The following is a 491,521-nucleotide window of genomic DNA, read 5'->3' on the forward strand; positions in this document are numbered from 1 at the left end:
GTGAAATCAACTCACCTGTAAAAAATCGGAACTGCGACGGCAAATTAAATGTAATATGTTGTTAACCAATGTTAATGAAATCTTAAATTTGTTTTACCAATTTAGGATGATAGTGTTGTCTAACACAGAACACCTAGATATAAGAAATGAATGTAATGTTTGGAATGATACTAATAAAGAAATAAAAAAAGGATTGACTTATGAAATTTAGTAACTAATCTCTTGATCAAAATCATAAGTAGAATTTCAACAATAATCATTGTGGCGCCAAATCATAATTATTCCCTAAGAAATTATTAGGGTATTTTTTGGCCTCAGTGTTTGATTTTTGCCCTGAGATCTCATACATTCGAAGCGCTGTGCGGCGGCGAGCATTTTCCCGGAAGATTGTTCCGTTCGCTGTTCTGCCAGACTGATGGTGTGTCCTCATGGATGGGTGGAGGAAAAACCACTCAACTGTAACTGGTAGGCATCCGTAGGTATAACAGAGTAACGAGAGTAACCGAATGCATTATAGGCTACAACCATTCAATTGTAGCGAGGCAAAAAAAGGAGATCCAGAACCGTGAGGTTTGTCAAATTATATGCTACAGTTAATGAAACTGTAATTTAATTGAATCACATCGCGGCGGGGAGTTCGGTTTGGGCTGTGTTGCTGCTTGTGTGACCGAGTGGCAGATGGTTTGCGGAATTGTCAATCAAGCTGGATGCTGAGCGTTGTTTCTGCTATATATTAAATTATAAGATGGTTTCTTGGGTGGATTTGGAACATCAGATGTATGTAAGATGCTCGGACTTAACGATTTTTTTTGGTGTTTGTAACACCTGTTAACAGAACTGGCTCCAAAATTACTCGTTTCGAAATTCGTATCACAAACTATGTTTAAGTAATGACTTGATGCAGAGGCTGTGTGTACCATCATTTTTGCGAGAAATTTATGAAACAAGTTCTAAAATCAAAGTTGGTCCTGTGAGCTGACTGCATCTTACGAATCTTACTACTTCGATTCGAGTTTCATCCATCCATCGCAGTATGCCGTGCTTGGTGGGCACGAGAAGCGCAAATGTTGTGATAACTAATTTTTGCAATTTCTCATCGTAATAGGCTGATTTTCATCACGCCAATCTGTCATGAAACGGCCTACTTTCCTGCACTGAAGTACGCAGTGCGGGAATAGCCATTACCTAACTGAAACCGGTGCTGTAATGATTCATTACGCAACGCTTTCTCATTACGCAACTGTTTTGAGTTGCGTTATGAATCATTACACAACAATTTTTCAGAAATTGTGAAATGATGGTGAATGCACCCCGATATAATTTCTGATACCCTCAAGTGCTCTTCTACGAAATTGCAAAAAATGTTGTACGTAACTCGTTGCAGAACTCGATTTTTACAGCACTCGTCGTAATTATCCTACTCGGCAAGCCTCGTAGGATAAATTTACGACTCGTGCTGTAAAAATCATCATTCTGCAACTTGTTCCGTAAACTACTATTGTAACCTCATAGAGCATTCATTTGCTTGCATTCTCTTCGTTCCAAACAAAGTGTACCTATACTTTTGTTGTCGGCATCATAATGGGCAAGAATAGAATAGACCCGACGGCGGTGGCTTGACGAAAGCGGTTGGTGGTGCGGTCCCATTATTGAATGTGCCCCTTTCGGAGTCCCAGGTAAGAAGCCATTCATGGGACCTATCAAGAGGAAAAACCGACAAACTCCAAACACTGTGTAATAATGATAAGCCCCTTAAGACCGATCTGTTTCCCATAGAAGCTAGCAATGCCCGAGATGGTGCTACCGTATTGTAACATATTTGTTTCAGCCAGCACACACAAAAGAGAATGCCGTTGTTGTAGACCGCGCGGCAACTCGATCCTCTATTCTTCGGGGTGTAGGTTCCCTTCTAGGCGTATTCCTCTGCGATCGGTCATAGATATATGAAGAGATCATTTCCAAAGCAAACATAGAACTGCCGCCACATCCATGGGTGTAGCCGGAGGGGGTGGCAGAGGTGGGCTGTTGCTCTGACGGCAAATATGATACGAGCTTTATATGATTTGTCAAATATCAATTCCACTCTTACTTTTTGCATGGATTTTAGCATATTTTGATAAATATAGATTTTTAACTCTGTTCGTTTAATGACTGTTTAACGAGAAAATTACGAAGATCGACGCGCCAGCATAATTCATATCACGGAGGGTATCCAGCTTTTTACGCTAGCATGCAATAAAAAACCCCTTTCTGACATTTCTTGCCTACACTATAAGTTGTTTATGGCATGATCAAAGTAAGTTTCATAATATTAAAAATATGTATTGAACGAACTTCAGAACCGTTGGTTTTTTTTAATGAAAAACAACGTTTCGTAATTTACAATTATAAAATTTCTATTGTTTCAGGTTAATGAAAATCAAACGCTTTCCCAGGGTGTCTACTACCTGGAAAAACCTGGAAAACCTGGAATTATCAGGGAATTTTATTCAACCTGGAAAAAACCTGGAATTCTCAGGGAATTTTGATCACAATCAGGGAAATTACTCTGAGGCAGTAATTCATGATAGAATATGTTCACGACAATGGATTTTTGCGTCATAATCCAGAGCTACCATTATTTGCCAGAAAACTCCGCTCTCATGAGCACTATATGAGCTATTCAATGAAGATCCTTTTAAGTATGAGTTTTTATCAGCTTACCAAAACATGATTGATGTTTTTAATGTCTCTTTATTTATTTAGTGAAGGATTAACATATCAAGGGCTGGTAGTAGGTTTATTTTAGATAAGGTACAGTGGGGAAGTGTATCAGTGGGGTAAGTGGATCATTCGTCAATATTAAGCATAAATACTTGAATATGTTGAATGTTTTCGCACCATTGCTTCGTTTTAGGTTAAATTCTTACGTCCATACTGATACTATTGCAAAACTGGTACTACACGTACATTAACACAAGCAAACTTGTAAGCTGCAAAAATTAATTAATTTCAAAATTGTTTTCCATCAATCAAAATCCATTGTATCTCTGTCTACAATCTATTAGTTTTTTCGACACATGGTGAGCATTTCAGTTCTAATTGAATGAATCACAATGAATAATATGTGATTTTTATAAATAAATAGAGATATATTATACATGGTACACTTACCCCTACTTTTTAATGGGGTGGGGTAAGTGGATCAAGTATTTTAATCATTTACTGGCAGACTGCTTACGAGAACTAATTAAAGTTTTAATATGCGAAAATGTTGTTTTCCTTTATATTTTTTCATTCCCAGCTTAAATTTGTCAAATTGACCATAGAGAATTTAAAATAATCCACCTAAACATTTTTTTCACCTGTCTGGTATAAAAAAAAAATAATAAGAATTTCAAAATTCACACGAAACTTTTCGTGGTTTATCTAAGCTGAATTGCTAAAGAGCAAAATATACTAATTCTACAATTGAAAGCATATTATCGTACCTTATTTGACCATATAAATTATTCTAGACAGATGAAACAAACATATTCATAAATAGAATAAAAAGATTTCAGTTTGTTATTAAAAAATAAGTGTAACTAATATTTTCAAACTACGAGAGTTTTTCGAAAACATCGTTAGGAATAATCCTACAATACTTATGTATAACTTATGTGTATAAATAGATAAATTTTCTCCAAATTATTCTGGTTACAATGTTTTTTGTAGTGCGAAATAATGTAAACTAATGTATACAGATTTTTAAATATATTTTGATTAAATAAAGATACTTTTTATTTTTAAAGTATTAAAATGTACCATTACTAGCACTTATAATAAGAACGAGAGTAATATCATTCTTACTATACATAATATTATGTATTGCGTAATTAATTACATCAAATTTGTTTTGAGAACAGATTTTTTCCTATTGGTGATCCACTTACCCCACCATGGTGGGGCAAGTGGATCATTTGGCGCAAATTTTTAAGTCCCTCATATTCAATGCATAACAATCAGAAAAATCGAAATAATCGATATATTAGTCCCTCATTTGTTATCCACAGAAAAAAAGTTTGAATTACATTATTCACGTTAGCTGTACATAACAATGAAGTTGACTATTGTTTTTTTCTGTATCCACTTCCCCCACGGTACCTTACCATTTTTATGCAAGTCTTTAAAAAAGCCTTTATTTTTGATAAAAGGGGTCTGAAGTCTCTATTTTAACCAAAATAGTCTCTAAAGTCTCTTTTTTTCCATTATCTTGCTTGCAGATAATTAAGATACAAAATTTCTTCTCATGACACATTCCACGCACATCTACGCCAAGATATCAAAAATTCAAACTCTGAAATATTTCCAAAACTATGCAGAACATGAAAGACGATATATTGAATTGTATAAAAAACATAAATTTGATTGAAAATACAGTAAAAAACATAGGGAGACTTACGGCTTCGGCACCATTCGACTATTATCGGCAACCAAATTTCAAACGTCAAATTCACAGTATTATTCTATCAAAACACGTAAATGAAAACATTCAGATGATTCTTTGTTCTGTCCGCTTCCCACTGACGAGACTTCCGAGACTGAACAAACAATACCGCCAGAGATGTCATCAATTCAAATGAACACGACTCAAAATGCGACTGGTTTGGAGCTGCCGAAGAGATTCACCAGCAGTTCTTATGGGAAAGTAGCCGAACAGAATGAGGCTGCCGACAATAGTCACACTGACAAGAGATGTTCGCAACGTTGTAAAAACATTCCCAAAAACATTTTGACAAGTCTGTCGGTATGAATCGATAGAGGATTGAGCAACGCATAAATATAAACAGACAAACACGGATTTTATCTACTGATGTCCGAGAATATTACAAAAGAAACGCGACATCGGCTTAGACTGCCGAGAATACGTAAGTTCCCCTACCTGTAAAGTTATTCAAAATTTATATAATTTATTGGTGAGAATTTGACACATTTAACAACATTTTTATAAAAGCCCTGTATCATAGTTTATCAAGTGTAATATGACTGTCTTGTCCGTTCACTAGGAGGGTATTAGATGACATTTTTATGCGTGGGTTTGATTTTTTCAAACGAATTATAGGTTCTTTGAAAACGTATTTTTTTTTTCAAATAGTCACATTATTATGGTGTCGCGTTACGAAAATTGCCTAATTTTTGACATTGTAAAATAAATACTTCTCATAGAACTCTTACATTTTGGATTCTCTTCCTACTCGTCAAGATACGTGTTTCCATAAAAAAAAGATTTAAAATCCGACCATACTTCGAAAAGTTACACTAGGTGCAAAATTATGGTGTTGCGTTACGTTAATTTTAACCGTAATTTTTCAGGATGAAACTACAAATTTCAAAATGCTCGTTCTCAGCAATGCTACAACCGATTTTCGAAATTTTTGATTTTTAGTAGATGGAAATAGTTATACTAGCTTTCAGCGTTGGTGGAACCCCGCTAAAACCCTCCCCGTTTTGTGAGATGTGAGTTTGTCTGTTTTCTCTCACTTGTTTTTAAATTATGGATCGTGGTTTTACGGCTAACCAGCCGGGTGGAAGTTTAACAACTACCGAAAGCTAAACATTAAATATATGTAATGTTTAGCTTTCGGTAGTTGTTTTCTCTTATTTTTCACTAAAATCTGATCAAGTAGCTCTGGTTTTTTAATGAACTCGTTGGCTAGTGACCCAAATCTTATCAGACAGGTGCCCTTTAGTGCAGGAATAGTCGCTTACATGTTGTGGAATACTTGGCTTTGATGGTAAACAACGTGGTTCTCCAGCGGATAATCCGGAATATCCGTAAAAATGGTCAATTCATGAAAATAATCCTAGACAATTATTTGTTTGCAAACTCATCGGAATTCCTTATTATGAAACGCAAAAGATTATTTGAATTATTCATGGACATAGGTGGTTACAATAATGGCCCCTGGAAGATCCGGAACATCCGTGAAAATGGTCATTTCGTGAAAATCATCCTAGATCACTTTCAAAACATATCAGAAATCAATTATTAAACATAACGGATGATTGTGATTGTTCTTGGATATAGGTGGCCACTATTAGGATCTTAAGGTGAAGATTAATCGAAGCCAAACCTGAAATTTTCAAGAGCACGAATCTGGAGATCTAGACATCCGTTTGAGCTGAAAACCTAATCGATTGGTCATAAGCTGGTGGTGACCAATCGATTTAGTTTTCAGTTCAAACGGATGTTCAGTTCTCAAGATTTGTGCTGTTGAAAATTTGAGTTTTGTCTTCGATTCATCTTTACCTCAAGAGGATCTGAAGCAAACGTAAAAAATGGTCATCTCGTAAAAATCAACTTAGACACGTAGTTTTTTTATTTCAAATCTTTTGGATGTCTTGTCATGACATTTGTATTTGTAGACATTCATTCTTTACGTTGTATAATAATGGATTTGATTATTTTGCAATAAACTTAATTTCAATACAAATTATACTTCTTCTTCCTGGCGTTACGTCATCACTGGGACAGAGCCTGCTTCTCAGTTTAGTGTTCTTATGAGCACTTCCACAGTTATTAACTGAGAGCTTTCTTTGTTAAAGTTTCCATTTTCACATTCGTATATCGTGTGGTAGGTACGATTATACTCTATGCCCAGGCAAGTCAAGGAAGTTTCTTTTACGAAAAGATCCTGGAATGACCGGGAATCGAACCTAGACATCTTCAACATGGCTTTGCTTTGTATCCGCGGACTCTAACCACTCGGCTAAGGAAGGCCCCTAATTATACGTGTGTTACAAATTATATATGTTCTATAATTATGATTTTTTACGTGTTAAAAAAACGCACAGTGGTCTAGGATAATTTTTACGACCAATTTTGCGGATCTCCCAAAGGGAGTTGTAGTGGTTCATGGGCAGTCCCGATAGGATGATTTTATAAATTGATAATTTTTATGAATATTGTGGATTTTACAGTGATCCAGGTTGTTTCCCATTGAAGCCAAGCAGTCCCCAACACGTGTGAGGCTATCTTTTCACTGACTGGCACCTTTCTGGTAATATTTGGGTCGCTTCTTGGAACCAGACCTAAAACCAGAGCTATTTGATAAGCTTTGTGCAAAAAAAAAGAAACATATTTAACTATCACAAAAACGTGGAAGGTTTCAAAAGAATTGCGCCAACGCTTAAATGTGTTACAACTATTTCCTTTCAATAATTGGTTGAATAATTGAGGAGTTGAATTTTATGAGGTAAAATGTATTCAGAGTTTCGCCTAATAATCTGATCTAAAAACTCTTCTGTGCGGCAGAATTCCACGATATTAAGATCACTATTTTGAGACCATAAACGTCCTTAACAATTTTGCTAAAACATGATTCTCAAAATACTACATGGCTACGTTGAAATATTATTGGCCCAAAATCTGGTTCAATTACACCCCTGTACCGCAAAATTCTGTATCCTTCAGACTACCATTAGTTAATCATAAACACCTGCACACGCTACGTCTGATTCAGCAGATTATAAAAAATAGAATGTACATCGGATATTTTCATCATCTTCAAAAAAGATCAAAGGGACGGTTAAAAAATTTAACCCAAAAAAAGTGCAATAACCCCACTGTACAGCAGCTCTTTATGGTCTTCTACAAATTTCTGAAACAATATTCTTAAAATAATTTATTGAATCTTTTCAATAATTTTACCAATTTATCAGATTCATTAACTCCACTGTGTTATTGAATTTCGGCTAGTTCCGACAACCATAAACGTCTGCTTGTCAACTTTACCGAAAGCATACTTTTGAAAGTACATTGTTGGTAGGTTCACATAATTTTATTTTACAATCAAATTCAATCATTCTAACACGTGCCAAAACTCAAGATTATTTGCGCCGCCATCCGAAAGCACTGTACCGGAAACATTCTTAAAAAATCACAGAAACATCTAAATATTATTGCAAAGATTTTAGTCAAATTTATATGGTGACCACAAGCGCCATCTTTTTTTTTTTTTTTTTTTGTTTTTTACAAGGGGGAAATCTGCAAACAGATCCCCTGAGAAGATAACTCAGGGAATGCGGGGATGACGCACCAACGACGACCCGCTAAAACCAGCCTATGCACTGTGCATGAGCAATTCATTTAGAATTGCTCAAGTGGTGAACAGTGCATCGACATGACCCTTGGACTCAGACCCTCATCTCCCCGGAACCACCTTACGGTATTTCTTCGGGAAGGGACCAGTGCATATAGCACAACACGTGTAGCAGAAGTAGCCTAGGCAAACTGCTTCTCCTAGCCGACTTAAACAATGTTACAAGGGACCAGCCTCGGCAGGGCTAATCCTCTGCAGCCAACTCTTGGTCGGCGCGCCATAGACGCTGCAATTCTAACATAATGTGAGTGACAGCCGTATTTACTGCATTCCAGCACTCGGCATCCGCACACATTCTCTCTATAATATTGTCGGGGGACGTGTCCCCTCCGCATGTAGTGAGCATGCGACCTCTCACAACAATGAAACGGGGGCAATCGAACACGACATGCTCCGCTGTTTCCTCTACACCAGCACAATTGGGGCACGCAGGAGATTCTGAGTGCCCGAACCTATGCAGGTACTGTCTATAGCAACCATGTCCTGACAGAAACTGCGTCAGGTGGAAGTTCACTTCCCCATGGCTTCTACCATATCAATCTGACACATTTGGTATTAGTCGATGGGTCCATCTACCCTTAGTGGAGTTATCCCATTCCTGCTGCCAGCTTCTGAGCGTTTCCTCTTTACACGTGTCGCGGACTCCTCTGGTACCCCTTTGGTTGAAGCATTGAACATCTTCCTTGATGATGAGCCCGATGGGCGTCATCCCGGCTATGATGCACACGGCCTCTTTAGGGCCAGTCCTAGTTTCCTAGACTTCATCCATTCCTCAACCAGGGAAATAGAGTGCGCTGCTGTCAACTCTACTTCCTCCATCGATTCACCATAGACCACTAGGGTGATATCGTCGGCGAAGCCAACAATCTTAACACCCGTCGGAAGGGGCAGCCTCAGTACGTCATCGTACATCGCATTCCATAACAGCGGGCCCAGGATTGAACCTTGAGGTACTCCCGCGGTAATTCGAACGCTTTTCTGCCCCTCCTCTGTGTCATACAGTAGAATCCTACCATCAAAATAGCTTTCTAGAAGCTTACACAACTGCACCGGTACCTTGAGGCGGTGAAGCGCGTGTGCTATTGCTTCCCAGCTTGCGCTGTTGAACGCATTCTTCACATCCAGAGTGACAACCGCGCAGTAACGGATGCCGCTCCTTTTATGCTCGATTGCCACCTCAGCTATTTGAACGACCGACTGGATGGCGTCCAGAGTAGATTTACCTTTTCTGAATCCAAACTGGTTGTTGGACAGGCCGTCCGCACTCTCCGTATACGGTACTAGTCTGTTGAGAATCAACCTCTCCAATAACTTGCCCGTCGTATCTAGTAGACAGATAGGTCTATACGCCGACGGGTCACCTGGTGGTTTCCCCGCCTTTGGTAGTAGCACCAATTTCTGTCGTTTCCATACATCCGGGAAGATTCCTTGATCAATGCAGCGTTGCATCGTGGTTCTGAACATGTCCGGATCCGTGTTCACTGCCGCTTTTAAGGCAACATTCGGGATACCATCGGGTCCCGGTGCCTTGTTTGACGCGAATGATTTCACGACTTCTGCCAGCTCTTCGTTCGTCACTCTCGCCACTTCTTCTCCTTCATCTGCCGCATACGGCGCTGGGGGTAATGGGCTTATGGGATGGTGCGGGAAGAGTACATCGATTATCGATCGCAGCAACTCGGGCGATTTCTCTTGGGGCGCTATGGCTCCTTTGGTCTTAGCCATTACCACTCTGTAGGCGTCACCCCATGGACTAGAATTGGCACTCTCGCATAGGCTTTCAAAGCATGCCCGTTTCCGACTCTTGATTTCCTTTTTGAGAGCCAACTTTGCCTCTCTGAATGCTGCACCGCGTTCCTCTCTTTGTGCTTCTGTGCGTGCGCGTTGCATTCTTCGTCTAGCCCGAAGGCAGATTGCTCGAAGATTTGCAATTGATTCGCACCACCAATACACTGGCGGCCTGTTCTCTCTAGGAGGGGCTTTTCTCGGCATGGAAGCATCACACGCTCGTGATATCATAGCAACTAGCTCTTCACCGTTTAGGTCCAGAGTGTTTCGTTCGCGCCTCAGGGCTTCAGTGAATACTTCGCCGTCGAAGCGCGCTGTTTTCCATCCTCGGGCTTGGGTCGAGTTACATCGCGCTGCCTTCTGCCCGCCTGGTATTATACTATAGCGAATCGATTGATGATCGCTATGAGTATAACCGTCATCAACGCGCCAGTTCATGGTACCTAAAAGGTTAGGACTACAAAACGTCACGTCGATGATCGATTCTGCACCATTTCTGCGGAAGGTACTCACTGTACCCACATTTGCCAGCTCTACATTTAATGCGGCCAGGGATTCCAACAATAGCTGGCCTCTTTGATTGGTGCAGCGGCTACCCCACTCCACTGCCCATGCATTAAAGTCGCCAGCTATCACTACTGGCTGCCGATTAGCTAGTTCGGCCATCATCCTGTCAACCATGTGGGAAAATTCCTCAATCGACCACCTTGGGGGCGCGTAACAACTGCAATAGAACACGCCGTTGATTTTTGCTATCGCAAAACCGTCATTTAAGCTAGAGACTACTTCTTGGATTGGGTATCGTCCTGTCGTCCCTATAGCTGCTAGCTGTTGAGACCTATCCGCCACCCAGTTCCCGTTGTTGGCTGGTATGCGGTATGGGTCCGATAGTAACACCACGTCAGTCTTGGTTTCCGAGACTGACTGCCAAAGCAGCTGCTGGGCTGCATCACAGTGGTTTAAATTTAACTGTGTTACTTCCGTTTTGGCTGCTTTGATACTCCGCTTGTGCCCGGACATTTGGGTCCGCCCGTTAAGTGTCCGTTGTCTGCTCTGTCGACACATATTAGGCACTTAGCGATTTGCTTACAATCGCTTGCCCTATGGCCTTCAGCGCCGCATTTTCTGCACATCTTACTTCTGTCGGGACCATTGCAATTCCACGACTTATGGCCCTTCCCGAAACATTTGAAGCAAACTTCAGGAGGCTGTTGTATGCTCAGCCGGCAAACCGACCAGCCTACCTTGAGTATGCCCAAGTTCTTCGCTTTGTTGGCCTCTGCGACCGGCAGCCTGATCGCCGCCACCTGGGTGCCCTGCGGGCCCTTTCTAAGGTGGATGGCCTTACTGGCTACGTCGATGTCACACTGCTCTTTGAGGGCAGCCGAGACCTCCGCTGCATCGGTGACCTCATCCAGATTTTTACACTGGAGAGTCGCTTCAGCAGTAAGGGATCTTACATCAACCTCGTCACCAAGTACTTCTTGTGCCAGTTGCTTATAGACTGCACCCTTTTCCTTGGCGTCCTTCTTTAAGACTAGGATCATTTCACCAATCCTAGTTCGCCTTATGCTTCGCACGTCTGCGCCCAATGGCGATAGCTTCTCTGTGCTTCGCATCGCCTTCAGAACCTCGGCGTATTTTGCTTCCTCCGTTTTGATAACGAGGGCTTCGCCTAAATTCCTACGTTTCGCTGTTTTCGGTTTAGCGCTCTCCTTGGGCTCCGTTTTCGGTTTCCTCTGTTTTTTCTTATTTCCAACTCGTATCCACGGGTTGCTGTTGCCTTGCGCCCGTGGTTCCTGTGGATGCACTGCCTGGTTCCGGTTAACCCGTGGCTCCTTTTTCTTGGCTTTCTTGGCCTTAGGATTGGTGTTGGCCTCTCCTTTGTTGCCATGTCCTCTTGATCGCGGGGCTTGGCTCGTGCCAGCTTTTCCGCTTTGGAGGACGGCCGCGTAGGTCACTTTTCCCTTAGCAACCATACGTCTTTTCGCCACGTATTCATCCCCGGAAGCTTCCCTCTTCCGCATCGCGTATCGAATAATATCATCAGATATATTCGCGTTGCCTGTGAAGGAAAACACTTCGGTCTGACACGACCTAGTGTCTTTTTGGCCTTCTACCTTGCCCAGCTGTTCCTTGGCTTTCTCGTAGTCCTGCTTTGCAGCTAGGACTGATTGTCGCAATTTCAGTAGACTTGTTTTCAAGTCTTTGCTGATATTTGTTTTGCTTTTAACATATTCGATGATGACATCAAGTTGCTCAGCAGCTACCTGTATTTTAGGGAGGTACTCCCTATTGCAATCCATGGCCTCGATTAGTCCCGGGCCATCGGTCACCACACATGTTGCACTGGAGCGGCCAGTGCCTGCCGTCGTCACAGTATCTAGGCTTTTGCCCACACTGTTTTCAATAAAGTTGGTCGCCTCCTTCCTTGGCGGGAACCTTAGCCGGTTGCAGATAGGTCCAGAAGCCTCTCCTTCACATTCCGCTAGTTGTTTGTTTTGGTTGATCATCTCTTATGGGTCCCCCTAAGAGCCGCTATCCATCTCCGCTGGAATAGTCGCCTTTATAATCCCATGGTTATCTATGCAAGCAGGGAGGCCATGCTAGGGTTGACATAGTCCTTTATGGGGTACTATGTTCAGAGCCGGATCGGCGCAGGTCAGGTAATGGCATCTGAGCCTACTCCCGCCCAGTTGGAACAACCAGGCGACGGATTTGGAACGTACTCTAAGGCCTGCCACGGTTTTACGGGACGGGGGCAGCCTGCGCCATTAACCCACTCGCCGTTTCGGGCCAGTGTCACCCGACCCTACTAAGGGAGTAGAATGTCGCCGCTGTCAGCCTCAAAGCATATTATCCAGTACATATACCGTTACTTGTCCTTTGTCGTGCGCTGCCAGTATACATAATTGGGGCCGTACTGGCGTTGGTCCCAATGTGCTCGAAGCACTCCTACTCGTAATTCCATGCCTTGTCCGTTTGTATCGCGACCAGTATGCCATAATCAGGATCTCACTGGTATCAATCCTGATGTGCCGGTTGGCACTCCTGTTAGTTTGGGCTAGGGTACTTTAAGCGGCACCGGTCGCTGTGACAGAGTTGCATTCGGATTTTTGTGGTTTTTATGAAGGTTCATCAGAGCCCACTGCGAACTTCACCACATCCTGGGCAACTCCCCAACTCGCAGAGGTCCTGGGGGGGGGGGGTCCGTTAAGCCCCTGGACTGTCGTCCCTGCTGCCCCAAGCGCCATCTACGCTTTTACAAAGCACGACATTCTCAAAATGTTTCACAGAAACATTAAATTAATTTTAACCAGTGTCGGATCAAATTACTCCACTGTGAGGCAGAATGTAGAATGTATTAAACAAATAACAATACTAGATATACATTTTTTCCGAAACCTGAAAGCAACATTACCGATTTTATCAATAAAAATAAAAAATGCTTTTTGCGTAACGCGACACCATTTGCAGAACCCTGTTGGAAGATAAACGTAACGCGGCGCTCATAAAATGAAATCAATGATTTCTGCAATTATTCGATATTTCCTTCAAGTTTGAAGTTACAATCTGATTCTTATCAATACATAGAAGGATTGCCTAGAATAAACCCGGTTCCTCGTGGTGTCGCGTTACGCTGGAATGTGTCTCATATTTCTCGAGAACAGTTTCAGGAATTATCCTTGTGGTTACTCCAGAGATTTCATCAGGAATTCTTATAGACATTCCTCTACCAATTTCTTCAGCAATTTTTCGTAGGGTGCTTACAGGAATTTCTCCAGAAATTGCTTCAGGATTGAGCATTTCAACGTTACTACCTCTAGTAATTTTCCTGGTATTTTTTTTCGGGTATTCCCTGAGAACAAAGTCTATCCTAGGACTTCTTCCAGATACGTTTTCACTAACTTTTCAACCGAATTCTACAGTCGTTAATCTAAGAGATATCCAAAGTTTCCCACAGAATTTCTTCCAAGAAAACCCGACAAGAATTCCAACGCCATTTCATCTACAGTTATTCCAAAGAATAGCTCCAAAGTTCCTCGAGGGGTTATTCGAATGAATCTATTAAGAACATTACAAATAATTCCTTATATTCGACCTGTGTTTCATTATTAAGTTTCTTTAGATTTTTTTCTAGAAATTTCTCCAGTGTTTTTTCCAAGGAGTTTTGGAGTTCATTTAAGGTTCCACACCAGTTAACACTCCAACATTTTTTTATGAGATCCTACGATTGTAGTAACAATAATTCCTTCACATTTTTTTAGGAATTTCGTCCTGTTTTTCAGGAGTTCCTTCACAATATTCTGCGAGATTTGATTTTTTCTTTTATATTTTTCAATTATCTTAGCAATAATTTAGCAATAATCTTGGAAATCTTCTAATAGTTCTTCAAGAGTGACTCTTTCTAAAAACCTATTTCATCAAAGGTGACCTAAGAAATTACATAAGTAACTGTAACAGAAGGTACCCTAAAATTTACTTTAGGAATACGTCACGAATTTTTCTCAACAATTTATCAGCATACTGAAAAATTTCATTCAAATTTCCTTGAAGAAAACTCCTGGAAGAATGTTCGAGAAAAAAGTTGTGAAAACTTCCTTGAAAAATCTTTTAGAATTAATGGAGGAATTTCCGAAGAAATCTTAGGATCAATCTCTGGAGTAATTCCTGAAGGTATCCTCAGAGAAATTTGCTGTTAAAATCTTTAAACAAAAATCTAAAGAACAATGTTGTAGAAATTCTTGAGAATTTGGAATCATCTGGAGAAGTTTCTAGTTGAATATTATAACATGTTTTAAACAAAAGTCTTGAAGGATGTTTGTAGAAAAACTGATTGGAGAATCACCGGATAAAATCCTAGAGGACTAAAGGCTTTTTCGAAAAATATTTGAAATAATGGAAATAAATATAGGGATTTCTGATGGAAGCCCTGAGGTATTGTATATGTGATATATTTTTGGAAAAATCTTGATTATATTTTGAGATACCCAAAACAAAATATTTGGAGGAATTCCTTAGGAAATTCTTGGAGAGTGAAAATCTCAAACAAAGATATCAATCAATCCCCATCGTAATGTCGTCATAAAACATGTTTGTCATTTACTGGCATATACCAGATTTATTGGTATGTCGTCGTAATGTCACGAGAAATTTGAAAAAAAAGTTAAAAATATTCTCAGAGAAATGTGTGGTCTGATCAAACTATTCTATCCTGGTTCCTGTTAGGTCTCGTTTTGCTTTTTGATTACTGTTGCTTCTCTTTTTGATTACTTTTTAGTGTCTTTTTCTGGAAAGAGGTTTCTAAATTTCCTATTTTCAAGAAACTCAGTCACCACCAGCCCTGCTTCAAGCACAATTTTTAAAATTATTGGAATATATTCGATTTTAGAACAAACGATTTTCGAAAAGTATTCTGGAATTTGTACAACTTTAACCTTCCAGTCGTCGCGCGAACGAAAAGCGAGGTTTTTTCAGCGGTGTTGTACAAAATACAACAGCGCGACGACTGAAGCGTTAAATTGAAAACTTCGTAACAATCATGATTAATTTAAAACTTTTCCGAAGGAAATGCGAACATTCAACATTTATTTTAATTACCACAGTGATATGTTATACGGTCGAACGCGATAAACCCAGGGGCTTGATAATTCGTGTTTCTATTTCCGAAAAAAAAATGGATCGGGATCCAAAAGTTTTACGGATTATTTGTATTAATTTAGATGGGTATATGTATATCTATTTAAATATGTAGCAGATGATCGTGTTAATGTTAAGATATTTTAAAGAATTTGGCTTTTATGCAGATCACAACTGCATGATTGCTTGCTAAATCGATAAACTTAGTATTTATTGTAAAATATTACCACAAATCTAAACAAAGTTTTACTTTTGCGCACATGAAGTTGTCTTAATTATCTAAACGACCGATGGAAATGATATGTACCATTCATCTGTACTAAAAATACTTTCAAGAAGAAGCATACTGATGTAGTAGAAAGTTTCGTTCAGTTCACGGAGCTCTAACAAACGAAATATAATACATCATCATTGGAAAATACAATTCATTTGAATTAATTTTGAGCTTTGGTATTGTTAGCCTGTTCATATTTTAATATTGGATATTGGAATCGCTTCAGCATGCTTTAAATAATGTTCAGAAGTGTATAAATAGCTATTACATTGAAAACATTTTAAAATGTGTCATCTGTTTATTTTAGGGCCCTTTTCTTCACCTTCGCTTAAGCCATAAACCACGTTAAACCCATATAATAAAACTAGATTTAAGACCTAAGTGGGGGTGAAAAAAATCATAGACATATAAAATTAGAGTATTTCTGGAACCTGGATTTTTTTTTTTTGTAAAACCTGGAAAAACCTGGAAATATCAGGGAATTTCATTTCGGTAAACGAGTAGACACCCTGTTTCTCCAACAGCAACTTGGAGAATAAGATTTTATTTATTATGAAGAGTTTACAAGGTTATACGAACCGGGCTAAAACAAGATGCTGAAATTGTTTCTTCAGCTGGGAAACCGTTTTTTAATTACTACAGAACGTTCTGTAGTTTTGTGAAGAGTTTAGAAGAAATTGTTAGTGTTATAGGTGTGTGGTGATTTTCTACCTAAATATTTTCACACATTAATCTAACAATTAACCCTTATTATTTCTTTGACCATGTTCTATCGATAGTGATATTTGCTAATTTCTGTTCATATAACAGTGGTTTACGATGGTTTCCCATTCGACTCACTATTTTAGGAACGTACCACTATCATTGAGCAAAATAGGTAATATTTTTAGTTATTTTCTACTATTTCCTTACTAAACCAAGATTTTATTCACACATTCATTTTATTTTGACAAGGGCTGTGGTAGATAAATACTCACAAAAATTAAAATTACCTATAACAAGCTAAAACACCTCACTACCACTGGCTCAGTCACCCTACTATTCTGGATTTTTTTCACTATAGATCGAAAGACAATGTCCTTAGATAGAATTTCATACAAAAAATGCAACAGAAAAGGTTGGAGTGGCTCAGTTATTGATTAGAGAGAAAGTAAGCAGGGAGAGCCTCTCAATCTCTGCAAGGTCCTTTTGAAAAGTTACGCGAGAATTATGCCAATCCGTTAACCCGTTCAATAGTTAAATCGTGACATACAAACACCATTCCATTCTTATTCATATGGATTGTGTTATAACCAAATTCTTGGAGTCCAACTAAAGATAAGGTTTCTGCGATAAACTTTCTCCGAAAGTTTTTCAAACATAACGTCACCAAACCGCAAAGGTCTTGCAAGCAATCTGTCGACTATTATTATAGAAAAAACTTTGATATCTTCTGCTTTTACATACGTCTCAACGTATAACGAGGCAATGTGGCTGCTGTTCATCGCGATTAGGCGCCTCTTGGAAGTTGTCAACATAGAAACATCACATTGGCGACGAGTGAACCCAGTTTCGATTGAAGTTCATCAAAATTCGAATTGCACATCAAGGGAAGAATATTTCAAGAGAACAGTAGTAGCCTGAACCTGCCTGAACGGCCTGAACCTCTGATCCGTCGACGACAAAATAGTTCGATATGCAATGTATTTAATTCAACAATTGGAAAATGGATTGTTATAAGTATATGAGAGTAAGTTTCCTAAAAAAAACTTCGCCTTAGAAGGGAAGTTGCCTTAGCGGCGGATTCGATCCGTCGGGTCAGGCTGTTAAAAAAAGTTCGCCTCAAGAGGGAACTTAAGGAAATTAAATTGCTCGCCTTAGAAGGCAGCAGCCGTAGCGACAGTTTCGAACTGTCGGGTCCGGTGGAAGAGGAAGTTAAGTGCTCACCTTAGAAGGGAGCAACCGTAGGTCCGTAGCGACGGATACGATCCGTTGGGTCCGGCCAAAATTGAAATGCTCGCCTTAGAAGGGAGCTGCCGAAGCGACAGTTTCGAACTGTCGGGTCCGGCGGAAGTTGAAAATATGCTCGACAATTTTGATTTTTTCAGGAAAGTGCTCACTTTAGTAGGGAGCAGCCTACTATTGTCGAGTGGTCGTGAAAATGTATGGCTTATTGGGATATTGGCAAAACTATTCAGAGACTGTGGTTTGCAGCAATAAAACAAAATAAAAAAATGTGAAGCAATGAATAAAGGGATATTTGAGCAAGCTTTACGGTGAACATTGACAATTGATAAGTAACGAATACAATATGGAGCTTTCAGTTAATAAAACGTAGGAAGAATGAAGAATCCCTACTGAATCCACAGCGAAACTGTTTCATAGATGTTTATTTAGCTAATAATCCGGATCCAAAGTAGCCGCAATTTAGAAATTAATTGGAACAACTCTTGGAGATCATCGTGAAGTATTTCGCAGCGACTGGAACTCTAGGTACCCCTTCACGTACTTTGAGAGGAACTGATAAGTGCAAATTGTCGAGTCCTATGAGAAGTATCAGTTGAATTTTTATAATTCTTCCACGGGCAGCTCTCGTAAGTACTAGGAGATATTGCTATCCCACGGTTTGCGTTGGAAGATTCAGACTGTTGAATGTATGTATTTCTTTAGAATGCGTTGAAGACCACGAACCAGAGCTAGCCATTTCGTTTTCATTTTGTTAAGAGGTGGCTCATAGTTCACCTGCTTAATCTGAAACCTTTCCAAGATTTGTCAGCTGAGCGATTGGTTTGCTGTCACATGAATGTACATTTCCTATTGAAGGAAAGGAGATGTGGTAGATTTGCAAATATCTTACAGTAGGCCGTGTAATTTAAAGTGATCATTATCATTCAAGTTGTCAACATAGAAACATCACAGTACATATGTAGTCTTTCACGTTTTTTCGCATCTTTCCCGAATGTTTTGGATAGATTCAGTTTCAGATTGCCACATCTCGAACTGAACTGTTGGGATTCCTCTCGAAAGCTTGAACTACTCATTTGTGATCCTTAACACTATACGGAGATCATTTTTTGCCACTGTTTTCTCTCCTATCGATGGTCAAACGTTCGTGGTACTGATTTAAAACACGAAGTACCGTACAATGTATTATTCCCGACTTTCTTCTGATGGCACGATGAGGTAGATCCGGAGTTTCGAGGCACGAGCGAAAATTTTCTTGCGCCGCAGCAATTCTTCCGACTCCATCTTCACAACGATTTCACATCTACTAGTGAAACTTACACCGCGTAAACAATTACACATTGAACACATTGCACCCACAATTTCAATAGAAAATACTCAACGGGTAAACAGTTACAGCCATTTGAAAGTGGTGCTTTTGATTCCGTACACTCTTTAAATTTGTCAAAATCGATATAAAAAAGTTGTGCTTCAATAGTAAATTCATTGCTTACCATTTATAACTATTGACTTTTGTATTAATTCGGTTTTCACTAATTCTACACAACTTCTTCTAAAACACGTCTTGAGCACACGGACGCCCGATTGAAATTGCTGCCTAATTATTGCAATGGCTATTCCTTTCCAATTTTCCCACATTCCGCCATTCTCTCCATTTCTCGTGTTATTTCATTTCTTATCATTGGTAGCGAAGAGAAACATTCACAGCGGCACAGGACCCTATCACTACTGTTATATTTCTACTGTTCTTAAGAGTCCGACATTCAACATGAATAAACACAAAAATCAACTATTTGTAACCAAACGGTTACAGATTTTAGACCACACTTGCCACCGACTGTTTCGAATCCGAAAATTGCCATTTAGTGAAAAAAAAAATAATAATACGAGAACCTCACGCTCTCCCGTGATGAAAATCCTGACTACGTCTATGACCGCAGGCCACGCTGCGCTCTCTCCAAAGAAAAAAGGATCCGATCCCAAGATGTGTGCGTAATCCTCTTAGGCGAAAATTATCATCCCGCCGGGGATCGGATTGGTCGGTCGGATCGGAGCCTGATGGCGCACTAAGCGCAAATCCAAGCAGCCCATACCTTCTTTGTTGGTGAATTGACAATCCCTCTGTGTTGGTGACGAGAAGCAAGAGCTTCGGGAGCAGATAAGGGTGCGCAATCCCATTGTCTTAGTAGTATCACTATCATAGGCGGCTTTGCCGGGCTTCCACTTCAAAGGAAGATCCACATGAAGATCACTACTTAGAGACTGATGCCTTCGTGGACCTCCCTCATATGACCAACGGTTCTTTTCTATGCTGCCGGCACATGTGCCAGCCACGCGAGAGATTTGGGTTTCATATTGCACAGAAAACGAACGGTGAAATATGTGACACTTTTTTTTTTTTGTCTTTAAGTGGAGCGAATTTTTCTGTATGGGCGGACAACGTATAACTAAGGTCGTAGAATGTTTTCGGATGGTGTCAAATGAAGTGTATTGATGCGCGGTGGCCTTTATAGAAATGCGGTGTTGTCCTACGGAAAGGCGGTATCTATGGATAATGTGAAATTTTGAGCTAGAATAAACGCGGAAATGCTTTTTATGTGCTATTTTACTTGGCGGATCACTTGGGAATGATGTATTCTTTTCTAAGAATCCGACACTGTTCCTTCATAAGGGCTTAACTGACATGATCGATATCTCTTGATCGATCCTCTCTTTTGCTAAATATTAGTGTTTTAAGGTGAAACTAAACTTCTAATATTGCACTAAAACTTCAAAGGCACATATCTTGCGAAGTAAGCATTCAATAACAGTGTACTTTATTTATATTTATTTTGGCTTTGCGCAGTAGCAGAAAGTTTGAAATAAGAAGATCAGAAACGTTTGCCGACTATTTCTCCTGTTTAGTGCCTTTGAAAACGTGAGTAGGGACACAATACGGCCATTGTGGCGGCCTTCTTTGGATTCCGAGATGTTTAATGATTGCGAAGGAAAATTTTCAATTCTCAGCCAACGATATTTTAGACTTCCACTTGATGATAGAACTAGGTATTACAATAAGCATTAGGATTGTTCAATATTTAAAAAAAAAATGAAAACCCCATCTCACATATCTTCCTTACTATAAAAATAGAATTCTGTGAAATTTTCAGCTTACTAGGTGGTGATTTAAAGATGGTCCAGAGACAATGTAGGTTTATATGAAAATTACCATGGAAATTTTTTGAAAAAATGTTTCAAACACGTTAGTACTGGGATGTAAGTACCTACAAATGTATCATCCCATAGTGAAAACTCATTCTTCAAACCATAATAAAGAAATTTGCTGAAGAGAAGAATTCAATCTAACGGATAGGAGAAAAGATATTCATGAGCTTGTGTGCTACTATTTAGCTTTATATGGGATTATAGCCCTGCAAACATCTTCAAGAATCCCAAACAAAATTAGGTCAATTAGGGATTTATTTTTTCAGTAACATCTTTCATTAAGATTTGAAGGATGAGTTTTCACTATGGGATGTTAAATTTGTACTTACATTACAGTACCAAAGTGTTTGGAACATTTTAGAAAATTTCTCTATTGTGTTTTCCATCTAAACTCACATTTTCTTTGGGCCACCTCTAGAAAGTTGAAAATTTCACAGAACGCAGGCGCGAATCGAGCATTGTGGCGTGAAATTGTTGATACATTTTTATCCCTTTATATGCCAACCAGATGGAGGGCGGGGATTGACATTAGCCTTGTGGTTAGTGTCCACGGGCCCAAAGCAAAGCCATGCTGAAGGTGTCTGGGTTCGATTCCCGGTCGGTCCAGGATCTTTTCGTAATGGAAATTTCCTTGACTTCCCTGGGCATAGAGTATAATCACAGAACAGATGGGAATGATGACAACAAAAACAGCTGCATTAAATTAACGCGAACACTAGCGCACCTAGTGGCGGCGGGCAAGCTTTTTACACTGTAAATTTTTCGAAAAATGTACAGAATTAGACAAGACAACTCGTCTAAATCTTTTTTCCTAGATATCTACTCCAAGGTTGTTGCAAAAAAGGTAGAACGGAATGTTTTCATTGAATTTAAGGGTAACGAAAAATTGTTTTGTATTTTCTCCTTGTTTTAGTGATCAGATGGTACAATTTTTTATTTAAATGAATTTCAATATGAATGAGATAAATCTTTTTTGAATGGTCAAGTTTGGAGGTCAAGGTTTCGGCTTCTAGTGCTCAGATGACCTTGAAATCTTAATCGCAATTCAGACATAACTTTAAGTTTACTTAGCTAATAATTCACAATTTTTACACATTGTTTTAGTTATCGCAAACATCAAATTTTGCAAAAAAAAAACAATCCATTTTTCAATTTTAAAATTTTTGAGACAGTTATACTTAACAAGCTTAACTTAACAAGCAGTTTTAATAAAAAAAATTATTCTAAAAACCAAATTTATGATATTTGGAATATTGCTCTTAATCCGTTCATTTAAGAATTATCGCTTATTCAAAAAATCGCCATTTTTGACTAAATCTGAGTTTTGTGATATCTCAAAAGTTTGTTTATGAAATACTGATGGTTTCCAACTGAGCAAATTTTTAGTTATTTACAAGCTGCGTGGAAAATTTCGGGTCAAACGAAAATTGAAAGCCTGGATTCAATTAATCATTTTGTAAGAAAAAACGGCCAAAGCGTAAATGTTGTAGTGCACATATGTAATAAAATAATATCATACAATTTTCTTACAATATTCCAGACTTTATTTATTTATTTTCCTTAAACAACAATGAGTGTAGTAAGTGATCAAACTAATCGAACATAGTTCTCGATAACATTCCCTCAAGTTTTCTGCATCTTTCTTTTCTGTGATAAGCAAATGAAGAGGGGGGTAAACCATCCAGAGTAAAGAACGATTTCTTAAAAACTTACATTTTTAGAATTAATAATATATGGTAGATGGTATGAACGCTTTATGTTGAGGTGTCTATAATTCAAGAGTTTTCTAGATGCTTTTTTCTTAGATTTAGAGGATTTTGAACGAAAGAACTTCTCTATATCAGATCTTTTCATTTCTTTTTCACCTTTTTGAACTTAAAGAGCTATGATATGGCTGTTACAGTGAAAATATTCTGAAAATATTTATCTGTTTAATTTCTAAGGAAATACTTTTTTTTATTTTACAAATTGAGATAATAAGTTTAATATCATATTGTCGATGCAAATTTTAGAGCAAGACAAACAAGCCAGAAAAACGTCCATCTTGAAACTAAACGATTAGAACATTTTTAATGGAATCTAGACTCAAAATAAGTAAATAATTTTCATAAACCAAAATCAGAAGTTTATTGAGATAATCATATAAGTTCTCCTAATTTGACAAATTACGTGTAATTTCGCGGGATTTTATAAGTTTTACTTTGTAGGCCGAATATAACGTATTTAGCGGTTTCAACGAATTTACATTGTCCTTACTTTTCTCATGTAATATCTTGATCTGATTCATGTTATTATTATTTATCTTTATTAGGGAGATTTTCAGCCCTTGGCTGGTTCATCTCCGTCTGATTCATGTTCTTCCATGCTTATTTCAGTTAATCCACGCGAAGTTTTTTTTCTGGAATATTAATAACATACAAATATTGACAAAAAAAATCAAGAGGAGATGGTTTTATAGTTTGCGACCTTTATGATATTATCACAGATCATATTTCAGTGAACACCTTGATTGCCATTTATGTCATCTTCAAAACCGAAAATTTCGAAATGTGCAAACAACCAGAAATAGCATAACAGTATAAGTGAAAAATCGTATCGGATTGATTCAAACTTTGTCCTATCTCCAGGGTAACATGTTATTAGGAGTTTTAATCGACATAAACATTAATATTTTTTAACTCATAAGCATATTTTTCAACCAAGTTTTGAACTTATTAAATATTGTGACATGGATATTTTTAATTCATTAAATGTTGTTGAAAAATAATAGCACTTATGAAGTCAAGCATTTTATAAATATATTAATTTTAGAAGTATGGGTTTATTCACAAATTTCGTAACGCTAAAAATTACCATTTTCGACACCCATCCAAACCCTTTGTTGACGTAACGCACTTTGTATGAATATTTATTAAATTTCATATGACTTGTAACATCTTAAGGACACCCACCCACCACCTTCAGCTTTATAAAATTTGTGAATAAGCCCTATGTGATTACGTCGGATTAGTTGGGTATCTACACTGCGTTTATTCGTCATTTCACGCTCAACAAGTGCAGTTAAGACATCTAATTGATCCGACGTAATTCCACACTTCGGCCCGCACTATTTAAGAAATTCGTGGGAATAAATGACCAAAGATGAGTATAAATTCCATCAAATAAAGAAAAAAATAACTGAGCAATTTACTTAGTTTTATTTCTGATTTTGTAGATCACGACTCTGGCTGAACACCGGAATTCGGTAATCGTTACTGCTCCTCAAACGTCAGCCATTGTATTCAGGCTGGATAGCGGATCTGATGCGCTATACAACGTGCCATGTCGGGTGCTAAGTCTGAGGACTCGGAGACAAATCTTTTTTAAACATTCCAAACTGTGGTGCCAAAGCAGAGTAAAATTGTATTAATGTAATTCAAAGAAACTAAATAACATAACACCGCAACAAATTGACAGAGTTGCCTAATATCAATCATATCAGCTGATGACTGATGGTCTAAAACTATCAATATCACTTGCGAGCTATCAATATCACTTTGATTTGACAACCAACAGCAGTGATGCGACATCGCACTCTAGATCAAAATCACTGCAGAATGAGTGATCACGTGGTCATTATCCATGCTATTAATGTTTTTCAGTGACCAACACATAGTTTCAATCTATCTGCAACACTGTCGAATATATCGTACTGATAAATTGTCATTTTATCTGCTTAATTTAAAGCTAAACTTTACCCATCAGTGATATCCATAGTCTATCGCCATCAATGCACTGGTGATGGAGTAGACAGCATGATGTTGATGTGATGTGGAATGATCCGATTTGTATCGCAGTCGGCCTGTACAAATCAGCTAATTTTAAGCATTGATAGTGACATCGAGCAGCTCTGCAAATTGATCAACCTTGCACTCGTCTAAAAATTTGCACATCAGACGGAGGTATCTGCTTCATTTACATCATAGTAATCCTTTGATGGAAAGCAATAAACAAAACTCGATACATTGGAATTGAACATTGAATAATTTCAACCGCATCTTGAGGCTTGAAAAAATCAAGCTCGTCAAGCAAAAACTGTGTGCCGCAATATGTAGAAAAACTATGTTTGATATCTATTTATTTCTTTAAAACGGTGGACGTTTTTTTTTTATAAGTTTGATAACAAATTCATTCACAGTACACCAAGGGGCGGGGGAGGTTTGTAGTTGATGTTTCATGTAGGAAACTACAGTTACACATAAATGATATTATCAGTTACCACACCATTTTGCTAACACATCCCCAAAGAAATCCATAAGAACATCAAAAGACAATAATCAATGGAAAAATGCTCGTCTTTGCAATTCGAAGCGTGTCGGGCTTTTGTTGCCAAATGTTTTGATTTAGGTGCACTGCGAGGCTGCAAGGCTTACTGTGCTGGCGAATCAACGGTGTTGACATAACGTCAAACAAATTATACAAGCGAGGCAGATCATTTTAGACGAAATTAACGTCAATATGATACACAGTAAATGCCAGTGGGGCAAGTAATGTTTTATTCGCCTACTCTTCTTCACTTTTTCTGTACTCTAGATGAAAATTACTTTTTGTTCTAGGATGGCTATCTGTTCTGTGGTATAATCGTACCTGCCACACGATATACGAATGCAAAAATAGCAACTTAGGCAATGAAAGCTCTCAATTAATAACTGTGGAAGTGCTCATAAGAACACTACGTTAAGTAGCCGGCTCTTCGGGGACGTTAATGCCAAGAAAAACGAGAAGAAGAAGAATCTACAAGCGTGATCAATGGCCTATCGATAGTTTTTCGAATCTGGCACAGTCTCTTAATTATTCATTTATGTCATCGGAATGGATGTTTTTAGTCCTCCAAGGAATCCACTGAATATAGGCCTTGGGATCTTCGACCGTAATAAGTGATTAGAGGTTAGTTTTCAAATACTCCACAGGCCCTGTAGCAATAAAACACGTCTTGTTGGTTCAGGGGTTTATTATACAATGATCATCCCTAACGTTAAACAATTACTACTTTACCCTATGTCTCACTACAGGCCCCTATCCATTCATGTGAGTAAACGGTGTATTGTATTAAGTTATGCGGATGTTCTTGGTCCTAATGGGATGACCGTACAATTCGGATAAAGACTTACGTAACTCGCTAGTTAAAACAAACGTGTCTTTATTACTCGAGGAACTTTTACAGAGTGAAAAACAAGATGGCTGTGTATCAGATCTCAGAGGGAGACTGTGTAGAGATTTACTATACACGGTTAAACGGTAATACCTGAATTATACCTCAATACCCCTCCTTAATTCATGGAATCTCGTAACCCTATGGCACATCGAAGACGCTTGAATTGACCGGCTGGCAAACCTTTCGTTAAAATGTCAGATTCTTGCGTTTCGGTTGGAACGTATTTCAGCACAACGCATGTTTGTTGCACCAAATTCCGCACAAAACAATCCTTCACATCAATGTGTTTAAGTCTGCTTCGATCACGAGGTTCTTGGACGATCCTCATGGTAGACTGATTGTCTTCATGATACGGTATTGGCACGTCGCTTCTGTAGCCAACATCTTCGAGTAAACGTGTGAAACAGACTCCATCGCAGGTTGCTTCGCAAAGAGCACACAGCTCGGCCTCGGTGGAAGATAAATACTTTTAAAAGATATCCGGTAATCGACCGCCTGTCACTGATATCATTCGCCCAGTCAGCGTCGCAGAAGGCCGATAGCATATCAGCGTCGTCTCGTCCCGTGTATTCGAGTCCCAGATCAAGTGTACCCTTTGTGTACCTCAAAATTCGTTTTAGATGTGTCCAATGCATGTCTGTTGGGCAGGACTGAAATTGGCTGTAATAATTTACTGCTGCCAACAAATCCGGACGGCTCGTCAGAGCTACATACAGTGAGAGGCAAAATAAAGTGCCCACCTTACCAGTTTTCGAATTTCTCTCATTGCACAGTGAGAAAATCGGGCTCCAAAACGCGACTAAATGCAATATCTCAGCTGGGTAATGATTTCAGGAAATGATTTTGACCATTCTAGATCGGAAAAAGGCTGCTGAATCGATTGGTGGCGGTCCCATTGACCGGAGACTTCGCCCTGGCCACCTAGAGCCCTGGAACCGTCCTGAGTTCCTTACGGCAAGTAGAATTATTGGAACTGATATAAACTGTCATGATTTCGTTTTGCTGCGGAACAGCACACGACAATATTCTTGCATGGCGGATTTAATGATATGAATTATTGACCATTATGGCCATTTCATGGTTCCGGAACTAACCCGGAACATCCGTAAAATTGGCAATATTGAAAAAATAAGAAGTTCTGATAGTTCCTTCGTCTCTTGTTGATTAGAAAGAAGTACTCTTACAATTCGTATTTAGTAATCTGAATGTTTGACCATTACGGCCATTTTATGGTTCCGGAACTAACCCGGAACATCCGTAAAATTGGAAATATTGAAAAGAAAACAAATGTTCTGATAGTTCCTTTATGTCTTGTTGATCAGAGAGAAATATTCTTACAAGTCGGATTTAGTAATCTGAATGTTTGACCATTATGGCCATTTTAAGGTTCCGGAACAAACCCGGAACATCCGTAAAATTTTAAATATTAAAAAAATATGTTCTGATAATTTCTTTGTCTCTTGTTGATTAGAAAGAAGTATTCTTACAATTCATATTTAGTAATCTGAATGTTTGACCATTACGGTTATTTTATGGTTCCGGAACTAACCCGGAACATCCGTAAAATTGGACATACTGAAAAAAAAAATGTTCTGATAGTTCCTTTGTCTCTTGTTTGTTAGAAAGAAGTATTCTTACAATTCGTATTTAGTAATCTGAATGTTTTACCATTACGACCATTTTATGGTTCCGGAACTAACCCGGAACATCCGTAAAATTGGAAATATTGAAAAGAAAACAAATGTTCTGATAGTTCCTTTATGTCTTGTTGATAAGAGAGAAATATTCTTACAAGTCGGATTTAGTAATCTGAATGTTTGACCATTATGGCCATTTTAAGGTTCCGGAACAAACCCGGAACATCCGTAAAATTTTAAATATTAAAAAAATATGTTCTGATAATTTCTTTGTCTCTTGTTGATTAGAAAGAAGTATTCTTACAATTCATATTTAGTAATCTGAATGTTTGACCATTACGGTTATTTTATGGTTCCGGAACTAACCCGGAACATCCGTAAAATTGGAAATATTGAAAAGAAAACAAATGTTCTGATAGTTCCTTTATGTCTTGTTGATCAGAGAGAAATATTCTTACAAGTCGGATTTAGTAATCTGAATGTTTGACCATTATGGCCATTTTAAGGTTCCGGAACAAACCCGGAACATCCGTAAAATTTTAAATATTAAAAAAATATGTTCTGATAATTTCTTTGTCTCTTGTTGATTAGAAAGAAGTATTCTTACAATTCATAATTAGTAATCTGAATGTTTGACCATTACGGTTATTTTATGGTTCCGGAACTAACCCGGAACATCCGTAAAATTGGACATACTGAAAAAAAAAATGTTCTGATAGTTCCTTTGTCTCTTGTTTGTTAGAAAGAAGTATTCTTACAATTCGTATTTAGTAATCTGAATGTTTTACCATTACGACCATTTTATGGTTCCGGAACTAACCCGGAACATCCGTAAAATTGGAAATATTGAAAAGAAAACAAATGTTCTGATAGTTCCTTTATGTCTTGTTGATAAGAGAGAAGTATTCTTACAAGTCGGATTTAGGTATCTGAATGTTTAACCATTATGACCATTTTATGGTTCCTGAACTAACCCGGAACATCCGTAAAATTGGTAATATTGAAAAAACAAAATGTTCTGCTAGTTCCTTTGTCTCTTGTTTGTTAGAAAGAAGTATTCTTACATTTCGTATTTAGTAATCTGAATGTTTGACCGTTATGGTCATTTTATGGTTTCGGAACTAACCTGGAACATCTGTAAAATTTTCCATATTGAAAAAAAATCCTGATAATTCATATGTTCTTTGTTTAAAATTAAGTATTGTTACATATTGGAACCTGGAACATCTGTAAAATTTTCCATATTGAAAAAAAACCTGAATCTTTGATCACTTTGATCATCTTCTTCTTCTTCTTTTCTGGCTTTACGTCCCCACTGGAACAGAGCCTGCTTCTCAGCTTAGTGTTCTTATGAGCACTTCCACAGTTATTAACTGAGAGCTTACTATGCCAATGACCATTTTTGCATGCGTATATAGTGTGGCAGGTACGATGATACTTTATGCCCTGGGAAGTCGAGAAAATTTCCAACCCGAAAAGATCCTCGACCGGTGGGATTCGAACCCACGACCCTCAGCTTGGTCTTGCTGAATAGCTGCGCGTTTACCGCTACGGCTATCTGGGCCCCTCTTATAATTCCGTAATTAACCCGGAACATCCGTAAAATTAGCAATATTGAAAAAAAAAAGATCAACTTTGGTAAGCTAGATCTCAGTTATTTATGGACCTTTTTGAATGAAATTTTCACAGAACATCAAACATATCGTTATTCCAACATGAAATTTTGAATAAGTTTTACAATCACGAGTTTGAAGGTAATAGCAATTTTCCTAAAGACGAAAACGCAAAACTGTTACACAATAACTGCATAAAGCAAACTTGTCCATCTTGTCAAAATCTACAACTTGTACTTAAATCTACAACTAGTGCTTAAATTTATTTAGTTATGTCAACTATAAACATTATGTCAAAAGTTCTCTTCAGTTAAACGGTTATTGATATTGAACTCGTAATAGGAAAAACTACTGAAAAATATATGTAACTGTACTGTACTGTACTGTACTGTACTGTAAAAATTTCATTCAAATCGGTCCACAAATGACTCAGATCTAACCCTCTAAAGTCGACCTACTGTATGGAAAATCGGAAATGTATGTATCATTTTTCTTTGATGGCAGTACGCAGTTGAAAAGAAATGTTAATTCAAATGGAGCTCACTGTAGAAAAATTATTGACCATTTCTTCCGCAGAAATTTTTACTTTTCTTGAGCGGAACAGTATACCTAGCTTAAAGCTAAGTGTGCTGTTCCGCTCAATAAAAGTAAAAATTTCTGCCCAAGAAATGGTCAAGAAATTTCCTACAGTTTGCTCCATTTGAATTGACATTTCTTTTCAACTGCTTACTGCGATCAAAGAAAAATGCTTTTCTTGAACATTTCTTGCAAGAAATTTCCCACGCATCGAGATAGGCGATTACTTTTCTGTTGAAGTGCATACTTCGCTTAACATGTGAAAAATTTGTGGTGTGCTTTTCCCATTTTCTGGTATAGTTTGGTCTAAGCTAGCGATTTCCATAGCTTTGCGTGAATACTCGACTGATAATCAGAAGTTCTTCTCGCATATAGGCCTATTCACATGACGTTCCAAAACAGCTGATCGGGAAGCTCTTTGACAGTTCTTCTATGAAAATGACAGCCTCGTGTATGCACCGGTCCTCCACCGATGTAAACAAATGCATAGACGGACCTGTCACATGAAAAGGCCTATTCAAGAAGTGAACGCATGTCATCATGATCCAGAATGGTGATATTTCAAAAATTTATATTCGTCGGCGATGTCAAGAAGATGTTCTAAATTTTATACACAAAAAAATAAATGTCTCCCTCGAATTGTTGAGACCTGCTGTTAAAAATTGGACACGCAGTTTCAAGTATCATTTTTCGAAGCATGGATGCTCGGAGCGGTTTTTCAGAAAGGAAACTAAATGGCTTTAAACACCATTCTCAGTATGATATAATTCTTCAAATTATAAAAACATTTAACAACTTCTTTATCCAAAGAATGTAGCATTAAAGATTTTTTTTTCTTTGAAGTTGAGTAATGCAGGATTTTAGGTATTCCACAACGCTCATCACGAATCCAACCCTACTATGCACAACGATGATATTAGAATGAACAGCTCTCCTTTGACGCCTCTAAGCAACAAAACTACTGAGGATTGCTGGGGGTCTGGATTCAGCAACTGGATTTTCTCAGTACAACCAGGGCAGTATTCTTGGTAGCGACGATTCCCTCCTGAAGAAATTTACAACAATCCTAACCCGCAATCAGATTTCTTCTGCCGTCCAAGATCACTAAGCTGGAGACCGATGCGATCACATTGGAAATGTTCACCAAATTTTATGAAGAGGTGAATGGAATAAAAACTAACCCCGTGATTATTACTGTGGATAATATTCGTCTTCAAATAACTGCAGAAGCGGTATATTCTTTGATAGACGGCAAAGCTGCTAATGCTATTGTCGGCAATAAAAATACCCACGCCTGTCCAGTGTGTATTTCAGGACCAGATGGAGTTATAGGTCCATCATATTTTCACTCCCGGCTGAACTCCACGGAATGGTTGATTCGTAACGCTTCCAAAAAGAGGATTCCCAATAATCCAGCATTGAAATATCCGGAAGTGCCGTCAGAGCATAGAAGAATTTCAAACAAACTTGAAGATCGTTTCAAAGCGCATGTTAACCGACCAAAGCCAGGTGGATGTGGAAGCTCGAATAACGGAAATCTTGCTCGCCTTCTACTCTCCGATCCTACAGCGTTTTTTGATATTATGGGAATAAATAGAAAATTGGTGGAAAATTTAAGAATAATAAGCAGTTTGGCACTCTCATCGCAAAGGCTCGAACCCGAGAAAGTTAAAATTTTATACGAGGAGTTAGAAAAAAACATACTGACAGAATTCCCTTTTATAAAAAAAGTTGCCACCTTGCTTGCATAAGTACGAACACTTATTGGAGTACATCACCAAATTGGTAAGTGTACTGTTAGCTTAAAGTGTATAAAATATTATCTGTTTTTTTATTCTAGCTTTACACTATGAATTTTGTTGATGAGCAGGCAGGTGAACGCATGCACAAACGGCATAAATTTTCGAGGCCTAACCTAGCCCGAAAAACAACTCTGGAAGATAACATGTACGATATAATGGTTGCAGCTTTGGCGTGGTCTGACATCAAAATATCGTAGTGTACGTAAAAACGACGAAATTACAACGCTAGTGAAGACCATGATATTGATTTGGCGCAATATTATGAAGGTCACCAAATGGAGATCGAAAACAAGGAATCAGCACAAACGGATGAGGAAAGCTCTGAAGAATTGTCTAGCGAAGAGAGTTCAATGTCTGATAACGAATGACGAGCGTTATATTTGTTTTTTTTGTCAATGTTTGTTAAAAATTGTTGATTTTTCTTCGTTAGTAATTGATTGTTATATTTTTCTTTGTATTTTTGTTTATTAACGTTTTTTGTTTAATTGTTCATACTACATTAATGTTATAGGCATAAGAAATGTGACTAGAATTCTTAAAAATAACAATAAAAGATAAAACATAAATATTTTGTTTCCATTCTCACATTTCATATATTTTTGTCTATGTAGCATTTACATAATATGTTATTCTTTGAGTACCAATCGGAATTTTTGGAACAACCAGTTTACGAATTGGTAATTCAGATTTTTTATCATATATATGTCTCAAGAGGGGCATCATATAAGAGATTGAATGAATACCATTGAAAGTTTTAAATAACTACATTTTACAGGACGGAGAAGAAGAACAACATATGATTTAGTATAGAATTGAAGATGCTTGTTTTGCGAAAAAATCTTTAACTTTGTTTAACTTTGACGTTTAAGAGAAAACTAATTAGATCTTATACCAAAGACCTCGACTATCCACAACATCGTCGAATACTAGTTGGACAATGTACAAAAAACCATTTACGATTTCATTACTAAATACGAATTGTAAGAGTACTTCTTTCTAACAAACTAGAGACAAAGGAACTATCAGAACATATATTTTGAATATTTACAATTTTACGGATGTTCCGGGTTTGTTCCGGAACCATTAAATGGTCATAGTGGTCAAACATTCAGATTACTAAATACGAATTGTAAGAGTACTTCTTTCTAACCAACAAGAGACAAAGGAACTATCAGAACATTTTTTTTGTTTTTTCAATATTGCCAATTTTACGGATGTTCCGGGTTAGTTCCGGAACCATAAAATGGTTATAATGGTCAAAAATACATATTACTAAATACAAATTGCAATACTTCTTTCTAACCAACAAGAGACAAAGGAACTATCATAACATATTTTTTCTAATATTTAAAATTTTACGGATGTTCCGGGTTTGTTCCGGAACCGTAAAATGGCCATAATGGTCAAACATTCAGATTACTTAATCCGACTTGTAAGAATACTTCTCTCTTATCAACAAGACATAAAAGAACTATCAGAACATTTGTTTTCTTTTCAATATTTCCAATTTTACGGATGTTCCGGGTTAGTTCCGGAACCATAAAATGGCCGTAATGGTCAAACATTCAGTTTACTAAATACGAATTGTAAGAGTTATTCTTTCAAATCATCAAGAGACAAAGGAACCATAAGAACATTTTGTTTTTCAATATTGCCAATTTTACGGATGTTCCGGGTTAGTTCCGGAACCATGAAATGGCCATAATGGTCAATAACTTATATCACTAAATCCGCCATGCAAGAATATTGTCGTGTGCTGTTCCGCAGCAAAACGAAATCATGACAGTTTATATCAGTTCCAATAATTCTACTTGCCGTAAGGAACTCAGGATGGTTCCAGGGCTCTAGGTGGCCAGGGCGAAGTCTCCGGTCAATGGGACCGCCACCAATCGATTTAGCAGCCTTTTTCCGATCTAGAATGGTCAAAATCATTTCCTGAAACCATTACCCAGCAGAGATATTGCATTTAGTCGCGTTTTGGAGCCCGATTTTCTCACTGTGCATTGATTTGGTTCAAATTAAAGTTAACACACCTAAATCTTTTGTGATATTTTATTTTTGATGTTCTTTTAAAGTTGCACTTACGAAATTTTGATAAAAAAAAGAATTTTACTTAAAGAAAAAGAAAATCAATTTGTATTGAAAAAAAAGTAGTGACAAAAATAAGTGCCCACTTCCTTCTTGGCCCCAGAAAAGATGATTTAAGAAAAATAAAAAGCAATTTAATAGTTAATGTGTCCTCCTTTGGCCTTAAGGACTTGCTGGAGGCTCTTCGGCATGCTTTTCACCAGGTTTTGTAGGTGTTGTGGATCTAGTTCTTCCCAGGCGCGCTCCAAGGCTTCAAAATAATTATTTTTGTTGGTAACACCAGTTTTTTCAACCCTGGCATCGAGAATCGCCCACAAATTCTCGATGGGGTTGAGGTCTGGGCTTTGTGGAGGCCATTCCAGCGGTTTAATCCGACAAGACCGGAAAAAAGACTTGGTCTTCTTTCCAGTATGCTTCGGGTCGTTGTTCTAGAGAAATATGAATTTCTCTTCAAGGCCCGTCTGGATCAGCGAAACCTCCAGATTTTCCAGCAAGATGTTAATGTAGGAATCTGCCATCATTATTCCGTCGATTTTCACGAGGTTTTCTACTCCACTCCATGAAAAACACCCCCAGACCATCACATTTCCTCCTCCATGCTTCACCGTTCCTTGGATGTGGTGCTCTGCATCACACACGAGCCCGCCGCTCTCGGTTAGACAGCTCGAGCTTCAGGAGCGCCACATCCAAGGAACGGTGACGCATGGAAGTGTGATGTGATGAAATGTGATGGTCTGGGGGTGTTTTTCATGGAGTGGAGTAGGAAGCGTCGTGAAAATCGACGGAATAATGACGGCAGATTCCTACATTAACATCTTGCTGGAAAATCTGGAGGTTTCGCTGATCCAGACGGGCCTTGAAGAGAAATTCATATTTCTCTAGAACAACGACCCGAAGCATACTGGAAAGAAGACCAAGTCTTTCTTCCGGTCTTGTCGGATTAAACCGCTGGAATGGCCTCCACAAAGCCCAGACCTCAACCCCATCGAGAATTTGTGGGCGATTCTCGATGCTAGGGTTGAAAAAACTGGTGTTACCAACAAAAATAATTATTTTGAAGCCTTGGAGCGCGCCTGGGAAGAACTAGATCCACAACACCTACAAAACCTGGTGAAAAGCATGCCGAAGAGCCTCCAGCAAGTCCTTAAGGCCAAAGGAGGACACATTAACTATTAAATTGCTTTTTATTTTTCTTAAATCATCTTTTCTGGGGCCAAGAAGGAAGTGGGCACTTATTTTTGTCACTACTTTTTTTTCAATACAAATTGATTTTCTTTTTCTTTAAGTAAAATTCTTTTTTTAATCAAAATTTCGTAAGTGCAACTTTAAAAGAACATCAAAAATAAAATATCACAAAAGATTTAGGTGTGTTAACTTTAATTTGAACCAAATCAATGAGAGAAATTCGAAAACTGGTAAGGTGGGCACTTTATTTTGCCTCTCACTGTACATGAGACAGCCTATTAGTTCTCTGTATGGCTTACTCGTTCGGTTTTCTTCGGTGCCCTTATCCAAACGAAGACGGCACTCCATCGGTATAGAGCTTGCTTTACAATCAGCCATATTGAAACGATCGAGTAGAGCTTCCAGATATCTGCGCTGACTAATTCTCATCGTACAACGTTGCAGATTTCGCTCTATCTTCATCCCAAGAAAGCTAGATATTTCACCTCCATCTGTCATGTCGAAACCTTTTGCGAGACTCCTTTTTACAAGTTCGATCTCATTTGAATCATGTCCGATGACAAGAATGTCGTCGACATACAGAATCAGAAAAATCTTCTTCTTACCAGTGCCGCGCACATAAAGGCATTGATCGCTCTTTGATCGTCGAAATCCTAATTCAGTCACAAAGCCATGAAACTTGTCATTCCATGCTTTGGAAGCCTGTTTAAGGCCGTATATGGACTTATGCACCCCACAGACGCTCAGACGGTTTGACCAACATTGACTCCGCCTCCCAGGTTGATGCTCATGTTGGTGCTATGTTTGACCGTGTGTGATGCTGCTTGACGAACCAATTTGACGGCTGACGAATCGGTCGGCCAAAATCAAACGAGTTTGATTTTGCTCAAACCACAGGTGGGTGGAGCCAAATGTTCGACGAACCGATCGTATCGTCTGTAGGGATGTTGCACGAACACCGACGTCATCATGTCAAATTGAAGCTTCGACGTCCCATGAACTGCCGATGCAGATGGGTGGAAAGTCAAAATGCGTGAATTTACGCAGCGTCGGTGCCATAGTGATCTATCAAATGCACGCTTGAGTTGTTTCTATATATTTCACTATCTCTAACCGTTTTCATTATCAAATTCACCAAGGACTCTTTAATTATTCCTCAATCAATTTCTTCAGAAACATCTTCAGAGAATCCATCAGCAGTTACACCTGTGATTAAAAAAATCCCTGCATGAATTGTACCTGGATTTGCACTACAGGGATTCCATCAGGAATTTCTCCAGGTAATCCTCTTGTCATATCTTTAGGAATTCTTCTACAACTCCTTCATGATTCCACCAGATGTTCTTCCAGAAATTCAATCAACATTTTGTCAAGTGATTTAACAAGAAATTCCTGTAAGAATTCCATTATAAATTCCTTCCGAAAGTTCACCTGGAATTTCTCATGGGATTATATCAGGAGTTCCTACAGAGATTCCATCAGTGATTCCTCTGAGAAGCAGGAGTTCTTCTTCTTCTTGGCGTTACGTCCTCACTGGGACAGAGCCTGCTTCTCAGCTTAGAGTTCAATGGGCATTTCCACAGTTTTTAACTGAAAGCTTTCTTTGCCAAAGTTGCCATTTTCGCATTCATATATCGTGTGGCAGGTACGATGATACTCTATGCCCAGGGAAGTCAAGGAAATTTTCATTACGAAAAGATCCTGGACCGACTAGAAATTTAAACCAGAAACCTTCAGCAAGGTTTTGCTTTGTAGCCACGGACTCTGATCACTCGGCTAAGGAAGGCCTCTAGAATCAGGAGTTATTCTAGGGAATTAAACATGATTTCATCCAGTCATTCCATCAGGAGAACTTCTAAAGATTCAATCATAAATTTCACGAAGTTTTCATTCAGCAGTTCCTTCAGGGTTTTTATCAGTACTAGCTCTAGGGATTCTATCGGAAGTTCCTCTCCGGATTCCATCGGAAGTTCCTCTAGGAATTCCATCGGGAATTCTTCTGGGGGTTTCATCAGATGTCCGTCTAGGAATTCCATCAGGAATTCTTCAGGGATTCCATCTTCAATTCCTCCAGAGATTCGATCAGGTGTTCTTTAAGGGATTGCACCTGGAACTGAACTAGGGATTTCATCAGAAGTTTCTCCTGGGATTCTATCCGGGGATATTTCAGAGATTCCACCTGGAATTCTTCCATGGACTCTGTCCGTCGTTGCTCTAGGGATTCCATCAGGAGTTCTTCTCGGGATTTTAACAGAAACTCCTCCAATGATTCCATCCAGAGTTCTTTCAAAAATATCTTTACAAATTCTTCCAAGGATTCCTTCAGGAGTTCCCCCAGACATTTCATCAGGAGCTCCTGTAGGGATTCTATCGAGAGTACCTTCAGGGCTTCTGGAGATTTCATCAGGAGTTCCTCCAGGGATTCTATCAGGAATTCCAATAAGGATTCTATTAGAAGTACCTTTAGGGCTACCATTAGAGTTCTTCTGAGGATTTCATCAGGAGTTTCTCCAGAAATTCCATTAAGAGTTCCTTCAGAGATTCCAGCTAGCATTTCTTCCGAGATTCTATTAGGACTTCCTCCAGAGTTAATATCAGGAGGTCAACTAAGAATTCCATCAGGATCTTCTAGGGATATCATAAGGAATTACTCTAGGCATTCTATCAGGAGTTCCATTAGGAATTTTATCAGGAATTCCTCCATGAATTTAATCAGAAGTTCCTATAGTGATTCCATAGGGAATTCTTCAAAGGATTTCATCAGGAGTTCCTCCAATGATTTCATCTGGAGTTCCTGCAAGAATATCTTTAGGAATTCGTACAAGGGTTCCATCAGGAATTCCACCGGATTCCGTCAGGAATTCCTTCAGGAATCATCATTAAATTCTTCAGAAATTTTAACAGGAGTTTCCTTAGAGATTCCATCAGGAGTTCCTCTAGAGATTGTATCAGAAGTTTCTTCAGAGATTTCACCTGGATCCTCGATGGATTACATCAAAAGTTTCTTCTTGGGATAACATCAGGATCTCTTCTGGGAATTACATCAGGAGTTCTTCTAGGGATTTCAAAAAGAGTTCCTTCAGAGGATTCATAAGCATTTTCTTTAGACATTCCACCTGGGATTCCTTCTGGGATTCTATCAAGAGCTTCTATAGGGATTCCATTAGGAGTTCCCCTGAGTCTTTCAATAGGAGTTCCCAAGGATTTCCATCAGGAGTTCTTCTAAGGATTTTATCAGGAGTTCCAATAGGAATTCAATTAGGAATCCCTACTGGGCAAAACAACAGAAGTCGTTTTTGGCATTTCATCACGAGTTCCAAAGGGATTCCATAAGGAGTTCTAAGGATTTTATCAGGAGTTCCTCTAGGGTTTCCATTAGGAGTTCCTTCAGAGATTTGTTACAGCAAGGTTGGGCAACACGTGGGTTACCAGGACAAAGACCTCGGCAAGCTTGGCTAAGCAACGGCCTGCCTTTTGAGGTTGGGTGCGTCAAGGACCTCTTTTCTTGGCTAGCGCGATCTGGAGCACCTCTCTGGTCTCAAGGTCGGCTGGAGTACTCTATTAGGCTAATCAGACCTCGGATATTGGGATGGGTGTAATTGAAAGATTTACTGTTTCACAATTTATCCTGTATATTGCCCTATTTGTACATAGCTGTGTGGTGGGTGTGCAGTGTAGTGTAATTGATTAAACTTAATTCTACTTAACCGGCCGGTATGTTCGGGAATTCCTGGAGGGGTGGCGGCACTGTAGACTGCGGAGCTTGTTCGGCGGAGCTGACAGCGTGGAAAAGCTGAACGGGGTACTGGGAATGGACGCTCGTTGGCTTCGATTCCTGAGAGCGACCTGTCCTGGAGGTTAACGTCCTTCGAAACCGAGTCGTCTGCCACGGAATTCTGGGTACTCGGTCACTTGGTCTTGGAGCAGGCTTCGTTCTGCTACCAACCTGGATTCAACTGCCCTAGTGGGCTCTAAGGGACTCAATTCGGAAGGAGTTTCCTGAATTAAACTCCACGGGTCCTAACACTTTCTTTACAGGCACAGGCATACCTGATTCCCTTCTTCGCTCCTCACTTCTCAACTACCTCCACTTTCTTAATCTTTAAACTTCTTTTAACTTTCTTTTAACTTCTAACGTCCACTTGGAATTAGATCCTCGTAGGAAATAGACCGAATCTATCCTTCTCCGATGCCTAATTCCTCTATTGTTGGGTAGTCTTTTTCTTTTCTTTTCCTCCACTGAACTCTAACTGTTATAATTTTATTTATGGCTAATTTTATTGTAGTGTAGTGTACTTAACTATTATATCAGGTGTAGGGGTGTTTTTATGGCATGCATTTGAATTTAAATTTAAAATTTCACGGAGACATATAAATAATAATAATAGAAAAAACAAAAACTTACAAACTAACAGGCTTATTGTTACAAACGGTAACAGATTCCACCTGGTATTTCTACAGGAATTCTATCAAGAGTTTCTCTAATGATTCTATCAAGAATTACACAAGTATTTAAAATTCTATCAGGAATTCATCTAAAAGTTCCTTTAGGAATCCCCCTAGGGTTATTTTGGTTTAATTTATTATGAGTTTTTTTTTTCGAAATTTATCAGGAGATACTACCCGAAATTCTAGAGAATACTTCAAGAGATTCATCCAAGAGCTCTTCAGGGTAGTCCTCCTGGAATTCATTAAGGGATTCCTCCCGGAATTAGTAAAGGGATACCTCCCGAAATTCCTCAAGGAATCAATCCTCAAGGAATTCCTTCAGCAAAATCTCCAACGATTCTCGAAAATTATCAGGATTTCCTCCAGGGATTTTATCAAAAATTTCTTATAAGTATTCCATTACCGGCATTACTCAAGAGATTCCTTCCGGAATTTCTCAAAGAATTCCTCGCGGAATTCATCATAGGGCTCCTCCCGGATTTCCATAAGGAATCAATCCCAGAAATCCTCAAGGGATTTCTCCAGATTTATCAAGGAATTTCTCGTGGAATAACTCCAGGGATTCTCGGGGGTTTTCAGGAACCCTCCAGCGTTATTACGAGAAATTTGTTACAATAGTTTTACCTGTTTGGGAATCTACCAGTAAATCAACCAGTGACTCCATCAGGAATTCCTCCTGGGATTCAAAACAGGAATTCCTTCAGGGATTCCTCTGGAAGGTTCCCTCGTGGATGCCACCAAGATGAACTCCAATTATCCAATAACGAATTTCCTATGCGATTTGACCACAATTTCCTATGAAGATTCCACTAGTAATTCCTTCAGATACTTCAACAGTATTTTCCCTAATTATATCACCTGTAATTTTTCGCGACAGAAGTTTTTTAAGGAATTTCACAAGGAGTTCTTCTAGCGTTAACACTGGGAATATTACCAGAGTTTCACTAGAATTACCACCAGAAAAATATACCAGAGTTTCGCCAGAAGTTCAACCATAAAATACTTCAAAGGTGTTACTAGGATTGTGCTTCAGCATTATCATAAATTCCTCTAGGGAATTAACTGATATTTACTCAGAGTTTCAAACAACACATTTCTCTAAATGCATCAGGATGAATCCCTAACGTAGACCTAAAAGATTTTTTTTTTCATTTCTGGAGATATATCTTTAGAAATTCTTGGAGGTATCACCAAAAAAATCTATAGATTAATTCCTAGAGAGTTTGATGGAGAGATTCCTTAGTATATTTCTGGAAGAACTTTTAAAGCGATCCCTGAAGTAGTTTCTGAAAGATTCTCCAAGGTAATTTCTGGTAGATTACTTTAAAAAAAATCTTCAAGAAATAGTGGATGGAATTGATGGATAAATTCCTTTAGGAATCCTCGGAGAAATTTATATTATATTATTGAAGTAATTCCTGCAAAAATTCCAGAATGAATGCCTCGTAGAGTCCCTTCAAATATATAAAGAAGAATCTTTGGAGGAAACACTGGTGGAGTTTAAAAAAGAATTTATTGAAGATTCTCTCTAGAGGAATACCGAAGGATAACCTGGGGGATCCTCTCAAAAAATTACAAGTGGAATCTCTAAAGGAATTTCTGCTGATCAAGTTTTGTTGATTATTTTTGCAGTATTTCTCTAGAAATCTTTGATGCCTTTCTGATGGAATTCTTGGAGGAATTGTTGGTGGAATCCCTGGAGGAACTTGATGAATTCTTGGATAAATTGTGGGTAGTATCTGTATAGAAATGCTTGAAGTTTCGCTGGAGGAATTCTTAAACGAATCTTTGGAGGATTTTTTGGTGGAATTCTTGAAGGAAGTATTGAATGAACCACTGAAGAAATCCCTTGGAAAGTATTTGTATAGATCCCTGGAGAAATCTGTTGAAAAATTGCTAGAAAGAATCGCTGAAGAAATTCCTGGTGGATTTTCTGTTGTAACTCCTTGAGGAATTTGAGGAGGAGTCCTAGGAGCAAGCCCTTAAAAAAGTCCTGGTGAAATCCTTGGGGGAGTTTCTGGTGATGATTTTTTTGAGAAATCCCTTGAGAAGTATCTGAAAGAATTCGTGATGCGATTTCTGGGTAACGCGTGATGGAATCCTTGGAAGTAACTTCTAGAGAAATTCCTGAAGAAATCTTTGAAAAAATTGTTATAACAATCTGGAGGAATTCAAGGAGGCAGCCTTAGAGTTAGCCCTGAAGAAATTCCTTAAGTTTTTTTGGACAGATCTTTGATGGAATCAGTGGTTGAAACCCATAATAATTTGTAGAGGATCCTCTAAAGAAATCCTTGGAAAAATTCCACCTGAAGGTATGCCTGAAGAATGTTCCCCGGAGAAATTTCTCGTTGAATCTGTGGATACATTTCTTAAGGTATTATTGATAAAATTCGTGGTAGAATCCCAGGAAGAGCTTTTGGTGGAATCCTTAGTATAGCTTATGGATTTCTGGAAAAACTTCAAAGCAGAATAACTAGAGGAAACGACTAAAAGATTCTGGATAGAATGTTTGAAAAAAAAATCCCTTGGTCATTCCCATATCAATGACTGCTCAGAATATTTCCCGAAAGAGACCCGTCATGATTTCTGAGTTTTGCCGGAATATTTCGTACGAATTGTAACTGGAATTCCTCCTTAATATTTATTTCTTCCGGTACTTAAATGTTGAAAGAAGAACCTCTTCTATTGCCAGAAAATCGCAAAAAGATTCTCCCAGCATTCGAAAAAATAACAATCACATATTCACTAGACTCTCGGCAAGTCTAAAAACATGCGACGAAATATCGTGTTGCTGCAACCAACCTTGACAGTCAGTCAAACGGTTGTATCAACATAAGTCGGTTTGACTAACCTGGGGGCGGAGTCAATGTTGGTCAAACCGTCTGAGCGTATGTGGGCTGCGTTACGCAATTTGCAGACTAGTCCATCTTCTTGGTGCATACCCTCAGGCTGAGTCATATATATTTCCTCAGAGAGGACACCATTCAAGAATGCCGTGCGCACGTCCATTTGATGGACCGACATGCGCTCTTTATTAGCTATCGCCAGCATAACGCGCAAGGTATCCAACTTGGCCACTGGCGAATACGTTTCATTGAAGGGGATTTTTTTTTTATTTCCGTGAGGGTTTGGGCCGGAAGGTCTCAGATTTTCATGAAACTTTTTCCACAGGCAGGGCTCATTAATATATGAATAAAACAAATTGAGAAAAATTCAGAGTCGCCTATTTTCCCAGAAAACTCAGTTGGGAATTTTTTGTTTTCCCCTAACACTACTTACTTTGAAAAATCATAACTCAAGAACGAAGCATCATAGAAACAAAGTTTTTTTATGAAAATGAAAGCAAATTTTCTCAGAAATAAAAAAAAAACAACTGGAAAAAGTTTTCCACCGTTGAGAAAATTCGTAAAGAAAAGCCGGAAAAACTATGCTCCAACTCGTGGAAAATTTTCAAAAAAATATTGTTGAGAAGGTATTTATTTATTTTCACTGATAATTTTGAAAGAGGGAAAAGCCCCTTTGAGTGATTTCCTTTCGAAATCTTTCTCAAAGAGGCACAAAACCTCTTTATCTTTTCTTATGACGTTACAAAACAACAAAAATAACTTAAACTATAGGCTCATACGGCAAAAAAGAACCATAACAGAGCCGAAAACTGCAATATAATCTAGACTTGAGTGACCATTGATATCTTGAAAAAATGGGATGAGGGGGAGGGGGGGTTCTAAGCATCATCTAGGCATCCAAACGCTATCTTGATATCTGAAAATAAAAAAAAATACAAAAAAAGCGAGTATCAAACAATATATGAAATATCGACTAAAAATTGAAATAAAAGCTTAAGTAGAGGGTAGTGCTTTGTACCCAATACATCCCGAATTGAAACAGGAATTGGATGACCAAAATTGATTATATTGTTAAATAATTTTTCTCTTGGTAAAATGTATCTTGAAAATTGAAGTACAATATGATCAATATCTTCATAATAGATTCCACACTCACACAAATTGGAATCCTTAATATTGATGCGATATAAATGACTGTTACATGAATAATAATTCGATATCAGTCGTGAAAAAGAGCAAATAAAATTTCTACTGCCTGGTATATTCTGAAACCACGGAAAAAGACTGATCTTTGGACAAATTGAATAACACCATCTTCCTTTATCACTTGAATTCCAACACATTTGCCATTTACTAATGGAATATTGTTTTAATTTGGGATAATATTCAGAAGGAAAAATGTTACGGTTATAAATTAGCCCTCGAGCAACACCAAGTTTAGCCAATGAGTCAGCCTGCTCATTACCGTAAATTTTACAATGGGAAGGGATCCATATTATTTTTATGATAAATCCCTGAGAGTGTAAGTCAAATAAAAGTTTTTTCAACATAAATAATATATAATGAGATTTGAAATTGAAAGAAATGGTGATCAAAGCATGAAGACAACTCAAGCTATCAGAACAAACAATGTAAATATTTGGTGGACACTCCTTTATTAAGGTGCAAGCGAAGTATAAAGCGATTAATTCTGCTAAGAAAATAGAACAAGGAGCTTTCAATTTGAAAAAGTGAGCCGAAAATTCATTATATACTCCGAAACCCGCGGTATCTTGAATTAACGAACCATCTGTAAAATAAAATTGTGCAGGGGTGATTCCATCAAATTTACGCTCAAATAAGATATTGGCAAAATAATGATGTAAATGTTTTAATTCATGAAGTCAATCAAAGGTTGATAAGTATGAACATCAATTTTACAATTGTAAAAACCATTCAATGGAACTGGTACAATATTTTCAGTGGAGCAATGAATATAAGGTTCCAATATTTTGCTCGTCGGGTTTATTTCAAATAGTGACTTCAAAATATTGCTAATTGGATGATTAGTTGAGAAACAATTCATCAAAAATTTACAATTTAGTTCTTGAAAACGAATTTTGAGTGGAGCAACACCAGTAAGAACTTCTGTTGATTGAGTATGAGTTGAATTCATAAGTCTCAAACAAATTCTTCAACAACGAAATTGTATTTTTTCAAGTTTAACAAAATATGTTTGAGCAGCACTTCCAAAAGTAAAGCAACCATATTCCATAACTAAACGGATAGTAGTTTTATAAAGCGTTATTAAATCAGATGGATTTGCACCCCACCAAGTACCCGTGATTGTGCGAAGAAAATTAATTCTTTTCGAACATGTTTTTTGAATTTGTTTGATATGAATGTTCCAAGTCAATTTAGAATCAAACCATATACCAAGATATTTATATTCATCAACTTGTTCAATTTCAATTCCATTGAGGTACAAATCAATGGTTATATTAGAATGTTTTTTTTGAAAATATGATATATTCAGTTTTTAGAACGGAAAATAAAAGTCCATTCTCATGAACCCATGAATCAATATTATTCAGGGCACATTGCATAAAATGTCTAATGACTTCTCTATTTTTGCCGCTAATAGAAATAACATTATCATCGGCAAACTGAAGCAAATAACAACCATTTGGAATAATTGATGCAATATAACAAGACTCAAACAAGATCCTTGTGGAAGTCCAAAATAACTATATCTTGATAATTTTGGGGATCCATTATGAAAAAAAAATCATAATTTTAAAAGAAAACAAATTATAAATGAAATTGGAGATTAAATTTGGAAGATTTAGATAATTTATCTTTTCGAACAGTAATTCAATAAGTACAGAATCATAGGCTCCAGAAACATCAAGAAAAGTGGAAACTACATCCTGTTTTTTATTAAACGAAAGTTGAATTTGTGAAGCCAAAAGTGAAACACAGTCACGAGTACCACGACCTCTTCTAAATCCAAATTGAGAAGATGAAAAAATGTTATTGTTCTCTGACCACAATTCTAGACGATTCAGTATCATTCTTTCTAAAATTTTGCGCAAACATGATAACAAACTAATGGGTCTCCTACTATCAGCTAATGATGGATCTCTACCAGGTTTAAGAATACTGATGACTTTGACGAAACGCCATTCATAGGGAATTATATTTTGAGATATGAAATCATTATATATTGAAAGTAAATGAAGCTTTCCATCATCAGGTAAATTTTTCAAAACAATATAAAAATATTATCAATTCCTGGAGAAGTATTTTTAGTAATTGACAATGCTAAATTAAATTCAGCTAATGTAAGTGGACTACAAAGTTCAGGAAAATGATCTTGACTTCTGTGGTAACCGCGTGTTCATAGATCGAGCGTGTATATCAGACTGAATGCTGCTGTACAGAGCATGTGCTAGGTATGGCACTATTCGGTGTGTACTGTATGAAGGGTATAATGTATATGACTGTGAATGAGTAGAGCGCTCATCACCACATCCCCTTTTCTTTAATCTTAATTGGTCCATTGGCTTAAATTGTTTGAATTACAAGATAATGTTAACTCTAAGACATTACACAAATTAGTTATAGTCAACCAACGATTTAGTACAAATTATTATATTGAAGTTACAGTACATATTTGTTCATCATTAGACGTTAGGCTCCGTGAAGTTCTTCGAATCAGCAAATATTCACCTCTAAAATATTCAAATGATTGTGACCATTTATTTAATTATTATTATTTTTATACTCTCGACTATTATAAGATGCACATGTACCAGCTACCTCTCCCTTTTTTCCACCAAATATCATTTTGCTATAATATTGTGCTTCTTTCATATGTACTGCATCCAATTAACTAGTAGCAAAAATAGCATCCATTATGTCTAGAAAGTCAAAAATATCAATGAAATAAATCTCAAGCACATCGGAGGCGCATTAATTTCCATTGCATTGTGATCCTTCTGTACCGTCCATTGGAATTATTCCTGCAATTTATAATTTAGTTATTCCACTATCCTTGTTCTTACCAATATCTTTTCTATATCGTATATATATTTTTTTTTTTGAATAATTTTTAAACTGCAAAGCAAAAACTTATTTCATTTGTTGGTGATATTTTCTTCCCTTATACTGCAATAACGTTCTAGTTTACCACAATAAAACCACTAAATAAATAAACTAGTATTTTTTTTCTTTTTCTGGCTCATTGCATTCTTATATAAGTTAAAACAATTCATTTTGGGAGTGTAAACTTATGGCCTGTTACTTCTGTATTTGTTTAATTACTCTGACCGCTTTTTTATGTATTCAGTTTCATGATTATGGTTAAGTATTCTGCGTTAATTTTTAATAGCAGATGAGCAGAAACACACATTTACAATACTCGACGCGAGACTGGACACAACACTTATTGTTCTTACAAACATAAAAAGGATTTAAAATTTACCTTTTCCGTCGACCGGTTTCGGGCTCGATGTTGCCCATCTACAGGACGATGTCCAACCTGTCATACAATTGTCAAAATAAGCACCCTGGAACCTGGTTTGTTCAGAGTTACTAACTCTGGATAGATGTTTATTTGCTATGATTTAAGGTATATTAACAACATTTTTTTTTTCCTAACTTCAATTAAAGATCTGATCATAAGCAGGTGATTATAATGAGCAACCAGTCGTTGTTTATATGATTAATTGGTGGATTATTTCGGCTGCCCATGAGATTTATCAAGTCGTACTGCCGTCGGGAATCGAGAGCGATCCTAATTTACACATACCTACACACTCCCAAAAAATCATGTGATTTTACGTATTTTTGAATGCACATAAAAGAAGCGAACCAAATGACGTAAATTTGTATTATATTTCTAATACGTAAGTGTCTGATTTGGTGAATGTCGATCACTGTGCTATCGTTTTCGTGTCCTTTGTTATGTAAAATTACATTTTTTTGTTCAATACATCTTCAAAAACACGTTTTTATGTCGTTCCATCACTTACATCATGCGCCATTCAGTCATAACGTGAATTACGTCCACAGATATTTTCCTTATTGTTAAGAGTATAGAGAAATGTTACGTTTGTCAGTCTTCGTGAAGTACATACAATTCCTTCCAACATTCATTTCAAACCTTCTTTCTATTTCTGGGCTTATGTTCTTACTGGGACAGAGCCTGGTACTTAGTTTAGTGTTCTCATGCGTACTTTCTATGTTATTTACTCAGGACTACGCGTTGATCGCTACCGCACATATTGTATTGTTTTAAACACCAAGATGGTCATAACTTACTGACCAGCAGTGCAAACGCCACGTGCAGCAATTTTTTTTTTTATAATTGTTTTTTTTTTTTTAGTTGTACGCTAAATATTTGAATGAATATTTGTTTTACAATTTCTCCGAAAACTTCAGGTTCAGGCTGTTCCGTAAAGCTTTCATTGCGCCTGTAATATTTATAACTCGTTGATTTTATTGAATCTAAGAAGTATTGTTTAACCGATTGCTTTAACAGAAGAAAATTCAGTAACCAATTAAATCAAAGTGTCTTGTTAGACACCAGAATATGCTTTATACAACACGATAACTATCTATGCATTTTTTTCCCATTTAATTGCCAATTTTTTTTCACTATTCAATTATGCGTTGAATAACCTCGTCGAATGGATTGTGTTATTATTATTTGTACAGAAATTGGGCCTTCTTGCTTCCGCATTGCTTTCTGTAAATCTACAATAATTAAAAAGTGTTTCTCGAACTTTCAATAAAATTTATTATAACAAATGAAACATGCTTCATAGACCTTAACTGTTTAATGCGCGTGTAAGGAATTGATTAACATTTTATTACAATCCTCATAAATATTATAACAGAGTTTCTCGTGCTCTTTTGATGAATGTTATCACAGGTTCCTTTTTTTTTAACTTATGAATTAAATTTTACCATGGCTATATTAGTGATATTACCTGCAACGATTCTTGTGTGTTCTCAATAAATAACATCTACTTATGCCTTGCCAAACAGTGCTGCAATGTCTCCATAGATTAAAGGATTGCCGGTTCAACCTAAAATCATTTTTTTTTTTTCTAGAAATTTAATCATTCTCAGGTAACCAACAAGCACACAGAGTCTTATATATCGCCAAACTGGGCACATAGTACCATCACCGAACCATATCACCTACCGCAATGCATTTGGAGCGTTAAACGTTTGGTTGTTACTTAGGCTGTTTTCTTATTAAATTCAGTTACAACTGATTCTGGTGTCCAGTCAATTCAATTCCTGTTTTTTTAAGTGAATTTAATCACCGTGCATTTTTTCACTCTCAGTGAATCAGTTCTTTTCACTCTCAGTGAATCAGTTCACAACTGCTTTTGATGTCTAGTGAATTCAATCACTGTTTCCGAACTCAGTGAATTTAATCACAGTGCATTTTGGCACTCTCAGTGAATTGAATCACAGCGCTTCCTTTACGCTCTCAGTGAATTTAATCACAGCGCTTACTGTGCGCTCTCAGTGAATCACCACTGCTACTGGTGTCTTTCGATTTCAATCGATTATGTATGGCTCAGTGAATTTAATCACAGTGCATTTACACACTCTCAGTGAATTTAATCACAGCGCTTCCTTTGCGCTCTCAGTGAATATAATCACAGCGCTTTCTTAGCGCTCTCAGTCAATTTAATCACAACTATTCCTGATGTCCATCGATTTCAATCGCTTTTTTTTTAAGTCTCAGTGAGTTATCACATTACTTTTATGCACTACCAGTGACTCTAATCACAGCACTTACTCTGCTCGCTCAGGGAATTTAATCACAGTCCAACAGAACAATCAGTTTTGTGTTCTCTCGGTGACTCCAGCACAAGATTTCATTGATTATGCTTACAACATCAGTTTACATAATTCGATTGAGCTCATGGACTTTATTGCCATCATTATTTTAATTATTCTATTTAGTTCAAAATCCAATCCATCATTTTATGTGTCTGTGTGTGTGTGTTTTTTTTAAGATCTTTCATCTCTTGTCTTCGAATCATTCTATTTCTTATATTAGTTATGCACAGAACTATAGATTTTCGATCAATACATTTTCCCTATCGTAAAACATATTTACAAATGAATCAAATTTGTTTGAACCTCAGGATTCAATCATTGGTCATTTGGCTTTTTATTTTCAGTCGTATCCCCACTGTCATCTAATTTGAATTCACGCCATATTTTGTTTCTGTGTCACATCTCTGCCTTTACAGAAGATCGTTTTTCCTATCTTAAGCTCATACTGCATAGTTTTGTAAGTTTTCAGAACTGTGACTTTTAATTATTACACTTGTTTCTCAACGGACATCTATCAGCACCTCAAATACGTACAGTCTCAAAAACAAGCATACCAACTGCCCCCTTTGAAGCAGCACACATCACTTCGTCATAATCCTCCATAAGCAACATTCGTTGTAATACCTTCCCATTGACCTTCTTCGCAGTGTTCAAAATAAATTTATTGTGCTCTGCAAGAGAAATCCACGGAATGCGTTTATCTGGAAATCTCGATATACCGTCGCAGTGGTGATAAAAATCATTAAATGTTTCAGATTTTGCAACTTTGGAACATTTGCGTCCTTGAAGAACGGAACAATCCAAGCCTACTTGGAATTTGACGTTGCGTTTGAATTGCGCGCATATTATCTGCGAGTTACCGCCGCCGCTGGATGTGGATTTAAAATAAGCCGCAATACATTATTTATATATCGAACGCTTTGAGCCGCCTCGATTGCCTATTTGTGGACAGATGCGTTCATTTCGACTACCACTTGCAGTCTTCTTCAGTTTCAGTTACTCGCATCCACCTTCAAAAATTAAACTCTTTAGCCTGAAACCTGAAGTTATAGATGAAACAAGACCAGGAGCTTGAATTATAATTGCAAACGCTATCTAGCCTTAGGAATATTAAAGCTATATCAGTCGCTGTAGATCAGTGGACAAAACGACTGAAAAAAATAGAGGTTCATTGGCGAAGACGGTTTCTCATAACATGCATGTGCCTCTCCACCGTGATCAATCAGGGCAGTAGCGTCCAACAGAGAACCGTCCTTGTCCTCCTTTTAACAACTTAGTGGTCTCACCCTGTACAATACTTGTGTAAAACCTCGCAGTGTACTAGCAAAAATATGCCGTAGTTTTGGTCATATTCATGCGTCTTCTTCTTTTCTGGCGTTACGTCCCCACTAGGACAGAGCCTGCTTCTCAGCTTAGTGTTCTTATGAGCCCTTCCACAGTTATTAACTGAGAGCTTACTATGCCAATGACCATTTTTGCATGCGTATATCGTGTGGCAGGTACGAAGATACTCTATGCCCTGGGAAGTCGAGAAAATTTCCAACCCGAGAAGATCCTCGACCGGTGGGATTCGAACCCACGACCCTCAGCTTGGTCTTGCTGAATAGCTGCGCGTTTACCGCTACGGCTATCTGGGCCCATGCGTCATTAGAAAAATTAAACACTCGAGCTGTATTCCCTATCATTTCCTGCGAGTCCTTTTCAAAGTTTATTATTCACTGCATTCGACTAACACGGTTAGAAAACTTTTCAAAGTTGGCTCGCAGATAGTGCTTTTTAGTGTGATCACTGTAGTTGTCCCGATTGAACCATTCACATTAAAACCCACATCAAGTTGTTCAAAACTTGAAATTGAACACAACATAAATAAACACTTATTAATGGTTCAACTTTAGGTACACTTTTCATCCTGCCCATTGTGGCCAGAACGCACCGTACATACCTTATACCACCAGATATCGTCTCACCATGCGTTGAATGTGCTCCGAACGCTGACCTTCGCACCATCGACACAAAATCACAATAGCGCTTTCACTTTTTTCGCACTCCTTTCTCATTTGCTTTGTCAAGGTCACCGATTGCCAGCCAAATGCCTCTGTTTTCATCACACTGCTTATCGAACAATTTTAATTGCCACATAATCAAAATATTATTTCTTTCGCACTCTTGATTCACATTTGCGTGTTTGTTCACAAAAACTAAATTTGAACCGCACCATTTTCCACAGAACACTACAAACAATATTTTGTACTTCCTAACCATTTTTCACCTCGTCGCCACTTGTGGTAACCGCGTGTTCATAGATCGAGCGTGTATACCAGACTGAATGCTGCTGTACAGAGCATGTGCTAGGTATGGCACTATTCGGTGTGTACTGTATGAAGGGTATAATGTATATGACTGTGAATGAGTAGAGCGCTCATCACCACAACTTCTATTTTTAAACTTAATGGATTTGGGAACAAAATCAGGACAAATTTTTCAGAATATTCCAAAACAGTAGAAACAGTCGAATCATAGTTTCTTAAATTTCTTGCAACTGACCACAAAGTAGATAATGATGTTTCTTGATTTAGAATTTGAACAAAATATTTCCAATAATTTCTCTTCTTGGATTTAGTTAGTCTAATGAACAATGCTTCAGCTTTGTAATATAAAAAATAATGATTTCTGGAGCCTGATCTGCGAAATTTTTTAAAAGCATCAGATTTTGTTTTTAGAGCTATGGAACATTCATTATCCCACCAGAAGCAAGGACGCTTTTTTTTGTTATGACTCGCTATTTTTTTATTTTGAGACTTGTGCAGACAATCAATTAGTAATTTAGAAAAATTATTGTAATTTTCAATAGGAGAAGCCAGATTAATTATATTAATTAAGGAAGAAGAAACAAGATCAGAAAATTTTGTCCAATTAACATTTTGGCAAAGGTTATTATGTAATAAATTATCGCGACCTGAATTTTGAATTTCAATTAAAATTGGTAAATGATCGCTACCATTAGGATCATCAATAGTTTTCCAAGAAGATTTCATTGACAAACTATTAGAACAAAGAGATAAATCAATACAAGAATGATGATTTGGTGGCACAACAATCCTAGTAAAAGATCCATCATTAAGAATATGTAAGTTTAAATCATCAATTAAATCCATGATTAATGAACCTCTACCATCTGTTTTTTCGCTACCCCAAGCAAAATTATGAGCATTGAAATCACCTAATATGTAAAATGGAGGAGGAATTTCATTTAAAATACTTTTAATTTGCGACAACGAAAAACTGACATTAGGTGGGATATAAAAACAAATAATAGAAAACTCGCAATTTTTTTTCTTGTTATAGAAATAGCAACGTATTCAATATGTGAATGCAATGCTAAGTCTAAATATTTGAATTCAATATCATCGTGAATTCCAATGAGTACTCCTCCATATGAAGAATCCCTATTTTTTCGAATTATATTAAATTTTGGAATGCGAAAGAATTTTGATGGAGTTAGCCATGTTTCATTTAAACAAAACAAATCTATATTATGACGGTTAATAAGCGCTTGTAATCTATCAATTTTGGGAATGATACTACGGCAATTCCATTGTAAAATATTCATGCTATTTATGGTTATAGAAGCCATTACGACGAAAACAATGACGAAATGAGGGGTCCAAATGAATTCAACTTATTTAAAAAGGAAGCCAAAATGGGTAAAAACAATTTGATTAACTTTTTCCAAAAATCATTAAATCCTAAAAAATCTACTATTTCTTCTAAAATGCCTAGAGTTGAATTATCAGAATTTTCCTTAGGTCTTTCATTCGGTGAATTGTTTGATTTTTGGCTATTATTATTGAATGCGTCAACTTCTATTTTACGAAATCCAGGAATGTTTTTAGTTGAAGCTGAGTTATTCAAAGGGGGGAAATTTAAATCAAACGAGGTAGATGGTTGAGGTTCAAAAATTTGGTTCTGCTTATTGAACTTCTTATTGGTGGTTCTTTTTCTTTTGCTAGGAGGTTTGTAAATATAATTATCAACATTTTCCTGACATTCATCACTATCATCATCTGATAAAATTTCAAAAGTGTTAAGAGAAGCAATGATATCTGAAAATTTCATAGCTTCAGCATAAGACATAAGGTTTTTGTTTTTAATTTTTTGATTAAATTTCGACTGATTCTCAATATAAACGACACATTCATTTAAAGAATTATGTTTATGTTTACAATAAATACAAACTTCAGATTGATTTTTACATGTGGAATAATCGTGAAGTTCTCCACATTTCAAACATTTTTGCTTGTTTGAACAAAAATTAGAAGTGTGACCGAACAGAAGGCATCGATCACAGTGCATAAGCTTTGCATAATAAAGCCGCACGTGAAAAATAACATTATCAACCATTACATAATCTGGAAGTACAGATCCAGAAAACGTAATCTTGATACAATTAGAATGTACATATTTTGAATTGTTTCCATCAATGAATAATTTAGATAGGGTAGATGTACCAATAGTAGAGGTACTAAGCACAATTGAACTACATTTAAACGTCCAAATTTAAGATGCGCAATTGATGTACATGTTAATGTTGTAACGGGAAGTAACGACCGTTGACTTAATTAGAAAAAATGATTTCATCGCAGTAATCCACGGCATGTCAGTGAAAAATAATACCTCCACTATTGGTACACTGTTCCTTTAGTTGCGGTATATTTTTAATTTGTGTTCCTATAGTTGCGGTATCCGTCGTTTTCTTATGGGATCCTCCACTATAGGAACACTTTACCGCAACTATTGGGACAAGCAAAAAGTATAAGGTTTTAGAAATTTTAGTGATTTTTCATCAGTTTTCAAGCAATTTGAACGATCTTTTCAACTATTCCGCGTATCAACAAGCCAATACGTCGATTGGCAGTGTCGGTTCTGTGATAAATGTAATGAAATCAGTGAAAACGGCACAACCGCAACTATAGGAACACCCACAACTTAGGGAGCAATTACCCTAAACGAACACAATCCAAAATCTTAACCGGAGAAATGGACTTGTTCTTAAATAAGCCTGAACCACGATTTCTTATGTCATCACAGTTCAAAGACTCGTCATAAATAATTCCGTTTATTTCGCATGCATCACAAGGTGCGTACACACGATAGGAATTGAAAAATAATCTGGATTCTAAAAGAGCATTCGCATCATCGCGTGATCCAAAAACTACTCTTAATTTATCCAGAGAATTTTTTTTAATTTCCTTCACAGATTTATACTTTTTATAAATCTCTGAGGAAATAAGCAACACATTTATAGGTTTCTCTTTTTTCCTGAAATAGACAACAAAGGGTCCAGAGAAACTAGAAGGGTAAACCTTCACTCGAAAAGATTTGGTCATTGAAATGGTGGCAGAATACACAGAATTCTCTTTTGATCCCCCCTCATCCCCATCAGTTTCCAAAACGGAAACAAAAAGATCAATATTACAACAAGATCAAATGTGAGATGAACAAAAGAAAACAAAAAAAAGAAACAAATTAATAAAATAAAATTATACTCAAGGTTTTCCAGTGAGCCAAACTCCAGGGACGGAAAAAAGGTGGAAACTTGAATTCAAATAACTTGAACAGCAGCTTTTCAAGCAACCACACTGGGAAAATCCACAAACCAACTCGTCAAAATCGTAAATCGAAGCCTCGAAAAAATCGAATCTGAAACGGGAAAAATATTGACAAGCGAAGAAAAAAAACCTTTTAGCGAGATCAAGGCCTACTTACCGAGTAAGTTGAGATGGTAATTTCATAAGCTTCAATCGCTGAAATTTTTGAAATGGTATTTTTTTCGTTTTCGAGTTATGGCCAATTTTGTAAAAAATGTGCAAATGTGCCATTTTGAGCCTTTTCTTTGAAAAATCATAGCTCAAGAAAGAAGCATCATAGAAACAAAGGTTTTTATATGAAAATGAAAGCAAATTTTCCAAGGAATAGAAAAAAATGTTAACTGGAAAAAGTTTTCCACAAAATTTTCCACTGTTGAGAAAATTCGTAAAGAAAAGCCTGGAAAACTATGTTCCAACTCGTGTAAGATTTTCGAAGAAATATTTTTGAGAACAGAATTTTATAAATTTCAATCACTGAAATTTTTAAGATGTACTACTTTTTAATTCCTGCGTTTGGTCATAGTTTTGTAAAAAATGCCCAGATTTCACGTACAAGTCTTTTCGTTCGAAAATCATAACTGAAGATAAATGCGTCACAGAAACATTTTTTTTTTGTCAAATCGGAATCAAATTTTCTCAAAACTTTGAGAATTTTTGAAATGGAATAAGTTTCCCAGGACATTTTTCACCGTTAAGGAAAATAAATAATGATAACCCGATAGCTATTCCAGCTTACAAACAAAGTATATTTAAAAAGAGCGATCAATAAGATCCAATCCTAAATATTTTTTAAATACGCTCATTTTTCGTTCCTAAAACATGATAAAATATTGCCAAGATGAGCTGTTTACAAATTTATACATTTATAAGTTTATAAAGCTTATTTTCAAATTAACAAAACTACTTAAGAACGAAACAGCATAGAAACAAAGATTTCTTCAATCATAATGTAGGCATTTTTTCTAGCTACCTGTTAGGTAACTACAAAACTGACAGTTAAATCAATGAGTAGACAATATGGCAATTAGGTATTTACCAATTCTGGTTTAAAGCGTTGAAATGGCTTGAGAATCATAAGTTTACCAAAAAACTATAAGGGTACATCCCTATGGGGTTGTACGAACTGGTGACGTAGAACCACGTAACAATAGAAAATATATTGCATCGGCACAGCAGCAGCGTCCTCGGAAACATCCTCAAATTGCAGTATTGTCAATAATTCGTAATAAATCAATTATTGTATGCTGCTATGAGATGAATTAAGAAATTATAGCAAGTATGTGGTAAACACATTAGGGAATATTACACAATTAACTCTTTGACACATTTGTTGGCTTTGGAAAAGGCCGATTGAATTGTTGAATTTGCGTAACATGGACACATTTTGACGGCGCACTGGTTGCGTCCTCCTCGCCCGATGAGATTTGCGGTGCTGACAAGCGGTGCGCTTCAACAAGCGGCTTTGGTCGATTTTCTTCAGCCATCTCGAACAAATTTGGGAATATTACACAATCAACTCTTTAAAACACATTTGTTGGCTCTGAAAAGGGCCGATTGAATTGTTGAATTTGCGTAACACGGACACACTTTGACGGCGCACTGGTTGCAATCCTCCTCGCCCGTTGAGATTTGCGGTGCAGATGACGATGTGCGCTTCAACAAGCGGATTTGGTCGATTTTCTTCAGCCATCTCGTACAAACAGCTTGCCTCTGGTAGCGAGGAGCTGAGCAGGTTTGGAGGAGCTCTTACTAGCTCGAAAGCGAAAACAGAATGAAACAGAATTCAACGAAGGAGGGATGCTTTATACCCTTAGAATAGCAGGTGATGCTCCTCCTTTCAAATTCTTCGTTTTCTTATCTAGGAAATAGGCTATATGAAACTGATGTCTGGGTAAGGGATGCACAAGATTAGCATTATGCTGTTATTGCATCCCGACGGCACTGCAGCAGCGTCCTCGGAAACATCCTCAAATTGCCGTATTATCAATTATTCGTAATAAATCAATCAACATCTGGAAAGCATGAACGTACGAAACATACGCATGTTACTTTAGCTTGGGTACTGGGACCGATTTTTGATTTTACCAAAAATCGTTAAAAGTGGTAATTGTGATATATTTAATAAGAAATATTACTCACAACAACTCTTTAGCTTGATGAAGATCGCTGATGATATGCGCTTCAACAAGCGGCTTTGGTCGATTTCCTTCAGCCATCTCGTACAAACTTGCCTTTGCGGACCGATTCCTGCAGCGCCAATTCGGGAAGCACGATTCCATTAGGAAATCTTGAGCGATTTTACAATCCGGACGCTGGATTTGCCGCCGCTTGATGATCAACAGCTTGCCTCTGGTAGCGAGAAGCTGAGCAGGTTTGGAGGAGCTCTTACCAGCTCGAAAACAGAATGAAACCGAATTCGTTGTTATTGTTGTTTGTAAGGGACGTTGTACGCAAGGACATTGGAACGAATGTATTTATCTATCTGATCGGGTTTTGCTATTAATTCTATCAGTGAGATAAATATTATTAAAATAGAGGTTATATCTACCCCATTGCTTCCTATGTTGGTTTTGTATATACGGGGTATATGGGTATATGGGATGAACTTTTCATTATTTCTGTGCATAATAATTAGAAATTTGAGATTGCGATATTGTATTGCGATATATTGATGAATTGGAAATTTTCTTTCTTCACAATGTGGCCAGATTGACAACAATCAAAAATCCAAAAATGTGCGCTTCATGTTTCCACATGCATGTTGTTCTTATCATGACTACCAAATTATAAATAAATATATTATCAGCAGTCACTACAGAGCCACTTCGAAGCTCTCTTATAGGGAAAGTGTACCAGTTATGGCCATAGTGGTTCCATATGGCCATTTGTGAAATTTCAAAATATTTCTCATTTTCAATTTCTTTGAATGTTTTCACATCAAGATATATCTTGAATCTATCTGCTATAACACACTACACTTTTCAAAATTAGAAGACATTCAAGTAATCACTTATGGCAAAATAGGGAACCACTATGTCCATAACTGGTACACTTACCCTATAAGTGGTTTACCAAATTGCTTATTATTAGAATTAAGGAAAACTGTTCGAAACAACTCTTTAATAGTAATGTTGGCCATGAAAAGGGCCGTTTTCCTTGTCACGTTGTTAGACTTTTCCGTACGTGATAGTAACGAGGATGTTACTACCCCGTCGGAAAACCCTCCTGTCGATACTTACAAACTTCGTTTGCAAGAATTTCCTCCTCCTGCGTTGGCGTGCCTTCTTCTTGATCGTAGAAAGATTTCTACGATCGAAGGTCACGCGTTTCTTCGTGGCGACACCTCCTGGTTTCGTCATCTCGAGCGCTTCAAATGAAAATGATGGCAGACAGATGATGTCTGCATCTTTAATACCCCCAGAATATAGGCTTAGGCTCCTCCCCTTCTAGAATTCAATTATGAAACAAGATTATTTTTGCTGCTGTGAAGAAGAAGAATTTGCATCTTGTGATATTAGGCAAATTTTATCTTGGCTTTGGCAATAATGGTACATCACAACGGAAATTGGAAAACATGCGTTCAAATATTACGTAACGCAACAGGGGGAGGGAGAGAGTCTTTCGTAGTGTTAACATAAAAATTTAAAATCTTTCATTACGTGGGGAAAGAAGGGGAACCAAAGCTGGCAAATTTTGCGTTACGTAATTTTTGAATCATTCCTTAACAATAGAAAATATATTTCATCTTAACGTCCTCCTCGCCCGATGAGATTTGCGTTGCGGATGACGATGTGCGCTTCAACAAGCGGCTTTGGTCGATGTTCTTCAGCCATCTCGTAGCTTGCCTCTGGTAGCGAGGAGCTGAGCCGGTTTGGAGGAGCTCTTGCCAGCTCGGAAGTCGAAACGGAATGAAACCGAATCCAACGAAGGGAGCATGCTATATACCCTTAGATTAGCAGATTATGCTCCTCCCCTTCGTGCTCTTCTCTTTCTAATCGACCAATCTGGGAAATGCATATGTGCCAATGATGAGTTGGACTTAGAATTACTTGATAATTGCGAAAAATGATAATGCGTGAGAAATTGGTCGAACATGAATGAAAGGGTTGACAATTACTAAATATTCAATAGATCGCTATTGATAATCAATAGTTTTCTTTAATATGAAGGTAAATTTCTGATCCATGGTGCCAAAATTATGAAAATTGTTCAATGGGAATTTCTTTTCAAAAGCATTCTAAACATGTCGCAATTTTGTTACATGTGATCATTTTCGTAATCGAAGTGTTCTCATAAAATATGGCAAATCAAAGACACTGTCGGAAATTCCACTCTAGTTTACAATCGTTATGAAATTTTGAGCACTCACCCCGACGGCACTGCAGCAGCGTCCACGAATAGTCTCAAATTGACGTGCCATCAATTATTCATAACAAATTAAATTTTGTACGAAGCTGCGAGATTGATTGAGGAATATAAGATGTAATAAGGTTGGAAATATTATTCCTTCAACTCTTTTCCACAAATATTATGGCCCTGACAAGGGCCGATGGCTTTCTTAGCCTCGATTCGGTTACAGATAAATAGCACTACGGGATGTTATCAGTTGATTGCCATGGTCAAACGGGGAATTTGCTTATACGACGAACCAGCTGAATGGTTCGTGACGTGGATGGCGCACAATAGCAACGGGTATTGGATCCCCGGGCACAAGTCGAAATCAGGAAACGATGCTCACTCTTGAAAGCTTGAGCGATTTCACCAGTCCGACGCTCGATTAGCAGCATCTCCTCGGATCAGCAACTCTGGGGGCTTCTGGTTTCTGGTTCCTAACGGGCTTGCTTCTGGACCACCGATCACGAGTCGAAATCTGGGAGCGCGGATAAATTTGCAGCGGCGATGACGATGGCTTGGACGCTTCTCTGAGCAGCAGTAGTTTGCCGCTCGGGGAAGCGCCCAAGCCATCGTCATCGCCGCCGCAAATCAATCTTGCGTCTTCCTCTTCCGACGACACAAATTGGACTGTGACGCGGGTGCAAAAGCAAAGCGAGAATGACTCGCCCGACCGTGTTCACAGTCCGACCGCAAGAAGAAGACTGAGGGAAGAAGCAGGGACCCATTTGCTTTTATAGTGGGAAGCGACACCGTCGAAAAGTGCTCGAACGTGATTGGTTGGATAAGAAAGAGGTCAACATTTATCAAATTTTCAATAGTTAAACAACAAAATTCACTTATCGGATATATTACTTACGATGCGTACATATATTTCTGATCGAATGATACTAAAATCGTAATAATTGGTTCATAAACAACGTTCAAAATCTCCCCTAATTTCGTTACATGTCTCATTCTCCGTACTTTTAAAGTGAAATTTTGAGCACTCACCCCGACGGCACTGCAGCAGCGTCCACGAATAGTCTCAAATTGACGTGCCATCAATTATTCATAACAAATTAAATTTTGTACGAAACTGCGAGATTGATTGAGGAATATAAGATGTAATAAGGTTGGAAATATTATTCCTTCAACTCTTTACCACAAATTTGATGGTCCTGACAAGGTCCGATGGCAGATGAATAGCACTGCGGGAAGTTATCACTTGATCGCCATGGTCAAACGGGAAATCCTCAACGCAAACAGCAACGGGTAGTGGATCCACGGGCACGTGTCGAAATCTGGAAACTCGAGCGCTTCCGACGCTCGATTAGCAGCAGCTTGTCGGATCAGCTATTCTGGGGGCTTCTGGTATCTGGTTCCTATCGGGCTTGCTTCTTGACCGCCGATGCTGAATTTATCACGGGTCGAAATCTGGGAGCGCGGATAAATTTGCGGCGGCGACGACGATGGCTTGGACGCTTCTCCGAGCAGCAGTAGTTTGCCGCTCGGAGAAGCGCCCAAGCCATCGTCATCGCCGCCGCAAATCAATCTTGCGTCTTCCTCTTCCGACGACACAAATTGGACTGTGACGCGGGTGCAAAAGCAAAGCGAGAATGACTCGCCCGACCGTGTTCACAGTCCGACCGCAAAAAGAAGACTGAGGGAAGAAGCAGGGACCCATTTGCTTTTATAGTGGGAAGCGACACCGTCGAAAAGTGCTCGAACGTGATTGGTTGGATAAGAAAGGGGTCAACATTTATCAAATTTTCAATAGTTAAACAACAAAATTCACTTATCGGATATATTACTAACGATGCGTAGATACATTTCTGATCGAATGATACTAAAATCGTAATAATTGGTTCATAAACAACTGAGTTATTAACGTTCAAAATCTCCCCTAATTTCGTTACATGTCTCATTTTCCGTACTTTTAAAGTGCACCCCAATATAGAAAACAAAGACGTAGTCCTACGTCAAAAACTAACAAAGAGCAGTGAGGAAGTGCAAGTGTTGTCAGCTGTATATTACTCGTTATTACCGAAGCTGTTGAAATGGACAAAGTTCAATACTACGAATACTATTCGCTATGCTGTAACCCCTTCGGACTGGAAGGCCACAAATCAGTAAGGACAAATTTACGCTCGATTAGCCATGGTCTCATGACCAAGTTTCATTCAAATGGAGTTCGGTGGATTACGGAAAAGATGAAAATCTGCATGAAGTGCATGATTATGATTAACCAGTAACGAAAATCTTCTGATGTTAGCAACCAAAGACAATCTTCCCGGTTGAAAAAATAGATAGTATTAAGATGAAAATGTAGGTTATATACTGAATAATTGAATAAATAAAATTTTAAAAAATAATAATAATCTTATTTGTTCCACAGAAAAGAAAGAATCCCTTTTCAGTGTAATAAAAAATTGAGGCAGAAACAGTTTTTTCAGTTTTTCTTAGCGGTGTAATTTTTCATGAAAAATATCATCCATTCCGACTTATACTTCATTGAAACCAATCCCATATCTTTTTTTCAGATGTTTTAGAAAATTTGCAATTGCTTTGATAAAAAAACCTTTGTATTTCCGATGCATCGATTGAAATATGGGTTTTCAAAGGAAAGGCTTACATGGTCATTTTCCACAAAATTGGCCATAACTCAAAAACTTTTTCCAGTTTTTTTTTTATTCCTGAGAAAATTTGCTTTCATTGTCATAAAAAACTTTGTTTCTACGATCCTTCGTTCCACTTCCCTGGGAGATGCGTTCCAAATATCGGCCGGCTCTAAAAAGGGCTTGCCAAATATTTTGGATTTTCGTTGTATATGTGCACTGCAGGAGCAGAGAAGGTGTTGAGAGGTTTCGCACGTTTCACTACAGAAATGGTAATTTGGGTTTTGGATGGCTCCGATCTATTGAGTTTTAAATGGTATCTATCTCTCTATCTATGAGTTTTAAATGGTATCTGCTGGGGCAGTGTCCAGTTATTAGACCGGTGTAGGTGCTGAGGTCCCTTTTGTTGAGACCAATGAGTTTTTGTGTTTGTTTCGAATTAATTGTGACGAATCTTTTGGACTGATTCGCATTGGAAACTGTTTTCCAATTGGATATACTTTGACTGGACAACCAGCTGTTCAGTTCAATATTTAGTGAGCAGTTTGATATGCCAAAGAATGGCTCAGGACCAATGAATGTATTGGCCGATCCATTCCTGGCTAGCTCATGCGCCGGGATCCAATATAGTTTAACTCGAATGCGGATGGCTAGGACACATTCTCACACTAATTTTGAGTTAAAAGTGTAAGCTTTCAGAGCATGAAGAGCTGCTTGGCTGTCGGAGAAAATACAGATTGTGCCATTTCTGTAATTCCTCTTTACGCTGAGCTGCACACATTCAATGATAGCATACACATCAGCCTGAAAAACTGTAGACCACTGTCCGAGAGGGACAGAGATTTTAGTTCTTGATCCGTGCACTCCAGATCCAGAACGATTGTTCATTCTCGATCCATCAGTGTAGAATTTGATTGAGCCTGGAGGAATACTCGGTCCACCTTCTTGCCTTTCTTGGCGAGAAGGAATGAACACCGTATATGATATGTCATAATTCCGGTTAAATCTCCTGGCAGAAGGTTTATTGATCGTTTTAGCTTCAGAGCGCTTTTTTCAGCATCCAGCTTTATGAATTGATCTAGCTGGGTTCTAGATATCGTGATTTCAGAGCCATGGCAGCAAGCATGCCAACAGGCATGAACTGTGTTCTAGGATTTGTGGTTGCGTTCATGAAAAAGGAACGCAAGGTATCACGCTTTTGGGAACAGAATCATGAAACAGAATAAGCAATGCGTTCCGTTTACCATGACTGTTTGTTCACGAATATGGGAACGGATTTTTTTGCGTGAATATTACGCTAGCTGTGATTCCGAGAGCCGGATTCGTATTAGCCGGAGTTTTAATTTCGAGAGTCGGAGTTCGATTTTCAAAAGATCCAGTCAGTTTGTTTGATTCGCGGATTATATGGTCGGTGTTCAGACAGACCGGACTAGACGATATTTTGGCCTTGCAAAGATTAGTCAAGAACTCCATCAATTCTGATTTTTCCGATGCTATTTTGATACATTTGGTTCATCAAACAGATAAGTTACATTATTACAGCAAATAATGCCAATATTTTGTTATTCCGAACGCTTGGGGTACGTTTTCCTGAAATCATTCAAAAAACACTTGGTTCAGTCTGTCTGAACACCGACCATATGTAAATTGACGGCCGAACATTACAGAAGGTTGTAGATCTATACAGCCGCTTCAAGCGTGATGCAGCGTGCTTACGGCTGACAATAACGATAGTTGTGAAATACGGATGCGCATCGTTTGTGGATGTCGTGCCTGATATGGCTTCCAGAAGAAGCTGCTACCTGTAAAAATTCGCTCCAGCACGAAGTTTTCCACATACACCTAAAATACCGGTAGTCCACTACAGGCACGAAACGTGGACTATGCTTGAGGGAAACCTGCAAGGTCTTGGGGTTTGCAAATGCTGGACTCTTAGGACCATCTTTGATGGCGAGCCTAAGAATGGTGAGTGGTGACGAAGGATGAATTACGAGCTTGCCCAACTCTACGACGAATCAAGTATTCAGAAGGTGGTGAAAGCTAGAATGATACGAAGGGCAGGGCATGTTCCAAGATTGTCGGACAACAACCCTGCGATGATGATGTTCGTTTCGGATCCGGTTGGTATAAGTTGAGGTGGAACACAGCGAGCTAAGAAGGCAGATCAAGTGCACAATGATTAGGTGAGGATGTGGCAGAATCGAAAATGGAAGGAACCGTCTTCGAACCGGGCATTGTGACGTGACATTGTTAAATCACTCTTATATTTTTAAATGCCAACCAGATAAACGATAAGTTAGTTATCTTCACGGGTAAATATCTAAACCTAGGAATGCAGCTAAACTCGAAAGGATAACGAAAACTATAATTATTGCGATGCTATTTACATATGTACAATTTATTTCTTTAATTCCTAGCTACCAAACATTCTCTAAACACTATGTCATACGTACTATACAACAAAGTTTTCAATTTCTTACTTTTCTACAAGTGGAGGTTACATCTCAATCGATTGCTGTCACTAGCAATCGGCGCTGTACTTAACTCTAGCGGGCAAACATCAGTCAGTAGTCGAACTGTTCCAATCCATCATCGCCATCCAACAGTCAATTGCAGCACTCGTTCGGATCCATCTTGCTCCGGCGAATCCACCCGAAGAAGTAGTATCCAACTGCCGCCCCGGAAACTATGGCCAAACAGAGCCACAAGTTGAACAGCATCACAATCAACATCAGTATGTAGGAAACGGAAACCTGGATCAGGTGCAGAAGCGATTGCAGAATGTGCAGCTTATCGGTCATAAAGTGTCTGAAAAGGAGGGAAAAAGAAGAAAGCCAATTATTACAATCAGAAATAATGCTCATAAAAAAATTCCTCCTTAAATGAAGAAAAATTGGATTTTCGCCATCAGCTCCCAATCTCGACACTCTCGACTTCCAAGGAGATCTTATCGCAGCCTATTCATATAAATAACGCACCGAAAATCAAAGGGCATCAAAGCAATCCAGCTCTCTTAGCTGGAGCTACACCGGAATCGATTTCCAGCAAGCCAAGCAGGCGTTGCGCGCCTGGTATGCAATCGACATCAAGTGGGCTGCTGCGTTGCACCGGAGAGGATGACGACGATCAGAAGTCACGGCCACGTGTCGTAAAATTAAAAAACGCTTTTCCTTCGCTGACTGTGTCATGTGACCCGAGTTCCGGTTCTCTGGAGTCAAAAGTCGTCGTCGAGGCGTTGCAGTCAGACCGAACGGCGCACTATGGGTCAGAAATCGAAATTCCGTTAAAAAAAGTTAAAACAACCTTTTTCTAATTAATTTTGTGATATGAGTTTCTTATTATTAGGAACATGTCTACCGACAACTTTAATCGATCTCGTACGGGAATATACTGTAATTTATTGAGTTAAATTTTGATTAAACGGAAAAACTTCAATCTCAGCATATTTCATGACGATATAGTATGATATGGTAAAAAAATATTGCATGCATATTTTTAGAAAGCAATTCTAGTATATTTTACATTTATGATAATTTCTACATATTTTTTCATGTTTTTTCGGGGTTCCCATAAATTGGTCAGATGAAGTTAAGTATCTAAGGCTCATGCTAGATAAAAATTTAACTTTCAAAAATACCTGGAGGGCATTTAAGCCGAATGTAACAAATATATAAAATGTATTTATCCACAAGACTTTGACTTAAGAACAAGCTTTTGATCTTGTAACATATTTTCAGGCCAGCCATGTTGTATGCTGTACCAATATGGACAAGCTGTTGTAATATCAGGAAGAAAGCTGTGCAGTGGATTCAAAATAAAATATTGAAAACGATTCTAAAGCTTCCTCCCTGATATAGTACTAATGAGTTACATAGAATATCCAATGTTGAAGTATTGGAATAAATGTCGAATAAAATTATTAACAATTTAAGACAAACATCGTTGTAATCTTCTATTGCCATGATTAATGCGTTATATATTTTGGTAAACTTAGGTTGATTTTTGGTCAATATGTAAGTGCTAGGAATTTCGTCGCTATATTTCGATTTCTGGCCCATAGTGGAACGGCGCACACACTCTTCCAGTGTTGAAGGATATTTATCAAATAAAACGATTATTAATTTCCGTCTCCTTTGGGTGCTCTGCTGATGTGGCGATAAAAAAAGGGTGCCACCGCCCGGAGACCGAGACTGCGTCCTAATGAGCAATCGACGACGACAATCGCCGTAATAATCCCAAGTGCAAGTGGCTTCAACTCCTGTTCCGACCGACACTCGAATTCGAATGTGGCGCGCGCTGGGAAAAGTGGGAGGAATTATAATTGCTTTGGTGCGACAATGGCGCGGACGACGACGACGTCACATTTGCCAGTTCAGGAAATTTGAATTCTTTCATCTTCCGGTGTGGATTGCAGAAAAAAGGATTTCTGTGATTTTTTTCTCTCGGTCGCAGAAGGCTGCTGTTTTCAACGAAAAGGATAAAGCAGGCCATGGATGGGGACGAGTGTGACGTGTGCGTATCTCATTCTGCAGCACACAAAGAAGTATCAAGCAGCACGCTTGCTTTGCGTTTGAATTTTTCCATCTTTTCAGGTCTTTTCACTACACTAATGTGTTTAAATGGGATGAAAATTGTGTTTTTCCTTTGAACTGTGTGTGGCTGCCGTCTGCACGGTTCGGATTGTTTGTAACCCTTTGAAGGTAGTGCTGTTTTTTTGTGGGGAGCAGCGAAAAATGAGCAAATACGTTCAAGATTAAAGAAAGATGGCTTAACAATCTACGAAATTTGCAAGTCCGAACGATAGATTTGAAACTTGATTTAATAAACTTTAACTAAGAACATTGCACTTTAACCCACCATAATCTGAAATACGCATAGAGTAATGTGCGACAAACGATTGACCTTATTGGAATAATCAACATATACTTAATGGTTGCAGTCGAAAAGAAATAAATACCACATAGTGAAGTTTCAACATATTGGCTACAATTTAGCTGAACAAACTTGTGCCAAAATATTTACGCATTTTTAACAGTTTAAAAATTGATTGTCTTAAACGAAGTTTTGCTCTACCGGTTAGTGTGGGGCAAAAGTTTGCAGACCGAAACAAAATGAAATGTTTGTTTAAAACGTGCTTAGATCTATTTAGATAACGATAGTTATGTTTAAATTTGTATTTAGGTATTAGACGGTTAAAAATATGACTGAGAACCCTATTTCAAAGTGAATCATGGTAGGGCCAAAGTAGTTCTTTACCCTATTCATAAAAGTTATTTTAACCTTTATAGTATTGGGTGCCGACATCAAAGTTTCAAAATTCTCTAGTTTCGCTATCGTTCGATCGATTATGCATGATGAAATTTTCAGGAAAACTCACAAATGTGTTATATTTTTGATTGATGTATTGGTGACCCATAGACTCATTAATAATTCAATTTTAATTGTGAAGTATGCGTTGATTTTGGCACTACTTTCCCTCCAAATATTATAAAAATAGATTGAGATTTTTAAAAGTTATGGCTATTTGTTGTTTTTAGAAGTGAAAATTGAAATTTTCGGTCAAACTCTCATTGCATGTAACAAAATGGAATTAAAATCTCATTCGATTTTTTATGCCAGGGTGTTTCAAGAGGATCCTTTGAGGTGTATTAGTTTTGAATTATTGCTTAGAAACCATTGCCGGCCCATAATGGGGCAAAAGCTCAAATCAGCGGGCCAAAGGTTAGTTTTATTTTTTCAAATTTTTATTTCGAGCTTCGTGCTACTATTTTTTGTAGTCTTCATGAAGTCTTTTCTGATTACCGATTTTGGACAATAATAAAAAGTTGAGTTTTACAATAAAGTCTTTTTTTATGAAATATTGTTTTTATTAAATACCACGACAGAGCGTGTCCTTGCTACTGCTTTGGTAAATTTTCCCACCCAAATAATTAAAATTTAATTTTAAAAAATAGTCTAGTCCACTTTTGATCATGTTCGACGTTCACTTCACCGACTAATTTTCACTGTGGTTTTACTTTTACAACAGGGACACGGAAATCAAAATACACCCAAAATATGAGTTTTAACCAGGGGTGTGACAAAATCTCAAAAACAAATATAAAAGTTGTTTGGCTCAAACCAACGAAAATCACTTAAAAACTGATCAAACTTGTTTGACGTCCCTCGGACGACGCGCACCTACCATTACACAACCCTGCTTCGTAGATCGTCGGTATAATGAGAGCACAATAGGCCTTTTCATGTGACAGATCCGCCTATGCATTTGTTTACATCGGTGGAGGACCGGTGCTAACACGGGCCTGTCATTTTTATAGAAGAAATGTCAAAGTGCTTCCCGATCAGCTGATTTGAGACGTCATTTGAATAGGCCTATAGAGCACAATAGAGCGACTGACGTACGAACTGAACTGTCAGGACGAATGAAAATGTGTAATATCATCGAAGCGAAAGTGAAATAATCATCCCTCGAAGTTTAATGTTGAATTAGTTCGAAGTTTAATAGAATTAAGAGAATAGTTGGTAGAGCAAATGGAGTGATTCAAGATTCATGCAATTCTAATCGTTTAAATTAATTATTCTAACTGTTGCAGTAGGGCCTTCCTTAGCCGAGTGGTTAGAGTCCGCGGCTACAAAGCAAAGCCATGCTGAAGGTGTCTGGGTTCGAATCCCGGTCGGTCCGGGATCTTTTCGTAATGGAAATTTCCTTGACTTCCCTGGGCATAGAGTATAATCGTACCTGCCACACGATATACGAATGCGAAAATGGCACTTTGGCAAAGAAAGCTCTCAGTTAATAACTGTAGAAGTGCTCATAAGAACACTAAGCTGAGAAGCAAGCTCTGTCCCAGTGAGGACGTAATGCCGAGAAGAAGAAGAATATTTAAAGATATATTCACCATAAACCGAAATCTATATGGTAAAGAAAGCAAAAAAAAAAAAGAGATATTTGATGGAACAACCGAGAAAACTGTATGTAGAGTCATTTAAAATTAAACATACATGTATTGATATAAGATCGATCACAGTAATGCGGGTCACCCTAATTTCACATCACTGAAAAAAATGTTTGAAAAATATGGAAAAACTATACCGAAGACACCATAGGGTAGATGTACCAATAGTGGAGGTACTAAGCACGATTGAACTTCATTTAACCGCCCAAACTCAAGAAGTGAAATTAATGTACATGTTAATGTTGTAACGGGAAGTAACGACCATTGACTTAATGAGAAAAATGATTTCATCGCAGTAATCCACGGCATGTCAGTGAAAAATAATACCTCCACTATTGGTACTCTGTTCCTTTAGTTGCGGTATATTTATAATTTGTGGTCCTATAGTTGCGGTATCCGTTGTTTTCTTATGGGAACCTCCACTATAGGAACACTTTACCGCAACTATTGGTACAAGTAAGAAAAGTTCTAGGATTTTAGTGGTATTTCATCAGTTTTAAGGCAATTCGAACGCTCTTTTCAAGAGTTCCGTGTATCAACAAGCCATTACGTCGATTGGCAGTGTCGGTTCTGTAACTAATGTGATAAAATCAGTGAAAACGGCACTACCGCAACTATAGGAACACCCACAACTAAGGGAACACTTACCCTATATCTTAAATTGACGGTTTAGTCGCAATCATTTTTGACAGATACAACTGAAGCAACAGCTGTACACAAACACTATGATATTTTTTTAGAAACAGAGTATTGACTACGCCTTCAATAGGATTTCATTAAGAAATATGGATGAAAAATTCCTTTAGAAATAATTCCAAAATGGTATAAAACAGTGATGCTCAATTAATTCAACAGAAATTCGCAGGATCCCGCTATGGAACCCCAAGAGCCTGATAAGTGTGGAATTCACAGAAAACTGGAACTCTGATGTAACTCGCTAGAAATGCACAGGACCTTGCTTAAAATCTTGAGGGTCTTGCTTAGGAGCCTGATAAGGATTGACATCTACCCAAGAGCTTGCTAGGAATTTAGAGGATATTGCTTAGAATTTTAAGATTCCTTTGCAATCTTGCTGAAAATCCTCAAGCTCCCGATGGTAATTCTCAAAAGTTCATTAGGACATCGGGGACTATCACAAGCAATCTTCAAAATCTGCAGAAAACTTTTTCAGAATCCTCAAGATTTTGCCCTAATTATTCAAAATACAACTGGTAATGCAAAATATTCCGCTAGAAATTCACAGGACGCCTTATAAATCTCAAGAGTTTACAAGGAATCTGTTTTATTTATTTATTCATTACCTCTGAAAAATCGTCTGAAAATGGTCAGAAACCCACTAGTGTGCTTTTACATACATAATTCACGTAGTTCTACAATGAACAGAACAGTGAGCTGAAGAAGCGAAACGAAATTTATAAGTTTTATTTTATTTTGTTTTATGGCTGTAGCGATCATGCGACTCAAAGATAAAGGTAGTCTAGGTATATAAGCAAATGATGGAAATGCGCTTCGATGCTTACTGACTTTAAAATGGCTTGCTCAATTTTCACCATCTTATCAAATTTTAATCTTGTCGCTCCCTTGCGATGCCTATCCACCTATTCATTTCCATCATTTGCTTCTATAGACTCCCTTTAGTCGCATGACCGCTACAGCCATAAAACAAAATAAAATAAAACAATCACGGTCAATACCTTCTCCTATGTATGAAATTTATAAGATAAACTTCTTGTGAGTCATAGATTTGTTGTCGCTCTTGTGATAATGTGCTTAGTGTACTGCAGAATATACACCGAAGTGTTTTTTGTCAGATATTCCTGACTGATTCCTGACTTAAGTAGTCGCATTGATTTGTTTAGAAATTAACCCTGCGATTTCCCTAGGAACAATCTATTTTTTTTCGAAATCCTCAAATTTTCTTTCATAATAGCCTTGTTTTTGTCTGCTCAATCTCATTCCGATTGCTTATGGAGGGCTATATTGGAGTGAATAGCCATCCAATCAGAGTTCAGAGTTGAGAAGACATGAGCGCTCCTATTGCCGGCCACGCCCATGTTCTCCGTTACTGGGATAAGAAAGGATAATGATGATACGATATATACTTACACAGATTACACGTCATGTAAACTTCATTTATGCGATGTAAACATGACGTCATGTAAATTTAAGTCTGAAATCATGTAAAAATGTGTTATATATCATGTAATCACTCAGAATCCTGCTGGATTACATGACATATAATTGAAGTTTACATGACATATCATGTAAATATTCATGATATTCCACGCTCCAACTATGTGCATTATATGTCTCAGAAATTTACACGTTTCGTTCGAACTGTGTAGTAAAAGGTCAGCAACTCACCGACGACACCCTCACTGCCGTTCTACGCATGTTTGTCTCGCAGCTCATAAGGTTCACATAGAACATGGGACAAGTAGGCGTAGAAGGGCAGCTCATAGATATCAAGGATTTGGATGGGTGGGAAGGTGATGGTCTAGGATTCACCATAAGCGAGTGATACGACCGAGTTATGACGTTTGAGAGTGGTATTGCTGAAAATGGTTATTTTCACTCCATAGTTATCCGATGGTCCCGGGGTTGGAACACCAGAATAAGCCATTTTATGAGACATTTCGAATCATATGTTTTTTGTTTGTTTACCAGCTTTGAAACTTGCTGGCGGGCCCATTTATTTACGTTTCTTCTAGCACCACATTTGGGAGGAGCTCATTCATTAATGGCGTGCAACAAGCTTTTCAATCTTCCCCAGTAAAATTGAAATTAGTAGGCAGGGAAGAATTTATTTTATTTACTGGTAACATCAGACATGTAACCGCGTAGAAAAATAGCCAGAAAGAGACGAAAATGTCATCATCAACAAAAACGTTACCAGCGCCATTCACATATCATGCTAGTTTTTAAAACAATAATAATGAGCGGCCCGCCAGAAAACGTCAACCGACTGTCTCGTAAAATGGCTTATTTCCTCCGAGTGTCCTGGCTCCTATTATAGCAAGAAGAACAAGAAATAAATTTCTCCTATGGCTTCAAAGGCAAAATACCTTCGGAAATTTAGCCAACTTTGGGTTATTGTGCTCCACTACGGATTGAGTGGATCCGCGCTGCCTTGTAGGCTTAAACTCCACTGCTCACTCTCGCTATACTATTACGGATGCCATCGGCCTACTTTGATCATTGGCCAATCACCACGCACCCTACCGCATGACCATCCCATTCACTGCTACCCCAGAATGTTAAGGTTCCACAAGTGGCCGTGTAGAACGAGAACAACCTTTAGATATTCTTCGAGACAGCGCGTTGCGAAAATCTCAAATTCTCATTTCTCACGCTTCACATTTTTTTACCGCGTGAGTTTTAGCTCACGAAACGCAACAGCTGAATCATCATTATTAATTTGGTCATTTTGACTCATTGGTTCGTATTTCCACACTTTTTCAGGCAAAGAACCGATTCTTTGTTTTTCTGCTAGACATGTAACAAACCTTTCTAATGCAAACAATAACATTGAGGTTTGACAGATGTCCGATGAGTTTTGTGATTGAATCTTTTTGGCAACATGAGCGTGAGCAAGTGATTTCTGGACAAACATTAGAGGAGGGCCCAAGAGGTCTTGAGCTTTTCTATTTGAAACGTAGCTGTTGAGCCCTTTTTAGCCAGTCCAGCTAACAACACTATCAGGAAGATTAGTGTTAGCTCTTCCTGATAGTGGTATTGGTGAGCTTTATCTAGTTGAATTGCGCTCAACAGCATCTTGCAAAGCCATTGGTTACCAATTTGGATGTGTCCAGATTTTGCATCAAAATTTCTTGTATGAGTTTTTCGAAGCAGATCTCAAATGAGTTCGCTCTCACGGGAGAACTCAATAATTGAGATTTGAGTTTGAGTCTACCAAAACTGTTCCCGGACTCAATACTTCCTTTGGGTTTTACTGTCATTTATGTATGAATACATCTAAGAAACACCCGGAATTTTTTTCGAAAAAATCTTGGAAAAATGTATGTAGAAATCTGTGGATCAAATTATTTATGTTATGCTCAGATTTGAAGGAATTCAAAAAGATTCTCGGATTCTTGGAATAGTTGTTAGTGTTAATTCTAAAAGAATCTTAGACGGTATGTTAGAAGGAACTTCTGTACACTGAAAACATTCTACAAGCTCGATCAACGTGTTTCACACGTGAATTTTCACTAATTGTAAAACACATCTGTAATAAGTTGTAATAAGTTTCAGAAAATCTGGCAACACTTGTATTAAGGTTTTTCGTGTTGTATTTAGAATGTTCTGTTGTATTTGCATAGTCAGTTCTAATCTAGCCATCAGGTTGATCGGGTCGAATAAAATTGTTCTCGTTAAATCACGTTGTTTTCCTAATAAGTCCGATACTTATTACATGGTGTCAGAAGTGAAAGGATATTCGTGAAAACGGACTGAAAACCAGTTCGAGTGTCGTGAAAATTCTACATGAGTAGCGAAAATTAAACCATTTAGTTGTCGCCATTGGCGTCTGAAAGAAACCGCAAGGAAAACCGGTTCAATTTGTGCAGTCGTGAATCGTATTCAATCATTGATGTGTATGTGTAAGCTCGGTTCGCAGAAAATTCTGTGAGCAGTGAGAGACCGAATAGTGGGCAGTGAGAGACCGAAAGTAACAGCACCCTTGCACTCACACTGTGAAGATTGAACTGTCAAACCAGAATTGAAATTTGTAAACATGGCAAGTGGTGTGGATCGACTACCGCAATCCTTGGACTGCACAAATTTATCGAAAGAGTGGCCAAGATGGAAGCAAAAGTTCAACATTTACATGATTGCGAACAACAAAACTGGCGAAACAGAGAGAAGTAAAATTGCAACGTTTTTATGGCTAGTTGGTGAGCATGGTGTGGAAATTTATAACACTTTGTTTCCGAATAATGGTGACGTCGAAAGTATGTTCGGTGGAGGAGCGGCCGGCGGCGATCAGCCAGCTGGAGGAGGCGAGGAAAACAATCAACCAGCCGCCGTGGATCCTGCTGCGGGAGCAGCACAAGTACGCACACTTGCGCAGGTGATCAATGCGTTTGATGCGTACTGTCTTCCCCGGAAAAATCTGGCAGTTGAGGCGTTCAAGTTTAATTTGATCATGCAGAAAGAAAAGCAACCGTTTGCTGAATTCGAAACAGCTCTTCGCACCCAGCTGGCATATTGTGAGTTTGAATGTGAAGCTTGCCATACTTCGTATGCAGACCGGATGTTGCGTGACCGGATTATCATCGGAATTCAGGACAAGAAGCTACAACTCAAACTGTTGGATGGAAAGAATGAGCCGCTCGCAAACATTCTTGAAATGTGCAAAGTTTACGAAGCCGCTGCCGAAAATAAACAACTGTTGGAACGCAAGGAGGTGCATAACGTAATCGATAAATCTGCAAAGGCGAATGGTGAGATAGCAGCTTTGAAGACATTGACGTGCTACAATTGTGGTCAGCCGTTTAATGGACGTCATCGGCGTTATTGTCCAGCTATCGATGTAGTTTGTGACGGATGCGGACGGCGTGGCCACTTCAAAAAGTACTGCAGAACAACCAAACACGACAACAAGAGCGGTAGCCAGTACAGCAGTAACGGAGGAGCGCGTTCGTCAGCGGGATCTAAGCACGACGTGAAGCAGGCAGCAGTCAACACTAATGTACATATGGTAAACTGGGCTGATGCAGGTAATTTTTTTGTAGCGGATTCGAATAACAATCATAGTAAATGTAGGTTTCCTGGTAGATCCATCTCTAACTATAGAATAGATTCGAATGCAACGTCAAATGGGGAGGCAGGTGGAAAATGGACCAAGCGATATCTAATCCAGGACTGGCCGGTTAATTTCATGCTCGATACCGGCGCTGACGTTAATTGCATACCACTGAGTGTTATTACCCGTATGAAACTTCCCTGTTTTAAATAAACGATCTTTCAATGTTGTTGACTACAGTTCTAATGAAATTAAAATACATGGTTTGGTTACGCTAAAGTGTGTGGATGAAGGTAAGGGTTTAACTCATACGGCCGATTTCCTCGTTGTCGATGATTCGTTTGAGCCTTTAATTGGACGTGAATCGTGTGTTGCCTTTGGTCTTATTGAGCGTTTGGACAGTTTAGAATGCTTGGTTTCCTTCCCATCCGAAAGAGAAAAGTTCATTGAATCAAATGTAGATGTATTTGAGGGCTTGGGTAAGCTGCCAGGTTATTGTACTATTGTTCTTAAAGACAACGCTGTTCCATCCCTTCATTACAAGAAACGTATTCCGATGAGTCTGCATGATCGTCTTAAAACGGAACTTGAAAATATGGTAGCGCACGGTATTATCAGTCCTGTGGATTACCCTACAGATTGGGTGAACAATATGCAGATAGTCGAAAAACCAAACGGTTCTTTGCGTATTTGTTTAGATCCTAAACCTTTGAACGCGTGTATAAAGAGAGAGCATTTTCTTATTCCAAAATCTGAAGATCTCCTCAGTCGTTTGTCGGGAAAGCGCGTTTTCACTGTGCTGGATCTACGTAATGGCTTCTGGCAAATGGAGTTGGATCGCCAAAGCTCGGACTTAACTACATTCATGACCCCATTCGGCCGGTTTCGCTGGAACCGTCTTCCATTTGGAATAAGTAGCGCGCCAGAGCTATTTCAAAAAAGAATGGTACAATTATTTGGAGATATCCCAGGAGTTGAGGTGTATTTTGATAATGTTGCGATTTCAGGAGAAAATTTTGAAGAACATGACAAAACTTTAGCTATTGTTCTTGAGCGAGCACGTAAGAATAACGTAAAGTTCAATTCTGTCAAAACGCAATACAGATCTGATGAGGTCAAGTTCATGGGTCATATTATCTCCGAGGGGCAAATACGACCTGATCAATCGTATATATCTGCGATCCTTGATATGCCCAAACCCAAAACTAAATCGGATGTTCTTCGGCTGCTTGGATTACTAAAATATATTGGAAAGTTTATTCCTAATTTGTCCCAGCGCACTGCTGCTCTCAGAGAGCTGTCTCGAAATGATGTCGAATGGTCGTGGACAGACGTTCAGGAACGAGAACTCAAAGATCTATTAGGCTCTATAACTACAACACCTGTGTTAGCCATATTTGATCCAAGTAAGTCTGTTACTGTTCAAACTGATAGTTCAAAGGATGGTCTAGGAAGTGTACTAATGCAAGATGGAAAGGCGGTGGCTTATGCTTCTCGAACACTGTCGAATAGTGAGAAGAAGTGGGCTCAGATTGGAAAGGAGCTTCTTGCTATTGTGTTCGCTTGTGAACGATTCCATTATTTCCTCTATGGTCGAGAGTTCGTAGTACAATCCGATCATAAGCCCTTGGAGTCATTGGTAAAACGTGATATCGATGACGTTACGCCTCGTCTTCAAAGGATGTTTTTACATTTGTTGAAATACCCGGGAATGAACATAAAATACACACCTGGCAAGGATATGTTGATTGCTGATTGCCTGTCTCGTGCAGCACTTCCAGGTAGCAAGGATTTGTCTGAGGAACTTTCCGGTATGATTCATGCCATAACTCGTAGTGTATGCTTATCCCCTGATAATTACAAACTCTATGTAGAAACCTTGAACAACGATGAACGTTATCGTCGCATTATTGGTTACGTGGATCATGGCTGGCCATCTTATCATCAGCTGGATGATCTTGGTCAGCTTTTCTTTAAACATCGGCATTTACTGCATTTCGAAAACGGATTGCTGTTTAAAGAACATCGTCTGGTTATTCCAACATCACTGCAGTCGACAATATCTACGTGGCTACATGCGCCACATTTGGGTGTGGAAAAGACTCTTGCACGCGCAAGAGCTCAGTTCTTTTGGCCTGGAATGTCTAACGATATCACTGAACTAGTCAAAGAATGTAATGTTTGTGAAAAGTTTACTCGTAATATTCAAAAGGAACCTCTCCACCAGGACTCTCCTCCCTGCTACCCTTTTCAACGTGTTGGTATTGATCTGTATGAGTATGCCGGGCATGATCATGTGGTAATCCTAGATGCTTATTCGGGATATGTTATATCCAGACAGTTGAATGAGAAGTCCGCCCGCCATGTGATTGACGTTCTTGATCGAGTGTTTTGTGACTATGGCTATCCTACACAGATTAGGTGTGATAACGTACCTTTTAACTCGTCTGCATTTGATTCATATGCTAATGAATGCAACATAGAATTTGTGTTTTCTAGTCCTCGATACCCACAGAGCAATGGTTTGGCAGAAAAGGGTGTGGCTATTGCTAAGAACATTCTTAAAAGGTGTTATGAAGCTGGCAACGTGAAATCTTTTCGTTATCGATTGTTTGAGTACAATACTACTCCTGTAGCGAGTATGGGCCTCACTCCAGCTCAACTATTCTTTGGGCGCCAACTCAAGACGCGGCTACCAATATCCAGTAACTTGCTTTTGCGAAATAATTTGAAAGAAAACCATGTTGCGGAAAAGATAAAACGTAAACGCCGGTATCAGAAGCAGTACTATGATCGTTCTTCTAAACCGTTGCCAGTCCTGAATGTTGGTGATAAAGTTATTTTTAAAAAGAACGGTAAAGAGTGGCACTACGGTCAAATCGTGCGTATTGTTAACAGTCGATCATACATCGTTAGGGACGGCTCTGGGAATCATTTCCGACGAAATAGGCGGTTTATTGCAACAACACAAAATCAAAGTCCAAATGACAATGAGCTGTTTTTTGAAGAACACATTGATCGACACAATCGTCCTGATCGATCAGTTGTTAGGCCACCACATTTTAACCATTCCAATTCAGATCAGCAGCTTCCTGTTAGACTTGAACTACAGGATGGTGGTAGATCAGAACTACAGTCACCTGATACATCGCTGGAAGTTGATCCCGATAGCTTCTATACAGCAAGTGATTCAGAGTCCCCCATTGACGTTGACTTAACGAATAGTATGTCTCAATCTGATTCGGATGATTCTTCTATAAATGTACCTTATAAGACGCGTAGTGGACGTGTTGTGCGCCCTCCGATCAGATTTGATATTTAGAGATAGATTAGGATAAGTTTTTTTTTATCATCAAAAGAAAAAAGAGAAAGCGTGTAATAAGTTGTAATAAGTTTCAGAAAATCTGGCAACACTTGTATTAAGGCTTTTCGTGTTGTATTTAGAATGTTCTGTTGTATTTGCATAGTCAGTTCTAATCTAGCCATCAGGTTGATCGGGTCGAATAAAATTGTTCTCGTTAAATCACGTTGTTTTCCTAATAAGTCCGATACTTATTACAACATCAAACGATGGTGTAAAACCAGTCGCTATCAGCAATCCAAATTCAAATGTAAAACACGTTAATTTACAAATTATCGAAAACTTTGCTGTAGGATTTACCAGCGATTGCATAATTTTCTGATTCCAGGCACCCATTACGGGCACCCGGTTTCTCCAAAAATAATATGTCATTTAACATGTCACGCGTAAACGGCAAATGTGAGTCCTCGTCATGATAGGCAAACTAGTTCTACTAGTGATGGATATCGCCATTGTAAAACACGTTCAAATCATGTGTAAAAGACTTTCCTATCAAACCAAAGTCAATCTTCAACAGAATCACAAATTTTACACGTCATTTCACCTTGCAATCCGACACGACTGCCGATTATTTTCAGTGTAGGAATTCGATCAGGATTTTTAGATGCGTCCTCTGAGATGTCTACTTAGGAACTATTGAAGAAATCTTTGGATGCATGTCATTGAAAATCATCAGAGAAATACCTTAAGAAAAAAAAATCAACTGAGGAATCTTTGATGGAGTTTATAGAAAAAATATGGAAGAATAGAATATCTCTAGAAAATGGACAAAGAAATTTGGAAAAAAATCTTTGAAACAATCATTGCAATTCCTCATGATGAAGTATTTAAAGGTATATATTAAGAAATTCTTAAATCATTAAGGAAACTATTAGAAAAATATTTAGCGGAATTACTGACAAATCCTTGGAGTAGTTTATGGAACAACCTTTCCAAAAATGTTAGTAGAACTCATCTAGTAATAAGCCTTGTGTTTATCAGTAAAGCAATGCATTTGATAAAAAAAAAACCTTGAAGAATTTCAGAAGAGTGTAATGCACTCGGAAGAATATACGCAAAAATAAAAACCCAGCAAAGTTTCCACAGAAACCTCAAGACAAATTCCTGTCTGATTTCATGAAAAATAACTTAGAAAAACTCTTTGGGTTGTTTAGGTTAAACGTTTTATGCGAGAACGCATTCCCTTTTGAATTTTTGACAAAGAATAGCTAAGCTTTGAGCGGCGAAAGTGCTTTTAAAACAGTAAAGTTAAGATGCTAAACACTATCCCAGTAGGGATTCATCGAAAAAAAAAATCAGAATACTGCGTTCTGACATCAAAGTCAGTACATTATTAAAACCGAAATGGACCATTAGTATCACATTTTTAATAGATAAGTGTTCATCACCTTGATTCAATAATGCTATCAATATCAAAACCTCATGCATATCACCAAAGACGTTAACCCGAGAGAGATAACTCAGTAGCTTTAATAACAATCAAAAGCACTTGAACACCATCAAACTGATTCGTTCCTCAATGAATATCTATCCTAGCACTATGTGCTAGGTTTTACACATGTAGCAGCACTATCGAAATAAATGTTAACAGCGCAAAAGTATCGAATGGCTCTCCATAAACTAACCGTCAATATTGACCAATTCCTGATAACTGGGTCAAACAAACGAATCGAAACCCAACTCATTCAACCGATAGCTGAGAAACACACCTCAACACGATTTACAATTCCCTTTTTTCACTTGTTATCTTCCCTATATCGACACTCCACTCACCTCATGGATCGCTTGGTTCCCGGTGAACAGTGCTTTTCCGCCTCCTTCTGGGCCAGAATCTCCCGGTAGAATTTCAGCCCCTCGTACAGCAGGGCCATCAGGAAGAATCCGATCCACGCCCCCACAAACTGTCCCGTTTTGGTGGTGGCCCATGACGGAAACAGAATCACCTCGCAGGTTCCTCCGTGAAACTGCGGAAATCGATGCGTGATGAGTACCAAGTTACGCAACAATACCCGGAACAGTAGGCGTTGCACTTACCGACATCTTCATCGGACAGAGCATCTCCATGTCATCAGGTCCTCCATGGTTGTGATCCATCTTAGAACTTCGGGGTAGTCAAGGAAACGAAGTCGCGCGCGCACAGAACAAACCCTATCCGAACGAGTGGCCTACTGGGATACCGCCCTCGGCCGTTGCATGGTTTTATATGACTGATATGTGCGATTCGAGGCGCGGACACCTGTATCGGAATTACGAAGCCAATCGTCGACGACGAAGATAATTGATGATAAGCCCATTCAAAACGACCCGTCTCAAGACTTTCTTCTTCTACTTATCAGCAGGGTCCCCGAAGGGCTCTTCTGTTCGTTCGTTATCAGTGAACTTCGGGCCAAGCACCTATCTACAATGTGCTACAATGTAAGCTCGAGAAAGAGCCAAATCCGATATTCGCCTCGATTGGGACAATTTGGATACCTTATCGGGCCAGTCCGGAACGGTAGATAACGCACTCAAACTCGATAACTGGATAAGGAAGTTCGACCGAAGTTGGGATCTCACCAAAATCTGTACAGGTTCAATAGCGTCAGACCGGTTCCAATCGGGTGTCAATTTTAGCTACCCCGCTTTCGCCAATCGTTGATAAGGATAAGAAGCTCTTCTGGCGTTCTTCGTAGGTATTGTCACGCAACTGTGGTGCCGTGGGCAATGCGACATACCGTTCCTATTCCACTGTGGAGACGTGTGCAAAAGTGCACACCGGCTTGTACTCGGAGCTTGATGGAAGATTTAGAGCTCATTACGCCTCCGATTGTCGTCAAGAGTACATCAAGCATCGGCAATCACCTTTCGGGATGACATTATTGTCTGGTCTAAATTTAGATTGCCCCAGAAAAAAGGGGCTTATCTTGACAACTTGGAATAACTTGAGGAACGACGAAGTGATGCATTGGGCATCGCAGATATGTGACATAAGTTGGTTCAACTGAGGGCAGCACATATAACATGCATATGCAAGGAACAAAGCAAAATTCTAGGAATCCAACAGGAACTTTCCTATGAGTTAAAAACCCTACGTATTTAATTATTTCCAGCTCTCTACGTAAATTGCGTACATCCTACAATGATAGTCCAATGGCATCTACATGATAAATCTTCAGAACAAGTTGTTGAGAACTATGTTACCTAATACCTACTCCGTTTATCGTATAAATTCTAAGGAATTTATCCAATTAGGGATGCCACGAGGTGCATTAGATATAAACACTTTGTATTTGTTGAAATTAAACAAATGTTAACCGGCTCCGTAACGCTTTTTATGCGACTGAGCTTCATATTGACGAAATTAATGAAAAAGCTGTTTGAGATCGAAAACTAGAACTAGACACTGAGCAAACAAATAATCGTAAGACTACCGTTTTAATTCATATTACGATTACGGACACTTATGCCCTCAGTGAAGCATACAAAATAAACCATTATGTATTATTCCTCCGACACGGTAAATGGCTGGGCATGGCGTACCATTGGTACCTGCAAGAATAAAATAGACCCCTTTTGTGCGGTCCATAGCCTCTTGCCCAGCAGCTCCTATCCCTAATTTCTCGTGGTACTGGCCGAGGTACGAGTAACCTTGGGGAAGATCGGGTAACCAACCCTGGTGGGAACTTTGGTCGTATGCTGACATTTGGTTTTTCTTCTTAGCAATGGGAGGATAATCTGCTCAACAGACTCCGGACCAAGGTCCGGGAGTGTGGGGTTGGGGACCATTTACTACATGCAAGCAGTAAACAGGACTACATCCCCGACCCACTAAACCATTCCCATTGCCGCCAAACCCTTCGTCTCTCCGGGACCACCAAGAAGGCATTGCTTCGGAGAGGGGCTATTGCACGTCGCAACCTCTAGGTTAGCTGCGTAGCCATGCAGCAACGAACATCGATGACACGCTTAGGGGGGTCCACCAAGGTAGCATGCTGGCGCTTTGCCAGCTTCCCAGGTGATCCTCACCTCCCATTGTCCGCTGAAGGTGGGCAGGGTCGACCACAACGCCCGCGCCCAGCTGTTCCGCAGGTATCAAGAACTGATACTGCGGGCTTCGCAATTTAACCTACTAAAGGCTCAGGCCCTATCAGCTAGCACAAGCTGAGATTGCTGACGAAGGGGCCTCCACCTGCCCCGAACAACCAGAGGCTCGTATCCAACCCAGTAGGCCGGCGCCATGACAGCAACGCTACCAGGATGTTCTCCCCGCGGCCACTTAATCGCTGTAAGGGTCGATTTCGACCGTAGGGCACCGGTATGACCTACGTAGCCGACTGCAAACCCTTGGACCACCTGTTGTTTAGCGTCTGCACTAGCCACTTCTCGAGTCCACTCGCCACCTCCTTTGTAGTTCCAAGACGATGTGGGTAATAGCCGATGAAGCTTACGCTTACTGGCGTACACCGCAGAGCTATTGGACATCATCCGGGACAGTGCCACAATAGCTGTGGAGGCTCTCTTACAGGCATAACGGCGTGGCTACCGAAGGTAAGCTTATCGTCGATCATCACCCCCAAGTGTTTGACGGAGCGCTTCGAAGTGATCGTGCAGTCGCCTACACTGATCACCGCTTGCTGTACCGACTTTCGGTTGTTGAAAACAACCGCCTCAGTTTTGTGGTGAGTCAATTCCAGTTTCCTGGAGCTCATCCACTCCTCCACAATAAGGTAACGACTGTTTATTTTGTTCTCAAACGCTAACAGTTGGCGCCAGCGGCAAAAATTACAGACAACAACCTTTCGAACATTCAGTTTCTCTTACCGGCCACCGAGTGGCGACACTGATGTTTCTATTCCACTCACTGATCGCGCTACGCTGGATTCTCAAATTTCTCAAACTTTCAACACAGGTGCATGGAAGAATGGTAGTCAGAGAACTGTCAAAACGTATGGAAAATAATAAAAATCGTAAATTGCTTGCAATTAGGAAACTGAATCAAAAAAGTAGTGATTCGAAATCACGTGTAAAGTGAATACATAACTTTTTGTGTTTAGTTCATCTTCCGTGGTGTTTTCTTTGCTTCAGGATTTCGTTTTTACTACCATTGAAAAAGAGCTATCTATTGCCTTTACAGTTTTGAATATCGCCCTATTGCGATCGAGTAGGCTGTAGTCAATTCCACTTCTTCGATCGATTCACCGTAGACCTCCAGCGTAATATCGTCGGCAAAGCCAACGATGACCACACCCGCCGGGAATTTTAATCTCAACACCTCGTCGTACATGACATTCCATAACACCGGACCCAGGATGGAACCTTGCCGGACTCCTGAGGTTATGTGAAAGCACTTCCGACCCACCTTTGTGTCATAAATTAATACCCGATTCTGGAAGTAACTCCCGAGAATCTTGTACAGGTACTCGGGTATCCCCAGACGCAGGAGCGCATCAGCAATAGTCGCCCAACTAGCACTATTGAATGCGTACCTTACATCCAGAGTCACTACTGCGCAGTAGCGAATCCCCCTCCTCTTACGTTGGAGTGCTATCTCAGCGGTTTTCTTAACCGTCAGAATAGCGTCTACGGTGGACCTCCCCGCCGTGTCGATCAAGCATATTGGTCTATACGCCGACGGGTCACCGGGTGATTTTCCCGCCTTTGGCAATAGTACCAGACTCTGCCACTTCCACACATCTGGAAATACTCCCTCGTCCAGGCATTTCTGCATAGCAGATCTGAACATCCCGGGAGCCTCCAAGATTGCGACTTTGAGGGCCAGGTTTGGAACTCCCTCCGGACCTGGTGCCTTACCTATACTGAGGGATTTTGCAATCCCTACAAGTTCCTCATCGGTTACCCTCTCCTCATCGCCAGCCCCAATCCCCGGCTGTCCTACGAAAGGAGGCCAAGGGCTAGGGTTTTGGCGCGGAAAGAGCCCCTCGATGATCCCCTCCAGCATCTGTGGAGATTGCTCTGTAGGAGCCATTGCACCTCTTGTCTTTGCCATAACGATCCTGTAGGCATCGTCCCACGGATTCGCGTTGGCACTCTGACAGAGTCCCTCAAAGCAGGCCTTTTTGCTAGCCCTTATCTCGGACTTCAGCGCGACTTTGGCAGCGGTGAACACCACCCGTCGTTCTTCACGCTCCTCCTCGGTACGTGCTCGCTGCATCTGCCTCCTGGCCCGTAGGTAGGTACGGCGCAGGTTCGCAATCGCTTGAGTCCACCAGTACGTCGGTGGTCTCCCATTTCTAGGGTGGACTTTCCTAGGCATGGTCGCATCGCACGCATGCAAAAGCACCTTACCTTGGCGATCACGAAGCCCTCGTAGGTAGTAGACACCAACTCCTGGACGAGGTATTTACCCGTCGTCCATATCGCCGCCATTTTTCCGGATCCATCCACGACCCAGTTGCCGTTGCCGGTGGGTACTCGGTATGGGTCCGATATGATGGCGATGTCCGTCCCCCACTCAGCGACTGCCTGGTACAGCTAAAGCAGATCACCGGTTGCTCATGTATATTCAGTGAGCATACTGACCAACCAACCTTGATCTTTACCACATGATGAACCATCCCCAACGGATGACTTCAAACGAGTTGTCGTACACTGCGTAACAAAAGGCCTTCCGCTGATTGTGGGCAGTGATGCCAATGCTCATCACATCATCTGGGGCAGCTCAGATATCAATTTGAGAGGCTCCAGTCTGATGGAATACTTAAGTAGTACAGACCTTGGAATACTTAACATAGGCAATCGCCCAACCTTCATGGTTTCTAATAGAGAAGAAGTGTTAGACATAACGCTCTGCTCGAATAGAATCAGTCACGAGTTGACGAATTGGCATGTATCAGATGAGGAATCATTATCTGATCATCGCTACATCTTCTTTGAACATTCAAATGTAACTGTGCAGACTTTGCGTTTTAGGAATCCCCGATCAACAAACTGGGAACTCTATATTGAATTGGTTGCGACCAAATTTCATGGATATTCTCCGTCCATTGAAAATCCGAGTGATCTGGATGATGCCGTTGATACTACAACATCCTACATTATGGAAGCTTTTGAAGAAGCATGTCCTCTGCGGTCTGTAAAGACTACAAGAGGGACCCCATGGTGGAATTCCGATCTGACTAGACTCAGGAAACAATTTAGAAGGAGTTGGAACAGACACCGTTCAGCTGGATCAGAGTCGTTCAAGTCGGCTCGCAAGGCTTACAAGAAGGCTCTTCGTTCTGCTGAACGATCCGGCTGGAAAAACCTTTGTACAAATGTTTCCAGTTTGAGTGAAGTCAGTCGGCTGAACAAAATCCTTGCAAAATCTAAGGATTTCCAAGTGAACGAAATTCGCTTACCTAATGGTGATTTTACTTCTTCCGATGAAGAAGTTTTAGAATGTTTATTCAATACACACTTCCCCGGATTTGTGGACATAGCATCTACGGATGAACCAAATGTCTTTTCATGTAGTTACGAGACTCTGGCCTCGGCTCGCAGTATCGTAACTACTGAATCGATTCAATGGGCACTTAATAGTTTTGCTCCTTTAAAATCTCCAGGAGCGGATGGGATTTATCCTGTTCTGCTCCAAAAGGGGTTTGAGTTTATCAAACATGTTTTGAAAAAGCTACTTGTATGCAGAGCCGTAACGTGGCCTCCTGGCGCCCTTGGCGAACCGTCATTTGAGCGCCCCTTATTCAAAGCATTTGTTTTGCAGAAAATGTTCAAGGATTTCTGGTCGTATTCTATAAGAATTGTCCATCAAACATTTCAATGATAAAGCTCAAGTGATACTTAAAAATCAGCCTATTTAACATTAGTATGACTTGTGCATTACGGCATACAAAATGTTTCAAATCTCATCACAAATCTTTGACCTCATCACAAACATTATAGACTGCCCTGATCTCTTAGAATTGATTCCGTGGAATGTTCCTTCCAGACGTCTTCGTAATTCAGTGTTATTAGTAATACCTTTTCATAGATCTAATTTGGATACAACAACTGTTTTCATATGTGTTTGCGTTCGCTTAATGATGTTTGTGACTAGTTTGATTTTAATATGTCCAAAAATGTGTTCAGTGTTAGAATAAGAAGTTTAGATTAAGTAGTTATCAATAAATCAGTCTGTACGGCGTAGCCGAAGATGGTGCATACATAAATAAATCTCTTTTAACGGTGAACTGTCTGGAATGAAGATTTCTTTTCAGTTTTCAGAATAAAATCGATTATTAGCGTGTAGTACAAAATATCCTTTGCATTGCGTTGCTTTGATCTAAAATTTAAGGAGTAGGAAAATGCACACTCCTTTTTTGCCAATCCAACATTGCTGTGATTTGCTCCTATCATTTCGGGAAAATACTGCATCAATGATCTAAAAAAATATCAGCTCCTTACATTGGACGAACATGGGAAGTAGGCATAGCAACCGTGCGATTATTGCTTGATTGTGTTATTGAAAAGCTTGCAAAGTGTCAGATAGCAGTTGTACGCGTTTGAGAATTACGATGATACAAGGCGAAAGTTTTTTCAATTAGCTTGAGGTTTTATTGAATTTTATGAATAATACTTTGTTTGCTTGTAGGGAATGGATTTCATATTGTTGTGTGAATCGACCAATCATGTTTCCAGCAAGAATTATACCGGATCTGTGCCTTTGCAATGCTGCCCAAGAACACTTCTAGTGCTTTGTAGATTGAATTTTGATCAAATAAAATTAAACGATAGAATTTATAAACACACCCTGCTCTTGTCATTCCCAAGCGAGTCCCAAAACGACTCGACTTTCATCATTTCATTCGGCTCATCTCGACTCACTTATGACTGAATGCAACTAGGCTCTTCAGTAAAGAGTTCCCGTGTCGTGGGTAGATCACCTCTACATGGTGCGTTACGGGGTAAAATGTCTCATTCGAACTGAAGAAGAATAGAAATTGAGCTCTTTCTGACGACTTACAACATCTATCCCACCATCAGTTTTTTTTTGTATGCATCGATCCAGGAAACAGTTCACTTATTTCGTGAGACATTTTCACCGAAAATCACCCTCACAAGGTACACGTATTACAATTCAGTTTTAGCTGATATTCAAACAAATCTGGTAATAACTAATTTGAGCAGCATAATATAATACCCCTTATTGCAAACGCAGAGAAAAGTGATCAAAATTGTTTTGACCCTTCGAGTCCCTACCAACCTAGTCCTTTAAATAGACATTCTTGAAATTCTTCCTTCTAGGCACCCTCCTAAAGATAACTACGCTATGGTTTTCCAAAGGTCAAATTCTTTCGGGAAAATAATTTATCCTTTGTATGGGATCGTTATACATAGGTAGATCAGACAATTTCCTTAGTGTTCATTTTCTGAATCGATCCCTTGAAATCACTTGATGCAATAATCCATCGTCAAAAACATTTGATACCAGGGCAGCTACTTCAAATGATCTGCATCAATGATGCAATACTTTACATCGAATGATCATAGGAGCAATGAAATGCGAGGATTTGAATTTATCATTAGAAAATGAAAATTTCCAAGGCATGCTTTTTAAATCTCTCTTGTGCAATGATGATTTCGGAAGACTGGCGTGTACCAACAGTAAAACGTCACCCAACGAGAAAAAAAATTGATTAATTTGAATACTAAGAAATAGGAATTTATTTTATAGGGTTATTCGTCATATACTGTTGACTTAACGAGGGGCATTAGACAAAAATTTGACGAATATTTTTCTTTTGAATCATACAAGAAGCGTTTTTGAGAATTAGAGGTGTAGTAACGCAATGAAGTTCTGTAAAATAGTTTAAAATTAAGGCAATTAATTTGTATGAAAACGTTGAAATATTGTTTTAATGGAATAGTCAGAGGATTTCTAAGGAAATCTAGAATTTTCTAGATACCCTCTAGAAGTTTTTTTAAAAAACAAAACCACAAAATAGGATGAAATAGCATATAATGTCTATCAATCAAATGGATGTTACAAAAAGTTCTGTACGGATTCAAACGTTTGTCAGGCAGTTCAGAGTATTGTTTTGAAAAAAAAAACAAAATTTCTGTTGTTACAAAAATATTCTAATCCATTGTTTTGCACTCTTCCTAATTTCCATGTTATATAATTCTATGATAATCCTTTTCGATGTTCTGTGATAATTGTGCTCAGGATTGAATCAAATTCCTGCTTAAAATACTGTCCGGAACCCGCCCAGTATTCTTGTATGATATGGGTTATATTAGGGGTTATTTATTATAAATGTATCCAAATGTTTTTGTGTAAATTATGTTCCGAGTTGTGTGAGAGTCCTTCCAACAATTCTGTGGAATCCTAATATTTTAACTAGGTATCAGTTGATAGAATCTACATATTCCTTTTGTGGATGCTTTAACGTAGACACCGTGCATAAGCTGATTTAACATTGCAATTTTTTATTGGACTTTATTTGTGTGAGCTTTAACTCATCCGGCTAGCTCTTCACTCGATGGAAAACTATTTTTGATTTTATTGAATGAAATTTTATTGATAAATCCGTACCTCAGGATTTTTTTCATTGACAAATTGATCGCCTCTTTAGATGCTTCAGAACATTTTGTTGAAGTCGTTAGTCATCCATGTTTATGAATAGAACTAATAAATTGTATAGGGAAAAAGACGTTACATTTGTTATTTATAGTTTTATATCACTATTTGTTTATGTCTTTGATGGTTTTTCTAGATACGTTTACTTCAAAAACGTTCTTTCTAAAAATGCATCTCCTAAAAAATCCCATTTTGGTGCCAACCTGGCCAACCGCACGCTACGGCACTGCTTGTAAGCAGTTTTGCTACCGGGTATATTCCCAAATCCTGGCGTGATATTACTGTAAAGTTTATCCCGAAAGGAGGACGTGCGTCGTATGAGGAAGCGAAGAGTTTTAGACCAATCAGTCTGACCTCTTTTCTTCTGAAATGTCTGGAACGCATTATCGATCATCACATCCGTGATGTTTATTTGGCAAACATGCCTCTTCATGTGAATCAACATGCTTGCCAATCTGGAAAGTCCACGGTGACTCTTTTACACAAAGTTGTATACGATATCGAGAAAGCATTCGCTCAGAAGCAATCCTGCTTGGGTGTTTTCTTGGATATTGAGGGTGACTTTGATAACGTGTCTTTCGATGCCATATTGGAAGCAGCACGAAACCATGGGCTACCTACAATGATTACCAAATGGATTCATCAAATGCTCAAAAACCGACATCTCTTCTCGACATTGCGTCAAGCAGCGATTCGAAAATTGAGTATTTGCGGATGCCCCTAAGGGGGAGTCTTGTCACCACTTTTGTGGAATCTCGTAGCAGATACGCTATTGAGGCAACTCAATAATAGCGGTTTTCCAACATATGGATTTGCCGACGACTATCTAGCTCTGATAGTTGGTATGTGCATAAGCACCCTATTCGACCTGATGCAAAGTGCTCTTAAGGTAGTCGAGAGTTGGTGTCGCCAATATGGCCTTTCGGTTAACCCGAATAAAACATCTATTGTTCTGTTTACGGAAAGACGAAACCGCGATGGAATTCGACCTTTACGTCTTTTTGGCACTGAGATTAATGTGACTGATCAAGTAAAGTATGTCGGAGTCATTCTAGATTCCAAACTTTCATGGACACCTCACATTGATTTCAGAGTCAAAAAAGCTTGCATGGCCTTCGGTCAATGCCGGCGAACCTTTGGTAAAACTTTTGGCCTCAAACCCAAATATATCAAATGGATTTACACAACAGTTGTTCGACCAATATTGGCATATGGATGTCTTGTGTGGTGGCAAAAGGGCGAAGTGAGAACAATCCAATCAAAATTGGGCCATCTCCAAAGGATGTGCTTGATGGCGATGTTTGGTGCGTTCTCTACAACTCCCACAGCAGCGCTCGAGGCCCTTTTCGACGTTGCGCCACTACACATATATCTTAAACAAGAAGCACTTTCTTGCTCTTACCGTTTATGGGTACTGGATCTACTGGAGAAAAATCCAGTGAATCGTAGATCTACACATACTTCGTTGTTTCCACTTTTGGTGAATTGGGACAAAATTGTCCTTGCTCCAAGTGATCTCACAATTGCTTGTCACTTTCCTTACAGGACATTTATCACACAATTCCCTTCACGGGAAGAGTGGACGTCTGGCTATTTGGAAAGAAGTATATCAAACAATATAGTATGTTACACTGATGGCTCCCTTCTTGAAGGTAGAGCTGGTGCAGGAGTATATTCTCGTGAGCTAAGGCTGAATCAGTTTTACTCACATGGTAGAAACTGCACCGTTTTTCAGGCGGAAATATTTGCCCTTATGTGTGGAGTGCAATCAGCACTTCAACAGCGCGTAATGGGTAAAGTCATATACTTCTGTTCAGATAGTCAAGCTGCTATAAAAGCTCTCGCTTCGGCCAACTCAAGGTCGAAGCTTGTTATCGCATGTCGAACTCAAATTGAGGAACTGAATTCAGTCAACTCTGTAAACCTTGTATGGGTACCTGGCCATTCTTCCATCGTTGGAAATGAATTGGCTGATGAGCTAGCTCGCGATGGAGCATCGCATGACTTCATTGGCCCTGAGCCGGCTATTCCAATTTCGAAGTGCTGGGTGAAGCTTCAGATAAACTCTTGGGCGGCAACTCAGCACAAGCAATATTGGAATAGTTTGGAGTCATGTCGTCAAACAAAATTGTACATTACTGAGTCATCTCCAAGGGTGGCGAAGTATTTAACAAATCTGTCAAAGCAGAATTGCAGTCTCTTGGTCATAGCGTTGACAGGCCACTGCCGACTCAACTATCACATGGCAAATATTCAGCGTGCTGACTCATTTGTGTGTGATAGATGTGACTCCGATTATGGAACTTCGTATCGCCTGATATGTAACTGTCCAGTTTTTGCGCAAATGCGATTCCAATTACTTGGTAAACACTTATTAAGTGAAACTGAATTCAGAAGCCTGAATCTTCGGGACATTCTGTTATTCTTAACCCGCTGTGGTAATGAGCTATAGGCTCTCTTTACGCTCATGCGTTTTGCAGTGCCCTTTTTAGGGCGCTGTTCGAACCCATTGTGGTATGGAGCTACATGCTCTCATTTCGCTTATGCGATCTTCCCTCTTCAAGGGACCCCACTCCTATTTCCTCCCATCTTTCCCTTCCCTTTCCTCTCCCATCGGGTAGATGATGAAATAGGCTCAAATATGGCGATGGCACAAATCTCCCAACTGGTGGGGAACGTGCCTTTGGAGCCGGCCTTCTGATACCTGATACCCCCACTCAGCGACTGCCTGGTACAACAGTTGCTGAGCTGCGTCACAGTGGTTCAGGTTCAGCTGCGTTACCTGCACTGTGACTTTTCGTTAATGGCTCGTTTAAAGGTCGGGCACCTTGAGCCTCCCGTTGGATGATTGTTGTTCAAGGACTTGCCGGAACAAGTCAAGCACTTGAGAGGGTTCTTGCAGCCTAGTGCCTTATGACCTTCCTCACCACAACGCCTACACAACTTGGTCCTATCAGGGCCTTTACAGCCCCAGGACTTGTGTCCTGGTTCCCTACACCTAAAGCAGATCACCGGTTGCTCATGTATGTTCAGTGAGCATACTGACCAACCAACCTTGATCTTGCCTACCTTAGCGGACTTATAAGCGTCCGCCACAGGTAGGTGTACTAAGGCCACCTGAGTACCTGCCGAACCTTTCCGTAGCTGAACGGCAGCGGTGGGCACCTGAATCTCGCACTGTTGCCGCAGTGCCGTGACGAGCTCTTCTGCGTTGGTGATCTCGTCAAGGTTCATCACCTTCAGAGTCACTGACTGCGTCAGAGCCCTCACTTCAACACCCTCGCCAAGGACCTCTTCCGCCAAACTTTTGTAGGCGGCGCCCTTGCGCTCCTTGTCGCGCTTAAGCTCGAGGATCTTTTCACCTGTACGAGTGCGTCTGACACTGCGTACGTCGGCTCCAAGATCTGCGAGCTTCGCGTCACTGCGCATCGCCTTCAGGACTTCCGAGTACTTGGACTCTTCCGTCTTGATGATGATCGCATCACCCTTTTCGCGCTTGGCACCTACCCTCCTACTTTTCTTAGGCCTGGTATCCCTGGCGCTCCTAAACTTCCTGCTTCTCCTTCTTCTTCTTCTTCTTTCTCACTACGGTTGTCCAGGGGGCGTCCCCCCCCCCCCCTGATCCGCCCTAACCTGTGGTGATTGAGGACCTCTCAAAGGTCGCAACCCCCTGTTCCCATCACTCCGTGAGGGGCCAGCCTTTTCGGGCCCACCCTTCTCGGCTTTCCGGGACGCCTGGCTGGGGTGCACTTCCGGCACTTCTGCCGACTTTCGGGGTTAATATTCGCCTGACCTTGCGAGCACCGCCGGGTAGCTCCTCCCCTGACGGCTGCCTCGCACGCTTCTGCGATTTCTTGTTATAAGCATTCGCTTCCGCACTTTTAGGGCTACCCGCAAAAACGAAGGGCTCCGTCTGGGTAGACTTCGGCACCTTCAATTCCACGGGTTCTGCCGCTGCCACAGTCACCATGGGTTCAGCATGGTTCTGCTTGGCCGCCAGACTTAGTTAGACTTCGCGAATGCAAAGTCAATGATGGAGTCAAGCTGCTGTACAGCCACTTCCATCGCAGAGAGCCCATATCTACTTTAATTGATGGCCCTCATCAACTACGCTCCATCCATAACTTCACCCGATACGTTAGCCGGGGATGAAATATGGTGTCCAGCACTGGCACTACGTGCACTGCTACCTCCTCCTGCTTCCGCTCTCCTCAACGGAGACCTAGCTAACCCACTTCTTGCGAAGGGGTTCGCTTCCCTACTACTGCTTCCTACGCTATTACTATTGACTTGATTTAAATTTGTGCTCATTTTGGATCCCACGAGTTGCACGGGAAAAGAGGTCCACCACGCCAGAGCCCTGCATTAACCGGAACAGGTCATCCGTAGTTCTATTCTAAGCCGGAAACTACACGGCTTGAGGGGGAGTGTGGGAAGGTACAATGTTCACCTCTTACATCAATATACTTTGCATCTCTTTTGCCGAACCTTGATGTATGCATCTTCCGTGCGCACGCACCTTGTTTATGGTGTGTGCTTCGTATGAGAGAAAAGCTCACAAGTAAAAGTTCGCTACTACGTGCGCGACGTGTTAATAAAGTATCTGTTAAATCGTAGTTCTCACGTGTAATTCCTACTCAACTATTCCGAATATCCTTCGCTGGTATTCCGTTGTGTGATCCTGTAATCCGCTGACATTGAAAACTGAACTCAACTAAATTTTGACGAAAATGCAGACGGGACTGACTTGCGATTCACGGCAGTGCAGCTTAGCTATAGTAAACGACTGATATGCACAGATTTGATGGAGATTTTTTTTGACAATAACGGTCAGGATTGTCAGATTTTTACCGTTGATAGGCATTCTGCAAAACGTTGTCCAGGAAATTTAGCAAATGGAAAATGTTATATCGGTCAGCTACTAAATTGGCTAGGTACTAATGTATGCGAATAGTTTCATTTGCATTGAAAAAGGGTCAGTCTAAAAATGCCTATTTTATTAACGTTTTTAGTTAGGGCTGCAGCATTATTACATGTCCATTAACCACGCTGTCATGTTTTTGGACTGACACACCCATCCCCCTCCCCTCTCACGGTCTTTGGTCTAAAAATTGTCAAATCTGTATGGACCGTGGCTGGAAACTATTCCTCCCCCACCCCTATAAAAGGCCACGTGGTTTCTGGACGATCCCAAACGATCCATATCGATTCATTATGAAGAAACCGAAAGCTACGCTTTCATCGATATAAATAAAGCACAATGTAACACATCATGATTTGCCGTTCTGTTATATTACTGTTGTAGTGCTCTACGCATTAATGCACGCAAATAATTTCCTACTCAGTCATTAATTTTCTCTTTAAATTTTAGATAGTCACAACCTAAAAGTTTCTACTCAGAGACTGTGCTGAATTTACACAGAAAATAATCTAGCGTCTATTCTATTTAAATGTCCAATGCTGTGTCCCATCTTGTGAGTAAAAGCAGGATATCTGTTTCTGAATAACTTTAATTCAGGTTTTAGGTAGGAATCTTTTAGCGTTCATTAGTTAAAGGAAATCGCTCTCGAAGAAGCCTTAATGTAGACAACTTTGTGTGAAACTTTCACGTTTCAGTATTTCTACACGGATAAACAAAAATAGGTAAATCGATTATTCTTTCAACCCAAAATCTCTCGGTATCTAGGGGTCGTTCATTAATAAGGTAAGAGTTAATGGGGGGAGGAGGGGTTTGATATTACTTACGCGCCATACAAATTATTTTTAATTTTCATACAAAAATCTTACTATGGGGGGGGGGGGTTCTAGAAACCGCACCGAATCAGTTGACTTCAACATCGAAAATAACTGCCACAGGCATCAGCAGGTTGCGTGACTCTTCATTTATGGACTCTGGGTTAAAGTTTATTCAGTTTTAGTGGACATTTCCAGCTTGGAGCAAATGAGTAGGACATTTGTATCGTGAATGACTATTTTCGTAGGTTTATGGACAAAAGGTCGAAAGACAAAACGTCGAACGGACAAATCCAACTCCAGCTTTGAGAAAAAGTATTTAACGGTGTATGAACAAATGAACTCATGTGTTAAAGTAGGCTAAATCTGGGCGCGTTGTCTAAGCTAATGACTGCACTGTAAAAAGTTTGCACTATGTGCCTGGATTGGATTTTCTTTTGTGCGGTTCCCTTTCATTTAAGGTGAAACGTGTTGGAATCCAAACACCGTCGAATCGCAACAGTAGGCTTGGGCCCCCCTCACGATTTCAAAGGCACTAATTCGCAGAAACATTAATCGTAAGAAGTTGATCTTTTAAGTAGGGGAAGACGGGGTAACAAGTAAAAAAAATACTTTTAGGTAAAGAAATAGTTGATCAAAGCCGTGGTAAAAAAAAATGGGTGCAATTTTCTACTTGTGCATAAATCTAACAAATAAATTTGTTTGATGCTTTTGTTGCATGATTTGTACCTTCAAAGGTTTGGTAATTATTGAATTTGAATTCAAAGCTGTTTCATTTAAAAAACTATCTTCTTTTGCACATTAAGCATGGATGATGATATATTAATTTTTTTGTGCATAGATTATAAGGAATGTTATCAAAAGCAGTTCAAAACATATTAGTCATTTTCTTAAATTACTTTATTCTACAGCTATCGCCTTTTCCTTTTCCGGATTACTTTTCTCGTCCTCGGAAGTAACCATTTGCTTAGTCGATGACGATGATGATGACGCCGAAGACGACGCTACTGCTCCCTCTTCACTGGACTTTCCTCCACCTGATGAACACGCCGAATCGGCTTCCGAATCCGAATCGCTACTGCTGTCATCCGAGGAAGACCCCAAATCGTCGCTTCCCAGCCACAACGCTCCCTTGGCTTTCTTCTTGGCCAGCTTGCCCTTCTTGCCATCGTCCACTGCTTTCCGCTTCAGAGCCGCTTCCCCAGCCTTTTCCACCTCAACAGCCTTCCGGAAGCCCTCCTGCACCGCTTCCCCGACATTTTGCGTCAAATCGGTCCGGCTGCGGTTGTACGCTTCGTCGTGGAACTCGTGCTTTGGCTTGGCCAACAGTTTGTCGATTTTCTTCTGTAATTTCGCGCGCTCGTCTTCCGGTGCTTCCTTCTGCTTGTCCAGGTACGCCTTGAGGCGCTTTTCCTCGTTGATGTCCCGAAGGCGGCGGCCACTCAGATCCCGACACGCTTCCCGATTGGTGGTCTTCTCAATCTGTGCCCCGATCGCTCGCAGCATGGAACCGAATCCTCCCTTGCCTCCCGGGAGGCGTTCCACCAGCCGAATCGGAACCGGTCCCCAGGAATGGATTTGCTCCGGATCGAATCGTTTGCCATTGTGTGTGAGATAGTATTCCGAGGGATTTAGACCCTGAAATAATTAATTTTATTACTACTACTCTATTGTTCAAACTCATATTCATACATGGAACTGTCACATAAAGTTGGTAAAAATTATCAAATGACATACAGTCGAATTTCGTTCCTTGCACTACGTTTTGATGCCTTGCTCTTGTCCACAGTTGATCAGCAGAAGTTTTCTCATTTTGTTTTGTATGGGAAAAGGCATATAACTTCTTGTGAGTGGAAGCTTTTATCGAAAAATATTTGGTTGGCGTGATAGCCATTATCATTGCGATCCGTTTATCCTCATTCTTAATAAGGTATTTTATATTCAAAATTCAATGACGATAAAATTACGAGTTTTTCACCAATTCGATGTGAATAGCTCCTTGTACGAATATGAAATTGGGTCACTGTAGGTACTTACGGTTTTCCTCCCCAAGATTTGGTGCAATTTTTCCTCGCTTATGTCGGCTTCAGACAGCCATATCGAACGATTGTTATGGATGATTTCCAACATGTTGAGCTTCAGCACGGTGTGATAGTCAATATTACAATCGAATCTGTTCGAATTTTGGCACAAAATCTTATAATCGCACGGAAGCGACTCAAACGATTCGAAACATCAACACAAACTTTCACGCACAAAGTGGAAGCAAAACAAAACGCAAAATAACTGAACTGTCGTTTCCACTTTCCATGATGTTCCTTTGCGTCTCTCCAAAACGAGATGTGAGTGGCTATTGAATGTTTTATGATTCGGGACTACGAAGCTGCTGCTGTTTTCCTCGGTTTTCTGTGAGAAAAACAAGGAGAGATATATTTTTTGCTTTTTTTTCACGCACACGATGACAGTTCCTTACGAGGTTTTCCATAAGTGCGAGTGCTTCGTAAATCTCTTTTTGTTTCGTAGTCGCGAATTTGAGAAGTAGGTGGCACTGTGAAGCAGAACCATACACCGAAGCAAAACGTATTACTTATTCCGTTTGAAACGAGTGTGCGGCGGGGGTACCTAAACGATCGAAGCTTTGCACCCTTATTGACAATTCGAGTGACAATTAGAAGTTCGGCAGTCAAAACTTCGGCGAAGTTCGGCGTCGGCATTCTAATTTGGTGCTTCGCCGACGCATAAGGATTGCCTTTGTCGGCGTGGCACTTCGGTAGAACTTTCGGTGATATTTAATATCTCTTTTGAAGTTCGGTCTAAAGTTAATCTGAATGCACAATATCTTGTTAACAGCGGATACAACTTTCGATCGAATCCTATTCGTTCAATTCCATGACTCATTTGATTATTTTTAAACTTATTTGTTGACGTATTTAGACCTGTACAATGTTGTACAATGTTTTAGAACGACCAATTTGGTGCAACTTTGCCTTATGGTTTGCCATGACTGGTATAGGAGTGGAACTTTTAAGTTTTTTCCTGAAAAAAGGACACCAAACATGAACCAAATAAAAAGATAATAATAAAAAAAAATAAACAAAATATTTTATTTATTTAAAAAAAAAGAGAAACTTAACAGGAAAAAGGGGATAAGAGATTGATATATCATAAAATCAACCAAAGACAAATTAATAGTAGTAATAGTAGTTTACGGAACAAGTTGCAGAATGATGATTTTTACAGCACGAGTCGTAAATTTATCCTACGAGGCTTGCCGAGTAGGATAATTACGACGAGTGCTGTAAAAATCTAGTTCTGCAACGAGTTACGTACAACATTTTTTTGCAATTTCGTAGTAGACCACTTGAAGGTATCAGAAATAATATCGGAATGCATTCACCACAGACAAACAGACGTAACACTTAGAACAAATTTCTTCAAAATCCATCGCCCAGTTTACACCATCATCATCTGGTAAGCATGTTGCGCGAAAAAGTGTTTCGTGCAACAAGACCGGCAGATGGCGGTAGCGTGAAACGTCAAACGCGAAGAAAAACCATGCGCGCCTCTAATTGTGAGATTTGTAACATAGCGAATATGAAATTATCGTTCAATGAGAGGTCGATGGAAATTTCGTCAGTGTTACGTCTGTTTGTCTGTGCATTCACCATCATTTTACAATTTCTGAAAAATGGTTGTGTAATAAAAGCGTTGCGTAATGAATCATTACAGCACTGGTTTCAGTTGTATAATGACTATTCCCGCACTGCATACTTCAGTGCAGGAAAGTAGGCCGTTTCATGACAGATTGGCGTGATGAAAATCAGCCTATTATGATAAGAAATTGCAAAAACTACTATTTCAGTGCTACAAAAACAGTACTTTTCAGTGCTAAAATTAAAAACGGTACTTTTCAGTGCTACTAAAACAGTACTTTTCAGTACTATTTTTTTTCTACTATTGATCCCTTTACGATCCTTGTTTGGACCCGTGGAATGCGAACTTTCTTCCAAGGGAGAAACGAGTAACTGTATCGAAATGAGCAATCAGTTCGATGCGCTTGACAAATTTTCCGAACACCAAATCGAATCTAGGCCAGGCTCTTCGATTCAAGTGAGGAAGCAAAGAGTGCCGCCTATCGTGATCAGTTGTTCCGAATTTGGGGGATTTAGGCAGGAGATCTTGAACTCCATTAAGGGAATCAAGGTTTCCTTCCAAATGCATGATTTGCGGAGGTTCTTTTTACGGTAAGGACGTCTGTCCAGTGAAGAAAGATACCACCAAGTTTATATGCTCTAATTTCGGAGCCAATCATAAGTCAGTTTTTTGTGAGATTGCCCTTCACGCAAGAGAGTCGTTGAGGCTCATGCCTGGCAGATGAAAGATAATATCCGTTACGATAACGGTCGTTTCCGGAATTTCCCTGGTAGAGTATCGAACAATACTCATTTTTCAGTTAACGATCGCTTGATTAGGAATCATACCCATCAGAATTATGCTCATTCACAAGCTAATTTTAATCCGTCGGGTAGCCGTTCGAATCTTTCAATTTCGAATGTATCTACCCACGGAAAATCCTTTGTTGATATCGTAGCAGGTATTTTGAACTCCTCCCCTATTCGTACTATGAGTACCCATTCTACTTGTTTCAAATCAAATGGAAAAACCCCTAACGCCACAGGTAACTCCTACTCCGCTTCTTCGTCTACCGAAAATTCTAATGGGAAATCATCAGATAATGTACCCACTTCAAGTGATATGTCTGCCCCTGATTTTAATTTTCTAACAGAACAATTGAATCTAATGATTGATGCAATGTTCAAAGCCACCACTATGACTAAAGCAGTCCAAGAAGGTGTAAAATTTACTAATGAAATTGTTATTGGAATACGTTTTTCTAATGGATCCAAATAATTTAAATATTTTAAATTGGAATGCTCGTTCTTTGTTACCATTCACGAGGACGAGCTGTTTAATTTTCTTACAGCTAATAACGTGCATATAGCAGTTATTACCGAAACTTATTTAAAACCTGGATCCAAACTAAAAAAAGATCCTAACTTTTATGTTTATCGTAATGATCGACTTGATGGGGCATGTGAGGGAGTTGCAATCATCATTCATAGGCATATAAAACATCAACTGTTTTCGTCATTTGAAATTATTTTTTTTTTAACTTTAGGTACTTCAATTGAAACACAACTTGGTAAATATACTTTCATAGCTGCCTATTTGCCTTTTCAATGCTCTGGACAGCAAGTTAATTTGCTCCAAACTGACTTGCGAAAATTTACTCGCAATAAGTCAAAAATGTTTTGTCATTGGTGACTTTAATGCCAAACATCGGTCATGGAATACTTCTCGAAGTAATTCCAACGGTCCAGCGATTCTCAATCCTATCAGCTCCACTTTCAATTATTTTCGAGCCGACTGGAATATATATCAAACATTTATTGATTCTAATCTTGATGTTAACATTTCTTTAGAAACTAAAATTGATATTGACAATGCTCTTGAAACTTTAACAAATTCCATTGTTGAAGCCAGGAGCATTGCAATTCCAAAATGTGAAATTTGAATCCGTGATTATAGACGATGATCTTAAACTCTTGATCCGTCTTAAAAACGTGAGGAGAAGGCAATTTCAACGCACTCGCGATCCTGCTATGAAAATTATATGGCAGGATTTGCAGAAAGAAATCAAGAAACGTTTTGCACAATTAAGAAACAAAAATTTTGAAAATAAGATTTCTCAATTGGATCCTGGCTCAAAGCTCTTTTGGAAATTATCTAAAATCTTGAAAAAACCTCAGAAGCCAATACCGGCATTGAAACAGGAAAACAAATTATTACTAACTAATTGCGAAAAGGCTCAAAAACTTGCTATACAGTTTGAAAGTGCGCACAATTTTAATTTAGAACTTACTAGTCCAATTGAAAATCAAGTTACTCAGGACTTCGAAAATATTCTCAATCAAGAGAACGTTTTCGAAAATGTCTGGGAGACTGATTTGGAAGAAGTGAGAACTATTATTAAAAAATTCAAAAATATGAAAGCTCCTGGCGATGATGGAATTTTCTACATCCTCATCAAGAAACTTCCAGAAAGCAGCTTATCATTTTTAGTTGATACATTGATTAAATGTTTTCAATTAGCATATTTTCCTGACAAATGGAAAAATACTAAGGTTGTTCCAATTTTAAAACCAGACAAAAATCCTGCAGAAGCTTCTAGCTTTCGTCCAATCAGTTTGCTTTCCTCCATCAGTAAACTTTTTGAAAAGGTCGTTTTGAACAGAATGATGGCCCACATCAACGAAAATTCAATTTTTGCCAATGAACAGTTCGGATTCCGCCATGGACATTCGACCACTCATCATCTTTTACGCGTAACAAGTTTGATCCGTTCCAACAAATCTGAAGGCTATTCTACTCGTCTTGCTCTTCTAGACATAGAAAAAGCATTCGACAGTGTTTGGCATGAAGGTTTGATCGTAAAAATAAAAAAAACATTAATTTTCCAACATACATTGTTAGAATAATTAAAAATTATCTGTCAAATCGTACACTTCAGGTTAATTATCAGAACTCCAGAACTCCTGTAAGAGCTGGTGTTCCTCAAGGCAGCATTTTGGGACCAATATTATACAATATTTTCACATCTGACTTACCTGAGTTACCTCAGGGATGTCAAAAATCTTTGTTTACGGATGACACAGGCCTCTCCGCCAAAGTGTTGAAATGAAAACGACTACAAAAAAAACAAGGCTATTCCTCCATACCGCAGGCTACTGGCTGATATCGCTACCAGCCAGCTCCACTCATTTATTTCATGTCTGGGTAAAGATATCTACAAATCATTCGCTTAAAATACTACCTCTACAATTCTTACCCAAGACATCTCCGCTGCAGGGTGTGTGATGTACCTACACTTCAACACAAAGGACGAAGCCTACGTGTCATCTGTAGTCGATTGCAAAAGAGTTTGGATATTTTTTCTTCATACTTGTAAAAATGGAAGATTTCTCCTAATGCTTGCAAAACTCAACTAATAATATTCCCACATAAACCAAAAGCTCTTTATTTGAAACCTTCAAGTAGACATGTTGTCTCGATGAGAGGGGTTTCAATAAATTGGTCAGATGAAGTTAAGTATCGAGGGCTCATGCTAGATAAGAATTTATTAACCAGAGTGAAATAAAACGCGTGTTTCGCAGTAGGCACAAGAATAACGAATGACATTTTATTTGACGTTCGATACACAGCTAATCAGGGTTATGGTAATTCAATTGATATTTACCCAGTTACACTGTTATCATCCCCCCTCAATTAATTACCCCAAGCACGTCTCTGACTTTATGAAATCTTGGCGAAGCCAGCCTCTTCGTCATTACATCTGCCACTTGATCCTCGGTCGCCAGATATTTCAACTCTACTGTCCCTTTCTGAACTAGTTCTCGCACAAAAAAGTTTTGAATTTCGACGTGCTTCATTCGCTTATGTTTACGTGGCTCCACCGTGACCGCAAAACAAGGTTGGTTATCCTCGTAAACGGTAATCGGTTCTACTACCTTTACTCCAACAGAATTCAGCACATTCACGATCCACACTGTTACCTATGTGATAGGTCACAATTCAGATTTGCTTTTTTGTATTTTTTCTTTTTGTTTTGTATATATATTTTTCTTCTTTTTTTGTAAATATTCATATTTTGTTTATATTTTCATAATTTTGTAAATACTCGTAAATTTGTAAATAATTATGCTTTAACCCTAGTTTAAATGTAAATATCTGAATATGTAAATACAATCCCTTTCCCCCTATCCTTCGATACCAGTTACCCTTAATATAACCAATGAATTAAAAAAATAAATGAAATAAAACCAATTTGTAAATATAAATAATTTAAATTTGAATTTGAAATCCTCCTATAAATCCTCTGGTATCGCCATTCCCTCCTTATGCACAAAAACATGGCGCGAGATACCAACCATACGGAAGCAAAACTCTCCCGGGAAATGTTCCGTATCCATGGCTACTGCTTCGTCATGATTTCGAATGGGGAATTTTGCATATAAGGCGATGCAAGAGGAGCCAAAGCATCTTTTTCGGTAACAAAATTCCGACAGTTAAAATCGTCCGTTACTTTCAACTTTTCTCGCATTCCATAGGAACAAAATTCCTACAAGTATTTGTCGTGAGTGATCAAGCGACGCAACCGTTAATTATCATTGGTGCCAAGTGTTTAACGGAGTGGTTGAAGATACCGAGAAGTGCCCGAGTGGTTTGAACGAAGCATCGGTGGTATTGAAGAGCGGCTGGAGAAATCCCTAGCTAGGACGCTAATAGGACGAATTCTACCTAATCCGTCCGTAGCTAGAATCATCGCCTCCCCGGACCCGACCCGGCAGTCGACTTCGAGCTGAAAGGTAGACGAATCGGTCTTCGACAGGTCCTAAAGTCGAATAACCCAGCAACCGCTGTGGTCAGGTGATATTTAACTTGTGCATCCTTTACTTCCCTCAAAACTCCCTCACAATATTGTATATATTAAATAAATTAATGATTTGAAATTTGAATTTGAAAATACAGTGTTAAAGCTAAATTATTTATTTTACGTGCAATTCCCTTCCCCCCTTTAGTGGTGACAGAATTGAAGTCGCGAAACAAGTGTGGGTTGTGAGTCCGCCCCAGTAGTGATTCTCCCGGATAGACCCTGAGAGGGCTTAAATGTTAATAGTTCAGCAAATTATTAGTTTTTTGAATTGAAGTTTTTTAAAGTTTTTTCTTAGTGTTAATTTCCTTAGTTTTCTAGTGTAGTTCCTTTTTTCTTATTATTTTTCTTGAATTAAATGAATTAGTAGAATTAGTAACCTAAAAGTAACAATTGGCGCCCAACGTAAATTAGTGTGTGAACAAAAAAGTTTCTACTTTAACTCTAAATTAGAACCTTTTTTGAATTGTGCTCCGGGAGAATCCAAAATCGAAAAATTTCAATTTCGTTCCAATTTCTTTCATAATTAGAATTACTAAATTGTGCTTTCAAATTGCAAAATCGATTGTGTTAGAACAAAACCATTTCGGATGATGATAATAGCTTTTTTTCCTTTGTTCATTGAACAATTAAGTGTCATTCTATAGCTCATTGTTTCAGTCCTGAATAGAATTATTTTTATTTAAATAACGTGTGAATTGATTTTGTGTTGAATAGAATTTCTTTTGTGAATTGATTGTGTAGTGAATTGAATGTCTTTTGTGAATTGAATCTATTGTTTGAATTTCTTCTTTTGTGAATTTCTTTTTCTGCATTTGATGAATTGTTTCCTTTTTATTATTTTGTGAATTGATCTTATGGCAATGGCTACGTTTTCTACCTTCATGTTTGACTATTCGCAGTTATGTGCAAGACAACCGAATATGAGTGCGGATGAGAAAACTGTTTTGGAGTCTTTGTTATTTCGAGTCAAAGAGCTTGAAAGTAAACTGGCTGAAAATAGCGAAGTAGAATCAAAAGTGCAAATCTCAGTTGCCGACGGCAGTGTGTCAAGCATTTCCACATCTAGTTCTGTTGAACCTGAACTGGCAATCGACATGCAACAAGCCTATATGAATCCACCGACGGTGATTGATTCTAATTCTTCGAACGAAACAATTCACTCAAATGCATTCCAGAATTTATCAAACATGTCATCACAGCCTGAGTACAACAAGTTACGATCACCGTTATTGTCTTACAGGCTAAATACGCAGTGTAGCCCAAAATTAAGGAACAGTGGTTATATGTTCAATCTTAGGCAAAAGTCATTCCATCCTTTGTTTATTCAGAAATCAACACCCCAATTGCCTATACCATACTCATTCGACTCTAAATTTCATTCTGTAAAACCCACTCTTACCGCTAATCATGCGAAAAGATCATCATCATACGAATACCTTTTCGATTCGTATCATCCCCCACCTGAAGACAGATGCTTCAATTGTGGCAAACATAGCCACCCTGTAGGAAATTGCGAGCACTCATCGTACATTTTGTGCGCAGATTGTGTCTCTGCCAATCGCAATACGGCATCAATTCATTAATAGTGCGTTAAATCGCAGCTTCAACATAAACTCAACCAACATAACGAACATATACTCACACGAACATGACACCAATCAATTAGCCATAAATCAATGTCGGCAAACCCAACTTAACAATCAGCGAAATAAATTAATAAAATTCTGATTTATCAATGACTAATGTCTGAGATATTTCTCTTCGCAATAAAAAAAAACTAAACTCACTAGAATTTCTTTTCTGTTCATTTTTATTTTTTCTAATATTACATTCATTCACTGCTGCCGTATAATGTTCTGAACGCAACGAAATTATTTATCGTCGCACCTGAAAAGAAATGAAAAAGATTAAATAAAATTTATATCCACGCATACCTCTATATAAAATCGATGCGTCTGACCTTAACTTTTTCCTGCAAACTGTTGGGAAACCGTGAGAATAGTGAGAAATCTTCACGGTTCGCGGTGTTTCAACTCGTATTTCGGGCGAAATGTAAACATACTTTGACATTTCACACCCACACAAGAGCCTTCTTTATTTAGTCGACATACACAGGGCTGAGTAAAAGGCTTTTTCAACCTGGTATGGTCGACATTCGCTGTAGTCATTAAAAGCCCCTCATGTTGCTTGCAATTTTTTCTCGCATGCGAGAGAGTATAGAAGCAGCATTGAGATCGGTTCATTAAATTCAAGTTTCGCAGAAAGATCACCAGTTCTCTTAGAATAAGAGACGCTAGAGTGATCTAAAAAACTACTATATATTAAGGGCGCCCTAAAATAATGTGTTTTAATAGTAGTAAATTAGAATGAATGTGATTATTGAATGGGAAAGTGGAATGAATGGAATGGCTGAAAATTACGAATGGGAATGAGTGGAAATGAAATGATTGAGTGGCTTTATGAATGTTTGTTGAATGAGATGTGTGAATGTGAGTATTTGAAAATAAAATCTGGTCCAAGAGAAATCTTGTGACGTCATTAAAAAAAAAGGGAAGTAATCATTGTTTTTTTTTCTCATTTAGTGTTAGTAAATTAGTTCTAAGTTATTTTGTCAACGAATGTTGACAGGAAAATAATTAATTTAGGTCTTGTTCAGTGGGTTCTGTGAGTGGCCAAATGCGAGCTTTTCTGACGAAATATGGTTTTGTAAATTCGAGCATCTCAATTGCAGTTTGTAGATCACAATTTAATAATTCTAATTAATCCTCGGGACAAATCACCTGTCCAGATCATGGCGACATAGAAGTACGTATTCAACTAGATAGTGAGCCTCACTATTTCAAATTCACGTAATTAAGAGCAACAGCACTTGACGCTCAGGAACAATCATTGCTTTCAATTAAATTGAATTTGAAATAGCAGAGAACTACTAGTTGAATAGGTCTTCATAGTTGACCAAATCTCGACACGCAGATCCCTCTACCTAAAAGAAAGACCTTAGAAGCTCCGGCTCTTTTCCTTCAAGCGACCAGAGAGGATTGCTATATTTCTGTTCATAGCAGGCTCACTCTTCCAAATTCAAGTGATTTTGAGGAACAGCACTTGCCGCAAAGGAACAATCATTGCTCCAAATCAATATGAATTTCGAAGAGAAGAGAACTATGTACAGAATAAACGGCAGTTTTATCCACATAGTAGCTCGAAGAAGAAAAATCGGATATTGAAAGTTTTTGACAAAGATGAATTCCGCGACAACCAGGCTCACTCTTCCAATTTTATATGATTCCTCGGAACAGCACTTGCCGTCCAGGATCAATCATTGCGAAGAATCAACTAAAATTGGCAGAGCAGAGAGTTGTGTAGCGAAACTTATAGTTGGACGCCTGGGAATCCTATAGTAGGAGGCAGAGAACAAAAACCGGATTCATGCAAAAGCAGGCTCATTCTTCCAAATTTAGGTGATTTCGAGCAACAGCACTTGCCGCATAGGATCAATCATTGCACCAAATCAATTAAATCTGGAAGAAGAGAGAACTTTTGCTTGAACTTTTTTTTCGTAATCTGATAACTCGATTATAGAGAGCTCCATAATAATAAAAAAAAAACTTCGTTTTTTTTTCTACCCGATCCGGGATAATTGTTACCTATGTGATAGGTCACAATTCAGATTTGCTTTTTTGTATTTTTTCTTTTTGTTTTGTATATATATTTTTCTTCTTTTTTTGTAAATATTCATATTTTGTTTATATTTTCATAATTTTGTAAATACTCGTAAATTTGTAAATAATTATGCTTTAACCCTAGTTTAAATGTAAATATCTGAATATGTAAATACAATCCCTTTCCCCCTATCCTTCGATACCAGTTACCCTTAATATAACCAATGAATTAAAAAAATAAATGAAATAAAACCAATTTGTAAATATAAATAATTTAAATTTGAATTTGAAATCCTCCTATAAATCCTCTGGTATCGCCATTCCCTCCTTATGCACAAAAACATGGCGCGAGATACCAACCATACGGAAGCAAAACTCTCCCGGGAAATGTTCCGTATCCATGGCTACTGCTTCGTCATGATTTCGAATGGGGAATTTTGCATATAAGGCGATGCAAGAGGAGCCAAAGCATCTTTTTCGGTAACAAAATTCCGACAGTTAAAATCGTCCGTTACTTTCAACTTTTCTCGCATTCCATAGGAACAAAATTCCTACAAGTATTTGTCGTGAGTGATCAAGCGACGCAACCGTTAATTATCATTGGTGCCAAGTGTTTAACGGAGTGGTTGAAGATACCGAGAAGTGCCCGAGTGGTTTGAACGAAGCATCGGTGGTATTGAAGAGCGGCTGGAGAAATCCCTAGCTAGGACGCTAATAGGACGAATTCTACCTAATCCGTCCGTAGCTAGAATCATCGCCTCCCCGGACCCGACCCGGCAGTCGACTTCGAGCTGAAAGGTAGACGAATCGGTCTTCGACAGGTCCTAAAGTCGAATAACCCAGCAACCGCTGTGGTCAGGTGATATTTAACTTGTGCATCCTTTACTTCCCTCAAAACTCCCTCACAATATTGTATATATTAAATAAATTAATGATTTGAAATTTGAATTTGAAAATACAGTGTTAAAGCTAAATTATTTATTTTACGTGCAATTCCCTTCCCCCCTTTAGTGGTGACAGAATTGAAGTCGCGAAACAAGTGTGGGTTGTGAGTCCGCCCCAGTAGTGATTCTCCCGGATAGACCCTGAGAGGGCTTAAATGTTAATAGTTCAGCAAATTATTAGTTTTTTGAATTGAAGTTTTTTAAAGTTTTTTCTTAGTGTTAATTTCCTTAGTTTTCTAGTGTAGTTCCTTTTTTCTTATTATTTTTCTTGAATTAAATGAATTAGTAGAATTAGTAACCTAAAAGTAACAACACGACTTCGCAGCTGGCCTGACACAAGGCCATCAGCTCTGCTTCCGTGGTCGATAAGGCCACAGACGATTGTTTCTTGGTCGCCCACGTCACCGTTGATCCATACAGCTTGACCGATACCGAATACCGATACCGGATACCGAACGTCGATCATTGGGATCATTCCCCCAATCCGCGTCCGCGTACGCTTCCAACATCTCCGCTGATTCGGCTCGACGATATAACAGCTTGTAATTCATAGTACCTTTCAAGTACCTCAATATCCGTTTGAGGTGCACCCAGTGTTCTTCGGTTGCACCGCACTGAAATCCAGCGAAGTAGCTCACTGCCGCACAGATGTCCGGTCTCGAAGTCAGCATTAGGTACATGAGGCACCCTATGAGCTCCCTGTACGGCTTGTCTGTAGTCTGCTCCTTATTGCCTTTCATTAAGTTCAGGTGCGGCTCCATTGGAATGGGCGACGGTTTGCAACAGTCCATTCCGAACCGCTCTAGCACGCTCTGGATGTACGCCTTCTGGTCTATGGTCATCGTTCCCGCTAGCCGATCTCGCTGAATGTTCAACCCGAGAAAACTCTTCACTTCCTGTAGATCCGTCATCTCGAACTCGGTTGAAAACCGCTTCTTGATTCCGACAATCGCCTTCTCCGAGTTACTCACGATCAGAATATCGTCCACGTAAATAACCACAAAGACGATCACTCCATCACACGACCACTGGTACAGACAGATATCATACTCGCTGCGTTTGAATCCTAGTTTGCACATAAAGTCGTGAAACCGTTGGTTCCAATTCCGGGAAGCTTGCTTTAAACCGTATATAGCCTTCCGGAGTCTGCAAACCAGGGTTTTCCCCCTTTCAAACCCAGCGGGTTGACGCATAAAAATTTCCTCATCAAGCGAGCCATTCAGGAAGGCACATTTGACGTCCATCTGATGAACGTGCCAGCCTCTTTGGTTCGCCATCGCTAGAAGAATCCGGAGCGTCGCCATTTTCACCACAGGGGAGTAGGTGGCAGTATAGTCGAATCCCGGCCGCTGCGTAAAGCCACGTGCAACCAATCTGGCTTTATACCGCTCCACCTCGCCTTCACTGTTCCGCTTTACCTTAAATACCCACTTGCTGTCAATCACCTTCTTGCCAGCGGGTAATTCAACAAGTTGCTAGGTATCATTCTTCTCAAGTGATTCCAGTTCGTCCTTGATGGCACTCTTCCACGACAGCCAGTCACCTCTCTGTTTGAGTTCTTCCACATCAGTCGGAATGTTATCAAGAAACTCTTCGGCACTCAAAGCAAACGCACTGTGCCAACTCGGTGGGACTATGTTCCTACCACTACTTCGAACACTGTTATCTACTACCGGACCACCCGAGGCACCGCCGGAATTTTCTCTTCCACTATCGTCATTGTCATCGTCCGAGAAAAAGTTTTCCGAATCACTTCCTAGCTCTGTATCACTTTCTCCTAGTCTTAGTGCTGGTTCACAATTTTCGTCAGCAACCTGATCCTTGATAACCACCTTATCGTTTTCGCTTGTCTTCTTACCAGACTTCACCGTACACAGACGCAACTCATCCTCGTTGAATATTACGTCACGGCCCACGAAAACCTTGGTTCCGTTCCACAATCGGAAACCATTCGGAGCGTACCCTACAAAGCTTACCTTTTCGCTCTTGGCATCGAGCTTTTTGCGCAAATGCTTCGGAACGTGAATGTAGCAGTCACTACCAAAGACACGCAAATTCGCAACATCCGGCTTATGACCATTCCAGGCCTCGTACGGTGTCACATCTCCGGCAACCGCAGCACAAGGGCTCCGATTCATCAAATACACAGCGGTGTACACAGCTTCATCCCACAGGCACTTCGGAAGGCCACTCGCTTGCAGCATCGCTCTGGCCTTTTCTTCGATGGTACGATTGAGCCGCTCGCTCACGCCGTTTTGCTCTGGCGTATAGGGCACCGTTTTCTCCATCCGAATACCCTTGCTGCGACAGAACTCCTTTACTGCTCGGCCAGAATACTCACCCCCATTATCCGTTCTGAGGCGAGAAATCTTCGAGCCGAAATGAGCACTGGCCATGGCCTCATATTCCTTAAGACAGTCAAGCACTTGGTCCTTTGTTTTCATCAAATACACTACCGAAACATGAGTATAATCATCCGTGAACGACACGAAATACTCATTTCCGTCCCACGACACTGGCGTTATCTTCCCGCATACGTCACTGTGTACGATCTCGAGCGGACGCGACGCGCGCTTCGAATCACTACGCGGTTTGAACGGTTCGCGGGTTTGTTTCGCGGTGATACACGGTTCACACAGTAGCTTCTCGTTTTTCTCACCGGCATCCACGATTTTCATGCCCTCCACAATTCTCTTGTTCACTAGCTTCAGCAGGTTTTCATTACCGAGATGGCCGAAACGTTGGTGCCACAGTTCCAGATGCTTGTTCACTCTACCGGTCACCAACGCACTGGATGACACACTCCCATTCCGCACCTTCACACACTCGAAGTCCATACCGTAAAGCCTGCCGTGTTGTCGGCCGGTAGCCACCACTTAATTGTCAGCTTCTACCGTCACGCGCCCCCCGAAAAAAATCACTTTCTTACCAGAGTTTTCGAGGCGCCTCAGCGACAACAAGTTCAGCGACAATTCCGGAATGTAGAGAACGTCTTCGATCCGGATTTCAATTTCGCTTCCTCCCACAACCGCACAAGCAGTGATACGTCCTTTATATTGAGCAATCATGTTCACTCCACTTTTGGCAGTTTGAATCACTACCGGCTTAATTTTCTCCAAATAATCGAAAAGTGCCTTGTTGTTCGACATATGTTCGGATGCACCACTGTCCAAATACCACTTTGAACCCGCCACCGCACTAGCCGCAACAACATTCGATCGACTGTCCGCCGCAATAAACGAAACCGCTTTCGTACCGACGTTCGCGTTTTGCATCGCACTTTTCTTCGCTTGCTTCGGAAATACTGGTTTGTTTTCACCACTTTTGGGGCACTGCGCCTTTTTATGTCCCGGCTGCCCACAACCAAAACACTTGAATTTTGCGTTCTTCTTTCCCGCAAAAGCCGCTTCTTCCACTTCTTCCTGCTGCGGCCCTCTTCGCTTCGCCTCTACATCCAGGTACTTACGCCGAACGAGATCCATGGTGAGCTTTTCCGACACCGCCTCCATGGCAGTGGTGACTGCGTCGTATGACGACGGCATTGTCAACATCAGATGACAAATGACGTCTTCCTCGTCCATCTGAGCACCGGCACCTTTGATCTCGCGGACCAACTTATCAAAGCGGAGAAAGTGGTCCTGAAGCCGATCGTTTTCCTGGTACCGCATCGAGAGGAGCTGCCGCTTCAGCAGGAAACGATTTTTGATGCTCTTCCTTTCGAACACATCATGAAGTCCGTCCCAAATTTGTTTCGGACTCTGTTTATCTTTGATGTATTCGAGATGACTGTCAGCTATGGACCAATGCATGAGTTCACTAATTTGACGTTTGAGCGGTGCCGAATTCACTGATTTCTATGGTAACATAAATAACACGGCATCGCTAAAACGTCAGAAAGTGAACTCGTGCATTGATCCATCGCTTGGATGAACACCGAGCGGCACTTGTTGTCCTGCTTTATTCGCGTTCTCTGTTTCGCCTCCTTCACCGCCTTCACGTCTGCCGCATCCGTGCCCGGAATGATCCAGAAATCTTCATCCTCCGCCGCTACCTCAACGCACCGTAACACTTCCAGCTGCTGGAGATATGCTTTCATACGGAAGCACCAGTTGTTAAATCCGGTCCCATCGAACGGCTTAATCCGGAGACTTCTGGCTTCTTCATCCATTTCAACACTTTTCGCGGAACTTTATCGAAAAAAACGCGGTTATGCTGGGACCATCGGGAATAACACCTTTTACTGCGGGCCGTGTTTACAAAAAATGAACTATTTCGTTGTGCATTCATCCACTTCATGTTCATCCGGTGAACATTCGTCGTCCGGATGTTGGTCCGGGTGTCATTTTATGTAAACATTGCCCGCATTTAGAGCAGAAAAGAAAAAGAAAGTCGAGGATAAAAGAAGACCGTGGATAAGTCCATTAACCAGAGTGAAATAAAACGCGTGTTTCGCAGTAGGCACAAGAACAACGAATGACATTTTATTTGACGTTCGATACACAGCTAATCAGGGTTATGGTAATTCAATTGATATTTACCCAGTTACACTGTTATCAGAATTTAACTTTCAAAAAATACCTTTAAGGGTATTCAAGCCAAATGTAATAAATATTTAAAATGTCTCTATCCCCTTATTAATAGAAAATCAAAACTTTGTCTTAAGAACAAGCTTTTGATATTCAAACAAATTTTCAGGCCAGCCATGTTGTATGCTGTACCAATATGGACTAGCTGTTGTAATACCAGGAAAAAAGCTCTGCAGAGAATTCAAAATAAAATTTTGAAAATGATTCTGAAGCTTCCTTCCTGGTATAGTACCAATGGATTGAATAGAATATCCAATGTTGAAAAATTGGAACAAATGTCAAATAAAATCATTAATAATTTTACGCAAAAATCGTTGCAATCTTCTATTGCCTCGATTAATGCGTTATATGTTTAGGTTAAGTTAGGTTAAGTATATTGAAAGCGTTTTTTTTTTCTCTTATAAGCAGGTGAAATCAACTCACCCGTAAAAAATCCGAACTGCTACGGCAAATGAAATGTAACATGTTGTTAACAAAATGTTAAAAAAATCTTAAATTTGTTTTACCAAATTAGGATGATAGTGTTGTCTAATTACACAGAACACCTAGATATAAGAAATGCATGTAATGTTTGAAATGATACTATTAAACTAAAAAAAAATAATAAAAAATGCGATAACACAAAATAATTAAAGGACGCTTAGCAACCATTATCAATATCACCGCTAACCTAGCAAAGAAAAGTGATCTTTGTCTTCGCCTTACTTGTAGAAAATCTTACCGCATTTGATATTTGCATTTCAAATGCACACAGCAATATATGTCTGGCCAAAGTCAGTGATACTGCGTGCGTTTAGAGTCGATTAATGTTTACAGCCTCACCATCTATACCATCAACGACGTATCGTATGAACTTTTAAGACATCGTATCCGTTCCGATTTCACAAACTCACGTCGCATTGAAAACGCCAAGAGCTTCATCGTTATGCTGTTGAACGCTTCATGCTGATTCACGTCACTATTGCCACCAAACTGTGTTCTTCTGTCTCATTAACATCAATGCAATGATCTCAATTTCCCAGATCCTAGCTTCTAAGTCATTGATTTAACTTGTTTTTTTTTTGTAAATGTAGTTGTAGTTTGCACTAAATTGTTAATGGATTAGTTTGACTACACTTCCTTAGAAGAGAATTATTTCTCACTGGAAGTGTGCTCTCATTGTATTTACATGGATGAAAAGTAGAGCAGGTTTTATGCCTCTGGGAAAAGAGGTTCGACACACTGAAATGAATTTTGGTGTAGAAACTACTGAATCCATGGTAAAATTAAGAACTGCACCAAAGATTTTCAACCGACTACAGTAATCTGTTAACTCTACCAAAACATTGTCAACATTACTACTCAAGAAAATATATTCTGTTTATTTAACCACAGTTGTAGTATTAATGACTAGAAACATTCTAGATTTGACAAGTATGGCATTATACTTTTGACCACATTGTGTTGTACGGTGGGTGTCACGGATCGAAATACAATGCTGTGTAGTCGAAGTTACTATTGACATAGTCACATTTAATGCACTGCTCAGTGATTTTTACCAGATTATAGTAAACTTAACAGATTTTTGTAGTCGGTTGAAAATCATTGGTGCTGTTCTTAATCCTACCATGGATTCGGTAGATTATAAACAAAATTTGTTTGCGTGCAGGGACCTCACTGCCATAGACTTTTCCCTGTTCCAAATAAATAAATAAACAAAAAAATAACACCTAAAGATGACATCAGAAGAGCTGGTGTGCAGAGGAACGGTTGCAGACAAGCTGTCCTAACTCTTAGTACTGTCACAGATAAACAGACGTATCACTGACGAAATTTCCATCGATCACTCATTCAACGATCATTTCAAATTCGCTGTTACAAATTTTACAACCAATAAGGCAATCCATGAGACAGCTGTGATCAGTTGCTTTTTTTTTTTGTTTACCATGTGCTTTTGACGTTTCGCGATCGGAGTGACTTTCGATTACAAAGAAAAATGTAAAGCTCTGATAACACTCGCATGATTTGTTTACTCTTTCATTTCGGTTACATTCACACTTTTAGCTGTCAGTCCTATCATGAAAAGTCCTCATGGATAGCCTTATTCTTTGCGTTTGACGTTTCACACTACCGCCATCTGCCGGTCTTGTTGCACGAAACACCTTTTCGTGCAACATGCTCACCAGAGGATGATGGTGTAAACTGGGCGATGGATTTTGAAGAAATTTGTTCTAAGTGTTTCGTCTGTTAGTCTGTGGTACAGTCCTAGCGACGGTCATCAATGAATCACATAAAAATGCTTTTATAATCATTACACTGCAACCCTTTATTTTCTTACCATCGATTTGGCTATCTTACCTCATGTTTTTTCAGTTTCAGAGATATAAATGTTAGTATTCCTTGGCCAGATTCTGAATTCCAAAAACCCTGGCAATATTAGTATATAATTGATATCTCCTGCGAGCAAGCTCGCTGCCCGGTTTCTCCAAGGCTCCATTAATCGCATCAGTTGTTAGTCCAAAATTGTTGTTCCGGGGTCCTCCCTTGGGCCGGACAATCGTCTCCCAGAACCAGATCGAAACGCGCATCGATAACTCCAAATCATCGAAAACCATATTGGGTTCATCGACAAGCCGCTCATCTCCGAAGATCGCCAATGAAGCAGCCCTGTAGTTGTAATCGTGGGTCAGCTGAATGAAGCCTCGGCCATAGTAAGGAACGTAGCTTTGACCTGCTCCCTTGTTCCATTCTTCACGATGAACAAATCCGCCACTTTCGTGAATCACTTGCGCCAGGAACATAGCTATCTCGTTGCTATTGTTGGTCATATCATTGATCTGGTTGACGATAATGGTGCCAAGACTGCTGCTGACTTCAGAGTATCCGCAAGCGGCCAAGGCATCGTTCAATTGTTTCCTCGTCAGCATGGTTGAATATCACTCTTCCGACACTTAGTTTGTAATTAGAACTGGATTGCTGCTGGCTACCAGGGGCTGAATTTATATTTTAGAACCAGGGGGGTGACATAAGCCAATAATTACCAACCCAAAATTAATTCAACAGGGCGTCCTGTGTTCTTGTTTTGATTGTTTTGGGAGGGATAAAGCATATGTTTTTATGGGTAAGAGACATTAATGATACCTCGCTGATGCGTAAAACAAGAAACGAAATGATGACATAATGAAATACGGCACTAGCAGCGTATGAGCCGTATAAGCCATTTTACGAGACGTTCGAATGACGTTTTCTGGCGGGCCGCTCATTGTTGTTGTTCAAAAAACTAGCATGATATCTGAATGGCGCTGGTCACATTTTTGTTGCCGATGACTTCCCCGTCTCTTTCAGCGCATGTTTCTGCCCGGTTTACATGTATTACAGGTAACGTAGATGAAAAATATATTCCCTGCCTAGTGATTTAAATTTTACATTCGAACATTAAAAACTGTGTTGCATTGCCACCAGCGCCATGATTGAATATGCTCCTTCCAAATGTAGCGCTAGAAGAAACGTAAATAAATCGGCCCGCCAGAAACTTTCAAAGCTGGTAAACAAACGGAAACCATATGATTCGAAACGTCTCATAAAAGGCGGCGTACATTTATTACGTAACGCTAAAATTGAAAATTTTTGACACCCTCCCCCCCCCTCCGTAACGCTTTTTGTATGAAAAATTTTAAATTTTTGTATGAGCCGTAACGCTTGAGCCTACTTCCCCCCTCCCCCTTGAGCGTTACGTAATTTGCGGATGCCGCCAAATGGCTTATACTCGAAAATCAGGAGCTAGTTTAGGGCAAACCGACCAGAAAGTGGGTATCAAAACGTGCCAACACGAAGTTGAGAAGCGCCAGAATGTATGAAGAATGGCAGTTGCGTTAAAATGCCTTTAAACAAGAGTGACGTCATGTTCCTATTTTGACAGGTCTCCCGCTAATTGGAACGCGGATTTTATGGATATGACAGTTCGCCGCTGTTCCAATTTCGACATTGACGCCATTCTTATCTAAATCCACTCTGAGCCGTGTCAGTCCCCTGCTTAGAACACTGCCGTCGTCGAAGCATATCGCTGCTCACGGTGTCTCTGTGGAGTGGCTTTATAGGATTAATAGGTAAGTCTGAAATTTCAACTTAAAAAATAGGCTTTTTTTAATATTGTGTGAAGTATTTATGGATAACTAATTTCAAACCGACATGTGTCTGTATATATGTGTATGTATGTATGAATGTATGCATGCATGTATGTACGTATGCATATATATGGATGTAATTTGTGTATGTAAGAATATTTGTAATTACATGCAATACTAAAATTTCACAGAAAAAATAAAGAACTTTGGGGCATACGGACAAGTGCGGCAACACTGCTTTTTATAATAACGACAAAATATATTTTTTCTTTGAGTTCAACAATATGCTCCCTTATGATTCTAAATACAATGATCAAAATATGATAAAAGGTTGTTGTGGCATTGCAACGCAAAAGGTAATTAATTCTACATACAAATTTCAGTTTGGTTGGAATCTATACTTATTGGGCAAATATATGTAGATGCAACATCAGCAACAAAACCATAATGACAATCCTAAAAGGTAGTGGTTTCTGAAGAAAAAAGAATTGACCAACATACACATAAAACCATTTTTTCAAACCCACCTTTTCTTAAATACGTTCTAAACTGCAAAACCATTCATATTGCATATTGCAATATCAAATTATTTCAGATTTATGCATAAAAAAATGAAAAACAAGAACATCAAAAAACAAATTCCGGATAATCGAATCACGGATAATCGAGTCCGACCTGTACCATGATAACACATATTTCGTACAGAATGTAGACAAAACTAACAAATTGACTAGTAGAGAGCTCAGCATGTGATAAACCTTATTATAAGGTGTCGTATTCTTTCAAAATAAAAACATTTTTTTTTTCATGGCGTCACCAGCGGTTATGCATTTTTTCATTTTATTTTTTTTTTTTTCACTCCGAGCAAACTGAACGCAAACCGTCCGCGTCAAAATTCGTTATTAGACTGAGGAGCATGCGCAACGACATCGACCAGTCCTACTGCGACGCACACCCCTCACTTTTCCTCCTTCACTTTGCTTCATTCCATCCTATGCAGTACCCGCGTCGTAGCAGTACTACCGCATGGAGTATCTCAACATAATCGTTTCAACAAACCATGTATAGTGGTTATCACGCCCAATGGTATGGGTGCCCTAGTGTAGATGTAGTTGTGAACCTTAGAGGAAAACAATATGCACTCAGTCTCGAAAAACACCCAGAAACCGGGTGTAAATTTTTCAAATTGGGTAATATTTCCATATGCATTTTGATGAGTCTGGAAAGCGTGTGCAAGTTTCTTTGAGGAAAACAAAAACAAACTGTGTATGACGAGCGTATGCTAGTCTACGTGTGTTCAAATGTCACTAAGCTCTATAATCATATACACGGAGAACCGAAACAACTCAAATTTAAGTCTTTTTCACTCATCTTGACAGCTAATTGGAATGATTCAAAATTGAGTTGTTTGCAAAGTACCTAATTATGAGTCATTCCACTAATACATTGAATTGAGTGATTTTAACTGTTTTACAAAGACTGTATTTTGGATTAAAAGTACCCAATAGCGAGAGTTGTGCAGAAGCTGATTTTTTAAAATAATTAAATAGGTGATTTCTGTATGTTGTTAATTATTCCCTACACATATATACAACACTGACAAACTACACTTTATTTGCTCTCAAATAAAACTGTACAAAAAATATGTCCAACAGTCTTGATTAAATGCACAGTTGTGCAAATCTGCTCCAGGTAATCCGTGTGCTTCCGTTGTTTAGGGACTACCGGCAGGACATTCCTTCTTTACGTCCATCGTTCGGAGGCTGTAATGCTGGGAAAATTGAGGTTAAATATATCGTGGCGTAGATAAAATGAAATAACAAACTTACCAATGATCACTCCATACTGATCCCTAAATGATCCTTGCATGCCAGGGTGGCAGTCTCGGTTTTGACCCATCTGTTGAATATCGATGATTAAGTGGTTATAATGGGAATTTAATTGATAAAATAGTTAAAAAAAATACGTACCCGGATCGCACCTGCATTCAACCGACGACCAAACCTACTATAACGCAAAAATAAAATTTTCATCCAAAACTAAGTACTGTATCAATACTTGCGTTTGGATACTTTCTCAGAATGCGAAACAAAACAAAATAAAAATTGAACGGTTTCAGAAACAACATCTATCAAACAACTCAAAAATAAGTAGTTTCAAATGTACCTCAAGTTTAAGTTAAAAGTACTTAAAAGTCAGAAGAAAATAATATCCAAAACAGTAGTGTTGGAAAGATACTTCATTTTGAGTACTTTTTATCTTATGTTTGAGTTGTTTCGGTTCTCCGTGTATGAATCTAACTATTTCCAATAATTTGCACTATTACAAGTCTTACTCTCTTCGTTTTATCTTGTCAATCGTTTCTTCTTGGACTTTATTTATATTAAAGATCTTTTAATATTATATACATTATTGATATTGAAACTGTCCTTGCGAGGACTTAATTAATTTAATGGTAATACCTTATTATTGTGTTTCGTAAATTATTTAACTGCAAATTGTACAATTTATAATAAATCACTAGAATATTTTATAAAAATACTATAATAAACATGATCATGATCATATGCGTCAGTAAAACTGTCGTATTTATATCAGACTTTTATTTGTGATCATATAATTTCAATTAAACAAAACATACTCATCGACAAATATCATCATCAGTTCAGCCTTTGAAACCGTTGTCGCATAAATAATATCGGGTTCCGCATTAAATTGGAATTTCCGTGCTATATTTTTTTTTACATTTTGCTACAATCAAATTTAATCAACAACTCATCGACTGAATATTAATGAAACCTTGATTATTTTTTGATCCTTCCGGCAATCCAAATTCTTGAAAACATTTTGTCATCTCCTTTCATGTTAGTTTTATGTCGAAGAAGATTTTAGTATTATGAATAATTTCTGATTTTACGTACTCAATGAATACTTGACACAACTTTCAATTTTACAGTTTTGTTTCAAATGATTTATTTTTTTATTAATATAGAATTTGAAGCGTAATTTGTTGAATAAAATAAACCATTAATGTACAATTAAAACGTATTGGGTACAATACAGCGTATTGTAACTTAATGTCGAAGCAACTTCATTATTGTTTGTAGATACAATTTAATATTATATAACAGAACACTGTTGTGCTTTTAATAGTTGTATACCTTTCAATTTGTGTCAAATTCCTATTTTCGTGTTAAACAACTGTTGCTTTTTTCTGTGTAGCTTAACTGAGTAATTATAACAATTCAATTTAAAATGCAAATATAATATTATTCAGTTTGATGTTCTAACTGCAGTAGACATTGACCATTAGTTTTGATAACAATATAAAAACACTTCACTTGACTTCAATGTTGAATTTCTTATTTGATGACCAGTCATCTGGTATTGAAATCGTTGATTTACACCTTAAAATTACTTAGACAAGTTTTCCAGTTAGTAATTAATCTCATGTTCACAATAGCCAAAGGAAAGATTAAATTTTCAAAATCAATGTTCTATCTATTTTTTGTTTATATGCAGAGAGTTGTTTTTAATGTTGCATATATTTGTATTTAAATTACCTTTGATAAGTAATACATCCACAAGCAAAAAAACTAGAATTATGAGTACTATACGGAAACAGCTTTTTTAACATTTCTATACATTGCAGAATATGTTCTAAGGTCAGATTAAAATTTGAGGAATAGGGTAACGACTGTTTATTTTGTTCTCAAACGCTAACAGTTGGCGCCAGCGGCAAAAATTACAGACAACAACCTTTCGAACATTCAGTTTCTCTAACCGACCGCCGAGCGGCGACACTGATGTTTGTATGCCTCTCACTGATCGCGCTACGCTGGATTCTCAAATTTCTCAAACTTCCAACACAAGCGCATGGAAGAATGGTAGTCGGAGAACTGTCAAAACGTATGGAAAATAATGAAAATCATAAATTGCTTGCAATTAGGAAACTGGATCAAAAAAGTAGTGATTAGAAATCAAGTGTAAATTGAATACAGAACTTTTTGTGTTTAGTTCATATTCCGTGGTGCTTTCTTTGCTTCAGGATTTCGTTTTTACTACCATTGAAAAGAGCCATCTATTGCCTTTTCAGTTTTGAATATCGCCCTATTAACATTTATGAGTTTGCTACCATTCATTTCCATAATTCATTTATTACTGGTAACACAACATATCTTCTTATCATATTTATAGACCACGACCATATTCAAGACTTTAAACTTGTAAAAACACAAAAAAAAAACAATAAAATTATATATATATATATATATATATATATATATATATATATATATATATATATATATATATATATATATATATATATATATATATATATATATATATATATATATATATATATATATATATATATATATATATATATCAATGCAAGATCTTGAGTTACAAATTTACAAATAAAACAAAACCAGATAATTTGCAATTAACCGCTCATTGAATACATTTTCATGTTCTATATTTTAAGCAGTAACATTAGCAACGTTTTCATCTTGAATGGAACTGATCAGGTTCCTGAAGAATCTATCTAGTCTCAAAATCAGACAGTTTCCAATCAACTTTCTGCACGAACAAGTTTTACATTTCCTATATCACGATAATAGCTGATTTTAATCACTTCGCTTAGATGGAGCTGCCCAGGCTCCTGAAGAATCCGTCTAGTAACAAAACTAGAGAACTTGTAATCAGTATACTCAACAAACAAGTATTACATTTTTAATATCCTAATAAGTATAACTAACTGATTTTCATCACTTTTGTAGGATGGTCAACGCTTCGAATAATCCACAAGACCAGAAAATTTTCAAGCAACTTTCTCAACAAACGCTTTTGACATGTCAATAAGTAATACTAGCTGGTTTTCATTATTTCTTTTGGATGGAGCTGACCAGGCTCTTGAAAATCCATCAAATAGCAAAACCAGAAAACTTCCAACCAAGTTTCACAACAAACGAATTTTCCATGTTCTACATCTCGAAGTAATACTAGCTGATTTCCATCGTTTTTTTGTATATAAATAACTGACCAGATTCCCGAAAAATCCTTCAAGTAACAAAACCAGAAAATTACTAATCAATTTTCTTGATAAACGATTTTGACATGTTCTATTTCTCAATAAGTTATACTGTCTGATTTTGAACACTTCTCTTAGATATAGCTCCTAGAAACAAAATCCATCCAGTAACACAACCAGAAAACCTGCAATTAACTTTCTCAACAAACAAATGTTACGTTTTCTATACCTCAATTAGTAATACTATAGTATGCTATAGCTGATTTTGATCACTTCTCGTGGATGGAGCTGACCAGGCTCCTGAAAATTCCGTCAAGTGACAAAACCAGAAAATTTCAAATCATTTTTCTCAACAACGAATTTTACATGTCCTATATTAGGTAATATAGAATAGGTAATACTAGCTGATTTTCATTATTTCTTTTGGATGGAGCTGACCAGGCTCTTGAAAATCCATCAAATAGCAGAAAACTTCCAACCAAGTTTCACAACAAACGAATTTTCCATGTTCTACATCTCGAAGTAGCTGATTTCCATCGTTTTTTGTATATAAATAACTGACCAGATTCCCGAACAATCCTTCAAGTAACAAAACCAGAAAATTACTAATCAATTTTCTTGATAAACGATTTTGACATGTTCTATTTCTCAATAAGTTATACTGTCTGATTTTGAACACTTCTCTTAGATATAGCTCCTAGAAACAAAATCCATCCAGTAACACAACCAGAAAACCTGCAATTAACTTTCTCAACAAACAAATGTTACGTTTTCTATACCTCAATTAGTAATACTATAGTATGCTATAGCTGATTTTGATCACTTCTCGTGGATGGAGCTGACCAGGCTCCTGAAAATTCCGTCAAGTGACAAAACCAGAAAATTTCAAATCATTTTTCTCAACAACGAATTTTACATGTCCTATATTAGGTAATATAGAATAGGTAATACTAGCTGATTTTCATTATTTCTTTTGGATGGAGCTGACCAGGCTCTTGAAAATCCATCAAATAGCAGAAAACTTCCAACCAAGTTTCACAACAAACGAATTTTCCATGTTCTACATCTCGAAGTAGCTGATTTCCATCGTTTTTTGTATATAAATAACTGACCAGATTCCCGAACAATCCTTCAAGTAACAAAACCAGAAAATTACTAATCAATTTTCTTGATAAACGATTTTGACATGTTCTATTTCTCAATAAGTTATACTGTCTGATTTTGAACACTTCTCTTAGATATAGCTCCTAGAAACAAAATCCATCCAGTAACACAACCAGAAAACCTGCAATTAACTTTCTCAACAAACAAATGTTACGTTTTCTATACCTCAATTAGTAATACTATAGTATGCTATAGCTGATTTTGATCACTTCTCGTGGATGGAGCTGACCAGGCTCCTGAAAATTCCGTCAAGTGACAAAACCAGAAAATTTCAAATCATTTTTCTCAACAACGAATTTTACATGTCCTATATTAGGTAATATAGAATAGGTAATACTAGCTGATTTTCATTATTTCTTTTGGATGGAGCTGACCAGGCTCTTGAAAATCCATCAAATAGCAGAAAACTTCCAACCAAGTTTCACAACAAACGAATTTTCCATGTTCTACATCTCGAAGTAGCTGATTTCCATCGTTTTTTGTATATAAATAACTGACCAGATTCCCGAAAAATCCTTCAAGTAACAAAACCAGAAAATTACTAATCAATTTTCTTGATAAACGATTTTGACATGTTCTATTTCTCAATAAGTTATACTGTCTGATTTTGAACACTTCTCTTAGATATAGCTCCTAGAAACAAAATCCATCCAGTAACACAACCAGAAAACCTGCAATTAACTTTCTCAACAAACAAATGTTACGTTTTCTATACCTCAATTAGTAATACTATAGTATGCTATAGCTGATTTTGATCACTTCTCGTGGATGGAGCTGACCAGGCTCCTGAAAATTCCGTCAAGTGACAAAACCAGAAAATTTCAAATCATTTTTCTCAACAACGAATTTTACATGTCCTATATTAGGTAATATAGAATAGGTAATACTAGCTGATTTTCATTATTTCTTTTGGATGGAGCTGACCAGGCTCTTGAAAATCCATCAAATAGCAGAAAACTTCCAACCAAGTTTCACAACAAACGAATTTTCCATGTTCTACATCTCGAAGTAGCTGATTTCCATCGTTTTTTGTATATAAATAACTGACCAGATTCCCGAACAATCCTTCAAGTAACAAAACCAGAAAATTACTAATCAATTTTCTTGATAAACGATTTTGACATGTTCTATTTCTCAATAAGTTATACTGTCTGATTTTGAACACTTCTCTTAGATATAGCTCCTAGAAACAAAATCCATCCAGTAACACAACCAGAAAACCTGCAATTAACTTTCTCAACAAACAAATGTTACGTTTTCTATACCTCAATTAGTAATACTATAGTATGCTATAGCTGATTTTGATCACTTCTCGTGGATGGAGCTGACCAGGCTCCTGAAAATTCCGTCAAGTGACAAAACCAGAAAATTTCAAATCATTTTTCTCAACAACGAATTTTACATGTCCTATATTAGGTAATATAGAATAGGTAATACTAGCTGATTTTCATTATTTCTTTTGGATGGAGCTGACCAGGCTCTTGAAAATCCATCAAATAGCAGAAAACTTCCAACCAAGTTTCACAACAAACGAATTTTCCATGTTCTACATCTCGAAGTAGCTGATTTCCATCGTTTTTTGTATATAAATAACTGACCAGATTCCCGAACAATCCTTCAAGTAACAAAACCAGAAAATTACTAATCAATTTTCTTGATAAACGATTTTGACATGTTCTATTTCTCAATAAGTTATACTGTCTGATTTTGAACACTTCTCTTAGATATAGCTCCTAGAAACAAAATCCATCCAGTAACACAACCAGAAAACCTGCAATTAACTTTCTCAACAAACAAATGTTACGTTTTCTATACCTCAATTAGTAATACTATAGTATGCTATAGCTGATTTTGATCACTTCTCGTGGATGGAGCTGACCAGGCTCCTGAAAATTCCGTCAAGTGACAAAACCAGAAAATTTCAAATCATTTTTCTCAACAACGAATTTTACATGTCCTATATTAGGTAATATAGAATAGGTAATACTAGCTGATTTTCATTATTTCTTTTGGATGGAGCTGACCAGGCTCTTGAAAATCCATCAAATAGCAGAAAACTTCCAACCAAGTTTCACAACAAACGAATTTTCCATGTTCTACATCTCGAAGTAGCTGATTTCCATCGTTTTTTGTATATAAATAACTGACCAGATTCCCGAACAATCCTTCAAGTAACAAAACCAGAAAATTACTAATCAATTTTCTTGATAAACGATTTTGACATGTTCTATTTCTCAATAAGTTATACTGTCTGATTTTGAACACTTCTCTTAGATATAGCTCCTAGAAACAAAATCCATCCAGTAACACAACCAGAAAACCTGCAATTAACTTTCTCAACAAACAAATGTTACGTTTTCTATACCTCAATTAGTAATACTATAGTATGCTATAGCTGATTTTGATCACTTCTCGTGGATGGAGCTGACCAGGCTCCTGAAAATTCCGTCAAGTGACAAAACCAGAAAATTTCAAATCATTTTTCTCAACAACGAATTTTACATGTCCTATATTAGGTAATATAGAATAGGTAATACTAGCTGATTTTCATTATTTCTTTTGGATGGAGCTGACCAGGCTCTTGAAAATCCATCAAATAGCAGAAAACTTCCAACCAAGTTTCACAACAAACGAATTTTCCATGTTCTACATCTCGAAGTAGCTGATTTCCATCGTTTTTTGTATATAAATAACTGACCAGATTCCCGAAAAATCCTTCAAGTAACAAAACCAGAAAATTACTAATCAATTTTCTTGATAAACGATTTTGACATGTTCTATTTCTCAATAAGTTATACTGTCTGATTTTGAACACTTCTCTTAGATATAGCTCCTAGAAACAAAATCCATCCAGTAACACAACCAGAAAACCTGCAATTAACTTTCTCAACAAACAAATGTTACGTTTTCTATACCTCAATTAGTAATACTATAGTATGCTATAGCTGATTTTGATCACTTCTCGTGGATGGAGCTGACCAGGCTCCTGAAAATTCCGTCAAGTGACAAAACCAGAAAATTTCAAATCATTTTTCTCAACAACGAATTTTACATGTCCTATATTAGGTAATATAGAATAGGTAATACTAGCTGATTTTCATTATTTCTTTTGGATGGAGCTGACCAGGCTCTTGAAAATCCATCAAATAGCAGAAAACTTCCAACCAAGTTTCACAACAAACGAATTTTCCATGTTCTACATCTCGAAGTAGCTGATTTCCATCGTTTTTTGTATATAAATAACTGACCAGATTCCCGAACAATCCTTCAAGTAACAAAACCAGAAAATTACTAATCAATTTTCTTGATAAACGATTTTGACATGTTCTATTTCTCAATAAGTTATACTGTCTGATTTTGAACACTTCTCTTAGATATAGCTCCTAGAAACAAAATCCATCCAGTAACACAACCAGAAAACCTGCAATTAACTTTCTCAACAAACAAATGTTACGTTTTCTATACCTCAATTAGTAATACTATAGTATGCTATAGCTGATTTTGATCACTTCTCGTGGATGGAGCTGACCAGGCTCCTGAAAATTCCGTCAAGTGACAAAACCAGAAAATTTCAAATCATTTTTCTCAACAACGAATTTTACATGTCCTATATTAGGTAATATAGAATAGGTAATACTAGCTGATTTTCATTATTTCTTTTGGATGGAGCTGACCAGGCTCTTGAAAATCCATCAAATAGCAGAAAACTTCCAACCAAGTTTCACAACAAACGAATTTTCCATGTTCTACATCTCGAAGTAGCTGATTTCCATCGTTTTTTGTATATAAATAACTGACCAGATTCCCGAACAATCCTTCAAGTAACAAAACCAGAAAATTACTAATCAATTTTCTTGATAAACGATTTTGACATGTTCTATTTCTCAATAAGTTATACTGTCTGATTTTGAACACTTCTCTTAGATATAGCTCCTAGAAACAAAATTTTTTTCCATGTTCTACATCTCGAAGTAGCTGATTTCCATCGTTTTTTGTATATAAATAACTGACCAGATTCCCGAACAATCCTTCAAGTAACAAAACCAGAAAATTACTAATCAATTTTCTTGATAAACGATTTTGACATGTTCTATTTCTCAATAAGTTATACTGTCTGATTTTGAACACTTCTCTTAGATATAGCTCCTAGAAACAAAATCCATCCAGTAACACAACCAGAAAACCTGCAATTAACTTTCTCAACAAACAAATGTTACGTTTTCTATACCTCAATTAGTAATACTATAGTATGCTATAGCTGATTTTGATCACTTCTCGTGGATGGAGCTGACCAGGCTCCTGAAAATTCCGTCAAGTGACAAAACCAGAAAATTTCAAATCATTTTTCTCAACAACGAATTTTACATGTCCTATATTAGGTAATATAGAATAGGTAATACTAGCTGATTTTCATTATTTCTTTTGGATGGAGCTGACCAGGCTCTTGAAAATCCATCAAATAGCAGAAAACTTCCAACCAAGTTTCACAACAAACGAATTTTCCATGTTCTACATCTCGAAGTAGCTGATTTCCATCGTTTTTTGTATATAAATAACTGACCAGATTCCCGAAAAATCCTTCAAGTAACAAAACCAGAAAATTACTAATCAATTTTCTTGATAAACGATTTTGACATGTTCTATTTCTCAATAAGTTATACTGTCTGATTTTGAACACTTCTCTTAGATATAGCTCCTAGAAACAAAATCCATCCAGTAACACAACCAGAAAACCTGCAATTAACTTTCTCAACAAACAAATGTTACGTTTTCTATACCTCAATTAGTAATACTATAGTATGCTATAGCTGATTTTGATCACTTCTCGTGGATGGAGCTGACCAGGCTCCTGAAAATTCCGTCAAGTGACAAAACCAGAAAATTTCAAATCATTTTTCTCAACAACGAATTTTACATGTCCTATATTAGGTAATATAGAATAGGTAATACTAGCTGATTTTCATTATTTCTTTTGGATGGAGCTGACCAGGCTCTTGAAAATCCATCAAATAGCAGAAAACTTCCAACCAAGTTTCACAACAAACGAATTTTCCATGTTCTACATCTCGAAGTAGCTGATTTCCATCGTTTTTTGTATATAAATAACTGACCAGATTCCCGAACAATCCTTCAAGTAACAAAACCAGAAAATTACTAATCAATTTTCTTGATAAACGATTTTGACATGTTCTATTTCTCAATAAGTTATACTGTCTGATTTTGAACACTTCTCTTAGATATAGCTCCTAGAAACAAAATCCATCCAGTAACACAACCAGAAAACCTGCAATTAACTTTCTCAACAAACAAATGTTACGTTTTCTATACCTCAATTAGTAATACTATAGTATGCTATAGCTGATTTTGATCACTTCTCGTGGATGGAGCTGACCAGGCTCCTGAAAATTCCGTCAAGTGACAAAACCAGAAAATTTCAAATCATTTTTCTCAACAACGAATTTTACATGTCCTATATTAGGTAATATAGAATAGGTAATACTAGCTGATTTTCATTATTTCTTTTGGATGGAGCTGACCAGGCTCTTGAAAATCCATCAAATAGCAGAAAACTTCCAACCAAGTTTCACAACAAACGAATTTTCCATGTTCTACATCTCGAAGTAGCTGATTTCCATCGTTTTTTGTATATAAATAACTGACCAGATTCCCGAAAAATCCTTCAAGTAACAAAACCAGAAAATTACTAATCAATTTTCTTGATAAACGATTTTGACATGTTCTATTTCTCAATAAGTTATACTGTCTGATTTTGAACACTTCTCTTAGATATAGCTCCTAGAAACAAAATCCATCCAGTAACACAACCAGAAAACCTGCAATTAACTTTCTCAACAAACAAATGTTACGTTTTCTATACCTCAATTAGTAATACTATAGTATGCTATAGCTGATTTTGATCACTTCTCGTGGATGGAGCTGACCAGGCTCCTGAAAATTCCGTCAAGTGACAAAACCAGAAAATTTCAAATCATTTTTCTCAACAACGAATTTTACATGTCCTATATTAGGTAATATAGAATAGGTAATACTAGCTGATTTTCATTATTTCTTTTGGATGGAGCTGACCAGGCTCTTGAAAATCCATCAAATAGCAGAAAACTTCCAACCAAGTTTCACAACAAACGAATTTTCCATGTTCTACATCTCGAAGTAGCTGATTTCCATCGTTTTTTGTATATAAATAACTGACCAGATTCCCGAACAATCCTTCAAGTAACAAAACCAGAAAATTACTAATCAATTTTCTTGATAAACGATTTTGACATGTTCTATTTCTCAATAAGTTATACTGTCTGATTTTGAACACTTCTCTTAGATATAGCTCCTAGAAACAAAATCCATCCAGTAACACAACCAGAAAACCTGCAATTAACTTTCTCAACAAACAAATGTTACGTTTTCTATACCTCAATTAGTAATACTATAGTATGCTATAGCTGATTTTGATCACTTCTCGTGGATGGAGCTGACCAGGCTCCTGAAAATTCCGTCAAGTGACAAAACCAGAAAATTTCAAATCATTTTTCTCAACAACGAATTTTACATGTTCATAGGTAATACTAGCTGGTTTTCATCACTTCTCTTGGATGGAGCTGACCAGGCTCCTGAAAAATTCCATCAAGTAACAAAACCAGCAAATTTCTAATTAATTTTCTCAACAACGAGTTCTACATGTTCTTTATTTGAATAGGTAATACTAGCTGGTTTTTCATCACTTCTTTATTTAAATAGGTAATACTAGCTGGTTTTCATCACTTCTCTTGGATGGAGCTAACCAGGCTCCTGAAAAATTCCGTCAAGTAACAAAACCAGAAAATTTCAAATTAATTTTCTCAACAACGAATTTTACATGTTCTATATTTTCATAGGTAATACTAGCTGGTTTTCATCAATTCTCTTGGATGGAGCTGACCAGGCTCCTGAAAAAAACCGTCAAGTGACAAAACCAGAAAATTTCTAATCAATTTTCTCAACAAACAAATTTTACATGTTCTCTATTTAAAAAGATAATTCTAGCAGGTTTTTTGTCACTTCATCACCATCTAGTAACATAACCAGAAAACCTACAATCAACTTCCTCAGCAAACAAAATTTTTAGTTCAAAATGTCAAAATAAATACTGCTTTTCATTTTGGATGGAGCTGACCAGGCTCCTGAAAAAAATAAGTTACAAAACCAGAAAAACTTTCAATTAATTTACGCAACCAATCAATTCTAAAAGTGTCTCAATAAATATTACAACTTTCTTTTAATCACTTCTCTTTTAGCCGTCAACAAATCAAAAAAGTTTCCAATTAAATTTCTCAACAAACGAATTTATCATGTTCTGTATCTCATCAAGCCATACTATCTGAATTCTAGAGTGTTTTGGAAAGCCCGAGCAGGACGCTTCGTTTTCGGGACGCCGGGAGTTTGGTTTCGTTTCGCGTGTTTGTTACCTATGTGATAGGTCACAATCGTGCATTTGCCTTTTTTGTATTTTTCTTTTTTCGTTTTGTTGAATTTTTTTCCTTTTTTTTGTAAATAATTATGCTTAACATTACTTTAAATTTATATTTATAAATATGTAAATAATATTCCTATATTCCCTATCCCAAGTTACCAATTACCCTTAATATAAAATCAATGAATTAAAAAATAAATGAAATAAAAACAATTTGTAAATAAAAATAATTTAAATATTTGAATTCAAATCCCCGTCCTATAAAACCCTACATCGTCATTCCTTCCTTATGCACTGCATCATGGCGCCTTGTACCAACTGTGCGGAAACAAATCCCTCCCGGGAAATGTTCCACCCATGGGTTTTGCTGCATCATCCTAAGCGATATAAAAAGGATATGCAGACCAAGGAAAGGAGATCTTTCCGGTAACTAAATTCCAATAGTTCGGTCCGTTTATGACCTAAACCTCAATTTAATCCAATTAGGAACTACATTTCCAACTCGAGTCGTGAGTGCAACCTAGTGCCATAATAGTGCCCTTAACATAGGCTGTGAATATTCGTTCGATTGGAGCCAACACCCAAGTGAAGAAGAGAGCGGAGCTAAGGCATCCAGATCCGGAATCGACAAAGCGGCCAGGTGATGTTAATTGTGCTTCCTCTATTACCAAATGAACTCCCTTCCAATTTGTAAATATTAAATAAATTAATTGATTTAAAGTTTAAATTGAAATTTGTAGTGTTAAAGCCTAATTATTTATTTAATGTGTAATTCCTTTCCTCCCTCTTTCGTTGTGGATTAGACTGATGCAAATTTTGAAGTTTTTGCTCCCCTATGCTTAAACGATGGTTATTATGGTGAAAATGATCCTCCCAAAATTTGAAGGGATTCGGAAGAAATTTGGTTGTGCACACGCTATTTGAAGTTTATATGGACATTACTATGGGAAAGGCAAACCTTTTGTGTTCAGTCCTCTAACTGCTCGTCATAATAATCTATGGAAAAGTGAACACACTTATCTCATGTGAACACTTCCCAGCTACAACTTTGCTGAAGACCACATTTCGATGGGACGTAAGAATAATTTGTTATTATTGATAACAAAGTCTAAATCATGCTGAAATGATCATTCAATTACATTCAGAGCAACACTGCTTTTTTGCTGTAGAACATAGTAGCCTGGATTACTTTGATCTATTCTTCCCGCCAGGAGCACCACTGTTGCCTGCCGAACAGTTGGTGAAGCATGCTACATGCAAATCAACTTTATGATGATGAATAACAATTTATCCTGACGTCCAATCAAAAAGTGGTCTTCGGCAAAGTTGTAGCTAGGAGAATTTAACATAAGAAGCATTTGTTCACTTTTCCATAAAATATTATGACGAAGAGATAGAGAGCTGAACACAAAACATTGGCGTTTTCCATAGTAATCTCCATACAAACTTCAAATGGCGTGTGCACAGCCAAATTTCTTCCGAATCACCTCAAACTTTGGGAGGATGCTATTTACTATAATTAAAATCGTTCAAGCATAGGGGAGCAAACATTTCAAAATTTGCATCACTCTATTGTGGATACATTGATTTCGCGAAGCAAGTGTGGGTTGTGAGTCCGCCCCTGAACGATTCTCCCGGATAGACCCTGAGAGGGCTTAAGTGTAAATAGTTTTGAAAATTTTGCTTGTTAATTAGTTTTTTTTTTAATTTTGAATTGAAGTTTTTCTTAGTGTAACTTTCTTTAGTTTTCTAGTTTTCTTTTCATCTTTTTCTTATTATTCTTTAAATTATTAAATGAATTAGTAACAAATTCCGGAAAGTATCATGTTCTGTTGGGCAGTGCTTCGGAAAGCCCAAGCAAGACGCTTCGTTTTTGGGACGCCGGAAGATTGGTTTTTGTTTCGCGTGTTTTGCGGGGCAGTGCTTCGGAAAGTCCATGCAAGACGGTTCGTTTTCGGGGCACTGAGAAGTTTTGCTGTTCACGCTGTGTGAGTGCGAAAAATATTCTTGTTCAATCGAGGATGGATTACCAACTGGTGAGCTCGTTTCATGCTTATGATAACACATTTTTTCATGAAAGCGTTAGTTTTATGTAATATTCAATCAAACTTTGTATGGTTCGTCACTACAAGTGTCGGCATTATGCTTGTTTTATACAATTCTAATATACATATAAAATTTTTGATATTACTTAAGATACTTTTTTGAATTGTTCGACATAATGAATGTTGACGTATTTTTTAAAACTTCTATCAAAGACATTTCTTCTTGAGACAAAAATGCACAGCAATACACTAATGTAATTTTCAAACAAACTGTGTATGGTTCGTCACTACATGTGTCGGAATTATTCCTGTTTCATATAATTTATAATATATGCATATATTTTTCTCTTTTCATCATTAATAAAAACTTCTTTTGAATGGTTTGACATTATAGATGTTGACGTTTATTTTAAATCTTTTACCAAAAACTTTTCGAGACAAAAATAAAAACTAGCTTTAAGTATAAGTCGTATTTTCCTCCTTATCCATGGATCGCATTACCGACCACAGGTGACTCCCAGATCTTTTCCTGTTCCACTAATAAACACTCTTCCCATGATGATTGTGGAGATGCAGAGGTATTCTCGGTCTCTAGAAGCAACAATCATTACACCCTAACATTCCTTCCCCATCCCAACTGACTGTAAGGACTTGGCCGGCGTCGTTATTGATCAATAATATTAGATCTGCTAAAGTTGCACTCCGAGAGTAAGCGGAAACTCCCATCCCTTATTCATTTGGATCGCAGTGCAAGTATTACCAGTTCCGATCAATCACGGAGTAGCAACCATTGACATGTACAGTCAGTCTATGCTATGCTATGCTATGCTATCAAGCCATACTATCTGAATTCTATCACTTCTCTTTGATACTTTTGACCAGCCTCTTGAAAATCCATTATGTAAAACCCAGAAAATTTCCAATCCACTTTCAAATCAAACAAGTGTAACTTAATCTACGGTAACGAGGAATTCATGTTTCTGTTCTTTTCTTGCAGAGGAAAGAATATAAAGAACAATAATAATCTAAATAAAAAGAGCCTCACATGTTTATTATTATTATTATTATTATTATTATTAATTTTTTTTTTAGAGACTTAACTTTTCTTATTAATTTATTTTCATTCCTAGTTCTCTTTTCAAACTACCCAAATCTACTTATTGGTGGCAGTAGCCCACTCGCTTTGCATTTTAATTATTTCCTTTAAATCTCATATTTTCTCCGTCTAGCATATGCAGAAATCACCTCATCTGAATTGTTAACAGCTGCCCACTCACTTTACTGATTCATTTATTTATTTCAATTCTCTTGCTGTCTTATTAAGCATCATGTAGGAATCTACTCATCTACGTACATGTACGTGACATGTTGATCGAATTTGAGTAAAGTGTACTAATAAAGCTCTGTTCCTAGCCTTTAAAAAGTATTTCAAGCTGTGTTTTTTCGTCATGAATTATTTACATTAGCCAACATAATTCATTAAAAACTTGGCATTGTTTCTCTGTCACTTATATCTTTGCTTCCAAACCCATCTGCTTTGATCATAAAGTTCCCAGAAATGTTTTATCCTTTTCATATAAATAGTGATTTTTTGCAATCCCATTGAAAGTTTTTAAATTTTATCCTTATAAATCTTGCGGCCCGCGACTTATTTTGAAAGCGTTGAGATGGCCCGTGTAATCGGTTAGGCTGAGGACCACTGGACTAAGGTGTCATTTTGTATGGGGGATTTCTTGACGTTTCAAACAGCCTACTTGATGGCAAGACAAAGTTTGCCGGGATCTGGGAGGGAGGCACAGATACTACACACGAAATATTGAACAACACTTTTCCAAATTGCAAGATAACTCCCGCACACCAACGACAATCAAGGCAGGCTTGGGAAAAATCGCTAATCTGTTTTTGTTGTGTACCTTCGATCGTTCTGGACAAATTTGGAAAAAGGGTTATAGTTTGATGTGCATTTAATTTTAATTTTGATTGGAAAAGAGTAAAAAGATGCATGTTTCAATACTTTATATTCTATCAAATTAGAAAGTGCTATCGTGGCTCTGCTTTTGGGTGTGCAGGAATTAATTTTCAACCGATTGTTGTCAACTTTGTTGATATGCAAAAATATGTTTTGATAAATTACGCGCTTTTTTCATGTTTGTCCATTCTTTAAGATCTGGGCTCACAGTGACAGTTCGTGACAGCAGAATCTCGGCTCACTATGACGTACATAAATTTTGTATCGGTTTCTCCCTCCCGGGCCGGGACTACTAGTTATAAATAAAGAAAAATACTCTAGACCCCCCGACCGTTTTGTTTTTTTTTTTTTTTGGTTGATTTGGCAGCAAATAAACGGGGGTAACCTACACTGAAATGAATTTTATTGTAGAAACTACTGAATCCATGGTAAAATTAAGAACTGCACCAACGATTTTCAACCGACTACATTAATCTGTTAACTCTACCAAAACATAGTCAACATCACTACACAAGAAAATTTCTTCTGTTGATTTAAACAGAGTTGTAGTATTTTTGACTAGAAACATTCTTGATTTGAGAAGTTTAGCATCATACTTTTGACCACACTGTGTTGTACGGTGGGTGTCACGGATTGAAATACAATGCTTTGTAGTGGATGCTAATATGGACATAGTCAAATTTACTGTACTGCTCAGTGATTTTCACCAGATTATAGTAAACTTGACAGATTTTTGTAGTCGGTTGAAAATCGTTGGTGCAGTTGTTAATTCTACCATGGATTCGGTAGATTATAAAACGAAATTTGTTTGCGTGTAGACATTCTTGTAGCGAAGTTTCAGACTTACTTTTTTTTGCAATAAAGTTATTCTACGAAACACACCGTGTGTCACCGTGTGTTGTGATGATTCAGCTCCGGAGAAAAGAGCGATAAGGGCACGTCGTATTCGTGAGCATACAAGTTCAGCCAATAGAGATAATAAACTATAGAGGAAGAATGTCGCTGGCGTCGCTGCAGGAACATCTTTTGCTGGCGGAGATAGGCGGGGCTATAAATGTCAACGCGAAAAAGTATGCAGTTTGACACTTATGTACCCGACATGTTTCTGAGCGAGAACAAAGGGAACAGCAGCGACATTCGTCCTCTATAGTTTTCTATCTCTATTGTTCAGCCTAATCTGCTCATATGTAATTGTTGATGCTGATTGCAGGAATTCATAGAATTCATTGATAATAATCTATGCACCGACAAACAGCTGTTACATTGAATCAATAATTGGATACCGTAGATCATCACAGAGAACAGTCGTCGAAGTCCAGTTTCGATCCTGAGTTAAAAATAATAACTGATTACTGAGTCGTCCGATTTGAATACGGTCTTCGGCAAAGTTCAGTTATTTTGTTCATTTCGTCAACCAGAATGTAGACTACATTTACATATACAGGAATTTTATTTTATTTCCAAATTTTACGTAATTTGTTCGACAGAGATTTGTGGAAAATAAGTTTCAATTACGTAATTGCCGTGATGGGATGTAGAAATTTAATGTGGAAAGTATTTCCATTGAATCTATGCGTTGCGAAACAACATCATTCACAAATGAATCATACCTTCGGGTTAAAGTCCCTCTCAAACAACAACAACAACAACAACATTCACAAATGAAACCACGCCGTTCTTTTAACGTTTGTATATGTCAATAAGCATGCAGCGTGCTTTGTAGGATGGAAGTGGAAGAGATGTCCAGCCCAGCCTAATTTTCAAAGAGCATACAAAAGAAATTGTTTCTGTATTGATTCTATTCTTTCTTGGTGCGTGATTAAAAATGGAGACCATACAATGCTGCAATGATCTATAACACAGCGTAACCAAACTTACATTTTTGCGTGTCTCAAGGATCAAACTATGTGTCTCTAGTAGATTTTGGGTCGCTGAATCTGATGCCGTTCTCAGAAATATTCCAGCACGTCACATTTTTTAGCTACAGGTCGCCAAAGTTGAATAAAACACTGGTTTCATCTATGTTTACATGAAATTTAAAGCGTGATTTATCAAACTTTTTTATGATATAATTTACCAAACATGCTAAAAAGGATTTGAATTTTCATTTTAGATACAATTTTGTTGAAATTTTAAAATAAAGTTTAGTTTAAATCGATTTTTTCAACATGCTTGCAGTCTTCATATAAAATTCAAAAAATAACATTTGATCATCGGAAATATTATAAACTTTGTTGATAATTATTTTTTTTTTACCTAATGGTTGAATTCTGTTACAAATTAAGCAAATAAATTGCTGTACAAGCTGTCAAACTTGCATGCAAGTTGGCAGAAACAGCCAAATTTTGCATTTTCAACAGTCAATATCTCGAAAACTAGACGTGCCATGATATTTCTGAAAACGGCAATGGACTCAGCATCCCTTAATTTAGTAAAGAGCAATATTTTGGTGCTTGAGACAAAAACGTGTTCCACAGTGTAATTGATCTCACATATGTTATATATAATGTTTTAAGTTTGTATGGGTCATGAAACCAAGCATATTATTAGCCTTGTGAATGATTGTGTTATAATGGTCCGCTAAAGTTAGCTTCGAATCTAAAACTACTCCTAAATTCCTGACTCTGTCACATTTTTTCTACATTTTGATTTCCTAGTGCGATTGAAATTGTTGATGATGTTCTTTTTCTAGATTCTAGAAATATTCGCGAATTAGGCGAAACTGACAAAATGTACACAATTTAAGAAACTATAGCAGTGAAATTGTAGCTTGACTGTCTATTCACTGCACTTGAACTTTTCCCCTTTCGACAATTTAACTATTCAAAAAACACAAATTTGTAGAAGACGAAACTTCACCTCATGCAAAACCACACACTGTATTGATTACGCCTGTGTTTTTGTTTATCAAAGTGATGGGCGCATCTGAAATCGAAATCAAAACACGGCGAGAGTAAACGGCGACACTGCAAACAAAAAATAAACAAGGCGTACATGGCGGGCTTAATTGAAACCAGAATGAAAACACGGCGCAAAAGTAATAGGCGACACTGAAAATAATATCGATTACAGGCTCATAACATTGGGCGCTAGGAAAATTGAAGGAGATGTGTGTGGTATTGATGAGGATTTTGAAACTAGGTTTATGAAATGTGTATTAAAGTGAAATAGTTAAAGTTGGAGTACATTTTCTCCAATTGGGATTAAAAATTGCACATGAAAATTTCATTGGTTATTTTCTCATTGTTATTGATTTGTCAGATAGGCCCTTATCGCGAATCCCTCTCGAAATGATATAAGGTCGGTTTCAGCGGTCGTGGTCTTTTCTAAATATTGACAGTTTAATAGACCAAACCAAAGTTTTGCATCTCCACCGAGGCGTTCTGAATTGGGTCCTAAAATTTGTAATGAAATCTTGTTTTTATTTAATAACACGAAAAAGCATGTTACTGTAATTACTTTAGCAATTTTTCCCGCTCAAATAATGGCTATATCATGTTTAAACTTTAATTTAAAAATTTAGTCCATAAATGAACCTTGACACTTTGGATCATGTTTGACGTTCGCTTAGTCGACAAAAACACCACAGGGGTTTTAGTTCGACCACTGGGGTTGTTCCTATCTGACATTTCGTAAGGGACACGGAAAACAAAATACACCCAAAATTTGAGTTTAAGCCAAAGGATGTGACAAAATCTAAAAAAAAAATTTTTTGGGCTTAAACCAACGGAAAACATTAGAAAATTGAGTAAACATGTGTTTTTGGCCTAAACTTAAGCGTTTGGCACTAAAATTGGGACAGGGCTTTAGGACCCAATTAGATTTTTGGACAGTTCAGGTTCAAATAAATAAAACTGTCATACGGTTTCGTTTCATTCTGCACAACATTTGGAACGGCAACCAGCCCGTTCTAAATTTGGTGAACACTACAAAGGCAAATCGAAATTTGCGCTGTTTGACGCAGGGGGTGAAATGAGCCAATAATTACCTACCCAACATTGATTCAACATGGCGTCCAATGTTTTTGTTTTGATTCTTTTTTGACTGACAAAGCATATGATTTTTTGGATAGAAGACATCAATGATATCTCACTGACGCGTTAAACATTCAACAAAATGTCGAAAAGAGGAAAAGCGCCATGAAACACGACGATTCAACGCAATATATTGCCAGAAACTAGCACTAGCAGCACATGAGCCGTATACTCGAAAATCAGGAGCAAGTTAGGGCAAACTGACCAGAAAGTGGGTACCAAAACGCGAAGTATTGGAACGCGGATGGAATTGACAGTTCGCCGCTGTTCCAATTTTGACATTGACGTCACTCTTATTTAAATCCACTCTGCCAAAAACGATGTGAGAAAGAGCCGAAATGTATGCAGGATGACAGCCGTGCCAGTCCTCTGGTTTGACGTCGTTTGCGTTGAAGATGTGATTCTGGAGTTGATTTCAGAATCGATGTTGTGGTTGGAAACGTATGCTACGTTGTATCTGCGGTTTTGTAGAAAAGCGTCAACTTTTCCATTTTTCCATTCGTTAGCCCAACAACAAGAAGCTACACAATTGGTTACTGTAGTAGATATAGATTCCGTGATAAAAATGTTAAACAAAATGATGAGGTATGACTAGTATAGGTTTAGCGTGTCTTGCGTGAAACATGCCATAAAAACTATTTCCCGCTTAAATAGCCAGGGATGCCAAGTCATTTTTTCAAAAATCTGGAAGATTTTGAAAATTTGTCTGGAAAAGTCTGGATCCTCTATGTCGTATATGGAAAACTTATTTATTTACAGAACCTTACAAATTCATTACACAATTTTATCTGGATCTTCCAGATTTTTGTAAAATGGGGCCTCGAAAATCTGGAATATTCCAGACAAATCAATGTCGACCGATCTCTGGAGAGATCGTCCTAATGATTCGGAGAGACGAATGCTTCGGCACTACCAGTGAGAGAGAAAATAGGCACGAACTTATCATGTAGTTCGGCTTTGGGTAGTTAGCGTCGGTGTAGTGTGAATGTGAGAATATGGCGGCATGTAACCGTCGAGAATGTGAGAAAAAAAGATAACACATAAACTAGTCTGTTGGATAATTTTAGCGCGATTAGACGTGCCTTTAAAAAGTGCAATGATTTTGGTCCCAAATGATCGCAAGTGAATGGATCATTAAAATAACCAAAACGGCCGCTATGGAAAGCATAGATAACGCCACCTGTGTGTTTGACAGAACAGCAATGCTGTCACAACGTTAAATCCCATATAAGCCATTTTATGAGACGTTTCGAATCATATGGTTTCCGTTTGTTTACCAGCTTTGAAAGTTTCTGGCGGGCCGATTTATTTACGTTTCTTCTAGCGCTACATTTGGAAGGAGCATATTAAATAATGGCGCTGGTGGCAATGCAACAAAGTTTTTGATGTTCGCATGTAAAATTTAAATCAGTAGGCAGGGAAGATATTTTTCATCTACGTTACCTGTAACACATGTAAACCGGGTAGAAACATGCGCTGAAAGAGACGGGGAAGTCATCGGCAACAAAAATGTGACCAGCGTCATTCAGATATCATGCTAGTTTTTTGAACAACAACAATGAGCGGCCCGCCAGAAAACGTCATTCGAACGTCTCGTAAAATGGCTTATACAGTGGCGCCTTTGTTTTGATGCGGTGAGCACTGACAAAAATTACCATCAATGATCCATTGTGGATCGTAAATGGACTTTTAAAGAAATTTAGGGAAGTAGTCACGACAGTTACCAATGGCTTTTAGGGCGAAATCATAAACTAATCGAGATTTGCCCCAATAGTTCCTCCTACGTCGTTGTAGAACACTCTGTAGAGATTGCTGTAGGATTCCACAAAGTTCTCCAGAGTGATATCAAGGAATCAATGGAAAATTCCTGGGAGAGGATTTCCTAGAAACATCCTTAGAATAATTTCTGGAGCGATTATTTGGGAGGGTTTTCGAAGGAATTTATGTGGTAATAGCTTAAGAAATAACAATATTAAATCCAATTTTTTTTGCTCAAATTCAAGGGAATGTTCATGAAAATCTACCATTGCATTGCACTTGCTATCTATAATGCAATGATAGATTTTCATGAGGATTTCTTTAAATTTGAACGAGGAAACGGGTTTTTCATTTTTGATGATTGCTGATGATTGAATGTAAGATTCTTGAGCCTTAAGAAGCTTATGGAGAAATTCCTGGGAAATCCTTGGAAAAATCCTGGGGAATCCTTGGAAAAATTCCGAAGAATTCGCGGAGAAACCCCTGAAAGAGTCTCTGGAGAAAATTCCTGAAAATACTGGAACTCTGGGGAGTCCCTTTGGGATGTCTAGGAATAATTCCTGGAAAAGTCTCAGGTGTACCCTTTTCGAAAATATCTGAAATATTTCTATGAGAAATTGTTAAAGAAATTCATGAAGAATTTAATGCATTCTCTGGATAAGTTATAGAAAAAAATGTTGAATCGTTTCCTGTTGAAATATTCTTAAAGAAATTTGTTGAGCACTCCCGAAGGAGCTTCTGGAGTAATTCCTGAGAAAATCCCAGGACAGATCCCTAAAAGAATTCGTATAGGGATCCCTTGAGGAACTCAGAAGGAATTTGATCGGAGGAATATCTGGACGAACCTCGAATTTGAATTCAGATATCTGTCCAGGTGAAATCATCGAATGAATTACTGAAATGCCTGAAATATTTCTGTAGGGGTTTCTGAAGGAAATCTGTGGAAGAATATCTTTGAGAATGCATTTTTGGAAGAGTTCCCGGAAGTTTCTTTAGAAGAACTCTGGAGGAATTCTTGAAGAAATTTCTGGAGGATTCCCTGAAAGAATTCATTGAGAAATTTCTGGAAAATATCTGAATTATGTATAGGTCTGGAAGAAATCTTTGAAAGAATGACTTAAATCCTTAGAAGAGTTTTCGAAACAAGCTCTGAATAATTTCGTTGTGAAATTTTCATAGGGAAATTCCTTTTCCTGGAGGATTTTCTTGAGGAATACTGTGGAGGTATCTCTGAAGACATTTGCACGAGGAATACCTAGAGGAATCTCCATGGGAATTTCCGGAAGATTCCCTGGGTGCATCTTTGGTAGAATTTCTGGAGTATTCTATGGAGGAATTTCGGGTGGGTTAAATTATTTCTATTTGAGTTCTTTGAAGAAAGACTTGAAGGAATACAGGAATACCCGGAGAAAATCTTGAAAATATCTTTTATTTCCTGGCAAAATTCCTCGTAAATCTTGGAGGAATCTCTGAAAAAAAAACCCAGGTGAAATTGCCGAAAGAATCCTTGAAAAAAAATCGGGAAAATATCAGAATTACGTCGAGGTGAAATCTATGAAGGTGTTACTGAAATCCCTGGAGGAGTTTTCGAAAAAATCTCTGAATTATGAGGCGGTGAAATTTTCATAGAGCAATTCCTTGAAAAATCGCTGCATCAGTTTCTAGAAGGAATTCTGTAGAAGAATCCCTGGATAAATTGCAGGACTCCCTGATGGAATCCAGCAGGGTTTCAAACAGACATTTTGGAAGGAATTCTTTGAAGGATTTAATGCATTCACTAGACGAGTTTTCGAAAAAAAAAATTGGATCATTTTCTGTTGACATGTTCCTAAAGAATTTCGTTAAGAACTCCCTGCAGGAGTCTTCTGGAGTAATTCCTGAGCAAATCCTAGGACAAATTCCTAAAAGAATTCCTTGCGGAAACCCTTGAAACAATCGTTCTCTAGAAATTCTTGAAAATATCTCTTATATCCTGGCAAAACGATCTTAGATTCCTCGAGATATCTTAGAAGTGGATTTTGGAGAATCTTGGAAGAATCTCTTACGAAAATCTAGAGGAATTCCAGGAGGAATTCTCGAAAGAATCGCTGAATCAGTTACTTGACGAATTCTTGACGGAATTCGATGGAGAAACTGCAGGACTACCTGATGGACGCCTTTATTCCTATGGGACTTCTTGGAAGAATCTTTGGAGAAGTCTGTGGAAAAATTCGGGAAGAAGTATCTGGAAGAATACTTTGAGAAATTTCTAGAAAGTATCTGAATTATGTTAAGGTAAAATCTTTGAAATACTGAAATCCTTAGAGGAGTTTTCAAAAGAATCTCTGGCGGCAAAATTCTCTAGAGAAATTCCTTGAGAGAGTCCCTGAAGAATTTTTTAGAGCAAATCCTAGAGATATTTAAAATTAATCCTGTAGCAATCCTTGGTAGAACCCTAGAAGAATCTATGGTAGAACCCCGTAGGAATCCTCGAAAGAATTCCTGGTTGAATCTGTGGAGAAATTTCTGGAGAAGTCTCTGCAAGTATCGTTGGAGAAATTTGTGGAAAATATCTGAATTATTTTTTAGTGGAATCTTTTAAGGAATCCTTCAAGGAAACAGTGGATAACCTTAAGAAGATTTCAAAAATATCTCTGAATTATTTCCTGGCAGTACGTGTCTATAGCAAATTCTTGAGATATTCCTGAAGAAACTGGAAAAATCTGGAGAAATTCCTATAGGAATCGAAGGACAAAATTCCTTTAAAAAATCTTTTAGCAGGATTCTCATGAGGAATCCCTCATATAGTTCTTTGTAGAAAGAGTTCCTGAAGGGATTCCTGGTAGAACTCTGGAGGAATTCCAGGTGGAGTACTTGGAGAGATCCCTGGAGGATTCCGTAGGGAAATTTCTGGAAAATGTCTGAACTATGTCTAGGTAAAATCTTTTAAGGGACTATTGAAAAGTGTTTGAAAAAATCTCTGGATTACTTCATGGTAGAATTTTTCAACACAAATTCTTTCAATAAGGGTTTGTTCACATATTTCATAACGCCAAAAATGGCCATTTTCAACACCCACCCACCCCCTCATAACGCGTTTTGTAAGAAAATTTTCCGAATTTTGTATGACCTGTAACATCTTGAAGACACCCACCCACCCCCTTCAGCGTTATGAAATATGTGAATGGATCCATAACAGCCACGAAGGAATACCTGCAGGAGTTTCTAGGAAAAAATATGCATTTTTTGGAGAAACAGCAGGAGGAATCCTTGGTGGAATCCAGGAGATGTCCCTTTGAGAATTTTCATGAGATTCTCTCGAGGAATCTGTGGAAGAATTCTTAAATAAGTCTGCGGAGGTGTCAATAGAAGAATTTCTGAAAAATATCTGAAGGAATTACTGCATTCTCTAAAAGAGTTATCGAAAAAAAATCTGAACTATTGCCTCTTGAGAAATCTTTTGACAAAACTTTGGAAAAAATGCGTTTTTACTCTGATATGATTTGAATATTATTCTTCCCAGTTATTGTTGATACCCCTAGAAAAACAAAACATTCCTATCGCCCAATTTATTTTCATCTAAAATATGCTAGATGTTCAACTTTGGGAGTTCAGATTATGAATGCACATCAGAATACGAACAAAAAAAAAACGCGCCGCTTCTGAAGTTGGATACATCGCAGACTTCGAGAAAATCTTTCATTGTATGATAATAAGCAGTAATCGCCGTGTTCACTATTACAGATGGCCTCAAAAATATTTTTGATTTGCTTCACCATCAGACAGGAGAGCTGATGTTGAATTTATGACAAATTTATTTGAAACTGAATTGGAGAAGATTTATGTAAATCCGTTGACCCGTTCTCGAGCCATTTCGTGACATACAAACACCATTCCATTTTTATTTATGTAGATATTCCATCAATCAATTCAAATTGCAAATGAAGGGGACGGACCTGGCGTAGTGGTTAGAAAACACACCTCTCACGCCGAGGACCTGGCATCGAATCCACTCCCCGAGATCGTCACTTATGAAAAAAAAAGTTGTGACGACTTCCTTCGGAAGGGAAGTAAAGCCGTTGGTCCCGAGATGAACTAGCTAGGGCTAAAAATCTCGTTAATAGAAAAAAAAATTGCAAATGAATTATAAAACCTACATTCCTATCTGTGGTAATCATGTTGGAGAATATGTTGTTGCTACAATAAAACCAATTACATTTTCTTATTAATTTTTATTAGGGTAACCATAGCGCCGAAAGCACGCGCTTGCTACCCCGATTAAAGGCCGGAGCACAATGGATCCGATTGACGATCCGTTTTTTTGACAGCTATTTTAAATGGACGGGATCATATCAAGCGTGTGCTAGAATAAGGGCGTAAGTCGCATGATCGATTTCTCTTCATCGATCCTCTCTTCTGTGAATAAAGGTGACAAGATGCAAGTTTGTCAGCATTTTTTCACCTCAGGACGCAAGATTGCATCGCTGCCAAGCGGTCAGAAGTGAAAAAATGCCAACAAACCCGCATCTTGTCACCTTTAAAATAACTCCAGAAATTGCTTCTAGATTTTCTTCTAGAGTTCCCCTAGGAGTTTTTTTTTCTGGAGTTCTTTTTAATTCCTTTCAATAAAATCTTTTTGATTTCTTTTAAGAATTCCTTTTGTATTTTTTTTTTAGAGTTTTCTTCTGAAATGCCTCTTTATTCGAAAGCTGCTCCTGGATTTCACCAAGAAGGTGCTTCTCTCATTTCTCTAGAAGTTCCTCTTGAAGTTACTTCTGACCTAATCTAGAGAAGTTGACTCTGAAATTGCTAGTAAATTTCTCCAGGAGGTCTTTCTGTGATTTCTTTTGGATATTTTTCAAAAATTTGTGAAAGAGTTTTCCTAGGAGTTGCTTTGAAAATTCATCAATAAATGACTTCTGATTTTATTTTAGAAGATCCTCCAGAGTCTCCTTTTAGAATTTCTCCTATTTGTAATGGAAATCTTTTAGAAGTTTCTACTAGAATTCCTTCTGTGGCTGCTTCAAAAAATGCTTCAAGTATTTCTTCTAAAATGCTTCTAAGGAGTTTTTTTTCTGGAATTAAACATTGATTTTTTCTTTCAATTTTCGCAAGAATTTTCTTCTGTAATTCCTAGAATTTCTCTGGCAGTCCAAATTTCAGAGGCAATTTTTTGGATTGATGCTTCTTGAATTCCTTAAAGAATTATATCCGAAAATTTCATCAAGAAATGCTCTGAAATTCTTACAAGAGTTGCTACAGAAATTCTCCAAAGAGGTAATCCTGGGTGTTTTTCATGAGAACCTCTGGAATTTTTCCACGAGTCGCTTTTAGATTATTTCAAAAATCTGCTACTGGAATTCTTGCTTCTAGAATCTCTCCTAGTATTTTCCGGAAATTGCTTGCTGAAAGAGTTGCTTCTGAAATTCCTTCATTAATTCCTTCGGAAATAAATTCAAGGGTTGATTCTGAAATCCTTCAGAAGATCCTAGTGGAGTTTATCCAAGAGTTACTTCTGGAATTCATCATAGAATTGTTTCTGGGATTTCTAAAGGAGTTGCGTCTGGGAATTCTCACATAAACGCTATCGAAATTCCTTCAGAAGTTGCTTCGGGAGATGATTTTGAAATTCCTTCCAGGGTTCAACCTGGACTCCCCCGAATGTTGCGTTGAAACTCCTCAAGGAATTACTTCTAGAATCACTTTAAGAAACCATCCTGGAATTTATCCTAGAGTTGCTTCTGTAATTTCTCATAGAGTTGATTCCTACTTGATTTCTGCCGAAAGTTGCTCTAAGAATTTCTTTGATTATGGATTTCCTCCGATAGTAGCTTTTGGGTATCGTTCAAGACAGTCACTTCCTTCCAGAATTTATATTGGAATTCCCCAGAAGGTATTGTCTATAACTGCTCAAAGTGTTGCTTCTGGGATTCCTCCCAAATTTTCCCCTGGAATTCCGCCAAGGATTGCTTCTATGAATTCTCATGGAGATGTTCTTAGAATTTTATCAATAGATGCTACTGGATTTCCTTAAGGAAATGCTTCTGGAACTCTTTTGAGAGTTCCCATTGGAAATCCTCCGGGAGTTGCTTCTGGGATTTCACAAAGAGTTGCTCCTCAATTCCTGAAAATTTGTAAAAAGTTGCTTGTAAAAGATTTCAAGAGTTCCTTCTGGAGTTTTTCCGAGATTTGTTTTGGAGTTCCAACTGGAATTTCTCCGAGAGTTACATCTAGAATTCCTGTAGAAAAGGCTTTTGAAAAATCGCAACTAGTTGCTTCTGGAGTTTTTTCAAGTGTTGCTACTGAAATTTTTACCGGTAGTGCTCTTGCATTTCCTTCAAAAATTAGTTCCTCCAGAAATTTCTTCTAAAGTATATGTTTTGCGAATTTGATCCAGAAAATCCTTCAAGTGCTGCCTCTTTGATTCCTTAAATTGATTCTCCTAGAGATCCTTAGATAATTGCTCCTGGATGTCCTTCAGAAGGTCTTCCCACAAAGTTGCATTGAGTATATTTTTTTCTGGGGCCCAGATAGCCGTAGCGGTAAACGCGCAGCTATTCAGCAAGACCAAGCTGAGGGTCGTGGGTTCGAATCCCATCGGTCGAGGATCTTTTCGGGTTGGAAATTTTCACTTCCCAGGGCATAGAGTATCTTCGTACCTGCCACACGATATACGCATGCAAAAAATGGTCATTGGCACAGTAAGCTCTCAGTTAATAACTGTGGAAGTGCTCATAAGAACACTAAGCTAAGAAGCAGGTTCTGTCCCAGTGGGGACGTAATGCCAGAAAGAAGAAGATATTTTACAAAGTTGTTCTTGGAGTCCCTTTAATAGTGTCTCCTGGAATTCCTTTAAGGCGTCCTTGGGTATTTCTCGAGAAATTTCTTCAAGAGTTTTTTCTGCAATTGTTCAAGAAATTCATCCTCAAATTCCTCCAAGAGCTGCTTTTAAAATTCTGTAAAAATTGCCTCTTGGAATCTTTAAACTAACTCTTTTGTAATTGTTTCAGAAGTTGCTTCTGAAATTCTTTCTAGAGGGCTATCTGAAACCCTTGAAGAGTTCTTTTAAAAAATTAAATATCTCTAATTGAGTTAATCGGGAATTTTCCCGGAAGTTCCTTCTACACTTACTCTATAAACCGCTTCTGAAATCTTAAAATTGTATATTCTGGAATTAATTTAGTTGATATTCCTGGAATTTCACAGGAAGTTGCATTTGGCCGTCCTGCTTGAATAAAACTGTTCTTAAATTTCCTTCAAAAATTGCTTCTGAAACTCTGTCTGGAGTTCGTCTTGGAATACCTGTGGGAGTTGCTTCAGGAATTTCTCAAAGAGTCGTTTCGGGAATTCCTTCAAAAGTTTCTTCTGGAGATCCCCCTGGATTTTTTCAATTCCCTATGGTATTACTTATAGGATCCTTTTAGAAAATCCTCCTGGTATTCCTCCAGGAGTTGCTTCTGAAATTTCTCAAATTGGATTTCCTCACGTTAACGCTCTTCGAATTCTACCATGCTTCTTGAATTACTCATGAAGTTGTTGTTGTTGTATTGGAATTCCTTCAAGAGCTCCTTCTCGAAATCCTCAGAGAATGGTTTCTGGAATTTCCCAAGGAGTGGCTTCATTCGGAATTCCTCCGAGAGTTTCTTCTGAAATTTCTCGCAAAGTTGCTTTTCAATTTACTTTATAGTTGATGCTGGCATTCCTCAAGGAGATGCTTCTGAAATTCCTTCAAAAGTTTCTGTTGCAATTCCTAAAGAAGATGCTTTTGGAATTCCTTAAAAAGTTTCCACTGGAAGTTTCCACCAGAAATTCCTCCGGGGAAAAAACTTCAAGCATGCCTTCAGGTGGCATTCTTCCAGAGATTCCTTCAAAGGTTGCTCTACAAACTATTCAGTATTTCCTTCGATGATTCCTTTAAAGATCAATCTAAAAAAAACCTCAAGTGATTTCTTCAATAATTCTTCAGGGTTTACTTCAAGGCTGCCTCCAAGAGTTTCTGAAGAGATTGCTATAACAATTTCTTCAAGAATTCCTCTAGAAGTTAGTTCCAAGGATTCTATCACGCATTCCTCCTAGGATTCCTCTTAAATTCCGCTAGGAGTTGCTGGGAATCCTTCAGAAATTACTTCAAGGATCTACCAAAAAATTTTCCGAGGATTCTCAAAGGAATTTATCCATCAATTTCTTTCATTATTTTTTTCACGATTTGTCCAAGGAATTCACCAGGAATCGACTTAGATAACCCTTTAGGAGCTCCTTCAGGGATTGCTTTAAAGTTCTTCCAAAGTTATATTAAGGAATTTCTCCAGGGAATTTCTCCAATGATTTCTTTGGTGATTCCTCCAAGGATTTTTCAAGATATTGCTCCATTTATTAATACTCTGAATAAATATAAGTGGAATCCCTGGAGGAATTATCTTTTGGAACTTTGCAGAAGATTCCCGGAATACCTAGGGTAAAGAAAGGAAGAATTTATAGTTTAATCCTTCGTGGAGTTCCTGATAGATTCTTTCGTGGAAATATTTATGGTTTTCCAGAAAAAAAATTCTTGTGGACTCTTTGGACATTTTTTAATGAATTCCTTGGAGGATAAACCCCCCCCCCCCCCATAAAAAGAAAAGAAATCCTGTTAAAACCTTTCAAGTATTTTCTGGTAGAACTACTGGTGAAACTCTGGTATATTTTTCTGGCGGAAATTCTAATAATGAAATAATTATAGGAAATACTGGTGAAATCTCTGAAGGAATTACTAGTGGAATCTTTAAAGAAAACGGTGTCAAATCTCCGATATGACTGTTACTGGAGGATATACTGGTGGATTCCCAAATCACTAGTTAAATCATTATATTACCCAGTAATATCGCTGGAGGAACTCCTGAATACCCGCAAGAATGTCTGGAGATATTCCACGGAAAATTCCTTAAAAAAAATCTGGGAGGAACCTCTTAAGGATTTCCGGGATTAATTCTATAAGGGATTCCGGGAGGATTCTCTAAATGAAATCCTTATAAGAAATTTCTGGTAACATCTCTGGAGGAATTCCAGATAACCTTCGAGAATCCTTGGAAATATTCTGGGGGGAATTTCTTAAAACCTCCCGAGATTAATTCCTTGGGGAATTTCAGGAGACATCCCTTGATTAATTCTGGGAGAAATCCCTTGAGGACTTTCAGGAGGAATCCTTTGAGGTATTCTGTGAGGACTCCATTGAAGAATTCCTGGAGTAATCTCTTGAGAAATGCCCTAGAAAAACCAACGAAAGAAAATTCTGATAGAATTCCTCAATAAATTCCGGGAGGAATCCGTGGTAAATGACCTGATGGGCCCAGAATAACCTTAGAGGAATTCTTGAACGAACGTTTAGAAAAAATCCTGATAGAATCCTTGACAGAATTTCTGATAGAATCCCAAAAAGTGTCCATAATGGAATCCAAGGAGGATTTTATAAGAATTTCTTGAAGAACCCCTGATATAATCTGTAGAGGAATTCCAGGTGCAATCTGCAAAGGAACTCCTGATGGAATTCCTAGAGAAACTTCTGAAAGAACTCCTGTAGGAATTCCAGGTGCAATCTCAGAAAAAACTCCTGTTGGAATCCCTGGAGGATCTATTAATATAATCCCTAGAAGAACTTCTGATGTTATCCATTCAAGAACCCCTAATGGAATCCCAGGAGAATTCCTAATGAAATCCCTGGAGGAACTCCTGATGGAATCCATGAAGGAATTCTTTATGAAATGCCTATAGTCACTCCTGATGGAATCCCTGGAGGAACTCCTGATGGAATCTCTGGAAGAAATCATATTGAAAGATTCAACTATAGATGCTTCTGATAGAATCTCAGGAGGAATTCCTGGTGGATTATCTAAAGAAACTGTTTATGAAATCCCTGAAGGAACTCCTGATGAAATCTTCAAAAGAACTCCTGATGAATCTCTGGAGGAGTGCCTGCTGAAATCTCTGAACTAACGTTCAATGTAATCTCTGGAGGAACTCCTGATGGATACTCTGTAGGAACTTCTGTTGAACTTTCTGAAGGAATTACTGATAAGGTTCCAGAAGGAATTTTTGATGGAGGATCCTAATATAATCTCTGGAAGAATTCCAGGTGGAATCTTCGAAGGAACTTCTGATGGAATCTCTAAAGGAACTCGTGATGCAATCGCAGGAGGAATTCCTGATAAGATTCCCGATGGAAATCCTAAAAGAATTCCTATAGGAACTACTAATGATATCCCTAGAAGACATCCTGATGAAATTCCTCGACGAACTCCTGATATAGTTTCTGAGAAACTCCTGATTGAATCTCTGGAGGAATTTTAGGTGGAATCTCTGAAGGAACTCTTGATGGAACCCCTGGAAGAACTCCTGATAAAATCCCCATAAGAACTCTGATGGAAACCCTAAGGGCATTTCTGATAGAATCTCTATAGGTACTCCTGATGGAATCCCTGGAGAAACTCCAAGAGAAAATCCTTGGAAAAATTTATAAAGATATTCTTGAAAAACTCCTGATGGATTCTCTGGAGGAACTCCTGATGGATTCTCTGGAGGAACTCCTGATGAAATCCCTAGTAGAACTCCTGGAGGGATTCCTGATGGAGTTAACTCCTGATGAAACCCATTGAAGAGCTTTAGTATCAACCCCTAGAAGTAATCCTGATTGAGTTCTTCGAAGAACTCCTGATATAATCTATGAATGAACTTCTGAAAGAATGTCAGGACGAATTCCAAGTTGAATCGCCGATGAAACTCTTGACGGAATCTCTGGAGGAACTCCTGATAAAATCCCAATAAGAACTCTAATGGAGATCCTAGAGGTACTCTTGATAGAATCCCTATAGGAACTTTTGTTGGAATCCTTAGAGGAATTCCTTAAGATGTCCTGGAAGGTACTCCTGATGGAATCCCTGGAGAAACTCCTTAAGGAACTTCTGATGGAATATCTGAAGGAATTCCAGATGGAATCCCTGAAGGAACTCCTGTTGGAATCCCTCGAAGGACTGCTTATGAGATCCCCAGAAAAACTCTTGATGGAATCCCTAGCGAAATTTACGATGGAATTCTTAGAGGAACTTCCGGGTTAATCCCTAGAGGAACATCCAATGAAACCCCAATAGGGTCTCCTGAAGAAATCCTTCGTGGAATTCATGATAGAATGATGAGAATGGAATTCCTGGACGAACTCGTGTTTAAATACCCACAAAATCTCCTGACCCCTAGAAGAACTACTGATGGAATCTCAGTAGGTACTCCTGATGAAGGAGGAAATTTTGATGTAGTTCCTGATGGACTCCCGTGAAGAATTCCATGTGAACTTTCGGAAGAAATTTCTAAAAGGAATCCTTACAGGAATTCTTAATTAAATCACTGGTAAAAATCATGATTGAATACTTGGAATTACCAATGAAATTCAAGAAGAAATTTTGGTAGAATTCCTAAAGAAATTCTTGCAGCGTTACCTGGGGGAATTCCTTGTGAAATACCTTGTAGGAATTCATGTTACAATCCATGGAGGAATTCCTTATTGAACTTATGCTGGAATCACAGATAGAACTGCTGGTGGATTTGGTAAAGAAATAAGTTAAAGATTGTGGGAAAACGCTAGTGAAAAATATAGAAACAAGAGCTCACATTTGCTAGATCACCATGGCGTCGACGCTGCGTATATTCACGCATTTTGAATTTCCATTCATCTGCATCGCTACTTCATGGAACGTCGAAACTTCAATTTGACAAATAGTGGCCCAAAGTCACCCCGAGTGGGTCAATATCACCCCGAAAGATGGTATCTAACCTGTTGGCCAAGAACCTGTTTACGGATCGGTTCTAGAAATCTTTCGTCATCCAGAATTTCGTCTATGTTTCTTTGCGCATTGTTTCAGGGATCTTGGAAGTATTGAGGAGTTATCAAATAATCCCACCAAACACCTTCCAAGGCATCAATCAAAACTGTACTGTGATTTTTCTGGAACCTTGATGATGGTGTTTAATTCGACTCGGTTCAGCATCTACTTGATGCAAATCTTTAAAAAATGAAAAAAAAAAAAAGAGATTGATCTCAACTGGTTAACTGCAACCAAACGTATTGATTGTGCGTTGATTATCCGTTTTGCGTACGTTTTCCATTTTAGTACAAACCGGATCAAACGGATTGATAAACGCAAACTCAAACGCAAAACGCAACGTATCCATTGTGCTCCGGCCTTAACTACACGGAGAAATATTTTTACCTAATTTTTGAGTTTACTTTACCCAAAATTAAGTATATCGATTATAGTTTCAACCCAAAATCTCTCGGTTTTCTCTTTCTCCCACACGAATGTTGTCAAAAATAGAGAGAGCTGCATCTACCCAATGGGGGTACTTTGGCCCAATAAGCCAAATTTGGGTAAATGCAACTTTTCTTATGTTTGGGTGGAAAGAACTCAATTTTGCGTTAAATCAACCCAAAATTGAGTATATTTTTCTAATGAAATTAAAGCCAAACTACCTAGTGGGGACCTTGGAAATTTAGCCAAAATTGAGTTATTGGGCTCAACTACGGAATTGCGTTAAAACAACCCAAAATTGAGTTGAATTCCGTCTCCGTGTATGCAAGAGGCATGCACGGTCGAATACGGTCCGAAAACTGACAGCTACTTGACGACGTCATTCCTATTCACCTCGAACAAATTTACGAAAAAAATGATCCGGAAGGTATATGGTACGATAGGAGTGACGTCACATGTTTACAGTGAAACTTGATATTTACATAAGTAAAGAGCCTGCCTTGTTAATTTTTATGCCGTGCCTGGAGTGAGAATGGTCTAATCCACTGGTGTACTAAACCAGCTCGGTCGAAGAATTTTGACACTAGAGCGGGTCCAGATCACGTGGCGACCATACGGGAGCGTGCCCCGTTCAAGTGTCACAATTCTCAGACCGAGCAAATTTAGTACACCGGTGGATTAGACTATGATTGCTCTCGGAAGTTTTAGAACATTCCCGTTGAAATTATGACCGAATTCCTGTCGAAATCTGAAGGAAACAAAATCTGAATCTTGTTGGAATTTGGATAGCTTCCTGATGGAATCGGGAGAGTTTCCTGTCGGAATCTGGAGAGATTTCTGTTGGGATCAGGAAACATATCTGTCGGAATCTAGAGAAATTCCTGTCGGAATTTGAAGTTATTCCTGTTGGAATCTGGAGAGATTCCTGTTGGAATTTGGAGAGATTCCTGTTGGAATCAGGAGAGTCCTGCCGGAATCTAGAGAGATTTATGTCTGAATTTGGATTCTGGTTGAATCGGGAGAGGTTCCTGTCGGAATCAGGAGACATACCTGTCAGATTGTGGAGAGATTCCTGATCCTGAGTCGCTTCTGCAGTCAGGGATCTTACATCAACCTCGTCGCCACTCCCTAGAAGCTATTGAAAGCGAGTTTTGAAATTTCAAGGAAAATTTGCTTAACACCTTGATAGTTTTTCCCATGGATGTCATCTTTGACCAAACCAAATCAGCAAATCCAATACCCTGTGTAGTTTGTTTAAAGTTTTTCTTCATTATTTAATAAGCACAATACATTTAATCTTACATTGTTTTCTTGTTGATGTCCACATCGGTTCTTCAATGCTTCACTAATTCTTTCCTTCCATGTATTCTCTTCCCTCCTCTCAAGCCGCTCTCTTCATTTGGGGCTCTAATTCCCCGTCTTGTTTGCATCCACGCAGCATTTAGGTCACGCATTAAATAGAAAGCGTTCCGTGTTGCACCATCATTGTGGTTGATCGTGATTCATAAAACATTACTTCCGGTCTGTAAATGTGTTTGTGAGTTGTTCTCTCTATCTCTTTGCGGGTAAATGGGTGTATTGGAGTGTGAATGGGTTGCGAAACGCTTTTCTTCGTTTCAATGGGCGCGAAAGGCATTCTCGTGTTCTAGGTTTTGTTCGTTTTCGTGTAAGTGATTATTTGGGATGTGTATGTGTGAGCCTGTGTTAAGTTTACTATAATATTTTCTTCCTTCCTTCTGAGGAAGTTTCTTTGGACGTATTATCATTTCAACTGTTCCGTTCCATCGTCTTAGTTTGCACGTTTTACATGTGTAAGTATCAAGTTTATCCGAGTAGAAGTAGCCTTGCTTGGTTGCTTATAGCAAACTACACTGTAAATATTTCTTTTGTCTGTTCTCAGCTACTGTAGTCTGCGTGTATGTGGGGATGCATCTGTAATTCACTATATTTATTTTTAATAATTGTTTCTCCTTGGGTAAATGTGTAAACAGTTTATGTGTGTGTAGAATAATGATAAAACTTGCATTTATCGTCTTGTGATCAGGTATACAAATTTCTTTCATAGGTTTTCAACATGCCAGGAGGCGCAAAACGTATACTTTTCACAATCGAAATAGAAACATGATGATTTCATTCCAGTTTTTTTTTTTGTTAAAATTGACACCTTTTTTCATAGTTCTCTTTTATCTAGCTTCAATTGTATGTGTATATGTATAATATATAATTTAAGTCAAACGTTTTCTGTGGTCTAAGTACCAACATTTTCTTCTATTTCATTGAATTGGTTTGTAATCATGAAGAATCGAATACCTTGAACTACGGAATTCTCGTATATTGAATTTAACATTTTTTAATTTCTTCTAAGCATTTCTTGTCAATTTTTTCTCGCTGAAACCGATGAATTTGCGTTTACAACAGTGTGTTTTATCAATATGTGTGTATGGGGTTTGAAAAACTTCACGGGTAAATATCTTTCATCTGTATTTGTTTTCTCTACTGAACTACCAAAAATGTGATCTAATCAAAATAATCTTTTTTATGGTGTAAAAAATCTTTTCCTCACAAATCTTTCATGCGCACCAGTTCCTTTCCTTACTTTTTTGGCCTAACTACTTTTCCGGAATCTAGTATGAATATAAAAATTAGAACCATCTGATTTCCGCTTTCGTCTCAACTGGTTAGAATTCCTTTTTTGCATCCAGTAGTATAAATTGATAATGCACATTGAGTCGAACGATGAATATAATCATTAAAAATATATTTAAACTCAGACATCTTCTCATGCGTGCAGTGGGGAGGGATATGAAAGAAGCAGCTTACCTATTAGCCTAAGTGCTAAATGATTCTAGTAGTGTGGTAGTTTCTTCCCTCTCGCTTATGGCACTATTCTTGGAATAGCTGAAATTCGTGATTCTTGTGTCAGTGTGTTTGCTACAAATAGAACATTTATCTCACTCGCCGTTAATCAAAATGTAGTCGCAGAGAATGGCCTTCTTCTGTATGTGAATGTTGATTTTCTATGTACCGTGAACATACTTTAACGACAATACAGTGTTTTTGCTATATCATAATGCTACGAAGAATGTGTTCAAAGACAATCGCTTAAATCTCAACGAGAAACATTTTCGCTACAGTAAGACACATACGGAATATAAGATAGAAATTGTTTCAATGCAGTTATTCAAATCAGCTTCGTTACTAAGAAATGCTTCATACAAAAATTCATCTAAAAAGAATCGACACTTTAACCTCAGTGCAGTGGTCTGGCGCGTTTCTCTATGATGAGATGTGAACCGACATCCAATGTCAGGAGATATTCGAATGCCACAAATGTTCAGGAACAGACAAAATACAATCCGGAAATTATTTTCCTTCCAATACATTTTATTTGTGAGAAATTAAAACATTTTTACAGAAACCTTCTTTAAATTGCACCGTTTTTTTTTTCAGTAGCTGAAAAATATTACACTGATCAAAGATGGGAAATTTCCCAGCTGCCAAAGGACGAGCTTTGGCTCTTAATATTGACATGTTTTGCTTACATCTGTGCGAAACTTTTAACTGCTCCGTTGATAATTACCCTACAATAACTCGGTTTTAATTCGTTGTATGCTGTTTCAAGGATGTCCGTTATACATTTTAAAATTTATTCCCCTGTCTGAAAGTTTTCATTAGTAATCCAGTTCCCCTAAAGCTCATCATCATATCCTGTCACTTCTATTTTGCTTCCCATAAGAATCAAATTACGAAACCGTTTGATTTCCTGTCTGTCACATTTACGTTTCTGCTTCGTCCTTTTTGTGTGAGTTTACCTATGTATAAGTGTCACCTTAATATCTAGTGTCTTATAATCTAAAAGTGCTGAATTCTCTTGCAGACTCAAGTTTGAAACTCTTCCATAAAATAACACTTTTCATATTTCTTTGTTCGATTAGCTTATACACTGCTCTATCACAAGAAGAAGAACAATCACAACACTAATTTTCCATCTGTTTTTTTTTTTCTCTTTAAACACGGGGGGTTAGTTGAAAAGGGTTTCTTCAGCTTATTCTTCATATGCATCTCTTAAGGTACTGAAAGGTTATGTTTTGTTCACATTTTCCTATTCCGCTTTGCTAATCGTTCTCTTGATGTGTTTTCTAACTTCGTTCGTATTTCTAAACCGGCTTTAATATAAGAAAAATGCTTGATTTTGATTATCGCTTCACTAAAAACTTAACTAAACCGTTCGTCATTCCATTTTAAAATTAAACGATACATATTTTTGGACTCTACTACGATAAGGATAAGGCAACTCTTGGTAATGGAAACAATCGAACTGTATCATGCAACTTATCTCCGTAAATTGACTTGGAATCATTCATTCTCAAGAAAACAAAACTTATAACTACATTCCTGGAGGGTAGGCGGGACAGAAACGAATAAAATCTATGCACATACATCGATAGTGAATAGTAATATAAAACTATAAAGTAGATAATCAACTCCAATACAGAGAAACACACTTGCACTCACGATAAGAAAAGGCAAAATCGATCAAGAAACATAAATTAAAATGTATCAACTTTCATCACTCTTAGAACACTAAAATTTGGGGGGGGGGATTTTGATTATCGTTTACACAGCGCTGCGATTGCCGTTTGTTCTATGTCCACGTGTGTGTGTTTTTGTGTCATGTGTGAAGTGATAGTGTTTGTGCGCACGTGGTACACCAATTCCGCTGGACCGTCGCGCCTCCCTCTCCGCTCTAGGTGTACGACGACGCGAACATGTCAATGTTTTCCAGCTCCAGGTCGGCCAACGGTTGGTACGGTAGATGATTTACCTGGTCGTTCTCCAGATTGTAGCTTCTGTTGCCGTCGTCGTCGCCAGATGATTTGTATGAGAGTGTGTTTAGGTGGTGTCAAACACGATATGATTCGTGCGGGGAAAAACATGAAAGAGAAACAAAACGTTGTGAAACGAAAGATAAATCATGCTCAACGATTGGATTGCAGCGATGAGACTATCGAGGGCGCCAACTAAAGCTATGTCCAGAAGAGCGTTTCGTAACTTTTCGGAGCAAATGACGATTGCATGCAAAATTAAAGTAGAACAAAACGAGAAAATTAGACTTAAGTATAATGGTTAGTGTGGGTGCTGCGGCATTGAGTGCGAATAAGAAAAGGCTTAAAGAATACATTTACAAAGCAGTTAAATATTTAGATTTGTATGAGTAATTTAAATTAAGTACATTAAGTGTTGCATGGGTTGTTTCTTATCATTATAAAAATTTTGATGCAGGGAAACAATTCCAAGTTCGAAAACAGTTTAAGAGATGACCAACTTACTCTTGAAAATAGAAGGAAGAATTTCTAAAACGTTAGTTATTTTCATACTTCCGTTTTTCGACCATTTATCTTTTTGTGCGTTTTGTTCGTCGATCGTTCTTAAGCCATGTTTGGCCTAAGCCCATTTGGCTCCTTCAATACTGAATTATTGACTGTTATTCGCAGTAGACACTAGCTATTCAGCTCCGTATATAATTGAGTCGGATTTTGCTACATCAATAATAAAACTTACTGAAATAAGCAGGAAGTGTATATGAAACAACCAATTACATTCTTTGCATTCATAGAGCGCCGAATTCATAGAACAGTATGATGTCTGTTCACTAAATCTGTGCCAAAAGATAACAGTTCTACACTAAGAATATTTTTCACAAATTTTCATTTCAGTTTCAGCATCTCCAGAGCCAGGCAATAATGACTTCTGATTGATTGGAGAAAAAGTGTTGTCAAGAATATTTTTGAAACGGTCCTACCTGTGCGTAGTGCACTCAGCTTTTATCTCTCTTTTTACAATTTTGTCCGCACTATTGAAAGCACGGTTAGTCTCAGTTTCAGCACCATCCAGGCCTGACAGTAATGTTTGTAAACAAAACGGCCAGCAAGTTAAAGATGGCCTCCTAATCACTTTCGCCAAGTGATAACTCCTTACTCTGGTTACAGAGTACAATGCACACACCTTGCTATTTACATAAGGCAATCTGAGGTTTAATCACCTTTCTCTGTCCTGTACATGCACGCATATGGATTGTTTTCATACGGAAACCATTTCCGTGTGAAAACTACGAACAAAAAATCCCATTTGATTTTGTTGCTGGAAAGAGAAGGGTGCGAGATCCTTATTGACACTTTCCAGCTTATTGACTGCCCAGAAATTCAGCAAAGAACACTTCTCGCGTTCTAAAGGGCCAATAATCAAATTGTAAACAATGGGTCGCGACCGGTTACGGAACATGAGTCCGTTGCTCGGTAAATACTTGTTTAATCAAACCGGTCGTTTGAGAACGTCGCGACCCATTGGAAGCCCGCACTATAGAAATCTCAGCCAACACGTCGTTGGTGAGTAGTGTATGGTGTTTCAATACTTAATAAATAATGCGCTCTCAGGCTAGGCGTAGGAAGCGTTGTGTTTGGATGGGCATCTAATTCTTCCGAAAGAGGTGCGCTTTGCGAAAGAGGACCACGTGGTTATTGAGCTGAAATCGAATTCAGGTTAACTTCTACGTCCATGAGTCCTCTCGTGGCGTAGGTGTAACGCGCCCTATCCAGAGAACAGGCAGTCGTGAGTTCGATTGTCACCGAGAAGAAGTGTAACTTTTTCGCAAATTTCATATCAATTTGTTCATTTAATCCAATTGCAAAGTATATGTAATGTTTAGTTTTTCAGTAGTTGATAAACTTCCACTCGGCTGGTTAGCCGTAAACCACGATCATATTAAATTAGACAATTATTATTCGATCGCCCACAAACTATCCAAACATTAACATAATCAAAAAACGTACCGTTATAAATCCGATTTTCAAAACGGCCAATAACCGCATTTTTCCAAACCATCCAATGCCCCCCTTGCTTGAAACGGCCAATAAACAGATCTCTCTCTTCATGAAGATGGCTCACCATCGGAAAATTTCGAAAACTGTCATTGATCAATGTCCCTCTTTTGTTCATTCGAAGTAAATAAAAAGGGCCAAGCCATGGACCAATGCACGCTAACAAAAATTATCGTAAATCGCATGATCGATTTCTCTTCATCGATCCTGTCTTTTGTGAATAAAGGTGACAAAATGCAAATTTTTTAGCATGTTCTCACTTCAAATCACTTGGCTAGTAAATAAGATGTGGGGAAGAAGTGAAAAAAATGCTAACCAATTTGCATTTTGTCACATTCGTTCAAAAATGAGAGGATCGATGAAGAGATATCGATCCGATTTACACCCTTAGTTTAGCAAACGCTTGGTTTGTGTTCGACACTCATTATAGTCTGTTACGTGACCCCATCTCAACAACTCGTGAAAATGGTTTACCTCAAATATCATCGACAGATAGGTCCTTTTACGAACCATCAAACCAGTTAGGACCATTCAGTTTGGCCCTTTGATTGAACATGGCAGTGCTGTTAAATGTCAAAATTTTAGAAAAAAATAAAATTCTTATGGCACTTTCCTAGTCGAAATTTACCATCAGCAAATATTGCCAACCGATAGTAATTCGGAAAAAAGTCACAAAGAAAAACATTTTCCGATGCCAATTTCCACAGGGAAGGATTAATAGGAAGGAGCAATATTCAAATGTCAACGCCACGTGATATTCAGGACATTTAACAGCCCTGGAACATGGTTTCTGTTAGGCTCTTTGATTACAAGTAGTTCCAGTTGAGGCTGCACGGGACGTCATTATAATCACGCTATCCATTTGAAGAAGCAAATCTCAAGTTCCACTCAATATATCAATGTGAAAAATTTATCATATAATTCTACATATGTAGTGCACAATCGATTAAATTTTCAGCTTTCTCGGTTCAATAAAACTCGAGATTTGCTGCTGCAAAGTTTTGATGAAAATTGTTGGAGTAAGACAAAAGATAGGGAAAATAACACGGTGTTACCTTAAGCCCTTTTGGAATTTGTTGAGGATTTACTGAAAACTAATACATTCTCAGTAAAATCGGTTTGAAGTTTAGCGGATATAATTTCAATTCTATATTATGTTTTCGATCGATTTAATCGAATGATATATTTTTGTAGGATCCATTACAATTTTGGTAGCGTCACATTGATTTGTTTTCATATTATGAACAACATATTAAAATAAATTAAAATGCATCATGCGCCACTCATCAAAATTTATAACTGTTGCGCCCCCCGATTTTTCGTCTCCTTCCGTTTGACAGCAGCGATTGCGCCTTTTGACCTTGTCCTTCTGGTTTACCTATCATCAGCTCCGCCGTTTTGTTACGCTCTTTCGCAACCCTCATCACTATCGCCTAGAGTTTTCAAATTTCCCGGGATTTGATTTCCCGGGAAACGGGAAATAAATTTGCCATTTCCCGGGAAATCCCGGGATCCCGGGAAATTTTCAGAAACGTGAAAATAGAGCATATTTGATGATTTTTTTTAATTATTCGTATTTTTGTTATATTTTTTTTGTACCAGTAAACTTGTATGGTACCAACATTCTCTTTTTTGTAAGTAATTTATTTATGTTTCTCAAAAAAATCGATTGATTTCGTTATTTCGTTGTGTACGCTAGGCTTCAGAACAACACAAATTATGGCATTGAGTCCATGTGGAGATTATTCTTGACAAATCGTATGCAGTTCAAATGATGTGTACAGGACGGACTCGATTATCCGGGATTCGATTATCCGTAATTTTAGACTCGATTATCCGGAGTTTGCTCTTTGATATTTTTGTTTTTGAGATTTTATGCATAAGTTTGATATAATTTGGTATTGCAATATACAATATGAATGGTTTTGCAGCTTTGGATGTAGGTAAAAAAGGGGGTTTGAAAAAGAGGTTTTTTGTGTGCCGGTCAAAATAATTTCTTCCCAAGACTCCTAATATTCCTAGAAATAATTTCTGGCTATGCCACTGCATTATATAAACAAAACAATGATTTTATTTTAGATAATATTTAAGTTCTTTTATTGCAGATATTAATTTTTCTTTCCAGAGTGAAAAAAAATCGATACAACGGATAATCGAGTCCGACCTACACCAACATTAAATCAAACCTTTCTTTCAAGCACTAGAATAGAAACCAACTAGAGTCTAACGATGGAAAAAGTAACGGTTAAATCCATGAAAACTTTATGAGCGTACTCAATTCATGGATGATTCCTCGAAAAATCCTGTATTTTGTATATCATATAATCCATTTTGAAAAAAAAAAAACATATCGTCAAAGAGCTATCCATTTTATCAACAACTATTTGATTACGAAAAAAACAACAAATCAATATCGGAGTATAACTAGTGATCTAGTAAGATCATTGGTTAGAATGATATGAAAAGTAAATTATACGATAGTTTTGGTTTGAAAATTAATGGTCAATCCTTTTTTAATAGAAATACCCGGGAAATACAGAAATCCCGGGCAATACGGGAATCCCGGGAAACAGGAAATCATTTCCAGGGAAACGGGAATCCCGGGAAATTTCATTTCCCGGGAAATGTTCCCGGGATTGAAAACTCTACTATCGCCCTGCTGCCACACTCAATCTCAAATGCGCCCGGTTACCACAGGGAAGGAGGGGGTGGTGGGATGTGAATATGGACGAAATTGACATCGTAGTTCGTATCGAAATATAATATCGATTGATTTTGTTCAAGAATTATGCAAATCACTTAGCTGACCATTCAAAATGGACAAATTCTAAAAGGGCCTAAATGAAACCATGTTCGATCAAAGGGCCTAACTGGTTGAAAGATTCGTAAAAAGGCCTAGATGCCTCTGATGTTTGAATTAAACTATTTTCACGAGTTCTTGTGTTAATTGAGATTTGAAACGTTATTTGCCACGTGATAAACTATAAAACAAGTGTAGAACAAGTAAAAAAAATAATAGTTTTAAAATAGAAATAATAAATATGGTACAGAATCTTCAGTCGAGATAGACCCTTTTCAAATGTTCCGCGAGGTTTTAATTTTAAAAGCTTGTTCCTATCTAACATTTCGGAAGGTACACAAAGCTCACCTAAAATATTAGTTCAAACTAAAAAGTGTGGCAAAATTAAAAAGCCGAATTTTTTTGTTTACTTAAATCAACAAGAAAAAACATTTGAAAATTAAGTAAACATTTGTTTTTCCTAAAATTAAGCGTTTGGTACAAAAATCGGGACAGAGCTTTATTTCCCTATTTCTTGCATGTTTAAGGTAAACCAGTTTGGAATAAAAATTCAATAATGTACCATAACTTTGAAGGCACAAATCTCGCGAAAGAAACATCGAACTACAGTCCAATTTCTATTTCAGCTTATTGCACTAGCAGAAAGCTTAAAATAAGAAAGTCAATCTTCTTTCTTTTACACTCATTATTTCAGCAGATTAGTGCCTTTGAAATCGCCATTGTGCTAGCCATGTTTGGATTCCGACATGTGTCACCTTAAAGCGCTTGAAAGCTTTATGAAATTTGTGGAAGATTTTTCAGCAGATATCCAACCGAACAGTCAGGAGCCTCAGGACAGGAGGAGCTTCTTCTTCTTCTTTCTGGCGTTACGTCCCAACTGGGAGAAAGCCTGCTTCTCAGATTAGTCTTATGAGCACTTCCACAGTTATTAACTGAGAACTTTCTTTGCCGATTGACCATTTTTGCATGTGTATATCGTGTGGCAAAGATACTCTATGCCCTGGGAATCGAGAAAATTTCCAACCCGAAAAGATCCTCGAACAGCGCGAATCGAACCCACGACCCTTAGCATGGTCATGCTGAATAGCTGCGCGTTTACCGCTACGGCTATCTGGGCCCAGGACAGGAGGAGCCTCAGATGGCCCTTGTTTATAAATAACTTCAAGAGTTCCCCCCGGAGGCTCTGTCATCAATTTGAGAATTTTCATAAGCAGTTTTTTTTTTCGTTCAAAATCAAAATGTGTTCACTGTATTCTATTCTCTAACCGAAACACAGAGAACACATTTTCGTCGAATCAATTTCAGTTTTGAACAGAAAAACAGCTGTTGAAATTTTGATTAAGTCGACGATTACTAACGAAATTTCCATCAGCCATGTTTTGAACAATCAGTTCAAATTTCACAGCTTTCATATCTTAGGCAGCAACCCATTTATTCCGTAACGCTAAAATTGCCACCAGATGATAATTTGTAAAGTGGCTATGGATTTTAACATTTACAGAAATCAAACTAAACTAAGTTCTTTACGCTTGTTGCAAGAGATGTAATTTATCATTCTTCGAATGTCTCTTATCTTGGAAAGGAACAAATTCTGAAAAAGCCATGGAGGTGGGGAAACGTACGTATTCTTGGCAGTCTAAGCCGATGCCACGCATCTTTTGTTATTTTCTAGGACATCAGCAGCCAAATTACGTGTTTGTCTGTTTACATTTATGCGCTGCTTAATCCTTTATCGATTTACACCGACAGACTTGTTAAATTTTGTTTGTAAACGATTTTACAACGCTGCGAACATCTGTTGTCAGTGTGACTATTGTCGGCAGCATCATTCTCTTCGGCAGCTTTCCCATGAGAGCTGCAGGCGAATCTGTTCGACAGCTCCAAATCATTTGCATTTTGAGGCATGTTCATTTGAATTGATGCCATCTCTGTCGAAATTGTTTGTTCCGTCTCGGAAATCTCGTCAGCGGGGAGCGGACAGAACAATTTTTGTGTTTTGATAGAAAATTTGGCGTTTGAAAATTAGTTGCCGACAATAGTCAAAAGGTGCCGAAGCCGTAAGCCTTCCCATTCTTCTTCTTCTGTCGGGTGTGGGATCACTGCGTCCATTTTTTAGGACTATTGTGATATACCCTATTACTCTATGTACACAATGTTTTCCAGTAGCAAATGTGCCTCCGGAATACTTTGCGCATTTGACTGAACTTTGAACCATCTGCCATTGATGGGCAGAAGTCCTAGGTTGCAGTGTTGTAGTTCCCCCAATCTGGCGTGATCAGCCTAATAAAGCTAACCACCTCCCTGGGGGATGCGTTCCAAATATCAGCTGGCTGTAAGTAGTGCTTGCCAAATATTTTGAACCTACGATGGATGTGTGCACTGCAAGAGCAGAGAAGGTGTTGTGAGGTTTCGTCCGTCTCGTCACAGAAACGGCAATTTGTGTTTTGGACGACACCGATCTTGTACAAGTGGTATCTGCTTGGGCAGTGACCAGTTATTAGACCGATGTTTGTTCTGAGATCCCTTTTGTTGAGACCTATAAGTTTTTGTGTTTGTGTCGTGTTTATTGTTACGAACCTTTTGGACTGATTCGCATTGGAAACTGTATTCCAATTTGATTGAATTTGACCGAACAACCAGTTGTTCAATTCCGTGTTTAGTGCAGAGTTTGAAATGCCAAGGAATGGCTCTGGACCAATGAACATATTGGTTGATCCATTCCTTGCTAGCTGATCGGCAATTTCGTTACCCTCTAGACCCGTATGTCCTGGGATCCAATATAGTTTAACTCGATTGCGTTCAGCTAGGGATTTCAGTGCAAGAATGCATTCCCACACAAGTTTTGAGTTGCAAGTGAAAGCCTTCAAAGATTGAAGCGCTGCTTGACTATCAGAGAAAATACAGATGGTGGCATGTCTGTAATTTCTTTTCAGACACAGCTGCGCACATTCCTTGATTGCATAGACTTCTGCTTGAAATACTGTAGGCCACTGTCCAAGAGAGACAGAGATTTTGGTTTTCGGTCCGTATACTCCAGACCCTGTCAAATTATTCATTTTTGAACCATCTGTGTAGAATTTAATAGATCCCGGTGAAATGGTGGGTCCACCTCCTTCCCATTCCTCACGAGAAGGAAAGACCACCGTGAATGGCGAGTCATAGTTTACCATTTTTTCCATCCAGTCACTACATTTTTCAACAATAGGATTTATCGAAAATTCGTTTAATATACTGAGGTGACCTGTTAAGTCCCCTGACAGTAGGACTGTTGATCGTTTTAGCCGAAGAGCACTTTTCTCAGCATCCAGCTTTATGAATTGATCCAGCCGGGGCAGATTGAGTATAGCATCTAGGGCAAACGAGGGGGTACTACGAACTGCACCGGTTATGGCAATACAGGCAGTACGTTGAATTTTGTTCAGCTTAGCTCTAGCCGTAGCTTCCTTTGTCTTAGGCCACCAAACAAGGGACGCATAGGTTATTCTAGGCCGAACGATTGTTTTATAGATCCACATGATCATACTGGGTTTTAGACCCCATGTTTTACCACAGGTCTTTGAGCAAACCCAGAGTGAATTGAGACCTTTATTTATGATTGTTTGAAGATGAGTGTTCCAATTTAGTTTTGCGTCAAGTGTGATGCCAAGATACTTGACCTCATTTGAGTAAACTAATTGTATTTGGTTCAAGAAAAGAGGGTGGAGTTGTACCTTTCGTCTTTTTGTGAACGGTACAATTGTTGTTTTTGAAGGGTTTATTCCTAGTTTCTCTTTTTGACACCAGGAGAGTGTGTGATTGAGAGCAATTTGCATCCTTGATGAAATAACGCTGTCAAATTTGCCTCGTACAATAATGACTACGCCATCTGCGTATCCAACAACTTCAAAACCCCTTCTTTCTAAGCTATCTAGCAGTTCGTCCACCACTAATGACCACAATAAGGGAGATAGTACTCCCCCTTGAGGGCATCCCCTTGTAGCCATTACAGTAATGCGCGAATCACTCAGCTCAGATGAGATCTGTCGATTTGCTAGCATAGCATGTACCCAGGTTGCAATGCATGGGTCGAAGTTTCTCCTCAACATTGCCGAACCTATAGACGAATAAGAAGCGTTATCGAACGCGCCCTCAATATCAAGAAATGCTATAAGAGCGATGTCTTTTGCATTAAAGGTTTTCTCGATCTTGTTCACTAGCGTGTGCAGTGCTGAGACCGTTGATTTTCCGCTTTGATAAGCAAATTGGGATTTAGAAAGAGGCATAGTTTTCATAAATTTAGAATCTATATACTCGCATAATACCTTCTCCATGATTTTAAGCATTACCGAGGATAGGCTTATCGGTCGGAATGCTTTAGGGTTGGTTTTGTCCTTTTTTCCTGCTTTTGGAATAAAGACAACTCGAACTTGACGCCAATCATTTGGAATGTGTCCCAGAACTAAACTTGCCTTAAAAATCTCTACCATGTGTGGAATCAGTGTCTCTTCCTCTTTTTGGATAAGCGCTGGGAAGATTCCATCCATGCCAGCAGATTTGAATGGCTCGAAAGATCTCACTGCCCTAACAACCCTATCGCGAGTAAAAGCTTCTTTGGCAACCTTTATTGCGTCCCTTTTTGCTCCTGAGTCCCCTGATAGGAACCCGTGTGGAACTGAGACGTGAAGTCTGGCACCTTCAGCATTTAGACTCGTTTGTGGGATTGAATCAGGAAAGTGAACTCTTAGCATTTCACTCAGTGTTTCACGAGGTTCCACAGTGAGTGAACCGTCAGTCCTTTGAAGACTTCCCAAACCATTGGAGTGATCCTTCGAAAGAGTTTTATGAAGTCGAGCAGCTACGGGAGTTTTCTCAATGCTTTCACACATGAGAACCCATGATTTCCGTTTTGCTCGTCTCATTTCTTTGTTATACTCTGTCAGAGCCTTTCGGTATAGACTCCAATCAGAAGTGCGTTTGGCTCGGTTGAAGCCTTCCCATTAAAAAAAAAACAAACAAACTTTTGAAACAAGTTAACGATGCATTTTATGTAGGACAAATTTTCGAATATTCTGTTGCAATGGTAAATCGAATGCAACAGGGATGTAATACCGGGTACCTCTCCTTAAATGTATAATACCCCATTCGAGGAATCCACCCTTGCTGCAGCAAACGAAGTTGCGAAAATATGTTCTGGCTCTTACGGAAACCGATCAAAATAATACGATTCTTCAGAACCATACCGATTCTGGTCCGGGTCGAATTAAGTGACGCAAAACGTTTTTCCATTAAACTGAAAATTACACCTTCATTCAGCAGAATGAAGGTGAGGGGTTGGGCGTTTTGCCAATAGATTCAATTGATCGCTATAACAAGCTCAATCAGCCTTTTTTTTCGCAAAACCGTGCGTGTGTAGCTAATTCCGTGAAAACATTTACATTATTCAGTGTGTGCAGTAAACGGCAATCAAATCATAACAACTATACAACCGACAGCAAATCAAAACATTTCTTTCCGTTTAACAAACCTAAACGTTTGTGCGTTATAACCGAGAAGATGATAAATAAAATGGAAAATCATAGGAAGCCATGCCCAGCCGTCCGACCGTACGCTTTCATCGCAATCAAACATCAAACAGAGGTGGCGCTGGCTGGCTGATGGCGGCGGCGGTGGTGGTGGTGAAGCCTAAATTGCGGCGTAAAAGGTGATTTCCGGCGAAACGACAACAATCGGGTTGCATTAAATTTAAATCATGTGCAGAAAACTAAGCGCGAGGACAAACAACCAAGCGGTTACTACAATATGTTCCCATGCATAGTGCAGAAAACACAGCAAGCGATCGACACGTGATTTCCTTTCTTTTCTGTTTCTTTTCTCGCAGCCTCTGCATAAAACATAACCTCAACTTTTCGTTTGATCCTTATTGCCGGGGTTTGCCGGTTTGCATATTGCCCGTTTGCATATTGAAGAACAATCAACAATGTATATTTGCGCTTATTCCGGTTATTTTCTTGCCCGGCCACATTTCCAGCTAATCTAATCTAGTAGTCTTTGGCGCGGGGATGGGGCGGCTTCTGAGTCCGGATTTGACAACAACGACACAGTAGGCTTTTGTTCTGGGTTTCTTTTGGGTTTTGTGATGAGACTTCTTTTTATGGATGCGTTACAAGCGGCCGGGTTCAAAACAGTTTATCGCAATTATAGGTTTGGCGTGAGGTATGTTTACACTTAAGACGGATCATTAAGAGTACAGTAGGTATTTTTGTTTCTTCAGAACATCACATTTAGATTTCATCTTCATATATTGGTAATCTTCCTTAAATCTTATCTTATAATCAGGATGATTTGAGCAACAATTATTCCTAGCCTATTTCTAACCAATTTATGCTATAAATTCAATTCTTACCTAGTGAGCGATTTAGAGACTAAAAAATTTGGCTAGAGTTTCATTTGAGTCAATTTCCCTAGGTTGTGAAACAAACAGTCAACATTGTTATACGGCTACAGAGTGAAACATCAGTGTAATTAATGTCGTAACATTTTCCGCCTTCTTCGATCGTTCCCCGTCCCACATAGCCTATCATACATGGTACATCATTTCGTCATTTAGCCCCCTATTCTCGTTGTCATGGTTTCTGCTGCACAGTTCAAGTGTTACCTAGCTACTGTGTCCATCTGGATGGAGATGATCAATTATGAATGTGGTCGTCGTCGTCGGTTTGCCCTAAAAACTACCAGTCGGTCAGGAACGTTTATTTTGTTTGAATATTAAATACCTAGCTTCCGAGCTTCGGAAAGGACTCAACGTCAAGCAGAATTGGCCGTAGAGGATTTCCCGAGCAGGAAGTGAAAAAATAATGACTTTTTTATTAGCTGCTGCAACTATCTGATATTTGATGAATCAATTTAATCACGTATCTTTAGCAGAGATTTGAATTTAACATGAGTCATGAATGTCAAAAATGTACTCTTACTAAATTTCATTCAAATTCGTTACAGTCAAACCTTCATTAGGCGATATTAAAGGTACCATGACATATAACAGTATAGAGTTTTGGATCCCGTAACCTTTCTGTTATAGAAATCAGTTTTCAAAACAGTTTCATGAGTCGCCATTGACCCATGGACTATCGACTAACTTCAATTGAAATACAATTAGTCTTCGGTGTCAACTTCAAATTTCAACTTTTTGTTATCACTCGTTTGTCATTTGAAATCGCACCAATATCGTTCGGATATCTCCCCTCAACTCGGGGCTTGCTAGGATTATCTAGCGAACGGGTGAGATTGGCATGATGATAGCATCATAGCAACCTCTGACGTGAGCCATGGCAACGCTCACACAAAGCGAAAGGTTGGCACAGGTTATGTTTGGTATTCAAAGTGAGGAAACCGATTCTTTACTAGCCATTCGTCGTATGTGGGTCATTTGCACGTTTGTTTGTCCTGATTCAGATTTGTTCGCGGGAAACCGTCTTCCGGTTTGCCTTGTTAAGAATAGTTTGTTTCGGAAAATCACTAAGCTATCGCTTCTACAAATCATTTGAAATTGAAGATTTGTTTTATTTCAGTGTAGAAACGGATATCTACTATTAGGAAACTGATAATTTCCAGGCACACAAGTCGTTAAACTGCACAATATAGCATAAGTCGGGCGGAATCCTTGGATATATTTAGGAACACGAATAATTACAGGAATTAAAGGAATGAACATTGTGGCATTTTTTGGTGTTAAGTCCTAAATGAACTGAAATGAGTGTCCATGAATTAGTCGAGATATAATTGGAAGGAACTTTGACCAATTCCCGAAAGGATCGTCGAGGAAAATCTATGGAATCGCTATGAAAATGGCTGTGAGAATTACTAAAACACATCAGTGTAGGAATTCAGCGTTGAATTTTTGTAGGACATCCTGAAATGATTCCAAAACGAACTTCCCCAACCTAAGAATTAATATCAAATATATAAAATCCCAGAGTTATCTGTCTGTCAGTAACGCTTTGAAATGTTTCACCGAAATGTTTCATTGAGCACTACAACAGCAGAATAATCGAGAATTTTCGGTATCATTTTTTGCTCTAATTCGTAGAATATTCTGGAACTTTTGAAACGTTTCACAGCAAAAGAAACACTACAACAGCATTAAAGGCTGTGATCATTTGAGATTAGAACTTCAAAACAGCATAAAGACAACATGTGTTATTGAAAGTATGAATTGAGCATACATTTAGGAGATTTTTTATGAAAGGTTATAAGGTATACCGGGGCAAATTGAAACGGGTGGGGCAAGATGAAATACAAACTTTCGAATTTTAATTTTCAAAGTGCAAGGATTATTTTGCAAGGTTGATTTTTTGGCTACCAAATTCTGTTGAAATGTGGCTAGCCAGTTGGGTAACCTAGTTTATATATATAAAATCCCAGAGTTGTCTGTGTGTCAGTAACGCTTTGAAATGTTTCATCGAGCACTACAACAGTAATTAAAAGTACTAAAACAGTCGATTTTAATATCAGAACATTACAATTGCAAATTTCTGAGCACTATAACAACTACTCGACAGAATACTCTAGAGTTTTCTGGAACATTGTTCTTTCCAATTCGTAGAATATTATCGAACTTTTCAGCATTGCAGTGTTTTAAGGAACGCGATCGGTGGTTAAAACGCAAGCAAATCAACTTAAAGTAAATTGGAGTTTGGTCGAACTTGAAAGGAGATGATTTAGAACGGGTTTTGCAGTTCCAACTAGGGTTCAAAAACGAATTCGACACATGCAAAAATAAGATAAACATTAATGAGATGAATGTGCTCCAAATATTCGAGTTTTAGTAAATTACAGTCAAACCTCCGTAAGTCAATGTCATCTCATGAATGCATACTCAAAACAAAATTTTATGCTTACCATGACGGTCTCCTAAAACAGCTTTTAAAAGCATTTCTGTTCCATGACTCGATATTTCCATGAGTCGATGGTCCCTTCATCACAACTGTGACAACAATTGTAGTACACTGCAACAGTTATTCAGCAGAATGTTCTAGAATTTTCCCTAAAAAAATAGATTCTATTTTTTATAGAATATTTAAGAACGTTTGGAATGCTTCACAACATAAGAAACACTACAACAGCGGATAGGCTATAATTATTTCAAATTGGAGCATTACAACAGTATTAAGGCCACCGGAACGATGGAGTATGGTCAGAGCATAAATTTAGGCGATTTTGCAATCATTAGTAACTGCTTCGAAAGATTACACATAGCTTTTCGCTTTAAAATTTCGTTGGAAAGTGGCTAGCCACGTAGGGTAAGCTAATGTTTATTTTTTTTTTTGAATTCTTGTTAGATTCTTTGAAGGATATTCTAGAGTAAAAACTAAACAAATTTGAAGAAGAATCCATGGAAAAATCTCTGAAATTACTAAAGGTGCAAGCGTTGGAATTTTCTGGAGCAGATTTTCCAGGAATTCTTCTTGAGAAATCACGGGAGAAATTTAGGACGAATTCTCGGTAAACATTCAAAAAAAAAAACATATGTTACAATGAGAGATTTTCTCCTTTCTAGCTCTCTTTCAATTATTACAGGACAATACAAAAGTTTTTGATAGATTTTTACTATAAATTGAAAGACAATGTCCTTGATTAGCGTTTCATACAAAAAAACCCAACATATGAGGCTAATGTGGCTGAGCTATTGACTAACGAGAAAATAAACCGAGATAGCCTCTCAGTGTTGGATTGGTCCTTTTGGAAAGTTCTGCGAGAATGCCCGTAACAATTGCTTATGCAGGCCTGCCTAAATTTTTGAACAGCCAAATAACCAATCTTGTAAAAATATTGTGCTACGGGTCAATTTCAAAATTTTCGTAAAATCAAACATTTCTTTTGAGAGGCTTAGGTGAAGATGAATCCAAACCAACCCTCGAAATGTCGAAAGCACACATTTGGAGAACCAGATAACAATTAAAGCTGAAAATTTGATCGATTGGTCACCACCAGCGAGTGACCGAATGATCAAGTTTTCAGTTCAAACAGATGTTTGATTCACCGGATTTGTGCTTTTGAAGATTTGAGGTTTGGCTTCGATTCACTGCCATGAATCGCAAGTCAGTCCCATCTGCATTTTCGTCAAAATTGAGTCAATATTAGTTTTCAGCATAAAACTACTAAAAAGGACTAAAAAGACAACACATTTGGTTCGGTAAAATTAGGAAAAAACAACAAGCCGGATTGTCCCATTTTAAAAAAGTAATCGCATATCAGTCCCACTAAAGGTTTCCGCGCCGTGTAACACTAATATGAACCGTGTTTGGGCCATCTTTATATTTTTCTTGGAGAGTGATCGTAGTGAAAAGCAAATTGAGAAAGTTTCATTCAGATTCAAACATATTTCATTCTTCTGTAGTTTTTTTTAATATTCGTATGGAAAACGAATGTGTAAACTTGTCGGCCCATTTTCTCAATGCCTACTTTTACAGATGGGACTGACTTGCGATCCACGGCAGTTCATGTTCGCCTTAAAAACTATCTAATGAGCATCTTGCTCAGGATACTTGATTAGAAAGTCCTACCCAATTATTTTAATAATTCGGTTAGAAACAACTCTGTGAGAAAAGGTCGAAAGGACAAACAATCGAAGATCAAAAAAGAAGGGACAAAAGGTCGAAAACCATATTAAACGAAATAATAAGCGTGTGCTAGAATAAGGGCGTAAGTCGCATGATCGATTTCTCTTCATCGATCCTCTCTTCTGTGAATAAAAATGACAAGATGCAAGTTCGCCAGTATTTTATCACTCCAGACTGCTTGCGATCTTGCGTCCTGAGGAGAAAAGCTGCAGACAAACTTCCAGCTTGTCACATTTATTCACAGAAGAGAAGATCGATGAAGAGAAATCGATCACGAGACTTACGCTTTTATTCTAGCACATGCTTGAATGTGGAAACTGCTATATACGAAGAGTTTATTATGCCAAACGCCTTGATGCCAAATATAACTTCCACAGATTGATTTTAACATCCTGTTCTGGAATCTGTGTGAACACTGTCCAGGATTTTATAAGAATACTATTCAGAATTCCGCCTGAAATCGGCCTATAATTCTGTGAGAATCACAACTAGAATAAATATAACAGAATTTTGTGAGATCCAGCATCCACGATATGGTGGTAATCATGGCTAGTAGTTAGTGAAATTCTACTATAGATTCTATGAGAAACCTAGCATCCTGTAAAACTCCCGCGTAGGGCATATCCAGGTTTTCTGAGAAATCAGAGGCGCGGCCACGTTCGAAATCATGGGTAGGACAGGGGTTTGGCAAATATTTTGTGCACAGTCAGGGTGTCTACTACCTGGAAAAACCTGGAAAACCTGGAATTACCAGGAAATTTTATTCAACCTGGAAAAAACCTGGAATTCTCAGAGAATTTCGATCACAATCTGGGAAATTATTTGGAAGCAGTAATTCATGCACACTTAGAATAAATCGCAGTATACTGTGGAATAAATCACCGAATATGAACTGTAAACAACAAAAATACAGATTTTCCTGTGAAATCTACTATTTTACCGCCGAAATCCGTGATAACAAACAAATGTACCGTAATTCTGTAAAATACCAACGAACAGTTCGGTGAAAGCATTATTTTCATCGAACTTCTGTGAAATCATTTGACAGCGCTCTGGCAGGCATGAGCTCTTTTTGTTCCACTTCGAGCGCACCAATTATCAGCAGTGAAAGCTGGTGTAGTGGTAACAAGCCTGCTTCCTGATCGATAGGTCGAGAGTTCAATTCTCGATCGGACCATTTTCGTGTTTTTATTTATGATTTTGTTCAACGATTTCACATTTCGATTGCTTGCAGATAACTGAGATGCAAAATTTCTTCTAGTATTTCTCGAGAACAGCCTCAGGAAATATTCTTGTGGTTTCTTCAGAGATTTTATTCTGAATTCTTCGACAAATTGCTTCAGCATTTTTTTCATAGGATGCTTACAGGAGTTCCTCCATAATTTGCTTCAGGAAATCCTTGAACATTTCAACGTTAATACCTCTAGAAATTTTTCTCAGGCAGTACTTTGAACAAAGACTATCTTAGGACTTCTTCCAGATATTTTTTCACACAACTATCTAACCGAATTCTACAGTCGTTAATCAAAGAGATATCCAAAGTTTCCAACAGAATTTCTCCCAAGAAAACTTGACAAGAATTTCAACGCCATTTCGTCTACGGTTATTCCAAAGAATAGATCCAAAAGCTCCTCGAGGGGTTATTCGAGTCAATATATTGAAAACATTTCAAATAATTCCCTCAATTCGACCTGTGTTTCGTTATTAAGTTTCTTTAGAGTTTTTTTTTTCTAGGAATTTCTCCAGCATTTCATCCAAGGATGAACTCCAGTTCATCCAAACATTTTTCAATGAATTTCTCAAAAAATTCCTATGGAATATTGTAAAGTTCTTTTAAGTTTCCACACAATTTAACACGACAGCAATTTTTTCTATGAAATCCTTCGACTGTAGGAATGATTATTCCTACACAATTTTCTAGTAATTTCCTCCTGTGTTCCAGGAGATCCTGCAAGATATTATGATTTTTCTTTTTTTTTTTTATTATCGTAGCAATAATCTTGGAAATCTTCTAAGAGTTCTTCAAGAGTAAGTCTTCCTGAAAATCCTCTTTAATCAAGGGTGGCCTAAGAAATTACAAAAGTAACTGTATCAGAAGATACCCATAAATTTACGTCAAGGATTTTTTTTTAAATCTCTCAGCTTTCTGGGAAATTACATTCAAATTTCCTTGGTGAAAACTCCTGGAAGAATGCTTGAGAAAAAGGTTTTGAAAACTTCCTTGAGATATATCTTAGAATTAATAGAAGAATTTCCGAGAAGAAATCCTAGGAGCAATCCTGAAGGTATCCTCAGAGAAATTTGTAGTCAAAATCTTATAAAAATTCTAAAGAACAATTTTGTAGAAAATCCTGAGAAATCCTTGAAGGCATCTGGAGAAGTTTCTAGTTGAATATTACAACATGTTTTTAACGGGAGTCTTGGAGGATGTTCTAGAAAAAACTAATTGGAGAATCACCGGATAAAATCCTCGAGGACTATGGGTTTTTTTTCACAAAAAATATCTGAAACAATATGTGAAGGAATTTCTGATGAAAGCCTTGTGGTATTTTTTGTGATAATGTATGGAAAAATCTTGGTTCTATTTTGAGATATAAAAAACAAAATTTTTTGAGGAATTCCTTAGGAAAATTTTTGGAGAGTGAATATCTTAAATATAGATATGAATCCATCCCTTTCGTAATGTCGTCGTAATACATCAATGAATGTTTGTCCTTTACTGGCATATACCAGATGTGCTGGTATGTCGTCGTAATGTCGCAAAAAAAATATTTGAAAAAAAAAAAGTTTTAAAAATATTTTCAGAGAAATGTCTGATCTGATTAAACTATTTTGTCCTGGTTCCGATTAGGTTTCGGTTTTTGATTACTGTTTTGTCTCTTTTCGGTCTCTTTTTGGTTACTTTTTAATCTCTTTTTTCCTGAAAAGAGGTTTCTAAATTTCATATTTTCAAGAAACTCATTCATTTTTAAAATTATTGGAAAATATTTAACATCAGAATTTTTTTTTTCGAAAAGTAAACTGGAACTTGAACAACAATCAATTCGAAATTTCGTAACAATCATGACTAATTTAGAACTTTTTCGAATGAAATGAAAACATTTATAATTTTATTACCACAGTCAAATGTTATACGGTCGAACGCGATTACCCAGGGGCTTGATAATCCGTGTTTCTATCATAAAAAAATGGATCCGGGATCCAAAAGTTTTACGAATTATTTGTGTTAATTTAGATTGTAGATATATTGCCACATATCCAAATAAAGTTTAATTTAGCGCCCATGAAGCTGTCTAAGTTATCCAAACGACCGATGGAAATGAATGGTACATAATCTGTACAAAAAATACTTTCAAAAAGACACATACTGATGCACTTGAAAGTTCCGTTCATTAATTTGTTTTAGACATATAAAATTACAATATTTCTTGAACCTGGAATTATTTTTATAAAACCTGGAAAAAACCTGAAAATATCAGGGAATTTCATTTTGCTAAACGAGTAAACACCCTGACAGTGAAGCTAAGATAAATTTGAACCCTGGACAGGAAATTAAAAGTTACTAAATTTAAGGGGCACAAACGCAAAGAGGTGTAAATGAAATTTTGGTCGGTTTTGAGTTGAGGAAATTCTACCGTTTCCAAGCGTTCTAACGATATTTTCAAGTGATTTTTCAGTTCAACAGGAAAAAATGCCTCAATTCTTACAAGACTGGCTTGTTTTTTGCCTCCCATACAGTTTGTATATTTGCCTTCTCATTTCCATACCAGTTGTTACCAACCACAATACTAAGGAAGCTTATTGCCTTTACATGGCTGGTAGCGACTGAGTATCTTAAAAATAGGAAGTTGAAGACCTCTTGCCAGAAAAAAGAGACCTAAAAGGAATCAAAAAGAGGCTGTAAAGGGACCAAACAGGAGCCAAGAAAATAAAACGAAACCTAATAAGAGATTAGAGTTTGATTCTGGAATTTCATAACCAAATCTATTCGCGAATTTGAACAAATGTTTTGATATTACTCCGGATATTTATAAAGACGCTTATTTCTCCAAAGGTTATTTCAGAAATCATTCGAATTCCTCCAAATATTATTTGAGAAATTTTTCAAGAAAGTCCTAATTTTTCTGAGATTCTATTCAGTAACTCAGCTATCGATTTTCCTGGGACATTCTTTAAGGTTCCCGGTCATCTTCTAAAATTGAATCAATAATTTCTCCAGAAGTGTCTAGGTATTTCCTTTCAAATTGTCTTTCAGGATTTACATAGCATTTCAACTGAGGATTTCTATATAGATAGCTTCAGCAATTGCTCCAGAGATTCTTTCTAAGATTATACTAATGTTTCCAGAGAAATTCCAAGGAAATTTTCCTGAAAAATAAATCCGTGAGGTATTTCAAAAGAAAAATCTATAGTAACCTCTAATGAAATTTGGGTAAGTTTTGAAGTCAGCCTTAATGAACAAGTATCGCTGAAATAACTCCTTAACTCTTGAGCAAGTTCTTGAAGATTTCCTAGAAAGTTTGCTAAGAAAAGCGAAAAAAAAAATCAATCGAATTTCGGGATAGTTGTCCGCAGAATTTGTCTAAGAAATTTCTCAAAACGATAGAACAGAATCACTATAGAAATTTGTGTACGAACGATCGGAGAAATTATTGGCAAAATTGCTGTAGTTATAAACTGATGTAAAAACTAAATTGAACGTTTGAAGATTGTATTGTAAATATCAGAAAGAAATTCTAGGATAGTTTTGGGAAAAAAAAGGAAAGGAAATTACTGAAAGTAGTAGCATCATAGTTCTCAAGGATTTCCTGGGGCAAATTCGAAAGAAATTCTTCTAAGCATCCGTTGAAAAATTGCTCGAAGTATTTCTGAGAGAATTAAAAGACAAATTCAAGAAGAATTTCTGCAGAGATCCCTGAAAGTATTCTAAATAAAATCACTGTGATAATTCCTGAAGCTTTTTTCCTGGGAATCTGAGAAGGTTTTTTCGAGCCTGTACAATTTTGCATCAGAATTCAATGCAAGAGCCATTTTGGTTAAAATAGATACTTTAGAGACCTTCCATGAAAAATAGAGACTTTTTAGACAGTTACATTAAAGTAGAGACTAAGTCTCTAAAAAGCACCCTACTACCAGTGCTGTCTTTAGAATCATTTATTTGATCAACTTTTGTTATCATTTGTATTTAAAAAAATATGAGTAACAAATTTGACAAAACAAAGATCAAACTGCTTGCCTTTACAACCAGTGAGGTTGTTTTTTTGTTCACATCTATTTCTAGATAACAAATTGATAAACAACAACAAAAATCTATGAATTTGTGTAGTTCTTTTTCTTTGTACCGCAGCGACCCGGATAATTTTCAGGAGAAACTGGAGATGCTTGAAAAATGTTACATCATGGAGAAACTCCTCCAAATGTTTCGCTGGAATTTCTTCAACAATTCTAAAACAATGGAGATTGGGCAAAATTGCATGGAGTTTGGAAAAGGTTGGTATGGGGCCAACAATATTCGACGTGGGAGAAAAAAAGTTATGTGTGCTGGAACGATGTAAGGAAGGTCATGTTTTTGGCAGTTTTGTTGTGTTTGGTGTTTTGTAAAATCATATTTTCTTCGCTCACATTTTGGATTCGTGCGTAAGAGTGCTTATGTATGTTTAAAATTTTATCGTAAAAATGTAGTGATTTGACACAGTTTTGCTGGACGTTTTGACTTACTGCAATACTTAAGACATGCGAAGATAGGAAATAAAGGTATACCAATGTGCATTTTACAAACAACTCACTTTAGGAAAGATACCGGCTAGACAGACAGGTCAAATCGTATTTTCCTGTTCCAGTGTGCCAGCAATATGATTGTATAAACCGATGGTTTACTCAGAAAGAAATTCCCATATTATATCTGTTCCAACAGTACAGTGGTTGCGTTGTATTCTGTATAACACAGGTGGAAAAACCTCGCTTGTCATACACAGCAATAGCGTGTTGGTTCTAGAGGTAGAAAATATCGCAACATGCTTTTGCTTCTTAAAGAAAGAGGTCAGCATTATAAACTAAAAGTTACTGTAGTATTACCTATGAACTAATTGAGTTTGCTATTAGGTAGTGTCAGCTCCATTGGTGACGCCAGAGCACATGTGCCTCTACAAGTGCCTGGCTTAGATCGCTGTGCTAACGCAATCAATGATTGGTTAACATGCTCAAAAAAATCAAAAACGGGTTTCAGACGTTTGGATATGCCAATTGCTGTCACAATTGAATGTATTTATAATGAAACATACTTCCTGCTTCTTTGCTGCAAAACACATTGCTCACGTCAGAATCTATCGTAGTACTATCATCGATTCTAACTACTACCTTTTTATGATAAAACTGCGCCTCAAACTTCCTGTAGTTAAAAACGAACGGTACCGACGCCCGCCTTGGGATGATCTTAAGCGATTGAAGCAGACAGATCTCACCACTGCATACGCCCCACATCTTGAGCAAACGTTGCCAGAAGGGAATTTGCTTGTTGAAGCCCCTCTTGAGGGCTTTTGCAGTACAATCACAACAGTCGTCAACATCGCATGGCGGGAACATTGTACGTTGGACGGAGACTAGGATCGAATGGTTCAACGAAGGGTGTCGAATTATTCTGGAGGAAAAGAACGTGGAGCTTCATAAACTGAAGCGGATGCAGTAGACCCGTCTTTTCCAAGAGAATTATGTTACTGATTAATTCAAATGACCAGTTCAATTCACATTTGTACTGATGATGTTAGAGGTTGAGCTGATCGCTTTATTGAACTCTTTGTAAAATCTCTTCTGAAGTAATATGTACTACAGCAAAATCAGTTGCAGTCAGTTCTCTTATTAGACACCAACCACTTTTCTCTCACAACAGTTCCTCAGTTGTTTTTCATCCAATGAAGGTCATTTTTTGTTTGTTTGAAGTTTAATCAAATGAACTTATTGCTCACGAAAAAAACCCTATGAATCGGGGCCTTCCTTAGCCGAGTGGTTAGAGTCCGCGGCTACAAAGCGAAACCATGCTGAAGGTGTCTGGGTTCGGTTCCCGGTCGGTCCAGGATCTTTTCATAATGGAAATTGCCTTGACTTCCCTGGGCATAGAGTAGTATCATCGTCCCTGCCACCAAACATAGGAAAATTCACTCACTCACCCGAACGCTACCGATAAAATATCTGCAAAGTATCTGCTGCCACCGAAGGTTCAATGACTGCCGAACGCTACTAGGGTGAGCGCAATCCCGACGAATCGCAAACGATTGAAATAAACCAAAATTAAAAGATATACGGAGCGGAGAGAGCACCTATCCGCTCTTGAATGGGGGACACGAAAGAACGCGTTCGCCATTCAATCACTGAAAGCTTCCTGCGAAATGTACAGATTTTGCGTTCACTGAATCATTTCGCCTTGTGGATTCCCAGTCAGTGAACGCTCTTCAGCTCTCAAACACGAATGCCACTCGTGCGGGATCGGAATGTAAAGAATCATTCGCTACAGCAATCGGATGCCTTCGGCACAAGGAGTCGGTAGTGAATCATTCTGTTGCCGTTTATGTCTAACTTGTCGCTCGGCGAACAAGAAGAAAGCGCATTGGAAATTGAAACACTCCGCTTGGTTGGAGAAACGGCAATCTCGCTCTTAGCTGTGATGTTAAAGTCACCAAAATAGCTTTGGTGAGCGAATTTGACGGATAGCGCCGACAATTTTTGTCGCATAGGATTCATCGAATGTAGCGCGGTTGTTGCACCATGGCCAGATTCATTTCCCGAGCGCGTGCACGGAAAGAAATAACAATTGTGATTTAAAAAAAACAGTAGCGGAAAATCAACTGATGATCATTGTCGTTCTACTATTATCAAACATTTTAATAAAAATAAAATGCTTTTAGAAGTGCGCAGCAATGCTAAATCGGTCTGATGTATTCTGCGCAGTTCATATGTATTTTCCACACGTTCTCCTATAATTGTTTTTAATCCACTTCGATACCGTCAATCCGCCCCCAAACTGGATGGCGTACACTCAGCTTAAGGTGATTATAAAACGAAGCCTAACAAGGGCATAAGACTGGAGAATCTGACAACAGTTTGCGTTGAAAACCAATCAATCTGCTTGCTTGCTGGTGGTGACTAATGGGATACATTTTCAACGGTGAGAGCTGTTTGGTTCTCAAGTCTTGTGCTTTTGAAAATTTGAAGTGTGGCTTTGTTCTATAATCACCTTAACGCAATTTATAATTAAGTATTGAGATTCTAAATATTAGTATATATTAGTTGTGTTGCTAGAGGACATCTTGAAAATTCACTGAGATTCTTTCAGAAACCCTTCTGAAATTATTATATGTAGTTATTTCTTTGATCGCTCTGATTTTTCCAATAACCTCCTTGGAACTTCCTATTGGACTATCCCAGAAACCCATCTTGGGTTATTATGGAAATCCTTTCGGGATTCTGCTGTAAAATTCTGGAATTCTGCCGTAAAATTCTGGAATTCTGCCGAAAATGATTTAATGATTGCTTTCAAGTGTAATGGAATCTATTTTAAAAATCTGGGTTCGGGGATTCTCACAAAATTTCTCGGGATTTCTTCTGGAAATCCAATCGAAATTATTATTTAAATTCTGATATTTTCCTCGTAATTCTTCAGTATTTCTTCCGTGAAACTCTTTGAAAGTTCTTCAAAATCCCTTTGAGATTCTTTCCGAAAAATGTCTTAGATTATACCTATTATTCTAGAATACTCTCGGAAAGACGCCTGAGACTATAATCAAAAAAATCTATTATTTCACTTCACTTTCTTCCGTGCAAATTTTTGGGATTCTTTCGGAAATTCCTCTGGAATTCTTTTGTAAATCCCAATGGAATTCTCCCATAAATCCCTGTGGAATACTTCCGAAAATCCTGCTATGAATCTTCCAGATGACGGGGATTTTTTTAAATCTTTATTTATGGAAATCATCCGAAAATTCCTCTGTAATTGTTTGTAAATCCTCCTTATATTCTTACAGAAATCCTTCTTATATTCTTACAGATTTATTGCTATTGATTTTATTGTTTCTGCCTGAGATAATTTTGTATATCCAGAATTATTCCGAAAATTCCTTCGTGATTCTTTAGAATTTTTTTCTAAGATTTTTTGAGAAAAAAAAACTCTGTGATTCTTCTGGAAATTCATAAGGAAGTGTTTTTGATTTGTTTTTCGTGATTTATCATTGATTTTCCTTGAAAATTTTCTTAAATCCTTGGCAGAATTTTCTGAAAATCCCTCTTGACTTCAAATGGAAATCCTCCAAGAAAACTACCGGACAGTCACTGGGACTTTAAAAAAATACCTATGAGATTCTTTGATTACTGATTTCTTTTTCTGAGCATCTTTTGAAAGTGACTTTTAAATGGCTCTGGAAATTCCATTTGAAATTATTCCGTAAATCTTTCTGGAGCTCTTCTGGACATCGTAATTATTCTGGAAAATATTCATGAAATCGTCTGGATGTCTGTGACTTTTCATTGAATCTTCAGGGGTTCTTGCGAAATAACTTCTGGGATTCTTTTGGATATCACTGTAAAAAAACATTCAAAATCCATTCGAAATTCTCCTGAGATTGTTTCAGGAATTTACGAGAATCCTTAAAATAATTCCTTTAGAAATCTCCCTGATAATATTTTAGTGATTTCTCTGTGGTTCTTCTGTAAATCGACCTGAGATTCTTCCGGAAATCCTCCTTTAATTCCAAAGCAATTTCCAGAAGAATTTTCAGAAGGATATTTTTAAGAATCCTGTATATTTTTCCCTAAGAATCTCAATGTATTTAAACAAAATACCAGGACAATTTACAGTTCAATCCCACAAAAACTTCCGGTGGAATTCTTGAATGCTTATCATTCAAGCAGAATTCCAGTCGTATTTCCGGATGAATTTCGGCAGGTTTTACGGAAGAATCCCAGCAGAATTTCTTGAAAAATTTTAGTAAAATTTCTGGAAGAATCTTTGAAAGATGTTTTGAAGTCCTCCAGCAGGATAACAGAAAGAAATCTGGGGGTATTGTAGAAGAATTTCCGAAAGAATCCTAGAGAGATAGTCGAAATAATAACAGTTTTCTTGAAAAATTCAGGAAACTCCCAGAGTCTAGAGGTAATTCGGGAAGAATTTCTGCAAGAATCCTTAACAGAAGGATTTGAAGGATCCTCAGAAAGATTTTCGAAAGTATCCCAGAAGGCTTCCCGAAAGAATGCTAGAAGGATATCTGGAAGATTTCCTACAGGATTTTTGAAAGAGTCCCAGACAAATTTCAAGAATATGGACGTAAAAATCTCAGTGGCATTTCTAGAATAATTTCAGAAAGATTTTCGGAAGCATCCTCGAAAGTATTCTAAAGGGATTCCGAAAGCATCTCAGGTGATTTCCGGAAGAATACCAGAGGTATTCTCATAATAATCCCAGAAGTATTTCCGGAAAAAGGCCAGAGTTATTTTCGGAGGAATTCTCGACGAATTTGTAGTAGAGTCGTAGTACATTTTTTGGCAAAATCCTCTAAAAATATCCAGAAGAATTGCATCAGGATTTTTGTTAGAATCTTCCATTGAATTTCCGAAAGAATCTTCGAGAATTTCGATTCGAATTTGATTTCCAGGATTTCAAAAGTAATCCTTAAGGAGATAAACGCAAACTCACATACAGATTTATGCAAATATTCCAATAAGATGTCCAGAAGAATCACAAAGGATATCCGAAAGAATCTCAGATATAGTACCGGAATGCTAACGATGTTTTTTAGATGAGTTCAAAAGCGATATCTGTAAGTATTCTGTGATTTCCAGAAGAACTTAGAGAAAAATCAGAAATAATCTTTAGATTTCCAGAACAATCCCAGAGAGGTTTTGAAGGATTCATAAGTGATTTAAGGAAGAATCCCAGGAGGGAAATTCCATAGAATTCTGGAGTAATTTCTGGACCAATGTCTTTTTATATGCTGTATCAATATTTACAAGTAATTATAATAAACAAGTATTTATGGAACAATAACAATTTTAATTTATCGCCATAATTGAACGACAATTTTAATTAGAATGTGCATCCACCACATCATCCCTCTCAGAAGGATTATGATTCTAAATATTTTTTTTGCGGTGATTTAGAATTGTAATCACATACTAGTTTAATTGTATGTGGTGTCATTCAATATTTAAAATAAGATTCGTTAAGCCGAACATGTTGATCCTTCGACATGAACCAACGAGCATTGCTTGAAATAATGAGATTTTTTCGATTACTTTGATTACTGATTTCTTTTTCTGAGGATCTTCTAAAAGTTACTTTCAAATGATTCCGAAAATCCCGTTTGAAATTATTCCATGAATCTTTCTGCAGTTTATCTGGACATCGGAATTATTCTGGAAAATATTCATGAAATCTTCTGGATGTCTGTGAATATCCTTTAAATCTTTCAGGGATTCTGGCGAAATAACTTCTGGGATTCTTTTGAATATCACTGTAATTTGGATTTAGAATTCTCATGGGATTATTTCAGATATTAACGATAATCCTTCATACAGAAGTGATGTTTCTGTGAATTGCCTTGGAACTCTTCTGGAAATCCTTCTATAATCCCAAAACAATTCTCAGAAAATTTTTCAGACGGATATTTTTAAGAATCTCAATGGAATTTCTGAAAAATACCAGAACGATTTACGGTTGAATCTCACGAAAACTTCCGGTGGAATTCTTAAATGATATCCGGAAGAATGACAGTCGTATTTTTGGATGAATCTTAGCAGGTTTTACAGCACAATCCCAGCAAAATTTATTGAAAAATTTAGAATAGAAAGATATCCGAAAAAAAACTCCAACAGGATTTTTGTAAGAGTCCCAGGAGTATTTCAAAGATATTGGCGTAAAAATCTCAGTGGAATTTCTTGAAGAATTTCAGAAAGATTTCCGAAAGCATCTCAAGTCATTTTTGGAAGAATACCAGAGGCATTCTCATAAGAATACCAAGGTATTTCCGGATAAAAATCTAGAGTTATTTTCGGAGGAATTCTCGAAGAATTTCTAGTAGAGTCGTACATTTTTTGATAAAATCCTCTTTAAATATCCAAATGGATTGCATCAGGATTTATGGTAAAATCTTCCATAGTATTTCGAAAACAATTTTTAAGAATTTCAAAGAATTTAATTTCCTGGATTTCAAAAGTAATCCTTAAGGAGATACACGCAAAATCACATACAGAGTTCTGCAAAAAAATCCAAAAAGATGCCCAGAATAATCGCAATGGGATATCCGAAAGAATCTCAGAAGTAATACCGGAATGGTAACGTTTTTTTTAGATGAATCCCAAAGCGATATCTGGAAGAAAATTCAGAAATAATCTCAAGATTTTCAGCAAAACAATCCCAGAGAGGATTTGAAGGATTCATGAATGATTTAAGGAAGAATCCCGGGAGACGCTCCCAAAGAATTCTAGAGTACTTTCTGGAATATTTTTTTTTTCATATGATTTATATATAAAAATACTTTGATTCAAATATATTTCTTGTGTAGCATTAAGTTTAACTACAGACATAGCTCGTAACATCAATAATAAATTAAATTTATAAATCTTTTAAACACATCCAAATTAAATAACAGTTCAAAGAGTAAAATACCATTCTCATGAGTTTTTGAGAATCATATGGTCGGTGTTTAGACAGACCAGACTAGATGAATTTTGGAGCTCTAAGGATACGTAAAGAACTCCATCAATTTTAAATCTTCCATGTTATTTTGATACAAATGTATGATCAAATAGATAAGTTCCATTATTACAGTAAATATCTATAATATTTTGATGTTTCACATGTTTGGGGTACATTTTTCTTACTCGATTGAAAAAAAACACTTGGTTCAGTCTGTCTGAACACGGACCATATCTATGTTTGCTATTTGATATTTAAATACTTCAATTGTGCTGTATCAATATTTACAGGTAATTATAATAAATAAGTATGTATAGAACAATAACAATTTTAATTTATCCCCATAATTGAACGACAATATTAATTAGAATGAGCCTCCCCCACATCATCCCTCTCAGGAGAATTTTGATTCCCAATATTTTTTTTTTTTGCGGTGGTTCAGAATTGAAAATATCAAAAGTCTATTGTAATCACATCCTTTTTGTTCAATTGCATGTGGTGTTATTCGATATTTAAAATAAGATTCGTTAAGCCGAACATGTTGATCCTTCCACAAGAACCAACAACAAGCATTGCTTATGTTAAGAGATTTTATCGTAATGCACAACCAGCCTAAACGTTCTTCCCCTTTTGTATATGTACTAATTATAATTTCAAATTATTTTAATTAAATTAGTTGTGTTGTCTACTATTGTACACGGCAATATGTTTCAAAATAAGTGGAGCTGCTTTTAAAACAAACTTTAACATCGATCAACCAAACCATAGAATATCCAATAGCGAAAAAATAATAATAATAACCGATCATTGCAAATCGAGCCGAACTGGCGCTCTTTCCGTGCGCACGCGCTTTCTGCAGAGCTGTCAAACAGACTTTTGTGCCTTCCTTCTTTCGCTCTCCTTCAACTCAACAACTCAGCACGATCCACCTCGCGGTGGATTGGTGAGCTGTCTGGTTGTTGCAGATGAACACTTATCGTGTAGCGTGACATCATCATTGACAGTAAGCGTGCAACTCACCAGACAAACGATAGGTGTAATTAACAACTGGACTCTTGACTTCTTGTGGAAGTGAGCGAGAGAAACGCAATGGATCAATGCATGAGTTCACTATTTGACGTTTAAGCGGTGCCGTGTTATTTACGTGACCATGGCAACGAGTGAATTCGGCACCGCCCAAACGTCAAACTAGTGAACCCGTGCATTGGTCCATATTCGAGTGAATGTTTCCCATGCTTGCCTGCCACACGATATACGAATGCGAAAATGGCAACTTTGGCATAGAAAGCTCTCAGTTAATAACTGTGGAAGTGCTCATTGAACACTAAGCTGAGAAACAGGCTCTGTTCCAGCGGGGACGTAATGCCAAGAAGAAGAAGAAGAAATCGGTTACAAAGCAGTTGAGCAATTGTGGTTGATGTAATGTAGGAACATTGTGAAACTTCGGATTCCAGTTCAATTTTTAACGTAGATTCAGAATATGTTAGAAACTAGATACCCCTAAACAAGCCAATTTGCCAAAAATTTAGTAAGAATCCAGTCTATGATTCAGTAAAATCAAGTTTCATGACTAATTTGACACTTTCGCAACAGCTTTTGTTTAAGCTTGATCAGAAATTTATTATTGTGCATGTTATTCTGAAAATTAAAAAAAATGCAATCAACAAGACAATTGTTCTAATTAGGGGGAAGTCCTCTATGGCTGGACAGCCTCTATGGCCGGACAGTTTGAATTTTCCAAAAACGAATAATGATATAAGGATTTTAGTATTCCAGGATGATACCAAAACACATTTTTGCAGTGTATACAAACTATGACGTTTTCATGTCCAAACGTAAACAAACAGTAGCTGTTAAAAGTTTCATTCTGATACGATCTACCAAAAAAAAGTGAAACGAGAAAATTTCATACAAGTGTAGCCAAAAATGTTTCTTATAATTTAACCTGAATTGTTTCCGTACGTTGACTTCAGTAAGTTTTGCATCAATCACAATGCAACATTTATTGGAAATTGTAGGATTTCAAAGAAAAGCACCCTTTTTTGTAAACCATTGCAAGTCCTCTATGGCCGGACACCTCTTGTCCTCTATGACCGGACAGTGAAAATGTAAACTTAATAACTCGGATCTAATTTATAATTCACTTTTTTCATAAATGTAGGGTACAAAAAACAACCAGCAACAAAAATAAAGCATAAATAACAAAACTTTCGGTCCTCAATTATAAAGTGCCATAAATATGATGCTTTTAAGGCAAATGAGCGCGTCAAACGGGGTGACTTACAACGGCGGGGTGACTTGCAACACATTGTAATTTACAACTAAATTTCGCTATAAAACACAAATTTCAAAATAAAATTAATTTCAAATCAGTGCTTCAATACGTTTGACACACAAGTCAAGTAAGAGTCACTATTAAAGCTGTTATCATAAATATTTTTATACATTAAACATAATTCTTTAAAATGTCTTAAAACTGATACTTGATGGAGGTTCAAAATCGTGAACTAAAAACATGAGATAGATTTAATTTACAACAGTAATACTCTACATGGTGTTTCTATAACTAATTAGTGATAATATGACGAATTTTATTTTACGAAATTGTATTAACAAGTTTTTAATAAAAATCCTTTTTATAAATATGCACCTATGCGGGGTGACTTGCAACACTTTATTTTCAAGAAATTTAGAGTTTTATGAAAGTGAAAAACTTTTGTGTTAGGTCTACTTTATAATCAAATGAGTAATAATACACCAATCAGCAACAAACACCCATTAAAAACATTGTTCAGTTAAGATATTGGACCTTGATGATTTAACACATATTTTTCCCATACAAAAATAGCTCAATTATTGTCTTACAAAAATGTATTCAAAAGGCTCTTGTACTGTTTCGAATGCCTAAAATACATGAATAACAATACTTAACAAGTGTGATTAATAAAAAATATCAACATTTTGTAGGCAAAAACTAAATTAGCATTGAGTGTTGCAAGTCACCCCGCATAAGGACATTTAAAAAAATCATCGTTTTGATGACTTTTGATATGACAAAATAATTCGATTCAATCTTCGGTCATCCCGTTCTGTAGGTGGGCCGGCCATTAAAAGTTCCAAAAGAAATTTAGATTTTTAGATGATGTTTAGATCATGGTTTTGGTTGATAGAAGTTTAAAAGTGTTGTAAGTCACCCCGTTTGACGGTACAGTTATCTCTCTATAACTCGATAATGAAGGGACCATCGAGTTAAGGAGATATCGTGTTACAGGATAAATACTAAACCAGTGCAAATATGCGATTCAAGGGACCATGGAGGTAGCCATGAACACCAAATTTTACTATGGTTCTCTAACTAGATATTGAGATACGAAGGTCGAGTAAGGGAGAGTTGACAGTACGTAAGAGCACACTTCAACCTTTGAGCTGACAAAGAAATTGTGAAGAACTGTAAACGCGTTGAATTTCGGAAGACATTTTCATCTGGAAACGAGCAACCGCTAATGCAACATACACTGATGTGGCGAATCGATCTATGGCGCTGATCAAGAAGTAGTTTATGGAAATGACCTATGATCTCGCCTATGATATGCTTCATACGCTGTACATCATGCAAAGATTGAACCCACAAGGCATTCACAAGCCATTTGCTTGACATACGAAGCACCCCTAGGCCTTTCTGTGGTTTTGATGTAAATTTTGACGGTGAAAATCATAGTGTCCGAGCATAGAGGACATAGTGTCCGGCCACATTTCAGTGCACGCCATTTTTGGTACATAATGCAATCCATCATAAAAATAAATTGTAAAGGTTTATTTTTGTTCTCATACGAGTTTTTACTTAAAATAATGTGAATTTTTGATACTATACAATGTAGATTTTGAAATTTTACCAAAAAACAAAAAGTGTCCGGGCATAGAGGACTTCCCCCTACAAACCTCAAACCGATTGTTTCAAAGAAAATGCATCAGAATGCATTCAAAACCAATTACAAAATGAAAATCAAGCTACGCATCTGAAGTGAAGGTACACACTTTAATTATTTGACGGATTTCGGAGAAATCTCAACAGCAATTGGTAGTCTAAATTAACGAATATGGTATTTTTTTTTCAGTTTCCGGTAAAAACTTCACCGAAATCCGTAAAATCGATTTATTGTTACAAGTAAATGAAAACCGAATTCAGTACAATACAGTTTCATTTGGTGCGGCCCGCGAAGAGCTTGGAGACCCTTCTCATATCTGGTTCTTTAGACGCTCTACCAACTTGATTTTTGAACATTCCAAGGCTAATTATTACAACTGTAGATTCTTCAATTTTAGGCTTTTTTACTTTGGATGTTTTCTTACATTATCGTTTAATTCTACAACATTTTCTTGGTTTCTTGGTGTATTGAAACATCAAACGTTCAGACAAAATTGATTTTATATGAAGTTCGAACAAATGTTTTCGACATAAAGTGATAGATCTTTAACTCGATATCTCTCAGTGAACAGTCTGGTGGATTCTCTCAAACTCCTGATCATGAAATTTATACCAAACAGGCTAATCAATAGCTTAGGACAAAACTAGGCAGAATTCTCATATACATTTCACAAAAAAAAACTTAGCCATATTTTTTGCAAAATGCTGGGGAAGATTGTCACAGAATCTGTAGTAGGATTTCACATAATCCTATTCATCACCGAATATGATATATTATCTCGGGAGGAATTTTGCACACAAACTTCAAAGAATTTGGTAAAGAATTCTGAGCAGGACAAACATCTTCAGATTCTAGGATTTTGAAATGAGTCTTGATGGGATTCTGACAGACTATCCTGCGTAGAATTCTTGCAATATTTTCTTCAGTATTCTAAGAAAATCATAGGCAGGATTTCCAAGTAATACAAAAAAAGATTCTGACAAAATCCAATGAAAAATTTCTAACAGCATTCTTAGAATGATGTTCATATAATCATAGACAACATACTCACAGGATTATCGGCAGAGTTTATAAAAGGATCCGAAATCTAAGTTCTTACGAAATTCTGAGTAAAATTCTCACAAAATCTTCGTCAAGATAAATACATATTTTCAATCCCTCCAAAAGAGTACTTTTATCGAATTCATTTGTCTTTCAAAAATTTTGAAATTGCTATACTAAAAAAACTTGGTCCGTCACACAATATTGTATCAGAGATTTGACAGGCGTGATTTGAATCATAAGTACTAAATTTGGTTTCCTGTTTTTATGTTTAAATTTCAAGTTGGAGAAATAGTAAACTGGCCTGGAAAAGATCCTTCAAACTCTTTGTTCGACGCACAAACATAAGGGGGCAAACATTTTAAAATTTAACTTTCCATTAGACGCTGGCTTGAGGAACTAGTTTCTCAATAAGTTTTTCTAAACGTGCACTAAACATTGTTCAGAGTATACAAGTGATAGGTGACTTACTCATGAACCATTCATAGGATTCCGCTCTTGAATATGAGTGAGCCGATCTAGAGATAGTACGGTATTGGAAACCAAATAAACGAGAACTAATTTTAAATTATTATTAATTTTCCTAGTAGTCTAGCGTTCTTCTTTCAGCTGTTCGTGAAAAGCATTATCCTAGAAGCACTTACCACACATCATGCTACATTTCGACTGGATCGTCTGATATATTTAAGATTGTTATAATTCAAGTAAACTTGATTTTGTAAAACGAGAACAAGGTAACGATAAACAAAAAAAAACGAAAATGAAACAATTGTCAAAACTTGCATTATCTTTATTCAACTAAAAGTATTAAGTAAAGCATATGCTGTAATGCATGAGTAGTAACTCGAATCCGTTGTGAAAGTAGAATTCTTGATCTAAAATGTGATAGGGAAACAAATATTGATGCAAATCCAACTAAGCCTATTGCTATACCGACTACAAACGTTACGATTGCGACAATCAACTAACTAGAACCGCACTAGATGCACCTTTTTTTCGCACGAGGAAGTCGTTTGTAGGTATTCGTCGGTTCGTGTCTGATCCGTGTGATCTATCACATTCTTGCGATATGCTCCGTCTGTCCACGTTGCGCCTCCTCTTCACCCTCAATTAGATCCCATTCGCCATGGCCGGACTACTGGCGGCGGCGTTGGAACCACCGCTGGATTGCGGCATCGTCGTCACCGTGTAGAAACTGTTGGTGTTCAACTGAGCCATCGACACGTCGTCCAGCTCTTGCCCTTGGTAGTCGGACAGTATATTCTCCAAAAAGCCCTCGGGCATATGCTCGGTGGCAGAGGTGCGCAGGGTTAGCGATCCGGTGGCCCCCGGCTGGAGTAGCTCACTCGGTAGTGTAGAGTCTGTTGCCACGGAGGTGGAGTTGCCGGCGGCAGCAGCGCTGTTGAACTGTTCAACACAGGCCGGCAGCTGTTGCGCTGGAGGTGGACTACCCACGCTGGTGGGACTGGGCAATTCCTGCCCTGGTGGCGGTCCCATTGGTGAGGTTTGCGAGCGGGCCGGAGAGCTCATATTGCTGCCGGAGTAGCTGGCGGCATAGTTGTGTCCCATTCCGTAGCGTGCCTCCGGGAAGTAAGTGGGCCGCACCGAGTCGCTCCGGAACGTGACGTCGGTGATCCTTTCGGTAAATCGGAAAAGCATAGGATGAGAAAATCTTCCATCGGATGCACGAAGCAGCTAATGACGTTGGCTAAGCGAGAATGGAATACCCGGGCGGCGATGCGTTAGAAGAGCGTGGATCCCAAGATGTGCTGAGTGGCATTTTGGAGTATGGAGGTATGGGTTTTAATGGATGATCGCAGCAGGCAGGCGGTGGCGCAACAGGACACTCACAAAACGGAAACATGAGTTATTGATTAGACGCGCGCCCAACGCTGTATCCCATTACAGGTGTGGCACTGAGGACAAACACAAAATACTCGCATGGGTGGATGTGGCGATGATGGCGGGCTAATGAACGATTTCAACGCCAATTGGTTGGAGGTTATGTTGGTCACTCTCTGCACTCTCTCTATGTCTTAATCTTCAATTGTTTGTAACATTGTGTTAAAGGTTAGAAAGCAAGCACAAAACAGTATCAGGTATTTCAACGAAAGGTATCAACATTTTGGTTCAACTTCAAACACAATAAACTCCACTGAAATGTGGTTTTCCAAGAACGATAAACGCCAAAGGTGTAATAAATATTTATTTAGAACTAGCCCTGAATGGAGTCTTCCTTATAACCTTAAGATCATAGGTGACAGTCTCAGCGATGGGATTCGATCCAAGGGTCTCGGTGTAAGAGATATGTTTGCTAAACCCCTTATATAACTCTCTGATTTTTTTTCACAATCGTTAACGGAAAGGGCCTCTGCCAATGATTCAAAGTTTCAAAAGCGTCATTTCCATGTTTTTACCGTTAGGAGATACGGTAGCCAATGGAATAATCTCATTCGTTAAAAGAAAAATGTATGGTTTTCTTTGAAGCATCCAGTGAAAGGCTTAAGTGAACATGACCCAATATGCACTGATGGGATAAAATGGTCTTACTCGTTTAATTACTCTTAGAAGGATCCAATTTGTATTCTTTGCTAAATGATGTCAAAATATGTTTACCTAAGAGTTGCGGCTTTGGAGATAAATTTATAGATTTTCCTTTAATTTCCCGGTAAAATTCAATCATTTTTTCAGTTTTTTGCCGTCGTAAGGTTTATCGCTAATATGACTAAAGAAGAAGAATTTCCATGCTACGGTAGAAACTCATGGAGGAGCTTGATTGCTGACTCTTAGTTCTCCATACTAAATGGCGTTCTACCTCACCCATTGGGTCAATTTAAACTAGGGTAATTGTCTATTCTTAAACAATCCGTGTAATCTTTATGGCGTGTTCAATATTTTAGCCATTTAACAATCAACGATTTACCCATGTCGCATTTTTCAATCAACTCTTCGACACAATTCAAAACCATGAATAAGCTCAAATTTGAGAGAAGCTTTCTGTTCATGTTCTTGAAGTTCCTGTTAGTGTTTGAATGGCCCTAAAATGTGGGTCTTATTACAAGAAAACGGCGCAAATCATTAAAGTGGCATTTTGGACCACTTTACCTGTATTTAGAAACGTCTGAATCATAAGCATTTAGATGCTGTCTTATGCAATCATTAGATCTGATCGAATCCTAAGTGCGTTATATATTGGCTTAATCCTTTCGAGATGTTACACGCATATTGACAAGACTCTTGTCGTTGGTGACAAGATTCTTGATGGAATTTCTAACAAGCTTGGCGAGATGTTCGGTGGATCTTTATTGTAGTCCGTGGTAGGTTTCCAGATAAATGATGGAATTCCTGTGATGATCTCGTTGGATTTTGAAGTACATCTATCGTAGTTTCCTGAAGTTTGCCTGAGAAAATGTCATACAGATCAAATACGGCAGACTTCAGTGGGCTGCGTATATCAGAACGAAGAATGCAAAAATAATATTCAGCTTGGCACAAGGTAGAGATCGACAACTTCGTGGAAGGTCTACGTTGGATGTACGTACTGGGTGAGGACCTGTGAAATCTAAACCCTCTGGGCAACTGGTATAAAGTAACAAGGTATGGAATAGTTGCTAAACAGATCAATGATCAGATTCTGGGTGGTATTCATCCCACAATTTTAACAGATTCTTGACGAGATCATTGGGACATCTTTCCCACATTTTCGATGGTTGCCTGTCGTAATCTACAGCCAATTTTTGACAGTGACCCCTTTTGGACTCCAGGGAAGTTTTCGTTGTGGATCCTCCTGGATTTCTGAAAACACCGTCGGTGAGTTTCTTGAAAGATTTTATTGTTGAAATCCTCTCAGACGTCTTGACAGATTCCCAGCAGCATCCTTGGCAGTTTTTAGGTGAGATTTTCTAAGCTGATTTGTTCGGTGCACTCCTGACCAGAGTTGCGGATTACTTGGGGGTTGTTTGGTCGGAATCAATTATGAGTTTCTGGCGAGAACCTAAATGAACTATTGCCTTACTGTGTTCCTTAACAATACAGTTATGGCGATCCAGTCATGGACTGGAAACCTCATCAATAAATTGAAAGCGGGAGAACACAGATCTTTTGATCTCTAAACGTAATCAAACCAAGGAATCCCTCTCGAGGATTTACGTATAAGGGTGAAACCCATTGATTAATTTATTTCTGATGTATTGAGTAATAAGTTCAACGTCTGTTGAAGGCTATTCAAGAACTATTTTGACTACATGCTTTTAGATCTACATATGTAGTAAATGATTAAGGTTCATATCCATAATGGTTCGGTTCGTCTGTTTGAGGTACTCCTTCAAGATATATAAGCGTAAGCGAACATTCTGATTTGTTTTATCACGATTTGCGGCTGTTTAAGGATATTCAAGAAATTCTTGAATGTGATCTACATGTGGAAATAGTGATCATGAAAACGCGATCATATTTTGAGTCCAACGACTGTAAGGTGAAACAATTATTCCTTTGAGTAAAAGTCGTATGATCTACAAGCGTAACCAGTAATTTTTAGAAAGCATAGGAATATGATTGATATCCATGAGGATCACTCAAATAGAATCTACAATGGTTTGAGTACAAGGACATTCGACAACTCCTTTGAGTATATGTCTAGAGGTATTGAAAGATCAAAGTTTTAAAGATTGATTTATTTCATCCATTTCACGATCAAAATAGAATAACTTCAGAACTGTTGGTTCTAGATGTTTGGTGTCTTCGATAAAGTTTCTTGATTTTAAAAGGCGCTTCTTTTGGTATTATAAGTTAGCTGATAAAACCACCCAAAAGTAAGATAAAAAAAAATCAAAAGATTAAGTTAGTGATTTCTTAGTTTCGGCAAAGTTGTAGAGTATGTAATTACGAACAACTTTGCCGAAGACGCAAAATTTCTAGAAAAATTTGCGTCACGAAGCATCTCACGCAGAACAAACATGACAGACTCACGAACAGGCTTGGTGTGAGTAAAAATCACCTAAGCTTCATTTACTCGCGAGCAGGACAGATGCGAGTAAATCGGCACTCTGATGCTCGCGAGCAGTTCTTTTTTTTTCTTTCGAATGAACTTGGTGGGCTTCGTGGCCGTGCGGTTAGCGGCGTCAGTCGTTTAGGCGTATTGTGAGTGCCACGAAGCGTGGGTTCGATTCCCGCTCCAGTCGGTGAAAACTTTTCGTCAAACGAAAAATTCATCACTGGACTACTGGGTGTTCCGTGTTGTCCGTTGCCTAATGTTCGTGAATGTTCAGTCTGTGCAGCCTTTGGCTGAAGACGGTGTAAATTGTCTTTTGTACTAATGCGAACCGAAAATCTAAGGAGAGAAACCGATTACTGCAATTACGCCTGTCTGATACTAAACGCAAGATATGAAATGGTAGAAAAGCGAGATCGATAATTGGTTCGAAAACAAGACTGGTGAAAAATATAAATATATGAACACTTTCGTGGAATTTAGTAAATACGGTGTTATTTATGGTCATTATTCTTTTTTTAGGAATCACGTCCATACAAACTGGGACAAAGCCTGTTCCTTAGCTTGTTCTTAGAGCACTTGTCATATTTCATAAGGTGAAGTAGGCCGTCATTGAAATTTGTACTGGGCATCGATGATTGTGGCTAATTCGTCTAACGATTGCGAATTAAAGAATATCACTTGGTTTTGCACTGACATAGCTGAAAAAGTATCAGCATACTTTGTGCATGTGAGCGCAAGTAGTGATACTTTTCAGAATCAATATTACTTATGATGACTGAGTTTTATCACTTTGAAATTGCAAGCTACAAAATCAACATGTCTGTCAAAACTTGACGGGGCTACTCAGCCTCAACTTAGAGCTTTCCATGCTTAAGTTACAATTGTTTTCTTTTGTATTAGGAATAAAACCATACCTTCAAGGTATCGATACTTTTATTTGATAGTAGTATCGGAGAAAAGTATTGATACCTACAAAATATCGTGGAAAGAATCGTATAAAAAAAACATAGAGCTAAAACGATTTCGATAGCTGTTTTTAATTAATCATTGATCGCATTAAAGATTAATCACATTGAAGATTTATTCATAAAATAAAAATACTTTTGAATCAAAACTCCCGATAAATTTTCGTAAATAAAACAAGAATTTTCAAAGGCTGCACCAGTCTTTACAAAAATGTACATGAGAAAGTACTCATTCGATTCAAGTAGTTTCATTCGATCCCTGCTAGGTATCGTAATGGAAAGTATTGGTTCCAATTTTACTTGATATCGTATGAAATGTATCGAGTATTTATCCGATTCATCCCTACGTGTGAGATGAACGGTGATATTCTATTTCTAAAACGAAAAAAACATGTATCGACCAAATCCTAAGTATGACTTCGCTTTGCAGCTGTTGACTTAACCTAGGCCCTGCCAACAATTAATTCAAAATTCATCAATCCCATTTCCTAAATCTAGATAGTAGTATTCAAGAATCTAAAACTAGAACACGACCTGAATAGTATTCTGCATAATGAAATTCTTAAAGAAAAATTTCTGAAATATTTTCTTGGGAATCCTGAAAAAACTTATGTAGGAATCACTAATAGATCACCGGAAGTTCATACTGAAAGAATCGATGGGAAGGTTTGAAATATATTTCTCCATTTTGATTTATTGTGAAGGGAATTTATGGAGAAATAATTGGAAAAATCAGTGTATGAACTCCTAGAGGAATCCTTGTAAGATTTCCTGCAAAATACATCAACAAATTTTAAAACCCTGCGATTTCCTGGAAGAGTTTTAGTAGGAATGCTGGGGGAACCTGTTAGAGGTACACCTGGAGCAATCACTAGTCAAAATCTACGGAGGAAATCTGTAAAGAAACTTTCAAAGAAAATCCAATGTAAATTACTGGAAGTTTCGGTGTTAGACTCCTGGAGCGTCTCTCGAATATTTGCTTGAGGTGTTTTGGGACGAATCCTAGGATAAATTTCAGAAGGAATTCCTGGACGAGTCTCAGATTGTATTCTTAGAAGAATCTCTGCGGCAATCATTGGAGAGTCCCTAAAGCTTTTTCTCAACAAATACGTGAAGGAATTCTTGAAATACCTGTGAGGAAGTTGCTTCGAACCCTTGGAAGAAGCTCGGAAACCTCTTGGATTCAGAATTCTTTGCAAGACATATTTCCCAAATTCTGGCATCACTGGCCTATATGTAAGCTTGGTGATAACCGTGCGCGAATTTTCAAGCTTTTCAGCCGTGTAATACAACCCTTAAATTCATTACGTCGTTCTCATTGTCTGTGTAGTTCTACTTGATTTCGTTTGTGATTACTGAAATCGACGCGTCGTAGTGTAAAAAATCACATCAAATTTTCGGACATTCAGACTGTTTTTGTTGCTGTTGTTACAATCTTCGTCCCTCTATCTACCCTCTCGCCGATTTTTTCATCCGAAGCGACATCTGACGGAATCCAACGCAAACTTCCATACGAGCTTGCGTGCTTTAGACTACAGTATGGCCCATAAAAAAATGTTGAAAGTTTTCTGATCATGAATATAGCATCCACAAGCGTTATTTTCATTGTTTTTGCTAGTGTATGTAATTTCTGATTATTGTAGTATATTCTGACATAACTTCGCTATCCAGGACAATTTATGTTATATTTTTCTCACTGTCCTAAATAATGTAATAAAGCAAAGAAGTTCAAAGGTTTTGTCCGCCCAAAGCTAGAAACAGCATCTGATTGTCGTATACTGTGGTGATTTACTTTCCACCATTGAAAACCACACTTTATTGTTGAAAATTTTATTTTGTTTGGTATCAGAGGATGGAGGAGTTCTAAGAGAACGTGTTTTTCATGACAGGGTGTCTACTCAATTTTGAAAATAAAATTCCCTGACTTTCCCTGACCTTCCAGTCTTATTCCAGAAAAGTTCCAGACCACTGAGTTGATTAATTTGAACCGAAATAAGTAAAATTTTTACAAGAAGATACATATTCGTTATGTTATAGGTCGTATGAATAAACTGATCAAAGGCTTTTGCTTTATTGAGATATATGTACCTGCCAGATGACATTCTTGAACGTTTATTCAAGTTGATATGATAAAACTGAACAATTGAGAATCTATTTACATTTCAAACTTGAAGATCCGTATGCGCAAAGATGTTCTCGGCTAGTGAACTACCTCAGACCTAATTTAAAATTTTAGGCATGAACGAAAATTTTGGTCCTCCTTCCTTTTTTATACAAGAAGCAACACTATTACGATCATCCACCATACTTTTTTAGTGGAAGGGATAACTTTCTTTTTGGCTTCTTCCAGGCAAAATTCTAGCCATTGCCATAAAATTTTCTTGGAGAATTGCTTCAAGGAATTCCACATAGATTGCTCAGAAATTCTTCTTGAAATTCTTAAGATTTTTTTCAGATATTCCTTCAATACTTCTCAATGAACTCTTGAAAGATTTCCTCCAGAAGCTCCTCATCTCCAAGATTCTCTAAAAATTGTTAGAGAATGTTTTTCAGTCTTAAATATTTCTGAAAATAGCATTTTGATTTCCTAGAACTATTCCAGGAATGTTTATAAAAATATTTTATAGGATAACATATTTTTTTTCCAAATTGTTTTTATTTATTTTTTCCTTAGAATATCTTTGATAATTCATCACGATGATTAGCTACAGTTAATATTTTAGGATTTCGATATGAATAACCCCTAGCTTTTCTCCACGAAAAAAATATCTAAATATTCTTAACGGATTGCATTCAGCGCTTGAACAATGCGCTGATGAGAAGGTTTCTAATGTTTCTCTTGTACTTGTCGTACCTTCAGCAATGCTACGAGGAACTCTTCTAAGAACTCATCTACGAGTATCTCTAAGTAATATCACAAATTGTCAATAGCAGGGCTGGGAAAAATTCTGAAATTCACTCTACAGTAGCCAAACAAAGCCAATCACAGTCAGCGAAGCCAGTGAAACTCACGTCCATCGCTGCTGTAGGCAAAAAGCCTTGAAAATTGCAAAACACCCATTGCTAAGGGCAACCCAAAATTACTGTAGAAAAATGTTCTATTTTCCGCTGCATTTCCCACATTTAGAGCCTTCAATGACACTAACGTTTTAGAAAATTCATGCACCCAACATAGGCTACTCTATGAGATTCCCACTACTGTACTGGAAGCCACGTGATTTTCGTGAAATTCAAGCCTACTACTATTACCATTCCCAGCACTGGTGAATAGATTATCAAGATTATTTCAAATGATATTGCTGAAATTTCTGCTTTTCAATGATTTTCAGGATTACTAAAAATAATCGAGGAACTTTGAGAATCATCCTCAGAATTTCTGGAGAATTTTCTGGGTCCTGGTTCCTTAGTCGAGTGGTTAAAGTCCACGGCTGCAAATCAAAGCCATGCTGAAGGTGTATTGATTAAGCATAATCAATTACTTTGCAGATAATAAACTCGTTCGATGTTGTAGTATTGATATTTTTTCCCTGACCTCAAGTGAAATTCCCTGATTTTCCCTGACTTTCCAGGTCAAAAATAAATTCCCTGACATTCCCTGACTTTCCAGGTTTTTCCAGGTAGTCGACACCCTGCATGATCACAATAAAATATTTTGGCAGGGTCATAGTTTTGATGGCATTTGCGTCTTATAGGTTTGATATGCCTTTATTCTTTGTTAAAGTTGAAAAAAACTAAATACGGAGGCCTATAACAGATTTTTGTGGATAAAATTTGTTCCTTTGGTTAGAGACAACTTTTATGAATACTAGCTCATAGGTTTTGAGCAAAATGGACCCGCTTATCACACTTATATGAAGGTTCAATCAAAGCTCTCCAAAATGATCCAAAGCAAAAAACTGAGTCTAAATAGATTAAACAATACAAGCAATGAATAAAATGTTTGTTTAATTCACATTTTCTATGTAAGAACTATCATAAAACATGATATGAGGATTTTCGCTTTTTTTATGGGCCATACTGTACAATTCTCATCAACACTACCTACGGTTAGGCGCATCAACTCTTTGACCGCTGCTATCAATGAGTTACGAACTGAGATTAAGCAGATTCGTTCCAAGCCAAATACGCAATTTTCACCGGCATCAAATACACGTTGGCCTGCAATCAAGCAACCAAGGGCTGCCAAACGACCTCGTGAAATGGATTGTTCAGTTAGAGCTCCTAATTGCTTCGTAGGGAGCAAAAAAGCACAGGAAAACGACGTCACAATTTCCGTTAGCCCCAACATGGTGGATGAAAAATTCTGGTTGTATCTATCAAGAATCCGTCCTGATGTCACCGTTGAATCAATGACTGCTTTAGTCAAAAATAGCCTTCAAATTGACGTGGATCCGCCCGTAATATCCCTAAAGGAAAGAAGTTAGGCTCACTCTCATTCATTTCCTTCAGAATTGGCCTCAACCCCTCGCTCAAAGAAAAAGCCCTTGATCCTTCCACGTGGCTTGGGGGTTTGGTTTTCCGCGAGTTTGAGGACTACGGAGTACAAAGATTTCGGGTTCCGTCAAAAATTATGAGATCATCGACACCATTACTAGTGCCCCAGCCATAATCATCTCCAGCAACACCACTTACTTAAATCTCTTTGCCTCGGGACGCATTACATCTAGCGTTTTGGAAGCCCCTTACCCAGGTAACAATTTGAAGCTGCTTAAACGCTGTTATAACTAAATTAATTCAGCCTTTGTTTGAACAAAAGCTGTTCATAGCCTCCACACACTGTTGTTCAGCTATTAAACATCTAATTCTGGCGATTTTATTCAACCTTAAGCTTAATTGAAACTTTATGGAAGGCTGAATAAAGGTCTATCATGCGCTTATTCAAGCCCCTTTTAATAATGATAGTTCTATTTTTAGAACAGACGGTAACATTAGAAAGCTTAACAATCGCTTATTCATCCATTATTCAACAATAAACCAAAAAAAATTAAAACAAATTACAGGTGCATAGTTTTGGATTTTATCAACGCAACTAACAATTTCAAATACTTAATGGAGATGTGTGCTGGAATCGAAAGATGAAGATTAGTAAATATGAACATTTGAGAATTGAACCGGGATTCACTGATTTATGACATCTGCTCCACATGAGACTGTGTGAACATCATTAAAAGCAAGGGAATAACTTTTTGACTTGTCTGAATAAGGGTTATGTTAAAAACTGCATTGAGGCTGGAGAAGTGATATCAGTGCTATGCAAAATCACTTAAGCTAGCTGTCAAAAGATTGTTGTGATTTTTATTTCAAAATAGAATCCCAGATAATCTTCAATTACTTAAACAGCAGTGTTGTCAACGCAAGTTGATAATGATTTCAATTTCGTATAGTTTATTAAAGATGTGACAAAGAAATCTTCGCGAGTGTAGTGTTCTATTTTGTTGTTGCCCAAGGTCATCGATGCCGATTCCGGCACTTCGGGATGTAAAAAATGTTTTATCGATGAGTTCGATGAAACAGTTTTATAATTAATTTAGTGTGTTACCCAAACGTTGGTGTATATATTTTTGTCGACCTACAGCTGTACAATTTTTCGACAATGGCTGTTGATTTGATTGAAGCTTTAAATAACCTTTAATCAGCGCCATGCAGGTTGGCTGAACAAAAGTTAAAATTGTAGATGAAAAATAGCTTGTTCAACTTGATATTCAGCTTTGCGTATACTGCTGAATAAGAGTGTTTAATAAGCTTTTCTTCAAATTATTGTTCAGCTGACATGGTGTTCAGCCTTGTACACCATTAATCAGCCATTGTTCAGCAAATACTCTTGCTGTTCAGCTTTCATTGTTACTTGGGTATCCTCCCATCACAGTCGAGCAATTCCCGCCAGTGCTCTATAGTCGTCCTGGTCCTGTGTATGGGTCTGGAGACGGGGTCTTCCACACTCTTTTTACTGGCAAGTATCCCATCGATAGTTATCTCCAATTTTGTGTTATTCCTGATGCTTCAAACGAGTACAGCCAATTGACAAACCGCCAACTAAATCACCGTCACTAGCTACACCGGAATGCACGCCTGCAAGTCTTATGGAAGCCTCCAATCCTTTCATCACAGTCGAGCCCATCCTGCCAGCGTCCAGCAATCATCCCGTTCCTGTGTTTAATATTGGGTGGAGGTCTTTCAAACTGTCAACGCAGACAAGTACAATGATGTTTTGTGCAATTCTCTTCCGGTCTCATCACTTCCATCCATCACTTCCAGTGAACTGACAACTTCCCGATCAACACCTGATGATACTCTACAAGTTGCATCGAACCAACAGTGGCCTTCACATTCAACTAACGCCGGACTGAACGTTCAACCAACCCACCGTCTTCTGTCCGTTTATTACCAGAACGTTAGAGGTTTGCGTACCAAAATTTCTCGGCTATGCTTGCTTTTTTCGAGCTGTGACCAAGGCGGGTTCAGCTCCTCCTGGCTACAGAGAATAATGAGCCAGCTTTGGTTTTTACGGAGACATGGATACGACCGGATATAAACAACGCAGAAATTTCGACAGAATATGAAATATTTCGTTGCGACCATAGTGATTTCACCAGTAGCTATTCAAGAGGAGGTGGGGTATTGGTTGCGTCAAAAGTCATCATAAATGCGAATCCATTTCGTTGCCAAATTGTACACATCTTGAGCAGATAGCCGTTCGTGTTGCATTGGAACATCGCTCATTGTATATCGTGGCTATATACCTCCCGCCAGCCTCGATCGCCGAACTCTATTCAGCCCACGCTGACGCAGTAGAACACATAGCGAAATTGTCATCTAGTTCGGATGTGATTCTCTCGGTTGGAGATTTCAATCTTCCTAATCTGCGATGGCAATGCGACGAAGATTCCAATTGCTGCATTCCATTGCACATTTCTTCTGAATCAGAGCAGTTGCTTATCGAAACTTTATTCTCAATTGGTTTACAACAAATAAACAATCTTGTGAACGTGAATGGCAGATCGAAGGATTTGTCGTTCACCAGCCTACCGGAAGCCCTCGATGTCATTGTACCTCCTGTTCCATTATTACTTGTGGACAATCATCATGCACCGTTTATTTTACTACTTGACGATAGTGGAGTGTGGTGACAACTTTTCAGAACTTGACGAATGGGATCAAATCCACACTTTCAATTTTAACGCTTGTGATTTCGACGTATTGAATGCTGCATTTGTCGATACCGACTGACATTTTCTTTAGTAATGTGCATCTGTAGATGAAATGTTAACAGCATTCTTTGACAAGATTTACGTTCTTCGGAGAATAAAAGCTTAATTCCATGTACAACAAACCATGGTGGAGCAACAAACTGCGGAATTCAAGAAATATTCTTAGAAAGGCACGGAAACCATTTTTCCATACGAGATCTGAAAGCGAACGAGAAAATCTTCATAGAGTTGAGACCAGAGTTGCTCGACTTGAGACAGCGTACAAATCGCTTCTAAAATCTTCCTTTGAATATTACATTTCCGTGGTTCAATCGAAAATGAAACAAAATCCAACGTTCTTCTGGGACATCGTCAGGAAACAAAAAAGTACCAAGCGTGTGCCTAGCAACGTTATACTCAATGGATGTCAAGCATGTTCATACGAAGAAGATGCGGATCTGTTTGCGTCTTTCTTCGAAAGTGTTTTCAGTACAACCAAACGAACTCTCCCTCTCAACTGCTTTCACCACATTCCATTGTTTAACTTCTCGTTTCCTGTAATTCAGTTTTCTGTGATCGACGTGCTGAATTCAACGATCTCGATATCACTAAAGGACCGGGAGCTGATGCCATACCTCCACTTCTACTGAAAAATTGTTCTACCGTATTAGCCGACCCTGTTTCGTTGATATTCAACAGATCCATTCATGAAAGAACATTTCCAACAATACGGAAGCGGTCCTACATTATATTCCGATTCACAAATCTGTAAATCACGCCCAAGCCACAAATTACCGTGGCGTCTCCATTTTGTGCTGCCTAATCATTTAGTCTTTCCTTCGCTGATGATCTGAAGATGTACCGCACCATAACTTCATCAGTCGATTTTGTAATGCTGCAAGAGCACGTGAATACTGTACTGATCTGGTGGGGAAACAACGGAATGAGTGTGTACAGTAGCAAGTGCAAGGTCATATCCTTTACTCGCCGGATTCGCTCTGTCATTCACGACTATTTCATCGGATCGGTTATAATAGAGCGAGTGGATTCAATCTGCGATCTGGGAGTAACCATCGATGCGAAGCTCAAATTCAACGATCATATGGGAGCCGCTGCTGACTTCACCGATGTCTACGCCTTAAAAACGCTTTATTGTTCCTTGGTGCGTAGTATTGTAGAGTATGCTGTCCCAGTTTGGTGCCCCTACTACACCAAGCATATCCTTGCCATTGAGCGTGTGCAGGAAAAAAACATACGGTTTGCGCTGCGCACTCTTCCGTGGAATGATCCGTCAAACTTACCGCCCTATCCTGATCGATGTCGATTGATCGACCTGCAAACATTGAGGAGTAGACACGTGGAAATGCAGTGTCTCTTTATTTTCGACGTCATGCAAGGGAACATTGACAGCCCTGCACTATTGGAACAGGTCCCGCTGAATATTCCACCACGACAATTACGGAACTACCCGTTCCTGGCCATACCGTACCACAGAACAAATTATGATCAGAATAACCCGTTCGATGCGTGTCTTCGTGTGTTTAACGTCAAAAGCAATGTATTCGATTTTAACTTGTCTAAATAAAGTGTATTTCGTAGCAGAATTAGAGATAATTATGTAGTACAGTAATTCAGTCTGTGTGACTTCATGTCAAAAAAGGTGAAAATAAAATAAATAAATATTACTTGTTTTCTTGATTATTCAATAAAAACATGGTCTGGCTTTGTAAGAACGAGCCAAACTGGATTAATGCTTCCTGAATTATTGTTTTATATCTCCAGAAGCAGCTGTATAAATTTGAACCAAATTGGTAAACGCTATGCCAATGCTTCATACACGGATGTTTCGCATAACAGACATTTGAATAATCATATGCCTAATTTAAAATGCTACCTGTCCGAAAATCCTTAATACGAAACGCTCATCATGCCAAACATCTCTATGTAAAATGTCTTCAAGAGAAACGTTTTTATGCAAAAAGGAAAAATAGGCCAAAGGAACGGAGGAATCTCATAGTTTAAATTTTCTACCCAACATTGACCTACGGCATTTTTTTTATATAAGCGGCCTTTAGAACTTCAAGTTCTTATATCTTCGTAGACCGACTTCAAATATGATAACTTCTTTGACCTTTCAGAACGTGAAACTTTAAAATATAAAAACCTGTGGACCATATTTTTTCTCAATCCATGCGTCTTTCCTCGAAGATTTTCGTCCACTCAAAAAAAACGTAATTCGTGAATCTTTTAGAACTCTTCAAACCAACTATGGAAAAAATGTCAGGGTTGGTATGCTGCGCTGCCCAAAGACTGGTAGTTTCTGGCAAACCAATGTAAGTGTGTAAGTATAGTGTCAGTTTAAATAGTACATCTGCAACCTATCAAAAGTATTATAGAAAGTTATCGTCTACCTCCCTTCCATCGATTTCTGTTTTTTACAAGATCCTTTCTCCAGAGAGCTCGACGGCTCGAAAGACACATTCAACACATCTGTGCACTGAATTTTTTTCGCTCTGTGAGTTTGGAACTTTTGGTTGAATATGTTCCATTGAACTTTTTCATCTATCAATTTGCTGTGTATTGGTCTCGGTGTCCTATATGTATGTGTGTGTGTGTACCTACCTCTGCTCATAAATTTTTCTTCTTTTTAATGTAATTTGACTAGAGTTAAAATTGTAGCTACGCTTTTTTAGTTCAGTGTTTTTCGTTTCCTTCTTCCACTTGCAACATATTTCCCTGTAATTTTCTCCAACTTCCGCGACTGCTTCGGTTCGTCTTATGATTTACGTTCTTATTTCACTAACTAGTTTCGACAATCCAAGTTCGATTGCACGGTTGCTGTTGTCGCTGCTGGTGGTTGTTGTTGTGGTGGTGGTTAGTTTAGTGTTTGGGCGAAGCCTAGCGATATTCAACAGCACACAGCGGCCTTGCAGCAGCGGAGTTAGTAGTAGAGATTTAGTGACTAGAGATGCATTATAGTGCTATTCTGATAGCTGCAATTACACAGGGAAAGGTGTTCAGAGAAAGGCGGGATGTTAGTTTTTTTTCGGATTGGAGTGTTAGGGTATGGGAAAGGGGTTGGAAAGTTAGTAAAATCAGTAGTTTTTTTAAACATTTACGACCAACTACACACGATTTGTCTACTGTGGAAGAGTATCAAAGGGAGCTAGGGAAAGAGGATCGACAATCTAGCACAATACCAAAGGACAGAGGATTAGAAAGGTAACAATCAGAGAGAACAGAGGGTGTATCAGAATTGTTTCAATCGTATTGAGAGGCATGAAACTTACAATGAGAAATGCTTATGAAAAATGACTTATAAGCGAGTTCTTCACCACCGCTTAGGCCTTATACCTAGTTCAAATTATATGGGTAAGCGTGGTTTACGGCTGAAGCGAAGGTGAAAAAATCGGGAGCTCAGTAATGAAGATTTGAGAGTTTCAAGCATTGAAAAAAAAAAACGCTTAGAGGGCCACCCTGAATTACATAAATTCGTTTGTCGGTTGGCCAGTGTTGATAGACTCACACTCAAAATCTCAATCAATACGCTCTCCCGTGAGAGCAAACTCATTAGAGATCTGCTTCGTAAATCTCAAGCTTGAGATTTTGATGCAAAATCAACTCAATCAACTCAAACCGTAAAAAATGATTCAGTCGCAAAACCCGGCAAAAACTGGTGAAACCCGAATGTTGTTGTTTACGTTAGAAAGGATTCACATAATTTTTCAAGTCTAACAAGAAATCATTGCCGTGTGTGAGTAAACTGTGGAAATACGAGACAATGAGTTAAAAAGGTGAGCCAACTCATCCATGATTTTTTGACTGCTGAGTTGCATGATTGACAACTCACACATGATAAATCTCAAGCGTGAGTTGTGAGAAATTGAGTTTTTCACAACACTGCGGTTGGCATAGAGTTGTTTGGCATAAATTCATTTGGCATAATTAATTAAATGGCAAAGGGCCATTTGGCATAAAGATCACTTGGGGTAAGATGAAGAACAGCCTATTAAAACAAAAGGAGCATAATTAGATTATGCTACTTATCTCCGAATGTCGTTTCCTTGAACGCCAGTTTACCAAATGACTCTTTTCCCGAATACCATTTCCCGGAATGACCCGTTTCCCCTTAAAGTGATACAGTTCAAAAATATGCAGGAATTGTCTTCAGTGACAGGGTGGTGAACTAGGAATAATGATGAGTAATCAGAAGAATGAGGTATTTGGTCATTGTCGGCTGCCAAGAATGCTGAGAACGGTGTAAACTCGGAAGAATAGCAAAAAATAAATAAAGAAGGGTGCATATCAGATGACCAATTCGTTCACCAGCTTAAAATGTATACAGTTTTGACAAAGATGAGTGCAAAAACATTTCGAGATAGTGAGCTATTCGGGGAAACGGGATATTCGGGGAAATGAGATATATGGGGAACTGGAGTTCGAAGAAACGACATTCGGGAAAAAGTAGCACAACCGCAAAATTATAGCGGAACTAGTGCTAAATGACCGCTGAGTGTTCAAAGTGGTTATGCAAAATGGCTCTATGCCAAACGGCTTTAAGTGCAATAACCTTACGCCAAATAACTTTATACCATACGAGTTCCTTCCATGCTAGACGTAATTCTAGTAAGATTTTTACCAGACATAATAAAGATTCAAAGGTATTCCAGAGTAAGATTTGAAAGTTTATCCTAAACAGGAATCGCAAAGCAATTCTGAGCAGATCACTATTGAAGCTGAACCGAGACAGTCTCTAAAACTTCACGTAAGCTTAATGAACTCTCAAATGGTTACATAGTTGAAAAACTAGTTAAATGTTTCATAGAGATAGTAAGCGAAGTAAGGTAAAGACGTACAGAAAAATCATGAAAAGAGCTTGGAAGTGATTTGGTGGAACTACAGAAACTTAAGCTTATCCCAGCGAAAAAGTTTAGATAAAGGAATTAGTCTATCCATGCAAACAAAAACCCGAAAGAAACTACATTCAGCCAAAGTGAGAAAAAGCATTGTCACCGAAAAACTAAAACGAAACTCACCCGCTGGTGGGAGTGTCCCGGGACGCGTCCGGCGACTGCAGGTGCCCGTACGAGTTGGGCGTGTTCGGATAGCTGATCGGGTTGTTGTTGCTCGGCATGAGCACCGCCCGCACCTCCGACGGGATGTAGTTGCGATTCCGGGGCTGTCCGGGCGGGGTCGTGTACCGATCGAACGCCTCGTTCTTCGGTTTGTTCGGATACAGGTAGAACAGGTCCTCGAAGTCCCGGATCCTGTCGGACAGCGACCGGGTGGCGAAGTCCTTCGCCGTGAACGGCTGGATGTGCAGGATCTGCGGCTGGCCGTCGTTGCTCTCGTTGACCCAGGCGATTGTGATGCCACCTGCGAACGAAATAATCGGTCAAATCATCCCAATACTGACCTCCTTTCAGAACACTCACCCAGCTCACTGTCGGAGAACCGCAGCAGGAAGGTTCCACGCGAGCACTTGAGCAGATAGTCTTCGGCTTTAGACTTGTGGATGAAGCCGACGATGCTGCCGTCGTTCCAGGGTCCGCGCAGGTGCTCCCGGGTGACCTTCATCGCCGCGTAGAACCACTCCCAGAAGGTGAAGGTCCGGTCGGGCAGCGGTTCCTTGCAGAACTGGGACCACGTGATGGTCAGATCGTTCGAAACCGGATACTGCAGGTTGGCGCGGAACGCTTTCTCGCACAGGAAGTGCATGTTCTCCGGCGTCATGGAGCGGCCCGTCGAGGCGCGGAATTTCGTGTTCAGGGCCTCGGCCAGCAGGTTCCAGGACACCTTGTCCGGCACGTGGAACGGCACCCGGTTGATATCGGCGAACGCGTTGTCCCAGGTGATGGTGGCCCACGACTGGGGTTCCTGGTTGCCGTGCACGATCACGACCACCGGAAGTGAGATCGTCCAAACCTGCGGGTCATTCGGATAGACATTTTAATCAGATATCAGGGACGGCTAATGGTTCGAATGTCCGATTACGTATCAAAACGTAGCACTCAGCAGAGATCGAGTAGAAATCTGAGAGGAATTCGAGTAGAATCCCTAGAGGAATTGGAATGGTATCCTGAAACAGGATTTAAAAAGAATCCTGAACAGCATTCGAGCATAATTTGAAAATAATTCTAGCAGAATTGTAAAAAAAATATTCGAGCTGAATACTAAAAAATAATTCGAGCAAAAACCTGGAAAGGATTCAAGCGGAATTCTGAACAAAATTTTACCAGAATCCTGAACCAGATTCGAGCGGTATCTTGAACAGGATTCGAGTAGAACTGCAGGATTCCTTACTAATCTCATCAAGACTGCTTTCAGGAGCGAAGCGCTGGAGTGAACCTTAATCCAATGTTAAACAAAAATACCGTAATCATGAGTACTGCTATTCCCGGCTACGCCCATCTAGAACACGATACGAGCAGAATTCTGAACAAGATTCAGCATTCTAAACATAATTCGAACAGAATTCAAGCGGAATTCTAAACAGAAATCGATCGAAATCTTGAATAGAATTCGGGCAGAACCCAAAACAGGATTTGAGCGGGATCCTGAACAGCATTCAAATGTGATCCTAATCTGTATTCGGAAGAGAATTGGACCGGAAATCTGAACACAATTCGAGCAGAATACGACATACTGAGAAGAACACGAACAAACTCGAAAACCGGGACATGATTCGAGTGGAATCAGAAGAAACATTCGAGCTGCTCAGAATTTGAGAAGAATCTTTTTCAGGATTCGAGCAGAATCCTTCTCAGGATTCGAACAGAATCTTTCTCCGGATTCGAAGAGAATTCTTCTCAGGATTTGAAGTAAACCATTCTCAGGATTTGAAGAGAATCATTCTCAAGATACGAAGAGAATCCTTCTAAGAATTCGAAGAGAGTCTTGCTTAGGATAAGAAGAGAACCCTTATCAGGATCGAACAGAATCATACTAAGGATTCGAACAGAATCGTTCTCAGGATTCGAACAGAATCCTGCTCAGGGTTCGAACAGAATCCTGCTCAGAAATCGAAAAGAATCCTGCTCAGAAATCGAAAAGAATCCTGCTCAGGATTCGGAGAGAATGCTTCTCAGGATTCGAGCAGAATCCTGCTCAGGATTCGAATAGAATCCTGCTCAGGATTCGAACAGAATCCTGCTCATGATTCGAGCAGAATCCTGCTCATGATTCGAGCAGAATCCTGCTCAGGATTCGAGCAGACTCCTGCTCAGGATTCGAGCAGAATCCTGCTCAGGATTCGAACAAAATCCTGCTCAGGATTCGAGCAGAATCCTGCTCAGGATTCGAGCAGAATCCTGTTCAGGATTCCAACAGAATCCTTCTCAGAATTCTAACAGAATTCTGCTCAGGATTCTAACAGAATCCTGCTCAGGATTCGAACAAAATTCTGCTCAGGATTCGAACAAAATCCTGCTCAGGATTCGAACAGAATCCTGCTCAGGATTCGAACAGATTCCTGCTCAGGATTCGAACAGAATCCTTCTCAGAATTCTAACAGAATCCTGCTCAGGATTCTAACAGAATCCTGCTCAGGATTCGAACAAAATCCTGCTCAGGATTCGAACAGAATCCTGCTCAGGATTCGAACAAAATCCTGCTCAGGATTCGAACAAAATCCTGCTCAGGATTCGAACAAAATCCTGCTCAGGATTCGAACAAAATCCTGCTCAGGATTCGAACAAAATCCTGCTCAGGATTCGAACAGAATCCTGCTCAGGATTCGAACAAAATCCTGCTCAGGATTCGAACAGAATCCTTCTCAGAATTTTAACAGAATCCTGCTCAGGGTTCGAACAGAATCCTGCTCAGGATTCGAACAGAATCCTGCTCAGGATTCGAACAGAATCCTGCTCAGGATTCGAACAGAATCCTGCTCAGGATTCGAACAGAATCCTGCTCAGGATTCGAACAGAATCCTGCTCAGGATTCGAACAGAATCCTGCTCAGGATTCGAACAAAATCCTGCTCAGGATTCGAACAAAATCCTGCTCAGGATTCGAACAAAATCCTGCTCAGGATTCGAACAAAATCCTGCTCAGGATTCGAACAAAATCCTGCTCAGGATTCGAACAAAATCCTGCTCAGGATTCGAACAAAATCCTGCTCAGGATTCGAACAAAATCCTGCTCAGGATTCGAACAAAATCCTGCTCAGGATTCGAACAAAATCCTGCTCAGGATTCGAACAGAATCCTGCTCAGGATTCGAACAAAATCCTGCTCAGGATTCGAACAGAATCCTTCTCAGAATTTTAACAGAATCCTGCTCAGGGTTCGAACAGAATCCTGCTCAGGATTCGAACAGAATCCTGCTCAGGATTCGAACAGAATCCTGCTCAGGATTCGAACAGAATCCTGCTCAGGATTCGAACAGAATCCTGCTCAGGATTCGAACAGAATCCTGCTCAGGATTCGAACAGAATCCTGCTCAGGATTCGAACAAAATCCTGCTCAGGATTCGAACAGAATCCTTCTCAGAATTCTAACAGAATCCTGCTCAGGATTCGAACAGAATCCTGCTCAGGATTCGAACAGAATCCTGCTCAGGATTCGAACAAAATCCTGCTTAGGATTCGAACAAAATCCTGCTCAGGATTCGAACAAAATCCTGCTCAGGATTCGAACAAAATCCTGCTCAGGATTCGAACAAAATCCTGCTCAGGATTCGAACAAAATCCTGCTCAGGATTCGAACAGAATCCTGCTCAGGATTCGAACAAAATCCTGCTCAGGATTCGAACAGAATCCTTCTCAAAATTCTAACAGAATCCTGCTCAGGATTCGAACAGAATCCTGCTCAGGATTCGAACAGAATCCTGCTCAGGATTCGAACAGAATCCTGCTCAGGATTCGAACAAAATCCTGCTCAGGATTCGAACAAAATCCTGCTCAGGATTCGAACAAAATCCTGCTCAGGATTCGAACAAAATCCTGCTCAGGATTCGAACAAAATCCTGCTCAGGATTCGAACAAAATCCTGCTCAGGATTCGAACAAAATCCTGCTCAGGATTCGAACAAAATCCTGCTCAGGATTCGAACAGAATCCTGCTCAGGATTCGAACAAAATCCTGCTCAGGATTCGAGCAGAATCCTGCTCAGGATTCGAGCACAATCTTGCTGAGAATTCGAACAGAATCCTTCTCTGAATTCTAACAGAATCCTGCTCAGGATTCGAACAGAATTCTGCTCAGGATTCTAACAGAATCCTGCTCAGGATTCGAACAAAATTCTGCTCAGGATTCGAACAAAATCCTGCTCAGGATTCGAACAGAATCCTGCTCAGGATTCGAACAGATTCCTGCTCAGGATTCGAACAGAATCCTTCTCAGAATTCTAACAGAATCCTGCTCAGGATTCTAACAGAATCCTGCTCAGGATTCGAACAAAATCCTGCTCAGGATTCGAACAGAATCCTGCTCAGGATTCGAACAGAATCCTGCTCAGGATTCGAACAGAATCCTGCTCAGGATTCGAACAAAATCCTGCTCAGGATTCGAACAAAATCCTGCTCAGGATTCGAACAAAATCCTGCTCAGGATTCGAACAAAATCCTGCTCAGGATTCGAACAAAATCCTGCTCAGGATTCGAACAAAATCCTGCTCAGGATTCGAACAAAATCCTGCTCAGGATTCGAACAGAATCCTGCTCAGGATTCGAACAAAATCCTGCTCAGGATTCGAACAGAATCCTTCTCAGAATTTTAACAGAATCCTGCTCAGGGTTCGAACAGAATCCTGCTCAGGATTCGAACAGAATCCTGCTCAGGATTCGAACAGAATCCTGCTCAGGATTCGAACAGAATCCTGCTCAGGATTCGAACAGAATCCTGCTCAGGATTCGAACAGAATCCTGCTCAGGATTCGAACAGAATCCTGCTCAGGATTCGAACAAAATCCTGCTCAGGATTCGAACAGAATCCTTCTCAGAATTCTAACAGAATCCTGCTCAGGATTCGAACAGAATCCTGCTCAGGATTCGAACAGAATCCTGCTCAGGATTCGAACAAAATCCTGCTTAGGATTCGAACAAAATCCTGCTCAGGATTCGAACAAAATCCTGCTCAGGATTCGAACAAAATCCTGCTCAGGATTCGAACAAAATCCTGCTCAGGATTCGAACAAAATCCTGCTCAGGATTCGAACAGAATCCTGCTCAGGATTCGAACAAAATCCTGCTCAGGATTCGAACAGAATCCTTCTCAAAATTCTAACAGAATCCTGCTCAGGATTCGAACAGAATCCTGCTCAGGATTCGAACAGAATCCTGCTCAGGATTCGAACAGAATCCTGCTCAGGATTCGAACAGAATCCTGCTCAGGATTCGAACAAAATCCTGCTCAGGATTCGAACAAAATCCTGCTCAGGATTCGAACAAAATCCTGCTCAGGATTCGAACAAAATCCTGCTCAGGATTCGAACAAAATCCTGCTCAGGATTCGAACAAAATCCTGCTCAGGATTCGAACAAAATCCTGCTCAGGATTCGAACAAAATCCTGCTCAGGATTCGAACAGAATCCTTCTCAGAATTCTAACAGAATCCTGCTCAGGATTCGAACAGAATCCTGCTCAGGATTCGAACAAAATCCTGCTCAGGATTCGAACAGAATCCTTCTCAGAATTCTAACAGAATCCTGCTCAGGATTCGAACAAAATCCTGCTCAGGATTCGAACAAAATCCTGCTCAGGATTCGAACAAAATCCTGCTCAGGATTCGAACAAAATCCTGCTCAGGATTCGAACAGAATCCTGCTCAGGATTTGAACAGAATCCTGCTCAGGATTCGAACAAAATCCTGCTTAGGATTCGAACAAAATCCTGCTTAGGATTCGAACAAAATCCTGCTCAGGATTCGAACAAAATCCTGCTCAGGATTCGAACAGAATCCTGCTCAGGGTTCGAACAAAATCCTGCTCAGGATTCGAACAGAATCCTGCTCAGGATTCGAACAGAATCCTGCTCAGGATTCTAACAGAAACCTACTCAGGATTCTAACAGAGTCCTGCTCAGGATTCGAACAGAATCCTGCTCAGGATTCCAACAGAATCCTGCTCATGATTCCAACAGAATCCTGTTCAGGATTCCAACAGAATCCTGCTCAGGATTCTAACAGTATCCAGCTCAGGATTCTAACAGAAACCTACTCAGGATTCTAACAGAGTCCTGCTCAGGATTCGAACAGAATTCTGCTCAGGATTCGAACAAAATCCTGCTCAGGATTCGAACAAAATCCTGCCCAGGATTCGAACAAAATCCTGCCCAGGATTCGAACAAAATCCTGCTCAGGATTCGAACAGAATCCTGCTCAGGATTCGAACAAAATCCTGCTCAGGATTCGAACAAAATCCTGCTCAGGATTCGAACAAAATCCTGCTCAGGATTCGAACAGAATCCTGCTCAGGATTCGAACAAAATCCTGCTCAGGATTCGAGCAGAATCCTGCTCAGGATTCGAGCACAATCTTGCTGAGAATTCGAACAGAATCCTTCTCTGAATTCTAACAGAATCCTGCTCAGGATTCGAACAAAATCCTGCTCAGGATTCGAACAAAATCCTGCTCAGGATTCGAACAGAATCCTTCTCAGAATTCTAACAGAATCCTGCTCAGGATTCGAACAGAATCCTGCTCAGGATTCGAACAAAATCCTGCTCAGGATTCGAACAGAATCCTTCTCAGAATTCTAACAGAATCCTGCTCAGGATTCGAACAAAATCCTGCTCAGGATTCGAACAAAATCCTGCTCAGGATTCGAACAAAATCCTGCTCAGGATTCGAACAAAATCCTGCTCAGGATTCGAACAAAATCCTGCTCAGGATTCGAACAAAATCCTGCTCAGGATTCGAACAGAATCCTGCTCAGGATTTGAACAGAATCCTGCTCAGGATTCGAACAAAATCCTGCTTAGGATTCGAACAAAATCCTGCTCAGGAATCGAACAAAATCCTGCTCAGGGTTCGAACAAAATCCTGCTCAGGATTCGAACAAAATCCTGCTCAGGATTCGAACAGAATCCTGCTCAGGATTTGAACAGAATCCTGCTCAGGATTCGAACAAAATCCTGCTCAGGATTCGAACAAAATCCTGCTCAGGATTCGAACAAAATCCTGCTCAGGATTCGAACAGAATCCTGCTCAGGATTTGAACAGAATCCTGCTCAGGATTCGAACAGAATCCTGCTCAGGATTCGAACAGAATCCTGCTCAGGATTCGAACAGAATCCTGCTCAGGATTCGAACAGAATCCTGCTCAGGATTCTAACAGAAACCTACTCAGGATTCTAACAGAGTCCTGCTCAGGATTCGAACAGAATCCTGCTCAGGATTCCAACAGAATCCTGCTCATGATTCCAACAGAATCCTGTTCAGGATTCCAACAGAATCCTGCTCAGGATTCTAACAGAATCCAGCTCAGGATTCTAACAGAAACCTACTCAGGATTCTAACAGAGTCCTGCTCAGGATTCGAACAGAATTCTGCTCAGGATTCGAACAAAATCCTGCTCAGGATTCGAACAAAACCCTGCTCAGGATTCGAACTGAATTCTGCTCAGGGTTCGAACAGAGTCCTGCTCAGGGTTCGAGCAAAATCCTGCTCAGGATTAGAGCAGAATCCTGCTCAGGATTCGAACAGAATTCTGCTCAGGATTCCAACAGAATCCTGTTCAGGATTCCAACAGAATCCTGCTCAGGATTCTAACAGAATCCAGCTCAGGATTCTAACAGAAACCTACTCAGGATTCTAACAGAATCCTGCTCAGGATTCTAACAGAGTCCTGCTCAGGATTCGAACAGAATCCTGCTCAGGATTCGAACAAAATCCTGCTCAGGATTCGAACAAAATCCTGCCCAGGATTCGAACAAAATCCTGCCCAGGATTCGAACAAAATCCTGCCCAGGATTCGAACAAAACCCTGCTCAGGATTCGAACTGAATTCTGCTCAGGGTTCGAACAGAATCCTGCTCAGGGTTCGAGCAAAATCCTGCTCAGGATTAGAGCAGAATCCTGCTCAGGATTCGAACAGAATTCTGCTCAGGATTCGAACAGAATTCTGCTCAGGATTCGAGCAGAATCCTGCTCAGGATTCGAACAGAATCCAGCACAGGCTTTGAACAGAATCTTGCACAGGCTTCGAACAGAATCCTGCTCAGGATTCGAACAGAAACCTGTTAAGGATTCGAACAGAATCGTGCTCAGGATTCGAACAGAATCCTGCTCAGGATTCTTACATAATCCTGCTCAGAATTCGAACATAATCCTGCTCAGAATTCGAACAGAATCTTGCTCAGGATTCTTACAGAATCCAGCTCAGGATTCTTACAGAATCCAGCTCAGGATTCTTACAGAATCCAGCTCAGGATTCTTACAGAATCCATCTCAGGATTCTTACAGAATCCAGCTCAGGATTCGAACAGGATCCTTCTCTGGATTCTAATAGAATCCTGCTCAGTAATCGAAGAGAACCCTTCTCAGGATTCGAAGAGAATTCTTCTCAGGATTTGAAGAAAATCATTCTCAGGATTCGAGAGAGTCCTTCTAAGAATTCGAAGAGAACCTTGCTCAGGATTCGAAGAGAATCATGCTAAGGATACAAAAAAAACCTGCTCAGGATTCGAACAGAATCCTTCTCAGAATTTAAAAAGAATCCTGTTCAGGATTTAAGGTAAAGAATTCAAATAGAATCCCAAGTTGAATTAAATATCTAATATAGAGAGGGGTTTCGTTTAGAATCATGATGTACAAGTTATGGAATGTCGTATACAGTATTCTAAGCTCAATAACGATTGGAGTTTAATGTTACTTACACAACAAAAAGTAAATGAGTTAATCGGAGCGCCGACAAGAGTATACAAACAAGACTTACCGAAAAGACTAAATCGCCATGCCCAACTGCAAAGCTTGACTGGAACAGCAAAGCGAACTTCTCGTCCATCACGCTCTCGGTGCCCTTCTTTTCCGCTCGCTTGATTTTCTTAAGCTGCATATTCCTAAAATGGACCAGACGTAAACAACATCATTAGAGTCGATCCATCTTCCCAGAAGATCCTCCCCCCACTCCCCCAAACTCACCTAAAACTAACCGATAACTGCTTCGTGGTTTCGTTGTACTCTAGATTTCCTGTATTATTCATGATCTCTCCGCACGACTGCTCCGACGCCTTGTTGGACTGCTGCGTGGCCTGTGCTTGTGCTTCTGTTCGAGAGGGCGAAAAAGGGGATGGTGGAAAAGCACCCGAAAGTCGATCAATTTGCCGCGGCTCAATGGACCGGATAAGAGAGTGTGTGGCTTACCTGAAATGATCGAAACCCGAACCAACGGGTTGCTCATGCGGATGTTGAGCGTGTTGCCGATCAGAAGCCGGACGGTCGCCGCGAACCGGGTGTTGGTCTTCATCACCTGCGGCGGTTGCTTCTCGATGATGAAGGTTGTGGTGATGAGGGCCTTCAGCAGATTGGTCACCTCGACCAGCGACTGGGGCAGGAAGTCGGGCAAGTTGGGCTCCTCTATGTTGAGCTTGGATTTGTTCTTCATCGCCAACCGGATTTGGTCCTTGGTATTCCAGATGATTTCCGCCAGGTTTTCACACCACGCCTGGATGGTGTCCAAATTGCTGGCGCTCATACCGGACGCCCCGTTCCCGGCGAAGCCCTGGTTGATCTTCCACTGTGTCAGGTACTTGTGCAGAACTTTTTCCTGCACTTGCGAAGTTAGCTGGATCGTTTTGCGGAAGTTGTCGACCAAATTCAGGCGTTTGCCGGTGATGAGGGTTACCGTTTCGTTTACGTTCCGTTCCTGCTGGACCAGAGCGGCCCGCGCGTGCTCTCGCAGCTGGGCATTATCGATGGCTTCCATCTGTGCTTTGTTCTTGGTAATTTCGTGAATTTCGAGCAGCAGATGCTCGTAGTCTTTGACCAGATTGCGGTTGTCGTTTTCATTGGCCCGGACTAACATCTGCAGCTGCTGGAGACCGTTGATGACTTCGGCAATTTCCGGATCCTGCACGTTGACGCATTCTTCCGGGTAGGCTATGCACTGCCGTTCCCGCTGGAGGCAATTGATCAGATGTGAGTACAGCTGGACGGGATTGTGCGAAAATAGTTGGCGGAAGTTCCGGGCTGACTCGTTCAGGCGGATCCGGCCGGTGACGTTGTCCTCCGGGAGGTTGATGGCCGTCCGCTCGAGCTCGTTGATTAGCTGGTTGAGGAAGGTGGCAGCTTCCTGCTCGTAGGCGCTGTCCTGTTCGTGCTGGTAGACTGGGACGTTTCTGTAAGGGAATGGACGATGACGAATTATGAGATTCAACAGTGGAAGATCTAAGGTGGAATCCAAAAAGTAATACAGTTGGATTTTTGAACAGATCTCTGTTGGACTCCAGAATAGGATTGTTGAAATCCTAAACAGGATTCGGTCCGAACTATTTTTTTCCCTGAAGTTCTGAACAAGGAAGTCGCAATCTTGAGCAATATTTAGACAAAATCTTGAATCGAATACAGTAAAAATTCTGAACAGGATTCATTGGGAATTCTGAACAGAATTCTATCGTAGTCCAGAATAGAATTATATCGCAATCCTGAACAGGATTTCTATCTAAATAGTGAAATGAATCCTGTCGAAACTCTGAACAAGATCCTATTGAAATCCTGATCAAATATCTTTCGAAATCTTGAACAAGATTCTGTCGGAATCCTGCTCAAGATTATGTCGGAATTCTTAACAGGATTTTGTTGGAATCCTCAACATAATTTTCTTAACAGGGTACTGTTGGAATCCTGAACGAAATTCCGTCGGAATCTTGAACAGAATTCTGACGAAATCCTAAACAGTATTCTGTTGAAATCCTGAACAAGATTCTGTCAAAACTCTTTCTTAAACAGATTCTATTTAAATGTCGAAATCTTAAACAAGATTTTGTGGAAATCCCGAACAGGATTGCATCGGAATTGCCTAAAAGATTCTGTTGGAAAATTTCAATTTGGTCTTTAACAGAATTCTGTCGGAAACCTGAACGAAAATTCGTCGGTATTTTGAACATGATTCGGCCGAAATCCTGAACAGGGTTCTGTCAGAATCTTTACTGAGAACTGAATAGGACTCGATTGAAACCCTGAACAGATTCAAAAAACAGAAAAAAGTCTGTCGAAATCCTGCACAAGAATATGTCGAAATCTGAACAGGATTCTGTTGGAACCCTCAAACTTATTCTTTTTAACAGGGTTCTGTTAGAATCCTGAACAATACTCCGTCGGAATCTTGATCAGAACGGGCTTCTGTCGAAATCCTAAACGGGATTCAGACGAAACTTTGAACAGAATTTCGACAAAATTCGCTATAGGATTCTGTTGCAATCCTCAACATGATGCTGTAGGAGTCCTGAACAAAACTCCGTCAAAATCCTGAACAAGTTTCTGTCGGAATCCTGAATTACGTTCGGTCGGAATCCTGAACAGAATTCTGTCGGAATTCTATATATACGCTCGAAAAAGAATTCCGGGAAACATGAACTGTCAAAAATACACCATGATCTACCGTCGCGTTATCATGAACGTTTTCGGAACCAGGCAACACATTCATCCAATCATGATCTGGTTCACGGTGTATTTTTGCTTGTTCTCGTGTTCATGACAACTGTTAGTGGATGCGAGTACAGATGTTTTCCGTGTAGTTTCCTTACGGAATTCTGAACAGGATTCTTTTGGATTTATTCAGAGGCGTCGCGTCCGCATGTGCAACATGTGCACTGCACAGGTGGCAACTTGTTCATCCTGACCACATACAATATACACTGCTTTTAAAAGTTCTTTTTATTAATTATTTTAACAAAATTTAGCCTGTTTCAATTACCTTTATTGCTAATAGCTTGCGACGCAATTTTCACATATCAACTGCTAAATGTTTGCTATGCAAAAAAATGCAAAAGTTTCATGCGACGCGCGCTCATGTATATGTGGTAGAATGCTTTTTGAACTACAAATGCCAGTGTGTAAGTAGCCAAAGCGTCAACTTTGACCGGTGCACAGTTTTGCTACATCAACAAATTCGATCCGTGCGAGCGTGCGGATGGGAAGACAAGAGAGAAATCAGTCCACGAGAGAGATTCATTTTGCTTGCTCTCTTTTGGCATTCGCGCTTTTAGCATCACCGCGCTTGTGGTGTGAAGTGCAAGCGTGATTTTTCAGACGGCTGACGGTAGGAAGTTTTTTCAAGTTGACACTCACGCTGTTGTTTTTTGTTGTTTCCTGGGTCAAAATCTCGCTTTTCACATACAGCATTAGCGTGGTGGTACTTGTGATGGTCAATTAGATGACAACCAGAAAATTGAATGGAGAGCGCCCTCCGTCATCGCCAGCATCTTCACGCTTGTAATGTGTTTTGAAAGCGAGCATTGTTCATAATGAGTGCACTAAGTTACACGATGAAACCCATCCTCTATTAATTTTATATAAAGATGTCGTAAAAACAGTTGAACAGAAAAAGTGGGCGAATAGAAATAAAGTGACCTATAGTTAGAAATGCTACTATTATGTAATGATAATCTTTAAAAAAAAAACACTGAAGTATTTTTTGTTTCTTTAGTTCAATGCTTATACAGTATTGATAGACTATTTTAAATTGAAAATGGCTACATCTCTCATTAAAAAATAAGAATGAAATAATAAAACCTCAAACATTTTTGATATCCGCCATTTTTCCGATTTCGAAAATGATTTAAAATTGATATTATTTTTAAGAATTTTACTTTAATAATCAAGTGAACATATTTGATTTTTTCTTCGAGATGCACTTAAAAGTGTTTATTTTTGCATTGAAATGAAAAAAAAGGACTGATATTTACTGAACAGTGTATCTATTCGCCTCATTTAACAATATATGGGGTATGATCATAGTATTTCATATGTATTTCAATAATTAGCTAGAATCCAGTGTTCTTTAAATTGTCACTGATGACCCGCATAATTAGAAATAATTTCATATTCATATTTACAATATACACATTTAAAATTGAAAAAAAAATGTTGCTTGAATTGAAAAATTAAACTAAACAACCCGATTTCCATATGTAATCTCAAAAGCTCAATCAACTGGAAGACTAGAAGCAAATTATTTTTGAACACGAAGTTTAGTAACCACTGGTAACACATTTCTTTGAACTTAAAAATGGTATACATAATAATAGCATAAATAAAATAACACTATTTAGGAAGTGCACAGGTTGATAATAAGGCCACGCGACGCCTCTGGATTTATTAACAAGATTCTTTCGGAATTCTGAAAAGGATTCTGTCGAAATCCTGAACAAGCTTCTGCTAGAATCTTTAGTAAGAATTCTGTTGCAATACTGAATAGGAGTAGTGAATGATCGTTCGGTAGTGTCGCTTGCATCTGCAGAGGTGGGTAGAAGAAGCAGGATCGCGTGTTACGTGTTACGCGTCTTTGTTTGGACAAGCTTAGTCTTCAAGAGACGAGCATCATTGATTTTAGTGTTTTATTTATATTGTACTAATAACAAGTTCTCTTTCAGAAGTGATCAGGTAAATTTAAAATCAATTGTTATACATATTATTATTTTTTGTTACCAAAAATGCTCTAAATTGTCGAATTGAGCCGATCCTTATATATACTAGACCATTTCACAAAAAATCGAAATGTCTGCGATTCAACCAGTCACCCCCTAGTCCTAATTGCAATACTAAAACAAACTACCAGACAAATTTTCATTCAATTTGGAGATGATTTGGAGGTGCCTCAAGCCGAATTTGTGTTTTTAGGCTATTTTTTGCATTCAAAAAATTCTAACGAAAACTTGGAAAAACGAAAATTAAAATAAATACCACTAGTTTAACGTATTTTTAGTACTTTACAACTTTTGAGAACACTGTATGTCGATTGGTTTTGACCTCATAAAATAGTTTTCTGTTCATTAAGGTACCTGTAAAACATACATTTCTCTAAAGTTTTTGTTCTACGAGATTCTTAACCTCATGCCTAATCATAAAAATACAACCGTAGTATTATTCCTTTGCTATTTCTGAACATTATTGTAGTACATTATTTTCGTATCCGAATTACAGATAAATTGTAAAACATCGTCGGGAATACGACATTCCTCATTTCCCGGCATTTAGAGAAGCTGCCAAATGGCGCAATTACTGACATGTTACAAAATTGAACATAGTAGCTTTGCTATTTCAATGATGGATGATGATTGAAACAAATGTCATCAATTGGTCAGTCGTGCTTCAAACAGCATTCGCATATGATGCCAAGCAATTACACATGTGATATAGCTCCGAGGTCAAGCTTCTTGACTTCTGATCTTGAGGATCGGAGTTTGATTACAGGAGTTCATTCAGAGTGTTGTTTTTTGCCGTGGACCAAATGACTTGAGTCCAAACTTAACGAAACTCTTTATTCAAAATTTTCAGTTTGCAGTATGAAACTTAAATTTTCAACTTTCTTTTAAATGGAACTATCAGTTACGAATTCTTGATTTTTAAGTTAACATATACCGTGCTGCATCAATATCCAGACACTTAAGAGACACCAAATGTTCCAGCTCAATTTTCTCCACATTATAGTCGCAGCATATTAAATTGCGCTCTTCATACAATTAGTTTAGATTCACATATTCATGAAAACGACAAATATTTCTACAAAAATTGCAAACATACCACGAAAATCGCGGAAATAAATGCTTCATCGTGTCTTTAAACCCGGACACATGAATCGATATGCCGGACACCTAAAAATCAAAATCCGGACAGCTTTATAGAAACAGACCCTATCTATACAAAACCCATTAAACTCAATTTGTATACTATGGGAAATAATTTTAATGAGAATGTAGTACTTGTTTTTGCTAAACATTATTCTGTGAAAGCACAATTTTGTATGTAATTTATTTTTCTTACCTCCATTCTTTGCTTGCGGTTTGATTCGAAAACTGTGTTGATTCGTTATTGAAAAAATCACGATTTCACCATTTTTCCTGTAAAGAATCTTTACCATTTCACTAATTATAGTGATTTTTAACTCTAACTTTCAGTTTTCTGCAAATATATTTGAAAAATATCCGTTTACATTGCAGATATATGACGATATCACCTTATGTCCGGCTATTGCACCACTGGCTCATAAATTCGGACATCTTTTTGCTTTTGAAATGAATAATATGCACATAAAATCACCATATCACCCATTGAACTTTATAATCTATCGTCTCATTCACCATTCTGGACAAAACAAGTAAAAATAGTAACATTTATCAACACTTCCGCGAATTAACCAATGTAGGTAAGCTCGTTGATAAACTACACAACTAAAACTTGCACGACGCAGGAAAAGTGACAAACTGAAGTTGCGGGTTTATTTTCACTTTTAATATATTTTGGCAAAGCTTACTAGATTGTAAATTTTAGTTCAAAGATGAAATTAAACTAAATCTAAGAATACGTGAAAATATAACCAGATTATTGTGGATTTTCATCGTTAAATTAATGAATATTCATTGAGTGTCCGGTTATTGGTACCGTCCGGATTTTGGTTCATCACGGTACAAACGATGTAACTACTTAGTACTGCGATGAACAATGAGATTTCAACCTCTATTTTATGGGAGAAATATAACAAGAATGATAAAACTATCTTTTTAACATAAAATCGCTTGAGCCACTTTTGGTACACGTGTTCCAGTAGTTGCGCTAGTGCTCCAGTAGTAGACGTTCGGGAATGATACAAGGAATTATAAGCAATATGGTAAATTTTTACATAGGTTTAACATTTTACCCTCAGAAGAGCAACTAATATCTTTCGAATGAAGCATAAAGATCATCTCTGGGACTTTCCTTCATTTTTATACATCCATTTTAAAATCTGCTTCCATCCGTTGATCCACTACTGGAACACGACGGCAACTATTGGTGCAAGGGAGCAATTTTTTGCATAAACTTAATTATTTATATGACTTTTTGATAAAATAAAAAGCTGAAATTTGGCAAATCGACTAAACTAGAGGCGATCTATCTACCAAAAATAGCACATGTCGTTTTTATCGAAAAATGTACGTTTATTCTATAGTCCAATCTACTGGTACATTACAACCATTGGTACCGGCACCCTATGTATTGAAATATGTATGTTTTATATCCATTCACAATCCCAAATGATTTTTTAGTGTTGTGAAATATACAGACCAAAACATTATAATAAAATAAAAGTCGTATAAATAGCCAATGATATGTACCTTGCAAATATTTATTCGAACTTTTTGAAATTGTTTCTTGTTTATCCTGATGTTGTTCCAAAAAAAAAATCATGCCTAGTGGTAGAGCATACATTGATTTATAAAAGTGTTGAAGACACAAAATTGCTCAAATTAGTATTTATGCAGCAAATAAATTCAAAACGTGAGTGTCCAAAGTAGCCCCCGGAATCAAAAGTAGCCTCGTCCGACGGTATTCAAATCAATCAATGTGATTTCTTGCTCGTATTTACTATTGCTACACGTTAATATTCGATTTTATTCTGAAAACTGCCAAAAATATGGAAAAACATGAATTTAAATGCTTAGCCCATTTTCGAATTTCAACTAGGCATGGGCCTTTTTGGTTTTCAATGAATGAGGCCAATGACAGTTTGCGAATTTTTTCGACTGTAGGCCCTCTTGATGGAGAGAGAACTGACCATTGGCCGTTTCAAGCAGGGGGCCAATGAATGATTTGGAAAAAAAGGTTATTGGCCGTTTTGAAAATCGGGTTTATAACGGTAAGTTTTATGATTATGTTGACAATCTGGGTGTTGGGAGATTCTATCGAATTTGTTTACAATTCGATCATTGGCAGAATTTTTACGCGATAAATATCATAAAAACTGTTTACACCCATTTATTCAGAGTAAATTTGAAATCCAAAGGGAACTGAATTTAACATAACTTTTAGGTTTAAAGATATTGTCCGACGATTCCCCAAATGAGTTGTTCACGAAGGATTTTTTCGCGAAACCAATTTCTCCGAAAGGTCTGTTCTCCCAAAAAAAAATTCTAGAGGAATTTTCCAGGATTTGTTTGATTATCGCTATATAACAAAGTGAATTCAGCAAGTTTGATTATCACTTCACATAGTTCTCTTATGGACGGTTTGAATCAAAAACTACATCCAAAATCTTACGTTTGGAGGAAATTTTGTTGGCAGGTCTGATTTTAAAAGTATGTTGTTAAAATTAAGTTCAGTATAGAAACTTAATTAAGCTTAGAATGGTATATTATTGGTCATTCTGTAACAATAATTGATAACGTAAGATTGCTTGTTTTCAAATTTAATCCTTTTAAGGTGAAGATGAATCGAAGCCAACCTACAAATTTTCAAGAGCACGGATCTGGGGAACCAAACATCCGTTTAAGCAGAAAATCGATTAGGTTTTCAGCTCAAACAGATGATTGGTTCTCCAGATCCGTGCTCTTGAAAATTTGAACTATGGCTTCGATTCACCTTCACCTTAAGAACATGTTTCTTTTTATTTTACTGGTTAATTAGTCATTGGCATCAAAATGGCTGCTAATTTTAAATTTAGATTCGCCTTCTTTTAATTACCCCAGCAAAAGCTTCAAGGTATTTTTTCATGCTTGCAACTGCTAACGATTTCAATAGAAATTTTCCCTTTTCTAACCTTCATCCAGCCAACATTTTTTTTGCATGCTGAGAAAACACACGAAAACCTGCATAACTTTTTTGTTTCTTGCTGGATTTTGCAGAAAAAAACAGAAGTTCCCGAAATACTCTTATAGTTCAAGATCTGAAAATTTTGGAAATATGTATAAGTGGTTCCGGAGTTAGCATCGCAGCAAGCCGTGCGCGCGGGCGGCTGCGTTTTGAATTTTCTGTCACGTCTATCTCGGGTTCGCGTTATTTTCAATTCGGCTGGTGCGACCGATACTACGCCACCCAAATTGTTATTTTATTCGTTTTTCATTCCGCATCCTCGCATTTGGAATCTTTCGGAATTCAGCTTGTGCTTTGATACAATTATTTCCGAAACGTAACTTTGCGTAATAAAATTTGAAAATTTGTGATAGTGTTTCATTTATTCTGCATGTATGCATCATAAATTTCTGTTTTACGGGAGGGGGATCAGAGTAACTTTTCTTTTTGTTTCAGAGAGCGAGTAAGGGCGTTTGTAAGGGGATTGTCTTTTGACAGAATATCTTCAATAAGCTTGTAGTACTTTTGCCCGGAGCTTGGTGGAACTTTCTTTAAAATATATTAGTTTAGAGAACACCTTTTTAAAGATAAGCAGATTTCTGATGATAGCGGATCATCAATATCATCATCTTCAGCATCAGCTGAGCTTCGTCTAGAAGCTTGACAGTACTTATATGAGCACCATGGCATCATGATACATGTTCTTCAAACGAGAGATTGTTTAGATTGCTCAGAAATTTTTCTCATACGCAATACTCTGAAAGAGCTTAGTCCAAAATACTGTTTAGAAAGCTTATTTAGACATTGGTCGAATCTTGCTCAGGATTCTGATTAAATGAAGAATTAAGGCAAAATCCTGTTAGGGATTCCTAAAGTATCCTGTTTCAAATTCCGACAGAATATTGTTAAGGATTTCGACTGAATCATATTTATGGTTTTTATTGCATCCTGTACAGGATTTTGACAGAATCGCGTTCAGGATGTCTTAAGCATTCTGTACAGGATTTCGATAAAATTCTGTTTAGGATACCGAAAAAATCTTGTTCCAGATTTCTGAAGCATTCTGTTCAGGGTTTCGACGAAAACCTGTTTAGGACTCCAACTGTTCAGGATTTTGTCTAGGGAATTCTACTCAGGACTCTGACAGAATCCTGTTCAGGATCCCGACAGAATTATATTCAGGAATTCGATTCTGTATTCCCAGAATTCAGTTCGGGATTCCGACCAACTTATTCTAATGATTTCTGTTAAGGGTTCTAGTCAAATCTTTCAAAGATTTCGAGTGAGTTTGGTTAAGCACATTAGGTAAATAATGTTTAGGTTCCCGTTATAACCTTCTAAGATAAGATTTCAGAAATTCCATAATAAGAAAATTTGAAGCGAACTCGAACTAAATCTTGGCCATGATGCTAGTTACATAATGGAGAAAATTTCAGAAGAGAAACTTAAACTAATTTAAAAGTTCTACCAAACAAAAACCCAACTTACAGCAATCGCTCCTCGATCCATTCCGCCAGGTAGTGCCGCACCTCGATTGGAAAACTGTTGCCATAGATGTACCGGATCTGCTCGAGAACGGGCTGCGGCAGCTGGTTGACGCGTGCCCACAGCGACATCTTCGGGAAGTTATGCGCGTACGTGTTTGAAACCAACGACTACTGGCCCCCCGTTTCAGTAAATTCGAACGTGTAATCTCCTCCGTTCCGTCTCTCGTGCTGCCGCCACCTCCAACTGGGATGAACCACTGTCTCTCTCTCTCTCTATCCAATCAATCTGAAAGTGAAGACGAGAGAAAAAATGTCTAAAATTAATGGTGGTGGAAAGTTTCGCGCTAATGCTAAGACAGGATAATCCCCCTTGTCGGAAGCTTGATCCATCTAGTTAGGAATTCTGTTCGGCGTCTATCTTCCGTCGATCCTGCCAATACCGATTAATCTCATTTGGAATTCAGAAGTACAGAAACTTTCCATGAAACGAGATGACCAAAGCAAGTCTGGACAAAAGCACAACTCTCTTCAATCCAAGTGAATAATTAATTTCGGAAAAGCTGATGTTCGCCAAGTACACGGTATGGAAATAGGACAGTAGCGCATTTTCTCTCCGTGTCAGTGAGACGTTACTGGTCAACAAATTCTTCTCAGCTGCCAGGGACCGGAAAACTTTTCTAATGAAATTATTATTATTTGTTTCCTCCCGGCTGCCCACCAACTCGACACAGCACTCCAAATGGGTTTGCTCATTTCACAGTTTGCCACTTTTCGCCCATTTGAAAACTGCAACCAGGAGATGCTGCCTCCCTTACCGTCGCCAGTTGGCGGCTCTTTAATGCTCATTTTTCGCCTTTCATAAAGACACAAATTATTAATGAGCGGAGGATCTCCGCTTTCAGCGCCCGGAAGTGCTTCTCTTTGGATATGGCGTGCCAGCTATTGTCACAAAAAAAGGGGAAAAGAAAGCAAACATTTTGGGTCTCGTTGTTCGCCGCAAATTGCCAGAACAACAATTAAATTATTTTTCTTGCTAAAGGTTGGTTGGATAATTTTAATGCTTAGAAGACATTGCAAATTATGTGTTGAATAATACGTTCTATGAATAGAAATCAGAGGCATTTACTTCATGTAAGATATGATTTGTTTTAAATTATTATTTACGATTAGAGTAAAGTTGGGCAAAAGTTTCTTTTTAAGATTTCTAGCTCAATTCAAAACAAAACTTAAAAATATCAATGTGGTTCGAATCTTAGTAAGATCCTTCCAACCCAATTATCATACACATCGATTGAGATTTGGAAAAGTTATGACTATTTGTTGTTTTTCGACTATTTTATGTAAGGGCGTTTCTAGGTCTATCATAAGTATGCTTTGACGTGTGACGGATTTCACGCCAACTCGGCACGCAATTGGCAGCACCCCTTTAGAATTCAATGAAACTTTCTGGATGTCAAAAGTATGTGAAACTAAGATACTTTGCACATTTTGTTTTTTTTTTCAAAATCGATCCAGACTAACATTTGGAAAGGGTCAAAGTTTGTTTTTACTTTTTTTTAATAAACCCGTATAACTCGAAAACGGTAATACACCCAAACCTCTTTTTACGACCGTTATCGGGGGTCGTAAAAAAAATCGGTCGTAACAAAAATCAAGGTTATAATTATGTTTTTGAAAAATGCAACGTCTAGATGCGGAAATACTGATTCGAGATATTCGGAAAAGTTGAAGCATGGGTTGAGAACTTTCCAAAATGGCCGTTCAAGTTTTCATATTTTGGTAATAGATGGCAACACTGCTCGATTGTTATCAAAAGAGCCAATTTTATGGGGGTGTGATATGCAAATACCAAAAAATTTTAAAGATAACGATACCGAATGTTCGCCAAAGTTGAAGGCAGTGTTGCGTGCCATACAGTCGGCCGAATCACAAATGTTCATGTGGCTGGCAACACTGTTTAAGAAGAATAAAGTATAGATCAAAACCATCAAACTTGAGCGGAACAGAAAAATATAATGCTTAGCAACATAGCAATACTTTTAAACTGTAATACAGTTTTTCATGAGGGGTTCAAAATTTTGTCGTAGCTGGCAACACTGCTTAAGTGAAATTGTGCCGCCAGGCAGTACAAGTGTGCATGCAACTATTGTTTTGCGGATATCTCAGGATCCTGACCACTGAGAAATATGGCGTCTTCGGCAAAACTGTTCAGTAGCTCAAGGACTATCATTATTTTAGCCAAGAGATTCAAGATTTTGCCACCAGGCAGCGCTAGTGAGCATATAATTTTTGTTTTGTGGATAGCTCAGGATTCTGACCACTTACAAAGATGGCGTCTTCGGCAAAGTTGTTCAGTAGCTCAAGGAATATCATTATAATAGCTATGAGATTCAAAATTCCGCCACCAGGCAGCGCTAGTCAGCATAGAACTTTTGTTTTGCGGATAGCTCAGGATCCTGACCACTTAGAAAGATGGCGTCTTCGGCAAAGCTGTTCAGAAGCTCAAAGACTATCATTATTCTAGCCAAGAGATTCGAGATTTTGCCACAAGGCGGCGCTAGTGAGCATAGAATTTTTGTTTTCCGGATAGCTCAGGATCCTGACCACTTACAAAGATGGCGTTTTCGGTAAAGTTGTTCAGTAGCTCAAGGACTATCATTATAATAGCTATGAGATTCAAAATTTTGCCACCAGGTGGCACTAGTGAGCATAAAACTTTTGTTTTGCGGATATCTCAGGATCCTGACTACATAGACATGGCGTTTTGGGGAAAGTTGAGCTACTCAACAAGTTTACCGAAGACTTCATCTTATTTTGTGGTTAGGATCCTGAGATAACCGCAAAACAAAAGTTTCATGCTCACTAGCGCCACCTGGTGGCAACATTTTGAATCTAATGGCTTTTATAATGATAGCGCTTAAACTACTGAACAATTTGCCGAAGACGCCATCTTACTAAATGGTCAGGATCCTGAGTTATTCGAAAAAAAAAAAATCTTGCTCACTAGCGCCGCCTACAGTTGCTTGGGATCTTTCTAAGTGGCCAGGATCCTAATACAACCGCTCACTAGCGCCGCCCGGTAGCGGAATTTTGAATCTTATAGCTTTTATAATGATAGTCCTTGAGCTACTGAACAACTTTGCCGAAGACGCCATCTCTCTAAGTGTTCAGGATCATGAGCTATCCGCAAAACAAAAGTTCTATACTCACTAGCCACCTGGTGGCGGAATTTTGAATCTCACAGCGTTTATAATGATAGCACTTAGCTACTGAACAACTTTGCCGAAGGCGCCATCTTTCTTAGTGGCCAGGATCCTGAGCTATCCGCAAAACAAATGTTTCATGCTCACTAGCGCCGCCTGGTGGCAAAATCTCGAATCTCGTATCTTTTATAATTATAGCACTTGAGCTACTGAACAACTTTGCCGAAGGCGCCATCTTTCTTAGTGGCCAGGATCCTAAGATAACCGCAAAACAAAAGTTTCATGCTCACTAGCACCGCCTGGTAGCGAAATGTTGACCCTAATAGCGTTTATAATGATAGTCTTTGAGCTACTGAACAACTTTGTTTAAGACGCCATCTCTCTAAGTGGTCAGGATCCGCAAAACAAAAGTTCTATGCTCACTAGCGTCGCCTGGTGGCAAAATTTTGAACCTCATAGCGTTTATAATGATGATCCTTTAGCTACTCAACAACTTTGTCGAAGACGTCATCTCTCTAAGTGGTCAGGATCCTGAGATATCCGCAAAACAAAATTTCGATGCTCACTAACGCTACCTAGTGGCAGAATTCCGCAATTCAATGGTCACCATATATTAGCCCTTGAGCTACTAAACAATTTTGCTGAACATCGTGATCCTCTATTTTGAATACTTTTTAAGATAATGATCATTTATAAAAACGGTCGTTAATCTGAATTTCGGTCGTAAAAAAGTGGTCGGAAAAAGAACCGTCGGTAAAAAAATGGTCGTAAAAAGAGGTTGGAGTGTACCTACAAAAAAGTGTTGTATGGGGGACTGTCGTGAAATTTCCTGAAGTTTTAAGGAAAAATATTGAAAAAATAAAAAAAAAAATTTTCTACAACGAAAAAAATTATTCAAAACTTCAAAGTCGATTTAAAACAAACGGCTATTTCAGATTTTAATCATCCGTAAGCAAAAAGTTTCGTAATTAAATTTACTAAAAGTCGTCCATACATTGCAAATTGGGCATATTTTAGGGAAAAAAGTTTTTCTAACATCGAATTTTTAAGTCCAAAATGAATTTTTTATTTTTATTTTTATTTCGCTTTAAATAGTCCAGTATGATCATATTTTCAAGTGATAAATTAGTTTCAATCATATAGATATTTTTTTTTTAAATTGAGAGTAGTTAAAAGAAATAAACCGGAATTATACAAATTAATTAACTCATTACGCGTGGTAATTTAACATTCTAAGTAATAAACTTGTAACCAACTCAGTTATTGGGTCACCAAGTGGCTCAGTAGCTTAGTTGGTAAAGCGCTCGTCTAGCATACAAGAGTCCTGGGTTCAAATCCCAGCCGAGCACGTGGATTTTTTTCATAATTTCACCCATAATTTGTCCATCTTTACCACGCGTAATGAGTTAATTAATTTAATAACCATGCGGATTGGATTACCGAACAGCTCAATATAAGCGTCAAGGAATTATACAGTTTTTTTAATTAAATACAATTGATCTCGCACCGCTTATGAGAAAATCAACTCCGTCTAACAATCCGATGGGTTTTTATGGGTTGTTGGGAAGATATCACAATAATATTTCATTTCATTTTATTTGGTCAAAGCCAATCTTAACAGGTGTCTGAAAAGGGTCAATGCTAATGAAGTCGTGGTTTGTTTTTATCATGCATTATTATTTTTATTATTGTTATATATCCTAAAAAGTAGAATCTGCACATGTATATTTACATTATGTTTGGGCTTTACTGAATAAATTGAATATTTTTGGTTCATCCTCTGAATTGGTATACCGTTTGGCTGCAATTTGTGTATCACTAATAGGCATAAAACAATGATATTTTTGGGTACCAGGGACAGTTTTAACCTTATCAAACAATTCCACCAATTCCTCTGACATTTTAACTTATTATTCATTAGTTATATAACAGAAATTTATTTTGGTGATACATGTATATATGTAAATACATGTAAATATGCCCAATTTGCAAAGAATGGATGACTTTTAGTAAACCTTATTGCGAAACTTTTTGCCTAAGAACGATCAAAATCTGAAATGGTCGTTTTTTGAAATCGACTTTAAAGTTTTCAATCATTTTTTTTTTTCAGTGTAGAAAATGTTTTATATTTTTTCAATATTTTTCTCTCAAACTTCAGGACATTTCACGACAGTCCTCCATACAACACTTTTTTGTAGGTCTTACCGTTTTCGAGTTATACGGGTTTATGAAAAAAAAGTAAAAAAAACTTTGACCCTTTCCGAATGTTAGTCTAGATCGATTCTGAAAAAAAACAAGTATGTAAAGTATCTTATTTTCACATAGTCTTCACACCCAGAAAGTTTCATTGCATTCTGAAGGGGTGCTGCCAATCCCTTTGTCGAGTTGGCGTGAAATCTGTCGTGTATTAGTTTTTGCATGAATGCCTGGAAACAAATTTTGGCTCATAGCGGGGCAAAAGTTCGGTCCATGTATAACTTCCCGGAAAAATTTGCAAATTGCTTGAAATCCACATATCTTCATATTTAGCAAAATTTGCCTGATTGTGCGAAAAATGTTACCAAATTTTTTTTTTTTGTGAAGAACTGCTATTTTTGGGTATATTAAAATTAACCTTGTTTTGGGCGTTTTTTTTTTGATAAGTATTTAGTGTGTGTTTTTCGGCAAACATAAGTTTACGGCTGGTATAAAGTATGCCTGTCATAAAAGTATTGATATTTTGTGTTTTAGCCAACGAACTTTTGCCCCACATTAGATTCGAACTCTTGCCCCACCGGTGGGGCAAAAATTCGTTTAAGGTGTAGATAAATCAAAGCCAAACCTCAAATTTTCAAGTGCACAAATCTAGAGATCCATATAGCGGTCCAAGCTGAAAACTTGATCGATAGGTCACCACCAGCGAGTGTCCAATCGATCAAGTTTTCAGCTTGATCCGTTGTTTGGTTCTCTACATTTGTGCTCTTGAAAATTTGAGGTTTGGTTTCGATTCATCTTCCCCTTAAGACAATCAATTTTGAAACTGTTATAACTGAAAATGGGTAAATATTTTGAAACAAGTTTTTCGGCAAAATTATAGCCGATATGTTGAAAGTTCACTGCATGGTGTTTGTTTTGTTTCATCTGATATTGTTTTCCTAGAAATTATACCACTCAGGTCGAACTTTTGCCCCACCTTACTCTAAATCTATTTTTTTTAACATACCTGCTTTTTTATAGAAAAATTTTCGTTTCTTTCATATAGACGGGGTTGGTGGTCTAATGGCTGCCTCTTCTGCTTCATAAGCAGAAGGTCATGGGTTCGATCCCAGGCCCGTCGCTTTCCTCGTACTTTGTAGTTGTATCTTTCACTTGCTTCTATATACCACTCTTAATATATCACAGTTGATGTATCTATCACAGTTCATAGCATTTGCTAGAACCCGAGACGGACATAAATAAACCGTTTCCCTACGCTTCCATTCGTTCATCATTATAGCATGCCTTCCTTTACGCCTGATACATAGGCAGTCTGCTAACCCAACCAGCAAGCCTCTCTGCCATAAAAATTACCCCACCCTTTCACCCTTCCCGCATGAACTGGCGTTGACGCAGTGGTATATACGGTCAACCGTGGGAGCCAGTTGAATGCATCATCAATTCCTTCCCCTTCCCCTCATTGGTCAGCATTCTGACGTGGCAGGAACCATTGTTTCCTAAACATAGAAGATCACCAGCACTTATACATTGAGGGTGTCTGTTAATCCCAAGCAGTCATTTAATTGGTTCCATGTGTAAGTGCAGCTGATCTGGCGATACTTGAGGAGCAACCACGGGTGGCCAATCAAGCTCAAGGTCAAGCTCAAGCTAAACAATTTTTGTTTCTTTCATATGACAGGATTCAATACTTTCAAACGCTTAGGGCAACTTCACCGGTGGTCCATTTTTTGGTCCAAATTTATACCAAAAAATGGACCTTTCAAAAATAAATTGACCAGTAAAAATAGACCAAACCGCACGCTCACGCACCGGTTGTTGTGTTTTTTTATTCGATCCATTTCGAATGTGATCAACAAAAACAAACAAATAGTGAATTGAACAACAGAATGGATTACCATGAAGAATCCCGAAGGAACTTTTTTTTTTTTTTTTTCTATCTTTATTAACGAGATTTTTAGCCCTGGGCTAGTTCATCTCGGGACCAACGGCTTTATTTCCCTTCCGAAGGAAGTCGTCACTACTGAAATTTTTAGTGACTATCTCGGGGATGGGATTCGATCCCAGGTCCTCGGCGTGAGAGGCGTGTGTTCTAACCCCTACACCAGGTCCGTCCCCCCCGAAGGAACTTCGAAATAGTATACGGATGAACTCCAAAGGAATTCCCGGAGGAATTCCGATATAATTTGCGGTGGAGCTTCGAAAGAATTCCCGGCAGAGCTCCGAAGATATTCTCGGTGGAGCTCCGGAGACTTTTCCGGAAGAACAACTAAGAAATCTCCGGTGGAACTTCAGATGAGCTTCATCTCCTAGAGTAACACCATAAAGGAAATCTGAAGGAACTCCGGAGGAATTTATATAAGCACTTTTAGCAATTCCTGGTGAAACACTGAAGGAACTTCCGAGGAACTGCTGGATGGAATCCAGAATAATTGTTGGAGGAACTCCGGAGGGATGTAAAGTAACGAATTCCTGAAGAAATCCGGTGGAAAGGTGGAGGTGGAGTTGGAGCTCTGATTTAATACTAGGAGAAACTTGTGAGAATTGCCCGGACGAACTTTGGAGGATGAATTGGAGAAACTCTGCAGGATTTCCCGGAGGATATCTAGGGGAATTGTCGAAATAACTCCAGAAGGATTCCTAGTGGAACTTCTGAGGATTTCCTAGGAATTACTAGAGGATTCCTGGAGAAACTCCGATTAAATTCTTGGAGGAACTATGTGGAAAATCCGAAGGAATTCACAAAGGACCTCCATAGGAATTTCCGGAGGAGCTCCCAGTGGAGCTCGAAAAGAATTGCCGATAGAGCCGCCCAGAAATTACATCGGGAGATTCTTTTTAAGAATTCCCCCGAAGATTTCCCCAAAGAACTCCTCCGGTATTTTCCCCAGGAATTCCTCATGGGATTTCCGATACCATTTCCAATTCCTCCCGGAATTCCATCCAGGAGGAGGATTCCGTCTGAGGATTTCGTCCAGAAGTTGATAAAGAAGTTTTAATTTGGATTTTCTCCCGAAATTCTTTCGGGATTTTTTTCAGAGAATTTGAACCAGCTGTGGATGTGCAGCAGGAATTGCACCGGAAATGTCCTTGAGGAATTCCTCCGGGGTTTTCAAGGAATCCTCCAACATTTACTCAGGGGATTTTCTCCAGGAATTCCTCAAGGGTTTCTTTCAAGCATTCATCCGGGGACTTGCTGCAGGAATTTCTCCGGGGACTCGCTCCAGGAATCCCTTCGGAATGTATTTCTTCCATAAATTTCTCCGTGGATTTCGTCCAGAAATTCCTCTTAGCATTTTCGTCCAGGAATTCCCACGGCAATTTTCTCCAGAAATTCATCCGGTGATTTTTTCATAGAATTTCTCTAGAAATTTCCTCCAAGAATTTCTCCGAGATTTCAAGAATTCTCTCTGGGGGTATTCCTAGACCTTCTTGGAGATTTATTCCAGGAATTCAACAGGGGATTTCTAATAGCAATTCCTCCGGGGATTTCGTCCAGAGTTTTCTTCAAAAATTCTTGCGGGGGTTTTTTTCAGAGATTTTTTCCGGAGATTTCCTTCAGGAATTTCTCTTGGGATTTGAATTAGGCATTTTTCTTGGGATTTCAACCAGGAATTTCTCCGGGGATTTTCTTCAGGAATTCTTTCGGGGATTTCAAGGATTACTCCGGCAATATCCCCAAGAACTCCTCTGGGTATTTTCGCCATGAATTTCTCAGGGGATTTCCAATAGCAATTCCTCCGGAGATTTCGTCCAGGATTTTCTCTGATGATTTCGTCCAGAAATTCATTGAGAAATTGCTCTGACAATTCTCATAAAATTTTTTTTATGGGATTGTTTTAGAGATTTTTTTTCTTCTCGAAACTTCTCCAGGAACTCTTCTGGAAATTTCATCCAGAAATTCCTCCAGGGATTTTGTCCAGGAATTCCACCAGGAACTCCTTTGGCGAGACGCCCCAGGTATTCCTTCCGGAGATTTCCCCCAAGAACTACCCCGGGGATTTTCTCCAGAAATTCTTCAGGCAATTCCTCCAGAAATTTCTCCGGAGATTTCCTCAAGGAATGTCTCTGGGGATTTTCTTAAATAATCCTCCGGAGATTTACTCCAGGAATTTCTCCAAAAATTTCAAATAGCAATTCCTCCGGGGATATTCGTCAAGAGCTTTTTCGAGAATTTTCTCCAGGAATTCCCCAAGGGACTTCTAAAAACAATTCCTCCGGGGATTTCGTCCAAAATTTCTTTTGTGCTTTCCTCCAGGAATTCCTTCGGGAATTTCCTCCGGAGATTGGTCCAGGAATTCCCCTGAGCATTTCCTCCAAAAACTTCTCCGGTGATTTGCTCCAGGAATTCGTTCGGAGATTTTTTCCAGAGAATTTTTCTGGAATTTTTCTCCAGGTAGTTCTTGGGAGATTTGCAACAGGATTTTTTCTGGAGATTTCTTCCAGGAATTCCACAGGGGATTTCCTTCTGGAATGCCCCGGGGATTTCTTCCAAAAACTTTCCCGAGAATTCCTTCCAAGAAATAATCCGGGGATATTCTTCAGGGATTCCTCTGGGGATTTCCTCCATAAATTTCTGCGGAGATTTCTTCAAGAATTAATCCGGGGATTTCTCCCAAGTTCCTTAGGGTTTTCACAAAGATCTGGGGCCGAGGATTTCCCTTCCCCTTCGGAGATATTCTTCAAATCCCTGGAAAAATCTTTGGAGGTGCTTCTATAGTAAATATCCGGAAGAATTTCTGGATGAAATCCACAGAGGAGTTCCTGGATGAAATCCCCGAAGGAATTGCTATTGTAAATCCCCTTAAAAATTCCTAAATAAAATCCCGGAGGAGTTCCTGGGGGAAATCCCCGGACTAGTTATTTGAAAAAATCTCCTAAGGATTTTCTAGAGCAAATTGTCAGAGGAGTTTCTGGAGGATTTCCTAGATGAAATTCCCGGAGGAATCCCTGGAAGAAATCTAAAGAGGAGGGTGGATAAAATCCCCGGAGAATTTCTAGGTTTAAATTCAAAGAGAACTTGCTGGAGGAAGCCTCCGAATGAATTCTCTGAAAAAATCCTCGAAAGAATTTCTGGAGAAAATCGTGAGTTCTTGAGTGATATCTCCTGGGGAATTTGTGGAAGAAATTTCTGGTGCAAATCCCCAGAGATATTCCTGGAAAAAATCTTCGGATAAATTCTCTGAATAAGTCTCCGAAGGAATTTCTGGAGAATCCCTGGACGAATCTTCCGGAAAAAGTCCTGGTGCAATTCCCCAGATATATTTCTGTAGAAAATTCTAAAAGGAATTCCTGAAGGAAATTCCCGGAGAAATTTCTGAACGATAACCACAGAGAAAAGATTCTGAAAGAAATACGTACCCGAAGGAATTCCTTGAGCAAATCCCCGGATGAATGTCCCAGAGGAATTTCTGATAAAAAAATCAGTTTGAAGAGCACCTGGAGATATCTGTAGACAACGAAGTCTTGTGGATTCTTCAAATATGTTCCCGTACAAATTCGTGGTAAAATCCTTCTACGAATTACTTAAGTATTTCCCGGAGAAAAAGCTTGATGATTCCTGGAGGTGTACTGTATGAGTTCCTGGAGGAGTCCCTGGATGAATTGCCAGAGCGGAATGAATTGCCAGAGCCAGAGCTGGAAGCGAAATAAATATTGTTTAAAAAACATCACGATGCAATATTGTTTTTGTTTTTACCTACCTCAAATGAGTAGGATGAAAAGACAATGACAGTTTCAGCGAGAATAATCCGAACTGGTAAACAAACATGTGTCAAATCAGTTTTTGAACAGTTCAAATCTTGGTCCAAATCCGACCAAAAATGGACCACGCAGCTAGCCTGTTCCAGAAAATATAGACCAGAAAACTGGTATAAAATAAAATTGAAACATTATTTGCAACACCGGTGCAAGCTCCAATTTTGAACATGGTCCAAAAATTTGGAACCAACCCGTGATTTGGACCACCGGTGAAGTTGCCCTTAAAAAACCTTTTTTGGCATCAAAAATATTGAGAACTTTTCAAAAAGTATTATTTAGCACATAAAGCTTGATTTCCGCCATACTAGCTGGTAAAATTGTATGCAAGTTGACTGAAATCGTCAAGTAATAATTTGAACATCGTGTTAAAATAGTTTTAACAAATTAGGATGATACTTTTATTTAAATAATAACTCCAATATTTAGGATATTATTAGATGTGTGGAATGACACTAATGAAGAATTAAACAAAAGGTTCATACCCATAAATACAATATACATACACTACTTTCCAATGTTCAGCTAGATGGCATCCATCACGGTGGTAACGTTTTCCTTAGAAACCATAACTTCTTTTCTGCCCATTATCCGGAACGGCGCAATTTTCCTACCTTTGACCCACGGCAGCTCTCGCGAGTTCGGTTTTGCGCGAAGCCTCGCTCGTACATCACCCGGCCAACGCGTGATCCTGATGCTGATGTAAGCCAGCTGTTTTTCCCTATCCCAAACAGAACTACGTCGTCCTATAGAGTAGAGAACGGCTGTTGGAGGTAGGCACTATATGACGCTGCTGGATTTTCCCCGCCTTGCTTCATTTGCACTTGGCGCTATTAGCAAACTAGCCGCCCAGCCTGGACACTCGCTGACCACATTACACAGCAAAAAAAAAAGTGATGTCACGTCACTTTAGCTTCACATATGTCCCGTCGCAACTGTGATGTACAATTATATCTTCTAAACGTATTAAACCAACCGGTGTTTACTGATCGAGGTCTAGCAATCGATAGAACCGGTCTGATAAGTTAATAAAAAGATGTAAAAGTATGATTTGAATTTGGATTTGAACTCTGATCTAGCGAGTGAGAGCTGCGTCCGATACCTTTCGGTCATTTTACCACGCTGATGGAAGTGAATTCAACTTGACATAAGTTTTGTGTTACTACTCGGAATGGGTTCCTTGGCATTTTCGTCGATCGATTCTGATTATTTTTAGCGGAGTATTGTCAAATTGAATTGTGTCCGATTTTTGATACGTTACCAACAATTACGTCAGTTATTTTAATGTATTTTTTGCTGTGTACCATCGCATCGATCCCTTGGACGGCTAAACGAACCACGATAGCACATTTTGTGAGTAAACATTCGTTGCCACCGCAGCCGTTCCACCCAGCCAGTCATCATCCTTTTCGGTTAGCCGGGTCGCGTTTGTTGTGTTGTTCGTGGCTTGTTGTGGAAGCAAAACCGATTATCATCTCTCAGCACACTGCCTGGCACAGCGCGCCGCGAATTTATCAAGTGCATTTTGACGCACAGTCGGTCACGATCGAACATTATTCGTTGCACGACGCCTCACATGAGTGGTTTGGGTCAATTCTGGTCAAAATTATGTTGTTTTTTTACTTAATCATTTGTTAATAAGGCTCATGCGCCATTGAGCATTACGGATCCGATATCTTTTGAAAGTTTTAACAAGTTGTTTTTAACTTCTTAATGTTCCATATTAGTTTTGGGGAACCGTAAAGCTCGCGGTTTGGTCGATGTTAGGGGTAACAATATTTTTGAAGGAAAGGCTAGGATAATGGGAACTTTTCGTTGACGTTAAGCAGTATTCAGTTGTGTCATGTTTGCTCCGCTGCTGGTCGAACGTAGAGTGGACAATGACAACCTGAAACGATACAACAATACGGTTTTCGAGGGGACAAAAGGTGGGCAAGTAGACCGACGAGACGGTGGAATCAAACACAGATGTCAGCTTGTTTTAAAAAATCGTACGAAAGCTCCATGTATACAAGGTCAAGTTTACCCAACACATCTCTAATGTCTTTTTTCTGGTTTCCCTTGGGCCCTGAGGGATGTACAAAAATTAGATCTGGCAATACCGTATTTGATGCACTTCCAAACTACGTGGTTAATATCTTGGTCACCTGCATCGCAGCTGCAGTGATTGCTATCTGTGAGCCCTATTCGATAGAAATCAGAGCCTAGAGAGTAGTGGTTGGACTTAAGTCGACACATTCCTTAATAAAGTCTCCGCTCAAGTCTAACCCCTTGAAGCACGGCTTCTTCGATACCTGCGGGAGAATGGAATGGAACCACCTGCCCAATTCTTCGGCATCCCATTTTTGTTGCCAGCTGACGGGCAATTGAATTGAATTGAACAATCGATCAAAAATATCACCTTCCATATAGCGCCCACCTTGGAGAGCGAGTCCGCTTTCTCATTGCCCGGGATCGAGCAATGCGAAGGGACCCAAACCAAGGTAATAGAATCATTCGATAGCGCACTCAATTTAGATCGTATTTCGCTGAGGAAAAACGGTGGGTACTTTACCGGCCATATTAAACGTATAGCCTCTATGGAGCTAAGGCTATCCGTGAAAATGAAATACTGATCAGAGGGAAAAAGCAATTCGGTTTCGCTCTAATGCGTAATGTAAAAGTTGCGCAATCAAAAGTTCTAAAAGTGCTCGGAACAAAGTTTTTGCGAGAAATTATCGTAAAAAAAGTTATTAAGAAAAAAAAACGATTTTTCAGTACCACCCTAACTTTTTTGTTAAAAAAAAATCATAACTCGCGAACCATAGGAGATAGAAATTTGGGTTCTTCGGCAAAGTTGCTCCAAATCGGTTGTTCTAAAACATTGTTGAACATTGTGTAGTCCTAAATGCGTCAGCAAAAAAGTTTATGTGCTGATCTCGTAAACTATGTGGACCACCCTAATTTCACATCTCTGAAAAAAATGTCTGAAAAACATGGAGAAACTTTGCCGAAGACACCATATATCTAAAATTGACGGTTAAGGCGCAATCATTTTTGTCTTCCTAGATATGGCTTTGGGACCAATGTGCAGTGGAATCATTTGTTTTTGACTCGTCGGTAAAAAACCTGCTATCGCAGCTTATGTGACGCAGCTTGCAATACATGTGATCTGGAATTCCACGGATGTCTTGTCTCATGGTCAGATCAAAAATAACAGCGGATTTTGAGAAGTCAGGGAAGCAACCATGATTGGGAAGATTCAAAAAAGGATTAACCTCCAGAGTCATGTACACGCAGTACAATGTCATGAATCTTGTTTGAGGATTTCGCACGATTAGCTTCTCAAAACTTTCAATCACCAATGGATTTAACACATCACAGCGGATGAGAAACCTTGACGAATATTCCACGAATCGATCTGATAAAGGGAGTATGCCTGCTAATATCTCTAACTTCATGATATGAGTTGCGCTCATGCAGCCTAACGCGATCCGAAGACAGCGATACTAAATACGCTGGAGCTTCAGAATGTGTCTTTCGCGGCGGATTGGAAGCAAAAACTGCCGTATTCAAGAATCGACAGAATCGTTGTGCGATATAGCTTTGTCAGATCATCCGGATGGGCTCCCCACCATGTTCCTGTGAGTGTACGCATGAAGTAGTTTCGTTGCTGGCACTTCTGATACAGTTACCTACATAATTTGTTTTCTCCAGGTGCATTTAGAGTCAAACCAGACCCCTAAATACATATGCGATATACCTTGAAAAAGTTCCTTACCCATAAACTGAAGCTCTAGCTCCACCGGATCACGCATCCTAGAAAAGACAACTAACTCAGTATTCTCCGGAGAGAATTCGATACCCAGCTTCACAGCTCAAGCGGACAAATTGACCAGAATATCTTGCAATGGTCCTTGCAGATTGTCCGCCTCTGGTCCTGTAACAGAAACAACGGCGTCATCCGCAAGCTGTCAATGATCAATATCTCTTACGTAAAAATTGTAAAGAAGAGGGCTTAAGCATGTGCCCTGGGGGAGACCCCATAAGTTTCCATTGAGAAAAACATGTGCTTCTCAGACAACAAATTGTACAAGTAGTTATTTAAAATGGGGGCAAGTCCACACTCGTGGAGTTTGTCTAAGAAGACATCAACGCAAACTGCATCAAAAGCCCCTTTTATATCCAAAAAGACTGAAGCCATTTGTTCGTTCTGAGTATAGGCCAGTTGAATTTCAGTAGAAAGCAGCGCAAGACAGTCGTTCGTTCCTTTATCTCTGCGAAAACTAAACTGAGTATCTGAGAGAAGGCCAATCGATTCAACCCATTTGTCCAGCCGGAAGAGAAACATCTTCGCTAACAATTTTCGGAGACACGCCAACATCGCAATAGGACGTAACGAGTTGTGGTCCGACACAGGCTTACCTGGCTTTTGGATGGCAATAACTCTCACTTGTCTCCAATCATCCGGAACAATGTTGCTCTCCAAGAATACATTGAATAAGTTCAACAGGCGCCTCTTTGCGACGTTTGGAAGGTTTTTAAGCAAGTTGAACTTAAATCTATCGATAACTGGGGCAGAATTATTAGATGAGTCCATTGAGGCCATTGCATTCCTTTCGTCAGAGTAATCACGGATAGTCATTTTAACTTTGACAGAGTCCGGACAAACTTTTTTCGCGAAATCGAATATCCACCGAGAAGAGCTTTCTCGATCCTCGTTTACCGATTTATTCTACCGACCGTCCACAGGGTTCGCAACGACGTTCCCCGTGATAATCCATTGACGAAGTTTCTCCTATAACCACGTTTCTTTGCTTTCACGAGGCTCTTGAACTTGCGGTCAAAAGAACATTACCGATCGTAGTTATCGTGCGTGCCACGTTTTGGATATTCCAAAAATTACGTTGTGTTCCTTGCGCCATAATATCGACTAAAATGGTGTTAGCTTATTTAGGTTGATGATTAGAGTTTTCAATCCCGGGAACATTTCCCGGGAAATGAGATTTCCCGGGATTTCTGTATTTCCCGGGTAGTGCTATAAAAAAGGATTGACTATCCATTTTCAAACCAAAACTATCGTATAATTTACTTTTCATATCATTCTAACCAATGATTTTACTAGATCACTAGTTATACTTTGATATTGATTTGTTGTTTTTGTTTTATAATCAAATAGTTGTTGATAAAATGGATAGCTCTTCGACGATATGTTTTTTTTTTCAAAATATATGCTATACAAAATATAGGATTTTTCGAGGGATCATCCACAGGGTGTCTACTCGTTTAGCAAAATGAAATTCCCTGATATTTCCAGGTTTTTTCCAGGTTTTATAAAAATAATTCCAGGTTCAAGAAATACTGTAATTTTATATGTCTAAAACAAATTAATGAACGGAACTTTCAAGTGCATCAGTATGTGTCTTCTTGAAAGTATTTTTGTACAGATTATGTACCATTCATTTCCATTGGTCGTTTGGATAACTTAGAAAGCTTCATGGGCGCTAAATTAAACTTTATTTGGATATGTGGCAATATATCTACAATCTAAATTAACACAAATAATTCGTAAAACTTTTGGATCCCGGATCCTTTTTTTATGATAGAAACACGGATTATCAAGCCCCTGGGTAATCGCGTTCGACCGTATATTTGACTGTGGTAATATGATTAAATTATAAATGTTTGCATTTCATTCGAAAAACTTCTAAATTAGTCATGATTGTTACGAAATTTCGAATTGATTGTTGTTCAAGTTCCAATTTACTTTTCGAAATTTTTTTTCTGATGTTAAATATTTTCCAATAATTTAAAAAATGAATGAGTTTCTTGAAAATATGAAATTTAGAAACCTCTTTCCAGTAAAAAAGAGATTAAAAAGTAATTAAAAAAAGACCGAAAAGAGACAAAACAGTAATCAAAAACCGAAACCTAACAGGAACCAGGACAAAATAGTTTAATCAGACCAGACATTTCTCTGAAAATATGTTTAAAACTTTTTTTTCAAATATTTTTTTTGCGACATTACGACGACATACCAGCACATCTGGTATATGCCAGTAAAGGACAAACATTCATTGATGTATTACGACGACATTACGAAAGGGATGGATTCATATCTATATTTAAAATATTCACTCTCCAAAAATTTTCCTAAGGAATTCCTCCAAAAATTTTGTTTTTTTATATTTCAAAATAGAACCAAGATTTTTCCAAACATTATCACAAAAAATACCACAAGGCTTTCATCAGAAATTCCTTCAGATATTTTTTGTGAAAAAACCCTTAGTCCTCGAGGATTTTATCCGGTGATTCTCCAATTCGTTTTTTCTAGAACATCCTCCAAGACTCGCGTTTAAAACATGTTGTAATATTCAACTTCTCCAGATGCCTCCAAGGATTTCTCAGGATTTTCTACAAAATTGTTCTTTAGAATTTTTATAAGATTTTGACTACAAATTTCTCTGAGGATACCTTCAGGATTGCGCCTAGGATTTCTTCTCGGAAATTCTTCTATTAATTCTAAAATATATCTCAAGGAAGTTTTCAAAACCTTTTTCTCAAGCATTCTTCCAGGAGTTTTCATCAAGGAAATTTGAATGTAATTTCCCAGAAAGCTGAGAATTAAAAAAAAAATCCTTGACGTAAATTTAGGGGTATCTTCTGTTACAGTTACTTATGTAATTTCTTAGGCCACCCTTGATTAAAGAGGATTTTCAGGAAGACTTACTCTTGAAGAACTTTTAGAAGATTTCCTAGATTATTGCTACGATAATAATAAAAAAAGAAAAATCATAATATCTCGCAGGATATTGCGCAAGATCTCCTGGAACACTGGACGAAATTACTAAAAAATTGTGTAGGAATAATCATTCCTACAGTCAAAGCATTTCATAGAAAAAATTGCTGTGGTGTTAAATTGTGTGGAACCTTAAAAGAACTTTTCAATATTCCAATAGGATTTTTTTAGAAATTCATTGAAAAATGTTTGGATGAACTCCAGTGATCCTTGGATGAAATTCTGGAGAAATTCCTAGAAAAAAAAAACTCTAAAGACACTTAATAATGAAACACAGGTCGAATTGAGGAAATTATTTGAAATGTTCTCAATATATTGACTCGAATAACCCCTCGAGGAGCTTTTGGATCTATTCTTTGGAATAACCGTAGACGAAATGGCGTTGAAATTCTTGTCAAGTTTTCTTGGGAGAAATTCTGTGGAAAACTTCAGGATTTCCTGAAGCAAATTATGGAGGAACTCCTGTAAGCATCCTATGAAAAAATGCTGAAGCAATTTCTTGAAGAATTCATAATAAAATTTTTGCAGAAACCACAAGGATATTTCCTGAGGCTGTTCTCGAGAAATACGATAAGAAATTTTGCATCTCAGTTATCTGCCAGCAAGATAAGGAAAGAAAAGAGACTTTAGATACTATTTTGGTTAAAATAGAGACTTCAGACACCTTTTATCAAAAAATAGAGACTTTTTAGAGACTTGCAAAAAAATTGTATATAAAAAGAAACCTGCTACCAGCCATAGATATGTTAATCCTTTACCGAATAAATTTAGATACATTAAAAACATCAATCATGTTTTGATAAGCTGATGAAATTTCATACTCGAAAGAATTCTCACTGAACAGCTCAGCCGAATTTTTTTCGAATGAAGATAGTTTTCTGGCAATTAATGATAGCTCTGGGTTATAACACAAAAATCCTTTGTCGTGAACATATTCTATCATGAATTACTGCTTCGAAATAATTTCCCTGATTGTGATCGAAATTCCCTGAGAATTCCAGGTTTTTTCCAGGTTGAATAAAATTCCCTGATAATTCCAGGTTTTCCAGGTTTTCCAGGTAGTAGACACCCTGATCCACGAATTTAGTACGCTCATAAAGTTTTCATGGATTTAACCGTCACATTTTCCATCGTTAGACTCTAGTTGGTTTTTATTCTAGTGCTTGAAAGGTTTGATTTAATGTTGGTACAGGTCGGACTCGATTATCCGTTGCATCGATTTTTTTTTCACTCCGGATAATCGAATCTTCCTCATAATCGAATTACTGAAAGAAAAATTAAAATCTGCATTAAAAGAACTTATATATTATCTTTTTTCGTTGATTTATTCATATAATGCAGTGTCGTAGCCAGAAGTTATTTCTAGGAACATTAGGAATCTTGGGAAGAAATTATTTTGACCAGCATACAAAAAACCTTTATTCCAAACCCCCTTTTTTTGCCTACAGCCAAAACTGCAAACCATTCATATTGTATATTTCAATACCAAATTATCTCAAATTTATGCATGAAAAACAAGAATATCAAAGAACAAACTCCGCATAATCGAGTCTAAAAGTCCGGATAATCGAATCTCGGTTAATCGAGTCCGTCCTGTACATATTGTTTAAACTTCATACGATTGGTCAAGAATAATATCCACATGGACTCAATATCATAATTTGTGTTGTTCTGAAGCCTAGCGTACACAACGAAATTAATAATTTTTTTTGAGAAACATAAATAAATTACGTACAAAAACGAGAATGTAGGTACCATACAAGTTTACTGATATAAAAATATATAACAAAAATACGAATAATTAAACAAAATCATCAAATTTGCTTTATTTTCACGTTTTTGAAATATTTCCCGGGATCCCGGGATTTCCCGGGATATGGCAAATTTATTTTTCGTTTCCCGGGAAATCAAATCCCGGGAAAATTCAAAACTCTATTGATGATGAACCATTGTAGGATGCCTATCACACGATCATTAAATAATTGTATCGTAAAACACACCGTTATGGGCAATAAGTTGCTTTTCTACATGGTCAACAATTGAATGACTATCAGGAAATAATGAGGTACGGACTGCCTTTATCAGCTCAGAAATAGCTTGGGTGTTATGAATTTTGTCTAACATCCCAAGAATCCCAGAATCGTTACCCGTTCTGTGGCGTAGTTGGTTAACGCGCCCAGTCTAGCGTATTGGGAGTCGTGGGATCGAAGCCCACCAGAACGATTCTATTATTTTTCACAATCTTACAACTCAATTTGTCCAAATTGACTTTTGTGTCTACGACCTTCAGGTATTTTCAAAACACCGTCGGCTGGTTAAGCCGTAATAGACATGACAACCCTAGTTGAGTAAATTTGAGCGGCGATCTCTCTATCGCAAAAGGGGTCGATATGACGAGATACGACCACGTCGAAAGCCGGACCCATACTAACCATCTCATTGAGCCAATGTTGGCTTATGAGTAGTGTGGCACAAACAAGGCAACAGTGCGACGCTAAAAATAAAATCTCTCACTGTTGTTCGTAGGCACGCTTAGGAGAGTCGAATTGGGCATCTCAGAGAGCCGAAGGAGGTGTAGGGTTGTGAAGGAGAAAATGGGGTCGTGACGGACTTTGGTTTCAGGTTGGCCGATTGCGCTGCAGAATCGTTACCCGTTCTGTGGCGTAGTTGGTTAACGCGCCCAGTCTAGCGTATTGGGAGTCGTGGGATCGAAGCCCACCAGAACGATTCTATTATTTTTCACAATCTTACAACTCAATTTGTCCAAATTGACTTTTGTGTCTACGACCTTCAGGTATTTTCAAAACACCGTCGGCTGGTTAAGCCGTAATAGACATGACAACCCTAGTTGAGTAAATTTGAGCGGCGATCTCTCTATCGCAAAAGGGGTCGATATGACGAGATACGACCACGTCGAAAGCCGGACCCATACTAACCATCTCATTGAGCCAATGTTGGCTTATGAGTAGTGTGGCACAAACAAGGCAACAGTGCGACGCTAAAAATAAAATCTCTCACTGTTGTTCGTAGGCACGCTTAGGAGAGTCGAATTGGGCATCTCAGAGAGCCGAAGGAGGTGTAGGGTTGTGAAGGAGAAAATGGGGTCGTGACGGACTTTGGTTTCAGGTTGGCCGATTGCGCTGCAGAATCGTTACCCGTTCTGTGGCGTAGTTGGTTAACGCGCCCAGTCTAGCGTATTGGGAGTCGTGGGATCGAAGCCCACCAGAACGATTCTATTATTTTTCACAATCTTACAACTCAATTTGTCCAAATTGACTTTTGTGTCTACGACCTTCAGGTATTTTCATAACATCCCAAGGTTCCTCAAATCTTGCAGTTCTTTCGAGTCCAAAGTTCCGAATTACCTCACACTTTTAAAAATTTCTTCACTTTCCAGTAATGTTCAGCGTTTATGTCCTTAATATGTGTCCTAGTCTTCAAAGAAAGCTTGGTCTAGACCGGGCACCTCAGAAATTTCTTATAAGTGTATTAAAAAGTTCTTCAGCTTTGACTTGGTTGAAAATATTTAAAGATTTACAAAGTTCAAAGAATTAATTGAAGTTGATTCCAGATGTTGCATGTCATCAAGGCTTCCAATTCGTCAAATGCACTAAAGCTCTGACAGCACAGTGTAGTCGCACAGCTTAGAACAAATATTCATTAATCGAAAAAAACCAACAGCTTTATATTTACAAGTAAATGAAAACCCGAATTTAGTACTATACCATTTGACTCCACTAGAGTTTGTATCCTTTGACCGATACGCGTATTTCGACCTTAACTGTAAGGCCGTCTTCAGTGTCGTGCACTAGACTCGACTAGTCTGTTTTAGAATTGACGTCTCCTCAATACAAAATTTTAACCAAGAACATTCGGCATAAAAAAAGTATGTTCAACAAATATTCCGGTTCCGGAATCAAAATCTCGAATTCGAAATTATGGCCGTGAATTTGCTCTAGTTACTCCTCTGTGCGACGACGACGATATCGTACCGTTCCCAGTCCATCAGCTAAAGTGTGTGTTGGTTTGGGGTGGAGAATCGACGTATCCAACGCTAATGCCGCCGTCACCACTCTGCCCTGATCACTGATTGACTGATTGATTGATTGATTGACTGACTGCTGACCGGCGTGACAGTGTTGACGAGAGTTCTGTTTGCAAACAAATCCAAGAATTGGATGTGTTTGTAAACGAGTGTCACAGTTCGAGTTTTGGGACACTTCCATGTTTTCTTCTTCCTGGATTTACGCCTCTATTGGGACAGAGTCTGCTTCCCTGCATAGTATTATTAATTTTCTTTTTTGATACCTTCAGTAGGATCTTTTCAAAAATTACATTCACGCTTTTTAATGAACTTAACCTGAATATATAAAGCACTTATCGTGGCAATAGAGATTGCAAGAACAATTATTATCGAAAACGTCCCTGAAAACATTTTGGTTCGGAAATAATAGAATACTGCATATCAAGTTTCTGAGCTTTTTTGCAATTAGGTAGGGTGCCGGTGCCAATGGTTGTAATGTACCAGTAGATTGGACTACGGAACAAAACGTACATTTTTCGATAAAAACGACATGTGCTATTTTTGGTGGATAGATCGCCTCTAGTTCAGTCGATCTGCAAAATTTCAGCTTTTTATTTCATCAAAAAGTAATATAAATAATTAAGTTTACGCAAAAAATTTGCTCCCTTGCACCAATAGTTGCCGTCGTGTTCCAGTAATGGATCAATGGATGGAAGCAGTTTTTAAAAGTGATGCATAAAAATGGAGAAAAGTACCAGAGATGATCTTTATGCTTCATTCGAAAGATTTTAATTGCTGTTCCGAGGGAAAAATGTTAAATCTTTGTAAAAAAATTCCATTTTGTTTAAAATTCCTTGTATAATTCCCGAACGTCTACTACTGGAGCACTAGCGCAACTACTGGAACACGTGTACCAATAGTGGCTCAAGCGATTTTATGTTAAACATTTAGTTTTATCACTCTTTTTATATTTTTCCCATATAGTAGAGGTTAAAATCTTTCTGTTGACGCCAAAAGATCTCTGCTAAAGCTTTTCGTTATTTTGTTATGATTTTTTATAGCTTAAGTAGTCCACTAATGGCACCGGCACCCTATACATATTTTGTTTCCCCCTTTAAACGTTGGATTTGGATTTGAAGGCCTTCTCTTAATTTAAGATTATTTTCAAAAAGGCTTAGAAGAAGGGTTGAATACAGGTATGTTCCGTTTTTATCACGTTCCGTTTTGGTCACGTTCCGATTTTGTCACGTTCCGATTTCGTCAACAAATTATTCCGTTTTTATCATCACAAAAAAAAATGTTTTTTTTCTTGTTTTTTTAAAATGCTTGGAATATAAACTCAAAACTTATTTGAAGCTTTTTAAATGTTTTTCAATAGCCTCAGGGATGAATTTTCGACATTATGTTACGATACATGGTAGGTGTCAAGTCATATACGATTCAATAAGGTTTGATTCCTTCCTATCCGCTAATCAATTAGAGTTTTCAAATTTAGAATGGGCTGATGGACAAGATTGATGCATCTTTCAACATTCGAGAGTTGCTCTGGCCACGTCCTAGCAACCAGGTTTAACAGTACTCCTCTGCGATGCAAAAATGAGGCGATTTTGATGTTTTATTGAGAAGTAAAATTGCACTCAACATTTTCAATACAGATCCTCAAACGATTCGAATGAGAGTGCAAAAAAGTACGAGGATTTTTTTCTGGTACTCTTTCTTGTTGCTAAGGTCACATTTGCCCACACTTTGAAAAAACTCTTGAGTGTCCTTCCCGAACAAAACAGCACTCGCGGAGTTGTTATGGCACTTTTGTTATTGAATTTTACTCTGTTCTGCATCGTTCTCGCTGATTTTGCGATGCCTCTCTGCTTAGTATTTTTTCAGTCTCACGCAAAGAGGTAACGGCAGCACGCTATGCTCTAGAGTATGTTACTGAACTCTGATGATGTGCACTAGTATAATCAAGCCTGCAAGTACCGTCTGGAAGTCGTGTTGCAGAGACCTCTCCTCATTTTTATATATAATATGGCATCATATAATTTTCTATGTGCATGTGATAGGCATATATCAATGAGAATGATCAGTTCTTTGTTATAAATAATGTACCTGAGAATGAACTCAACAATATTTAAGCAATGGCAAGGATCCGTCATATTTTGTACATTATCTTCCATCTCTCAAACTCGATAACATTATCCAGATTATAGCATTAACCATTGATTAGGTCCTGTTTCAAGGGTACGGGAAGAGGTCCAGCAAAACTTAACAATCTATTGAAATATTTGAAATCTTCATACAATAAGTTTGCATCAGGGAAGATAGTAAAGGACTGATGGCTTGATTTTTGAGCGGACACGCACCTCTTCGTCGAGACCAAATATTTGATAAATAGCTTATACCAACTACCTAACGCTTATTCATAATCCTTAGCAAAAGAGATTCTAACCAAAAAAAAACTATTTTATTATTATGTTTAGCTTTTCGGTAGTTGTTAAACTTCCACTCGGCTGGTTGGCCGTAAACCACGATTCATAATTAAAACAAGTATTTTGGTTATGCTTGTTCTGGAGTTTGTAAACTTTTATGTTCTTGATAAACCTATTTAACATCGTTTTACTATACAAAATAGTAGGATTTTAATTTAGGTTAGTGCTAGCCAGTTAGTGATTCAACGCAGAGCTAAACAATAAAGGTGACGCTGTTCTAGTGCGTCCCAGTTGAAGTGGGTAGTGATAGTGAAGAAAAATTACACTGAGGAAACGGAACGTATGAGGTACATAAGAATTTCTTATGGAATAACGACATAAGAAGTATTTTGTTCTTCATTCGAGAATCTTATAACATTCCACAAAAGACATATGAAATAACACTCATTACATAGACAGATATAATTCCATAAGAAACTACTTTTTGGATATCAAACGCATTGATCATTGGCATTCATAAGACAATCTAATGGAGTACGATTTTCTTAACAATTTCATACGAAAATCTTATGGATTACGTGGAGAGATGCTAATAACAAAATATTCACGATTGAGATTCATAAGCGCGCGTATGACAATGATTAGTAACACTTGTGAAAAACAGTCGACTTCCTATCGAAAACCACGTAGGAATTTCATACGAAATTCTTTTGGAATAAAGACATAAGAAGCATCTAATGAGACTCATAAGAAAAACTTGCGAACTTCCATCGATCATTGCGTTCATAATACAAATAGGTATAATATCATAAGATACTCTTATGAAGGATCATAGATATCAATTATGGAATTCTTTAGGACCATTATGTATTTAGAAAATCGCTCTTTGAATGTAGGAAAATAAAGATATTCATAAGATCTCTAATGATAACGACAAGAATTTCTTGTGAATATCGGACGTTTTGTGTTTCATAAGAATCTTATTAAAGAGAGAAAACCAGTCAAGAAATCAATTCACAATTTCTGGCTCAGTGTACCCAATTATTCTACAGAATAGATTTTGACAATTAAAAGCACACACTGAGGCAAAAATCTTGCATGATTTTCATAAGATCACACTAATGAACGCATTTTTTATTATTTTTTTTGTCGGTTCATAAGACACTTGTGTATTTCATACGACGAGATTGAGATTTATAAGACTAGTGTAATTATTTCATAACTTCAATTATGAATCCCATTGATCATCATTGTGAAAAACCACGTGAGACCATTTTTTTCGGTACAGGCATTTCACTATCAGAAATTCAATATGGCTTCCGGACTTGACGTGTTTGACTTGTCGCTGGCTGTCTCAGTTTTTGCATCGAAGGGTAAATATTTCCTATTTAACATAATTTACACTGTAACTGACACTTTCTTTCCATCAGGTTGTGGAATTGGATCTGAACAAAGATTTTTGTACGAAAATTTCAAACAATTTGTATGACGCTTAAGAAATCATAAGCCCCCATCATCCCTTTATGGATGCCCATAACGTAAACCTTCACCAATTGAAGCGTTTTCACAATTTTTCTCAATATTTTTTCTCTGTTGCTTCGCGTTAAAATAGGTTAGTCAACTCAAGAAATTGGAATTGTCATCCATTTTGTCGTATCGCAACTCGATTCTCATGCTTACAGTAAAAAGCTTTAATCTAATTGCGGCGTGACAAAATGGTCGAAAATTTGATTTTGCAAGATGGTTAACCTATTTATCAACGCGGATTAGTATAATTCATTCATTGAAATTTATAATCTAAAGCTCAAATTACACAAGACAGTCTTATGGAGTCAAGAATGGATTAGAACGTAATTCATAAGACTATCTATGGATTTTGTTATCATGTCAATGCTGGTTCATAAGATCATCTTACGAAATTCCTTCGAGGTGTATTATGGAAACAACATCTGCCGAAAATCATACGTTGGTCTTATGAATTTCAAAGATTTTTCTTGTGTCGTAATTCCATAAGCAAATCTTATGACAGTCTTACGTCCGCTTTCCTCAGTGCAGGAAACCGTAAATATTCATTTAAGCTTGCAAAACTATCGCAACATATCCCCACATTTAATCATCAATCGGATGTCAAATGTGTGCAAAATGTACCTTAGCAAAATTAAAAAAAAAAACTCTCAGTTGATAACTGCGGAAGTGTTTATAAGAACAGTAAGCTGAGAAAAAGGCTCTTCCTCAGTTGGGATGTAATGTCTGTATGGCATTACATCCCAACTGAGGAAAAGTCTTCTTCTCAGATTACTGTTCTTATAAAAAGCAAAAGGATGAGTATGGACAGAAGAAAAAGAAATTGTTTCGTGTTAAATCTTTCTTGAAAAAAGACAATTATCAGCTTGACCCAATTCCTTACAGTTATTATTAAAAATATGACGTATCTCATTATGAAAAGCACATTTATGTGATTATCGGTGCAATATTCCATATCAAATACAATGAATGTCTAATCAACAAAACTTAAACAATTAATGATTTATCGCATTAAGTAATCATATTGATTGATTGGAGTCTGCAATCAATTTTTTTTACGAAAATATACGGATGAACAATCTTAATACCAATCACAGCTCCGAAACATCAATACTGTGCATTTATATGATGAAATTATGTATTATCGTGGCAAAATTGCAATTTTGTTTTAAAATTTGTAAAATATTTTGTCTAAGAAAATTATTCCGTTTTTGTCACGGTTCCGTTTTTATCAACTGAAAATTGTCGATCGTGTTGATAAAAACGGAACATATCTGTAGTGAGTTTCCATTTTCAAAATTTAAATTTTTGATCCATAAAAAAAAACTTTTTCATTTTTTTGCGGTTTTTGTCATGTAATTTTCATTTCAGGTTCGCGACTTCCCTTCTCCTCACGTTTCGGATCAAGAGTTTAAGATCGAAGGCATTATCTTGAAATAGTCAAAGTTTAGAAAACATTTTCAATATCAAATTTTGATAGCAAAGAAATGTTAACGTCAAATATGCACTCCAGTCAAAACCTAAATAATTGAAAGGATTGAATCGCAATATAGGAAATTTGAAATGTAATAACCACAATGACTGTTAGGAAAGCGAATTTAACAATAAAATTGCATGAAAGGTTGAAAGATATCCAACTTTTTTTCTTTAAGTTGAAGGTCACAATCCAATGGATGAAACAGAGCGCTCTGTTTAGAGCGAACCCCGGCCAATATAGTGTACTGCATGGGACCCCGAGCAGAAACGGATAACTTGTACCTAGCAATACGTTTCATATTTTTATATTATACAATAACTTGGCTTTGTTCTGTAGTCATTGTATAAATGATGGAAATTTTCACTACTATATGAAAATTCATCATGTGCATGTATTGCAACACCTGATCAAATTATCAATTTTGTGGTTGTAGTATATGACATTATGCATGAGATATTATTTGAGGTATTTTAGCTCTTGTGCTACGCTCTTCCATACCTTAATCAGATGATAAGTACATATTGAAAATTACTTTGGAATTTTGCAGCAATTTTCTTCTGCTCGGGACCCCAGAGACGACAAACGACAACATGCGGACGCATGCAGAAAAAAAAGCAACGGCTACTGCACTTTTCGACTCCGCCTCGCCGTGGCTTTTAACGTTCTACTGAATGCATATTTATGCAAAGTAGGCATAGCGCGTTAGCTACTATTTTATATATGATGCACAAGAAGCAATTCCATGCAGGAACTGCGTTTCCGTCAATGACCCTGGGAATTTTCTGCAATGAACTGCAATGCAAAGTTGCTGCGGTCGTTCGGCTGGGATTTTCCACGGCAAGGACTCTTTCAGTGCGCGACCGTGACCGATAATTTATGACTCATGACTCGAAAACCGGTGCATAGAACCAAGTGTGTAGCTTTTAATTGAAAGCAAATAGATGGCTAGAATTTTGATTCATTTTTTATTACTGATAATGTACTTCACTTATGCCTCCAAATCGAAAAATACGTACATGTATGTTTTAGGATCACCCTAAAAAGGATAATACTAGCAACAAAATTTCATTGAATTCCATTCAGCACATACTTCCACAGTGTAGTAGCAGTACTTTGTAGCACATATTTGGACGTAAACTGGAAACTACTAACGATGATTATTTCTGCATGTAATCCTCCGGGAGCTATTGATGTCCAAATGATTCTATTTACAATTTGACACAGAAAAAAGCAATGCGTTGAAAACCGGGATGGAAGAAATAGAGGAGAAATGTGAAAGGTGCCAAAGAAAACGTTGTTTTTGTTTTCACTAAATCTGTGAGCAAAGAGTTGAGGATCATTCGAAACATATTTTGATTAGCTGGAAGAAATTCAACGACTACGGCGTCACATATGATCGAAAAAGTAATTGGAACACCTTTTCTCAATGCAAATTTCAAGCCCCCTTAAAGTTTACTGATTCCGCTCAAATTTTCTCAGTAGCTTCTGGGGGTCCAAATGAACGAAGTTGGAGGAAGTAAATTAAGATTTTTACAGTATGATCATTGTTGACCATCCAAATCTGCATTCAATGCCATTCGTTAGGAAACCACACTGAATCCGTACTTGAAATTTTGTGATAACTAGTCCAGTCTATAAACCGTTAATAACCATCTTCAACCGAACAAATAAGGTATACTAATCCCTACCTCGTTAGCGCACAAGCACATTCTCGTTATCGATTGACTTTCAAATCGGCGAGTCGGTTGCATTATCAGCACATACACTGACCAATCCTCACCCCGACGCTCGTCGCACAGTGGCGCGCCTCTATACGAAGGTTGAGCAATGCTTTTCTCCTAATAACGGTTTACAAATTCAGATAAAGATGTTGTTTTCACATAAAATTTCAATAGAATACAAAAAGTTGAACAGATGCTGAAAACAGAGGTACAATTTCGACATTCTTATGTAAGTTAAACTAAAATTTTAGAAAAATTGTAATACAGGCTGGCGACTGGTCTCAAATTTGCTTCTGTCACGAAGTTATTTATTTGAATGTTATAGTTTTATTCAAATAATTGCAATACTTGTGGATATAAATACCTTCGTAAAAACAAGAAAACCAAGATTCGAATCGCCTACGCTGAGTTGAACGCTCTGGCAGCTTCAACTGGTTTGCTTATTATGAAGACATACTGGGCGGTATGAATAAAATGTAGTAAAGTTGAGTTTACTACATTATCGGTAGTAAACGCTATATGTGGAACATGTTTGTGTCATTTCTCTTTCTACACCTTTCGAACATACTACAAACAACGCATTGATATGATTAAAGGACGCATTTACTACAAAGCTACTGGCAGTTAGCTTCAGAGGTTGCTGCTCATGCTTTGAGATTGTGGGAATGAAAGGAATAATTAAAATTTGAGTAAATATCATGGAAAAACGATGTTAGCTTTGATATTTCAAAAGTTATTTTGAAATTTACGTAGAAATGTTGATATTTTGAGATTCCTGTGAGGAATTTTGAATTTATTTGAGAGATCTGGTATTCTTTTTTCGTTATGTCCCGACTGGGACAGAGCCTACTCATCAGCTTTGTGTTCTTATGAGTACTTACACAGTTATTAACTGAGAGCTTTCAATACCAATTGACCATTTTGCGTGTAGCAGGTACAAAGACACTCATTACGATAATTATGTAGTTTCTTGAGATGTTGGATAGATTTCAGCTTTCTATAAAGTAATTCTTAATTTTGTGTTTCTCTTAATTTTCTCTGATTTCCTTTGAAGTTCTGGAATCTCTATAGTAATTCTGGGTTAGGCATTTGCAGCATATTGTTTGTAATTTCTTGCACAATGCCTCAAACCGGAGAATTGTTGGATAAAAAATAAATTATTGAAAAAAATAAATAAAACGAATTTATGTAAAACGAGCGTTTTTTTGAGTACCGAAAAATAACTATATATTTTTAAATATGAAATATTTCTATCGAAAAATACTCAAGTAAAATTTAGCTGAGATGCATCACTTCCAAGATATACACGGTAAATCTAAACGTGGCATTAAAAATGTGATTCTATCACAACGGTGTACCTTTGGTCCCCAGGGCTAAGCCCGGCTAATGGGTAAAGCTCTCTCACCGCGATCGTACAACCATGGAGAAGGAGTTTGTTTTTTTTTTATACATATATACTGCAATTTTATTTGTTAATTATATCAACTACTTTCTTGTTATCGTCACAGCTCGAAAATTGTCTAACTTCAATTTGTGTTTCAGAGATAGGGATAAACGAGTGATATTTCTGAGTGCCTTGAACTATTTTTGCACTTGAAAATAGTTGGTTAAGTTCTTGTGCAATGATATCATATTCCTCAGTAGTTTAATAACAAAAGAAGATTTGTGTAAGCTGCTCTTCTTTCCGATTTTGAGCCCAATCATATAGTTCCTTAGAATTTTTTATCGGATGTTCACGTTCTTTGGCAAGACTGGCTCTGGTAGCCATACGTTTTAGTGTCCCTCCTATGGCATCGCATGGCCTTTTTTCATGTGATGTTGCAAAAAAATGCCATTCAACTTCTATATCATATTTGATTTTAAATTGCCAAAGAGTTGCAAAGCTCTTCCTATTTTTATACTGTGATGCAGCTCCGTCAGACAAAAAATATATCTTGTTGACAGTTAATTTGTGATTCAATCGCAAAAAATCTATCATTTTAGATATGAATAAGTTGACAGATACAGAATTGTGGCGCAAATCTTCTGAAATTACAACAAAACTTAAATTATTCACTTTGCCATCTTGACGATAATATATTACAAACGGATGCAAAGTAGCTTGCTGAGCATTCCAATGATGGCTTTGAACTTCATCTTGAAGAATAAATGTGTAGTTTTCCGAAAAATCACAAATTACCACAAATTCACCTTCTATCAAATTGTTTTTTGTGTTATTTAAAAATGTAGCTTGCTCTTTTTTGATGAAATCATGAGGTATTAGTTTCTCCAATTTACGAGTAAAATATGATACAAATTCATCAGGCTGCTTCAAAAAAGTTTCAATACAACACCTGTCGGTTGTGACCCACTGTTCAAATTGTAATTCGTCAATGCCGTCAAATCTTCCATTATGAAACATTGTGCAATAAATCACATAAGTTGTCCCCTAAAACATGTCCAAAAATAATAAAAATCCCAGATGCATTTTCATAGAAAATCGATTTTAATTTTTTTTATTAAAAAAATCTGTCATTATTTTTTACCGTGCATATTTTTCTCCAAATAGTCCTAAACAATACCTACAACAACCGCAAAATATATCCAAAAATTAAAAACATCAATGTTGCGGTTTTTAAGAACAATTAGCTTCAAATTTTCATTTGAAAATATCGTTTATATTTTTTACCGTGCACTCTTTTTTCAATACTTAAGCATAAATGTTTTGATCAAACGATAAACGATTTAGCTACGATTCGCTCAATCAAAATATTTTTTTTCTGGAAGGAAGAAACACGAAATATGCTTGAAAAGAGCCTATTTTTCTTTTTTTATTTGAAAATTTTATATAAATATGAGTATATCTCGAAATTGATGCAACCTAGAAAAAAATTACTTAAGTACTTTTCGATTGCAATTTTTCTGTACTTTCAAATAATCACATAAAAAATTATTGTTTTCCTCTATTTCGATTTTTTTCAAAATCTGTAATTTAAAAAAAAAATCATAACTTTTTTGTCGATAATTCTTCCATTTTGAAACATTGTGCAATAAATCACATAAGTTGTCCCCTAAAACATATTCAAAAATAAAAAAAATCGAAACTGCGTTTCTGGAGAAAATCGATTTTAAAATTTTGTTTTTGAAATAAAAAATAATCTGTAACTTTTCTTTTACCGTGCATATTTTTCTCCATATAGTATTAAGCAATACCTACAACTTTGTAGAAGATCTCAAATCGATCGGACAAACCGTTTTCGAGTTACAGTTTTATAAAGATTTGCCATGCATTTTCCGATACGCCCTTCTCAAAAATAAGGCGAGCTTCAAAATGTCGGTCTGAAAGTGCATAATGACATTTTTGGTCATAAAGAATCTGTATGCAAATTTTCAGGCGATTCAAAAAATACAAAAATAATCGGGTTTGCGAAACGGCGTGGAACCGCTCAAGAGTACTCATCTAATGAGAACACTGTAACACTGCGAAACAAAAATATCATAGCACGTCTAGTTTTTGAGCAACTAGCTGTTAAAAATGCAAAATTTTTCATTAGCTCATATAGTACCAAGTTCATAATACTTTCGATGCTCAATTTTTTTTCTTTATGGCACAGGTGTCGTCATACATTTGTATATGTTAACATAGCATAGCATAGCATAGACTGACTGTACATGTCAATGGTTGCTACTCCGTGATTGATCGGAACTGGTAAGAATTGCACTACGATCCAAATGAATAAGGAATGGGAGTTTCTGCTTACTCTCGAAGTGCAATTTTAGCAGATCAAAATTTATTGATCAATAACGGCACCGGCCAAGTCCTTACATTCAGTTGGTATGGGGAAGGAATGTTAGGGTGTAATGATTGTTGCTTCTAGAGACCGAGAATACCTCTGCATCTCCACAATCACCACGGGAAGGGTATTTATTAGTGAGGGAGAAAAAGATCTGGGAGTCACCTCTGGTCGATGATGCGATCCATGGACAAGGGGGAAATATACGACTTATATTTAAAGCTAGTTTTGTATTTTTGTCTCGAGAAGTTTTTGGTAGAAGCTTTAAAAAATACGTCAACATCTATAATGTCGAACAATTCAAAAGATGTTTTTATTAATGACGAAAACTGAAAATTACATGTATATACAGTATTGGACAAAACATTTGCAACCCCTTCGACCCCCCGACCAACTTCGGAAAGCTAGATCTCAGCTATCCATGGACCGACTCGAATGAGACCTTCACAGAACATCAGACACAACTTGAACCCTAACATACACTTTTGAACAACTTTTCCAATCACTGATAGCCCTACACAAAAACTGTCTTTAGCAAACTTATTCATCTCGTCAAAATCTTCAACTTTGCTGAAGATACCATGAAGCTATTCCTTCAATATGTTTAGCTATGTCAATTATAAAAAAATCGTCAAAAAATTCAATTTAGTCAAACCGTTACTGCTCTTCAACTTGTGATTGGAAAAAACCACTCAAAAATACATGTCAAAACTCAAGTTACGTCTGATACTCCGTAAAAATCTCACTCAAATCGGTCCACAAACAACCGAGACATAGCTTATCAAAGTTGGCCACTCTGTATGGAAAATCGAAAAAGTTGCAAATGTTTTGTCCAATACTGTATTTTAAATTATATGAAACAGGAATAATGCCGACACTTGTAGTGACGAACTATACATAGTTTCTTTGAAAATTACATATGAGTATTACTGTGCATTTTGTCTCGATATGGTAGAAGTTTTAAAACAAATACGTCAACATTCTCAATGTCGAACAATTTAAAAGATAATTTTTAATAATGTCAAAAAGAGAAAAATATATGTACATTGAAATTGTATAAGAAAAAAGCATAATGCCGACACTTTTAGTGACGAACCATACAAAGTTTGTTTTAATATTACTAAAAAGTTACGCTTTCGAGAAAAAATGTGTTATCACAAGCATGAAACGAACTCACCAGTTGGTAATCCATCCTCGACTGAACACAAAACTGACACTGACAGCAAAACTTCTTGGCGTCCCGAAAACAAACCATCTTGCTTGTGCCTTCCCTAATACCTACCCAGAAAGACGCTCCAAAACAGAAAAAATTCTCCAGCGATGAAAACACGCGCGAAACCGTGAGCAAAATCTATCGGACGACACAAAATCGAACTGTCCTGCTTGAGCTTCACGAAGCACTCTGTATCGTGGTGTCGTCATACATTTGTATATGTTTGTAATAAAGCCATTAAAATAATTATATTCAAAATCAAAGTTTCATGATTCGCATAATTTACCAAGGTGAATCCTGATCGTATATCCTTCCCACTACACTGCTACTACCTGCGACAATCGTGAAGATGCAGAGCTGATCTCGGTCTCAAGTAACAACGGTAGTCATACTAACATCTCTTCCCCTCCTTGATGGCCGTGAGGACGTGGCCGGCGCCGTTATTGACTTAATTATATTCTGAGCTCTCGAATTGTGCACATTTAGAATGGTGAGCTAATCCCAAGCGCCGTTTATTGGTTCTCTGTGCAATTTCGATTGTTCTAATCAATAACGGAGTAGCAACTACGAATTGTACGGTCATCTATGCTTATGATTATCAATTTTAGAAAAAAATGTTACATAGGATGCAACTTAAAAACGGTAGGTTGTGTGTGGTTCTGGTTATTTGTAGTTCGTCATTCCAATATCAGCCAGAGGCTGAAATACAGAGCGTCAAACTTGGGAATTTTGTAAGGAAAACAGAATTTGATTACTAACTTTTTACCGTTTTCAATGTACAATCCTCTGCAATATATTACTAGATTGATAACGGCACCGGCCACGTCCTTATGTTCATCTGAGAGAGCAAGGAATGTTTTAACTGGATAAGCGAAGAATCTCCTGCATTTCCCACAGCTACCTAGGAGTGTTTTGTTAGTGATGGATGAGAATGTTACAAATATGAAATAGGTACGGGTCTGGGATTGAACTCACGACCTTCTGCTTGGAAAGGAGATGCAATAGTCATTAGACTTTCAACCCTGATCTACTGAATCTATAAAATCTATAGAAAAAACATGAACATGCAAATTTGAGTCATTGTTTGTCCAACCGTGGACTACTGTGCGTCGTCAGATCTGCACCAACACAATTATTTGGACTCTCTCTGGGGGATGCTTTGCTGCTCCTTCGTTCGCCTCAAGTAGCTGGTCTTCAGACTAACCGTGGCAGCAAGCAAACGGTTGGATAAACGGACGGAAGTGCACTTACTATGCAAACACTCGAGAGTGGCTGTGAGGAAGGAAAACGAAACGTAAATGTTGACTTGTTTGGTGCTTACGGAGAGCCATATCGCATCGCCTTCCTGGTGGCATCATTCACCGTATTTCAGAAAACCATTCACCCGAAAGACATTCACCCGAACATCATTGTCTAGTTCAGGTCTACTTTCCATCCGAAGAAAGACAACATTGAATAACATAAAAGTTTATATCGGTGATAGGATTCAATTCCAGGTTCTCGACGAAACGTATCCTTCTTTGAAACATAACAGTGTTTCAATCGAACATAAACAATGTTCGGTGATATTGAAAATTCCGTTGTTGATGAAAATGTTGGCCCATATAGTCGGAAATAGGGAACAAACTCTTATGAGTCATTTACTTTTTGAGTTATTTCAAAATTGAAAATACCTTGAACCACAGAATACGCCTAAAGGTAGGCAATCTCCAAAAATGACCAAATTTTGTTTACAAAGGGGTCATGCACAAATTACGTCACGCTCCGAGGGGGGAGGGGGTCAAGCCAAGCGTGACAAGCCTTACAAAAATTTCGGAGGACTCATACAAAAAATGTGACAAAGGGGGGGAGGGGGTCGAAAAAGTTGAAATTTAGCGTGACATAATTTGTGTACCATCCCAAAGGTTTCTCAAGAAGCTAGGAGGCGAGAAAGCTTAGTTGTTAGCCTAACATTTTCAATCGTTATGCTAAATAACTCATAGGATCTGCATCTGATTAAAAATAATATGTATACAATTGTAAGTACAACACTTTTTTTTTTAATTTTTGATTAACAATATTGGGGGCCTTAGCCGAGTGGTTAGAGTCCGCGGCTACAAAGCAAAGCCATGCTGAAGATGTCTGGGTTCGATTGCCGGTCGGTCCAGGATCTTTTCGTAATGGAAATTTCCTTGACTTTCCTGGGCATAGAGTACACGAGATACGAGTGCGAAAGTGGCAACATTGGCAAAGAAATCTCTCAGTTAATACCTGTGCAAGGATTGTACCCCGTTTGGCATAAAGTCGTTTGGCATAAGGTCGTTTGGCATAAAGCCGTTTGGCATAAAGTCGTTTGGCATAATGGTAGTTTGGCATAATGGTCGTTTGGCATAATGGTCATTTGGCATAATGGCCGTTTGGCATAATGATTGACTTAAAATAAATATGGGCATTTTTTAAGATTTTACCGAGATCAACACCACCGAGCCCATAGCAAAAAATGTTGATAGGTTCTAAACAAGTGTGGTGTTCGTCCAGAGATTATCCAAGCTAAGAATTTAAAAAATTGTTGTGACATTATAGAGTATTACTAAATAAAACTCGTGACGGGTCTCTACAACTCAGAACATAGAGTATCCTTGAGCTTGTTGCGATGTACATATTTGGAAACAGTTAGTTGGCAAGGAAAGTTTGCAGTTATTCTTCAAGGGAACGCTCATAGAATATTTCGCTGCAGATCAACCTCTGTCCCAGTTTGGACGTAACACTCGATAACTATTACTTGATAAAAGAATGATTTTTTTTTGCAAAATATCAAAAGCAAAGATCTATCAATGGGACTTAATGCAAAAATAGCCTTTATACGAGAGCAGATTATTTTTCGTTTAAAATGTTTCAGACTCTAACGCAAAAAAAAAAAATTCACAGCATAGCTCAAATGAACAACACATCTTTAAAAGAAAATATTTGTGGTAAAACTTTTCAACGATTCAATATAAATTTTAATTTTGGAAGTGTACATAAAAAACACCGTCTATTATCGAGAGAAGGGAAAATTTGTGATTGAAATAATATTTTTTCCATTTTATCTCGGAAGGAGATCACGCGTTTTCGCAAAAGTATATGTTGAATATTGGCAAGTTCTAAAATAATTATCATTCTAACAACACATTTGGCAAGAATTGATAAAACAGCAAAATATAAAAATGGTTTACAATAAGCTTTGCTAAATAATAAAATTAAAAACAGTATAAATATAAAAACAGCTTATTTTTAAAAGAAGGCAAAATTTACAATAAAACTAATAGAAAAATGGATGCCAAAAATTATTGCGGCAATGACTGGTTCCCCCGAAAAGTGGAAAAGAGAAAGAACGATAAACAGTCAAAAGATGTAAGTATTCTGTCATTCTCGGCTATACACATGTTGGCAAAAATGCTGAGGACGGTAAAACTCGAAAGAACCGCCAATTTAATAAATAAGGGTGCATATTAGATGGTCAGTTCGTTCACCACCCTGAAATGTATAAAGTTACGACAATTATGGTTGCTAAAACTTTTCGGGGAAGTAGACTAGTCGAGGAAAACGGGATATTCGAGGAACTGGCGTTCGGGAAAACGACATTCGGGGAAAAGTAGCACAACCCATCAAAGTAAATGCAGTACTCGATTTCTCTTTTCGCTGATAATTTAGACAGATCAATGTTATCGATTTCCGCCCTTTTGTCGGTTGTAAACAAAAATACTTGAAAAATATAGCTCCAAAGAACAGCCTATGCATAAAAGAAGGAGAAATTTATTGAAATTTTCAATCAACAGTTTTCATACTTATAGTTATGGTAACATCATCTTTAGGAAAAAAGGAACAATTAAAAGAAGGGTAAATTTGTGCTTAGTATATAAATATCTCCAGTGCAAAAATTTGTTCCAAGAGCGAAACTCAAAAGAAGAATTAATATTTGAAAGAAGGGTAATTTATGGATAAACAATAAAAACTATTGGTAATAACTTTCCAAATATGCTTAAATTTATTCAAGAGCGAATGATTGTTGAATAGAGCGCCATTTTGTATCCATTGACTCCAAAACAAGCCTGGTGTCATCAGAAAGATTCAATAGAAACGTAAAACGAAAATTGAGAAATTCTTGGTTTCAGACTCATTATGCCAAACGACTATTATGCCAAACGACCATTATGCCAAACGACTTTATGCCAAACGGCTTTATGCCAAACGACTTTATGCCAAATGACCTACCACCCTGTGCAAGTGCTCATTGAACACTGCGCTGAAAAGCAGGCTTTGTCCCAGTGAGGGCGTAATGCCAAGAAGAAGAAGATGATTAACAGTATTGTACTATTCAGGTGAATAGCGCATTCGGGTAAGTGTCTCATTCGGGTAAACATCATTCGGGTATTTGTTACAGAATCCATTCGTCTATGGGAAAAGCTCCGCTAATTTGAGAGCAATGCCGGCGTTATTTGTAACATTCGTCGCATATATTTGTCCGGACTGTGATTTCCAGAGCTCCAGAGCTATGTTTGAGCAGCGTGAACAAAGCGCGCATGTAATTAGAAGGTACTGCACACATCACTCGGCGGTAAATTTAGCTGCACAAAAGTCACTCATAATTGATCGTTCACCCATTTTGTGCCGTTTGGGGTGAAATTGGTCCCTGGGCCGCATAGGCCGGGGTGGGTGGTTCGTTAAATTTATGCATTTCATATTGCAAATACCGGGAAAACTTCCAATGCTCTGCATTTTCCGCCCGAGGGTCTGTAATTTATGAATATGTGTGTATAAGTAAACCTTTGCGTTATCTACTCGGTCTCTCGGGCTCTGATGGGTATACAATTCCAACTTTAATTAAAATTACCTGCAAAGAAGCATCGGGAAAGTGACGAAGAGCTCCCAGTATACGGAATCCGTTTGTGCCTTTTTCCTTTTTTTCTCGAAAATCAATTGAATTAGGTATGTCCAAGTGCAGCTGGTATGGCTTCGACGTTTGAAGATAAAGCTGTGGAAATCGACGATTGATCAGAAGTTTTACGATGGCTATTATACTCTCATTTTGAAAATATTACAAATCACTTCTCTTCTTCTTCCTTAGGGGTTGTGACCCCCATCCTCCCACTAACTTCATAAATGACCACGTAGTTATTGTTCGACCTCTTATCTAACTACTAGTCTTCTTCTTCAAAGTTGCAAATTTTGCATTCGTATATCGTGCAACAATTACGATGATACTCTATGACCTGCAAGGTAACTTTCATTACAAAAAGATGATTCTGGACCGACCGGGAATCGAACCCAAACACCTTCAGCATGACTTTGCTCTGTAGCCACGGACTCTAAACAATCGGCTAAGGAAGGCCCATCTTATCGCTTCTATTCACAGAAATCCAACTTGGTTCCAAAATTCAAGTTATATTCGGTATTGCATAGTGCCATAAAAGTCACTCGGATTCGTAAACAGATAAAGCGTACTTTTGAAATAAACTGGCCGAAAATCCATCACCTTGTCGTAGTCCCCGGCGGGATCCAAACGAACTGGAATGCTCGCCCGAAACCTTCACAATTTTGCACACCTTCCATCGTTGCTCTTGTCAGTCTCATGAGCTTCCCGGGAAAGCTGTTCAGTAAAGATCTGGTCCGTTGTCGATCGGCCGTCAACGAAGCCGGCTTGATAACTTCCCACGAACTCGTTCACTACAGGTGACAGACGACGAAAGATGATCTGGTATAATACTTTGTAGGCCGCATTTAGAATGGTGATCGCTCGAAAGTTCTCACAATCTAACTTGTCGCCTTTCTTGTAGATGGGGCATATTACCCCTTCCTTCCACTCCTCCGGTAGCTGTTCTGTTTACCAGATTGTGCCTATCAGCCGGTGCAGACAAATGGCCAGCCTCTCCGGACCCATCTTTATGAGTTCAGCTCCGATACCATCCTTACCAGCAGCATTATTGTTCTTGAGCTGCTGAATGGCATCCTCGATCTCCCTCAAAGTGGGGGCTGGTTGGTTTCCATCGCCCGCAGTACTGACGAAGGCATTTACTCCGTTGTCTCGTCCTGCATTGCCTGTGCCCTCAGCGCCATTCAGGTGTTCGTCGAAGTACTGCCTCCACCTTTCGATCACCTCACGCTCGTCCATCAAAATGCTCCCATCCTTATCCCTGCGCATCTTGACTCGCGGCACGAAGCCGTTGCGGGATGCGTTGAGCTTGATAGAACTTACGTGTTTCTTGATACCGGCACAGTTGTTCCATCTTCTCGAACTCTGTCTCCTCCATGCGGCGTTTTTTCTCCCGAAAGAGGCGGGTCTGCTGTTGCCGTTTCCTTCTACAACGTTTCACTTTCTGCCGGGTCCCTTGCTGCAGCATGACCGCCCGCATTGCATTCTTCTCCTCCAGAATCTGCCTACATTCCTCGTCGAACCAATCGTTCCGTCGACTCCGTCCCAAGTACCCGACGTTGCTCTCAGCTGCATCGTTGATGACTGCTTCCACTGTTCTCCAGCAGTCCTCAAGAAGGGCTTCATCCAGCTCACCCTCTTCCGGTAATGCAGCCTCGAGGTGCTGCGCTTATGCAGTTACGACATCCGGTTGCTTAAGCCGCTCTAGGTCATACCGGGGCGGCCGTCGGTACCGTACGTTGTTAACGACGGAGAGTTTCGGGCGCGGTTTAACCATTACCAGATAGTGGTCTGAGTCGATGTTAGCGCCACAGTGGATCCTGACGTCGATAATGTCGGAGAAGTGCCGTTCATCAATCAAAACGTAGAAGAAGTTGGAGAACCTTATTTGGCCAAACATTCATTCGTCCAGCAGTCCATTCGGCCAAACGGGGAATCATCGATACAACAGTATCGATGAGTGAAGATTTTTCTAATAGTTCAATAGTTTTAGTTTCATACCAGTTTAATAACTTGATTATTTTAGATGGTTAGATTTTTTTTAGGTATGATTTTAATAACAATTGTAGCTATGACCACTAACACAGTTTGTGATAGTTTTGTCATTATTAACAAAAAAAAATACTTATATTCTTGTTAGAGTAAGTGGATTGTTTTAAACTAATTTTGTTACAGATTGTATAATGAAAACTATAATGATAATGAAAACGCATATCAAACTAACACATTCTGTGGGCTTCGTGGCCGTGCGGTTAGCGGCGTCAGTCGTTTAGGCGTATTGTTCTACGAAGCGTGGGTTCGATTCCCGCTCCAGTCGGTGGAAACTTTTCAAACGAAAAATTCATCCCTGGGCTACTGGGTGTTCCGTGTTGTCCGTTGCCTAATGTTCGTGATTGTTCAGTCTGTGCAGCCTTTGGCTGAAGACGGTGTAAATTGTCTTTAAAAAAAAAAAAAACTTCCATCTGATCGTGTTTCTTGATAGATATATAAATATTTGTTAATTCATTTTGGTTTCCTCAAAATTTTCATAGCAATTTCTCTCGGCTTCCAAAGATAATAATAAGAAACTTTAATTAAATTTCTCTCGGAATTTCCTTTACATGCACTCTACAAGCTTTGTTAATAATCCCGGAAACCACATTTACAAACTACGTCAATTCTTCTGATGATCAACCAACCTGTCAGGTGTATGTTGGGTTGTATACCTCTGCCAATAAGGCCGATTATGTGTATGATTAAGATGTGTAGAATGCTGTCATCGGATCAATTCAATAATTCCTAGCTCGAACAAATGTCACCGCAACCGACGAGTGCACTTTCCCTCCATAATGGCATCCGTAATTGATGCCGCTCTCCTCTCGGTTCTAGTGCGGTTTCCACCCTCATCCATCCAGATTTCCATTCAGCGCTGACTGTATGACCGCCATTATCCAGCTCCTACCCGACCAGACGGAAGAAACAATACGGTCACAGAAGGTGTTTTTCTGATAAGAGTTTTATTTTATTTCACCAGTTGTTATGAAACATGTGCTGTTAATAGTTAGAATAACTATATTCTAAATTCTAAATTCAAAACAATTACCAAACAAAACAAGGGTATAAAAAATTTTGTTATCATTATAACAATTTTATAATGGAATGTGTTTAAAGGATATTCCAAAATATCAAAACTATTACAAATCTATGCTAATTTTCATAATGTCGGCTCGTCACAACAAACGTACAAATGTCATTATAAATTTGGTTATAAATCTGTTACAAAACAGAAACCAAGTTTAAAAAACGTATAGGGTCGTTGTACCAATAGCCGCATAGCTAAGAACAAATATTCGTATAAACTCGAAAAATAACGCTAGCGTCATTATTTTTACATCATCTGAAAGCTTTTTATCTTGGTTTTGTGGGAAAAATATGAAAACTACGAAAACTCATATGTTTGTATTTATTAACGCTTGTGCCACTATAGAAATACATGTGCCTATAGTAGCACTATTTCTAATTTCTGTTCCTGTAGTAGCACTAGCATCGTGGCGTTGGCAAAATACGTATCAAAACCGTATTTTTACAAAACTTTTATATTTTTCCTGCAAAATGTGGATCAAAAGCTTTCGTTTGATGTAAAAAAAGTTCTTGATTCATTAATTATTTCGTATAATAAAAAATAGTTTCTCTCAGTAGTGCTACTATAGGAACAATAGGTTTACTATAGGCGCAAGGGAGCTCAAATTTTAAGCAAAACTTATTATTTCGATCATTTTTTGCACAAATTCAAACTGTGTATCAATGGTACTTAGATAAATAGCTCCTGACCTTCATGTCAAAAAATATTTTGAAAAGGTTTATAGCAAACCGGCCGTAAAAAGCCACTAGTGCGACTATAGGGGACTGTCCACTAAGGGAACACCGACCCTACTGTTATTTTCAACTGCTGTTGATAGAAACGTGTTATAATATTTTTATGTGATTCTGATCGGGTATGCATACAGAGGACGGTTCAGATCGGGCTCGGAATGAGTTTCCCGCGAAAACACGTCCATAAATCAATCTGGAACCGACAGGGGCAAAATGGAGACTCGTGGTAGCCGATGTCGGAGCAAAGCTGCTGCATTATGTGGTTTGTCGCTAAAACACTGCACTGTTGCTGCTGAGGCCGTCACCAGCCTCTAGAAGTGAAATTATTCTTCCTGGAACCGGTGATCATGCCAGCTTAGCCCCATAGGCCTTCCGTCAGCGAGGTGACGTCAATCAGTTCAGAGGTTCCAGACATTGTTCCATCGAGGGTTGATAACAGAGCATACGTCGGGTAAGTTGACGCATTGGTAAACTAGTTACGCACCCGATGTCGAACATGAACTGAATGATTAGCTAGAACTCGATTGGAGTTGGGAATTCTTGGAAAGCAGACTGGATACTAATATCAGGGGATTTTTAATAGACGCATGACACTTTGTTGAAAATTAAAATTGTATTTGTCGGGGCAACTTTTTCTAACACTTCTGCTTGCAACAACTCCGGAAATTCATTCAGAATTTTGTCTGCAAATTCTCAAATAATTGTCATAAGAAAAACAAAAACAGAAGAATTGTAGGTCGCATTGGTCATTCTCTGAAACTTCAAGCAATCTCAGAGGAACTTGTAAGACGCCCTCGAGGGTCCAAAAAATACATAATGTTTGCGAAAATTATCCGCTTGTGATCAGTCCAAAATTGAATTATCAAGTCAAAAACCTCAACAATCAAACAATCACCTGATTCTAAAAAAGTGCAACTCTTCCAAACTCGAAATCGCACACCTTGCACTAAGTCGCCACTGTCATTCCTCCTGTCTGTCTTCGACGAGCAAGATCATTAACCACGCTCTGGGCAGTTAGTTGCAGTGCACATCGGACTGCACTATTCCGAAGCACCATCCATCGTACGGGAACAGAAAATACCTTAGCTCATCATCATCGGAACGGTTCTCCATGGTATGGCCTTTTTTTTTCTTCAGAACCGCCCTCCTCCCAACCCAAGGCCCATCGCCCTATCCTGCCGAAGAGCAAATATCAGCCGCCACCAGCCAGTCAGTCAGTGTAAGGAAACAAGTAAGGTCACATTTCGCACGTAGCTGCGCGCTCCTGCTCTGTCTCGCCCCGGTTCCGTGGAAAATCATGCAGTAATTAATTGCGATCAGTTACAGCATTTTTTTTGCTACACTTCACTGTGGAGAACTTCTTAATACTAGTAGCAGGGCTGGTAGCGAGTCACATTTTAGTGGATTGTCACTTATTTGAAGTCACTTTTTCGACAACAAGTCACTCTTTTAACAGAAACTAGCAGAAAATTATGAATCAGTCATGTTTCTAGAAGAGCTTTTTGAAGTCACAAGCAAACGAGTTCGGTTTTTTCGTCGCCGGAGTGATTTTTTTATGAATCGATTATGTTGAAGAAGTAGCTTATGGCTATTTAGCCAAGGATGAATGAATAATCAATTTGGTGAGCTCGTTTTATGCTTTTGTTTTAAATGTATTTTATATTATGAAACACAATTTAATCACAACAACGATAGGAATATCAGTTTTATGTATTTATTTAACAAAACGGTTGGTTGAACAAATGGAATGGCTTGTCACTTAAAGTAAACATATATCTTTCCTTTTACATAAGTTTTTGCCATTACATCAACACCTTTGAAATGGTTCGACACTAAAAGTGTAATAGGTTCACGTTGTCTTTAGTGACTTATAGGTGAGTTTTTAAATGAAAGCTGCATGAATCACGTCACTTGCCAAGGTGAATCATGATTATGTAGTTTTGAACCCTCTCCACCAACAAATTCCTTCCTGTGACAACCATGGAAATGCAGAGGTGATCTCGGTCTCTAGTAAAAATAGGTGCAACACCCATTATCCTCATTAAATTAAACTGATTCCATTTTGATTCCCAGTGCATTTTACTGACAACCGAATGTCACTATTTTGTCACTTTTTTTCTCTAACCTGGTCAATAACAATTGTTGACACCATCTTTCGCTACCAGCCCTGTGTAGTAGTCTTGACGGTTGCGTCTTCTTCCACAGACGACGACGATCGACTACTGGAATTGTTTTTATTTGCATTGCTCCTTCCACACTTCACTGGACTGGGCGGTCGACTCTTGGGTTGGGTTCGCCCTTTTTTGGAGCGGCGGGCGTTTGCCGGTTTTAAAACCGTCTCACTGCAGGCTAGTGCCCAGCCATCATCGTCGACCGTTTTCGCCACCGCCGCCGGTCAGCGCAAACGATGCAAGGTTCTTCTGTAATGACGGTAAAAGTGCTGACCACCAAGTAAATGAGGAACCCCCGCGCGCTCGCTGTTCATTGACTGCGCGTGGAAGGGTTCGCAATAGGGTTGGTCCGGCACCGCAAAATAACATATATTTTATTGTATGGTGTAATGATTTTTTTTTGTAGCTGAAAGACATCCACACACTCAAGGCATTATGGAACACCTGTTGTTATAATTTCAGGAAAAATCCTTGAACATCTTAAGGTGAAGATGAATCGAAGCCAAATCTCAAATTTTCAAGAACACGAATCTGAAGAACCGAACATTTGTTCAGGCTGAAAACTTAATCGATTGGTTTTCAGCTCAAATGGGAGTCCGGTTCTCCAGATCCGTGCTCTTGAAAATTTGAAGTTTGGCTTCGATTCATCTTCACCTTAAAAAAAAAAATCGCTCCAATGATTTCTCAAATTATTCCTTCCGAGCATGTGTACTCCTGAAATCCTTCATAAGCTTCATGGAAAATTTCAGCTTTCATTCCAAAATTGATTTATGGCAAACTTCCACAGAATTTTCCTTGAAATTTATTACAAAGTTTTCTTACGAATACTGTGTTAAAAATTACTCCAAACATTTTCAGGGAATATCTTTAGAAATTCCTTCAGATTCTTCTAGGCATTTCTCATAGACAGTTCAAGAAATTTTGCAATGTTTCAAGAGTTCTCCCAAAAATGTTATCAGAGGATCTCCTAAAAAACTTCCCCATTGAAGACTGCAGAACTTATTCCATTTCTGTAAGAATTTTTCAAACAGAACTTACTAAGCTTTCTCAAGAACTTATCTATTGTTTCCTCAAACAATTTCATTAAGGATACCTTCAAAGAATCCTTCTTAGTTTTCCAGGGATTGCATCCATAAATCTTTAATTGATTGATTTAAAATACGTTTGACCTGAAAGAAATTTCTTCAGACATTTCTGAGAAGTTCGTGATTAAATTCTTTGTAAAAACTCAAAAAAAAGGCTTTTTTTGGAAAAGTTTTAAAATAATTCATTCAATAAACTCTGAAGGTTATACCTTGCAAATCAAGCTTCTTAAAAATTTGCAATAAATACAACTGAGAAATTTTTAGGCTTTTTTTTCATGAATTTATGCAGAATATATACTGCCGTTATACGCATAATTGTCCCATGTTCCAAAATATGAAGCCGAGAAAAACACGATTGAAGATTTTGGCACATTTATGCTCCATATTAATAGAGGTTATGAAAAATTTGAAAAATTTCTCACAATAATATAAGGAAATGGGTGTTCCTTAGAGTTAAGAGTTGGTTTTAACGAAAAAATATGAATTTTGATATAAAAATAAAAGTGGGACGGTTATGCCTAGAAATACCGAGTTTTGGGGGAATTTCTACGCAACAGAGTCCCACTAACTGTAGCAGACCGATTTTGATCAAGCACACTGCTCTTGCCGGAAGTTTTGACGTGAATTTTATACTGAAAATGGAAGATTTGTATTGTTAAGTCTATGCTGACAAAGCCAGTACAAAGGCTTATGTGGCATTTAGCAAAGTGAAGCCGTACGAGGGTGTGTATGTAAATGTTGTTAGAGAGGCGCTTGCATTCAAAATTGTGGAAAAGTCGTATGTAAGAAGGAGAAAAGTGCGAATATGAATCGACTGAATTCACTAATTATACGTTTGAGCGATGCCAAATTCACTTAAGAGAAGTGTCTGAGTCCAAGGGTAATATCTGTGCATTCTGCACACCACTTGGGCTTGGGCTTGTTTCAGAGGTGGTGCGGCCTCCCCAGCCAGCGCACCTGGAACCTACTATAGAATGAAGTGCTAATGGTTCTCTTGGAAGCATCTTCTTGAGGTATGATGCACGTTAAATTTAGTTCCGGATACTATACACATGGTTGAATTTGGAAATACAAACATGACTGACCATACTTCTGGAATCCGTTTTACGGCACACACTGGGGCAGATCGCTGTTTTCCACGGCCAAAACCTCTAGTACTCTGGATATTCGTCCTAGAGGTTTGGTGTCTTCGACAACCAGAGCTGCCAGATGATTTGATAGAAAATCTGTATCTACCGGGTTAAAAAAAACTGTGTCCCATACAAAAAAATCTGTGTCCATACAAAAATTGTTGATAAAAAATCTGTGTTCCATACAAATTGAATCTGTGTCAGAATAAAAATATCTGTGTAATACAGAGAAATCTGTATATCTGACAGCGCTGTCGACAACGTATTTTGAAATAATTTACTACATTTTGACTCCTTCGAAGTTTATCTAGATAAGATAAAACTGATCTAGATCAGTTTTATCTTTTGATAGGAGCGTCCTAGTTAAAAATTTTCTTCTGCAAAGTTGTTTATTGACACATTTTTGACATTTCTTCCGATGACACCTATACTCTATCACTGACGTAAATGGCGCTGTGTGGCATTTTAGTAGAAACAGCCAAAAAAATCGATTATGACAATTTTTTTTTCCAAAAAATTTCTAAAATTTAATTTTGTCTTTAGTTTTTGAAGCTAAACAATAACAAAATAGATTTACATAATTTACTAGCAAAGTTCCCAGATGTAATGATACTTTTACAAAAAATAGTCCAAAAATAGTGTATTTACAAAATCTTGAATAACTCATGAAGTGGCAGATGACGGCAGCTAATTTTTTGTCCACGACTAGTCAAGAACATTAGTTCCATTGCCGTGCATGAAGGAAAGTGGGGCCACGCGGGGCTTTTTTTGTTGTAGTGGTTGAAATTTTGTTGAAAGTATGTTGAAATGCATTATGTATATTTCCATGCACTTATATGCATTTGAATGCATTCATATTAGGGTGCGGCTTATTTTTCAAAAGTTCTCAAAACCAAAAATTCGTGTGCTCTACTGAATTCAAATCACATTAAAAGAGAAACCTCAAAATCTGAGCCAAAAATATTAATATTTAGAAGTCAAGTTTCAAGTTATTAAAAATGACCTTCAGTAAAGTAAACATAACTTTGTTATTTTTCAACCGATTTTAAAACTTTTAGCACCATTATCTTCCAAATTAAATTTATGAAAACTTTATTAAACACCAAATTTTGTCTAAAATCAAAACTTGTCTTAGTTAAAAATACTTTTATCATTTATCATTTTATAATGAAAAAATAAAATTTCTTTGGATTATTTAATTTTTTCGCCGGAAATTGCATTTTTTCTATTAAACTTAAATAAATCATACTCGGTAAGTAGGCCTTGACCGGGTTAAACGGTTTTTTCTTCGCTTGTCAATTTTTTTCATCTTTTTCAGATTCCAATTACGACCGAGGCTTAGATTGATCGATTTTGTGGACTTACGTAATAGATTCGATTCAAGAGTTGCTGCTTACTTGGATTATTTGATTCAAGAGTTGCTGTTCGCTGGGATTGCTTGATTCAAGAATTGTAGTTCATTCAATTTATTTCATATTCATATTCATATTCCCAAGTCTTTCACCGTTCATTCAAGTTCGTTGTTATTTGCGTTGCTGTTTCGTTTATTTAAAGACAGCTAAGTATATTTTTTATTTATTTCTCTTTCTCTTACTCCTGCTCCAAAGAATAATTCTGACCTTTTTTCCATTGTTGAGTTTCCATTATGGAAACGGATGAGGGAGAGGGGGATCCAAAGAAAATGTTCAGATTAATGAATCCTCTTCATTGAACAAACCTTTTCGAGTGAAGGTTTATCCGTCCAGTTTTCCTGGACCATTTGTAGTCTTTTTCCGAAAAAAAAAGAAAAACCCATTAATGTTCTTTTGATCTCATCTGAGATATATAAATTGTACAAATCAGTGAAAGAAATTAAAAAAATTTCACTTGATAAGTTACGAGTAATTTTTGGGTCCAGAGATGAAGCCAACGCTCTTCTGGAATCTAAATTGTTTTTCAATTCCTATCGCGTTTATGCTCCTTATGATGCATGCGAAATCAATGGAATTATTTATGACGAATCTTTAGACTGCGAAGATATCAGATCTCATGGTTCAGGAATTTTTAAGAACAAATCCATTTCCCCTGTTAAGGTTTTGGATTGTGTTCGATTATCAAAATTATTATTTGTTGGGAATGACTCGAAGTATGTTCATTCAAACTGCATCAAAATTACGTTCTCTGGTTCCGTTCTTCCAGATTACGTAATGGTTGATAATGTCAAATTTTGCGTGAGACTTTATTATCCAAAGCTCATGCATTGTAACAAATGTCTTCTTTTTGGGCACACTTCTAGTTTTTGCTCCAAAAAACATAAGTGTTCGAAATGTGGGGAACCTCATGCATCTTCTGAATGTAACAAAACATCAGATTTATGTATTTATTGTAAACAAAAGCACAATTCATTGAAAGAATGTGTTGTTTACATTGATCATCAATCAAAATTCAATCAAAAAGTTAAACATAAAAATCTTTTGTCTTATGCTGAAATCATGAAATCATCTGATAATTTTTCAGCTCCCAATACATTTGAGATTTTGCCAGATGATGATGGCATTGAATCATCGGAAAATTTAAATTATTTTGCTTATAAACCTCCCAGCAAAAGAAAATTTCAAACAAATCTATTAACGCTCATAATAATGTATCTGAATGGAATTGTCGAAGTATTGTTCCTAAAATTGATAGATTGAAAGTATTACTAACCAATTTTGATGTAGATGTGTTTTGTTTAAATGAAACTTGGTTAGGAACAGCTAATTTTTTTCGTATTCCAAAATTCAATGTAATTCGGAAAGATAGAGATTCATCATTTGGAGGTGTTTTAATTGGAATTCGTGATAATATTGAATTCAAATATTTGGATATTTCAATTCAAACGCAGCTAGAATACGTCGCAGTTTCTATCAAAAAGGGTAGATTTGAGTTTTCAATTATTTGTTTTTATATTCCTCCAAATGCAAGTTTTTCTTTGTCACAAATTAAAAGTGTTTTAAATGAAGTTCCTACTCCGTTTTATATTTTAGGAGATTTCAATGCACATAATTTTGCCTAGGGTAGTGAAAAGACTGATGGTAGAGGTTCTTTGATTATGGATTTGATTGATGATTCAAATTTAAATATTCTCAATGATGGATCGATTACAAGGATTGCTGTACCTCTAAATAATCATTCATGTATTGATTTATCTTTGTGTTCAAATAATTTGTCAATGCAATCCTCTTGGAAAACCATTGATGATCCAAATGGTAGTGATCATCTACCTATTTTAATTGATATACATACTTCCCGAGCAGAAGCAAAGTTCTGACCATCAAATCGAGATATTGATTTGATTGACATAAGAGATAAAAGATCTGAAGATAATATCTAAATTTTATTCCTGGAACTTCTAAGCCATATCAAAATTTGATGTTTGCAGATCAAATTAATAGCTCGCTGATATTGGTTAGATCTTACAAAAGCTAAATATGATATGCTAATGATATTCTAGGAGTAAATTTTAGATATCATTTTCAGATCTTTTATCTCTTATATCTATCAAGTTAATATCACTTTTAGATGTCCATATCAAAATTAGCTATTACTGAGCTTTTTTCACCTGCTCGGGTTCTGAACAAAATGAAATTTTTAATGAACCATGTGCTCCTGATCTTTGTAAAAATGTTAATTGGGTGAAATTTTCAGACCTGATTTCTATTTCATTGATTAACGTTATCAATTCAAATTCTCCAGTTGACAATTACGACAATTTTTCAAAATTGTTAATTGATTGTTTACAAAAATCTCAATATAATAAATTAACTAACGGTACTGTTAGAAAAAATCGGCCATCTTTTTGGTGGGATCATGAGTGTTCCGTTTCATTAATAAACAAATCAGAAGGCTTTAAATTATTTCGCAGATCTGGCTCCAGAAATCATTATTTTTTATATTGTAAAGCTGAAGCTCAATTCATAAGGCTTACTAAATTCAAAAAGAGAAATTATTGGAAAAAATTTGTTGAAAATTTGGACAGTGAAACTTCGCTATTCACTTTGTGGTCCGTAGCACGTAATTTAAGAAATTATAATTCTTCTGTTCCTCCTATTTTAGAATATTCGGACAAATGGATTGATGATTTTTCGACAAAAATATGTTCTGATTTCGTTCCTCCGTTCATCAATTTTAAAACAACATCATTCAATTATTATCCTGAACTTTGTGATCCATTTTCATTGGCCGAATTAAACATGGCTTTATCAATAACCAAAAATACTGCTCCGGGTATTGACAACATTAAATTCATTGTTCTCAAGAATTTACCAGAGGAAGCAAAAATTCATTTACTTTCGATTTATAACTCCTTCTTATGTCAAAATATTATTTCTCTTGAATGGCGTTTCATCAAAGTTATTAGTATTGTCAAGCCTGGTAAAGATCCCTCATTCGCTGATAGTAGAAGACCTATCAGTTTATTGTCATGTTTGCGTAAATTATTAGAACGTATGATTTTGAATCGCCCTGAATTGTGGGCTGAGGACAACAATATTTTTTCATCTTCTCAATTTGGATTTAGAAGAGGTCGCGGCACCCGTGACTGTATTGCGCTTTTGACTTCACAAATTCAACTTTCATTCAATAAAAACAGGATGTTATTTCAACTTTCCTCGATGTTTCTGGAGCGTATGATTCTGTTTTAATTGATTTATTGTATAATAAAATGCATAATTTGAAAATTCCAAACTTGATTTCAAATTTTTTATGTAATTTATTTTTTTTTTCAAAATTATGAAATTTTATCATGATGAATGTCCAAACAAATTCGTTATAGTTATTTTGATCTTCCACAGGGATCCTGTCTAAGTCCTTTCTTGTACAATTTATTTACAAGTGACATTGCTTCCATTATTCCTAATGGATGTTATTTATTACAATTTGCTGATGATAATGTTATTTCAATCAGTGGCAAAAACAGAGAGATCATAAGACATTTTATGCAAAGTGCTTTAGATAATATTGATATGTGGGCTCATGAAAATGGTTTTTCTTTCTCAGTTCAAAAACCGAAATATATTGTTTTCTCAAGAAAACATTCTTCTACAATTATAAACTTATATCTTAATGGCCTTGAAATTGAAAAAGTTGATATATACAAATATCTTGGCATATGGCTTGATTATAAATTAAATTGGAACACTCACATTACATTTATCCAAAAAGTTTGTGCCAAAAGAATTAATTTTCTTCGTACAATTACAGGTACTTGGTGGGGAGCGAATCCCTCTGATTTAATAACACTTTATAAAACGACTATTCGTTCAGTTATGGAATATGGTTGTTTTTCATTTGGTAGTGTTGCACAAACATATTTTGTCAAACTTGAAAAAATACAACTTCGTTGCTTGAGAATTTGTTTAAAGCTTATGAATTCAACACAGACTCAATCAATTGAAGTTCTTGCCGGAGTAGTCCCACTTAAGATTCGCTTTCAAGAATTAAATTGTAAATTTGTGATGAATTGTTTCTCCAACAATCATCCTATTATCAATATTTTGAAATCGTTATTTGAAATTAATCCTTCGAGCAGAATATTAGATTCCTTCATTCATTGCTCTAATGAACAAATTGAAACAATTCCTTTAAATGCTTTTTATAATTCAAAAATTACAATTCACTCATACCAACCTATCATTGACTTCACCTTGTTGCATGAATTGAAACAAGTTCCAAAAATTCAACATACTCATTTTGTGAATTTTTTTATTTGAGCGTAAATTTATTGAAGTCACACCTGCGCAAATTTATTATAAGGATGGTTCTTTGATTCAAGATGTTGCGGGATTTGGTGTATACAATTTATTGTCGGGTCATTTTTTTTTAAATTACAATCTCCTTGTTTCATTTTTTCGGCAGAACTGGTTGCTCTATATTTTGCGTGCAACTTGATCAAAGATTGCACACCAAATATTTATTTCATTTGTTCTGATAGTTTAAGCTGTCTACAGGTATTGGATACGATAAATTTCAATTTTAAAACTCATCATATTATATTTATGATGAAAACATTATTATTTGATCTTAGTTCTAAGGGATTTATTATTAAATTTGTATGAATTCCTGCTCATTGTAAGATTCATGGAAATGAACAGGCGAATTCATTAGCTAAATTTGGCGTTCATCGGGGAATAACCTACAATCGTCACATATTATCATTTGAATATTATCCAAAACTGAAAGTAAAATCTCTTTTGGATTGGCAAATTCGTTGGAACTCTAGCGATAAAGGGCGATGGTGTCATTCTATTTGCCCAAAAGTTAGTAATTATCCATGGTTCAAAAATATATCAGCAAGTAGAAATTTCATTTGCTCTTTTTCAAGGTTGATGTCAAATCATTATATTTGCAATAGCCATTTGTATCGAATCAACATCAAAGATTCTAATCTATACGATTGTGGAGAATCTTATGAGGATATTGATCATATTGTATTTCAATGTCGCAAATTCATTTTACCGAGGAAAAAATTAATCAACAACATAGTAAATTTGAATCATCCTATTTCCATATCTGTTCGTGACATACTTGGTACTAAATGCTATCCCGTATTGAAAATTTTATTATAGTTTTTCCGGCTTTTCTTTACAAATTTTCCCAATGGTGGAAAATTTTGTGTAAAACTTTTTCCAGTTCATATTTTTTTTTTATTTTTGAGAAAATTTGCTTAAATTTTCATATAAAAACTTTGATTCTACGATGCTTCGTTCTTGAGTTACACAGTTAAAATTAATGAAGATTACAAGTCATGTACACTTCATTTATGCGATGTAAACATGACGTGATGTAAATTTTAGTCTGAAATCATGTAAAAGTGTGTTATATGTCATGTAATCACTAAGGATTCTGCCGGATTACATGACATATAATTGAAGTTTACATTACATATCATGTAAATATCCATGATATTCCACGCTCCAATTATGTGCATTATATGTCTCAGAAATTTACACGTTTCATTCGAACTGTGTATGATTTTCCAAAGTAAGTAGTGTCAAGGGAAAACAAAAAAATTCCACCTGAGTTTTCCGGAAAAATAGGCGAACTCAGAACTTTTCCCAACGTTTCTGCTGATTTTGATAATTTAGTGAATTTAGGCCGATTGTGATTCGGTATTTACGAAAAATTTTCTTTGTTCGGAAGTGTTCATCGCGGATGAGCGGATGGACTGAAGTTTGGTGCTGACTTCCCTGAAGATTACGAAGGCTCGCGTTTGCAGTTCCTTGGAGAGTTTGAATTTAGTATCAAAGCTAACGACAGAGGTGACTGAAATAATCAAGAAAGGTTCAGCTGCTGGTGCTGCAGTTTAAACTTCATCAGAAGGCTTCTGAAGCTGCACCAATGCCTTCAGATTGTGGAAGCTACTTAAGGAACTTGGTGAGAGATTTCCAATTAAAACTTTATTTCTTATATTAATAATTATTTTGCATATTTGCACATTTATTTTAATTTATAGTTTCAATTTCTGTATAACGGGAAAGGGGCAAAATAAATTTTCATCTCATTTCAGAGAGCGAGCAAAGGCGCTTAAACCAAGGCTGTAAGGCCAGGACATGTGGAAGAAATGCCTATGTCCCAGCCCAGGAGAACAACAATGGAGTGTGCATTAACTTTCTTAGCAACGCCACTCCCAACGATTTTACCTATAACCCTGAATCGAAACGGTTGGTACGGTTGTCCCCGTTTCTTCATTTCTGAATTGAAAATGTTTTGGCTATCAGTTTATTCATGCGTGAATAACCTGATCGTCATGATTTTTATCAATTATCTTCAACCCCAAAGTCTGCACAGTGGGCCTGGCCATTTTAATATTTGTATCATATCGTTGATATTCTGCAAATATTAATGCTGACAAGAAAATACCTGAATAAATTTAGGTATTTCCAGGATGCTTTTCAATATTGGCTGTGCAAGCGCTTAGATTAGATTAGATTAGATTAGAATCTCAGAACTTTTCCCAACTCTGGCTACGACTATCAGTCATGGAACCACAGACGTGTTTGTTCGAACCGTGTAATATATGGGCGAACAGTTTGTTCATACAGGACCTCAAACAGTTCGCGTGAATATCGAACGAACTTTATTGAGCGAACGTTCGTGCATTACACGCACTGTGTAATCAAAGCTTTAGAAAGCACCACCCAGAACCTTGAAGAACTATTCTAATAAGCTTGGAAAGCTTTTCTCAGTAATTTGAAAAGCTTCTCCTGGAAGCTTTGAAAGTGTTCCCACAAGCTTAGAAGGCCTTATTTAGAAACCTTTGAAAAGGTTCTACCGGTAGTAGGAAAAGCATGGAAAGCTTCTTGTAGAATACTTGAAAACTTCTCAGCAAAAATTGTATGGTATCTCCCCGGATACTCAGAAATTTTCCTGTAGAACACTTGATAAGCTTACTAGGTGAATAGCTCAAAACACTTCGCAGAATAAGCTGGGAAATTGTTTTCCAGAAAGGCTTGGCAAAGTTATTCCAGAGGCTTGGAAAGAATGCCCTCATAGTCTACTAGATTGCTCAAATGGTTAACTGTGCGAAAATCAATTTCCAGAAAATACGGACGACCCTATTGCACAACAAGCCCAGTAGCCAACCCACTTTTCCTGGCCCAGCACTGCAATGTGCAACAGCATCTCCTGTAGACTCTCATGTTGCTGCTGCAGTTCGCATAATATCAGACGGGACTCGTTCGGAGCCACCACAGATCGTGCTGCACACTTTTTTGCTCGAGGCGGTCGAGCCAATCCATCTTCATCATTTGCCATCGCCGTTGTTCGTTCTCGTTGTCAAAAGCCGGGTGGATGAACGCGTGCCTCACGCTGCCACTGGCATTGTGGAGCAGCATCAGCCCTCAACAGCCAAGCGAGCAGATGAGAGATGCAGATAGGGCTATTTTATGTGCTCGTTGATGCGATAAAATGAACTTTATACGTAAATTAAGTGATATTGATCCAGTGGTTGCTTGCCGGTTTAGAGCCTAATTTCAATGAACCGCTCGTTTGCTGAGGCACCTTGAACACGCCTGCTCCGGTATCCACTATGGGCATTTTCCATATGAACTGAATCATTTTTAACCATCTGATCGCCCATGGTGGTATCAGACGGTGCAAGCCGGTTTCCCACTGACTGTCGGATGTGCACCGACCGGGACAGTGATTGATTTAGGTTTCCTGAAAATTACCTTTTCTACCAATTTCCTCGGAAGACTTGGACCACAGGCGAAAGCTCAATCCAACAACTTTGGTCTATAGCCACGCCTATAGCGTGAAACCATCATCGGCACGCGAATCGTCTTCATTATCAGTATCCCCTTCATCGGATGACGACTGTATCAGACACGAGCCTCGTCTTTAAGATGCCACGTTTCCAATCGCCCTTTGGCGCGTGTAGGCGGTGTCTCACAGCTCCGGCTTCGTCGCCATGATTGCAACACCTACACACATCTACCATTATATCTTGGATTTCAAGGAAGCAGAAGCCCTGCTCTAATCCTGGCAGTCGGTACCCATTAATTAAAACTCGTAAGCCTCCTAATTATGGATTATACAAGGTTATCACCGTATCGAGACAGTTGCTGCAAGTCCTGTGACTTGGTCACTTGTTGGCCCGGGTAAGAAGTCAAACAAATTCCCACTCGTTCGTCACGGTTCTTCCTTTCCCGTTGACTGGAGCACGTACAACGAACGAGGAGGAAGGATATAATGACACCCGTTCGAGGAAAAAATAAATTTCATAATTTCCATCGGTAGCTAACCACCAACAAGTACCACGCTTGTTGTTCGCTTTGGTGGGCCTCGTCTTCAAGGCAGTGAACGAGCGAAGATGACATTTAGCTTCTTGTGCTGTGTTCAAAAAGTGGACATCTCGTAGCCGAAAAAAACTAAAAAAAATACCCATCAAATTGTTTGATTCTAAATCGTTCTAAATTCTAATTATAAAAAAAATCATAGCATAACAACGTCAGAATGCAGCCCAATGAGGGGAAGTGGGAAGAATTGATGTTGCATTCAAAATAGGCCCACAGTAGACCGGATATACCCCTGCATCTACGCCAGTTTATGTGAGAAGGTATATGTATCAGGCGTAGGGAAATTCGTGCTATAATGATTGAATAATGGAAGTGTTGGGAAACGGTTTCTTGTCCGGTCTCTGTCCGTTGCTATAAACGAATAGTTTAAGTGATGTTTAACATTAAGATTAAGAGTGGAAGATAGAAGCAAGTGGACGGGACTGTGATTGAACCCAAGACCTTTTACTTAGGAAGCAGAATCGGTAGCATGAAAAATTCAAGATTATAAAATTGTAGCATTATTTTTTTTTGTTTCGTACTATATTTTGAGAACGCCAATTTAAATTTTTTATTTGAAAATACCTAATAATTTGCCATTTTTTACACTTTCTTTTTCATAAAGACGAATCATTTACGAACCCATTGCTCACTCCAAAGCAAGCAGCGAGTTCTGTAAACTGTGCAACCAAAAATGACTGAAGACCACTTCCACAGTTATTAACAAAGAGCATCCTTTGCCAATGTTTCCATTTTTCGCATTCATATATCGCGTGGCAGGTACGCTGATACTCTATGCCCATGGAAGACAAAGAAATTTCCATTACGAAAAGATCCTGAACCGATCCGGAATCGTACCCAGTCATGTTCTGCATGGTTTTGCTTTGTAGCCGCGGACGTTGGAAGGAAGTGACATATAGCTTTCCGGTCGAAAAACTGAAGTTGCCTCAACCATCACAATGACGAGGAAAGGTGATCGAATTTCAATTGCTCTTGCTAACTAACCCATCACTCATTCACCAACGGTGGTGCCACATACTCAAGAGCTATCGGTAGAAGAGAGACTATTTAGACTCGCGAAGTCGGCACCATCGCATATAATATAATGCATATAATACAGGAGTAATGAGTGTCAATCATGGCTAAAATTATTTTCAGACCTGAATGGTCTTCTTATGCTCTAATGTTCTAGAAGTCTCAATTTACGTCGCGTGGATTTGTTTCGCAATAATTCACCTTAATGATACTTTATAGTTAACGGGGAAATAGTTCGATGCCATCATTTTGACGACCAGCTTCAAAATTTTACACAAGGTTAAAAAACCGGTGAGGTCTTTTCATGACGGATGGTATTACCGTTTTGATTTATATCACGGTAAGTTTCAAATTTCGGACACTCTACTTTCTATGGCAAACAGACAGAGTGTTTCAATTTTTAGACCTCCCTTTAGAGGTTTGACGATTTCAATTGATGATTTTACTGTTCTATTTTTAATTTTAATTAGCTTTCCGGAATCAAAGTTCCCGGAATATGAGGCAAAAGTAAGGGAGCGTCCGGAATAAGAATCATAAAAAGTTCACACATTTCTATGTATTCAAAATTGTTCATGTTGCGGAATTAAAATCTTCACTTATCATTCGAAAGTTAAGTGTCTTGAAGGTTCGATAACGCAAAGAATGAAGAATGATTGTTTTTATTTGCGTTTTGATGAGTTATACTTCGCTGAGCCCTTAAGTATTATTAATATGAATCAAAACTGTATTTGATTTTTTTTTTAATTTCTATATTAGTATCATTCCAAACATTACATTCATTTCTTATATCGACAGTTGTGTTCAGAAAAATAGTAGTGAAAGCCGATTTTCATACAAAATGCTCATGATGTAACTTTGTTTCCCTCTGAGCAATCGGCATGAAATTTTGGCAGTGAACTACAAATATACTCAATTTCATTAGCATAAGATTTGAAAATTTTCACACTACCGGCTAAAAAGTTAAGCACCAGGTGAAATCGCTAAATATCTACTGTATTTTGAGTTTTTGAGTTTTTCTTTAGTGATCGTTTCTACCATTTCCACCCAAGCTGTGAATGTATAAACAAGCCAATTTTTTACATAATTGTTGCTGAACAAAAATTTACAAAAGAAAAACTATGTATGTACCGTTAAGTCGCCAGTCACCGTGCGGCCTCCATTCACCGTGCACATATACAAATTCCTACAGAATATTCATACAACTTTCACAAATTATTCTTTTGTCAGCAAAATAAGATAAAACTGTCTGAAATAAAGTAGTTTTTGTCACAAATCATTTTGAAAAACCTAGTTTATGTAGTCAAAATCATGTGAATTCTGGACGGGGTTGGTGGTCTGATGGCTACCGCTTCTACTTCATATGCAGAAGGTCATGGATTCAATCCCAGGCCCGTCCCTTTCCTCGTACTTTGTATATCTCTCACTTGCTTCTATCTTCCATTCTAAATATATCACACTCAAACTATTCATTCATAGCAAACGCTAGAACCAGAGACGGACAAGAAACCGTTTCCCTAACGCTTCCTACTTCCACGCGCACGCCTTTCTTACGCCTGATACATAGGCAGTCTGCTAACCACAAAAGCAAACCTCTCTGCCATGCCTTTCCCCCAATCCATACACTCCCGCATGAACTGGCGTAGATGCAGTGGTATATACGGTCGACGTGGGAGCCAGTTCAATGCATCATCAATTCCTTCCCCTTCCCCTCATTGGTCTGCATTCTGACGTGGCACTGTAATACAAGTGTAATACAAGTATAACTACAAGGAATCTATGACATTTAGTCGAAAGTACATTTGGTCGAAAAGGTTTGATTGCAATAGAAAGCAATTTGACATTTCGTGGAAAAGTGTTTTGAATAGCGTTTTGTCGGTTATACACAAAGTGATTGAATAATTGAAAAAAGGTATCAGCCGTTTTACCAACAATTTATATACCATTAGTAAAATTTTGTTATTTATTTGATGGACCCTACTCTTCTCTTCCCTACAACTTCTTGCTTTTTGGACGTTTCATGTAGCTTTTTTATTCAGGCTCGTCGCCAGTTCAATGCATCATCAATTCCTTCCCCTTCCCCTCATTGGTCTGCATTCTGACGTGGCAGGTGCCATTGTTGCCTAAAAATAGAAGATCACCAGCACTTATACACTGAGGATGCCTGTTAGTCCCAAGCAGTCATTCGGTTGATTCCTTGTGTAAGTGCAGCTGATCTGGCGATACTGGAGTAGCATCCACGAGCGGCCAATCAAGCTCAAGCTCAAAATCATGTGAATTCTGTTTGATAATGAGATTTTTTAACACTCTTAGTAAAAACGTCAGAAAATCACATTTTTCATTTTAACGATAGAGTATGAAATTCTTCAAAATTTCAACAAGTTTCACTGTGGATACTATTAGTAAGATGTATTTCATCTATGAGCAATGAGATTTTATGCAAATTAGATTTTTTTTATTGCGTTTCAGTCGAAACTCAAATTCACGTTGAATGGATCCTTTACAATATATATGGTTCCGATTACCGTGCATCAGTGTAAAAGGCATGAAATTATTCGGTAATATTAGATTTATTGTTATGTTATCATTAAACTACTTCATATTTAGTTTTTGAGTGAATATGGAATGGTTTGAAGAATACAGTAAAACCTCCTGGAACAATTTTATTGAATAAATAATTATTTAGCCAATTCTTAAACTTTCCATGGTTTTCATTGTAAATGAAGATTTGAATACTCTTACAAATAAGTGCGCACACTGCTAGCAACATAGTTGGTCTATCAACAACGTTTCTTCAAGATACAAAATTGAATCATGACGAAAACTATACCGTGGTGAATCAAAATCCGGATGGTACCAATATCCGGATGCTCTGATTATATTAGTCAACTAGAGTTAAATTAAATGACAAAATGTTGGGTTTTTATTCACTCCGTTGATTATTAAAGATGCTTATAACTTTACATTTATGTTTAATCTAGTAACCATCGTCAAACAATTAATAAAAATGTTATTATATATTATAGCAAGTTTTAACCATAAGTGTTTAGGAAAAGATATTTCAAAAGTTTGGTGACTCCAATCTTGGTGAATAAGTCGGGAATACATATTTATCGGTGCTTCTAGAGACTGTCCGGGATTTCGAGCCAGTGTTTTAAGATCCGGACATGTTCTAAAAAACCCTGGTATAATTAGTGTAAGTGAGGTTTGTGCAAGAAAAAATAAGAGAAAACTTGAAAAATAACTATTGAAAGTTTTGTGAGTATTCAACATTTAACTCGATGTGAAATAAATAGTGTTAAACTTTCATAATAACAGTTTGATCTGCACCGACTGCAGTTCAAGCCACACGCACCTCGGCTCAGGTAGTCAAATCACTAATATTACAAACGTGCTATTCTTTTTGACATTATAGGGCAAACGCAGACATCAGGCTTTTTAAATATCTATATTTTATTGTGTTTTGATATGATTTTCATTAAAATTAAACGCTTGTGCTATTACACGGTGTCCGGATTTTGATTCATAAGTGTCCGGATTTAAATACACCGTTTGCATCAGTTGTCCGGATTTATGGACAAGACATGCTCAAGTATTTGAATGATTTTCATGTTGAAATCATGATTTTTGCCAAAAAGTTCATCAGTAGCGTAAAGATCTTAAGTTAAACAAAGTTCGAAACAATATTACATTAAAGGTTTTCTAAAACAACACCTTGATATTAGCATTTGAACATTTGTGTCGACTTAAGCGTCCGGGTATTGATGCACCACGGTAAGCACGGTGAATGGTGCACTAGTGTGCACGGTAAATGGTGACATAGAATGGTACGAGGCGACATTAACTTGACATTTTTAAACATAATTTTTGAGTAATTTTTTGTTATGCATCACTAGTTTAAGATTTTTCCCTGAATTATTATATAATTGCACGCTACATAGTGGTATTCTAGTACGCTTGAAATTATTTGGAAAGGTTATATAATTTTTTGAAGTGCAATTTTTTTCTTAAATGCACGGTGAATGATAGCTTGAAGGTATTTTGGGTTGGGTGGGACCATCATGACTCCCCGGTTTGAGGCGACATGGATAGGAAGGGGAACCGTCAAAGGCGGTCTCTTCATTTCATCTATTGGGTATTTCTGGCCAGCAAGAGCTTCATTGTACGACTGTTTGTGTGAACTTACTTTTGGAAAAAGATTATTTTTCCCTTACGGGTTTCACGTAAGTGTCTTTGCTTACGGATCTTCTTCTTCTGGCGTTACGTCCCCACTGGGACAGAGCCTGCTTCTCAGCTTAGTGTTCTTATGAGCACTTCCACAGTTATTAACTGAGAGCTTACTATGCCGATGACCATTTTTGCATGCCTATATCGTGTGGCAGGTACGATGATATTTTATGCCCTGGGAAGTCGAGAACATTTCCAACCCAAAAAGATCCTTGACCGGTGGGATTCGAACCCACGACCCTCAGCTTGGTCTTGCTGAATAACTGCGCGTTTACCGCTACGGCTATCTGGGCCCCTGCTTACGGATCCGCCATACGTTTTTGGCCCCTCAGACAGGAGTATGATTGAACGCAAATAGTTATACAAACTTGAACGAATCTTTTTGTTAGAACAGGCCTTGCTGCAATGATGGCAGCTTATATCATCATTATTAATGGTCTTCTCATGGTTAGTTTCTGTAAACTGAATCTGGATTACTTTTCACATTATGGATCAAATTATGATATGTTATGGATCAGAGTGCAGAATTAAGAATTATTTACCTGAATTAATTTACATCGCAGTGATTTGGCGTAAGTTAATAAATGCATCACATATTATAGCGAGAAAGAGCCCAATTGACGCTGGAAACAAGGGTAAATAGTTTTATTATGATCAGTAGCAAAAGTAATTACAGGGTGGTCACCAAATTTCCATTTTGAAATTCCCGCTTTTTTCCCGGTTTTCCCGGTATAGTTTACAGTATTTTCAGGGTTTTTAATTTTGCTAATTGGAGATGTTTCAACTCGACTTCTAATCTTTAGATATTTTCTTCATGGAAATGAAATGGTCCTCTAAAGCAAATAAGCTTAAAGTAAAGATAAAACTAAGCCACACATGTAGAAGCTTGCATTTCTACCTTATTTTAAAACTATTAGTAGATTTGTTAAATAGTTACTCTTATAAATAAAGGATTGTTTTCAAGGATATACATTCATCCGGATTAATTGTAATTTCAGTAACTGAAGGAAATTTTCAATTATTACGTTTGAGTGCCAAAACCTTCAGACAGAATTGATCATTCAAAATATGTTAACTTTGATAGTAGTGGAAAGATTAAACACATATTTTGTAACATGGTTAGCGATATTTTGAGAAAAGTGAAACATTATTTGAAGGATGGTATACCAAAGTAGAAAATAAATCATTAAAATGATTAAATCTTTCCAATGAAAGATACTTGCTCAAACATAAAAATGCTGATTTACGATATATTCAAACATAACGATTTTCTAAAACTTGTGGTAGGTTGGGAGGTCGAAAAAGTTCAATCAAAACCATTGACCGGTGACTATCTCAAATTCCCGTTTTTTTTCCCAGTGGATTCAAATTCCCGTTTTTTCCCGCTTTTCCCGTTTTTCCCGGTTCAGTGGCCACCCTGAAATTAGGAACGGATCAGCGCCTGCCAGATAGTGTACACTTGGTTCCGGGCTATTTTGCCGAATACTGTTAGGCCGTAAGAGTCATTTGGCCGAAATTGAAAACAATTGTGAATTACAATTAGCATGAATTTGTAATGTATTTCAAAGAATAGTTTAGAATAACATCCTAAATTTAAGCAATTATTCAGTTCTTCGCTGGCGATAATGGCTTAGCGATAATGTAGTTAGCTTTTGACTGTTATTAAAACTGTTTACGACTTCGTCCTTTTGTCACCTAAGTTATTCCTTGTGATAAAAAATATGTTTTTAACAAGACTCTATATGAACGTATTATAAGTATTATTGTATATAATACTAGTGGTCCCGGCTAACTTCGTCTTGCCATCAAGTAGGCTGTTGGAAGATGTCAATGATACTTCCCATACAAAATGACAGTTCCGTTCACTCCCGTTTCTCCTACTTTCCCGGTGAACATCCTGAAACTTTTATACACACAAACACGTCGGAACCCTTGACAAACAATATGGGGGAAGAATTATCCAAATCCGTTGCCCCGTTCGTGAGCCATTTCGTGACATACAAACACCATTCCATTTTTATTTATATAGATATAGATGTAAAAATATTGAAAGAACAGTCTATGATCCAAAGAAGGAAAAATCTTGTAATACAAGTATAACTACAAGGAATCTATGACATTTAGTCGAAAGTACATTTGGTCGAAAAGGTTTAATTGAAATAGAAAGCATTTTGACATTTCGTGGAAAAGTGTCGAGAATAGCATTTTGTCGGTTATACACAGAGTGATTGAATAACACTGTTCGACAAAAAAAGTCGATATGAATGCACAGAGACCGGACACCCCGGGCTTGAAAGTATAAAAATAAACAAAAATAATGGCGTTTTCAGAATGTTCGTGTCTGCCCCAGGTCATTTTTAAAATATACTTGAACTTTTTGCATTTTTTATTTAAAAATCTAATCTAATCAATATACCGACACAGTGTTTTATATTCAGGACAGGGGAATTAATGTGCCATATAATGTTTTCAACTTTAAATACAATATGAAGAGTTGTAATAAGATTTGCAGGGAGCCCTCCCCCCTTTTTTGTTCCTTCCCCATTTTTAAAGTATCGCAAATGATGGAATATTTGATATACAGGGGGTTGTCAAAATAACTGGGACAGGCAAAAATTGGGCCAACTTTGGAATGCTGTAACTTTGACAAAAATTGACCGATTTCAATTCTTTGAGAAGTAATGGACGGGTCAACTAATCTAGTTTTGAGGTGCATTCACGGAGATGAACTATGACCACCGGATACCGGTGATAATCCGGATTTCCGGAAGCATGTCTTATGCAGTAAAATTATGACGTGTTTTTACCAAAGGTCTCGGCTAAAAAATCAAAATTTTACTACACATGAAGATAGAAGATCTAAATCTGAAGCGATTGGTGCGCCAAGTATTAATATTGGTCCAGAAACAACCAATATATGGCCATTTCCCCGGAATCGGTGCCGATAGTGGATCCGAATTGGGATCAAACAATTTATTCACTTAAAATATGTCGCGCAATATTGTTTTCTCCCTAGCTTATCATAAAATACCCTATTATAAGTTGAAAATGAGTCTTGTACAGATTTGGCCACTCATGGCGCCGCCCAGTGCCCCGGGGGAACCTTGCATAGGGGACATTTCGATTTTGACACCAAAGCATATCATGCGACGGCTCATTCTTCATGTCTTGTCGTAAATAGGGCAACTGTAGACTCAAAATGGATAGTTGACTACAGTGACTACTTCCGGGACCACCGGATGTCCCCGAGGGAACCTATAATTAGGGACAATTGAAATTGAACTCCAATACATATCGTGCGACAGTTCATTTTTCATGTCTCGTGCTAAATAGGGCAATTGTAGACCTAAAATGGATAATTGACTACAGTGGCCACTTTTGTGACCACCGGATATCCCTGAGGGAGGCTTGACATCTTTGAGCAGTTTATCAAAGAACGATGATATTTTAAAAGAATACTAAATTCACTAGAGCTAAATATTTCAGCCAACGTCATTTGACCGAATGTCATTCGACAAAATGTTCTGAAGCCCTTCAACCAAATTTCATTCAACCACTTCAAAAAATTGCCGATGATCCAAAGAAGTTAAAATTCCATATTAAAATATAAGGTACATTATTGTCAATAACAATGAAACCAGTACAAATGGAAAGAATAGCCTATGTTTAAAAAAAGGAAACAATTCTGATGAAATTTAAAAAAAAACACTTCATAGCCAAGCATACCGTCGGTAATCCAGAGACGAACCGATCATGAGCTTAGAGAATTGACGCTAGTTCACAACTTCGTCCTGAATTAACAAATCGTATTAATTATCCTCTTGGAGCACTTTTTTTTGTTCGTATCTCGGCCAAATGACATTCGGCCAATTCAAATGATAATACAATGAAATATTTTAAAGATTTGATCAGGTTTGATATGTTGCCTGCATATACATATAACCAAAACGAATCAAATGCATGTTATCGGAAAACTCGATGTGTTATCTTTTTGTTATTCAACTTTATTCGGGTATGCGATATTCCAAAATATCGCGGGATCAAAAAAAATTTTTTTTTTCAATTACGACCACAAATTTGTTCTAGTTACTCCTCTGTGCGGCGGCATCCGACTCAGATAAGTTTACGGCGCCTTCGTGCACGGGAACAGGTGTAGTTTCGCTGTGGTCGCGTGAAAGAAAGCCGCAGAATGCGCGTTCCGAACGTTTGTTAACAACATGATACCCGTTGCCTCATTTATCGCACCGGAGGAGAGCGTGGCGGCAAGGATGGATCGTGCAACGCGCATCGTCTTCGTCTTCGGTGCAGAGTGGTTTCCTTGGGGAGCGATAAGGAGAGCAACCTTGGTTACAGAGAATCCAGCGGTACGAGAAAACCACCCGAAACCAATTCGAACGAATTTGATGTAAGATTCGAGGAAGGTGTTGTGCGTGAAATTGGTAATAAAATCAATACGCACTTCCAAAAAATGTCCCGTTTTGTAACAAGATGACGTCAGAATTTAATTGCTTGTATGGATCAATAGATTCCACCATCACAGCATACATATAGGTAGTTCCAAACTAGTAACTGAATCCACGACAATTGACACTGCAGATGTCGAATAAACTGCAAGATAAGTGTTGACAGTACTCTCAACCGAGCAAGCTGTCAAACAGTCCGTTATCCTCTCTACTTGAACTCTACTTCTCCACCCGTTCCCCGTTCGTCCATGGTTCGTAAGGGACAAAAATAGCAAAAAGCTTTCTGCCACATCGGTTATCTCGATGGTTTCCGATACGAAGCGTCATGGAAAATAAGATAAATTGGTAGAAGACAACGGCACTGAATCATTTTGTCTATAAATAATTTGTCGAACGGAGAGGAATGGATTCAATTGTTTCAATTGTTACTATCTTGGATGAGAAAATCGTCGTTAATTCTTCAGATACCCTTTGCATGTTTCGACAACTCATCTTCTGTACAGACTAGCTCATGTTTCTTTTTGAAACTACTCCGAAACTACCGGACAACCTAACGAAATTAATTTTCGATACTTTTAAGAATTCAACCAGGATTTTTTCTAAAGGTAACTACAGATATTCTGGCCTTCCTTAGCCGAGTGATTAGAATCTGCGGCTACAAAGCAAAACCATGGTGCAGGTGTCTGGGTTCGATTCCCGGTCGGTCCAGGATCTTTTCGTAATGGAAATTTCTTTGACTTTCCTGGGCATAGAGTATTATCGTACCTGCCACACGATAGACGAATGCGAAAATGGCAACTTTGGCAAAGAAAGCTCTCAGTTAAAAACTGTGGAAGTGCTCATTGAGCACTTAGCTGAGAAGCAGGCTCTGTCCCAGTGAGGACGTAATGCCAGAAATAAGTAGAAGAGAACAAAGATTATATAAGGAATTCCTCCAGATTTCTTCAAAAGTTCCTAAGTTCTCCAGAAATTTATCCAGTAATACTTCCAAAAATTTCCCTAAAATTTCCACCAAAATTCCCGTTCAGAACATCTTTGAAAAACACAGCATAACAAAAAAAAAGTTGTTGTGTGTCTCAAGGATGAAATTACGTGTCTCTAAGAGATTGGGATTACTAAATCTTCTGTCGTTCTCAGAAATGTTCCAACACGTCACAATTTTGAGATACAGGTCGCCAAAGCTGTATAAATCATGATTTATCAAACTGTTTATTGATCTAATCCACCGAGTTTGCAAAATAGAACTTTAACTTTCAATACAGCCATTCCATGAAAAACCGATCTAGTGGGTCACCGAATTCCGTGAAAATTTGATATTTTGTTCCTTATCCGAAACAAGGATACACGTATTTTTGGATTTTTTGATTAGGGTGACCATTTCCAAAATAGGGTGACCAGAAAAATCGCGATTTTGCAAAATTTTTATTTTTAAAATAATTATAACTTTTGAACCGTTCGACCGATTTGCAATCTTTTTGGACAAAATGAAGGCTAGAGATTTTGACTTTTCAGGAAAAATATAAAATTTCACAAAAATTGTGTTTTTTACATGGAAAAACTCAATAGTTTCCGTTTTTTCGTGTTTTGATGGCCTCGGGACCAAAGGGGCAATTGCTGTTCTCATTTTTTCTTGAAAGTTCAGAAAATTTTACGTTTACTGTCAAATTTTCAGCGATCAATTTTGTCTGAAAAGTTGAAATTTTAAGCTAAGTAAACGTAAAATTTTTTGAACTTCCAAGAAAAAATGAGAACAGCAATAGCCCCTTTGGTCCCGAGGCCTTCAAAACACGAAAAAACGGAAACTATTGAGTTTTTCCATGTAAAAAACACATTTTTTGTGAAATTTTATATTTTTCCTGAAAAGTCAAAATCTTTAGCCTTCATTTTGTCCAAAAAGATTGCAAATCGGTCGAACGGTTCAAAAGTTATAATTATTTTAAAAATAAAAATTTTGCAAAATCGCGATTTTTCTGGTCACCTTATATTGGAAATGGTCACCCTAATAAAAAAATCCAAAAATACGTGTATCCTTATTTCGGATAAGGAACAAAATATCAAATTTTCACGGAATTCGGTGACCCACTAGATCGGTTTTTCATGGAATGGCTGAATAAATATATGATTTGGTTCAAGTTACACGATTCAATTTAGAATAAATCGACTTTTTCAACATGCTTGCAGTCTCCATACAAAATTCTTCGATTCTCTAATATGGCAATAAACAATACTTTTCTGCAACATCAAAATATAACTTTTGAGCATCGAAAGTATTTTGCACTTTGTTGAAAAGTATTGTTTTCCACATAAAGTTTGAATTCTCTAGTAAATAAGGCAAATAAATTTCCATACAAGCTGGTAAACTTGCATGCAAGGTGGTTGAAATAGCCAAATTTTGCATTTTTAACAGCGAATATCTCTAAAACTAAACGCTCTATTATATTTTTGAAATTGGCAATGTATTCGGCAACCCTTATTTAGGGTGTCCATTCAAAATCAGTTTTTAATTTCCCGGATTTTTCCCGGATGCATAAATCTTTAAAAATAAACAATTGTGGTTTGACTACAACTTGTAAATTCTTCCATACAAAATGGTTCAATTTGATTTGAGATCAGACTTGATCTAAGTTATCTACGAATTATTTTTGATTAAATTAAAAAAAAAAGACAATTTGCACTGTCTTCGCTTCAGCACATAGGATGCACAGACTGAACGATTACTAAACATTAGTGCACTAAATCTAAACTCAATACTTGAATCAAATAGTACCTACAGTGACCGGTGAAAAAAATGATCATTTTGCCGTTTTTCATACAAAATGACCATGTTTGGAAACATGGATCTTGACTTGTAGAGCTCCGATTTATCTAATATTTCTACCACCACTAGGAAATAACTTGAAATTTGTGCAGTACAAAACTCACACCATTTTGATCACACACTTTGAAGTTATCGCAAATGTCCCATATTGAAAGAAATGTCAAAATTCTGGTTTTGATGTTTATTGAAAAGAATTAATTTTACAGATTTTTTTTTCTGCACTCAGGCAAATGGACTATCGAAATACATAGGAACCACTTATGAAAATTCGCCACAATAAATCGGGTTGAAGTTCATAGCTTTGCCTTACGAAATCAAACTTTAAAAACAAAAAATGTTCTCGCAGCAACCTGGAATCGAACCAAGGACCTTGCGATCGTTACGCCCGTGCGTACACCACGCGCCTATCAACGCATTGATGTTAAAACGATATACAAAGCGTTCGTATTGCAATAACCGTTCCACATTGCATAAGGTAAAATGTATGCATTTCGATAGTCTAGTTCACAGCGTGTACAAACCTGTTTCTCTTGTTAAATCAAACATTTTTTTTAAGGGTATATTGCTCTTAATCCTTTCGTTTCAAAAATAGTTAAGAATGAAAAATTTTGCATATTTACAAAATGAGGCATTTGTGATAACTTTAAAGTGGGTGATCTAAATGCTGTGAATTTTTCACTGCACAAATTTCAAGTTATTTTCTAGTTGCGTTAAATTTCTAGCCCAATCGAAGCTTTAGGAGCCAAGATCCAAGTCACCAAACTTGGTCATTTTGTATGGACGGTAAAATGATCTTTTCCTTCGCCAGTCTTAACTTACACCACAGTTAAGTTCCACAAAAGGGCAAAGTTTAATAATCCTACCCATCTAAGAATATCTTGGGAATCATGCATTAGACAAGGATTCTAAAGGAATGTTTAAACTGGTGAAACTCGTCTTGAATCAAATGAGATTATTTGATTGGAACTATATTTCACCAAACTACATTTAATAGTTCTCCTGAAAATCTGGCTAAAAAGTTCAACATAAATAAAAAAATCTTCTTAGCAAGCCATCAAGAATTTTACCAAGAACTTTCGTTAATAACTAACCAAAAATCTGCACAATAATACTTGAACGACCTTGCCACTTTTTATCCTTCAAAGAATTCATGAAGGATCTATCAAGAAGTTCGTTGAGAAAGACTGAGAGAATTCACTGTAAATCTGTAGTCATCCATATAAAATCTCGTCAGGGATTTCATAACAACTTTGTTACTACTGCTACTACAAAAATTCACAAAAAATCAGTATCAGTATCTCCAGAAATCCGCTAAACGAAATTCTTAATGAAACTGTCCAGGATTTCAATAGGAAAACACTTAGGTCTCTCAAGAAATTTTACCTTTTGCATAGCTTTACGCCCACTTCCACGAATTTCAAGAAAAAAATAGTTTTAGATCTTTATTAGAATCTACTAAAAACCTAAGTGATCTCTCAAATTATTTTCAAGTGGCTGGCTTATTACCCGCTGAAGTACCGTAAGGATTGCTGCAAAAAATTTCCTACGTTGCTTAAAGGAAATCCAAAAATCTTAAAAGAAATCATTAAATACCCTTCTAGAAATTATTCAAGGATCTCAATGATAGTCCATAAAACCTTTTTGGATACTGCTCAATGCTTTGCCGCCAGAAATCTTCAAAGCATTTCACAAGTTATTTGTAAGAAAATGTAAGAAAAATTTTACAAAACCAGAAAACCAACGATTGTTTCTGCAGGATTTCGCTTAACGTTTAACTATCTGTGTAGTAACTCAAAATTTAATCATGATGCAAAATGCGAGTTGTCAGACAGTCTCGCACCTCTTGGCAAAATTTTTAATTTCGTCGTCGTTTTTAATTTTTTCTCGGTCATTTATGGTTCCCGGGGTTTTCCCGCTTTTCCCGGATTTCCCGGATGGATGGACTGGACACCCTGCCCTTAATTAATCAATTGAATAACTGCATTTCGGTGCTCGAGAAAAAAACGTGTTCCGCAATGTAATCAAGCACTACTTTCTTCAGATATATCTTTAGAGATATCTTAGGATTTTCTACAAAAGTGTGTATTCAGAATTTCATTAAGATTTCAACCAGGAATTTAATTAAAGATAATTTCAGCAATCACTTCAAACATTCCTCATACGATACCTTACCTTAGAATTCTTACAGATTCATTCAAACAATTTCCCAAGGAAGTCCTCAAAGATTATTTCCATTCCATGTACTCTTCCAGGGATGTCTTCAAGAAAATGTGAAGGAAATTTTTCAGAAATTATTGAAGAGAAAATTCCAAAAAAGCTGAAAAGAAAATCCTGAAGTATAAATGAAACTTGTGTAAGTTCCAAAGCAACCCTCAATGAACTGCTTCAAGGATCCCCTCTTGAAAAAGTCTTTTCTGGGTTTTCCTTGATCAAAAAATAATCATTCTAATCTCTGGATAATGTCCTGCATGATATTCTAAATAAATTATCTGACGAAAATCGAACGGAATCCCTGGAGAAATTTGTGTATGAACAATCGAAGCAATTGCTGTAATTGTTTCGAATAATGCCCGGATAAAACTTAAAAGTCATTCGTGGCGGTAACCAAGTTAACCTTTTTGTAGAGATATGAAAAAGCATGGAAAAATAACTGGAAAATTTACGAGAAAAATCTTAGAAAAACCACACTAGAATATTTGAAGAAAATCGTTTATTTGCTTAGCTTAGCTTAGACTGACTACACATATCAATAGTTGCTATTCCGTGATCGACCGAGGTCAGTTGCACCTTCACCAAAGAATCAACTAGAAGTTCGGCTGGGATTGGCCATACACTTACTCAGTGTGCATAATTCAGTGCCTCTATTTATACAGGGTCAATAACGGCGCCGGCCACGTCCTTGCAGTCAGGTGTGATTGGGGGAAGGAATGTTAGTGTGTTAACTTTGCTATTTGGAGACCGTGTTTGCCTCTGCATCTCCACAAAGGTTACTGGGAGGGATGTTTGTTAATTGGGAGGATCGTTGGGTCACAGGATTCACTTTGATAAACGGTTAGACCATGATAAATAATTATTTGTGAGATATAGACATGCCTTTGAATATAATATTTCTAATTGATATGAACAATTTCCAAGTAGAAGAAAATAATGTCGACACTTGAAGTGACGAACCATTCAAAGTTAGTTGAAGTAGTAGGACGAAAGCATGTGTTATCATATTTTACTCATATAAAAAGTAAAAAAAGACTCGATTGGCTGGACCACCACAGAACACTTTTATGCCGACACTTGCAGTGGCAAACCATTCGAAGTTTGTTGAATAAAGTAAAACTTTTGCAAATCAACACTCATAGTGTTGAATCATCCAAAGTATTTCTTCAATTACAAAAACAAAGGTAAAGGGAAAGGAGTTTTTGGAAAAAAAAATATGTAAAACATAAATAGTTTATAAGTAAGATAATAAATCTTCGAGCTGTTTAGTAGAATACCTATAAGTAGATTTTTTTTTTTTTTTTTAAATCTTTATTAGAGTGTATTTTAACGCACGAGGGCTAGTTCTACACTTCTATAAGTAGATGAAAAAACCGAATTTAGTACTATACCATTTAATTCCACTAGAGTTTGTATCCTTTGACAGATACGCGTATTTCGACCTCAACTGTAAGGCCGTCTTCAGTGTCGTGTACTAGACTCGACGTCGAGTCTAGTACACGACACTGAAGACGGCCTTACAGTTGAGGTCGAAATACGCGTATCTGTCAAAGGATACAAACTCTAGTGGAATTAAATGGTATAGTACTAAATTCGGTTTTTTCATCTACTTATAAGTAAGAGTTTATGCCGACACTCATAGTGACGAACCATTCATAGTTTGTTGAAAAATCATATTGCCATTTCAACGAAGAACGATTAAATGTGGTCGTATAAATTTTACAGATTTGAAATAAAAGCATGAAACGAGCTCACCAATCGATGCTTCATCCTTGACTGAGCAGTCACAATCCACTTTCAGCTTTACGTAACATGACGACACAATGAAAAAACTCTTGCTTGCTCGAGCTCTTCAACTTGCACTGCCCGGCAAACATGACAACCGAAAAAAAGAACGAAAACCGGCGACGCAAAGAAAAAAAATCATGCTTGCTCGGGCTCTCGTTTATTCTTTAAAAACTGAACCTTTGTGGATTTTCTTGGAAGAACTCTTGTGGAAACCTTTAGAAGATCTCCTAAAAGTGACAAATGGAGAAATCGGTGGTAGAATTAGTGAAACATATCTGTTAGAAATCCAGGCAAATCGCGAGGAAATTATTCAGCGTTATCTCAATGGAAATTATTGGAAGTAGTAACCACTCCAGTCAAGAATTTCATGAACCAAATTCTGTAGAAACTCCTCTTAATCTCTGGAAGAATTTCTGGGAGAATCTTCTTTACTTCCAGAAAAATCTCCGGAGAAATTACTAGAAGAATTCGCGAGTAAACTGAAAAGAAAAATTCCACACCCTACTACTGGCAGAACAAGCATAAGATGGCTTCAGAGATCATTTTTTGATAAAATAAAAATTTGGAGACCTCAGATTGACCTGACTATTAATTAAGCACAAAGATAGACACATAAAAAATATAAGGCTTAATATGTTATTTAATACTATCTCAATAACATGTTTTGCTTTGAAATTGTTTTTCAAAACAACTTACTGAGCATTCGAAAACGCCTTTCAACGTTCTGTATTTCACTCAGTTTTAAAATACCGTAAAAAGGGAGCGAATAGAAACAAAGCGATATACAATTAGAAATGCGTGTAATGTAATGATGAACCTTGAAAACCTTCTTGAATAAATGTTTCTCATTAGTTCAATAGCAGCAGTACAGTATCGATAGGCCACTTAAGAATAAAAAAATTGCTACATTTTTCATAAAAAATCAAGAGGGAAAAACATTTGCCATTTTTGCCAATTTCCAACATTAGCATTAAGCATTTCGCACAAATTCCAAGGTGGTACAGTCCTAGACCATTGTATGAGGGTTGCTGCCTTCCTGTCCGTTACCAAAGTCAGAAATTTGGGACTAACCTCTATCTCTAAGACAAGATTGACGCATCCTCCAATAGTAGAGAGCTGTCCTGGTCACGTCCTTGCGAAAGCTAGGGAATGGGAAAGGATGATTGATTGAGCACCTACTTAAGAAAGATGCAGAGAACTCTACGACCTCTTATAGGTGTTACGGGATGTCGTGGAATGTGGATGGAAAGGGTAGTGCCATAGGATACGTTCGGTAGACGTTCTGGCCGACGAATGTTTAATATTTATGCATTGTGATCATGCGCTGCCGATCAGAACAAACTCATCCAATTGCTTTTTAGAAACTCTTCTGCAAATCGTCGCTGCTCTAGCAATGAACACTGACAAACTTTCTGACTTCTGCCATCACAAAATACTCGCTCTTCACTTTTCACTTTTTAGAAAGATTCCAATTGTTCCACTAGCTACAACTTTGATTCCTTTGCCAAAATGACCCTTTTAGCGCAGAGAACTACCTGGAGTCACAATCAGCTTCCGTCTTGACTACTTCACATCAGCCGATTTTATTTTTTTGTCAGCCAAATTGAAAACGCGGAACCGAAGCAAACGTGACAGAAAATTCAAAACGCAATCGCTCGCGCGCACGACTTGCTGCGATCTATTAATTAAGCAGAAAGATAAACACATAAAAAATTACAAGGCTTGGTATGTTATTTATTACTATCTCAATTACATAGTTTGCTATGAAATTGATTTTCAATATCTAAAAAACAACTTACTGAGCACTCGAAAACGCCTTTCAACGTTCTGTTTTTCACTCAGTTTAAAAATACCGGGGCAAATTGAAAAAATGGAGCGGCTATTATGTAATGATAAACTTAAAAAGCCTATTTTAAAATAGAAAATGTTGCTACATAGCGTTAGCGTAGTTACGGTATACTTCGTAGATTAGATAATAGCAACATTCATGTTTCTTTTTAATAATCTCATCCTGACTACTTTCAGGAACAAGGCAGGGGAGTATACCCAGGCTTGATAGAAACTCCTCTGCGAGGCAAAGAGGAGGCGATTTTGCCGTTTTTCTGAGGAGACAAAAATAAACTCAAAATTTTCAACACAGATCCTCAAGCGATTCGAGTGAGAGTGCAGATAAATGCGAGGATTTTTTCAGACACTCTCTCTCTCTCGTTGCGATGCTCACCATCACTCACACTTCAAACGAACTCTCGAGTCTGCCGCCCGAACAGACAGTCCTCGGGGAGTTGTGAGAGCACCCTTTTTTGATGGAATTTAACTCGGTTTTTTTTTGTGCTGCATCTTCCTCGCTCATTTTTCGTTGCCTCGCTGCTTAGCATTTTTTGGCTCCCTCGCAAAGAGGCACTGGCAGCACGCTGCTCTAGAGTATGTCACCGAACTCTGATGATGTTGAGGAGAATTATCAAATCATAAACAAGAATACTAAAAGCATGAATATCACTATTCCCGGCCACGCCCATCTTTACCGTAACTTGGGATAGTTAAAATAGAAAATATTGCTACATATGTCATAAAAAAAATTAAGAGAAAAATATTGAAATCACAACAATTTTTGGTAGCTTGAAACATCCGCAATTAGCAACATAATCGAAAACTGAAATTGTTAGTAATTATTTATACACTCCAACCTCTTTTTACGACCGTTTTTTTACCGACGGTTCGTTTTACGACCACTTTTTTACGACCGAAATTAATAAGTATTCAAAATAGAGAATCATGATGTTCAGCAACATTGTTCAGTAGTTCAAGGACTAACAGATGGTAGTCATTGAATTGCGGAATTCTGCCACTAGGTGGCGCTAGTGAGCATCGAAATTTTGTTTTGCGTATAGCTAAGGATCCTGACCACTTAGAAAGATGGCGTCTTCGGCAAAGCTGTTCAGTAGCTCAAGGACTATCATTTTAAAAGTTATAAGATTCGAGATTTTGCCACCAGGCAGCGCTAGTAAACATGAAACATTTGTTTTGCGGATATCTCAGGATCCTGACTGCTTAGAAAGATGGCGTCTTCGGCAAAAATGTTCATAAACTCAAGCGCTATCATTATAAAAGCTATGAGATTCTAGATTTTGCCACCAGGCGGCGCTAGTGAGCATAGAACTTTTGTTTTGCGGATAGCTCAGGATCCTGGCCACTTAGAAAGATGGCGTCTTCGGCAAAGTTGTTCAGTAGCTCAAGCGCTATCATAATAAAAACTATTGGATTCAAAATTCTGCCACCAGGCGGCGTGAGCATAAAACATTTGTTTTGCTGATATCTCAGGATCCTGACTACTTAGAGAGATGGCGTCTTCGACAAAGTTGTTCAGTAGTTCAAGGACTATCATTATTCTAGCCAAGAGATTCGAGATTTTGCCACCAGGTGGCGCTAGTGAGCACAGAACTTTTGTTTTGCGGATAGCTCAGGATCCTGACCACTTAGAAAGATGGCGTCTTCGGCAAAGTTGTTCAGTAGCTCAAGGACTATCATTATAAAAGCCATTAGATTCGGGATTTTGTCACCAGGCGGCGCTAGTGAACAAAGAACTTTTGTTTTGCGGATAGCTTAGGATCCTGACCACTTAGAAATATGGAGTCTTCGGCAAAGTTGTTCAGTAGCTCAAGGACTATCATTATAAAAGCTATAAGATTCGGGATTTTGTCATCAAGCGGCGCTAGTGAGCATGAAACTTTTGTTTTACGAATATCTCAGGATCCTGGCCACTCCAAGGGGATGGTCACTCTACACAGTGTGCCTTGCACAGCTTAGGCACATCTTGGCACACTGACTGGCACTATTTTTCATAATGGGTTGCTATAAAAATCACAATGAACTGAAATTTCATTCTCAGCAATCATTGATAATTTTAGTTGTTTGCGTTCTGTCATCTACAGCTACAGCAAAAACAAGTACTGTATTTATCTTTTTTCCATTCAATAACTTATTTTTATTTTATATCGAAGCTCTGAAACAAGCAAAAAGAATGGCTGAAACAAAGCGAGAGAAATGGGGGAGTTTGAAAAATGTTCAGATCGATGCTGGTTAAAGGAGGAAGGGTTTGGTTGAAAAGCATAGCAAGTATGTGGCTGCCCGAACTTGATCCCCGGAAGAAACGGCTACACTATCGTTCCAAAAATTCATTAATATAAGCTTGGTTGTAAACCTTTTATGAAATTTGAGGTGCCCCGGGGAACCAGAAAAATCATATTAGTTCATATTGAATGCATTTTTCTTATTCTTGATTCTTGGTGGCCACATTATAACCAATTTCGGGAAACAACTGTACTTTAAAATTTGTCTATCAATGAGGGTAAAGGGCAAAATGATTAATATTAGCAAAATTTCAGTCTAGGGACGATTGATTGACGACGTCCATTGTTTTTCGAGATTCCTGGGCCCTCCCTCATCTGTCTCAATATTTTCAATGCTTAGCACTACTATGGTTTTGTGGATCCCTTCTTCTCGCCCAAATCATTAACGTAATTTTTTAATGTTCCCCCAGTTCGGCAAAATTTGATTTCCGTGGTCTCCATGCATCAAAGCTGTTCTGGATTTCAAGAGCCCATTCACAAACTTCATATCACTTTAAGCGTTACGAGGGAGTGGGTGGGTGTCCAAAATGGCCAATTCAAGCGCCTTGAAATAAATAAACAAGCCTTAAATGGGCAAGTTCGAAAAAAATAACGTTTTTTTTTTATACCTGCTGACAACAAATACATGGGTTGCTATGATTGCTACGATAAATTTCAGTTCAGTTTCTTTTTATAGCTGCTAGGTTTATAGTGATTTTTTTCAACTGGGCACATCGGCACACCTAAAGGCACAGTAAACAACCGTTGGCGCAATTTGATGCGCCAGCTCTGTGCGGAGTGACCAACCCCTTGGGCCACTCAGAAAAATGGCGTCTTCGGCAAAGTTGTTCGGTAGCTAAAGCACTACCATTATTAAAGCTATGAGATTCAAAATTTTGCCACCAGGTGGCGCTAGTGAGCATAGAACTTTTGTTTTGCGAATAGCTAAGGATCCAGACCACTTAGAAAGATGGTGTCTTCGGCAAAGTTGTTCAGTAGCTCAAGCCTTATCATTATAAATGCTATGAGATTCGGGATTTTGCCACAAGGCGGCGCTAGTGAGCATGAAACATTTGTTTTGCGAATATCTTAGGACCCTGGCCACTTAGAAAGATGGCACCTTCGGCAAAGTTGTTCAGTAGCTCAAAGACTATCATTATTCTAGCCAAGAGATTCGAGATTTTGCCACCATGCGGCGCTTGTGAGCATAGTCCTTTTGTTTTGCGGATAGCTCAGGATCCTAATCACTTAGAAAGATGGCGCCTCCGGCAAAGTTGCTCATTAGCTCAAGGACTATCAGTATTCTAGCCAAGTGATTCGAGATTATGCCACCAGGCGGCGCTAGTGAGTATAGAACTTTTGTTTTGCGGATAGCTTAGGATCCTGACCACTTAGAAATATGGCGTCTTCGGCAAAGTTGTTCAGTAGCTCAAGCCCTATCATTATAAATGCTATGAGATTCGGAATTTTGCCACAAGGCGGCGCTAGTGAGCATGAAACATTTGTTTTGCGAATATCTAAGGACCCTGGCCACTTAGAAAGATGGCACTTTCGGCAAAGTTGTTCAGTAGCTCAAGGACTATCATTATTCTAGCCAAGAGATGAGCATAGTCCTTTTGTTTTGCGGATAGCTCAGGATCCTAATCACTTAGAAAGATGGCGCCTCCGGCAAAGTTGCTCATTAGCTCAAGGACTATCAGTATTCTAGCCAAGTGATTCGAGATTATGCCACCAGGCGGCGCTAGTGAGTATAGAACTTTTGTTTTGCGGATAGCTTAGGATCCTGACCACTTAGAAATATGGCGTCTTCGGCAAAGTTGTTCAGTAGCTCAAGCCCTATCATTATAAATGCTATGAGATTCGGAATTTTGCCACAAGGCGGCGCTAGTGAGCATGAAACATTTGTTTTGCGAATATCTAAGGACCCTGGCCACTTAGAAAGATGGCACTTTCGGCAAAGTTGTTCAGTAGCTCAAGGACTATCATTATTCTAGCCAAGAGATGAGCATAGTCCTTTTGTTTTGCGGATAGCTCAGGATCCTAATCACTTAGAAAGATGGCGCCTTCGACAAAGTTGTTTTTGTAGCTTAAGCGCTATCATTATAAAAGCTATGTGATTAAAAATTTTGCCACCAGGCGGCGCTAGTGAGCATGGAACTTTTGTTTTGCGGTTATCTCAGGATGCTGATTACATAGACATGGCGTCTTGGGCAAAGTTGAGCTACTCAACAAGTTTACCGAAGACGCCATCTTTCTTAGAGGTCAGGATCCTGAGCTAACCGCAAAACAAAAGTTTCATGCTCACTAGCGCCGCCTGGTGGCAAAATTTTGAATCACATAGCTTTTATAATGATAGCGCTTAAGCTACTAAACAACTTTGTCCAAGGCGCCATCTTTCTAAGTGATTAGGATCCTGAGCTATCCGCAAAACAAAGCTACTTCTAGGGACCATCATAGAAACCATGAAATTTTGTTTTTAAAAATAGACCGGTTGCAAACCCCATGTAACACCATCGTGGCCTTCCCTTGTAAGTGGCCAGGATCCTGAGACAATCGCTAAACAAAATGTCGATGCTCACTAGCGTCGCCTGGTAGCAAAATCTCGAATCTCTTGCCTAGAATAATGATAGCCCTTGAGCTACTGAACAACTTTGCCGAAGACGCCATCTTTCTCAGTGGTCAGGATCCTGAGATGTACTTAAAACAAAAGTTTCATGCTCACAAGCGCCGCTTGGCGGCAAAATCTTGAATCTCTTGGCTAGAATAATGATAGACCTTGAGCTTATGAACAACTTTGACGAAGGCTTCATCTTTCTAAGTGTTCAGGATCCTGAGATATCCGCAAAACAAAAGTTCTATGCTCACTAGCGCCGCCTGGTGGCAAAATCTCGAATCTCATAGCTTTTATAATGATAGTCCTTGAGCTAATGAACAACTTTGCCGAAGACGTCATCTTTCTAAGTAGTCAGGCGCCTAAGCTTTTCGCAAAACAAAAGTTTTATGCTCACTAGCGCTGCCTGGTAGCAAAATCTCGAATCTCTTGGCTAGAATAATGATAGTCCTTGAGCTACTGAACAACTTTGCCGAAGACGCCATCCTTCTAAGTGGTCAGGATCCTGAGATATCCGCAAAACAAAAGTTGCATGCACACTTGCACTGCCTGGTGGTGCAATTTCACTTAAGAAGTGTTGCCAGCTACGACGAAATTTCGAACCTTTCATCAAAAACTGGATTACCGTTGAAGAGTATGTTGCTTAGCATTCTATTTTTCTGTTCCGTTCAAGTTTTATGGTTTTGATCCCTACTTTATTCTTCTTAAACAGTGTTGCCAGCCGCATGAACATTTGTGATTCGGCCGACTGTATGGCACGCAACTCTTCCTTCAACTTTGGTGAACATTCGGTATCGTTATCTTTAAAATTTTTTGGTATTTGCATATCAAACCCCCATAAAATTGACTCTTTTGATAACAATCGAGCAGTGTTGCCATCTATTACAAAATATGAAAACTTGAACGGCCATTTTGGAAAGTTCTCAACCCATGCTTCAACTTTGCCGAATATTTCGAATCAATATTTCCGCATCTAGACGTTGCATTTTTCAAAAACATAATTATAACCCTGATTTTTTTTACGACCGATTGTTTTTACGACCCCCGGTTACGGTCGTAACAAGAGGTTGGGGTGTATATTTTTGTATCTTCATTAACCCCTCTACCGGCAGCTTATTTTTTATCGCAAAGTTCAAATTCAAATCGTTATAACTTTTTTTTTCAATTTTTTTGCACTATTTTTTTACAAATTCTCAACAAGTACAACTCTTCTAGTTTTAAGATCTGTGTCGATATTGATCATTGGCCATCTGGTTTTGAAGACATTCCAAAATTCCTTGGGATATTTACTGAACAGTTTTCCTATTCACCCCATTGCAGGATGAATAGAAACATATAACATTTTCATAAATCTTTGTATGATATAATTTTTCACAGCAATTGGGATCTCAGCAAAAAGAAGAAAACAAACGCGACCCATTTTAGAGACTTATAAAATTGGTTTTTAATTACACGGTTTAAGTTGAACACATTCAAATATGCCAGAGAGTGTTTCCAGGGTGTCTACTCGTTTACCGAAATGAAATTCCCTGATATTTCCAGGTTTTACAAGTTTTACAAAAAAAAAGTCCAGGTTTAAGAAATACTCTAATTTTATACGTCTATAACAAACGAATGACAAATTTTAAAGTGTTTAAGCGATTTAATAGCTATTTATACACTTCCAATCCAAACATTATGTAAAGCATGCTGAAGCTATTCTTATATCCAATATTACAATATGAAGATGCTCATAATACCAAAGCTTAAGTTTTATTCAAATGAATTGTATTTGTCAAATTGAATCAATTATTTTTTAATCATCATCGGATAATCAAGCCCCTGGGTAATCGCGTTCGGCTGTATAACATTTAACTGTGGTTAATTATTTTTTTGCATGCGACAAATTTCTAAAAAAAAATTGAGTTTAAATTTGTTTAAATTCCAGGTTACTTTTCGTAAATTGATTTTTTCTTAAATGAAATATTTTCCAATAATTTTAAAAATTGTGCATGAAGCAGGGCTGGCTCAGTCAAATTTAGAAACATCTTTCCAGAAAAAGAAACCGAAATGAAATAAAACAGTAATAAAAAAACAAAACGAAACCTAACAGGAAGCATGATAAAATAGTTTGATCAGACCAGACATTTCTCTGAGAATGTTTTTAAAACTTTTGTCTTTTCTCGTGACATTACGACGATATACCAGCAAATTTGGTATATGCCATCAAAGGACAAACATTCAAGGAATTCATCCAAAAAGTTTGTTTTGGATATCTCAAAATATAACCAGGATTTTTTCAAAAAATACCCCAGAGCTTCCATCAGAAATTCCTTCTTATATTATTTCCGATATTTTTCAAAAAAAAACCCTTAGCTCTCTAAGATGTTATCCGGTGATTCTCCAATCAGTTTTAATAGAACACCTTCCAAGACTCCAGATTAAAACATGTTGTAATATTCAACCAGGAACTTCTACAAGGATTTCTCAGGATTTTCTATAAAAATGTTCTTAAGATTTTTAAAAGATTTTAACTACAAATTTCTCTGAGGATACCTTTAGGAATTACTCCAGAGATTGCTCCCAAGATTTCTTCGGAAATTCCTTCAGGAAATTTCTTAAGGAAGTTTTCAAAACTTTTTTCTCAACCATTCTTCCAGGAGTTTTCTTCAAGGCAATTTGAATTAAATTTTCCAGAAAGCTGAGGAATTGTTGAAAAAAATTCATGACGTATTCCTTAAGCAAATTTTAGGATAACAGAAGCTATAGTTATCTTTTAATTTCTTAGGTCATCTTTGATGAAATAGAAATTTCAGGAACTCACTCTTGAAGAACTTTTAGAAAATTTTAAAGATTATTGCTAAGATAGGGTCGATGTACCAATAGCCGCATATCTAAGCACAAAAAATCGTAGAAAATCGAAAAATAACGCTAGCGTCATTATTTTTACATCATCTGAAAGCTTTTTATCTTGGTTTGTAGGAGAAATATGAAAACTACGAAAACTCAAATGCTTGTATTTATTATCGCGTGTGCCACTATAGGAATACATGTGCCTATAGTAGCACTATTTCTAATTCCTGTTCCTATAGTAGCACTAGCATCACGGCGTTGGCAAAATACTTATCAAAATCGTATTTTTACAAAACTTTTATATTTTTCCTACACAGTGTGGATCAAAAGCTTTCGTTTGATGTAAAAAAGTTCTTAATTCATCAATTATTTTGTATAATAAAAATAGTTTCTCTCAGTAGTGCTACTATAGGAACAATAGGTTAACTATAGGCGCAAGGGAGCTCAAATTTTAAGCAAAACTAATTATTTCGATCATTTTTTGAAAAAAATCAAGCTGTTTATAAATGGTACTTAGATTAATAGCTCATGACCTTCACGTTAAAAAATATTTTGAAAAAAATTATAGCAAAACGGCCGTAAAAAGCCACTAGTGCGACTATAGGGGACTGTCCACTAAAGGAACAGCGACCCTAATTAAAAAAAAAGAAAAATCATAATATCTCGCAGGCTATTGTGAAGGAACTTCTGGAAAACAGGACGAATCGCCTAAAACAATGTGTAGGCATAATTATTTCTACAGTCGGAGGATTTCATAAAAAAAACAATTGCTGTAGTATTAACTGGTATGAAACCTAAAATGAACTTTTCAATATACCATGGGGATTTTTTGAGAAATTCATTAAAAAATGTTTGAGGGGACTCCAGTAATCCTTGGTTAAAATGGTGGAGAAATTTCTTGAAAAAAAACTAAAGAAACTTAATAAAGAGACACAGGTCGAATTTAAGGAATTATTTGAAATGTTCTTAATAGATTCACTTGAATAACCCCTCGAGGAACTTTTGGAGATATTCTTTGGAATAACAGCAGATGAAATGGCGTTGAAATTCTTGTCGAGTTTTCTTGGAAGAAATTCTGTGGAAAACTTTAGATATCTCTAAGATTAACGACTGTAGAATTTGGTTGAAAAGTTAGTGAAAAAATATCTGGAGGAAGTCATAGTATAGTATCTAATCTAATCTAATCTAATCTAAGTGCATGCACAGCCAATATTGAAAAGCATCCTGGAAATACTGAAATTGCGTCCAGTATTTTCTTGTCAGCATTAATATTTGCAGCATATCAGTGATTTGATACAAATACTAAAACGGCCAGGCCCACTGTGCAGACTTTTGGTTTGAAGAAAATTCGAAAAATAATGGCGATCAGTTTATTCACGAATGAATAACATGATAGACGAATTTTTTTTAAGTGTTGCGAAGAAGAAACGGGGACAACCGTAACAACCGTAACAACCGTTCCATAATGGGGGATAGGCAAAATCGTTAGAAGTGGTGTTGCTAAGAAAGTTATTGCGCACTCCTTTGTTGTTTCCAATCCTTTTCCTGGGATAGGACATAGGTATTTTCCCCGTATGTCCTGGCTCTAAAGCCTAGGCTATAGCGCCATTACTCGCTCTCTGAAATGAAAAGAAAACTAACTACCTGGCTCCCTCGTTTAGCAGCAATCATAGAAATGCACAACTGATTGTGCAGCTTGCCGCTTCTGAGTTCATCAGAACAAACAAACATCCGATCATTAATAGTCCTCGAGCTCTCACGAACCACGTGAGACCCAATTGAAACGAACTCACCGGATCCAACTATTCTCAGTTGAAGCTTTCCGTCGTATCGGAACCGTTCAAGGGGGATTACGAGCGCGCTGACAATCCGTGTAGCGATAGTTTTTAGTGATGGGCTGCATAATAGAATGGCTGATACATCACATCTCGGAACAAACTAACTTGAATAATCACGAACTGGCTTGAGGATTTTCGAATACGTACACAAACTTTAAAAAGAAAATAAAACTTCAAATATTCATAAAACTGACCGAGCAGAAACTTTTTGCTTCCGTTTTCTCGGAGGAAGTCCTAGTATAGTATTTGTTCAAAGTACTCCCTAAGAAAACTACTAGAGGTAGTAACGTTGAAATGCTCAAAGATTTCCTGTAGCGAATTCTGAAGGAATTTGTAGAGGAATTTCTTGAAGAACTCCTGATAAAATCTCTGGAGAAACCACAAGGATAATTCCTGAAGCTGTTCTCGAGATATATGAGAAGAAATTTTGCATCTCAATTATCTGCAAGCAAGATAAGGGTAAAAAGAGTCTTTAGAGACTATTTTGGTTAAAATAGAGACTTCAGACACCTTTTATCAAAAAAAGAGGCTTGCATAAAAATCGTATCTAAAGAGAAACCTGCTTCCAGCCCCAGATATGTTAATCCTTTACTGAATAAATATGGAGACATTAAAAACATCAATCATGTTTTAATAAGCTGATAAAATTTCATACTTGAAAGGATCCTCACTGTACATGAGCTGTGTGTTTTGACAGCGGCGCAGCCGATTTTTTTTTTTTTATTGAAGAGAAATTTCTGGCAAATAATGGTAGCTCTGTGTGATGACGCAAAAATGCTTGGTCGTGAACATATTTTATCATGAATTACTGCCTCAAAACAATTTCCCTGATTGTGATCGAAATTCCCTGAGAATTCCAGGTTTTTTCCAGGTTGAACAAAATTCCCTGATAATTTCAGGTTTTCCAGGTTTTTCCAGGTAGTAGACACCCTGGTTTCTATTCGCCCCATTTTACGGTACTTCAATATGCTATCATGCAGGTGACAGGGATTGATTTCGGGAAAATTGAGACCAGAGTTGGGAAAAGTTCTGAAATTCACACTACAGTAGGCAAGCGTAGCAAATCACAGTCAGCGGAGGCAATGAAACTCACGCGTATCGCTGCTGGAGGCAAAATGCATTGAAATTAGCAAAACTCCCGTTGCTAAGGGCAACCCAAAACTAATGTAGAAAAATATTCTATTTCTTGCTGCATTTCCCGCATTTACACTACTGATTTAGAAAATTCATGTACCCAACATAGGCTACTTGATGAGATTCATAATTTTGAACTACTGTACTAGAAGAGCCACGTGATTTTCGCAAAAACTCAAGCCTACTACCTACTATTACCATTCCCAGCTCTGATTGAGACAATCATTATCCACAGCACATCGTGAGAGCCGGTTTATCGGCTACTGCTACAGCTCTGATTAGATCGGGTTGGATAACAGTGCATGATGAAACCCCTCTAAACAAGCTAAAAATCGAAAAACTTTTTAAAACAGTTTTGATATTGTGGCGAATTGAAGTTGTTGATTGAATTTCTGAAATACTACTGTTTGTTACACAGTGATGTATCCTTCCTACTGAAGAACCTAATTGGCCACATTATTCATTCTAATTACATACATCGCTAAACCTCAATTGATTCGATATCTTTGATTAAAAACAGCTAGTGTTTCCGATCTGAAGGCAAGATAACTCGACGGGGTTTACAATCGCCTTCCACTCATGAGCATTTCCAATCAACCCCCTCTAACTCACCGGCACACTACACTATCTGCAAGGAAGCCGTCCATATCGATTCGATTCCGAGAACGTAAAAGAAGCTCAACTTATTTTTTTTATTTTCCTCCATTGTTGCGACTGACGTAAGACTATGGGGTCGCAGAGTGAAATTATAGAACCGCGCACTTGGCGCACACGGGTACACGAGGCTATAAATTCTCCGCTATAGTGCTGCTGCAATTCTTGCATTTGCGAGCGAGCCGACATTAAAGCAGGAGGCATTTCTAATAGTTTCAAATGGATGGATGGAACGTGCTTTATGGGCAGTTTGTTTTGACTCCGGAATGTCCCAATCTGAGGAAAATAGCAAGCCTATAACAATAACGCCTTCCAACGTTTTGTCATGCACTCTTTATCAACCCACCTTCTGGAGAGCATTCTATGGTACACTGGTGTTCAACTTCAAAACTATGATATGGTATTTGTTTGTCATGTTCTGCTGCTCGGGATTCAGTCGATGCATTCGTCGGACGGTCGGCTGGAGGCAATTATTTACTCTAGCGTGCAGTGCGCGCCTTTGCTCTGGTGTCACCTGCAGCAGGATTGCTGGCTGTGAACTTTAGCAATTTCAAAACAAATAAACGGCTCGTCTGGCACGGGAACTGATAAGGCTAACCGGCTAACTAAGCAGCATACTCCAGAGCGAGGGTTTTTCCAAGTAGTTGCAGAAATAAAGATTTGCTTATTATAATTGATGATTTGCATCTAAAGTTGGGAGCAAACGATGGATTTCAGTTTCCGTTTCGATTAACTTAGGGTGCGATTAGTTAACGGCTGGCAACACTGCCCCTTACCAGCGTTCCAATAGATCACAAACAGATACCGTCGCACATACCTGAAAGTAGAAACAAGAAAAGAAGAGTGTGATTAAAAACGATGCACTTCAAACAACAGATAAGAACGGAATTAGTGACGGTCGTAAAGCTACTCGGAGCAGTAAAAGACAACGATAAGTAAAAGTTCCTGTATGGGCAAGAGTGTTGCAAATGTAGAAGATAAATTTATGGCACGGTTTACCAAACGACCTTGGTCAAGTGAGCATGACAAAGTCAAAACTTGTTCTCTTTCCTTGCGAAACTTTATTTTTTCTGTTCGAATCCTGTTCAGGATTCCGTTCGAATCGATCAATCCTATCCCGCATCCATCATCGCCCGTGTGTCCTTGCGCTTAATTTGCAACGCAGTACCCCTACATCACAGGTTTTTCTCACGTGGTGAGCCATACTTAGCTAATCAACCTGCTGCTGCTGCTGCCAGTTGCCTCACGGATAAACCCATAGAGCTCCATAACCTTTTCCCTCCCGTTAACAGGCACGGTAACACGACTCGACTCTCGCACGACGTAAACTGAATGTCACGCCCTAGTTGCGCATCGGACAACGACGTCCCCCCTTCCCTTGTATCCACAGTTAATTGGGAGCAATCTAAATCGCACCCCGTAATTGGATGAAGCACCAGCCTCGGTGACTCGTCGGCCAGCAATTATCACCGGTGTCGCTTAATTGGACCCGGCTTGTGCCCCTGACGGTATGCAACCGGTGTATCGGTATGACGTTTTGCGACACAATATTTCTAGGAATCCTGCTCAGGATTCGAGAGGAATCGTTCTTAGGATTCGAGAGGAATTCTGTTCAGGATGCGAGAGGAATCCTGCTCAGGATTCGAGTAGAATCCTGCTCAGGATTCGAGACGAATCCTGTTCAGGATTCAAGACAAATCCTGTTCAGGATTCGAGACGAATCCTGCTTAGGATTCGAGAGGAATCCTGCTTAGGATTTGAGAAGCATCCTGCTCAGGATTCGAGAAATATCAAGCTTAGGATTTGAGAGGAATCCTGATCAGGATTCGAGACGAATCCTGCTTAGGATTCGAGTGGAATCCTGCTTAGGATTCGAGAGGAATTCTGCTTAGGATTTGAGAGAAATCCTGCTCAGGATTCGACAGGAATCCTTCTCAGGATTCGAGAGGAATCCATCACAATATTCGAGAGGAATCCTGCTTAGAATTCGAGAGGAATCCTGCTTAGGATTTGAGAAGCATCCTGCTCAGGATTCGAGAGAAATCCTTTTCAGGTTTCGAGAGGAATCCTGCTTAGGATTCGAAAAAAATCAAGCTTAGGATTCGAGAGGAATCTTGCTTAGGATTCGAGAAGAATCCTGCTTAGGATTTGAGAGGAATCCTGCTCAGGATTCAACAGGAATCCTTCTCAGGATTCGAGAGGAATCCATCACAATATTCGAGAGGAATCCTGCTTAGGATTCGAGAGGAATCCTGCTCAGGATTCGAGACGAATCCTGCTTAGGATTCGAGACGAATCCTGTTCAGGATTCGAGACGAATTCTGCTCAGGATTCTAGAGGAATCCTGCTCAGGATTCTAAAGGAATCTTGCTCAGGATTCGAGAGGAATCCTTCTTAGGATTTGAGACGAATCCTGCTTAGGATTCGAGAGGAATCCTGTTCAGAATTGGGAGAAGAATCCTGTTCAGGATTCGAGCCGAGTCCTGCTAAGGATACGAGAGGAATACTGCTTAGGATTCGAAAGGAATCCTGCTCAGGATTCGAGAGGAATCCTTCTCAGGATTTGAGAGGGATCTTGCTCAGGATTCGAGAAAAATCCTGCTCAGGATTCGAGAGAAATCCTGCTTAGGATTTGAGAGGAATTTTGCTCAGGATTTGAGAGGAATTCTACTCAGGATTCTAAAGGAATCTTGCTCAGGATTCGAGAGGAATTCTGTTCAGGATTAGGAGAGGAATCCTGTTCAGGATCCGAGAGGAATCTTGCTTAGGATTTGAGAGGAATCCTGCGTAGGATTTGAGAGGAATCCTGTTCAGGATTCTAAAGGAATCTTGCTCAGGATTCGAGAGGAATCTTTTCAGGTTTCGAGAGGAATCCTGCTAAGGATTCGAGAGGAATGCTGCTTAGGATTCGAGAGGAATTCTGTACAGAATTAGGAGAGGAATCCTGTTCAGGATTCGAGAGGAATCTTGCTTAGGATTTGAGAGGAATCCTGCGTAGGATTTGAGAGGAATCCTGTTCAGGATTCTAAAGGAATCTTGCTCAGGATTCGAGAGGAATCCTTCTCAGGACTCGAGACGAATCCTGCTTAGGATTCGAGAGGAATTCTGTACAGAATTAGGAGAGGAATCCTGTTCTGGATTTGAGAGGAATCCTGTTCAGGATTCGAGAGAAATCCTGTTCAGGATTCGAAAGGAATCCTGCTAAGGATTCGAGAGGAATGCTGCTTAGGAGAAGGTGGCATGCAAGTGATCCCCTATTGTGAGCAGGAAATTTATTAAATAATATTGGTTTATTTATACCTTCATCAAACTAAAACTATTAAAATTGAATTCAATCATCTCTTCACTAATAATTAGATTTTATATTTAACTGTTGATAGGTTTGCGGAAATTTGTTATACCCTAACCCTATTCGTGAACTTAAAAGCACTAAATTGTAAGTTACCCTTTGAAATCTATAACTGCTATGATCCTTAACCTTTCGGTCGTCGCGCGGATTTTTGTAACGCGAGTAGTCGCGCGTTGTACTTTGTACAACACCCTTGGTTTTGCGAATATCTCAGGAGTCTGACCACTTAGATAGATGACGTCTTCGGCAAAATTGATCATTAGCTTATGGGCTATCATTATCATAGCCAAGAAATTCCGGATTTTGCCACTAGGCAGCGCTAGTGAGCATTAAGCTTTTGTTTTCCAGATCTCATGATCCTGACCACTTAGAAAGATGGCGTCTTCGGCAAAGTTGTTCGGTAACTCAAGGACTATCATTGTTTGAGCTAGTTGATTCAAAATGTTGCCACTAGGCGGCGCTAGTAAGCATAACACATTTGTTTCGCAAATATCTCAGGAGCCTGATCACTTAGAAAGATGGTGTCTTCGGCAGAGTTGTTCAGTAGCTCAAATTATTACTTTGTTTAATCTTTAAAGTTAGAGATTTATTAAAATAATGATAGTCCCTGAGCTTCTGAACAACTTTGCCAAAGGTGCCTGTCTAAAAAGTCAAGATCCTGCAGTATCCGCAAAACAAAAATTTCATGCTCACTAGCGCCGCCTGATGGCAAAATATCGTATTTCTTGGCTCAAATAATGATAGCCCTTGAGCTACCAAACTACTTTGACGAAAACACCATCTTTCTAAGTGGTCAGGCTCCTGAGATATCTGCAAACAAAAGTTTCATGCTCACTAGCGCCACCTAGTGGCAATATTTTGAATCAACTTGCTCGAAAAATGATAGTCCTTAACTTACTAAACAACATTGCCGAAGACGACATCCTTCTAAATGGTCAGGATCCTGAAAAATCTGCAAAACAAAAGAAAAACTTCCATGCCCACTAGTGCCACCTAGCGGTCAAATTCCGAATTAAATGAGGTACCATCAGATAGCGCTTCACCTCCAGAACAAATTTACTAAAGACCCCAAGTTTCTATATTATCTGGATTTCGAGATATGACGATTTCAAACTGTGGTTTCCTCGAACCGTACATAGTGCGTTCATTATTAGGCGACTTCCATGTACATTTATTGATTTTACCGTATTATAAAGGGTCATACTGTAAATAAAAAACTGTCGAGTATTGTTTTTAAGAAGTTTCTTGAGGAATACATTTTGGTTTGGTGTCGATAGATATCTTTGTTGCAAAATGATAGCATATAAATCACAACTGTTGTACAAAGTACAACAGCGCGACAGCCCGAAGGTTAATATTATGATTATTTATAGCTTTGAAGCTGAATAAAATATAGCTGTCGAACCTTAGTGCAAGGGTTTTTATTACCGCAACAATTCTTCATTCAGAATTTAATATGCCCAAGTCGCTGGATCTACAATATCCTCAGGTTGATGAAGTAAGCTGTATAACCTGCAATAGGCTCGATGTAACCGGCAACTTCGTTCAGTGTGACGCCTGTGATACCTGGTGTCACTTTTCATGTGCTGGCGTCGATGCATCAGTAAGCGAACGTGTGTGGGTGTGTGCTAAATGCCGCGCCGCTCCCAGCATATCTGGAAAAAGTGGGCACTCCAGCAAAACCGGTTCATCTCTTGCTCGAGAGCTCGAACGTTTGAAGCAACAGCAAGAGATCGAGTTGAAACGAGCGAACCTGTTATTGCAAATGAAATTTCTGGATCAACAACAGGAACTGTTGAATAAAGCGGCAACGACAGACGAGACGAAGGATCGATCGAGCAACATAGATCAGGAAGCAAATACGCAACGGATGAAAGACTGGGTGAATCACACCATTGGCGATGAAGAAGAAGGCGCAGTTGGAGGTTTATCTCAACAAGCTGCCTCTCCAACAGACCAAGGTAACCAACAGCTTCACCCGAAGCGTCCTGACGCTACTAAGCAAGTCCCGGCAGCATCTTTGGCCATCGCCACATCAACCGACCGGATGCCGACTCACACAGACGTAGCAGAACTTCGAGCTCAACTGGAGACCTGCATTAGGCGTATGGAAGAAGGCTTCCATGTTAACCAGCAGACAAAACCGCAGCCCCCACCGTTGACTCTTCCATCAACCATGCAGCCAGGTCCAAGTACAGGAGCCCTCCCTAAAACGTATCCACACCAAATGGACCAAGCAGGTAAGCGTCCGACCATTTCCTACGTTCAAAATAAAAACAGCACTAGTTTTTTCGATATCAGTCCTCCCGCTAACAATACCAGAAATCCTCCTTCTCACTTTGAGTCTCTGCCAGTTGGCACATACTCGAATCCATACTATCGTGTTCCCAATATGAACCGATCTCACTCGACACGGCAAGAGCTTCCCCCCGTCATTCCCCCTAGAGTCACCCATGTTGAGCCACAGCTAGGACCTAACGCCCAGCAACTTATAGCGCGACAATCGCTGGCCAGAGATCTTCCCGTATTCAGCGGGGACCCAGCAGAATGGCCAATTTTTATCTCCAGTTACAACTATACGATGGCAGCATGCGGCTATACCGATGGAGAAAATATGATACGTTTGCAGAAGTGTTTAAGAGGGAGTGCACTGGAGAGTGTAAGGAGCCGCTTAGTGATACCATCAACCGTACCTCAAGTCATCAATGCGTTGCAAATGCGCTACGGTCGCCCGGAGCTTCTTATTAACGCACTTCTTCAGAAGGTGCGATCGATTCATGCGCCAAGGGCCGATCGACTAGAAGGACTCGTCGAATATGGAACAGCAATACAAGCGTTGTGCGATCACATCGAGGCTGCGAACGAACTCAGTCATCTAGCAAACCCTACGCTACTACAGGAGTTTGTAGCCAAGTTGCCGTCGGGTCAAAAGATGATGTGGGCCGGATTCCGACGTGGTGTCAATAACGTGGATTTGCGCACCTTCTGCAATTACATGCAACAAGTCGTCGAGGACGCTACGAGTGTGCTTTCGTTTGAATCGGAGGAAAGGCGGCATATCGGGAAAGAGCACGGACGAGAGAGGATGAAGCAGAAACGTTTTCTCAATTCACACACTTCGGGCCGTGAAGGAACATTTGAAGTACCAGTTCCGAAACCGACCGATAAGATCGAATGTGTCAGCTGCGGCAAATTAGGTCATCGTATTCGAGAATGTCTTGAATTCAAATCGCTTAGCGTGGATAACCGATGGCGAAAAATACGCTCATTAGGAGTCTGTCAGAACTGTCTGTTCAGGCATGGTCGACGCTCGTGAATACACGCTGTGGAACCGATGGATGCCAACATAAACATCATCCGCTCCTGCATTCGGTTCAACGGCCATTGAATGCTATTTCTACCCAACTAGCAGAAAATCATACGCACCGTCGAATGACATCAAGTATTCTCTTCAGAATTATTCCCGTCACACTATATGGTGATACTGGAAGAGTGAATACCTTTGCATTCCTTGATGAAGGGTCATCTGTTACGATGGTTGAGCAGGATCTAATGACCAAGTTGGGAGTTACCGGGAGCCCCGCACCGCTCTGTCTTCGCTGGACGGCCAACACGTGCCGAACTGAGAAAAACTCCCAGATTGTGTCGATTTCCATTTCTGGTGTTGATAAGCAACAAAAGTATAAATTAGTTGGAGCCCAAACGGTAGAATCCTTAAATTTACCAAAGCAAAGCTTCCACTACGATGAGGCCGTTAAGCGCTTCGATTATTTGAAAAATCTTCCGTTACGAAGCTATCAAAATGCTACACCTGGCATTTTGATCGGAGTAGATAACTTACACCTCGCCGTGGCTTTGAAAATACAGGAAGGAGATGTGCGCGGACCAGTAGCTGAGAAATCAAGGCTTGGGTGGTGTGTCTACGGCCAACAGAGAGAAGGAGATCGGGAAGCCTATAGTTTTCATGTATGTGAATGCACACCCAACGAAACGCTTCATGACACGGTGAAAACTTTTTTTTTTGCGGTTGAAGAAGTTGGATCTTCGAAACCCATTCTCTCGATAGAAGACCAGCGTGCTCTACAACTTCTGCAGAATACAACGCGTAGAGTTGGTGAACGGTACGAAACAGGACTGCTATGGCGGACAGATTACGTTGAACTACCGGACAGCTATCCCATGGCCGTCAGCAGGCTGAAATGTTTGGATCACCGTATGGAGAAAGACTCGAGTCTGAAGCTGAAAATTCATCAGAAAGTGCAGGAGTATGTTGACAAAGGGTACGCTCACGTAGCAACCGAAGACGAAATTGCTAATGCCGATCCCAGAAGAGTCTGGTTTCTACCATTGGGAGCTGTAACAAATCCTAAAAAACCGAATAAGGTACGCATCATATGGTCGTCACTGAACAGTCAAGGGGCCAGATCAGTTAACTGCACTCCCATCTGTGCTCTCTCGCTTTCGACAATTTGGTATAGCGGTAAGCGCCGATATACAAGAGATGTTTCATCAAATACGGATAAATCCAGAAGACAAACATTCTCAAAGATTTCTGTTTCGCTTTGATACAGAACAGCCTCCGCGGCAATATGTTATGGACGTGGCTACCTTCGGGGCCACTTGCTCTCCGGCATCAGCACAGTTCGTTAAGAACTTAAATGCCCAAGAGCACTCATATCAGTACCCTCAGGCAGCCCAGCGCATAGTCGACAACCATTATGTCAATGACTATCTGGATAGTTTCGAAGATGAGGATGAAGCTAAACAGATCACCGAACAAGTACGGCTAGTTCACCGCAACGGCGGGTTCAACCTTCGAAACTGGAATGCCAACAGCGATGCAGTGTTACAGTATCTCGATGAGCCAGCTGTTAACGGCGATAAGAATATCAACCTGATTAACAAGGAGCATACTGAACGAGTTCTGGGAATGTTGTGGGTAACAAAAACGGATGAATTACGGTTTGCGACTCAGATGAGTCAAGAGGTTTGCGCACTGATAGAAACCTCTACACGTCCCACGAAACGTCAAGTGCTCCGCTGTGTAATGACACTTTTCGACCCCCTAGGACTGCTCACGACCTTCTTAATCCATGGGAAGGTACTGATCCAAGAATTGTGGAAAACAGGAATCAACTGGGACGAGAAAGTTACAGACGATCAGTTCATCCGATGGAGAGACTGGGTACAAATGATCCAGTTCATAGACATGATTTGTATACCAAGATGCTACTTTTCATCGGCACGCAACAGACCTACGAAAATGCTCAGCTACACGTCTTTGTGGACGCGAGTCCTGTTGCCTATTGCTGCGTCGTTTACATTCGTGTGACAGATCAAGAAGGATATGGACGTTGTTCACTGGCGGCTGCGAAGGCAAAAGTGGCGCCATTAAAACCTATGTCGGTACCCAGGCTAGAACTGCAGGGATGTGTTCTTGGTGTGAGAATGTTGAAGTTCGTTGAAGAAAATCACTCTATCTCCTTTTCGAAGCGGTTCTTGTGGACTGATAGCACAACGGCTTTTTCATGGATAAAATCGGATCCAAGTAACTTCCGACCATTTGTTGCCCATCGGATTGTGGAAATCCAAGACTCTACAAGTGTAGATGAGTGGAACTACGTGCCGTCGTTATATAACCCAGCGGATGAAGGAACCAAATGGGGTGAAGGTCCTTATTTGTGCGCGCTGTCCACCTTGAAGTGGTGAATAGTCTGACGACCTCATCCTGTGTTTCAGCGGTTCGTAGATTTATTGGACGACGTGGTGCACCAATCGACTTCTATAGCGACCATGGGACGAATTTTCAAGGCGCTGAACGGTTGTTGCGAGAACAAATTGAGCAGGAATTGTCATCGACCTTCACTAGCGCAAGAACAAAATGGTTCTTCATTCCTCCAGGTGCACCACACATGGGTGGCGCTTGGGAGAGAATGGTACAATCAGTGAAGGCAGCTATGGGCGAAGCATATGGGGACGGGAAGCTTGACGAAGAAGGTTTATGGACTCTGGTAGTTGAGGCTGAGAGCGTAGTGAATTCCAGGCCATTGACGTATCTGCCGCTAGACTCTGAAGAGTCTGAGGTATTGACTCCAAACCATTTTTTGCTTGGGAGCTCTAGTGGAGTTAAGGAACCTGGTTGTGACATACATGATCAACCTCGCGCTCTGCAGAAGACCTTTGTTGATATTCAGGGCCAACTTAACTCTTTCTGGGCGCGCTGGCTGCGCGAATACCTGCCCGTCATCCGACGGCAGCCGAAGTGGTTCGGAGAAGCTGCTAGGGAGATAAAGGAAGGTGACTTGGTTCTGATTGCCGAGGATGGAAAACGATGCCAGTGGCCCAGAGGTCGTGTCCAGAATGTTATTCGTGGACCAGATGGTAAGATACGTCAAGCAATCCTGCGTACCGCCAATGCGGTATTACGACGGCCTGTAACAAAGATAGCCTTGCTAGATTTTTTTTTTTTTTTTTTTTTTTTAAATCTTTATTAGAGTGTATTTTAACACACAAGGGCTAGTTCTACACTGCCTTGCTAGATGTTGGGGACAGTAGTGCAGTCTGAACTGACGTGAAGATGCACCCGGCGGAGGATGTTGCCGCAAGTCTATCGCACCAGTACCGAAAGGGTGAAGACCAATTGCGGATGGTGTCATGACACCTGTCATCGAGAAATCCATTGTTCGGCTGTCATTCATTAGCGCTTGTGGTCAACGGGATTATAGTGTGATCGAGAAGGTGGCATGCAAGTGATCCCCTATTGTGAGCAGGAAATTTATTAAATAATATTCGTTTATTTATACCTTCATCAAACTAAAAGTATTAAAATTGAATTCAATCATCTCTTCACTAATAATTAGATTTTATATTTAACTGTTGATAGGTTTGCGGAAATTTGTTATACCCTAACCCTATTCGTGAACTTAAAAGCACTAAATTGTAAGTTACCCTTTGAAATCTATAACTGCTATGATCCTTAATATTATGATTATTTATAGCTTTGAAGCTGAATAAAATATAGCTGTCGAACCTTAGTGCAAGGGTTTTTATTACCGCAACAGGAAGCGTTGGAGTGCTTTGGGATTTTTGGACTAAATTCTGAAGAAATTCCTTCAAGCGTCCATTGAAAAATCGCTGGTAGCATCTCTGAAAAAAATCTGAAAATATTCAAGTTGAAATCAATGGAGAAACACATATATACTACAACTCCTGAAGCATTCCCCAAGATATGAGAAACATATCATTAGGAACTTGTGGAATGGTCGTCTAATAGTATTTGTAGGTTTCTCTGGAGTCTCTAGAATTTTGCACCATGATTCACTGTAAGCAGATTAAAAAAGTGACTTAAGCGATATTTTTTTTATTAAAACAGATCAACACTCTAATAAAAATGCTTACCCGGGAAATGAACTATTTTTCGTGCATGTTGTAATTTTTGCTCTTTTCCTACAAAGTTTATAATTTTTTTAAATATTGAATATGTCAGCTAGCGTTTTAATAGCGGCGCCGCCGAATTTTTTTTTATGATTGAGGAGATTTTGTATCACAAAAACAACATATTCTACTATTTATTGCTGTTTCAAAATAATTTCTCGAAATTCCCTAAGAACTCCAGGTTTTTAAGGTTTTTACAGGCAGTTAACACCCTGATTCCTTGTCAGAATTCAGATTCTAGTCAGGATTCAAGAAAAAATATTCTCAAGATTATAAAACTAATCTCAGGGTTCTAGAATGAACCTTTTCCAGGATACGAGAAAAAATTCTTTCCAGGATAAGAGAAACAATCCTTCTCTTGATTCAAGAAGCAATCCTTCTCAGGACTGCTTGTAAAAATGCTATTTTTCATGATTTGGAAGAAATCTTTCTCAGGTTCCTACGGAATTTTTGTCAGAGTTCAGATAAAATTGTAGTAAGGATTCGGTTAAAATATTACTAAAGATTCGATTCCCACATGGATTCACTCCGATTAGATCTATTAATTTCTTCAAATTTAAATCAAATGCATAGTTTTGAAGTAATGATTTGATTAAAAATAAATAAAAAGTATTTGATAACTGTGTGTATAATTGATAAGCTGTGTTTAAACATTAAATGTCCCCATTTTTGGACATTTTCAAACACTTTCTGCCTCCACTCAAGCTCCCAATAATACACACCTAATCCGCCATTATTAGTCGAGTTCCGTATTGGCACAGTTTCATATCGGTGGGAATCGAAGCACGTGCTCACGCACGTCATACTCGAAACAATCGCCTCCACCCATCCACCGGCAGAAGCCAAGCAAAAAACCGTTCATCGTTTATTGCTGCTAGTCGGTACTGAAAGCGTTGCATCTAACCAAGTCAGGGCTCTCTCTATGAACAGTCGCCCCCAGATATGGGATCAGTGCTGGATTGAAGACACAATTTCTGATTAAATAGATTAGCAAACAATGAAAACATAATTTTTCTGTGTAAAATTAAAAGTTTGAACGTGTTCCTAAATCCAGAACTGTGAGTTATGAGTCAAAGGTAAGGCGACTCGAAAATAAACACGCCAAAACTTATGCTTTCGATAAAACATCTTCCATTTCTCGCGTAGCTTTTCAAAAGGACCTATGTAATAATCACAGATTCTCTTCTCTCTTGCTCTCTTTGTTCTGATTCATAATACGCGTTGGTTTGATTAATAATAAAGGTCTTCATCTCTTACTGATCCACATTTGTAGGATGGACAACTTTGGCAAACTTTGAAATAGATTCATGAAAACAACTATATTCTGCAAAGTTAGGGAGGTAATTCTATTATGTGCTGCACCACCATGATTAATCATAATTTGTAGTAAAATGGTGCCCTTTTATCTGATCCATAACTGCGGGGTGACTGCAGCTGGGAACGTACCGCCGTTGTGAGAGCGATATAATCGCATTAATCCTAACCAACGATCGGAATGTTGCCCGACGACGACGACGACGACGACAGCAGAGTATCCGTCAATAGCTAATGGGAGCCCGATTAGATCATCCCTCCTCCCTGGCTGGCGTTGTGCTAACCATAATGTAATCATTTAGTAGTGCATAGAGTTTGTCCATATTCTCGAGTGACTGACTACAAGCTAGCCGCCTCCACCCGGGAAGAGGAGAATTACAAATGAATATCAAATTGATGCAGCAATTGAATCAAATTCTACCATGTACCTTGTTTGAAATCAAAGTTAGCAAAAACAATATCTTAGTTTGTGTGGCATAAAACTACAAATATATCTTATATTCCTACTTATTGTTGATGCTGCGATTGTAACTGTTCAGTCGAGGAGAGATTACCAACTGGTGAGCTCGTTTCATGCTTATAATAACACATTTATATCATAACATGTATTTTTTATGAATTTGTTGAACAAACTATGAATTTATGTGATATTTAATGTCATTTATAAATAACATAATAATGTTTCACCCAGATATGATAACAAAATTTGTTCTTAAATTTTACCATTACTTTGGTATTCCCCTCCACCCGGGTATCCACTCGGATGGCACTTTTCGCCAAATGCTGCCCGCGCGATTGCTTTTTGCCAATGCATGTAAGATGCTTTTAACGGCTGTAATGCAGTCAACGACGAAGTGAGAGTGCACTCTATAATGAAGGCAAATTGATCCGTTTAGAGAGGGGTTTAGTGGCGGCGCTGGTCGGTTGGCATAGTGAGCGATTTCGGTGAATGAGCTTCAGCGGGTGGTGGAAGCTCCCTCTCATTTTTCGCCTCTAGCAACTTTGTCGTCGAGTTGTTAGTGCGGTTGGCTGTGGTAATTAAGATTTAATATTTAATAAACGAGATAATGGCGATTGCAGTGGCGATGACAGCGTCAGCCAACAGGTGCCACAGATGGGACTGATGATGTGCGTAGCGTATTGTTCAATTATACATAATGCTCTCGGTACATTGGAAACTGTTGTTTTGCGAGGACAGGAATAGTCACAAGTTCACAAACGGAAGCGTCTAAGCTGCTTATCCATACAACAGTTGAGATTATTGGTTAGAATAGTTCCAAAATGCATTGAAAACTAGCAAAATGGGACATTTTTTACAAGCTGAGTGGAAATTCATAAATTGAAATAGGGTAAACTCCCTTGAAATTCCCTAATGATTTAAGTCTTAAATGAATCTAGATTATCACACAATACAGAACACTGAAAAACGATTTTCATTCTCATAGTCAAATTTTTTAGCTTAATCATTGGCTGTCATGAATATAGGACAGATTCAGTATATATGTTTATTGAGCCAATTTTATAATGTATGGCAAATTGAAAAGCTCGCTACCGACTGAATATACTCAGCGAGGTGACGCAACCGACGAAGACGCGGAGTATCCTTTTGCCAGATTCAAAGGTATACCTATTGGTAACAGACAAAAATGTGAATTTGCACAAATTTGATATTTTTTGCGTCGTCGTCGTGGGTGCTCCAAGCAGTAGCACAAAGATCTTCAAAATCCAACCATAAATCGTTCTATTTTTTTGTTCGCCTTGACATTGTGGCATAGTGTCTGCCCTATCACAACATCAGCCGGTAAACAAAGCGTTCGCTTCTGCGAATTCGTCTATCAGGATTATGACAACGACCGACGATGGATGAGGAGACTTGGCCAGCTGTGGCACGGGGCTGCTCCTGCTAGCCAACCGTCAGAGCGGCTAACTGAACTGAACTGATAAGATAAGCGAACGGAAGACGCGGTGTTTTGGATTGGGGCACTCGACCAGGTAGCAGACACCCCGGGACGTCGTCGCGCTTTTCGCTACGGCAGCGTCTCGAAAATCCAACAAATCTGAAGGCTATTCTACTGGTCTTGCTCTTCTAGACATAGAAAAAGCATTCGACAGTGCTTGGCATGAAGGCTTGATTGTGAAATTTAAAAAAAAAACTTTAATTTTAAACATACATTATTAGAATAATTCAAAGTTATCTGTCAAATCGTACACTTCAGGTTAATTATCAGAAGTCCAGGTCTGAAAGACTTCCTGTAAGAGCTGGTGTTCCTCAAGGCAGCATTTTGGGACCAATTTTATACAATATTTTCACATCTGACTTACCACAGGGATGTCAACAATCTTTGATTGCGGATGACACAGGCCTCTCCGTCAAAGGACGAAGCCTGCGTGTCATCTGTAGTCGATTGCGAAAAAATTTTGGAAATTTTTTTTCATACTTGCAAAAATGGAAGATTTCTCCTAAAGCTTCTCCTAAACCAAAATCTCTTTATTTGAATCCGTAGACATGTTGTAACGATGAGAGGGGTTCCAATAAATTGGTCAGAAGAAGTTAAGTATCTAGGGCTCACGCTAGAAAAAAAAATGACTTTAAAAAATCACATTGAGGGCAGTCAAGCCAAATGTAACAAATATGTTAAATGTATTTATCCCCTTATTAAGAGAAAATCAAAACTTTGTCTTATGAACAAGCTTGTAATATTCAAACAAATTTTCAGGCCAGCCATGCGGTATGCAGAGGAGCCAAAATAAAATTTTGAAAATGATTCTGAAGCTTCCTCCCTGGTATAGTACCAATGAGTTACATAGAATATGTTGAAGCATTAGAACAAACGTCAAATAAAATAATTATTAATTTTAGATAAAAATCGTTGCAATCTTCTATTGCCACGATTAATGCGTTTATATATTTTAGGTAAAGTTAGGTTAAGTAAATTGAAAGCTTTTTGTTTCTCTTATAAGCAGGTGAAATCCACTCATTTGTGAAAAAAAAACTAACTGCTACGGCAAATGAAATGTAATATGTTGATAACAAAATGTTGATGAAAGCTTAATTGTATTATACTAAATTAGGATGATAGTGTTGATTCCACGAAGAATTATCATAGTGATTTTATTCAGAATACCTTCAGGGTCTCCTGAAGGGATCTCCCCAGATATCCTTCTAGATATTTCTCTACCACCAATTCTTCCAGATTTTTTAAAGGATGCTTAGAAGAATTTCTCCAGAATTAGCTCCAGGAATCCTTGCGAACCCCAGAGCTACTACCTTCAGTAATTTCCTCAGGTATAACATTAGTTTTTTCCACTTATCATTCAAATGAATTCTCCAGTTGTTATTCTAGGAGACCTTCCAAAGATTTTTACAGAATTTCTTCCGAAGAAATCCACAAAGGTTTATTCTAGAGTTATTGAAAGAATAGCTTAATGATTTTGTTTTAGGAAACCTTTCAAGAATACGTCTGCCTATTCATGTAGATTCCTTCAAGAATTTATCCACGTTTTCTCCCAGAAATTCAAAATTTCTTGAGAGGTTCGTCAAACAAATCTAGTTTTTCCAGCATTTCATCGTTTACGAAACATTGCTTGACAAATTTCTCAAAAAATCCCATGCAATCTTTTCACAGCAGTTCATAGTACAGCAATTTTTCCAATAATTCCATAAATTTCTACAAAGATTCTGTCCAGTGTTTTTTTTTAGAAATTTCTATAGAAAACCGCGCAGAATTCTATCCCGAGATTCAATTGATTTTTTTCGATTGACAAATTATCTGAGAAATCTTTTAAACCTTACTCAGGAGCCCAGGAATTATTTAAGAGATCCTTGTTCATTCAAGATGACTTTAAAACTTACCCAAGGAAAAAAAATGTATTGGTTCCATTGCCCTAAGGGAAATTTGAACACCCCTAGGAGCTTTTTTTTTCTTACTGTACTAAAGTATGGAATATGTACATGAGATACGTGAAAGAGTAGTTGCTGATTGAAATTAAGGGTACACCTGATAGAGATCTCTCATCCAGATATTCATATACTGATTATTCAAGGGATTCCTTGACCACTCCAACATTACTACCACCAATAATTTATACAGGGATTTACCTGATTTTTTTCTGAGAGACTTTTTCAGGATTTCCTTCAGAGATTTTTCTTAAATTCTTCACCGCTCTTCTTAGCTCTTTTCATTTAGAAGCTCTTCCAAAGATTCCTTCAGGAGTTTTTACGAGAAAATCCATAAAGATTTATTGGACAGTTTTTAAAGATATTTGTTTACGGATTTCCTCCAAGAATTTTTACATTACTTCTTCAGAATAACTATATAAGTCAAAATTTCAGAAAATTTCAAATGCTTATAGCATTTTGCCATAAGGAATATGTACGAGAAATGTATGGTTCTAATAATGATTTTATATTAGGCCTTCTCTTGAGTGTATTCAATTTTCTTTAGTTTGGCTGGCACATTTGCAGTTTAATCCATTTCATGCCATATGGCAGTACTCAATAAAGACCTATTTCCATAAATTTTGAATCTGTCCCAAATTCTTGACAGCCAATGAGCAAGCTTTGCACTTAATTTAATCGAAAATATTAAAAGTCGTGTGTTCCAATAGTATTCTGCATTGTGTCATAAACCAAATTCATTTGACCCTGAAATAATTAGGTGATTTCAAAAGGATTATTTAATATTTCAAAAAGATTAATTTTCAATTTATGAATTTCCGACACAGATTGTGATAAAATGTACTATATTGCTAGTTTTTAGAAAATGGCCATCCATAGCACCTATTTCCAGCACAGCCTCCCGTATCGGTATACCTGGAGACTGACCTCAGCAGACAGAATCGCAAATCGACCACGCTTTGATCGATGGACGGTACTTCTCCGATATAATCGACGTCAGAACCTATCGTGGCGCTAACATTGACTCCGACCACTACCTGGTGATGGTAAAACTGCGCCCAAAACTATCCGTCATCAACGATGTACGGTACCGACGCCCGCCTCGGTATAACCTAGCGCGACTGGCCCAACCGAACGTCGCCGCCGCATACGTGCAGCATCTCGAGGTAGTGTTGCCGGAAGAGGGCGAGCTTGACGAAGCCCCTCTTGAGGACTGCTGGAGCAACATAAAAGCAGTCATCAACAACGCAGCCGAGAGCATCGTCGGGTACGTGGAAAGGAGGACATGTAACGATTGGTTCGACGAAGAATGCAGGCAGGTTTTGGAGGAGAAGGATGCAGCGCGGGCTGCAATGCTGCAGAAAGGAACGCGACAAAACGTGGAGCGATATAAAAGAAAACGAAAGCAGCAAACCCGCCTAGTCCGGGACAAAAAGCGCCGCCTAATTACTGAGGCATCCGATTTGAAAACTGTCTTCGGCAAAGTTGTAGCTGATTATTGTATCTCACAGTATCAACGTAGTTCTAATCCCCAAGAGCACATGGGCAAACACTATAACCGATTGAATGAATTGTTTGCTATTCCCATATAAACTTTAAATGGTTTGTGCAGTCTCAGTTTTCATCCGAATGAGCTCAATTTTTGGGAGGACGCTCAGAGTTTGGTCTAGAATCGAATGAGCGGTGTGGAGCAAGAACGATTTTTTGAACCACTCTAATATTTACATGATATGTCATGTAAACTTCAATTATATGTCATGTAATCCAGCAGCATCCTTTTCGAAGGAATTTTGACATTTTATCTATAGAGTAAGGTGGGGCATAAGTTCGACCTTAGTGGTATAATCAAAGTTTCCAGGAAAACAATAGCAGTTAAAACAAAACAAATACCATACAGTGAACTTTCAACACATTGACTATAATTTTGCTGAACAAACTTGTGTCAAAATATTTACCCATTTATAGTTATAACAGTTTCAAAATTGATTGTCTTATTCGAACTTTTGCCCCACCGGTGGGGCAAGAGTTCGAATCTAGTGTGGGGCAAAAGTTCGCTGGCTAAAACACAAAATATCGATCCTTTTATGACAGACATGCTTAACACCAGCCGTAAACTTAAGTTTGACGAAAAATACACACTAAATTTTCATCAAAAAATTGCCCAAAACTGGGTTAATTGTAATATACCCAAAAATATCAGTTTTTCACAAAACTAAGTGGAAATGTAAAATTTTGGTGGTAGTTTTCACACGATCTGGCAAATTTAACTAAATTTGCAGATAATATGTGGATTTTAGGCAATTTGCAAAATTTTCCGTGATTTTATAGATGGGTCGAACTTTTGCCCCGCTGATTCGAACTTTTGCCCCACTATGGGCCAAAAATTGTTTTCAAGCATTTATGCAAAAACTAGTACACCTCAAAGCAACCTTATGATAGGCCTAGAAACGCCCTTACATAAAATATTGAAAAAGATTTGATCTTCAATTGGTTCCATGCAACGAAAGTTTGACCAAAAATTACAATATTCACGTCGAAAAATTACAAATAGCCATAATTTTTCCAAATCTCAATCGATTTTTATGATATTTGGATTGAAAGTCTCTTACTTGAATAGCATTCGAACCACCATGACATTTATATGATTAGTTTTGAATTGAGCTAGAAATCTTAAAAAGAAACTCTTACCCCACTCGAACTTTTGCCCCACTTTACTCTATGTGGCAAAAATCAACGTGAGTCTAAGTGTAGTTGGTCTCACTTGACATTTAGTAATTCAATTAATACTACATCTTCTTCTTCTTGGCATTAACGTCCCCATTGGGATCATTGGGACCTGTCACTATGGTTTCCTGAATATGTACTTCATTTTCCGAGGTTTTGAGAACGATCGCAGGACAATTTTCCTATAAACATTGAGGTGTATACTGCCCCATCGGGGTGTCCACTTTGCCCCGCTAGCTTGATGGCGACTACCATATATAAGCTTTTTTTAAACCTTTTTTTGAAAACAAATTATTTTTTTCCTGATTATCTAACCATGTTTAACAAATGCTCAAGAACTTTAAAAAGCAGACTGCACATAAAAACAGTATAATATTCATGTTTTTACAGTCAAAATAGGCAAATTCCTTAGGGTGTCCATACTGCCCCGTGTCCCCCTAATACTACATGTTATATGCTTCAATGCTACAGGAACATCAATATTTACCTCTATACCATTAAATGAGTGAAATTCCGTGTTATGACCTATTTTCATGACATTTTGTGATATTTTTGGATGTGATTCTTTCCCACACTCCTTTCCGTTTTCTCAAACTAAGCATTTTTTAAATTTTTTAATCATAATTAATCTACCATGGTGACCATTTTTCTTAGACTGAGTTTATTTTAATCCAAATTCCCAAGTCTTTATTTTTTTTTTAAATTATTGCTTTAAATGCCTAAAGGAATGCTTGTGCTCCCGAAAAACAAAATGGAAAAAGGGTCGTTATTCATAAGAAACTTTTTTTTATACCGCACAATTGAAAACAAAATCGATGCAGTTTATTCAAATATGACACATTCATGTAAAAAAACACATTTCTCGAAAACTTATTCATATAGACTCAAGTCAAAAAAGTATACAAACTTACTTTATCGACCCTACGTGTTTCGCAGACGAAATTCTACAGGGTTTGCTCTGAACCAACACGAGTTTTCACTTTTAGAACATTTAAATTTCGGATTTACAAAACGACGAAAGAGCGGTTCCATTTGAATTCGAATGTCGATTTACTTTTGTATTTTTTGATTTTGATGAAATTTTGCACATGCTTTCTTTATGCCCAAAAATGCCTTTTTGCATCATCGGCTCGCCATTTTGACTCTAGCCTTACTTTTGAGAAGGGCCTAAGAAAAAAACCCTTAATAATTTTCAAAAAATTATAACTTAGAAATTGTCCGATCAGTTTGGTGCCTTCCGCAAAGTTTTAGGTTATTGTTGGGACTATCTGAAAAAAAAATATACACTGTAAAAAAAAATTGTATTTTTTTATACATCGAAAATCAAGCTTAAAAATCAATTTTCTCAAAAATCGTATTTTTGATTTTTTTATTTTTTGTATATGTTAAAGTAGACAAAAAATGAAGTCATTTGCACAGTGGGTCAAGATGGAGAAATCATGGACAAAAAAGTTATGATTTTTTGAAAAAAAGTGAATTTGTTGAAAATGGTCATAATAAACTTTTTAAATATTTTTCAACTCGATTTTATGAAAGTACGCAAAATTTACAACAAAAACGGCATACGGAAAAATCAGGCTAACTTTTACCGTTTTAAAGATACAGCGATTTCAATACAAATTAATGATATAATTTTCAATTTTCGGTCATTATAACGTAACTTAGAAACGGTTTGTCCGATCATTTTGGTGTCTTGCGCAAAGTTTTAGGTTATTGTTGGGACTATCTGGAAAAAATATACACTGTAAAAAAAAAGTTGTAATTTTTTATATATCGAAAATAAAGCTAAAAAATCAATTTTCTCAAAAATCGTATTTTTTATTTTTTTTATTTTTTTATGTGTTGAAGTAGACAAAAAAATGAAGTCTTTTGCACAGTGGGTCAAGATGGAGAAATCATGGACAAAAAAGTTATGATTTTTTTAAAAAAAGGTGAATTTGTTGAAAATGGTCATAATAAACTTTTCAAATGTTTCGGTAGCAATTAGCAAAATTTTCTCATACACCTTTTTTGTTGAAAATTTTGCGTACTTTCATAAAATCGGGTCGAAAAGCATTCAGAAAGTTTATTTAGACCATATTGAAAAATCAACCGTTTTTTTTAAAAAACATAACTTTTTTGTCCATGATTTCTCCATCTTGACCCACTGTGCAAAAGACTTCATGTTTTGTCTACTTTAACATATAAAAAAATAAAAAAAAATCAGAAATACGATTTTTGAGAAAATTGATTTTTAAGCTTTATTTTCGATATATAAAAAATTACAACGTTTTTTTTACAGTGTATATTTTTTTCCAGATAGTCCCAACAATAACCTAAAACTTTGCGGAAGACTCCAAACTGATCGGACAAACCGTTTCTAAGTTATAATATAATGACCGAAAATTGAAAATTATATCATAATTTTGTATTAAAATCGCTGTATCTTTAAAATGGTAAAAGTTAGCCTGATTTTTCCGTATACCTTTTTTATTGTAAATTTTGCGTACTTTCATAAAATCGAGTTTAAAAATACAGTCATCTCTCCCTTACTCGATATTGAAGGGACCATCGAGTTATGGAGGTATCGAGTTACAGAACACAAAATCAGTGTATCTGCGATCGATCCAAGGGACCATCGAGGTAGCCATGAATACCAACTTTTACTATCGTTCTCTAACTCGATATCGAGATACGGAATATCGAGTAAGGGAGAGTTAACTGTATTTAAAAAGTTTATTATGACCATTTTCAAAAATTCACCTATTTTCAAAAAATCATAACTTTTTTGTCCATGATTTATCCATCTTGACCCACTGTGCAAAAGACTTCATTTTTTGTCTACTTTAACATATAAAAAAAAATAAAAAATAAATCAAAAATACGATTTTTGAGAAAATTGATTTTTAAGCTTGATTTTCGATATATAAAAATATACAATTTTTTTTTTACAGTGTATATTTTTTTCCAGATAGTCCCAACAATAAGCTAAAACTTTGCGGAAGGCACCAAACTGATCGGACAAACCGTTTCCAAGTTATAATTTTTTGAAAATTATTAAGGATTTTTTTCTTAGGCCCTTCTCAAAAGTAAAACTAGAGTCAAAATGGCGAGTCGATTATGCAAAAAGGCATTTTTGGGCATAAAGAAAGCATGTGCAAAATTTCATCCAAATCAAAAAATATTAAAATGAAATATGGGAAAAAATTCGTCATTTTCTGTGGAACCGCTCGAAAGTAAGATTTTTAACTTTCGCAACCTAACCACTACTTTCGCCGCCCCGCTGTATGGAGAGACAAAGTGACTCAACCACGAATCAAAACAAAACACTACTTGAGTCGATTTTACACTGGTAGAAAAACGTCGCAAGTAACTGAATAAAACGGCTTATCATTTTGTCATAAAATTCTTATGTGAAATAATAGGAACGCTATAGTTTTTGAACGCGAGCTCATTGTGTGCAAAATTTAAGCAATGTACACGTCGAAACAATTTTAAAAAGGTGATTCATTTTAAAACAGTTTTAGAAGACAGGTTCTTCTGAATTAATTTTCTCAAAACCGTTTAGATATCACATTTTTAAAGTATTGAATGTTAACCCGATGATTACTTCATTTGTTTTGGAATGGTAAATAATGCAGCGTATAGGAATACTTCCACACATAAAAATATTTCTTGAGAATTGTCCAAAATCTTCAAAACACTATACGTTTATTTCCCTTGATGAAACATTGTCGAAGTTAGGAGCAGAATCTTTTGAATGGTGAGTGCAGAATTGATGATCATTGTTATAACAAACCGTGGATATGTTCGAAAGGTGCAGTTAGCAAAGTGACACAAATGTGTTCCACTCGTGTTCCTCAACTAAACTTTACTACTTTTCATTCACACCTCCCAACGTCTTGAAAATTGAGTCTGATTTTGCTGAATCGCTTGGTTCTACCGCAAATGGAATGTGATGTAGGTACTGGATATGTGCATTTTTTTCCACGACAAGACCGCTAAATATTCACACCGAACTCACTTCCTTTCGATGATTCGTCGAATCCGCCTCGCCTGCCGGCGATTCCTCCTACGTCTAATTTATGGGGATCTCCTGACTGCCTCAAGTCGTTCGTTCGCCGTCTGGATCGCAAACGATATACAACAACAGCGGCAATTATGTAAATTTAATCGACGACGACGACGATGTTCTGACTCCGTACGAAAGTCTCTTTGTCACCACACTGGCTTTACTGAAATGCTCTTCTCGTCGCACCCCGAGGCAACCTCAAACAAACTTCTCACTTACTTCGATAACTGCCGATTGACACTCAATAAATTCTGAATTAATACACCTTTTACTGCGTTACGCGAGATGTGTCGTCGCCGTTTCTTGGCATTCGCCTCACCGAGAAACACTCTCACTCTCACTTCTCACACATTTGGGGGATTCCTCGATGATTCTCTTGCCAGGCCAGCGGAGGCGCGTGGCTTATCAACGCACAAGCAAAGACTGACACTTCTTTTTTCAGGTGTGCATTTCCTTTCTTTTTGAGAGATAGCGAAGACCCGTGCCGCAAACTCCGGTAGATGCACACGAACGAAGCCTAATCGGGTAATTAGCAGCTTCACAACCGGTCGCTATCGAAGGCCCGCGCGGATACGACAAACAAAGGGCGCTCCCAAACCCGTGTCGCGCTAGACCAATTTGCTACCTTGTCGAACGGGTTGGTTGCTGGACTGGACTGGACCGGACGAACGGCCGAACTCTACAGCCAGAACACCTCGCAAACGCCGGGCAACCGGGGACTGAACCGGGGAGTCGCGAGCAAACGAACGAGCGAGCGAGAGAGAATATTTTGAGCCTCCTTCTCTTCGGGAGCACAGTAAGAATACGTCCGTACTTGGCAACGTCCTGGAGCCGACTGTAACCGATCCAGCAGCAGGAGGGAGCTCCAATCATTGAGTGTGCTCCACCAACCAACGAGCGGAGCGTTGGGCGTCCCGCGCCATGATGAGCGACTACACTAGACAACAAAATCAAAACTTTTTTCGTGCACATGGCAACCCCACTAGAGGCATATAACAAAAATTAAATAAAATTTTATCAGACCACTACACCAGGTCCGTCCCCATATTATATAATTTTGTTAAACACTGTTATCCACAGAAAACAGTAAACAAAAATATATCATAATACTTATACTTATTGTGAACATGTTTCTATTTTTGTTTATTTTTAACAGTTTTATAATAAAGTTAAACATATATCAGTGCATTTCATTAATTTAATAACTAAAGAATAATATTTGAAAATTCACTTTTTTATGCTTACATTTGTTTGGTTTTAAGTTGATTCATCCATTTCATTTCAATCCTATTCTTCATTGTTTCAGCATTTCTATATTGTTGTGATTCATATCATGTTTTTTTTTACTAACTTATGATAAAAATGAGTTACTTTGTTTTCATTTGGGGAGAATAATAACTAAAGAATAAATAGTAACTAAATAAGTTACCCCGTATATTACACAGTATGTATTATAATTTTGATACACTGCATCAAAAATTATAACTGTGTTTGATAGATTTAAACACACATATAATTATATTCATTATACAATTCATATATTTTTTGTTATAATATTAGTTATTTTAACAGCATCCTACATCAAAATTGTATCAACCTATGTTCGATAAAATCTTTATATCATAACTAGTGGTCCCGGCAAACTTCGTCTTGTCATCAAGTAGGCTGTTGAAAAACGCTTTGGATCGTCCCATACAAAATGACAGTTTCGCTCGTGCTCGTTTTTTCAACTTTCCCGGTGAATATCCTGGGATTTTTATACACACAAACACGTCGGAACCCCTGACGAACAAAACTGAGATACCTTGATACCTTGATGGCTACAGCATAGCGTCACGCCATTGCCGGGCGTATTGTAGAGCTCCATCTTCATCGGTCTTGGGCGAAACTTCTCCAAATGCCCCGAACGTTTAGGGTCGCCAGGTCCTCTTCCACTGCGTACAGCCAGCGTATTCTTGGTCTTCCCCGAAGCCGCCGACCTCTGCCTGGTTCCCTGCTGAATATTATTTTCGCAATTCTTTTTTCCGACATTCGCACTAAGTGATCAGCCCACTGAAGTCTGCCGTATTTTACACGCTTGATAATATTCGCATCTTTGTACACTTGATACAACTCGTGATTCATGCGTCTGCGCCACACACCATTTTCGAGTTTCCCACCGAGTATTGTCCGCAGCACTTTACGCTCGAAAACACCGAGAGCTTTCTGGTCTGACTCTTTCAACGTCCACGCTTCCTGCCCGTAGAAAGCCACCGGAAGAATCAATGTTTTATACAGGGCGAATTTTGTTTCCGTTCACAAGCTGCGGGACCTAAGCTGGTTACGTAGTCCGTAAAAGGCCCTATTCGCAGCCGTAACACGTCTTTTCACTTCGCAGGAAACGTCGTTGTCACATGTCACAAGTGTTCCAAGGTAAACAAATCCTTCAACAACTTCAAACACCACCATGGCTGACTCTATCTCTACCTGCAACCATGTACTTCGTTTTGTTAGAATTAATGGTCAGGCCTATCCTCGCTCCCTCTTCAGAGGCACGAAGGCCTCTTCCACTGACCTGCGATCGATTCCAATCAGATCTATATCGTCCGCAAAGCCAGGACCATGTGCGACCTTGTGATAATAGTGCCATTTCTCTGCACGCCAGATCTCCTAATAGCACCCTCGAGTGCAATGTTGAACAGTAAATTCGAAAGTGCGTCTTCCTGCTTCAATCCGTCTAACGTCACGAACGAGGTTGACATCTCGTCTGCGATCCGAACACTTGATTTCGAACCATCCAGCGTAGCACGTATCAGCCTAATTAGTTTCGCCGGACAACCATTTTCAGACATTATCTGCCAAAGCTCATTTCTTTTCACTGAGTCGTACGCCGCCTTGAAATCAATAAACAGATGGTGAGTATGCAAGTTATACTCCCGGAATTTGTCTAGGATCATTCGCAAATTAAACATCTGGTCCGTTGTCGAACGGCCCTCACGAAAACCATCTTGGTATTCGCCGACGAAGGACTCTTCGAGCGGTCTCAGTCTGTTAAACAGGATGCGCGACAGAATTTTGTACGCCGAATTCAGCAGGGTAATTCCTCTGTAATTGGCACACTCCAGTCTGTGCCCTTTCTTGTAGATAGGGCGGATGAGGCCATCCAACCAGCCGGTGGACAATTCTTCGTCCTCCCATACCTTCAGCAGTACTCGGTGGATCGACTGGTAAAGCTGCTCGCTTCCGTGCTTGAGAAGCTCGACCGGGATCTCGTCCTTCCCAGCAGCCTTACAGTTCTTCATCTCGCTTATAGCCTTTTTAACCTCTCGGTCAGTGGGTCCACAGCTTGATCGTCATCATCTATGTTCATCCTGTTGGCTTCTGGCGACATTCTTCATGTCTGTCACCCTCTGGCACTCTTCATCGAACCAGCCGTTTCGTCTTCGTCGTTGACCAGTGCCGATCACTTCCCGCGCCGTTGTTGTCATAGCTTCGTGGATAGGGTCCCACAGGCTGTCGACGTCTCCAGCAACGTTGATTCTTCCCAACTGCTCGTCTAGTTGCTGACGATATTGCACAGCTACCCCATTAGCCGACAAGCGTTGTATAATGAAGCGCAGCGTTCTGTTTGTTGTAGAACTCGTGACGCTGGATAACCGCGCCCGAATTTTAGCTACAACGAGATAACGATCTGAGTCGATATTAGGCCTCGTAAGGTCCTGACATCAATGACATCTGAGAAATGTCGCCGATCAACCAGCACGTGGTCTATTTGGGAGCAGGCATCTCCACTCGGGTGTCGCCAGGTGTGTTTGTGGATATTCTTTCGTGCGAAGTAAGTACTGCTGATTGCCATCCCTCTAGCAGCAGCGAAGGTCACTAGCCGCAGGCCATTATCATTGGTAACGGAATGAAGGCTTTCCGTCCCAATGACGGGTCGGAAGAAATCTTCTTTCCCGATCTGCGCATTTGCCGATGACTATCTTGACATCTTGTTTAGGGCACTCTCCGTAGGCCTTATCCAGGCTCTCATAGAACTCATCCTTCATGTCATCGGGCTTATCGTTCGTTGGCGCATATATGCTGATCAGGCTATAGTTGAAGAACTTGCCCCTCATTCTCAACACACAGATTGGGTCGCTTACCGGTTTCTACCGAATAATTTGCTTCATCTGCTTCCCAATCACTATGAAGCTAACTCCACGTTCTGCTCTGTCGCCACCGCTGTAGTAGATGTGGTACTTGAATGAAGTGTTGGCGATGGGGTCCACCGCTCGGAATTCGTGTTCTCCGGTTCTCGGCCAGCGTAACACCGCTAGCGCATGACTGCTCACCATAGTAGCATGTCCGAAAGAACTTGAAACTATTGAGAACCAGAGCTACAGGTCCAAAGCCCTGATAAAGGTGGATGGTTGTGATGGCTATGACCGTGGTCATCATGTAAAGAACAAGCGGACAATGCTGTATCGTGTCAGCACCGAGGAGCCGCCCCTCTAGCACGATGTAGGTAGCGCAACCCTGGTTAGGTGGCCTATCGAAGACTCTTCACCAACCAAGAAAGACAAAACTGAGTGAGAATAATTAAAATCCGTTTACCCGTTCGTAAGCCATTTCGTGACATACAAACACCATTCCATTTTTATTTATATAGATATCATAATGTGATATAATTTTGTTATGTATTCATAGTCGGGAATGCAGGACTGGACGGCCAAGCAGTTGCAATTATCGCTATAGTACCAATTATGGTAATAAGGGAAAGAAAAAATTTATGTTATAGTTTCACTAGAATATAACGGCTCATATTCACAGGAATTATAAAACTACTTGTTTCAGAAGCGAGTGAAGAACTAGCCTGATGAGTTAAAACTCACACAAATAAAGTCAAAAAAAAATTGTTTCTGATGACAATTAGTTGTGATGAGAACATTCGTGCAATACTCTTCGAAATACGAACATAACGAATTGTTACGAATATGACTCCTTATTAGAAATTTGCTAAAGGACATCCGTACCTTTTAAATCAATTCAATACTAAGGGCCGATTTCTTCACCTTCGCTTAAGCCGTAAACCACGTTTACCCATACGATTAAACCAGGTTTAAGGCCTAAGCGGTGGTGAAGAAACCGCTTATAAGACTGTTTATTTCGTCTGTTTTGCAAGGCTTCAATCCCCAGCAATTAACACCACTAAGTCAGACTTACGTCTTAGAAACGCGACCAAAATCTTATTTTAATCCATATTGTTGACATATTGCATCCATAGTTGGTACACCTACCCTAACTTGAAAGCCATGCCTGAAAATAAGAGATAACATTACTCTACACTCCCGTGCAAAAGTTTGGGTTCACCCCCTAAAAACATACAAAAGTGTTTCGTTCATATCTCTAGGATTACACGTCTAATTGGAACTCTGTATGGCTCATTCGAAAGGCAATGAATTCAGTTAATCTCACTTCGTAGGTATTTTGACAAACACACTTTTTTACTAAATTTTTCTTGCATCTTGTCACCCTTATTCACAGAAGAGAGGATCGGTGAAGAGGAAGCGATCATATTCGCCCTAATTGTAGCACACGCTCGGAAGAATTATTCAAGTCATTGTGCAAAAGTTTGGGATCATTAAAACTTTTTCAAAACACGAAAATTCTGTAAATGTTATAACAAATAAATGTATTTTTTTAACTAGTTCGTTCTTTTGAGGCTCAATGGAATTTAACGCTTTACGGAGCCGAAATTATTTTTTTTGTATTATTTACAATTTATTAACTTTTAGTATTGGTACGCAACTCATAGCAACTCGAGGATAACAGTCACAATTCTTGCAAGGCAGGACATGGTAAGGATTGGGTTCAGGGTTCTCTGCAGTTCATCCGAAAGGTATATCGTGGTAGCTCGATTTTCGTGTAATGGCGTTGGTACTAATTTCTTGCCGATATCCCTTTGCCGGATGGCCAGGATCCTCAATCCAACATAAAGAGGAAAGAACACAGTAAAGAGAGAAGATAAGAGAGAACACAAGAAACTTTTATACAAGCGAAAGAAATCATAAATTGCGACCGTATTGATGAAATCACGGGTGTCCAACACATCTCTAACAGGAACAAAGGGTTGTCTACCTTGGACATGCGTCTTGACATCACGCAAAAGAACTCTCGACCCGCGTCCAAACCTTTGCACCACGCTCGCAAGGAATTATGGAATGTAACCACCATTACGCCGACACTCGGAATGTCGAACCAAGCATTGTTTTTTGAAATAATACATAAATGCAATATTCATACCGTTTCCACGATAAAAATGTGTGTAAACATATTTCACTCATTGAAAATAGAAGCATGAAACGGGCTCACCAATTGATAATCCATCGTTGGCAAGGTAGCTCCAAATCACTTGAATTTCGTCACCAGCACGATCCAAATTGATAACGAGTCGGTTAATAACGAAGCACTGCCCAGCAAAATGCGCGAAAATGAAAAAAAAACTTCTACAGCTATGCAAAACCGAACCGTCCTGCAAGGGCTTCACGAATCACTGCCCGGCAAGACGCGCGAAAACGGAAAAAAAAGTTCGGCGGTGCAAAAACGCGCTAAAAACTAAACCCAAAACTTCTTCCGCGATGCAAAAACCGAACCGTCCTGCTTGGGCTTCAGGAAGCACTCTGCGAGAGAGTCCACCTTCTCATTGCCATAAATTAAGCAATGTGAGGGGACCCATACAAAGGTAATGTTATACATATGATCTTTCGACCTGTGTACACATCTGCTATCTCATTTTTGTAAGAAAGTAAGATGCATGATTTACAGATTTCATCAATCGGAGTGCCTTAATCAGGGTGTCCAGTCTAAATCCGTTTTCCAATTCCCGGATTTTTCCCGGATGTCCAAGAACATAAAAATACGGATGACTATCCTGCGGATAATCCTACGGCTTGCATAAAATGTGTACAAATCTGGAGGACTTGATCTAACTTTTTATGAATTAGTTTCAAGCTTAAGGCGAAGAAGGCCGTCATTGAAATTTTAACTAACATTGCTTTTTTTTCACTAACATTGCTGAAAAAGTATCAACTTACACTTGGCATATAAACACATCTAGTGATACTTTTTCGAATCAATATGAACTATGAGGATTGAGTGTGTTTTACTTTAAAATTTACAGCTGCAATACCAAAATGGCTACCAAAACGATATATCCAAAGATTTGATCAAGAATCTCGTCAAAAACCTCACGAAAAACTGGCCCAAGAGTGCATAAAGAACCTTTGTGTTTATTCATTCATCGAAGATCTTGCAATGAATCTTCTATTCAAAATCTCTTCAGGGGCCTTATAAGAACTTTGTCATGGCCAAACTAGTACCTAATTCAAAAAAGCGTCATCAAAAATCAATTTAACAAATAACTCCAGAAATCCGCCAAACGGAACTTTTTATTGACCTGTCCAGAACATCAGAAAATCTCCCAAGAAATAAGCCATATAGTTTAGCTTAGCTTTTTACCAACCTCTACGACCCTACTACAAAATTTCAAGCAGTATCAGCCAAGGATCTATTCTAGAATCCACTAAAAACAATCTACAATTAGCAATCTACTAATAAGAATTTTAGTTATCTCTCAGAAAGGTATTTTAAGAAACTGGTCAATTATCGGTTCGATTCCTGTTAGGATTCCAGCAAAGATCTCATTAAAAATTAACCATGAATTTTAATAAAAATCTAACAATAATCTCACCAAGAACCTTGCCAGGAATCATTAAAAACCTTTCTAGAAATGTTTCATAGATCTCAATCGTTAACTATCATTCTACCAATTCACCAAAAAATAGTTATATAGGAAAGTACGAGTGGTAGGTAGTTGCGCACCTTTTGGAAGAAATTTCGCTCATAGTGTTTAAAGTTTAAAGAAACCAGGTAGAACTGAGACTATTCGAGAAGGTGAAGAAGTGGTCTGCGAGCATGTTTGAGATCATTCCCAAAGCCAAAGTTGATCGCTGAGATCGCAGCAAGCCGTGCGCACGAATGGTTAATGGAAATTAATGAAATAAGGATAGCGGAAGCGGGGTTTGTAGGTTTGACTAGGTACAGTGCTGTATTTCGATCAGGAGCGTGCTGGACGTTGAACGACGGACAAGCACGGATTGAGCAACGATTTTTAGGATTCTGCAAGCATCTGGTGAGTTCGTTCCTTTTCAAAAGAAACCTCAAAATTGTTTTAGATGTAACGAGTTGTGACCAGATTCTCGCGTTTCGGAGTGCTCTATGTTTCTTCGGTTCTCGTGTAGGCTTGTATGGCCATCGGATGATACGGAGCTAACCATGCTTTGTGAACGAAACGTTTTTTTTTTTGCTTATTCGGAGTTTCAAGATTTACTCGTTGTAGCCTGTCGCGTGTCGTGGAATTGGCCACACATAATTCGAGCCTCCAACTCCGTATCACTTATGAGGGTGTCGCTGAGTCGGTGACCTCTCATTAAATAAGTACTACATCAACATTTTCTTTCCCTATCCCAAGTTACGATAAAGATGAGCGTGGCCGGAAATAGCAGTATTCATAATTTTGGTACTCTTGTTTAAGATTGGATAAAGGTTAACTCCCATTGCTTTTGGTGTGATTGACCAGTTATTTTCACGGTTGCTGAGAAATTACTTGCACTCAGCATAAAGCTCACTTAACACAACAGTCAATTCAAGCATTCCAAACATAAATTTTGAAGTCATTGCAAATCTTTGTTTTGCAATTATTCTAAAATATGAAAAAAATCTGAATATTTTAAAAATATTACTCTACAAAATTTAGTGTCTTACCAAACTTAACGAAAATTTATCTCTAAAACATTTGCATTACAAAGCCATTTCTCGCTTAATTTCTGATCTCGCTCTAAAAGCCACTGGTAAGTGTGTAGCTCGTTGATACTGAGCAAACGGATGCATTTTCGAGTTTGTTAACAATTTTACGATGGAGAGAATAACCGCCTTTATCTCACAGTGGTGATAGTCTTTTAAAAACAATGAGCTACGGACTCGCTTACCAAAAGCATTTAGGACGAGATCATAAGTTATGCAAGATTTCTAATTCTATATAATTTTAATAAAATGATTGAAACTTATTAAATACATTCGAGGCATGGATTTCGATAAGCAGTATGTAATCAATTGTTGTAGAACAAAAATGTAAAAATTCTCATGAGGACATGAACATTTGTGAATAGAAAGACATTTTACTTGAAAACTGCACGCGTTACGAAAATTTCGAAAACACCCAAATTCGGCTTTTTGGTGTTATAGGGCTTTTATAGTCTAATATAGAGCATGTTAGCACTACAGTAGCACACAGAGCGAATTAAAAAGCTATTTGGTTACTTGGTCATTACTAATGATCCAAGTGCGTGAGTGAACCAGTGTTGCCTAGTGTTTGCTATTCAGGGTTCTCACGAGAGCGAGTGTCAGCCCACACACGCGCTTCCAATCAATCAGTTTTCCGCTCACCCGCTCGGAGCGCGGAGGGACGACTAGGGAGTTTCCCCACAAACCCCCCTTTCTCAAGAAAAAAAAAAGAGGCGATTTACACGGTTACGCAGTTCCATCGGGAGTGGGCTCCCGGTTGGCAGGATGCATACAGCAAACAACGTGATGATTCCGGTTCAGTTTTCTTTCCACCGACGCGACAACGGTGCGCTGTTGAATGTGAATGAAATTTTGGCGGTTCCTTGCAGGAATGGAAAACTGGGAGCTCAACTGGAGGGGGGATTTGACGAAGGTCATGGTACCATGATGATGAGGAAATATGGGGCGGATTAGAGACGCGCCAGAGTGGATGGAAACCGAGTAATTCTCTGAATTACAAAGGTTAATCCCTTTGTATAATGAGGACTAAAAAATACTCTAAATAATCAATGTTTTTAATTACAGTCAATAGCTATTGATTTGTAAACGATACGTTAATCGATACATTTTCATTTGTAATTTTCTTGCTATTGGCATTACAGTACCACTGAATCAAAGTCTGATTCTTAACTTACTGCTTTAAGTGAAAATGTACAGTTAATAACAAAGAGCTTTTTACGACTTATATATCGAATTGATCGTTCTGATTGATGGAAGATGCTTCTTTAATATTATTAACGGCATCAGGATTCATCGCGGCGCCAACATCGACTCGAACCACAACCTTATGATGGTCTTTGGCGCCAAGCACTTCTGTTGTCAACAACATTCGGTACCGACGCCCGCCATGGTACAATCTCCTCCGGAGATTTCGCCGTGAATTCCTCCAACAATCGCATCAGCAATAACCTCAAGAATTCATCCAGAGGATGCTGCAAATTTTTTTTCCAGATACTCCTTTTCTAAAGATTTTTTTTTTTTGAGAAATATCTGGATGATTTCCTGAAAAAAATATTTGAATGGATTTCTGGAAAAATACCTGGATGGACTCTCGGGGCAATCCCTGCCTTGAGAAACCTCTAGAAAAAATGTAAAGATATCTTTGTAAGATTTCATGGAGAAATCTTTTAAAAAAATTCTAGGGGAACTTATGGGAGAATCTCTGGTCAAATATCTGAGGCGCTGGGAAAAACGCCCGTGGAAACCTCTTTAGCAATTCCTGAAAAAATATTCTGGAACTATTTTTGGAGGACCCACGAAGAGAGTTTTGTGGAGTGATCCTTGGAGAAATTCCTGAAACATTGCTTAAGAAATCCCAGTAGGAATCCTGAATCTCGGAATCTCTGAAAGACTACCTGAGTGAAATGTTGAAGGAATCCACGGTGGCATCTGTCTGAGATTATGCTGGGTCAACCATAGAAAAATCTCTGAAACAATCGTTGGAGAAATTGACAAATTTCTGGAGAGCCACCTGTAAAAATCTCTGGAAGAATCCATGTAGAACGTATTCTGGAGGAGTCTCCGAAGGAGCCTCTGGAAGAATCCTTGAAGGTGTCTCTAGAGAAATTCCTGCAGTAATGGAATGGAGTGCTACTGGAATCACTTTAAAAATACGGTTGTGCTCGAAAGTTCTCCCTAAAAAAAATTCTTGGAGAAATTACTGGGTTAGTTCTTTGAGGAATCCCTGAGATACCGCTAATGTAGAAATTTCGAGGAATTTATGGAAAAATCTCCGGAAGGAATCTCTGCACGAATCCCTTGAAAATTCCTGGAGACATAATTTGAGAAATCTCTGTGGAATATCAGAACAAATCCCTGGAGGATTTCTTGAAGGAATGTCTGGAGTAGTTGAAAGTTGTGTAGTATGAAAGGAAACTAAATCATTCATTCGTCCTGGTCAGTTCGAAAATGAAAACCTTGGTGTTGGAAGAAAACTGCTCCAAAGGCTCATCAAGTTATTTCTGCAGGATTTTTTTTTTAGGATTTATCCAGGGATTTTACCACAAACTTATTCAATATAATCTCTACGATTTCGACAGAGATAAGTTCACGAAGAAGTTTTGATCGCAATCGGATAATTTAAGACCGGATCAGATAGGGCTCTGAGAGCACCTTCAGTAGTTCCTCCAGAATGTCTGCCTGGAATTCCTACAGGGATATTTCCAAGGATTCCTCCAGAAAAATCTCTACAGAGATTTCGCAACGAGTTTCTTAAAGAGTTGAAACAGGAATTCCTCCATTTCCTCATAGAATCCTTCGGTAACATTTTTAATAGAATTATCTCCTAGAATTCTTCCAGGAACTTTTTCACTGATTAGGCCAGGGATTGCCCCAGAGATTCTTCCAGGTATTTTTCAAGCGATTCTGTTTTTTTTTTCAGAAATTTCTCCATAAAATCTTCCAGAGAGAAGTCTCCTCCAGCATTCCTCCAGAAAAATATCTAATAGAATTTTTGAAGAGATGTTTCTAGGAATTATCCAGGGAGGGATTAAACTAGGACAACTTCTTTTAGGATTACTCCAGAAGTTCCTATTCAGTGTATTCCACAGGTAGTCCTCTCACAATTTCTTCAGGAATTATACCGGAGATTTATTCAGGGGTTTTCAATGGATTGCTCAAGAGATTCTACCAGGAATGTCTGTAGGGATTCCACCAAGAATTTCTCCTGGGATTTTACAAGTAATTACTTTGCGAATTCTCAAAGGGATTCCTCAAAAGTATTCTCCTATGGATAGTTTTATCAAAATCGCTACTGGTTAATTAAAGGTTTGTTATATTTATACAACTATTTAAACAAATCCACCACTATTTAAACAAATCCACAACTATTTTAACAAATCTCAAGAATTATCTTAGGGACTCCTTCAATATTTTTTTGCAGAAAGTCCTTCCATGAAGATTTTTTTTTCGGAGAAATTCGTAGATAAATTCTTGAAGAAATACTTGGAAGGATTCTACAAAGAACCTATAGAAAAAAAAATATTAAGAAATCTCTGTATGATTCACGGAGGAATCCCTAGAGGAACATCTGGGAAAATCTCTGGTTAAATCTCTGGAAAAATTCCATAGGACAACTTTTGGAGGAACCATAAAATGGATTTTCTGAAGTAATCTCTGAAGCAATTCCTGAAGAATTTTCTGGAAAAATCTCAGAAGGCTTACCTGGGTACATTGCTGAAAGAACCCTTGGAGACATTTTTGGAGAAAACTCCTGGAGCATCGTTGGAAAATTTTCTGGAAGAAAAATTCTGTTGAGATTTTGCTGGAGAAATCGCTGGAGAAAATATAGACATTTTTCTGGAAAATCCTTGGAATAATTCTTGGACAAATTGCCAAATTTATTGAGAATTATCTGGAAAAAAGTCTAGAATTTTTTCTGGAGAAATCACCGGTGGAGTCTCTGGAAGAATTCTCTAGAGAAATCCCAGGAGTAATGGAATGGAGTTTTATCGGAACTGGTCTAGAGAATACGGTTGTGATTGAAAGTTCTTCTCAAGGGAATTCCTAAAGATTTTTTTTGAAGAAATTTTTTGCAAAACTATTTGAAGAATCCCTGGAGAAATAGATACTATAGAGATTTAGGGAAAATTATGAATAATAAAACGACCTACTGGGTGGCAATACAACGTTGACCAGGTCAACTAGTCGAAAATGAAATCCCGGAAGGTTTTTTTTTTGTAAATGTCCTCAATAAATTCCTGAAAACAAAAACTTGAAACTGCTCTCGAAAATCCATTTTTGAACCGATATTCGTTTTTTTAGCTTTATATGAAATATATGGATCCCTAGAATAGGACTCTGGACAGTTTTTGTGGGTATGGCCATTCTGGGCACAATGGCACGGGGACACTTGGAATTTGTTTCAGAAGGCGTTACGTCCCAACCGGGATAGAGCTTGCTTCTCAGCTTTTGTCATTATGAGAACTTCTACAGTTATTTACGGAAAGTTTCCTTTGCTGATTGACCATTTTTACATGTGTATATCGTGTGGCTAGTGCTCCAGTGTCTCCAGTGATTCCTTTATAGATTGCTCCAGTAAAGTCTTTACTGGGATTCTTCCAGGAAATTATCCAAGGATTCCTCTAGGATTTGTTTCAGGAATACTCCGGAATTTTTACGAAGATTTTTCCATGGATTTTCAAGCGATTTATCCTTGTATTCCTTCAGAGGTTTCTCTAGAAAATCTTCCAGAGACTTCTCCGAGGATTCTTAGGAAAATCTCTACCAATTCTTGCAAAGATATCTTCAAGGCATTCCCCAGGAATTGATCCACGAGTTACACTAGGATACATACAAAGATATCCGCAAGTAGTCATCTCGAGATACGTCCAGGAATTCCTCCAGGTGTTCTACAACTCATGAATTCCTCAATGGATTCTTCAAGTGTTTCATGAAGAAATTCTACTAGAGCTACTATCAGGAAAATCGCTTTACGAAATCTTTTCATGGATCTCTCTGAAGATATCACCTAGGATTGCTAAAAAAAAATTCTCAATGGATTCCACTAAAAATAAAATCTCTACATGGGGTTTTCTCGGGTTTTCTCTAGGGATTCCACCAGCAAAATATCTACAGTGATGCTTTCTGGGATACCTCCAGGGATTCCTCCAAAGATGCCTCCAGGAGTCCTTCAGTAATTAACTTAGGTAATCCTTCCTACTGGAGTTTCTCCAGAGACTCCTACACGGATTGCTCTAGGAATATCTCTACATGGATTCCCGCTGAGATTTCTCCAGTTTGTTCCAGGGATGAGCTGGTAGAGAATCGAATGTAGATTTTAGTGAAAGATTCTTTTCGTCTACGCAATCTTTATTATAAAAAAAAAAAAAAACATTGAAAAAATAAAGACCGCTTAGCCGAAAAGCATGGAAAAAAGGATTTCTTCAGGATTTTCTCCAGAGCTTTCCTCGGGAATCACTTCATAGACTCATGTAAGAATTTATCCAGAATTTTGTTTTAGAAATTTCACCGAAGATTCCTGTAGAGAATTTCTAGAAAAATATCGAGAAGACTACTTGACAAATTTCTGAAGAAATCACCGGAGCAATATCTGAAGTAATGTAGTAGAACCTAGAGAAAGCCTTGAGAACATCTCTGCAAAAATCCCTATAGAGATTTTCCTAGAGGTATTTTCAGGTGGTTCTGGAATAATTTTTGGAGGAATGTTAGGAGAAATTGCTTAAAGAATTTTTAAAAGTATCTCTGAAGAAGTAATAATTCCTGGAAAAGTTTCCTTAGGAATTCTTTGGTTTGATAAAAAATTTATTGGATGAATCCGTGGTGGAATCGCTGGAGGTATTTCGACAGAAACTCCTGGCAAAATCGTAATAAGAATCCTTATAGAAATATCCCTGCTAAAATTCCTGGAATAATCTTTGGAGGATACCAGGAGGAACTCCTGGCGAAATTTCTGAACGAGCTGCTGTAGGTATTTCTGGAGCCCTATCGGAATTTCTAAATTCTTCCTGAAGAAATCTAACGGAAATTCTAAAAATCATGAAGTTCTTGAGTTTCCGACGAACTTTCCAAAGGATTTCCTCAAGGAATTTTATGAGAATTTTAAACTAATATCTGGAAGTAAAGAAGGATTATTTCAGAAAAATCGTTTGTTAATAATAAAATTTGATAACAACAACAGCAATCATGGAACCAAAGACGCATTTGCTAGAACTGTGTACTATATGGGCGAACAGTTCGTACTTACGGAACCTCGAACAGTTCGCGCGAATATTGAACGAATATTTTTGAACGAACGTTCGTGCATTGCTCGCGTAGTGTAATCAAGGCTTAATACATCGTTGCTCGATCCGTGTAATACATGGACGAACAGTTCGTTCTTACAGAAGCTCGAACAGTTCGCGCGAACTTTGAACGAACATTTCCGAGCCAACGTTCGTGCATTGCACGCGTAGTGCAATCAAGGCTTTAGGTGATTGAGAGGTGGAAGCAGCACTACGATGAACACCTGAATGGCGTGGAGGCAAAATATCAAGACGGTAGGAAGCATGAATATCAATGCGGCGGACGAGGATGATCTGTCAACTCCCACGGTAAGTGAAGTCTTGTTTTTGTTCCTCTTGGCATGATAAACAGATGAGGGGACAGAAAACCCATATTTTCCGGGACAAGAAGCGGAAGAGATAGAGTATGAATGAATGGAGCAAGTTCGGTAGACGTTGTAGACAAGTTCGTATACCTAGGGTCATTGGTAACGTCGGACAACAACTGCAGCTGAGAAATTTGGAGTCCCGTTATTGCCACAAGTCGTGTTTACTATGGCCTCTAGGACCGGTAGTCCTCTACGGGCACGAGACAATGCTCGAGGTGGAACTACATGCTCTGGGAGTTTTTGAACGCCTAAAGAACCGTGCTAAAGAACCTCCTTTGACGGTGGAAATGAAAATGACGTATGGAGGATAAGAATGAACGACGAGCTGGTGTAAATCTTTGGCAACCCCAGAAAGAAATTTCTATCCAGAACCGACCGGGAATCGAACCCAGACACCTTCAGCACGACTTTGCTTTGTAACCACGGACGTTTCCACTAGGCTATAGATGAATGCGCGATTTAGGCAAAGAAAGCTCTCAGTTAATAACTATGGAAGTGCTCATTGAACACTAAGCTGAAAAGCATTCCCAGGGAGGACGTTATGCTAAGAAGAACAATTAGCTAGGTAAGACTCAGCAGTACTTCGCCTTAAAAAAATATATTAGGTTCTACAGATTAATATCAATTTCTCACGAAAAATTCCACTTCTCATGCCCATCATGTTACTAGAAGTACCCCCCAGAACAGCCTCTCCATTCTCGTTCATCAAGTTTCGCACCGACCTTCCTGTTGCTATTGTTTGCTTTCTCCAAATGGATGAAAATTCCGTTTCGTGAATCAACAAATCATTCCCCACCGAGTGTCGTAGTCATCGTCGTCGTCCTGGTTGCCGTGTCGGTATCATATCCCTTGGTTCCCAGCAACCAACCAACCAACGCACCCACATCGTAACCCGTAGCTGCTCGAATGAAAGCTCGACTACACACAAGGAATGTGATATTATCATCACATTGAGAGCACAGATACACATCCGTACAAACAAAAACAAAGCTCGCACCGACCACCGCGTCTCGGTTCCTGATCCTCCGGTCCAAATCATCCGGTTCACAACCTAGTGATGGCACAAAAAAAAAACCTAACGAGAAATGTTTTCATGCCTTTGGAAAAGGATAACCATTCTGAGGTTATCCAAGAGCAGCCAATAATAGTTATTTTTGAAATCTCTCATCGTAATAGGCTGTTTTTCATCACGCCAATCTGTCATGTAACGGCCTACTTTCCTGCACTGAAGTATGCAGTGTGGGAATAGTCATTACGCAACTGAAACCAGTGCTGTAATGATTAATTAAGCAACGCTTTCTCATAACGCAACTGTTTTGAGTTGCGTAATGAATCATTACACAACAATTTTTCAGAAATTGTCAAATGATGGTGAATGCATTCCGATTAAATTTATTATGCCCTCAAGTGGTCATCTACGAAATTGCAAAAAATGTTGTACGTAACTCGTTGCAGAACTCGATTTTTACAGCACTTGTCGTAATTATGCTACTCGGCAAGCCTCGTAGGACAAATTTACGACTCGTTCTGTAAAAATTATCATTCTGCAACTTGTTCCGTAAACTACTATCATACTATACTAGTTGCTAAATAAGGATTTTTTCAGAACGAGTCTTACATTTATTTATGACTAAGTCATCCAGAGCTGTTCGATGGAAACACTCAGTATTAATTTGCCAACTCCAAAACAGAACTGAAAAATGCCACTTTTCAGCACAGATATGAAATAGTGTTGACAAAAAGGCACTTTTTAGTACTGTTTGTGTAGGAGGGATTAGTAGGCCGTTGTGATGCTCATTCTTTTTTTAACAAGCAAGCTGATATGTGACGGAATTGCAAGCATATAATAAATATATTAATATCTACACGGCGTTGAAAAGTAGCACTTTTCAGTTCTATTTGAGAGTTGAATTTATATCTGAGTTGCACCATCGAATTGCTCTGGATTTCTCAATAGATTTAACTCAGGCGAAATATTCTGAGTGGAAATATGAACGATACTCCTAGAAATAATCTAATTATAATAACGAAATTTTTTGTAATTTAAAAAAAATGTGTGCAACGTTGCAAAACCTTTTTTTCTGCTCTCGTCGTATTCATCTAATTCAGTCAGCCTTGTTGGACAAATTCTTGCTTCGAAAAAATTCTAATATTGCAATTTGTTGCATAAATTACTACTTCTTGCATAAAGTTTTTTGACTGCACGCTATCTTCAAACCATTTCTTATTTCTAATTATTCTATTGGCTACTTTTCCATAAAATAGCGAGTCTATGCCTTCTTTGAATGCTTGTTTACTTAGCTGCCAAAACCTAGCGACGCAACAAATGTTCGGGACGCAACGATAAGTGGGAGTCATGGTCGTCATCGTGACGGTATGGTGTGACGACGATGATGATCATGATGTTGCCGGATTCAATCCGGAACCTAGCTCCTCTTTGAAACTTTTCTGCCTTTGATAAGGACTGCCGCCGCACAATGGGATCATTTCAGAAAAAAGGTGATCAGGCCACGAGGTAAACCAAGCAAGAATACTTATTTAAAAACATCAAGAAGTTTGTAGAACATATTGTTTTGATATTTTGCTATTTGAGCATGTCTGAACAACTGATTTTGAGGTTATGTTGTCAAAATGCTACAATATCTCCAAGAAACCGAAGTCAAATCATATTGGTATATTTAGCAAGGTTGCTTCTCAACATTGCTGAATACACCAATCTTCTATTTTTTGATGATTATTTCTTAGTTCTAGTTCCTTGTTCGACCTCTAAGTAATTTGTTACAATTTTGTAGAAGAACCGAACACATTCTCTGAAGACACCGACGCGCTATTACCGCTAAAATGATTGCCTTTTTCTGAAACAATTCCACTGTCCCTAGCGGGGGCTCCAGCCAACAGGACATACAACAGAAACGAGGCAGAAGAAGTGTTTTTGGGGCGTTTTCTGAGTCGAGTGGTTTTGTATGGGCGCTTGTGCGTCGTCCCCCCTACGAGTGGGTGTAAACACATTTGAAAGCAATTTCGGGATGCTCCTTTGACTGGATTTTCAGCCTGAGAGCTTTGACGGGGTAGGGGTTGGGGTTGTTCATTGTTCCTTCGAGTGGATGATGGGTCGGTAGCGTTAAATTTAATCCAACGCTTTCACTCCGGTTTCAATTGGGAAAAACATATTTTGCCAAAGCTGTTTGTCATTGTGCGGAGATGGGAAATGGGACCGGATGTGGCGGAAGACACCTGAGTGGGTACCGAATGTTCACATTTTGTTTGATATTTACAAAGTAAATCCTGACAGGAATGATTGTTCAATGAATCGTCAATACAATTCACAGCCTAGAATTTATGTAAGTACATCATAAAAAATTAAACATCAATTACATTAAACAGAAGAGGTTTGAGTATATTTCCCCAAGGGTTATAATGTATTTAGTAACTTCCAAAATTAGTATGTCTGCCTCTGTCTCTGCCTGGAACCATGTACTTCGATTAAGCTGAGTCCTACCCCTTGTTAAGAACGAAAGCCACTTCCACTACTCTGCGATCGATGCAATAAGGCCAATATCTAATTCAAAGCCCATACTGGAACAAAGCCTGCTTTGCAGCTCTGTACGAATCGTCAGTCGCAATAATCACGATTTTCAAAAATTTCGTACTTTGCATATATTGCTGATGAACTCATCTTTCAACACATTTAAACATTTCTCAATGTACGTATTTATTACACATAAATTCCAATTGTTAGTTTAAATTTTAATTTTGTTCATTAATAATTTGTTTAGGATGTTCTTGAACAACTGATGATATCTCCAAGAGATAGTACAAGAAATTCTAGGAGCCTCACCAAAATTATCTTTAAGATCACCAAGGATTTTTTCCACAAATTCTTCAGAGAGTGTACCAATAGTTTTTCCCACTTTGCTTTGAGATTATTTCATTAATCAAATCACATTTCATCAACAAATCTTTCTCGGAAATTCTCCGAAAACTTCGCCGCAAAAATGATCCAGGACTTCTTATAAAAAAATGCTTTTTCCAGATTTCTCTAAGGATACGCCCTAGTGTTCCACGAGATTTTCAAAAACAATTAAACCGGATTGAGAAAATATTTTTAGCAATTTCTCAGATTTCATATTGTTTCAGGCGTGCCTTCAAAATGCTCTCTCAAAAATAATTTATTGAAATTTATAAAATGAAATGCCTAAGAAAAAAATAAAATGCAAATATACTAGCAAAAAAATCTGAAGTTCGTAGACACAATAGTCAATTTGGACATATTGAGATGTAAATTTGTGAAAAAAATGGAATCGTTTTGGTGGGCTTCGATCCCACGACTTCCAATACGCTAGACTGGGCGCGTTAACCAACTACGCCACAGAACGGGTGATGATTCCGGCGCCGTTATCGACTTTTAAAATTTGAGCACTCGATTTGTGCACATTGAAGAATAGTAAGCTAATCCCAAGCCCCATTCATTGATTCCCTGTGCAACTTCGATTGCTCTAGTCAATCACGGAGTAGCAACTACGAATTGTACGGTCATATATGCTCATGCTCATGCTCATGCTCACAACCCTACATTTCCTTCGGCTCACTTAGATGCCCAATTCGAATCTCCGGGACGGACTTTGGTTTCAGGTTGGCCGATTGCGCTGCAGAATCGTTACCCGTTCTGTGGCGTAGTAGGTTAACGCGCCCAATCTAGCGTATTGGGAGTCGTGGGATCGCGTCCCACCAGAACGATTCCATTATTTTTCACAAATCTACATTTCAATTTGTCCAAATTGACTTTTGTGTCTACGAACAGGTTTTTTGATTTTTTTTTCTTATGCAGGCATTTATTTTATAAATTTCAAAAAATTATTAAATAATAATAAATATTTTCTCAATCCGGTTTAATTGTTTATGAAAATCTTGTGGTATCTTAGGGCGAATCAATTTTTTTGCAGGAAGTCTTGGATCATTTTTGCTGCGACTTTTTCAAGAAGGCTTTGGAGAATTTCTGAGAAAGATTTGTTGAAAGATCTTTTTAGATTATATAGGATTTATATCAGATTTAGGGCCGAATTCTTCACCTTCGCTCAAGCCGTAAACCACGTTTACCCATATGATCAAACTAGATTTAAGGCCTAAGCGGGGGGTGAAGAAATCGGCCCTTATAGAGTAACAAATGCAAACAAAGTTTGTACTTAATTTTTATTTTTTTGTCATTTTTAGCTTAAATTGAATTAGAAAAAATATACTGAATTCTTTTCGGAAAACTCGAGAATTCACCGTAGAATTTCTGAAACACTTTGACGAAATTCCTGGCGATGTAGGATTTTGTAGGATTTACTACAAAAAATCTTGTTCTTTATTCTTCGTCTATTACAACGAACAATGATTAACGTTGAAGCGGATAGAATTTTTACTGAAAGTATTTGTATCTAATTTCTTACAAAATGTTTAGCATGAACTCCGAAGTTTCATGATACTATAGCGAACTGATTGATGTAGAAGCCAATTTCTTGCTACTTGCAAAAATCCCAACCAAATGTTTTTGGAGGGACTTTTTTAACTATTGAAGTTTACTTGTATTTATTTACTTTACTTAGGATTTTAATCCTATGAGGCGTGGACTATGCTCGAGGAGGACTTGCAAGCTCTTGGGGTTTTCGAACGCCGAGTGCTAAGGACAATCTTCGGCGGCGTGCAGGAGAACGGCGTGTGGCGGCGAAGGATGAACCACGAGCTCGCTCAACTCTACGGCGAACCCAGTATCGTGAAGGTAGCTAAAGCTGGAAGGATACGCTGGGCAGGGCATGTTGCAAGAATGCCGGACAACAACCCTGTAAAGATGGTGTTCGCCACGAATCCGGTCGGAACAAGAAGGCGTGGGGCGCAGCGAGCTAGGTGGATGGACCAGGTACACCAGGACCTGGAGAGCGTGGGTCTCAGTCGAGGATGGAGAGAAGCGGCCATGAACCGAGGGAATTGGCGAAATATTGTTGGCGAGGCTTTATCAAGATAATTGATGTAAAGCCAAATAAGTAAGTAAGTAAGGATTTTAATCCTAATAGAAGTTTCACGTTAAAATATTGATACAATTCGTAATAAAAGATTTTACAGAATTTAAATCTACTTCCAAGATTTGTTGAGCAATTCCTGAGGGACTTACAGAAATCAGAAACTTGAAATCTACCACTTTTCAAAACTTCTAGAATTCCCTTTTTTTTGGAATATGAGAAGTTATTGTTGTACGATGTTCCTTAAGAAAGCGTCAAGCGAAGGAAGGAGAAACAACAACATGTGGAAACAGGTAGAAACAACAGACAAGTGATTATTTATCATCTTTTTTCTAGACGTTAACCCTTAAAAGTTCGAGACGAACCATGAAATTTTAAATAGTCACCATTTGGAAACTAGTTTATCAATAAATTTGAAATAAATTTTGAAGTTAATGCGGTTAGTTGGTCTTATAATCCTTGGGTGAGACATCCCCCCTCCCTTTTCTAGGTAACAAAAAAAGCGTGGACACGAGGGATTCAAAATTGGTCTCAAACGGATATCTCAACATTTACATGAGCTAGAAGGTCTTCGGCAAAGTTGCCATCTGGCGAAGAGGAATCTGATTGAGAATTGATCCGCAAGGCGGCGCTAGTGACTAGAAGGTTGGTGTCATCGGAAAATAGTTTAGCAGACAAGTACTATCTGGCGGTGGAGATTCTGATTGAGAATTTTTCCGCTAGGTGGCACTAGTGAAAAATTTTCTGCAATTGTCTATATCTCAAGATCCTAATCAGCTAGAAAGTTGGCAAAGTTGTGCAGCAGATCAAGGGCTATCTGGCGGTGAAGAGTTTGATTGGGAATTTATCCACTAGGCGGCGCTAATTAAAATAGCAATGGAAACCAAATTTTTATAAGGTTCTATAACTCAATACATAAACCAAAAAAAAAACAGTAGAGATCTTGAGAAGAAAAATAAAGTTTGAACAACATACACAAAAAAAAAAACACTTTATCAACCCACCCTTTTCTTAAATACGTTCAAAACTGTAAAACCAGTTTTGGCCACCCTAAAGAAAAATATTGTTTATACGTAAATCAAAAGACCTTCGGTTACTGTCAATACATTAAACGAAAGCTTTCAATCCATGCTCAGCAGGGGAAATATAAAAAATTAATCAGAAACTTTGTTTGTGTATCAAAAATGGGGGTGGCGAATAACTGGTACATGGCGAATACCGGTACACCTTCCCTATTGCAATACCAAATTATCTCGAATTTATGCATAAAAGCTGAAAAACAAAAATATCAAAAAACAAACTCCGGATCTGAACTTTCAGATAATCGAATCCCGGATAATCGAATCCGACCTGTATAATGATTTTGAATATAACGCTGTGGCGAGATGACTGCATCAATCGGATTGTTTCTCAATTAGATTCCACCGTTATACTTTAGTTTTGCAGTATATCGAGATACTGGAGAATTAATGAAAAATGTTACTAACGACGCCTAGCGGTCTCAATCAGATTTTTATGACCAGATAGTCCTTGATCAGCTGATAAGGATTTGTTTCTAGCGCCTCCAAGTGGATGTGTTTCTTATCAGTTTTTACATCAAAAGTAGCCCTTAATCTTTCGAAAGGTTTGGCCAAACACAACAACCTTCTAGCTGATAAGCATCTTGAGATATAGACAATTGAAGAAAATTTGTTACTAGCACGCCTAGCAAATAAATACTCAAAAAGATTATTATTTTAATAGATGTCTTACGCGCCATACAAATTATTTTTAATGTTCATACAATTCTTAATATGGGGGGAGAGGGGTCTAAAAACCGCCAAAATTGTCTTACGTAATTAATGGATCGCCCCTTTCTAACTAATAAGGATTTTTTTTTAAGGCACTCCGTGCTCGTGGTCACTACTGTGCCGGACTCAGTTGATCTTGTAGCTTCTTTACCGATACAGATCTATTTTTAACTTATCTATATTTACATCTAGTTTCACTCTCTCCTACTCTTTTACTCTCACACCGAGCAGGTAGGAGAGAGCTCTGCTATTAGTGAGGCTAGCTGCCTGCGAAGAGGGTCAGTTTGTCTCAGTCACCATCTGATACTGACGGAGGATGGATGTGCTCCCCAAAGCACGGTCCTCCGTGAGGCGTCTTCTGGTGACTGGACGGGTTTTTTTTTTGTGGAGGGGCTGGGAATCGAACCCATGACCTTCCGCTTATGAAGCGAAAGCGTAACCTCAAGGCTACAGACCCCCCTAACTAATAAGGATCTTGAGGTAAAGAAGATTGAAGACTTCTTTTTACTATCGTCAGATATCCCTTGATCTGCTGAACAGCTTTACCGAAAACACCGAAATTGAAGAAAATTTATCACTAGAGAACCACCTAGCAGATAAATAGCCCTCTATCTGCTGAACAACTTTACTTAAGACACCAACCTTATAGCTGGTAAGGATCTTAATGTAGATAAAATTGAAGATTTTGTTTAATTAGCGCCGACTAGTGGATAAATTCCATATCAGACTCTTTACGGCCAGATAGCTTTTGATCTGCTAAACAACTTTGCCGAAGACAAAAAACTTTTAGATTGTAAGGATCTTGAGATACAGATGATTGAATAAAATGTGTCCCTAGCGGCGCCTAGCGGATGAATTCTCAATCAGATTTTTTTTCGACAAATAACCCTTGTTCTGCTGAACGTTGCCGAAGACATCAACCTTCAAACTCATTTGGATGTTAAGATATCCGTTTGAGGCCAATTTCGAACCCCTCGTGTCCACGCTTTCGTTTCGCTTTCCGTTACCTAGAAAAGGGGGAGAGGTCAGGATGTCTCACCCAAGGACCGCATTAACTTCTAAACATATTCCAAATTAATTGACCTCTAGTCTCCGAATAGTCAGTCGCCATTTCAAAATTCAAGGTCCGTCTCGGGCTTTTAAGGGTTAATAACTACAGGATAATTAATGAATTAAAAAAAACTAATTTCCGAAGAAGTTTCATCAGAATCTTCGTTTCCCCTTCTCATTTTTTTTTTTCTTAATGTTTCTTCACAGATTCCTTTACCGGTATGCTTATTTCGGAAGCAAAAGTATTTCTGAAGTTTTTCAACAAATTTCATCTGGAGATTCGAAATCGAGAGACTTTCCAAAAATAGTTTTCGTAGATAATTCCTGTATAATCTGGGGATTTTATGTTGAATTAAATCGAAAAAAAAATTCTAACTAATGTATTTCGCAAAAGAATTTGTAATAAAATTTATGTTTTTTTTTTTTTTTTTTTAATGAACTCACAGAGGAGTTTCTAGTAAGGACTGTTCATTTTATAAAGTGGACATCTTGTTTATGCTATATCTTTTTTATTTATTGATGAAATCGTAAACGGTTTTCTGTGTATCGTTCAACTATTATTCTACAATGTTATGAAAATACAGAAACTTACAAAATGCTTTCGGTTGAAGAACTAAATAGTTTTTGCAAAAACTCCTAAGAAAAACTGTTCGTCAAGCTTAAGCATTATTTTTCGCATGAAAAAAAATCCTAAATTTAATGAACAAATTGTATGTTGGTATCCTTTACTATTCAACTTAAGGTAGAGCTTTTAAAAACATCAATAATATTCCATCAGTTCCTGACGCTGAGTCACTTTAGTGATCTATTCATTATGGTCAAATTTGCTGATACACCATCTTTTTACTACCAGCAAAAAAGTAAAGTAATATTATTACTTTACTTTTTTGCTGGTAGTAAAAAGATGGTGTATCAGCAAATTAAAGCGTGTTCAAAACTGGTTTAGATTACTAAAGAAACTATATATGTATAAAAAAAAGCAAAATCTTGAGTTTGAACCGCATTCTTGGGTACCAAATTTACTCTTTATGGTCGTTTAATTGAAAAATCCCATACTTTTAAAATTATATACGCATGTTTATCGATCTAGAGCAAACTGTAAGTGTTTTTCTCAAAATATTTTGATAGGTAGTCTCAGAATAACACATTCTGAAAATAATACATGCAAAATAAATTTGATTCAATTTAAGCTTCATTGTGCTTTGAGTGGTCTTCTGAAAATAAATTATTTGTTTTCCTATTGTGTTTAAAATATGACGTGGGGACTAAATCAGCAACTCTATGAAGGCGTAAGTTGTTTTTATTATAAATACTATATTATTACTTTCATCTGGACGTACTTTAAACCTTAAAATTCTACTCATATCAGTTCCATTTAAATTTAAGATATTTTTCTTTAAAAAAAAAATTGATAAAAAATGATTTAATGATATCTGCAAAATTGCTTCTCCAAAAATAACTTGATATTTTTTAGCAAGCTTCTAATTGATGATGCTTTCTAAGTACAACCATTTTTTGAAAATAAAAAATATAAATTGTCGAATTTTCCTGCCGATTTTTAATAATCTTTGATTTTGATAACCTCCAAAAATCGACCGTTCTAAACGTTGTGCCTTATTAGTGTGAAATCATATTATTTTGGTAACTTTTTTATTACCACAGCATTGTACAATATTAGTCGAACGATGTACAGAAAACCGATTTCGATTTCATTGATAAATTAAAAAGATATTGCATGTCCAAAGTGTCCACTTTATAAAATGAACAGTCCTTAGAATTTTCAGCGAACAATCTCCGTATAAGATTTGACAGAATCAATGATTTTTTGGAGGAATTACGAGGGACAACTTTCAACTTTTGAAAGGTTAAATATTTTAGTTAAATCTGGGAACATATTTCGGAATCAATTTGTGGATTCAATAGACATACGTGAAATTGTGGTCTTCCAAGAATTCACGTTGATAGTATGACCTAATATCAAGATATTATTTGACTAAGAGATTTGTGGCAAAGGATTTGAAGCCACGGTCGATTTTGTTGGACTTTTCAACACCAGGTTTAATTTATGTACAGGGTGTCTACTCGTTTACCGAAACGCAATTCCCTGATATTTCCAGGTTTTTCCAGGTATAACAAAATAATTTCAGGTGCAAGAAATACTCTGGTTTTGTATGGCTGAAACAAAATAATGACAAATTTTAAAGTGTTTTTCATTTGATAGTAATCTATAAACTCCAAGACATTTTTCAACCCGTGCCGAAGCTATTCCAATATCCAATATTCCAATATCCAATATTCCAATATGAACTTAATCTCTGAGTTGTATTCAAATCAATTGTACTTGTCAGAGCATTAACTTAACGCTCTGACAAGTACAATTGATTTGAATACAACTCAGAGATTAAGTTCATATTGGAATATTGGATATTGGAATAGCTTCGGCACGGGTTAAAAAATGTCTTGGTTTAAATGATTAAAAATTTGATGATTAAACGGTAAATCATACAACAAGCTTTTCCATTTGGATTTTTTTTTTCTGTAATCATAAGTAAAGCTAATTATTTTCAACTGTATGACACATTTGTTGTATACTTCAAGGCGTTCCGGGCATCTTCAAAGTCATTTAATCACTATTTTTATGATTAATCAATGACTAATGATTAATCATTCATTGCGCTATGATTAAATGCCTAAAAGTATGCATTAAACGCCTTGAAGTATGCAACGAATAGGTTATAGACTAGAATATGATGAATATTACTCATGATTAAGGAAAAATCTTGCAAAAAAAGCTTCTGGACTACTTTACAGCAAATTAATCACAACTTTTAATCACAAATTGTGATTCCAGGTGCAAGAAATACTCTGGTTTTGTATGGCTAAAACAAAATAATGACAAATATTAAAGTGTTTTTCATTTAATAGCAATCTATAAACTCCAAGACATTTTTTAACCCGTGCCGAAGCTATTCCAATATCCAATATTTTAATATGAACTTAAACTCTGAGTTGTATTCAAATCAATTGTATTTGTCAATGATGGAGTTTTCTAATTCGTTTGTTAGAGCTCTATTCATCATCGTGAACTGAACGGAACTTTCAAGTGCATCAGTATGCTTCTTCTTGGAATTTTTTTTAGTACTGCGTTCTAAAGAAAAAAAAAGATTATGCACCATCCATTTCCATGGGTCATTTAGAAACCTAAGACAGCTTCATGGGCGCAAAAGTAAAATTTAATTTGGATTTGTGACTAAATGGTAAAATAAAAACTAAGTTTACCGATGTTTTCGCAAGTAAACATACACCTGCAAAAAAATTAAAATTCTTTAAAATATTTCAGATTGATTGAATCGTGATAATGTTTGTTACAAAAGCCATCTCCAACAGGATTCCTTCATATATTATTTTTGATATTTTTTCAAGAAAGCTCTTAGTCCTCCAGGATTGTCCGGTGATTGTCCCATTGTTGTTTCTAGAACATCCTCCAAGACTCCCATTTGAAAATGTTGGAATATTCAACCAGAAACTACTCCAGATGTCTCCAAGGGTTTTTCAGGTTTTTTTTACAAAATTGTCCTTCAGAATTCCTTTAAGGTTTTAACTAGAAATTTCCCTAGGGATACCTTCAGGAATTACTCCAGAGATTGTTCCTAAAATTTCTTCGGGATGTCATCCAATAATTTCAAGGGATTATATCAAGAAAGTTTAAAAAAAAATCAAGTATTCTTCCAGGAGTTTCCATGGGAAACTCCTCCAAGGAAATGTGAATGAAATTTTCCAGAAAATTGAGAAATTGTTGAAAAAAAAATCCGTGACCTATTCCTAAAGCAAATCTTAGGGTAACTTATGTTAAAACTTGTTTAAGTTCTTAAGTCATCTTTGATGAATAAGGATTTCAGAATTAACACACTATTGTGAAAATCTTACAAAATTTACTAGATTATTGCTAGTATAATTTAAAAAAGGGAAAAAAATCAATTGAATCTCTGGATATTATCCCGCAAGATTTTGAACATGAGCATGAGCATGAGTGTAGATGACCGTACAATTCGTAGTTGCTACTCCGTGATTGACCAGAACAATCAAGGTTGCACAAGGAATTTATGAATGGGGCTTGGAATTAGCTTACCATTCTTCAATGTGCACAAATCGAGAGCTCAAATTTTAAATGTCAATAACGGCGCCGGCCACGTCCTTACGGTCATCGGGGAAGGGAAAGAATGTTAGTTAGACAGCCGTTGTTACTAGAGACCGAGTATACCTCTGCATCTCCACAGTTATCATGGAAAGGATATTGGGTTAGTGGGATAAGGTAAAGATCTGGGAGTCACCAATGGTTGGTGATGCGATCCATGATATAATCACGCCTAACCGGATTCACGATATAATTCGATAAACGCATTGTACTCCGAACAAGTGTTTATCACTCGCCCACGCAGGAGCAAGCGACTCGATCAATAGATCAAACACTACTAACCGATCGCGGCACTTTTTCCCTTCACTCGACCGACGCGCGACATGTTTGATCCTGCCCTCGTCACTCGCCCCCGCAGGAGCAAGCGTCAAGGTCGAAAGATCAAACAGAACTGCACTGGATATTATCCCGCAAGATTTTGTGAAGAAACTCCTGGAAAAACATAAGACGATATCCATAAAAAAATTTGTAGGAATAATCGGAGGATATTTTTAAAAATTTGCTGAAGTATTAACGGGTGTGGAACCTTAAATGATGTTTTGAATACTGGATTGTGTTTTTTAATAAATCAATGAAAAATGTTAGGAAAAACTCCAGTAATCCTTGGATGAAATGCTGGAGAAATTCATTGAAAAAAATCTAACTCAATAATGAAACAAAGGTCGAATTTAAGCAATTACTTGAAATGTTCTTGATAATCCCTCGAGGTATTTTCGGAGCAATTCTTTGGAATACCGTAAATGAAATAGCGTAGAAATTCTTGTTGCGTTTCTTGAAAAAAAAATCCCTGAACGAATTTAAGCAAAAACTCTGGAATTATCCTTTGCGGATTCCCTTGGAAAAAAATCTGTGGAAATCTTTGGTAAGTCTGTTAGAGTGACGACTAGAGAAATTCGGTTGGAAGGTTAGTGAAAAAATATCTAAATCCTAAATAGTCTTTGGAAAATTGTTCAAAGTAATTTCTGAGAAAATTACTAAAGGTAGTAATGTTGAAGTGCTCAAGGATTTCCTGAAGCAAATTCTGAAGAAATTCCTTAGCATCTTTGAAAAATTACCGAATTAATTGGTAGAGAAATTTCTTGAAAAATTTCTGAAGAGAATCCAGTATTAGTTCCTGATACTACTGTAGATTAAATCCCCGGAGATACCACTAGGATGATTCCTAAAGCTGTTATTGAGAAATATGAGAAGAAATTTTACATCATAATTATCTGCAATCAAGATTAGGAGAAAAAAGCTCTGAAAACCATTTTGGTTAAAAAAGGTTTTTTCCAGGTTGAATAAAATTCCCTGATAATTCCAGGTTTTCCAGGTTTTTCCAGGTAGTAGACACCCTGTGTTATCTATCTGAAGTAAATTTAGCAAGGTTTAAATTCCTTGAAAAGATCTGTTATGAAATGAGCCTTATTTTGCGCCAAAAATGTTGTCTTAGAAGACTAAGGTGTTCCTTTAGTAATTATGCCTATTTTTCAATTATTTTGTCGGACATTATACGAGTTGAGGTTAATGTATGGATTTCCTAAATGAATTCTCATAAGGAAATTCACCGGACATTTTTATACATATTATACATATTATCATCCTGGGGGGCCCCTATGCTAATAGAAGTTGTAAAGAAACATTATTCTAAAGGGACCCTGCAGTCAAAAAAAAAAAAAAATAGGCGAGTCTGGTAATCAAATGCCACGACAAAAGTTCGACAAAAGATAAAAGGTCCTAAGACAATAGTTTGAAAGGGTTATAAGTCGAACATGATTTGCTTAGGAGACATTCACTTTTAATGTAAAATAAGCTTTGACCTTTCATCTCCTTCCTGCTTTTTGTCCGTCGATCTTTTGTTCTTTAGACTTTTTGTCATAGGTGTATTCTGACCAATTTCAAAACCTAATTATTGAAAAGCAATCTTAATATTAAAGTAAGCAGCAAAAACAAAATGTCATTTGTATTATTTTTTTAGCAGAAGTTTGATCATAAAGTCGAAGCATCGTCCGTCTTAAATTTCATGCATAATAATACCAAAGTTGCATGTTTGTAATGGTTTGAAATGTTTTATGTAAAATGTTTCACACAAAAAGAAACACTACAATTGCTGTTCAAATTAGATAACACTACAACATTATTATAAATTTTACACTCATGTCGAAGCAGAATGATCCCATCAGAAAAGATAGCCAAATAATATCCCAGGTTTTGTGAATTGCTTTTCAAAATTTGCTTGGACAATTTGCTATCCGCTCTTCTTCTTCTTCTTTCTGGCATAACGTCCCCACTGGGACAGAGCCTGCTTCTCAGCATAGTGTTCATATGAGCACTTCCACAGTTATTAACTGAGAGCTTACTGTGCCAATGACCATTTTTGCATGCGTATATCGTTTGGCAGGTACGAAGATACTCTATGCCCTGGGAAGTCGAGAAAATTTCCAACCCGAAAAGTTCCTCGACCGGTGGGATTCGAACCCACGACCCTCAGCTTGGTCTTGCTGAACAGCTGCACGTTTACCGCTACGGCTATCTGGGCCCCTATCCGCTCTATTTAGTTCAAGTTTCATGTCATTTTTCCGAACGAAACGTTAGTTCGTCGAGAAATCACATGCAATAGTGCACGTTCCCACCATTCCATACGTTATCGTAAAGAATTGCTTCCAACTTGGCTCTCCACCGGACTCTTCGGAAGCCTTCAGTCTTCGATGACGCAAATTTTATCCTGGGTGACACATACACGTTGGGCTACTTCTTGCGAAAGACTAAACTGGAACACTCCTACTGATTCAGTTCCCAGAGAGGAAGGATATCCCCGACAGAGTATGTCTACACGCACCGTAACGTAACTCAAACAACGACAGCTTTCTTCGCATGGACTTGCTTTGACTCCGGTAAGAAGTGGGGAACTTTAGTTGATTTCTTGTTTGCCAATACGTTTTTCCCCCTTCACGCAACGCTCATTCCCCCCGTTCATAAATTGCTTTGCCGAGCGTACCGTAGTCTTCCAGGAAAATTGGTACGGTAGTGGAATTTTCCACGAAAAGGGTCGAGTGCGTTCGATCAAGTACAGTTGGCGTTCTGATTTTTCGGGAGTCGACTCCTTATTTGATAAGCGATAAGCTTTTGGTGCCATCGTTTGTGGAACAGATAATCCATGAACGTTTATTCCGAGTAGTCATTTTGATTTCCTGTGGATTTTCAAATCGGCTAACTATTCGTTTAAAAGTTACAGTCATCAGATCCAATTGCACCTAATGGGGACATTTTGTTGGAGGATAGCTTGTCCATCACTGGAAATGATTTCATTCTACTGTGTTTTACCAATGCAGTGATTCATAGAGAAATGTTTGCCTTTGAGTGGGCCTTCCATTACCGACAACCTATCTATCTCGTTCTCTTCCTAAACTTACTTCCTAATTGGTTTCTGGCTAATGGCTAACGATGAACCCCCTGTACTTCGCCGTATGTTATTTTTGCGAGTGTTTTTTCACCATCAGGTCAACTTGAGCCGAGCAAACTTGGAACTTTTCTGGAGCGAACAAGTCAATAGAAAGTTCCGCTCGGCTTGCTGACGGAAAATAGACAACGGCCAGCATTCTCGCTTTCCGGAACGGAGTTTGCGAAGCTATTGCACAAGGGGGCTTTGGGCAAGAATTGGACCTTCTTTTCAGTGGGTGTCTTTGGCGGCGGCAGAGGTGTATCAAAGCTCACATCCCCTTTCGATACACGGGAAACCCCTTTTGATCCAAAACGATTCGGTTTGGGCACGTTCGACCGTAATACCCAAGGAACAGCGATGACAAAGCATCGGATTCGCAGCAAAATTCGCTTTCTTCCGGTTGGTGAAAGGGGGGATGGGAATCCGAGATGATGACACCAATAACAACACCGAAAATCAAGGACAACGACATCAAACGATGTTGGGTTACATGCTGCTCAGGCAACGCTAAGCCCCCCTGCTGCCGCATATGCAATGGGTGGGCTTGGCTCACCCTATACGTCATGGGGAAAAACCTGTCGCACATATTGTCGTTCAGCAGGCAGTCAGGCACCAGGTCATGGCAAACTGTTGCGCTAGGTGTGGGAAAAGCTAGCGATGGGAAATGGAAGACTGATTGTTTCAACAGTTTTATATCCCACAGTGTGATGTGTGTGAGAATGTGAAAATTAAATTTTTGGACAGTTATTCGGAGTTTTCGGTATTTACTAATCAACTGTCTCCTATGAGAGGCATTCGTTCGCCATTCTTGCTGTTTACAAAATTATAACATATTTATTTGAATCGTGTAAAATGGCAAACTTAAGAATTACTGTCCTTCTTCTTCTTGGCATAACCGTCCCTACTATAAAAAAGCCTATTTCTCAGCGTACACTAAGCTTATTAACTGAGAGCTTTCTTTGCCAAAGCTGCTATTTTGGCATTCGTATATTGAGGACAGGCACGATGATACTTTATGCTCAGGGAAATCAATGAAATTTCCATTACAAAAAGATCTTGGATCGACCGGGTATCGAACACAGACACCGTCAGCATAGTTTTACTTTATATCCATAAACGTTAGTGTCCTTATTATTCCTGAATTCATCTTGTAGCAGTTATTGGAACTTTCAATTAGTCTACTAGAGCGAATGAGTCTCCATACCCGAGTAGGCTAAAAAAGCTTTGTGATAGAACTTTTGAAATGGATATCAAAAAGTGATATTAACTTGATAGATATAAGAGATAATGGCCCAGATAGCCGTAGCGGTAAACGCGCAGCTATTCAGCAAGACCAAGCTGAGGGTCGTGGGTTCGAATCCCACCGGTCAAGGATTTTTTCGGGTTGGAAATTTTCTCGACTTCCCAGGGCATAGAGTATCTTCGTACCTGCCACACGATATACACATGCAAAAATGGTCATTGGCATAGTAAGCTCTCAGTTAATAACTGTGGAAGTGCTCATAAGAACACTAAGCTGAAAAGCAGGCTCTGTCCCAGTGGGGACGTAACGCCAGAAAGATGAAGAAGAAGATATAAGAAATAAAATATCTGAAAATAATATTTAAAATTTACTCTTGGAATACCGTAAGCATATCATATTTAGCTTTTGGGGATTTTTTTTTATTTCCGTACAAAGTGGCCCGAAGGGTCTCAGATTTTCATGAAACTTTTTCCACAGGCAGAGCTCATCAATATATGAATAAAAACTAAATTGAGAAAAATTCAGGGTCGCTTATTTTCCCGGAAAACTCAGTTGGATTTTTTTTTGTTTTTCATAACTCAAGAACGAAGCATCGTAGAAACAAAGTTTTTTATGAAAATGAAAGCAAATTTTCTCAGGAATAAAAACAAATATTAACTGGAAAAAGCTTTCCTAGTATTAGAAAATCAGCAGAAATTAATAACGCCAAACAATTTTTCGACTGGGCTGTGTCGCAAAAGGTGAAAGACCAATTTAAAAAAGATTGGGAATTTTTCTATGCAACTGAAAATTACTATTCAGAGGCTGAAAAATTTCTTCAGGAAAGATTTTCTAACCTTGTTCCAATTCCTGGAACAAAAAAATATCATTCATTTATACCAAACGACGAACGAAGCATTTTTGCTAGTGAATTCTCAGATGCACATGAAAACCAAGAAAATACAGTATGCTTTGTTCTTAATAATACAAAGAAACGAAAATCTTCTGGTGTTAGCAAACAAAGACAATCTTCCCGGTTGAAAAAATAGATAGTATTAAGATGAAAATGTAAGTGATATACTGAATAATTGAATGAATAAAATTGAAAAAAAAAAATTATAATCTTATTCGTTCCATAGAAAAGAAAGAATCCCTTTTCAGTGTAATGAAAAATTGAGGCAGAAACAGTTTTTTTTTAGTTTTTCTAAGCGGTGTAATTTTTCATGAAAACTATCATCCATTCCGACTTATACTTCATTAAAACCAATCCCATATTTTTTTTCAGATGTTTTAGAAAATTTGCAATTGCTTTGAAAAAAAACTTTGTTTTTCCGATGCTTCGATTGAAATATGGGTTTTCAAAGAAAAGGCTTATATGGTCATTTTCCACAAAATTGGCCATAACTCAAAAACATTTCAAAAATTTCAGCGATTAAAGCTTATGAAATTACCTTCTCAAAAATATATTTTTGAAAGTTTTCCACCAATCGGAACATAGTTTTTCCGGCTTTTCTTTACGAATTTTCTCAACGGTGGAAAATTTTGTGGAAAACTTTTTCCAGTCAATATTTTTTTTTATTCCTGAGAAAATTTGCTTTCATTTTCATAAAAAAACTTTGTTTCTATGATGCTTCGTTCTTGAGTTATGATTTTTCAAAGTAAGTAGTGTCAGGAGAAAACAAAAAATTTCCAACTGACTTTTCCGGGAAAATAGGCGACCCTGAATTTTTCTCAATTTTCGTTTATTCATATATTGATGAGCCCTGCCTGTGGAAAAAGTTTCATGAAAATCTGAGACCTTTCGGCCCAAACCCGTACGGAAATAAAAATAATCCCCTTTTGTAAGATCTAACCAATATCAGCGAGCTATTCATTAGATCTGCAAACATCAAATTTTGCTATTGCACAGAATTTCCAGGAATAAAATTTTGATATTATCTTCACAAGTTTTATCTCTTATGTAAATCAAATCAATATCTCGATTTGATGGACAGAGCTTTGCTTCTGCTCGGGTAAAGCTTAGTGGGCAAAAATGCAAAATCCTTTATCGAGTAATATCAAAAATCTGGTTAGGCGTGAATATATCATGCATCGCATCACCAACCACGGATAACTCGCAGATCCTTACCTTATCTCACAAACCCAATGTCCTTTCCATGAGAACTGTGGAGATGCAGAGGTATACTCGGTCTCTAGTAACAGTGGTTGTTTAACTAACATTCTTTCGCATCCCCGCCGCCGTTATTGACTTTTAAATTATGAGCTCTCGGTTTGTGCAGTTTCAGAATGGTAGCATTCAAAATTGTTTAGGGCAACATTTTTTCCGATAGGAGCGGTTCCATTTGAATTCGAATGTCGGTTTACTTTTGTATATTTTGATTTGGCTGAAATTTGTCATATGCTTTCTTTATACCCAAAAATGCCTATTTGCATCATCGGTTCGCCATTTTTACCCTAGCGTTACTTTTGAGAATGGCCTAAGAAAAAAAGCATTAACAATTTTCAAAAAATTTAAACTCAGGAACTATTTGTCTGATCGGTTTGGTGTCTTCCGCAAAGTTTTAGGTTATTGTTGAAACTATCTGGAAATAATATACACTGTTAAAAAAATGTTGTATTTTTTTTATTTCGAAAATAAAGCTTAAAAATCCATTTTCTCAAAAATCGTTTTTATTTTTATTTTTTTATAATTTAAAGTAGACAAAAAATGGAGTCTTTTGCACAGTGGGTCAAGATGGAGAAATCATGGACAAAAAAGTTATGATTTTTAAAAAAAAGGTTGATTTTTCAATATGGTCTAGATAAACTTTTTGAATGCTTTTCGACCCGATTTTATGAAAGTACGCAAAATTTGCAACAAAAAAGGTCTATGAGAAAATTTTGCTAATTGCTACCGTTTCCGAGATACAGCGATTTTAAAATTAAATTTACTGTAAATTCACAACTTTTGGTTGTTTATGGATGTTTTTCGAGTTGATAAAATAAAGAATATTTTTTTTCTGAAAGCATTTTATTTGATGTTCTTATACAATGATGGAGCGTCCTGTTTTGATACAGATTTCTTACTTTTTCATAATGTTTACATTTTTTTTACTATCATTACAGTTTGAAAATTGCCTAACTTCTATTTTATCTACGGAAACTGGAATAAATGAATGGTATTTTTGTGTTCCCTGAATAGTTATTGCTTTCGAATATTGTTCATTAAGCTGCTCCTTGATATGTTCATACTTTGTTGTAGTTGCATAAGAAAAAAACATTGTGTTAGTTGCTCCTCCTTTCGCTTTTGAGCCCAATCAAATAATTCCTTGGCATTTTTGATAGGATGTTCACGTTCTTTAGCTAGACTAGCTCTTGTAGCCAAGGGGGCTGTACACAGTTGTTTGCAAACGGTGGTAAACAAACCGAATGAGTGAAATGCGCACAGAGGAGGAACGCTTGGAATGCGGAATTCGCTTCCATTTTTGTTTTGCTTCTGAAAACATTAAAAAAAACATTCATATTTTTAAATTTTCAGAGATTTTTTCATTCGAATAGCCGAAGCGGAAGCAAATGGGGAAAAAACTTTTACATTTGCGACCATTTTCCGACTTTTCGCCTGAAAAAATCCCGGAAAACTTCGCATCCTACCAATGGGCAACTGTTTGCTGCCGCGCGGGAGATGACTGACAGTTCAATTTCCATCGATCCGCGCACAGCCAATGGCCAAAACATCGGTTACACATAGCATGAGTGCGACTTCACAGAATTTTCACTCAGCCAGAGAGTCCTGCATTGGTTGCCTCATTCTGTGTAGTTTTAACACATGCGCTGCGTTGAGCAGGCTTAGCGTGAACGGAAGAGCGAACTGAACCGAGCAAACGGAAGAAAGAGCGGTTCACTCCCTGTTGCACGACATGTGTCGTACCTTACGTATATTTCGCTCTCTCATTCTTCGTACATTCTTCCCCAGAAGCTCACGATATTCTCGGTCGATTTCCCCTAACCGAAGCAAAATGTGGGCGGCGCAAATTTGACTGTCTATGCTGAGAGCGCTGAGAGCACGGAACGGAACTGCACCGACTGTAGAAAACTATGTTTGCATCGTTTGCATGTGTGCCGTGGCGCGCAAAGCAAGGCACATGTCAAGCTTTATAATAAAGCCGAGAAACGAACGAAGCAGAATAGGGGAAAAGAATCGATTCTTTCTTCTTCCGGGTTACTTTTTGTATGATCCGTACTGATCAAATGAACCGACTCTCGTCAAAAAAGAGCTACGGATCACTCGTTCTTTTGAGTGATCCGGATCTTTCGAACGGCTCCGATTCTTTTTGCCCATCTCTAGTGCAAAAGACTTCATTTTTTGTCTACTTTAACATATAAAAAATAAAAAAAATATCAATAATACGATTTTTGAGAAAATTGGTTTTTAAGCTTTATTTTCGAAATAAAAATAATTACAACATTTTTTTACAGTGTATATTTTTTTCAGATAGTCCCAAAAATAACCTAAAACTTTGCGGAAGACACCAAACTGATCGGACAAACCGTTTCTATGTTATAATTTTTTGAAAATTATTAAGGATTTTTTTCTTAGGCCCTTCTCAAAAGTAAGGCTAGAGTCAAAAAGGCGAACCGATGACGCAAAAAAACATTTTTGGGCATAAAGAAAGCATGTGCAAAATTTCATCCAAATCAAAAAATATAAAAATGAAATTTGGGAAAAAAGTCGTCATTTTCTGTGGAACCGCTCATATGGCTTCTAGATACACAATGAATCCTAGCCATCTTTCAGCCATTCCATGAAAAACCGATCTAGTGGGTCACCGAATTCCGTGAAAATTTGCTATTTTGTTCTTTATCCGAAATAAGGATACATGTGTTTTTTTGACTAGGGTGACCATTTCCAAAATAGAGTGACCAAAAAAAATCTCGACTTTGCAATTTTTTTTAAAAGAAATTCTAACTTTTGAACCGCTTGACCGTTTTTCAATGTTCTTGGACGAAATGGAAGCTTAAGATTTTGACTTTTCAAGAAAAATGTATAATTCCACAAAAATTGTATTTCTACATGAAAAAAAACTCAAAAATTTCCGTTTTTTCGTGTTTTGAAGGCCCTGGGACAAAAAGGCTATTGCTGTTCTCATTTTTTCTTAAAAGTTCAGAAAATTTTAGTTTACTGTCAAATTTTCAGCGATGTATGTTTTTTTAGTGTTTACGATATCCTTGTTGAAAATAAAAAATCAGTCATCTTTTATCGGCACATACTGTAAGTCTCAGCGCATTTCATTTTTTATTTAAAAAAAAAATCATAACTTTTGAACAGCTCAACCGATTTCCAATCTTTTTCTATGTAATAAAAGCTAAAGATTTCAACTTTTCCGAAAATAAAATAAAACTATGAAAAAAACTTTTTTTTACATATAAACATATACAAATTTCCTAAAACTAGAAATTGTTATATTTTTTTGAATTTTTTTTTCAGAGTTTTATATTTTCCTGAAAAGTTTAAGTCTTGAACCCCACAGTGTGTGCCGATAAAAAATGACTGATATTTTAATTAAAAAAAACTCAAAAACTAAAAAAAACATAAATCGCTGAAAATTTGACACCGGTTTGGCCCGCGTAAGAGAGTATGTCAATAAAAATTTTATGGGAAGCCGAATTTATACTACACATGTGTCAAATGCAAGTTTTCAATCCATTTTATATAGGGTACCTTTACCAATTGTGGCCATAGTGGTTCCCTATTTCACCATACGTGATATCTAGAATGCCTTCACATTTTGAAAAATCTTTTATGCAGAGGCGTCCCGTGAGGAATTTGATTACCTGTGCACTGACTCGCACAAACCGTTTATTTTGAATTATGAATACGAATTTTTCAATTGATTTTTAAAAATGTATTTCAGCTTAAAATGTAATTTCTTATTATTAACACCTTAAAATGTAATTTCCAATATTGTATGCAATCTTGAAGTGTCTGGAAGCTATTATATTTGTTGCTTATTGGACGTATTTTTTGTTTGTTTTCTTCGTTTCAATCACTAGTTGTAAGTTTTAAGAATTTTGGATGATTCCAATATACAATGTTTAGGGAAAAGGAAAATTCTCAAAATTTCGCTGATACCAAGGCGACGAAAGAAAAATTTTGCGTATTAATCGCGGTTCCATAGTTTGATAATATTTGACATAAAAATGTATATTTACAGTAAAAATTACCTTTATATGCATAAATTTCAATCATTTTTCGTATTTTGCGAACTGAGATAATAAGTTTAATATCATATTATCAAATTTAAAGCAAGAAAAAAGACGTTTAACTTGAAACTAAACGATTAGCACATTTTTTATATGAAACTCGGCTTACAAATAAATAAACCATTCTTATGAGCAAAAATCTGAACTTTTCTGAGATTATCATATAAACCTTCAGAATTCAACTATTTACGCGTTATTTTCCAAGTTTCGCGATGAAGGATAAATTCCGTAGATTTCGTGGCTTTCGCGAAATTCCGAATCTCCATTATTCCTAACGTTGTTATTCTATACAATAATTCTTATTATTTACTGCTTGTCAATTGTATCACGATATCTTAGCGTTTTGACGATGTCCAGCGCTGGTACATCTCTTTGTATACTTTTGTGGATACATCAAAGCTTTCAAGTGAAATGATGACTGACTGTTGAACGCTGAAACCCACTTTACGCCCACCGCAATTTATCAGTTGTCGGTCTGTTGAGCTAGAAAAACTATATTCACACATAGTTTATAAATCAATTCAAAGCCACATGAATTTTGTGTATTTAATAAGATAAAACATAATCAATTTGGCCAATATGTTTATAACATCTAGTATTGGTTCCAATCAATATTGCGCCTTCTATCGCGCGACACCTGGAAGCTCCATGCAACACACATACACACAAAGCATGTATGGCGTTGACGCTTTCTCTTCCAACAGCAGACGTCGTGACGCCAGTTGCGCGCGCTTTCTCAATTATTGCAAACCAATGCGAGCGTCATGGGCAATTTATCTCTCGGGTGCACAAATTGGAGTGAACCAGATTTTACCTATACAACGCCACTGTTGCTCTAGAAATGTCAATACAAATGCACATTCCTGCTGTGTCCATACACGCTGTTTTCGTGCACAAGAAAGAGTGCACGGCTGAAATGAACATTCTCTGCAATACGATGGAGACGCATGGCAGTTTGTCTTGTTTGCTTCGCTGTTTTCGCTTGCTGGTTGAGCAAGACCATGGGGGGGGAGAATCAAACGGTTTGTTCACTGAGGGCGATGGACCAGATGAAGGTGAAGAAATCAAACAACATTTTCAAGCAACTACACATTATGAATGTTGGAAGTATTGAGAATTATAATATATATATTTATATAATTTGTTAGTTTGAAATCTTTGACTGTGCAGTGCACCAAGTGCACCTTAGGACGAGACGCCACTGCTTTTATGTTTTAGCAGTAAAATAAAGAATAAATCTTCATGTTAACACATTCAAGAAGATTAAAAATGTAAAAGTTGTCCAAATTGTGCATATGGCCAAATAGGGAACCACTATGGCCATAACTGGTACACTTTCCCTATGTAAAATACCAAAACTGCGCTAAAACCTTGTTTTCGCTTTGAAAATCTCATTGGCCAGAACCAGTTTCGGCCAGAAATTTAACTTTGGTTCCTAAATTGGCCAATCACATTGATTTCTTATGAGTGGCCAAACTAGGAGTATGGGAGTTAACATTATAGAAAAAAACAATTATTTTTCTCATGTTTTGAATCATTTCGGACGAATAAATGAATGTAGTTCTATCATGTGAATGTGATTTCTTGAACTCAAAAGGTTTCATGCTGATTGGTTATGTAAAACGGTGTATAATCAGCTATGGCTACAACTGGCGTATGGTCAAAACCGGTGCTTCCAGCCTAAACGTGAAATTTTCTAAACTTGAGAGAAAAATGAGAACAGCAATAGCCCCCTTGGTCCCAAGCCCAAACTAAAAATTGTATTTTTTCATGTAAAACACATTTGTTGTGAAATTTTATATTTTTCTTGAAAAGTCAAAATCATTAGCTTTCATTTCGTCCAAGAAAATTGAAAATCAGTCAATCGGTTCAATAGTTATGATTTTTCCTTAAAATAAAAAATTTGCTTAGTCGCGCTTTTTCTAGTCACCCTATTTCGGAAATGGTCACCCTAATCAAAAAAATCCAAAAACACGTGTATCCTTATTTCGGGTAAGAAACAAAATAGCAAAATTTTACGAAATTCGATGACCCACTAGATCGGTTTTTCATGGAATAGCATTAATGCCTTAATATCTTAGTTTCATCAATGCTTTTTGTTAGGTGTAGAATTACAGATGAAATTTTACTGCTTTTTATATTTTGCTATACAATATTTTTAATATTCGAAATATTTCAAATTATTGGAGCAAGACAAATAAATATTTGGAAAAAAAATGATAACTAAACAGCAAAACTGGGTACCTAGTGACTATACTATGCTAGACTATGCACAACCGTAAGTAGCAAACCAGTTTGTTGGCGATTTTTGTGGCATGATTTGGAAAATCAGCGATTTTCGCGACAGAATTTCATTCACTCGCGATTTTCGCGCTTGGCACTCCAAATCCTCTACAAAGCCACGAAAATCTCGAAATCCGCGACTCTTGTAACAGCCCTGTTGTAGTGAAGGCCTATTTTTAAACAATGTAGTGTAGGTATATCAGTTTTGGACACAGTGGTTCCCCATTTCGCCATACGTGATTACTTGGATGTCTTCTCATTTTGAAAGGTTTTGTGTGTTGTAGTAGTGAGATTTAAGATATATCGTGGTGTCGAAACATTTAAAAAGATTGAAAATGTGAAAGTTATCACAATCTCACATATGTCCAAATAGGGAACTACTATGGCCCTAACCCTATGACTAATTATGATGACAACTACCGAAAAACTAAACATTACATATACTTTGCAATTGGACAAATGGACAAATTGATGTGAAATTTTGCGAAAAAGTTCACGTCTTCTCGGTGAAAATCGAACTCACGACTCCTTGATCTCTAGTTAGGGCTCGTTACCCCTACGCCACGAGAGGACTCATGTACGCAGAAGTTAACCATGAGTCCTCTCGTGGCGTAGGGGTAACGAGCCCTAACTAGAGATCAAGGAGTCGTGAGTTCGATTCTCACCGAGAAGACGTGTAACTTTTTCGCAAAACTTCACATCAAACTTCCACTCGGCTGGTTGGCCGCAAATCACGAATCATAATTAATTAAAAGCAAGTAATTATGATGATTTTTTATAGAGAGCTGTTGAATCCTCTGGTAGTTCATTCAAAACCAGTTTACGAATTCCTGGATTTTTCCCGGATACCGAAAAACTTAAAACAGTGTGACGTCATAGTTCCGCGATTTCATATTTACCAAACATTGTTGCTCTTGGATGTTTGATATTAAGCAATACACAATGAATCAAACAAATAAAACTTTTTTGTTTTTTTTTTTACACAAAATTGTCATGCACAACTTGAAGAATTTAATCTAAGTTATTTTAAAAAAATAAGAAATTTTTAAAATATTGTGCATTAACAACTTTTTGAATATCGGCAGAGATTTTGATCAACAGATATAAACAATTCATTGGAAAATTCAAGAGACAAACATTAAAGATTTTTTCAACAAACCTTTCTTTATTGCTCGAACTGAAAGTTTTCTGAAATTAATCTTGGACCAGATTTTTGATTTATTAGGTAATCAATTCAAATTTGTTGTCATTACAACTTATAACTTTCGATTACGTAGAATACATTATTTGGCATGTTGAAAATAATCTTCTAGTATGTATGTTCAGCCGAAAGGGCGAAACTACGATGGGTGCCGCAGAGAACTCACTAGAGAAGGAAATTCTGAAAGGTATTGGAAATATATGAAAAAAGTCGCCTTGTGTATCTGAAATTTGGCCATAGTTTAACGAAACCGCAAAGTTTAATGTAGCCAACCCAATCTCTTCGAAGAATGCCTTCAGAATTATGCGTTGACTAGTTCTTAGAGAAATTCTTGATGTATTGATCCGTTGGATCCAATTAGAGATCTCTCTGGCAGAAGCGACATCTCGTTCAAGACATTCAACTTCTTGTATGTTAATAAAAATGAAATAGGCCCAAACAAGTATCTTCCCAGGAATCGATTGAAGACTTTACCAAGAATGTCACGAAGAACTAAACAAAAATCTACCTGAGAATACCTAGACGACCTTGCCATTTATTCAATCATCAAAGATCATGACATGTTTTTTTTGTGCATCTCACAAGAAATTCGCTGTAGGAATTCACTGGAACAAAATATCGTCAGGGATCTCATAAAGACTTTGTCATATATCTCGGACTAGACTTGAAGACAATTCTCTAAGAATTCAAAAACTTTTGAGTCAAAAAATTATGTTTTTGAAAAATACAACATCTAGATGAGGGAATATTGATCCATTCGGCAAAGTTAAAGCATTGATTGAGAGCTTCCCAAAATAATCATTCAAAATTTCATATTCTGATAAAATAGATGGCAACACTGCTTGATTGTTATCAAAAAAAGCCAATTATATGGGGGTGTTATATGCAAATACCAATAAATTTTAAAGATAACGATACTGAATGTTCACCAAAGTTGAAGAAAGTTTTGCGTCCTATACAGTCGAAAACGCAAATGTTCATGTGGCTGGCAACACTGTTTAAGAAGAATTTGCTTTTGTTAGTGGATATCTTAAGATCCTGACCATTTAGAAAGATGGCGTCTTCGGCAAAGTTGTTCAGTAGCTCATGCGCTACCATTATAAAAGCCATGAGATTCGGAATTTTGCCACTAGGCGGCGCTAGTGAGCATGATTTTTTTGTTTTGCGGCTATCTCAGGATCCTGACCACTTAGAAGGATGGCGTGTTTGGCAAATTTGTTCAGTAGCTCAAGTGCTACCATTATAAAAGCTCTGAGATTCGAAGTTTTGCAACTAGGCGGCGCTAGTGAGCATGGAATTTTTTGTTTTGCAGCTATGTCAGGATCCTTAACACTTCCTAGTGGCAAAGTTTCAAAATCTCAAGGTTTCTCTAATGATAGGAGCTACTGATCGCCTTTGTTGAAGACGCCATTTTCCTAAGTAGTCAGGATCCTGAGATATCAGAAAAAAAATTAATGAAAACTTTTGCGATAAAAAAACAACAAAAAATATTTAAATATTGTGAATTTTAGCTGAATAAAATTGAGGTTATTTCTGTGCTGCGGTGAAAATTTCAGGTCAATCAGATTACTAGATACCGAGAACTTGACTATTTTGTATAAAAAAAACGATTAATTCATTATCCTGATAGCCTTTTTCACTCTTTCTCTTGGAGAAACCCGTCCACATTTGATTTTGTCAGGGTGGCCAGTGAAAAGTCAATGTCAAATTCCCGGTTTTCTCCCGGTTTTTTCCCGATATTTCAAAAATATTCCCAGTTTGATGATATGCTAAGAAACATTATTGCGATTTTTTTTACCATTTAAAAAGACTTTTAAGTACGAGTTTTTTGGTCATAAACCAAAGCATTTCTATTAGGGGTAGACGGAAATATGATGGGATCGAGTCGAGTCTGGATATTAAACCAAAATTCAGTCGAATTTTAGCCGAACTATAGGGTATTCCTACTAAGACATGAATAATAGACGAGAACACTCGCATGGTCAAGTTGAAGGCGAAAGAGAAAATCGATGGAAGGAAATGGAACACTGCAGATACGCCATTATAATACTAACAAAAAAATCCTAAAAAGTGAGATTCCCTGATTTAAAAAGTCCCATAATATACGAATGATTAATTTTGGAACACTAAAAACTTTTGTTTTAAATGATAGGTATCCTTGAAAATAAATTGATCTAACAATAAATTCAAAGTATTTTAAAAAAAAATCTGTTTTGTTCTTAATGTGAAACAAAATCAACAAAATTGGTCATTCATAATAAATTGCTACGAAAATCAAGAATGTTTATCAAAATTAAACATTCAAAATTTGGTTTGATTTAATGATCTGAAAGTGCCTTCAATCATCAAAGTTAGATATGAAAAAAATTATCTATTGGATCTTAAGGAGAAAATAGATCATATATTAGGGAAACCAGGGTTGGTAGCGAATGGTTGAATTAGAAATAAGAAGTTTAGATACCTCTAGCTTGAAAAAAAAATTATGACTACTAAAAGAAACCTAACAGGAATCACGAGATGAGAGTTTAATACCAATGTTGAACATACCTAAGTATATTTCTAAGGCTTTTTTTGGAATTTCTCGTGACATCTCTTCAGGAGTTTGTTTTGGGATTTTTCACTAGCTTTCTAAGTAACTCTTCGAAGAATTTCGCCTAAGATACCTTCAACAATTCAGTCTAGTTTTTTTCTATGGATAACCACATCAGAAATCATCTATCCAAAAATGATTTCATGGATTTCCCTAGGACTTCCTACAGCATTCCCATTTAGAGCATCTTTAAGAATTCGAAATTTCTTCAGGAATTCCTTCAATTTTTTTTTTTTTTTTTTTTTTTGAAAAATTTCTCAATGAACGCTTTAAATATTTTTGCGGTCATTCAAGGAAATTTCAAGGAAATCTTTCAGATTGTTTTGAAGATTTTTTATATCTGGAATTCGGAAATAAAACCCTAGAGTAACCTCAGATGAAATTTGTGTAAGTTCTAAGTACGCCTTGATGAATTCATACGAGGATCACTGAAAGACCCTCCAATTTTTTATTAGACTTCCTGGAATATTCTTGATAAATTGCTAAGATAACTGAAAACATTAGAATCTCTCAATAATGACCTACAAGACATTGAAGGGTTTTTGGAGCAATTCCTAAGAGAATAAATATTTGAAAAAATTCTTAGAAAAATGCCTGGAATAAATGAAAAAATCGGCTTAGGAATTATTGTGGGGTTTCGTGGAAAAATGACGATACGATTTTTTTTTCAAAAACTCTGAAATAAGCAAATTAAAAAAGTGACTTTAACGATAATTTTTATTAAAATAGGTACTTCAAAGACCTTTACCAAAAATACAGACTTGCATTAAAGTAGTGATCAAGACTCTAAACAAAACAAATTTTCTAACATGATAAATGTTCTATTTTTCGTGCCTGTTATATTTGTTGCTCTTTTTCGACGAAGTTTATTATTCTTGCATAACAGGCAAAACAAACATTTTTTATAAATAAATTTGAATATTTTCAACGAATCAATTGCTCATGCATCAACGACACCCAACTAAAACTGTACTTGCCTTTACCAATATTACAATCTTAAGTTCTAATTCCTTGTCCAAACATGTTTTATGCTTAACTAAGGACTGAACATGTCAACTGGCAGTTTGATAGCGGCGCAGCCGAAAATTTTTTTGGTTGAGAAGATTTTGTGTCCCAAAAACGACATAGTCTACCATGTATTACTGTTTAAAAAAAATTTCCCTGAGTGTATCCGAAATTCCCTGAGAATTCCAGGTTTTTTCCAGGTTAAACAAAATTCCCTGAAAATTCCAGGTTTTCCAGGTTTTTCCAGGGACACCCTGTATAAAGTCAGCATTCGCCTGTGAAGCTTGTTCAAATTCGATTGAAAATAACGTTCAAATGGGATGCTGTTTGAATTTTAGGCAAAATAGTCAAAATTATTCTGTCGGGATTTTGTTCAGGATCTTCGCGGGATTATAGGGACAATATCTATGGGGATTACAAGCCGAATTGTATTACGTGCAATAATTCCACGAGGTTTAGGTCACAATCTGCTTTAAATCCCGTTAGGACTATTTTGGAATATTCTTAATATTCAGTTAAGTATCCAAACAAGATTTTAGTTGAAGGCCAACGAAAACGAATTGATCAAAACCCTATTAGGAATTGTATTAAACGACCATAGAAAGTTCGTTTAAAATCCCAATCGAGATATTGTTCGAAATCCGACCAGAATCAGAATTCAAGTTTAGAACTGTCATCGGAAATGGGATCACAATTTCGTGTAGAATGCCATCTGAATTTATTTGAAACCATCTCAGAATTACGATAAATTTTCCAATTCAGTAACTCACTGGGATTCCACTCCCACGGTAATAATCTTCTCTTGAATTGGTTTAAAAATCCGTCAATATTGACAATTTCATTAATAATTTAATAATAGGAGTTGCATCGAGGTACATAACACTATGTATGAGAGCCTTTTGAAGGATAGACGTGCGGCGATGGAAAGGTGGAAGCAGCACTACCGCTAGCATCAGAATGACGCAGAGGTCACGAATACAGATGATCAAGTGAGCTTTCCAAAATGACAAGCTTGAAAGTGAGAACTATCGAGGACTTTTTATATTGAACGTCGCTTATCAAGTGGGAAAGCTAGATACACTAAATTAAAACTCAAATATTTGAGGAAACTTTTTCATAACCAGATTACGTCAGAAACCAGGTTTTCAGAACATGGATGGATGCCTTGTACGAAATTCTTGTGGAAAAAATTGACAAAAGGGCAAGGAACTGGCTATCCAAGTAACATTTCAGTTCATTGTTTTATAGCTGGCTGAAAATGCAAAATTGCCCTATAGAACCGCAATAAACCTAATAAACTTACTACCCAGTAAACACAGGATTGTATACGAAAGGATATAAGAGTACAAATGTGAAGGCGATATACGTACATTATGCATGCAGCCTTATGGCGAACATACGTATTAGCCTCCACTTTTGAACTCTTGTGCGATATCATATACGAGTTACTGGGTAGGACAAGGAATACATTTGATAAAACTAAGAATTATGACAAAGCAGTTTCAAATTTTGTACTCTTTTGTGGAGCATTTCAGACAGATCTTGTGGTGCCTTCATAGTTGACTAGGTAGCTGATGAGATTTATATTAAATTATGCAAACAAAGTTTTAAACATTCTTATACGAATTCGTAAAAGTTCCTCTATCAAAAATATCAAAATAAAAACTTTTTTTCTTCGTCTTTTCTTGCATTTCTGGGGCACAATCTGCTTTTTAGCACTCTGAAGCACTTCTATGAGAACTGTTATGTTATTAACTGATAGCTTTCTTTGCCGAAGTGCTACGAATGCATCGTGTAACTGGTAAAAATATACTGTTATCCTGGACTCGATTACAACCGGCTGCTATATGACTGAGCTATAAGAATGCCCCTTCCCTCCCGTTACATTTCATACCTTTCCTTACAGTTGATGTAATGAAATTCCTGCTAAACTTGTAAGCTCAATCTAAAATGGGCACCATACTCTCGCTAAGAAAATACCAACAATCATCCATATTCAACTCCCTAATGGGGATGTATTAAACTTTTTTTATCCTGTAGAATGGAGGGAAACAAGCTACCCATCTCACAGTCTGAACAAGAAAGACAGAGAGAGCGCGTTACAACCGAACCAAGGGGCTTCAAACAGTCAAACAGTTTGTTTGACGGGGCCAGCTCAGTTCACTCTCGGGCCTGCCAAACCGAATTCGAAAAGGAAAAACTTCTCTTTTACGATTCCGTCCAGATCCTTTGATTGACATGCTCATTTCCTGTGTGGCACGTCCTGCTCACTTCTGCTCCTGTACCTCTGGCACCTCGCCGCCCTCTCTTGGTGGGGGGTATAGTAGGATTGATGGATCAGGAGAATGAGTGTTTTCGAATAGGAATCGATCCGGTTTGGTTCGGTTCGAGACGGTAGCCAAATTGATAAGCGTGTAAAGAAATGGAACAATAGGTAGGCAATAAAATAATTAGACATAAGCGATAGTTAAATCATTTTTAGCAATAAAAAATCAGAACAAAACTAAACAAATCAAAATTAGTCCCAAAATAAAATTAAATTAGCGATGAAAATTTAAAATGTTCCAAGAAAACGCTAAAACTAAGCACCGACAAAATAAAAAAAAATAGCACAAATAATCAAAAAGTTTCGAATGAAAGATGTTGAAATCGATTGCTATTTATAAAATTGTGAAATTTCTATTTTACTTTGGAAAATTTCACATATTTTAGTGCTTATCCTCAGTTTTTACTTAAAAATTTTTAATTTTCAAAATTTTTATTGTTTTTTTAGATTTTTTCAGCTAACAAGCAACATATATTCTAAAATTCTAAGTTGGGATTTTTAAATGTTAGTTTATACTCAAATATTGCTTCATTCGACTTATTATATTGGCCATTTTTGAATGAACTAGTGATAGTTATCCCATTCTTACGACATGATAATATTTTCCCCGATCGAATCAATCGAGTGCTTTCCCAACAGGAGGAGGTGAAAGTTCCGTCCACGGTAAGTACCAGTGGAAAAGTTAGCGGGGAGTGTAAAAGTTTGTTCCGACTTTTTCTTCGCGACTCGGCCCGTGTACCGGCCGTATCGTTATGCGGTTGCTCTGTTCGCTTTAAGACTTTCCGTCAAGCAATAAGAAGGATGTTCCGGTGTGTTACCTTGCAAGTTGGCAGCTGCTAGAAGGCTGATGTGGACCGTCAAACCGATTCTAGGGATCTGAAAATAGATATGGAGAAAGATGGAAAAAGTTGTTTCAGGATGGTTTTAGGTTGCTCATTTGGAGACGATTTGGAAAATTGCGCGTGGCATATTTCACGGCGAAAGTGAATTTGGAAATTTATTGTTCAACTGTGGGTGAGATGGAAAATTGAAATACATTCAAATTGAATGGTAAGCATTTAGCACTCCTAATTTTGGCAAAACAGCGAGTTTTATTGATTTTTGAAACTAGCCTAAAATTTTAGATCTTTAGCAGTATCTGTGTTAATCACTGAATGACTGAACACTAAAAACTACTCACTGAAGGGAAAAAATATTGCCCAAATAGCAAAAACTGAAAACTAAAAGATTGAAGACTGAAGAACGAAAACTGAATACTAAATACTAAGTAATAAAACTAAATACAATGTAAAACTACAAAGAGGTTGAAGATTAAGATTGAAGGTTGAAAACTAACAGTCTAATACTGACTTGTGAAAATTAACGACAAAGGCTGAAAAAAGAAACTGAATGCTGAGAAAGCAATCTAATTGTAAGAAGATTGAATGATGTATAAAAAAATAACTACTGAAGAAAGAGCAGTCTTGAAGCCGTAAACATTAAATAAAGAAAAACTAAAGGTGAAGATAAAAGACAAGTGTCCAAATGCAAGTCTAAAAAATGAGTATTGTAGACTGAAGACTATAAATGTAAAATAAGCAATTGAAGACAGTTTTAAATATTAAAGACGGAAAACTAATAAAATTTAAGAGAAGACTAAGGACTGAATATTGAAGGGAAATAACGGAAGACTCAAACTAAAATCAATAGAAAACCAAGTAAACTAATAGAAGACTAACTACTAATAGCTAAAGACTCAAAATTACAGATTGAAACATGAAGAATGAAAACTGCAAGATACAGCTTAGCTTAGACTGACTACACATATCAATGGTTGCTATTCCGTGATTGACCGAAGTCAGTGAAAATGCACAAATAATCAACTAGAAGATCGGCTGGGATTGGCCATAATCTTCTTCAGTGTGCATAATTCAGTGCCTCTATTTATACAGGGTCAATAACGGCGCCGGCCACGTACTTGCAGTCAGGTGGGATTGGGGGAAGGAATGTTAGTGTGTAACCTTTGTTATTTGGAGACCGTGTTTGCCTCTGCATTTCCACAAAGGTTACTGGGAGGGATGTTTGTTAATGGCAGGGCTGGTAGCAAAAAGGGATGTCGAAAAAAGTTATTTTAGTGACCAGATTTGAGAAATAAGTGACTAAATAGTGACTTCCGATTCTCGAAAAAGTGACTAAAAGTGACTTGAAATCAAAACGTTATTTTTTTTTTCAGTTCTAAAACACTGTTTTACGATGAAGAAGGGAATACTCAATATGATCTACTGTAGATACCAAATTTGGTTATTTCCAAAATTTCAAGATATTGACACCAAGTAGTTTAAAAAAAAAATTAGCATTCACACAAATAATCCTTTTTTAGCAGATTTCTAAACTTTTCAAAATTTAAGATAGATGTTTTGAAGAAGATCACCGTTTGTGTCTTTTATATCACCAAAATATTTTATTTAATAATATAAATTTTAAAAACAACTTGGCATACCTATTTGTGAAATCAATTTGTTTGTCATTTTACATTTACATTCATACTCCCAAAAAATCACTTCTTTCAAAACCGCTAACATTGAATTAATTGTGAACTGTATAAATCTCATTTTTTTTCTATTACTCCAAGTCTATAATAATTTAAGATTTTGTTTAGAAAAAATATAAGCGCATAGATAAAGTTGGATCAAATATAAAATGCGCGTGAGGATACTTTCTAATAGCTTTATTTTGTGTAACTAGATCAAGATTACGGAAAATGTAATATTTGGCCATCAATCAATATTTCAATAAAAACGATGATAAAAGATCGAATATGATTCTTAAGACCAATGTCTCATAGATGCGTCTACGAACGCCGAGCGAAATTGAAATTTTCCATCAGCAAGTTTGATGGGAGGTACGTTTGGCCGAAATGACATTTAGCATAAAGACGATAGGTTTGATAGGGCGTTCATCTGGGTTATGCTTTTAAAAAAGTTATTAGCACAAAGCTTCTGATATTTTAATCAAAATTACTAAGGCACGTTCATGATTCACTTGGTTTTGGTGGTTATAGTTGGTCGAATTTTTTTTTTTTTTTTTTTTTTTTTTTTTTTTTTTTTTTTTTTTTTTTTTTTTTTTTTTTTTTTTTTTTTTTTTTTCTATCTTTATTAACGAGATTTTTAGCCCTGGGCTAGTTCATCTCGAGTTGGTCGAATTGTCATAAACTATATAATTAAAAATACTTTAATACCGCGCATATTATTGTCAAACATAAACTGCGTGGCTTTCTAAAAACCTCCCGCCGAAGTGAATCAGAAGTACCAAGAATAAGATCCGACTCCCCACATTTCTTTGAAGAAAACATGCATGATTTCATTAGCGATTCAATGAAAACGATAAATTCTCAGGAGTATTTTTGTATTATGTATTAATCCATTCTCAAACAGCTTCGAAAGAGGTTCTTTCAAAATTTATTCCTAGAAAGAATTGATAATATACTTTCCTGCAAGATGCTTAAATACATGCATAAGAAAAACAGAGGAAGAAAAATGCTTATACCCTACCGAAGGTCTATCCGGTCATGTTTAAAGGTTTGGTTTGTAAATAAAGACTATCCTAAGAAGTATGGATAAGTTTCTAATCCCAAATAGAACATTAAAAAAATATTCTTTGTTTTGTGTTTTAGTGTTAAATACCTATCATTGATTTTGTAAAACTTTAAAAAGATAATATGGTTTGGTTAAAAAAGACGAATTTCAAAGACAAATATCTAATAATACACCACAAGAGTTTTTCAGAGATTTTTTAAAAGAATACTTAACATTTCAACCTTTAGTTTTACAACAATGAACTTACACCATACTAATGATAACTTATATACTCTTATAAATTACGTGGAACTCTATGAATAATAAACTTTTTTCACAAGAAAACCATGAACTAAAGTTTTGAACTGACAGGAAAATAAATTAAAACTTAGCCTAAACAGAAAGAAAGCCGATTCGTAATTTTCTCTCGAAAATTTAGCTCAAAATAGTTGAGAAAAGTGACTTTTTGACGAAAAAAGTGACTTTAGTTGAAATGGCTTCAAAAAAGTGACCAAGTCACTAAAAAGTGACTCGCTACCAGCCTTGTTGAATGGGGAGGATCGTTGGGTCACAGGATTAAATTTGATAAGCGATTAGACCATGATAAATAATTATTTGTGAGATATCTACATGCTTATATGTAAATATAATATTTTCATTTGATATGAACAATATCTATGTAGAGGAAAATTATGCCGACATTTGACGAACCATTCAAAGTGTGTTGAAAAATCATATTTACGTCTCACCATTGTAACGATTAAATGTGCAGTCATACATATTTTATAGATTAGAAATAGTAGCATGAAACGAGCTCACAAATTGATCCGTCATCCTTGATTGAGCAGCAACAATCCACTATCAACTTAACTCGTTTGCTCGGCTATATAAAAGCACTCTGAGAAAATAGGCGCGCGACATGAGAGGAACAACAACTGACGACTGCTCGGGCTTTCTTGACGCACTGCCCAGGAGCAAGCGTCAAGGTCGAAGGATCAAACACTACTCTGAAGAATGATAACTGCAAGATACAAACTGAAAACTAACGACTGAAACTAAAAACAAAAAAACTAGATAATGAAGACATAAGAATCAAGAATGATGACTGGAAGAAATCTCATTATTTGAACACTGAAAAACTGAAACTGACTTAAGAAAGATAGTTGGAGTCTAAGAATTAATGAATAAAGAGTGAAGGCTTAATAACATAAGACAAAAGACTGAGGAATGACTACTATTCTAAAAACTGAAAGAATAAAAACTATTCAGCAGACTAACAACCAACAACACTAAAACTAAAACCTAGAGATTTGGCAAATGATAAAAACTGTGTACTGAAGCAGAGAAACGAAACGAACCGTTTGAAGGATAAAGACCAAAAACTACAAAACGAAAACTGGAGAATGGTTACTGAAGATTGGAAATTCCACACTGAAGGATCTTCAGACTGAAGAATGAAACATAAAGAATGACGACTAAAGCTTGAAAATTAAAAACTGAAGCTGAAAATAGTCTGAACAATTGAAGACTTATATCAGATGAATTAAGACAGAAAACTGAAGACTAAAGACGAAAAACATTCAAAACTGCAGATAGAAAAAATACAACTGGAAACTGCAGACTGACGAATGAAGACAGAAGAACCAAGAACGGTGACTTAAGGCTGAGAAAGTTTGAAATTTGAAAACTAATAATTACAGATCGACAACTAAAAAACTGAGAATGAAAACACCACGACTTAAATCTTAAAACTAAGAACTAGAGAATAAGAACCAAATACTATAAACTTAAACTACAGATTGAAACATGAAGAATTAAAACTGCAAGCTTCAAACTTATAACTGACGTCTGAAGTCCAAAAACTAAGTAATAGAGACAAAAGAAACAAGAATGATGATTGTAAGAAATCTTACTATTTGAAAAGTGAAAAACATAAACTGACTGAAGAAAGACAACTGAGGACTAAAAATTTATGAACAAAGAGACATGAAGGCTAAAATACAAAAGACTGAAGAATAACAACTATTAATTAAAAACTGTGAGAATGAAAACTATACTGCAGACCAAAAACGCTAAAACTAAAACCTGAAGATTGTAGAATGATTAAAACTGAATGATAAGGCTGAAAAACAAAACGAACTGTTTGAAGAATGTACACCAAAAACTGCAGACCAAGGATTGCAGAATGGCCACTGAAGAATGAAATAAACTGATCTAATCTGAAGCATAAAGAATGACGACTAAAGACTACAGCTTGTAAACTGAAAACTGAAGCTGAAAACAGTCTGAAAATTTGAAGATTGCAACCAGTTGAATTTTTACAGAAGACTGAAAACTGAAGACTAACGACCAAAGACACTAAAAACTACAGATCGAGGAATTACAACAGGAAATTACAGAATGACGAAGGCAGAAGAACCAAACATTATGGCATAAGGATGAAAAATAAATGCAATCGTTTGAAAATTACTCATTACATATCGAAGACTGAAGACAGGAGAATGAAAAACGACAACTGAATTCTAAAAACTAAAGCCGAATTCCATCCATAATGAGTCTAAAATTATAAAAATTGTTCTCGATAGTTTTCGATTTGGATTAAATTTTGCACATGTTTTTGGAATGATACAATAAGTGTTTTCCATAGAAAAAATTATCATTTTGACGCAAGAATAACTTATGAAAATTACCAATAAATTTTTGCATGCATCTTATCTGAAAAATTCTAATTCCTAAACTGTTGATTTAAGAGAAAAATGTTCTATAAAGAAGTTGTAGGAAACCGTTTGGATTATAAGAAAAACACTGAACACAATATTTTATTTATTTTCATAAAAAATTATCAAAAATAAAACTTAAATTTTAAATTACACAAAAACCCCCTTTTTTATTATTTTTTTTTTTTAATTTTCACCATAGAATTTTGATGGTAAACAGATGTTTGAGACAATGTTTCGTGATGGAGAAAATTTAAATAAAAAAGTTTTTCTAAGAACAACTTTCGGCCGATTTTCAAAATTGTGATTTTAGTCAAAATTAATACGTTCTGATAAAACAATAAGAATATGGAAATATTTCTGAACCATAATGATCACATGATTAATTTCTCTAGAAGTATCCATTTTCCATAGGCCACTTTTATTAGTTATTCGCAATTCCCCATAAAAGAAAATAAGTAAATGGAAAGAAATAAGGTCTTTACTCTCGAAAACGTATTATTATTAATAGAGAATCGCGAATAACTAATGATAATGGCCTATTTTAATTTTTTTTTTTGCAATAAACTCAATATTATTCTAAAGTGGCTACTTTAATAGATGTTATTCATATAATCATTACGGTTCAGAATCATTTCAAGATTTTAAACAATATATCAAAACGTATATATTTTGACAAAAAAAAAAACAAAACTTTGAAAATCGACCAAAAGTTCTTCTTAGAAAACTTTTTATAGAAATTTCTCCATCATGAAACTTTGTCCCAAACATCTGTTTAGTATCAAGACTCTATGGTGGAAATTAAAAATGTTTTTTTGTGTAATTTAAAATTAATTTTTTTTTTGAATTTTTCATGAAAAAAGAAAATATTTTTTCAGAGTATATTTTTTCTTGTAGGCCAAACGGTTCACTTCTTCATAGAACATTTTTCTCTAAAATCAACAATTTCGGAGTTATAATTTTTCAAATAAGTTGCATGCAAAATTGTATAGGTCATTTTCATAAGTTATTCTCGAGTCAAAATGATCGATTTTTCTGTGAAAACAGTTATTGTATCATATCAAAAACATGTGCAAAATTTACTGCAAATCGAATCGAGTTCTGTGACCGACCGATTTGACATGGAATTCGTCTAAAGACAAGAATTAAATACTAAATACTTGAAACTCAAGACCAAAACTAACTACTGAGGACCGGGGGGTGGAAATATTCGCATCATGAAGCACCTCATGAGTGTAAAACAACGCAAAACAAACGTGACAAACTCGCGAAAAGGCGAGAAAGTTCATACCCGCCAGCTTGGGGGAACATACTAAAAGAAATAGCAATAAGTTCGTGAACATTTATTCGCGACTAATCGAACAAGATGTGATTTTTATGGTTTCGAAGGACAAATCAACTGAATATCCATCAAATCGACAAAAAAAAAACAGTTTATAGTCAAAAACCTTTGAAAACTAGAAATCTTGAATGAGAAATAGCATTTTTTCAAAAACTTAATTGACTCTGAACCGCTCCGAATTCGCTTTAGCTTCGTTTACTCGCGAGCACGACAGGTGCGAGGGAATCAGCACTCCGATGTTCGTGAGTATTTTGTTTCTATTCCGGTTCAGCAGACTTGTTCGCTATTTTGCATCACTGCTGAGGACTGATAAATGAAGAATAACTGAAAACTAGTCTGAAGATCCGATCAGAGACACCAGAAACTACAGGTTGAAGAATGAAAAATGATTACCTAAAATTGCAGACTAAAACTGAAAGATGTAAAGGTTCAAAGAGTAAATTCTGAAAAGAAGAATGTTGACTAAAGGCTAGTAAAATTTATCAGCGTTCGGAAATTCAAAAAATTAAGATTAAAAACTAAAGACTTCAGAGTAAAACGGAAAAACTAAATACTGAATTCAAAGGATTATAAAATATCAAGTAGAACTATAAGATTTAAAACCAGACCGCAGAAAATAGATCATATACTGTATGTATTTAAACTAGGGACTATAGACAAACTGAATAGACGAAGGACTAATGTTTAAAGACTATGAGCTAAATATGACTGGAACAAGAAGAACAAGACTGAATACAAATGACTGAGAACTAAAAATTTTAAACAAAATACTTAAGGACTAACGTTCAAAATCGGAAGATTAAGACTTAAAACAAGAAATGGTGTCGACTCAAGATAGAAGAATGAATAATGACAGAACAAGAAAGACAGAGATCTAACCGTCTGAATAAAGACCAAAAGCTACAGATCGAAAGCTAAAGATGACAACTTAATACAAAAAAGCGAATACAAAAAAAAATGGAAACTGAAGACTAAGGGCTGAAGACTGCTCTTCAGACTAAAGTTTGAAAGTAGAAGGATAAAAACCGAAAACTACTGAGGAAAAAATCTATCCCTTTGAAAACTGGATACTAAAAACCCTAGGCCAAAGACTGAAAAATAAAGATTGAAAGCCGACATCTGAAGAATGCAACTAATGGTTTATAAATAGGCTCAAACGTTACGGCTCATATAAAAAAATTATTTTTTCATACAATAAGCGTTAGGAGAAGGAGGGAGTTAAATATTTCGAATTATAGAGTTACGTTATAAATGGAGGATGCCTAGCTGAAAACTGAAGAATGAGTAGCCGAGACCAGAGCTGATGTAGATATTTCCTTCGATATTTTGACCATCGTGCCCTGCGCTCTTATTACTATTCAGGTGTTCATCGAGGTACTATTTCCACCTTTCTATAACATCACATTTCAGAAGATTTCAGCAGATCGATTGATAAAGCTGCTCGCTTTTCAATTTAGACTACCCATAGCCGTCTTATAAGGGAAGGTTACGATGGTGTTACACGGGGTTTTCAACCGGACGATTTTTGTTAGATTCTACATGTCGAAATATGAAAAAACCCAAAGCCTTTCGGGTGATGGACCCGTGGTGTAGCCAGGAGGGGCTCTAAAAGGCGCAATTTTGTACGTATATTACATAATTAGGGTAATTGGAAATTTGACAAACAATATTTTTTTAGTATTTATTGTGATGGTAGAGAACAGAATTGACATTAATGTATGTTTAAAATGTATTTTTCCATGCCACACGGGTAGAAATCAGAATCCAAAAACAAGATTATGACTCATGATATCATGATTCCAGCGTGTTTTCGTCTTATGAAAATACGGCTCCATCCCATTACCCCGAACGCCATTACCCCGAACGCCACTACCCCGAACGCCACTACCCCGAATGGGTCACTACCCCGAAAGCCACTACCCCGAATGGGTCATTACCCCGAACGCCACTACCCCGAATGAGCCATTACCCCGAATAGTATGAAATGTAGGTCAGTATCTTGCTTTGCGGGCAAAAATGTTAACCATACTGTTAAAAAACTCATTTGACTTTTGATGTATGCGTCTCTAATGGTAGTTAGTGGTGAGTAAAATTCGTCAGCAAATGATCATCATATATTTTCCCTTCTTCCATATGTCTGCTATTTTTTTTAAATATCTTCTTATTTTTTTTTCTGAGGCAGTACATGTTTCTCAGTTTAGTGGGCACTTTCGCAGTCTAAGGGGGTCATTAACCAATTTCATAACACCAAAAATTGCCATTTTTGTCACCCACCTACCCCCGTCAAAACACTTTTTCTATGGAAATTTCACAAATTTTGTATGAGGTGTAACATTTCGAGAAGGACCTACCATAAATATTTTTGTCACCTTCACCGTTATGAAATTTGTGAATGGGCTCTTCATAAAACAAGCCTTTTATTGACTGAGAGCTTTCCTAATCAATTAACAATTCTTGTACATGTGCTTCTATGCCCAGGAATGTCAAGGAAATTTTCGATGCATTAAGAACCACCACAGGAGGATTTCGAACCTATACCCTCAATATGGTCTTGCTGAACAGCTGCGTGCTCATCGGTAGTTAGGCTTCTCGATGGTGTTTATATTTCAATTTTGTTTTCAACAAAGATTTTCCTTTCTTATGTATATAGGTTGTGTGATAGCATCACATTGTTACAGTGAATATTCACGTCATAGGTGCAAGCATTTCACCAGAAATTTGCCCTTCTTTCTTAAATAGGCTGTTCTTCTAAGTTTTCGTTGGATGACCCATGTAACCGCTACCCGCTAATCAACCTTTTTGGTCTTATAGGGCTATTATACGGCTAAAATAAGGTATGTCAGCTCTTTAATAGCAGTATATTAGCACGCAGAATGAATGAAAGTGCTATTTGGGGAGCTAGTCACGCTAGTATTTTCATATGGAACATATATATATTTTTTAAAGGAGGTGTCCTCAAGGCATTCATTGAAGATAATCCTGCTATAACTCTAATAAAAAATACCCTTTCTTTTATCTTTTTGTATTAAAACAGTGAGGTCGATTATGGAACTTCTTACACTTTTCCACCAAGATGATCAACCACAATATTTTTTTGTGGTTACCTTGAAGAAATTCAGCTGAATGATCCCACAAACCAACGAAAGTTTTTACTTTAGAGGCGATCAAATGGTGTCGTTTTTCTATTAGGTTGGTCTTTTAGCTGGTTGCATAGAACATCACTTGCAGCGATAATATCAGAGTGATCATCTACAGTACTGATCCGATTTTGTCAGCCCCATTTGAAGGAAAACTTTTTGTTCCTATCATTTCATTAAAAAATTTTCGCCAACATCTTTTTAAGTCATGTTGAAGATATCATGAATATGCTTCAAGTAAAGAAGAAAAAATATTGAAACATTACTTACATTTTTAAAGAGAGCTGAAAAACATTTTCAAAAAGGGGCTGACAAAATCGAGTCATCTATGTATTCCCATCGTTTACGAAGCAAAATCTTTTACAAGGTCTTAATGGTAGTAGAGGAAGTGAGCGTCCAAACCCAGATATTACTACACCCTAATTTTGTGCATTTTATAGTTATCCTTTTCATAATAAATTCACCCTTCTTTTCAAAATAGACTGTTCTTCAGAGCATTGCAGAGTAGCTATGGAGATCTCATGAAATTTAGTGAACAAAGCCTAACGAAACTTAGTAGGTAAAAATTATTTGCTGAGAACTTGTTTAATACTTATAAATAATCGTAAAATTATCTCCCCACCTTCTGATTATAATTAATCTCAATATGTCATGCATTCGGGGTAATGGCGTTCGGGGTAGTGACCCATTCGGGGTAGTGGCGTTCGGGGTAATGACCCATTCGGGGTAATGGCTTTCGGGGTAATGGCGTTCGGGGTAGTGGCATTCGGGGTAGTGGCGTTCGGGGTAGTGTCATAGAGTCGAAAATACACCATGATTTGGACTCACGATATCATGAGTCAGATTGCCGTAACGCAACATACGCGTTAGGTTTTTGTAGCTGATTGCTCGGAATCATGATTCAAAAGCCAAAAATGCTGAGTCGCGCATCCGTTTATGATCGACAAAATCAAAAATAGGTTAAAAATAGCATATATTAAGATTCGAGCCAAGAACCTTCCAATTGTGAGCCACGTACTCTACCACTCAACCTCTTCGTCGTCTTTATTTGAGAGTGATCGATACGAATCAGATGAAACAAAGTGCGCCGCTTAGTGTTTTCATACTGGATGTTACGCTTATGAGGAATCATGATTATGACTCCAGGAACCATGATTTGTGATCCTGATATCCCTTTCGGGACGGACCATATTTGAGTGATTATTTCAAAATTTTCCTTATAAACTCATCATCTCGTAGAACAAAACTTTCTTTATTTTGGCTATTCTATCAATCTATGAACTTTTTAGGGTCAAATTCAGACCAGCACAATTGTGCTGGTCCGTCCCCAAGACGGTCGATGTTCGAAAAAAAAAATTTTTTTTTATTTTCTTTTTAAATTGTTCCAGTCATACCTTTTTGAAAAATTTTGGACCCGTATTTTTTTATTTCGTCTTTAGGGTGCTCTTTCGTGGAGTAGGGTGACCCAAAACTTCAGAAATAATTTTGTTTTTTTTTATGTGCATTAAAATTTAAAAAAATACTTAATTACATGTGATTAATATATATGATTTTTTTTTAAATGGATCGAAAACATTGTACGAGATATGCAAATGCTTCATATTTTCTCTAAGATTCAAAGCATTAGGTGACGATGACGTTTCTCGCTTTAATTCAAGAACTAGTCTACGTCATAGAAAAATGGGTAAACATACATGTGTGAAAACTTATTGTCTCAACCAAACCATCTTGGTTTTGCTATGTTTGTTTATATCCTCAAAAATTGTATAAAATTTTTTTGTTAAAAATAATTTATGGAATAAAAATGAAAATTGAATATAATTATAAAACTTCGAATTGTTTAGTGGAATACTTATAAATAAATAAATGAAAACCGAATTTAGTACTGTACCATTTAATTCCACTAGAGTTTGTATCTTTTGACAGATACGCGTAATTTGACCTCCACTGTAAGGCCGTTATCAGAGTCATGTACTAGACTCGAAAAGTAAGTTTATTTTTCTAGAGACACTTGGACCCTTGCCCGACAGCTTGGACGTTGATTACCAAGACGCATTTTTAAGCGCAAATAATTACCATCAAATTTCTTCTTTTTTTCTGACGCTACAGAAGCCTGCTTCTCTACTACTCATGAGAACTTCCACAGTTATTAACTAACAGCTCTCTTTGTCAATCGACCAGTTTTGCATGTGTATATCGTGTGACAGGTACTATTGTACTCTACGCTCAGGGAAGTCGAGAAAATTTCCTTTACGAAAAGATCCTCAACCGGCTGGACTCTAACCTACGACCCTCAGCATGGTCTTGCTGAGTTTACTATTATGGCTACCTAACCCCCAATATCAAATTTACTTGATTTTATTTTTTACATCGAGTATTTTGCTTGAAATTGAATTTACGTCATTATAATATTAGTTTTAAGTACTTGGTAGGAGTGAAAGAACTAAGACGGATATCTAACATATAACAGGTAATTCAAAAACCCTTTTAGCAACGCATTGTCAAAATCAGGTCATTAACCATATTAAAGCATGAATTTACTTTTTGAAATTGTTACACATATATCAGCTATTTGAAAAATTACATGAAACAATCAATTTTTTTTTTCGAATGTATTCTATTATTTGAAAATAAATAAACTGACAATGCTTCTAATAAGACAACCCATAAGACAGCTGCGATCAGCAGGCTTTTTTGTTTGCCATGAATTTTTAAAGTTGTGCAATCGGTGTGACCGTTAGATTACAAAGGAAAATGTAAAGCTCTGAGGAACGATTCAAATATGACGTCCATTGTTTTTCGGGATTTCTAGACCCCCCCTCTCCCATCTTTCACGCTTTTTGAATACATAATTTTTTCTAACCTAATACCTAACCACACTTTCATTGACCCCCCCTCACCTCCTCTAAATGATGAACGTAATTTTTTAATGACCCCTGACCATACTCGTAAGTTTTGTTTTCCTTTTCGTTTCGGTTACATGGGTACTTCTAGCTGTCAACCCTACCATGGAAAGTTTCCTGGTAAGCATTATGCACGATTATGACCTTTGAAGGGAGCATCAACGGACTAGCATGCAACGCCAAATGGCACAGTGACAAAAAACTGAGCTGAAGCGAGAATGTAGCCCACACTTCTTCGATCGATGCAGCTAGTTACTTTGCAACACTATACGCACGGCAATGAAGTCCAGATTTTAATTTTTAATATATCAGTCTCAACAATAATCTAGGCTCCAGAACTTTATACATTGCTTTATAGTTTAGTTGAATATTTCATAGTACTGCAAAAGCTTAAAGTTTGCCGGTTTAAAACGCATTTCGTAGATCAACATAATAAACAATATTTTTGCAAGTAATACCAGCATGGGCTGCATACATCAACCTAGGGCTGAAAATCTCTTAAATAAAGACAATAATAATAATAATAATAATGCATACATCAATAGTACGCCATTTAAAAGACTTTGCAGTTCAGAAGCAAATAGTAAGTAAAGGTTTTAAGCTCCAGTTGTCCAACTTCATAAATATTATAGCAGATATTGAACCAGCATGCATTGTAGAACACCAAAATGGATTATCGATTCAATATGGTATTAACAGATTATCAAAGCAAAGGGACATTCAAATATTACGTCCATTGTTTTTAAGTCTATCTAAATTCTTCTTATACTCACTATCACGCTTTTTCCCAAGCCCCTAGTACATGCACTGTCACACTCCCCTAAATAATATACGTAATTTTTAAACGTTCCCCAAAAATTTTACTGCTTCTTAAACTTTGCTATAGGCGATTTAAGACAATAAATGTGATTCCCAATCTATTTCAAATATGGACTTATAAAAAAAAAGGTTTTAAACCAAAGCTATGGTTTTCTGTTACATAGTTTTTGTACGGTACATAATTGTTATGATTCGTATGTAATCACTCATCCATGTTCCAATACAATATTATGCACTATTGTGGACATTAGAACCAGATTCAACCACTTAACTTGATCAAAATACTGAAAATGAAAATTGGTAGTCCACAACGAACATCGACCGGGTAAGGGCCGGCACCAGCACAATTGTGCTGGTCCCACTTTATCTCTCCAGAAATTTTTACTGTGTGAATCAATTCACATTTGGTCTTCACCATTTCAAAGAATGACTCTTTCACTCTCGATTAGTATCTGTGCATACCTAGAAAAAACGAATAGTTGAAAAGTTGCGACAGATAAAACTTTTTCAATTCTTACGCTGTTTGTTTACATTTTGTTTACCTTGAGCTGGTGTTTTCTAAACACGATGTAAACAAAAGTTTTTGCGCTTAATTACAAGTATCAATGATAATTCAATAATCGAAATCAAAAAAGTTTGGTAAAACAATGATTTATTGGCTTAAAGAATCATTCAATGTCATGGGTGCCGAACAGCACAATTGTGCTGGTTCGTCCCGAAAGGGATATTATGACCTAACCAATTTATGAATTTCATGATTTGTAAATCATGGTGTGGGGATCAGATTTTTATCCGTGCATAGGCGCAATCGGGATGGGTTTCTTATTGGTATGCTATTCCAATAAAACCAAATTTGTTTTGGTGTCCATATTCCATGTTAGTTACGCCAATGACATAAAAATACATTTTTTAAACATACATTAATGTCAATTCTGTTCTCTACCATCACAATAAATCAAAAAAAAAATTGTCAAATTTCCAATTAGCTTAATTATGTAATATACGTACAAAATCGACCCTTTCAGAGCCCCTCATGGCTACACCACTGGTCCATCATATTTCTGGTGGTTCACTGGTTTTTCATATTTCGACACCTTCCCTTGTTAGTTTTATTTTATTTTTATTTTTTCTACCAAGCCGTTGGAGAACGATACCAGCAAACAGCTTGATCCTGTGTCCAAGAATTCAAACACAATTAGAAAATTAGCATCGTCATCACTTCCATTACTAATTCGGACCTGCCCCACTCATTACGCAAATCCGATTTGAATCTCCCGCAACCCCCATCCCCAAAAAAGTGGCAAGGACATCATCGCCCGGTTCTCCCCGGTAAAACAATCAACAGGAAATTTCAAAATAAACTGTTGATCTTTTTTGGGGCGGCGATTATTTGCACTTTTGCCTTTGCACGGCGCGTACGGTATCGGTTGGTGCTGTTACTTCTCCGAACCTGGTCTATTAAACGGGACGCCATCCAACGCCCCTCTTCCTTCCTATCTGTGTTCGTTCAGGGACGGGGACCGGCAGGACGCCGGCACCTTCAACCTACAACACAACTCGATGCGCGACGACCACTCAACAGGTGGCCAATTTCCATTTTGTGCAAACAAGCCATACGACGACGATGACGACGCACTATGGGTAATCTAGTTGGCCAAAAGCAAATGATGTTTGTTTGTTCATTCTTACTGCATAATATTGTGTAATTTGAAACAGAATTTGTTTATTTCAAAAGAACTTAAATTCTACAGTAACTTCCAGGAGAACTCTCAAGATGAAATCTTAGGGTAACTTCCTAGAGATCACCTTGAGGAACATCCTGAAAAACTATTAGTGGAACATCCGAAGAACTTTCGGAAGAACTTCTACAGGAGCTTATTGAGATGCTTCTAGAAAAAGTTTCGAGTGAACTGCTACTAAAACGTCCAGAAGAACCCTTGCACTGGAACTCCCAGAGGAACTCCTAGATGAACTCCCGCACGAACTCCTCCAAGAACATTCGGAGAAACTCCTACAGGAACCTCCGGAATAATCCTAGTGCAACTTCCAGAAAAATCCAAGAGAAACTTCCGAAGGCCTCCTAGTGGAACTTCAGAAAGAACTTCCGAAAGAACATTTAGTGGAACTTCCTAAGGAACTTCTTATGGTACTTCTGGAAGAAATTGTAAAGGATGTTACGAAAGAAATTCTAAAAGAACTTACGAAAAAAAACCCTAGAGGAACTTCTAGGAGAAATTCTTGAGAAATTGTTGGAAGAACATCTAGAGGACTCTGGAAGAACTCCTAGAGAAATTTCCAGAAAATTTCGAGATAAATATTACAGTAACTTCCAGGAGAACACTCTAGATGTAATTTAGGGGCTGTCCATTAATTACGTAAGGGGTTTGAGATTTCTTACGCGTCATACAATTTATTTTGGATTTCCATACAAATAATCTTATCATGGGGGGGAGGGGGATTATAATATCCCGAAAATTGTCTTACGTAATTAATGGACCGTCCCTTAGAACTGCTACAGAAACGTCCAGAGGAACCCCTGCAATAGCTTACGGATGCACTTCTACAGGAACTTGTGGAAGAGCTCCTACAGGAACTTACAAAGGAACTTCGACAGGAACTTCCTGAGGAACTCCTACCGGAAGCAGTGGACAATAAGACTCTACAGACGAGGAAAAAAAACTCCTACCGGAACTTCCGGAAAAATCCTAGGGAAACTTCTACAATAAACCAAGTGAAACTTTCAAAGACCTAGTAGCGGAACTTCAAGAAAAACTTCCGAAAGAACTTTCAGAGGAACTTCGTTTGATACATCAGGAAGAAATTGTAGAGGATCTTACTAAAGAAATTCTAAAGGAACTTCCGAAAAAAAAAACCTAGTGGAACTTCCAGGAGAAATTCGTGATAAACTATCGGAAAGATTTCTAGAGGACTTGCTGGAAGAACTCCTAGAGAAATTTCCAGAAAATTTTGGAGGAGGGTTCGGACAGGAACGTCTTAAAAAACTCCAGCTATTACTTCCGGGGCAACTCTTACAGGAACTTCCAGAGGAACTCTAACAGGAACTACCAGAGAAACTTTCAGGCAATCTTCTAGAGAAACCTCCAGACAAAATCCAAGAGAACCTCCCGAAGACTTCCTAGAGAGACATCAGGAAAAACTCCTAGAATACATTCTAGAGAAACTTCCGGATGAACTTCTAAGGGAGGTTTGGCGGTTCTTCCGAAAAAAAATTCTAGCGGAACTTAAAGAAAAACGTCCGGAAGAACATGTATAGGAACTTCCGGAAGAACTTGCAGGAAAAACTTTGAGAAACTTTCGAAAGATTTTCTAGAGGAGTACTTGCTGGAAGAACTCGTAGAGGAATTTCCAGAAAATTTCGAGATAAATACTACAGTAACTTCCAGGAGAACTCTCTAGATGCAATCCTAGGGGCTATTCCAGAAGATCTCCTACCGGAACTTCCGGAGAAACTATTAGTGAAACGTCCGTAAGAAATTCGAGAAGAACCTTCCTGGCATATCCTTTTGGGAAGAATTTCTACAGGAACTTAATGAGGAGCTTCTCGAGCAACTCCTAGAGAAATTTCAAGGTGATCTGCTAAATAAACGTCCAAAGGAACTCCTGCAATAACTTCCGGAGGAACCTTTGCTGGAACTTTCGCAGGAACTCCTAAATGAAATTTCGAAGGAATTCCTACAATAACATTCGGAGGAACTCTATCAGGAACTACCAGAGATACTTCCAGAAAAAATCCAAGAGAAACTTATGAAGACCTCCTAGAGAGACTTCATGAAAAACTTCTAGAATAAATTCTAAAGGAACATCCTGATGAACTTCTAAGGAGACTTTAGAGGATGTTCCGAAAACAAAAATCTAAAGCAACTTACGGAAAAACTCCTAGAGGAACTTCACGGAAAACTCCTAGTGTCCGGAGAAACTTCTACAGGTGCTTATGGAGGAATTCCCGGAGAAACTTCCGGAGAAGCTCTTCAAGGAACTCCTAGCGAAACTTCCGGTGGAACTCCTGGCTATACTTCCAGGAGAACTCCTAGCTGCACAACCAAAAAAGCTCCTAGGATAATTTTTGGAGGAATTCCTAAAGGGCTTCCGGAGGAATTCCAGAATAAACTCTCGGAGGAATTCCAGGAGAAATTTCCGAAAACGAACCCTAAGGAATTTCTGAACGAATTTCTGCAGACTGCACTGATTTTAAACAGACGTCGAAAAGTCAAAAAGGTCTGGCAGCAGCTGTAGGATTTTAGCAAACGTCACCGGTGGTTAGAAAACTGACAACAATTCTGTAGGACTTTCCTCTACGAGTTCTTCCAGCAAGTACTCCTCTAGAAGTTCTTTCGGTAGTTCCGGTGGTTCCGGTAGGAGTTCCTCAGGAAGTTCCTGTAGAATTTCCTTTGGAAGTTCCTGTAGAAGTTCTTCCACAAGTTCCTGTAGAAGTTCATCCGTAAGCTATTGTAGGGGTTCCTCTGGACGTTCCTGTAGCAGTTATAAATTTCATCTAGAGTGTTCTTCTGAAAGTTACTGTAGCATTTATCTTGAAACATCCTCCGAAATTTTCTGGAAATTTCTCTAGGAGTTCTTTTGGCAAGTCCTCTAAAAGTTCTACCGATAATTTCTCTTTGATACATCTTTGATATTTATTTGCATATAATCATCATGGGCATGAATGTATATCATGGAGAAGATAGATATCTTTTTAAATAATTTTCTATTACGACTTACGATTTCTCAACCATACATTAGGCCAAAACAAAACAACATCGAAAATATATGATATTTTAAGCGATTTCAACAAACGACTTTTAACCAGCTAGATTCGCCAAATATCCCATAGTGCGACGTCCGCCGGTGATGACGATGATGATGATGCTGGTTGGGAGCAGAGCGAACCGAAGGAAAATCTGCTATGAATAAATTACCCGAAAAAGCGTGTAATTTTGCCAGAAAGAAGTTTCCACTTTCTGACCCGAGGGGAGGAAAACCTTCCCGGAGTTTTGCCCCTACGGCACCGGGCTGCGGCTCGTGTGTCGTCTGCCTACGTCGGAAAAACGCAAAACCAGACGACGACGACGACTACTACTACGGAGACAGCGTCGGGTTTAGTGTTTGAGGACCCAAAAACAGATTATTACACCAATTTCCCAGGAATTTTGCGTTTGGTTGAGGAGATGGGAAAACAAAGACTGCAAAAAATGGACCCATCCCAAAGGAGGGGAAGGAAGTCTGCTGAACAAACGACGGACGGTGACATTGTTGAAGAAAACCCGTAACCCGACTAGCAGATCATATCAAAATTATCTCATAGTTATAGAATACTGAGATACATTTATCACCTGTTGATTAAATATATATGACATTTTCTCCAACGATTCATAACAAGATAATATCAGACTATGTTACAATTATAACACATCACGAAAAGTTATTACAAATCTCGTTATTACTGGAGCAGAATGTTAACTTTGTTATAATCCTGATAGTTTCAGCTAGTCGGGAATCCATCCATTTTTCTCCGGTGTCTCTTCAATGGGAAAATGGAAGATTTCGGTGAATAACGACGGCGGTATTGTCTTTGATTAATTTATTCTGAGCCGGTCGGCTCTCAGGTGCGTTTCATTCATTTAGACGTTTTTTTTCGATTGCGGTGGAAATCAGTCCCTAAACCGCTGTCTGAATAACAGTAAAATTTCAAAATTCTCAACAACGCCATTCGAGGGCGGGAATTCCAATTACTCCATTTGTCAACCAATGTGGCCTGATGACTCGTGGACAATCGATTCTTCGAAGACGATTTTATTTCACACAGCACGACTTCGTTGTCCGCAATTTTCCCGATAATCAGCTGCATTGAATGGAAAATCGGACAAATGGGCGATCCCAGCAGTTTTCCTTTTTTTTTCAGCACCACACCACACCCAGTGGTGGTATTTCTTGCGAGAATTAATTTTAATTTTTCCGGTCGCTGATTTCGCTGAACCTAAGGGGAGAGGGTGGCGGCGGTGGAAGAATGCGGGCCCCCCTAATGGGGCTCGGTAATTAAATACCTTTTATTCATTTACCAGTGGTGGACGCAAATGATAGCCCCCGGGGATGCGTTACCACCTCATTTAGAGGTTTAATGACAGACCCCGAACAAAGCGGAGCATATTGTGAGTGTGATTATTGAATTTATGTTCGTTGTTGTGAGGAACTAAGTTTTAAATTTCAATTTTTCAATTTAACCAGCAACGTACAGGTTAAACGGGTTAAAACTTTAATTTTTCAGAGAATAAAAATTGATTCAAAATAAAATTTTGATCAAATTCAATTAAAAATCGCTTAAAATCATATTTAAATGATTTCAGTTTGGATTGGATTGGATTTAATTTGATTAGATTTGAATTGGATTTGGATTAGATTTGGATTGGATTTGGATTGGATTTGGATTGGATTTGGATTGGATTTGGATTGGATTTGGATTGGATTGGGATTGGATTTGGATTGGATTTGGATTTGGATTGGATTTGGATTGGATTTGGATTGCATTTGGATTGGATTTGGATTTGGATTGGATTGGATTGGATTGGATTTGGATTGGATTTGGATTGGATTTGGATTGGATTGGGATTGGATTTGGATTGGATTTGGATTTGGATTGGATTTGGATTGGATTTGGATTGGATTTGGATTGCATTTGGATTGGATTTGGATTGGATTGGATTTGGATTGGATTTGGATTGGATTTGGATTGGATTTGGATTGGATTGGATTTGGATTGGATTTGGATTGGATTTGGATTGGATTTGGATTGAATTTGGATTGGATTGGATTGGATTTGGATTGGATTTGGATTGGATTTGGATTGGATTGGGATTTGGATTGGATTTGGATTGGATTTGGATTGGATTTGGATTGGATTTGGATTGGATTTGGATTGGATTTGGATTGGATTTGGATTGGATTTGGATTGGATTTGGATTGGATTTGGATTGGATTTGGATTGGATTTGGATTGGATTTGGATTGGATTTGGATTGGATTTGGATTGGATTTGGATTGGATTTGGATTGGATTTGGATTGGATTTGGATTGGATTTGGATTGGATTTGGATTGGATTTGGATTGGATTTGGATTGGATTTGGATTGGATTTGGATTGGATTTGGATTGGATTTGGATTGGATTTGGATTGGATTTGGATTGGATTTGGATTGGATTTGGATTGGATTTGGCTTAGAAGCTTGGAAGCTTCTGCTGAGAAGCTTGGAAGCTTCTGCTGAGAAGCTTGGAAGTTTCTGCTGAGAAGCTTGGAAGCTTCTGCTGAGAAGCTTGGAAGCTTCTGCTGAGAAGCTTAGAAGCTTCTGCTGAGAAGCTTGGAAGCTTCTGTCGAGAAGCTTGGAAGCTTCTGCTGAGAAGCTTGGAAGCTTCAGCTGAGAAGCTTGGAAGTTTCTGCTGAGAAGCTTGGAAGCTTCTGCTGAGAAGCTTGGAAGCTTCTGCTGAGAAGCTTGGAAGCTTCTGCTGAGAAGCTTGGAAGCTTCTGCTGAGAAGCTTGGAAGCTTCTGCTGAGAAGCTTGGAAGTTTCTGTCGAGAAGCTTAGAAGCTTCTGTCGAGAAGCTTGGAAGCTTCTGTCGAGAAGCTTGGAAGCTTCTGTCGAGAAGCTTGGAAGCTTCTGTCGAGAGGCTTGGAAGCTTCTGTCGAGAAGCTTGAATGCTTCTGTCGAGAAGCTTGGAAGCTTCTGTCGAGAAGCTCGGAAGCTTCTGTCGAGAAGCTTGGAAGCTTCTTTCGAGCAGCTTGGAAGCTTCTGTCGAGAGGCTTGGAAACTTCTGTCGAGAAGCTTGGATGCTTCTATTGAGAAGCTTGGAAGCTTCTGTCGAGAAGCTTGGAAGCTTCTGTCGAGAAGCTTGGAAGATTTTGTCGAGAAGCTTGGAAGCTTCTGTCGAGAAACTTGGAAGCTTCTGTCGAGAAGCTTGGAAGCATCTGTCGAGAAGCTTGGAAGCTTCTGTCGAGAAGCTTGGAAGCTTCTGTCAAGAAGCTTGGAAGCTTCTGTCGAGAAGCTTGGAAGCTTCTGTCGAGAAGCTTGGAAGCTTCTGTCGAGAAGCTTGGAAGCTTCTGTCGAGAAGCTTGGAAGCTTCTGTCGAGAAGCTTGAATGCTTCTGTCGAGAAGCTTGAATGCTTCTGTCGAGAAGCTTGGAAGCATCTGTCGAGAAGCTTGAATGCTTCAGTCAAGAAGTTTGGAAGCTTCTGTCGAGAAGCTTGGAAGCTTCTTTCGAGCAGCTTGGAAGCTTCTGTCGAGAAGCTTGAATGCTTCTGTCGAGAAGCTTGGAAACTTCTGTCGAGAAGCTTGGATGCTTCTGTCGAGAAGCTTGGAAGCTTCTGTCGAGAAGCTTGGAAGCTTCTTTCGAGCAGCTTGGAAGCTTCTTTCGAGCAGCTTGGAAGCTTCTGTCGAGAAGCTTGAATGCTTCTGTCGAGAAGCTTGGAAACTTCTGTCGAGAAGCTTGGATGCTTCTATTGAGAAGCTTGGAAGCTTCTGTCGAAAGCTTGGAAGCTTCTGTCGAGAAGCTTGGAAGCTTCTGTCGAGAAGCTTGGAAGCTTCTGTCGAGAAGCTTGGAAGCTTCTGTCGAGAAGCTTGGAAGCTTCTGTCGAGAAGCTTGGAAGCTTCTGTCGAGAAGCTTGGAAGCTTCTGTCGAGAAGCTTGGAAGCTTCTGTCGAGAAGCTTGGAAGCTTCTGTCGAGAAGCTTGGAAGCTTCTGTCGAGAAGCTTGGAAGCTTCTGTCGAGAAGCTTGGAAGCTTCTGTCGAGAAGCTTGGAAGCTTCTGTCGAGAAGCTTGGAAGCTTCTGTCGAGAAGCTTGGAAGCTTCTGTCGAGAAGCTTGGAAGCTTCTTTCGAGCAGCTTGGAAGCTTCTGTCGAGAAGCTTGGAAGCTTCTGTCGAGAAGCTTGGAAGCTTCTGTCGAGAAGCTTGGAAGCTTCTGTCGAGAAGCTTGGAAGCTTCTGTCGAGAAGCTTGGAAGCTTCTGTCGAGAAGCTTGGTAGCTTCTGTCGAAAAGCTTGGAAGCTTCTGTCGAGAAGCTTGGAAGCTTCTATCGATAAGCTTGGTAGCTTCTGTCGAGAAGCTTGGAAGCTTCTGTCGAGAAGCTTAGAAGCTTCTTTCGAGCAGCTTGGAAGCTTCTGTCGAGAAGCTTGGAAGCTTCTATCGAGAAGCTTGGAAGCTTCTGTCGAGAAGCTTGGAAGCTTCTGTCGAGAAGCTTGGAAGCTTCTATCGAGAAGCTTGGTAGCTTCTGTCGAAAAGCTTGGAAGCTTCTATCGAGAAGCTTGGTAGCTTCTGTCGAAAAGCTTGGAAGCTTCTGTCGAGAAGCTTGGAAGCTTCTGTCGAGAAGCTTCTATCGTGAAGCTCGTAAGCTTCTGTTGAGAAGCTTGGAAGCTTCTGTCGAGAAGTTTGGAAGCTTCTTTCCGTCGAGAAGCTTGGAAGCTTCTGTTGAGAAGCCTGGAAACTTCTGTCGAGAAGCTTGGAAGCTTCTGTCGAGAAGCTTGGAAGCTTATGTAGAATGGCTCGGATGTTTCTAAGTAGATGAAAAAAACGAATTTAGTACTATACCATTTAATTCCACTAGAGTATGTATCCTTTGACAGATACGCGTATTTCGACCTCAACTGTAAGGCCGTCTTCAGTGTCGTGTACTAGACTCGAGTCTAGTACACGACACTGAAGACGGCCTTACAGTTGAGGTCGAAATACGCGTATCTGTCAAAGGATACATACTCTAGTGGAATTAAATGGTATAGTACTAAATTCGGTTTTTTCATCTACTTATAGGTATTCTACTAAACAGCTCGAAGATTTATTATCGGATGTTTCTGTTGAGAAGCTTGGAAGCTTCTGTCGAGAAGCTTGGAAGCTTCTGCTAAGTAATTTGGAAGCTTCTGTCGAGAAGCTTGGAAGCTTATGTTGAGAAGCTTGGAAGATTCTGTCAAGAAGCTTGGAGGCTTCTGTTGAGAAACTTGGAAGCTTCTGTTGAGGACCTTGGAAGCTTCTGTCAAGAAGCTTGGAAACTTCTGTCGAGAAGTTTGGAAGCTTCTGTCCGTCGAGAAACTTGGAAGCTTCTGTCGAGAAGCTTGAAAGCTTATGTTGAATAGCTCGGATGTTTCTGTCGAGCAGTTTGGAAGCTTCTGTCGAGAAGCTTGGAAGCTTCTGTCGAGAAGCTTGGAATATTCTGTCGAGAAGCTTAGAGGCTTCTGTCGAGAAGCTTGGAAGCTTATGTTGAATAGCTCGGATGTTTCTGTTGAGAAGCTTGGAAGCTTCTGTCGAGAAGCTTGGAAACATCTGTCGAGAAGTTTGGAAGCTTCTGTTGAGAAGTTTGGAAGCTTCTGTCGAGAAGCTTGGAAGCTTCTGTCGAGAAGCTTGGAAGCTTCTGTAGAGCAACTTGGAAGCTTTTGTCGAGAAGGCTTTGTCTAGAAGCTTGGAAGCTGAGAAGCTTGATATCTTCTGTTAAGCAACTTCGAAGCTTCTGTTGCTTGGAAACTTCTTTTGAGAAACTTGGGAGGTTCTAGTAAGAAGCTTGGGAGTTTGTTAGCTTCAACAGAAGCTTACAAGCGATTTTCACTGTATACGAAATTATCCAGTAATCAAAATCGTTGGACTTTAGGAAATCTAATACTCACCAGTCGCAAATAAGTTTCCAACCATAGATCCAAAATTCCAGCAAATTGGTTCTGCCCGATCGAGTGTAAAAGTGATACCGAGCTCGGTGACGGGAATATCACTTCGCATGAATGAATCTCCGTAACGTCGCCGTAGTCGATATCCTTGCGCTCTCTGTCATCGCTCTAAACAAAGGAACCGTTTGTACGGCGCTCAATCGAATGGGAAATATTTGAATACGACTGGCTGCCAATTTCCATCTGATTAGGTATCGTCGAGTTTCACAAGCCGATATGTTTTCCCCCTAGCCAATAATGTTCGGTCGTGTCATCCCTGGTTCCACTTTTTGAGCGGATCCGACAGAACGTCGGAATCTGACTGTGAATCAGATTTGTCGTTGGAGAAGACGATTTCGGTACACCGATCCGACCGCTGCTGGAAGTGATGCTTGCGATTCCGGGAAGCGCCCCCTGCTGGAGATACCGTTCGTCGTCTGTTTTCCACTTCAATGCCTACGACTTTGGGCCTGGAAGCGAGCCAATTCGGATGCAGTGCATATCTGTTGGGGTTTTCAGCCTAAACGAATGTATCGAATTCTGAGCAGTTTTCTGGAAACTGTGGGTACATTACATTTCGAAGCCGTAAGGGTTGGTAGGTGGAATGAAACTTTAGGACTATTGGAAATGATTCATTTCTTGGAGAGAGTTTCAACCATTTGATAATGTATACTCCCGGGTATTTGCTCGGTCTAACTCCATCCAAAGTTTCGGAAAAATGCATTAGTTAATGTTTTCAAATTACAATAAACAAACCTAAGCACAAGATGAATCCGATTTGATTCCTACAACTTCATTTTTTGTGCTTTGAGCCACATTCAATTGTAATATTCGTTCACATGTAGCCTTTGAAGACCTGTGATAATTTTCTCTTTCCGGCTACTCTCTCTCATCACAGCCAGCGGCACGGAAAGCTCCATTGGGAAAATCGATTGCGAACCCTGTTTGTGACACGTGCCAAAGGCTGACGATACGGTTTGTTTGTCTTTGCCGAAAAGAACAAACTCCGCAGGCGGAATGAAAGCGGGAGGTAAGTTATCAATTTCCTGCGAGCTGAAGAACTCCTCACGAATCTATCTATACTGTAGAAACATCATTTTCCAAACTTCAGAAATGCGATTGCGATTGGATGCGAAGGCTAGCGCCTGAATACAGATAAAATCGGCTCTCATTATCATTTCAAATGAAGGTTTTCCCCCCTGTCAGGGCGCGAGCGATGGGACCTGACGATGATGAATTTTGTAAATTGTAATTAGGTCTAAGGCAGCAATACCAGCAGCAACACTAGAACAGAGGCATTTTTGGTTGATGTGGAGTGGTTTGTTTTCGATGTTCCGTTCCATGCCTCACTGGTGAAGCAATAGATGATGATGGTTCGAAGCAAGATGAAAGAAAGCATAGGAAATTGAAAATTTTGATGGGTCTGCGAGCGCTTAAGATGTTAATATCTGCATGGTTTAGCTTCGCGTAGTGAAGTTACACTTCACGAAACATTCAGGTGGATCAAAATTTTAGTTTGCTGAATAATTACAGATAGTTTGCGTCGAAGGCTACGAGCTGACTAAAACGAATCCAGTTGTCCGGCATAATCAGTGTCAAACAAGCTTAAACAAATGATTTACTTGCTGGAAGACTATTACTTGGGTCTTGGGTCAAAAGGTTTAAATTGGTAGGAGATTTTCCTCTTCGAAAAATTTTTGGTCTTTTGTCTTTCGACCAACTGCCTTTTCGGCGCTTTGTCGTAGACTCTTGTCAGAAGGAGCCACTCGACAACGAAACAGATGTGCAATAGCGAATGATTCTTATACATTCCGGACGTATAACTTTCAGACATAAAATCTGTTCATCGATTCCAAGGCAGCGCACGATTCAATAAACTGAAATGACCTGTGGCAAATGATGTCTGAGCATGGTCTTCCGGCAAAACTAATTGGGCTGATACTTGCAACGCTGGATGGTTCAACTGTTCGGATTACAGACTTCGACTTCGTTTGTTACGTTAGATGGATTGAAGCAAAGAGATACACTTTCGAATTTACTGTGCGATAGGGAAATCCAGCGTACAAAGAAACGGAATGATCGAATATACTCTTTGGGGATGATATCAACCATATTCGAATCGATCGCAGGGTAGTGCAGGAAGTCTTCGTGCCTCTGAAGAGTCAGAAAGGAAGGACAGGATTGATCGTTGGTTCTACATGGGTGCATATAGAGATAGAGGTAGACTTAACGGTGTGTTAGTGCCGAGGTAGTGTTTGAAGTCGTTGAGTAATTTGCTTATCTTGGAACACTTATGATATGTTACAATAAGGTTCCCTGAAATGAAACAACGTGTTGCGGCTGCAAATAGGGCCCAGCTTAAGTCCCGCAATTTGCAAACGGAAAAGAAATTTGTCCTGTGTGAGACGTTGGTTTGCAAACGAAGCGTGTTCGTTGAAAAAGTCAGACTGGAAAGTTGAACCAAGGGTACGCTCCGGCATTAATGAGACCCCCTTATACACTGCCTTAGGGTCGGCATACGCGCTTCATTTACCGCGACCAAGAAAAGACCTGAACATCAATTTTGCAACACTTAAACCCACTTTATTTGCTTTCTTGCACACAGGTACCTTTATTTCCTTCCTCCCACTTTCTTACTGCCTATCTTCTACCTTCCACTTCTTCTTCTTCTTCTCTTCTTCTGGTAGCGGGGCCTCTTCTCCGTTCCGCTACCTCATCTTCGTCCTTCCCTTGTCACCACTGGTTCGCTCCTCTTTTCGGATGGACTGCGACCGCGATTCCTCTCACCACTGGCTTTCTCCTGTTTTCCTTCACTATCCTCGGACTTGGCTTGAAGCGAGCGTAACGTACGAGTACTGCAGCGTACTTCGAGGCGGTAGAACCACTCAAGGGGGAGGCATGCTATATGCGCTCAACAGCCTATGCTCTACGTCAAAGGTGATTGAACGGCAACGACCAAGGTCACTCCAAGGTTAATACTAAGGGTAATATCAAGGGATTCAAATTTTCTTACAACTTCGTTAAAGGCGTCATTCTCGCTTAACTTATGGTTCGATAATCCAAAGCAATGGAGAATGACTTTCTTAGAACCATCGAACAAGAGTTCATCATCATGGCTCCTTATACGCCAGTTAGGCTTCGTTGTAGGCTTCGTGGCCGTGCGGATAGCGACGTCAGTCGTTTAGGCGTATTGTGTCATGAAGTGTGGGTTGGATTCCCGCTCCAGTCAGTGGAAATATTTCGTTAAACGAAAAATTCATCATTGGGCTACTGGGTGTTTCGTGTTGTCCGTTGCTTAATGTTTGTGATCGTTCAGTCTGTGCAGCATTGAGCTGAAGACGGTGTAAATTGTCTATTTTAGTCTTTAACTATCGTGGAATAGCCACACTGAGTGCTTCTTCGAGGCTGTTCGAAGTAATTATTTTGCAGAAGCTAGTCCAACGGTATGCACATAACATACCGCCAGTTCAACACGGGTTCATGCCCAAACGTTCGACGACATCCAATCTGGCTTGCTTCACATCGTTCATTATACGAAGAATGGTGAACAAACTTTGTATGAGCAACAGCATGCTTCTCTGGCTATCTTACCTAACCGGCCGTAATATGTCCTTTTAGGATTTGGCCAGGTGTTCCTCAGGACAGTCATCTCTGTTGATATTTATGCTGGACATGAACGATGTCAATCGCAAGCTTAAGTGCCTGAAACTGCCTTACGCCGACGACCTGAAGCTATACTGCAAGATAAGACAGAAGATGCAGTTTTCCTACAATAGATGGAATCCTTTGTTCAATCGCTTATCGCATCACCTTTCTACTTTGTATATTCTCTGACAGGCACGCCACGTCAGCGCGTATCGACAGTCAAGGACTTTGGAATACTCCTGGATTCTGAAATGACGTTCAAAGACCACGTCACATATGCCGTGTCCAAAGTCTAATCGCAACTAGGATTCCTGTTCCGGTTTGCCAAAAATTTTAATGACGTGTCCAGCCTAAAGCCTTTATTTGTATACTGTTCTCTAGTGCGCCCTATTCTAGAATATTCTTCTGTAGTTGGGTCGCCATACTGTCAGAATGGAATTCAACGTGTTGAGGATATTCAGCGTAATTTGCCTATGGTAGCCGATGGTAGCCGATGCCAGCCAATCAACTTGGAGACACTGCAGACAAGACGTGAAGTAGCTAAGGCCTGCTTTGTTGGAGATCTCATGCAAGGCTTCGGACACATTCGTTTGTCACGATTCCTTCTGTCAGAATAAACTACGGTCTTCTGGAACCGATGCGCATTGTTACCATGTTTTGCATTTTTATGTGTCGCGTTTTGTTTTTCGTTTCGCACATTTTGCTAGGCAATGCTTCGGAAAGCCCAAGCAAAGACGGTTCGTATTCGGGTCGCCGAGAAGTTTTGCGGTTCGCGTTGTGTGAGTGCGAAAAGATATTCGTGTTCAATCGAAAATGGATTACTAACTGGTGAGCTCGTTTCATGCTTATGATAACACATTTTTTCATGACAGCGTTACTTTTATGTAATATTCAAACAAACTTTGTATAATTCGTCACTACAAGTGTCGGTATTATTCCTGTTTTATACAATTTTCAAATATAAATATATTTTTATCAATTTGATACTGCTAAAAATATCTTTAGAACAGTTCGACAAGTGTAAGTCGATTTTTTTCTCCTTTTTTGGAATGCATCGCCGACCAAAGGTGATTCCCAGATCTTTTCCTCCGTCACTAACTCAAGTTTGCCAGCTTGTATGGTAATTTATTCGCTTAATTTGCCACAGAATTCAAGCCTTCATGCTTATAACAATTATTGTCAAAAAAGTTCATAATACTTTCGATGCTCAAGTTTTTTTTTAATGGTTTCGATAAGTATTACATTTGTCCATATAAGAAAAATGGAAAACATGTATGGAGACAACAAATATGTTGGAAAAATCGATTTAATTTAAATTTAATCGTGCAATTTAAACTAAATTATATCTAAAATGAGAGTTGAAGTAAAATTTTGCATGCTTTGTGGATTAGATCACAAACAAGATTGATAAATCATGCTTTATATTTCATGTAAACATCAATAAAAACAGTATTTTATGCAACTTTGTCTAAAAATTGTGACGTGCTGGAACATTTCTGAGAACGGCATCAGACACAGCACCCCAAATCCACTAGAGACACATAATTTGATCCTTGAGACACGCAAAAAATGACATTTTTGTTACGCTGCGTAATGTTAGATCTGCTAAAATTGCACTTCGAGAGTAAACAGAACTCCCAGCCCTTATTCATGTGGAACGTAGTGCAATTCTCACCAGTTTCGATCAATCAAGGAGTAGCAACTATTGACATGTACAGTGCTATGCTATGGTATGCTTAATGTGTCGCGTGAATCAATCAAGTCCAATAACCGTCGAGGTTTGTGATTTTTATATTATTAGTTTGTATAACTTAGTGTTTGTATTGTTAACCCAGCGGTCATTTGGGTAAAGTTTTACCTGTTGACTAATAAACAAAGAAAGAATAAAGAGTGCATTATAAAGCTAATAATGTACGACATAATCTAGCGGGCTGGTCGCTAGAATCTACCAATGGTTTCGAAAGAAGGCACCAAAAAATCTGAGATATTCTGAAAGCAATCCGTTTAAGCTGTAAGATATTCTCAGAACTGATCCAAACCCATGGACACTACACAAATCCTTACTTAAATGTACTTTTGTTGATCCAACGGACTTCAGGACCCATTACAATGTTTATCCAGTCCCCTGGATTCAGGGCTGTTTGTCTTCAATTTCTCGAATGCCCCACGTTTGCTAGGTCGTCTGGCGCTTCTTGCACCCGTCGGGTTTGAGGTAAGCATCATTTTGCGGGATTGCTCTCCGGCAATCTTAAAACATGCCCCGCCCATTACACCATTCTATTCCAGCCTTAGCGACTTTTTCAATACTTAGATCGCAAAATCTTTCCTCTGTTCCATCCAAGCGCTTACAATTCATCTTAGGGCATTGGCATTGTTCAAGTCTCGTGCTTGTACAGGACTACCCGTCTTATTGAAGCTTCTTAATATTGTGCACTAAAATTGTGAAGTTTACCAGATTTCAGAGTCTTGGGGAGTCCATAATAAGCACGACTTCGAATTTCCCTGCTACAGTTGTTATCCAACGTCACTAATTATACTGGGTATACAAAATGATCGCAATGATGTGTATAAGTGTTGAGTTCGTATACAAAGAAAATATCAGAACTTTAAATGAGTTGCAATGATTGTTTGTACTTTGCTTTCCAGTTCTGTCCTTTGCGACATAATTTCCACTGTAAAATAGTAGTAACGATCTCTAGGTGTATCGGAAGCAGGTGCTACGAATAGCCATATTTGTCCAAGTCAAGCTTTCCGGCAGAAATGTTGTTGCCAATTGACATTGACACGGTACGTGTGGCATATATTCTATACCCTAGGAAGTCGGAAAATCGCCTATCTGAAAAGATCATCGACCAGAAGAATTCGAAACCGTGACCTTCTTCCAAACGCGCTGATATTGCATTTACCGTTCCATATTTTTAGTCCTACGGATATATCTAGTGATTTTTAGAGGATTCAGAAATTCCTCAGAATCTTTGTAACGTATTTTGGAATAATCTTTACAACGATCGCTAGAGTTCTGCTTTATTTTGAAATAATCTTCTGATAAACGAATTCAAGAACAAAGCCTGGAAGCATGTCTGGATTGATTTATGGAGAATTTCTAGAACTTTAGAGCAGCATTTGACTAGAACTTCCTGCTAGAGCAATTACTGCTAGTTCTCAGAAGGGATGCATACTAAAACATGGACGAAATTTGAGAGGAATCTCTGAACAAATTTTTATGATCACTGTACGTTTATATAGTGAAGTAATCCGGAATATTTATTCAACTCATAGAGATATTTTAGGAATAATCGCTGCGTGAATTTTGCATTAAGTAATTAGGCCTGAAGAAATGTTTACACGAAATAAAAGCAGGAATACAAAGTCCAAGCAGGAATACCTGGAGAAGTTTCTTTCGGAATCCCTGAGCGTATTTAGACCGGAGGCCTTGTCAGTATTCTTTGATAAGTCTCTAAAGGAGGAAAAAAATACATGAAATCCCTAGAGCGATGCTTAAGAATGCTTTCTAAGTAATTTCTTGTGATTTTCTAGAATTCCTTAAGGAATTTCCAGAGATGACTATAGAGCCATATCTGCGTATTTTCTTTTTCCAAAATATTCTTGAAATATTCCTGTACAAATACTAAGAAAGCTCAAACAGACTGAAATAGATTTCCTGAACATCAGGTTACCAGTGGATGTATCAAGAACGAAGTTATTGAAACCCTTCTGGATTGCACTGGAATCACCTTTCTACTAACACCGTCAGCGATAACCATATTAATATTTCACCCGCAAAATAAACACGTATGTTGTTAACAAGCAAAACCAGAACTCGCGAGCTCCAATTTCATTGCAATAAACACATCCCGGAATCTGCCAATGTTCGGAACTGCGATGGCCCCAAAACCAGCCATCGTCATCATCATCTCTCCGAACATGTGTCCCGCTTAATTATTCAAAAGCGAGCAAATTACCACTCATTCCCGAGTTTCCCTCCCAACTCCTTCCAGAAGTCAACATTTTCCCATCCAGGCCATGGCCATTTGCTCCAATCACCATTATCTCCAACCGAAAGCGGCTGGTTTCGAGAGACGAGGAGGCCCCCGAGGCGATCCGGACCAGAAACGCAACAGCATCCCAAAAAGGTTCCAAAATTACATTCCATTCACATCCCGTCGTGGCTGTGGCCCCGCCACATCCTGGGCTGGATTCACCTAACTAGAGCTAGCCGAATTGCGCAATATTGAAACATTCGCACTCGAAATATCGTCGTCACTTCAATCGGATCCTTCATCTCTGAAGAGAGAGAGAACAGGCAGCAGCAGCACGCTTCAGTTGTCGTCGTCTTGGAAAATCTGAACGAGAACTTATTTCCAGGGCTGATAGCGATTGAATGTCTTAAAAATTAGAGTTTTAGAGACCTCATGCCAAAAATTTCATTCAAAATTCCTTCAAGAATTAAACCTGAAGTTTTTCAGATGATACTCCAGAGATTCCACGAGGAATCTGATAACACATTCCCAAAGAACGCGAATTGCCGCGTAAAAATCTTCGAAGGTTTCACCCTGTTTTACCGAAGGCATTAGAATTCGGCACTTTTAAGAGAGTTGCATTAAAATGACCAAGTCCCAGAAACTGATCTGCTGCCAGCCCTGCATTTTTCGAAAGGAACGAACCAGCAGCTGATTTCGGAATCCTCGCTCCACGCCGTCATCTCGTCGTTAGTCCCCATGGCAAGGGCGGGCAGCAGCCTGTTGCTATGTTGCCGGTTGGTTCTGCGTACGAAATGATAGGAAATTTCCATTTCATCTTCTTCTTACCTCCCACGCGCCCCCGTTTTGGGGCCGCACAGGATATCCATCTCCATCCAACATGCCGGAATTTGATGTTTTCCGCTCCAAAACATATTTTGTTTATTTTTTTCCCTATGTTTCGCTCCGAGGGATGGTGGAAATGTTCGCTCTTCGTCATTATTGCCAATCTTGGGTTGTCTTTCCCTTTCCTGTGTGTGTTTTTTTCTCCCTGGCCCACTTCGGCGCTTTTCCTGGAACGATTCTTGAGCTCCGGCACGAATTCGGCTTTCCAGGAAACCGCCCAAATTTGGGCTGCTTCGTTCTCTCGTCGTCGAGTTGTGGCGACTCTCTTCTCCTGTTTTTTTTACCCTCGTGCTTCTCTCACTTGTTGACGGATTGTTCGTAACCTACGAAGGAAACTCTCACCGACCGGCGGCAGTCAGTTTGTGGTCGGCCCAGGTCGCTCAGATCGGGCTCCAGGCACTCTGCTCTGCTTAGTCGGAATCAGTGAATCGTACTGCAGAACTGTGCTGCGGATGGGGCGGGGGAAAAGCCGGGAGACGCAACATGCTGATAACCAGGGAAAGGTAATTTTCTGGCCGAACATGCTTCACCTGCCGTCGCTGGGTTACGATCCGGACAGGGTTGCCAGACATTACGGTTTCTTGATTACACGCTTAAAATAACAAATTTAAATCTTGAGCACATTAAATTTTAAGGTTGATATTTTTTATATCGATTCAGAGGCCTAATTATCAATCTGTCCACTACTTACTTAAGTTAATTTTTTTTTTTTTCATTCATATGCTCCACAGTCATGATAAGTTTTTTTAAATAAGAAATAGCATAATCACAGTCTTTCAATTGAATCAAAATATTTCATAGTTTACTTACTAATCGAGTTGTTTAGCTCAATTTATCAACAAAAAAATGTAAATTGGCACGGTGTGCCAGAAACCGTTATTAACAGAAAAAAATTTCCATGATTTCAGCACCTACCATTCGAAAGATATAGTATTCAAGCATCTTCTCCGTGAATTTGAAAATATTCTAACGAGGGAATCGAAAATTATAGTGATTTGAAGGTTTTAAGCTATTTTGCATGGGATATTCACATGCTTATATATATTGCTCAACGGTGCATCATTATTTACTTGTAAAAAAGCCAAGTAACCATCAGCTTTGCATTATGCACTCAAAACATGTGATATCCAAGCATCTTCCCTGTAAATTTGAAATCATTAGGTCAAGAAAATCAGAAGTTATAGTGATTGGTATATTTACCATTATTTCTATGAAGTTTAAATTAGGGCTGATTTTTACGCCTTTGTTATGAAAGTATACGTAATTTACAAAAAAAAATGTCTATAGGACTGACCCTCGGCATTCAAAAGATAAAGTAGTCAATTATCTTCGCAGTTAGTTTGAGATTATTTTATCAAAAGACAACCTAATTAGAGTACTTTGAAGTTTTGGAGTCATTAAGATTTTTTTCAATCGTCTGAAATAGTGTTCGCAACACGCATTTAATGATTTCAACACAAATTAACTTAACAGATTTGCATTCAACTTATATCTTACATTGAAGAAATGCAGTGTTTCATTAAATCACAAGCAAATGGGTTCGTTTTTATGAATTTTGTTTCATTTCTGCGCGTTTTGCGGGGCAGTGTTTCGTTATGGCCCAAATAAGCATATTGGTGAACCTGAACAATTTGAAAGTGGCAACATGTTGCTCAGTCGAGGTTGGATTATCAACTAGTGAGATCATTTTATGCTAGTGTTTTAAATAAGTTAAATATGATGGTTCACATTTTATTCATGACAGCGAAGGGGATTCGTTTATTTATGTGTTTGTTCAAATAATAGTTAGTAGGAGTTTATTGTAGAAATTAACCTTGTTTCATGTTTTGCAAAATATGTAAATGCAACAAGCCTTCTATTTTGTTAAGCTCCTAGAATTATTGGATACTATGAGCGTCGGCTTTTCCTTTAGGTACTGATAGATTACTTTTTGGATTGATGCTGCATGATTTGCTTCATGCGAAATCTTTGAATAGTTCGTCATCAAAGGTATCGTCATATTGATTCAGTCATGTTTTGTTCATATAAAAGGATTACTTTTTATTTTATTATATTTATTATGTTGATGACTTCATTATGTTTTAGGAGAGGTATAACGGGGTATAACCAGTGAAAATGATGTGATCATCCCTAGGACTATTGTAATTTGGCGTTTTGTTTACCAAGACGAATCTGTAATATAACCACTTCCAATTTTCCAAACTTCCATTGACTTCTCGTGGAAGTGCAGAGGATTCCAACGGTTTCCTCAGAGATAGTATCACGTAAATATTTATTCCATAACCCCAATTTTCATGCATTAGGACACAGCAGGACGCGGTATTGCTTAGTACAAGGAATGAGAATTCCATTACTTACACACTGAGAGTGCTGCGACTAACCCTAAGTAACATCCGTTGGTTCCTTGTGCATGTATAGTTGCTCTTGTAATAACGGAGAAGCAACAGTAGGCGGTCAATCACGCTATTAAATCACATTGATCAACATATTGATAAGAATTTGTTGCAATTAGTAGTGGTAAAAACATTGAACATGGTAATTGAATACTCAAAATTTACTCTATTATAGGTTCAAAACTTCAAAGTATTTTAGTTGTGTTGTCTCTAGATAAAGTATTCTCAAACTAACTGCGAAGATGCTTGAATAATCATCTTTTGAATGCCGAGTGTCAGTCATATTAACATTTATATTTGTAAATTCTGTGCACTAATATAAAAAAAGCCATAAAAAAGCTCTAATTTAGACTTCATAGAAATAATGGTAAATATACAAATCACTATAACTTCTGATTTTCTCGACGTAATGATTTCAAATTTACAGGGAAGATACTTGGATATCACATGTTTTGAATGCTTAATGCAAAGCTGATCGTTACTTGGCTATTTTACAAGTAAATAATGATGCACCGTTGAGCAATATTTATAAGCACGTGAATATCCCATGCAAAATAGCTTAAAACCTTCAAATCACTATAACTTTCGATTCCCTCGTTAGAATATTTTCAAATTCACGGAGAAGATGCTTGAATACTATATCTTTCGAATGGTAGGTGCCGAATTTATGGACATTTTTTTCTGTTAATAACGGTTTCTGGCACACCGTGTTGGCATCAAGTTTTTATATATTCTTGAATCTACGTTTGAATTTGTTTGAACCAGAACCCAAAGTTTCAAAATTGTTCGTGCATTGAAACTATTTGAAACTAGTATGTTAATCATTTTTGATTCCCCCTTGGCAAATTTCACTACGGGACAAGCTGTCGGGATGAGATATCTTTAAGCCTGAAATTTGAGCTTGAAATCTGTTTCAATCATTTAGATATAATATAAAAATTAAAATGTCGAGCGTCAAAAAAAAATGTGCTCTTTCGATCAATTTATAAAAACCGGTGAAGTTGTCATCGCTGAACAACCCTATTCAATCAAGACGTATTGGATGTGATTTTAACAATCAGTTATTATTAGATGATTAGTTCTGAAGAAGTCGTGACAACTCCAACAGCACTGGTTTCTAACTAATCTTGCAATTCAAATCTGTGACTATCTATGGTCCCCAAATATTTACATATAATTTAACCAAAACAGTTTGCATCGTGTAAAAAACTCGCATGTGTTACATGTAGAACGAGCGTGGTGACGACGCTAGCGCTGGTGGAGGGCGCGACCGCTCTGCGATTAACCATCGCAAAAGCGAGGCTTGTTTACTCGAAAAAAACAATCCACCTTCAGCGTGGTGATGCTGAAGGCGCGAAGGCCAAAAGAAAACAAACAAAATGAATCTCACTCGTGGACTGATTTTTCTCTTGTCTCTCTCTTCTGTACTCTCGCTCTGATCGAGTTGGTTGCTGTAGTGCAGAGAGAATGTACACTGGCCAGAGTTGACGCTTTGGCTACTCACACACTGGCATTTGTAGTTCAAAAAGCTCTCTACCACATTGCACTATGGGCCAGGGACGCAATCTGGCGGGATAAAATTAATAACTCGGTAACGAACCGTTTCCGGTATTTGGTGTCTTCGGCAAAGTTTTTTGTAACAACGAGGACCATCTAATGACATAAACGGATAGTTCGTAAATTGTCCGCATAGGTGGCACCACAATCTAACTTTTTACTGTGACGTTCTAGAGACTAGGCATGTTCGGCAAAGTTGCTCATTTTAATAAAACAAACAACTCTTTCGAAGACGTCAAAATTCCACAGCCTACTGTTTTCGAGTTATTGGCAAAAGTAGACCAAATTAGTGAAAAAAACTTTTTTTTTCCACCGAATGTGACATTTTTCCTAAGAATCATGTCATATCATATTATTTGCTGATAAATATACAACAAACACATGCTCGGGTGGAAAAATTTTTGTATAACGACGCATAAAAATTGAGAAATAATTACAATACTTGAAAAATAGAGCAATTTTTCAACCTAAATATCTCCAAAAGCGCGAAAAATCGCAAGCTCAAATTTAGAAGCAACATTGAACAAAACTTGATGAAACGAATGTCAAAATTTCAGAGAGGTATATTTTGGTGTTTTTGAGATTTTTTTTTTTTTTTATTACGGTTTTCTTTTCATTACGCGATTTTCGTGGCAAATATTTAGGTGTATTTTAAAATTAGCGGAAAAATATATTTTTTTGTTTCATGAAATTATTATATATGCTCACAGTATAAGCTGGCTTTGGCTTTCATTTCGAATTCGTTGTTACAGTTTTCCGGTAGCTCAACATTTAAGCAAATCCGGTGATTAAACACATATTTAAGGATAAACAACCTAACAGTTCTCAAAATCGAAGTAATCTCCTCTGTTTCGAAACATCCAATGATCAACGCTCTTCCCGCTTTGAAACAAATCTACAAGCTCCGGACAAAAGATCGAGCGCTCTGAAATTTTAGTATTTAGAGATATTGATATGAATATGCTTCAAAATTTTATTTTCCGTGTTGAAAGTAACACATTCACAAAATAAATTGTTCACCTCGAACCATGATGACAACAATTAACTGACACATGATCAAGTTTTTCATGGTATACTACAGTATTGGACGAAACATTTGCAACTTTTTCGATTTTCCATACAAAATGACCAACTTTGGTAAGCTATATCTCAGTTATTTATGGACCGATTTGAATGGAATTTTAGCAGAACATCAGACATAACTTGAATTTTAACATATATTTTTGAGTGATTTTTCCAATCACTAGGTCAGCAGCAGTAACGGTTTGAATAAAGTGAATTTCTTGAGGTTTTTTGTTTATAAATGACATAATTAAACATTTTCAAGGAATAGCTTCATGGTATCTTCAGCAAAGTTGTAGATTTTAACGAGATGAACAAGTTTGCTGAGGACAATTTTTGTGTAGGACTCAGATTTTGCGATAAATAGTTCTGAATTTTTCGTCGAAATTTACACTTTTTCTAATGTTCTGTGAAAATTCATACAAATCGGTCTATAAATAACTGAGATCTAGCTTACCAAAATTGGTCATTTTGTATGGAAAATCGAAAAAGTTGCAAATGTTTTGTCCAATACTGTATATCATTTGAATTATTGAAGAAAAACAAATATGTACCCAGTTTTAATCTATACTTTCAGCTACATTACTCGATATCAACTCAAGGAACTGCTCTTAAACTGATTTTCATGGCTACTATGATAGCTTTTTTAAACACACATCTAAAAAAATGTTGTAAAATTAAGTTTATTTTAATGCACATATTTGGAGCATCGAAATAAACCTAAATTTCAACGACCAATCCATTATGTTTCAATCAAATTCACTTTAAATTTACACGACCATGTAATATTCAACCAGTTTTGGTTGAAAATTGAATGTATATTCATTTAAGTTTACATGATGCTGTAAAAATACACGAATTTGATTTATTTTTACAGTAGACTTCAGTTTACATCACATTGAAAATCAAATATTTTTTTCTGTGCAGTTTTCTGAAAGATTTTGTTCCACGACTCGTTATTTTTTAAAGTCGATCGTCCCTTCAGATTCCTCTTGGAAATTAACTATATTGGAATAATATAATCATTGTAAAAAAATAAAATATCTCAAAAACACCAAAATATACCTCTCTGGAATTTCGACATCCGTTTCATCAAGTATTGCTCTATGTTGCCTGAAAATTTGACCTTGCGATTTTTTGCGCTTTTGAAGATACTATAGTTCAAAAATTGCTCTATTTTTCAAGTTTTTTCCATAACTTCTTAATTTTTATGCGTCGTATTATTAACATTTTTCCATCGGAGCTTGCGTTTGTTATATATTTATCAGCAAAAACTATTATATGACATGGTTCTTAGAAAAAAATGTCAAATTCGGTGAAAAAAATCGTTTTTTCACTAATTTTATCTAATTTTGCCAATAACTCGAAAACAGTAGGCTGTGGAATTTTGACGTCTTTAAGAGAGTTGTTTATTTTATCAAAACGAACAACTTTGCCGAACATGCCAAGTCTCTAGAACGTCACAGTAAAAAGTTAGATTGTGGCGCCAGTAGATGGTCCACTTTGTTACAAAAAACTTTGCCAAAGACACCAAATACCGGAAACGCTTCGTTACCGAGTTATTAATTTTGTCCCGCCAGATTGCGTCCCTGGCCCATAGTGCATTGGCAGCATTGCGTGTACGATACCGGGCAATCCGTTTCCCGATGGAAGTGCACACGTTGCACACTGGGGCAGAATCGAAAAAACGCGGAAACAACCTGTAGTTCTTCGGAATGAAGAGATAGACGTTTGATGTCTTCTGCGAAAATGATCCTTTCATTGAGGCCGATGTTTTGAGATGAAGTCATATTTTTTAGTGTTATTCGCATAAATGACTCAAATGCCATTTCGGTCAAATGGCAGTTTAGGTGTATGGTTTCTTCGGCAAAGTTGATCGTTATTTCACGCTGAAAATAATTGCTGAAGACGTAAAATTTCCAAGGCCTACTATTTTAAAAATAAAGGCATTTTTTCAAAATATGTGCTCAAAACCGAAATTTTTGAGTTTTGCTTGTAATTTCTCAATTAAAATACCATATACCAGTTATGATTATCTCATTAATTAATATAAAGCAGGTCTGGTGAAAATTTGATGGTAAATATAGTATTTTGTTTGATTTTTTTTAGAAAAATATTCAAAAAACAGGGATATTGCGTATAGGCCATTCTTGCGATCGGGCAAGTTCGGGCAGGTGTTTTTGTCGACATCCACTTACGAAAGGTCAAAGCATTCATGTCTAATTTTTTCAAGGATATGATATTTAATATATTTTTTCTATGCGATCTGGAAGTATACTCAGTTTATAAAAGGTTAAAAATTATTTTATATGACAATGTAAAAGTTTTCCAATAAAAACAAGAGTTCAACATAATCATGAGAATTCTTGTGGTTTACTGGAAGCTAAATGACTTAGCTATTCGCTTTTCACATTGCTTGTATATTTGCTATTCGCAAAAAGGTCCTAAGCGCCAAACTTATTATATCACACCATTTCGGTAGATATAAAATTTAGATATATGAGTCATATTAGAGTCAATTGTTATTTCAAGCTGAAAACAATTGTCGAAGATGTCAATTTGCCAAAACCTACTATTTTTATTGATAAATTTTGCTAAAAACTGATATATACTAAATTTTTTTTTTCAGTTCAAATACCATTTATCCCCCTCTGATTATGTCATTGATTGGCATGAGGTAGAGCTGGTAAGAATTTGATGGTAAAACAAAAATTTTGTTTGATTGCTGCGAGAATAGCCTATAGGCAATATCCCTGTTATTTTTTATTAAGTATTTTTTTTATATTTTTTTGGTTTTAACAATGATTTTTTTACCAGCTCTGCCTTATACTAATGAATAACACAATCAGAGGCGATAAATGGTATTTAAACTGAAAAAAAAACAAAACTTATGTATATAACAGGTTTTAGCACAATTTATTAATAAGAATAGTAGGCTTTGACAATTTGACATCTTCAGCAATTGTTTTCAGCTTGAAATAACGATTGACTTTGCCGAATAAATCATATATCTAAATTTCACATCGACCGAAATGGTGTGATATAATGAGTCTGGCGCTTAGGACCTTTTTACGAATAGCAAATATACAAGCAATGTGAAAAGCAAATAGCTAAGTCATTTAGCTACCAGTGAACCACAAGAATGCTCATTATTATGTTGAACTTTTGTTTTTATTGGAAAAATTTTACATTGTCATATAAAATAATTTTTAACCTTTTATAAACTTAGTATACTTCCAGATCGCATAGAAAAAATATATTGAATAGCATATCCTTGAAAAAATTAGACATGAATGCTCTGACCTTTCGTAAGCGGATGGCGATAAAAACACCTGCTCGAACTTGCCCGATCGCAAGAATGGCGTATACGCAATATCCCTATTTTTTTTGAATATTTTACTAAAAAATAAAACAAAATATTATTTTTGCCATCAAATTTTCACCAGACCATCTTTATGTTAATTAATGAGATAATCATAGCTGATATATGGTATTTTAATTGAAAAATTACAAGCAAAACTAAAAAAAATCGGTTTTGAGCACATATTTAAAAAAAATGCTTTTATTTCAAAAATAGTAGGCCTTGGAAATTTGACGTCTTCAGCAATTATTTTCAGCATAAAATAACAATAAACTTTGCCAAAGAAACCAAACACCTAAACTGCCATTTGACCGAAATGGCATTTGAGTCATTTATGCGAATAACAGTAAAAAATATCACTTCATCTCAAAACGTCGGTCTCATTGGAAGGATCATTTTCGCAGAAGACAACAAACGTCTATCTCTTAATTCCGAAGAACTACAGGTTGTTTCCGTGTTTTTTCGATTCTGCCCCAGTGTGCGTTGGGTTTCATCGGTACAGCCAGCAACATATAGCGGGGGATAAAGTGACGTGTAGCATACATCGCGCTATGCGCGAGAAGAAAACTAGTTCTCAGATCGCGCGTCGCACGAAAACGCTTTTTTAATTTCATTTGCAAAGCAATATTTTAACAACTATTTTGATGAAAGTAAACTGCGTAACAAACTATTGAAAATAGTGATACTTGTATTGGGCTATCATTTGTTAAGGTGAAAATAAATCGAAGCCAAACCTCAAATTTTCAAGAGCACAACTTTGGAGAACCGAAGATCCATTTAAGCTGAAAACTCTATTGATTAGTCAGTATTCGGATGTTGAAGTCAGGCGCCAATTTGAAGTCTAAGGGGGAGCGGCCTCAGATACTGAAATTGTTTAAGGGATATGATTTGTTCGACTTTGTATACTGCCGATCTACGCATATTTGTCTTGCGGTCTACAATATTACAGGCGTTATTTCAGAGATCATTGTTCGTTAAGCGAGGCTTTAAAACTTCCACTAGTTTTATATGCGATTACTCCAGGATTTTCTTTAAACGTGCCTCACGGATTTATTTTTCAGAAAAAAAAATCGTCGGAATTTCTCGGCAGACATTCCTTAAAAAAACTTTCAAGACCTACTTGAGAAAATGTCTAAATATCTAGTTGAAATCTTTGAAAAATTCTCAAAGACAGTTTTATAGGAACTCCCGAAAAATTCTGGCATTTCTGGAGAGGTTATTAATTGAATTTTAGAAGATGTTTTGACCGGAAACCTTGCAGGATGTCCCAGGGAAATCGATGGATTAATCACTAGAACTTTCTTAACAATTTCCTCAAAGAACTTATCGAGCAATTCTGAAGATTCCTGAAACAATGCTTGGAGAATATCATTTCTGTGGTCCTTAGGTAGATCCAGGTTGAATTCTTGAAGCATCCAAAAAAGAATTCTTGGAGAAGTTCCTTTGGAAAATTCGCAAATTTCAAACCAAATTCTTAGAGAAAATCAAGTAATTCCATACAGGCCTTAGATCTTGAAATGTCTGTTCTGATGCTATGAAATATCAAACTCTTATCTTATGGCTCCTATTAGCTTTCGTTTTGTTTTCTTGGTTCCTGTTGGGGATCTTTCCAGCTTCTTTCTGGTTCCCTTCAGGCCCCTTTATCAAGGCAAGAGGTCTCCAATTTCCTATTTTAATGCACTTAGCCGCTACCAGCCCTGTAAAGGCGGAAATCTTTCTTAGTCTTGTGGTAACGAAAGGCATGATAATTAGAGGTTTAGAACCAAAACAGTGTCAGTATATATTAAATATTGTTGCTTTAAATTTTCAGTTTAGGATTCCATTAAGGTTGACATTTTCTAAGCTTCACAGTGCACAAAATATTTAATCTTTTTCCGATCCATGGTTTCGAACGTGGACGCGCCTTTGATTTAAGCACTTTCTATAAAAACGCTTTATTCGTACAGAAATAGTCGATCATAATCATGGAAAAAAGGTTAATAAGACGATTCAAGTAAAGTTGTACAATGCGATTGGGACACAAGTAGTTCAAACTCGTTAAAGCCTTCCAAGGCTTCGAGAGCTCTCCTTATAATTCATCCTCAGAGCATATTCAGAGCTTTCCAGAGCTCCCTCTGAGCTCTTTAGAAAGCTTCATTTGAGGTCATCCAGACGTTTATTCAGAGCTTCCTTCAGCGCTCATTCATAAGCTCTCTCAGAGCTCATCTAGAGCTGCCTCATAACTTTTCCAGAACTCCCTTAGAGCTCATTCAGAGCTTTTTCCAAGCACTCCAAAACTTCTTTTGAGCTCATCCAGAGCTTCATCAAAGCTCTTCAGAGCTTCCTCAGAGCTATCTAGAACATCCTCAGGACTGAGGGCATTCCAGACCTTACTCAAAACTGTCCAATAGTCCTCCGTAATAGAAATCCACACTGTCGTAGTCTAACTCGGAACTCTCAAAAGATCTCTCGGAGCTTTCAGAGCTCTCTAGAGCGCTTCAGTAGTTCGTATACTATTATTTACACTAGTTCTTATAATTTCTTAGAGAATTTTGTGAAGCATCTCTAGAGAAATTTCGAGTTTCAATCGGTGGACTTTTTGAAAAACTTCGGTGAAGTTCTGGAGAAATTGATTAAAATATTCTTGAAGTATAACTATAGTATAAACATGGAACGAGCTCACCAGTTGGTAATCCATCCTCGACTGAACACGCATATTTCTTCAAACTCGTACAACGCGAACCGGACACGATTGATCCTGATTCCGACGCTCGCCCCATAGGAGCATGTAAAAGAATCAAAAGATCATACACTACTCTGCTCATCGAACGGCGAAAATCGAGAAAAAAAAATCCACTCCGGCGACACAACTAACTCATTTGCTTGAGCTTTGCAAAGCGCATTCTGTTTTAGAAAACTGTTCATATCATCGAATTAAAACTATTTCTTAGTTTTTGTAGCGGCTCTTATTCAGCTGAAAGTGATCACAGGTTTTCTGACGGAATTCTAAATGACGGCGATATTTTTAGTTTATTAATAATTAGACATTGGTTTCATAAACAAAATGGGCTATTCGCAAAATATTTAGCCTGCTGGGATTGGCAGCACCCCTTCAGAATTCAATGAAACTTTCTGGGTGTGAAGACTATGTGAAACTAAGATACTTCACATACTTTGTTTTTTTCAAAATGGATCTAGACTAACATTTGGTAAGGGTCAAAGTTTATTTTTACTTTTTTTATAAACCCGTATAACTCGAAAACGGTAAGACCTACAAAAAAGTGTTGTATGGGGGACTATCGTGAAATTTCCTGAAGTTTTAGAAAAAAATATTGAAAAAATAAAAACACATTTTCTACACTGAAAAAAAAAATTCAAAACTTTAAAGTCGATTTAAAAAAAAACGGTTATTTCAGATTTTAATCATCCTTAAGCAAAAAGTTTCGTAATTAAATTTACTAAAAGTCGTCCATACATTGCAAATTGGGCATTTTTTAGGGAAAAAAGTTTTTCTAACTTCGAATTTTTTAAGTCCAAAATGATTTTTTTATTTTATTTTTATTTCGCTTTAAATAGTCTAGTATGATCATATTTTCAAATGATAAATGAGTTTTAATCACAAAATAGATTATATTTGTTTTATTGGGAGTAGTTTAAAGAAATAAAACGGAATTATACAGTTTTTTTTAATTAAATTCAATTGATCTTAAATCGACATTAAAGTTTTGAATAATTTTTGTTTTCAGTGTAGAAAATGTGTTTTTATTTTTTCAATATTTTTTTCTAAAACTTCAGGAAATTTCACGACAGTCCCCCATACAACACTTTTTTGTAGGTCTTACCGTTTTCGAGTTATACGGGTTTATGAAAAAGAGTAAAAAAAAAAACTTTGGGACTTAAAAAATTCGATGTTAGAAAAACTATTTTCTCTAAAATATGCCCAATTTGCAATGTATGGACGACTTTTAGTAAATTTAATTACCAAACTTTTTGCTTAAGGATGATCAAAATCTGAAGTAACTGTTTTTTTTAAATCGACTTTTAAGTTTTGAATCATTTTTTTTTCAGTGTAGAAAATGTGTTTTTATTTTTTCAATATTTTTTTCTAAAACGTCAGGAAATTGCAGGAGAGTCCCCCATACAACACTTTTTTGTAGGTCTTACCGTTTTCGAGTTATACGGGTTTATAAAAAAAAGTAAAAAAAAACTTTGACCCTTTCCAAATGTTTGTCTAGATCGATTTTGAAAAAACAAAATATGCAAAGTATCTTAGTTTTCCATACTATTGACATCCAGAAAGTTTCATTGAATTCTGAAGGGGTGCTGCCAATCGCGTGTCGAGTTGGCGTGAAATCCGTCCAATATGAGTTAATTAAAACGCTTGTTATCTATTTTTAGCATGTTCTAGCGAAATGAATTTAGAAGAATGTCTGAAAGAATTTTTGGGGTAATCCCTAGTTGAACTCCTGGGAAAGTTTTAGCAGAAATTCAAGGAAAAAGTGTGCAGGAATCACTGATTTTTATAATGAAATCCAAAACTTCAGGAAGAACCTGAGTAAGAAAAAAACATTTGAAAAAATCCTTTCAAAAAATCTTAATGTGAAATATATAAAAAAAATATTGGTTCTCAACAAACTATAACAGAAATGTGGATGAAATTGTGGACAAATATCTGTCAAGTCTCCTCTGAATAAATTTCATGAACGCTGGAAGAATTCCTACAAAAAAATCCTTGAGAACTTAGATCAATACAGGAATACCTGTGAAAATTTCTGGAGTTGTCCTTATAGAAAATCAGAAAGAAAATTCTTTAGGAATTCTGGTACAAAATTTGAGTAAAATCGTGTTGAAATTGTTAAATCTTGCAACAGGAAGATCGGAATTTTCCGACAGAACGATTGGAATCTACCAACAGAAGAGTTTGGAAACTTCCAAGAGGAAGAATGAAATCTTCCAACAGGAAGGTTGGGATCTTCCGATAAGATGGAATCTCCCAACAGGAATATTGGAATCCTCCACCAAGAAGAATGGAATTTTCCAAAAGGAAGATTGAAATCTTGCACCAGGAAGATTGGAATCTTCCAAAAGGAAGATTGAAATCTTGCACCAGGAAAATTGGAGTCTTCCATATTCTTTCATTTTGAGAGAACTTGTAGTTTGGCTAGCGATATTTCAGCGTTAGCGTAGTTACGGTATACTTCTTAGATTGGATGCTAGAAACATTAATGTTTCTCATCCAGACTGCTTTCGGGAACAAGGATGGGGAAAAACCTTGACCCAATCTTGAACAATATTATCAAGCGCATTGATACTGCTATTCTTGGCCACGCCAATCTTTACCGTAACTTGGAATAGAGGAAGGAAGTGTTGATGTTACACTTACTTAATACACCGATTCAGCGACGCTCTCATAAGTGCTTCGGAGGAGGAGGTTGGGAAAGGTATTAGGTCATGATTTGCCTGAAAAGCTGACGATGGACCCAGAGCATTTGTTGTTTAAGTTCTTTTCATTTTATAATTTTGATATCCGACAATCAAAAGAGAAAAAAAAGTGTTTAATTAACTGTGATGACAATTAGTTTTCTGCTCAGTATTAAATACAAAACAGAACCGATCCCTCTAGGGTCATCGGATACTTCAGAAAAAAACACGTTCTGAAAATCAACGCGAGCAACAATTGTGCAAGCAGAACGCGCTATCAGTTGTCTAACAATAAATCGACCAGAACGTGTCAGCCGAGCAAAACGAGCGACAAAAATAAACAAAACAAACAAAAATCGAGCGAAGAAAAAAAAAAACAAACAGAAAAACACGAGAAAACATTTGGCCAATAGCCAGTTCCATGACAACTGACATGTTGGAACGCGTATATCGAACATACCTCACGCACTACACCAGGAAAACACGAAAAAAAACTCTAAAGCAAAGCAAATTACTTCACTTCGTTATGCATGTCTAAACGCAAAAATCTAACAGATTTTAAAATGAAGTTTTTAGTTGACCAATTATTTTTATAAAGGAACAAACTCACCGGAATGATTCATTATACCTAATCGTCTGTCACCTCTGGATGCAAAAATACATTTCTTCCTAGATGCTACGGCAGCCAGAATCCAGCTGTATCTCCAAAGACGAAATAAAGACCTTCATGTCCCTTGAAGTTGCCCAAAATTTTATGGCACAAAAGATAATAGAGCAAAATCTAGAATGCCGTGTGTAGTGAAACAACGTCTTCAGCTTTCAGTGGTTTATTACAGAATGAACATCCCTAACTGTCAATCTTCTATTTTACCCTAAGTCTGCCTACTATGATCTTACTACATCTCGGGCATCCTGACACTATCGATGTCCTCATCGATATCACTGTTGTCAGATATGTAATCACTCATCCATTTCCTCATATTTTGAGGAGAGCAAACCGAATTGAATGGGATATTTGCAATTTGAAATCCATCTAAATCAGTTACAACGTACCTATCGTTCGGCAAAACTTTATGAATTTTATACGGACCTTTATATTTAGGAGCTAATTTATGTGTTTCGCCAGTTTTCAGAACTATGAAATCACCATCTGCATATACTGTGCTCTTTTTTCGTTTCTTATCTGCATTTCTTTTGTTACAAAGTTGACTTCTAATATTATGTCTTTGAGCATTTTCTCGGATATCTGTCAAACTCGTTAAACTAGTTGACATCTGCCTATTTGCAATAAAATTCGAAATATTATGACTTTCACAGTCCAAATTATTCTGTTGCACACCAAATAATAACACGCTAGGATAATTACCTATTGACCTATTAAAAGTATTATTAAATATAAATTCCAATTTTGATAACAATTCATTCCACGGTTTAGCTGTTTCTTTGCACATTTTTGCAAGCATAGGAGTTAAAGTTTTATTTACACGCTCAACTTGACCGTTAGCTTCAGGAGTATAAGCAGCAGTTTTAATGTGTTCGATTTGATTGATGGTAGTAAAATCTTTGAATTTTTGTGAAGTAAAACAAGTACCTCTATCTGTGATAATTCTGTTAGGTTTACTGTAAAAGTTCATGTAATTTGTCAAATGGCGAATAGTTTCATCTGAGCTTATTGATTTTGATGGAAAAAATTTCGTAAACTTTGTGAACCCATCTATAATTACCAAAATATATTTTGCTCTATTTGAAGAAGATAATTGTATTGGTCCATAATAGTCTAAATGAACAGTTTCGAACGGTTTATTTCCTTTATCAATAATATTGACAAACCCTTCTTTTCTCCCAGCAGGGCTGTAAAAAATACATGTCAGACAATTGTTTATATAATTTTTCACCATTTTTTTCATTCTACTAAACCAAAATTGCTTTCTTATTTCATATAAAGTTTTCTCTATTCCAATGTGTCCACAATTGTCGTGACAGAGTTTAATGACAGTATTAATCATTAATTTTGGAACAACTAATAAACGTTTCTGACCTTCTTTTCTAAAAAGAACTCCATTGATTAGCTCAAAATCTGGAAATGTAGATCGCTCAAGTAATTCTTTAATATTCAACAGTTTAACATCTTGTTCTTGCGCCACAATAATATTTTGTTCAATATCACAATCATTTAAAATATTAACAGTTTTATTTACATAGTTTTCTTTGCATAATTTATCTTCTTTTTTATTGACTAATTCCTCCTCAGTGAATTGTTTTTTAACTATAGTATTTTGACGGCTTAAAGCATCAACATGTTGCATTTTTGAGCCATCTCTGTACTCTAAATCAAAATCATAACTCTCTAAAAACAATGCCCATCTGCAAATTTTCGGATTTACATTCTTTTTTGACAAAGTCTGAACTAATGCATTGCAATCTGTAAAAATTTTAAAATGTGTACCGGCTAAATAAATATGAAATCTTTTATTTGCATAAACCACGGCTAATGTTTCGAGTTCAAAGCTGTGCAATTTTGACTCAAATTCGTCTGTTTTTCTACTAAAATAACTAACAGGATGAAAGTTGTTGTCCTTTTGTTTTTGAAGCAAAATAGCTCCAAATCCAAAAGAGCTTGCATCACAATGAAGTTGTGTTTCAGCCTGTGGATCGAAAGTAGCAAGTATCGGTGACGAAATCAATTTATTTTTCAATGAGTTAAAAGCATCTAATTGTTCTTTACCAAAATCGAATTTTGCATCTTTTTTCAAAAGAATATACAAAGGTCTCGCGATGGTTGCAAAATTTTATACAAACTTCCTGAAATAGCTTGTAAGACCTAAAAACCTTTGAACGTCTTTATTATTTTTTGGAACTGGGAAATTAGATATACTATCAACATGGGACTTATTCAATTTCTTTCCAAATTTATTAATTGTGTATCCCAAATAATCAATTTCTTCGAAAAGAAATTGACATTTACTCAAATTTATTTCTAATAAATTATCATTTAATATTTGAAAAACTTTTCCTAAAGTATCTATGTGTTCATCAAAACTTGTACTTGCAATAAGAATATCGTCAATATAAACTATAATTTTACCATCATCAATCAATTCTTTGAATATTTTGTTTATAAATCTTTGGAAAACTGCAGGGGCGTTACACAATCCGAAAGGAACACGCAAATATTCATATTGTCCATTTGGCGTTACAAAAGAAGTGTACTTAGTTGACTCTGTTGCTATTCTAATCTGATGAAAACCAGATTTTAGATCAATAATCGAAAATATTTCCTTATTTTTCAGTGTATCAATTAAATCGTCAATAACAGGTAAAGGGTAGTTATCTCTAACGGTGTTTTTATTTAGTTTCCTATAATCTACACATAATCTAAAATCATTACCTTTTTTAGGAATTATTACTATTGGACTAGCATAGGGTGAATTATTTTCTTTAATGATTCCATCTTTCAAAAGCTCTTTTATTTTTACCTCAACTTTGTTTTTCTGGTCAAAAGATAATCTTCTTGGTTTAAAATGAAAATATTCCTCCTTTTTCAATGCAATAGTCATTTCATATTCTGTTACTGGTTTGGATGGTTTGTTGTTAAAATAATATTTAGTTTTAAAACATTCTAAAAATTTTGCCTTTCTATCATCTGATATTTCTCCAATATTCGACGATAGTGTTTGGTACGTATCAGAATCAATATTAAATATTTTGTGTTGTTTTACCTTTGTGTTAGATGGATCTTCAATCTGTAAATATCCTTTCCCGACTTCAAAAATCTGAATACCATTTTCGATGACCGTTCGAATATCTGGACGCATGATTACATCTCTTCCAATTATGGCATCGTAGAGTCCCATGTGCTTGTCAGCAATAACGTGAAATTCAATCCTGAAATGAATACTTTGAATAATAACTTCGCTTTGAAAAACTCCTAAAATCTTAAGTCTGTTTCCACTAATACTCCGATACATTTGTTTTTCATTAAATTTAGATATTTCTGATTTCTTAACTAAACCTCGTCGTATTAGTGAAATCGGACTTCCTGTATCGTATAAAGCTCTAAAAATGTTATTTATATTAATAATCTGAAATTCTATCTGTCCGTTACGTCCATCTCCTGAAGTTACTAAGTCGTTCTTTACTGCAGCCGCAATGTTTCTTGATATTGATTGACAGCAAGCGTTCGTCTCACACCGATATGGTCCAACAACATTTCGTTTCTTCCAGCAATAGGCAGCAATATGTCCGAATTGGTTACAGCAATAGCATTTCACAGGCCTCCTTGAAACCGTCTCCAATCTTGAGTCATTTCCTATCATACGAAAAGCTTGAACAATCTCTTCAACCGTTTTGAAATTCATCATTCGTGCTTGATTTTTCAGTACTGGATTCAATATTCCTTCAACAATGTATTCGACTATTTCAGATTCTTGCATCTTCAATTTTTGGGCGATAACTTTTTTGTCTTGACAGTATTCCATAAACGTTTCAAATTTTCCACTCCATGTCTTCTTTTCCAACAGTCTTCGAATCTCAATTGTGTTCACAGGATTATCGTAAAACTCCCTCAAGCTTCGTATGATTTCGTAGTAATTTTTCAGCATAAAATCCGCCTGCGAGTGCAACCAGAGTTTAGCCTTCCCTTTCAAATTTTGAATAACGACAAGCTTCATGATGAACTCATTCACACCCAACGCACGTTTCGTATTTTCTACAACGGATATGAAATGGCTTACATCTTCTCCAGTGTCTCCAGAAAACGATGGCAACATTGAGGAGATTTCTTCTGGTTTGAAATGGCCAAAAACTTTCACTGGAACAACTCGATCAACTTCACAGACGTAGTTACAACCTCCGTTATCCGCGCAATTCGACGCTAATCCGGTTGATGGTTGAACAGCGGCAGCAGTAGCATTCATTGCGCTTGAAACGACGATACCTGCAGCAAGTGATCCGCCTACGTGAAGTGAATTTCCCGACATCTTATTTCTCTCAGCTACAGTTGAGACTCCAGTTTCCGCAGTGTTTTCTCCGATCGAAGCAAAACTTCCTGATTCCATGAAATTTTTTCGACTCCGTTCCTGCATGGCTTATCCCACTTCTGAATTGTAGTGAAACAACGTCTTCAGCTTTCAGTGGTTTATTACAGAATGAACATCCCTAACTGTCAATCTTCTATTTTACCCTAAGTCTGCCTACTATGATCTTACTACACCGTGTAAAGTGTACTGCGATCTGTCAAACTTGGATACTTTTAGCAGTACCGAGGGACCAAATGCAGTACTAGAACTTAGAAGTGGTACCCAATCTGAGCCTGAGTGGGACGGACCTGGTATCTCCGCACCAGAAAAATACTTCAAATCGCTCACTGCACTTCCACTTCTGCTCACTGTATTTTTCTTGAACACAACAAATTAAAACACAGTTCAAAAATACAAATAGGCAAAATAATTTTACATACATACATATTTTTTTTGACGGCAGACACAAAATTTTCACGTCCGTTTGCTATCACGGCACACTTCGATCGTAGTTTGGCTGGCAATATTTTCTACAGAAACTTGGGAAGAATCAGCATACATTTGTAGTGTTCGTTTGCCGGCGAAATCTATAAAACACTTCTGTTGCAAGTAGTTTCACAAGACGTAATTTTTAATTGAAGTGAAAATCGTAGGAAAAGTTTGAAACATTTGAACATGCGAAGTATAAGCAATTGATTTATAGATCAAACATTTTATTGTTTAGAGACGAACCAGCCTCAGGCTGAAATTCCCCCTAATAAAGAAAAAAAAAATTTTAAACCGACTAACTTTACACAATAAAAATATGTTATTAGCATTTTAAAACAGTTTTTGTAAAACATTCATTACAGTATAGGAAAACTCCATTCTTCACTTCGGCAGGATTTTATTTTCACTGATCCTATATTTTGTAACATATCTACATAATTCATACTGATGTAATCCATAAAAAAAATAATTAGCGAAAAAGTTGCAAGTGATTTCCTTCAAGAAACCAGTTAGGACCTTTTCGAAGAATACCGCTCGAAATTCTATCAGATTTTTTTTTTCCGTAAAATAACTGCAATTTTTTCAAAGATTTTCTTTTAACCAGCACAAATTTCTACGATGTGTTCCGAGATCTTAAGGATCCTTCTGAAATTCACCCAATCATATATGAATGTAAAAGTTCTAGAGCGCTCATGGAATACCAAACTAATTTCATTGAATTACTTAAAAGTTAAAAGCATTCTCAATAGGTACCTAATTACAATTATAATTTAAGTATTCAATCCTTTAGAACAAAAATCAGAAATCGATCATCCCTGGCACCACTGCTTCTATTACCACTGACGATGGTTCGGTTGGCTGGCTGGTTGGTTGGGTTTGGTTGCTACGGCAATGGTAACGAACCGAACGTGCACGCGGAGAGATGAGGAAACGAACTCCACTTCCATGACAACGTTATCATTGAGCTCCACCGTTAGGACGACGACGACTAGGACGTGACGAGCGCACGACAGAGGATGTTGTTTTGTTCTTCCTCCAGGTGGTTCTGGGAGGAACGTTGGCTACACCACCTGATATTACACAAAAGGAAAAATCTCTCCCATCGCCGTTTACCACCTCCCAACTGCCCGTGTTTCACCACTTGAAATACTGTCCGGATGCAGGGCTGGTAGCAACTGAATGTTTCTAAAATAGGACCTTTAGAAAGCTCATGGTTGAAGAAAGATATAAAAAAGAATATGAACGGGATTGAAAACGAGACCATACCTCGCATAATCTGGGATAACGCCCTAAAAGCCATTGGTAACCAAGTGTGTAGCTCGTTGTTTCTGAGAAAATGAATGAACAAACATCCAAAACAACACCACTGGATAATGATAATGATCCTTTCTTCACAATTGCGTTGTTGAACAATGTGTAACTCCATTGAAATTCATAGAATTTCATAGAACTTTATAGCTCACACATGGTTACAAATAGCTTTTAAGGCAAGATCAGAAGTTATGCGAGATACCTTCATTTATCCAGCAATTTCATCAGAAACTAATTCAGGTATTTGCCCAAAGAATTTATTTACTGATTCTTTAACGGTCTTTTTAAGGAATTATCCCATGAAATTAGTTCAATATGCCTTCAAAAATTCATTTTAGATTTTTTAAAGTTAACTACAGAAATTAATTGAGAGACTTCAGTATGAATTCATTCAAGAATTCCTCTAAAGAGACTTTAGAGCTACCATCAAAAATAAAGACTATTGAATTTAAAAATAGAGACCAAGCTTCTGAAGAGAGTACTGCCACCACCCCTGCGGATGGAATTCATCTCTCATGCCTCTTATCGATGGTTCGGTTATTATTTTTTGCTTCTGATGATTCCAAACAGCTCCAGGGGGTGGGTTGCGTTTGGTTGTGTGCGAGGAGGTGGGGGTGGGTGGATGCTTTGAAAAATTGGGCACCAGCGTGGTGCATGCTCCCGTAATGGACGGAAAATTCCACTGCCATGTCGAAAAACACTGGAATCCACAACGGGGTAGGGTTTCATCAGTGCTATTTACGGGGGAAATCTGATTGTGTGATGGATCTACTGTTCAGCTCTGCTCTGCTCTCGGATAATTAGTTCTCGGCAGGGATATTCGGTTTTGGCCTGATTCCGATGCACACTAGGTATATGGGCGGACGTGGGCTTCTACCTTGTACCTGCACAGTAGGGCAGTAAAGCGATAGCCCAGTAATGTTCCAGGAACTAGTAGCCAATGTGTTGAAAGCTAATGAGTGGAATCAACACCTGGCCATATGGGTGGAGTTGCTCTGTTCGAAACAGTCCGAATGAATGCAGCCAAGCAGTATGACAAGGCGTGATGTTTACATGTCAGTAATTAATTGCATTTGTTGGAATAATTCGAACAATGAAACACAATATGGATGTCAGGGGATCTCAAACAAAATCATAATTGAAGGATAACATTGACAGGGTTCAGAAGAATTTTGCTTGAAAACACAGGTACTATTGTCGTTATTTTCTCAAAGTTTTCATCCAAAATCAAAGCAATGCTCATGAATTTATTATGTAATGTCTGTAAGGAATTTCCTTCAAAGCATTACTCCAAAGATTTCTCCAAAAAATTCTAAAAAAACTGCTGAAAAAGTATCTTCAAGAATACCGTCAGAACTTTTTCAAATATTTCTTCTACGTGTGAGCGCAAGATCAGAACAGTATTGCTGGCCTGTACTGTGTTCAGATCTATTCAAAAAGTGCAGAAAGAATAACTCAATTTGCCACTATTTATTTTTTTTTTCAAATGTGGCATAGTTTACGGTTAGAACAACGGCGGTATCTAATCGCTTTGGATCCTCTAAATTTCGTTCTTGATTAATGAAAGCATCCATGGCATTTGATTTTACCACCACGAAAATTCACGTGTTTTGCTATTTTATTTGAGTGTACCATCACAATGGTAATACATTGCCTTTTCCAAGGTCGCGTGGATACCAGAATAGTATTAAAGATGGAAGAGTCGTCAACTCACCTGAAACGAAACAAAAACAAGAAATTTCTTAGATATAACAAACTGATGGAATGAATGCATTATATATTGGCGAAACGACGCAGTTAAATAGAGGTCCTACTATAGAAGTAGGCTCCTACTATAGAAGAGCTCTTCTGATCACCCTTTGAGCTTTCCAAAGTTCCATTTGCGCACATTCAAATCTCCCTCAAAGCATATCCAGAGCTCATCCAGAGTTCTACTGAAACACTTACAGAGTTCTCTCAGTGATCATATCTCATCTAGAGCTCCTTCAGAACTCCATCAGAGCTCACACAAAGTTTCCCCAGAGCTTTCTTTGAGCTCATCCATAACTCCCTGAAAGCTTATCTAGTGCTCCCTCAGTGCTCATCTAGACCTTCTTCGGAGCTCATCCAGCCCTCTCTCAGAGCATATAAAAAGTTCCCTCAGAGCTCATACAGAGTTCTCTCAGAGTTCAACAAGACTTCTATCAGAACGCAACTGTGCTTTTCTTCATGCTCATCTAAAGCTCCCTCAGAGGTCATCCAGACCTCCAACAGAGCTCATCTGGGGCTCCCTCTGAGAGCTCAACTAAGAATTCATCCAGAGTTTTCTTTGAGTTCATCTATAGCCCATTCAGAGCTTATTCAGTGCTCCCTCAATGCTCATCCAGAACTCCTTCAGAGCTCATTCCCCCCTCTCAGAGCTAATCCAGAGTTCTCTCAGAGCTCCATCAAACCACTTCCAGAGCTCCCTCAAAGCTCGTACAGATTACCCTCATAGCTTTTCAAGAACTTCTTCGGAACCTATCAAGTAGTCCTTCAGTACTCATCTAGAGTTCACTTGCCGCTCATCCGAACCTCCATCGGAGCTCATTCAGAGTTCCATGACTCCCTCTCTAATCCAAAGCTCCCTAACGAACTTATCCAGAGCTTTCTTTGAGCGCATCCATAGCTCATTCAGAGCTTATCTAGTAGTCCCTCAGGATTCTACCCCATTAACCCGAATGCCATTTCCCCGAATCCCATCACCCCGAATTCCATAACCCCGAATGCTATTTCCCCGAATTCACAATTATCTTAACATGATGATATTGATGACATTTCCCCATGATTGTGGAATTCGGGGTAATGTCATTCGGGGTGATGGGTCGTTCGGGGTGATGGGTCGTTCGGGGTTTTGGAATTCGGGGTAATGGCGTTCGGGTTAATGGCATTCGGGGTAATGGGATTCTGGGTAATGGGGTAGAATCGTCCCTCAGTGCTGATCTAGACCTCCTTCAAAGCTCATCCACCCCTCTCTCGGAGCTTATAAAGAGGTCCCTCAGTGCTCATACAGAACTCAACCAAACATTTCCAAAGCTCCATCAAAACACTTCCAGAGCTTTCTCATAGCTTTTTCAGAGCTTCCTCAGAGTTTATTCAGTGCGCTCATCTAGAGCTCCCTCAGAGCTGATTTAGACCCTCATTAGAGCTCATTCATAATTCCCTCAGAGTTCATACAGAGTTTGCTCAGAGCTCAACCATAGCTCCATCTGAACTCATCAATAGATCCCTCAGAACTTAACCAGAGCTTTCTTTGAGCTCATCCATAGACCTTTTTCGGAGCTCATCCAGCACTCTCTCAAAGCTTATAAAGAGTTCCCTCAGAGCTCATACAGGGATCTCTCAGAGCTCAACAAGAGTTTCATCAGAATTCAACTGTGGTCTTAGAGACCTCATGCTCATTCAAAGCTTCCTCAGAGCTCATGCCGACCTCCAACAGAGCTCATCTAGAGCTTCCTCTGAGAGCTTAACTAAGAATTTATCCAGAAATTTATTTGAGCTCATCCATAGCCCATTCAGAGATTATCCTGTGCTCCCTCAATGCTCATCCAGACCTCTTTCAGAGCTCAAACCCCCCTACATCTCTCTCTCTCTCTCTCAAAGCTCATTCAGAGCTCCATCAAAACACTTCCAGAGCTCCCTCAAACCTCGTACAGATTACCCTCATAGCTTTTCCTGAGCTTTATCGAATCCTATCCTGTGCTCTTTCAGTGCTCATCTAGAGCTCCCTCAGCACTCATCCAGACCTCCATCAGAGCTTATTCAGGGTTCCCCCAGAGCTTATACAGAATTTGCTCAGAGCTCAATCAGAACTCCCTCTGACCTCATCAAGAGCTCCATCAGAACATATCCAGAATTTTCTCTGAATTCATCCATAGCCCACTCAGAGCTTATTCAGTACTACTAATGCTCACCCAGACCTCTTTCAGAACTTATCCAGAACTCCCTCTGAGCTTCATCAAAACACTTCTAGAGCTCCCTCAAAGCTCATGTATATTAAACTCTAAGCTTATCCAGTGCTCATTTAGAGCTCCATTAGAACTTATCCAGAGCTTTCTCTGTGTTCATCCATAGCCCACTCAGAGCTTATCCAGTGCTCCCTCAATGCTCATCCAGACCTCATTCAGAGCTCACCTAACCCTTTTCAGAGCTTATCCATAGCTCCCTCTGAGCTCATACAGAGTTTCCAGAGTTTCCAGAGTTCCCTCATAGTTTTTTCAGAGCTTAATGCTCATCTAGAGCTGCCTCAGAGCTCATCCAGCCCACTCTGAGAGCTTATCCAGAGCTCCCTCAGAGTTCAACAAGAGTTCCATCAGAGCTTAACTGTACTCTCACAGACCTACTGCTTTTCCATAGCTTCCTCAGTGCTCATCCAGACTTGCTTCTAAGCTTATCAGCCCTTCCCTCAGAGCTTATCCAGAGCTTCATCAGAGCTCAAACAGGGTTCCCTCAGAGTTCATATAGAGTTCCATTAGAGCTCATCAAGAGCTCTCTATGAGCTCATCATGAGCTCCATCACAACTTATCCAGAGCCTTCTCTGAGCTCATCCATAGCGCACTCAGAACTTATCCAGTGCCTAATAATTGTTCATTCAGACCTCCTTTAGAGCTAATCCACCTCTCCCTAAAAGCTTATCCAGAGCTCCCTCAGAGCTCATACATAGTTTCCTCAGAGCCATTCCAGAGCTCCTTTAAAGCTCATGCAGATTACCCGCATAGCATTTCCAGAACTTCGTCGGAGTCTATTCAGCACTCCTTCAGTGTTCGTCCAGAGCTCCCTCAGTGCTCATCCCGAGCTCCATCATAGCTCATTAAGAGTTCCATAAGAGCTCAACCAAAGCTCCCTCTGAGCTTATCATGAGCTCCTGTGATTACTCACATGTCATTTCCAGAGCTTCGTCGGATTCTATCCATTAATCATTCTATCCAGGATCATTAAGAGTTCCCTAAGAGCTCAACCAGAGCTCCTTCAGTATCCAGTGCTCAATCATTGCTCATCCAGACCTCTTTTGTAGCTCATACTCCCCTCTCTCAGAGCTCCTTCAGAGCTTATGCAGAACTCATCCATAGTTTCCTCAGAGCCCTTCCAGAGCTCCATCATTAAACTACCAGAGCTCCCTTAATGCTCATGTAGATCACTCGCATAGCTTCCTCTGAGCTTCATCGGAGTCTATACAGCGCTCCTTCAGTGTTCATCCAGAGCTCCCTCAGAGCAGCTCATCCAGACCTCCATCAGAGCTCATTAAGAGTTCCATCAGAGCTCAACCAGAGCTCCCTCTGTCTGAGCTAATCCAGAGGTCCCTCAGAACTTTCCTTTAGCTCATCCATAGTTCCTTCAGAGCTTATCTAGTGTTCCCTCAGTGTTCATCTAGACCTTTTTAGAGCTCAAACTATTCTATTGACCTGCAATCCACTGAACTCTGTAAGCCGTTCAAACTCAGGGCTGGTTGCGGTCGTCAGACAGAAAAATAACCAAAGTGACCAAAATGATAAAAATAGTGACCCAAAAGTAACTTCGAAACTACATGAATAAGTCATATAAAAATTACTAGAAATGAAAATACGTTCTATGGGTATAAATAAATTCACATGATAATTTAGAATGAATAGAACTGCAGTAATTTGAAATATTTCTTAACAGTTACCTGTCCGGGATAAGACTTGGTTGTCATAAATGGTCAACAAGATGGTGCATTGAAGATTTCAATCAGCATTTTTTACGAGACGAACATTAGCTTGATATTGGCTACTATATTGTTTTTCTGATTTCAGTCGAAAAAAATATAAAAAAAAAACAAAAAAAAAGGTGATGGAATTTTTAGCAAAATTTCTGTTTATGGACTCACTGCCAAAAACACATTGAAAATTCTGAAGTAGGGGTACTACACGAATTACTGGAAGCATTTCTTAACAAATTTGTGGAATAAATCGTGGGAAAATATTTGGTTGTAGATAAAATTAAGGCGAAAATTGTGAACTTTATTTTATTTCAGATTCTTCATATAAATTCGCATATAAACCTCCAATGTCTTTAGGCTACCATTGAATCTTCGCCAAACTGGTTAATATTTGACCTAACTTGAATTTCATCACATGGATTGTAAAACAGACATAGAAAATGGGATCTTTTCTGCGCCTCCTTACTGGTATCTATTCTCAATTTTAATCATTATTTCCAAAGAAAAACGATACTCAAATTCGTATTAACCCCCAGTCTTCAGCCAACATTTCAATGTCGAAAAGCAAATTGATTATCGGAAATGGACCGGAGATTGAAATGCTGTAAACACTCAGCAAAGGTTTTCTCATGTAAAATCATCCCAGGGAAGACGGATGCATTCAAGCCATAATCCTTCCAGCCAGCCATTGAATACCTTTTATCCGGCAACAATAGACGACCACTAGCCCCCACATGAAAAGCCAAAATGGAGCTACATAGAAGACCTGTTGTAAGCCAAAACCCTTCTCGGGAGAATGCATTTCACTCTTCATTGTCCTTCTGGTCGGTCCCAGGGCTCCGACCACACCAGAAGCGCTCTATCATACAAATCCCACAATCCTAGGGATAACTTCACTTCTACCGGGTTGCACAGTCGAAGACAATCTACCGAAGACAGGGCTGGTAGCGACTGAGTGTCTTGAAAATAGGAGCTGCAGAAACCTCCTGCCCGAAAATAGAGACAAAACAGGAACTGAGAAAACAAAAAGAAACAACAGGAAATAACAGGAGACAAATTCCATCCAGAATGAGTTGAAAAAAAAAACAAAAATCGTACTCTATAGTCTTTGATTTGGATTAAATTTTTCACAAGTTTTTGTTTTGGTAGAAAAAAGTGTTTTCCATAGAAAAAATTATGATTTTAACTCAAGAATAACTTTTGAAAATGGCCTATAAAATTTTGCATGCAACTTATTTGAAAAATTCTAACTCCGAAACTGTTGATTTTAGATAAAAATGTTCTATGAAGAAGTTGTAGTGAACAGTTTGGCCTACAAGAAAAAAATATACACTGAAAAAATATTTTATTAATTTTCACAAAAAAAAAAAACAATTATAGAACTCAAATTTTAAATTCCACCAAAACCCCATTTTTAATATTTTTCAAATGTTCACCATAGAATATTGATAGTAAACGATGGTTGGGACAAAGTTTCATGATGGAGAATTTTTTATTAAGAAGTTTTTCCAAGAACTACTTTTGGCCGAATTTCAAAATTTTAATTTTTTGTTAAAATAAATATGTTCTGATGATACAATAAGAATCTTGAAATCATTCCGAACCATAATGATTATAGGGATAATTTCTCTAGAAGTAGCTATTGTTACTATCAATATTCTATGGTGAAAATAAAAAATAAATAAAAATGAGGTTTTTGTGTAATTTAAAATGAAGTTTTTGTGTAATTGAATATTTTTTTAAAATTAATAAAATATTTTTTTCTTGATGGCCAAACGGTTAACTGCAACTTTTTCATAGAACATTTTTCTTTGAAATCAACAGTTTCGGAGTTGGAATATTTCAAACAAGTTGCCTGCAAACATTTATAGGCCATCTTTAATCTTTAGATTTTTCTATGGAAATTGTGTCATGCCAAATACATGTGCAAAATTAACTGCATACTGATACAGTCGTCTAATGGTCTCTGAAGGTTTCTTATGAGTTTCTAGAACTTTCTACATTGGTTTCTAGTAGATTAAGGACAAGATTGACTTTAGAGACTCTCCATTAGGATTAGAGATTTTTTATAGATTGGCACTGATAAAAAAGACCTATTACCAGCCCTGCTTTAGGTTAACCACCAGACTTAGTTCGAATACGGACGTATTAACCCCCGTCCAGTCCAGTGTACCACCACAGGAGCTAACCGAGCAGCAGCCAGAGGCATTCACAGCACACACAAGACACAATTGATTGAATTAATTAATACGAAACAGGTTTGCGCTCAATTCCATTCATCAGAGCTCATCCGAACGGCTCTGTCTGTCTTCTTGTGGTAGTGATTCAGGATTGCTCGACTCGTCCCATCGGGTGACCCCTTGTCGTTCCTTGTCTGTGTGATGGTTCTCTCTCGCGTTCTCTGTCTCTTACTTTATCTACCACCCACGTTTTTTAAAGGAAATTCTGAATAATTCATCTACAGGGGCTGGGACTTTTCTCGTAGTACAAAATTTATATCGTTTTTGTCATTAAAAAATAAATTAATTACCCCTCCGATACCCAATCTCGCCTATAGACTGGTTACCCTTTGAGGTTTTCTGTATTTTTCGTAGCTCTGAATTGAATAATTTTAGTTCTAACTAAGAAGAAGTAGAAGTAGAAGTTCGAAAATCAGTTTTTAATGATTTTGTAGATATTTTAGTATTTTAAAAAAGTTTGAGAAATTGAATTATTTGCTAATCTACAAATACCTGAGTCTTATTTAAAGTGTAATTGAAAAAATTGTACATTTTACATTTTTTACAATCAACCTATCATGTTCTTATCTATCAGATCTATTAATTTAATAAGCCTGATGATATCAGATTTAATCAAAAATTGTTAGTTACACGGAAAATAAAGCATATTCAAGAAAACAACAGATTCCATTTTTTAAAGAAAAAATAAAGTGAATAAGAGTAGAAAAAAGGATAGGGATGTTCATAAACAAAAATTATAAAAATCAAATACCAAAATCTATGATTTACGAATAAAATCATTGTGCAAATCGATCTATTTGAGATACCGTCGATGGGGGTGACAATGGGTCTAGGGGGTGAGATTGGGTCAAAACGGAAAAATATGTTTTGTGAAATATTTCAGCTAATAACGCTGATATTACTAAAATTAATAATTCATATGTTAGGGAACATATTATTACACATAATTCATAACAATATACATTTTTAGAAATAGTAGTTTTTGTTTACTACATCTATAAACTTGCATGTTGAAACTAGATAAAATTTACAACATCAAATTTCTCCTGTACAAAGTATCACGCATGTACTCTAGCCTCTGTCGTTGTATTAGTAGAATGTTGAAAGTCTTTTCATTACACATCACAGGTATTTTCCAGAATCTGTTTGATTTTCCCACAAAAAAATATTTTTTTTCGGTACGATGTCTAAAACATTGAAAATGGGGGTGACATTGGGTCAAGCAAGAACGATAGTAAATGAAATTCCAAGTCCATTTTTTTGACATTTTACGGTGTCGGGTGTTCTCTTTTTTCATCAAGATGTGTTTATTCTTTCTATATACAGCATCTCTGAAACATCAAACAAGTCTACTTGAGTATTCCGTGCATTGAATAACAATACAACGCATTTTGACAACTTCTCAAACCAGCAACTGTGTTTCGTGCGCAGCAACATCGTAAATTTTTATCAAAAGGGTGTTTTTTTCTAAATTTGATTATTTATCAGTGTTTTCATATAATAGAAACATCTCACGGAAGTACAAATGAGTTGGATAGCTGAAATACTGGGATTATGACGTCAACTTCTGCCTGAAATTTATTGATCGTGGAATGTCGCACCGAAATTTAACTATTTGCGAAGGTTTAAAATAATCACTGTTTCAGTACACCTTTGGGGAAACTGAATGGGCTTTAGAGCAATGGAGATGAGACTTTGTAGACAATTTGAGAGAAAAACCAAGAAAATTTATGTAAACTTGATGATAAATGTTGGGTTTACATATTTTTTCTCATAGCTCTTCAATTTTCTGTATAATTTTTCTTTTAAGTGGGTTTATCATACTTGTGAAACATCTTAGATATCTTTTTGTCTTGTTTGCATCGTTTTTTATCAATATTTTTCAGTTGTGAATGGTTTTGAAATCATATTCTCAAAAACAAGTTATTTTAATTACAGTGACCCAATGTCACCCCCTCTATGGGGTGAGATTGGGTCATTTTTCATTCACTTGTGCTGCCGCTGTGAATAAATATTTGTCTTTAATTTTTTGAACAGTTGTTAATGTACCATCAAAGTACATACACACCAAGTTTGAAGTTTATTGGAGTTAAATTGCGATAGTTATTCAAAAAATAAATCGCACATATCCCTTTTTGACCCATTGTCACCCCCAACGACGGTAACGAAAACTAATATTTAAAACAGAAAAATGTAAAATTTCAGTATTACACACATATAGTCATGACATTTGTTCAAATTATTGTCCCAACTGATTTCAATATTATTTTCAACTGCAAGGAAAAATAACTACCTTTGAGTGCATCATTGAAGGCAAAAAAAAACGTCATCGTACGTCATTGCATCGTTTGTTAGCTCATTTTCGTTCGCTCATCCGTGTTTCTCCATGCGCTCGTATCTTGTTTCATTATTCATATCGCTTCTGCTGCAGCACAATCTACTGACTGTGACTTAGGAACCCCAATCGAAAAACCCAGAACCAAGAAAACAATAAAAATTTGAATACACCTCGTGTGTACCTATTAGATATGCACCCAGAACACACCGAGAGCCAGAAAGGGTCTTGCGCAGGCAGGCAGTAGCTTCTTCACTTTTATAGCCTCCTTTCTTGGCCCTTCGTTCTTCGGATAATCGTATTTTTTTTTTTGTTCAGAAAAGATCAAGATCACACAGAACATCACATCGAAGGGAAGCTCTTCTGGTTCTTTTGTTGAATCCAATGAGCTGAAACTCAAAACAACTCCACAAAAAGTCAAAACAAATCCATTCTTTCGCGACACTTTTTGTCAACCATACAGTTAGGACTAGGATTCAATGGTAAATCGCGTTTCAATTTACGAGCAGGGCTGGGAAAAATAGGAACCAAAATGACATCATACAAGAACCTGGAAAGCAAAAAGAAATCAAACAGGAACGAGGAGATGGCAGTTTTTATGAGATTTTTTTTTCCGAAAACCCGGCTACACAAATTTTTCTAAGGATATATCTAACAGCTTATTTATAACGACAAATATTACAGCTTGTATTACTGTGTTCAGAAATTTCATCAGAACTAACTTAGGTATTTGCCCCAAAGGTTATGTCAAATATTTCTTCAGGAATTCATTTAGTGGCTTCATTTAAGAATTTCATTTAAGATATCTCCAAATATTCAACCTCGAAGAACATTCCACTAAGAATTTTTCCAAAGTAGAGGAACAAATTTCTTGCGAAAGCCCGAAGTCCTACAGGAATTCATTGACTGATTTTTCCAACAGTTTATTTTTAGGATTTCGTTCAATTCAGGCTGTAATATCTCTAGAGATGTCCTCACAGATTTCTTAAAATACTTCAATACATAAGTTCAGGATTTCTTTAAGCTTTGATTACACAGTGCGTGGTTTGCACGATCGTTCGTTCGAAAAAATTCGTTCAATATTCGCGCGAACTGTTTGAGGTTCTGTATGGACCCCCGTTTCGAACAAACATGTCTGTGTTTCCTTAACTGACGGTCGTAGCAATCAATGAGTGGTTTATTTATTGATCGTCAAAATGTCTGATGTTGCTGTTATCGAAGTATATTATTAAAAAACGATTCCCCTTTTTAAACTTTTGTTATTTTCGGATATGAATTTAAAATATTCCTCAGGAAGTTATAAGGGATTTTTCTAGGAGTATTTTCGAGGTATTCTTCTACACATTCTGTAGCATATGAGAAAATTAATGAGAGGTAGCTTTTCTTTTAAGTTTCCTAAAAGTTTTACAGGGGAATTTACATATTTGATTATTATCTTTCAGGAATTTTCTCCGTAAATTGTCAAGACTCAATCCAAAACAAAAATCAAAATTTTCCAAGGAATCTAAATATATTCGCAAGAATCTTTTTCATTTGCGTAGAATTTTATAATATGAAGAAAGATAACACTAATAAATCTCATAGCCCATTTCTCCAAAATTATCTAAACTCAAGTTTAAAATCTAAATCTGAAAATTTTCTTGGATTTTACCCCGTTTGGCATAAATCCGTTTGGCATAATGGTCGTTTGGCATTATGGCCGTTTGGCTTAATTATTGACTTATACTGGATATCGGCATTTTTGAAGCTTTTACCAAGATCAACGCCACCGAACCCACAGCAAAAAATTTTAGTAGTTTCTCAACAAGCATGGTGTCCGTTCAGAGATTTTCGAAGCCAAAAATGTCAAAAATTGTTGTGACATTAGAGTGCATAACCAAATAAAACTCGTGGCGGGTCTGGTGAAAGATCTTTTCGGAATAATAATTTTCTTTACTTGTTACTTGTTACTTGAGCTTGTTGCGATATATATATTCGAAAATAGTAAATTGGCAAAGAATGTTTGCAGTTATCAAACAGTTAGGAAACGCTCACAGAATATTTCGCTGCAGATCAAGCTCTGTCCCAGTTTAGACGTAACACTTGACGAAAATTACTTGGTAAAAGAATTATTATTATCTTTATTATCGAGACTTTCAGCCGGTGACTTATTGGTAAAAGAAGGGAAAATTTATTTGCAAAATATTAAAAGCTCTAATCCAAGGATCTATTATTGCAGCATAATGCAACGAGAGCAGATTATTTTTCGAGGCAAAAAAAATCTTTTCAGAGCATAACTCAAATAAACAACACATTTTCAAAAAAAAATATTTGTGGCAAAACTTTTGAACGATTCCATATAAATTTTAATTTTGGGAGTGTACACACCGTCTATTGACGAAAAAAGGGAAAAACGGTAATTGAAATAATATTTTTTCCAACATATCTTGAAAGAATATCACGTGCTTGCAAAACAAAAAAATATGTTGAATATTGGCAGGTTCTAAAGTAATTATCATTCTAACAGCATGTCTTGCAAGAATAGATAAAACAGCAAAATATAAAAATGGTTAACCTTTTGTTTTACTAAATAATAACATTTAAAACAGTATAAATATAAAGATCAGCCAATTTTCAAAGAAGGGTAAATTTGTGCTAAATATATCAAAATCTTCAGTGCAAAAATTTATTCCAATAGCGAAACTCAAAAGAAGTAATATTTGAAAGAAGGGTAAAGTCTAGATAAATAATAAAATGCTATTGGCAATAACATTTCTAATATGCTTTAGTTTATTCAAGAGCATATGATTGTTGAATAAAGTGTCATTTTGTATCAATGGACTCCAAAACCAGCTTGATGTCATCAGAAAGATTCAATAAAAACGTAAAAACGAATGTCATCTTAAGAAATTCTTGGTTTTAGACTCATTATGCCAAACAACCGTTATGCCAAATGACCATTATGCCGAACGACTTTATGCCAAATGACCTACCACCATTTTCTAGGGTTTCCTCCAATACTTTCTTCAAAAAAAATCTAAAGAATATTTCTCTTTGTGCTTTCAACCGTTTTTTTTTTTCAGAAATAGTTCACTAAAAATTTGTCGTATATTTTGCAACATTCTAGCGTTTACTCTAAGATTTTATTCTACGATTAAATACTGTAATCACGTCCTGGAAATATTCCTATTCATTTTTATTTGTTTGTGAACGAATTAACCAATAGTACAGTTAATAATAATCAATCATAACAAACCAGATAATTTAAAATTTTAATAATGAAGATTCTCAAGTTCTAAGGCTTTTTTATTAACCGTTTTCGTTTCGGGTTCTTTCAAAAATTCTTTCAAACATTCCTTCAGATTTTCTTCAAGAATTATTTCCAGAAATGGTGTACTTTACAAATGCCTTCAAATTTTTACAAGGGTTCTTCAACAAAAATTGAAACGACAAAATTCTTTCAGAGATTGTTTCTAAAATTCTTTTAGTGGACACACTAACACCTAAAATTTATTTCAGAAATGTTTATTCACTGGTACATATAATATCAAAGAAAATTATATGCAATGATACGACGGATCAAATTTCATGATTTTTCATTCCAATGTTCAAGAGAATCAAGAGGACCAACAGTCAGATTCAGCCGGAATATTCCGCAAGCGGTTCCTGTAGGGTATGACCATTTTCAAACCATATTATACTAAAATAAAACGATAGCTTACGATTTTGGCAAATACCACAAATAAAATTTTTATATCAGGATATCCGGAATTGTTTTCGAAACAGCCAATTTAGTGAATTTCAGTTCCGATAGGACCCCCTTTCTTTTACTCCAGATATGCCTGCAGGGATTTCTTCAGCAATTTATCGAAATTCCTACAGGAATATTTCCAGAGACTCCTATACGCATTCCTCGACAGATTTTCCCAGCAACTTCGTTGAATGATTCTCCAAAGATTACTTCAGAAAAATCTCTACATGGGATGCTCCAAAAAACGTTCAAAGGATGTTTTTGTTAGAAATTTCTTAAGAGAGTCCTGCAATTGACTTCCTCAATAGAGATTTGGTATTTTTTCTGGAAAAATTTCCCTGAAAAAAAAAATCCAGGTAGTAATTCCTGTAGCGATTTCCCTGGATGTTTCTCTGGGATAATTCCTGGAGGAAACTTTTGGGAAATCCTTTGATGGTAGCAAGTATCCTTAGAGGAAACTATAGAAGAATTTATGGACTAATCCTTGGAGGAATTCTTGGGACATATCGGCTAGAAACTATATAGAGGTTTTGTAGTAAGAATCCTTGGCAGAATTTCTTGAGAAATCTTTCTTGAGAAGAACTTTCAATCACAACCGTATTTTCTAGACCAGTTCCGATAGAGGTCCATTCCATTACTCCAGGGATTTCTCTAGATAGTTCTTCCAGAGACTCCTCCGGTAATTCCTTTAGTAAAAAAATCCAGAGATTATGCCAGGTATTTCACCATAAAGTTGGCAATACGTCCAAGGATTATTCCAGGGATTTTTACAGAAAAATATAGACAGATTTCGCCAGGTACAGTTACTCAATTTCATTTTCGTACGGGGCATTGTTTTCATATCAAGTTGGTATAAAACTATAAAATGGTGCATGGACTTCGATTTACTTTATCAATAATGAAGGTTAGAGGTGTCATCTATTGTTTGGCAATGGCAAACTGTATTCATTTGCTTAAATCTTTGGAATAATGGAAAAGTATTGAGATTGTGTCTATAATTGATCCAATCCCATATTCGTACACCTAACAAAAAAGAACAGTACAGCATTCAAAACTAATTTTTAATGGACTAGATGATTACTTAAGCTCTTCGTTGTATTGTTCAGATGCAGTAGAATACATTTGGAAAATTTAAAAGCGGACATATTTTAAACTTAAGTAAATTTTAGAAAAATACCAGTTTTCCCATGTTTTTGCTAAAATATTCGGTAAGTCGAACAATAAATTGCATTTTTTTCAACATCACTTCCTTAAGAAGGATAACTGCGAATATTGCACAAGTTTCAAAAAATTGTAATCAGTTTTAGAGTAGCTAGGAGTGGATATCGACAACTTATACTTTTGAATCTTAGGTAATATAACATTTATAACAAATCCAAAACCAGAAATTTTAGTCAATTTCTTTATGTTTGGCTCCCAAATGTATATACATAATCCATAGTTAATGTTACTATCAAAACATTGCGTAATTATCATTTTTAATTTACATTTTACTACCAAACATGATTATAGAGATTTATAGAATAAATATTATTGCCATAACCGCAACACAAACGTTTTTTAAAATGATGAAAACAACACGATATATTCTATTAAATAGTATATCAATGCTCTCTGCTCTTTCAAGTTATTTTGTATTTTTCTTATAAAATCAATAAATTGCAAAATAGGGTGCTATTTTGAATATAATTTGAATAATATTTCAAAGATAATTGAATATTACGATGACATCAATTATGTGGAGGTATGTACAGCGTAGTTTAGGGTACTTTATTGTAAAACGAAGTTCATAGTTCAAATTATTTTTACAGACAAATTCAAAATTAACATTTACCTGTTGTTTAGAATGAAAATTTGGTTTACATTGATTAAAAATATCATTTTAGAAGAGTTTTGAACTTATGGCACAACAATTTTCTGAACTCAAAAGGGATAAAAACTGTTTATGATTTCTGTAAACTGTATATATTTCAACTAAATTTCTATCAGAGCTTACGAGTATAATCTATAGATTGGATCCAATGACAAAAATAAACGTTATTGTTCGAACTATTGGATTTTATAGCAAAAATCATTGGAAAACTGGCATTTCTCATAATTTTACCTAAATTCCATATATGTCCACTAATAAATTGTCCAAATGTATTTCACTACATCTGAACATCATAATAAAGCACTTTAGTAATCAAATAGAGCTTCTAAATTTAGTTTTGAATGTTGTGCGTTTGAATTTTGGTAGGTGTACGAATATGGAATTGGGTGAATTTTAGACATCAATTCAATACTTTTCTGTTAATCCAAAGATGAATGTAGATGGAAACATTTTGTGATTGGCAAACAATAGATGACACCTATTACCTTCAATGTGGATAATGTATTTGTAGCTCAATACTTCATTTAATAGTTTTTTACTAACTTGATGTGGAAACAGTATCCTGTACGAATATGAAATTGGGCCACTGTAAATCTCTACAGTAATTCTTCCAGAAATTTGTACAGGCATTTTCTACAAAGATTTCTCCAAAGATGAATCTAGATATGTCTCCAAGAATTCCTTCTGCAATTTATCCAGGTGATCCTTCTGAGATTCTTCCAGCAGTTTCTTCAGGAATTTTTCCAGAGATTATTCCAGAAAACTCTTTTAATGGTTCTTCCAGAAATTGTTCTAGGGATTTTTTATCAGGAATTCCTCCAGAGATTTTCCCGGCTATTCCCCTAAAAACTCCAGCTAGAATATCTCCAGGGATTTTTCCAGAGATTAAAGCTGAACCTCTGGAACCTCTGAACGGATCTGGAGAACCAAATATCCGTTTAAGCTGGTGCTCGCTGGTGATGACCAATCGATTAAGTTTTCAGCTCAAACGGGTGTTCGGTTCTCCAGATTTGTGCTCTTGAAAATTTAAGGTTTGGCTTCGATTCATCTTTACCTTAACCAAAGATTCCTCCCAGAATTCTCCCTGAATTTCCTCTAGGGGTTCCTCCAAAAAATCCTCCCCTTTAGGATTATTATTCTTATTATTTTTTCTATAGGTTCCTTATGGGATTACACCTGGAATCCTTCCAAGTATTTCTCTAGGAATTTATCTACGGATTTCTCCAGAAATTTCTCCATGAAAGGAGTTTCTAGAGAAAATATTCAAGAATTCTTGGGATTATTTCTGATGAAATTCCTGGAGGAATTCATGTTGGAATTCCTGGAAGAATTTCTAGAGGAATTCTTGGAAAGATCCCCGAAGGTATTTTTTAGGCTCAAAACAATTCTCTAGATAAACTTTCAAGTAAATCTGTTAAAATTATTGTGTAGTTGTAAAAATTCTCAAAGTATTTCCTGTAGCGATTTTGTTGAAATTATCTCTAGGAGAATTGCTGAAGAAAACTATTGAGGAATCACTTTTAAAAATTCATAAAGGAATTTCCTTTAATTGCTGACGTGTTTTCTAATGTGAAATCTTAAATTATTGCTTCAAGTAGCAATGGAAATGTTTGGAATAAAATGCAGAAGTAATCCCAGTATGTAATACTGGAGTTCCTTGGGACATTTGTAGAGAAACTTCATTAGAAATCAGTGGATGATTTTCTAGATCTCTTGAGGAAATCATGGGAAGGAACGTTGGAACTTTGTATGCTGATCCTATTATTCTAATAAAAATTGGATTCAAAAACAATTGATTTTGAAATCCGAAAAGATGTTCTCTTTGATTTGAAAGCTGCTTCACAACAGGCTTAATTTGATACAATTTAACATTAAAAGGTATTAATATTTGGTTTTCATCGTATTTCTTGAAATATGGTGGTTGCAGACGACATATTTATTTTTAGTGGGGAAATCTGAGCGATATTTTCGGAGCCAAATATTTGTGCTCTTGAAAACTTACGGTGTGCTTTGTTTTGTATTCACCAAAAATGCATGACAGATTTTGCAAACGCAGCATTTGCAAGTCAGTCATTAACCAATTGTTACTAGGCCAAAATAGCGGTTTTTTTTAGACGGGTTCATTATTTTAATAAATGTTTCTTAAAAGGATCTTTTTTAATTAGAGACATCCCTCTCAATTTTCTATTTTTGGTGAAAATGTTCTCTAGAATCAATCTTTCTTCTTGTAGTGACTCCTTGTGCAAACATTTTCCTTAAAAACCTCTAGTGACTCTTACTTGAATAATTTACAGGGTTTTCAAGATTTTTTTTAAGATTCCTCGAGGAAAAGCTACTGAAATTCTTATTGTGAATTCTCTTGAAATTTCACCTGTAATACCTTCAAGAACTCCTTCAGACATCCCTCCATAAAATTTCTCTAGAGGTGCATAAAGGAATTCCTTCAGAATTTGCACCATGAAGTACAATGCAGCTAACATCCACAGGAATTATTCTAAAAATTTTAGCATATAATATTCCAAGATTTCCTCCAAAGATTTTTTCACTTATTTCCCATAATTTCCTCCAAAGAGTTCTATAGAAGTTCTACCAAAAACATCTTCACAACATCAAGTTACATATTTTTTAATTCGTTTTTGAATTGTTCTAGGAGTTCCTACGTCAAATTTTTCAGCTATTTCTACACGGATCATTCCAGGAAATCAACATTGATCTTCGATAGAAATTGTTAAACAAATTCGACATAAGACTCCTCATTAAGTTTCTCCAGAAATTACAGAAACTATACAGAATTTTATCCAGAGCTTTCTCCTGAAGCGATTCTAAACATTTCTCAAGTAAATTACCTTGGAGTTTTCAAAATTTAATCCTGGAAACTTTTGGAGGGATTCTTATAAGGATTTCTGGAAAAAGCCTTGAATGTTTTTTTTTTTCAACAAATCTGGCGTTAACCTTTGATAATTTTCTTGAAAGAACTTCTGTACCTAGAGGAAATTGGTGGCACAATAATTGGAAAAATAGCTGAAGGAAGTCTTGTGATAATGCCTTGGAATTTTTTTGGAGTTGAGGGGCCCAAATGCGAAGGGGTGTGACATTCTGGTCGATTTTGAGTTAGGAATACCAAAAAATTCTGCTGTTATCAAGCTTTTCAACGGTATTTTTAGGGCGATTTTTCTGTCAAACAGAAAAAAATACCATAATTCGTAGAAGATCAGCTTGGTTTTAAGGCTCCCATACAATGTGTATTAAAAGGAAATTACTGAAAAAAACATTAAAGTCAATTTCCTCAAAACTCCTGCAGAAATTAGGTACTAAAATAGTGTTGGAGTGCTAAAGATTTGTTTGTAAAAAAATCTTTAGAAATTTCTGGAAGAATTCTTGAGAAAATTGATGGAGAAATCCCTAGGAGTATTACTGGATAGATCCCTGAAGGAGTTCATGAAAGTGTTCAAGAAGAAACCTCAGAAGAAACCTCTGAAGAAATTCCTGAAAAAAAAACTGTGGAACAGTCTATAACCATCTCTGAAGGTATCTCTTCTATAATATTTCAACAGATTTCATTCACAAGGAGAAAAAGGAAAAGTAGTGACATTAGACACAATTGTTTGCAGGAAAGACCTTTCATCACAAGTAAAGATATTGGTAGGAGTATTCCTGAAAAATCTCTAAATAAAACTCCTTTTTTTTGGAGTGATCCTAGTGTCCGCGTTGGGATTTTCTGTAGGATTTCCTGAAGTAGATTCTCCAGGAATTCTTCTAAACATCCCTGAACAAATCGCAGGAGGAATTTCAGGATAAATTGTTACGGAAATTATTGGGGGTATTTCTCAAATGAAAGGCAAAAGAGTGACACTAGAGACACTTAGCGACTATTATGCTTAAAAAAGTCTTACATCCAATTCAAAATAGAGACTTCATAGAAACTTGGATTAAAATCGTTTGCTCACTAGCAACATTCCGATAACAAAACATTGAAGACATGTTCCCTATTAGCGAATCTAGAACGTCCAATCAAAAGCCACAATCGGAAAGACACAGTTCCCAGAAGCGAGCAGCTTGGCGGCAATTCGAATCTACCTAATCGAATAATCTTATCAGCCTGCGCATGCTTTTAGTAGCGATAGCGAGCGCGAAACGGGGAACCACTGTTATGACAAACAATCGTAGCTGGCCATAATTATTGCTATTAGGTACGCCGAATAATAATGATAAGAGTCTCTGTTGGATACGGTTGTCTTTTGAGCTGATCTTGCGATTGACATACTGAAACTGCGATAACAATAGGTTGTCTAATCAGTTAAGTAATTTCAGGATTAGGGTGGAAGCATTACCGAGTTCTAAAGATAGTAATACAAGCTTTTTCGGGGAAAATTGCCAAGCTTTAGCTTTCCTATGACGGAAACTTCCAATCGAATTTTTCCAAATTACTGATGGACGCTTTTTCATGCTTCTGATGGAAGCTTTTCCAAGCTTCTGATGGAAGCTTTTCCAAGCTTCTGATGGGAGCTTTTTCAAGGTTCTAATGGAAGCTTTTCTAAGCTTCTAATGAAGCTTTTCCAGACTTCTGATGGAAGCTTTTCCAGGCTTCTGATGGAAGCTTTTCCAAGTTTTTAATGAAAGCTTTCCAAACATCTGAAGGAAGCTTTTTCAAGCTTCTGATAGAAACTTGTAGAAACTTCTGATGGAAGCTTGTCCAAGCTTCTGATGGAAGCTTTTCCAAGCTTCTGATGGAAGCTTTTCCAAGCTTCTGATGGAAGCTTTTCCAAGCTTCTGATGGAAGCTTTTCCAAGCTTCTGATGGAAGAATTTCCAAGCTTCTGATGAAAGCATTTTTAGCTTTAGATGCAAGCATTTCCAAGCGTCTGATGAAAGCTTTTCGAAGCTTCTGATGGAAGCTTTTCCAAGCTCCTAATGGAAGCTTTTCCAAGCTTCTAATGAAAGCTTTTCCAAGCTTCTAATGGAAGCTTTTCCAAGCTTCTGATGGAAGCATTTCTAGCTTTAGATGGAAGCTTTTTCAAGCTTTTGATGGAAGCTTTTCCAAGCTTCTGATGGAAGCTTTTCCAAGCTTCTGATGGAAGCTTTTCCAAGCTTCTGTTGGAAGCTTTTCTAAGCTTAGGATGGAAGCTTTTCCAAGCTTCTGATGGAAGCTTTTGCAAGCTTCTGATGAAAGCTTTTCCATGCTTCTGATGGAAGTTTTTCCATGCTTCTGATGGAAGCTTTTCCATGCTTCTGATGGAAGCTTTTCCATGCTTCTGATGGAAGCTTTTCCAAGCTTGCAATGGAAGTTATTCTAAGCTTCTGTTGGAGGCTTTTCTAAGCTTCTGTTGGAGGCTTTTCTAAGCTTCTGTTGGAAGCTTTTCTAGGTTTCTAATGGAAGCTTTTCCAAGCTTGTAAAAGCTTCACAAGCTCCTGATGGAAGCTGTTCAAAGCTTCTGATGAAAGCTTTTTCAACCTTCTGATGGAAACTTTTCCAAGCTTCTGATGGAAGCTTTTCCAAGCTTCTGATGGAAGCTTTTCCAAACTTCTAATGGAAGTATTTCCAAGCTTTTAATGGAAACTTTTCAAAGCTTCTTATGGAAACTTTTCTACGCTCATGGAGTAAACTATTCCTAGTTCCTGAAGGAAGCATTTCCTAGCTCCTGAAAGAAGCTTTCCCTAGTTTTTAGATGAAGCTTTTTCAAGTTTCACGATGTTCGAGCATCATAGAGGAAACTTTACCAGCTTTTTTAAGCTGATTATTACAATTTCATTGATTTCCGTGTGAGGTATAATTTTAGCTATCTCACTATATTTCCGAGTTATCAATATTTTCGCTTGACAACATTTTCAAAAAAAGAACACGATACAGCCAGCTTATCACCGATAACCTTCAAAACTGGGAAGTGGTTCGCTAGCTTGTAATAGCACCGAAATAACACAAGTACGACAATCGAGCCGTCTTATCAGCTGTGTTGACAACAATTTCAGAAAAGCTTTCGAAAAACCGCTTTTTAACCAGAATTCAACGTTAACCTTTTCCCTGTTTGTTTCGATTGTTGACATTTTAGCTAATCAACGATTAGATTGATCCGCAAAATGTTCGGAATGGAAGTCCGGACCAGTGAATGGCAGTTATCAACTGTTTTGGATTTAAGATTTCTTCAATGAATTCTGGGATGGAACTGTTCTGCGGGCGGCGATGATCACTTTCTTTGCCTGATAAGAATCAATGACGTCAATGCTGTTGCACAATTAACCGGTGGGTTATCGAACAAGTCGTTGATCATCTGAAGCGAATCAGTTCACTGATCGGAGATAGAATCTGCGAAAACATGAGAGAGATTCTGTGGAAATGTGAGTCAGATTTTGGAAAATATCTGAGACTGCTTCTGCGAAGGATCTGAAACAGATTTTCCAAAGAATCTGAATCAGATTTTACGAAGAAACTGAGACAGATTCCGCAAAGAATGTTATGAGACTCTGAGATGAATCTGAGACAAATATGATGGGGTTGGTGGTCTGATGGCTACCGCTTCTGCTTCATAAGCAGAAGTTCATGGGTTCAATCCCAGGCCCGTTCCTTTCCTCGTACTTTGTAGTTGTATATCTCTCACTTGCTTCTATATTCCATTCTAAATTTATCACACTCAAACTATTCGTTCATAGCAAACGCTAGAACCAGAGACGGACAAGAAACCGTTTCCCTAACGCTTCAATTCTTCCACGCGCATGCCTTTCCTTACGCCTGATACATAGGCAGTCTGCTAACCACAAAAGCAAACCTCTCTGCCATGCCTATCCCCCAACCCAAACACTCCTGCATGAACTGACGTAGATGCAGGGGTATATCCGGTCTACTGTGGGAGCCAGTTTAATACATCATCAATTCTTCCCCCTTTCCTTCATTGATCCGCATTCTGACGTGGCAGGCGCCATTATTGCCTAAAAGTAGAAGATCACCAGCACGTATACACTGAGGGTGTCTGTTAGTCCCAGTCATTCGGTTGGTTCCTTGTGTAAGTGCAGCTGATCTGGCGATACTGGAATAGCATCCACGGGCGGCCAATCAAGCTCAAGCTCAAGATGAATCTGACACAAATAATAGACAAATTCATAAAATCTAAGACAGATTCTGTGTAGCATTTGAGACATTCTTTTGCGATGGATTGTGTGAATAAACTTAGACAAATTCTGAAACAGTTTTCGAAAATAATCTGCAACAGGTTATATAAAGAATCTTAAGCCGATTCGGCGAAGAACCTTAAACATATTTTGCGAAAATGTTAAGACAGATTCTGTGAAGAATCGGATAAAGGCTCTGATATAGATTCTGCGAAGAATCTAAGACAGATTGTGTAAACAATCCGAAAGCGATTATGAGAAGTATTCTGCAAGAATCTGAGGCAGGTACTGCAATGAATCTGACATAGACATGAATCTGAGACAGAATCTGCAAACAATCTGAGACAGATTCTGTGAAAAATGAGGGACTGATTCTGAGAAGAATCTGAGACAGATTCTGTGAAGACTTTGAGATAGATTCTGCGAAGATCCTGAGACAGATTCCGCAAAGAATCTTAGACAGATTCTGGAAATAATCTGAGACAAACTCTGAGATGAATCTGAGACAGATTTTATGGAGAATCTGAGATAAATTCATCAAAGAACCTCATTCTGAGGAATATAATCAATATGCATATAAATCTGAGAGATGCTGTAAAGAAATAAATTCTGCAAAGAATCTGAAACAAATTCTGCGAAGATTTGTAGTTTTTGCAAACGATTTGTGACAGGTTCAACAGAGAATCTGAAACAGATTCTAGAGCAAATTTTGCAAACAACCTTATGTCGATATTTTGAAACCAATTCTACTGGAATCTACCAGAATTATTGGCAATTCAATCCGACAATCAGCTACCATTAGCATATTTATTTTGAATCAAATGATCTCAGATAAATATCGGCACGTATTCGATATCCTAAATAGATCGATCGATCTGGATAAATCCAAAAATGTGTAAACAATATCCCCCAAAGAAGTACATGCTACTGAAGATGAAGCAGGCGAAACAGACGATGAAAGGAAACGCGCGCACCGGCGAGTAGCTGCCAAACAATGTAAACAAACCACCCCCACTGCAGAAGCACAACGCATGTAAACCGAACGCACGCAGCCGCCTGAATCAAGCGAAGACGAAAAAAATCAAAACAAAATTATTATTAGTTTCGGCTTACCGGAGCCGATAGGCGTTCGTGCCGCTCTTCATGCACTCGCTTAAACCTACCTACACGAGGAGGAACGATTGTACGATTCTATGTTGTTTGCATCAGCAGAACCGGAGAATCAAAGCAAGCCCCGAAGATAATCGACAAGCCGAACGCAATTCCTAGTAGGCGAGGCGCATGTTTTTGTGCGGTGATTAAAAGCCACTCATACTGATGATGGGCCCTACTCTGTTTTGGCGTGTTCCCAGACCAGGGAAACGTCAATCCATCAACAAGGCGGATATTTAAAGAGATAGATACACACGACGCAACGCAACACTAACTGAGTACTTGGGAGCAAGGGGTGTGAGTGTGACCGATCGCAACCGCAGGTATTTGCTGTTAGTGACCGGTCGCTTGGTGTGGGTAGTGGCGTATGGAATTCTACAGGGGAGAGTAGCCAAAATTGAGACTGCGAGAATAGGTAGTCCAATACACTGTTTGTACTAATCAATGGTTTATCAAACGAACAAATTTTGACACGAGCATAGAATTTAAAAATAAATCAAATGCAAATTATGCTTAACACACTAGATAACTTTGAAAAAAATAAAATATAGTACAAAACGAGCTCACCAATTATATTGTTCATTCATTTATTTAGTTAACATCTCAACAGATAACACTGTCAACAATTTCAGGCCACAATAATCGGTTCATGGCCGCATTTCTCCATCCTCGGTTTTACCCCTCGCTCGCCAAATCGATACGCACTGATCCGCTACACTTCACGCCTCCTTGTACGAACCGGATCCGAAGCAAACACCATCTTTGCAGGGTTGCTGTCCGGCATTCTTGCAACATGCCCTGCCCATCATATCCTTCCAGCTTTGCCACCTTCTGGATACTGGGTTCACCGTAGAGTTGGGCGAGCTCGTGGTTCATCCTTCGCCGCCACACACCGTTTTCCTGCACACCGCCAAAGATCGTCCTAAGCACCCGAAGTTCGAAGACTCCAAGTGCTTGCCCTCCTCGAGCATCGTCCACGTTTCATGCCCGTAGAGGACTACCGGCCTTATGAGCGTTTTGTACATGGTACAGCCCTGTCGCGCTCGGCCTCACCAGCTAGCATGTCCTTAGTCTTGATCGCATTCACCACCAGTCCAACTTTTGCTGCCTCGCGTTTCAGGCGGGTGTACAGGTCTGCCACCTTTTCAAATGTTCGGCCGACGATGTCCATATCATCCGCGAAGCAAACAAATTGACTGGATCTCGTAAAAATCGTACCCCAGCTGTTAAGCCCGGCTCTCCGCATAACACCTTCTAGCGCAATTTTGAACAACAGGCACGAAAGTCCATCACCTTGTCGTAGTCCCCGGCGGGATCCAAACGAACTAGAATGTTCGCCTGTAACCTTCACACAATTTTGCACACGCTCCATCGTCGCTCTTATCAGTCTCGTGAGCTTTTCGGGAAAGCTGTTTTTGTCCATGATTTTCCATAGCTCTACGCGGTCGATACTGTCGTATGCCGCCTTGAAATCGATGAAAAGGTAAGACTTGGTATTCACGACAGTTTTGGAGGATTTGCCGTACAGTAAAGATCTGGTCCATTGTCGATCGGCCGTCAACGAAGCCGGCTTGGTAACTTCCCACGAACTCGTTTACTACAGGTGACAGACGACGGCAGATGATGTGGGATAATACTTTGTAGGCCGCATTTAGAATGGTGATCGCTCGAAAGTTCTCACAATCTAACTTGTCGCCTTTCTTGTAGATGGGGCATATTACCCCTTCCTTCCACTCCTCCGTTAGCTGTTCTGTTTCCCAGATTGTGCCTATCAGCCGGTGCAGACAAATGGCCACCCTCTCCGGGCCCATCTTTATGGGTTCAGCTCCGATACCGTCCTTACCAGCACCTTTTTGTTCTTGAGCTGGTGAATGGCATCCTTAACCGCCCTCAAAGTGGGGGCTGGTTGGTTTCCATCAGTGCTGACGAGGGAATTTCCTCTGTTGTCCCGACCTCCATTGCCTGTGCTCTCAGCGCCATTCAGGTGTTCGTCGTAGTGCTGCTTCCACCTTTCGATTACCTCACGCTAGTCCGTCAAAATGCTCCCATCCTTATCCCTGCATATCTCGACTCGCGGCACGAAGCCGTTGCGGGATGCGTTGAGCTTCTGATAGAACTTACGCGTTTCCTGAGACTGGCACAGCTGTTCAATCTCCTCGCACTCCGTCTCCACCAGGCGGCGTTTTTTCTCCCAAAAGAGGCGGGTCTGCTGTTGCGTTTCTGTCTATAACGTTCCACGTTCTGCCGGGTCCCTTGCTGCAGCATGACCGCCCGCGCTGCAATCTTCTCCTCCAGAATCTGCCTACATTCCTCGTCGAAACAATCGATCCGTCGACTCCGTCCCACGTACCCGACGTTGCTCTCAGCTGCATCGTTGATGGCTGCTTTCACTGTTCTCCAGCAGTCCTCAAGAGGGGCTTCATCCAGCTTACCCTCTTCCGGTAATGCAGCCTGGAGGTGCTGCGCGTATGCAACTGCGACATCCGGTTACTTAAGCCGCTCTAGGTCATAACGGGGCGGACGTCGGTACCGTACGTTGTTGACGACGGTGAGTTTTGAGCGCTGTTTAACCATCACCATATAGTGGTCAGAGTCGATGTTAGCGCCCTTGGAGGCGGCGAAATCAATTAGTCGAAAGCCGTTTTCGTTCGTCAGCCGGTGGGCGCTGAACTTTCCAATAGTCTGAATTCCTCCTCCTGACCAACCTGCTAACTGTGAAAGAGCCTATTTTGCTAGCCAACCTGTTCTAGTAAACGTGATGAACGATTCCCTCGTTCTTATTTGGGCACCCCAACGTGCACTACATCATAATTCACCGTACTTCACCACCACCCCAAGCAGTCCAGCCTTCCAACAGTAGACATCAATCATGTTTCTCTCATCACTGGATCAGTTCCTGCCATCTAAGACATTCCTGTCCTGTTTTCGTGGAAAGGGGAAGGGTCTTCCAAACTCTAACCGCAAGCAAGTATTCAAATTACTCATCCTTCCATCTGCCTCTAGTACTTTTGGATACACCACAGTTTTCGAGGGGTGGCGGTGTACTAATCGTTGTCAAGACTGCTCTTCAAAGTAGTGCACTTGAACTAAGTGATTGCGGTCAACTAGAACAGATGGTAGTTCACATCGAACTTGCCAACCGATCACTCATCATCGTCGCTATATACCTTCGACCAAACTCCATTCCAGCTAGTTACACCGCTCACACCAACGCCATCCAAGCTATTTAGGATATAATTTCAGATAGCGACATCATACTAGCTCTAGGCGATTACAGTCTTCCTAACCTCCAGTGACAGTTTGTCGAAGACATCAATGGTTATCTACCGAACAAGATGTTGTTTTGACCGAATCTTTTCCACTAGTGGCCTCATTGAGTTGAACTCTAGAATCCTACACTTGGCCTAAGCAAACACTCTGACTACATCGAACTCATCGACCCACCTTTACTCCTGATAAAAATGGACGAGCATTACAAACCGTTTATTTTAAGACTTGACGTACACTACCCGTCATAAATACGGACCAGAGCGTTAATGATTAACGGGTCGCAATGATTGATTAAGTGATTAATGATTACATTCAATTTTATCATGATTAATGATTATGCTCATTGATTAAAATTTCTTAAGTCATGATTAATGATTGTGATTGATTTTTAAGCCAGAGTATGATTAATGAGTATGATTGATGATTAAATTACAATTTTAGATGATTAATGATTATGATTAATGATCGAACTCAGTATGATTAGTGATTATGATTAATGATTATGATTAACCCTTACATGCCTAATGTCAAATTTGATCAAAATTTTCAATTTCAAAACAATAGTTTTTTTAATTATCATTTATCGTATTTATATTGTGAACGTCGCGACTCATTGTGAGCTTGTACTATACAAATCTCATCCAACAAGTCGTTGGCGAGTAGTGTGTGATTATTGAGATGAAATCGAATTCAGGTTAACTTTTGCATCCGTGAATCCTCTCGTGGTGTATGGATAACGTACCCTATCTAGTGAACAGGGAGTCTTGAGTTCGATTCTCACCGACAAGACGTGTAATTTTATCGCAAATTTCACATCATTTTTTACATTTAATCCATATGCGAAGTATATAATATGTTGTTTTTCAAAATTATGTTTTTCGTCGTCTTCTAACGAAACTCCGTAAATATTAGGATTGCAGTTTGTCTTTGAAACTGCGATTATAGATTCGTAAATTACGATAGTTCCGAATTCATGGTGAGAGCTATTTGATTCAGTTTTTTTAATCATAAGTGTACCGATAAATTTTAAAGAGTGTGATGCATTCGTTGCATACTTAAAGGTGTTTTGAGCATCTTATGTCATTTAATTATTGTTTTTATGATTAATCTTTGATTAATCATTAATCATTCAATAATGAATGAATAAATACCCGAAAATATGCACTAAACGACTTGAAGTATGCAACCAGTGGGTTATATACTAACACTAGAAAATGATGAATAGTACTCATGATTAACAAACAATCCTATATAAAAATCTTTTGAATTTCGTTATGGCAAATTAATCACAGTTTTCAATCACAAATCGTGATTAATTGCTCTGCTTCAAGAGCCAGTATCCTGGAGGTAGTGGTCAATATATCGGCTCTGTGAAGCGTAGCTTGCTAAATTATTAAGTTTTAAGCGGAAGTTTCAGGCGTTAATGATAAACTTGAATATATGCCGGGTTGTTAAGGTGAAGTTGCATCGAAGCCAAACCTCAAATTTTCAAGAACACAAATCTAGAGAACCGGACAGCTGTTTGAGCTGAAAGCTTAATTGGTTGGTCACTCGCTGGTGGTGACCCATCAATTAAATTTTCCGCTGTAAGTTCTCTACATTTAAAATTTTGAAAATTTGAGGTTTGGCTTCGATGCATCTTCACGTTAAGGATTGTCGATTTCCCGGGAAAAGTATTCAACATATTGGTGTTAAAAAAATCATTAGTAAGGCGAGCAAACCCCGGTATACTCTAATGTACTGCTAATCATGTGATTATTTTATAATTATACATATAAAAGTTTAATGGTATTTGCTCGCCTTTCTAGTGATTTTCAGTATTCTTTTTGTAAAGCGAAATGTTAAAATTCAATAAGTTGTTTATTCATACTCCGAAAATTCCTCCAAAATGAAAGTGAAGCACTTTATTGGTAGTTCTGAAATCTAGCTTTCCATATATTAGACTTCATGAATTTTGCAAACCAAGCCATTGAATTATTTCTCAAGGGAATTATTGAAATATTTGATATTAGACTTTTCGAAAGAATTGGCTTGTTTAGGAGTATCCAGTTTTTTTTTGTATTTTCTGAATCTACATTAAAGTTTGAACCAGAACCCAAAATTTCAAAATTGTTCGTGTCCTGAAACTATTTTAATAACGCTTTCGATATTAGTATGGGAATAACTTTTGAATCACCCCGGTAAATTTAGTTTCGCGCGAGCTGTTATTGTTAAAATTTAAATATCAACGGATTGAAATCATTTCTGATATACTTGATATACTTAGAAAATGTGATCTTTTGAACAGGCTACGAAACACTGCAAATATTTCATCACTACTTAAACAACCCAATTCTTGGACAAATTTTGAGCGAAATCAGTTTGAACATTTGCTAGGAATTTCCTAACGAGATCTTTATAAAAAAAACTTGGAAAAATATTTTTTCAAACAATGTTTTAAAGAAATTTTCGCCCTTCCTTGATTTGAATCAATATATTTTAGTAAAAATGGTTCGCGATTAATAATATTGCTGTAACGAAGTTCAAAAGATTTTATATCAGATTTATTGCTAATCAAGGGAAAAATTCATCATTATATAATGTATACCTTGTCTGTTGCATACTTCAAGGCGTTTAGATCATACTATTGGGCATTTTATCATTAGCTTTTGAATGACTAATCAATGATTATTAATAAGAGTAATAATTAAATAACATCTTCCTAAGGCACCGTCCACAAATCACGTAATGCTCGAAGGGAGAGGGGGGGAGGCTCATACGGTGCGACTCAAACAAAATTTTGAAAATGTTCATACAAAAAGCATTTTCCCAGGGTTCAAAAACTCAATTTTTAGCGCTACGTAATGAATGGATGCTACTTACACGCGTTGAAGTGTGTAACAAATGAGCCATAAACATGAAAATGAATGGCTTTACTCATTATTGAAGAAAACTGCTACATTCAGTGAATTTCTGCAGGCGATGTTAGATTGCAAACATCAAACGTGAACAAAAGCAGCGAGGAAGTATTGACAGAAATACCACCTACTAGGGGAAAAGGACTAATTTTTGATCTTGAAAATGTTATGCCAATTTTCGGATTTTCATACAAAGTATACAACAATCTTATGAACGGCCAAAAAACTAGTGCTAGGTCGAAATGTTGTGATCTGCCCCTATAAACAGCAACTCACAAGCTCACAAACAACTCACAAGCTTCCAACCGCGTCTTCGGATTCGGATCATATACAACTAAGAAATGCACCGTCTTACATGGAGGAAATATTTAAGGGTCTTCGGATACAAAACAAAGACATGCTGTACCTGGTTGGATTTCGACGTTCCTTGGGCATAAACTCTCATTGTTCGTGCCACAAGATATAAGAAATGTAAAATTTATTTATACATTAGAAGGCAATGTTGTAAAATTTGTTAAATTTTGTTCAATGATTGATTGATGATTGATTAAATGTTTGACTTATGATTAAGATTATGATTACTGAATAAAATTAACGATCTTTATGATTATGATTAACGATTAATGATTAAAACATAAAATTGCAATGATTATGATTAGTGATTAATGATTAACTTTTGATTTTTTGTGAATAATGATTAACATTTTTGATTAATCATAATCATTAATCATTAATCATGATAAAATTTATGATTAATCATTAACGCTCTGATACGGACTCACTAAAATAAGTATGGCAACACTCAGCTGAATATTGAATCACCCCCAAAAAGTTTAGCATCACCTCAAAATAGGTAAATTCACATTGCTATATCTCGAGATCCTTAAGACTTGCAAAGAAGCGATCTCCAGCAAAGTTGTTCAGGGGATCAAGGACATCCGGAAAGCAAATTGTTTGGTTCGCGATTTTGCCGCTAGGTAGCGCTAGTGAGCATGTAAAACTGAGCATTTCCAAATAGTGCTAGCTTGTGATCCACAAGAGATAGAAAGTTTGCTGCCTTGGTAAAATGTTTGAAACTGGTGTTCGTAGATATTTATACAATGCCGCAAAATCCTTCATCAGCGAATTCCAGCATGGCTTCGTCGAAAATCGGTCAACAACGACAAATTTGACGGAATATTTGGACAAACATTTCAAAAGGACACATCGACATTGGTTAACATTGGCTTTGTAAGACGCTGTTGAGCCCAATTCAACTCGATCACGTTCAACAATACCACTATCAGGAAGAGCTAACACCAATCTTTCTGATAGTAGTGTTAGTTTGCGTGGGCGGGCTAAAAAGGGCTCAAGACCCCTTGGGCCCTATTCAAATGTTTGTCCAGATATGTCAACACTCTGTTTCCTGCAGTGAAATAACGATGCTAAGTACGTGGACTTTTCTAAGGCCTTTGACCTGGTTCCGCATAACCTTCTTATTGAGAAACTGTGTCATTTGGGCTTCCCGAGTTGGATCACTACTGGCTTAAGTATTATCTCACAGACCGCAAAGCGTTTGTCCAAGTTAACCTGCATGTTTCAAATCGTACCAAGTAACACAGATTTTGAAAATCGAGCGTATTCAAAAGCACTTCATTAGGTTTGCTATTGGTCAACTTCCTTAGGAAAACTATTCAGAACGGCCCCATACAACGCTGCCTGTTAATCGACCTGGAGACGCTTTCCGCCAAGCACTCATAGCTGCAACGCGTTTTTATATTTAATTTGCTCTCAAATCGCATTGACTGTTCAGCTCTGCTTAAGGTGGAGATGAATCGAAACCAAAGTTCACATTTTCAAAAGCACGGATCTGGAGAACCAAACATCCGTTTCAGCTGAAAACTTAATCGATTGTTCACTAGCTGGTGGTGAACAATCGATTAAGTTTCCAGCTCAAACAGATGTTTGGTTCTCCAGATCCATGCTCTTGAAAATTTGAACTTTGGCTTCGATTCATCTTCACCTTAATAGTCTCAATATAAATGTCCATTCTCGAACGCTCGAAGACGAAGAATCAATAAATATCTCTGAAAAAATTTCTGACAAAATCCTGGAAAAAATAAAGGTACATTCCCTGGTGGTGGTGGAATTTTTGAAAACATTTAGGAAATTTCTCAAAAAATCTCCAAATAAATTGCAGAAGCTTTTTATCTAGGAAACAGAAAAGAAATTCCTGAAAATTTTGCACTAGGATGAACTACAAAGAGGTAATGGAAAGAGTGACTTTCGAGATCATTTTGATTATCGGAGAATTAGAGACTTCGAACTGAAATTAGAGACTTCTTTGAAGGCTTACATTTAATAGTTATCCTCTTAAAAGGAGATTTAACAGGGCTTGACAGTAACAGAGCTGTTAGCATAATAGCCGTAAGATGCATCCAAATGGGTGCTCAAAACACCCTGACACCAATGCACCCTAAATGACGCCTCTACTTAACTTAATTTGATAAAATTCCTGTTTACTTATGCTAAAATATAGGACAAATTTTCGTCACAATATAGTAAAAAAGTCAGTTCCTATATATTTCCTGGACGCATGCAATAAGGAATTATGAAAATGGAACGATTCGTTCTCAAGCCAACTCATGACATACAAACACCATTCAATTTTCATTTACCTATAAAGATAGTTGCTCAAACGTAGTGGATGTAAGGGAAACTGGGTAGACTTGATGGCGCCCTATTTACTAGATATCAAAAACAGTATTATGGTAAGTAATTTTATTTCAATTGTAATATCTCTGACGATACAGTGTGCTATAAACAAAATACAGTGCGTGTAGAAAAAAAGGCATAAATTTAAAAAATAGTATTTACTATAAAATTTTGACCAATCTCATATCTATAATACAAAACAAAATTTTATTATTTTTTTTGTTTTGTTTCTATTCAGAACTAATTCGTATGTATGATCTTTCATAACATCTTTGTAGCAGGTCTTGGATTATCAAGACGTTTTTTTTTTCGACGTCTGAATTTTCTTTTCTTTTTCAGGAGGAGAATTTTTCGAAGCTTCTTCTGTTTTTTTTTTTTGGTTTTGTCAAGTGTCCAAGATTGAAGTTGCTTCTTTCAAGGAGAAATAGGTCAAGATTTCGATTGGATTTTGTTAAGTATATTTTTTCTAGTTCATTTTTCTTTCTTTTTAGTTTTAACTTTTTAAGTGATTAACTTTTTATTATTTATTTATATTCCCCGCAGTTTTCTCGAAATGGAAACTGACGGGGAATCTTCAAATTTTAAAGATTATGACCATTCTGATCTTCCTGCTTCAGATACTAAACCATTTAGAGTTAAAATGTTTCCTTCCACTTTCATTGATCCTTATCCTGTATATTTTAGAAAGAAGGATAAACCAATTAATGTTCTTTTGATTTCAGCTGAAGTTTACAAAAAATATAAAACTGTTAAAGAAATTAAAAAATTTCGCTGGATAAATTAAGGGTAGTTTTTGGTTCTCGTGGAGTTGCTAATGCACTCATAGAATCTAATTTATTTGGAAATTCATACCGCATATATGCCCCTTGCGATTCATGCGAGATAAATGGCGTAATTTATGACGAATCATTGAGTTGCGATGACATTCGTAATCATGGTTTAGGAATTTTCAAAAATAAATCTATTGCTCCCGTCAAAATTTTAGACTGTAATCGTTTGTCTAAATTAACTTTCAATGGGAATGAATCAAGTTATATTCATGCTTATTGTATTAAAATAACATTTGCAGGTTCTGTTCTTCCAGATTTTATTTCAATTAATAATGTTTGTTTTAGTGTGAGACTTTACTTTCCCAAACTTATGCATTGCACGCATTGTCTTTTATTTGGACACACTTCTACTTACTGTTCAAATAAGTTTAGCTTTATCTCAAAATGTGGAGATTCACATTTTTCATCTGAATGTGATAAACATTCTGATGCTTGCATTTATTGTAAACAGACTCATTTTTCTAGTGAGGATTGTTCAGTCTATAAAGCTAACCAACAAAAATTTAATCAACAAATTAAATTCAAAAATCGATGTTCCTATTCAGAGATCTTAAAAGCTTCTAGGGATTTTACTTCTTCTAATATGTATGATGCATTATCTGACTATGATAATGATGATTTAAATAATGATTTAAATAAATTTTAAATAAATTTAAACAATTTATATATAAACCCCCCACAAAAAGGAAAAGAGCTAGCTTATTATCTAACAAAAATAATGAAAATTGTGATCCTCAGCTTTTTACATCTTTTGATAAAAATTTTCCTCCACTTAATACTTCGTCCACTTCACAAACGATTCCTGGGTTTCAAAAAGTTGAAGGTTATAATATATTTGCTAATGTAAATTCTAGGGAAATTCATTGAAAATTTTCAAAATTCCATTTTGAAGATTTTGGAACAAATTTTAGATTTATTAGGATTTAGTGATTTTTGGAAAAGTTTGATTAAAAAATGTTTACCCTTTTTTACGTTTATTTTTGAAAAGTTAAATTCTTTTGGACCCCTCCTTTCTTCATTATTTTCAGTGTAATTATAAATAAATAAATTAAATATATTACAATGGAATTGTCGTAGCATTATACCCAAAATTGATAGATTGAAAGCTTTATTATTTAGTAACAATATAGATATATTTTGTTTAAACGAAACTTGGTTAGTGGAGAGTAAACACTTACATATTTCGACATTCAATATTATTAGAAAAGATAGAAATGTTTTGATTGGTGTCCGTGAAAATGTTCAATTTAAATATTTAAATTTACCTTTCAATTTTTCAATTGAATACATTTGCTATTTCTGATAAACATTTGAATAAGGAATTTTCTGTCATATGTTTTAATATCCCTCCAAATTATCCTTTTTCATTATTAGAAATTAAGACTATATTAGATAATGTACCTTCTCCATTTTACATATTAGGAGATTTTAATGCGCATAACTCTTCTTGGGGTAGTAGGAATAGTGATGGTAGAGGTAATTTGATGCTGGATTTGGTTGATGAATTGAATTTGAGCGATGGATCACTTACCAGAATTGCTGTTCCTCTTACTCATCATACATGTATTGATTTATCACTTTGTTCTAATAGTTTAACATTCCTTTCTTCTTGGAAAATAATTAATGATCCTAATGGTAGTGACCATTTACCTATTTTGATCGAAGTTTGTAATAATGACAATAGACAATCATCTAATGAATCCCTTAAGCCTAATTTATGTAAAAATGTTGATTGGATAAAATTTTTGAATCTTATTTCATTTTCGTTAACTCATTTTGATTATTCATTATCTCCACTTGATAATTATAAACAATGTTGTGAAATTATAATTAAATGTTTATTAAAATCTCAAAAATATAAAATTCCTCCAATTTCTCCAAGTAAAAAATATCCTTCATTTTGGGGGGATAGTGATTGTTCTTTGGCTTTAAAAAATAAATCCGACGCCTTTAAAAAATTTCGTCGTTTTGGATCAAGGGAAAATTATTTTTTATACTGTAAAGCTGAAGCTAAATTTATTCAAATTACCAAATTTAAAAAAAGGAATTATTGGAGAAATTTTATAGAAAATCTTTATAAAGAATCTTCTCATTCTTCTCTTTGGTCTGTTGCTAGAAATTTAAGAAATTATAATGAACTTAGTGCTTCATTTTCATTAGCAGAATTAGATTTAGCATTATCTGTTACAAAAAACACGTCTCCGGGAATTGATAATATTAAATTTATTGTTTTGCAAAATTTACCACATGATGGAAAAATACATTTGTTAGAATTGTACAATTCATTCCTTTTTCAAAATATTCTACCTTCGGAATGGCGTTCTATTAAGGTTGTCAGTATTGTGAAATCAGGCAAGGATCCTTCATTAGCTGATAGTCGTAAACCAATAAGTTTATTGTCATGTCTTCGTAAGCTTATGGAAAGAATGTTACTTAATCGTTTAGAATTATGGGCTGAAAGTAATAATATTTTTTCTTCTTCCCAATTTGGTTTCAGAAAAGGTTGTAGCACTCGTGATTGCACTGCTCTTCTAGCTTCACAAATTAATCTTTCGTTTAATAAGAAGCAGGATATGGTTTCAACTTTTCTTGATGTTTCTGGCAGCGGTAGCGGTAAACGCGCAGCTATTCAGCAAGACCAAGCTGAGGGTCGTGGGTTCGAATCCCACCGGTCAAGGATTTTTTCGGATTGGAAATGTTCTCGACTTCCCAGGGCATAAAAGTATCATCGTACCTGCCACACGATATACGCATGCAAAAATGGTCATTGGCATAGTAAGCTCTCAGTTAATAACTGTGGAAGTGCTCATAAGAACACTAAGCTGATGTTTCTGGGGCTTATGATTCTGTGTTATTAAATCTACTTTTTGAAAAATTAAAAAAAAATCAATATTCGAAATATAATTGCCAATTTTTTATATAATTTATTTTCTTTCAAAATTATGCATTTTTTTCATAATGGCTCTTCCAAATTGATACGATATAGTTATTTTGGTCTTCCTCAAGGGTCTTATTTGAGTCCATTTCTATATAGTTTATTTACCTGTGACATATCATCTGTTATTCCTAATGGATGCTATTTTTATCAATTTGCCGATGATAAACTTATTTCTATCCTACTTGGCTCATCCTACTGATTTAATTACACTTTACAAAACGACCATTAGATCTATGATTGAAAATGGATGTTTTACTTTTGTAAATGCTAGTCAATCGCATTTTTGTAAGCTAGAAAAGATTCAATTTCGGTGTCTAAGAATTTGTTTAAAATTAATGAATTCAACTCCCTCTCAATCTATTGAGGTTTTAGCTGGAGTGATTCCACTTAAAACTCGCTTACATGAATTAAATTGTAAATTCATGTTGAATTGTTTTGTGAAAAATCACTCAATAATTGATGTTTTGAAATGTTTAAATAATATAAATCCAACTTGCAAAATTTTAGATTTTTTTGTAGTGGTCCCGGCAAACTTCGTCTTGCCATCAAGTAGGCTGTTGAAAAATGCTATGAATCGTCCCATACAAAATAACAGTTCCGTTCAATCTCGTTTTTCCAACTTTCCTGGTGAATATTCTTGGACTTTTATACACACAAACACGTCGGAACCCTTGACGAACAAAACGAAGAAAGAATCATCCAGATCCGTTCACCCGTTCGTAAGCCATTTCGTGACATACAAACACCATTCCATTTTTATTTATTTAGATAGATAGATAATTATTATTATCATTTTGTAATGTAATTTTGAAAAGACAAAGAGGTTTTGTGCCTTTTTGAGAAGAATTTCATAAGGAAATCACTCAAAGGGGCTTTTCCCTCTTTCTAAATTTTTAGTTAAAAAATAAAATAAAATAAAAATAAATAAATCTTTCATAACATGTTTACTTGAGAGCCTGTGCAGAAATGTTGTCCAATTATGATTTTTTTGCAGTTACAGCCACATTTATAAACGTTGTCAAGTCTCCCCAGTCTTTACTAGTTTTTGTTTGTGGTAAAAATGTGGTTTTAGGCCCTTAATATGAATTCGTTGTACAGATTTAGACACTTTAGTTCATATTTTAAACTTGGAATAGTTTTGATGAAATACATCAAAAAAATATCATTTTTTTTATCTTTAAAACTGCAGTGTACTACAAGAAGAAAAGAGATATCCTACAAGAAATTGCAAACAAACATGACATTTTTTGTCGAACACTATTTTTGCAGAAGTGGTCTTATTTGTCGCACGTATTTCTTTCAGCTCTCCATATTTATACGTTATTTTCAAAGAGAATTTCCACATGGAGATCAAAAGACATCACAGTATAAACATCTGCAATATTTTAGAAACCGAAAAACGTTTGAAAACTTCGTATCGAATCCGAAAGGTAGCAAGGAGTAACTGTTTAAAGTTCCCGAAGAAGAAGTACTATTAAACGGTCCATTTTTTCTCAAAGAACGCCCTTTCCATGTGCCTTATCCGTTTCGAACAAAACAAAAATGCCTCAAATTGGTGCAATAAAAACAAAACGTCAAAACCTGCCGCTCCCTGCTTTGCATGTGTGTTGCGGGCGGCCAAAGAATCCCTACATTAAGCCCGGACTTCGCTCTCCGACCCCACGAAGACATCCAACTGGACGAATCCGCCGACAATAAAGACAGAGCACATTGCAACTGTATCGGCTTCTTCTCTGTCACTGTTCCGACGTCTGTCCGCGTGTCCGTGTCCGTGTAGGGCACCGTTCGTCGTCGTCGTCGTCTTCGTCATTTGGATGAACAGAACAACCAAACCCAACAACTCTGGCTGTGCCCATGGGCGTAGCCAGGATTTCTATAAGGGGATCACCAGGATCCCACTATGGACAGGCATTCATAAATTCTTACAGGCACTTTTTTATTGTATTTTATGGAATGTTTTCTACAAATTACTACGATCAAAACCCGAACCCATTCAACCATTTTTTTTAAAGAAATCCACAAATTCGATACAAATGTTAATGATATCCCAAATGAAGTTCTGCTTCCCTGGCAGAGAAGTATCTGGAATAATCTCTGTAAAAATGTTTTAAGGAATTCCTGGACATGGCTTTAGAAAAAATCGTTGCGTAAAAATTAGGAGAAATTCTTTAGAAATTCCAAGAATAATGATAGTCGAGAACTGTCAAAACGTACGGAAAATAATGATAAACGTAAATTACTTGCAATTAGGATCTGGATCAAAAAAGTATTGATTAGAAATTAAGCGTAATGTGAATACATAACTTTTTGTATTTAGTTTCATCTTCCGTGGTACTTTCTTTGTTTCAGGATTTCGCTTTTACTGCCACAGAAAAAGAGCCATCTATTGCCTTTTCAGTTTTGAATATCGCCCTATTGCATCCAACAAAAATTTGGAAAATTCCGAAATCAATGACGGATCCTGCCCCCTTACAGCTCGTACATGAATTCATTGGTAAGACAGTACGCCGGACATGTGGTTCTTGTTGATGTTTTTGCCCTTTTCAAGGCTCGAAAATGCCACTTTTAATGTCGATCTTGAAGGATTTTTTACGCCATACGCATTTAGCTGATTTTGTGTTTTGAAAACCTTAACTATACGATTTTCTCTACCCACTTGCCGCACGGTACCTTAGTGGCTCTTATACGAACTTCTATAGGAATTCCTACAAGATTTTCTTTTGAGATTTGAACTTGAAAGTTATTTGATGCTAGCCTACAGAGATTTAATAGGGTGTCTACTCGTTTACCGAAATGGAATTCCCTGATATTTCCAGGTATTTCCAGGCTTCACAAAATAATTCCAGGCTTGAGAAATACTCTTATTTTAAAGGGCTAAACAAAATAATGACAAATTTTAGAGTCTTTTTAAAGCATGCTGAAGCTATTCCAATATCCTATAATCCAAAATAAAGGTTCTGATAACACCAAAGTTAAAGGTTTATTGAAATGAAATTTATTTACCAACGATGGAGTGTATTATTTCGTTTGTAAGAGCTATTTATCATCGTGAACTGAACGGAACTTTCAAGAGCATCACTATGCTTCTTCTTGAAAGTTTTTTAGTACATCATTCCCGTGTACAAAAATGCGCCATTCATTTCCATGAGTCATTTGGAAATCTAAGACAGCTTCATGGGCGCAAAAGTAAAATTTTATTTTAATTTGTGACAATATGTTAAAAAAAGAAAAATAATTAGGTTTACCGCTGTTTTCGCAAGTAATCATACAGTTCTAAAAAGGCCAAATTATTCAAAATATCTTAAATTGATAGAATCGTGTTAATGATTGTTACAAAAGTCTTCTGCTACATATTACACGGATAAACCTGTATAACATTTAAAAGTGGTAATTCAGATAAATGATGAATTTAACAATTCATTTCATTCGAAAATGTTCAAGAGTTCTAAAATAATCCCCTTTTTTACATGGTAGCTCCAGACCACCATTGATTTTCGACGATATCAGATAAATACAAAATACAGTTACAAAAATATCATTCTATACTTAATTGTTTCAATGGTAAAACTATTGATAAAAAATCATTTTTCTTTTGAGAAAAAAGTTTTTTTTGACTGGTTACGAATAATTTAGCCCATTTGCCACCCTTTTGTTCAAGCAATTATAAAAACTTTTTTTTTGTAAAGAAACAGTCGATTAAAGTCGTGGGAAAGAGAGGATTAATCATTATTGTTACGGAATTTTAAATTTAAAGTTGCTTTAAGATTACATTTCTAAAATCTTTTTTTCTATGAAATCAAATATTTTGATTTTAAAAACTGAAGAAATTCTGGTAGCGACTAAGTGTCTTGACTAAAAACTATTTCCTGAAAAAAGAGACTAAACAGGAACCAAAATGAGACCAAACGGTAATCAATACCCAAAATGAAACCTAACAGTAACCAGGAGATAAGAGTTTTATACGACCAGACATTTCTCAGAAAGTCATTCTAAAACTTGTTTTGGAAATTTCTCGTGACATTACGACAAATAATTACTTCAGGTTAGATGAATGGCTAGATAACTTTATTTGAGAGATTATCTTTTTTATTTAAAAGTTCATTTAGTGATTATTTATCATGAAACCTCTCCAATAATTTTCCTAATGAATTTCTAAGAATAATGTTTTGGAAATATCAAAATAAAACCTGGTTTGGGTGCAGAACCACTTGGGCACTTCCATGATTCACTTTGGCATGGGGGGTTTTTATCGGCCGAATTGTCTGAAATTTAGCAAAAAGAAGCACTTCAATACGACGCATATTGTGGCCAACTTTGTAGCTTTCAAAAAAAAAACGAATGCCGAAGTGAATCAAAAGTGCCAAGAATAGCTATTTACAAAAATTAACACAAACAATACCTCAAGGATTCTAACAGGAATTCTGGCATATATTATTTCTAATATTTTTTCGGGAAAGCCCTCAGTCTTCTATGATTTTAGCTTTCCATCCTCAAGACTCCCGTTTACAATATATTGGACTATTCAACCGGAATCTCCAGATGCCTCCAAGGATTTCTTAGGATTTTCTACAAAATTGTCCTTCAGTATTTCTTTAATGTTTTGACTAGAAATTTCTCTGAGGATACCTTCAGGAATTAACCTTTGCTAGTTTTCTTGGAAAAGAAATCTGTTTAAATCTTTGGAAGATCTCTAGGATCTCTATCTGGAGGAAGTCCTAGGACAGTCTTTGGAAAATTATACAAAGTAATCCATGAGAAAACTACAGGAGGTAAAAGCGTAATTACAGGAGGTAGTGCTCAAGGATTTCCTGGAGCAAATTCTGTAGAAATTTCTTAGGACATGTTTTGAAAACTTACTGAATTTTTTGAAGAGTTTCTGGAGAGAACCCTGTATTAGTTCCTGATAGTATTTTAGATTAAATGCCCGGAGAAACCACTAGGATAATTTCTGAAGATGTTCTTGAGAAATATGAGAAGAAATTTCGCATCATTTTTTTTTTTTGCTAGCAAGATAAAAAAAGACTTTAGAAACCATTTTGGTTAGATAGAGACTTCGAGAGGCCTTTCATCAAAAACAGAGACTTTTAAGAGATTTTCCAATACTCCAACAAGGAACCTGCTACCGGCCCTAGATATGTTAATCCTTCACTGATTAAATCTGGAGATATCAAAAACGTTAATCATGTTTTAGAAATTGATAAAATTTCATACTCGAAAGGATCCTCACTGAACAGCTCAAATAGCGTTTTGATAGCTGCACAACTGAACTTTTTTCGATTGAAGAGAATTTTCTTGCAAATAACGGTTGCTCTGGATTTTGACAAAAAATCCTTTGTCGTGAACATATTCTACCATGAATTACTGCCTCAAAATAATTTTCCTGATTGTAACCGTAATTCTCTGAGAATTCCTGCTTCTTTCCAGGTTGAAGGTTCCCTGATGATTCCAAGTATTCCAGGTTTTTCCAGGTAGTAGACACCCTTTACTTTTTTCTCTCACTTAATTTGAAATGCCGAATCTCTACTAATTTTAACCGAAATCCGCACAGCCAAACAAATTTCCTGGGATCTCAGGAAATAAAAGGCCGAGTATCAGTAAAACGTGCGTCGTTGCTAAGCAACCGGACAATTTGTTAGCTGAGTCTCGGTTAAAATCGGAAAACCTAGATTCACACAGCATAGCTCGTGAAAAAAACCTAAGTGTGCAGAACTTCCCTCAAATATTCTTTCTGGAAGATGAGAAAGTCCTAAATCCGCTTAAAAAATCATCCAGAGATTCTTTCATCGATTTCCCTGTAATTTTGTCGAAGGATTACTATTATTTTAGGATTCCAAAAAATTTTGTACAGGATTTATTTTCAAGAATAATATAAGAGATTCTTCCTAAGATTTCTTCAAGAATTTCTCATGAAATAATTTGAGAATTAGTAAACGGACGTCATAAAAGAATTATTTATCATGGCTGCCTCCAAGGTATACATAAAAAAATAAAAACGGATGTCTGACTTCTGCAGGGTTCTCTGAAGGAACTCGTGTATTCCTAAATAAGCTTTGGAGGATTAGACAGATAATTTGTAAAGATAGTTTTTGGAAAAATATCCTAATGAATCGCTGGAATTTTACAGGATTTTCTGTAGAAATTTCTCGAACAACATCGGACGGAATCCATAAAAAAATGTGTAAGGATAATCGAAGGAATTCCTAGAATACTTACTGAACGTCACAACAACAAATAAATTAAAGATTCATGATGATTTGTCTGAAGAAAAGAGAGTTATTTCAAGATGAAACGCTGTAAAAATTCCTAGATAATCTTAGGATAGGATAACTGGAAAAATCAGCGCAGAAGCTCCAGGAGAAATGTTTTAAGGTTTCTAAGAAAAATCCCTAAACAAATTTGTTAGCAAACTCTGGAATAAATTTTTGAAGATTTTCTTGGAAATACATCTGTAGGATTTTTGTAACATCTCCTAAAGTCGGAGTGCTTATTGATTTGTAGGAACAAATTACGGAGAAATTCTTTCAAGCTTCCCACGAAAAATTGCTGAAGAAGTCCCTGAAAGTATTCCAGTGGAAACCTGAAAAACTTGTGGAATATTTGCGTAAGAGTCTCTGACAAGAGAAATCTTTTTGGATAACATTATAAAGCATTTTTCAAGTCAAAAACACGTTAGGTATTTTTTTTTTTAAATGTACTACCGTGATGCTACCATATTTCACGCACGCTCCTAATTTCGCTCCCTGCCATTTTATTCATATTTCTTCATACAAATTGGACTACATTATTGCATGTTATGTAACCATGGCTAAAGAAGAATTATTCAAAATACTAGCTAACAAAAATGTCTTTCGCAAAACATGTTTAAATGTCAGTGAGCGACATTAGGAGCGCGCGCGAAATGTGGGTACTTTACGGTATTCCATAGATTATTAAGAAATGATGTCCATTATTTGGGGGACCGATTGAAAAGGGAGCCCCCCCTACATATTACTAATTGAGATCCCACCAACCCTACAATGATTTCCGGGCCCACTGTGGACCACACCCATGGCATCCTCCCTAGCTACACTACTGCCTCTGGCGGTACTCCTAGATAAGAACACCACAAGAAAAAAACGTAATAAGAAACAACGGCCAACGGGAGAGGACTTACTTACGTTTTCACTTCTGGGTGGCAATCCTGGAGCTCCGGTTACTTATGTAGAACTGCAGAACCCACCTGGGAACTGGTTGACCTTACTATTATTCGTCTAAATTTGTCTCACTAGCACACTTCCGGCTCGGCTTCGGCGGCTTTCTTCCCTTCTTGCCCCAGACCACTTCGGATAACCTGTATCTCTGGACCCCGTTCGCAGTTCAGGGCCACAAACAACACCACACCCCAACCGCGGACACGGAAATTCTCGATTCTTCCCCGCGGAGGCCGAATCCAGGAACAAGCCGGACAACACACACGGATATCTCGGGTGAGGGAGAGAGGGCGGAGATCGTCTCCGTCCGTCACTCGTCACTTTTTTTTTCTACTTTTCTTTTCTACACGACCACACACTGCTGCTGCACCTTACGATTTTCCCACAAGAACGCAAATCGCGACGTAATTCTCTTCTGGATTTTCTTCCCAACAACACCACTTACTAGCGTATTTCGGGGAAAATGCACGTTTTCCCCCAGCGATTTGGCAGGTGATTTAAATCTGCTGCTTTTCCGCACCACGGCGAATAATATTTCCCGAATTGAATCTCGAAAAAATAAAACGTACCGCACCGCACCGCGATCGAAAAACGACACACTCAGCGAGAGTGGAAGTCAGAGTCAGACAGCAAGTAGAGAAACACGCACAACTTTACTCACAAAAGTCGGGAACCCAAAGGAGCGAGTGAGCGAGAGGGCCTACTTGAGTTTGACTTTTGACTGCAGTTGTTGCGACTCGTTCGGTGCTGGTGTGGGTGAGCGGGGGCGGCAGTGTAGTTGTGTGTCACTTGTCGACAAACGGTCGTCGCGTTGGAGTGAGGGAGAAGGGAACGAGTCGGCGATTTGACTTTTCGTTTCCGCACCGCATGCGGCGGTGAGTCACTCATTTCTCGGAATGGTCCTTGTACAAATTGTGTTACACTGTTGAAATGCAGATTGCCAATATATTACCATCAGTATACTAAAAGTACAGATTTTTTCATGTAAAAATTAAAAGAACTTTGGAAGGAGCAACAAGTTGCCGATGTATGTTGCGTAATTTGTGATTGACCAACTTTTTCCAGGAACTGCACGCTGAAAATGGTTTGCACACATATATTGTCCTGTTATGAGACCGATAACTCAATTAATTATTATTCCTTATGTTAAAATGTGCCTTGCATCATGTTGAATTTGCATTGCATTTGCCTAACATAACCAATAACGTGAGTTTAAAATAGGCAGTATCATTTTAAAAAGAAAATTTCAAGAAAAACTACTTGAGTATGTCAGGGGATTACAAATCTTTTGAGTGAACAATTTTGAGCGTGGCGCAATTGTTAGAGCAAAAAGACTATTTTTTGTTGTGAACAGGATAGGAACAACGGAACAATCGTCGGGAAATTTGTTTGTGTGGAGTGAGTCCCACCGTGAGAGACGCCGCGCATCAGGATAGTAGCAAAGACGTACGTCGGGCGAGTGATCGTACACTGATAAAAATCTATAAAAATAAACGATCAGTGAACATGTTTAGGGCTCCCCGAGTAAAAAAACTACAGTAGTAGAACTGATGAATCTTGAGGGGGCGAGAATGAGTGAGTAGAATGATCACCGACAGAGCTGTCATTTTTAGTTAAGTCGTTGTTTTTTGGGTCAACATATTAGGTTGTGAAAATACTGGTTATTTCAGAATGGAAATTTATGCAATTCTGCTGGTATAATAGTCTGGTGCGAAATCATAATAATTGTATGGGAAATCTTTGAGATTCTTTAAAATTTCTGTAAAAATCCTTGAAAGCCCCGTAGGAATCACGCACAGTACGCACCCCCCGTGCAAAAACAAATCCGACTGTGACGCTTGCGAATCCGACTGGAATCCTTGCGAATTCTTAGGGACCCTAAGTTAGGGTTCCAACTGGAGTCCTTGGGATTCCGACTGGAATCCTTGGGATTCCGACTGGAATCCTTGGGATTCCGACTGGAATCCTTGGGATTCCGACTGGAATCCTTGGGATTCCGACTGGAATCCTTGGGATTCCGACTGGAATCCTTGGGATTCCGACTGGAATCCTTGGGATTCCGACTGGAATCCTTGGGATTCCGACTGGAATCCTTGGGATTCCGACTGGAATCCTTGGGATTCCGACTGGAATCCTTGGGATTCCGACTGGAATCCTTGGGATTCCAACTGGAATCCTTGGGATTCCAACTGGAATCCTTGGGATTCCAACTGGAATCCTTGGGATTCCAACTGGAATCCTTGGGATTCCAACTGGAATCCTTGGGATTCCAACTGGAATCCTTGGGATTCCAACTGGAATCCTTGGGATTCCAACTGGAATCCTTGGGATTCCAACTGGAATCCTTGGGATTCCAACTGGAATCCTGGGGATTCCAACTGGAATCCTTGGGATTCCGACTGGAATCCTTGGGATTCCGACTGGAATCCTTGGGATTCCGACTGGAATCCTTGGGATTCCGACTGGAATCCTTGGGATTCCGACTGGAATCCTTGGGATTCCGACTGGAATCGTTGGACTCTATGATGACTTTGCTGCTTGCAATTTCAAAGTGATAAATGGATCATTGAAGGTAGTTTTTGCAAGAGCTCACCGCATCAAAACAAAGGCGCCACTGTATATGGGATTTAACATTGTGACAGCATTGCTGTTATGTCAAACACACAAGGCTACGGTGGCGCTATCTATGCTTTCCCTAGCGGACGTTTTGGTTATTTTAATGGTCCATTCTGTCTTGATTGCTTATATTGGCTTGAAAAAGTATCACTGTACACGCTAACATGCATATACATGCTGATACTTTTTTAGCTGTGTCAGTGCAAAACCAACTGATTTTCTGTGATTCGAAATCGTGAGATGAATTAGCAACAATCATCAACGACGCGTACACATTTCAATGACGGCCTGATTCGCTTTAAGGCCGCACGGGACGTCATCATAATCACCCTATCCATTTCAAGAAGCAAATCCCAAGAACCACTCCATATATCGATGCAAAACTGTATCACTATGATTCTATATATGTAGTGCACAACCCGATAAATTTTCAGTTTCATCGGTTCACTAAAACTCGAGATTTGCTTCCACAAAGTTTTGATGATTATTGTTAGAGTGAGACGAAAGATAGGGTCTCCCGTGTCCCCTTATATTAAAATTAACTGAAATCAGAGGCGCGTCTACGTTCGAAATCATGGGTAGGACAAACGTTGGCAAATATTTTGTACACAGTGAAGCTAAGAAACATTTTAACACTGGACTAGATTTTGAAAGTTACTATATTTGAGGAGCTCAAATGCATATGGATGTAAGTGACTTTTTGGTCGGTTTTAAGGTGAAGATTAATCGAAGCCAAACCTCAAATTTTCAAGAGCACAAATCTGGGGAAGCAAACATTCCTTTGAGCTGAAAACTTAATCGATTGGTCACTAGATGGGCGTGAGCAAACGATCAAGTTTTCAGCTCAAATGGAAGTTTGGTTCTCCAGATTTGTGCTTTTGAAATTGGGAGGTTTGGATTCGATTCATCGTCACCTTAAGTTGAGTTGAGGAAATTCTACTGTTTTCTATACGTTTTAACGATATTTTCAGTAGATTGTCCGCTCAACAGAAAAAAAATAACATAATTATTCTTAGAAAACTGGATTGTTTTTTTACTTTCATACAATGTGTATAGAATGGTTTTGTCACTGACACCTCTTTACTTCTAACACCCTTTTTCATGGTAGTAGTTACCACAAGACTAAGAAAGCATTTCTTCTTTACACGGGTGGTAGTGACTGAGTGCCTTAAACATAGGAAATAAATTCTAGAGAAAAAGAGGCCGAAGAAAGACCAAACAGGGACCAAGAAAACAAAACGAAAACCCAATAGGAGCAAGGAAATAGGACTTTTTTTACAATTTCTCGTGACATAACGACAATCTAGGAATTTCATCAGAAACTTATGCAGGTAGTTGCCCAAGTTTCCAGTTATTACTCCGGAAATTTCTGAAGGAGTTCATTTAGTGATTATTTCTCAAGGAATTATTCCACTTCCTGGAGAATTTATCCAAGAATTTTGTTCAGGATACCTCAAGAATGCAAGCTTGATTTTCTCAAGGAGAACCACAGCAATGGATTTTTTTTAAACATTATTGCATTAATCATTTGAATTCCTCCACAAATTTTTTGAGACATTTTTCAAGAAAGTCCTAATTCCTCAACAATTTAATCCAACGATTCATCCATCGATGTCCCTGGCATATCCTCCAACATTTCAGGTCAAAACATCTTCTAGGATTCAATCAATAAAAGTTGTTTCAGGATTTATACAAACTTTCAACTAGGAATTCCGCTAAAGATACCTTCAGCAATTGCTTCAGAGATTTCTTCTAAGATTTCTACAACAAATAGTCTAGTAATTATTTGGAAGATTCTCAAGTAAGTCTTGAAAGTTTTTTTTTCCGAGAAAATTTTTATGAATTACAAATCTGTGAGGTATTTCGCAAGAAAATTCTAATAAAACATGTGTAAAATTTACCCTTAATAAACAAGGATCACTGAAAAACTCTTGGACTTTCGAGAAAGTTTTTGGAGATTTTCGAGATAATTTGCTAACATAATCGAACAAAAGTCAATCGGATCTCGGGATAGTATTCCAAAGGATTTTTCGAAGAAATTTCCGAATAAAGGCCGGTTTGCTACTGACAAGAAAAGGAATCGCCTATCTCGATGCGCGGAAAATTTCTCCCAAGAAATGGTCAAGAAAATCACTTTTTTCTGATCGCAGTACGCAGTTGAGAAGAAATGTCACTTCAAAGGGGGCTCTCTGTAGGAAATTTCTTGACCCTTTCAGTCAAGGAATTTCTTTACTTTTCTTGAGCGAAACAGCATACTTAGCTTAAGATTGGACAGAATCTCAATAGATATCTTTGTAGGAATGATCGGAGAAATTATCGGCATGGCAATTTTCTAAAAAAAACTTATTAAGAAATTATTGGTAAAACTGCAGGAGTAATACTTGAATGAAATGCTGAAAAATTTGTAGAAAAAAATAGATTCGTTCGAAGAACCTATCAAGGAATTTTGGATTTCTGGGAGGAAACGAGAATTAATTCTTGTAGAAATCTACATGAACAGGCAGAAATTTCTAAAAAAAGCAGGGTCTCTTGAAAAAAAACACCTAAGCTTATTTTGTTGAAACACTCTGGAATAAACCTTCCTGGGTTTGCTCGGAAGAAATTCTGTAGAAATCTCCTATAGTAGCTACTGGAAAATTTGGTTGAAGGATAAGTTAAAAAATATCTGGAGGCAATCCTAGGATAGTTTTTAAAAACAAAAATCAATGAAATACTTGGGGAAATTATTGGAAGTAGTAACTTTGGAGTTCTCATAGATTTCCAGTAGCAAATTCTTCTAAGCATCCTTTGAAAAATCGCTGGATAAATTTTTGGGAGAATTGGTAGAGAAATCTCTAGAAGGATTTCTGGAGAAGTCCCTATAGAAGACCCTGAAAGTATTCTTAATCATAGTGATATTTATGATAATTGCTGAAGCTTTTTTTCGGGAAATCTGAGATAACGTTCTTAAATAGCCTATTGAACCCGTTATAGTGTCTGAAATCTTTAGATCCTGTATAATTTTACATCAGAATGCAATGCAAGCAGAATGGGCAAAAATATATTTTGGAGACCATTAAGGTTAACATAGATACTTCAAAGGTATCGTATCTATGTTAACCATTAAAAATAGAGACTTTTTAGACACTTAGGGCGCGGCCAGAGTAGACGCGTCACGCGAAGCGACGCGAAAATCCCTTGGAGTTTGACATTTAATTATTAATAAGTGTTATTCCTTCCCAGGCAGTTTTCGCGTCGCTTTGTGTGACGCGTCTACCCTGGCCGATACCTTAGTGTTCTTGAAGCATGATCACGCTATGTCTGAACCAGACGATTATAAAAATCGAATGTACATACATCAGATTTTTTTCTCGCTAGGGATCAGTATTTGGTCTATATACAGTGTACCCCCGTTAATTTGAACGACACCTCATGCAAACCATCGGGGTTCATTTTTAATCTGAACATCTAGTCACCCTAGAACCGTGTTTCTGGTTACCATTTTCACTGTTTTGTTTTGATTCTGCGCTCCGTTCCACAGCGTTCCATTTCACTTTACTACGTTCCATGAGCTACCGTGGTGAATCAAAATCCGGACGGTACCAATATCCGGACACTCTGATAATTATCATTAATTAAATGTAGAATTTAAATAATCATTCGCATTATTTTATACATAACATCTTCCTTCAGCTTTATTGGTCATTTTAGTTTCATTCGTAATCTAGTTAGCATTGCATAATAATTGGTACAAATAAAAACAAATATGTTGCTTCAGTTTGACGTGATGTCTTTGCAGTGTGGGTCAATACAGAAAGAGTTTCTACGAGCGCACCACAATGTTTGATTAACAATTATGCGATTACATTACACGACTCTAGAAGTGTTTTATATAAAACAGTGAATAAACCGTATGATTAGATGTTCTGAGGTACTATACTTGTAATATAACGTGAAAATATATTATGAATGGTGAAAAAAGAGACTGTCCGGGAGTGCAGACAAGTGACTTTATATCCGGACATAGCTCTGAAGCACTGTGTGTCCGCCCGTGTGAATTAAAATTTGGAAAGTAACTTAAATAGAAAAGCAAAAACTAATATCATTAAAGTGTTACGAGTGATTAAAAGTGCTAAAAAACAGTGTGACATGTTTTATGATACTTTTCAAACACTAAGTACCCAATCACAATGTGTCTGCGTGAGTCCTGAACCAGTAGAGGTAATTGAACCATATAATTACTGAAATTTCATCGTAGAACAAACGCCCGCACCATTTTTTTATTGAATGATCATTAATGTGGCATAAGAATGAATTGTTATACACTTTTAATGGATTTTTTAGTTATACACTTTTAATGGATAATTTAGGTGTCCGGATTTTGATGCATAAGTGTCCGGATTTAAAACCAACGCTCGTATAGCTGTCCGGATTTAAGGACAAGACATGCTTGATTATTTTAATGTTTTTCGTGATATTTTCATAAATTTTTACATGAAAAACATCGTTCATACCAAGATTTGGTATCTAACTATATGTGTTAATATTACATTTCAATTTAATTCGTAAAATACTTGTTAAAAATAGAGTTCAAACATTCATTTAACCTTAGGCGTCCGGGTATTGATTCACCACGGTAAATGACGTTTGAACCATTTTTAATTAGCGGGGTACAGATTAAAAAGTGTTCAGATTAAATGTGGTCAAACCAACGGGGGTACCCGGTATTCATAATTGGAAGGTTTTAAAATATTCTATCGGTGAAATTTTTTCCGTACATTTTGTATGGGATAAAATGTGTCGAAAAACGGAGTTTTCATGAGTTTTAGTACAAAAAATAGCTAAAAAAGTATAAAAAATCAAATTTTCACCGATGGAGTATTTCAAAACCTTCCGATTATGAATATATAGACCAAATACTGATCCCTAGCGAGAAAAAATCCGATGTACATTCAATTTTCATAATCGCCTGGTTCAGACATAGCGTGCGTGAACAACTGCTTCGACTTGTCCATCGGCAAACTGGTGCATGGTAAAGGCACCGATTCCAGTTTTTGATGCGTCTCCAGCTACGATGATGTCCAAACTTGGATTGTAGTGGGTTAGCAGCAGATCGGATTGGAGTACTTTCTTGCTAGTGATGAAAGCTTCTTGCCTTCTTGACATTGTTGACTCCAAGATCGACTGTCTTTCTTCAACAAGTTGTTCAAAGGTCTGCATAATTGATGAACTTCTCTGACGAACTTGCCGTGAAAACTAACAGCTCCGAGGAAAGATCTGACTTGACTGATATCGGTAGGACGTGGCATCTGGACAATTGCATTGATTTTTCACAACCGACTAAAGATTGGACTTGGAAAAATGAGACATACAAAAATGATCACTAAAAATTCATATTAAATCGGATACTTCTCAAATTTTCAGGGATTAAATAACTATATACTAGCTATTTTTTTGGCATTATTTATTTATT

The 491,521-nt window shown here is 37.7% G+C and overlaps 4 protein-coding genes and 1 long non-coding RNA gene across 12 annotated transcripts; all 5 read right to left on the reverse strand.

The window, feature by feature from the left end:
• Positions 1-64,214: 64,214 nt before the first annotated feature.
• Positions 64,215-80,543, reverse strand: LOC5577550 (high affinity copper uptake protein 1). The gene is made up of 3 exons (XM_001663376.2): positions 79,944-80,543; positions 79,683-79,873; positions 64,215-64,654 (listed from the first exon to the last, which is right to left on the reverse strand). Exons 1-3 carry the CDS (start codon positions 80,001-80,003, stop codon positions 64,453-64,455), a joined length of 453 nt encoding a protein of 150 aa, XP_001663426.1. The 5' UTR covers positions 80,004-80,543; the 3' UTR covers positions 64,215-64,452.
• Positions 80,544-95,079: 14,536 nt separating this feature from the next.
• Positions 95,080-96,475, reverse strand: LOC5577553 (protein SDE2 homolog). Its single transcript, XM_001663375.2, has 2 exons — positions 96,235-96,475; positions 95,080-95,835 (listed from the first exon to the last, which is right to left on the reverse strand). The coding sequence occupies exons 1-2, from the start codon at positions 96,325-96,327 to the stop codon at positions 95,098-95,100; spliced, it is 831 nt and encodes a 276-aa protein (XP_001663425.2). The 5' UTR covers positions 96,328-96,475; the 3' UTR covers positions 95,080-95,097.
• A 17,684-nt stretch (positions 96,476-114,159) lies between these two features.
• LOC5577552 (acidic endochitinase SP2) lies at positions 114,160-114,914 on the reverse strand. The gene has a single exon (XM_001663374.2). The coding sequence runs from the start codon at positions 114,784-114,786 to the stop codon at positions 114,250-114,252; it is 537 nt and encodes a 178-aa protein (XP_001663424.2). The 5' UTR covers positions 114,787-114,914; the 3' UTR covers positions 114,160-114,249.
• Positions 114,915-117,583: 2,669 nt separating this feature from the next.
• Positions 117,584-118,271, reverse strand: LOC110674388. Its single transcript, XR_002498818.1, has 3 exons — positions 117,954-118,271; positions 117,813-117,882; positions 117,584-117,754 (listed from the first exon to the last, which is right to left on the reverse strand). It is a non-coding gene; the product is annotated as an uncharacterized LOC110674388 (long non-coding RNA).
• A 34,682-nt stretch (positions 118,272-152,953) lies between these two features.
• LOC5572256 (signal transducer and transcription activator) lies at positions 152,954-484,095 on the reverse strand. 8 transcript variants are annotated; one of them, XM_021839340.1, is made up of 9 exons: positions 483,421-484,093; positions 386,071-386,128; positions 226,964-227,248; positions 217,073-218,046; positions 216,851-216,974; positions 216,645-216,768; positions 208,207-208,696; positions 207,808-208,147; positions 152,954-156,554 (listed from the first exon to the last, which is right to left on the reverse strand). In XM_021839340.1, exons 3-9 carry the CDS (start codon positions 227,089-227,091, stop codon positions 156,452-156,454), a joined length of 2,283 nt encoding a protein of 760 aa, XP_021695032.1. In that variant the 5' UTR covers positions 227,092-227,248; positions 386,071-386,128; positions 483,421-484,093; the 3' UTR covers positions 152,954-156,451. The 8 variants fall into 8 exon arrangements, with proteins under 8 accessions (XP_021695032.1, XP_021695033.1, XP_021695031.1 ...); XM_021839336.1 differs by lacking the exon at positions 152,954-156,554 and adding an exon at positions 190,390-191,262 and having other exon boundaries at positions 483,421-484,095; XM_021839337.1 differs by lacking the exons at positions 152,954-156,554; positions 386,071-386,128; positions 483,421-484,093 and adding exons at positions 190,390-191,262; positions 336,411-336,685; positions 337,084-337,304.
• Positions 484,096-491,521: the final 7,426 nt, after the last annotated feature.

This window comes from Aedes aegypti, chromosome 1, assembly GCF_002204515.2.
Source record: "Aedes aegypti strain LVP_AGWG chromosome 1, AaegL5.0 Primary Assembly, whole genome shotgun sequence".
Lineage (NCBI taxonomy): Eukaryota > Metazoa > Arthropoda > Insecta > Diptera > Culicidae > Aedes > Aedes aegypti.

What these genes read in the sequence shown, in the direction of transcription:
- LOC5577550 (XM_001663376.2), bottom strand. Translation starts at nt 80,003, where the DNA reads ATGGATCACAACCATGGAGGACCTGATGACATGGAGATGCTCTGTCCG. An exon ending in TCTGTCCGATGAAGATGTCG is followed by an intron (nt 79,874 to 79,943) that starts GTAAGTGCAACG and finishes CGATTTCCGCAG; the next exon opens with TTTCACGGAGGAACCTGCGA. An exon ending in GGAACCAAGCGATCCATGAG is followed by an intron (nt 64,655 to 79,682) that starts GTGAGTGGAGTG and finishes CCTCCTTTTCAG; the next exon opens with ACACTTTATGACCGATAAGC.
- LOC5577553 (XM_001663375.2), bottom strand. Translation starts at nt 96,327, where the DNA reads ATGTTGGAAATCATCCATAACAATCGTTCGATATGGCTGTCTGAAGCC. An exon ending in AAATCTTGGGGAGGAAAACC is followed by an intron (nt 95,836 to 96,234) that starts GTAAGTACCTAC and finishes TAATTATTTCAG; the next exon opens with GGTCTAAATCCCTCGGAATA.
- LOC5577552 (XM_001663374.2), bottom strand. Translation starts at nt 114,786, where the DNA reads ATGCTGACGAGGAAACAATTGAACGATGCCTTGGCCGCTTGCGGATAC.
- LOC5572256 (XM_021839336.1), bottom strand. Translation starts at nt 227,091, where the DNA reads ATGTCGCTGTGGGCACGCGTCAACCAGCTGCCGCAGCCCGTTCTCGAG. An exon ending in TGGATCGAGGAGCGATTGCT is followed by an intron (nt 218,047 to 226,963) that starts GTAAGTTGGGTT and finishes ATTCCCTTACAG; the next exon opens with AAACGTCCCAGTCTACCAGC. An exon ending in TCGGGTTTCGATCATTTCAG is followed by an intron (nt 216,975 to 217,072) that starts GTAAGCCACACA and finishes CCTCTCGAACAG; the next exon opens with AAGCACAAGCACAGGCCACG.